This window comes from Carettochelys insculpta, chromosome 17, assembly GCF_033958435.1.
Source record: "Carettochelys insculpta isolate YL-2023 chromosome 17, ASM3395843v1, whole genome shotgun sequence".
NCBI classification, from domain to species: Eukaryota; Metazoa; Chordata; order Testudines; family Carettochelyidae; genus Carettochelys; species Carettochelys insculpta.
The window spans coordinates 20812480-21322269 of record NC_134153.1 but is presented as its reverse complement, the minus strand read 5'-3'; the positions used below and the strand labels follow the sequence as shown (position 1 = coordinate 21322269).

Sequence of the window (509790 nt, the reverse complement as noted above, 5' to 3'; positions counted from 1 at the left end):
AAAAACCTTACTGTTCTGGCTTCTGAATGAGACACCTTACTCCCCTTGTTCTCCAGCACCAGAGGCAGGAAGGTGGAGAAGGAGGGACTGAGCTTCAGGCCTTCCTACAGGCCTGATTAGCTCTTCTGAGTGCCCAGGGTGGGACCAAAAATGGGGGGTTCAATGTGTGGGAGGGGGCTTCTGGAAACTAGATGTGGGGTCTATGCAGAAGGGAGGCTGGAGGCAGGGTTTTTGGAAATGAGCGGAAGCAGGGATGTCTAGGCAGGAGGGGGTGCAGGCGCAGGGTGGAGGAGTCTGGTAGGAAGAGAAGGTGAGAGTGGTCTGGGTGCTTACCTCTGCACACCGCTGCTGCCACCACCTCCAGCTCGGGAAACGGCAGCAGCAAACAAAAGCCTTTCCAGGGAGCCTTTTCTCCCGCTACTGCCAGGCACCATTCCCACACTGCTCTGATTGGCTGGAATTCCAGCCAATCAGAGTGGCAGAGCTAGTCTCTCTACAGGCATTGCTATGCTGCTGTTCCCCCAGCTGGGGAAGCGGGATGAGCAGCATGCAGAGCCTGAAGCCATTTCCTGTCCCCGTCGCTCTGCCTTGCCCCAGGCAGAGCCCTTGGGCTGGATCTGGCCCTGGCTTAGGCCTCTCCACCTTTCATGGACCAGATGTTGGGGAAGTGAGCCCCAAGCCTTGGGGTCCAGATCCAGGCATGCCACAAATCAGATGTGAACCAGGGGCTGTGGGTTCCCCACCCTTGCTTTAGATTCAGAGACATATTGGCCTGACCTATAAAGAATGGTCCAGTTGTCATTGGTCACAAGCCAGCAAAACAAGAACAAAACTCAGAGAAAATGTATTACTCAGAAGCTGGGTTTTGTCTGGTGTTTTGAAAATACAAAATTGGGAAGGAGAATGCTTTAAATATTTTCTCTGTTTTTTTGGTGCATTAGACATGTTTTACCACAGTAGATTGTATCTCAAATTAAGGAGTTACAAGAACCACTGGTGCAATCAGTAAAAGAGGGCTTTTTATCCTGTAATAAAAGACAATTCAATGCATGTCCTATGGCTTGACCAAGGCTCTGCACTCAACAGCAGCAGTGGGGAAAGTGGAAAAAGGTGTCCCCAGCTCACTTTGCTCCCCTGACCGCATCGCTCCACTTCATGTGGAGGCAGTTCCTTCCCCCAACCCCAGAGAAGTGCATTGAGAGAGCAGCATGAGCTGAGGCCACCTTGTTGTGCTTTACCTGCTGCTGCCAGTAAATGTGAAGGTGGGTCAGGGCTCCGCTACTTCCCCCACCAGCTGCTGCCTGGCCCCTCCCACACACAATGTTTGGGGGCATGTGACCCTTAATGCCCCTAATTTATACTATAATTTTGTTGCCACAACCTTCCTTTTGGCAACAAAACAGTCTAAGTATAGATAGCGCAATCTGACTTTTGCTGGGAAAAATGTCCAATTTTGGCGACAAAAAACTCCCATAACATGAGACTTTTCTTTCTTTCCCCCTCCCTTTATTGTCAATAAAAGCCAGTATCAACACTGCTGTTTGCTTTGTCCACAGAACTGGCTTCCACCAGTATCCCACAATGCCTGCCCTGATCCCTCTGAGCAGTGTTTTGATCTCTGCTTCTCTGGAGGCCTGCATCCCTCCTCTTTCAAAGCTCTGGAAACTATCAGGCAGCTGAATGAGCTGCTGTGTTTGAGGAACAAACAAAGAGGAAATCATAGGAGTGCTCCTGTTCTGCCCTGCACTGGGAACACATTTGGGGGCATACTGCTGTTGCCTGGGGGAGACAAGCTGCTGTGCTGCTTTGACATTCCTCATCATGGTGCTTCTCCCAGCAGTTGAGGAGGCTGTAGAACTCAGAGGGAATCACAAAAAGTGCAGTGATCAGCTCTGCCTTCCCAGAACACTGCACTGTGGATTACATACCCACTGTGCATTGGTCATACTGCCATCAGTGTAGACATGATCTGTAGATTCAGTGAGCAAGTGTGAACACCCTCTGCTGATTTTTCTTTTGTCAAATTTTGTGTGGACATAAATTGTGTTGACAAAGCTTGGTAGTGTAGACCTACTCCAATTCTTTTACATGTGGGGTTGTGAAGAGCAAAGAAAACAAAGAAGGGAAAAAAACAAAGACCTTTTTTAAGGTAAGAGAGAGGAGTACAGAGATAAAATTAGCTAGAATGAATTATTGCACAGGAGGGTCATAGAAACCTAGGAACAACCTTGTGGGGGCAAAACAGATTCTAAATGATTTAAAGTCACCTGCACTGATTTATATTGTAAGTTCAATTTGTTTCACATGTATTTATAAAATGGGTTGTTTCTATGCACAGTGGTGTCTAGTTAAAAATAAAACAAAGAAATCAATATATAATACATGTATTGGAAATATAGAACACAGAATAAAAACAGTAAAGAATACAATCCTTTCCCTAATTGCAAATAAAGACTGCCCTTACTGGGAAGTCTGAGGTTGTATCTCAGCAACCAGTTTGTTGAAGTTTGGTTCCAAGTAAGAGAAACACAACAAAATGCTAATGAATCAGCTATTAGTACAATGTGTTGAAGCAGGCCCTTGGCCTTTTGAAATGTACTGAGGGGCTGTGTTTGTATATCCTGGGGGCCACAGGCTGGGCACCTTTGAGCTAGCATCTGAGAGTACAGTGCTTTGAAGATGTAAGATATTAGGAGAACTGGAGGGTGGAGGGGGAAAATCAGAGCAGGAAGAGAAAAAAAATAAGTGGAAAAAAATGGAAGAGAGAAGAGGATGGGTGGGGAAGGAGAAATATAATACAGAGTTCATCCTGCACAAACTTCACACATTACCTACCAGAAACAAGAGGAGCTATTCTCCAGAGACTTCTGTGAAAGGTGCCCATGCAGGCAGAATATGCCATCCATCAGGAATTTCACCCCAGTTGCGCTACAAAGATGTCTGCAAGAGAGACCTCAGAGAGGTAGACATCGAGCTGGACAACTGGGAAGAACTAGCAGATGACCGCAGCAGATGGAGGCAGGGGTTACACAAGGGCCTTCAGAAGGGCGAGATGAGGATCAGACAGCTAGCAGGGGAGAAGCGAGCGCACAGAAAGCACACTAAGGACTTGCCAGACACCCACCACATCTGCAAGAGATGGAGCAAGGACTGTCACTCTCGTGTGGGTCTTCATAGTCACAGTAGACGCTGTAAATGAAGTACTCAATTGAAACTATAAAGGGCGCGATTCATAGTCTATGTAGACTGAAGGATGCCTACTATTACTCTCTACAGGCAGGAGACACCATTTCCTAAGAGGACCACTGACTGCACCCCCACAAGCAGGTGATGACATAGAATCATGGAATTCGAGGACTGGAAACGACCTCAGGAGGTCACCTAGTCCACCACCTCTTTCAGTAACCCATCCACAGAGACTTCCAGAAACTCTACCCATGGCTCACAATGAGCAAGAAAAGTGTTTCCTGGAGAGCCCCACACACTTCAGCTTTTGTCCAACACTGGCAGAGCTCTCATTCAAGCCAAGAAAACCGCAGCAGTCCCGAACAAGGCTCTTATTCCCCAATCCACAATGAGAAATGCAATTGGAAATAACAGTAAAAGACAGCCAATAGGGAAAAGGTGTTTGAAGGGAGAAGACAGGGAGGGATATACATTCAATAAGGGAAAAAAAGTGGGTTGCTCACAGCCCCAGAAGGGAAGCATAAATGAGTTAAAAACCCACGAGGAAATGAGAGGGACCAGCAAGTGAGAAACCATCACAGTTTTGCATGTGTGTATGTAAGACACACTCTCAGTGGAAGAGGAGTCGCATTCCCAAAGGAAAAGCAGAAAGGGAAGGAGGAAATTACATTCCTCTAGCATTATAAGACTTGTAAACGGACTTGTGGGTTTCAAAGTCTGTATGAACCTGTCTCCTGAGTATGAGATTCTAAACATCAATTCAGTAGCTTCCTTTCACAGAGATTGTTCCCCTTCCCCATTTTATCTCTGACAAAGCTGCAGTGCCAGTAACTGTATACTGTTTCTAGAGAGTTACAGCCTAAGCAGCATCCAGTCTCCAAACTCTTCTCACCTTGGGACTTCGGTTTTTAATATCTCACTAAATGGGGACTGAGTCGGGTCTAGAGGCCCCACATTCCTCAAATTATTGCTGAATGCTCAGCTATTAGACCCACTGGAGGAGCTGGTACTTTTCTCAGAAGCCCAGAAGGAGAGTGTAAGTCATGTGACTGAGATAAACTGATTTACCACCAAACTGAAGAGCTCTGTGTCCAGATGTACATTCAGTTGTCTGTCTGGAAAAATATTTTTGTAACATTTCTGGTTTGGTTTATTTGTTCTGACTCACACTGATTATTTCTTGTCTCACTGCAGATTAAGTAGGAGGAGTAAAGGCACTTTGAAGTAGCACAGGCATTTCGAAGTACCTGCAGCTACACACATGCCAGCACTTCGAAGTTGGAGCTTCAAAGTTGCCATGGGGGAGAATTAGCCTAAAGAAATGCTGCGTATTCACAGCAACACTTCATTAGTAATGTCCCATGGCCCTGATTAACATGTCACGATTAACATGCCCCTTTTGAAGTTGGGGGCAAGTGTAGACCCAGACATACTGAGATAAGATGCTTCAGGTTCTCCTCTTAAATGAGGCCTCTGTTCATGATCTGCCATTTACCAAAGACATCTTGAAACCCCCAAATCATACCAGATTCTTAACTGCAATGGTATTTTAAACATGCGGCAACAGCTAGTGCAAAAGATTCTGGGCCCCATTTAACAGCACATCTTGTGGAGAAACAGGCATATCCAAACTGAGGAGAAGCTCTCCAAGCAGAGAAGAATGGTTTGAGGCTGACTATGAGTGAACAGTTGGAACCCAATGTATTACGCCAATGCATAATTAGTCCCTGTGTGAGCACACATCTGATTTTGTTTTCTTATTTTCCATTAGCCCACGGAGCTGTTCAAACAGGGTCATTACAAGACAAGCTGACATTTCTCTTGACAATGTTTTACAATTATTTTTCATGCTGGTCATTAAGGCTCCAATTTATCAACAATTCTTGCTGATTCCAAGATTTGTATGTTAAACAAACATACATACATCTCAACCTTGTCTTTAGACATTGGAAGAATTTTTGTGAAGAGTCTATCTAAATTCCTGTCCTTTCAAACTCTACTGCTAAAACTTATTCTGTGTGTTAAGTACGTGAAAAAGAAATCATGATGTTTTGGTTTTAGATTTTTTAAATTAAATGGATTATACTCATTTAACTTGTGATTTTGAAACTTTAGGCTACACTGACATTTTCAAGCATTTCTCTTCAACCAAGAGAAACCAGAAACTTATTTTTCCTTTTTTTAAATAAAAGTGGAGAGTCTCGTGTATTCAAAAGACTGCAGGAGCTGGAGTCTTTAAGAAGCACAGCAAACTATCATAAGCCATGTAATGAAAATAACAAGAAAACAGTGGCTGTTACAAGTCTTTCTCTTCCCAATTTCTATCTTCATCCACTTCTGCAAATCATGATCAGACCAGCCCCAGTTTTAATCTCCTCACCATTTTCTTAGGTTTTTCACCCGTAGTACATGTAAGCTTTGGTATGACCTTAAAGACTTCTCATACCAGCAGTGCTGCCTCCTCTTCACTCTATTACTTCTAATCCCCTCTTCTAATTCCTCCCCTTGCCTCCTTCCTCACTCCAGCTGCTTCTACACATGCCACCTCCGCTCGGAAGATGCATGGTAATAAGGCAATTTGAAGCAGGCTAATAAGGCGCTCATGTGCATGTTCAGTGCCTCATTAGCATAATGGCAGCCATGCAAATTTCAAAGTGCAGATTCGAATTGCAGATTAACAGTGAAGATGGACTTTGGACAATAGCCACAGAAGCTGTGAGATCCTGACCTAGTTTCTCTCCCCATCACTCCTTCCCCTATTGGGGGCCACCCAGTCCCACCCAGAATCCCTTTCCTCTCTCCCTGCTTCCTCTATGCAGGAAAAAAATGTTGGATTGGAATGTCTTCTATGGCCCACCGAAAGGGGGTGGGGAAAAGGGAGTCTCTAACTTCCATATGCAGGGAGAGGCTGCTCTTGGCTCAGGGGAGGGGTTTCACTGTGTTGTACCAACCCTGTACAGAAGTGAGAGGGAAACACATAAAATCAGCCAAAGCATCATTCAAACTGGTCACAATGATTGATACAGCAAACCCAGTATGGAAACGTTCTGGCTTAAGTACACCCTTAGCAACATAACATCAAGATCATTCCACCAGCGAGCTTTCTCTCAGCCCTCATCTTCATTCTCTGAGTCTGTACAGCTCCATTCCCCTCAGATACCGCTTCTTTACATTAACTCTTGCTCTTGCACCTTCCAGCCACAAATCTCAAAGCCTATTAATTTGTTCATGTTGGTAACTCATGACTTTCCTGTGTGGTAAGTTATTTAATTTTTAGAGATGATGCACAGGGAATGCAGACCTAGCCATAGAAGGCAGACATCCTGACACGTGGTTTTGCATGTTCACTGCAAAACCATCTGTCCCTTCTTTCTTCAAAATGTTTTGACTTTTCTCATTTGGATTTTCTCCCTGGACTGCTTTTATCGTCAGTGTTTTCTATCTATTTCCTACCTCACTGCTAGGTGTGTCTTTTCTCAAATTTTATGAACTATTAACAACATTATAAAACAATAAAATTAATCCTGATATGGCCATTACTGAAATATAAATATTAAAAAGTAATAAAAACATAGCTTAAAGTTTATCCTTACATATAAATAGAAATAAGGACCTTTTCTGCCATAGGCATTCTATTAGACAAGCATTGAAAATTGAAAAGCAAGCCTCCTCCCAGTTACAGTATAATTAGTTATCCCCTACTGTACTAATTATCAAAACATACTCTTCCCCCCATCACCCTATACATGTGGAAAGGAACAACAGAACATGAGTTTAATAATTTAACATTTTTGTCTGCATCCTTTCTTAACATGAATAGAAACACAGCACCCTCTAGTGTTCTTTTAAGATGCAGTGCCTTGATATCAATTTGAAATCCAGAAGTTCCATGCTCATTTGGGGCACTGTCTGTTCAAATTGAGTGTTTTGAATCTTTGTTTGATGTATAGAACAGGGTTGTATAACACACATACAGAGAATGCTGTCCAGAAGAGTTTTTATATGAGAGTGTATCTCTGATGTGGAAACTGAGTCACATTTGTTAAATAGTGCTATGTGAATGCTTACAAATAAATACGAAGGATTACTTCCCAGTAACTGAGGCTATCTGTGAGTTGCTTCTGTGCATTCATATAAGAGATATGGCAAGGACATGTTTGCACTGGACATCGCTGACCTGCCTGAAGATCCTTCTGGAATGTTAGGATAAAGCTTCTGTGACTCTGTAGAATGTCAGCAATGATGGGTGTGGGTTGAAGCCTTTGAAGAACCTGCGTTTGAGCTCCATCTAAAGGTTGGTACAAATGTCGAGGTCAAAATCTTAGTCCTCAGAGAGGTCTGTGGCTTTGGGGCCAACACTGGCTTTTCTGGGCCTTTCATGGAATAAGCAGAAGGCTGCTCTGTTGCCTTGAATGCTTTCTCTGTGACTTAAATTTGGGGTTAGTACAGCCTAATCCAAAGAGCTTGAGAGGTAAAAGAGCTTTCACGCTGAGCACTTGGATAACATTAACTAATTTCTGAAAAAGCACAGTAATTGATCTTATGGTTTTGCATAGAAATTCCTACTTTTCATATGAAATGAGATAAATCTCAGTTGAGTTATGATCTTCAGTTTATATTTTGTTAGAACTTGGCCTATTGACTAGGAGGGTGGAAGGAGAGAGATATGAACACAGACCAACCAAAGTTGAAAATGTGCACACAAATCCCAGTAGAGATAAAAAACTTAATTCTATTCTTGTGCTGTGAGACAGTCAGGTGAGAACAGAGTGGCTCACTTCTGATAATACTGTTTTTGTGTAACTGAACAGATAGTGATACAAACTCACATGGGAGTGCTATGCATACAGTCTGCCTTGTCCCTAGTGGAGGCCAGGAAAAGCACCTCTGATTACGCATTCATTTTTTAATCTTTGATATTCTTTACAATCTCTTTTTGTCTTGCTTATTACACTTCAACATAACACCTGTTACCATTTAAATGGCAAGAAAGACATGAATGTGTCATTAAGATAAATAAAACTTGAGAAATTCCACTTTAGAAAAAATTTCATATATTAGATCTGCAAAATCTGTTCTACCATAATACACCTGAATAAATGTGTTGCTTTGGCAGCCTAACTGATATAACAATTACACTTCATAAAGTAGATTTAAGTCACAGTTCTGACTACACTGCTAGAAGTGCTTCCTAAGTAGTCTGTAAATTACTTAAGGGCTTGCCTTCATTTCCATAGCTCAGCTCCATTTAATATACTCTAGTTACTGCACTCTAGCTAGCGTGCTTCAAGAGAGTGAATATGGTACAAAACACCACTCGGAATAAACAGAGTGAGTTGGGTAACATCACAGTGACTAGATTAACAGCTCAGCTGCTCTAACTTAAACTGCTGCATCTCCACTACATGGCTGACTTGAGCATCAGCAGCACTTGAACTTTCACTAACCCCCACACAGGCCAACTAGTTTGAGTTTAAAGTACCACTTAACTGAAGCTAGTGATGTGTGTGGACATCAGTTAGGCTAGAGGCAAAAACAGGATTGGTTCAGACTACTAATGCAGTGAACACATGTTCCTACAGTTTCCATAGTCACAGCTCAGGCAGCCTTAGAGCTTGTATACACAGTGGAGTAATGAGAACTAACTTGTACAGTAAGTGGTCTGAGGAGATCCTGCCAGTGTACAATAAAATTTTGTAGTGCACTTTAACGTACGGGGAACATGTAGTGCACACCAAAAGGGTCTGCATATGTGATTCTCCAATTGAGGCTTGCAAGTCACAAGGAACTCACTAATATGTCTCCTGTGGCTTTTTCCAACACATGATATAAAATAGTAGGTGAATTAATTCTTAATCATGAGAAGTTATTAACCACTCAGAATGCTTTCACTAGATTATTTACCAATTGTAGATATACATATATACAATTATCACAATTTGGCTCTGAACATCACTGGTCTACACAGTTCAATTAATGCGCAGCATATTAATGCACTTTAACATTCATACCGCTACAGTGGGCAGCATCCCATTATGTAGACAAGTCATAACAATGTGCCTAGACTATTGAGACTATATTCCCATAACTATGCCCATCCACCCCCTAGTCTAAATGTAGTTTACCATGATTTTTCTGTCAGCATAACAACAAAACTTTCCCAAACAATGTTAGTTATATGAACAGAAACACTCTTCCATTGACATAGATGTATCTACACTATAGGTTATGTTGGCATAGTTACAGTGGTCAGTGGTGTGTTCTACGCACATCCCAGAGCAATATAGCTATTGATAATATAAAGATCAAGACAATTACACAGTTTTGTAGTCTAATAGCTCATTTACTTTACCTACCCTAAAGCTGTTTTTTCTAATTCCAGTAGATTTAGTTTAGACATTTACTAAAATACCCCTAGCTTAGAAGGGACTGTTGTAGAATAAGACTCTGGTGCACTCATGCAGCAACAGGGGCACGTGCAGATATATATAATTTTTAACAAGGAGTGTGGATCCATAATGGTTTCCTGTGCTCTACTGTTCCTCTTAAAAAAGTCAGCCCAAATTCAAATTAAAATTTATGAAGAGAAACCAAAGACATACTACATATAAAATCAAAAAGTATATATACTAACCCAGAGTTAAAATGGACATCAGCTGGAGTCATATTTAAAGAAAAACATTAATTTATGCTCCACTGTAAGTCCATTTTTGAATACAATCTAAATTATGAAGTCATTACCAACTGATTTTGTAACTAAACATTAAGTGCAACATTCTAAGCTGTCAATGCATGGATTTTAGCAAATGTGCAGCAAAACAAATTACCAAATTAGGTTTATGTGCACCTATACATTTTTATTTGGATGGAACAATCTGTAGTAACCTCAAAATTAAGGGATCTACATGACATTTTTTCCATCTAAATAAAAGAGAAAAAATCAAATTTTAAAAATACCTTATTCACAGTCTAAAAGATTACTGCACACCAGGGTCTCCTTAGCAGAGTGCATAACACAGGATAGTATATTTGTCTCTGTAGGCCAGAATTATCTATTTAGATATCATGTTGGCAACTCATTACTTAAAACTCCTGGCCTTACTGGCTGAAGTGGGTAGTAACACAGTTTCACTAGCAATGAAGTCACTGCCTCTCGCTAGAGGGAGTATTATAATCAGCTCTTGAACTGTCCCTCTACTGTGGTTCTAGAATCCCTTGACCAAATTCCTTAGCAACTGCCTAGGGGTGGATCTTGCAACACTTCTTACCCCAAGTGAGGTTCATGAGGCAATACCCACTCTTTGCTGCTAATAAATGAAAAATTGTATGTCTATATGCCAAGTGAGCATTTTCCAGCTTGCAAAAAACATGCTCTTAAATTACCATTTCTCAGTATGACTAATTTCCACACTCTCATACACTTTAGGATCCACTTTTGTCATGCCCCTGGCAATGTTCACTGAGCTCAGTTGTCAGGTGTAACAGCCATCAGCTCCCATGGGGGAAGGGGAGTAACAACTAAGCACTTATTCCTTTACTTTGAAGGTTAACTTTCATATCCTGTGGCAATGTGCTCTGAGCTCAGTGCAGAAGCATCATGCTCTATGTCCTATAAAAGTGGACGGGGGAAAGACAACACTTGGAACCATAACACTCATTTCCTAGTCCACTGTCTCTCACCTCCGGTACAGACAACCTCAGAAATTATTCCTAATTTTTTCCAGCAAGATATTTTAAGTGCAGGAGTAATAGACTTTCACTTATTCCAATCCTTAAAATAGTTACGAAGGGTCCTATGGCACCTTATAGACTAACAGAAAAGTTTTGAGCATGAGCTTTCGTGAGCAGACTCACTTCTTCAGATGCTGGTCTTGGAAATCTGCAGGGCCAGGTATAAATAAGCCAGAGCAAGGGTGGGGATAACAAGGTTAGCTCAGTCAGCAAGGGTGAGGCTTACTACCAGCAGTTGATCTGGAGGTGTGAACATCAAGGGAGGGGAAGCTGCTTCTGTATTTAGCCAGCCATTCGCTGTCTTTGTTTAAGCCAGAGCTGAGGGCGTCGAATTTGCAGACGAATTGTAGCTCAGAAATTTCTCTTTGGAGTCTGGTCCTGAAATTTCTTTGCTGTAGGACAGCTACTTTTAAGTCTGCTACTGTGTGGCCTGGGAGATTGAAGTGCTCTCCTACGGGTTTTTGTATATTGCCATTTCTGATATCTGATTTGTGTGCATTTATTCTTTTACGTAGAGACTGTCCAGTTTGTCCGATGCATATAGCAGAGGGGCATTGCTGGCGCATGATGGCATAAATTATAGTGGTAGATGTGCAGCTGAATGAACCCACGATGGCGTGGCTGATCTGGTTAGGTCCTGTAATGGTGTTGCTGGTGTAGATATGTGGGCAGAGCTGGCAACGAGGTTTGTTGCATGGACAGGTCCCTGAGTTAGAGTGACTGTGGTCTGGTGTATAGTTGCTGGTTAGGATAAATTTCAGGACCAGACTCCAAAGAGAAATTTCTGAGCTACAATTCATCTGCAAATTCGACGCCCTCAGCTCTGGCTTAAACAAAGACTGCGAATGGCTGGCTAAATACAGAAGCAGCTTCCCCTCCCGTGGTGTTCACACCTCCAGATCAACTGCTGGTAGTAAGCCTCACCCTTGCTGACTGAGCTAACCTTGTTATCCCCACCCTTGCTCTGGCTTATTTATACCTGGCCCTGCAGATTTCCAAGACCAGCATCTGAAGAAGTGAGTCTGTGCTCACGAAAGCTCATGCTCAAAACTTTTCTGTTAGTTTATAAGGTGCCATAGGACCCTTCGTTGCTGTTACAGATCCAGACTAACATGGCTACCCCTCCGATACTTAAAATAGTTGTTATTCTATAGGAGTATGGCGAATTCCATTTATATAGGAACAGTGTAAAACTTATAGTTAAAAGAAAAGGTCCTGCAGTACCATACTAATTATAATTTGAAAACAAAAAAGATATTATTTTAGAACAGTTGTTCTCTATCTGGGGTGCATGGACTCCTCATGGTCCACAGGATACTGCAGTGGGTCTGTGAAAAAAATACAAGATAAATAAAAATGATCATAAAAAATTTTAAATAAATTGCAAAGTTACAATCAATTATTATTTTTAAATTAAATACCTTCCAATTATATTATAAATCACTGTCTGAAAACCTATGTTGTGGTTTCCTTTTTCATTTAATGAAGTGTACATAGTGGCTATAATAAGCTTTGATGGTGTCTGCAAACAGTTTGGGCGGTGATTGGAGGTCTACAAACAGTTTGGAGGGGTGTGTGATTGGGAGCCCGCACAAGTGAGAAGATTGAGAACCACTTTGTTAGAACTTACCATTATTTACTTACTTAAAATACATGATCCTGATATGTTCCACATGTTTGGAAGCAAATTCTTGTTTTCTGAAACAAAAACCACTAGTAAATAATCCTGCGCTGACAGGGAAGTGTGAACAAAATTTCTTAACAGGGCTTGTGTCTTTCTTGTGTGAAACAATATCAATGTATTTAATACACCAGTTTCTTAGTATGAATAATGAAAAATTGATTATTTGAAGGAAAACAGATGACTCAAGGTCATACCAGTTCAAATGCAGACCAGGATTTTAAGTTTCATTCTTGTTTGTTACCTCTATAAAATGAGTATCTAGCCACAAACTCTTTCTAGTAGATAAGTTTTTGTATCAAAAATTAGCATTATAATTGACCCTTTTAGTGGCAGTCTTACTACAGAGATCTATGACTGAATTCGACCAGCATGTCACAACTACATCATATTGAGGGAAGGGGGAAAACCTTGCACTACAGTTAACCCACTTTTAACCTTTTTAAGTGCATACAAGGCTCCTTTGGTGTTAGTGTCCAACAGTACCGCCCGTGAAAATGCCCCAAATGAATGTTTGACTCACTGGGAAACACCCTGACATCACAATGAAAGTTCCTCCCCAAAGCTGAGAAAATTCAAATTTTGCAAGTGAGACATCCCACCCAATTTTTCAAATGGGGTCAGCAACATCATCCAGGTTAGCAGGCCGACCACATAGCCCAGAGAAGAGCTGCAGGGCTGGGAAAAGCTCTTTTTCTTTGGGGTGACTGTGAGGTGGTTTGTTTTAAGACAGAGTGTTGCTGCGCCAGACCTGAGCCCTCCACAGGCTGCATCTCAGGTAAGGAAAAGAGCCAGGCAGCTCAGTTCACGAGCATCACCATTGGACAGCCACCCGGCCTTGGTGATGGCCTGACCCAGCTGCAACTATGATAATGCACTGCATGTTGAAACTTGCCTTCTCCATAGAGCTGCCTCCCATTGGGACGGGTCTGTCAGCTCCACAAAGGGAACCCAACCTAGCAATCAGGAGGGAGTGGTGCTCACTGAGACATGCCATCTCCAGGAGCTACCAGCTGCTCGGGGTGATGGAAAATAGTGCACACTGAGGCTCTTCGCAGCCATGCCAATTACGAGGACAGCCTAGAGCAGCACGTACTGCTGCTCAGCGTGCCATCCCCTGCACCAAGGGAGGCAACCCTTAGTGACTGTGCTAACATGCCTTCCGCCCTACTCCAGGGTCACCTTACTCGCCTTCTGTAAGGGTCACCTTCTATAGGTGGAGTCACAGGCCCTGCCTCCTTACTCATCTTACTAGCTGGAGTCTGTGTCACTTGTGGAGATCCTGAGAGCCGTTCCGTGAATCTAACGTCATTTTGTGCCACACCCCCTTCTGGAAGCCGCTTCTCCTGAAGGCACAGTGATTAACTGGTATAACTGTCAATCATGGGCCACCTGGAATGTGATTGGGTGACTCAGGGGAGGGGGTGTATGGCAGTGGTTATTGTGCCTGAGGTGAGGGGGTTCTGAGGGAGAGCCACCACCCTATTTCCTGGACCTGGCCTGCTGCCTAGGCCCATGGGAAGGTCCATGGGACTCCAGAGGAAGAACAAGAGCCTGGCCATGCTAAGCCATGAATTCGTGAACCAGAACCATGTGGACACCATGTCCTGCCTGGCTATGGGCTTCCTGCTGGGGCTTATGTTCAAGGTACGGCGTTGCGAGTGTCGCCTGTGCCTGCTGAGCAAGGAGCCCCCACCCCAAGCGAGCCATACCAACACTTTTAACCTGCACCATCCATGATGTTCTCCAGGCAGAAACGTGCCTCACCTGTGCCCCGTCTCACTCCTGGTCTCAAGTAACCCTGCCCTGCATTCCCTGTTCTCCCCGTATCTCTCCCTGCCTTTTGGGCTGAATCACGCCCCACTTCTGCCTCCCCAGTGCCTTACCCAGAGGATCGGGCCTTGTGACACACCCCCTTCTTCCCTGCGCTGCTCAGCCTGTCCCACTGTCATTGCTGGCTGCCTTCCACACCTCCTATGCTTGCTTTTTCCTTTCTCCCCTAACTGTCAAAGCATACACCCCCATTCCAGCTGGCTCTCTTCCCTATTCCTAGTCCTGTCCTCCTGGATCCCTATTGCCACACACCTTCTTCTGTTTGCCCCCTTTCACACCAGCTCTACTGCTTCCAAGCAAGCCCCTCTTTCTCATCCATCCTCCTAGAGCCAAAAGAAAGGTTACTCACCATAGTAACGGTGGTTCTTCGAGATGTGTCCACGTGGGTGCTCCACATTAGGTGTCGGGCTTGCCCGGCGCCGCAGATCGGATCTTCCAAGCAGTTTCTGCCGGACCGCACATGCGCCGGTGCGCGCCGCTCCCTTGCGCGCTTCTGCCCACGTGCGCGATCCGGTCCCCGCCAGTTCCTTGACCAACTGCCTCGGATGCTCCTGCAAAACACTAAACAGAGATCCGAAGCGGGGAGGATGGGCAGGTAGTGGAGCACCCACGGGGACACATCTCGAAGAACCACCGTTACTACGGTGAGTAACCTTTCTTTCTTCTTCGAGTGTCCCCGTGGGTGCTCCACATTAGGTGACTACCCAGCAGTAACCCAAGATAGGAGATGGGTAATCGGATTATGTGCAGCTTGTCCCCGAGAGGACCGCTGTCGAGAGACGGGTATCCTCTTGGAATACCCTGTGAAGGGCGTAATGTTTGGCGAAGGTGTCATAGGATGACCAGGTCGCCGCTCTGCAAATGTCTTTTAGTGCAACGCCCTTGAAAAAGGCTGTTGATGCTGCCACCGCCCTAGTGGAATGAGCCCTGGGAGTGGCCAGTAAAGGAGTCTTTTTGAGTTTGTAGCACATTTTTATGCAGGATACGATGTGCTTCGAGATTCTCTGCGAAGAGAGACCTTCTCCTTTCGATTTGGGAGCGAGAGAGACTAGGAGTCTATCCGTTTTCCGGAAGGACTTGGTCCTGTCTATATAGAAGGCTAGCGCCCTCCTCACGTCCAGGAGGTGTAGGCACGCCTCTTTGTTAGAGTTATGAGGCTTTGGATAAAACGAGGGTAAAACAATAGGTTCGTTAATGTGAAACTCAGAAGAAACTTTGGGAACAAAGGCTGGATGCAGCCGTATGGTTACCGCCTCCTTGGAAAAAACAGTGCAGGGTGGCGTTGCCATAACTGCCGCAAGCTCGCTCACCCTGTGAGCTGACGTGATTGCGAGAAGAAAGGTCGTCTTTATCGTAAGGAGGCGGAGGGAAACCGTGGCCAAGGGCTCGAACGGTGGTCCCGTTAGCACATTAAGCACCAGGTCCAAGTTCCACGAAGGTGGAAGCGGTTTCCGAGGGGGGTATAGGTTTACCAACCCTTTGAGGAACCTGGTAACCATGGGATGGGCGAACACCGTGTGCCCTTCCTCTTCGTGTCTGAACGCCGAAATGGCGGCAAGGTGGACCTTTAACGAGGATAGTGAGAGTCCTCCTCTCTTGAGGTCCAGTAAATACTCTAATATCACAGGTATAGGCACCGAAAGGGGGGCTAGCTGTTTGGTAGAACACCATGCTGTGAAGCGAGTCGATTTCTGCTTGTAGGTCTTCCTGGTGGAAGTCCTCCTGCTACTTTCTAGGACTTGCTGCACTTCCTCCGTACATGTGCTCTCTAGGGAGCTGAGCCATGGATTAACCACGCTTGTAGTCGCAGGCCTTGGGGGTGCGGATGCACTATGGACCCCTGGGCTTGCGTGAGCAGATCCGGCGCCACCGTAAGGGGCATCGGTGGACGGTCCGACATGCGCAGGAGTAGGGGGAACCATTGCTGTCGATCCCACGTTGGGACTATCAGGATCATTCGGGCTCCTTCCCTCCTGGCTTTCTGCAAGACTTTGTGGATCAGCACTGTGGGAGGAAAAGCATAAAGCAGGGGGCCCCTCCACGAGATCGCGAATGTGTCCCCCAGGGACCCCCGTCCCAGTCCTGCCCTGGAGCAGAATCGTGGGCACTTCTTGTTGTGTTGAGTAGCAAACAGGTCTATCTGGGAAAAACCCCATGCGTGAAAAATCGGTTGTAGCAGATCGGGACAGATCTGCCACTCATGCGTGAGTGCAAAACGCCTGCTCAGCTGGTCTGCCTTCACATTGTGAGCGCCTGGTAAGTACGAGGCTTTCAAGATTATATTGTTGGCGATGCACCAGTTCCATAACCGGACTGCTTCCGCACATAAGGCACGGGACCGAGCTCCTCCTTGCTGATTTATATAAAACATGGTGGAGGTACTGTCTGTACTGATCCCAACAACTTTGCCTTGTATATGGTCTCGAAAGTGTCTGCAGGCATTGAACACTGCTCTGAGCTCCAGTATATTTATGTGCAGTGACTGCTCCATGGAGGACCACAGCCCTTGAGTCACCTCTTCGCCCATGTGTGCTCCCCACCCTATGAGAGAGGCATCTGTAGTAAGAAAAACCGATATTTGTGGTTGGTGGAAGGGTACCCCTGTTAGCAAGTTCTTGGGGTTTACCCACCATTGCAGGGATTTGCGTACCTCTGCTGTGGGTGACACCACCCTGTGAACGGAGTGTGCTGCCGGTTTGTATACGCTCGCCAGCCAGTGCTGCATGCTGCGCATGTGTAACCTGGCGTTCTGTACTACGAACGTCACCGCTGCCATGTGGCCCAGCAGCTGTAAGCACGTCAGGACAGGCACCGTAGGGCTGAAGGTGATGACCTGCACAAGGGAGCCGATGGCCCGAAAGCGAGTCTCTGGTAGATACACCCTTGCTGTAATAGAATTTATGCGTGCCCCTATGAACTCTATGTCCTGTGTGGGGTCTATCTTTGATTTTGCCAGATTGATAACCAGGCCGAGCGAAGAGAACGTGCCTGCTGTGACGCGTATCATGCGTAGTACCTCCTCCTTCGAGGCCCCTTTGAGTAGGCAGTCGTTCAGATACGGGAATATAAATACCCCCTGTCTGTGCAGGTAGGCTGACACCACTGCCAAGGTCTTGGTGAAGACTCTGGGGGCCGAGGAGAGGCCAAACGGTAGGACCTTGTATTGAAAATGTTCTTTGCCTACCATGAACCGGAGGAATCGCCGGTGAGCCGGATGGATAGTTATGTGAAAATACGCGTCTTGTAAGTCGAGGGCTGCGAACCAATCTCCATCGTCCAGTGCCGTGAGGATGGAGGCGATTGTGATCATCCGAAAGCGTTGCTTGCGCAGGTACCGGCTGAGGCCTCGAAGATCTAAGATGGGCCTCCAGCCTCCTGTCTTTTTCTCCATGAGGAAGTACCTCGAGTAGAACCCTTTTCCTTGCAGTTGCTCCGGCACTCTTTCCACTGCCCCTATGAGCATGAGATGGTCTACCTCCTGCTTGAGCCTCGCTACGTGGGAGGCCTCCTGGAGGTGGGGCCTGGGTGGACGTCGTGGTGGTGGGAGCGACTGGAAGGGGATGGCGTATCCCGTGGCTATGATCTCCAGCACCCATTTGTCTGTGGTGATCCTTTGCCACTGGTCGTAAAATGGTCGGAGGCGATGGTGGAATAGCCGCTTCGGATGACTTTGTGCGATGGTAGTGATGGGGCAGCCCTGGATCTGTGTGTCAAACTTGTGGCCTTTGGCCCTGCCCCGAGGACGCACGGCTCTGTTGGGAACGTCGCCTGGGAGTTCTGTACTGCTGGTGCTGTTGATGTCGCCCTTGCTCGTAACCCTTGTGGTACTGGGGACGCTGTTGCTGGTACTGGTACCGTCTTTGTTGAGGGTAGTACTTTTTCTTTCTGTATGGAGGGGTGTAAATCCCCAGGGTCCTAAGTGTGGCTCTTGAATCTTTACTGGAATGAAGGACCGAGTCAGTTGATTCAGCAAACAGCTTCTGCGAGTCGAAGGGAAGATCGACTATCTTTGCCTGCAGATCCCTCGGTATACCCGAAGTCTGGAGCCAGGACTCCCTTCGCATCACCACTGGCGTAGCTGTGGAGCGTGCTGCTGTGTCCGCAACATCCAGGGTGATCTGAACTCCCGTCCTTGAGGCCGCGTAGCCTTCTTGCACGATGGCCTTGAGCACCGGTTTTTTGTCCTCTGGAAGCAAGTCCATGAGGGAGGTTAACCTAGTGTAGTTGTCGAAATTATGGTTTGCCAAATGCGCTGCGTAATTTGCCATTCGCAACAGTAGAGTGGAGGAGGAGTAGACCTTTCTGCTGAACAGCTCTAGCTTCTTGGCATCTTTGTCTGTTCCCCCAGTCTTGAATTGAGATGTCTTTGATCTTTGTTGCGACGACTCCACCACCAAGGAATTTGGTTGTGGGTGGCTGAACAGGAACTCCATGCCCTTCGCCGGCACGAAGTATTTCTTATCCGCTGTCTTGTGGACAGGCGGAATAGTCGCAGGGGTCTGCCATATCATAGTGGCGGACTCCAAGATTGCTTCATCAAGCGGTATTGCTATTTTGGAGGAGGCCGGAGGTCTCAGATTTTTGAGGAGCTTATGGTGTTTCTCTTGCACCTCTGTTGTCTGGATGCCTTGCGTGAAGGCCACCCTCTTAAACAGCTCTTGAAACTGTTTGAGATCGTCCGGAAGATGGACCTCCCCCAGGGCCGTAGCCTCGTCCGGGGAGGAGAGCGAGGAACCACTAGGGTATGCCTCTCTGGACCCTTCTGGTTCCTGTTGGTGATGGTACATCCTCTCGCTGGAAGCTTGCAAGGGAAAATCTCGGGGTTCCATAACCAGTTCCCCCTGAGATACTTGAGTCTCTGTCCCCGTTCGCGATTGCCCTTGGGGATACGGGACCGTCTGTGGGGATCTTTCCCTGGTAGATTGCTGGTGGTGTCTATGCCCCGCGTGATAGGGGCGACCATGGCAGCATGGGCACTGTTCTTGGGAAGGTGACCTAGACCACTCCCTTGGTGCATACCCTCTGCGTCTGGGGGAGCGAGATCGTCGAGAGATCTGGGACACTGGAGAGAGCAATTTGTGATAGTATTCCAGCGGCTCAAACCCCAGGAAGGGTGAAGGTGGTCCCAGCCAGGGCGAGGCTGGTTGTAAAAATGGAGACGGGGGCTCCGGGTAGGCTAGGGGGGACCCCTGCCTTCTGGTTGGAGTCTGCAGCATAAGCGGAGGGCTGAGAGAAAGCAACTCTGCAGCCCTGTCTGGAGAGGGGCTGCGGTGCCTTGTTTTGTGTGCAGCCTTCCCCCTCCCTTGAGGAGGTAGCTCCGCCCCCTGACATGTAGGAGATCTCGGCCCCGTCTGCGACGTGCTCGGCATGCTCATGGGCGGTGCCGCACGGGCGGTGCCCTCCGGTGCCTGCAGGCTGCGTGCCTGCGTGCTCTGCACCGCCGGTTCCCCGGGGGTCGGTGCCGCTGCTTGCGGTGCCGCTGGTACCGGCGCTTGTTTAGCCTCCGCCCTGCCTGCAGTGCGGGGCGGCTGTTTGATTATCGGAGGCTGAGCCGCCTCCACGTGGCTCTCCGTGCTGCCGCCGATCAGCTGTTGCTGCGGCTGGGGGCTGTGCGCTCCTCCCGTCCCGCTCGCTGTTGCTGCCGGCAGGGATCGGGCTGGGGAGGCTTTCCTCCGTTTTTATGCTGATGGGGTGAGGGAGGCGGCTTTCCTTTTATGGGCCCCGGAGGGTCCCTCCTGCTGCGGCCGCTCCGGCACGTCTGGCTGGAGGGCCTTGTCGAAGAGAAGCATTTTCAGCCACATCTCCCTGTCCTTCCTTGCTCTGGCTGTTAATTTTGCACAGAAGGAGCATTTCTGCGTGACATGGGACTCCCCCAGGCACCTTATGCAGAGACTGTGCCCATCAGACGCTGGCATTGCCTCTCGGCAGGACTCACATTTCTTGAATCCTGAAGAGGACATTGTTGGTGAGTCTTTCAGTTGTTAATGGGTACTTAGCACCTTCTCTGTGCTGTTTTTCCCCCTCTCCGATAGCCTGCCGTGCCAGGAGGGCTAATGGCCCTAGGCTCCTGGCCTCCGGTGCTCCGCTTGTTACTAGGACTGGACTGAATGCCGTCCCGCTTGTTGTTTGTTTTGTTTTGTTTTGTTTTTTGAAAATAACAACTGGCTAACTTAACAGTAGCCTAAGAACTTGAAAACTTTAAAGAAAAAACAGTTAAAACCATTGAATACGCTAACTTGGCCGTAGCCTAGTCGGATTCCGTCTGCAGCCGACGGCGGTTAAGAGGAACCGGTGGGGACTGGATCGCGCACGTGGCCAGGAGCGCGCAAGGGAGCGGCGTCCACCCGCGCATGTGTGGTCCAGCAGAAACTGCTTGGAAGATCCGATCTGCGGCGCTGGGTGAGCCCGACACCTAATGTGGAGCACCCACGGGGACACTCGAAGAAGAAAATGCCATTGTAGACACAGCTTTAGACTTGTCTCTAAATCCCTCTTCTCTTATGCATATTAAAGTTCTGTTAATAAAGTTAGATTTTTTGATTAAATGAAGGTGGCACTGTTTCATCAACCTATTGGTGCTTTGGTTGAAATTTCTAGGCTTTGTCCTCTCTGTGGGGGTAAAGTTGTTTTGTCATGAAGCTGTAGGAGTGCATTGTGTCACTCTGTAAGTTTTACTGCCTCTCTCAAGAGTAGGACAACCTAATGGAACAGACATAAGAGAGATTATGTGCCTTTTGGTGGGTTGGGGGAGATTTTATGAAGATGGGAAGGGTTGTTGTCAGGGCTGTGAGAAGGCATTCATTTTCCAAGCTGTAACAATTTATGCCTGGGAAAGTTAATAAGTATCATACTGAAACAATCTCAATGTCACTTATCACTTGAGTAAAACTTAAAATAAGACGATGAGAAAATGCTTTGAAATACTGGATTGAAAAATACTACATAGTACTAAGTAGTATCTTTGGGAGTTAATTCTTTACTTCTCTGCTAGTCCTGTAGACTTTGGGAATTATGCTGGACAAGGGTGGAGAATGGAGTCCTGATAATCAAGTAGCATCTGTCATTCATCTGAAAGGACATTAATTTGCGAAAGTTGATTGAGAAACCTATAGAAACTTAGTTCCTTATGACTATGAACAAGCAATATTATAGGATCCGCTCTGGGTTTTGGCCTTCATTTGTAGTGAGCTGTGCTTGTAAACGTCATGAAAAATGTGAAGATTTCATATCAGGGTCACTTTGTTGTTCTGATGGTGTTAGATCTCAAAAGTTGTTGATGAGATTGTGGTTAGAAAAATCCATTCATCCAGGAAAGTGAAAACTTCATCCTGATGAGTAAGAAAGTATATGATATCCATTTCTAAAAATGTAAGCTTTCATTTTAAATTCAGCTAAGCTTCTAGAATCAATTCACTTTCTTTAAATTTACATAGACAATTTTTGTTGTTTATTTAAAAGGTTAATTTGGAACAGAAGACTTGTATGGGGAAAACCTGGAGGAAAGTTGAAATTCAAAATACTGTCCTGTAATGGAAAGTGTAAAGTAACCTTAACTCCATCACTACCATCTTGCACATATGTGTTTTATAGTCTAAATTATGTTCTAAATGTACTGTGAAGGAAAGGAGCAAGGAAAGGAGCTCTTGCCATACACATGGAAAGCTTTTCATGCAATATCAAAAAACAGTTCTCATATATCAGAACAGCACTATATAGAGCCCCTCTTCTGTGTCTTTCCTCTTCTGATGTAAATTGACAAAACCTAGCCTTTCTGCTGCGCAAATAAAACCACTTCTGCAAGCAACATAAGCCCTCAGCAGATATAATTCTACTGGCAAAATGCCAGCACGGCTGCTGCATTTCCTGTCAGTTAGCAGTTCACCAGCAACAGTCCCATGGTGCCCTTACTCTACAACAGTGCCCATGCCAGTCACAATTTTGAACTCACTGCCCAGGAGTCAGAGTGGCTAGAATACTGAGTGCTTTAAAATTCCCTGTGTTGTGGAAATATGTTTTTCTCAAAGCACATCCAGTAACCTGCCTTGTTTTGAACAGAAAGCATGCCTCAGTGCACCACTAAAGTATCACCTATATTCATACTCCTGTTTGGATCAGAAAAAGGGACACAAATCTTCTTTGTGTATAGGGAGAAGGAGCTGTACAAGTCCAACTGCATGACAACCAGAGAAATAAGGCTGTGTATACAGACACTGAAGAGGGGATGCAAGCCCTGGGTTACAACAGGGAGAGAAGCAAGGCTGTGTGAAGGACTTCACCTCTTGTACAAGAAGGCAAAGGAGAGAAACAAAAAATTGGATCCAACCATAGAGGTTCCATGTCTAAAATGGGTTCCATTTGATATGTGGCATAGAACCCTCCATAAATTTACCATTTCTGCATTCAGCTGTATTCCATATGTGGCAAGGACACCACTACCACCCAAAAACTCACAGTCAACACATTTCAAGATCCAGCTGAGGAAATCTCTGAAGTGCCCTGAAGGAAAAGGGAAATAGGGAGAAGCATGCAGACCCTTCAGAGAATGAACAGCTCTTCAGCATGCAGCTGGAAAAGGGCCAGAGCCTAACAATCCCATATGAGCCTGTATAGGAAATGAAAAGGTATATTGCTGGAATTTAAAAAAAAATGCATGACTCTTCTCTTCTTCTTCCTGCCTTGCAGGGTGCCCAAAACTCCTAGTCCCTCCTCTCCTTTCAAAATGGCTGCCACTAGTACACAGTCAAAAAGCAAAGTAATTGCTTAATAGTTTAAAAACATTAGAATCACTTAGTAGCCAAAATGTTTTGACACCAAGATGGCTGAAATTTTGTTATAAAACACCATATATCAACTGATTGCAAACAAAGATGTTAACACTAACACCTGATGATAAACAAGACTGTCCAGTTGGAATAACTGCTTTTTAAGTAGATGCTTACAACACACATGCCGCATAAACATTGCAGAGGATAGTGATTTGGTTTTAAGTATGATTTCCTGAATAATAATAATAATAATAATAATAATAATAATAATGAAGTCATCTTGCTGTGCAGAAGTGTTTATTGCTGGGGTGTGGAGTTGGGAATAAGGGCAGGGTGCTACAAGATGCTGTCGTTGAGATTATTTTAGTGGACAAAAGACATTTTCTAGGAGATACTCTGATCCAGAGTAGTGATGTTAATGATTAACCAGTAGGGGCTGTTGCAGGCTGGGGTGCTCCAGCCTGGTCACAGCAATCCTGTCTGCAGTGGCTGGGGGCTGGGGAAGGCAGCAGGACAGGCTGCTCCAGTCCACTTGGGCTGGAGCAGCCCCCTGCTGCAGACAGTGGCTGCTCCAGTTGGGCCAGAGTGCCTCTACCTGTAGAAGGCAGGGACTGGAGCTGCTTTTCCTGACTGGAGCTTTCCTGCCCATGGCACACTGGGGACCTGGGCTGCCAGCATCAGCACTGCAGACAGGGAAGCTCCAGCTGAGCTGGATCAGCCCCATTCCTGAGCATGCTGTGGGTTGGGGTGTAGGGGAGGCTGGAGCGACCTCCCTAGCCACCACCCCTCCCTTAACTGGTTAACTACTTAAACCAGATTACATTCCTAATCCTGAATCTAACCAGTCCTCAGGCAGTGAGAATAGGGGTTGGACAGACTGGATTATGGAGACCAATCAAAAAGGTCACGACTGGAAGTACAGAATACTTAAAGAAAAGCAGAACTGAGAGGTGCACCAAAGTACATTCCAGGATGTTGCTTGAGCAGAATTATAACAAACACAAGTATTGCACAGTTGTTATGCTTAAACAAAGCACGAAAGACCTTTTATGGGGGAAAAGGCAGTACAACGCATTTATTGAGAACGTAACGGTAGCATATGCTTTTTCGACACACACAAACACACACAAAACACACACACCAGGTACAACAGCGGGAACCACTCAATGCTGAGAGCTCACTCCATCCGAGTCTTTAACTGCTAGGATGAACTGTCCCTTTGCAGCGGGCAGCCAGGGTGGCTGACGGATGCCCCAGGAGCCTGCCCCTTAGAGGCAGCAAGACTCAATGCTCAGCTCTCATACACTCACACATACACACAGTCCCACCAAATGATATTATAGTTACCAATCCAGAGCCTGGATCAATCTAGTGGCCAGCTAGACTGATCACAGAGGGGGAGCAGGGCCTTGTCCATCGCGATCCGATGCTCTCCTGAAGTTGGTGGCAAGACGAACCCAAAGTCCCATGGCAAAGCACCCTGCTTTTACAATCCTTTCCTCCGTTGAGGTTTGCTGTTTCAGTCTGTGACTGGTACGTTATCTTTTGATACCAATCGTTCTCATAACATCTGCAAAAAGGTCATCCTGTTATCAATTGTCCTTAAGGGTGCCTGCTTCATGCTTTAGAGTCGTCAATCTGCCAATCCAATCACATCTTGACTGGGTTACGCACTGATGGTTCTTCTCTGACGCCGTGGAGTCTGTCTTCACACTTACATGTGTTAATATGTTACCTTACATTGTTACCTTGTTAAGTTTAAAAGAGAACAAAAGAGAATAAAAATTTCAACTCCAACACAGTAATATGAAGCACAATGCTTAAAGATGACTATTGGCCTGTAATTCTGGCATAGCTTGCTTCCTTTCACTAAATGCCTATATAGTGACTTCTGATTACTGGAAAATCAGTTAGCGCCCACCTAACACTTTGAGTTAGTATGTGTAATAATGGTCTTATTTGAGTTTACTGTTTTCTTGCACTCAAACATTTATAAACATAACAGTATATTTCTTAGAGTGTCCAAAAACAAATGACACAGGCTGAAACACCACTCCTCTCTCATCAGATTGACAGAAGGAATTTATAAATATCCCTGTTTAAGTCAAATATACCAAGTACACAAAAGCAACATGCTGCAGTAATATATCACACTGTTACTTTTTGAGGGCCTTCCTTAGCTATGCAGCTCCCTCACAGGCTCTTGAAACTGTCCTCGTGTCTGGCATTTTCCATTTCACCTCTCCATGCTCCCAGTAATGTTTCCTCCTTTGCTTTCACAAATGTACAATACACAACATGCAGCAATAATACACAAGAATATTTGTTGAGATTCAGCTAGATATGAGGCATTGTCAGCATCCTTTGCACTTTCAGCAATCATCCTGGTGCTCTGTAGGTATCTGTATATGGTTTAATGAGCAAGGAAAAGCAAGGATGGGTGGGGTCTACTGAAATATCTACTGACTTTCTGGCCAGCAATGTGAATATGTCAGTGAGGGAAGAATGTTCCTGCCTCATCTTTTGCAAAAACTCTTGTATGGCTAAATATGTGAGCCTCTTTCCTGACCAGTAGGGCAATCACAGCTCCCTGTCCCAAATATGGGACAGGGAGATATGGGCAGGAGGGGCGGCTCCTCCCAGCTCCACCAAGTCCTGGCGAGCTGGGAAGGAGGTGGCAGCCCCTGGCACTTCCCTAGGAATCCTGGGGAAGTCACAGCCCCCATTACTTTCCTGGGACTCCTGGGGAAGTGTCAAGGATGTGGCAGCCACCCACGCTCCCCCTGATTCCGCAAGGCTCAGAGAAGTGACCTACGTGCTCTCCAACCAGCAGCAGGGGGAGGGCACAAATATTGGACAATTAGTCCCTTTTAAAAAATAAGCCGAGACACCTTTCTGGTGTCCCAAAAATGGTACCTTCCCACCAAATACAGGACAGGTAGTCACCTTACTGACCAGCCAATATCAGAGAAATGTCCCTGGTGATCCAACTGTGATTTGTATAACCATAAAAGTGTAATCCTTTCTGTTGAGCTGCATAGTGGCAAGATTAGAAATGGGATATGCATCCCATTTATCATCCCACCTCAGTTTGGGAAACAAATCCTTCATTTGCTGGACAGTGCCCTGAGTCACACCTGCGAAGCAGGAGAAGCTTAATATCCCGCCAGACATGCATGATATTTGTCCACTTTGTAGATTTTTCCAACCTTGAACTGACTGTTCACCGTGTGGATTCCAAGTTCCCAGAGCACGGTTGCCACATAACGTTTTTGACTGTCAAAACAACTCTTGTTCTGAGGCCTCTTGTGCTGCTGAAGTGAGTTCTATTAAAAAGATCCAGGAATGCGGCCTTCCATATTTGAACGTTTTGCCATTGCTGGTGATTGTTGCAGTTCTGCATCATTATGGGGTTCCCAACCCTTCAATGCTCATCTCACCAATCAGAAACACCTTTTCTCTGTGCAGAGCTGGTGAGTATGTGCCTGTAGTATCTTTTGATTTGAATGCACTGTCTGCATTATCCTTTCCTCCCTCTCCTCTGTTATCTCATCTGTTTATGAAGCGGTAGTAACTGAAGTTCCACAAAAACAGAAGAATCAGGTGCCCTTTCTCAAAGCAGATGCTGCAACTCTTCTTAGCTCTGCTGAATCTATGATTCTGCTAGCAAGAGGTCAGAAAGTGAAACAAGGAACTCTATGAATTCTGTTTTAAAATCATGCATATTTTGGGATATACAAAATGCAATTGGGGGAACTTGGAATTGAGTTATCAACATTCCCTGAACACACTGATGGTATCCCATAATACACTTGTACAACATATCCCAGAGGCCATTGTCCCAGATGGTGTTGTGGAGGACGTTAAATTAAAATGCAGAGCACTTAACAAAAGCAGATAGTTGTGTATGCACTGTCATAACAGAGCAATAGTGGCAGCTGTAAGTTGGCAAAAATATTGAGTGAAATTTTCTAATGTAGGTCTTAATAAGAGTGTCCAAGAGAAGCTAATATGGAATAGCTATCTAGCAATAGCCATGGCACACTAGCCTCTGTTGGCTTTTGCTTGGTAAAGACAACCTAATTTAAAAGCAAACTTGTTTAAAGCTTACAAACATCTATGATTTGTATTAATTTGTATTAACATTGCATCCGAGGGTCTAATTAAGATTACAGCGTGTACAGTTCCAGCACAACAAATGTAGTCTTTGCCTTGGAATCCTTGTGAACTAAGCACTGATTATGCAGAGGTTTATGAACATGCTTAATTTTAATTTAACTCCTGTTAAAGTCTCACATTCTGTCTACTGATGTACAGATGCTGCCTTAAAGTCCTGCTTGTACACAAGGTCAAAATCCATTGTCCATTTGATGGCTTTAGCAGGGTAGTATCAGGGTGTTGGCTAACTTCATAATTTTTGTTGGTTGATGCCTTTTTAATTGGGGAAGGCTTGTGCACTTGTATCTTTCCAAAATGATCAGCGGAGATGTCTTGGATAAGTACTCTTTTGTTATAAATCTAAATAAGTGTTAGACAAACTAGGTTAAAATAGACTTAGGATTGATGGTAAATATTGCATAAGTCAGGATACAATTATAACAGGGTTAGCTCAAAAACATTACTTCCAAATTCAGTGGTAAGTTTAAACTTAAAAGAAATCTCAACATGAAGTATGGAAACACACAGGTAGGGCATGAAAACAACCTTAGAGCTTACCAATAATGATAAGGGAATTGAGTAAGGAATTCTAGTGCTTGGGTCCTAGATTAGATTCAAATTATTTCTAAAGACTCTTTTATTCTGTAGTGGTGTTACTGCAGGTAAGAATTAGTACTGTTTGGTGCCCTAACAACGTATTTCCATATCTTGACATGTTACATTTCTTCTACAATTTTTGCATATGATATTTTTTAATTCAAAGCTGTAACATTTCTAATGATTTGAAGATAAGTAATATCAACTTTTCTTTGTTAGATTCACTAGTACACTCCCAAGTACGTTGTGCCAATCTGGGGGCAGAGCAAAAAGATGAGTTTAAACTGGGTTTATACGTGCTTTGTGTCAGCAGAACAATATTAAGAAACCAGAGCTGTATATTTCATTTCTTCTCTCAGTAGGTGTCAGTGTGGATCTTGCTGAAGGTGTATGTGACATCTCAGGCATATCCAACTGAATAGTTTTGGATAGCACCCTCTATCAGGGCTTCAACAAATGCCTTTGTGCCTTCTCATGGTCTAGTACATGGATATAAAGGATGAGGCTACACCAACACTACCTCACTTCCCTTTAGTTGTCTGCTTATGAGTCTTCACCTGCAGTTCTGGTTGAGATCGGTGTACTCCTTGTCCAAATATCTTGCGGTCAAATGATTAATCCCAGATTCTGCAAGAATTCACTTGGTAGCTCGACACAGAGAATGTATGGAATAGTATTATCATTTAGTCATTCTTTCATCTAAGACTTATCACTGTTGTGGTGAGGTGCCCACCTGCACTATCTACAGCTGAAGGGCATCTGGTCCCAGGAGAATTTAAAATTGCATCTGAATGTTCTGAATCTCAGGGCCCTGCGGCTGGTCTGCAGGAGCTGGTGGAGCACATATTCACAATACTAACAGAGAGTAAGCCGTGCTAGTCTATACACTATCAAAACAAGACCCACTTCTTCAGACCATAGCCAGACCAGAACAGACTCTATGGTCTGAAGAAGTGGGTCTGTCCCACGAAAGCTCACCTAATGAACTATTTTGCTAGTCTTTAAAGTGCTACTTGACTGCTTTTTGTTTTGATATTCACAATACATCACATCAAAAAGCAGGCAGGTGCACGATCATCCCTTCTGTGCTTAGAAGCCTTCAGATCACGTACCCGATGTCACCATAGGGTAATTTCACTGGATTTAAAACTTTCAGATATTATCAATGATCTGGCATGTTTACAAAGCAGGTACATATTAATAAACCATAAGGGGTCAGTACAGACATCACACTGGCAAAACACTGGCTCAGAAACTGAAATTCCCTCAATGGATCTGTTCCAGAGGAAACAGAAGCGAAGGGTAGTTACCTGATGCCTTCCTATACCTATGATCTCCAGCCTTTCTATATGGCTATGTCTAGATTAGAGTGACGTGTTGACAGAAGTTTTTGTCAGAAGATATCTTATGACATAACTTCTTTCGACAGATTGTGGCCAGACAGCAAAGTGGAAGTAGCCACCAGAGAGTCCACACACATTTTCCCTTACTTTGAAGTAGGGAGCCCAACTTCATAGAATCATAGAAGAGTAGGACTGGAAGGGACCTCGAGAGGCCATCGAGTCCAACACCCTGCCCTCATGGCAGGACCAAGCATTTTCTAGACCATCCCTGAAAACCATCTATCTAACCTCTTCTTAAATAGCTCCAGTGATGGAGATTCTACCACCTCCCTTGGCAATTCGTTCCAGTGTTTGATCACCCTGACAGTTAGGAACTTTTTCCTAATGTCCAACCTGAGCCTCCCCTGCTGCAATTTCAGTCCATTGCCTCTTGCTCTCTCCTCAGAGGCAAGGAAGAACAAGTTCCCTCCCTCTGCCTTATGACACCCTTTTAGATACCTGAAAACTGCTATCATGTCCCCCCGCAATCTTCTCTTTTCCAAACTAAACAAGCCCAATTCTTTCAGCCTTTCTTCATAGGTCATGTTCTCTAGACCTTTGATCATTCTCGTTGCTCTCCTCTGGACCCTCTCCAATTTCTCCACATCCTTCCTGAACTGCGGTGCCCAGAACTGGACACAATACTCCAGCTGAGGCCTAACCAGCGCAGAATAGAGCAGGAGAATGACTTCTCGAGTCTTGTTCACGACACACCTGTTAATGCATCCTAGAATCATGTTTGCCTTTTTCACAAAAGCATCACACTGTTGACTCATATTTAGCTTGTGGTCCACTATAACCCCCAGATCCCTTTCTGCTGTACTCATTCCTAGGCAGTCCTTTCCCATTCTGTATGTGTGACACTGATTATTTCTTCCTAAGTGGAGCACTTTGCATTTGACCTTATTAAACTTCATCCTGTTTACCTCAGCCCATTTCTCCAGTTTATCCAGATCCTTTTGAATTATGACCCTATCCTCCAAAGAAGTTGCAACCCCTCCCAGCTTGGTATCATCTGCAAACTTAGTAAGTGTACTTTCTATGTCAATATCTACATCATTAATGAAGATATTGAACAGAACCAGTCCTAAAACAGACCCCTGCGGAACCCCACTAGTTACACTTTTCCAGCCGGATTGAAAACCATTAACAACTACTCTCTGGGTATGGTTATCCAGCCAGTTGTTCACCCACCTTATAGTAGCCCCATCTAAGTTGTATTTGCATAGTTTATCGATAAGTATATTATGTGAGACCGTGTCAAATGCTTTACTGAAGTCTAGGTATACCACATCCACCGCTTCTCCCTTATCCACAAGACTCGTTATTCTATCAAAGAAAGCTATTAGATTGGTTTGACATGATCTGTTTTTAACAAAGCCACGCTGGCTGTTCCCTAGCACCTTACCACCTTCCAAATGCTTGCAGATGATTTCTTTAATTACCTGCTCCATTATCTTTCCTGTCACAGAAGTTAAGCTGACTGGCCTGTAGTTTCCCGGGTTATTCTTGTTCCCCTTTTTATAAATGGGTACTATATTTGCCCTTTTCCAGTCTTCTGGAATCTCTCCCATCTCCCACGATTTACCAAAAATGACTGCTAAAGGCTCAGATACCTCTTCTATCAGCTCCTTAAGGATTCTAGGATGCATTTCATCAGGCCCTGGTGATTTGCAGACATCTAACTTTTCTAAGTAAATTTTAATTTGTTCTTTTCTTATTTCAACTTCTAAGCCTACCCCTTTTTCACTAGCATTCTCTATGTCAGGCATTCCTTCAGATTTCTCAGTGAAGACCGAAACAAAGAAATCATTAAACATTTCTGCCATTTCCAAATTCCCTGTTACTGTTCCTCCCTCCTCACTGACCAATGGCCCTACCCTCTCCTTAGTCTTCCTCTTGTTACCAATGTATTTGTAAAAAGCCTTCTTGTTTCGCTTTATGCTTGTAGCTAGTTTGAGCTCATTTTGTGCCTCAGCCTTTCTAATCTTGCTCCTGCACACTCGTGTTGTTTGCCTATATTCATCCTTTGTAATTTGTCCTAGTTTCTATTTCTGAAAAGATTCCTTTTTTATTTTGAGATCATGCAAGATCTCCTGGTTAAGCCAAGGCAGTCTTTTGCCATGTTTACTATCTTTCCTACACAGTGGGATAGCTTGCTTTTGGGCCCTTAATAATGTCCCTTTGAAAAACTGCCAACTCTCCTGAGCTGTTTTTCCCCTCAGTTTAGCTTCCCATGGGACCTTACCTACCAGCTGTCTGAGTTTACCAAAATCTGCCTTCCTGAAATCCATTATCTCTATTGTACTGTTTTCCCTTCTACCCTTCCTCAGAATTGTGAACTCTATGATTTCATGATCACTTTCACCCAAGCATCCTTCCACTTTCAAATTCTCAATAATTTCCTCCCTATTTGTTAAAATTAAATCTAGAACAGCTTCCCCTCTGGTAGCTTTTTCAACCTTTTGGAATAAAAAGTTGTCTGCAATGCAATCCAAGAATTTATTGGACAGTCTGTCCCCTCCTGTATTAGTTTCCCAACATATACCTGGATAGCTGAAGTCCCCCATCACCACCAAATTCTGGGCCCTGGATGATTTTGTTAGCTGTTTAAAGAAAGCCTCATCCACCTCTTCCACCTGGCTAGGGGGCCTGTAGTAGACTCCTAGTAGGACCTCATCCTTGTTTTTTACTCCTCTGAGTCTAACCCAGAGACTTTCAACCCATCCATCTCCTTCGTCCATCTCCACCTCTGTCCAAGTGTGTACACTTTTAATATACAAGGCAACACCTCCTCCCTTCTTTCCCTGTCTGTCCTTCCTAAGCAGGCTGTACCCTTCAATACCAACATTCCAATCATGAGTATTATCCCACCAAGTTTCTGTGATGCCAATGATATCATAGTTGTATTCATTTATTAGTACTTCCAATTCTTCTTGCTTATTTAACATACTTCTTGCATTTGTATACAGGCATCTCAGACATTGATTTGGTCTTGCCTCCCAGTTTTGCCCTGGCCCTCTTTTTACTCTCCCAGTGTAGCCCATACTCCCTCCCATTTCAAATTCATCTCCCATGTATTCATACTGTCCACTTACCTGCAGGCTTTGCTCCCCTGCCCCCGTTGATCCTAGTTTAAAGCCCTCCTCACTAGGTTAGCCAGCCTGTGTCCAAATATGGTCTTCCCCCTCCTCGAAAGGTGAACGCCATCTCTGCCTAGCAGTCCTTCCCAGAAAAGGATCCCGTGGTCAAAGAAACCAAAGCCTTCCTGGCGACACCATCTACGCAACCAAGCATTCACCTCTAGGATACACCTGTCTCTGCCTGGGCCCCTACCTCTGACAGGCAGGATTGAAGAGAATACCACCTGTGCCCCAAACTCCCTGACCCGTGCCCCCAGCGCCCTGAAGTCACTCCTGACCTGCTCAGCGTCACACCTCGCAGTATTAGTGCCCACATGGATGAGAAGCATGGGATAGTAGTCAGAAGGCCGGATAATACTCCCGGGAATGGAGTACTGCCCTACTTCGAAGTAGGATGTGTGTTGACTCTCAACTTCCAAGTAAGGGACTTCAGAGTTCTTTTTGTAATGTAGACACAGCCTTAGTGACTTCATATTTAAGGTTATAAATTCCCATCCTCATAGCTTTCCAAAAACCCTGGCTTATTTTTCTAGGAGGAAGAAAACCCCCAGCTTCTGCTTGAACTGTCACAGGCTGAGTATGTTCTTTTAAAATTTGAAATTAATTGAATAAGGTGTGTTTGAATAGAGACTCTGAATGCACTTTTCATTCTGAAAATAGTTCTAGTTTTTTATCCAAGAATTTAAGTGACATGTAGTAACTTGTGTACTGCTGACATTTTTCATGAGAACTGCTTTCTGTATCTTATGTTGTTGTATTTTCTTAAATTGTTACCATCAAAATAGGCCATCTCCTGATAATCTGGTTAGAAATCAAAGCATTTTTTCTCCAAACTGGTCATAGGTGCATTTCTCCCCTACTGACATTTGTGAGAGATCTGATCTATCTTCAGTGAGACAGTATCATTCAGAATGTAAATCAGTCAGTAATTCCTACTTACCTCCCCAAATAACAGTCTGCTGGAGGACTTTAAATTTCTGATCCTGTCTATTGGTATGGAATCCCTCAGATGTTGGATAAGCAATGGTAATTGTCGTTTTCTTTCGGTGTGCCTCACAGATTCCAGCTCATAGCTTCAACAGCTTCCCTAGTGATCACTGTGTTAGATTTCCATTATATAGGATGAGGGTCAGTGAGAAGATATAGAGGAAGACTTAAAAGTACAGTTAGTTTTTCTAACTTTTTAATTTTAATTGTATGTTAACTGAAATAATCTAATGTTTTAAAATAATGGAGATCTTATCCTACACTCTACTCAAATTTAAAAAGAAAAAATAGTTGGGGAACTCATAATAGATGCTTGTAACTTTTCACTGTCCCTTTCAATATTTATCTGACACATTTTGCATTCTCTGCAAGCTTGGATATTAAAATGATTCCAAGTCACAGAGGGGTTCTTGTGTAAAAAGATGGCAGCTTGCTCTGAGTTAACTACAAAGTAGGAAAGTAGAACTTCCATACTAATTCCATGAGATGGCAATTCCATAGTTCTGTCCTCTCCTCTACCCTTAATTCCTCTGGTCACCTTCCTGACCTGGACACTTCTTGCTATAATAATCTGCCCTTGAATTCCCAACCACTTACTTTTAATTCATTTACTATTTGAGTATTATTGATCTAGTCACTTCCATAGTTTTATAATGTCCTTGCTACCTTATGTCTGATTTACAGCATGAATATCAATCTGACATACTTTCTGCCTTTGGCCTGTTTTCAGCACAGGGAAATTCACAATGAGTCCAGCACCCAGATTTGGTATTCCATATGGCAATACACTTAACTGCCACTATATACCCCAATTTTTGTAAATTTCTAAGCATGCTTTTGAAAATAAAATTTGCCTTCTACGTTGACGGCGGTCGGGGGGGTGAGGATATTTGAGGTATAATTCAGTGTATATGGGAAGAGGCAGAATTCACTGTTGTGGATGGAGAAGTAGATGTAGAATTCTTGTAATTATTCATCTTGATATACCTATCATTTTAATCTGAAATTTCAGTGCTCAAGGAAGCTTAACAGAAGGTGGCTTTGTGCAGTTAAAAGAAGCTGAAAAGTGGTGGACAAAGAAGAAAGGCACATTAATTTTATTACTTCCTGTTCAGATGCACCCTTTGGGCTTTACTGTTTGTAATGGCTCATCTTTTGACCCTAATTTTAACTGTGCTCATGTTTGGATTTGGTCTGACGAGTAGAGAATCCAGGTTTTTCCACAGCGGATGGAAACTTCACTGTGAGGTACAATAAAGACAGAAGACATTCATGACTGAGTAAAATGACACTTTCAAACTGCCTCTAATATACCTTTCCAAAATGGTAGTGTTCTGTGGTCGAGAATTTTCCTGGGTGGCTTTTTTCCAAAGATTTTGGGGTGGAAGAACTCCACCCCCATCTGTACACTGCAGCAGGTCCGGAATTAATTTTGCACTGCCAAATAAAATTTGTCACATTGCTTTGTTCATAGGTGGGAAGAAAAGTGACATTTTCAGGACACCTGCACTTACATTAAGCATAATATATAGGAGGAAGCTATGAGAGAGCGGTCAGCAATTAAAAATTCCCAAGTGCTTGACAAATGATTCTTTTGGTTTTTGTTTTGTTTCTTATATTTTGTACATTTGGAAATATTGTCCATCAACTTCTATCATCTTTGAAACATCAACCATTTTCCAGCAAAATATTTACCTAACTCTTATCACTGAAGCTGTAACAAGACCCTAATTCAGAGATCAGCAACCTTTTTGAGGTGGAGTGCTGAAATTTGACCTGTTGACTTCTATGTAGGGTCCGAGTGTTGGTGATACTTTTGAAAGTCACTAATAGTCCTACTTACAAAAGCTTCCCTAATAAAGATGCAGAGCTTTACCATTTAGGTGGTGGTTGGTAGCATTAGCTGGTCTTCTGTTAATCCACAGGTAGCATGGCTTTGGGCAAGCTCCCAGCTGCATGGGGGAGGAGGGTAGGGCTAAGCTCCCACCTTGCATGCCAATGAAAATCGGTTTGCATGCCACTCTTGGCACTTGTGTTGTGGGTGGCTGACCTCGGCCCTAATTCATCAAAATACAGGCTTAATTCGCACTGACTTCAATGAGACTTAAGTGGATGCAAAAGTGCTCTCCTATATTGAGGCCTAACTCAAATATATATAATTCAAGATTACGGTTGGAAGTTCATATGCTGTTTCATCTTTAAAGCACATTCGTGTCAAGGGACAGAATTCCTGGAACATCCAGATGTCTTAGAAACACTTAGAACTTTTGCCCAGAAACTCAAAGGTATTTAGACGCAAAACTCACTTTAGAATCCAGGAGAGTTAAAAGGTCTAAATTATATTTGAGGATCTGGGCCATATATTCCTAAATTATATAGGCCCAAATTTTAAAGAAATTTTGGTGCCTAATTTCCACTTATTTTAGTGGGAGTTAAATGTCTAAATACCTTTTACATATCTGGGCCTTAGGCAATAGTCCCTCTTATCGTTTCCATCCAGGTGCATAAAATAAATGTTATGTGCACAGAGGCATGTATGAATGTGCACCACCACTAGAAACAAAACACCTGGTGTGGAGGCTCTACTAATCACCTGGGCAACATCTGAATCTTTCCTGAGAAATCACACAAGCGCATCACTTACAGGGATCACTGGCCTTAGGCACTTCTGAAAACATTACCCAAAGTGTTCAAGATAAACAAACTAACATGTCTTTTATCACAGCTAATGAGTTCCCTTATTTTTATAGGTTTCCCAATCCTTCACAAAAGTGTCTTGATATATTTCATTTTAAAAGTGTTATAAAGTTTAAATACGTTAAGGGTGTGTCTACGCTAGGAGCTACCTTCTAAGTTAGGCACTACTTCAAAGTAGCCAGCAGAGAGTCTACACACATTTTCCCTTACTTTGAAGTTAACTGAGGAATAGGGAGCCCAGCTTCCAAGTCCTTACTCCATTCCCGGGAATGAAGTAGTGCCCTATGTCGAAGTTGAACTTCGAAGTAGGGTGTGTGTAGATACTCAACTTCAAAGTTGCTTACTTTGAAGTTGTACTTTGAAGTAAGCAACTTCAAAGTTATTTTTGTAGTGTAGACACAGCCTGAGTCAAGTTCTGAATGTATGCATCTCGAATCCCAGTGACTTAGCTGAGGTTGCATGAGATGACAGCACAAAATCTCAGGTTGTGACAACTCTATGAATAGTCCTATTCATTTGTGTAAGCATTTTACTTTGAGCATCATAATAATCTTTTAGCACCATTTGACTCAATTTTCTGGTGTCTGATTTAATCATAGACTTAATTTGTACATCACACTTTCTTCAGAGATAAGGTTCATTTGGGGGAAGGGAGTACGCACATTAAAGTCACCTGCTAACAGCTCTAGAAAAATCTTACTGTGCAAATGACTTATTGTGAAAGCAAAATTGGATCCTTTTATTTTAACCTTCAGAACATGAGAAGGATTTGCAGTATGTTGCTTTCAGGTTACAATGACATTTCCTAGCACTGTTAAGTACAAAATGAGTTAAGCTACAACCTGTATTTTGTAAATTTTGAAATGTTATTTAAATACACTGTACAGCTTTAAAAATGCTGTTCCTTCAGCAGTATTCCAACAAGGGCCTGATCAAACTATCAAAGCCAATAAAAAGACTCTATGGGAGTAGGATCAGGCCCTCATTTTTTCTTTTTGTTCTTTTTTTTTTTAAAGTTTGCTTCATCCAGATCCAAGGTATATGCCTTCCTTATTTTGTCTGAAACCTGGACTTGATGACCTCTCAAGGTTCTTTCCAGTTCTAGTGTTCTATGATGCTTCCTCCACCCTCCAAAATGTAATATATCCTAGTACTGAGAACTGTTGGCTAACAGGATCTCAATAGTGTAAATTATAAAGTTAAATGTTATCCCCCCCTTTGTTAGCTGTTTTAAGCCTCAGAAGTTGAAACTAAGCATGTGGTTTAACTATGATGAACAACAGAGTAATGTTTACAAACTGTAATAGTATCTTATTCAAGGGCTGATTAGACTGGAGGCAAGGCTTTGAGCCAGGCCTAACCAGCTAGCATCTCTCTCTATAAGAAGGGAGCTTTCAGCGAACCCTGTGAGCAGCAGCTAACAGGGAAGGGAGTTTGCCTCTGGGAGTTCGCCGAGGGAGGAGCCCCGTGTTTGTTGTCCTTTTCAGGTATGGTGTTCCACCTGTGCCCTGCAAGGCAGCACTATCAGGAAAAGGAGTCTCTGAAGAGAAGAGCCTGAAGAGCGATGGGGGAAGGTGGACCTGGGGGCACTGAGAGCAGCTGGGGGGAGAGGGGCCAGTGCAGTGAGGAGGGCAGACATGGGAGTAGATGGGGGTAGTGGGTTGGGGAGGGTCCTATGGTGATGGTAGCTGGGGGGGGGGCGAAAGGTGGGGAGGAGGGTCCCGGGGATATGAGGTCATTGCTCCACAGGGAGCTATGGTGACTCGTGGTAACAGAGAGGTATGAAGTAGTGGGATCCTTAACCACATTCTCCACACCCCACTGCCTTGTGGGTTATCCTGGGAAGGAGCAAGGCTAAGGGAGTAAACCCTGACAGAAAATCCGGAGTGGAGTCCGAAGGCGGTTCGGTGTCAACTTCTGGCACTGTCCCGGCAACTCCTGCAGCTGAGCTGGTACCAGACATGGAGGTTATCCTCTCCTTTGGACTATATCAGTAAAGCTGAGAGGGGGACACTGGTGTCTGGGCAGCCCAGAGTCTCCATAATAAGTGCCCAGGCTCGCGCCCGGAGAGGTACTCCAGCATCGCTGAACAGCGTTGCATCAACACGGGAGGCAACAAATACCGGTTATAAGCTCTTGCTCGATTGGCGTAGAGAACGAGCACCAGGGGTTGCCTTCGATGGTGGGAGAGATCCTCGCATCTCACTGGACAGTCACCGCCCGCCTCAAGCTGGGCAGCCCCCAGCCAATAGGGTACTGTCCCGCCACAGTTCACCTGCCTCGCTGGGTGCGTGAGGCTTAAGGTTCCTGAACCTGACAAGTGACTGAAATTTGGGCACCAGGCAAACCAATAAGAAAATCAACAAGAAATGAGAAACATCAACAATTTAAGCTTGCTTGCTGGAATGTGCGGACCATGCTGACCGGCTTGACTGAAGATATTCAGGCCATCAGTGACACCTGAAAGACCGCTGTCATCAACGAGGAACTGAAGAGGCTCCGAGTTGATATCGCTGCACTGCAAGAGATGCGACTCGCAGATTCGGGATCTCTAAAGGAAAAGGACTACACCTTTTTCTGGCAGGTTAAAGCCCAAGAAGAACCCAGAGAGCATGGTGTTGGCTTTGCTGTCAGAAACACCCTTCTACAAATGGTGGAATTAGTCATGGGAGGATCAGAAAGACTTCTTCGGATCGTGCTTCAAACTTGCGCCGGTCCCGTCCACCTGATCAGTGCTTATGCTCCAACCCTGTACGCCACACCAGAAGTAAAAGACAAGTTCTATGACGTGCTTAGTGCTGCTGTAGTGCAAATACCTGCTCGTGAACAACTGTACGTCTTGGGTGACTTCAATGCAAGAGTTGGAGCTGATTGGGCCTCATGGCCTTCCTGCTTAGGACACTTCGGTGTGGGAAAAATGAATGACAATGGACAGCATCTCCTTGAACTGTGCACGTACCACAATCTGCATCACAAACACATTCTTCCAAACGAAGCCACAGCACAGAGTGTCGTGGAGACACCCATGCTCGAAGCACTGGCATCAAGCAGACGTGGTCATTACTAGGCGTAATAACTTCAAAAACGTCCTTCTGACACGCAGCTATCATAGTGCTGACTGTGATACAGATCACTTGCTAGTTTGCTCCAAGCTCAAGCTGAGACCCAAGAAGCTGTACCGCTCTAAACCTGCCAGAAGGCCCCTCATTGACGGCAAACTCGGAGAAAGCTGAAAAGTTCGGAGAGACCCAAAATCCAGGAAGATCTGCGCAGCGGCCCTGGGGGCGCCGATGGGACATCCAAATGGCAACATCTGAGGGATACAGTTTACAACACGGCCTTGTCGGTGTTTGGAAGAAGAGCTAGAAACACGAATGACTGGTTCGAAGCTAACTCTGATGAGATGATTCCAGTCATTGAAAAGAAGCGCGTTGCACTCCTGGAGTACAAACGCTCACCGAGCCAGAGTACCCAGCAAGCACTTAGAGCGGCCAGAAGAACAGTACAGCAGACAGCCAGGCACTGCGCCAACAACCACTGGCTCCAGCTATGCAGCAGCATCCAGACCTGTGCAGACTTTGGTAATCTCAGAGGAATGCACGAGGGTATGAAGAAGGCATTAGGACCCACCCAGAACAAGATGGCACCTCTGAAATCCACATCTGGTGAAGCCAAACAGATGGAGCGCTGGGTTGAGCACTACTCCGAGCTGTACTCACGCGAGAACGTTGTGGTTGACGCAGCCCTCGATGCCGTCGAGCTCCTACCAGTAATGGACGAACTGGATCACGAACCGACTGTGGATGAACTGAAGAGAGCCATCAACAGCATTGCAGCAGGAAAGGCCCCTGGCCAGGATGGTATACCACCAGAGGTAATCAAGTGTGCCGTGGACACACTCCTGGAACCCCTACATGAGCTACTGTGCCTGTGCTGGAAAGAGGGTGAGGTTCCACAGGATATGTGCGACGCTAACATTGTAACGTTGTATAAGAACAAAGGAGACAGAAGGGACTGCAACAACTACCGTGGAATCTCCCTCCTAAGTGTCACTGGTAAACTGTTCGCTCGCGTCATCCTTGGCAGACTCCAGAAGATTGCTGAGAGGGTGTACCCCAAATCGCAGTGCGGATTCTGCGCAGAGAGGTCTACCGTTGACATGGTCTTCTCTCTAAGGCAGCTGCAGGAGAAGTGCAGGGAGCAGAGGAAGCCACTCTACAAAGCCTTCATCGACCTGACCAAGGCCTTTGACTTGGTCAGCAGGGATGGTCTGTTCAAACTGCTCCACAAGATAGGCTGTCCTCCACAGTTACTCAAGATGATCCAGTCATTCCACGAAGACATGAGAGGAACCGTCCAATATGACAGCGCATTTTTGAATGCTTTCAGAATCAGGAGCGGCGTCAAACAAGGATGCGTGCTTGCTCCGACATTGTTCGGGATCTTCTTCGCACTCCTCCTGAAGCATGCCTTTGGACCTTCAACAGAGGGCATCTTGCTGCACACAAGATCTGATGGGAAACTGTTTAATCTTGCAAGGCTGAAAGCCAAGTCTAAGGTGCGGGAAGTCCTCATCAGAGACATGCTGTTCGCAGATGATGCTGCTGTAGTGTCTCACACAGAAGACCAGCTTCAAAAACTGCTGGATCAGTTCTCCAAAGCATGCAAGGACTTTGGGCTTACCATCAGCCTAAAGAAGACAAATGTACTCGGTCAGGATGTTGCTGAATCCTCATCAATCAGCATTGACAACTATATGTTAGAGGTCGTCCACGAGTTCGTTTACCTCGGGTCCACCATCACTGACACCCTGTCATTGGACACTGAGCTAAATAGGAGGATCGCAAAAGTGGCCACAACTCTGTCCAGACTCAGCAAGAGAGTGTGGAATAACAACAAGCTGTACACTCACACCAAAATGCAAGTCTACAGAGCCTGCATCCTCAGCACCCTCCTTTATGGCAGCGAGACTTGGACCCTGTATGCCCGCCAGGAAAAGAGGCTGAACGTCTTCCACTTGTGCTGCCTCAGGCGCATCCTTGGAATATCATGGAAGGACAGAGTGACCAACACCGCCGTCCTCGAGCAAGCTGGAATCCCAACCATGCACACCCTCCTCAGGCAGCGTTGGCTCTGCTGGCTTGGCCACGTCCACAGGATGAACGATGGAAGGATTCCAAAAGACATCCTGTATGGTGAGCTAGCCTCTGGCAAAAGACCTCCCGGACGCCCCCAGTTGCGCTACAAAGATGTCTGCAAGAGAGACCGCAGAGAGGTAGATGTCGAGCTGGACAACTGGGAAGAACTAGCAGACGACCGCAGCAGATGGAGGCAGGGGTTACACAAGGGCCTTCAGAAGGGCGAGATGAAGATCAGACAGCTAGCAGAGGAGAAGCGAGCGCACAGAAAACACACTATGGACTTGCCAGACACCCACCACATCTGCAAGAGATGCAGCAAGGACTGTCACTCTCGTGTGGGTCTTCATAGTCACAGTAGACACTGTAAATGAAGCCCTCAATTGAAACTATAAAGGCCGCGATCCATAGTCTATGCAGACTGAAGGATGCCTACTATCTTAACATTTCTTACAAATATCCAGTAAAATTCTTATGTAGAGTTGACTCTACACTTAAACCAGCAATGTAATCCATGCTATACTGCTCATGAACCGCAATAAATGTGGAATTATCTGATAGCTTGTTTTTACTGACATTAAACTGTACTTTCCATTTAATTGGTTTGTCTGTTCTCTTTCGGTTAATCTATGTGAGTGCCAAAATGCATTGCTTTTTCTAATACATTAAGGACAACAAAATGTTTTAAAAACCACATAATCCACTGTCGATAGGCTAAAATTGTGCTATAATGAAAACTTTTCTTGTTGAAAATATCATTAGTTTTTTGACATTTGAGCCCAGTAGAGTTTATATAATTTGGTTGTTTGGTTTATTTTTGTTTTCAGTTTTTAAAACATAGCACAAAAGCTGTTTTCTGACGTATGCAAATCTGTGATTATTCATTTGCTGGGTGAAATGTCTAAAAGGAGACCTTGCTATACAGAATGTTTTGCTGATGTTCTGTAACTGTTTCTCGTATGTACTGATGATTTTTTCTATTCTGTAGTCTTAATTCTTTTTGTTGCCATTAAATCATATTTTACTACACTAAATCAGTTGATTGTTATGGTTTGATCAACTACAGAATCAAGTCATACAAAAAGCATTAACTGTGTCTGTTGAAAGTAGTATAAAAAGTGTGCACATAATTCTGCAATGTGCATCTGGATGTATTCCCATTTTCCAACAATTTATCTATGTTCTGTTGATAACCCTTGCTTAGAGTCTGCTGCCGGGAGGCACCTCTTTCCTCTGTCTCCATGGTGCACATAATGATCCTTCTATGCTGGTCCAGACAGTGTCTGTGAGGACTTTTCCACATTCAATTTTTCTTCCTTTTCCCCCTCTGCAAAGTATAGCTACGTAAATATATTGTTGCTAAGTCTTTATATAGATCCAGTTGCTAAAATACAGTAAACTCCGTTTTATCTGCTATTTGATCAACCGGAACTCTCAAATAACCATCATAATTCTCAAACTCCAAGCTACAATGCCGCTTCCCCTTCTTACTCTGCTGGTGAGCAGAACTGATCACATGAGCAACGCCCCCACCCCTCGGGGGGGCCGGCCCACTCAGTGCCCACCCTGCATCCCTCCGTGCTGCATATGTGTGCAGCTGGCAGGCTCTTCTGCTCTCCTACTTGGTGTCTGCTGCCCAGAGCAGCTCCCTATGCAGTGTGGTCATGTGTGAAATCCCCATTGCCATCTTCATGTGGGTCCAGGCTATCCCCACCAACAAGGTACAGAGAACCTGGGGGCGGGGGAGGGGAGCTGAGCTGAACTTTGTTATTGGGGGGGTGGGGTGGGGGGGGCTAGTGACCCCCTGCCTGTGCCTCTCCCACAACTGCTCTCTATTAATTGGACTATTTGAACATCTGGCAACCGCACAGTCCCAGGGTTGCCAGATATGAAAGGGTTTATTGCATTTATATTTGTGGTGCAGCATATCTATGTAAAGGCTCTGTTGATATTTAAAAGCTGTAGCTGCATTTTGTGATTGTCTTCCAAAGTTTACTACTTTGCATATACAGGTTGAATCTCTAATCTGGAACCCTTTGAACCTCACCAGTATTGGACAAGAGAATTCGCCCAACCATGAGAGGTCAAGATTGCCTAGTATCATTACCAACACTTTCATTGCTTATTGGGCTCTTAGTTTATGTCTACACAGCAGCCTTATTTTGAAATAAAATATTCCAGCATATCTATGTCTGAATAGCTTATTTGGAAATAATGGTGCTACACACAAAATGTATATCACTTAGCTATTTTGGAATACAGCATCTACACTTAAAGTCGTTGGCCACACAATTGCTTATTTTGAAAGAGGACTGGACTAGATGACCTCCAAAGGTCCCTTTGAGTTCTAGGAGATGTGTGTATGTGTGTAATAGAGGTGTTTATGGAGTTTCATGTTTGTTATACCTAAAATCTTTGCAAACATAACAAAGGATTGTGTCTTACCAAGGTTCTGATTTTGGAAGAGTTTTCTTAAAACTAGTTCATCAAATAGTCAGAAATAAAGAAAGGGAAACTTATTTGTCCAGCTTCCTTGAAGAAAAGGGATGTTGTTCCTGTCAGAATGTCCTTCAACGGGGAGTGAAAGGAGAGAGGGGAGACTGTGGAAGCAATTTTTTATACTGTAGCAATTAAAATGAATATTGTAGAGAAGGGTGATTTTTTTCCCCAAGAATTTATTTTAAAAATCCTGTGGTTGAAGAACCAAGCATTTAAGGCTAAGATGAATACTCAGATTATGCACCTTATATATAGCTATATATATGGAAGGGTTTTTGAGAGATGTGATTTTTAAAATCTTCAGCAACAAACGAATGAAATACTCAAGCCGACTGAAAACCGATTACAACCATGCACTACTCTTCTGTCAGTAAATTCTGAAACTACCAGCCTAGCTTCCAGATTGTCACATACCTGTTAAACGGCTTCACTACCACTTAAGCGCTTTCACAGGTTCAATGGCATGCTAATACGTCAGACAAGCCAAAAGGCTTTTCACTTTTAACAAGATCCACTCGGGGGAACACTGGGGGAGACTCCAGGAACTGTCAGAATAGAGGCTGAAAGAAGGGCGTCGTTGAGCACTCAGACCCAGGGAAGGCATTACCTCTCTTAGCCGCTTCTATTCCCGCCCACCCCGCAGCCAGGGCCTTAAGAGACAGTGAAACCCCTTGTAGGCCTCAAGACAGCCATAGTCCCACTAATACATATTATATCTCCCACCCCAAACCACAGCTCCCCACACCCTAGGCAGGAGGCGACTGGCGGAGACCGCCTCAGTCTCGCCGCCGCTAAGCAACCTGGGAAACGACACGTCGCTTTTCCTGCTGAGGCTCGAAGCACTCTCTCACCGAGAGTTAAGGGGAGAGGAGCGAAGCGGTTCCCCCTTCAGAAAGGGCTGAGGGGAAACAACTCACAGAAAGCTCTTCCCCCTTGTTACCCGGGTTGTTATTTAACTCCAGCCTCAAAACCAGGAAGCCGGAAATAGAATAATTTAAAAAAAAATCCCCTCAAGCCTTGGGTTGACGGGCAGGCGCCGAGGTCGCCGGGAGAAGTAGTTTAATATGGGGGTGAGGCTGGGCGGAGGACTGCAGGTCCCATGGGGCGCTGCGCTTATGGGGCCGGGCCACCTCAGGACTACGAGTCCCATTATAGCCCGCGCGCATGGGAACTACACATCCCGTCATGTCCCGCGCTGGCGAGGCTGACTCCGGCTGCGGCTGGTGGCGGTGGCTTGCGGAGGGGCTGGTTCCTATTTAAACTTCGGCAGGAAGGAAAATGGCGGCGAGGAGCTGAGTGTGGGGGGGCGCGGGGAGAAGGAGAGGCGTGCAAGCTTGGACTCCCTTCCCTGGTGAGTGGGGAGGGGTCGAGTTCTAGCTCTTTCTCAGCCGTTCTCAGTTTTGGTGGGCGGCGAAGGAGCTGCTGCTCGTGGGGACGATAACAGCGTGGGGGCTCCAGGGTCAGGGGCGTCCCTAGCTACTGTCCTGGCCGCTTCTCCCTCGCTGGTTGGGGCGGAGGGCGCCCCTGGTCGGGGAGGAGCAGGAGGTGTGATGGGTCGCTAAACTGGCGGCTCCGAGCGCTCTTTTTCTCCCCGTACCGGCAGAAGTTGGAGCCAGGAGAGGCTGACCGAGGGCAGTAGAGGGGAAAGAGTTGCCCAAAGACATGTTCCTTGTTAGCCACACACCCAGGCCTGGCAATTTGGGTGGAGGTCTTTGAAGCGACAGCCGAAGCCATGGGCGTGCGTGGTGGATGTTCTGCTCTTCCCTTCTCTTCGCTGGGTGCTGGATTACTGGAGGTAAACTGGAATGAATGAGAGCCGGTGGGTGGGAGTTGAGAGATGCGCCTGGATAGGAGATGATCTTTGAGCAAGCCCTTGTGGTAAGTTTCAAGCGTGGCTTTTAGTCGTCCTTTCTCTCTCGGGAAAGGGGTGCAATGAACGGGCAATCTGAGGTGATTTCCGCTTATCTCTTGTTCTCCTCTTTTGCCTCAACCATGGTGAGTGTGTACTGTTGGGAGAGGGAGGCAAGAACTAGCTTCCGGCGTCGTGAGGTAACGGTGGCTAAAGGTGGTGAGCTTGGATCAGTGGAGTGCTGTCTGCGCCTGAAACAATTCCACCAGCGCCTTATTCGTTCTGGGCTTGCTTTCTTTTACTGCTGCTTCTCAGAGCTCCTGGCTTCACGCTGCCAACTCCGTCAATGAAATTAGCTTTGAAAAACGACTTTTGTTCATTCATATGCCCCCTTCTTTCCCTTAAACTATTAGATGGAAGTTCAGTTTAAGGCATGACTTTACTTTGTTTAAAAGTTAATGTAGAAAGAACATGAGAACCTGGCTAAAATTTAAGTTTTAATGTTAAAAGGTTACTTTAGTATTTATAGCATCTTTGCTATAGGTGACACACAGATGTGGTTTTTGTTTTAGTTTTAGTTTTTGGTTTTCTTTCCTGGGGTGTTTCCCTCTTTTTTAGTACTGCAGAGAGCCACAGTGTAAATGTATATCTAGAAGTTGCAAAAAAAGACACTTACGGGACAGTGTTTGATACAGCCATTACAGTACCTCCTTAATGGTTAATAACGGATTGTTGATCTGTCACTTTAGCTTCGGGGGACCAATCAGCCTGTTCTTATTGCAGTAATAAACATCCTTTTCCTCTGCTTGCAAGAAGGTAAATACCACACCTTTGCTGCAGTCATATGAGGTTACAAGAGAGACAGCAGTGGTAGATTTAAACACACACAAACTGAAGAAACTCGCTCAACCACCACATCTATTTCTGTTAAGAGAAATAGGCAGCATTGAACAGCGAACTACTTAGTGTGTAAGCTCAAGTGTGGCTTCCAGCTTCACTTTATCTCGAAGTTTAGGTTTCTGTCTTTGAGAGAGTTTTTTAATACCTTTGTAAATTTGTATTGTATACCAATATTTTCAGTGCTTATTATTTACTTATGACATTGACCATAAAGCTGAGATAAAATTGAGTGGGAGAGGAAAGAAAGCTTGACCATGTTAGAAGTAAAAGTATATTAATATGTGGTTTTTTTAAGGTCATGGTGAATTAGAGAACTTTACAAGACAAACATTTGTCTTACTGATCTTTATTGCTGTATGATAAAATGACTGACTTCAGGAAAGGAAGACACCCTTACACAGTTTGAGGGCTTGTCTGTGCTTACCGGGGCCGAGGTGGACCTATTCAGGGTTGATCTTTTGGAGTGTTTTTTTTTTTTTTTGGGTGTCTGGTGGAGACATGCAAAATCAATCTGCCTGAGGTTGACAGTCAACCACTGTACTGCTTGCTGTAGCACGAAATCAGGGAGGTAGATAGGAGAAACTGTTCCATCAACCTCCTCCAGTGAGGGGGACAGACCTTAAAGTTGACTCCGGATATATAGCTAGCTTGGCAATTAGCAATTCTAGCTATGGCAATTCTGTAGCTAAAATCGGCATATCTGCATTTGACTTTAAGGTCAGTGTAGACCAAGCTTGACTCTGGAGGTTGCTTCAGGGTCTGCATTTAAATTAGCAGTACTATGAGATTGAGCAACATGGGATATTTTGCATTATGTTGGTATAATCTGCAGGAGAAATTGCATTGCAGTGGTTTATTGAAAGGAAGAGAGGAAGAGGACAAAGACCTGAAGAGTGAAGTGAAAGTGTTTTAAACTAGGAAAAATACTGGAGATTGTTTATAAGATAATGGAAGGGAGGCCTTAAAGCTGATTGCTGGGGGAAGTGTTTGTTGGTAGGGCCGCCTTGTTCATTTTTTTTTTTTTGTATTTTTTTAAAATCAATAGATTTTTCAGCTTGAATACTATACTGAGGTGCAACCCTCAAAATTAACATTAACTTCCCAATTTCATCTGATACCTCAAATGTCTGCTTCATGTCACATGAGAAAAGCAAAGGTGCATTGAATGGCTTTTTTTGCCCCTTAATTTACACAGCAGATGGGGAAAAATTTGTAGAGAAGTATCTTAATTTAAAATTGAAGAACATTTCAAGAATGGATTTTTATTCTGAGTAATTCTCATTGTTTATAAAACACTTCTAAATGCAGGAAAATTGAATAAACTTGATTCCAAACTAACTATTTTAGTAACAGAGAGTAAGCCGTGCTAGTCTATACACTATCGAAACAAAAAGCAGTCAAGTAGCACTTCAAAGACTAGCAAAGTAGTTTATTAGGTGAGCTTTCGTGGGACAGACCCACTTGTTCAGACCATATCCAGACCAGAACAAATTCAATATTTAAGACACAGAGAACCAAAAACAGTAAGCAAGGAGGACAAATCAGAAAAAGGATAATCAAGGTGAGCAAATCAGAGAGTGGAGGGGTGGCGGGGGGGGGGAAGATCAAGAATTAGATTGAGTTAGGTATGCAGACGAGCCCCTATAGTGACTCAGAAAGTTCCCATCACGATTTAAACCATGTGTTAATGTTCCAAATTTGAATATAAATGTCAGTTTGTCCACTTCCCTTTCTACAAAGGAGCGATAATTTCTTTTCAGTAACACACATACCTTGAGGTCATTGACAGAATGCCCCATGTCTTAAATATTGAGTCTGTTCTGGTCTGGATATGGTCTGAAGAAGTGGGTGTGTCCCACGAAAGCTCACCTAATAAACTACTTTGCTAGTCTTCAAAGTGCTGCTTGACTGCTTTTTGTTTGAACTGTTGTAGTGTTTAAGAAATACTACTTTAATAAATTCTTAATATTAACATATAAAATGACAACTCATAACTCAATCTTGAAATTTCACAATGCAGAAGAGAAGAATTCACGTTTCCTGATATGCATGCTAGATTTAAGAAACTTTTTTTATAAAAACTGTCCTACTTGTCAGCTTTTATTTCATTTTTTTTTTTTATCCCCTCTCTGGCTATGTGTACACTAGCACCCTCCTTTTGGAAGGAGCATGGTAATAAGCGAGTTGGGAAGATGCTAATGAGGTGCAGCTGTGAATATGCAGGGACTCATTAGCATAATGGTGGCTGTGTGCGATTCGAAACCATTGCTTTCAAATTGCTACCACCTGTTTAGACAGGGACCTTTCATAAAAGTCCCCTGGACTTTGAAAGCCCCTTTTTCTTAAAGCCAAATAGGAAGAAGGGCCTTTTGAAGTCCAGGGGGTCCTTTCGAAAAGCCATTTGTGTAGACGGGGGCACAATTCGAAAGCGCTGCCTTTTGAATTGTGCACTGCTGCCATTATGCTAATGAGATGCTGCATATTCATGGTAGTGCCTCATTAGCATTTTCCTATCTTGCTCAATACCATGCCCCTTCTGAAAGGAGGGGGCTAGTATAGACATGGCTTCTGTTACATATTTGTCATGCCAGTTGATTTTTCAGCACTATTTCCAGATCTGAAGAAGTAGGTCTGCCCCATGAAGCTCATCACCTAATAAATTCTTATTAGTCTTTAAAGTGCTACGTGATTGCTTTTTTTGTTTTGTGAAGATACAGACTAATGTGGCTACCTGTCTGTAACCATTCTGATTAACTTGCAGCACACTACTCATCTATAAAGCCTATTTAGTGGATTGGTTTATTGTCGGATATTGTTGTTGTTAAAGGATATCGCTAAGCATGGGTAATTGCAGGACTTGACTCTTCCAGTGGTCTGTAATTTTATGTGAAAGTGTGTTTTCTAGATCTTAAAAATGCTTAATTCAATCCTTTCCACTGAATTTATTTATCAGTTAAATAATTATTGGGGTTCAGCATTGGCCTAGATCATAAGAAGGGAGTTGTCCTCAACAAGCCTCCAGTTTGAGGGTTAGCCATGTTAGTCTGTAAAAACAACAAGGAATTCTGTATCACCTTGCAGACTAATGAGTTTATTAGGGCATAAGCTTTTGTCGGTAAAACTCACTTCATCAGATGGAATGGAAAGGAAACAGGGCACATGTATATAAGAAAGTTCCCCAAAAAAAAAAAAAGCGCTTACTATGCATTGTAAATTAAGCTGATTGTGGCCATTCAGTGTAGCTGTTGGGGAGATGTGAATATTTATTTGGTGGAAGTTGACACTGTAGACTGTTAACCAAGAAAGATTCTTATTCAGGCCTCATTATATGTGAAATTGCATATCTGTGCCAATTCAGCTGTTCCCTTCATAATAGAGTTCTGAATTCTTTTTATAGAAGTATGGATACTTTTAAAATCCTTTATTGAATGTCTAGTGAGGTTGAAGTGTTCCCCCTATAGGTTTGTATGTTTGTCTTGTGGGTTCTGTCTTATGGGCCTTTCTTGATGTCTGATTTGTGCTCACTTATCCTTTGGTGCAGATTGTCTGGTTTGTCCAATATGCATGGCAGAGGGGCATTGCTGGCACTTGATCATAGAATCCTAGGGCTGGAAGGGAGCTCAGGAGGTCATCTCACCCAGCCCCCTGCTTCAAGCAGAATCAACCCCAACTAAGTCATCCCAGCCAGGACCTTGTCAAGCCGGGACTTAAACCTCTAGGGATGGAGAATCCACCACCTCTCTAGGCAGTGCATTCCAGTGCTTCACCACCCTCCTGGAGAAGTAGTTCTTCCTAATAACCAAGCTACTCCTCTCCTTCAGTAACTTCAGACCATTGCTCCTTGATCTGCTATCTGACACCCCCGAACAGTTTCCTACCCTCCTCTAGTGCTCCCCTTCAGGAAGCTGAAGGCTGCTATTAAATCACCCCTCAGTCTTCTCTTCTGTAAACTAAACAAGTCCAAATCCCTCAGCCTCTCCTCATAGGTCATGTGCTCTAGCCCCTTCATCATTTTTGTTGCCCTCTGCTGAACCTGCTCCAGCACATCCACATGCTTTTTACACTGGTGGGCCCCAAACTGGACACAATATTCCAGATGTGGCCTTGCCAGTGCTGAATAGAGGGGGAACAACCACTTCTCTAGATCTGCTCGAAATGCTCCTTCTAATGCACCCTCATGTGCTGTTAGCCTTCTTGGCTACAAGGGCACACTGTCTACTCATATTCAGCCTTTCATCCACCATGACCCCTAAGTCCCTTTCCGCTAAACTACTGCTTAGCCAGTTGTTCCCCAGCCTATAACAATGCTTTGGATTCTTCAGTCCAAAGTGCATGACTCTATGCTTCTCCTTATTGAACTGCATCAGATTTCTTTTGGCCCAATCCTCCAATTTATTCAGGTGACTCTGGGTCCTACCTCTTCCCCAAGCTTGGTGTCATTGACAAACTTGCTGAGGGTGCAGTCCAGTCCTTCATCCAAGTCATTAATAAAGATGTTGAATAATACCAGCCGCAGAATCAAGCCTTGGGGCACTCCACATGAAACCAGCCACCAATCAGATAGTGAGCCATTGACCAATACCCGTTGGGCCCGACTGTCAGGCCAGCTTTTTGTCCATCTTACAGTCCATGGATCCAAATCTATATGTAATTTATGGGCAAGAATGTTGTGGGAGACTGCATCAGAAGTTTTGCTGAAGTCAAGGTATATCACATCCACTGACTTCCCCATGTCCACAGAGCCTGTTACCTCGTCATAGAAACTAATCAGATTGGTCAGGCAGGACTTGCCCTTGATGAATCCATGTTGGCTACTTTTCATCACTTCTCCTCTGCAAGTGCTCCAAAATGGACTCCCTGAGGATCCCCTCCATTATTTTCCCTGGGATTGAGGTAAGGCTGACCCATCTATCATAGAAAATCATAGAAGAGTAGGACTGGAAGGGACCTCGAGAGGCCATCGAGTCCAACACCCTGCCCTCATGGCAGGACCAAGCATTTGCTAGACCATCCCTGAAAGCCATCTATCTAACCTCCTTCTTGAATAGCTCCAGTGATGGAGATTCTACCACCTCCCTTGGCAATTCATTCCAGTGTTGATCACCCTGACAGTTAGGAACTTTTTCCTAATGTCCAACCTGAGCCTCCCCTGCTGCAATTTCAGTCCATTGCCTCTTGCTCTCTCCTCAGAGGCAAGGAAGAACAAGTTCCCTCCCTCTGCCTTATGACACCCTTTTAAATACCTGAAAACTGCTATCATGTCCCCCCGCAATCTTCTCTTTTCCAAACTAAACAAGCCCAATTCTTTCAGCCTTTCTTCATAGGTCATGTTCTCTAGACCTTTGATCATTCTCGTTGCTCTCCTCTGGACCCTCTCCAATTTCTCCACATCCTTCCTGAACTGCGGTGCCCAGAACTGGACACAATACTCCAGCTGAGACGCAATACTTCAATCTGTAGTTCCCTGGATTGTCCTCCTTTCTTTTTTTAACAGTGGGCACTACATTTGCTTTTTTCCCCACTCGTCTGGGATCTCTCCTGATCTCCAAGAGTCTTCAAAGATAATGGCGAAAGGCTCAGCCATGACCTCTGCCAATTTCCTCCATACCCTTGGGTGCATTAAATCCAGACCCATGGATCTGTGTACATCTAGTTTTTCTAGATAGCTCATAATTTGTTCCTTTCCCACAGATGGCACATTAGGGGATGTTGAATGGCCACAGTCATCCTGACGGATCTTGCTTTGTACCTGGAACAGTGTGCTAAGCCACTTGCCTGTGGATCCCCTGAAACCCCTCCCTGCTGAGCCCCAACCTCATTCACCTAGACTCCCTAGATTGCTTGACCTGAGAACTCTCTCTCAACCCATACCTGTATCCCCCTCCACACTTGTAGGCCTTGCTGAACCTGCCTGCCCACATGTGGTGCACCTTGCAAAGAGTGACGGGGCTTGGGAGTGTTCCTAGGTCAGGCTTTGTCCTTGTGTTGCGTCGAGGTTGGATACAGCCTTGTCATTGAGGGTGTGTGTGAGAAGTGGGGATGACACTACATAGTAATCCACCACCTCCACGCAGGCAGGCTTCTGGGCTCCCTCATGCTGTTCTGGAGTTGCCACATTTATGACCCAATTTGCACAATTTTAAAATACTGTGTAATTTTCTTACGCGGGAGTAAGTTGTGACACATGCATTCCTGCATTTTACATATCTGAAAATTAGTAATGTAAACAAATGTGGAGGCTGTGTCAGGAAAGCATGGAGCTCTACGACTAGGGTTGTCACTATCTTAATTCTGCTTGATTTTAGAATGTGTGACATAAAGCTATTCATCTTAGTGAGGTGGATACCTATTCACAGGCTGCAAAAAAACAAGTATTTCCAAATGAGTATAATTGCTACTACATTTTGTTACCCGATTTGCCTGTTACTCTGGGGCAGAGGTCTGCAACTGAAATCACAGAGCCATTTTTTCAAATTCAGTTAAAATCAATACTTCAGCAGCTGCAATGCATGAGTACAAGCCAGTCCTTAATAAATGTCAAATTGTGTGCTTTTTATCACCCCTGTTTTTAAGAAAAGGGCACAAACAATGATTTGTGCCAGTTAGAAAGTTGCTAGCCCAGCTCTAGGCTGTACCTGCTCTCAGGCTGAACCCCAACCTCCCCCCTCCCCCTCGGTTTGACTTGCCTCACCATGCAGTTCTGCCATAGCTGCTGCCTTTCTGCCCACTGCTCTTCGCCACCTCCTTCTCAGAGTCGCTGTGCGGCTCCAGCAGGAGCAGGCTTGGCCTCCCCTTCCCACAGTTTTCATGACTGCTTAGACTTTTGCACACATGGGGCAACTCCCTGCCCTGCTGCGACTGAGCAACTTGGGCTGCTGCCACTTAAATAGCCAACTAAATTCAGTTAGTTCAATGGTGTGCAACTGAATTTAGTTTAGTTGGCGGTAGCAGCTCTCAGTCGTGTGTGCAGTCAGTCAGTCTTGGAGCTGCGGGTGACTCCTCAGAGATCTGGAGCCGAAGGTTGTCGACCCCTGGTCTAGGGTATGCTCATTTATTTGTGATTGTGGGGAAGGGGAGAGGATGCTTGTGTTACTAGTATTCATAAGGAGCTTTACTTCTCCATTCTGCCAGTTCCCTCCTAATGGAGCTCTTCTGTCTGACACAGGGTCCACACAGGATTAGATTCTTCTCACGCTGGACTCAGATGAACACACAGTCAGAGCTTGTCTGAGAACTGGTTAATCAGCACTTACAAGATGACACCTTATATGTCCCTGTACTTGGTGGGCTGGGTTGCGCAGCAGTGCCAGTCTGTGGCTTTTATGTGCCCTTGGGCTCAGTGGCTGGGTTAAACAGCACTTTGATCTGGCACCCCAGGTGAAAGGAGCAATTTTTACAGGACCTTGAGGTGAGTGGCTGTTTGGAGAGTTTGTGTTTGGGGGTTACTTGCTGGTTATCTAAGAGCTACCGTGTACTGGGCTTGTATGTCTTTTGGTTTGTTTGGAGAGTCACGTGGTGAACTGTTTGATTTGACAGACTGTGTGCTGATGCAGGCAGTTGCAAGCTGTGTGATCCTTTAATAGAATTTGAAATCTAAAACTCTCTGTTGATTGGTTGAACCATAGCCAGAGGGTGGGACTATCAGGAAGGCCAGAGCTTATAAAGTCTGCTAGAAAGTGACCAGGGCAGTTGCCAACAGGAGGAAGTTTAGGTGGAGAGTTGGCTTTCTTTTAAACTCTTGTATGCTGGACTATATCTCAAACTACTGCATTTAAATAAAATCCCCATCTATAATCTAATTATCCATAGGAGAGAATGCAGACAGAAGCCAACCAGCAGAGTGGGCTGTTTATTTCAGCCAATGTAAGATGTGTGATTACCTGTCCTATGGACAGGCTGTATGTGTGTGCATTTGGTGCAAGGAGCTCCTGGCCCTAAGACAGGGTTCTGGCTTTGGAGGCCAGGGTGCTTGAACTGGAGGAGCTAAGGGAGGCAGAGAGGTATGTTGATGAGGCTTTCTGGGATTCTGTACAATTTTTCCACCTTGTCAGACAGCCCCTGAGCTGTTAAGGAGGGTAAAAGGCTTAGGGAAGAAGAGCAGGAGCAGAGGGGAAACCATTCCACAGCTGGGGCCCTCCTTCCAGATGGTGTGATACCCTCACACTGCAGATGCCTCTCCAGGGGAGGAATCTCCACTCAGTAGAGAGAGGCAGGTGTTAGTAGTAGGAGATTCTATCATGAGAAACCTAGATAACTGGATTTGCAGAGATCGTGGAAAACTGTATGGAGACTTGCCTGCCTGTTGCAAAGGTTACGGATCTCTCAAGACATCTAGTAGACTTGTGTAGTGCTGGGGAGGAGCTGGTGGTGTGGGATGTGTAGGTACCAATGACACAGGGGCGGGTAGGAGAGGTATGTTGGAGACCAAGTGTAGGTTGCTAAGAAAGAGACTGAAATCCAGACCCTGTATGGTGGCATCTTCAGAAATGCGTCCAGTTTCATGCTCAGGGCCAGGTAGGTAGGCAGAAATTCAGAGTTTCAACGTGTGGATGAGAGGGTGGTGTAGGGAGGAGGCATTTAGATTTATTAGGAACTGGGGAACCTTTTGAGATAGTGGGAGCTCATATAGGAAGCGTGGACTCCCACTAAACCAAAGTGGAACCAGATTGCTGGCACTTACCATTGATAAGGTTGTAGAGCAGTTTTTTTTTAAAGAGATGGGGGCAAGTCAATTGGTGCAGAGCAGCAAGTGGATCAAATGGAAACTTCTCTTAGAGGTTCTCTAGGCTCTTGTCAGGAGGAAAGGCTGGAAGAAGATAAAATATAGACCAGATCGGATGACAGACAATCGCATGAAAAAGAATGCAGTACATCAGGAAAAGGCAGACAAATAGTGACAAGTTTCTAAAGTGCTTGTACACAAATGCTAGAAGTCTAAATAATATGGGTGAACTAGTGTCGTGTGTTAGAGAAACTTGGTGGAATGAGGACAATCAATGGGACACAATTAGTTGGGTACAAAATGTATTGGACAGGCAGAACAGGTCATGAGCATAGGGGCATGGCACTATATGTGAAAGAAAATGTAGGATCCAATGAAGTAAAAATACTAAGTTAATCAAAATGTTCCAGAGAATCTCTGACTAAGTCCATGCTCCAGTAATATATCCCTACTGCTATAGTCTTAAACATTTGACCAGGACAGTGATAGTGGCTATGAAATAACTGAGATGAGAGGCTATCAAATCAAAAACTCAGTAGTAGGGGATTTCGGTTATCCCCAGGTTGACTAATTGGGTACAGGTCACCTCAGGAGGCGATGCAGAAAAAATTTCTTAATACCTTATATGACTGCTTCTTGGAGCAGCTGGTACAAAAACCCGCAAGGGGAGAAGCAGTTCTCAGTTCACTCGGTGGAATGCATGATCTGGTCCAAGAGGTAACCATAACAGGACCACTTGGAAATAGTGACCATAATATAACGTGTAAATTCCTGTGGTGGGAAGAACATCTCAGCAGTCCAACACTATGCCATTTAATTTCAGAAAGGGAGACTGTGCAAAAACAAGGAGGTTAGTTAAATAGAAATTAAAAGTTAGAGTGACCTAAAGTAAATCCCTGCAAGCAACATGGAAGCTTTTCCAAGAGACCATAATACAGGTCCAACTTAAATGTATATCCCAAATAAAAGAACAGACCCAAAAAAGAGCCACCATTGCTTAACAACCATATAAAAGAAGCAGTGAGATAAAAAGGTATCTTTTTTTTTTTTTAAAGTGAAACTCAGATCCTGGTGAAGAAAATAAAAAGGAGCATAAATACTGACAAATTAAGTGAGAAATGTAATAAGAAAAGCCTAGCAGTTTGAAGAACAGCTAGCCAAAAACTCAAAGCAGTAAAGAGGTTTTTAAGTACATCAGAAGTAGGAAGTCTACTAAACAACTAGTGGGGCCCCAAATGAATGAGATACAAAAGGAACACTCAAATACCATTCAAGTCTTGTGGAGAAACTAAATTAATTCTTCGCTTTCGTCTTCACAGCTAAGGATATTAGGGAGATTGCCAAACCTGAGCCATCCTTCACAGGTGATCAATCTGAGGAATTGTCCAAGGTTTAGGTGTCATTAGAAGAGGTTTTAGAAATGATTGATAAACTTAACAGTAACAAGTCACCATAACCAGATGGCATTCATGAAGAGTTCCGAAAGAATTCAAATGTGAGATTGTAGAACTATTAACTGTGGTTTGTAATCTATCCTTTAAATCAGCTTCTGTACCCAGTGGCTGGAAGATAGCGTGACAGCCCACAGGAGGTTTATAGTTGCATAGTGGAGTGCACGTACATGGGCAGTTGGATCTGTGCTTTTATGTTCCCCGGGGGCTATGGATCAGCCTGCAGCACCAGGTCAAACAAACACTTGGGGCTAATTAAGCACCTGCAGCCAAACAAGGCCTGTGGAGCCCTTGAAAAAGGCTTCCCCTTAGGTAAGGATGGGGAAGGAGAATGGGAGCAGACCAGGAAGAAGGAAAGGACTGTGAAGGAGAGCGCTGTAAGAGAGGAGGCTTGCTATAGCTACGGGAGAAAGGTAGCGGGAAAAGGGTCTGGGGAAGTGGCGTAGGGAGGAAGCTGTTGCCCTTTCAGCTGAGTGAGCCAGAACACGGTATCGAGTGGGAGGGGACTGTGTTCTCCCACCTCCCCCCCAGACTGCCCCCACACTCCCAAGGACAACTTGGAAGGGGCAGGGGGAAGCCTCCCCATCCATATGGGGGACTTCTCGCATTTATGACTGTGCCTATGATATTAGTATGGCTCAGCAGGCTGTGCCCCTCCCTGGAAGCAGAGCAGAAAGGGGCACAGTGAGCCTCTGAGGCATTACCTTAACTGCCTCAAAACGCAGGACCCATGAGGGGTTGCTTGGGACTTTGTCACACTGGTGTTAGGAGTAGGATCCCTTGTTGATTAACTCAGTGGTAGGAAGGACAAGAACAAAAAAACAAACCAAACCAAACCAACCCCCCACAAAAAAACACCTCGGTGTGGGTAGACTGGGTTGTTGCATATTTTGCTACATTCACACTACCCTGCCTCACTAGTTAAGGAAGTAGAAGGGTGTCCAGGAGCACCAAGATGGAAGTCTTAGTAAAGGCATTGGTGCAGGCTACTGCTGCCAAACAGAAAGCAACACAGGTACGGAGTTTAGCCTTACAAGAGGCTACGCAGCTCCAGCAGGAGACCAATGAATTATTGATAAGATGGATCAAGTTCTCCTCTGGGACATGGTCGAGCAGGTGAGGGTACTTGTGACCCAGACCCCCAAAGCTGGAGCATCTCCCATATTAAGGGCCGTGGGCTGTCTCCCCAAAATGACATCAGCAGATGACGCTGAGGGCTGCCTCCTGGCCTTGGAGAGAACTGTTCAATGAGAGGCTTGGCCTGTAGGACAGTGGGCCAGCATCCTTGCTCTGCTCTTACATGGAGAGGAACAGAAGTTCTACTAGACCTACCCCTCGAGGTGTCTACTCCCGATTTTAAAGAGGAAATCCTGGCCTGCTTAGGAGTAACCACAGCCATCCGGGCCCAGAGGTGCCATGGGTGGGCATACCAAGAGGGGAAAGCCCCATTGGCCCAGCTGGCTGAGTTAGCCCATCTGGTGCAGAAGTGACTATGTCCAGAGGCATGTAGCCCAGTGAAAGTGTTGGAGGTACTGGTCATTGACCTGTTTACGAGGAAACTGTCATCAGACCTTAAGGCCTGGGTGAGCCAACATGAGCCTGCCACCTATGATGAGGCCGTGGCATTAACTGATAGGTGCCTAGCCATCAGGGAATTGAAGCAGCCTCAGAAGGGGAGAAGGCTGATCTGGGGCAAACCACCCCTATTGTCCCCAGAGGTTCTAGCACCCAAAGGCCTGGGGAGCCCCACAAGCAGGGAAAAACATACTGGACACCCACAAGGGAGATAGGGACCCATGCCTGAACAACCCTGAGGCCAGACCCTGGTTGCCTTCCTCAGTGCCTGGGAAGGACTATCGATGCTACGGATGCAGGGAGCTGGGGCACGTTGATGCTGAGGAGCCCATGCAGTGTGGCTATGGGAATTTGGGGTGACCTGTGGTCCTTGCTCAATCTGGTGGGGGTGGCAGCCATCCAACACAACTTTACTAGAGCTGTCCAAGTAGAAGGGAAACACTACCATGCTGGTCTTTCATTAGTCTGGCCATAAAAATCAACATAATTTCTGTAAAGGGAATTCATGTCTTACTAATATATTAGAGTTCTTTGAAGGGGCTAACAAACACGTGGACAAGGGGGATCTTTAGGAACAGATTTAAAAAAAAATTGCCTGATATATGAAAATGCATCTGAGGAAGCATGGCAAGGTTGTAACCTTTTGTTAAGCCGGGGTACACCCTCTGTTCTCATTTACATTTGGGAAAGCTGCCTGGGGGGCCAGTTTGTCAAGTTCAGAGATTGCACAACATGCAATAAAAATGGCAGTGGCTAGTCCAAGGCCCACTTAGTCTAGGGGTGGGCTTGTAGGTACTCTGTGAGGTGAGCTGAGCTAAGCCAGAGGAAGTGTTGATCTCTGAGCCTCTTGTCATTGGCTCTTCCTTGGTTTGGCTGGGCTCCCTTAGGGAATTTCACAAAATGTCCTTTGGTGCTGTGGCTGGCACATGTGAAGACCACCAGGGCGGCTGGAGTTGGGCTCATGCCGGCGGGGTAGAGGAGCACTTTGAGATCCGCGGGGGGCTGCAGCAGAGGACGGGGGGCTGGTTGGGGAGAAGGGTTTACCTCAGGTGGAGGGATGAGGGAGAGGGCTTGGCGGGGGGTGGGGGAAGGCTTCACCTCGGGAGGGTTGGGGGCTCCCCAGGAGCTCATGTTAGGGCTCTCTACAGCTGCCTGCCAAGGGCTGAAGCTCAGGCTGCCTTTGCTTTTCAGATGTGGCATGATGCACAGCCGAAGAGCCCAGGCCTGGAGCAGCCTCTCCCTGTGGTGCCCTTGGGACGCGCTCTTACTCCTCCTGTGCTGGTGTCAGTGCTGCTGTGCTTGGCCGTAGCTTCGCTGAGCCCTGTGCACTTGCCGAGCCCTTCCCGCTTGGTATGTGCTCTGGGCCTGGGTGGGAAGGGATTGGCCATTGCCTTCAGCAACAGTGCCCAGTGCTCACAGCCACAACTTCTGGCTCCTTTGCAGGCATGTTCCTTGTCTAGATTAAACCATGGAACTGGGCAGGCTGCACTCAGATAATTTATAAATCTGTAGTCTAGCAGTTCCCAACCTCTTCCACATGGAGACCCATTCTGACAATTCAGGAAGATTTGGTGACCCAAGACAATTCAGAAATGGCAGGGGAGCAGTGCTGCAACTAGCTATTTTTGTGCCTGAGGCAAGAATATAAAATTGTGCTGCCTCAGGTTTATATAGAATAGTTTATTCCATAAAAAAGGAAAATACATTAATAAAATAAGTGTTTATTATAGTTTTTTTTTTATTATACTTAATCTGAGTTGTGGTGGGGCAAAGACTCGCCCTCAAACCACTCTCCCTGGCTTAAACCCTACACTCTGAGGCTGGAGAAGCTGCGGGGGAGTCACAAACAAACAAAAAAAAACCTGAGAAATCAGCTACATAGAGAAGTGGGTGGGGGGCAAAAATTACTGCCAGAGACTATTAAGTAGCTTGCCTGGGATCACTATGAATATTAAAGACAACGTGACCTTTTTTCACTGGGGGCCACACAGCAATTTTGTAAATGTTCAGGAGCTGAACACAAAGTAGCCCCAAGCTGCTACTGCCACTGCCCCACACCCACTCTCAGCCTTAGACCCACTCCCAGCATCCCCAAACCACCCCCAGCCTTAGACACTCTCCCTCCCCACCCTGACAGCCTCTTCACCAGGGCTGCTAGGCTGGGTGGCTCCCCCAGCCCTCCTGCTCCCAGCAGGTAACAGTCATTAAAACCAATTAACTCAAGTGTTAAGCTTTCAGCACCTGGGTGTAAGGTAATGACTATCCCTAGTGGTAGAGAGAGGTACTAGAGACAGTAGCTATTTCTGTGGTTAGGAAGTTGCTGGAGGCAGCAGCATTCAGAAACCACAAATGTCATCTTTAAGAGCCACATGGAGCTTGGAGCTGCCCAGCTGGTGACCCTTAACAAATCTAATCATGACCCATGTTTGGTTCATGACCCATAAGTTGGCAATCCTTGGTGTAGTTGCAGGCAACAAAGAAGTTTGATTGGGCTGCATGTGGGCCATATATTTGACATGCTTGTTTTAGCTTGGGTACAAGTGACATGGCTAGAGAATGAACAGGGAAGCCGAAAGAACACCCCTGAGGAAGAGTGAGCCGGAAAGAAAGAAAAAAGCAAGCAGCTAAACAATGAAAATTACTTATCTCCAGATAGCGAATATACATTTAACAAAACAAAAAAGCAGTCCTGTAGCACTTTAAAGACTAACAATTTATTAGGTGATGAGCTTTCATGGGACAGACCTACTTCGTCAGATCTGGAGAATTCTGATGGAAGTAAACTGACATGACGAGAATTTAACAAAGAGACGAAAAAAATTAAAACTGACAAGTCAGCTACATAGGGCAGAATATGAACCCATGGGCTATGTCTGCACTATCACAAAACTTCAAAATGGACATGCAAATGGCCATTTCGAAGATTACTAATGAGGCGCTTTAATGCATACTCAGTGCCTCATTAGCATGCCGGCAGCCGCGTGTCTTCAAAATTGCTGCTTTTAGCTGCCGCATGGCTCGTCCAGACAGAGCTCCTTTTCAAAAGGACCCCGCCAACTTCAAAATCCCCTTATTCCTATCTGCTGATTTGCATGACCATTTTGAAGTTTTGTTCCAGTGTAGATATGGCCATGGTGAAGAATTGCAGAGACTAACAGCCTGCACCCCACCATCAAATCTCAGCCTATGTCTTACTGAAAGATCAAAAATTTCTAGATCTCTACCAGTCATTTGTAAAAATTTATTTTCCCACTGGAAGATGTTTTTTAGTAATTGTCCAGTTTGTCCAAGAATGAATGGATGCAAATCAGACAGTAGGAATCTGAACCCACATAAACATGTCAGTGAGCATTTCCATGGAGCGGGCCATAGCATTCAAGACCTGAAAAACTTGCATTCTAAAACAGACACTGGCTCCGGGCCCAAACCCGGCTCTAGAGGCTGGCTCTGGCCCCATCAAGGCTGCCAGTGTGGCCCTGGCCCTGTGGGTTCTGGCCGTGGCCTCACAGGTACCATCTTGAGCTCCAACCAGGCTGTAGGCACAGCCTCAGTCCAATGGACATTGCCTATGCAGACTTGGCCTTTCAGAGCCCGGCACCTAGCCCTAGAGCATGGTGCCCGTGGGGCTAGGGTCCATGCCATGTTCAGCCCTGGCTAGGCTGCCAGGGTAGGCCCAGACCTGCAGGGCCAGCTCTGGCCAGTGACACAAGCCCTCCTGGCCTCCTCTGCTCAGGGTGGCCAGATTCCCCTATCACTAGGCTTCAGTTGACCCTCCCCCTAATAGCCTCCCAACCCAGAGTCATTGGTTCAATAAACTCATGGTCATGCTAGACTATGGATGTTGCTGGACCGGAGGATGCTGGTTTTGGGAGGTTCAACCTGTGTACTATTGTGAACTCTTCAGCATTGAAGAGCTGGTCAGTGTGGGTATGGCCATTTTTGAAGATTGTGGAAAGATTTGCTTGAGGAGTTTAATGCTGAGCTTTGTGATTTACTATTTAGAATGTATGTGACTTGTGTGAGAGAGACTATGGCAATACACTTTGGTCCTCAGCAACAAGCTGATGCATCATACTCCAGGCCTTTTTGCTCTGTTGGTTTCATTCAGAAATCTCCAGGTGCTTGTTCCCAATCTTTGCTGAGCCAACTGGTTCCTTCACCAAAGGAACTCAAATCAAAGTTTTGTATTTACTTAATGGCTTGTTGGTTCTGAAAGCCTAGGTACATGTATCTGACACTTCTTTGGGGCATTGTTTCCACACTGGGGGAAGAAGTTTTGCTTTTATATTGGAGTAATATTACAGAAGGCATCATCAGATTCAGAGGTAAAGCTTCTTTCAGTCCTTTCCAAGTTTGTTTGTGTAGATGGCACAACTGCATTACCCTTATATGTTGATTATTCTGTGTCCTTTCTTTGACTTTTTTTCCATTCCATTTGTCTTTGCAAGACAATAGATTGGCTAGGGAGAACTATTGTGGCTTTATTTTGATCTGAACTCAACCACAATACAAAAAGCTAGGATAGTACAATCATGTGACTGTCTTTGTCAATTGCCATCTAACTTTGGCCGTCCTAGTATGCTACAACATTGGATATGGTGTATTCTGTATAGCAACTATGTTACATTAAGTGTGGTGGTTTCTTTACAAAATCTCAGTGAAGTTCTTACTATTTCTGGTTCTTGGATTCATCAGTTTTTATGCAGATTATAAAATCTGCAAAATAAGGAGATTCTATTTTGCATGTTTAAAGAAACTGGTGCAGTATGTACATCACTTGGTTGATTACTATATGTGCCATGCTCTAACTTTAAAAGATTTAAAAACTTTAAATTTTAAAAACTTCATCCATTTTAAAATATACAATTTCAGAAGTAGAATGCTCAGTTATAAAAGTTGTCTTTTTAGGTTAGAAGTTACCTTTTTTTGCTTTAAAAAGAACAGTTTTAAAAAGTTATCTTATCTAAATAGAAATTCAGGAACATGGTGCCTTTTTATATTGAGAGATTTACAAATGAAGAGACCATTGACATAGATATTTAACAGCCTTGGTTTGTAATTAAAACTAATCTGGAACTGCAGTCTCAAGAATATAATTAAGGATGTTTTTACTTGGGTTTATGTATCATTTGTAGGTCTGCATCTGATTGATTAAAGTATGATTCTGAGCTAAGGGAAATGTAGTCCGAAGCAGCTCTTTATGTACAGTTATCCTCTTGTTTATTTTTAATAAATATCAAAACTTATGCCCTTATTAAGGGAACTAACAATATTCAGAGTTGGATGTGTTGAATTGTTTGCTTTATTCAAAATCTATAATATATATAAAAATTTTTTTTTTACATAGCTGTACTAAACTGGGGAGCTTCCAGGTTTCTATGTCATATGTATAGTTTGGCTGGAAACAATTTGAAAACCCCTTAAAAACATGCTATACTTACCTGGACTTTAAAATGAAATGCCTAAATCCCTAATTACCACCTCCCTCCCCAATGGAGTGTTATTTCAATGTCTGTGTAACATTTCTCACTTCTGGTTCAGTTGTATGGGTTTTTATTGTGACTGGTGATGCTTTTATCTAAAAAAAAACTTGTTTAGATTATGGATTCTATAAAGTTGTAATTCTGGAGCTGTCTGGGCCTTGTTTTGAGAGAAATTTTTATAGATGCCTCTAAAGCAATGTAAGTTTCCAAGATTGACCACAAAAAAATACTGAGTTCCTGGCCTTAACTGCTTTATAGGTAGAGTGGTGCCCTATAACTGCTTTATAGGTAGAGAGAGAAGAAAAGGAACTGCAGACGTTCTGGATGTCAGTCTGAAATTTTCCACTAGTACCTTTAATAACATGCGGACGTGATAGTGCTGCTGATGATTTGGCCAGTGGTTCCCCTCTGAAATAGAATTTCAAGTTTCTCAGTGATGAAATGATTGGGCAGAATTCTACATGGGGCATAAATACATTTGTTTCCTAGTTAACACTAAAGTCCTATTTAACAATGCTCATAATTAATAGGTGAAAAACTAATACTCAGATTTTATCTTTTAATTACATTGGATCTGTATAGAGTGTAAATTTCCATGTTTTAGGTTACTTTGCCTCTTTTCTCTTACTTTTGCCATATAAATCTTCGCTCTGGACTATATTATAAAAGCCGTATTTTTAAAATAGAGATGTAAACTTTTGATCAATATAGTCAAGGGAAGAATTAAAAACTAAATCTTTTATATAAATTACCCCAATTACCTTTTTAAAATTAACAGTAATACTTAAAGATTTTTCTATCTTGAGACACATAGCAACGGAAGTAACTAAAAGTAAATATAGTGTTGGTCAGCTGTTTAATTTCTGTCAGATTTTACCACCCCACCTCCAGGAAGCTTCCTTACATTCTAAAAAGGTCTGGAATTCTCTCTTTGCTACATGCTGTCACTAGTTATGTGGCGAGTACACCTTGTCTTTCTGGTTTTATAGATGTTCCCTATTGGGGTTTTTTTTCCCTTAGGACCTGAGGCCTGGTATACACTAGGATGAAAAATGTTTGGGATATGCAAATCCAGCTACAAGAATTGCATAGCTGGAGTAGACTTACCTAAAATCAATTTGTCCAACTGCTCATACTTCAGGAGGTCAATTGCTTCCCTTACTGCTCATGACTGCCAGAAGTACTGGGGTTGACAGCAGTGCCATCACAATTTGATTTAGTGTGCACCTAGTGAGTCTATGCTAAATTGAACCTGGGACAATCGACCACTAGTGCATTTTTAACCATTAGTGTAGATGTACCTTGATGAAGCCTCTCATGAAAATCGTCCTTTTGCTTCCAAGCCATTAGTCTAGTAATGTAATCCTTTTTTAAATAAAAAAAAAAAACGCAATCCACCAAGATTCCCTTCAAATCAATATATCATGGGTATATGGTCTGTGATGTTAAGTGTGTCTCCTACTCGTTGCCTAACCAAAAAGAAGCAGAATGAAACCAAACAGAATCTGGTCAGTTTTGCTGTTACTTGGGTCAGGATGGCAGTGACAGTGACCATCATCTCTTTCCAGATTATTATGATTTGCTGGGGGTTGGGAGTTATGAGCTGCATGAAGGTGGGTACTGGCGTTACAGGGAAAGGCAAGACACAGCCCGGGGTCAGGGTAGCTACAGAAGAAACCCTCCCTCCACAAACAGCTTTTATTGGGAGAGCTTGGGGCTGGGAGAGGAGGATATGTGAAGACACTTACACTAGTAGGACATAGTGCTTCAAATGCATTGATATGATGGAACCTTGTGTCCCAAACACCCCATAGGAGAATTCCAGTGCCCTCTTCAGCAACTGGAAGGAGGAGAGATGGGATTAGAGTTCATAGCCCACATAGTGGTGCTGGATGATATTGGGACTCTCTTCACCTGTCGTATCTGCAGCTGAAGAACTTTACTTACTTATTATTCGCTTGGATTTGCTTAAATAGCACATTTTCATTATTTTATTTATATAAAATAAAAAAGAACTAGACATTGAGTGTGCTGTTCTTGTAGCTGTTAAAATATAAAGGTACCACTGAGCAGAATGACACAACTAAAAAGAAAAAATAAGAGGTGAGGAAGGAGAAGCAGCCCCCACCCCACATACACACACTTCAACTTTGCCAAGAAGTTCTACCAAACAAGTAGATTTTGCAGTGTGTCCTCTATAAATTTGAAAAATGCAAGGCAGTCTACCCTCTGAGAGGTGTTAAATTACCAGCAAAAATAGACCCCCTGGCACCACTAGCCCAGAAGGACCTCAGGATACAAACTGTGCTTTGGACCTAAATTCTTTCAGACTGACACCAGCTGAAACACAGAAGATACGGCATTCCTCCCTATTTAATCTTCCGCAGAAGCAGACAACTGTCCCCAGTCTGAGCAGGCTTATATGCAAAATAGCAAATCTCTTCACAATGGGAGGGACTCAGAACAGCTGTAACACAAATGTATCATAGAATACTAGAACTGGAAGCAGAGCCATCCCAAATGGGGTGGGGAGGCCAGGGCCTGGATAAAGGCAACTCCACTCCCACCCTGCCCACTTACTCCTCCTCAACCAACTGGCCCAGGGATTGCCTGAGCCGGGTGTGGCAGAGGTAGTGACAGCAGCAGGGGGTCACCTCACCTGGGCACCCTCTCCACAGGTGCTCATCACTTGAGCAGTGGAGGCAGATTCCCAGTGGGGCAGGAGGGCACAGTGCAGTGGAACAGGCTGCTACTCATGCAGTCCATGTGGTGAGTGCAAGGGGTGGGAGGGCAAAGGGAGGAAACCCCTGCTACTTCCTGCTGCTGCCGCCCAGGTAATCCTCCCTCTTCCCATCCATAGGATGGATGAAGTGGCTGGCACAGGACCTGAACCCATTTGCCCACTTCATCCTATGGATGAGACAGCTCTAACTGGAAGGGACCTCAAGGTCGTCAAGTCAGTCCCCTGTTCTAATAGCAGGACCAAGCACCATGTAGACCATCCTTGACAGGTCTTGTCTAACCTGCTGTTTAAATATCTCCAGTGATGGATATTCCAGAACATCGCTAGGCAGTTTGTTTCAGTGCTTAACCATCCTGACAGGGTATTTTTCCTCATGTTCAATCTAACCCTCCCATGCTGCAATTTAAGTCCATTGCTTCTTGCTCTATCACCAGAGATTAAGGAGAATAATTTTTCTCTCTCCTCCTTGTAATGACCTTTAGGAACTTGCAAGTTATCCCCTTCTGCTTGAGGGTCTTAATATCCTTCCTGGAACTTAACTTAATTGTTATCGCCATGCTGCTGCCACCTCTTAGTTTTCTTTCCAGACAAAACAAATCCAGATCTTTCCATCGTCCCTCATCGGTCGTGTTTTCTAGATCTCTCTCTAGTTGGTTTAATTAGCCTGATGTAGGGGTTAATCTGACTAACCCAGAATAAACCTGCTGCCCAGTATTTTGTGTTGGAAGAGAAGGAATTTCCATATTGAATCAGACCCATGATCCATTAGAACCACTAGGCTTCAGAGGATGCCATATTGGGCTTCATCAAGGTCTCTAATAATGCTGTCTTAAACATTCTAGCAACAAACTAGATTTTACAGTTTCTCATTAGAGAGAATATTAACATCCAGATCCTTTTTAAATATTAAGTTCTTGGCATAAATGATTTCCACAGATGAATTACACCTGAATGAAAAAGGTATTTCCTTTTTAATTTTATAGTATGTCCTTTTGCCTCTGAGGGAACAACAAGCTCCTTATCTATCCTCTCACCTTAAATGCTCCAGTATCCTTTCTAAATGGGATGAGCAGTACAGCATATAGTTTTCCAGATCAGGCCAAAATATTAACTTGTAACAGCATGTTAATACTCTGTGTTTATACAAGGAATGGGATAGCAAATAATCAAATAGTTCAATAAATGCCTCTGTTCAATGCACGGTTGTTAAATAAAAGAAATTTGCTGTCTGCAGAAGGATAAGAATTTATCTTTGTCTTTTGTGCAGCCCCAACAAGCTACATGTCTTTCTGCAACCAATGTGCCTTAACCTAAGATTTCTGCTACTGACTCTTGTGTACCCCGTTAGCTTTTTTGCAGGTTATTTTACATATGAAGGTGCCTAATGAGAATGAAGCCAGAAAAGAGGACGCCAAGGGGCCACCTAGTGAATGGTACATAAACATCTTGTAATAGGAATAAAGAATAGTTTGTTGGAACAAACCACTCATTCCAGGAAGCTGTAACAGTGTGCTTCCTTTAGCCTTAAAGAACAAGCTCTCAAAGCTGATCCCTTGCCCCAACCACAGCAGTGGCTAAAAACACTGAGTTCACTCCACACTAAAAGGCAGATGTAAACTGCTTAAGTGTGCACTACTGGCAAGAGGTACATGTTCTGCAGTTGATAAATACAATAGAGGTCTGATCATGTCTAAAACAGACTTGTACCCAAAAGTAGTGGGTGGGGAGATCACCTTCTGGAGCATATGTTTCCAGGCCTTGATCGGGGCTTATTGAAGTGTGTGTATAATACTGAGGTTTCTTGCTTGCTTGGTTTTTATCTAAAACTTTAAAAATGTCTATCTTGTGGTACTTAATATCCATAATCTGGTTTTCTTAAAATGTAGTAATTGTAAATCCTAGAATGCCAAGTTGTGTATCAAAGATGTACATGAGTTTCACTGAATTGCCATTCATTTGAACATTCATATTAGAACCAAAATTACTAGAATAGTGTGGAACACTTAAGAAATCAGACTGAAAGGTATTGAGTGCTAAACTTCACAATGGTTCTGCATGAAATACTTTTACTAAAAAGTATTTAATAAAGTTTACCTTTTGCTTTCTTAAAAATTAATTCCTAAGATCTGTTTTAAAAAATCTGGAGATGAGTGAGCTTCTGGGATGCAGGACTGTCTTTCAAAATAAGACTAAGCTGGCTTTGAAATACTTAAGATTGTCTCTTGTTTCAGGGCTCATGAAAAATATTTTGAGAAGACAAGTTTAGAAAGCTTCTGTTACATTATTTGGGAACACAAACAAGCAGGTAGAGTTCTGTCTATGAAACACTAATTCCAGTGCGTGTATATTTGTCTGCATAGTAACATTAAATATTAGTAAGTGAGCAAGGGTATATTAATGTCCTTTTGATTAGAAAATTTAATAGAGCAATAGAAATTCACATGATGGTCCATAAAATGGGGACCTTGCCTGAAAGTGTTCTACAATCTTACCAGTATGGTAGTTAACAGTTGTCCTTGGGAATGGAAGAGGGCTGGTGAAGAGTATTTTACCTTTTGCCCAAGTGACCTCAGTTTCTAGTCTAGAGATGAGTCCTTGTAAAAGCAGCCTCTGCAGGCATCGGTGAAAAGGTTTAGCCAGTCCCATTGCAAGCTGGCAGTAGCCTCTCTGCCCCCCCCCCGCCCATTTGCAAAGGTTTTCATCTTCTCTTCCAGAGCACTTTTTAACCTTTGATTTCACCAGGCCCATTGTATTGCCAAGGTGACAGCTCCATAACCGAGGTGACAATGAAGCTTCATACAAGTGCCTAGTCTTTACTGATTATAATTTCACTGAGTAAAGGATAATAGAAGGCATTGAGTTCTCTCATACAACCTTCTTTTTAGCACATGACTCAACACAATTTCGTTAATGCAACTTGAAAATTTAAAAAGATGAAACTTGTGTAAACCTCTCCCTTAGATGCTTATTTTGGTTTAGTTAAAACCTGTTTCTAATTTTCTTACACCAAATTGAAGCTTAAACTGAAAATAGGCCACATGACCTTCAGCAGTTTAAATTGGTTTTGTAAATACCCCTAACTTCAGGAGTGGGGATCCTCTTGTGTCATAAGGCAAGTGACCTACAGAAATACCATTTGGAGGTGGGGACGCAGGGGCACCACACAAGTGAAGGTTTTTGTTTTGTTAAAAAAGCATATTGACCTTGACCTTGTCCCCAAGGCAAGACCTCAGACAGCATGGAGAAGATCTACTGAGATTGAAGGATAACAACGGGTGTACTCCTAGAGTCAGCTAGAATATCCCCCCCGCCCACAAGACAGGTTAAAGTGGAGGAGACTTGTAGATGACCTATGCTCTACTTGAAGTACAAGGGTTTAACCAAAGTCCTGTCGCCAAATGAGACATGACATTATTAAATTGTGAGATGAACATGCAAAACATTGTTGCAACCATTATTCTATGTTTGCACCAAATCTGATATGAAGTGAGATGTCTGTTGAAAGCTGATGTTGCACTGGTTCCATTTATGTGGCTCACATGCATGTCTCAGTTTTGTATTTGAAGTTAAGTATTAGCTTTCTACTTGTACTCCACATGTTGCTTCTTGGAGTCCTCAACAAGAGCCTTTGCAACCTGTTGTGAAAGGGTTACTAGTCAAGTCAATCAGTACTTGACTGATAGTCTTAGTAGGTAGGTAGTTGTGGGTTTTTTGGGACAGCATTTTCCTCAAAATTTAACTCCCAATTTATATTTGGAAGCACTACTTTTCTTTTTCCACAAGGAAACTATGTACAGGATTCTGTAAGTAGTTTCTAGCTTGGAGGGAATTTTTATCTTCCAACACAAGTTTTCAGTAGGGTCTTTCCAGCAGAAATACTTGCTGGGTAAGAAAAGATATATGCCTTTTTTTAAAAAAACAACAACTTGAAATAATCCATGCTTGAGAACAAACTGTAGTGAATGTCTTTTTTTTTTTTTTTAATTCGCATTTGACATGGCGTTGGTAGCTTAGTTCCATCAGATGTCTTTATAGAACTGTAAGTACTAGTTCACTTTTTTCCCTCTGTACTTACCCAGGAGTTTGTTTAATCGGAGGATTCTCTTTCTGAAAACATGAGAATGAAATGACTTGAGATTATGATGGGGATTCGTTTCTGGTGGCATAATTGCACTGAGAGAAACAATAGTCTGCTCAACTGACGGCTTATTATCATTAGATACAAATGTCTTTATGTTGTTCCTTTCTATTGTGTTTGGTATTTTAAAAAAACTAGGACTTCTTTAAAGTTTAACTTCAGTAAAGAGCAAATGAGACTCAGGTTATTCCTAAAAGTAAAGTGGAGAGAGAGTTTTAAGGCCCTCATGCAGGTTTTTCAAACCAGTCAGATGAATGGTCAGAGTAACAGAGCGTAAATGTTTTACACATCCCTGCATTAAAAACAACTTGCAAACTTAACACTTGAGTTAATAAATGCCAGAATTAAGATTGCTTGTACAACCTTATTTGCCCCTTTATGTAGGCATTCACATAGTGTGATGATGTAATTTAAAAATCTCAACAAACCTGAAAAATCCCGTTGTGTTAACATATTGATGATGCTCATGTGGACAATCAACAGGGTTGATACTTCTACATGTGAGTTAAAGGAGGAACTTGTAGCTGCATCAATTTATCTTCTATGAACTAGCATCTCTATGGAGTAGGATGCTTTGCAAGTGGGTTTTAGAGATACTTGTTGACAAAAAAGGAATGATGAGACTTAAGTGTTCGATTTCAGGCTGTGAAGGGGGGGGTGCTCTAGAGCAGGGGTGAGTGGACTTTTAACATCAGGGGGCCCATCTTTTCATCCCTGCAATGACCTGACTCTCCCCCCCCATATAATTGTGGTGCACCCCCATTTTGAAATTTTGTGCCCCCAAGGGGGTATGCCCTGCAGTTTGCACAACCCTGTTCTAGAGGGCACAGATTTTTCTTCCCATATCCCCTCCAACCCTGTTTTTTGCCACTACTTGGCTCCTCATACCAGTCCCATTGTCCTCGCCCAGTTAGTCCACTGATCAGGCTTCTCAACCTCATCCTGTTGTCTAGGAAGTTCAACTACCTATCACAGTCTTCTTGCCTAGTCAGTCTATTTCAAGTCTCTCTTCACTCCCAGACCCTTACTTTTGCATACGATTGACCTATGCATCCAGAAAAGTTTAAGAACATGAAGATTCCAGTTTTCTAGCTTTAAAAAAAGCAAATAGAAAAACAAATTCCAAGCAGAACTACAGTGATGCCTAACTTGGGTCATGTGTGGGGTTTGGGCCATTAGACATGAGCACAAAATTCTGACTCGAGTTAATGAACTGGCTGGTACTGTTAGCAGGTAGTGTATGCCAGTCAGGCACTGCAGGGGAAGGTGCATGTATTCTCTGCTGTTGGGTTTCACAGCTATTTTGCTGATCACTGGGGAGACTTTAGAGCAGGCGTGTCCAGCCCGCGGGCCGCACGCTGCCCTGGACAGCTAGTAATGCGGCCCCACAAGATCATAAACTTTTAACATTATTATGTGATTTATATACACTAACTATATTATATTTTATATGCAGCCCAAGACAATTCCTGTTCACTCAACGTGGCCCAGGCAAGCCAAAAGGTTGGACACCCATGCTTTAGAGCTAGAGTCAGCACCCATTCAAAGGCGGAGTGCTGAAATTCAACCTTTTGACCTCCTATGTACATTTTGAGTGCTGGTGATACTTCTTAAAGTAACTAATAGTCCTACTTGCAACATCTTCATTAATAAATAAATAAAGATGCAGAACTTTACCATTTAGGTGCTGGTTGTAGCATTAGCTTTTTTTTTTTTTGTCTTCGAACAAGCTCCCAGCTGCAGGGAGGGTGGGTGGGGCTGAGTTCCCACCTCACATGCCAATGAAAAATCCACTTGTGTGCCATTCTTGACACCTGTGCCAGTGGTTGCTGACCCATGCTGTAGCAACTCAAGGGTTCACTTTCAGGATCTGGAGGAGAGTTCTTTAGTAGTTCAGAACCTTTTGCCTGTATTTCATGTACCCCTTCCCCCCACAATTCCTCTGCTCCTGTTCAGTCCCCCTCACCTCTGCATTGTAAATTTGGCTGCTTTCTTCATTTTGGCTGGATGCCAGCAGGGGATATGGTAGGCACTTAAGAAGCCCAGTCTCTCATATCTTGTGTCTAGCACTATGGCAACCCAGTACAGCCATTGCAGGGAAGGTCCTTCTCAGTCTTGCACAGAATATGCATCAGTGGCTTATGGGGATCATGCTTGTATGAGCTGAACGCACACAGCAGTGTTGAGGGCTGGAGTATGCACTGGATGGATAGAATACCTGGCTGCTGAGTTCTCTAAGCATATTGTCATGAATGTATGTCTGTAAAGGGTTAACCATTAGAGGTTGGGGGTGGGGACAGGCAGGTAAGCCAATAGGAGAAAGAATTTTTTTTTGAAATGGGAACAATTGCAGGCTAAGGATCTCTGTCTAGGTTCTACAGCTGGAGCAGGGAGAGACCAAAAATGCAGATGAATCCAGTAAATATGCTGATCACATTGTAACCAGAGCATGAATATGTAAATAAGAAATGGTTTTAGACGTGATCAGTTTACTTTTTATTTTAGATTTGGTGTGGAATTTCTCAGGCTGGTTTGATTCCTCTCTCTTCTCCCCCCACCCATTACTTTTAAGATCAATCCCAGAGAAGTAATTCTCTGTGCTCTAATATTGATAATCTTTAGCTGCTTTAATGATATCTAGCAGTTAAGTATGCATATCTACTCTTTGGTATTTTTCTCTTTTGCTTTGTGAATAAATTACTTCTGGTAACCTGATAGCTGGTTACAACTTAGTTTCCAAACTCTCCCTTAAGGAAAGGGTAAAGCTTGGGGGTTACCCCACAGGGAGCTATCCATGTGCCTTCTTGGGTTTTAATGGGGGGTGTATCACTTGGCTGGTGGCAGTTACCATGGTCTATTTGTGGGCCCTCACTTTTTGTACTTGTGCATCAGGCCTACCTCTCCCTACTGACACACCATTGAAACATTTTTTTCAAAAACTCCTAACTTGAGCCCAAATTTGGGTTGTCTCATATGTCTACCAAATGTCTATCCCTTGCCTCCTTTCCACTGTTCATTCTGCAGATACTGTATGCCCAAATAACTATAGCTTCCATTGTATAACCTTCTGCAGTAGGTTCTCTTTTTGGCTGTATCTTCATATATAATTCCTCATTGGTGTCCTCCTGCATCCATTGTAGTCTCAGGATCATTCTATAACTCCTGCTTTTGACTGCCAGTATCCTTCTCTTTGAATTTTTCGTAATCATCCATGTCTCACATCCATACAACATGCTGTTGAATGCACACGTTTTCGAGACGTTCAGCTTTGTTCCTAAGCTAATAGCTTTGCTTTTCCAGATTTTACCTATAACCTTCAAACTCGCTGTTGCTTTTGCTGTTCTAGTCACTATTTCCTTCTTACAGTCTAGATCATAAGTCATATTGCTCCCCAGGTAAGTGAACTTCTCGATACTTTCTAGTATTGGACACCGCAGCTCTAAGTGCGTCAGTTCACATACTAGTTTTTTCCTAAATGGGGCAGTGTTTGCCTTGCAGGAAGACCGCAGTTCATCAGCAATGCTGCTGGCTTCCATCATGCTGCTTCTTGAAATGACTTAATGGTTTCTCATTACCACGGAAACCTGTCTGTGCCATTTATGTTTTCATGATGATGGATAGCTTTACTGTTACCAGTGTTATAGCAAACAACCATGGACCTATTTTGAACAGAGTGCCTTGTGTTTGCCCTTCATGTTCCCGCAGTGACTGGAACCGTCTGGGAGATCCATAGTAGAGGCATCCACTCAAAATTTCTCTTGCACTGAGAATATTGTATATCACACCATTACTGATGTAGCACTTGGGGGCCAGATCTACAGTCTTCTCCTTTTTGTCAAGATACTTTAACATTCTTTATTGGACACTTAGTGTTTAAACATTAAGGCTCTCTGAATCTGAAGTTAACTGCTTGACTTTAACTTTTTGATCCTGTTCCTGACTAGCTGCTGATCAGTTAGTGAATGGGCATTTAAGTGCTGCTAAAGTTCTAATTTAACAAAATGTGGCATGTTTATGCTGGGAGACAAGGAAGGGATTCAGATAAGGAGATGGTTTGGATAATAAGGCTTTGGATAAACTGGAGCATATTGTATCTGAGATGTTGGTAAGAAAGGCTTGCTATTTTTATCCTCTTGGTGGGCCCTCATAAGCTTGGAGTTCTGTATTTGCGCCTCAACAGGCTTGTGGTGTTAAAAGTAGAAGTCAGACAACTGTGAAAGTCAGGACAATAGGATTGCATAGTATAACAACACTTTCTGGCCTGGGGGTGTGGGTGGGTGTGTGTGTGTGTGTGTGTGTGTGTTGTGTGTGTTTGTAAACAAGGAATAAGTAAAACAGAGCAAACTAAAATAGCTGAGTCCTGCAAGTAGTTGGTAGGGTTGATGGTTGGAAATGTGATCTGAAGCTACACAACTAGGGAACCTCAATGCAATTTCTGTAGATTCATTCTTCAGAGTAGACCCATGCTTCAGAGCTTCTATGTTTTTGTTTTCTTCCTCCTCCTCCTCCTAGGTCTTACTTTAACCTTGTGTTTTATGATAAACCATATTGCTCACATAAAGTTTGTTTAAGCTTTTACTATTTCACAATGTACTGGTTTGAATAACAAAATACAAGATTCTATATTTTCTGTTCTATGTAAAGAACTTGATCCTCTGGTGTTTGAGACTTTATCTAGAAAGGTTTGAGGACTAATTCCCTGTTTGAGGGGGAGGTGGGTAACAACTTCCCTATGTGACCATGTTTCCCAATTTTATTTGGCCATGGAATCTTTTAAAATGTGAAATAATTTTGCAGAATCCCATTCTCATGAGCTCTACCCCTTGGCCCCCAAATATGTCCTCCCTATCTCCAGGCTTTACCTGTCTTGGTCTTGGCCCTCACTCCCAGAATCCACGCCCCACTCAACCCCATCCCCAAACTTTATTCCTCTATCTCCCAAACCTGCCCCCTACCCCAAGGCTTAATAGGTCTCAGCCCCAAGCCATTCCCTGGAACTAACCCATCTGTGGCACTGGCTGGGGAGTCTACATCAGGCAGCCACATGCACCCCATTGAAGGGAGGCTGGCATGAAGGTGTTCTGTTGGCAGGGATGAGCTGAGCCACGCCCCACTGGAGGGTATGGCCACTTGAGTAGCAGGGCAAGTGAGGGGCTCTACTGCAGCTCCCTGCCCTGCCGCTGCTGCAGTAATAGAACTACATTCAGTTGAGTTAATGCCTGGATCCCTCCAGCCACTCTGATGACTGTTAAACCAATTCAATTTAGTTGTTTTTTTTTTTTTCAGCAGTGGCAGGGCAGGGAGCCACAGAGGAGTCGGCTGTTGTAATGGAATTTCCTTGTGGAACCCTTATTTTCACTTTGTGGATCCCTGGGTTCCCTGGAACACCATTTGGGGAACACTGCTATATGGCAAAGGAGGAAAAGTTTGTTTTACGACTCATTCAAAACTAGTTGATTGTGCTAGCTTAATTTAAGGGGATGAGGGATAGGTGGAGAAATCTTATTGCCCTATTCAAAGGTTTTCTGTTCAACCAGTTTCTGTCTAAGGATACTTCTGGTACGTTATCTGAAGCATCCGATGATTTGGGACAGGAAGGCACCTGCTTGGAACTTAATTATTTCTTGAGCACTAGAATACAGTACCACACATTGGTCATATGGCCCTCCCACTTCCATTATCTTAATGGAAGTAGTTACTACCAGAACGAATAGAAGTGAATGCTTTGGGAGCTAAACCATTCCTTGTTTGTTTTAACCATGATCTTAAAATATCTAGATTGTATATTAATACTTCACTAGAGCTACTGTGTGCCTGTGTGTGCATCAGTAACATGATGCACTAAGCTGATGCGTTCCCTGAGGATGAACCGCTTTTGTGGTTTGTTGCTATGGCAACTGCCTTCCATAGCTGCCTCAAGGTCACTCAGTCGTAGCTTAATGTGTGGATTTTATTAACCAAAATACCAATGCCCAAGAGATAATACAGTTTACGATCATTTTGCTGCTTTCTACAAACTGTTAGATTAGATTCGTGAAGAGAACAGTGGATTAAAGGTTATTTAGGTATTTTTGTTCTAAATTAGGCATGTTTCCTAAAACTAATATCTGTACTTATGCCAGATGCACGTGCACTAATGTGATTCTCAACTGTAGAGGACTTAATGGGAAAAGGAGAAGTATTTCATAGCTAAATTAGAGAAGCTGCACCAGGCATAAGATAATAGTTTCCTTTACTCACTCAAATTAATGGAAATTCTATTTTCCTTCTAATTTCAAATAGCTTCCCAATCGGTAACTTTAGGAAACTTCTCCCCCCCGCCCCCTGCCAAAATTTTGAAACAAGATCATTTGTAAAGGACAGTGTCACAACTTGTGAGTCATTAATACGCTGCCTCCTGCTGATTCCTCTGAAAAGTAGCTCAGCCCAGCACTGGAGCATCTTCTGGCCAGTGTTTCATAGAATCATAGAATATTGAACTGGAAGGGACCTCGGGAGGTCATAGAGTCCAGTCCCCTGCCCTCATGGAAGGACCAAGCAATGTCTAGACCATCCTTGTTTAGATGTCTGTCTGACTTGCTCATAAAGATTGCCAGTGATGGAGATTCCACAACAGTGGTTTGTAACCTATCCTTTAAATCCACTTTGGTACCAAATGACTGGAAGACGGCCAATATAATGCCAATATTTAAAAAAGGCTCTAGAGGAGACCCTGGCAATTATAGACCGATAAGTTTAACATCAGTACCAGGCAAATTAGTAGAAACACTAGTAAAGAATAAAATTGCAAGGCACGTAGAAGAGCACGAATTGTTGGGCAAAAGTCAGCATGGTTTCTGCAAAGGGAAGTCGTGTCTAACTAATCTATTAGAATTCTTTGAAGGGGTTAATAAACATGCGGACAAGGGGCACCCAGTGGACATAATATACCTAGATTTCCAGAAAGCCTTTGACACGGTCCCACACCAAAGGCTTTTATGTAAATTAGGTGGTCATGGGATAGGAGGAAAGATCCTTTCATGGATCGGGAATTGGTTAAAAGACAGAAAACAAAGGGTGGGAATAAATGGTAAATTTTCACAATGGAGGAGGGTAACTAGTGGTGTTCCCCAGGGGTCAGTCCTGGGACCGACCCTGTTCAACTTGTTCATCAATGATCTAGAAAATGAGGTAAGCAGTGAGGTGGCAAAGTTTGCAGATGACACCAAGTTGTTCAGGACAGTCAAAAGCAAAAGGGATTGTGAAGAACTACAGAAAGATCTCAGCAAACTGAGTGATTGGGCAGCAGGATGGCAAATGAAATTTAATGTGGGTAAGTGTAAGGTAATGCATGTTGGGGAAAAAATAACCCAAATTACACGTACTACATGATGGGGTCAAATTTAGCTACGACAGATCAGGAAAGGGATCTTGGAGTTATAGTGGATAGTTCTCTGAAGACATCCACGCAGTGTGCAGCGGCAGTTAGTAAGGCAAATAGGATGTTAGGAATTATTAAGAAAGGGATCGATGATAAGACAAAAGATATCATACTTCCCCTATATAAAACTATGGTACGCCCACATCTTGAGTACTGCGTGCAGATGTGGTCTGCTCACCTCAAAAAAGATATATTGGCATTAGAAAAGGTTCAGAAAAGGGCGACTAAGATGATTAGGGGCTTGGAACGGGTCCCATATGGGGAGAGGCTAGAGAGACTGGGACTTTTCAGTTTGGAAAAGAGGCGATTGAGGGGCGATATGATAGAGGTATATAAAATCATGAATGGTGTGGAGAAAGTGAATACAGAAAAATTATTTACCTTTTGCCATAATACAAGAACTAGGGGACACCAAATGAAATTGATGGGTAGTAGGTTCAAAACTAATAAAAGGAAATTTTTCTTCACACAGCGCACAGTCAACCTGTGGAACTCCTTGCCCGAGGAGGCTGTGAAGGCCAGGACTCTATTAGGGTTTAAAAAAGAGCTTGATACATTTTTGCAGGTTACGTCCATAAATGGCTATTAGCCAGGGATAAAGTATGGTGCCCTAGCCTTCAGAACAAGGGCAGGAGATGGATGGCAGGAGATAAATCACTTGATCATTGTCTTCTGTTCTCCTTCTCTGGGGCACCTGGCATTGGCCACCATCGGCAGATGGGATGCTGGGCTGGATGGACCTTTGGTCTGACCCAGTATGGCCATTCTTATGTTCTTATGTCTCAGGGACTATATGGGGGTGTGTGTGTGTGTGTGTCTGTGTTTTCCTTTTTTTTCCTTTGTCTATTAACTTGCCTTCTTGATCTGTATAAATTGAGACCTGAGCCCTGGGAGGGGACTCACTTTTCTAAATGTATTAGCAGAGCAGCTTTGCTAGTAAACAGAGTGGTCTGACAAATTGTGAGTCTTGAGTCTAACTTTGACAAGCTTAATACTATTCTTCTATATATGCTCTTTCTTTTCTGAATGTAAGTTGGAGTCTTTGCAATGTGGTAAGCACCCATCTCCTAGAGAAGCACTTCTATTTGCTCCACTCCTCCCTTTGCTTATAGATGACTATAAGGCTGTTGACAAATTTTACTAATTTAGCTACACACACTCAAAATGCCAAGGAGGCTGGTGATCTTTGAACAAGGGAACTCTGCACTCTTGAAACTCAGCAGGTCCATCTATAGAGACTTTAGTTTAGCAGTGCTCACTGTTGCAGTTGCTTGAACACCCACTATCTGGTGTTGAGGGAAATGACTAGAGTGCTAAACCACTGCCAGCAGGGATGCTGGACCCCACCCACCTACTGCAGTGGGACTTGAGCTCTCGTTCTCCTCCCAATTGGGCTTCAGTCCTGCCCCCTGTCAGTCCCATTTTTGTTGTGGTTATTTTTAGGAAAAGTCAAGGACAGGTCACCATAGGTTTCTGTGAACTTTTATCAGAGGCATGGCTTTGTTAGCCTGTATCCCCAAAAATAATCAAGTCCTCTGGCACCTTGTAGACTAACAGGTGCATGTGATGAAGCAGGTCTTTGCCCACAAAAGCTTATGCTCCAAAAATTCTGTTAGCCTACAAGGTGCCACAGGACCTCTCATAGTTTTTGTGAACTTCTGTTGTCCCTGATCTGTTCCTGGCTTTTTCTAAATTAACCATGACAAAAATCTTAATCTTATACAGGTTGAACCGCTCAATCTGCATCCTCAGGACCTGATTGGTGCTGAATGAGAAAATGTGCTGGACCCTGGGAGGTAAATTTTGTCTAGCCCAATACCAACCCTTCACTGGTTGCTGGGCTCTGAGAAGGCATTTAGGGGTAAATCATGGCTAAATAACAGAACAGAACACAAAATCAGGTTTGGTTGTAAACAAACTTTATGGTACCATCTGAAACCTTGCCACACTCAAGTGTCTGTCCAGATAACTAAATTCATGTTGGATTACAGATGTTGCTGAATGAGTGTTTCAGACTTGAGAGGTTCAACCTGTAAATAGCTTAGTATAACACACAATAAACCTGAATTGTCTTACTACTGCTCGAAAGTCACTTTTCATACTAAAGAAAATGAATGTATGCAAATACCAAGGAGGAGGGAAGGTGGTGAGACCGACTTTTAGTGTCTTGGGGGAGAGCCATAATATTGTACAAATTGACTTTAGTGTGTATATTTGAGTTGAATGTTAGTTTTTCGAGGGGTGTGTGTGGGGGGGGGGGGGGGGGGTGACCATCCAAAATGAAAAGTTTGTTTTTAAAGCTGGAATTCTCCTTCAGCTCAAGAAATTCACTTGTATCTAGAAACTTTGATTGCTAGTTGTCTAACAATTAATTTCTGAAGGGTTCAGATGAGCTGTGTATAACACTGAAACAGTACGTTTCAAATAACTGTTCGGGGTAACAGGGAGTGGAAGACTCAACAAATAGCGCTTTTTTTTTTTTTTTTTTTGGTTCCTCAACTGATCAGACCAGAGTGCTATGACTCAAATTAAGAGGCCTGTCTTCTCAATTTAATGAGCACTGCTTATTGTCTGTATTGATTGTCTTCCAAAATCATACGATAATTTTAAATGTTGATGTGTTTTTTTAGTGTACAAGTATCGGAGGTAGCCGAGTTAGTCTGTATCTTCAAAAACAAGAAGTCCTGTGGCACCTTATAGACTAACATTTTGGAGCATAAGCTTTCGTGGGCAGAGACCCGCTTTGTCAGGTGCATGAGTGGAGGGGTATCGGAGGAGGATTTAAAGAGGGAGTCTGGGTCAAGGGCGGGGGGGCCACAGCTGGCAAGGACTATACAGTCAGGGTGAATGTGGCCCAGTAGATAAATGGGCCACATTCACCCTGACTGTATAGTCCTTGCCAGCTGTGGCCCCCCCGCCCTTGACCCAGACTCCCTCTTTAAATCCTCCTCCGATACCCCTCCACTCATGCACCTGACAAAGCGGGTCTCTGCCCACGAAAGCTTATGCTCCAAAATGTTAGTCTATAAGGTGCCACAGGACTTCTTGTTTTTGAAGATACAGTATTCAAATACAGAATGTTAACATAAGCTATTTTATACAAGTGTTGCCAGAATATAAAACACAACCTGTTTCTACCTGTAAGTAATCTAATAGATGAAATAGGATAAGACCCTTGAAGATATGTTTATACAGGCTGAACCTCTCTAGTCTTAACAGGGCTAGCGTCTGTTACTTCTCTAGTTTGGGACCTTTGGGGCCTGACTGGTGCTGAACCAGAGAATTTGCTAAAGCACAGGTAAATGTTGTCTAGCTGTGTTACCAATATTTTGGCTGCTTACTGAGCTCTTACAAGACAATTAGAGGTAAATGAGAACTAAGTAACAGCAGAGCACTGTGAGCCAGGATTGGTGATTGTAAACAACCTTTATGGGACTGCGGGAAATTTGGCCACACCAGTGGCAAGTGGACATCTGGCTAACTAAAATCATACTGACCAGTATGTGCTGGATTGAGAGGTTCAAGTTGTACTAGCACTTTTGTTGGTATAATTTATGTAACTCGGTGGTTTTTAAAAAAACAAACAAACAAAAAAACATCTGAGCAACATTAATTACACTGGCAGCTGTGCTGCTGTAGATGGTGTCTCTGTGGTATACTACTCTTTGTTGGGCGTGGTTTAATTTGTACTAGCTGTCAATTCAGCAGAACTGCTACATGAGCAATCTTACAGCAGCACTGCTGCAGCAGTACAGCTGTGTTGCTCTAAGCTTGTTTGTGAAGGTGTGGCCTAAGCCTTATTATGTAAAGCATCTGTCCTGAATAAATCTCTGGTGTTATGAACGGTCTCATCTCACTGCAGCTCACAGTGAGGTGATTTGTGTAGTAATAAAACAAGTGAGCCAGTTGTAGAATGGAAGAGGAGGCTGCGAAATGAAATGAGAAAATGTTAAGGAGAAAGGGACAAGGACAATTTCTGTTTTTCTTCCAGAGCATACAGAATGCTGAATATTTTCCAAAACATATTAGATCAAACAGCCCATCCAGAAGTAACTTCTGATTTGAATGAAGTGCTTGAACATAAAAGGTGTTTAAAAAAAGTGCTTTGACTCAGTAATTTAGCACTGAAATGGTCCCAATAAAACTGTGAAGTTGAAAAGTGAGGTAAATTGTGTTTAGTGGAGAAGAGGGTATAGTTGGCACCTTTTTGCTGCTGTTTGGATAGAGATTTTTCTGCAGGGCTGGTTTAACCGGCAAAACTGTTTGTTGAATGGTGTTTATGATAGGTACTTGAAGTGGAAAAACTAGAAACTATTTCCTAGAACAGTATGAACCAAATGGTGTTCTGCGGAAGCTTGGGAGTTCTGTGTAGTGAAAACAGGGGCTCAGTGAGACAATTCCATTACAATAGCATTTTATGATTTAAAAATTAATATTTAAGCACTTACAAATTTCAGTGGCAGCAGCTCAGGGAGCCGCAGAGAGCCTCTCACTCAAAGTAGCTGAGGCATGCGCAATGGGGTTGGGACAAGGGGACCCAATGGCTATCTAGAAGGAGAGGGAGACATGTCCTGCGGACCCTGCAATTGTCCTTGCCTTTCATTGACTACAACTGGCCCTCTTGTATTACCATAGGGTGGCCAATGAAATCAGGTCTAGATTTGGAGTAGCAGTGGTGGGTAAAGTAGTGGGAGGAGCTAACTTGGGCAGAGTTTGTTCAGGCAGGGTTAGTCTGGGGGCCTCTTTGGATGGATATGTTAGTCCTGGGGGGCTGATTTGAGGCTCAGGCAGGTTAATCCTTGGGATGGGGTAGAGGTTGGGGCTGAGAGGGGTGGAGCCTGGAGATGAGGGGTGTGGCTTTGGGTGCTGAACGGAGGGAGAGCCGAGGAATGGAGGGTTGATACAAACCCATATATGACCCCTAGTAGGGTTCCTCCAAATTCTATTGTTTGTGTGTGTGTTTTTTTTTTTAAAAGGGCTCCATGACCAAACTAAAATTGGGAAACACTGTCCTAGAAAATAGCACGAATTGCAACGACTTGAGGCTGTTGGCTTCATAACTTTTTTAATTCAGGAATTTTAGTGTGACTGATAAGTAGCTTAATAGACTAAACCATGTCTCCATCTGAGATTTCCGATTTTCTTCTTCCTTCTGAATTCACCCACAACAACATTTTCATAGTCTATAGTTTATAGCATGTGCCTTTGCAAGGAAGTTTTTAAAAATCCCCTGGTGTCTGGAGCCCTAGAGTGAAAAGCTCCGAGGGCTTCTACCATTTTTACACCATGTTAATTAAATCAAAAAGACTCGAAGCTACTGCAGCTAAGTGTGTGCCAGAGCGCCCACCAGTGCAGCTGAACCAGTGGTAATATTAGTGGAAACCTCCTTTGTTAACAGAACCAGAGAATGTAAGTTCCTTAAGGGAGAATTCCTTTGGTACCACTCTCCTTGTAAAGCATTGTATGTTTGTTTAGTGTATTGTAGTCAGCTGATTAGTGACAAATTAAAAAAAGTCACAGAAGGAATTGTAATCCATACTGATGTACTTTAACTGTTGTGGCATGGCAAAACATTTTGTCAGCTGCAAAAGTGCTCAATTTGTTATGTATTTGTATAGTAGATTGTCACATTATTCCAAAATAAATTGATTAGCATGACTAGGAAACACTGAAATCTAATATGTAAATATAAAATATTTTTAACATGAATATGTGGTGGGTTAGTGGTGGCAAGCCTGAGTTTCAAAGTGGAAATTCTGGCTCTTTAAAAAAGAGATCAACAGAAGTACACCTTATTTGTTTACGTTCCTGATGGTGAAATCTTATGTGAACATTTATTTTAACATGTACTTAATTTGCTAACAGTCTTCCCTGTTCTTAAACTGCACTTTGTTCAATTTAAAGTGCAGTTTGACTGCCCCATTTGTGTGATGCTGAAGACGCAGTGAATAAGGAAAAAGCAACTACTCTGACCTGTCATTTCTCCAGCAGAGCTTATAAAAATGCGTAAAATTATTCCCAATGTTGTAGAATCATGTCACTACTTCTCCATTTATTCTACAAATAAGAAAGCAACTCGACAAGCAGTCATGTAGCACTTTTAAAGATGAACAGTTTATTAGGTGATGAACTTTCATGGGACATGCCCACTTCTGATCTGAATGTTAAGCTCAGAATTTTTATATCACAAGTGGGTGTATCCCACAAATCTCATCACCTAATTAAAGACTAACATAATAATTTAAATGCTTCATAACTGGTTTTTTGTTTTGTGAAGATAGACTAACACAGGTATCTCTCTCTCTGTGACTATTTAAAAACTTACTGAAACTAGACATTTTGCTTAAGGCTGTGGAAAACTATGGAAGTCCTGATCATGATAGTTAAATCAACTGGCTGCCCCCACTTGTACGTTAACAGGAGGTTTATTCCACCATCCTAGTTATGGCCTCTCAGGTATATGAATTAACATCAACAGGAAAAATACTTCCATTTGTGTAGAAGGTGTGTATGCTATAGCAGAATGTCTGCCGTAATGTAGCTGTGTCTCTAAATGTAGTTATGGTCTGTGTCTTAAGGAAAATTAATGGAAAACCCCAAACACATGCTCCAAGAAGAGACTGAGTGCTTCCTTCCAAATGTGTATGAAAAGGAAAGCAACATACCTACATGTTCCCTCTTTTGGCGGGAAGAAGAATTAAACCAAGATTTTTTGGTATAACTGCTAATGGGAAAAATATGTAGTAATTTACAAAGTTATAGTTGTTCCACATCCTTGCTGGTCTTACACATGTTATGACCATTAACGATTACCCTTTATTCAGTGTCTTTAATGTACCATCAAATTCCATTAGGTTAATGAAATATTGCATTGTAGCTACTGTTACGTCTTTATGCTAATTGTGTTATGTCAAATTGGCATTACTTCCTTTTGATTTTTTTAATGTCCATTTAAAATTCACTGATGTAACTAATCCAACTTTTTTGTTGTTGGAGTGTAGTACATAAAATTCCTCTAATAGTTTTGTACTTGCTTCTGCAAATAAGATGCTGCATTTGGGTGAGTTGCTCTGTATAAAGAGAACCTTAATTAATCCCTAAGGTATCAGAAATCTAATAGAATGCTAAGCAGAACAGTTAAATCTGTTTAAGACTTTTGTGTTTAGCGTCATACATTTTTAGCAGACGATACACGTGGTAAATAATTATCAGTTTGTAGTAAATAACTGTTTCTGGTTTAAAAATTCATTTTAAGAAATTATTTAATCTGTTAATCTACAAAAAAAGGGAAACTAGTGCCCTCCTTACTTGATGATCCAGTTTGGTCACCTTATAGCAATTAGTCTAGCTGAAGGTAATCATAGAATATTAGATGACCCCTGAAGTTGAACTGGAAGAAAGCTCAGGGCAAGACCCAACCACAATCTAAACTATAAGGGCAACAATTTTTGAGGGGGGGCCACTCTGAGTTTGGGAAGTGGAGGCAGGAGAAGGGCAGGTCCAGAATGGAGGTTAGATGTAGAAGGGAGCTCTGAGCAAGGGCAGGAGTGCAGGCTGCCCTACTGATGGCGGGTGGTGGGGAGAACGACAAGGGGGGCAATTGTACCAGGGCCCAGCATTTAAAACAAATCCAGCTGTCCTGGCTTTTGCTGCTGCTTCTGTCGCAGTGGTGATGGTTGGAGCCCTGGGCCCCTTTGAAACATCATGGATGCACTGTTCCATGTGGCTCAGAGAACTGAGGAAGGGGAAGGACCCAGTACCTCACTTTGGGTAGTACTAAAGGCTGACAGCTCGGTCTGTCATCTTTTGCCTGAGGCTCCATCCCTTCTAGGGGTGCAGGGCAAGGCTTCCTTATGCCTTATCCTTGGGCCCACAGTAGCTGTCAACCACGCTGTGCACAGGGTAGGTTCTGGGGCCTGAGAAGGAGTTTGGGTGGAACCACACTGCAAGAAACCCAGGGGTTATAGGCATTACCAAAGTCAGTTGTGAGCAGCAGGAGCTTATTCAAGCAGTCATTTTGAAATTACACTTGAGGAGAGCCTCCCAGTCTGCAGTCAGGATATGTCTTGTCTGTTGGTTTCCCACCCTTATTTTGGCCTTACCTTTAGCACTTGGACTGCTATAACTATGGACTGCTGGGTCCTCAATATGATGGCACTGGACTATACCCCCTAGTTTTTTCTGTTTTTCCCCCCTTATGCCCTCATTTCCCCATCTCTTCTGTGACTTCTCATGTGTAGTTGTTCACCCAGGAGGTATAAGCCCTCCTGAACTTGAGGCCTATAGCATGAAGAGGGAAAGGTTTTTACTCCTGGTAGCTCATCACTTCAAAGGCCAATGAGTGTATATACCTCACCGTGTACGTATGAGACCTCAACAATTATCTCTAGAATTTAAATTTCCACATGGTCCTGCCAGTCTGCATCATCTCCTCACTGGTATGCCGCTCTCAACCTAAAAGATGTTTCTATTCACATCTCAGTGCTTCCTGGCCACAAATGATTTCTTCCAGTTGTGCTTGATCAGACCCATTACTAGTCCACAGGGCTCCTATCTGACCTAACACAGTACCAAGAATGTTTCACAAAAGTATACGGTGGTGGTTTCAGCTTACTTCAGGCATCCATGGTGAGGGGGTCCAGAGTTATCCCTGTCAGTATGACTGACTGATCATGGGTTGCTCCAAAGGGCAGATTCAATGTAGTATTGAGTTGTTACGAGCCACTTCTCGTGTCCTGGTTCACAGTTCTTCAAGGCAGTCCTTACGCAATGCAAGTCAAAGCATTCTTACCACAAGCCAGGTTTAGAGAGCTGTCAGACGTAATTGTCCAAGTTACTTTACCACAATTCAGGTCTATCTCCAACTACTAAGGCACATGGCTGCATGCTCCTACATAGTCCAGCATGCAAGGCTGTGGCTGAGTCCCCTTCAGATGTGGTTGTTGGTCCATTTCCCAGCCAGACATCTCTTAGACCAGGCGTGTCCAGCCCATGGGTTGCATGCGGCCCTGGACAGCTAGTAATGTGGCCCCACAAGATCGTAAACTTTTAACATTGTGATTTATATACATTAACTATATTATATATTTTATATGCGGCCCAAGACAATTCCTCTTCACTCAATGTGGCCCAGGTAGGCCAAAAGGTTGGACACCCATGTCTTAGACTCTGTCATACTGTTCTGTATACTCACCTCCATCCAATGATGGTAGGATCCAAGTCCAGTGATGGAAGGGGTTCTGTTTTTTGAGGCTGCATGGCCCACAGTATCCCTGTTGTTGGACATGTCCTATCTGAGTTGGTTAGCACAGCTCAATGCCTTCAGAATTCAAGGACTGTGGTTGTGGAAGGAGCTGTTGCTTCACATTAACATCCAAACTCATGGTCGTCTTCTGGCATGTAGGGTGTTCCTTCCCTTTATATTTGGTCAGATCGTGCAGGACTGACAGGCAATGCAACCTCCATCTGCTTAATCAACAGACAAGAGGGACCCTGGTCACAAGTCCTATGTCAGGAAGCCCTTCACTCGTGGAACTTGTGCATTCAGCATGCCTCTCCAGAGGTTAGGCTACACTAGCAGATTTGCCTCAGGTCCCTTTTTTCTCCTCACCGCAAATGGTCCATCCACTCAGAGGAGGCTCTTCAAAAGTTGGGGAGGTCCCAAGGTGGACCTATTTGTCACCAGAAGAAAAATGCCACCAATTCTTCTTGCTATAAGGCCTCTATAGCATCTCACTGTTAGTTGCTTTTCTTCTGTTGTGACCAAAGGGTCTCTTGTACTCTTGCGTCTGGCCTGCAAATCAGCAGGGCCTTTTTCAAGATCAAGAAGGACAGGGGGTGAGTTGTCATGATTGTGCCATCTTCCAGCATTGCTTTGGCATTCTTATGGCAGTGGCAGCCTCATAGATTCTTCCCTGGTGGCTGGATCACCTGCCTCAGGATTATGGACCATTGCTGCATCCAAATCTCACCTCTCTTAACCTCATGATGTGAATGCTGCCTGGGTGAGCTCCATCCACAAGCCAGGGAACCCCACCCCAGAGGGTGAGGGGGTGCGGTCTGTACCCGCACTGGGGATGGCATGGAGCTGCTGCCAGTCTGTACACTGGTGCCACTTGGGCAGGGAGGAGGATGCAGGGAACCCTGCACATACTGCTGCCCTGAGGGACTTCACTGACATGCTCAGGAATGGCTAGCCAGGGACCGGCAGGCCTGGGACAGGGTGGCAGTCATCCTGGATGTCCTCCCCCATGCCGTGACTGCCAGTCTGCTATCCTCTCACTAGCGCCCCCTGCAACCAGCCCACTGTAGCAGCTCCCCCTTTGACCTCCTGCCCCTACCCTGGCACCAGCCATCCTCACTGACCCTGACCTTTATCTTGATCCCACCCGACCTATCCCTCAACCACAGTTGAGTGTAAAGGCCCCCTGTCCTGCGAGCTGTGGTGCCCTGCCCCAGGCCTCCCTTGTACATTGTTCCTCCTCCAACCCAGCTATAGCTTCTTAATGTGAAGAGCCAGATGTTTGTGTGTAATTTCTAGTAAAATGTTTTATTCCTGGTTGTGTGTGTGGGTGGCGGGGTGGTCCATTGTGGCTCCCAGGCAAAGGTGTCATGCAGGGTCTCCCTTACCTGCACCCTGTCTCACTGCGTCTAGCAGTATGGGTGCTGCCTGGCTGTTGATAGCAATGCATGACCTTGGCAGCTGTCCCCTACACACAGGGCTCATGCTTGGCCTCCACGAGGTCATGCAGGGTGCAGCACGCCTGGACCACCACTGGCATGTTGGAGAGGCTCAAGACTAGCTTCGTTAGGAGGCAGCAGAGGCACCCTCGAAATGGCCCAATTCACTCTTGACCACATTACAGGCCCCCTATTGAGCTGCTTATTTAAAAATGTCCTGGCTTGGCTGCATGTGTCCTGTGTGTGGCTGCATGAGCCATGGCTGCAGTGGTAGGCGGCGTCAGCCACAATGCAGGGTGCCATTGTGGTGTCTGACAGGGAGCTCCTGCTGCTGGATGTAGGTCCCATTGACCATCCTGCGGCTGAGCCATGAGTTCCAGAAGACCCTGGCATCTTGGGCATGGCCAGACCAGCCCACATGTAAGTCCGTGAACCTGCCTTTTGTATCTAGCGCCTGCAGCACCACAGAGTGGTAGCCCTTGCAGTTTAAATAGGTTCTCCTGCTGTGCCCCAGGGCACAGATGGCGATGTGGGTGCCATCCAGCACTCTGAAGCAGTTGGGGAAGCCCAGCTGCTCGAATCCTGCAAGGATGATGTCAAGGTGACTGATGTGAAGGAGCTGGCGGAGGAGGATGTTTTTGATGGCCTGGACCACCTGCAGGGAGTTAACACGCTCGTGAGTGTGGAATGGGGACCTCTGTGCCCGCCCATCCCCACCATCCTCCCCTATAGGGTGTTCCTCCCTAGGGCACCTTGTTCCCGCCCTTGGCAGGCACCCTGTTACCTCCCCTGTCCCTGACAGTGCCCCTGTTCAGTAGGCCCCCTCCCCCAGCCTGTGCTGGGAGTGTGACCTGAGCATGGCTTACCTTGATAAGGAAGGCCCTGATGGTGACTTTGCCTACCCTGAACTGATGGCTGATGGATCGGTGGCTGTCCAGGGTGGCCATCTTCCACCAGGCAATGGCCACCCTTTTCTGCAGGGGGAGCACAGGCTTCTTGCAGGTGTTGGGGTGCTGGAGGGCTCCGACTAGCCAGTGGCACAGCTCAGGAGCGTCCCCTTGGTCATTCTGAAATTCTGCAGCCACCTGTCCTCTCCTCAGTCCTCCAGCACCAGCTGGTCCCACCAGTCCATGTTGTAGGGTAGCCCCACAAACAGCAGATGGCCCAGGGAGCTGGTCGAGGGCATTGTGCCCTGAGGACAGCCTCCAAGATGATAGCTATCAGGGTGGCCACCTGAAGCTGTTGCAGGATGGCAGCCAGCCTCGTGGCCAGTGTGCTGACCACAGCCTGGATGGGGTGGGGCAGTTGGGGGAGGAGGGGACTGCTTGGGGCCCATGTTGTGCCCCACGGTGCCTCCTCTGTACGCTGTCCCTCAGCGTGTGCAGGGCGAGGGTCTTGGGGAGGGGCCCTTTAAAGAAATGGCTGGTGATAGCCCCGGAAGGGCTTTGTCTGACATGAAACCTTGCCCGTGGTGTTTCCTGGACCTTTACTTGCGAAAGGGCACCCTGGGAAGCATTGGCTGTGTGGATGCTTGATTTCGAAAGGCCGTCTTTCAGAATGTATTTTGGAAAGATGCTGTTTCGAAAACGTGTTGTGTAGATGTAGCCTGTGAGCAGCTGTGGGGACAAAGCATGTTCTGTGCACAGGGAATCTCTGGTGAATGTAACTGTCAATTTAATAAAATTGTACATACGTCTAAAATGAAATTGTTTAGAGGCTTGTAACTTGGCCAGATTTAGGGCAGATTTTTTTTTTTCCACACTGAGGAAAGTTGCATCCCTGATATCTGCTGAAATATGAAGTACTGGATCTGAAGCCTGGAGATGTCAAAGCTTCTTAGACAGAAACAATTTTTTTTAACATGGTGGGTAGAAGGGGGGGGAACCACATCGTTTTGACCATTTTCATTTTCAGACATGACCACACCTCTTTTAGCTGAAGTTTTCCAGCAAAAATCAACCTGAGGCAGACATCTGTCATGGAAAAGATCAGCGCAGTTCATGTATATGCGGCAAAGTCAATAACTGAAAAAAGGATCTTTTTAATGAAAGGTCTGGGGTAACCTCGACTTTGAATATGGAACATATGACTGGTTGCCATAGTAAAAATTTTTTTATAAATACCTGTGAATTTGAGAGAGATCACAGAACTGGAATGCATTGCAAGAGGTCAGTGAGTCCAATCCACTGTACTCACGGCAGGACCTATCCCCATCCCTGACAGATTTTTTTTTTTTTTTTTTTTTAAAAAGACCTGCCACAGAGCCTTGAAAGAGGGTCCCTCAAGGATTGAGCTCTCAAGTCTGGGTTTACAAGGGCAATACTCTAACCACTGAGGTATCCTACACCAATTGGTATCCTATACGTCCATTTCTACTTAAAGTGCCTAGTGTATGTTTCTCACCCCCCCCCCCCCGAAACTCATAATTTAATTGTCATAGGTTCATCCAAAATAAATACTTAAATCTTCATATTGCATCGTTTGGCATACATAGTAAACTAAGACTGTTTGTTTTACTATTCATAAACTAAAAATAAACGGGGGTGTACCTTTTTGATGTAACACCAGATGTTTTATCTTACAGATGAACAGATTTATTGGAGCATGAGCTTTCGTGGGCAAAGACCCACTTCGTCTCATAGAAAGTGGGACTTGGAGCATAAGCTTTCATGGGCAAATGTATCTGTTTGTCTATAAGATGCCACAGGACTTCTCGTCATTTTTGCAGATACAGACTAACAAGGCAACTCCTCTGACAGATGTTTTTTGAGAATGTCCTCAGCTTTTTTTGTCATTTTTTAAATTCCATAGCTGAGCTCCACTTGTGGTGGTAACTGTACAGCTGCTTGTGAAGACAGAGCTTTAGTCAGCCACCACCTTCAAAGCTCAAAGTTGTCTAGATCTGTATTTCTTAAGTTTGTGAAGCAAAAATTTAGCATTCTGCAGTTTTGGGTGGTGCAGAATATTAGACTTTCAAGTAATGAAAGTTTTAATAGTGCTTGGACTTAAGGAAGATTTTACATCTGTGCCTGGCTTCCTTTGGCGAATGTACTGCATTTTGAAATTGTTCATAAAATTATTGTAAATATGTGGACAAGCGTAATTTTATTTTTAATGGATTTTGTAAATCATTAGGTAACCTTGGACACTTTTTTCAAAATGTTAAAAGAATCCATGCTGCAGCAAAACTTTGGTAGCAAAATCCATTTAATATGAGTTTTTTATTTTAAAAAAAAAAAAAAAAAAAGTTTTTCAGAACATGACACTATAGAGGTGTGAGCTTCAGGGTCTCTGAAGTATTGAGGCATGCTGTTAATTCAAGGGCAGCATCTGAGTTTTATGAGCTGCATAAAAACATACACAGTTGTCTCTTGTGTGTGTTTCAAGAGAATTTTTTTTTTAAAAGTGGTAAGGTAGATGACCGTTATCTGACTATATACCAAATGTATCTCTTAATTCTTTATTTAGAATTGTACTTTTGTGAATAGGAATATAATTGTTGCATGGAATTAGATTTTTATTTAATGCTTGTGTGACAGAATTGTTTACTCCTAGTGTATGAGGTATGCTGATGGAGTTTTTATTTGTGGGTTTTTTTCCTTTTAGATGTGAGACAGGGTTTGCATACAGTATATTTCAGAACTTATCTTGGCATTAGATATATCCAGTGCCCATTCCCATCCCCCACCCTTAGAGCTCAGAGGAGCCTAGTTTGCTTGCAGCTGCAGCAGTAGGCATCTTTCAGGAAGTGACCTTGGCTTGTATTAATCAAATTCAGAACACACACAAAAGCTTCTTGGTAACATGCTGACTTGATGTAAAATTTTATAGCATCCATTTTATTGCAAAATGAGGCCATCTTGTGAAAAGAGACTCTACTAAATGACATCTCCATTTAAAATTTCAGTAAACATCCAGAATATTTAGAGAAGCTAAATTAACTATGCTTTCTTAACAAATGTAGTGCAAATGGCTGAAAGTAGCATTTTGGTGGAGTGTTTTTGGTCAGTAACCGGGTCTCATGAATTACAAACAAACTTACATTTTAGCATAATGTAAATAAAAGCCTAATTACAAACACAATTTCCATTTGTATTTTTTGCACACTTGATTCAGTTGTTTTTCACTTGTATGATAGCACTGTTAAAAGGAAAAAAAGCAGGAAAATTAGGTTTTAATTCAACAAAATTCAGTTACATGCCATCTTTAATATTAATTTTACCGTATATTTAATAGTAATTTAATGACTTATTGCATCTTTTTTGTCCATGGATTGCAACACATACAACAAACTCTTATTAATCTAGTCTCATGATAGCCTTGGGCTAAGTGATGTTATCGTAATTTTCACAGATTAAGAAACTTGCAGCAGAGTGAACAAGAGCCTTTCCCACAGACACACAGGGATTTTTTTTCAGAAGGGCTGGAGACTGAACCTTTTCTTGGTTTGCAGATGTGTACATAGATCTTCAACTGTAAGATCATACAGCAGTATGTGCAGAAGTACATAAAAGATGTGTATGCAACTGGGAAAAGGTACAATTTAAACAAAGCAGTAGACTGTTAATTGCATTCTTACTGGAGTATAGGAAAATTTTAGGCCATGTCTAGATGCACTACCACTTTGGTTAGTGTAATTTATGTCACTCAGAGCTGTGGTGGGTGGGGGGGAACTGCCAACACACCGACCACTGATCTTGGAGGTGGTTTTATTAGGGGATAGAGCTGCTACAATTGATCTTAGTGGCCTTAATACAGCTTTGCCACTGTAAGCTCACTAGTGTATTCATGGCATTATTTCTGTTGTGGTATTGGGTTTTCTATTATGCACCCCTCCCCCCACCACCTGCATCTCACATGCTGGTGGCCCTGAACTGACCAACTCCTTCCCCCTCCTTCCTAGTACTTGTGGAGTGCTGTGAATTGGCTGATTTGCACCCCATCCCCACTCCTCTCCTTCCCTCTCACTACTTGAATGTCAGGAATCAGTTGGGAGGGAAGTGGGGGAGAAGGCAGGGAACAGATTGGGGAGGGAGGTTGAGGTAAAGGATGGCATGGGGGCAATGCCTAGAGCAGAAAAGAAGGTTGAGCAGCCCCTGGCGCAAAAAAAAAGTGACAACCCTTTTAAAGCAAGGACATGTGAGGTGCATGCTGATCATGATTAATGCACAATTTTCAGACTTGTTGCCCATGGCTAGTATAAACGGTGGAGAAATTGACTCTCCTTCCTCCTCCTCCCTTTTTATGTTAGTGACATGGAAGCTAATGAATGGGTCTGACCCACTATCTTAACTTCATCTTTTAGACTAATTTGAAGACCCATTTTTTTTTCTCCTCTTTGTCTTCACTCAGTTTTCTGGTTGGGTGTTTCTAGCAGACTGTCAAAATAAAGATACCCCTTTGTGCAGCTGTGTGAGCCACCTCTTGTCATCTGCCATAGCAAACTCAAATTTTGACATTTAAGCCCTGGAGGGAAGTTGCACTTCTTGTCAGCAGGCATAGCCAATATCCTTTTTTCCAGCTGTGGAAGAGCCATATGTCATAACTGCTGTGTATAGTATATCCCTGACATGGGGGTGGGGGTGGGAAAGGGTTATGTTCATGCAACCCTGGCATAAGTCAAATTTCATGCAACTTGGGGAAGCTAGGAAACTGACACAACCTCTCCTGTCAGAGGCAGCAGCCGAGAAACTGGCCAGCTCAGCAGCTCCCTGCCACTTGCATTAACCTGAGAGATGTGCAACTTGAGTGCATGTATCTTGGGGGTTTACTGTATAAATTTTGTATAGTGTTTGCAAATTGGACATGCAACTAAAAGTAGACCCACTTTAACAAGTGATGCATATCACTTCAGACCCAGAAGGGACATCAGTCTCCAAAGAATCATCTTTAGTGAGTGCTGCTTTTAGCAAAGCAGGCACTGGGCAAAACTAAAAGAAGGGACTGAGCAGAACCCAGATACAACTCAAACACCCAGCATAGAGGGGCATGGCTCCATAGAGGGAGGTGGCTCCCCCCGCAAGGGGGTGTTTAAATCTGCCACAGGACTGGCGCTAAGAAAGCCATCAGTGCTAGTATTTGCACCAATTAATGCCCCATCATATATCACTGTACCACTTGTAAGAATGAGAGAGACACTCTCTCAGAATAGTCAAAATCCCTTCTGGAGATTTGGGTAGCTTTGGATTTTGGAATTGGAGCCAAGATGTCCCTCAGCACCACCATTGAAGGAATACTATTCCCTGTGAACATCACCAGACTATACCACCTCTCCAGCATGGAGCAGGGAGGCCTTATCATTTCTCTAGCAAAGCAGTGCTACAGAGAAGATGAGCGGCATTGGGCTGACCAGCTGCAGTTAGATCAATGCACATTAGAGATGTTGATATTTAGGTAACCAGTATAGGCCAGAGCAATCCTCCACTCAAATGTGAGTAGAGGGTTACTCTAGCTCCATGAGCATGAGTGCCCTAGCTGGTCAGAGCAGGCCTGGTACCCCCATGCACCGTAGGGGGATCAGAGATAGAAGGGGAGGGTGGGGGAATTGCTGGGGTGGTGACTTCAGCCCAGCTGTGCTGGCGCAGTCTTCCCAGCACTGCCCCCTGCTTTCGTTAACCCGTTAAACCTACCACTTAACTAATTAAGCAAGGTTTTACATCCATAATACACATACTGTGTCACTGGTTGTATTAGCCTCAGTAAGGACAGTGATTCACAAATGCCTCTCTTGTAAGTCCGGGAAGAAAATGAGATTGGGTTCCCCACTGATATCACTGTTTAGACCACTGACACTAGAACCAGAGATTCGCCACCAAAACTTCGGAACATTGGAGAAACAGCAGCACCCCAGGCTTCACTAAAGAAGTTGTCATGGGGCATGTCTGATGAGTTGCTCACACAAGCTTCTGGTCTAGCAATTGGTGACTTTAAGGTTTTCCAGGATCTCCTAGCTCATGTAGTGGAGACACAGGGTATCAGATGACAGTCTTACAAACTCCTTGATGTCCTGACCACATCAGTCCCAGTTGGAATTATATTCCCCATCAAAAATGCATATGGGAACGCATCAGAGAGGCTCTGGGAAATCCTACCTCTACCAGACTGGTCCTTTTCAGACGCAAGACTTATTTGTCTGTCTCCCTGGAATTGTATTTCACAAACTACAACACATTAATTGCCAAATTGTAATTTCCTGACATGGAAGAGGATAACTCCCTTCCTGGCAAAAATGCAACAGGAAGCTAGCAAGGAATTTAAAGGAGATCAGGAGAAGAGGCCAGATGGGGCTAGAACAGCTTTATAGGCAGTTACATAAGCATTTGAAACAGCTGCAAGGTCAGTGGCTATGGCTGTGACCATGAGGCAGGTCTTCTGGTTGATGGCATCAAGAATATAGAAGCAGTTCAGGACACTGTACAAAGCTTTCCACTCTAGGGGAGGGAACTCTTCAATAAAAGTAGTAATGAAATATTCCATTCATCTAGGGCATCACTGAGTCCACCAGGCTCCTTTTAAAAACAAAACAAAAAACAAAAACTGGTTATGGTTAAATTAGGGTCAAGTTGAACCCCCCCCCCGCCCCAATTCAAGGGACCTAGTGTTGAGATGATATGAAGTTATACAGCAGTGTGCTTTCCACCCTGTAGTCTGGAATTCACTAGTGCAAACCTTCAGACAGCATGACAGCTATACACTAGTAAATAAGGAGATGTATTTGTAAAGGCTCTTAAGTGCTAGAGTTGGTGCCATCAGAACATCATAACCCTAAAAATTTTTCACCTCCAGGGAGTCAGGTATAGGTAGGCGTACTTCCCAAGCAATGTCTGACCAACTATGGATAGTCATGGAATAGGTGTTCTGCCTTTCAATATTCTTCCAGTACAGTAAACCCTCAATTTTTTATGGACCCCAATTTAGCGGACTTCAGAAAGAATGGACATCCACCAGTTGCCTCCCCCACCCGTTGTTCTCAAAGCCTTCTTAATTGGAGCCTGTAAAATCTGAAAGCCTGCCTCCCCCCCACCCCAAAACAGTAAAGGACTTACTGGGTTATCGCTTCCAGCTGCTGCAGTCCACTGTGGCTGAACCCTCCATGGTGGCCTGGACCGCCACCACCTGGAGCTGCCATGCACTCCTCCCACCAGGGATGGGCCATGTATCTGGGCAGACAGCATTTTCATATGCACCCCCCTCTCCTGGCACCCATGGGAGGAGAGTGTGCCAGCTCCAGTGGTGGCTGTTTGTCTCATGTGGTGGGGTCCAGCAGTGACTCCAGTGACAACAGTTTGATGAGTCCCTGGCCTTTTTTCTAGGGGTTGGGGGCTGAGGGAGCCTGACGGGTGGGTGGACAGTAAATCCTTGTATTTAACAGACATATGGTTTAATGGACACCCCTCCCCCCATTAGTCCATTATACTGAGGGTTTACTGTAGATGTGTTTGCCACCAAAGACAATGCTCTCAATATCAAAATTTTTGTGCCAGAAGACAGAACCCAGACAGGCATCAGATCAAGATTGTCTCCTACAGTGGACAAAGGGTGGTCTGTGACTTTCTGCTGATTTGACCCAATTCCCAAGTGCCTCAAAGATGAGGAGAGACTAAGCCAAATTAATTCTTGTTGTCCCTTAGCAGCTGAGGGACTTTTCAGTTATTGATCTATTACAAATGTTTCTTTGGCCTCCTAGGTAGCTCTCTGACTCTCTTAACCTGCTCTCATAGCACCCAGGTTATATATTTCATCCACATCCTAAGTTAGCTGCATCTGATGATGTGAATGTTGGCAGTAAGTACCACTCCTCCCCAACAGATCCAAGAAATTTTGAATCCGCTTGGGAAAATATCTACCAAACATTCATAATTACCTATGTAGACAATGTTCTGGATATATAGGTAGCCCAGCATGGTCTGGACTGTGTCCAGTCCTCAGCACAGATGATTGTCCACTACCTGAAACAGCCTGAAGTTGCATTGTGCTTTATTAAAGCACACTTCAAGGTAATTTCATCTTGCCACCTTCCTGTACAGTCCTATTCTGTTTTTCCTCTCCCCACAGTTGAAACTTCACAGGGGATTCATGTACACCTGCCTATTGGTAAGGAAACCTGCACCTGCCTTTAAACCTGCATTCATGCCTCTCTCAGAATGTTCCTTATGTCACCTGACTCTTAAATCAGCCTCCCTGGTAGCTATTACTTGATCCAGGAGAGTCAGCTGTTGGTATTTATGACTGAACTCCCTGTTCAGAATCCTGTAGAGAGACAGTTGTACTGACACCTCCAAGTTCATTGCTAAGATGGTCTACTTGTCATCTTTCCAAAACCACCCTCAACAGTGGGTAAACTTAGGCATGCTTGATATTTCTAGGATTTGCCTCATTATATTGACAGGGCTGTCATCTCTCTATTTATTGTCATAACCAGATGTTTTAAAGGTCAAGCCAGCTCTTCACAGAGGATATCAAAATAGATAGCAACAAATATTTCATTATGTAATCAACTGCCTGGTTACTCTCTCTCATATGTTAGTGTGACACTCAGCCATAGTCTCTGTCTTTGCTTTTTAGTAGCCTCTGCTACCATGGACTTTGAATTATGGGCAAACGGAGGATATGTTACAGGCACTGTGCCCGTTATGCCATGCACTAGAGCATGATCGGGCACAGGTTCCATGTTTTGGTCCCAGTCAATCCAGCTGTTAAAAATCCCTAATCTCCTTCTGATAAGACCAATGTACACTTACCATACTATCCATGCTGACTTTACAATCTGAACAAACCACAGTTACTGGACTTTCTATAGTGCTGAGTGCTACAGAGATTCTGGCTTGCAGTAAAACCTATAAATAGCCCAAGTAAGCTTGCTGTAAACTAGAGCAGCCCATAGAGTTCTTTAATATATACCAGTGGTTTCATTGTCTTGCTGAACAAGAATCCAAGTGGAACAAAAGTGGTTTAAATTCATCTTAAACTTGTCTATCTCTGAACTGAACCTTTTTGTGAGATTCTTCCTCCATTCTCTCCCCTGCGCACAAAAAAAAAGGGGGGAGGGAGTTAAAAACCTTGTGGCTTTGCTGAGGTCAGCTTCTCTGGCTGTGTGTTTCTATTCCTTTTTTCACCTCAAGTATCAGTCTTATCTGTCCCTTTATACAATATGCTGATTGAAATTCCTTCTCTGCAACTGCCTCCACTTTGAATTTCCTCCTGTACTTCTCCAGCTCACGGATTCTGATTTAATCTGAAATTGGAAAATAGCTCTTTTCCTCTGCTTATGCCTTGTAATTTCTCCATGTTTCAGCTGTTACTTTTCTAACTCTGAAACATTTTGGGCTTGTTTAAAAGGTGCTATTCATGTTTATCATAAAAGGTGTTTTCCTAATTTTTATGTTAAAAATAATAATCAACTATAAAATATTGCTGAAGAAATCCTTAGTTACACACAGTGAAGGGGAAGACAGAAAAAAACAGGATTGCATTCCAGATTGATTAAGTAAACGTAAAATAACAAAAATATAGATGATGATTTAAAAAAATCAATTCTGGTGAGTGGGAGAATGTCTGTCTGGCTTTTATCTATGACGTTTTTAATTTAAAAAGTTAGTATATGGGATAAAATTTGGAACTCAACGAGTTAACTTTCATTTACCGCATGAGGAGCAGTCTGCGACCTCTGTTTTCTGATTGGCTGCTGAAAGGTGAAATTGAAACCACTGTAAACTTTTGACCCTGTAGCAGTTCTTGTGGAACGCCTACCTCTTGCTGAGACCAGATTTTTTTTTTCCTTTTTCCCCTGTCCTGTATTTATTCTGTGAGATCCTGCAGTGCTGCAGGCAGCCTTTCCAAGAGAAGGGGAGGAGGGAAAGAAGGAGAACAAGTACAAGCAAATAGGTGGAATGTTCGAGTAGTGGCAAAGTTGATTTTTTTTTTTTCTTAGCAACGTCAACTGTTTTTAATTTTTTGATCTGTAAACAAGTAGGAATAGTGACCTCTCAGATAACAAGGTAGTTCTTTATATGAAAACCATCCAGATGGAGTTGACTACTGCTATTAATTAGAAACCAGGGACAGAAGGATGAATCATCAGTTGGACGCTGGCATGCTAAAATGTTTTCGTTGTTTTAGCAACTAAACTAGTAATAAAGTTTTTTTAGAGATTGAATTGGCTTCTCTTGTCTCTCTGAAAAGCTTTCCAGCAATTCACTTAATAATAGAATTTTTTTTCCCCTTCACAAGGTTGTGGTGTTTCTAAATGCATTCCATTTAGCTGAGATGCACAGCTGTAATTATCTTATTTTTGTCTGTTTCTTCTTAGGACAAGGAATATGAATTTGAACCCATGTTTGTGTCTGGAAGTCAAGTGATCCAACTCAGTCTGGTTCTTTTGTGATTTGCAGGTGGTGCACAATGACTGCCACAACTTTGCTTGTGAGCTGTCCGCTGGTTATGTTAGCAGAATAAATTTAGGATATGATTTGAATTGCTTGCAGACTTCACCCATCTGACTCTGGCTATTTCTACACTACCCCAGAAGATCGACCCACTCAAGGTCAATCTTCCAGGGTTCAATTTCATGCGTCTAGTATGTATGTGTAAAATTAACCTCTCGGGTCACAGTTGACCCCTGTACTCCTCTCAAGATGCTAGGAGTAAGGGAAGTTGACAGAAGAAACTCTTCCATTAACCTTCTCCAGTTGAGATGGCTAAGTTAGCCAAGAGTAGATATGTCAGTTTAAGCTACACAATTACCATAGCTAAATTGAATATTGGTGGTCGACTTACTTTGCATAGTGTAGATGTAGCCTCTGTGTTCAATGGATTTACATTGGTGTTTAAAGACCTGATTTTTCTCATACTTAACTTTGAAGTTCCTTAAAAATTCACCTGCTTTCCATGGTCTTATAGGTTAACTGTGGCTACATGTACACTTACTGGGGAAGATTGAATGCTTAGGTTCAGTCTTCTGGGGCTTTCCAGGTTCAGTGTGGACCCTTTAACTCCTTGCAAGCCATAAGGATTAAGGGATGTCGACAGGAGGGCACTCTTGTTGACATTCTGCAGTGAAGACAGGGACCAATGTCAATGGCTGCAAAATTGATTTTAGGTACGTAGCTGGCATATCTAAAATTGCACAGCAGCCGTCAACATTCCCAGTAAGTGTAAATGAAGCCTCTGTCTGACATACTCGTATACTGGGAATTTAAATGGTGCCATGAGGTAAACTAGAAGCAGCATTACTTTCTTTAATGTGAAATAAGGATTGGACATTGTGGCACAGGTTCTTTCTTGAGACAGTTCTTACTAGCGTTCCTCCCTATTCTCCCAGTGCATCAGCTGTTATCTCCCACTCCTCCCCCAACTAGCAGCGGTATTTGGCTCAGTATTCTAACTGAGAGGTGTGGGTTACTGACCATTCTTAAAGGTCACTATTAAAATAAAAGATTCAGAAAACGGTGCATTTAGAGAAACCCAAAGAAAACACCAATTAAAATCTTGAGACCTAACTATTGGATGATCACATTCTGATTATCTTATTAGCCCGCCTGTGGGAACACTTGTGGTCTCTTTGAGATTTAAATTAGAACCTATTATGTAGTAAGGTGATTTTTATTTAATAAAACCCCAGCAGAATATTAGTATGATAAGGATTTTGAACATGGACTTACGTTTAATAAGCAGCTCTAAAGGTGTCAGAAATATTTTCAACATTCATTAGTTCTCCAGGACTAACGTGGTGGAGTAGGAAGGTTTGTGGGTAAAGATATCTGCTTCAAAGGCTGTTGTTTCCTCTCTACAGTCTTATCTGGGAATTGAGGAGGGACTACCCTGAAGCACTGCCAGCAGCATTGAAGGAACAAGGACTGTAATATGATTAATAGCAGATTCCCTGCCCCCTCTTGTGTGCAATTCCCATTGCAGTAGCAATAGAAAAACACATTGATAATGAGATTCAGTGGCTTCTCTGTTCCAGTCCGCGTTCCCAAGCAGAGCAGCTATTAGAGTTCATTTTTTTTCACTCGATTCTTTGTTCTGTGCTCATGTTTGTGTGTGTTGGCAGTTTTAATTGTTCCTGAGATTCTTCTCTGGTTTGGATACAAATCTTAGCATACAGCAGGACCTTATATGGAAAAGAGAGACTCTGGGTGGTTTATAATCTCTCTTAAGCTTTTAATAAGGGAAACAGATTGAAATTGTATGGAGTTCTTGATGCAAGTTATCTACTAACATCTCCTCAGAAATAATCTCTTCTCCATAAATCAATACCACAATAATTTTGTCACTACTAAAGATAATTAAAAATTTCAAGGTAAATAAAGAGAGTGAATACTTTTCTCCTCTTAAAAGGAAATACAGTGCTTAAGATCACAACGATTGACGACCACATTTAAAAACATATGAAGAGTGTAATTTCCTTGTGTGCTATATGTGTTTTCACCCTGGCTCATCCAGTCCATATTTAAGCTTAGACAATCAAGGTGGTGGAGGTAATATCTTTTATTAAACTAATTTCTGTTGGTGAAAGAGGGAAGCTTTTGAGCTTACACAGAGCTCTTCAGGTCTTGGAAAAGTACTCAATCACAGCTAAATACAAGAGGGAAATGTTTTCACATGAGTAGTTATGGTTTCTTACAGTCTGTTCCACCTTGTAATGAACTGACACTGATTACCTTTCCCACACCTGAAGAAGATATGAGTAAGCTGGAAAGCTTCTCTCTCTCTCTCTCTCACACACACACACCTCCCCTCCCCCGTTAAAGTGTTATCTCTACTAAAATATATATTATCTCATCCACTTCATTTAATATTCTTTGTCCAATATGGGTACAAAAATATTGCAAACATTTGTTTGTCATTAAGGTAACTTTAACTCTTGGGGATTTCATTTGGATTACTACTACTTTTCAAAGAAGCTATAAACATGTCTTTTTAGCATCAGTTTAACTTTTAAGAAAATGTCTTTTGGCTGTGGAAATTTCAGTAATAGAGCTAATCTTTAGAAATATTGCAGTGTTCTCCAATAATAAGGTATTGTTAAAACGTTGTTTTTTTTCCCCCCTTAAGCAGACTTTAATAAAATCCCCGCAAAATAGTAGTATGAAAAGGGCAACTTGAAGTCTGCTAAATCTTGCACTTCTGTTCACAGTCTCCTATTTTTCAAATATTCCAGCACTTGGAGTCTGTCACAGTGTGAGAATATGGTTTTTGGGTGGTGAGGGCTGTGGAGGAGCAACTTTCTAGCCCTTGTGAGGTTGAATCACATGAAAATGTGATTACTAAAAGCTTAAGTATAAAAATTTCCAGAATGCACTAGTCTTAGAAATCATGAAATTTTATTTTATTTATTTTTATTGGGGTCCTGATTTCTGTTTTTTAAACACCTTGGAGTTGCAAATATTGCTGCTAATGAGAAGCATGTAGGCATCTTTATGTCCAACTATTTTCAAGTGGCTATCATTAATAGTTTGTGTAAAAACTCCTTTAACTTTTAGACTTTTTCCTTTTTTTTTAATGTTAGTGCAGTCTCTAACCTTAAAACAGTAGCATGCAGGAGTTTACATATAATCTGAAGAAATGATTTACAAATACTTCCTCCATCATGCTAGGCCCAGCGATTTGTTCCAATAGGTCTTTAGTTTGGTTTGCAGCTTGGGGGCAGTTCTATACCTGTCAGTCATTGGTCACAGGAGAGTGCACCACTGCCTGAAGTTCCTTCCTTTTTTTTTTTCTTTTTCTTTTTCTTCCAGCTTTCACAGCAGGTGCTGGTTCATCCAGCTGTCCCTGCTGCACAGCTTTTGGAAGGAAATTCAAAGCCTCATTTGAAATTTGTGCCTAACTTTTTGGCTCAACAATCCACTGAATTCCCAACAGTTTCTCAGGGCTGCACCTGTGTTCTGCGGAGATCATCTCCTCAGTTCTGCCTTGAGGTGTTGGCAGCAGGTGTTACCCTTGTTGGCTTCAAGAAGAGAGCTGGGCTTAGAAAAGCCAGCATTAAAATATTCTTCCGTCTCCTACTTTATATCCTTTATGGAGTATCTCATTCAAGAGTTCAGCAAGCTTGGTGGGAGAGTGCAGTTTCCCCCACTTCCTATAGGCCAGTCTGGGCAGGGACTATTCCCCCTTAGTCTCACCAGCCAGCAAGGAGGGCAACAGGATTTATTGCCCCTGTAGCCAGATTTTTCCAATCCTGTACATGGGGCAAGTAGTACACTCTCCCCATATGAAGATAGGGCAGTAATGCTGTGAGGACATTATGCCAAGTGGAAGACGGTGCCTGACTCCCTAGAGCTGGAGTGCCCCCCCAAAAAAACAAAACAGTAGCCCACCAGGGTTAGTCCCTGGCTGGTCGCCGCTGCTATATTTATCAGTGCATCTGCAGGTATTGGACAATCACAGTACTTGTTGGCTTTGAATTGCTGTTTGTGGCCAATGGGAGTGTCAGGAAATGGCATGGACCAGACACCGCTTCCTGTCACTCCCATTCCAGTTGGTTGAGAAGGGCAGTCTGTGCCCAATGAGGGCTGCAATAGCTCAATATCCACAGAGGTGCAGATAAATATAGAAGTGGGAGCCTATCAGGGTTTAACCCTGGTGACCTGGATCTAACCTGCAGGCTGGAATTTGCCCACCCCTGCCCTAGAGCCTACACTAAGGCTGTGTGTATACTTTTATACTTGCTCAATAAAACTACAGTAGGGTCTCAGGATTCACAAATTTAATATTAATTAATTCAACTATTCATGAGCGGACAAGCGGCTGCTTCCCCCCCGGAAGTGCCAGCAGACGCAGCTTCTCCCAGGGGCCCCAGGCAGGAGTGCCAGCAGCTGGGCTCCAGGTGGGAGCCGTATTCCTAAAATTCAACATTCACAAGGGTTCTGAACACAGAACCCTCGCGAATGTTGAACCCTTACTGTGTTGTTGTTCAGCAGTACTTGCCCTCGCGAATGACGAAGTTTTGCCATGGCAAATGCATTTGTGAATGCTGCTTTGTTGGCAGGAGCACTCAGGCTCCCAGCTATTTTGGAAATGGTTGGGAATTCCCCAGGAGGAGCTTAGGCCCTGGCAGAAAGGGAAGTATAGTCCTCCCTACTCTCCATGCTGCTGCCATGTCCCTCACAAGGAAAAGCAGCACAAGTGAAAAGAAGATACAAAATGACCAACCCCTCTCCCCCAACAATCTGGAGGCCAGTACAGTAGGGTCTCACGATTCGCGAACTTAATGTTCATGAATTCAATTATTCTCAAGCAGCCAAGTGGCTGCTTCCCCCAGGGCTTCAGGCAGGAGCACCAGCAGCTGCCACTTCGCCTGGGGCCCTGGGCACCCCCCTCCCCCAGTATTTGCAAAAATATCAACATTTGCAAGGGTTCTGAACATGGAACCCTCATGAATGTTGAGACCCTACTCTATTCCAGGCACAATATTGAATGTTGTGGAGCTATGATTACAAAGGCTGCACCTGCCCTACACAAGCTGTATCTGGAAATCCCTCATTCTCCCTGGGAATTGAAGGCAATAGAGGGGTGGGAATCTTCTGCCCTCAACTAAAACACAGAAAATATCAGATAGTTGTTGCTGGATGCTTCTGTGGTTCATCATGTTCAACTGGGCTGTCATTTGTAGCTGCCACTGAAGGGTACCATGTCTAAATGTGCAGTTGGTTATGCCTTTTTCTGTTTCTGGCAGCTGGTGTCTCGCTATCATCTCCTCTCCCCCCCAGCACCTGAGTGATCAGAGGGACAGTGGCACAGATGTGGAAGAACAAGCAAGTAATGAGGCTTTTTAGCATCTAATTTCATTTCAGCACTATCCAGGTTAAACATCTGTAGATATCGTTATACAGTCTATCCTGGAAAGCATACCCTATAGTAGCTACTGTTTTCAGTCAGAAGAAGTTTGTTTCAGGAGATCCAATTTTCTACATCTGGCTCGAGTAAGTAGTCCTCACAACTGTCATAGCCAGTGATCCCTCTAATATTTTCGTGTCCCCGTGCAGAATAAAATTATGTGCACTGAGGCTTGTGCAAATGTGCACCACCAATAAAAAATGCAAAACCAGCTGTGCTCTGCTAATCACCTGGGTGCCCTTTGCGTTTCTTCTGAGTGGCTGCACATGCACACAGCTTTCAGGGAATAATGGTCATAACACATTCCCAAAGTAAATTGAAGAAATAGCCTTCCTTCTGTTAGGTGTTGAAGCCCAATCCTTAAGAGTATTAGGAAGACAAGGTGGATGAACATATTGGACCAACTTCTGTTGCTGAAAGAGAGAAGCTTTTATATGTGTATGTTGCTCTTAGATTAGGGCAGAGGACTCATACCTTCCATGTTGAGATCTACTAGACAGCTACATGGCTATCAAAAGATAAATTCACTAATATTCTACATATTGATGATCCAGTTTTTGGTCAAGGCCATTTTTGAAGATATCCTTGCCACGTCTTAGTGTCCAGGGAAAGATGGAAGATATATGATGTCTGATTTTTGGATATCAGTGTTTAAAATATGATCCTGGTTACCACCATTCTGACAGATATGTGGACAGTAGAATATTGAAGAATAGGAAACAATATCCACTATCTGAGAATTTTCTTACTATAATAAGATCTACAGATCCGGACCATCCTGGAGACAAATGGTAGAATGGAGGTGGAAACTGACACCTATTTACTCGGGTCTGCTATGGAATGGGGAATTTTCCATGCTCTGCAGTAGGGGAAATTGTATTAGATAGTCTTTGAGGGGGGAAAAAGGAACAATTTTTAATTTAGAAAAGTAGAATTGAATGTTTCTTGTTGTGCAACTTGTTTCACTAGGGGAAAGCGGGGAGAGGAAGGAGAAGGGGCAGGGAAAGAAAGGACAGAAAGATAGACTTCTTCATTGAGTGTCCCCGTGGGTGCTCCACAATAGGTGTCGGGCTCGCCCGGCGCTGCAGATTGGAAACTTTCCAGCAGTTTCTCCTGGATCGTGCATGCGCCAGCGCGCGCCTCTCCCTTGCACGTCCCCGGCCACGTGCGTGATCCGGTCCACGCCAGTTCCTTCTCAACCGCTATCAGCTGCAGACGGAATCCGCTCAGGCTACGGCCAGAGTCAGCTTAGTTAGTTTTGTCATGTAAATTATTGTTTTTTTTTCTTGCAAAAAAAAAAAAAAGAAAAGAAAAAGAAGAAAGGACAAAAAAAATATAAATATGTAGTAAAAAGAGAGAGAGGAGCGGAGAAGACGTGGGGACGTGAAGGCCAGTAGGCCTCCTGCCGCAGCGGGCTGGGGTTCGCGAAAGGGGAACAGGCACGAATCTAGTGCTAAGTACCCTGTTAACAGCTCAAAAGACTCACCACGATGTCCTCTTCAGGATTCAAAAAGTGTGAGTCCTGCCGCGAAGCTATACCGGCCTCCGATGGGCATAGTCAATGCATTAGGTCCCTGGGAGAATCACACGTTACCCAGAAGTGTTCCCATTGTGCTAAGCTCGCAGCCAGGGCCAGGAAAGACAGAGAAATGCAGCTGAAAATGCTGTTGTTTGATAAGGCTCTCCAGCCCGACATGCCGGAGAGGCCTCAACCGGAGGGACCCCCTGGGATCCATAAAAGGAAGGCGGCTTCCCTCACCCCCTCGGTGCAGAAACGGAGGAAGTTCTCTCCAGCCCGATCCCTGCCGGCGGTCACAGCGAGTGGGATGGGCGTAGCACACAGCCCCCAGCCGCATACTCAAACAAGCGGCAGCGCAGCAGCTCACATGGCAGAGGCTGAGCCTCCGATTACTAAACAGCCGGCACGTGCAGCACTCAGAGCGGCGGCCAGGCAAGCGCCGGAACTGGCGGCACCGCCACAGGTGGCACCGACCCCTGTGGCACGCAGCCTGCAGGCACCGGAGGACGTTATCCGCGCGGCACCGCAGCTGAGCGTGCCGAGCGTGGCGCCGACAGCGGGGCCGAGATCCCCGGCATGGGAGGGGAAAGGCGAGAGCAAAAACCCGGCACCGCAGCCCCTCTCCGGACAGGGCTGCAATGCTATTGTCAACAAGCCCTCCCCTTACGCTGCGCACGCCACCCAGAAGATCTGGGTCTCTTCCAGCCTATCCAGAGCCGCCTCCTCTGTTCCTCCAACCGGCATCACCATGGCTTGGGCCACCTTCGCCCTTTCTGGGATTGGATCCCTTGGAGTACTATCACAAACCAGTTTCACCACTGTCTGAATCATTGCGGAGATCTTGCTCTCCCAGACGTCGGGGGTACGCACCCCGGGAGTGGTCCAGGTCTCCATCCCCGGACCCATGCCCATGCTGCCATGGTCGCTCTTACCATGCTGGACACAGACACCCCAGGCATACACCTAGGGGCAGGTCCCCCCTGGCCGTCCAATACCCCCATGGACACTCCTGGCCGGGGACGGAAACACAGCTGTCTCAAGGGGAGTTAATTTTGGAACTCTGAGACTTTCCTTGGCAAGCCTCTAGGGAGCGGGTGTACCATCGACTGCAGGAACCTGAGAGTTCGAGGGAGGCTTACCCTAGTGGTTCTTGCTTGTCCTCCCCCGACGAGGCTACGGCCCCCGGGGACGTTGCTCCCCTGGACGACCTCAAACAGTTTCAGGAGCTGTTTAAAAGGGTGGCTTTCACGCAAGGCATCCAAACAGCAGAAGTACAGGAGAAGCATCACAAACTCCTGAAAAATCTGAGACCCCCGGCTTCATCCAAAATCGCTATCCCTCTCGACGAAGCCATCATGGAGTCAGCCACCACCATATGGCAGGCCCCAGCTTCCGCTCCGCCTATAAACAAGAGAGCGGATAAGAAATACTTCATCCCGGCGAAGGGCATGGAGTTCCTCTTTAGTCACCCACAACCAAATTCATTGGTGGTAGAATCGTCTCAGCAGAGATCAAAGACTTCTCAGTACAAATCGGGGGGTTCAGACAAAGATGCCAAGAAGGTAGAGCTGTTTGGCAGAAAGGGGTATTCCTCCTCCACCCTGCTGTTGAGAGTGGCAAATTATGCAGCACATCTAGCGAACCATAATTTTGACAATTACTCCAGGCTTACTTCTCTCATGGATTCGCTTCCGGAAGATAACAAGCCGGTGTTGAAGGCGATTGTGCAAGAGGGCTATGCGGCTTCGAGGACAGGAGTCCAGATCGCCCTGGACGTGGCGGACACGGCGGCACGCTCAACAGCTACAGCAATGGTCATGCGCAGAGAATACTGGCTTCAGACATTGGGTATCCCGAGGGATCTGCAGGCGAAGATTGTTGATCTCCTTTGACACTCAAAAGCTGTTTGCAGATTCAACCGATTCGGTCCTTCACTCCAGTAAGGACTCCAGAGCTACACTTCGAACCCTGGGTATTTATACCCCTCCATATAGGAAGAAAAAGTATTACCCTCAACAAAGACGATACCTGTACCAACCACAGCTTGCTCAGTACCAACGGGGCTACGACCAAGGGCGACATCAACAGCAGCAACAGTATAGAACTCCCAGGCGACGTTCTCAACAATGCCGCGCATCCTCGGGGCAGGCCCAAAGGCAACAAGTTTGACGGGCAGGTCGAGGGCTGCATTATCACTACCATCGTGCAATGCCATCCCCAGCTAATGTTCCATCATCGCCTCCGACCGTTTCACCCCCAATGGCAAAAGATCACCGCAGACAAATGGGTACTGGAGATCATAGCTATGGGTTACGCGATCCCCTTCCAGTCGCTCCCACTGCCGAAACCTCCGCCCAGGCCCCACCTCAGGGACGCTTCCCACGAGGCGAGACTCAAACAGGAGGTGGACCACCTTATGTTCATAGGGGCGCTGGAAAGAGTGCCGGAGCAATTCCAGGGGAAAGGTTTTTATTTACGCTACTTCCTTACAGAGAAGAAAACAGGAGGCTGGAGGCCCATTTTAGATCTTCGGGGCCTCAACCGGTACTTGCGCAAACAGTGTTTTCGGATGATCACAGTCGCCTCTATACTCACGGCACTGGACGATGGAGATTGGTTTGCATCCCTCGACTTACAAGATGCGTATTTTCATATAACGATCCACCCAGCACACAGACGCTTCCTTCGTTTTATGGTCGGCAAGGAGCATTTCCAGTACAAGGTTCTCCCGTTCGGCCTCTCCTCAGCCCCCAGAGTCTTTACGAAAACCCTGGCAGTGGTGTCAGCCTACATGCACAAACAGGGGGTATTTATATTCCCATACCTGGACAACTGCCTATTGAAAGGGGCCTCGAAGGCAGAGGTACTATGCATGATACACGTAACAGCAGACACGTTTTCTTCACTGGGCCTGGTCATCAACCTCGCAAAGTCAAAGACCAACCCCACACAAGACATAGAGTTTATAGGGGCATGTATAAACTCTATTACAGCAAGGGTCTATCTACCCGACGCCTGCTTTCGCGCCATCAGTTCGCTGGTGCAAGTCATTATATACAGCCCCACGGTGCCGGTCTTAATGTGCTTGCAGCTGCTAGGCCACATGGCGGCGGCGGCAACGTTTGTGGTGCGGAACACCAGATTGCATATGCGCAGCCTGCAACATTGGCCGGCGAGCATCTACAAGCCGGCATCCCACACAGTCCGCAGGGTGGTGTCGCCCACGACAGAGGTGCGCAGATCCCTGCAGTGGTGGGTAAACCCCAAGAACATGCTAACGGGTACCCTTCCACCAACCACAAATCTCTATTTTTCTTACTACCGACGCTTCCCACATAGGATGGGGAGCACACATCGGCGACAAGGTGACGCAAGGACTATGGTCCCCTATGGAACAGTCACTGCACATAAATATACTGGAGCTCAGAGCAGTGTTCAACGCCTGCAAACATTTTCGAGACCACATACAAGGCAAAGTGGTCGGGATCAATACAGACAATACCTCCACCATGTTTTATATAAATCGACAAGGAGGAGCTCGATCCCGTGCCCTATGTGCGGAAGCAGTCCAGCTGTGGAACTGGTGCATCGCCAACAATATAACGTTGAAAGCCTCGTATTTGCCGGGCGCTCACAACGTGAAAGCAGACCAGCTGAGCAGGCGCTTTGCACTCACGCACGAATGGCAGATCCGCTCCGATCTGCTACGATTGATCTTTCACACTTGGGGGTTTCCTCAGATAGATCTGTTTGGCACTCAGCATGACAAGAAGTGCCCCCAGTACTGCTCCAGGGCAGGATTGGGGCGGGGGTCCCTGGGGGACGCATTCGCAATTTCATGGAAGGGCCCCCTACTTTATGCGTTTCCCCCCACAGTGCTCATCCACAAGGTCTTGCAGAAGGCCAGAAGGAAGAGAGCCCGCATGATTCTAGTAGTCCCAACATGGGATCGACAGCAATGGTTCCCCTTGCTTCTGCGCATGTCGGACCGCCCACCGCTCCCCCTTCCGGTGGCGCCAAACCTACTCACGCAGGCCCAGGGGTCCATAGTGCACCCACACCCTTAAGGCCTGCGCTTACAAGCATGGCTAATCCATGGCTCAGCTCCCTAGAAAGCACGTGTATGGAGGGAGTACAGCAAGTCCTGGAGAGTAGCCGAAGGACCTCCACCAGGAAGACTTACAAGCAGAAATGGACTCGATTCACTGCATGGTGTTCTGCCAAGCAGCTAGCTCCCCTTGACGTTCCTATACCTGTAATACTAGAATACTTATTGGACCTCAAGAGGGGCGGGCTTTCCCTATCCTCACTAAAGGTCCACCTCGCCGCTATATCTGCCTTTCGGCATGAAGAGGAGGGGCCCACGGTATTTGCCCATCCTATTGTTACCAGGTTCCTGAAGGGGCTGGTAAACCTGTACCCCCCTCGGAAACCGCTTCCACCATCGTGGAACTTGGACCTGGTGCTCAGCGCGCTAACGGGCCCGCCATTTGAACCCTTAGCCACGGTTCCCCTACGTCTCCTTACGATAAAAACAACCTTCCTCCTTGCAATTACGTCAGCTCGCAGGGTGAGCTCGCTCGCAGCAGTTATGGCAACGCCGCCCTGCACAGTATTCTCAAAGGAGGCGGTAACTTTACGGCTGCACCCAGCCTTTGTTCCGAAAGTTTCTTCAGAGTTCCACCTTAACGAACCCATAGTTTTACCCGAAGCCTCACAGCTCCAGCAAGGAGGCACGCCTACATCTCCTGGATGTGAGGAGGGCGTTGGCCTTCTACATAGACAGAACTAAGTCCTTCCGGAAAACGAACAGACTTCTAGTCTCTCTCGCTCCCAGGTCAAAAGGAGAGGGTCTCTCTTCACAGAGAATCTCGAAGCACATTGTGTCCTGTATAAAAATGTGCTACGAACTTCGAAAGACTCGTTTGCTGGCCCCCCCTAGGGCTCACTCCACCAGGGCGGTGGCAGCATCAACAGCCTTTTTCAAGGGCATCGCGTTAAAAGACATCTGTAGAGCAGCGACCTGGTCATCCTATGACACCTTCGCCAAGCATTATGCCCTACATCGGGTATTCCAAGAGGATACCCGCCTCTCGACAGCGGTCCTTTCGGGGGCAAGCTGCACATAAACCGATTACCCACCTCCTTACTTGGGTTACTGCTGGGTAGTCACCTATTGTGGAGCACCCACGGGGACACTCGATGAAGAGAAGTTACTCACCATAGTAACGATGGTTCTTCGAGATGTGTCCCCATGGGTGCTCCACCACCCGCCCATCCTCCCCGCTTCGGATCTCTGTTTAGTGTTTTTCAGGAGCATCCGAGGCGATTGGTCAAGGAACTGGCGGGGACCGGATCGCGCACGTGGCCGGGGATGTGTAAGCGAGCGGCGCGCACCGGCGCATGCGCAATCCAGGAGAAACTGCTGGAAAGTTTCCGATCTGCAGCGCTGGCCGAGCCCGACACCTATTGTGGAGCACCCACAGGGACACATCTCGAAGAACCATCGTTACTACAGTGAGTAACTTCTCTTTCCGAAAAAGGGTTACTCCTCTGCTGCTGGTGACTGACAGATCTGAGTCTATCCCCATTTTGTATCTTATTACTCATAGAAAGGAAATGCTACCTCTCAGGTCTGTTAAGGATTTTGGATATTATGAATGGATATTTAAATATATTTGAAGACATATAGAAAATAGGTAAAAATTTCAAATGACAAATGTGATGTTTTCTTTGCCTGCCATACTCAAGGTTTATCTAACTTTAAATCCTGTAGTCTTTTTCTGAGAGTTTATGGCATCTTGGATTCTAGCCTTACATTGTAACATTGTTAGGAAAAATCAGTGCATCATCTGAAACTGTGCTTAATTACAAATTAAAGTCATGGAAAAAAATTAGTGCTGAGGTTTGTTTAGTAGTGATTAACTTTTATTTTTTCCTTACAGGGAATTGCTAAAAAAGTGCAAAAAGCACTTGGTCTTATATCTCTCACCTTTCCATCTTGCTTCCCTAACACATTTAATGTCATTATCTTGGATCTTCTGTTGTTAAATAAGTCACTGTAATTGTGACCATGAATGGAAGATGGGACAGTATGTGGTGAAAGCGCTAAGACCAGGTCTATGCTAGGGGAAAAAATCCATTTAGGATATGTTGACTCCAGCTACGCATTTCTCATAGTTTGAGATACATACCTTAAAATGAATTTTGCTGCCATCCCCACAGTGGGAAGTTGATGGGAGAAACTGAGAGGAGTACCAGGGTTGATGGTTCAATTTAGTCCCCCTAGGCACACTAAATCAAACCCCAGAAGATCAACAGCTAGCACATTGATCCTTCCAGTGAGTATAGACAAGCCCTACACTACCACAGAGAATTCTTTCCAAGGTGTTCAGGACTGCTGGACCAAATTGTATTGTTAGGATGCTGAGAGCCACTGAACCTTTTTCCTTTCCTCTGCAGGACAGGTGGCTTGCTGGCTTGAACTACACTAAATGGTGGATTCTTTATAACTTGAAGTCTTTGTGGACTTCAGTAGGGCATCCAGAAGTTATGAGCCTACTACAGGAGTAACTGGGTGAGGATTTCTGGCATGCAATATACAGGTCAGACTAGATAATCAGGGTGGCCCCTTCTGGCTGTCAATTGCTATGAATTCAAAATTGGGGATTTCAAAACAATGAAAAAATCTAGTCCAATATAAAAGGACCCTCAAGTCAAAACTGAGAGCTTTAAATTTTGAAGACTAAATTTGGAGCCATCTTAAGCATCTAATAATCAGAAAGACTTATGAGAAGAGAGTGAAAAGACTGGGACTTTTTGTCTGAAAGGACGTGATAAGAAATAGTCAAAAAATCAAATGCTACAAGGAAATCTAGATTTTCCTATGTATTCTTTTTTGTGGTTTAGGAACAAAGGTATACTTCATTAGATTGAATGGCTGCAGATTTGAGGCTGATCAAAGATCCTTTGCATAATTTATTATTAATTTTCAATTAATTATGCTACAATACATTGTATGCTAATGCTACAGGATTTTGAGGTCAAGAGCTTAGCAGGATACAAAAAATTATCCATGTATAAGGATATAGAAGCACCTGCACTTATGTTATAGGTAAAAGTTAAGGGATCTACATCTCTGTGCATTGTGGCATAAACTGGGCATTAGCTCATTTGGGGAAGCTAGAAAAAAACTTTCCTTTAACAGATTATTGTATATTGTAGTTTTTGGGTTTCTCTCTGGTATCGTATCAGGTACCTCTAGTAGGGCAATTTCTGTATTCCTGTGTGAAACATACCTTAATTCTAAAGATCTCAAGGCAGGACAACAGGGATGTGATAGAAAGAACGAGAAATCTTTGAGAGCAAGTTTTTGCCGTGTAGCAATTGAAATGTTTATTTTGGATAAGGGTAGTCTTTTGAAGAATGTTTTTAAAAATCTGTATGTCTTAAAGACCAAGCATTTAAGGCTAAAGCTGAATACTCAGATTGCATGTAAAAATCTGTGCAAGGATTTTTAGAGGTGTGATTTTTATAGACTTCAGTAACACACTAATGAAATATTTAAAGCAAATTTTTCTGTAGCCCTCGTAATGCACATTTGTTTTTGTCGCTAAATTCAGTGTTGGCATATGCCTGTTGAATGGCTTCATTACTACTTTTTGGTTCTTCCACAGGTTCAGTGTTATGCAAGTAGGTCTGGCAAGCTTGGAAGCCTTTTCACTTTTAAGTTAACAGATTGGAAAGGGTGTGGGGAGAGAGGGGCATGGAGGTAAGGAATCTTCAGAACAGGGATGGAAGGAGGTTGAGAACTAAGATCTGTGGGAGACATTGCCTACCCATGTCTCTTATACCTGCTGCCCAAACTTTAAAAGTCTGAAAAATTTTGCCATGCCTAAGGCCATAAAAATAACTGGAATTCCAGAATTCCTGGCTTTTCAGACTCCAAGGCCATGATCTCATTCACAGCTCATGGAACTTAACTCTTTCATTCCAAAGAACTGAAAACTTGCTTTTCGTGCAAGAGCCGTTGGCTCAATAAAAAGTAGTATAAAGTTAGCTCTGCTTGTAACACATTCCCCATGTGTCTAGAAGTTATAACTTGCAAGATATTTGATAATTAACCTGCTAGTTGACACATTTTAACTTATGTATTGCCTCCTTTGAAATGCTCTCTTGTGACATTCCATGACAAGGTTTACCACTGAATCTCTGAATATACCTCTGATTTTCTATAAGAATATATCACTTGGCAGAAGGTTCTGTTCCTAGTGTTGGAAGAACAATAGAGGTAATGTTTTTTCTCTGCTTTATGCTGATGCTAGTCAATTGTATACTTTCAGTTCAGCCCATATACTACAAATTACAACCACATAAGCTTTTCTCATGGAAATAAGAACAGATTAAAAGTCATCCCACACTTCTGCATCAAACAGAACTTCTGCTTTAAATCTGACCATCTCATTTTTCAGTCACTAAACATTGTAAGATTGCCATTTTAAATTGGAAACAGGAATGACAGTGTCACATTGGGCTAATTGTACAGGGCAAAGTCACTTGTTAGAATTGATGGTAAAGATAGGTGCTTGGTTGTGCACTAAGAAATTTTGCTGGCTTAGTTTTGTTACCTACGAGCATGAAGAAGTTACGGTCTTTAACCATCTGAACTGTATTGGTTTACACACAACTATAGCCTTCGAATGTCATTTGGGGAAATTATTTAGTTATGCTGAGAACTCCTGTTAGCTTCTGCTGTGTCTATACCAGAAAGCTGTGCTGATATTGCAATGCTAGCAAAGCATTTTTATGTAAACCTGTCCAAAGCAAAAAACTTAACACTGCTTCTGGGGTTCAGAGATTGTTTTAAACACATGATTTTTTAAATTGCATCTGTTTGGAGGTTGGGCTGACTTTTTAAAAACCAGAAATACTCTGATTCAACACTACACAGTTAGAAGGAACTAGAGCATTTTTGTCAATTATGTTCCTTTTACGATTGTTGAGACAAAACCGCAAATCCAATTTTATAGAAAAATTATCAGTCACTTTGATGAATATATTTAGGATGAAGAGAGAATGAGAAATTGGCTAAAGAACTTTAACAAAAGTGCAGAATCCTCCACTGGAATGATTTATGTCTTTAACTTTTAAAAGCTGCAGTGTCAGATTGTTGTAACTGAAGTATATCAGCTGTTTTGCCCCTCAGTTCCACAGTTCATTTTTCCCAGTGAAAGTTGTTTGTATGTTTAGTTTACTTATACTTGGACTTTTTATATTGTATTTGTGGGTTTTTTGAATTTCTGATGATTCTTGCGGTTCCTATTTATCCTTGTTTGTAAATGTTCTTAGGCATATGAACAAAGAATATATGGAAATAGTCAGTTTTCACATTAAATTCTGAATTATCAGAATAATGTGTACAGCATTAATAACAGACGGGTAGTCTTGTTAGTCTATACTCCAAGAAAACAGCAGAAATGTAGCACTTTAAAGACTAACAAAGTGATTTATTCAGTGATGAGCTTTCATGGGACAGACCCACTTCCTCAGATCAATCTCATTTCCAATACAGATTGACATTTATAAGTACAGAGGATCAAAAAATTGCAATAAAAACTGAACAATCAAGTACATAGGACTGAAGGAGGGGATGAGCATTAGAAAGAATGAAATGGTAATATGTTCTACAACATTATTTTCCTCCTTTAATGTTTTTAAAATAATAGTTCTAAAAATGTTGCACCAAATACAATGCAGCCTCTTAAAACTGTGCCACATTTCTCAGTGCATAAATTCTAGTTTAGATTAATTTCAGAAGGCTGCTAAAGATTTGAAAGTGGTATTTTTGTATAGGAGAATGAGACGAAAAATTGCTTACAATATCCACTGACGTATTAAAATACAGCTTTTACCTTCTAACTATAATGTAACTTCCATCTGGCAGTGGTTATCTGACAATAAGTCAAGCTGGTGACGTTGCAGTGTTTGTTAAGCATTTGTAATTATGGTATTTGATATTTTAGCTTTGGTAATTTATTGGCTGAACTTCTGAGGTCTTCCACTCCATTGGCTGACATTTCTGTTTGGATATAATGCAGTAACTTTTGAGTGCCACATTTGGTCAATTCCAAAAGTTCCAGGCATCAGTAGCTTTGTAGGTTTTTGGAAAAATTAGAAAACCAGGGAGGGGACAGTTGGAGACACTGAGCCCCTGCTGCCTGTTTAGGGGGGTGGGGGTGGGGTTGCATTCTCTTGGGGTTTTCAAGGTTATTATATGAGGGATCATGAGCTGTCAGCCTCCATTCTAAATATTCTTTGCATCCAGCATTTATAATGGTGTTAAATTAAAAATACCTTTTTATGTATTCAAGGAGGGGTTCACACTCAGGTCTGCTGTGTGAAAGGCACTAGCAGCACAAAAGTTTTTGAGAACCACTGATTTAGCAGAACCAGAGTGTCAAGTCCCTGTGCAATTGTCTGTAGATCAAAGAGCATTTAACATCAATTAACACATTCCTGGGACAGAGGGATCTAGGACTGCATGCTTGTTGTGTGGGGGCTGCAGTCGGTTTGCCACATGAAGGCGCATTACCTAATAAATTATTTTGTTAGTCGTTAAAGTGCTCCGTGACTGCTTAGTGTGCAACCTAGTTCACCTTATGTTTGTTTTTCCACTAGTCTTTCTGGCTTTTTTCCCCAATTTTAGCAGAGCTTCACCAGTACCATTTTTCACAAGTGTAGGAATAAATGCTAGAATATCAGTGTTGCAAAATCACTTTTTTCATCTTTCCTGTTCTGCAGAGCAAAGCATATCTGAAACATTTGCTAGTATATTTTGCTGAAACCTAACAGTTGGCTTGTAATCACCTACTCAGCCAAGAACATAGCTGTGATGTTTGTATTTTTATAAATACTTCAGTTTGCAATAATCCAAGTTACTAAATTTGTTACTGTTGGTTCCGGTAAAGTTAGCGCCTAGAATCTTCAAACTGTGTCTCTCTTCACATGAGAGATGAGAAAGTTACTTGAAGTGCACCTGTTAGGTTTAGAAATCATTTAGTTCCGTGCTCAGTTTTTGTGTGGTCTGCCTTTTTTTCCCCCTCAAGAAATTGTTAATTGTGCTTTTTACTGGTAGGAGGTGACTATGCTGACATTCTACTTAATTTCCATTTTTAAATTTTATTATGAATATTTTAACAGAAAAGAGGATAAAATGGAGCACAGAACGCCTTAAGGCAAGCTACATAATTTTGTACAATTCCAGGAATTAGGGTTGAACATGAATCACTGTACAGATGCTTGCCAGAGAAGTGGCTGTAGAAGTACAGGAGATATTTTATCTATTTTACTTGGCACTGAGTGCACTGCTTCTGCAGCACTTCTTTTCCCAACTAGTCTTAAGGAACAATCAGTAGGGAATAAAATCAAGGTGCCTTTGGCAGGGTGGAATGCAATCACTGGGCTGGTTTTCATATGTTTTTTTCAGGTGAACTCTGAAGCATCACAGAGATTTTGTATTCCAAAAGAAGAGATTTTCAAAAATGATCACTTTTTCCCATATTGCTTCCATTGAAGTCACTGGTAAAATTTCTACTGAAATCAGTAGGAACAGTTAGGCTACTACTAAATACTTTTGAAAATCCCAGCCTAAATATATTACTTTACAGTGGCTTTAAATGCTCAATTCATAAACATTGAGGATTTGGAAAACACTGGGCTAACTTGAAGTATTTCACAGTCTTTCAACATTGAGTTTTTATCTGCTTAGTGAAATCAGCTGCCATTCATCTTCTGTGATTTAAAAATTCACAAGACTATGATACCTCTTTTACACTGGGCTTTCAGGAAAAGAAACCTGCTTGTTGTGACAGTTACAGTGAAAATTTTAACATCTTTCTTTTTCTGGCTCAGTAATAGAAACTGAGTAATAATATTTCATACATACGCAATCATAAAATATATCTGGTCTTGGAGGACGTAGTGAATTAGCAGCTTTTGTTTTAAAGTGCACCGTAGTGGTGGACAAATTACTTTTTTTATATCATACTAGCAGATGTACCCAGCATTGCTCAGCTATTTCACAGAAGTAATTTTTTGAAAATAAATGAAAAGTGTACATGCTCTCCCCACCCCCCCATGAAAGTGTCTTTCAAAAATGAAGAAAAATTAAGGCTGGAGTGAGGGTTTGTGGGTAAGGAGGGGCAGAGAGGGGGATAGCTTGGGGCAGAGGGTTGGTGGGGGCTCAAGGCTGGGGGTGGGGGTGCAGAAATCAAGGGAGTTGGAAGGGGTAGAAGTTAGGGGAGGGTTTTCAGGATAGGGCTGGAAGTTTGGGGAGAGGCTACTGGGGCTGCTCCGGGTCGTGAGAGTGATGCTGCTAAGGCAGCTCCTCCCAAGGTGCCAGGGCAGCACTTCTCAGCCAACGGCTCCTCGTGGAGGGCGTGGGGCTGCACTCGCCATCAGAGATCCCTCCTGAGAGCGAAGTATCTGGGGCTGCATACTTGCTGGGTGGAGGCAGGGGGCTTTGCGGGGCAGTCCTGGACTCCAGCTACTCCTCCTGGCCTGCAGCCTTGCGGGGGAGGGGGCACAGCACTCTGGAGGGGCATCCCCCCGTGTGCTGCTGCCCCCCCTAAGGCCTGCAGTTTTTCCAGGGGGGTCTCTGCTTGTGGTAGTGGCTGCCCCATCCTGTAACCTGTTGTGGGTGGGCAGTGCTCTGCTGGCTTACCCCGGCCAACAGCTGCTCCCTTCCCCTCACTGGCCCAGTACTGGTCTGGGGGTGGTGGTCCTTTGGCGTTAGCATCCAGCCTTTAACTCTCCCCCATGGCCTGCTGGCTGTCGGGAGGGAGGAATAGGCTCCAGAGTCTGTTCACCTCCCACTGCCTCCCATGGCCTGCAGGCTGTCTGGCTGGGCCAGACTCTTCAGTATGTTGCTCCTTCTCCAACAGTCCCCATGTGGCTTGCAAGCTGTCTGGGTGAGGTGAGGTTCTGGGGACTGCCCCCAGAATCCTTTCCCATGGACTGCAGGCTGTCTGTGGACTGTCCCCTGCCTCCAGTAATCCCCCTACTGTGGCCTGTGGGTTCCCTTTTCCCCGCCCATGGAGAGGCTCTGGGTTTAGGGTGGGAGAGACACTTACCTGATCTTCATGGCAGGCAAGATGGTGAAGCCCAGCTGGTTGCTCGGTGATGCAGCTGCCTCCAGTGGCCACTCTCAGAATTAGATCCCTTTTGTCTGTGTCCCTTCTTTTTGCTGCTTTCCTCCTTCTGCCCCCTCCCTTGTTCTGGGAAGTCCTGGGATTTTAGGCATTTCCCACTGTCCAGGCACAACCAAATCCTGGCCTCTTACAGTTCAAGAGGAGTTCTTGAACAAACTACGTGGACAGGGAGACACGCTCTCTCTCTGTATAAAATTGTAAATAAATCAGTGAAAAGCTGTTGGTGGTGACAATACTGATCTTTCTGAACACCAGTATACAAATTAGATTTAAGGACCCTGCTCAGCACATCTTTCTTAAACTTCCATTGGATATAATTAGAAGTTTACAATTAGTGATTTACTAGAGTGGTAAATTTTACCTGACCAAAGGTAATACACTCATCCTTGGTTAAATGAGCACTTTACTTACGAGTACTTGCTTAAATGCGGGGCACATACCTACCTTTGTTTTAGTAGACGACTGAACTCACCCTGGCTAATATGAGCCTTACCCCACTTCCCGTGGCTCCAGCTTGCCACAGCCTGATCTCTTCCCCCCGGCCCCACACACCCAACCCCCTGCCGGCTCCATGGCCCCAACCTGCCACAGCCTGAACCCTCTGCGTCCCCAACCCACCCCCGTCTCTCTCACACCCACACCCACCCGCCAGCCCTGCGCACCCAAATTGCCACAGCCTGACCCTGCTTACCGGCCCTGCACACCCAACCCGCTGCAGCCCGAACCCCCACCCCTACCCTCCCCACGGACCCAACCTGCAGCAGCCGGACCCCCCGCTGGCTTCGTGGCCCCAACCTGCCACAGCCAGACCTCCCCACCAGCCCTGCACACCCAATGTGCAGCAGTCTGAACCCCACCCACCCCACATACCCAACCTGCAGCAGCCTGACCTCCCATCCCCCACCTGCCCACCCCACGGACCCAACCCGCCACCAGGTTTTAACCCTCTCTCCCACTCATGGCTCCAAACTACCCCTAGCCTTTAACCCTCCCCCGCATCCCAGGGTTCTCTTATCTTTCAAAAGCAGCGCCACATGCTGCCACTCCTTCGCCAAGTTAGGAGCTCTAGGAACCAATCAGACACTTTTACATGTATTTTAATGGTACTTTACTGTCCCTCTTATACGTTTTTGCCTACAAGCAGAAAGTTGGGAACCAACTGTGCTTGTATAGTGAGGAATGAGTATAATATTTCTAAAAACATTTCACCAAAGATTATGATGAAGATACTAGGAGGGGAGAGAATATTTTGATTTGTTTATTTTTTGATTTGTTTACTTAGGGTTTTTGAATAGTATAATCTAACATTTTTCTTCTGCAAACACGATTTCCCCTGCTGTTGGTGTGGGGCCTTTCACTCATCAAAAGGGAAGAGTATGGGAGGGTAAAGAGTAAGAAAAAAAAAAAATATATATATATCCCTAAAACCTGCACATTTGGTATGGGAAATTAAAGGGCAAAATTAACATGTTCCTTGTTTCATTCTGTCTTTCTTTCAACTAGATTTCAAATTGAATGTGTCCTTTCATATGGCAGAGTATATTTTTAGGATATAATATTTAATTAAGGGACAGATTTTGTAAACCCTTGTTCTTCAGATTAGTCCCATTGACTTCAGTGTGATTGTTCCCTGAAGTAACATTTTGCCACATTTCACTCTAACATTGTAGCTTTCACCATTTAGAAGTTAAAAATTGAAAACCTCTAAACTCTTGACCTTGGGTAGATATTGCCATGTATAATGTATTACATACAGTTGTTGAAATCAAAGTAGCCTTTTCTGGAGCTGTGGTTTGTGAAACACGTTGTGTATTGGGCTATATTGGGCTGACTTTTATCAAGGATAGCAGGAGCTTTACTCATTTGCACATTTTTAAGCAGCTTTCAAAACCTTTGTGCGTGCACACATGTTCAACATATGCATCTAAGCTTTGAACATTTTGTTCTGAAGTACATTTGCTCATTAACACAAGAGACTAAAGTATAAATCTCTAATGAGCCTCATGGATCAGACTTGTGCACGGTATTAATTTTATGTAAACTGACTCTGAATATTTCATGTTGCTCTTTAAATATAAAGCTTATTTTTAGAAATCTCTTCCTTAGGAATTGTTTGGTTTTTTTAATAAATTGTCACAATTTGTAACCTAGCTGTACAATAATTGGAATATACAGTGGGAGAAATTTGACTGCCATATATTTCCTATTCTATCTGTAAGAGGCCAACCCTACATGTGTGAAATAAAAATCCCCAATCACCAATTTGATTTTATTATAATAGTGAAAACTGCATGTTTGCACTTGCCAAACATTTCCCTTAAAATGATCTGGCAGAATTAACTACTTCAGTATAATCTAACAATTTTTTTAAGGTAGCTGTTTGCTATTACTGCAATAATTCAGTGTATTGATACACAGAGCACAATGGCTTGATGCAGGTTAACTGGAAGCTCTAGATGACCTGAAGAAGATAAATGAGAATGATTGTGGTCATAGTCCTTTTCAAATGCTGGTCAAGATTTAACATTATAAACAGCATTTCTCTGGTCCCTCTAAGGAAAGCAGAAAGTATTGTTGAAAGAAATGTTAGTGTCTGATTTTATTTATTCAAAATATTTTTAGCTTGCCTCTCTATGTAAAATATTCACATCAACTTGCAAATTTTTTAAAAAACATAAGCATATGTAAAAAGATTTAAAAATATAAAACCCCAAAGGGACATAAAACCTACTAAAACATCTCAAAAGAAGGAACACGCACATACACAAACTCAAGCATCAATAAAAGCATGAGTAAAAAGGACGGCTCTAGCCTGGCACCGAAACAATGCTAATGTTGGTGCCATCCAAATATCCCAAGGAAGAGAATTCCCCAGCCTGGGAGCAAAGGCTGAGAAGGCTCCACTCCATGGAAACATTAAATGTTGTCTCCCTGAGTGGGGGAACACTGAGCACAGCATGCCTAGCTAACAGCAATCCATGGGCTGGTTCATATAGGAGAAGATGGTCCATAAGATAACATGGACCCAACCCACTTAGGGCTTTATGAGTCATAACCAAGACCTTAAACTGTGTCCGGAAACATACTGGAAGCCAGTGCGCTGCTGGAGCACTGGCATAATGTGCTCTGCATAACGAGTATCAGTTAAAACTCAATGAACAGCCACATTCTGAACTCGTTGAAGTTTCTGAAGACACTTTAAAGGCTGTCCTGTATAAAGTGCATTACAGCAATCCAGTCGAGATGTAACAAGAGCATGGATCACTGTGGCCAAGTCATGCTTGTTCATGAAGGGTTGCAGCTGGTGGATCAGACGAAGCTGCCCAAAAGCACTGCTAGCCAGTGAAGAAATTTGATTTTCAAATTTAAAAAAGGGTCCATGAGGACTCCCAAGTGTCGTACCTGTTCTTTTAGGGGAAGAGTAACCCTGTCTGAAATAGATACCATGCCACATTCTTGAACACATGGTCTACTGATCCACAGGACCTCAGTCGTATCTGGATTCAACTTCAGCTTATGAGACTTCCAGTCCAGCATCACCTCCAAATACAGGCTTAGATCAGTTACCATCAGACCTTGTCCTGGTGTCACAGGGAAATAGATTTGGGTATCACCTGCATATTGATGGCACCGTCCTCCAAAACTCCTTATGACCTCTCCCAGTGGCTTCATGTAGATGCTAATCAGCATGGGGGACAAGATGGAACCTTGTGGGACCCTGTAGCACAGTTGCCATGGGGTTAAATAACAGCATCCTAGTTCTGCCTTCTGAAAATGTCCCAACAGGTGAGACTGGAACCACTGCAAAACAGTTTCTCTGATACTAAGCTCCACCAGGTGTGCAGAAGGATACCATGGTCAATGGTATCAAAAGCTGCTGAGTGGTCCTGGAGAATTAACAGGAACGCAGTCTCCATGTCTGTCTCCCACCATAGGTCATCCACCAGGGTGGCCAAGGCGGTTTCTGTTCCAAGACCTCTGTCAATAGGCAGCTCTTCCTCTTTAAACTGGGTGGGCTGGTAAATAGACAAAAGTGTAGCTTTCCCCATCTTCCTCTTTTCCTTTGGTTCCCCAGCTCTTGTGCCTCACTGCAGATCAGAAGTAACGTGTTATGGACTGTGATAGGTCTCTTCGGCTTGTGCCAGGACACCAGCGTAAATCCAAGAGGCAGCACTGGTACCTGGCAGTAGATCGGACGCCAGGCTTTTTCTCCATTGCTTTAGGATAGCATAGCTGAAGGTTGGGTTGGGAGCTAATCATGTGATGTGGCTGAGTGTGGGAAAGACCCAGACCATGTGGCACCTATGGGGGAGATAAGGGGGTTCGCTCACAAATATGAACCACTGAGAAGTTTCTCAGCGTATTATACAAGCACAACCCCCAGCACAGCCTTGGTGACACGTGGTGCGGCTGGGCATGGGCTGGCGCCAGGCAACGCAGAAAAACATGGTGAATGTACAGACAGATATGTGAACTCCCTGCAGGAGTTATTTGAATGGGCAGGTGCACTCATAGTGCTAAAAGCATAGAAAAAAAGAAGCCATTTATCAGGCTCTCATACTAACCTGAGCCCACAGCTAAAGGCTCTCTCCTCCTGCTTGGAAATTCACGATCTTCCTGTTACTGGAGAGAGGCCTCCAGAGCGGATCACTGAGAGGGGCATTATGGGTTACCTACGGGACGCCTCTGGAGGCTAATAAATTTGCTTTTAAGATGTGGTGCTTCCACACTTGCCTTTAATGTAACGTCTGAATTTGAGCTTGATGCTATACTTGTCAGGTAACTGTGATTTTGTACTGTTGAGATTAGTGCACCCAAAATCGAGCTAATGGTCTTTACAGTGAAGACAGTCCCATGGTAAAATCAAGCTAAATGAATTAAGTTCAAATTATCTCATAGTGTAGACACAGCCTTGGAGTGATCAAGGACAGAAAGCTGGGAAAGCTTGTTTATCCTTGAAAGCTCCACTCTCTCCAGACCTGCCAGTCCAGCCATGTTCATCAACTGCTGCACATCCTTTTTTTTTTTTTGTTTTTTTGTTTTTTTGTTTTTGTTCACATTTTAGGAAATTTGGTTTACTTCCAGAGTCAATGTCGTGAGCCCAGTATCACTTCCATACTTTTCAGCAGTGTGTACAATCTTCCTTTCACCCTTCTAGAGAATCTCTGGATCACAGTATCACAATTCCCTGTGCTATAAGAAACATTTTTGATCTGGTGAATGAACAGATCAGACTCTGAAGGCATCACTCCAGGATTCTTCCCAACTCCATTATCATAGAAGTTGGGCTTATCAGAGTGCCTGGAAAGTGTGCACATGCACATAAAATTAAGCATTTAAAAGGTGTTTGTGGTTCACATAGCACTTCAGAATTTCCTTATAAATATCCAGTGAAGGTTTCTCCTGAACTAATTTCATTTTGTTAGCTCATGGAGTTGTAGCAATGTTTTGTTTGTGTGACCCGTGCTGTTTTGTGGTGGTGAACTGTCCGAATAGAATCGAACACGATTACAGGAAAAAACAAATTACCTTAATAGGGAAAGGCTCATTATTATACATATGTTTATATTTTGTTTAACAGCTTTGCAAACTGAAATAAATTATCCTGATTTAGTATGTTTTATAGATTTTGAAAATGTTGGAGTAAGAGCAGAAGTTATATCATATATATAGTACAGTTTGAAGCTACTTAATATAACTTCATCTTTTGCTGAATTTGGTCTCACAGACAAGTTGTGCTTTGTGTTCTCAAAAGGGTCTACTTTGTGAAATGGAAAAGGAGGGGGAGGGAAATTGACTAGAATTTTTGGGGGCAATACTGTCCTCTAATCTGTGAAAAGTCTGCATTACAGCTCATTCAGAAGTCCCATAAATAAGTATGCAGTTTGGTTTTCTACATAAGAATTGGTGTGTCTGATCATTTGTCTGCTGTATATGGAACACTGGCATAGTGACAGGCAAATGCATATGGTTTAAGTTAACTTCCCCCTTGTCACATGACATTATTGTGTGTTCATCCTGTCTATTTGTGGTTTTCCTTCCTTGAGTAGCTACTAAGCCTCATATATGCACTCATATACAAACAAAAACCTTCAAGCATTGTAGTATCTTTTTTACATATAGTAACTTAGGAAATCTCTACATGAATTAATATTGATTTCTCTCTGCATTGGCTAATTATGGTTCAGTACTAAAGGTATACAACAAGACCCTTTATTGCGATGAAGTAGCCTGCCCATCACTTTGTGTTTTATGGTCTGCCTTGCTTATCACTGTTACATTACTTAGTCAAATTTTGTAATATAAATATCCAGAGCAGTATATAGAGCAGGCACCTACTGTTGATGAACTTGATGCAGGCAGTTCTTTTTTTTTTTTTTGGTTCTAGAAGCAGCAACAAGATTAAATGACTGAAGACAATAATAATGATTTATGTTCAGTACAGAAATGCTGAAATAATTCAATCTTATGATACATACTGTAATAAGGATATTTGAAATTGACATTCTACACTGTAATACTGCCCTGGTATCTCTCTTTCTCAGCGGTCACTCGATAACAAGCAGAACATCTGCTTGTCATGTTCGTATTTGTGAGTCCATTGATGGCTGAGAAGCCCAATTCTGGAGCTACAGGTCTTGGTGTTGGCAGCTGTTTGAAGGGTACAAGGCAGTTTTTGCCATTCTTTTCTTCTTCTCTGTCTCTCCTTGTCTGTACTGTGGCGGGTCCTCTTATTCCACCACCCCATCACAGATTACCACTTGCTGTGAACTCTGAGCCCATCTCCAAGGATACTGCTTCTGAGTCACCTAAACTGGAATTGATGTGAGCAAGCACTCAAAAATGCTCACCTAACTTTTTGGTAAATATTGCTCTTCAAATTGTGTTGCATGAGTCCATTCCCTTCCATTACCCGTCTTCCCAACCCTCCGTCAGAATTCCCGGCAAGAAAAAACTGAAAGGGCTTAAGGCCGGCAATGCCTAATATGCCAGGGCATGAGCACTGCACGCAAGAGCGTGATGCAACAGACCCTGCAGATACTACCATCTCTAACAATTGTGTACCTAGGTGCACACACACCTGGAATGAAATGGACATAAGCAACATATCTCACACAACAACAGTTTAAAAAATAGGTAACTGTTTTCTAGAACCAGTTTTTCAATATTGAAAAGACTGTTTCACCCAGAAGTTCTTTAATGGGGCACAGTTTAGTTTTCTCCTCTACCATAACAGCATTTGTTACTTTATTGAGAAGATCAAACTGTGAAGGTAAAGAGGTATGCTGAGTGCATATGGTCTTTTAGTTTCCTTTTTTAATGCATTCAGTCAATTGACTGTTTTAAATCCGTAGAAGGTGTTGGTGTCACTCCTGTAAATACGAATAATCAAAAATGCATAGTTTGTAAATCTAATCAATTTAGTGTGAACTTCATAATATGGGATTGGGTAACTGAAATAATTGAATTCTTTAAGTTTACTTTCATTTTATACATGTATATGCACAGTTAATGAAGTCATCACTGATTAAAGTGTAGCTTCACCAAGGATTAATTTGGCTCATGACAGAAACTTGGATTTCAGGCAACTTGTATTGTCACTCTTACCCCCCTCCCCACGTATAAAAAAAGGTTATGCTGTGTAAAATATCAGAAACATCTCTATGTCTCCCATACCACTTTTCACATTTCTTTTCAAACATTTAGCTTTTAATGTCTCTAGTAAGACTATTACCTACATGTTGACAGTGAAGGGGAGATTTAGTACTTGCCTATGAAATATTTATTTGAGATTAAAATATTCACTATACAGATGTGACTCAGTCTTACCATGCTGGAATTAATTTCCCCTATATGCAGCATGGAAACAAGAAGAAGGATCTAAATTACTCAATTATCAAATGGAGGCAATAGTTAATTTATAAATTGGAATCATAACCATTGCTATTCATACTTGACAATTTATCAAGTTGATGAGGGTGATGTATATCATAGCTTCCAAAGAGGGCAGTTATAGGGAACAGGTCTTCAGTTTTCACTCTCCCAGAACCATCTTTTCCCATCACTCTGTCTTTATGCTGATTTCTCTAGTGATCAGGAAAGAACCTACAGGAAAAAGGAAAGCTGTAGTGCAAGATTTGTTTCACTTACAGACTTGCACTGGGAGGATGGGGACAGGCACCTTAGAATTCAATGTGTTTCTTTTCCTGCTGCAGGGAATATTAATGATATGAGAGAGTCAGTCTCCCACAATTCAAGCTGCTAAGGATTGAGGCAGCTGGGATGTCTGCAATTTGGGATGTAAGATCAAAAGGACTTTTTGTAGATCTTTGAAAAGAAAAAGTGGCCAGACCGTCTCCTACGTGGGCAGATGACTGAATCTGAAGCATGGATGTTTTCTGGGCATCTTAAATAAGTAAATAAATAAATCCCAAAACACTTTAAAATGATGGATGACTAGTGTGGGAATGGAAGACTGTACTTGTTGGCATCTTCTACAAAATGTGGGTGAGTTGACAAACGTACTCACTGTCTTCTTGAGGAATAGTACAACTGGTTTGTGCCAACGTTCAGTTGCAGTGGAGTATCTGATACCTCTTCCTGTCACTGAACTGGCTTAGTCCTCTTCTTTTATTTTAGTATTTCTTCACTAGCACACTTTGATTTTTTTTCTTCTAGCTGTGATTACCAGTAACAGGCTTTCTTGAGACCTAACACCTTTGCCTGTCTCTTACTGTGTATGTATGATAAAGAGCCCCCATCACCAGCTAACTTGATTTGCAACGTTTAGTGTTGCTATATTTAAATCATGTTTGCTAACTCTGGTTTTAAATAGCACTTTTTATGGTCATGTAGAGACAACTTACATGGCTATTTCAGAAGCAAAATTAAGTCAAAACGTTAATTATCTTTTGTATGCATCTGCGGAGCTGCAGCAAGAGCGAACTGAGGAATGTCTACCTTTGCTGATCTTTGCTGCTTTTATTTTCAGTATTTTTAAGGACATCCTCTAGCTTCCTTGTTGCCGAGACAATGGTGTGTTTTGACATCCATGTAAAATGGTATGCTTTGTCTCTTCCCTGAATATATTCTTCTCACTGACTGCTCTTGTAAAAAATGCCTCCCATCATAACTTGCTGGTGATTGTTCCGTCCGTGAAGACCATTTTTCTTCTCTCCTTTTCTTTTTCCTGTTTGTCTGTATTTGTCCTTTGTTTCCTGTCCTTCATCTAACCTTTCCCCTACATCCAACGTCATCTTCAGCATGAAACGAAACTAGTTTTTGTAATGCCACTTTGTGTAATGCCTCTTAACTGCATTCAAGACCGTTATCAGTGTCTTTCATATTGCTGTCAAGAAAGGTTTGCCCCCACCCCAACCGCATTATAGTCTTATGAGGGGTGGTGGTGGTTGTTTCCATTCATATTGAGATGTCACAGATCTGTATGCTCTTCTGAATTCTTTTCTCTCTTCAGGCTATAATAGCCTTTGCTCTTCTGAGTCTCTTCTTGGGTAAGCTGCAATAGTCTACGCAAGAAGGAATTTAGGTCACAAATAAATGAATATATTCTGGTTGAAGAAGAGGAGGAAACGTGGCTAATTTTTATTTTAAAAGCATTCTGTAAATGTTTCCAAAAATATGACAAAATAAAAATAAATTGAGACAAATATTATTGTACCAGCTCTATAAAAATTAGATAAATGTCACTCTACAACAGTGTAAATTTAGTGTGTACAAGCAGAAGTGTGCAATTATTAAGGTGATCAGTAAAGCTTTACTACCCATCTACCATACCAGCAAAATACCACAAGTATATCAAGAATGCTTCATAAAGTTTTGACCAAAAGTCTTTTTCAGTAGCTTTTCTTATTGTAAGATAGGTAAATAACAAAATATTGTGTTTACTATATAAAATAGTATCCAAAAACACTTTGATGGTACAGAATAGGACAACAATATTTCTAATTATCTGTTTTATTCAAGATACAATTCTAGAAGTTATGTTTTGGTATCCTTTAATAAAGTATATACACAGGACTCATTTCCATACTACTGCTTTAAAGAATAAGGAGGTCTAGAAAGTTCAAACTGCACTTTCAATATACAGGAATTTATGGTGAGAACATGTATTTTGGCGCTGGATGTTGTTCAAGATGGATATTTTTCAAGAGAGGGCTTGAGATAGCAGAGGAACTAGTAGGAATTCAGAGAAACATATTATGACTACTATATAATTACATGTTTGTAGTTAGATGAAAAAAGTAAATATTCATACATGCACATGTATGTATTAATAGAAATAGTATTGTTTTATTTCTGAAACATTATCTATAAAATCTTTAATTTCAGATATTAATAATTTCTTAATTGCACACCCTTTCAAACAGGCCAATTAAGTGGGGAAAGCTCAGAATCTACAAACACCAGGAAACTATTTTGTGTGCCTTCATTTTGGATATGCTTATACTCGATGAAAAGTCGACCAAAGATTCGCAATTCTAGCCATGCCAATATATCTGCCCTTGGCTAACTTGTCTGTCTGTACAGGGGAAGGTTGATAGGAGAGATTTTCCTTCAGTCTCTTCTACTCCTCACCTCTCATGAGGAGCAAGTACAGGGGTCAACTGCAACCCATGGGAGCTCAATTTCAGCTGTGCGTGCTATCCCACTTTTTAAGTAAAAATGGCTTTTCAGGTTTGCAAAAGGAAAATGTGTAGCACGATTCTGTGGATGGATTATTAGTTCTAGCAGTTTTAGAGGATGCAGTCATTAAAACTAAATGGTCATCTAAGATGTTTCTTTTCATCATTTTATGTTTTTTATAGGTTAGTAACTGAATCTAGGATCAGACATAATCCCCGTAAGTGTTTCAGACTGTTGAAATTAATGTTTTTTCCCTAAATGACAGGATCCCACATGATTAATAGTCACAGCTCAAGACAGAATCAAAAGAAATTGCCTGCTAGAGCAAGCTATGTTTCCTGTCTTTCAGCACCAGGTAGTTTGTGGTATGGGTACTATATTTTCTAAAGGCCTGTGTGTGTATGAAATAGTACACAAATTACTGCAAGCAGCTCTTCCGGTGATTTATGCCACAGCCCCTTGTTCATACACTTTGCTGGTCATTGTACAAAAAGTGCTATTAACCAGTTGTCTTCCTGCCTTCAACTTTTTCAGCATACAGTTTAGCTTCTAGTCCTTTTCCCGTGGTGTAGTCTTCTTTAGCTGCACCTATATTGTGTTGCAGGATTTGTGCAATAAAACTCTGCAGTTTTTCAAGATTAAAATCCAAAACTATGTTTTTACCTATGTAATCCAAACTGTACACCCAGTGAGAGAGCAGATTATTAAGATGCTGCCTGTAATATGTGTAGACAGTAATATTCCTCTGCCTACAGCACCAAATGGATAAGTCTGATTGTCCTCTCAGATCATTGGAAACAAGGACAAATATGATGTCCAATAGTTATCACATTACAGAAGGACAGGGAAATGCCATTGGGTTGAGTGTAAGGCCTCACTTTGCTCAAAAAATTAGTGTGAAATTGGTTTCTTTAGATGTCTGCAACAATAACAAAATTTAAGTCCTTGAGATAATTTTACACAGTCCTCTTGGATAATGATATATTGTTTAGGTAAGAATATTATGAACTTATCTCATGCATTTCATTTGAGAATATGAACGCTTTGCCAAAAGAGCATGAGAACATCAATGAATAGTAATCTGTCAAGTAATACAGTAAAAGCTGTATTATTCATCATTCACATAATGGGCACACTCGGTTAACGGGCATACTTGGCAGAGTGAGGCCACTGGCCCCAGCTTGAATAACTGGCACATTTTATTATCCAGCAGCCCCCATTACGTGTGTGCACATGTGTATGCGCGCGTGTGCGCGCGCATGCACGTGCTGGATTATAAAGCTTGTACTTTACATTAATATACAGAAAAATGAGATATGTGGTACAGAAGTTTCGGAGTATTCTGCACAAATACAACTCTTTGCAAGATTTTCCCATAGTTTCAGCTGATAATAATATATGGCTGTGTATACACTACGGAGTTTGGTGGACAACACTGGGATTTTGTGGACAAAACTCATGGAGCATCTATACTACATATGTGTTCTGCCAAGAAACTGTCAACAAAATGCAGCAGTTTTCTTGGGACAGTTAAGTGACTCCCATACAAGGCATAATGCCTCTGTCGACAGAGTCTGTTGACCAAAAAAATAATGTAAGCATTCTGGGGGGGTGGGGGGGGCACCCTCTGTCAGCAGGGAGGGCTTCCAGTTCACCAGGCAGCCCTGTTTGCAGAGCTTCTGGTTGGCTCTTCTGTGAACAGAGGGCTGGGTAGTCAGGCTACTCTCTGTCAGCAGAGGGTGTCAAAGGGGAACCTCTCATGTGTGGACTCATTCTGTTGACAGAGGTTCTGTCAGGAAATACGTCCCAACAGTAACTTCTGTCAAGAAAACTCTAGCAGGCAACGTCTACACTAGCCCCAAACTTCGAAATGGCCACGCAAATGGCCATTTTGAAGTTTACTAATGAAGCGCTGAAATGCATATTCAGCACTTCATTAGCATGCGGGCGGCCGCAGCACTTCAAAATTGACGCGGCTCGTCCCAACAGGGCTCCTTTTCGAGAGGACCCCAGCTACTTTGAAGTTCCCTTATTCCCGTCAGCTCATGGGAATAAGGGGACTTCGAAGTAGGTGGGGTCCTTTAGAAAAGGAGCCCCGTTGGGACGAGCCGCGTCAATTTCGAAGTGCTGCGGCCGCCCGCAGGCTAATGAAGTGCTGAATGTGCATTTCAGCGCTTCATTAGTAAACTTCAAAATGGCCATTTGCGTGGCCATTTCGAAGTTTGGGGCTAGTGTAGACACGGCTGTAGAGACCCAGCTTCTATAGCAAGATTATTCAAGCATTTGACAGGAGTGATTGAAGTGTTGCATCTGATGGCCCTGATGCATGGAATGATTGAGTTGTTGCAAGAGATCTCATTGTTTAGATCTCAGCTTTTGAAGATTGATGGCAAAAGTAGAATGGAGAGTCAAAATAGTGACTAAGGTTTATGGGTTACTACTGTAAAAAGGTTAAGGTTTCTATATGTTGAAAAGAAAATTGTGGGACTCCTCAGGCCCTAGCTTCCTCCAGGATCCAAGGGATGCTCAACTTGTGCTTCACCCCAGGACACTTCCCCCAAGCCCGAACTGCTGCTCAGTTCCTCTCCTGTGTGGCTCCTCCCTCTCCCCCCAGAGTCTCCTGCACACCGTGGAATATCTGATTGCCTCAGAAAGGGGAAGATGAGAGCAGCAGATGCAAAGCATTGGGGATAGAGGGAGAGGTAGCCACTGGTGAATACTAAGCACTCACTTTTTTTCTGTGGGTGGTCCAGCCTTGGAGCGTTCCCAAAGTCCCTATCCATGGTGGGTATGATACTGCTGAGGGAATTCTGTACCCAGGAGTTAGAATTTCTGTGCACGATATTTTTTGTCAGAATAATGCAAGTATGTTTGTAACAATGCAGAAAACAAAACTGATTTAGGGAATGTTTTTTGGCATATAGAATTCAGAGTAATTAATTTAAGGTAATTTAAAGAGAGAGGTGTGAACTTGGAGCTTTGTTGCGTGTGTGTTGGAGATGTGGAATAGGGATTTATTTGGGGTTGGGGAGGGAGTTTGTTAGGGAGTTAAGTCTCTTCCATACAGACTGTGGCTGACCTGTATCCTCTCCTGTTTGCTCCAGGACATCTACCACTGTCCCCATGTGTCACTACATCCCTACTCAGCTACCCTTTCTCACCCCATCCCCATGTGACCTTGCATCACCTACCTCCATTTTGCCTTGTCCTCCCATTCCCATTCAGCCCCTGCCCCAATCTATCCCCCCACTAGCTCCTCTGAACCTCAGTCTGTGACACCCCGCTGTACCCCACTCTGTCTGCCGTATAGCTTGTCCTTATGAGCAATGCACTGTGAGGAACATAGTCTCTTGCTTCATTCTCCATGGCAGACTGAGCTGACTGCCCTCTCTTCTGGCACCACAGCAGTCCTTGTGCATGGGTTAAAGGAGAACTGTTGCACCTTCCTGGCAGAATATATTTTGTGTGTTGGGGGTGGGGCATCTGTGGGGGTAGTGAATTCTGCACAAGTGCAGTGGTTCAGAAATCCCCCCAGGAGTTTTATGAGGATCAGTCCTTTAAATCAAAATGTCTTGAAGATGTAGATTTTTAACTGTAAATAATTGCTTCCTTAGCAGCCTATCATTTGTAATGATATTTGAAATAAAATGAACTACTATTGGTTAAATGCCAATCTCCATATCTACTGCAACTCAAGGTGTATGAGAAAGCCAGGCTGGATAGGATATATTGATAGTTCCAATACATTGGACAGCTGGTGCCTTTTCCCTGATGCACTCCTCCCAAATGGATAGTACCCCATGCACCAGTGCCCCTCTTGAGGAGAGGCTCTCCCATCTCCCAACCTCAGCAGTTGGCCATCTGTTACCTCTTCCGGAGCTTGGTGTCTCCACTGGGGACTTGGTGGCTGGATGGGGACTGGGCTAGCCTGGGAAGTCTTACCTGCCTCTCAGTAGCTGGCTTAATTTCCTGTGCCCTGGCAGTCACTCCAGTCCGTAATTTGCGTTCCACTTTGGCTACATATCTGGGTCCCATTCTCGTCTCTGTGACAGCAGCTGGGGGTGGAACATAGATTTTGTATGGGCACTAACACTCTCTCACTCCTCATCCACATGTTCCATTGCCCCTAAATAAATTTGTACATCAATTCTGTGATTAGATTGAGTTTTGTATCAATTATACAGAGATTTAGGTACATTTTATGTTTCTGAACATCCTGATTTTTGGTGACATTGTATGCAGAAAATGGAATGCTTAGAATTTAAATGTATATTTCTTGGGGAGTGTTTTTCTGAAAGCTATTTTTAAACAAGTTTAAAAGTTGGCTTGCAAATTTGTTGGCTGGGTAACACAGATTGTGCGTACAGTAAGTTTTATTTTGAGCCCAGCAGTTAGTTTTCACTGCAAGACTTCTGTTGTGGGTTTTTCTTTAGTCTAAAACTGGTATTAAATATATCTAGGGGGTGAATATGGCATTGTGTTTTTAATCACCGATTCTAACCATGGGGGTGAAAGGCTTTCTAAAATGTTTTTTTACATTTTGCTTTTTTTATAATCCTTGCCAAAATAGGAAATTTAGGATTAGATTAGTTCAAAATCTAAACACACACATACAGTTCTGTAGTCTGCATGTAATCTGTTTGGAATCTTCAACTGATTCAATTACAACAATGCAGTAAGACTGGAAGGAGTTAATGCTAATTATAATGCTGTGGTAATGCTGAACCTGCCATTCTCAGGAGATCCAAGAAGCAATTTATCAGGGTATGTTGGATCCTAGCTTCCTTGAGTCCCTTGAGACATTTGGCGGAGTGGAATTGTAGAACAAAAATATACATTCTGACATCTTCAGAGTTTCAGGAAGGGGAATAGACTGGCTGACGACTGGGCAGGGATCACGTGTATTTAGTGAAACAAACTGATGAGTGTAGTTGATTATATTTCCTGTTTGCACCATGAACTTGATGAGTGCTCTCAGTTTTTGTAAGTGTTAGATGGTATTTTGCTATCTTCAAGAAGAAAGTGATAATGGTTGCTGTTGAAAACTGGCAAGCTGAGCTCTAACTGTATTGAAACTGTATATTTGGAAGATTGCCTCCTCCCTTTTAAGGGAAAAATATTTCTCTAGCTGATTGGTTAAAAGGTAAGAGCTCTCATATCGGTATCAGCTTGCATGTAGAAAAATGTCTGTCAAGAACAGTGTCTTATAGGAACTAATGGATTGTGTGAAGAGATAATGAAAATATGGTAATCACTTCATTTGCATCAGCTTTCATTAATGGAGCAGTATTAAGGTTTTGGTGTATGTTGTACGCCGGTTTTAATATTAAACATATTTTGTCAGGAATGTACAAATGAATAAAATTACATTGTTTTAAATATCTGTCAATTTCAGAATAAGAACAAAGCATCTGCTGTGCATAAAGACAGTTTATCTTCATTGTCTTCCCATAAACTTAAATTTTAGAAGATTTGCAAACTTTCTGCTTTAGTAGAAGGGAAAAATTAAAACTTGTGAAGACTGAATTTTTAAAATGAATCCCCAGAATTAAGTTTAATGTCTTAAATACAAACTTTAAAATGTTCCATCATTTGACATACATTTGCATAGTAAGCCAAGTGGTGTCTTTAACAGTATTAAGGTCATGAAAAGAAACAGTAAATGATTTTTTTTCAATCAGTTCAGTTGGCTATTTGAAAGCAAGAATAATATTTGATACTGGTATAATTTGAGGTAAAACTTGTAGAACTGAGAATGGGGCAATTGGACTCCACATTACTTTTAGCTTTTAGTCTTTCCCTCAAAAATCACGAGTCCCATTTGTGCATTTTGGAGAAAGATTTTTGTCTCGATAGAGCTTCCAGTCTTTGTGAGCTTAGGGTCTGAACTCATTCCCACATGGAAGTGAAATGAAAGTAAATACTGAGTTTTTTTAACCATAGTTTAATCGTGTGTTTCTAGAACATGGATTTTTCAAAGCTTTTAAATATTCTTTATGTCCAGAAGAGTCAAATCTGAAAATTATATATAAAATCTTACTTTTATCTTGCATGAAATAAACATTTTAACACAGGACATTTATATTAAAAACAAATTATCCTATATATAGTTACAGTAAGTAAGTAAACAATCCTACAAATGCAATTTCTGTCCTGTTTTGATCATCATGGTATAACTGGAATTGTGCTGTAGCAAATACTGTTATAGTCTGTATCAATCTGTAACAATAGTAATGACAAACCATTGACATATTTGCATAACACAGGCAAAGTTAGACTCTAATTTCTGAATACTTACATTGGGAATCTGTTTGGGTAACACGAAAGTCAGTAGATTGCACTGTAGTAGGGAGAAATAACAATGCATTGAAACTTGATGTTGGCAAAAGAGCAATGATTGCATGGTATCTTTATATTTTTTGGTAAAAGAAAAAGGATGAAGCTTTACTTTGTATCTTTTAATGAGACCTCTTTGATTTTGAAACTTCATATAATTGATTGTGTCTTTTAAATTAAAATTGCAATAAGCCCTGATATGAATTGACATTCCCCTGTGGTGTCATGGATCCTAACTAGTATGTGTTAATATTTTCACTCTTCAGATGCAGCTAATGTGTTGGTCACTTAATTTGAGTGACTGGTCCTTACAGCTTGTAAGCTAACCTAGGACTTGTTCTGTGTAATGTGACAGTTACTACAGTATACCTTGAGAAAGACATCAAATCACTGCAAAGGTTTGGGCGGTGGTCATGGTTGGCATGAAGATGGATGTGGTAAAATTCCAAAGATATAAAATGTACGTTCTTATCAACTTAGTTGGGTGTGTCCAGTTAAATAAAATCAGAGTTAGAAATAATTAAAAGTCATAAATATTTAACTAATGTAACAAAGTATAGGGTATATATGGCCCCTTTTCTCCCTGGGAGACAGTGGTTAGTGGTGGTAAGGATCTATGGCCAGCGTTTGAGCCTGCAGCTTCCCTCAGGCCTTATCTATGCAGAAGTATAGGGTACATGGCAGTATTTTCGGGTTTAGAATTTACATGTGTACCTGCTTCATTTGTTTTGGTGCTCAGGCATACTTTATTATTACATTCTTCTGAATTTTTTATCCCCTTTGCAGCTAGAATTAATTACATGAAATTAAACTTCCACACGTATGTGCCTCCCTATTGTGAGTTGTACCAAGTAGTGTATTTTAGCATTATTTACTATTTTACAGTGTTTTATGCGGTTGTGTGCTATTCCATCTGTACTCTGTCTAGCAGCACTGTGGCTTGTGAAGCATTGTATGTCAAATGGTCAGAGAACATTGTCTGACTTAAGTGTATTTATAGTCAGAAAAGTAACTTTGTAAAAATTACATCTTGTTTTTAGACAGCATGTGCTCAGTTTACCACCCAGAATGTGTAAGAGTCATATTGCAGAGAGGACTGCACTAAGGAAGCTGACACTGCGCATAGCTTGATATCAAAGCTAATTCAACAATAACCATGTCTAGAATCTTAAACACAGAAGATATGTCTGAGCAGGTGGCCCTTTCGGAGGGCAGATGCTGCTGTTGAAGTATCTGGACCAATATGAAAGGATGTTTATGAGCTGTGGTTTCTTAACAGTTGATTTAGTTTATCAAATCCCTTTATTCTGGCCCAGACATCATATGTTGTATGTCAGTGTTGGAGCTAGGAAGTTTTCTTTTAAAATATGTAATTTTTGAAAGGAATTATTCATTTCATTGTTGATGAAGTCTAAGACCTGAATATGAGGGAAAAACGAAGTGTCTAAAGTCCAAGTTTTCCTATCATTTTGATGCATAAGACTCCCACTGAAGCCTGTAGGCACCTAAACTTACTTAGCATTCAAGATTTTGCAATAAAAGTTCTCTAGGTGCCTAAATTTCTGTCTTTACGCATGAACATTTCTTCTTTCCTTTAGGCACTGGGGCACTTACACTCCAGAGTAATTCCCAAGGCAGAGGAAGCTGTCTAAGGCCAAATCTACACTAAACCAGAAAGTCAATCTAAGATGTTAATGCCATCTGTGACAATTGTGCAGCTGGAGTTCACATGTATCCTGCATTAATTTTTCTGGCCATCCCCACAATCTTAGTGATAATGAGGAGTACCAGGGATGACTATAGAGCCCTGATTGTTTGATTTAGTGTGTCCCCCCACTAAGGGCCCTACATCAAACCCCAGAAGATCAACACTGAAGGAGATGATCTTCTGGGAAGCGTAGAGATACTTTAAGTTGTGTGTGAGCCTGATCCTGTAGTCATACTCAGAGGCCGCCTACTGGATTGTGTCTCTCAGTGAAGTTTATGTAAAACAGCTAGGAGCCAGGTGAGGGTGGAGAAGGTCTTTCCTCATATCTTTAGCTCAGTGTGTTGGATACTCACTTAGGATGTGGGTGATCTTTCCATCTACCCTACACTGAATTTATTTCAGGTTGGATTTGCCCCGTCTGGTGAGTGTTCTAGCCACTGGACAGTGGGATATTATGAAGTGGAGCTCCCTCAGTCTCTTTATTGTTTCATTGAAGCAGAGTGACTGTGAGCTGGGCCTCCCACCTCCTAGGTGAGTGCTCTAACCACCAGGCTACACGGTCATTCTCAGTCAGTCATTCTCATGTTGCATATTCATGCTTGTGCACACATAGTGTGAAAGAGAAAGAAGCTTCCAGAAATAGAGCACATGAATGACACATTAGGGGAAAGGGAGAGAGATTCAAAATATTCTAATATATGCTGTTCTTTAGTGCTGTCCTGACATTTTAATATACCCAAAGTGAATAAGAAGCAGGTTAATTGTCATATATGAAAAATAGCAGTCACTTGTGCATAGTGCTTACTAAACATTGTCAGGGAATTGCTAATCAGAACCTGAGAAGAATAAGACAAAATCTATTGTCTTCCTACGTCAGATATATAATAATAAATATATGTGTTGAGTTATGATTATTTAAAATGTTGCAACAAGAGATACTTAGCTGAAGTGCAAGCTTCTAAAACCTTTGGGTACATTGTTTTGGTGACAACTGCCCATTTTAATTAACTGCTTTACAAGCCTTCTCCTCCTCCTCCTCTCCCCTTTTTTTAAATAATTTGACTGGAAAATATTTTTTTCAGGGGGTATGTATACTAAAATTTTGTATTTTGAAGGAATCTTTTGTTAGAGTTACTTTTATGGACTGATGTGCAGGAAAATTAGGATAATGCTGTGTAGGTACAAATGTCAACATGTATCGTTTCTCCACCTGATAAGCAAGGGCAGATGCATTAGTCTTGAAAGATATATTGCGCCTTTCTGGTACAAAACAGTTTGTTATATTGCATCAGAACTGTTTTTTCAAAATCTATAGTAATTACCTATTTACGTTTACTTATTTGCATAGCTTTTACATAGTATACTGTCTTATCCACAAAGCTATAGTTAAGGTTTCAGTGGCAGTTTCACCATGTGCTCTAGTTTTTCCCCCAGGATTTAAAGCTAAGCTGTTCTAATTTGCATCGGTGTAATGATTAGCATTCATCTTGCATTTTAGTTTCTTCATAAATGCCTTATTAGCTATCTTTAAAGCACTAAATAATGGTTTTGTGCATTTTTGCTTATCTATATAATTACAGAAAAGTTGGTAGCCAGTTTATAAACACTGGTTTATTTTGCTATGAATATTTTTTTAATTTGTGAAAAAGCTCAGTTCTAGTCACATTTTTGTATAGCTGCTCTCTGTGGATATGTCTACACAGCAGCCTTGTTTTGAAATAAGCAATTCTGGAAGAGCAATTTCAGAAGAGCTTATTTAGAAATAACGGGCTATGCACACAAATGTGTTTCAAAATAGCATTCAGCGAGGGTGCAGCTGTGGCGAGGGTGCACAGCACAGCACTGCCAGCAGGGCGTCCATGATGAGGGCGTCCTCCTGCAGGAGCTGTCACTGGGCCTCCATGGTGGGCACGAGTGGGCTGTGCCGGACTGGGATAGGCTGGGGAGCAGTCGGCTCATATGGAGGGGAGGGCGGACGGAGGGGCCCTTTAAAGGAGGCGGCTGGCTGTGGCCCCGGAAGGACTTGTCGGCCATGGGACACTGTCTACGGCGTTTCCTGCCTCTCTTCTTTTGAAAGAGGGTTTGGAACTGTGTGGATGCTCTCTTTCGAAAGACCTCAATGGCACTTTGAAAGACCAGATCAGAACACCTCTCTGAAAAATGGCGGCAGGTGATCTCTTCGATGGCCACTGTTTCGAAAGTCGAACTTTGATTTTCGCTGTTTTAAAATGGTGCTTATGTGTAGACACTGCTTCTGTTTTAACAACAGATATTTTGAAATAGCTATTCAAAATACTTGTCATTCCTTGTAGAATGAAGTTTACCAATTTTGAAATAAGTCAACTGCAATTTCAAAACTATTGAACTGTGTTGTGTGGATGCTAGGGCTATGTCTAGATTACAGCAATTTGTCAACAGAAGTTTTTGTTGAAAGATATTTTACAACAAAACTGTTGACAGATTGCATCCAGATAGCAAAATGGATGGAAAAAGCGATCCGCTCTGTTGACAGAGAACAGCCTCACTGCTCGGCCTCTGTATCGGTCAAACAGCCACCTGGAACCACAGCAGACTGGGTCGCTTGCTTTCCGGGAGCCTTGTCAAGATGCTCCCTTTAAAGGGATCCCCTCAGACACACGTTCCGTGACTATGCTGCAGGCGTGCGTATCTCCTCAAGGGACAGCACAGACAGAGCAGGGCTTCTACTCTTTCTGGGAGACACAGTTTATTCCAGGAAGTCGTGTTGCTGGAGCAGCCTCTGGGCTTGTATTGGCCCCACACAGAGGGGTTTCAGCATCTGCTGCACTTCCTGACGGCTGTCATGTTCAGGGAGAGTGAGCCTGAGCCCACCTTCAAGGACCTCACCGTGGCTGCAGGATGGTCACACCTGTGCTTCCCCCTCACTCACCCCACGTGTTCAAGTGGAAATGGAGGCACTACACCAGTTCTGACTGGGGGGACCAGCTGGTCATGGGGCAGTGGGTTGACCAGCAGCAGCTCCAGAACTTCCAAATGTGGAAGTACACCTTCCTGGAGTTCTCTGTCTGGCTCAATCCCACCTTCTGGAGACAGGTCACCTGGCTGTGGCCTGCCATCCCCCTAGAAAAGTGGGTTGCAGTCACCCTCTGGAAGCTCACCACCTCCAACAGCTACCGCTCAGTGGGCAACCAGTTTGGTGTGGGGAAGCCCACCACTCGGGCCCTCCTCATGGAGGTAAGGCGCATTCAGGCTACATTCCCTGCATGGGAGAGGGGTGCTGTCCAAGGGGGCCTTCAGGGCAAGGTGTCAGGGATGTGAGGGGTGAGGTTGTGGGGGAAGCTCCAACCCTGGGGGACCATGCTGCCCTACCCTCACGTTGTCATGCTGCCAGAGGGGTGGCCTCACGGGGAGGTGGGGGGGAGCTGCTGGAGAGCTTGTGGGGGGACAGCCCCCCCCAGGGCCTAGGGACTCCCTCAGTTTGTGATGTGTGTTTGGACCCCTCCCTCTGCATGTTGTGACAGCCATCAACACCCTCCTACTGCAGAGGATCATCTGTATGGGAGATGTGGATGCAGTTGTGGCTGGATTCACCACCGTGGGGTTCCTGAACTGCGTTGGGGCAATCGATGGAACCCATATCCTAATCTTTGCCCTGGAGTATAGTGCAAGGAAGTATATCATCCACAAAGGATACTTTTCAATGCTGCTGCAGGCCCTGGTTGGCCACTGTTGACATGGACGTTTACGTTGAGTGGTCATGCCAGGCACATGGTGCTCAGGTGTTTCACAGCTCTGGGCTATGCTGGAGGATGGAGGCAGGCACCTTTACTCTCTTCCCACCCCCCCCGCCCCACCACCATGAGCTGGCAGTTGGGGACATGGGAGTTGCCACTCTGCATTGTAGGGGATACTGTCTATCCCCTCATGCCATGGCTCATGAAGCGTTACACCGGCCAGCTTGACCCCAGCTGGGAACTCTTCAGTGCCCACTTCACCTGGTCCAGGATGTAGGCTGTGTGCGCCTTTGTCTGTCTCAAGGCACACTTTAGGTGCCTGCTCACCTGCCTGGATGTTGAGGAGCACAGCATACCCCAAGTTGTGGCAGTATGTTGTGCCCTGCACAACATTGTGGACGGCAAAAGGGAGGCCTTCCTTCAAGGGTAGGGGGCAGATACCTGTTGTGAGGGGCATGCATATGAGCAGCCAGGCACATCTCCCTTCTGTTAGGCCCACCAGGACAGGGTGCAGATTCATGAGGTTCTGAGGGACAGCTTCTCCCACAGCTCTAAGTAACCCTCCCCACTGTGCCCCCAGTAGGGGCCTCTGGCATACAGCCCCTCCCCATCCCCACCACAACACCTCCCTTCATCCCACACCCTTCCACAGCCTCTGCTCAATAAAGGGGGAAGTGGGTGTAGTGAACAAATAACTATTTTATTTGACCAAAGAAAAATGTGTTGAAAAGAAACAGTATAATAACAAACTATTTACAATAAAGCTAAGTGCAAAAATCTTTGAACTATGTACCACCTGGGTGTGTGCGTGCGTGTTTGAGATGGGGGGCACTGGCATCAAACTTGGATGCAGGGGCCACAAAATATGGAGGAGAAGGGAGGCTGTGAACCCAAGGGGGAGCAGGATCTGAAGTACCTTTGGTTGCAGGATCCCCTCCTGCCACAGGTCCTCCACTGGGGCTCCCAATGGGTCTGGGTTAGGGCCAGGACCAGGGGTTGGAATGGAGGAGGTAGGGTTGAGTTGGGGTCTGGGTGGACAAGATGAACAGGGAGTCCTGGGGAGCTTGGAGAGGGGGAGTGGGGGCTGAGGAGCAGGGGGTGGGCATGGCCCTCAGCCACTGGAACAGGTCGAGGACACCCTGTGGGATGGCCAATGGGGGCAGGAGGAGGCCTCCATATCTGCGCTGGACCAGGAGGGGGCCTGCTGTTTGGAACCCCAGAGCGGGTATTGGGAGCTCTGAGGCTTTTCTCTTGCAGGTGCAGGGGCTCTCGGGCTCCCTCTTACTCAGCCAAGGTGGACCTCTGACTGTGAAGGTGTGGCTGTGAGAGTGTGGAGGACTGCAGCCTGTAGCACTGCTGCGCCTGCTGTCTCAGCTGCCTGCCACAGGGTTTCCCAGGCTCCCCGTGGCTTCTGGTTTTAAGATGAGAATAATGGAATTGTCATCTTGGAGGATGTGACAGTATAGGTTATCAATAACATAAGAATAGCCGGGTTTTAGTGTGTCTTTCAGTGAAAAATCTGATCTGATGAAGTAAATATTTAGTATCTTTATTATATCAGTTAAACATATTTCACGTAATTGTAGACTGATAATGACCTGAGTTATAAATGTACTGCTCCCTTGTCATAGTTAAGATTTTGCCATATTCAGTTTGATAATATATATGTTTCGTTTGTCAACCAAAATTTCCATTTGTTTCATTTTATATTATTCTGGTTCTTATTCATGATGCAGGACTTAGTGCCCTATTTAACCCTCTTAATAAAGATCTTTCCAAGTTGTCAGCTCAGGAAAGTGGTCCTGTAAGGTTTCTCCCCAGAGAAAATTAACATTTTCATTAATCAAGATGGTCTTTTTTACTCTGGAAAGATCTTCCTGTAGGATTTATCAAAAACTGTAGTTATTCTGCATCAGTGCCTCTTCAGAAACCATATGTTATCTTCCCTTTTAGACTGGTCATGTGTTTACATCCTAGTGTGCATTGTACAGAATTGGAAGGCACTGAGTGGTGTTACAACCAAACCAGTCACTTACCCTCAGGCATACCGATGACGTTGCTGTGCCTAATAATCTGGTATGTTGAGGGTCTTTTGTTTCCTGGTAAGGTTTTGTACTCTTTTCTGTGATGCAGTGGATTTGCTGTTCCAGAGAATCCACACTCTCCCTACAAATAGGATTCATAAACCTGTATCTCTCCCAAAAATGGCAATGCTTTTATCAAAATAAATATCTTTATTGCACCTAGGCTTGCAAAACAGCTCACTGGAAGACAGTTTACACCAATCTTTGGGCTACATGAGTGTTATCTCTTTAAGAGCACCTAGCAACCATGCATTTCTTCCTGGTGATCAGTGATGACAGACTGGATGAGGCATAGTCACAAATAGACAGTCACCTTTGAGCCATCCATTAAATTGTTGTAAACTATAACTAGTGAATTAAGCCTGTTAATCTGTACATTTTATCTTGAATGGCCCATATCAGTAATGTTTTGAATATGCTGAAAATGGGAATGGTAGGTGGATAATGACTGAACATTGATTAATCTATACGTGGTTTATGCTCAAAGCTTTTAACTTTTTCTGTGATAGCTGGGGCTATCATCTGAACATCATTTATGAGCAAAAGTTACAAAGCCTCAGATTTAATCTGAAATGATCTAGATTGTAAGCAATTTAGGTGTCTGTTTTCAAATGTTTTCATAGTTTGGATTGCCACTTAATACATTTTCAATCTTATAACAAGTGTATGATGATCGCAACAGTTTGTTAAATGGAAAATTAATACTGTGTGTGCAAAGCCATCTAACACGTTAGCTGTCTTAATGGGACTGAGCAACTGAATATTTCAAAACTGTTCACCTTTTTATAGCTGTTGAAATCTCCGGTGTTTTCTCCAAGAGAACTTTCTATAACTGACCCTTTGTTTACTTCGCTCAGTCCATGTGGGTTGTTCAGATGTTCAGTGGGATTTCTGTTGGTAATTAGTCAATCTGCATCAGTACTGGCACAGATTTGACCATTAGAGCATCAGTTATTGCAGAAATCTAAAGAAGCATAGATTCTGCTGGCTAGTGTTTAGTTCCAACATGGTTTGAGATTGAAGACACAATCACCCCACAAAATCAAAATTTGATGTAGAATGCTAAATTAAAAAACAAAAAAGCTCATTAATATTGAAAGTCATTAATTCAATTGTGATAAACTTATGTGGTCACCTGCAGTTAAAAAGTACTTTATTTTCTTCATACAGTCTCTCCAGTAGACACTTCTGTATCAGGTCTCTAGCACATTTCAGGGTAATATCATGCAGCTGCAAACTGAATATTATCAAGTAATGAGGCTGATTTGATTTTTACTGAGATGCCTCATCTGTAGGTCTTAATTTTCTGTAATGTCCAAATGTAATTAAGTGTTTTTGATAGATAATCTTGCTTAGCAGTATAGTGAATTATTTTCCCCCTTTTGTCTCCATTCTAGTTTCTGTGATTAGTGGAGGTTGATTTAGCATAAAATAGTATTACAAAGGTGTTTAATTAGGAGACAGTTTATTTCTGATGCTTGTTCTTATGTGACCACGTTGTCAATCATCCCTCTAATTGGTAAGTCTGTTCATAGGAATAAAGCTGCAGTCAGGATTGTCAAAGGAGTGGTTAAAACAGCAGACAACTGCATACACAACCAATTGATATGAAAGCTTCAGTTTAATTTCTTAAGAAATAATTTGCTTGGATAAAGCTCTTCACCTGACTACTGGTGATTATCTACTAAGCAGACTGCGTAGAGGTATCAATTTGGAAACTCTTGATTTTGGATAGGACTATAGTGTGTGCTTTTACATTTGAATACCTCATAAATATTTCCCAAGGGCAATTTATTTTTCTAATTAGCTTGAACAGCCTCTGCTTTACATAGTGCTTCAAGCAGTTTTCAATAAATCAATTCAATCATGCAGCTGTTGTTTGAAACTTTCCTTAAGTTACTGTAATTCTCAATTGGACCCAGAAATGTTCACTAATTAGTACACTTAATCATACTTTCTACAATATGCACCACAGAATGGATTATTTATCTCGGAACTTGCCAGGAAAACTAAGCAATAAGAACTTGACAAGCTCACTTTTTCCTTATGCTCTGAAAATTGTTTATTCTTGAATGATGCACGAGGCAGTGAGTGTGTGCATGCACAGAAAAGATGTGTTGTATAATCAGTTTTCACTTGCTGGTCATAACCTTACAAAATTCTCATTTTTAAGTTTGAACTTCTAATGCTTGATCTTGGGCTTTTTTCCCCCCACAGAGAATTAGCACTAAAACCCAGCTGTAGCAATTATCTTTTCACAACAAAGGAAAAGAGAGTGCTGTAAAAGCTGCCTTATCTGGCTCTTGGATGACACTCTCACCTAACCGGTGTCTGCTCCATTGCCGATTGGCTGGCTGGGACTGGTGGAGTGGGACCGTGCAGCCAGCCAGCAGCGGGGCCAGGGCCCCAGTCCAGTATACAACAGATTTGATTATCTGGCACTCCCAGTTCTCCTGGAGTGCCAGATAATAAAGTTTATGCTGTTTCAAATTTAAAAGGAATTTAAAAATTCTTTTGTACACTAATAGTTCAATAGGCTAAGCTTTAAAATTACCAACTTCTCAAGTGGCTTGATCTTTCAATCTACAAGACTTAACATTTTAAACATGTTGCACGTGTTAGTTACTTTTTTTAAATAATACATGATACAGTCAAAAACCTGTGGAGTTATGAAGACAGCATTACAGATGGCCTCTTTCTTTTCCTTTCTTAAAAAAATTAAAGAATAAAAAGCATAGTGTACTGTTAATGTACTGTTAGAGATGCAACATAAAAGTTTGGAATTGCAAAATTGAATCTTCCAATAACATTGTGATCTTGTCCAGTGGTAAAGAATAACAACTTTGAAGCAGGTTTTAAATTGGAAATCTTGGTATTGGGAATAAATAAAAGGTTGTTTTAAAAAAAAAAAAAAAAAACCTCTTCTTGTTTAAATATATTATTAATTAACTGCAAAAGAAAAAAGAAAAAAAATACATAGATTTTCTTTTCCAGGAGGTGATTTACAATGATTACTGATCATGATGGTCAACTGAAGAAGAATTCTCAAGAAGTGTCTGCTTGAATATGTGTTAAAGAAGAGTAAGTGACTGCTTTCAAATCCTGACTATATACAATTGAAAAATTATTTGTTCTTCCTTATTTAAAATTATGAAAATCAAATGTATCTACAAGGAATATAAAAATTGTGTTCACACAATCTAAGCACTTGACTGCTGCCAGAAAGTCTGTTCCACATTGTTTCCTTTAGAACAGTTGTGGGCAAACTTTTTGGCCTGAGAGCCATATCAGGGTGTGGAAATTTGTATGGTGGGCCATGAATGCACACAAAATCGAGGTTGGCCAGTATGAGGGGATTATGCATCCCCAGGTGGGAGTGTGGCCGGAAATGAGGAGTTCAGGGTATTGGGATGGGGGGCTCTGGGCTGAGGAATAGGCTTGAAGTATGTGTTGGGTGGGGCAGGGAGGGGAGGGCTCTGGCTGGGGAGGTAGGCTCTCGGGTAGGGCTGGGGCGAGGGGTGTGGGTTTCAGGAGTGTGTTCAGGTCTGTGATTGCGTGGCTTAGATGGTGGGAGGGGGATCTCCGGGTAGAGCAGGTGTTTGGGGTGTGAAGACACTTAGCTCCCAGAAGCAGTGGCATGTCCCCCTTCTGGGCAACTGCCACGAGGAGGTATGGCAAGGCCAGGATGAAATCTGGGGGGTGGACAGGGAGGATGAGGTGGCGGCCAGCCATCAGTCAGTGGGGTCAGAACTCTAGGCATTCAGGGGTTTAGCTGGGGGCCTGGTGCCCGAAGAAGTGCAGCAGCCCCTCTGCACTCAGCGGCAGGGGAAGCAGAACAATGCAGCCCCAGCTTTTTCTCCTCTCCTGACACTTGGCTTGGGGGTAAGGGCAGGACCACCCCACACTCACCAGAAGGAAGCAGAAGAACATGGCTGAGGGAGTTAATCAAGCTGGGGCCATGTTGCTCTGCTTCCCCAGCACTGCTGCTGAGTGGGTGGAGGAACATAGACCCCTGGTGCTAGACCCCAGTCCTGCTAGTCTCCCATGTCACATTACTTGGGAGATGGAGGTTGGGGAAGAGGTGAAGGAGGGGCAGAACAAGGGTGAAGCAGGAGTGGGACGAGGCAGGGCCTTGGATGGATAGGAGGGTGTCCTGGACCTTACCTGGTGTGGTGGTGGTGGTGAGGTCGCATGGTCTGCCCCGGGCTTGCTGGCCTTGTGTGCTGCCTCTCCCACTTCTCTGCAGCTCACAGGTGCTACCTCTGCACTCTTGTTAGCCTTGGTTCCCAGCCAGTGGGAACTGTGGGGGCAGTGCGTGGGACAGAGGCAGCACAGGATCTGGATGGGGAACATGCCTCTGCTTCTGGAAGTCATGGCACACATGGAACTGGGCAAGCCTTTGAGTTTGCTCCCCAGTGGAATCTCAGTGGCTGGATTAAAACACCAGATGGGCCAGATGCAGACCCTGTAGTTTGCACCCCTATGCTATAGAATCTTATCCAGATAAATAAAACATCGTGGGTATGTCTACACCATCCTCCTACCCCCTTTCGAAAGGGGGATGCTAATGAGACACTTTGGGATATGTTAGTGAGGCGCTGCAATGAATATGCAGCACCTCGTTAGCATAATGGCAGCCGCGGCACGCTTTCGATCGCATGTGGCTCGTCTGAGTGGGGGTCCTTTTCGAAAGGACCCTGCACACTTCGAAATCCCCTTATTCTTATCTGATTATAGGTATAAAGGGATTTTGAAGTGTGAGGGGTCCTTTCAAAAAGGAGCCCGTTTAGACGAGCCGCATGCAATCGAAAACGGCACTTTCACAGAGCCATGGTTGCCATTATGCTAATGAGGAGCTGCATATTCTTTGCAGTGCCTCATTAGCATATGCCAAAATGTCTCATTAGCAGCCCCCTTTTTGTGGGGAGGGTAGTGTAGACATAGCCCATCTGTATCCGTGGTTATCCAGAACTGCAATTATTTTTCTGTTATGTGAATAATGTTTTGAGTCAGTATCATTGGAAAACTACCTTGCTGTTATTTACCCACACTTGTTTTCAAGGGAAAGGGTGAGCAAGTAATGGAATCTCTAAATTGACTTTCCAGCAACTTAAGGGATTGGTGGGGGAGGGTGTTCTCAAACTGAAATTTTACCATTTAGATCTTAATGGGATAGGCTGAGTTATCATAGCTTTTTAAAGAGGTGAATTGTGCGTTATTTTAATTGAGCATGACTTTCCGCTCCCTCTCTCTCCCACCTGTCCTTCAGGTACCCTTCTCACAAGCAGCTGCTCCTCTGGGAGGTGCAGTGGCTTCTGAACCTGGGGGCAGTGGAAAAAGTGCTCCCTCCATATAGTGGCCTAGGGTTCTGTTCCTGATATTTTCTGGTCCCAAAGGCAAACGGTGGATTGGGAGCCATCTTGGATCTCTGAGAACAGAAAAGTTCATTATGTCACATAAGCTTCCCATGGTGTCCCTGGGCATCATTATCCCCTCTGGATCCAGGGGACTGGTACACCACTCTTGACTAAAGGACACTTACTTCCCCATTTTCATCCATCCCTCCTCAGGCGGTACCTCTGACTCACAGTGGGCCACCTGCATGCACTTCTGGTTCACGGCCCTCCCTTTTGGGCTGTCTATGGCCCCTAATGTGTTCATGAAGTGCATGATGGTGGTGGTGGCTAATTTCCTTTGCTGCCGTGGTATCCAGGTCTATCTGTACCTGGATGACTGCCTCTTGAAGGGCCAGTCTTTCGACCAGGTGTAGGCTCAGGCAGCATTCACTAGAAAGACCCTGGGTTGGCTGGGCCTACTCCCCAACTGGCAAAGTCCTTGTTGATTGCAACTCAGTGCTTAGAGTTCATTGTGGTGGTTCTCGATGCTGTGTGCGCCAGGGCGTTCCTCCCCAGTTTTGCTATCAGGCTTCTGTACAGCTCCAACACTGCCTCTATGAGTTTCCCATCACCACGGTCCACATATGCCTTCAGCTACTGGGATACATGGCAGCCTGCACTTATGTGGTGCCATTCACCAGGCTCCATCTCAGTCTTCTCCAGGCATGGTTGGCCTCCGTGTGTCATCCCAGTCAGGATGGCCTAGACATGGTTGTGACCCTGCGTCGCCATGTCTCCAATGCCCTCCACTGGTGGCTGTAGCTGCAGAACATTCTCATGGGCATTCCCTTTCACACCCTTCAACCCAATGTGTGTCTGGTCACCAAAGCATCCAGTTTGTGCTGGGGTGGTGCCCATGTGGGACATCTCACCATTCAAATGATATGGACAGCGGAGTTCTCTGTACACATCAATGGATACGAGCTCTGGGCAGTTTCCCTTGTTTGTCTGGTGTTTTTTACCTCATCTCCCTGGCCACCGTGTGGCAGACCTGGCACACAATACCATGGCAGTGAATTACATCAGCCAGTGGAGGCAGGTGCTCTTCCTGCCCTGTGGCTGTGGGAGCTCTGCATAGCCCACTCCACCTCGAAGGGTCCTATCTCTCAGGGGTCCACAACTAGCTATCGGACAATCTCAGTTGTTGGTTCCTGACCCACGAGTGGTCAATTCGTGGGGTTGTCTTCCACCTGCTCTTCCAAAGATGAAGCTTTCCCTGGCTGGACCTCTTTGCATCTCAGAGCAACTGCAAATATTCCACATCCTGCTCCTTCTGGGGCCTCATCCTGGGCTCCATAGCAGATGTATTCTGCATCCTGTGGACCCAAGGGTTGCTTTGTGCCTTACCTCCATTTCCTCTTGTGCACAAGGTGCTTCTCAAGGTTCACTGGGATAGGGCACACATCGTCCTCATAGCTCCAGTGTTATCCCAGTTCTCCTTAGGGGTGATGGTTGTAATGGTAGGGAAAGGAAAAACATCATACACAGGGAATGTTTATTTTACATCTCAAAGAATTGGCACAAGCTTTATGGCCTTAAATAAGTTAATAGATATCTTATGATTTGGAGTTAGGGAATGCTGCTTCCACTAATTATCTACTTTCTTTCTTCCTCCCCCTCAATAATCTAAACATTATTAAGAAAAACATCCTCCAGTAGGAAGTGTATGTTCTCTATTCCTTTCCTGTTTAGGCTTCTCAAAGAACATATACCATCTATATATTGTCTATTTAATTAAACAACTGGTTTCCATCTGTAGCAACATGGGTTTATACTACTTTCAGTAACACTGAAATATTTCCAGTATAAGTGTCTGAAATTGGTAAATTCAATCCTGTTACCTTGCTAACTTCTAAACTGTGTCATGCTGAAATTTAAAATTTGATATTTAGGCTCTGTTCAACAATTTAAAATATTTCAGCCAATTTTGGGAGCTTATTTGAGTTAACATATGTGCACTGTGCTTGTGACATGTGTGCTGTGCCCACGCCCTTCCCAAGCTATCCTTAACCCTTTATCTTAAGAATGTCCTCTCTCTTTCCATAGCTGCTTCTAAGAGTATAGCAGTATGCTTCTGCCTTGGAATGCAGTTACTGGGAGAATAGCACCAAACCCTATGTTGCGGTGATTTTGCTATTCTGATATGGAACAGACAGTAAAATTACTCATAATCCAGTGAGTTCAACAGCAATCAGAACTATACAGTACAAACATTCAAATTAACGTTGTATCTGGGCCCCTGTTAAAAAGAAATACTGTGTAGCTGGAGTCTCTTTATTTGCCTTCATATCTCTTAAGCCCGCATGGGGAGATGTCACTTAACCCCCCTACCTAGTGCTTTCCATCCTTCATGTCTGGCTGGGCTCCCAAGATGGACCCACCTCTCCTGGCACCACATCTTCTTGATGCAACATGTGGGGGTCATGCAGGGTCACAGACCTACCCTCCTCAGATTTCTGTGAGGGCTCATACCAGAACATGGCCAGCAGCAGCCTTTCGGCACTGTGCAGGAGTGAAGGGCTTCCAGACAAAAGTGGGTGGCAGTGTGGGGGCTAGGGATGACTTGGCCCATGTTTTTTGAAGAGGTCATCTCTTCCCCCCCTCTTCCCACCCCACCCCTCAGCGCTCCCCTGTAGCTAGAGCTGCGTTGTCCAATAAGCTCCTCATTCACCACCTGGCGAATGGGACTGCAGATTGTGGCAAATGTGGGCATCTCTCAGGCTGTTCCATGCATGTGCCCCACCACATGGCAGCGGGAGTGAGGGCACACCTCTGGTCCCAGCAGGAAGACCTCTGGTCCCATGGAGGCTCGTGCGGCGCAACACCAGTCCTATGGGGGCTTGCACCACACAACTCCAGCCCTGGGGGGCTTGTGACGCACAGCTTCAGGTGTGGGGTTGCTCATGCGGCATGGCCCAGTTCCAGCCCGGGGGCGGGGGGGGACGCAAACCAAGTCCAGCCCTGGGGGGCTCATGTGGGCACAACTCCAGCCCTGTGGGGTTCACACAGCATGGCATTGCTCCAGGTGCAGAGTGGCTTGCGCAGCGCAGCTCCATTGAGCAGTCTGGGAGGGGGCTGCCTGGCAGCTGGGGGAGCAGCATCTGGTGGGGGGCTGGCACCTGGCAGGGGAAAGAGGGGTGGTCCCTGTGGCAATCCTTAACATTTGTTTTGAACACCACTGAGCTAGAGGCACCTCATGTCTTCCTGTCAACAGAAAGGCAGTTAACACCTCCAAGCTACTGCTTGCCACCTACATAACACAACCACCTTTTGTCCCTTGGGTACAGTGTGGGCAGGAAGAGTTGACCCCTAAGGATGCGTTGTGCAAAACAGCCCATGGAACCTGACTGCAGGGTCTTAAGTTAACCCAACCAGCATGCTGGCTCAGTAGGGGAGAGTGCCTAGGGGACAGAGCAGCCCCACGCTTCCTGGGGACAGGATATAGGGAGGTGGCTGCATATGAAAAGATTGGTAAGTGTCCCTGCCTAGGGGACTGCCGTGGAGCCTGCATGGTTGGGGCGTAAACAGGCTGAAAATAGTTTCCTCCACACCACTCTAGACTCGCTTAGCTGTGCCAGCACTGTGCAGGGCTTGACTCCTTCTGGCTAGCTTCCTGGGCCACAGGGTCTTGATCTTTTCATGACTGTCAGCCCAGTCAAAGGCAGTGGGGGAAGGAAGGAGCCTGCTGGCCAGACTGTTGGTTAGCTGAATGATCCTACTGAGACTGGTTTTCTGTACAGTGCTGAGAGTAGGTTGGGCTCCATTGGTATGTATGTGAAGGGGATATGGAGGAACAACATGCGGAGGACAGAAAGAGGAAGAACATATAAAGTGTCAATGGGTGGGCAGCAGGGGCAATGTGTAACTGGCCACCTCCTGTCTGCCCTCACCAGCAACTAGAGCAGACAACCAACCAGTGCTAACTGGAAATGGGATGTATATTTGCCCCTTGCACATGGACACTTTATTCTTTCGTGGTTATGTGGGTAGGACCTTGTCAGTGTGACCTTCAGAGAATGCTAATCCATAGTTTTAGGTGATTATACTGTTTGAAGCTTATTGTTCATTCACATGAACTAGCTTCCTAATTTGTGTGTTTATCTGCTGCTTGGCTGTAGTAAATGCTAGTCATGCAGTTGTTCGGTAGTACTCTGCCATCTAGTGGCAATTGGATAACTCATTTATTTTCCTCGGACGTGTATATGTTCTGTCTCTATTTTAAAATGTATTATATTTTAAAATTTGCCACAAATGAACTTCTGGTTGAAAAAGAATGAAGTTCCTTATGTTTGCTTTTCCACATCTATTAAACATTGGGATTTGCCTCCTCTCTGCACTAGTTTGACATGGTATGTCAAATAGGTAGCTATGAATTATTTTGCTTCCAAATTTGTAGCATAAATGTATTTTATGCCATAAGTTAGCATTGCTTATTTTTACTGCTCTTCATTTTTTCTAAATATTGTGCTAACATGCTATGTAGTTTCAAAGTGATCCCTTTCCAATCAAAATGAATACATCAATTGGTTGTAAATATTTAATTTACTATAATGTTTTATATATGTGTTAAACTGTGTGGTAACATTAATATTAACATGCTTGTGTGTAAACAGACATGAATTGCCTGAATTTTGTAACAGCGATCCAGAACCTGCTCCTAATTGGAAATAGGTAGTTCTTTTCTGAGCAGCGGTCAGATCTGCCTTGCTCTGTGATGAATGATCTTTTGAACTCTCCACCCAGAATCAACTGCTGCACACACTAACTTCGGTATGTTTGCACATCACCATCCTCTCAATTTATTGAGAAAGACCTGATGTGGCTTCCCAGAAGCAAGAAACCAAAAGATGAGTCAGTCAAGGTTAGAACATCAGAAGCAATCCACCCACTTTTTTTTTTTTTTGCCTCTGTTCTGGAAGCATTTAGTGTAGTCTCATGATGACTCAGTTCATGGCTCCCATTCTATCTTTTCTTTCATTTTTCTAAACATAAAGACAAAAATCCTGTTGCAAGAGAATAAGAAATGTGGATGATAAACGGGCAAGGGGCTAGGGTGAAGTCCTGGGTCTATTTATGTCAATGCAAATTTTCATTCACGGTTTCTGTCCTTTAAGAAGGTAGTTGAAACCTATACAATTGAAAAAGGAGAAGAAGGGTAGTTAGGAGAAATCCGTAGCTGCACGGACTTAACCTCCAGAGTCTCCCAAGTGTCTGTCCCCCTTTACTTCTAACCGTGTTGACTTCATAGCCATATCATATATCACCTGCAGCTTTGACCTCTCAGCCCTGGAAAGCTTTGTATAAATGACTTCAACTTGTGAGATATGAAAACAGGACTACTGGTGATTTGGCTTATAAGTTCTTTGCAAGTGGAGTGTTCAGACCCATTTTTTTCCAGGATATTTGGTAGCATTTGGGCTATTTGATTTGCTGGATAGAATGGTTTGCTTCTATCCAGTTGGCATAGGTATCCTGTGTCTGTTCCTGATGCCAGTTCTTGTAACGTATTCTTCGAGATGGAGAGCTGAGGTTTTGCTTCCTAATCTGTAATTTTGCCCCATCTGTAATTTGGAAAATCCTGGAAGTAAAGGATAATTGGAAATAACATATCTGGCTTTGCTGTGGGCCTGTCATGCTTGATTGTAGTACATAATGAGCCCCACTATGCCTTTTTTCTGTTGGATGGTATCTTCTCTCACAGCTACAGTCCTGTCCTTCAGTTAGAGCACTTTGATTGGGCAACGTTTGGAGAGAGCAGTGCAGATCTGTAACCAAAGATATTTTTCCCTCAGGGTTCCTGTTTGTGTCACATAGGAGGATGTGCTCGATGTCTCTCTTCTTTTCTCAGGTTTAGAACAGTTCTCCTCCTCCTTGGGGCAAGTGTGCAGGAAGGGATGCATATGTAATCAATTTTTGTTCAGTGTTCTTGAAATTTCATGCAGTTATTTTACTCAAATTTTGTCCATATCTTTGTTGTAGCAGAGTCAGCATTGAATTCTGAAAGTTTTACCTACCTTCAGTTCATGGGTTTGAAAAGCTGTTTCTCTCAGTTTTGAAGATCACAACAGAATAGGCCATAGGACTACAATGGCATGTTGTTGGTTTAAGGATTGGCACTCTATTATAATATTGAATAAGCCAAACTGCTATATATAGGGCTCATCTACATTAGCCCTCTCCTTCGAAGAGGGCATGTAAACGAGCCCGATTGGAGAATTTCAATGAGGTGTCACACTGCATATGCAGCACCTCATTAGCGTAATTCCCACCATGCAAACTTCGAAGTTGCTAACTTCGAAGTGGTGGCAAGCAGTGTAGCTATGGGCACTTTGAAGTATTCATGTAAGTTTGAAGTTCCCGTACGCCCAGGGTGTGAGCCAGAGCCACATGGTGAGGTGGTGAGCCAGGGCCAGGGGGTTTAAACCAGGAAATGGGGGATGGGGCGTTGAGCCAGTGCCGCACATGAGGGGGTTTGGGCTGGCGGAGGGGGGGAGTTTTGAGCCAGAACCAAACATGGGGGGATGTGAACTGGGGCTGAGCGTGCTCAGCTGGAGCCACGTGCGGGGGTGGTGAGCCGGCACCGGACTGTGGAGGGGTTGAACTGGGGCCACATGGGGCTGGTGGGATGAGTTGAGCCGGGGCCCAGGGGAGCGGGATTTTGAGTTGAGCTTAACTCGCTGTCGCTCATTTCAAGGCTTTACTCTAGTTGAAACCAATAGAATTAAAGAATAAAATATGGGTTTTTAGGGTCTGTAGTACTTCATTAGAGTGCACAGAAGTTTTAACTGTAGCAGGGCTCATGTTCCTCCTTTAAAAATAGCTGTGTAGATGACACAGTGAAGTGATGGTTCATATGCTGAAGCTGTTTTGTGGGGGTGGGTGGAGAGATGAAGGGTTCCTGAATCCTAACTTCTGCCTGAGCTACAACTTTAAAAGTGTTTATTTTTAGAGAGCCAGCACAAGCCTTAGTAGCCCAAGTCTGTCAACCCAGGCTGGGAGGCTCACTTCCTTCAGCTGCATAGCATAGCTATCCTTGTGTATGTAACTTTGCCATCCTGCCTTGTATGTTAATATAATGTAATTTTGTCGTGTCTGGTGCAATGCAAATAGTGCTTATACAATGAGAATGTTTTGGCTAAATAATCAGAGTGCTGGAAGAGACCTTGAGATGCCATCTATTCCAGTCCCTGGCACTCGTGGAATGCTTAGGTATTACCTAGACCATAATAGAAATAAGAAATAATTGGAGATAAACATCTAGAACTGGAAGGTACTTCAGGAGGTCATCTAGTTCAGTCCCCTGCCCTCTTGGCAGGACTAAGCACCATCCCTGGCATCTGTTTGCACCAGTCCCTAAATGGTCTCCTCAAGGATTGAGCTCACAACCCTGGGTTTAGCAGGCTAATGCTCAAGCCACCGAGCTATCTGTCCCCCCTGCACATCTCATAGAGCTGGAAAGGAGCTCAGGAGATCATTGAGTCCAGTCCCCTGCCCTCTTGGCAGGGCCAAGCACCATCCCCCCTTTCTTTAATCTATTTGCCCCCTAAATGGCTCCCTCAAGGTTTGAACTCACAACCCTGGGTTTAACGGGCCAATGCTCAAACCATAATGTGGTCATGAACTATAATGCTTACTGACTATATTTTGATACCCAGTTAAATTGATGATGATGTACTGGGAACTCAATAGTTACCTCACTTCATTGTGCTATACATATGGTTTCAGTAATGTAAGTTTTAAATCAGATAAATGGGTTGATCTGAGGCATCCAAAATTGCGCAGATCCAAACTGTCTTGTAAGAGTTAGTGAAATTACACCACTTCTTTAAGCAGACTTTAGTTTGACCTTTGGTGGAAGAGCAATACACCGGAGTGTAGAGCCAATCCAAGAAAGGAATGGGCCTTGACATGGTGTGGTGGATGTTTTATTTACCCTTGAGGCTAGAAGCAGAATTCCATGAAAGCAAGTCTGGCTGCAATACAAAACATGAAATATTGTCTTATATAGTTTAAGACCTCTGAAAATATACTTGAATAAAATAATAGATTTAGTGGCCTGATGGTACAGGATAAAATTTGTAAAAGAGACAAACATTTTACTGCGCCATTTCCATTAAATCACCCTGACCCTTATGATGCTTCTCCTGCCCTGGGACTCTTTCCATCTAAAAATTTCCTTTGTAGAACAGCAAAGTGAGAGTACCTGAAGGATGCATAGAAACCTATTAGGCTGTGCCTACACTGTGTGCTTCTGTCAACAGAAGTTTTGTTGACAGATCATGCACCCAGACTGCAGATTTGTCAGAAGAAATCTGCCAGTCAGGAGCATTCTGTCGACATCCCCTATATACCTTGTTCCATGAAGCAGACAGGGGCTACGTCTACACGTGAACGCTACATCGAAATAGCTTATTTCGATGTAGTGACATCGAAATAAGCTATTTTGATGAATAACGTCTACACGTTCTCCAGGGCTGGTGCCGTCGACGTTCAACGTCGAAGTTTGGCAGCACCTCATTGAAGTAGGCGCTGCAGGGGAACGTCTACACACCAGAGTAGCACACATCGAAATAAGGGTGCCAGGAACAGCTGCAGACAGGGTCACAGGGCGGACTAGCACTTCCGGGGCAACAGCTAGCTGCTCCCTTAAAGGGCCCCTCCCAGACACACTCAGCCCGCACAGCACGCGGTCTGCAGAGCCATAGGCACGCACACCTCGGGCGACGCAGTCATGGACCAGCAGCAGCAGCAGCAGCAGCAGCCAGAGGTCCACCCAGCTGCCCCTGCAGGAGCAGTGCTCGCCCTGCTCGATGCCATGCAGGAGGCAGCTGATCACATCCTAGGCACAGAGGAGGAGCTGCCTGCAGGGGAGGAGGAAGCAACCCCAAACCCTGCAGCCCCCTGCCGCACACGCCGCTGGCTGTGGAGCTACCCCACGAGCACCGACTGGTGGGAGCAGCTGGTGCTCGGAGAGTGGGACGACAACCGCTGGCTCCAGAACTTTCGCATGAGCCAGCAGACATTTCTGGAGCTATGCCAGTGGCTCACCCCTGCACTGAGGCACCAGGACACCTTCATGCGGTGTGCCCTCAGCGTCAAGAAATGGGTTGGCATCGCTGTCTGGAAGCTGGCCACTCCAGACAGCTACCAATCCATGGGTCAGAAGTTTGGCGTCGGCAAGGCCACCGTCGGGGCTGTCCTCATGGAGGTAAGAGGACCCACGGGGGGAGGGGGAGGCAGCCCTGGCAGGAGAGGGGAGGGGAGGGGAGGGGAGCCCTGACAGGGGAGGGCCACACACACCCTGCACACCCCTCATTGGTGGTCTCCTATGTGCTTCCCCTGCAGGTCGTCTATGCCATCAACGCCCTGCTCCTCCACAGGCTCGTACGGCTTGGGGACCCAGATGCCGCCATCGTGGGGTTTGCCACCCTGGGCTTCCCCAGTTGCTTCGGGGATCTGGATGGGACCCACATCCCCATCCATGCCCTGGAGCACAGTGGAGGACGCTACTTAAACAGGAAGGGCTACCACTCAGTGGTCCTCCAGGCCTTGGTGGACAGCCAGGGCCGCTTCCTGGACATATATGTGGGCTGGCCTGGCAGCACCCACGACGCCCGGGTATTCCGGAATTCAGGCCTGTGCCGCCGGCTGGAGGCGGGGACCTTCATCCCCCAGTGGTAGATCTCTGTGGGGGACACCACCATGCCCCTCTGCGTCATCGCAGACGCGGCATACCCCCCTCTGGCCCTCGCTCATGCACCCGTACATGGGCCACCTGTCAGCCAGCCACGAGCGCTTCAACCAGCGCCTGAACCACGCGCGCCAGGTTGTGGAGCGCACATTTGGCCTCCTCAAAGGGCGCTGGAGGTGTCTCCTCACCCGCCTTGATGCGGGCCCCACCATCCCCCAGACTGTGGGCGTGTGCAGCGCCCTCCACAACCTCGTCAAGAGAAAGGGGGAGGCATTCTTTCAGGGCTGGGCTGTGGAGGCTGGCAGGGCCGATGTGCAGCCACCCGCTGCCCCCAGTCGCCAGGTGGACCCCGAAGGGACCCGGGTCCAGGAGGCCCTGCGGGCCCAGTTCGACGAGGCCGCAGGGTGAACGCTGGCAGGCCCCCCACTGTACCCCCCCGTCCTCCACAACACTCCCTGGCCCTACGCCCACACCATAGAGCACCCAAGAACACACTCCCCCAACTTTTCATGCAAATAAAAACAGACATTTGTTTGTCAAGCCAGAATATATGTTGAACTCATTATTATTATTATTATTATTATTTTTATCATAACTATTTACAGGCAAAATAAATATTATATATGTATGTATTATAAATAAGATAAGATGAAAGAAAAAAGGGGAAGACAAGGAAGGGGAGAACTGTTTACATGGGGGGGCAGGTATCAGCATAACAACATAACAACGGGGTCTAATACAAACTATTTACAAAAGATGATAACTGAAGGGGATATATATGAGGGGGGGGAGGCACGTCCTGGGCCCCACACCCCCTAATGTCCAGTGCTGGGGGTGGGCGGCCACGACCCGCGCCTCGGCCTCAGCCATGGTCGGGGCTGGCTGGGGGCCGGGCGGACCGGTTGATATGGCCGGCGGGTGTCAGCTGGCCCCAGGTCCCCCTCGGCAGAACGGCCCTCGGTGGCGGATGGTGGTGCGACGGCGGGTGGAGCGGGCAGAGTGGCGGCCGGCGCGGCATGGGGGGCCAGGTAGTCCGCGATGCGCTCAAAGGTGCGCATAAAGGCCTCCCATGCCTCCTGGCGCCAAGCCAGCGCCTGCTTCTGTAGTTGGAGGCGCCACTCCTCCACCCGCAGGCGCTGCTCGGAGACCTCCAGCTGCCGATGGAGGATCGCCAGCAGCTGGGGGTCCGTCGCCATCCGTGGGTGGTGCTGGCTTCACTGTCGTCCCCGCCCTGGGGCCGGTCGGTGCTCCGCCGAGGGGCTGGCCTGGACTGATGGCCCCGGTGGGCTCTCCGGGACCACTGGCACCTTGCCGGCGCTCTCTGGTCCTTCCAATGGTGCAGCTGCGAAACACGGGGGGAAGAAGAGTGGACACAGCCGTTAGTGTGGGCCCCGAGCCGTGGCCCTTGTCCCCCCACCCCTCTGCTGCTGGTTCCCAATCCCCGGCCCCGGGAGATGCTGCTGCTGCTGATGGGTGTTCCAACCCCTCCCCCCAGGGGACCCTAGGTTCCGCTTCCCCATCCCCAGGGATGGGGCATGGCACTGTCGTGTTGGGGGGGCAGGGGCTGATGCACTCCTGTGAGGGACATGCCACTGCTGTCCTTGGGGCCATGGTCATCTGGGCATGTGGAGGGCCCTGGTCATGTCTGTTACCCCCGCCCCTCAACCCCAGGGGTGTGCACCCGGCGGGGGGGGGTACAAACCTGATGGTCCACTCCCACAGTCGGGGAACACCTGGTGGGCGGACACCCTGCTGGAGCTCCATGACAGCAGGATTATTTGGAGCCCCCCGTCACTGGAGGAGGACTCCCCCTCCTCCTCCTCTTCCGGCGTCCCAGGGGTGGGCTCCTGTGGGGGGCCCTGGGGTGCAGGGCTTACCTCCGGGGCCTGCTGGGGCTTGTCGGCTGAGGTATCAAGAGTGGCCGGAGGGGAGGAGGTGTGCTGGGGGCCCAGGATGGCCCTGAGCTCCCTGTAAAAGGGGCAAGTGACGGGGGTGGCCCCAGATCGGCCGGCCGCATTCTGGACCCGGGCGTAACCCTGCCGCAGCTCCTTCACCTTACTCCTGACGTGCTCAGGAGTGCAGGCAAGGTGACCCCGGGCGGCCAGGCCCTCGGCCAGCTGAGCGAACGCGTCTGCATTCCACCTCTTGCTCCCCATTACCTGGAGCACCTCCTCCTCACTCCAGAGCCCTAGCAGGTCCCGAGGCTGGGCCTCTGTCTAGGAGGGGCCCCGCTGCCGCTTCCCAGCCTGGCTGCCAGGCTGGGAGCCCTGGCTCCCCTTGCGGGGGGTGCCCTGGGGGCGCTTGGGGGGCTGGCAGGCGACCATTGCAGCGGTGGGGGGTTTCTGTGGCTGCAGAGGGGCGTGCAGGCTGGCCGCGTGGCTGGGCTGCCGCCTGCACGCTCTCTCAGCTTCCTGCACAGGAAGGCAGGGGGCGGGGACCTTTAAGGGGCCGCTGCACGCGGCGACCATCGAGCTCAGGGGCTGGAGAGAGTGTGTCTCAACGCCTCAGCTGATGGCCGCCATGACGGACCCTGCTATTTCGATGTTCAACGTCGAAGGAGGGCACTATTCCCATCTCCTGATGGGGATAGTGACCTTGACATCTCGCCGCCTTACGTCGATGTCAACTTCGAAATAGCGCCCGCCACGTGTAGCTGTGACGGGCGCTATTTCAAAGTTGGCGCAGCTACTTCGAAGTCGCCGGCACGTGTAGACGCGGCTAGGATGTCCCAACAGATGGGCCAAATGTCAAAAAAACCTAAGTGGATAGATGGCAAATATTGTTTTACCCTGTTTTGTGGAGGCTTACTTTTTTTTCTGCAGACTCAGAAAAGGAGGAACCATAGGAGATCCTCTAGATCAAGAGTGATAAAACTTTTTTATGTTGGGCTCCACTGTTCATCCCTGAAATTAGCAGCCCTTCCCCCATCTGTCTAATGTAATCCTAGGCATCCTTCAGTCTGCGTAGACTATGGATCGCGCCCTTCATAACTCCATTTAAGATAGTCATTTGCAGCGTTGACTGTGACTGTGGAGGCCCACACAAGAGTGACAGCCCTTGCTACATCTGCTGCATATGTAGTGGGTGTCTGGCAGGTTCTTGCTGTCCTTTCTACGGGATCCTTCCATCATTCATCATGTGGACGTGGCCAAGCCAGCGGAGCCGCCGCTGCCTGAGGAGGGTATGCATGGTTGGAATTCCAGCTTGCTCGAGCACGGCATTGTTGGGCACTCTGTCCTTCCATGATATACCAAGAATGCGCCTGAGGCAGCACAAGTGGAAGATATTCAGCCTCTTTTCCTGGCGGGCGTACAAGGTCCAAGACTAGCTGCTGTAGAGGAGAGTGCTGAGGATGCAGGCTCTGTAGATTTGCATTTTGGTGTGAGTGTACAGCTTGTTGTTGTTCCACACTCTCTTGCTAAGTCTGAACAGAGTTGTGGCTGCTTTTTCAATCCTCCTGTTTAGCTCAGTCTCCAGCGACAGGGTGTCGGTGATGGTGGACCCAAGGTAAGCAAACTCGTGGACAACCTGTAACATGTAATTGTCAATGCTGATGGATGGCGGTTCAGGAATGTCCTGACCAAGTACATTTGTCTTCTCTAGGCTGATGGTAAGCGCAAAGTCCTTGCGTGCTTTGGAGAACTGATCCAGCAGTTTTTGAAGCTGGCCTTCTGTGTGTGTCACTACAGCAGCATCGTCTGCAAACAGCATGTCTCTAATGAGCACTTTCCCGCACCTGAGACTTAGCCTTCAGCCTTGCAAGATTAAACAGTTTCTCATCAGATCTTGTGTGCAAAAAGATGCCCTCTGTTGAGGATCCAAAGGCGTGCTTCAGGAGGATGCTTGTAGAGCTTTGGCAGTCTAAATGCATAACTCTAAATCCTTCAGGCTTATCACCAGGTTTGTGCAGCCTAGAGCAGCCTATGATGGGTGACCCATACCTTAATTCTACCAGTGTCATTTCCATGACTGCATTAAGCTCTGTTGCACTCCTGATAAGTTTTTACACCAAGAAAACTGTCTCACTCCACCAGGTTGTCCATTTCAACTGCCTTTCTGAGCAATGTTCCGGTAGTTGATAGCTGTAGGACAGTGATGTGGTCATCTGTACTTACTTTTTTCGCTCATGCCACGATCACAATTGATTATACCAAATTTCGCTCATTAGCATTCCAGTATGTGTTCAGATGACCTCTCCATTGTAAGGGAACTGCTGATGAGTTGCCTTAAGTGGAACGTATATGTGCACACTCACTTGAAGGGTGATACAAGTTATTTACCTGTCTTGCTTTTTGATGTGTGTTGTGCACATGAACATTCATTGGCTCTTCTACCTCTCCCACTATTTGGGCATCATGTAGAGCACTGCAAAGTAATGGCTGAAACCACATACTTTCTATGCCCTCAGCTGACAACATAAGCGTGTGTGCACTGCCTAGTGGTGCAAGAGGGAAATGTCTCCAACTTGAGTACCCTGGGCACATAAATACCCACCATGAAATGTATATTTGTACAACATATTTTGAAGATCAATAGTTACTGTACAGGTATGTAACTATTACAGAATATATGATTGCACGAATTTGTTTGTTTAGGTATCAGAGTTTGTCTTGGCGAATATTTTAAAAACATGTTCTGTGCGTTTCGTTACCATGGTTATTTAATCATCTAGTGTTCTCTGAGGCTACATCAGCACTACAGAGATATTTCAAAAGAAGCCCTTCCGGAAGATCTCTTCTGAAAAAACTTGTTGAAAAAGAGCAGCCACAGACAAAAAAGTGGATTGAAAGAGTGATCTGCTCTTTTGAAAGAGAATGTCCACACAGCCCCCTCTCTTTTGAAAGAATGGGCCAGGGATTGAATAATCAGGTGCCAGGAGGACTGCTCTTTCAAAAGAACGGCCCTGCAGAGTGTCTACACACATTTTCTTTCTAAAGAAACTTTCGAAAGAAGTCCCTCTTCCTGATTTTGAAGGGAGCACCGCATTCTTTCAATTTTCTTTTGAAAGAACGCTTTTTGTGTTTAGATGCTTCATGGGATCTTTCGAAATAGCCCCCTTATTTTGAAAAATCTTTTGAAAGAACTTGCTAGTGTAGATTCAGCTTGAGCCAAAATTACATTTTATCTAAAGATATGTCTGTTAGCATTGAATATAATTTCCTTATTGGTCTCTGGAGAAGTCCTTAATTAAGACTCTTATTTAATGGCTAGAGTCAGAGGATGTATAGCAAATATGGTAACATTTCTATCTTGATGGTGACATTTTATGCAGCCATTGCTGAACAAGCTATTGATACTGTTCAATGTGTTTTTGTGTCCTAGTTCCCCCCGGCCCCCCCCCCCCCCCCAAAAAAAGGTAGTTCAGGTGCAGGAGGCAGATTTTTTTTCTAAAACATTGTGCGTGTATACTCAGGTGGTTATACAGTACATAGACAGTAAATTGAATCTGAGCATATGCAGCAATCTACAGTATTTTTTTCCTTGCATTTATGTGACCAGATGATATTGTTTTAGCTCCTCAAGCTTTGATCCTTCAAGTTTTTGCATAATGTAAAGCAGTATCTGGTGATTGGTAGTTAAAGCAGCATGGCACATTCGTCCCAAAAATATTCTGGGGCAATGTTTCCTGTAAGCTGTGCGCTTGTGCAGTTGCTCAGGAGAGATTCAGATGCAGCCCAACTGATTAGCAGAGTACCCACAGCTAAATTTTTTGTTTCTGCCGGTGGTGCACAGTTGCATGTGCCTTGGAGCAAACATGAAAAATTTATACTGTCTATGTGTGGAAAAGATTAAAAGGAATATTGTTCTCAGCTGACTAAAATTTGCCAGGCTACTGTAAATTATGACCGTGCTTATCTGGATACTCTTTCACTCAAATAGATAAAGAATATTGTAATACAATTTATTTTATTGTTTGAAATACAATCTTGAGAGATCTCTGTAGATAATATAATCTGTGATTTTCCCCCCCGCCCCGCCACCTAACACTTCAGTTGCTGATGTAAACTCAGTTGGCTGTTTCTCAATCAAGATGAGTGGATTAGGAGAAAACTCCTTGGACAGCTTGACCAATGAATCAAGGAAACGCAAGCCATTCCCATGTGATGCCCAAGGACCAGGGTAGAGTATACATATTATCCTCACAGTTTTTAGAAGATTTTTCATAATAAACCAATAAAGAGTGCAGCATCGTGTTTTAGTGTTTACATATTAGCAGGGCTGTCAAACGGTTAAAACAACTAATCATAATTAATCACACTGTTAAACAGAATATAATTTATATAAATATTTTGGATGTTTTCTACATTTTCAAATATATTGATTTCAGTTACAACACAAAACAGAAAGTGTACCATCTTCATTTTATATTTATTTATTCTTAATATTTGCACTGTAAACAAAAGGTAGTATTTTTCAATTCACCTAATATTGTCATAAGCAATCTCTTCCCGCTTAAAGTTGAGTTTACAAATGTAGAAGTTTGTGCAAAATAAATGTTTAAAAGATAAAGTGGTCTAAAACGTCTAGAGCCAAAAGTCCACTTGGTCCTACTTCTTGCTCAGCCAATCTCTGACAAATAAATTTGATTACAATTTTCAGCAGATAATGTAACCCACTTCTTGTTTACAGTGCAATATGAAAAAGTGAACAGATGTTTGCATAGCACTTTAATAGCCGAAATTTCAGGATATCTTTATGCTGGATGTGCTAACAATTCGTGTGTCACTTTGGGCTTCAGCCACTGTTCTGTGGGCACTTGTCCATGCTGGTTACAGTTTCTGCTCTATAAATAGTCCAACGCAGAGCAGTTCGACACGTTAATTTTCATCACTGAGTCAGATACCATTACCAGAAGGTTGATTTTCTTTTTGTTTGGCTGGGTTCTGGAGTTTCTCCACCGGAGTGTCGCTCTTTTAAAACTTCTGAAAGCCTGCACCATCCTTGTGTCTCAGATTTTTGGATGGCACATCAGAGTCTTAAACTTTGGATCTAGTGCTGTGGCCATGTTTAGAAATTTCACACTGAAATTTTAATTAGTATTCTATCATATTAACTATTTTGGATTTTTTCCCCTACATTTTAAGTATGATATATTGGATTAATTTTTAAAATTGTGGTTAATTATTTTGAGATAGTCACGAGAGTTAACTGAGACTAATTGACATCCCCAGTTTTAATTGCACCCTTGCTCTCGTGCCAGGAGCTCTGAATATCCCCCCCAAATCCTCTTTGTCGTATGCCAAGGTGTTCTGTGAGCCTCATGTTCTCCCTCCCCACCACCCATGTCATTGTTCCTTATGCACCCTCCTCTCCATCCTTGTTAGGAGCCTTTTGTGTGCCCACATTGTCCCGCTCATGGCAGGAGCTCTCTTTGGACCTTCTTTCCCCCTTTTCCTCCCATGCCTGGGTCTATGTGTATGTTCCCATACCAAATGCCTGCATTGTCTACCCCATACCAGGTTCTCTGTTTGCCTCCTCCCGTTCCTGCATCTTCATACCCATCCCCCTGGACTCTTGGTACAAACACCCAGTCCCCATTTTCCTTTCTTTATATCTTGGACCCTACCAAACTCACAGCCATGAAGAAGACATCAGAGACTGTGAAATCTTTTTGTGTGCTTTTACCCTGTACTATACAAATTTAACTGGGGAGTCCACAGTTGCAGGGAGGTTGCAACATTATTTTAGGATGAGTATGGTTTTGCTACTTTATGTACTATGTTCAGAGCTAGGTGGCCAGAGGGTGGTGGCTGCTGACTGAGAGTCCAGGTCTAAAGGCAGCAATGCAGAAGTAAGGGTGGCAAGATCATACTGTGCCTCCCAATAGCCATCACTCTTTGGCTGCTCAATTCTGAAGGCAGCACTAAATTAAGGGTGGTTATTTTAGGGAGATCACAGGACTATCCTACACACCCCCACCTTCTTTTGTGTGAGGACTCTTAGAATTACAACACTATAAAATTTCAGATCTAAATGGCTGAAATCATATTTATGACTTAAAAATTCCTATAACTGAAATTGGCCAAAAATGGATTGTGAATTTGCAGGGCCCTGCTCATGTCCACTCATCCCTCCTTGGGTTGCTGAGATTAATACCTCCCCGCTGTTTGCATTTTCCTCTTACCCCTTGCACCCTGCTCTCCTTTCCTCATTACCAATGGCCACAGACTCCTACTTCCAGATCCTGCCACCGAGTTTCCTCCTGCTTCTTGTGAGGCTTTATTTCTCTGAGAATCCAAATATAGTCTTTCCTCATGCAGCAAGTTAAGGTTCTGTCTCTGATATAGGTAGACAGCCACCAAAGGCAGCAGATATTCTTCTGCCTGTACTTACCAGTCAATATGTTAGGACTGATTTTGCTGTGAATCGAGCTTTTATGGTGGTTTGATCTGCCTTAAAATCAGTAGACCTGTGCCCACTGATTTCTGAACCATTTCCTGAAATTCAGGAGTTGATGAGTGCAGTGTTCCATAATTATTGTACTGCACACAATGAAATGCCATTAAATTATATGTTAGACTTTTGTATATAGCTTATTGGCTGAGCAAAACCCTGCTGTAGCTTTTTCCACCTCCAAATGTCTTTATAATACAAATACATAAGTTTTGTAACTGTCAGTTGGAATTTTCATTACATTAGATAAGAAAATAATCACAACAGTTATTCTTGGCATAGTCTCTGAAGATACATTCCTTTTTCTGGTTCTGTTTAAACCTACTGGTGTAAATTGACAAGGTGAATGTCTGCTAAGTTTAAGAGAAAAATGGTATTTGAAGTGCATCAAAGATGACAGTGTGATCACAGTTCTTGTTTTTGCTGAAATTTATTATTATTAAACACGGCTTCTTGTTTCTAGTCTGACCTGCAGTGGTGAGAAACGCCGACGTGAGCAGGAAAGCAAATATATTGAGGAACTAGCTGAGCTGATATCTGCTAATTTGAGTGACATTGACAATTTCAATGTCAAACCAGATAAATGTGCAATTTTAAAGGAAACCGTAAGACAGATCCGTCAGATAAAAGAACAAGGTAAGGATTTCTTTCTTAAATCATAAGGGAGAAAATTTAGTTTCCTATCAGAAGGCAATTTCTCTCCAAAACAATACTTAGTTGCCGAGACCATGCAATGGAATTTTCATATCACAGGTACTGATTTAGGAAAGTATTTTAGCACATTATAAGCACGGATCAGAGGTGGATTTATTTCCTATTCAGCAATTAGTACATGTTGAATTTTAAATACATGCTCATTAGAACTAAAAACCCAGTGCTTAAAGGTAAGAAAATGCTTTATGAATCGGAAGCTTTCCTGAATTAGAGCCTAATGTACATGGTCGTTCGAAGTACACCATTTGTTATAGTCCTTAAACTACTTAAACAAGCTTAAAAGATGAAAATGGCTCAAGAAGCAGTTCTTCAAAACACAGATAAACTAGTTGCCCACTGGAGTAAAGAAGCCAATCTACTGCCCATCAATTAAAGGTTCCCTGGCAACTTGGATGGTTTGAAACTAATTTATAAATGAGGCCCAGTTTCTGATAGAGCACTTTTTCAGAGCTATGCCTGAAGTTTTAAATTATTTTTTAAAATTCATGTTACGTGTTTGTGTTTGGTTTTTTTTTTTTTTTTTCTTCTCCACTTTGATGTTTGACAGCCTTTCCGGCAGGGGAAAATAACTGAGTCCAGTACAGACTACATCTAGCTGACAATGTAACCAATTAAAAAGTGCCAGTAACTGTACACAGAATGTAATCTAGGACAAAATAAACTAAAAGGAAAACAGACAACCTTCCGTTTTGCTAATGTCTTAACAGTTCCAGTAACCATTGATTTTTACCTGTAATAGTAGGTTTTAGACAAATATTTCTGAATTTACTGTTTTTCCCCCTGAACTTCCGGTAATTGTGAGGCACGAGCTGATAGAAACAACTTCAAAAATTAGATTATAGATGAGTTATGTGTCAGTTCAGTGAGTTTGCACTCAGTAGTAAATTATGTTAGCCTGCTGGAATATGTATCACACAGTTTACCAGCAACTTCTAAATTTTGCTTTGTCTGCAGTATTGGAACATGTTTCTTTTTGAAAAGTAGCCTTAATTGCTGTTTTGGAAGTACTTTCCTAGTGGCACTATTCACACTTCTTTGTGTACTTTACTGGTTGATAATCTTCCTCTGGCACAATACACTCCTGTTGTGATATGCTTAAACAATGATCAGGTGTATGGTTCTAGAGCTTGCTGCTTGTTTTCCATTACTTTACAGCATGGTTTTATTTTTCCTCCTCATAAGAGATTTTAATTTTCATTAGTATGTTTTACATTATAAATTCTGAAAAAGGATTTCAATTATTGGCATCAGATATAATTAAATAATGTGTGGAAGACCAAGTGAGAATTTGTTTCCTGTCTTGTGTTTTTTTATTTGGATCCAAAAATACAATTAAATGAGCAAACCATATGTTCTGCATATGAAATTGAATTATTTTCTAGATTAAAACCCAGATTAAGTCTTAATGTAATTTCAAATGTTCATCTTTCATATGTATGGGAAAAAGGGAAGAATTAGGAAGTTTTTCATTAGAATGAAAAGTTTGTGCTGCCTAGCCAAATTTGAGTAAAGGGTAATCATTTAATAAAGCAATCATGTTCCCAGTGGAAGAAATTTAGTCATGGAAACTATTTGTGGTACTGGTATGACAAAATTCAAAATTTGCTAGGTTCTTTTAATATACAGAAGAAGACACAGCCCCTACCCTGAAGTTCTAATGATGTGAAAAAAGTGTTGTGCTTCCTCTGTACATAACATTAATTACATGATTCCATGTACAGCTTCATTGTGTATTCTCACGCATCCTGGAATGCAGCAAATTACGTCAAAAGTATATTTCTGTGCTTCCACTCACAAAAAAGGTGCCTTTTGAAAACTTGTCTTCTTTGATTTTAGGAAAAACATCATCCAGTGATGATGATGTACAGAAGGCTGATGTATCTTCTACAGGTCAAGGGGTTATTGATAAGGATTCATTAGGACCTCTTTTACTACAGGCAAGTGTAAATGATGCCCTAGTACAATCAAATGGGAATGGATCTTAAATGTTCTTGTCCAAAAGGATATGTGACAGGATTACAACACTGAGAAATGCCAGCAGTCTACAACAAAAACTAGTATGCAATGGTGATAGAGAAAATTGTTTTAAAAGGACAAGAAATAAAATCCATCATTGTTTTCTCAACTCTGCTGAAGCAGTCTGGAACAGTGAGGGGCAACCTAGGGTTGTGAGTGGGTTTCATGAGTGGCTCTCCATCTCAGGGAGACTTCTTGTAACCAAGATGGTCTTCAGGGACGATAGTTTCGCTAACTGCGCTTGCATACCTAGAATTTGTGGAGTGTGCCAATTGAACGATAGTAGCACTTCTGTTGGATGCAGAATGAGCACATGGTTCTCACAGTGTTGTGTGTAATCAGCAGGCATTTCACTTCACATGCCCTTGTTTTTAAGCGTATGTCACTTGAGTAATATTGGTAGGAAAAAATGCAACCACATGTAACCCTCAGGCCACAGGTTGCTCACCACTGTTGTAGAAGGATTCAGAATCAATTGGCATTTAGGTCAGCTTTAGCATGCTGTTTGCGTTTTGTAGTAGTCCCCGTAAATGGCTAGTAAGATTACATTGACTAGACTTAGCACTTAAAGATTTTTTTTTTCTTTACCTAGGAAATGACCATCGAAGACTCTGAGCCACTTTTATGGCTTGATGATGGTCTGTACAGAGTGGGGGGTTGTGATTTCTGTGAAAGACTGAGCATCTGAAGAAGTCCCATTGTCTTAAGAGGAAGTGAGAGATACAATGTGGTGCTTCTTAGGATCAGTGCATGTCTACAATAGATCAGTTTGCTGCTGTCCTAGTTGTGTTGACTTCAAATTACATAGAAATCACTTAAGTAAAATTTTTGTGTTCCAAAATTTTTACTTGTTCTAAAATTTAGCAAATAACTCCTACTGCTTAGTATGCAAAGTAGCTCAGTATGTTGTAGGCTGCTATTTTGAGTCAGTAATGGAGTACTTTCAAAACCAACAGTTTTAGAGGTGTTTTAATGCTGTTTCTGATTTGGGAATGAATATTTTTGGCCGTGTCTACACTGGAGAGTTCTGTCGACAGAACTTAGGGAACATCTACACTCAAAACCTTCTGTTGACAGAGTCTAGACAGAGCTCTGCTTTTGCTTTGACAGAGTTACCCCTCAAAAATGTGAGGCCAAACTGTTGATATAGTACTGTAAACAGAAGGGCAGTGTAGATGCTTCTGTCCACAGAAAGGGCTTCCAGTTTCTGGGCCACCCTGTTTGCAGAGCTGCCATTCTGCTTTCTGTCACCAGAGGGCAATGCAATCTGGCAGTTCTCTGTTGACAGAGCAAGTTGTGTGTAGCAGCAATCTGTTGATGAAGATTCTGTTGAGATTTGTGCTTCTAGTGTAGACATAGCCTTAGGCTGTGTCTACACTTGCATTCCTCTTTTGAAATAGGTATGCAAATGAGGGAAATCAAAAATGCAAACGAGGTGCAGATTTGCATATGTGGCACCTCATTTGCATATTCTTTCAAAAGAAGAAAACCAGTGTAGACACTGCTCTTTTGACAGTAAACTCCATGTTCGAAAGAATCCTTCTTCCCTTTTTCTATGGGAAGAAGGATTCTTTCTAAGATGGGATTTACTTTAGAAAGAGCAGTGTCTACACTGGTTTTCTTCTTTCAAAATAAGAATATACAAATGGTGCCAGATATGCAAATCTGCACCTCATTTGCATTTTTGGTTTCCCTCATTTGCCTACCTATTTCGAAAGAGGAATGCAAGTGTAGACACAGCCTAAGTGAATAATCTCTTTTTGCTTTTATGACCTTCATTGCTGCTAAAAATGTATTTTTAAGACTACGTCCCACACACTCCACTCCTGCTTCTTAAAGATCTTGTGGCAAATTCATAGTCTTTCTTTGATGTCATTGTATTATAGAAGTTTCAAGATGTAACACATTCAGGCTGAGTCTACACGTGCCCCTTCCTTTCGAAAGGGGCATGTTAATGAGCGGGTTCGAAAGATGCTAATGAGGTGCTGCAATGACTATGCAGTGCCTCATTAGCATAATGGCGGCCACAGCGATTCAAAAGTGCGTCTTTTCGAATCGCACGCTGCCCGTGGAGACGAGACCTTCCGAACAGACCCCACCCCAGTTTTCAAAAGCCCTTCTTCCGATAAAGGCTTTTGAAAACTGGGGGGGTCCTTTCGGAAGGTCCCGTCTCCACGGGTAACGCACGATTTGAAAAGCCGCACTTTCAAATCGCTGCGGCCACCATTATGCTAATGAGGCGCTGCATATTCATTGCAGCACCTCATTAGCATCTTTCAAACCTGCTCATTAACATGCCCCTTTCGAATGGAAGGGGCACGTGTAGACACAGGGTCAGTGTCATGTTTCCAGGCTAAAAGAGTTAACCAAATGTTTGATTATCAGCCTGCTAAGATCAATAGTGGAAGAACAAATGAACAGAGGGTTTCTGATACTTGATAGCTTTCCTTACTATGAAAGGTTCTCTTTAAGGAAAACTTGAAACCAATTCTTCTACCAAAAAAGCTAAGTCCTTCTCCTAAACTACAACATTGTATATCCAATTTACTTTTAAAAATGATCTATTTTAGCAAATCTGGTATTTTGTGTTTGTTTATAATGTTGCAATATGTTTTTAGGCATTGGATGGTTTCCTGTTTGTAGTAAATCGAGATGGGAACATTGTATTTGTATCAGAAAATGTCACACAATATCTGCAGTATAAACAAGAGGATTTGGTTAATATAAGTGTCTACAGCATATTGCATGAAGAGGATCGGAAAGACTTTCTTAAAAACTTACCTAAATCGGCAGGTAATACAGTCTTCACCTAGGTGTCTTTAAAAGCAAAAGAAAATAAAAATAACTTCCTAAGTTAATAAAATTACAAAACAGACTTTCTTATGGCACAGCTTTGACTCCTCTTGAGTTTCAGGGCATAACTATATTAACTTTTAACATTAATAGGACTATTGCAAAATTGATCATTCTTTTCTATTAGCAGACTAACAGAAGAATGAAGACAAAATTCTGTCCCCAGGACTATTGTTTAAAATTATATCCTCTTGAAAAAGTATTTCAAATAGTACTGCCAAACTTCAATTGAAACTTTAAAGGGCGCGATCCATAGTCTATGCAGACTGAAGGATGCCTACTACTGCCAAACTAGAAATTATATAAACAGCTAAATAGCAGAAGTTAGGTGCAGGTATTTGTGATGCGTGGTTGTCGCAAACAAATGCATTGGTTTATGGAGTTGAATGTTTCTGTACTCTGATAAACTGAAAGAGGAATGGCATGTGAGGTTGCATTGCTTGTTTCTGAGGGATTGATTATGCATAAGGCTACAAGTTTGTCATGAAAGTTGCAGGTTCAGTGACTTTATGCTACCTCCATGATTTCTGCAGCAGCCAGTATGACTGATCCCAAGTCCACCTGAGCACTGCAGGCAGCCTCCAGGCCAGCTGCACTGGCCACCACGTTGCTGCCACCACCGTCCCCAAAGCAGCAGTGGGAGCACAACCCCCACCCCAAGAGTCCCAATGACCCTTTCTCCCAGTACCAGCTGCGGTCCTGCAGCATTCCCAAACCTGCCCCTCCAGAGCAGCATAGATTTAGTTAAGGGTGTTTAATGCAAGTCATGATAGGTCATGGACGGTGACTTTTTTGTAGTGCCCATGACCATGCTCTGGGTTTTACTAAAAACACCCATGACTAAAATGTAACCTTAATTAGATGTGAACATTTTATCCATTGGCTTGCCTATTCTAGAATGATTGCTTTATTCTTAAATTGTTTAATACACTCAAGTAAACTACTCTAGAATAAGAGTTTTCACAGATGTAGGTTCCCGAGTAACACCTTGGCCATCTCTACACTAGCCAAAAACTTCGAAATGGCCATACAAATGGCCATTTCGACATTTACTAATGAAGCACTAAAATACATATTCAGCGCCTCATTAGCATGCGGGCGGCTGCAGCACTTCGAAGTAGGCGGGGTCCTTTCAAAAAGGAGCCCCGTCGGGACAAGCCACGTCAATTTCGAAGTCCCCTTATTCCTGTGAGCAGATGGGAATAAGGGGACTTTGAAGTAGGCAGGGTCCTTTCGAAAAGGAGTCCTGTTGGGACGAGCCGCGTGGCGGCGAGCCACATCAATTTCGAAGTGCTGCAGCTGCCCGCATGCTAATGAGGCGCTGAATATGTATTTCAGCGCTTCAGTAATAAACTTTGAGGCTAGTGTAGACACGGCCCTTGTGTGTAAAGTAATGTAACACAAGTTCCTTCTACATCCTGATAAAGCCCTGGGAATCTGTTAATAATTCACCTTCGAAGTGTCTCTCTCCATTTTGAAGCAGAATAATTAGGTTCTTTAGACCAGTGTTTCTCAAACTTGTTGAGACCCTAGAACACCAAGCAATAACATTTTTTATGTGGAACACCTATGACATTTAAAAAAATATATATATTGTTGTCAGACCAAAACAAACAAAAACAAACACATACAGCAAAAACGAAATGAGGTATTGTAATCAGGTATCATAGCAATGAAGAAGTAACACTGTATCTAGTTTTAATAGCAGAAAACATATACCATCAGCGTATGATATCAAAAAAAAGTGTCAGGCGCTCATGGCACACCCGTGAGTTGTTCATAGAACATAGTTTAGGAAACACTGCTTTTGAAGTGGAAGTTGCCTTGCTGAATTTTCTAAACACTGTGGTTTTATGCAAAAAGCTGATGGTATATTTTCAAATAATATCTCAAAAATGTATTGCTAGACATCTGAGATTTGAAGTCAGCGAACAAACCTTAACAAAAATGTTGTGATTCTGAGAGCATCAGTATGGGAGCTACCTGTTTTTTTATGATGAAGAATGACTTTTTTCAGAATGCCTTTTACTAGGGCTGAAAGATTTGAGGAGATGGTATTCTTTCACTTGTCAGTGAACAATAGTTTCCTCAATGTATTGATATAATGGCCTTTAAACAAATCCTGTAAAAATGTTGTTGTATCTGGGTTTCAAAAATTGGAGACAAGATGAGTGAGAGAATTTTACCTTACTCACCTTCTCTTTCTAATATCCTGGGATCGACACAACTGCAACAGCCCTGTGCACTTCAAAAATCAGGCAATTAAGAATTTTATTTTGAAATCTTAGTGAACATTTATGATTCTTTTATTTTAGTTAATGGGGTTGCTTGGACAAATGAAACACCTAGACAGAAGAGCCATACATTTAATTGCCGCATGTTAGTAAAAGCATCTCATGATCTTTTGGATGATGTGGGCAGCAACCAGGATTCACGTCAAAGATATGAAACCATGCAGTGTTTTGCTTTATCTCAGCCAAGAGCTATGATGGAAGAAGGAGAAGGTAAATAATTACATTTACTATATAATGTATATTATGAAGCCTGGGGTTTCAATATTCCATGTTTTGATGAATTTAGGAGTTAAATGCAAAGTCCTCAGATTTATCTATAATATTATGCTTTCTTTTAATTATTTTCCTCTATTTCTTTTTTTTTTAATTGCAGATTTGCAGTCCTGTATGATTTGTGTGGCACGTCGAATCTCTACTATGGAAAGGGTATTTCCAGTCAATCCAGAAAGCTTTATTACAAGGCATGACCTTTCAGGTAAGAATTCTACTCGAGGTGCAGGTTATGGATGGCTTTTCTTTATTATTTTTGTTTTGTTTAAAGTAAACTATGGCAAACGAGTTTTAATTCTTGAAATAACTAGTACTATACTCAAACCTCTTTAATCCAGCAATTTAAAAAAAAAAAAAAAAAAAGGCTATGCTGGATTATGCCATTTTCCTGACCATGGTTGTCCATGTTGGGGGGTAGGGTGTGAGAGGGAGGGACAGTGTATGAGATGGATAGGGGTGAAGGGTGTCGGTATAAGTGAGATCAGCATGGGGCATTTACCTGGTGCACTGTTTTGGGGGCACATGGGGCTCTGCAACACTCACTGCTATGAGAGCAGCAGGGAAAATCCTCCAGAGAAAAGCATCACTACACTGCTGTTCCCCCAGCTGGATGGTGGTAGGAGTGGGTCCTCCTCGGGACACCTGGATTACAGAGGTTAAAGTGTACTTATTCTGTTGCCTTTCTTCTTCAACTTGGTATTTCTTCAAATTATTTACCTTACATCTTCCTTCCTATATAAATAATTTAGGAATACTTCTAATCATATATCCAGTTAATGGAGTTCCATTGCGATAATTTTTCCTTCTGAAACATCATGAAACCTTTATAGTCTGTTGTAGCATTTAAATTTGAAATATTTAAACAAATGTTTGGGCAGTGTTTCTTCTTTCAGATGCCAATCACCTGCAGTTCCTCTTTCTTTCAGGTGTAGTTCTTTATAATAGCTACAAACCATGCCCTTGGGGTCTACTTTCATTTGACTAAAGTCTGTGAAAGCAAAATTGTTGTACATTTTTGAGAATTTTGGCATTGACCTCTAGACACCTTAATTTCCTTATGTGTAAAAATAATATGGTAATAACTCATCTCACTAGGGTGTTGAGAACTTATATTCATAGTACACTTTGGCTGTATCTACACTACAAAAATAACTACTTCTTTGAGTGATTGCTCATGTCTGTTCCAACTTGGGTGTGCGCTGGTGCTCGCCCAGTCACTGGAAGCTTTTTGCCCTAGCCAGTAGCCATAAGGTTGGTGCGGCACCCACTGGAGCGCCACCAATATGGCAACCAATATATGTACCGCCTGACCCCACCGCCCGCTCAGTTCCTTCTTGCCACGCCACTGGTTGTTGTAGCTCTTGCTTTCCCTGCTCAAATCTTTAGCTAGTAGTCTATTGTAGTGTAAATAGTTTTAGTACTTGATAGTTAGTCTCAGTGTTTTAATTAGTAGCTGAGGCAGGGCTTTTAATCCCCCTCAATGCCTCAGCTCTGGGGAATGCCTGACTCCCCAGGCTTCAAGACTTGTTCACAATGCGGCAAACATATGCCCAAAAGTGACCCCCCATTCAGCCTGTTTGATTTGCTTGGGGGAAGGACACTTGCGTGATCACTGTCCAGTTTGTAGGGCCTTTAAGCCCAGAACTTTGACAGATATGGCCCAACACCTTACAGTCCTCTTAATGGAGGCATCTCTTAAGCCTCAAGAGTCTCCAGCAGGAGCAGAGAGTGGAGCTTCCTCCATGCAAAGTGCACTGCTGCTGTCCACCACGGTGCTGCCTAAGGACTCCCAGCAATGGGAGCAGGTGTAGGCACTGTCGCCTTCTCAGTACCATAGGAGTCAATCTCTGGTGCCAGTGAAGAGGAGGAGGCATGAGAGGCATCGCTCGCCAAAGTCAAAGTGGGGTGGCCTCAAGTCCAAGGGAGTGGCGCACACTACTGAAGGGCAGGAGGCATGTACATTGAAGCTGGTGCAGAGCAGCAGTCTGCAGGTACTGGACTTGCCCTTAACGCTGGAGGCATTTTTGGGTGGCACAAGGACTTCTGCAGATGACAGTGCCAAGGCCTTCTCCGTCTATGGAAGACAGGGGCTGTAGCACCGAAATGAGTGAGTGAGGCTCATGGATGTGACACCTGAACCAACTCCTGTGCTTACATTAAAGCTGCATTCGGTGCCAACCGAGCAGACTGTGGCCCAGTTTCAGGTGCCCTATGCTCCAGCACTGCCACCATCCTTGGTGCACATCACATCAGCACTGATTCTGATGGCCCCGCCGTGGTCATCTTTTTCTGAATTGGCATTGGAGTAGACTCCTACTTGTGCTCTGGATGGAGCGGGAGCTTGAAAAGGTTGCACTATAGCCATCACAGGCACCGTAGTCGTCGCTCAGATGGTACGGGGTCACTGCCAGCTTCGCAGGCGACTCAGCATTGGCCCTTCTGGGCCCTATGGGCATTTCACGAGGTGCAGGGCCAGGCCATTGGAGTGCCTTCAATAGTGCTGGGGGCCCCGTTGATCCTGTGCTTGGCACCATCAGCGTCACTGAGCACCCCACCACCAGAACAAAGACAGGAAGCAGTGATCGTTGTTGAGCTGCCTGCGTCTACTTCATTGGCATCGACCTTGGCACCATTGTCGGTGCCATTGCAGCAGGACTGGATCCCTTTGGTGCCAGCGCCATCCATAATTGTACATCCGATGCCAACGGGGCAGGCACCAGTCCAGGTACTGGCACCAACTCTGGTGCAGGGAGCGGTAACGGCGCAGTTTGTGCCACTTGTTGTGAGGTTTTCTGGCCAGCTGGTGCCTATGCCAGCTCTGCCTATGGTGTCCCATGGTTTGCTCATAATTTCCATGGGGGGCCAGGTGCCTGAGCAGCTCATTACTGCCTTCCTCTCCAAATGGAGGCGCAAGGGCTATCCTCTTCTTCCTCCCTGGATGAGGTGGTGGTAGGCACATCAACCTCACCTGTATTGGAGGATGGGAGGGCATTTCAGCAGCTCCTTAGGAGAGTGGCCCAAAACTTGGGAGTGCAAGTGGAGGAGGTCTGAGATTAAATGGACCCTGTCGTGGACATTTTGTTCTCCGCAGGCCCCACCCGGGTGGCTCTGCCCATAATCAGAACAATTGCCACTATGGCTAAAACGGTTTGGCACACCCCTGCTTCCACCCTTCCTGTGGCCAGCAGGAATGAGAGACGGTACGTTGTCCCATCCCAGGGCAATGAATGTTTTTTCACGCGCCCCCGCCGCCCAACCCGCTCTCCACCCGACTTTCTGGTAGTGGACGCTGCTAACCATAGAGAGCGCCTAGGGTTCCAGGGTCCCTCCCAGAATAGAGCAACTAAATGCTTGGACCTCTATGTGAGGAAGGCCTATTCAAAAGAAGGGTTGCAATTAAGAATTGCTGACCAGCAGGCTCTGGTTAGCAGGTATGTTTATAGTACAGTCGGTGCGCTGTCTAGGTTCTCTGAGATGGTGCCACCTGAAGCCAAGCAGGACATCACAGCTGTGGTGGAGGAGGACAAACTGATTTCAAGGGCAGCCCTGCAGGCAGCATTGGATGCTGCAGATGCTGTCATGAGGATTATGGCCTCCAGAGTAGCAATGCGCAAGGGGGCTTGGTTGTAGGTTTCCGGCCTGCCTTTCCGGCCGGTGCAGACAGTCCTGCACCTCCCCTTTGATGGCCCCTGCGCTATTTCAGATAAGAAAGATAAAAGACTGCAGAGTCTGAAGGACGCTAGGGCCTGCGTGCACTTGCCAGCCATTGCAGGCATTTTAACCCCTGTTCTCAGCAAAGACAGTTTCTGCAGGCACAAAGGGATGTCAGAAGAAGACAGAAAAGGACGGGCAGGCACCGTTCAGGCCGGCAACCTCAAGGCCACCACAAGGATCCATAGGGGCCCAAGCCTCAGTTTTGATCCCACGGTTGGGAGCATTGGGTCGATCTCACCTACTCCAGCATCCCCACTTTTTTCATTCCACCTACCCCACTTTTACCATATGTGGTGCACCATCACCACAGACCGGTAGGTCCAGCATACAATAGAGAGGGGATATGCCATTCAGTTCTTCTCGTACCACCCCCCAACCCCCTTCCCTGTCCCTCTTCAGGGACCCCTGTCATGAGATCCTGTTACAGCAGGAATTGTAATCTCTCCTGGGTTCTGGGGCCCTAGAAGAAGTTCCTCCCAGGTTTGGGGGACAGAGGTTTTATTCCCGGTATTTCCTAATTCCAAACCAAAGTGGGGCTTGAGATCCATTCTGGACTTAAGAGGTCTCAATGAGTTCATTAAAAAAGATAACATTTTGTATGATATCCCTGGGTCTCATACTCCCGATGCTGGAGTGGGGGGATTGGTTTGCAGCTCTTGACTTACAGGATGTGTGTTTCCATTTTTCAATCTACCCTCCTCACAGGAGCTTTCTCAGATTCATGGCAGATGGGAACCATTATCAGTTCACAGTGCTGCCCTTCGATCTGTCTGTGGCCCCCAGGGTCTTCACCAAATGTATGGTGGTGGTAGCAGCATACCTACACGGGCAAGGGGTGCAGCTGTTCCCATACCTGGATGACTGGCTATTCAAGGGTCATTCCGGGGAGCAGGTGATTCAGCATGTACAGTTAATCTGTCAAACCTTGGTAAGCCTCAGTCTCTTGGTCAACGAGGCAAAGTCGATGTTGGTCCCGTCTCAATGAACAGAGTTCGTAGTGGCGTGACTGGATGCCAGTGTGCCAGGGGCATTTCTGCGAGATGACAGGTTTACGTACATGGAGGCCATCATCTGAGATATCATGATGGCCTGGTGTTGTCTGCGTTTGCTGGGTCACATGGCGTCATGCACCTTTGTGATATACATGCCAGGTTGAGGATCCACCTTCTACAGCTATGTCTGTCATTGGTGTATCACCCAGTAAGAGGCAGTTTAGACTTGGTGGTTACGGTGCCGATGCAGATTTTGTTGACTCTGCACTGGTAATTACATGAGAGGGTTGTCCTCACAGGAGTCCCCTTTGCCCCTTAGCAGCACTCACTTTCTTCTTCGAGTGTCCCCGTGGGTGCTCCACAATAGGTGTCGGGCTTGCCCGGCGCCGCAGATCAGATCTTCCAAGCAGTTTCTGCCGGACCGCGCATGCGCCGGCGCGCGCCACTCCCTTGCGCGCTCCTGGCCATGTGCGCAATCCAGTCCCCGCCAGTTCCTCTTAACCGCCATCGGCTGCAGACGGAATCCGAACTAGGCTAAGGCCAAGTAGCGTATTCAATGACTTTAACTGTTTTTCTTTAAAGTTTTTCAAGTACTTAGGCTACTGCAAGTTAGCCGGTTGTTATTTTTGCAAAAAAAAAAACAAAACAAACTACAAGCGGGAGAGCTTCAATCCAGTCCCAGTAACAAGCGCCGGAGGCCAGGAGCATAGGGCCATCAGCCCTCCTGCTGCGGCAGGCCATCGGAAGGGGAAAACAGCACAGAGAAGGTGCTAAGTACCCGTTTAACAACTGAAAGACTCACCAACAATGTCCTCTTCAGGATTTAAAAAATGTGAGTCCTGCCGAGAGGCGATGCCAGCGTCCGATGGGCACAGTCTATGCATAAGGTGCCTTGGGGAGTCCCATGTTGCACAGAAATGCTCCTTCTGTGCTAAATTAACAGCCAGAGCAAGGAGAGACAGGGAGATGCGGCTTAAAATGCTGCTTTTTGATAAGGCCCTCCAGCCAGACGTGCCGGAGCGGCCGCAGCAGGAGGGACCCTCCGGGGCCCATAAAAGGAAAGCTGCCTCCCTCACCCCATCAGCGCAAAAACGGAGGAAAGCCTCCCCAGCCCGATCCCTGCCGGCAGCAACAGCGAGCGGGACGGGAGGAGTGAGCAGCCCCCAGCCGCAGCAACAGCTGATCGGCGGCGGCACGGAGAGCCACGTGGAAGTGGCTCAGCCTCCGATAATCAGCCAGCCGCCCCGCACCGCAGGCAGGGCGGCAGCTAAACAAGCGCCGGTACCGGCGGCACCGCAGGCAGCGGCACCGACCCCCGGGGAACCGGCGGTGCAGAGCGCGCAGGCACGCAGCCTGCAGGCACCGAAGGACACCGCACGTGCGGCACCGCCTTTGAGCGTGCCGAGCACGGTGTGGACGGGGCCGGGATCCCCTGTGCATCAGGGGGCAGAGTTACCTCCTCCAGGGAGGGGGAAGGCTGCACACAAGAGGAGGCATTGCAGCCCCTCTCCGGACAGGGCTGTGGAGTTGCTTTCTCACAGCCCTCCGCTTATGTTGCAGACTCCAACCAGAAGGCAGGGGTCCCCCCTAGCCTACCCGGAGCCCCCTTCTCCATTTTTGCAACCAGCCTCACCCTGGCTGGGACCACCTTCACCCTTCCTGGGGTTTGAACCGCTGGACTATTATGCAAAATCGCTCTCTCCAGTGTCTCGACGATCTCCCTCCCCCAGACGCAGAGGGTATGCACCAAGGGAGTGGTCTAAGTCACCTTCCCAAGAACAGCGCCTATACTGCCATGGTCGCCCCTACCACGCGGGGCATAGACACCATCGGCAATCTACTAGGGAAAGATCCCCACAGACGATCTCGTACCCCCGAGGGCAATTGCGACCGGGGACAGAGACTCAAGTATCTCAGGGGGGACTGGTTATGGAACCCCGAGATTTTCCCTCGCAAACCTCTAGCGAGAGGGTGTACCATCACCAGCAGGAACCGGAAGGGTCCAGAGAGACGTACCCCAGCGGTTCCTCGCTCTCCTCCCCGGACGAGGCTACGGCCCCGGGGGACGTCCATCCTCCGGACGATCTCAAACAGTTTCAAGAGCTGTTTAAGAGGGTGGCCTTCACGCAAGGCATCCAGACAGCAGAGGTGCAAGAGAAACACCATAAACTCCTCAAAAATTTGAGACCTCCGGCCTCCTCCAGAGTAGCAATACCGCTTGATGAAGCGATCTTAGAGTCCGCCACTACGATATGGCAGACCCCTGCGACTATTCCGCCTGTCCAAAAGAGAGCGGATAAGAAATACTTCGTGCCGGCGAAGGGCATGGAGTTCCTGTTCAGCCACCCACAGCCAAATTCCTTGGTGGTGGAGTCGTCGCAACACAGATCAAGGACATCTCAATTCAGGACAGGGGGAACAGACAAAGATGCCAAGAAGCTAGAGCTGTTCGGCAGAAAGGTCTACTCCTCCTCCACTTTAACATTGCGAATGGCAAATTACGCAGCGCACTTAGCGAACCATAATTTCGACAACTATTCCAGGTTAACCTCCCTCATGGACTCGCTTCCAGAGGACAAAAAGCCGGTGCTCAAGGCCATAGTGCAAGAAGGCTACGCGGCCTCGAGGACGGGAGTTCAGATCACCCTGGACGTTGCGGACACAGCAGCACGTTCCACAGCAACGGCAGTGGTGATGCGAAGGGAGTCCTGGCTCCAGACTTCGGGTATACCGAGGGATCTTCAGGCGAAGATAGTTGACCTTCCCTTCGACTCGCAGAAGCTGTTTGCTGAATCGACTGACTCGGTCCTTCATTCCAGTAAAGATTCAAGAGCCACACTCAGGACCCTGGGGATTTACACCCCTCCATACACAAAGAAAAGGTGCTACCCTCAACAAAGACGGTACCAGTACCAGCATCAGCGCCCCCAGTAGCACAAGGGTTACGAGCAAGGGCGACATCAACAGCACCAGCAGTACAGAACTCCCAGGCGACCTTCACAACAGAGCCGTGCGTCCTCGGGGCGGGGCCAAAGGCCACAAGTTTGACATACAGATCCAGGGCTGTGCCATCACTACCATCGCACAAGGTCATCCGAAGCGACTATTCCACCATCGCCTCCGACCATTCTACGACCAGTGGCAAAGGATCACCACAGACAAATGGGTGCTGGAGATCATAGCCACGGGGTACGCCATCCCCTTCCAGTCGCTCCCACCGTCACGACCTCCACCCAAGCCCCACCTCCAGGAGGCCTCCCATGTAGCGAGGCTCAGGCAGGAGGTGGGCCATCTCATGCTCATAGGGGCAGTGGAAAGAGTGCCGGAGCAACTGCAAGGGAAAGGGTTCTACTCCAGGTACTTCCTCACGGAGAAAAAGACAGGAGGCTGGAGGCCCATCTTAGACCTTCGCGGCCTCAACAGGTACCTGCGCAAGCAACATTTTCGGATGACCACAATCGCCTCCATCCTTGCAGCACTGGACGATGGAGACTGGTTCGCAGCCCTCGATTTACAAGACGCGTACTTCCACATAACTATCCATCCGGCTCACCGGCCATTCCTCCGGTTCATGGTAGGCAACGAACACTTCCAATACAAGGTCCTACCGTTTGGCCTCTTCTCGGCCCCCAGAGTCTTCACCAAGACCTTGGCAGTGGTGTCAGCCTACCTGCACAGACAGGGGGTATTTATTTTCCCGTACCTGGACGACTGCCTGCTCAAAGGGGCCTCGAAGGGGGAGGTTCTGCGCATGATACGCGTCACAGCAAACACGTTCTCTTCACTCGGCCTGGTTATCAATCTGGCAAAATCGAAAATAGACCCCACACAGGACATAGAGTTCATAGGGGCTCGCATAAACTCGGTTACAGCGAGAGTATATCTACCAGAGGCTCGCTTTCGGGCCATCGGTTCCCTCGTGCAGGTCATCATCTTCAGCCCTACGGTGCCAGTCTTGACGTGCTTGCAGCTGCTGGGCCACATGGCAGTGGCGACGTTCGTAGTACAGAACGCCAGGTTACACATGCGCAGCATGCAGCACTGGCTGGCGAGTGTATACACACCGGCAGTACACACCGTTCACAGGGTGGTGTCGCCCACAGCCGGGGTGCGCAAATCCCTACAATGGTGGGTAAACCCCAGGAACCTGCTAACAGGGGTACCCTTCCACCAGCCGCAAATATCGGTTTTTCTCACTACAGATGCCTCCCTCATAGGGTGGGGAGCGCACATGGGCGAAGAGGTGACTCAAGGACTGTGGTCACCCACGGAACAGTCACTACACATAAATATACTGGAGCTCAGAGCAGTGTTCAACTCCTGCAGACACTTTCGAGACCACATACAAGGCAAAGTCGTCGGGATCAGTACAGACAATACCTCCACCATGTTTTATATAAACAGGCAAGGAGGAGCTCGATCCCGTGCCTTATGCGCGGAAGCAATCCGCTTATGGAACTGGTGCATCGCCAACAACATAATCTTGAAAGCCTCATACTTGCCGGGTGCGCACAATGTGAAGGCAGACCAGCTGAGCAGGCGTTTTGCACTCACACATGAGTGGCAGATCCATCCCAATCTGCTACGGCCGATTTTCCACGCATGGGGTTTTCCCCAAATAGACCTGTTTGCCACTCAGCACAACAAGAAGTGCCCACGATTCTGCTCCAGGGCAGGACTGGGATGGGGGTCCCTGGGGGACGCATTCGCGATCCCGTGGAGGGGCCCCCTGCTTTATGCGTTTCCTCCCACAGTGCTGATCCACAAAGTCTTGCAGAAAGCCAGGAGGGAAAGGGCCCGGATGATCCTGATAGTCCCAACGTGGGATCGACAACAATGGTTCCCCCTACTCCTGCGCATGTCGGACCGTCCACCGATGCCTCTTCCGGTGGCGCCGGATCTGCTCACGCAAGCCCAGGGGTCCATAGTGCACCCGCACCCCCAAAGCCTGCGACTGCAAGCGTGGTTAATCCATGGCTCAGCTCCCTAGAGAGCACATGCACAGTGGTAGTACAGCAAGTCCTAGAAAGTAGCAGGAGGACTTCCACCAGGAAGACCTACAAGCAAAAATGGACTCGCTTCACGGCTTGGTGTTCTACCAAACAGCTGGCCCCCCTTTTGGTGCCTATACCTACAATACTAGAGTATTTACTGGACCTCAAGAGAGGAGGACTCTCGCTATCCTCGTTGAAGGTCCACCTTGCCACCATCTCGGCGTTCAGACATGAGGAGGAAGGGCACACGGTGTTCGCCCACCCTATGGTTACCAGGTTCCTCAAAGGGTTGGTAAACCTATACCCCCCTCGGAAACCGATTCCACCTTCGTGGAACTTGGACCTGGTGCTTACCACGCTAATCGGACCACCGTTCGAGCCCTTGGCCACGGTTCCCCTCCGCCTCCTTACAATAAAGACGACCTTTTTTCTTGCAATTACGTCAGCTCGTAGGGTGAGTGAGCTCGCGGCAGTCATGGCAACGCCACCCTGCACTGTTTTTTCCAAGGAGGCGGTAACCATACGGCTGCATCCAGCCTTTGTTCCCAAAGTTTCTTCCGAGTTTCACATTAACGAACCTATTGTTCTACCCTCGTTTTATCCAAAGCCTCATAACTCCAACGAAGAGGCGCGCCTACACCTCCTGGACGTGAGGAGGGCGCTAGCCTTCTACGTAGACAGGACCAAGTCTTTCCGGAAAACGGATAGACTCCTAGTCTCCCTCGCTCCCAAATCGAAAGGAGAAGGTCTCTCCTCGCAGAGAATCTCAAAGCACATTGTATCCTGCATAAAAATGCGCTACGAGCTCAAAAAGACTCCTTTATCGGCCACTCCCAGGGCTCATTCCACTAGGGCGGTGGTGGCATCAACAGTCTTTTTCAAGGGCATTGCGTTAAAAGACATTTGCAGAGCGGCGACCTGGTCATCCTACGACACCTTCGCCAAACATTACACCCTTCACAGGGTATTCCAAGAGGATACCCGTCTCTCTGCAGCGGTCCTCTCGGGGGCAAGCTGCACATAATCCGATTACCCACCTCCTATCTTGGGTAACTGCTGGGTAGTCACCTATTGTGGAGCACCCACGGGGACACTCGAAGAAGAAAGACAAGTTACTCACCGTAGTAACGGTGGTTCTTCGAGATGTGTCCCCGTGGGTGCTCCACTACCCGCCCATCCGCCCCGCTTCGGATCTCTGTTAGTGTTTTGCAGGGGCACCCGAGGCGGTTGGTTGAGGAACTGGCGGGGACCGGATCGCGCACATGGCCAGGAGCGCGCAAGGGAGTGGTGCGCGCTGGCGCATGCGCGGTCCGGCAGAAACTGCTTGGAAGATCCGATCTGCAGCGCCGGGCAAGCCTGACACCTATTGTGGAGCACCCACGGGGACACATCTCGAAGAACCACCGTTACTACGGTGAGTAACTTCTCTTTCCCTAGTAATGGATGCTTTGGACCAGGGGGTGGATAGTGCACCTGTGTCAGCTACAAACCCAGGCTATTTGGAGTGTGTCAGACCTTCGACTCTACAGAAATGTGAGAGCACTCAGGGCCATCAGACTAGCATGTGTGACTTTTAAGGCCAATCTGGCGGGACATTGTTTGTCAAACAGTATAGACAACATGACAGCAATGTACTATATCAACAAATGGGGGTGCATGCTCGTCTCTGCTGTGTCACGAGGCTGTCATACTCTGGGACTTCTGCGTACAGCACATCATCATACTGCAGGCCCTTTACCTGCCAGGTGTGCACAATTCACTGGCAGACCAACTCTCAGGTCCTTTACAGATCACGAGTGATCTCTCCAACCAGAGGTCATTCATTCTATATATCATAAGCAGGGGTATCCCAAGGTGGACCTGTTCACCTCCTACATCAGTGTGAAATGTGGGACATTTTGCTCATGCTGCAATCAGAGCCTGGGATCCCGGGCAGACACCTTCAGTGTCCCCTGGTCGGGCAGGCTGATGTGTGCGTTCCCTCCGATCCCGTTAGTTCACAGGGTCCTCAGAATTTGCTCAGAATGGGCATTGATCATCTTGGTGGCTCCAGCATGGGCCTCTCAGAACTGGTACTTTACCCTCCTGTACCTGTCGATTCTCAAGCTGATGACGTTGCTGATCCGCCTGGACCTGCTGACACAGCAAGAAGGGACACTGCAACATTCCAGTCACTGCACCTCACAGCATGGATGTTCCGTGGCTGAGGGACCAAGAGCTGGCCTTTTCAGATCCCATGAAGAAAGTATTGTTAAATAGTAGAAAACCCTCCACAAGGGTGACTGATTTGGCTAAGTGGAAAAGGTTTTCGGTATGGGTGTCTCACAGAGGGCTATCTCCCTCGCAAGTCCCCATCCTGTTGATTTTAGATTACCTATGGGGTCTGATACAGGAGGGTTTGTCCCTCTCCTCAGTTTGAGTGCACTTAGCTTCTGTCTCAGCCTTTCACTCAGGTCATGGAATGTCTTCTGTGTTCCCATACTCCATATTCAAAAGGTTTCTGAAAGGTTTAGAAAGAATCAAGCCCAGGTTCGTGGGATCTCAAGTTTATGGGAGCCCCCTTTGAACCCCTGGCTACCTGCTCCCTGCTGTTTGAGTTACAAAACAGCATTTTTGGTGGCAATCACCTCAGCCAGGAGGGTATCTGAGTTGAGGGCACTCTCAGTGGACCCCTTGTGCACAGCGTTTCACAAGGATAAGGTTAGGCTGAGACGTCACCCCGCGTTTTTACCTAAGATGATCTCCACGTTTCATGTTTAACCAAGACATATCCCTACTGGTATTTTACCCAAAGCCCCATGCCTTCCCCAGAGAGAAATGTTTACATACCTTGGACATTTGAAGGGCACTGGCCTTCTATATGGATAGGACTAGACCCTTTAGAAGAATGTAGGAACTCTTTGTGGCAGTTGCTGATAGGATGAAGGGCCTTTTAGTCTCCTCCAAGTGGATTTCTTCCTGGATAGTGAAGTGCATCAAGGAGTGTTATAAGCTCATGGGGTTTCCTCCCCTGCCAGTTAGGGCACACTCCAAGAGTCAGAGTAGCCATCAAGAAGAAACTGAGTGGGGGTGGTTGTCAGGCAGTGCATATATTGGTCACCATATCAGTATCACTCCAGGGGGCGCTGCACCAACCCTATGGCTACTGGCTAGGGCAAAAAACTTTGGGTGACTGGGCGTGCGCCAGCATACAACCAACTTGGAATGGACATGAGCAACGCATCTCAAACACCGGTTACAGAACGGGTAACTGTCTTTTTGAAGTTGCTTACTTCGAAGTAAGCAACTTGCAAGCTGTGTTTACACACACCCTACTTTGAAGTTAAACTTTGAAGTAGGGCACTATTCCATTCTCAGGGATGGAGTAAGGACTTCAGAGTTGGACTCCCTACTTTGGAATTAACTTAGAAGTAAGGGAAAATGTATGTAGACCCTCTGCTGCCTACTTTGAAGTTAACTTCAAAGTTAACTTTTCAAAGTTTAACTTTCTGAAAGGTTTAGAAGGAATCAAGCCCCAGTTCAAAGTTGAAGTTTGAAGTTAACTTTGAAGTTAGTTCCTAGTGTAAACGCACCCTTTGAGGCCCTTTCATGGGATGCCATGTGCAAGTGCAAAGTTTGGATAGACACTTAGAGTAAACAAGACTTCTGTGCTTAGATGCTCCAGTAAGGAGTACATTCAGAAAAACACAACAAAGTATTTGGTGACTTCTGAATACTATTCTATATGTTTACTCTTTGGGTTTTATTTAAAATGATAGGGACTGTGTAACTATCTTGAACTTTTTCTTTCCTGTGACAGGTAAACTTGTCAACATAGACACAAACTCATTACGTTCTTCCATGAGACCTGGCTTTGAAGATACAATCCGTCGGTGCATTCAGAGGTTTTTATGCCATAATGATGGACAGGCCTGGTCAAACAAACGCCACTATCAAGAAGGTAGCTCAGACTACAGCGTTCAGTATACTTTCTCTTTTGCTAGTTGTAATTTTGTGTGTGTGCACACTTTCGCACACATATAAACTGAAGGGTGGTAAGGTCTCTAGTAAGGAGTGTCTGGTATAGCAGCTGTCTTGTTGTTCAGGTTTGTCCATTGGTGTTTGTAGTAATTTTTATGAAATATACCAGACGGACATTCCAGAAGACTGAATTTATCTCTTTGTCCCCAAGACCAGTACAGCAGGAAAGCAGCAGATTAAGCCATACTTCCTTCATGAGCTGCTGGCATGCGTGTACATTGACTTGTAGGGGTTCACCTTTAGCAAAGAGAGGACAGTTCGTTTGTTAGCTTCCATCAAAAATGGTGGATAGGCTTATTATGAAATAGACTCTGACCTGAAGAAGAGCTCTGTATAAGACTGAAAGTTTCTCTCTTCAGAAGAATTTTTGGTATTACCACATAGACTTTCTCTCTGAGATAAGTTATTTTATCTAATTCCATGAACAATTAATCACTTTTGGTCACTAATTACCTTTGTCCCATTCTAATAAGAGCTACAGGTGAAAGATCTTATTTAAATATTTTCACTCCCTTCCCAAATAATCTGTTTAACAATAAAATCTAATTCCTGCTTTGATCATAGATTTCATAGCGTCGTACAGCATGTTACAGGGGAATTAAATATCAGTACCCCCATTTTATAGGTAGAAAACTGACACACACGGCTGTAAAGTGCCTTGCAGGACAATGGCAGAGCTGGATACAGAACCCAGGTCTCTTGAATCCTAGCCCAGTGCTAAACTCTGAGAGGTAGGATTTCTGCGGTGAAGACTATGAAAGGATTGAGTTTCCTCAACCATTTTTATAGTGACTGTATTGTGTACGTCACAGAACAAATTTAATTCTATAGACAGAACAAAAATTTGTATGCAGAGTCCACAACTGGAAACACACACAAAACGAGTGTTTCTGGAATAAAAAATTGAGCATTTCAGTAGGTTGATGCCCATTCTCTCCTTCTCTGTACGTGAAAACTGTAACTGAAGTGAGATACTTGAAGCCCAAGTACCTGGATATGGACTCTCAGTTCAGCTGCCAATATAACTTGTCCCTGTAAAAAGGATACCGTCTTCTTTAAAAATTAGCTTTCAGTGTGGCAAAGTGAATTAATTACATAAATATGTTTTCCCTGTGGTCCATGATGGGCCTGGGGCATGCTGTGATGATAATTGCTCCAGCACAGCCCAGGCAACCCCCATCAGTTGTGCCCTCAGTCAGTTTATTGGATAACTAGCTAATTAAACAGCATTTTACATCCCTAGTTTGTCTTACCTAAATGAACTGTTCAGATAATTTCCAGGTGAAAAAGCAGTTCAGTAGCACTTTAAAGACTAACAGAATAATTTATTAGGTGATCGGCTTTCATGGGACAGACCTACTACTTCAGATCATAGCCATATCAGAACAGACTTAATATTTAAGGCACAGAGAACCAAAAATAGTAATCATAGAATGCTAGGACTGGAAGGAGCCTTGAGAGGGGCTAGCTCAGTGGCTTGAGCATTGGCCTGCTAAACCTGGGGTTGCGAGCTCAAGCCTTGAGGAGGCCATTTAGGGGCTGGGGCAAATAGATGTCAGGGATGGTGCTTGGTTCTGTCAAGAGGGCAGGGGTCTGGACTGGATGACCTCCCGGGGTCCCTTCCAGTTCTAGGAGACATGTATCTCCAATTATAAAATTAAATAAAATAAAATTTTATAAAACTGTAGCAGTATGTTCCAAATTTTTGGACTCTCATCCTCTAGCATGTCTGTTTTATTTTGTATTTTTATCTAGTTTTTCAGAATAGCAATCTAATAAATACTTTGTTCAACAGTTATAGTGGTGATTACATGAATTATTTGGTCTTTCAGATCTGAAATACAAGGGAATTGTCATTGTGCAATTGTGTTTTTCCTCACAGCTTACATACATGGCCATGCTGAAACTCCACTGTATCGGTTCTCCTTAGCAGATGGCACTATAGTGACAGCACAAACAAAGAGTAAACTGTTCCGAAATCCAGTAACTAATGACCGTCATGGATTTGTCTCCACCCACTTTCTTCAAAGGTGAAATTAACAACATTCTGTGGCAGATTTAAATATTACAAGTTTTTAAAACACATATTTGTATTGATACAACAGGAATGGCCAAACTTACTGACCCTCCAAGTTGCATACAATAAACTTCAGAAATTTAAGAGTCAAAAGAGAGGCACAACCTGCCCTGTGGCTTCTGGTCCGTCACGCTGCTGCAATTCTAAAGCCCTTATCTTCCCTTCCCTGCAGTGCAGAAGCCACTACCCATCACCCTACTAGGCAGAAGCCTCAAGTTCCCTCCTGACCGTTCTAGTAGGTAAAGAATGTGGGAGGGCTCTGCAAGTCACACTTTAACGGTAAAAGGGCAACATGTGGCTCATGAGCCGCAGTTTGGCCATCCCTGCTGTATAAAGATCTATTTAAGCAAAATACAGTATATTTAAGAAACAAAAACTAAACAAGCATTTTAACGCAGGTCTTATTCCACTATTAAAGCCCATTCTACTATGATAATAGTTAATTGGTATTTTTGCCTCTGGGTCACTATTTTATTTATTCACTTTTCTCTAGTATGAATATGTTCAGTAATAAGTAATAAACCTGGATGGATAGAAAGACTCAAAACATGTGTCTTTGATACTTTTACTGGAGATTAAATGGTCAGACAAAGAAAATGAATAGTAAAATATACCATACATCACTTGAAGCAAAAAGTCCAACTTTGGTTTAAATGTTACATCCTGTGACTTGTTCCTGTTGACTACGAGATTAATTAAAAGACACTTTGGAAATAGTCCATGCTTGTCGCAACAGAAGTGCTCCCAGCTGCTGATCAATGAGCAGTTGAGATAGTTTGTAGCAATATTAAAGTGTTTCTTCTGTGACAAGTGGAGTGGTGTCATGCATTGACTCAGGGAACAAACTGATACAAGAAAGGTGACATTCAAAATGATAAATACATAAATATAAATGACATCTAGCGATTTGAAATGCTTTAATGGTATAAGATTGAGTTCCCCCATAAATTAAATTAGTCCTTTATAATATGTGAATGCATGAGCACTAAGGCCACTCCATAACTCGAGTTTAATGTGACCTTTGTGAACCTAGCTTATACATTTCTTGGTCCTTTTTGGAGTGATTTTTCAATAACGTTATACATTCTCTTTACATGGAACTTGATTCATATAAAGTTTTAAATGTTTTTCTGTGGGGGGTGGGGGGATGCTGAATTTTCAGAGAACAGAATGGATATCGACCAAATCCTAGTCCAGTGGGACAAAACATCAGAGCACCTACAACTGGAAGCACAAATTCTGTTGGTGCTATTATGAACATGTCACCAGGTCAAAGCATGTCAATGCAGAACAGAAACTATGGCATGGGAGATCCCAGCGCGATGGGACAGATGGGCGGTACCAGATATGTAGGTCCTGGTAACATTGGACCAGTCAACTCTGGACCAGCAATGCAGTCGTCTCCTTATCAGAACAGCAATTATGGGTTAACTATGAGTAGCCCACCACATGGTAGTCCAGGCTTGTCTTCCAGCCAACAGAATTTAATGATTTCTCCTAGGAATCGTGGGAGTCCAAAAATGGGTTCGCACCAGTTTTCTCCAGTTGCAGGTATTTTATTTTGGTTATAAACTTTTTGTACTCTTTTTATCTGAATGTTCTGTTCTTTTTAATATATTATGGTCCTATAACATCTGAACCAGTGTTGCCTGTAAGTTCTTCACTTGGGTGTCCACGCAGGAGAGATTTGAATGCTGTCCAGCTGATTTAGCAAACAACCTGCAGCCAGCAACATCTTTTTCACAAGTGGTACACATCCACGTGTTGCAGTGCACATAACAAAATTTGTCCCACAAATGGATGGAAAATATTAGCAGGAACGTTGTTCTGAAATGCTATACCTTAAATGTAAAATACCTAATTTTATGATGAGGGTATAATTAAAGGTACAGTTATTAATATTTATAGTATTTCTTATTTCTGCTCTCTATTTCAATTCTTAATGCACATGGTGAAATAGACTTATTTAGTATGCAATGGTTTTCTGGCAAATAAAATCAAAAGGAATGTAACTACTGTAATGCATTGATTCTGATACAGGTATGCACTCCCCAATGGGATCTGCTAGCAACAGTGGCAACAACAGCTTCTCTAGCAGTTCTCTTAGTGCGCTTCAAGCCATTAGTGAAGGGGTTGGAACTTCACTTCTATCAACACTTTCCTCACCAGGTCCAAAATTGGATAATTCCCCAAATATGAATATAGCTCAGCAAAGTAAAATGGGCAATCAGGACTCAAAGAGCCCTTCTGGTTTGTATTGTGAACAAAGTCAGGTGGAGAGTTCCATGTGCCAGTCAAACAACAGGGACCTCCTTAGTGACAAAGACAGTAAGGAAGGAATTTTGGAAGGGTCTGAGAGTCAGAGGGGGCCAAATGAAAGCAAAGGTCATAAAAAACTCCTTCAGTTACTCACGTGCTCCTCAGATGAGAGAGGGCATTCTACGTTGTCAAGCTCGCCATTGGACTCTGGGTGTAAAGAATCTTCTACCAATGTTACAAGTCCCTCAGGAGTCTCTTCTTCTACATCTGGAGGGGTCTCTTCTTCATCAAATATGCATGGATCCCTGCTACAAGAAAAGCACAGGATTTTGCATAAATTGTTGCAGAATGGTAATTCTCCAGCAGAAGTAGCGAAAATTACAGCTGAAGCTACTGGTAAAGATACTTACCATGACTCCAGTAATACATCTACCTGTGTAGAAGGAACTATCAAACAGGAACAGCTGAGTCCTAAGAAAAAAGAAAACAATGCTTTGCTCAGATACCTACTAGACAAGGATGATGTAAAAGATCCACTTTCAAAGGAAATTAAACCTAAGGTAGAAAGTCTGGATAATAAAATGGGACACTGCAGTAGCTCCTCTATTTCTACTTCAAGTCAAGAAAAGGAGATTAAAATAAAAACAGAACCTTCTGATGAGGTAGTATACTAAATTGCGTACAGGAATTTTATTAATGAACGTGATAATATTTTTCTTATTAGAGTTAACAACCTAAAAAAGGAGAACATTCAGTTTTTGTGTGTAAATATTTCCAGGACAGTGCTATACAAACACAGCATTAAGACGTGTTTAGTGTTACGATTGCTATATAAGTACTTTTAACTTCAACAACAGTATGTGTTGCAACAAAATTTGCTATAGTGGAGTTCTTTGTATAATAGTCATGTTGAGCTATCAAGGCAAAGTGTATTTAATACAGTTTATTTAAAATTAAATCTTTAAGATTGGCAATTTTTACATAGCATATATTTATTTTCATGGATCATTTGGAAATGATCTGCCAGCTGACTCAAATCAGTTGAGGGTGCTGCAGTAGGAAGTAAAAGAGAATGAATGTAAATGGAGATTGTCCATTTTTATATGCAGTTCAGTTTAAAAATGCATTTGGGAAATTTTTCATCTGATAGATTCTTTGATGGGGACGCATGTGGTTCCAGTGACACTGTCGTTGGTTCCATTGGTGTAAGTGTGAGAATCCTGTAAGGAAAGGTCCATAACTGAGTAAATACTACATGACGTGTACTTTTCAGCACTTTGGATAGTTAAAAAAAATTGGGGAATTTGGAGGACAAATGCACTCAAATAATCAACTTGAGTTACACGTATAGGTTGTACCTCCTACATAAGTCCCAAATGACAGAATTTGCTGGACCAGGAGAGGTCCAGGGCTTCTACCCCAGGCAGCCCCAGCTTCCTATTCGCTGTGGACTTCAGACTTTCCAGGGCTGCTGCAGGGTTCCAGCAAGTGGGGGCTCCAGCTCCAATCCCACATTGCATCAGGGGCTCAGGCAGGGGCTCTGGCACCACTCCTGCTCTGTGTGGAGTTCTGATTGGGGCTCTGGTCCCAGCCCCACGCTGCATTAGGCATCATGGGGGATCCAGCTCTGGCCAAGGCTAGGCTGCTGGCCACTTCTCTGGACCCAGTGCCTGCACCGCTGATTCAGGTCTGGTCTCAGCCCTGGGACTCTCTAGTCCTGCTGGATTACAGATGTTGCCAGACAAGAGAGTACCAGATTTAAGAGGTTCAACCTGTATGTATAATAGGCAAAGATGATTCCTTAATTGTTCTGTGGAGGCAGGCTCCTGAGCCTGAATGAAGACCCATTTTCTCTTCAAATATTACTTCTCATCTCAATTTAAAACATTATTTGAAAATGTTTAACTGTGTTGAAATGAATCTGAACAGATGCTTCCATAATCAAATGCAGCTAAACTTAAGTTATGATCCTGCAGCTGCATTGCCTGAGCTGGCCCTTTATTGAAGTCAGTGGTGCTCTTGATAGGCAGAGGGACCTAGTAAAGTTCTTCTTCAGAGAGGGACCGCGTATTTCTGTACAGCGCCTAGCATATTTTGGTAACTATTTAAAATAAAAAATGTTGATGATCATATGGCAGTTTTTCAATACCCATCCAAATGTCCTAAAATGTTTTATGTTTCTTAGTGACAGCTTTCTAAAAAGTAGATGTAAACTAACCACCTTATTCCCAATGGAGTTTTCTGTCATATATGAAGACAGTTCCGAAACAGCTCTGTAGTTTAGATATACCCTCTTTAAATCTCTGAGAAATATGGAACACTTGAATGGTAAGCTTATCATCTAAGAAACTAATTATATGTTATTCAGAGACAAATTTTCAAAGAAAGGTAGGCATGCAATTACCCTGCAAATTATGTCTAATTTGCACATGTGGTTATCATGACTGTGTGCACAAATTATAAATCGGATGCACTGAGTTATTGGCATGTACAATTATAATAATTGTGACTATGAATTAATGCCCTTAGTGCTTCACTATACCATTCAAACATTTGACACTAATGCAGAGAAGTCTCCCAAATTTGAGATGCTAAGATATTTATATTCATGGGTTTTTTTCATATATACTTTTCCCCTGAAGTTTTGCTTTTCCAAAACAAACAAAGCAAAATGCACTAACCAAGTAGTTGAGAGATATTTGAAGAGTTTTTGGGAAGTCAGCGCTAGATGCAGAAATGTTATAATTGCACTAAAGTGCTTGATTGAATATGTTGCTAAGGGCTGTTAAGACTTGGGAAGCGCTAAATGGAAAGTTAAAAGATGAACAATGTGAACAACAGTTTATTTTTGTTTTTTCTTTTCAGATGAGTGGAGACTTAGATAATTTAGATGCAATATTGGGTGATCTGACTAGTTCTGATTTTTATAATAATGCTTTGTCTACAAATGGGAGTAGTCTTGGAAATAAACAAACATTATTTCAAGGAAATGCACCATTGGGTAAGGAAGTTCACTTAATTCCACTTTTTTCCAAAATTAGGACCTATTCTGTGATTTGCTTTAAATGTAAAGTACATTTAACTCCTTTGCTTCGAGAATGTTTTCTGATTTAGTAGGAAATCAGTCTACAGATATAAATTACATGTATTGGACTACCAATCTATTGGTAGATTTTGTTTACATAATTAATATGAAGAAATATTGCAAAAGATCAGAGGAGATTGAAGATCCCTTTTCAGCCAGCATCCAAGCTGTGTATCTAAAGCACAAATATCAAGGATGGGGAAATATGTTGTCATCAGTAGGGGCAATAGCAGATTAAAAGAAGGAATTAAACTCTTAAAGTTAAACTAAATCCTGGCCAGGGAAAGTCTGAGGGGTGAGTGGCAAACTTCTGATTTGCTTCAGCTCTACTCAGATAGCTTCAGGCCTGCCCCATCTAATGAACACTCCTGTTTTATTTATGAAGTGCTGACCATCCCTACTAGTAGAGGTAGTGGAAGGGCAGGTTAATATTACTTGTGGGATACCATCCATACCACCAATATTGTATACTGTAAGTGCCTCAGTGCATAGACGTTATAGTGATAAGCACATTACAAAAGCTTGAAATAGATATCATCTGACAAGTAAGTTTACTCCTCTGGCTAGTAGGTATCTAGTACTTTTTCAAGTAGTCATCCCCCCCACCGGGCAGTGGACCTTGTGGGTCTTTGCTTGTTTTGAAGCAAGAATTTGTGCATTTCAGTGTAACTGGTATGCATTTCTAGGGTAAACCAAAGAATAGGAACCAATATGGGTTTTAATAAAGTAAGTAGGCCCCAGTTATTACACAGTAGGATGACAGTGTCAGTAGAGAGGCAATCTGAAAGGCTATGGCTACAGTAGCAAGTTTTTTCAAAAAAGCTGGGGTTCTTTCAAAAATCCCATGGAGTATCTACACAAAAAATGCATTTTTGCTATTAAATTGGAAGACCACAACACTTTTTTTCTGGTGGCCCTCTTCAGCTCCCACATGAGGAAAAGCACCTTTTTTGAAAGACAGGAAAAAAAAGTGTGTCGATGTTCCGGAGGCCTTTTTTTTTTTTTTTTGAAAGAGCAGTCCTTATGGTGCCAGATTTTTCAATCCCTGGATTGTTCTTTTGAAAGAGCAGGGACTATGTGGATGCTCTCTATTAAAAGAGCTGATTGATCTTTTGATCCACTTTTTTGTGTGTGGATGCAATCTTTCAAAAGAAGATTTTTCAAAAGAGATCTTCCCAAAGAGCTTCTTTCAAAGGATTGCTGTAGTGCAGATACAGCCACAGCAAATAAGATTAGAGAAAGCAGTGAGACTAAGATGGTTGAGGCAGTTGTAATGTTTTATGGGTGAGGTACAGAAACATACTTGCATTTAAGATTATAAGTAGAGTTGACTTGTGCTGTGTTTTGGAAGTACCAGTATATTACAGTCACAGTTTTGTGAGAGTGTTCAATTTATAAAATAAAAACTGAAGACCAACATCAGTGTATGAAGAGGAATGCACATTGTTCATCAAAACTGTAATATAGCATGTGGCAGGTGAATACCTAGACAAAGAATCCTAGATTGTAGTTTAAATTGTTTGATCATATTACTAGAGCTCTGCAAATACGCAGATGTCCATGGTTCATTTTTGAGTATATGGATATGGATGCAGAGACAAATTTTGTATCCAAGACTTCGCAAATTTGTGGATATCTGTTGTATGTCCGTGGGTATCCATGGATGTGAATGCAGATATCCTCAGATCATTTTTGCGGATATGTATACTAACTTTGTGTCTGAGCAGGGCTTTACATATTATTCCCAGAGTCCAGGAACTTGGTTGTCTGGAGAAGGTGCAGCTAACAGTATTTTTTTGGTCATCGTTTAGCTAGAAGGACAAATAAAAGGCAATTAAGAATAACCATTCATGGCTTTTTAAATGTGTAGCATAGTTGCCCACAAAGAGATATAAGTTCTGTAAATCATGAGTAGGACATTCTGTTTCTTGTTTGAAGGTGTACAGTTGCAAGCATCTTTTAATTCTTTAACAGGTATGAGAAGTCCCCTGTCTGTGCAGACTACTCGTCCTCCTTTCAACAGAGCCATGTCTTTAGACAGCCCTATACCTGTGGGTTCAAGCCCTCCAGTGAGGAATATCAATGCATTCTCCATGTTACAAAAGCAAAACATGATGGGTGGGAGTCCAAGAATGATTGAGAACCAGGAAAATTTTGGAGCAAACATGGGTTTGTTGATTACATACAAAGAGATCTCATTATAATTGAAAATATTTAACTTTAAAAATACTGTAAAAGTTTAGTGTGTTGAAGTAGCAGTTAGTTAAAAACCAGAATGTATTCAGCATGAGGCATGTTAAATATCAACGTTTATGATCTAAATTGTTAAGCTGAGTTTGTCTGTTGTCCATGGCTGGAGTTTTTAAAGTATAGCTGTATCCCATCCATTTGATCTGCTGAGACTTTGTCTTAGTTGAATTACTTGTTGTTGTTTTTAAAGGTGTTTTGAAATCCTGAAGTGTTTTTTAATGTGTGGTTGGTATGACCATTCTGAGTGTAGCCAATCATAAAAGTAGCTAATATTATTTATTTTAATGTGCTTGTAAGAAGTGAAGCCTGCCATAACCAGATTTAATAGGAGTTCAGTAATCTGTTCTCCATTTATTGTCTGCTGTCATTGTAAGTAGGGAGAAAAAAAAGATGTGGTTCCAACAACAAAACTTATATGTTCTGTAGAAGAAATAATCTTTTATATGATCTTCATTGTGCTAGGTGCACCCACCAGAAATATGGCTATGAATCAGCATCCACCAGGAGACTGGGTTTTGCCAAACTCAAAGGTTAACAGACTGGAGCCTTCAAGTTCCGGTTCATTGGTGAGACCAGGACCAGACTATAACCCATCCCTTCCCAGACCTGCAGTGAGTGGTTCCATGCCTGGTTTGCCCATCCGGTCTAATAGCTTACCTGGTTCAAAAACAATGCTACAACACCAAATGATTCATATGAGTAAGTTCTCTATCTTTTTATAAAACTAATAAAATGCATACTTGTTTGTTGATCAGGCATTCATAATAAAGATCCTCTTAATTGCAGTACAGGATCTACCTCTCTTAACCAGAATTCTGTTATCAAGCAACATCTCTCGTCCGGCAGCCTGTGGGTCCTGGCAGCCTGTACCTGCTGTCAGCCGCCAGCCTGGGCTCCCTACCACCTTGGGTCTTGACAGACTGTGCTTGTGTCAGTCATTGGTCACTGGAACCCGCAGGGAGCCAGGGCCAGCGACTGCAAACAGCTGTGGGGAGCCGCAAGCTGCTGGGATCTGTGGATGGCAGTAGCCAGGGCTGGCTGGTGGCTGCTATGATCGAGGAGCAGCTAGAATCTGGGACCCAGCTGCCAGGACCTGGAGTCAGTGAGGAGCCAGCTGGGGGGGCCATGGTTTGGCAGAAGATGACTTTCCCTTATTTGGAAAATTCTTCTGTCTGTCTTGGGTCAGGTCCCAAGGTGCCAGATCATAGAGGTTCAACCTGTACTTGGATTTGCACCTAAAGACAATAGATGCCTTGAGGCAAGTTCCATATTTTCCTCTTGTGCTTTTAAACTACCCGGCAGATTGTAGAAAATACCTTAAACTTAATAATAATTACTAGTTTCAGACAAGGAGTGCCATATTGTTTAATTATTTGTCCAGGTGTTCCTTGAATTTTCAATTGTAGGTGTCATTTTTTCTACCATTTTAAAAATCTACACCGTATTTATATATGATTTATCTCTCTATTCTTCTTGGTGATGGTTTCTGCATATTGCTGCCTGTGAAATGCAAAGTTCTTGGAACTGCACTTTAGTTAGCTATAAGTATAGGGACTTGCATATGGAGTCTTAGGGGTTTTTTGTGTTTTTTTTAGATAGATTTCCTATTTTAATTAGTCATAGTTTTCAATGGAAATATTGGCTTTACTAGTATGTAGCTAGCTTTCTAATTTATCAAAGGTAGTTGTAAAAAATGTTGCTTTTTTCTGCACTGTGGTGCAGTTAGATGTTGGATCAACTATAGTTCTTTTCTCAGTATTGTATCTCATATAGAACCTAAAAACCAGCAGTGTCCCCTATAAGCTGAGCGTTTGGGTGGCTGTCCAAGAGAGATTCAAATGCAGCCCACCTGATGAGCAGAGCACCCAGAACTGCCCATAGCTGGCTGCATGTGTTTCTGTTGTTTTCCGCATGCCACAGTGCACATAACATAATTTAATATGCACATGAATTGGGAAAAAAAAAATTAGAGGGAACGTTGAGGATCAGTAAGAGAGAGAGTAGATTTTAAATGGGGGATCTCATGCCCTTTTGTCATGCTAAAACTACTGATCCAAAGAGTTATTCAGTGTTCAGAAGTTGTTTCTTTAAGTCTTGATTCATATTGATGATTAACCACTTCATATCTGATCCACTCATCACTGTTTTCCATAGGGCAAAATTGTCCTGTATTTGCATCCAGCTTTGTCAAAAGAAGTGTCTTGAAGTTCATGTGAACAAGTTTATCAAGACCCCATTTTTCTTTAAAATTTGACGATTACCTGAGATGAAACTAAGCTTCATACCCAAAATGTTAAGTGGGCCATAAGTTTTAATTTAGGTAGAACTCAACCAGTAAAGAAAATTACGGGTTGAAACTCTCTAGTCTGGCAGCCTTAGAACCTGACCAGTGCCAGACTAGAGAATTTGCTGAGCCACAGGAGGTCAATGTTGTCTAGCAGCAGTACCAACACTTCCACATTTTACTGTGCTCTTTACTGACATTTAGGGGTAAATTAGAGCTAAATAGCAGCACAGAACAATTGGGCTAGAGCCATATTACCACGGAATAGCGACCCTGCTCAGGGTCGCTTTCCCAGGGTTTTGTTTCATGCATACACAAAATGGCACTTTCTGGGGTCAAAGTTGACCTGGGAACTCCTTGTAAAAAGTGAGGATTAAGGAAGGTTGATGAGAGAAACGCTCCTGTCGACCTTCTTCCATGTAAACAGACGTTGAAGTCAACCGCTGATAAGTCAATTTTAGCTATGCAATTGGTGTAGCTAAAATTGCATATTGGTGGTCAGCTTCTATGTCTAATGTAGATATCGCTGGAGAGCCAGGATTGGTGGCTGAAACAGACTTCATGGGACAATGGGAAACTTGGCCACACCCATAATAAATAGACATCCAGCTAACTAAAATCATGCAGGTCCACATGTTGCAAGACCAGAGAGTGACGGAGTAGAGAAGTGCAACTTATACTATGGTTTTTGTAGCATTTTGGGCTCAGTGTAAATGAAATGCCATTTCAGCATTGCATTTCTCAGAGTCAATTGGATTGGACACTCAAACTTATACTCTAACAAACCTTATGGTACAAGAGAGTCTGAGGCTTCCTTTTACTAGAGCTAAGGGAGCAGCAGAGGCATTTCTATATTTCCATTACAGAAATCCACTGCCTGAAGTTCTATGTGCACCTTTACTCAGCCCTACTATCTCAACTTTGCATTGATATGTGATGCTCAATTTGGGAGGATAGTTCTACAAATCTTGTTAAATTGGAACTCTTTAGCCCATCTTGCTGGAAATTGTATTGCTAGTGAAATATGCAAAATATAAACACTCCCTGAGTTACAGACATCTGCACATACAAACAAAAACTCAACTTCAGCTTCAGTGGTGGCAGGAAAGAGGAACGGGCAATGGCGAGCAGCACAAGTGCTGGCCAGACGCTGGTCAGGAGCAGGAGACGTTCGCATAGCTAGTGACTGGAGAGAAGTGGTAGTTTGAAGGGGAAACACATGGAGGATCCTCACTAACAGGCACAGTCTATACCCCAGGAATACCAGTCCTGGAACCTTTCCCTGCAACAAAGCTTGCTGCCAGCTTTGTCCACCTATCTTCTCTGGAAATACCATCACTGGACCTAACCAGGTTACTCACAGAATCACGGACACTTTCTCATGCTCCTTTACTAACATCATGCCCAGATGCTTTGTATATTGGACAGACTTCTAACTCCCTTAGACGAAGGGTCAAGGGGCACAAAACAGACATCAAAACACTCCAGATCCACAAACCAGTTAGTCAACATTTTAATGGAATGGGGCATTCTGTCAATGACCTAAAGGTATGTGTGTTACTGAAGAAGAATTATCGCACCATTCTGGAAAGGGAAACAGCCAAGCTGGCTTTTATATTCAAATTCGGCACATTAACACATGGTTTTAATCGTGATGTGAGCTTTGAGTCACTATAGGGGCTCGTCTGCATACTTGGCTCAATCTGTTCTTGACCTTCACCCCTCCACTCTCTGATTTGCTCACCTTGATTATCTTCTTCTGATTTGTCCTCCTTGCTTACTGTTTTTGGTTCTCTGTGCCTTAAATATTGAGTCTGTTCTGGTCTGGCTATGGTCTGAAGAAGTGGGTCTGTCCCATGAAAGCTCACCTAATAAACTATTTTGCTAGTCTTTAAAGTGCTACTTGACTGCTTTTTGTTTTGACATGGACTGTGGTTACACTAGCGAGTTTTGCTGACAAAACCCTGATTTTGTTGACAAAACCGGTAGATCGTCCACAAACATAATACATTTTGTTAACAGTTTGTTGACAAAACTTAGCACTTTCTCCAACAGCATTCTGCCTTTCAGCCTTGAGGCATAATGCTGCTGTCATCAGATTCTGTTGGCAGAAAAGCTGTGTGGATGCACTGAGGGGCCTTCTCTCGACAGGCAGGGCATCTAGAGGAGTGGGCAGCCTTGTCTACTGTGCTTCCAGGTGCCTGCTTTGTTGAGAGAGCAGCCAGGCAGTCCAGCTGCTCTGTCAACAGAGCCGAATGCCATCTTGTGTGTGGCCACACTCTGTCGACAGAAGCTTTGTTGGGAAATCTCTTTTGACGGTGACTTCTGTCAACAGAGCACTGTGGTGTAATTGTAGCTATACAAAATGGGAAATGACTGTCTAAGAAGGAGTACTGCAGAAAAGTATCTCATGAACCACAAGATAAATATGGGTCATCAGTGTTACACTGTTGCAAAAAAAGCAAACATCGTCCAGGGATGCATTAACAGGAGTGTTGTAAGCAAGACACAAGAAGTAATTCTTCTGTCTACTCTGCACTCTTTATGCCTCAATTAGAGTAATGTGTCCTGTTCTGGGTACCCCATTTCAGGAAAGAGGTGGAAAAATTGAAAGTCCAGAGACGAGCAGCAAAAATGATTGATGATTTCGAGAACAAAATGACTTATGAGGGAAGACTGAAAGAACTAGGTTTGTTAATTTGGAAAAGAGAAGACTGAAATGGGACATGACAGCTTTCAAGTACCTAAATGCGTGTTCTCCTTAGTCTCTGAGGGTGAGACAAAAAGTAATGGGCTTAAATTGCAGCAAAGGAGGTTTAGGCTGGACATTAGGAAAAACTTCCTACCTGTCTGGGAGCGTAAGCACTAGAATAAATTGCCTAGGGAGGTTGTGGAATCTCCATCATTCAAGATATTTAAGAGTAGGTTAGGCCAACATCTATCTGGGATGATCTAGATGATGTTTGGTCCTGCTGTGAGTGCAGGGGACTGGACTTGATGATCTCTCAAGGTAACTTCCAGGAGTAGGATTCTATTATTCTACGATTATGGGTGAAATAGGTTTTTGTGGGCTGGCCTGGGAGCCAAACTACTATTTATAATATTGTTTCTTCCAAAAAACTGATTTACAAAGAAACTTTTGGAACACAACCGGTTTATAAGTTGGGGATTTCCTCTACTGCTCTGCACAAGTGTGTATACTCTCTCTCGCTCTCTGTATATTTTGAAGATGTTAAATAGTGATGTGATCCCCTGCTGCCGCAGTTCTTTCTCTTAAAGATCAGAATTCTACATAGAAATTCTGTTAAGAGGGAAATCTGAATGAATAGAGCAGAGACAACACACTCAAATAGGCACTTGCTGATAAGTAATTGATTTTGTACTTTGGAATGTCACATGTATTCATGCCACTTTTAGAGCACATGATTGAAAGTATTCTGACTTCACTGTCAAAAAGAGCAAGGTGGATAATGTTTAAAATAAAAAAAACGCTGTTTTTGTATAAATCAGATTTTAATTTAAATTGAATACAGGTTTATTTCAATAAAATCTGAGCTATTATAATTAAATTTGAAATTACAGCAGTCAACGTTAAGGTGTAAATTTTTATGGCCTATTAAAATAAGAGGTGTTCAAGTCCCAGCCCAGGGGCCACCGGTGACCTGAGAACCTCCCCAGTCCAGCCTGCAGAAACTTTTGAAATGGGTTTTTTCATCAGGGTTGCACAGCTGCCGCTTGAGGCTGGAGGAAAGTGGCACGTGGGCTGTCATCAGTGCACATGGCTTGCAGCAGCATCCAGGCCCCCAGCACCCTCATACTCTTAACCACAGAGGATGCTTCTGGGTCTGAGAAGCCATTCTGATCAAATAATATAGACTTCTCCATACTCTGCAGCCACCCATGTCCTAAAGAATTGTGTTGCCCATGGATGAGGGCATCACGGACCCCACAAACCTAATTTGGCGGAACCTGGTGTCCATTGTCCCCACGAACAAACAGGTGGACAAGAAGTATTTCTTTCACCTCTAAGGACAAGGACTTCTTTTTCACTCATCCACAGGCCAACTAGCTTGTGGTCAACACAGTTCGCAACAAGTCCAAATCGTTTTGCTCCACCCTGCAAGACAAGTCCAGTAAAAAATTGGACATTATGGGGCCTTAAGTCTACTCATCGGGGAGCCAGATATGCAGCCATGATGGCCAACTATGATAATTCAAACTACTCAAAACTCCAGGAGCTGGTCCCATCTTTGCCAGAGCAGCAACGTCCAGTTCTCCTGAATGTTATCCAGAAGGGGCACACTATCTCCCTTACAGTTGTCCAACCTGCTATGGATGTGGCAGACAGAACAGCTAGGGTCATGGTCTCCGCAGTGGTCGTAAGACATACTTTGTGGCTCCAACCTTTGGGGTCCCCAGAGACCTTCAGGAGAAGGTGGAGGACCTCCTGTTTGACAGATGTCACCTGTTTACTGAGAAAACTGACAAGGTCCTGCGTTCTGTGAAGGACTCTCGTGTGATGCTACACAAGCTGGGATGTACGCTTTCCCATTCAAATGGGCCCGATAGTCTCCCTGCCAGAGATCCCAGGAACAGTTCCGACAACAGCTCCAGCAATATGGCATCCAACAGATGCACAGGCCCCAGCTGCACAAGCCTTATCAACAGCACCAGCAGTCCATGGCATTCCACCTTCAGCATCCTAAGCAGCAGTTTTAAGGGTTTGGTTGGGAGCCCAAAAGTTCTTCTCGTTCTAGCCACCTCACAGCCTGGTTGCCAGTGGTTCCACCACTGTCTCTGCCCCTTTTTTCCATCACCACGCCACCTTTGCTTCAGACGAGTGGGTTCTAGAACTAGTGGCCTGGGGTATTTAATTCTGTTTACTTCTACTCCCCTTGCCTGCCCCCATATCCTGTCCCTATTCAGGAACTCTTCTCACAAGAATCTGCTTAATCAAGATGTACAGCACCTTCTGCGTCTTGGCACCGTTGAGCTGGTCCCAGCAGAGTTTGAAGGCAGGGTTATACTCCACATACTTCCTAACACAGAAAAAGAATGGGGGGGAGGGGTTTTGAGGCCCATCTTCGACCTCTAGAGGCTCAACAGATATGTTCTCTATCAACATTTCAAGATGGTGACTCTCAACCATCATTCCGGCAGTGGACAAAGAAGACTGGCTCTCTGCTCTTGACCTACAAGATACCCATTTACATAATCACAATCCGACGCACAGACACTTTGTAAATTTACGGTGGGGTCCCATCATTACCTTACTGGGTCCTTCCGTTTGGGGTTTTCAGCTTCACCAAGGGTGTTCTCCAAGACTTTGGTGGTCATGGCTGCCCATCTGTGGTGTCTTGGGGTCATTATCTTCCCATTCCTGGACAATTGCCTTATAAAGGATCTTCATTTCAAGAGGCACTTCGCATGGTCTGGGTTACCATGGACCTTGTGCTCAGTCTTGGCTTTCACATAAACTAGGAAAAGTCCATGCTGCAGCCCACAATGACTCTTGAGTTTATTGGGGCCCACATAAATTTTATCACAGATGGGGCCACTCTCTCTGTTCACAGATTCCAAGCTCTTCATGCCCTCATTCTGTGGTGTGACTGTCTCACACTGTCACATTGTGCATTTGCCTAAAGCTTCTGGGACATATGACAGCCACCATGTACATGGTTAAGCTGACCAGACTCCACACATGGTGCTTCCAGTCCTAGATAGCCACATACTGTGCCCCAGCTAAGGACCTGCTGTCCAAATCAGTAGCTGTTCTGCTATGCATTCTCGCCTCTCTCCAGTGGTGGACATGCCCAGACAATGTTCTAACCAGGGTGGTGTTGGATCAGTTGCCCACTTCTGTTACTCTGGATGGTTCCGTTACAGTCCAGGGCAAGTAGTCCTCCACCGAACAAGCCCTCTATGTGAATCTTCTGGGGCTCAGGATGGTCCGCTATGCTTGGCAACATTTCTGACAGCACCTTCCGTGCAGGACAGTCAATAGCCTGACAGACAACACCACCTGCATGTATTATATCAATGGACAGGGTGGAGTTCAGTCTACAGTCCTGTATCCAGAAGCCATGAAACTGTGGACTTGGTGCCTTCAGCACTGCATCGCTGTGGTGGCTACGTAGCTCCCTGGGGTACTGAACATGACTGGGGATGCCCTCAGTTGCTCATTCAGTGATCACCATGAGTGGGAGATAAGCATGGCCCTCAGTCATGTGTTCCAGCTTTGGGGTCAGCCTTGCATAGTTCTGTTTGCAACCTGGGTCAACAGAAAATGTCACCAGTACTGTTCCAGAGCAGGTCTGGGGAATCACTCCCTTGGGGATGCTTTCTCCATCAAATGGGATGTACCCTTCTTCTACATGTTCCTTCCCTTCCCCTTGATTCAAAAGTTTCTGGTCAAGGTCAGACTGGACTGGGCTCCCCTCATTCTAATAATCCGGGCATGACCGAGACAAACTTGGTATCCTTATGTCTACAAGCTGTCAGTAGTGAATCCATATCCCTTTCCTCCCTATTGCAGAACTTTGGCCACACCCTCCATCATGAACCACTCAGACTATGACTCCATGCATGGCTCTTCCATGGCTCCAGGGTGCCAAAATCACATGCTCTGAGGAGGTGAACTGTGGTCTTGTTTACATCAGATGGGAGTATACTTACAAATCTTACTTCTACAAATGGACGAGGTTCTTCCAGAGGCTGGGTGCAAATCATCCTGTGCCTCCTCACACTACACCCCTTTCTGTCCTCCTCGATTACCTGCTGCACCTGCGTGAGTCAGACCTAGCTGTGAGCACCATTGTGGTACACACTGCAGCTTTAGCGGTATTCAACCAAGTGGAAGATGGGGTCTTCTTCCTCACTCATTGTATCACCAAATGTTTGTTGGGTCTTCAAAACACTTCTTTCCATCAGCACGTCTTCTGTTCCCTATCTGGGACCTTACCCAATGTACTCAGCTGCTTCATGAGGCCACCCTTTGAACTGGTAAAGTGTTACTGGCTCCACCTGTATATGAAGGTCTTCATTTTAGTTGCCTTACGTCAGCCAGGAGGGTTGGGGAGCTTGCCGCTCTTATGGCTGAACCTCCTTATATGGTCTCTGCCAAAAATAGGGTAACTTTTTGCCCTCATCCTAAGTTCCTCCATAAGGTTCTCTCTGTTTCATATCAATGAGCCTATCCACTTACCTGCGTTCTTCCCAAAGCCGCACTCTGATCCTGGGCATGTGGTGTGGCATACCCTGGATGTTTGTCAGGTGTTAGCCTTTTACATCAATCGCACAAAGCCTTGGCGCAAGTCTTCTCAGCTCTCCCTCTCCTTCACAGGATGTCTGAACGATTTTCCAAGTGGGTCTCCACCTGCATACGCATCTGTTATGCTCTTCATTAGAAAGAACTTCCGGGTGCACTGGTGCTCAGAGGTTCTAGGATAGCCGTGGTTTCTTGCATGTGCAGCAGCACCACCTTGGGCTATCTGGTATGCATGGTGTGGGCCCCTCCGTTCATTCTCTACTGGCCTTGGCTACAGATGGAGCTTCACTCTCTCTCAAACACAAGAGTTTTTAGTTAGTAAAATAGCTCAGTATTGTTCTACACTTATCTAAGTTATCTTTTCTATTCAAATTTCAAATTATTAATAATAATAATTAATAATAGTTTAATTAGTGTTAGAATTAAGTACTGTGTCATCGCTGTGCTGGGCTCCGTGGACTTCAAGCAATGCACAACCTGCAGGGAAGCCATGGAGGCCTCTGACAGCCATGCCTCCTGCATCAAATGTCTGGGTGAAGGCCACCAAACCTAATACTGCACCCATTACTCCAGCCTCATGGTGAGGGCCAGGAGGGACCGAGCCAACAGGCTTGAGACTTCTCTATGAAAAGTTCCTCCAACCACTGGCCCCAGACCAGCCTTCTGCTAAGGAATTGGCACAGGAGACCAACGGTATGGATTCTGCATGTCCCTCTATCTCAGCTGGCATCCCACCCATGACAGCAGACCCTTCTCTGGCACATTCCTGGACTGTGGCGCTGTCTTTGCAGGCCTTGCCAGCTGGAAGAACTTCCACAGTGTCCCTGGCACTGTCTGTGCCGGCACTTCTAAAGAACCAAGCTGCCAATATATGGCACCTCAAATGCTGTTTACACCACAAGTTTGGGCCGTTTCTATCACCAGCAATAAGAGGTCCTCCAAAACCCTTGGTTCTTGCACTCTGGGTCCAGTGGCACCTTTCCCGGGCTCCACGCTGCTCACATCAGGGACCAGACTTGGCACTGCACAAGTCCAGGGCCAAGGCATGGCCCCATTCTGGTGTGGCACCACCCCATTCTTGTGCAGCACCAGAAATGGCACCAAAGTGGCACTGGGACACCGCTTTGCTGAAGCTCCCAGCACCAGAGCGTGGCATGGCATTGAAACAGCGCTATGAAGACTCATTGCCGAGAGTGTACATGGCACTGGCACTGCCCAGCTCGCTGCACCAAATGTCCTCAGTGCTGCTTGCGTCCCCGTGTTGGTCACAATGCTTGGGGGTTTTGCAGGGCTAAACCACTCACTCCGTGAAGGGGTGGCTCCGACCACAATAGTGTCTTTTCATCACAACATGCCAGCCCCATGCACTCCAACTGGGAGGATGTGCTGCCCGGCATGGCCTACCCACAGCCACTCCCAAGGTGGTTTGTGCTCCACACTATTTTACCCTCACAAGGCGGCACCACATGGTCATCATGACAGCACGGTCATGCTGCTCCCATGCCCCTCTCGCACTGTCCACAGTGTCCTTGTTTGCCACAGCCTGCTACTTCAGTGACGTATCCACCAGCTCAACACTCTGGGGCTGAGTATTTCCTGCCAGAGTGTGAGAATGGATCCCCACTGCACCATTCCTAGTCTTCACAAGACAATGCAGTGCTTTCAGTGTCACCTCCCCTTGCAGATGGCTGAAGGACATTTCAAGAGTTGTTTCAGTGGGTGGTCCAGGCCCAGGACAAGGACCTGCATGTGGTGCCAGATAAACAATATGCACTTCTCCACACCCTGCAGTATCCTTCTTCCAGAATTGCAATACCCATGGATGAGGCCATCGTGGACCCCCACCAATGTCATATGGCAGACACTGGCAATCCATCCCTCCCACTAACAAGAGGACAGACAAGCACTACTTCATGGCCTTCAAGGACACAGAGGTCTTATTTATCCACCTGCAGCTAAACTCGGTGGTGGTGGATGCCCTCCACAATAGGACAAAGTCCTTCCATTCCACTTCTCAGGATATGTCTGGTAAGAATTGGGACATCATGGGGCGTAAAGTTTATTAGTCTGGCATGTTGCTCCTGCAGGTGGCAAATTATGCAGCCAGGTTGGTCCACTATGACCATCTAAGTTATTCCAAACTACAGGAGTTGGTTCCCAGCTTATCTGAGCAACAGTGCTCAGCCCCCATGAATGTCATCCACAAGGAGCACATCATCACCTGCATGGCATTTGAGTCTGTGATGGACATGAAGGACACAGTGGATAGGGTCACGGCTTCCACTGTTGTCACGAGGTGCATGTCCTGGCTTCAGCCCTCGGGGGTCCCCAAGGATCTACAGCAAAAGTGGAGGATCTTCTGCTTGACAAGCAGCATTTGTTCTCTGGAAAAAAAAAAAACGGATGGGGTCCTTCACTCTGTGAAGGATTCTTGCACCACGCTGTGTACTTTGGAGATGTACACTGCCCCCCATTCAAGTGGGCCCACTACTCTACCTATCACAGACCATGGGAACAGTTCCAGCAGCAACTGCAATGCTTTGAACTGCGTCGGTGGCACACATGTCCCAGCAACAAACGGACAACAGACAACAGCAGCAACAATTCACAGCATCCCACCCTCAACTGTCCATGCCAGGACCCCCTTCTGCACTTGCACGTCGCTGGAAAACAAAGCTATAGAAGAATCTCTGAGAGCCAGCATGAGGATGCACCAACACCCTTAGGCTGCGTCTACACGTGCACGCTACTTCGAAGTAGCGGCAGTAACTTCGAAATAGCGCCCGTCACGTCTACACGTGTTGGGCGCTATTTCGAAGTTGAAATCGACGTTAGGCGGCGAGACGTCGAAGTCGCTAACCCCATGAGGGGATGGGAATAGCGCCCTACTTCGACGTTCAACATCGAAGTAGGGACGTGTAGACGATCCGCGTCCCGCAACATCGAAATAGCGGGGTCCTCCATGGCGGCCATCAGCTGGGGGGTTGAGAGATACTCTCTCTCCAGCCCTTGCGGGGCTCTGTGGTCACCGTGGGCAGCAGCCCTTAGCCCAGGGCTTCTGGCTGCTGCTGCTGCAGCTGGGGGTCCGTGCTGCATATACAGGGTCTGCAACTAGTTGTTGGCTCTGTGTATCTTGCACTGTTTAATGAAAGTGTGTCTGGGAGGGGCCCTTTAAGGGAGCGACTTGCTGTTGAGTCCGCCCCGTGACCCTGTCTGCAGCTGTGCCTGGCTCCCTTATTTCGATGTGTGCTACTTTGCCGTGTAGACGTTCCCTCGCTGTGCCTATTTCGATGTTGGGCTGAGCAACGTCGAAGTTGAACATCGACATTGCCAGCCCTGGAGGACGTGTAGACGTTATTCATCGAAATAGCCTATTTCGATGTCGCAACATCGAAATAAGCTATTTCGAAGTTGGGTGCACGTGTAGACGTAGCCTTAGTGGAGCACCCATAGGGACGTAGTTCTAGAAGAATCATTGTTACTGAACAAGGTGACTTCCTCTTCTTTGATTAATAAAACAGTTTAAAATACAAAATATATTTTGATACACTTCTTGATTTTTGATAAACACTTTCTTATGCATTCAAAATATTTGTTTTGTTTAACTAATACAATGCTGGGTTTTTTATTTTAATTTAACTTTAATTTTCCTCCAAATAGTTTGACACAAATTGCAAGTAAAAATTAATATTTTAGTAACTAAGAAAGCAAAGAGTAGTATGGATTTAAAGTAAAGGCTAGATATAGTGACAATCAACATATTTTACTTGTTAACTGTCATTGGTTTATAACATTTCTTTAAAACATAGCTAAAAATTACTAATGTAAAACAAGATTAAAATTGTTTATTTCATATCAGCTTTCCTACTTGTTGATTTAAACCAGGGATAAAATTGGGGATTTAAGTCTTGTTGATTTAAACAGATGTACCCTGAAAAATCATTTTTGAATTATGTAAGATTATTGCTTTTATATTATTTTCATTTGAAGGGTTTGGGACTGCTATTAGAAATCAAAATTGTATCATGTGGAGAGTAATAGCTCTAGTCCTTCATACTTTCTGCATGTTTAAAGTATGTAGGTTTAATTTTACTGTTAACTTGCTTGAAGTTACCAGTATAATACAGTCTACAAAATCACAATTTTTTATTTCTCATGTAAAGTGAGATGTTAAATTTTACCTTTGTTTTAAAAAATAATAAAATTAATTTTATTTCTTAGGGCCTCCTGAGATGAATGTAGGTATGGGAGGTAATCCTTACGGGCAAACAGGACCACCTAACCAGCCAGGATCATGGCCTGATGGCATGCTCTCCATAGAGCAAGGATCTCGAGTGTCACAAAACAGGTAGGGTTTAGAATAACTGATAACAGCTTAGTAGGTTGAATATGATCACTGCTACAGGGAGTTTAAAAAATTTGAATCCTATTTGTTGAAAGTTAGAAGTTTCTGAACCCCTTTTGTGCCTTCAGAGCTGTTTTGTTCCACGAGCAGTGGGTGCCAACTGACATAGAAGATTAATAATAATAAAAAAAGGGGCTTTTGCTCTAACAGAGCACTAACACCACTTTAGACAACATGACACACAGCTGATCTTAAAATGAAATGATCTAATATGTTTTGGAATAATTTTCTACTTTGTTTTGTTTCAAATGCATTTTTTTATAAATACGTACACAGTGGTATATGAAAATATGTGGCAGTGCCATATTAGAAGTTAGTAGTGAACTTTGAAAGTTCTTTTATCACTCTCTAAAGAATTTTCATATGCCTTGCTAACATGGATTCAGAAACTGGTAATAGTTGGATTTGATAGTTATTTTCTATTTTAGTCCATATAATAGTGGATGGGGAGTAAAGACTTCAGGCTTCTCTACACTAACAGTTCATGGCAAGTTGGGGTGTAAATCTGCCCTGTGCTAGCCTGCCACCTCAGCTTGCCATAAACTGTTTGTATACCCAGGCCCTTAGTAGCAGAGCTGGCAACAGAAACTGACTCTCATGTGACATTGCCCATGTCTGCTAATATTTATGTCTTAGTTTGTCTGTAATCATAGAACACTAGAACTGGAAGGGACCTCAAGAGGTCATCGAGTCCCTTATCCACAAGACTTGTTTTCATGTCAAAAAATGCTATCAGATTGGTCTGGCGTGATTTGTTCTTTACAAATCCATGCTGGCTGTTACTTACACCTTATTTTCATCTGGATGTTTGCAGATGAATTTCTTAATTATCTGCTCCATTTCTGCTCAGTTGTTTTTTTTTCTTAATCTTGCTTCCCATGGGACCTTACCTACCAGCTCTCTGAATTTACCAAAATTTGCTTTCCTGAAATCCATTGTCTCTATTTTGCTGTTCTGCCTTTCACTATTGCATGGAATCATGAACTCTGTGATGTCATGGTCACTTTCTCCCAAGCTGCCTTCCACTTCCAAATTCCCAACACATTCTTCCCTACTTATTAAAAGCAAATCTTGAACTGCTTCCCCTCCAGTAACTTTTTCCACCTTCTGAAATAAAAAATTGTCATCCATACAGTACAAGAACTTTCTGGATAGTAACAGAGAGAAAGCCGTGCTAGTCTGTATATTATCAAAACAGAAAAGCAGTCAAGTAGCACTTTAAAGACTAACAAAATAATTTATTAGGTGAGCTTTTGTGGGACAGACCCACTTCTTCAGAGCATAGCCATACCAGAACAGACTCAATATTTAAGGCACAGAGAACCAAAAATAGTAATCAAGGTTGACAAATCAGAAAAAAAAAAATTGAGTCTGCTCTGGTATGGCTGTGGTCTGAAGAAGTGGGTCTGTCTCACAAAAGCTCACCTAATAAATTATTTTGTTAGTCTTTAAAGTGCTACTTTACTGCTTTTTTGTTTGTGGATAATCTGTGCCTCGCTGTGTTAGTTTCCCAACATATGTCTGGACAGTTGAAGTTCCACATCACCACCAAATCCTGTGTTTTGGATAATTTTGTTAATTGTGTAGACAGTCTTATCCACCTCTTCTACCTGGCTAGGTGGTCTGTAGTAGACCCCTATTACAACATCATCGTTGGTTTTTTACCCCTTTTAACTTAACCTAGAGGTTCTCAACATGTCTGTCTCGTGCATCCATCTCCACCCCAGTCCAGGGTGCACATTTTTGATATATAAGGCAACCCCTCTCTCTGTTTACCATGCCTGTCCTTCTTGGGTAAGTTGTACCCTTCTATACCAATAATCCCATCATGCATATTATCCCACCAAGTTTCTGTGATACCAAGTATATCATAGTTGTCTATTTTATGAGGATTTCAAGTTCTTCCTGCTTATTACCCATACTTCTTGCATTTGTATACAGGCATCTACGTTATTGATTTGTTTTTACCCCCCAGGTCTGCCTAGTCCCTCTTTTTTCTCTGCTGTTACAGCCCATGATCCCTCCCATTTCCAACAGGTCTCCACGTTTTTTTACTTATCCGTGGTCTTTGGTCATCTGTCCCCATCGAAGCTAGTTTAAAGCCCTCCTCACTAGGTTATCCAGTCTCGATCCAAATACATCCTTCCCATTCATCGAAAAGTGAATTCCATCTTTGGTTAGCATTCCTTCATGGAACAGAATCCGTGATTGAGGAAGCCAAATAGCTCTTGGTGACACCATCCTCGCAGCCAGGCATTCACCTCCAGAATGCACCTGTCTCTGCCAGGGCCCCTACCCTGAACCGGAAGAATTGAGGAGAACACCACCTGCACTCCCAACTCCTTCACCCGTACTCCTGGAGCCCTGTAGTCACGCTTGATCTGCTCAAGGTTACACCTTGCAGTATCATTCGTGCCCACATGGATGACTAATATGGGTACTTTTTGTGAAGTTGCTTGTATCCTCAGGTGACATGCTACATGAGAATTATGTACATATTTTTATAATTAATTATTTTAAACATGTTGCTTTATAGACATTTATTTAGAAGTTCTTTGGATGATTTCTTATGTCCACCTCCTAACATGGAAGGCCAGAGCGATGAAAGAACTCTTTTAGATCAGCTACACACATTGCTAAGTAACACAGATGTCACAGGGTTGGAAGAAATAGACAGAGCGTTAGGAATTCCTGATCTAGTAAACCAAGTAAGTGACAAAGACTTTAACTATTTATTTTCCTGCTTTCCTTTATGATTTTGATACTGAGTGGGAGGGATAGCTCAGTGGTTTGAGCATTGGTCTGTTAAACCCAGGGTTGTGAGTTCAATCCTTGAGGGGGCCATTTAGGGGTTGGGGCAAATAGATGTCAGGAATGGTGCTTGGTCCTGCCAAGAGGGCAGGGGACCGGACTAGATGACCTTCTGAGGTCCCTTCCAGTTCTAGGAGATGTGTATCTCCAATTTTTTTTGTAAAGTGAATGAAAAATATTAAGCATCTGCTTTAGGCATCCCTCTTCGACGAAAAACACTGATCAATATTCATTAAACTTTTTACCAGAAGAATGTCCATTATGTTTTTCAAAAAATACTACTGGTAAGAGGGTGTCATTTTAACATAACAGGTACAATATATTCCAATTCCTGACTTCTTACAATATTTTATTGACAAACAATTTTGTATTACTATTTATTCTTGTTAGTACTGCAGAAGTAGCACAGCTATGAAAGAGTAAATTGAATTCTTGTGATTCATGCATAATCTTACAGAGTTTAGATTGCAGCATACGTTACTGGTAATGACATCAAATAGAAAAAGAACTCAGTATGGCTTTTAGATCTCAGACTGAGTTTGCATGGCTGGTTGTTAAACATATATGTGTATGTGTGTGTGTATATTTATATGTATAAAACAATTATATAAGCACACTTGATCCAGAAATCATTGAGAAACAGCACCCTGAGCCTCCTTTTTACAGTTATTCTTTGGAGTAAACGACATTTTAAACTTGGAAAGGAGCAGCTTTTTGTAACAATTCTATATGTCTGGCTATTCAGAATTGTTTTAAAGTCATTTATTAATTGTAATCATCACTTCAGCTAGATTAGACTGATGGAAATGAAAACAAAGGCAAATAGCATTCTACAAGTGCCACATTATCTGTTGACCAATGAGCATCACCTTTCTAGCTGGATCACTTCCTGTATAAATTTTATGATTACTTTGGTGCTTATGACTTCTGATGATATTTAAAACCACATTATTTCCATTGTGTGTTCTTTGTCTTTTAAAGGGTCAAACTTTGGAACCAAAGCAAGATTCATTTCAGGGTCAGGAATCTACAGTTATAATTGACCAGAAGCCTCCATTATATAGTCAGCCCTATCAGGGGCAAGGGGCAGCAATGCCAGGAGGTTTTACTAACATGCAGGGACAACAGCAATCCTTTAATTCAATGATGAATCAGATGAGTCAACAGAGTAATTTTCCGTTGCAAAGTATGCATCCTAGAGCAAGTGTAATGAGACCCCGAACCAATACACCAAAGCAACTGAGAATGCAACTCCAGCAGAGGCTTCAGGGGCAGCAGGTAATCTTTGCCTTTGTGTTCATGCAATTTTCTTACTCCAAAAGGTAGAGCAACTTTGTTATAGTGGAAAGAGAGGCAGAATGAATTGTATTGCTTCGGAAGAATAAAGTGAATATAGAAATTGGCATACTAATTAATATCAGGGGTATCTAATCAACCCTCCTACCTGCCAGTGGCCAGCATCAGATGCTTTAGACTCTAGAACAGAAGTGGGCACTAATTTTTGTTTGGGGGGGAGGGGTACTCCAAGAATTTTAGTAAGTGGTCAAGGGCCAGACTCTTCTGTGGCATTAATGAAGGAAGTGCTGGGCCTTGGCTGGTGGTTGGGTGCAGAAAGGACTTGGGGCAAGGGACTGAGGAACAGGGGAGTGGGTGGAGCTGGGAGAAGTTTGAGTGAAGGAGGGGTTATGACCTGGGGCATGAGTACAGGAGAGGGTGCAGGGGTTTGACTGGTGACCTGGGACAGGGTCCGAGAGGCGATGGGGTGCAGAGATTCTGACTTAGAGAAGGGGTACAGCAGTGGGGAGAGAGAGCTCAGTGAGTTTGGCCTGCTTAAACCCAGGGTTGAGAGTTCAATCCTTGTGGGGCCATTTAGAGATCTTGTCTGGGTTCATTTCTGAATAAATATAGTTTTTTAATTTATTTTATTTGGAAATTAATTAACTTGTTTCAGAACAAAGACTTCACAGATATCAGAATGTGCTGTTATCTACTAATAACGTCTTCTATGAATAGAGGCATTCAGATGACACTTGATTTGATTACATATATTAAATATGAATGAATGGTGGTGATACTTTTTTTTAAAAAAAAAATTGTTTGTCCTCCTTACTGAATCTGATCCATTTTAGATAAGCTGATGTTATTGTGGTAGGTACGGGACAAGAACTTAGGTGAATTAAAACTGTGCAAAAGAACACTATATTAAGGTTATTTGTTGTCTCTCCATTTTGATTTACGTTTCTTAGTAGAATATTTCAAATTAATTTGTATGAGTATAAACTTTATTATGCACAAGTCATTGGGGAACACTAAAAATGTTCTGAATAAAAATATCTCTGATCACAGAGGAAAAATTATTCTTTACAAGTATGAAGATTTGTGACCATGTCCTGGAAAACAGCTGTTGTTAATAACAGCTATTATTTTGGAATAACTTTGCTAGTGTCTACACAAGACAACTGCTATTTTGAAATAATTTAAAAATAGGAGTTGGCTTATTTTGAAATGGGTAAGCCTCATTGCATGAGGAATAGCACCTGTTTTGAAATAGAATCTGTGTAGACAGGGAATAGAGCCTCTGGCTCTATTTCAAAATAACCTCTGTTGTGTGTAGACACTCTATTTTGAAATAGCTGAGAGCTATGTTGAAATGCATTTTGTGTGTAGCAACGTTATAGCTTATTTTGAAATAACACTGCTGTGTAGACAATAGTCTCAGATAATCATGACTGGGAGAAGTAGGATAGAGGTTTTTACTAGAGAGTGTGGTATTCAGCACTTCCCACCCCTCACCATTCTTCTTCAGTATGCCAAGGCATTGAATCAGGTTTTTATAATAGTATCTTTAACAGTCTCCACCCTTGAAACACAGGTGAAACCTGTAGTTAAATATATTGTGGAACTCAGATTATAAGAGACGGTCTACTGTACTATTTTTCAAAATATTTTGTAACCGAACTTAAGAGAAAGCAAAGCCTTTTAATTCCGGGACACTTAATTTGAAAAGGCAGATTTCATCTTTAAACAGCTGTATGTTTCAGCATTATGCATCTAACAAGGGAAGACATTCATGTCTGAATTCTAGATGCAAAATAATAAAACACTGCATTTGCAGAATGGTGGTTATTTGGCTTGGTTATTTTAGCTGTTAGGGTGGTTTTTTTTTTTTTTTTTTTTTTTTAAGATTCCTATTTTAAACAGATTAATACAGCCCAGTTTCATGTTGTTAACTGCCTTTCCCTAAGTTTCTGAATCAGACCCGTCAAGCACTTGAGATGAAAATGGAAAACCCAGGTACTGGTGGTGCCCCAGTCATGAGGCCAGTCATGCAGCCGCAAGTGGGACCACAGGTGAGTAATCATCACACTCGCCCTTCAGAAACAACATGTTGTAGAATAGCCAGAGAGAAGCATGTCACACACAATTCCTTATAGAATTCAGGCCTTCTGTCATGATTCCACAGGGTATATTTATATTCCTGGGTGGCTGAAGAATAATTCTCATTAACAAGTGTGTATTTTGAAATTGCAGACCAACCTGTTGTCTGTTGACATGTGTTATAGAATGCAGAGTGTAATTAGTATTTTACTTATGTGAAATAAATTGTAAGAAGATAAATCCCCACATTATATTTTAGACTGAATTGGGTAGTTCAATGAAAACTTGAAATGTTGGTCATTTTAACACTGTCTGCTTGCTTTCGTTAATGTGAATTCCACTGCTAGCCCTGGATATGTTGTGACCTATAGATACACAATGTTTACATGGATTGATTCTCTGGCATGCTTTTAATTTTACTTGTTAAGTATCATGCAATATTTTTTGTTTATTTGTGGGGTAGCAGCAAGGTTTTCTTAATGCTCAAATGGTGGCTCAGCGCAACAGGGAGTTAATAAGTCATCATATCAGACAACAGAGGATGGCAATGATGATACAACAGCAGCAGCAACAGCAGCAACCTCAGGCCTTCAGTCCACCACCAAATGTGACTGCCTCGGGAAGCATGGACAGTTCTCTGGCAGGTCCACCAATGGCTCAAGTTCCTTCACAGCAATTCCCATATCCGCCTAATTATGGTACTGATGCTAACATCTTAACTCTCACTCTACTTCTCTCCATTTTCCCTTTCTTCCATTTTGTTCAGCAACCTAAATATTGCAGATCACAGCAAGGCTTGGGATAAAAAATTCTTACAAATGTGTGTCTCTGGCTGTGGGATTTTCAGGGATACTGAACACTCTGTGTAGCCAAATATTATTAAATGGAACTTTCTCTGTCAGAGTGCACAGTTGCTACACAAGTATTTATCCATAATTGGACTTTTACTTCTAATAACAGCTCCCTTGGGTTAAACAAAAAAAATCTAGAGAACTCTTCTTCCTGTTTTGTTTCAGGAAGAAGGGTTCTTTTGAAAATGTTTCCCCCCCCCCCCCCCAAAGGAACCCAGTCTGCATAGTTAGCTTTGATTTTGGAAAAGCCTGTCTAGAAGTGGGATCACACAAGATTATGTAAATGAAGTGCCAGATTTGTAAATCAGCACTTTGTTTGCATTTTCTATCTCCTTCATTTGCATTCCTCCTCCAAAAGGAGATGTAGTATAGACACATCCAGAGAGTGCAGGGATGAGAGCAGGGGAAAGTTGTTGAACATGAACATAGCTATCAGTATGTATTTTAGCTGCCCTCAAAATCCAGTTTTGAGAGAGAAGTCATTCTTGTGAATCCAGAATCATAATCCCAAGTACAGTTTCTAACCTGTTAAGTACAGAATACTATAATAATGACTTGATATTAAATGATTACATTACCAATATGGATATTACATATAGTCATTCTTTATTCATTAGCTTCTTTTCTCATACTTTTTCTCATGCACATCTGTGATGCTATATACATAATACCGAGGTGAAAAATACCTGTCTTTCCCTTCTTCTCCATAACCCCCACCTCCACTTATGAGGAAAATGTAAATAGCTCCTATTGAAAACACTGCATAGTACTTTTCAGGTATTGGAGAAAAAACTTTCAAAACACTGGTGAAAAGTTAAGGAAAACTGAAAATATCTGCTGTTTATAAATCATTTTGCTGACATAGCCTGTATGTGTCTTTGTCCTTCCTTTTTGCTATATTATAGAGGTTATTTGCTAAAACAGTATTTTATTGCTAAATGTTTCTTTTCCCACTGCTTATTTGTCACATTATAATTTGATATCACAGCTAGTTGTTGTAGAAAGGATTCTGAATTCAGATGGACAGTAAGCTGCAGAATGAAGTTTTAAATAAGCATGTGCATGCATACAAACCAGTTTTTATGACATATGGAAATGTGACAATACAGACTAGTGTTTAAGAACAATTATAAATCTGAGATTTCAAGACTCATCATGCTTGTTAATGTATATTAAATGTGACATTTTTCATCCTTCATTGCAAAGAGACTAAAAAGAGACATAAAGATGACAATTAGCATCTGTTTTGTTTTGTTCTTTGTATTGTAAGGAATAAACCAACAGCCTGATCCAACTTTCAGTAGAGTATCAAGTCCTCCCAACCCAATGATATCATCCAGAATTGGACCCTCCCAAAATCCCATGATGCAGCACTCTCAAGCAGCCACAATGTACCAGTCTCCTGAGATGAAAGGCTGGTCATCAGGAAACATGGCCAGAAACAGGTGAGCATCAAACATTTAGGTCAATGTTTTTCAAAAGTGTGACCAGTGATTTTGGGCATCCTGGTTTCCAAGTGCCAACATTCAGACACTTCGGAGGGACCTGCTTTTTCGCTTTCACTCAGCACTTCCTGAAAATCATGGATGAACTCTTTGTTCCATTAAAAATCAATGGCTGCTTTGTCTTTGCAATGCAGCCAAGATGTCACCATGCCTCTCTTAAACTGTCTGAATTGGACACCAAAAATCACTACAGGTTAAACCTCCCTAATCTTTCATACTCGGGACCTGAGCCACTGTGCTGAACAAGAGTATTTGCCAAACCACAGGTAAATATTATCTAGTAGCATTACCAACACTTCCACTGCTTACTGGGCTCTTAGAATACACTGAGGGTAAATTAAAGCTAAATCAGAGCACAGAAGACTGAGAGCCAGGACTGGTGGCCGTAAACAAGCTTTTTGGGACTGCGGGAAACTTTGGGATGTCCACTTACCATGACTGTCACCAACTAAAATGTCAGACTGCAGATGTTTCCGAACCAGAGAGTGCTGTACTAGAGATGTTAAACCTGTAATTGCTTTACAAAATCATGATCATATTTCTTAAATAAACACACACAATCTCCAAATGTATGTTATGAAAAAAAGCTAAATAATTGAAACCTACGTTCATACTAGAGAAGAGAATAGATCCCAAGTGGACTGCATGAATAGCCCTCCTTCACCTCAGTGGGGTTCCACCTGTGGTACCACAGCTCCCACATGACTTTTGTGCACCAGGCCATCAGAGGCCTGCACTTACCTACTCCTTCTCCTTCCTTTCAGCACTTCCAGTGTACCATGAATTGCCTGATTTGCTCTCCATCCTTGTTCTTCCCCGTCCCTCCCAGAGCTCCCTCCCTGACAGCTAATCCACAACATTCCAGTTTTAGGAGGAGTGGGGGACTGAGCATGCATCAGGCGATTTGTGCCCTCTGAAAGTGCTGGAAGGGAAGGGATGAGTAGGTGAGTGTGGGCCTCTGGTGCCCCACTGTTCAAGAGGCATGTGGGAGAATAGGGTAGCCAGAGGGGTCTGTGGGCTGCAGGTGGAGTCCCAGGGGGTCACAGATTGCGCAGCACTGTTTTAGAGGAGCATCTGCTGGGAATATAAATCCATTGCACGGCTGTGAATGACTTGGTTTCATATTCTGGTTCAACCAGTTTTGAATTCTGAGAACCTGAACTACAAATGGCAACATATTCTTACTTCTGCTGTATTTAGTGCCTTTGCTACAGTATTTTCTTATTCATAACCCAGCAGTTGTCTTTCATTGGACCTGAATGTAAAATACTGCCTTACAGCAGAAAAGGATTTTGAAGATAAGTGAACATTTCACCTTCTCTCCAGTAGATAAGAGCAGGCTTGCCAACAGGGAGTTGGGGAGGGCAAAGGGGGTAGTTGCCCCCTGGCCTGGTGTTTCAAACAGACTTGGAATGCTGGCTTCCGCCACTGCTATTCTAGGCCCCTTTGAAGTTCCACATGCCGCTTTGAGGGAATAGGGGGGCAGTGCTGCGGTTCAGGCAGCAAGGAGAGCTGAATGCCCTTGGTCGTGCCCCTTCCGCCTGCAGCCCCTCCTCTTCCAGGGCATGGAGCAGAGTCCTCTCTTACCTTGCCCTGTGGCCCACAGCAGCTGTCGGCCCCACAGGATAAGTGATGTCATGCCCTTGTAGTAAGTACTGTCTGTTTATGCCCTTGATCCTTCTATTGCTAAGTGTGAATATATGACTAAATATATCTTTCACCCAATATTCATGAATTTATATCTTCATAATTAAAAATCTGGTTTAATCTAAGAATAGTGATAAAATACCTTAGAAGAAATTTAATGAACACAACAATATTGTGATGAACTAACATGACCACTGGAATCTCTACAAAGACTGCAAGAGAGAGCTTGTATCCGTTAATTAGTAATAACTACTTACCAGATTCTTGAAAAGTAAATGTATTTTTAAATTTCAGTTAACAAAAATTAATTGATCAGAGTACTGGTATTTCAGTATTGTTGATCCAAAATGAACAAGTAACAAAACGGGTACCTGCTGGTTCTGGTGGTAATATAAATATGTAATGCTATTTCTTATCTTCCTGCTATGTCAATCACTTATGGCACGTATAAGGATTGCAGTACATTAGCACGCAAGTCAAACTTTACACAAGATAACTTTATTTGTTCTTGTGTGCTTTAGTTCTTTTCTACAACAACAATTCAGCCATCAAGGCAGCCCTGCAACTTACAATATGATGCACATGAATGGCAGCAGTGGTCATATTGGACAAATGAATATTAACACCATGCCTATGTCAGGAATGCCTATGGGTCCAGACCAGGTAAGATAACTGTAACAATTCACTCCAGTGATAAAAAGTTCCATAGAAATTAAGAGGCATGGTCAGCCGTAAAGGTCTCGGTCGTTACAAGATCCTTTTATAGGTCCAGAGAACATTTCAACTTTGCTGGACACACTATTAACAACTTAGTGGTCTGTGTTTTAAAATGAAGGGTATGTCTACACTTGAGAGCAAAGTGAAATTTTGTTAAAGTTGATGTTTTAACACAAGGGGTTGTGTCCTGACCAGCTCAGAAAGTCAATTTAGTGTGTCCCCACAAGGTTGCCTATGTCTGACTGGGGTAGCAGTGCATTTTGGGCACCTATCTCACAGTTCCTGCAGCCCCGTTGCATTCTGAAATTTTATGCTGGTGTCTTGTGGGGAAAAAAATCACCAGAAGTGGTTCTGGGTGTCTGGTGTCATCATCCCAGAATGCATTTTCCTCACTCTATCCCCTTTCCGTCTGGAAACAAAAAAACAAAAAAACCTGCATTTTCACACGGTTTTCATATTGTCTGCCAGCTGCCATTACAGGCACTAACATGGATCCTAATACTCTTCAAAGTTTGATTGCAGTGTTTTCTATTCAGTTCCCACACTGTGATGCAGTATTTTCTCAGTATAATGCACATACACTATGAGCTCCTTGCTTCTGGGGGCATTGATGGACATGAAGAGTTGGAGAGAAGAACCACAAAATTTCTGGTAGCACTGGAAGAATTGTACAGCATGGAGCGCAGGTTCTGGATCTGCAAAACCAGCACAGACTGACGTGATCACATCATTTTGCAGTTGCGGGACAATCAGCAGTGGCCGCAAAACTTCCGCATGCATAAGGCAACTTTCAAGGAACTTTTGTGAACTGCTGGCTCCCGCCCTGAAGCTCAGTGATACAAGAATGAGATCTGCTTTGACAGTGGAGAAGTGCATGGCAATTGCTCTTTGGAAGTTTGCAGCGTCTGACAGCTACTGGTCAGTAGGAAATTAATTTGGAGAGGGTAGATCTACGGTGGGGTCTATTGTCATCCAAGTACCAGGTGATCAACAGGCTTCTCTTGCGGAAGACAGTGACTCTGGGGAATGTGCCATGAGGTTCCCCAACTGCGGTGGGGCCATAGATGGAATGCATATCCTTATCCTGGCACCAGGCCTCAGAATACATTAATTGCAAGGGATACTTCCCTATGGTGTTGGTGGATCACAAAGGTCATTCAATGTGGGGTGGTTGGGAAGCTTGCCTGATGCACAAATCTTTCTTCTCAGACCACAAATTAACACCGAGGGTGTGGAAATTCCCACAGTTATTCTGGGTGACCCTGCTTTTACCCCTTGTTCCCTTGGTTCATAAAGCCGTACACAGGCCCCCTGGGCTCCAGTAAGAAGAACTTTAGGCTGAGCAGGTGCAGAATAGCTGTAGAATATACCTTTGGCTATTTAAAAGCTAGGTTCAGGTGCCTTCTTACCCGCTTAGATCTCAATGAAGTAAACACTACCCTTGTCATTGAGGCCTGCTGTATTCTTCATAACATTTGCAAGACGAGGAGGGAAGTTTCATGCCTGCGTGGGGGGGCTGAGGCAGAGATCGTGGCAGAAATTATCAGCAACCGACCCCAAGGGAAAACAGGAAGGGCTGGAAAGAGACACTGAAAATCAGGGATGCCTTGGAAACCAAGTTTGTGAATGAGCATGAAGGGCATTAACTGGCACCCACACCATGCTGTTTCCTTACCCTGTATAAAACCCTCCAATCATGAGACAACCATCACCACTCACTCAACCCCAAAGCATGTTAACCAATAAAGAAAACTCTTTTAAAAAATATTCAGAGGACACTAATGGAAGAGTGGAGGGTATAGGCAATAAAAAAATAATCAGGTCATGATTATTTGTCAGAGGTTAGCCTTTTGTGGGGCAATGAAGCATGACTGTCTGTGGCCTTCCCTCATCCCAGTTCTGGGTCTTTTGACAAGGAGGGGGCTGAATGTGTGGAGGGAGGAGGTATGGAAGGGGTAGGGGGGTGCAGTGATTGGACAGGTGATGCAGGGCCAGGACCAGGGGCATGGGCTGAGTGGGTTGAGGGAGGTCTCCAGTGATGGTGCCTGATGTGACTACATGAAAATAATTTTCCAACATTTTGTTCTGGGTGGTCTTCTCCCCCCACATTTGGGACATCATCTTATCAGCTGGACCTGGCCCTCTTTTTGTCTTACTAAGGTCATTTCCTGATAAAATAAATTTAGAAATACTAATGTCATTGGTGATAGCAACATTTTTTATCTTCACTCGGAACAATGACCATACTGAGAGAGAGAATGGCTGCCTGTCTCTATGGAAGAACATATTGTAACTGGAAGGTCACTCTGATGACTTATAAGACTGAAGAATGCACAATTGCAAGCAGAATACTTTCAGCTCTTTTATGGCTGAGGTTTACTTTCAACAGTATGATAAGGTATCCTCAGTTCTCGGGGGGTCGGGGGAATTCTTAAAGTAATGTGGGGTAGGGTGTCACCGCATGTCCCTGGGATACTGGTCCCTGGGGGAGTGGGTGGCTGCATCACAGCATTCTTAAAGCCTGCTGACCCGGGAGGGAATAGGGATTGCTGGAGTGAGTGCTGCTTAAAGCAGTACCTGGATTTTAAAGCAGCTCTGCCAGGAGATGCGTGAGTTTTGCTCTATACCGGATAGGTGACAGGCAAAAAATCATTAGTGACTCATCAAACTTTCCATACGTTCTAGGTTGCCAAATGAGACATCAGCCTCACCACAGTAAGAAAAAGGATAAGGAAAGGTTGCTCATTCTGTCTGGGTACTATGCTGGAATGTTTGCAAGAATTCTCTGTGGAGCGATGATTCCAGACCACTTATTGGTGGCTTGTTGCAGTAAGGTATCTTACTGTGGAAGCTGGAACAAGTGAGGTCTCTCCAGAAAATCTCGTGAGAGAATCCAAAAGTGCCTGCCTAAAACCTGCAGCCTTTTGTTCAAACAGGATCTGCCCTCTATCCCCAGACATATTAACAAGCTGTTCTCAGGAAAAGGGGCATAGACTCTCCACTCCATAATTGAAACATACTGTTATCAGTAGGAAAAAAAGAAAACATAGTTACCAGAAGTGCCTCCTCCAGCATCCAGGTTTGCTTCTGAAGCAGCTTCCTGAGTTAAGGGGAAGTTCTCCACGGGCTCCAGCCCGACAAATAGCTCCTGGCTTTCAACATCTAGTTCAGAGCTGGAATGGACCCCGCTGCTACCTACCGCTCTCACATCAGGATGTGCTTCATCATCCTCCCGAGGAACACAGGAGTCGATGCCTCTTCTGGGGGGAAGAGATTGTGTCTGTCCCCAGAACAGTGTGAAGCTCGTTGTAGTATCGACATTTCTGGGGAGATGCCCCAGACCAACCGTTGGCTATTCTGCATTTCTGGTAGCTCTGCCCTAGCTCCTTAATTTTCATGCAGCCCTGCTGAGTGTCCCTGCTATACCTTTTGTCACTCATGCCTTGTGATACTTAAGCATAAATGTCAGCATTCCTTTTGTGGACTTTGGGCTGTTGGAAAATAGCTTCTTCTCCCCACACTAAAATTAGGTCCAAGACCTCCTGATGGGTCCATGCTGGGGGCCCTTTTTTAATCCTGGGAACTCATGGATACAAGGTGTGCTATGTGTGCTGCAGATATGTGATCCACAGGTCTGCTTGCTACACTGACCAGAGAGGAAAGGAAATCTAATCAAAATTCTCAAGCTGATGTCTGCCGCTTCCTGCCTCCTATTCTGTCTGACGTGGAGAGCAGCAGAGGTGGAGCAGTGATCCAAAAGGACAACTCGAGGGGCATTGTGGAACAGTTTAAAGTCTAATAAAATCAATTTTAATACTAATGTTGCCCTCTCCACTTGCATAGTTCGACTTTGCAAATTTGACTTATTGCATACTTCCAGAGGTAAGTCAGTAATTCAAAAGTCAAGCTTTAGAGCCCCTTAAAATCGACCTGTTGAGTGCTGGGTTGTAGATGGATAATTAATAAATTCAAAATTAGACTCTTAAAATCTTTGGCCTGGTCTACACTAGAAGATTAAGGAGAATTAAATACCAGATTAAAGGGGGCCATCAGAATTGGAATTCATTTTCAAGTTTGATACCTAACACCAGGGTCAACAAAGATCTCAATGATCATTAAAGTGACATTTCTCTACCTTTTGATATGTGCAGTGATGGCAGACATCCCACTTAACTTAAAAGACACTTTCAGAGCTTCCAGTTTTTTTCCCCCTCCCTCCATCCCCCTCATCTAGTTTATTCCTCAATTTTTTTTTTCTGTTTTTACTCTCGGTTCTTTTTGTTTCAGTTATCAGTTATTCTCCAGATCTGAAGAAGTGAGTCTTTCTCACAAAAGCTCATTGTCTAATAACTAATATTGGTAGTCTTTAAGATGCTACAAGATTGCTTTTTTTGGTTTTGTAGGTCCATGCCTCTTCTTTTCCCATTAACTACAATTGGTTCTCAAACTGGTCTGCTTCCTCTCACACATCTTGTTTTCAATTCTTGCTATCTTCCAAGCCACTGGAGGATAAAGCTTTCATTTGTGCTCCAATAGGTTCTTTCTTGCTTTGTTGATATTTTACCAGATCCATTCTGAAGCCTGGCAGTCCATTTGTAGATTAGCTGTTTCTTTTCAGATAGCTCATGATTGTGACTCAAAAGATACAATGATTGTTGCAGTACTACTTAGCTTGGGGAAATTCCAGAGACCAAAATACTTGAAAGGGGCAAGTGTTTCTGCTGAGATTTTGCAAACTGTCTGCAAGGCCATCTTCAATCTAAGAACAAATGTTTGAAATAGACTCAACTAACAGATTTCACATTGGAGCAGGAGTAAAATTAAGTGTAGTTTGGTTTCCACATATGTAAAATGGACAAAACACTGTGAGGATTGGCAGCTAATAATTGTAAAGCAAGTGTTTGGAGATAGTGGGGTGCAATAGAACTGCTAGTTATCTTTTAGACAGAGTCCAATAAAGACCATTCTTCTCCCTAAAAACTGATTGTCTTAATACTTTAATCTTCAAAATGCACACTGGGCCAGACAGTGTGTGAAAATGCCCCAACAGCTCAGTTATTATTGTATCCACCTTGGTGGTGGGAGACCCATGTTCCAGTACTTCTGCTGTAATGAATATTTATCCACAAAGAAGCAGCTCCACCAGGAGACACAGAGGGACCTGGCCTAGAATACCCCACAACTCACTGGGTAGGGTGTTTTCCTTAGATGTGGAAGAACAAAGTTAATTTCCCTTCTGTGCATCAAGTAGAGAGAGGAATTGAATCTGAGTCTCTCACATACTGGGTCAGGTTTCTAATGTCTGGAATAAAAGTCATGAGGTGGCTGGGCACCGTGACTACCTTTTTTCCCTGTTTTGCATGGATTTAAATGTGCTGTGAGCCTGCCATTGGATTTGGCCCTGATGGTAAGGTAAGCAAGGGAACACCTGGTTTGTGAATCTTGCTGGGTCTTTGGCATGAGTTAGTCCTCTAGCTTCTAAGCAGCATCAGGACATAAGTGGCTGTGTGCTTGCCCAGCCACCAACATGAAGGCAACTTCAGGATTCTGTGGGATGAAACTTAAATGTTTATAAGATTAGGTGACAGCTACGTAGGAGTTCTGTGAATGCAAGCAGTGCGTATGTGGTGGGACATACGTACGTGCCTTAGTGCCCCTTGTGAATTCCATACTGGTGTTTTTCTTATGCATGTTCTTTGTTTTCCTTTAACAGAAATACTGCTGACACTTACAACCATGATCTCCAAAAGTAGAATGATGTATATTAATGATGATGCACTAGTATTACAAAGAAAAACTACACAGTCTTCGTGGCAACTAGCCTTATGGAAATAACTTTTTTGCCGCTGGCCACCAAGATGTCCCAAGTGACGTCATGCAAAAAAGACTTTAAAAAAATAGAGTTCTCTGTATTAGTGTATATTGTGGTGTACAAAACAATGGTCAGATATTTTTGGCGCTCTGCCTTTAGAAATGTGAATTTGGGAATGGCATTTTAGTAAAAATGATGGGTAGACTATGTATACCACATCAATTTATTGTAGCTATCCAAAGCCTTTAACTACAGGCAGGCTAAAGTGCCTGGAGAAGTCATGGTGGGTAAGAATATCTGACAGAAAATGTAGTTCCTAGCCTTGACTCTTACATTAATTCCTAAATATAAATGCTGCTTTTAACCTCGTATGCCCAGGAGCCAGGATTCCCAAGCATAGAGGCAAAGAAAAATCAATTGGCACGTAACGTTCCAAAATCCTGCCCACTGATGCCAAGGGGTTGTAAAGAAAATAAATTAAAATATTTAAACATAATTGTGACTAATATTTAAATTTTGGTGTGCAGCTAAGTGCACTTTATAAAACTCTATATAGTGGATTAATGCAATATCTTTGATAAGGATTTAATAAATTGAAAGGTTGGGTGTGCTCATGTTCTTTTTTAAATCCAGTCTCAAGAATTATCAATTGAAAAGACAGTGTATTGTAATGTTTAATGATAATGGAAATTAGAGCAATAATCTTTCATGAGTTTTTTGGGGGAGGGGTGGGAGGGAGACCTTCGGAAAAATCAAGGCAAGGCACTGCAGTCTGAATCAGAATTTTGCAAGGTTTCTTTTTTTGTGAATAAATTTTGTAAATATCATCTTTAAGATATTGTATTATATATCTATCTATCTATCTATCTATCTATCTATCTATATATATATATATATATATATATATATGACTTTTGTAGGTCACTAACTCATTTTTGACGAGTTTGTGAAGCTAAATATTTAACAAGGTTGATTTCTGTAAACTCAGTTGAGCTCCAGATAAAAGATCTTTCAATTTTTTTTTTTTTAATTTAATGACCTTGGAATTGGGTGATTTTTGGGCCCATCTTTTTCTTCTTTGGTCTTAGCCACTTACTTTACATCTTTAACATAATAGCTTTTTTTTACAAGATCCTTTGTTTGGAGTTAAGCAGTTGGTTAATGCTTTCTCCACCTTAAGTGAGCACTTTGTTACATTTCTTTTTTTGTATAGGGCAGTTTATAAGCTGTCATGACTTATAACAGTTCACATGGGCTATGTCTACACAGAGGTTACTGATGACAGAGAAACCTCAGCAGTACCTCTGTTGACAGATCACATCTACACATAAAAGCAGCTTGAAAGAGCAATTGGCTTGGTTGACAGAGAGCAGCCAGACTGCCCTGCTCTCTCTCTCAACAGAATGACTGACTTGGAAGCTCTGCAAACAGGGCTGCCCAGGGAACCGGAAGCCCTGTCTGTCGACAGGCGTGTCTATGTTGGTACTCTGTCAACAAAAGACTGTGACAGAGGTGTTATACCGCTCCCCAGTCAGGTATAATACTGCCAGCTGAACAGCTGAATTTGGTTGACAAACTCTCAACAGAGTGCTCTAACTGTGTAAGCACTTGGTGAGTGCTGTCAACAAAAACGGTTTTGTCGACAGAAGCTGCCCGTATAGACTTGGCTGTAGTGTTTATATACATAAGTTGCCTTTAGTTAATGTGTCAGTACTATCAGGACTTTTGGCTATCTTTTATGACCCCTATATGTGTTTCTAGAGAAGATGCCTATTGGTAAGTATTTATTGTGAATTCTTCACCATCACATCTTATAGCAAGCAATTCACTTGTCAACATGTGACATCCAGAAATCTTTATGAATATTAAGCCACAGTTTATCCAAATGTCTTTCCCCATTTTGATTGTTCTATTGTAACGAATGTATTTTACAAACAAGTGTCTGTACTCTCAGTATTCGTAATGTTAGGTTACAAGACTATTCACTTTGACCTGTTGACAAATTGTATTTTTTTATTCATAAAATGAACATGTTAATCTGCTTTCAGACAGCAGAAGATTGAAACCTGAAAACTTCCATAAGGATGTGAACCAGATATGATTAAGGCATGTGGTGCTTTTGTTCTAGTTTGTTCATAGTGTAATGAAAAATAGACTTCTGAGTGAGTGAAAAATTAGTAATTCAGATAATTTCTTTTTGCTACTCTTAAATATGAAGTAATTTTGTTTTGCAGTAACTTGAAGGGACTTTTGTGTTCTTCCATTTTAATGGACATAATTTTCATTGCAAAAATTTACAAAACTTTCATCCTAAATGTACAGCCAAGTCCTGCTCCATAGGGCAGGTAGGTGCAATAAGAGTCGTCTTGTAATACAGACCAGTCTATGTGAAGAGGATTGAGAACACAGATTTGGCTGTATTAATTTAGTTGTTCCCACTCCTCAGAGTCTGGTTCATCAAGCATCCGTAACTTTTTCCCCTCTCGTGCTTTTTAGAATCCACCTGCTGATTGAGTCAGTGCAGTGTAATGAAGTTGAAAGGCAGAAAATCTTTGTTTTTGATATTAAATTTGAATATAATATTTTATATCTTGTAGTTTATTATATTAATGGAAGCTGCAAACCTTGATTGCTTTGACTAGTGAAATCTTCAGGATATGTACTACTTTATGCATCTTGCCCTTAACTTTTTTTTTTTTTAAGTTATACTTCTAAAATGTGGTACCTGATGGATGTTACAAAGGATCCTCTTCCCTCATCTGCTTTTAGAATGATGGCTTTTTCCAATAATTAATTACCTGTTGCTGAATCCAAAGATTTTTGTTTGAATTCAAATATGATTAAAAAACCTTTTTAAAACTTTTTAGTGTTGTTGAAAAAATTTTAAGGCAACAAGAAGTCTAAATATTTCATCAAGAATGAAAAGTACATTTACTAAGCAAAGTGGTCCTTTGATTGTGGTGGTGTTTGCATCTCCAACTATTGTGTTTTGGTTCTACAGTAAGCAAAGATTTTGGAATGATTCAAGAAGCTGTATAATTATTTTTGATCATACACACAGTTTACTAGAATAACCATTTGGATCATTATTGCATATCAGGCATAGTCTCACTACATGCCTGCTAGGTTTCCTGTTGATTATAGAAACCAAGGTGTTACCAAATCCATAAGCTAATTTTTTTATTCAATTTCATCTTAAATTTGTGGTTTTAACGTTAAGAATTCAAGCACATTTTGTTAAAGCTATAAAAATTTGATTTTGCACCAATTAGCACACATCTTATTTTAGATTTTAAGTGCAGACTGACAGAATAATACTGTAGTTACAAAATCATAGAATTCTGAGAGCAATATTTACAAAAATCTCAGGAGATGGCATACAGTATTGAGAATTCCATTTAAATTTAGTTTACATTAAGTACGGCTTGAAATGTGTGTATCTTTACATTGCAAAAACAAAACAAAAAACCATGTGGGTGATTTATAAAAGGGTTGGTTATAAAGTATTACTGCTCTTCTGATTTTTGTGTTTTGATGTTAATAATAATGTAAATAAAGGTTTCTATTTAAAACCAGAACTTGGTGATTTAGTGTGTCAGCTGCTTAAGCTCCCAAGGGTGCCAGTTACATTCCAAGTGGTCCAGCAATATAACTTTCTCTATTAAATGAAAATGTAGCCAGTCTAGGGGAGCCAATGTGGTAATATAGCGGTGTTTGTGAGCAAGGCTAGATTTGAGGAATGATTTAACTCAGCTTCCTGGCTTTAGTTTTGTCTCAGGGATTGAAGATGTATCAGCTGCAGTGGTGCCTATGAAATGGTCTTATCAAGCTTCAAAAAATAATGCTCTGACAACTAGAAGCAAGAGTGGGAGAATAGAAAAACAAACTTGGGACCACACATTTTCTTGCTATAGTATATACCTTTTGTCAGAGGGGAAACCACAGGCTGAAACCAAGTTTTGCATAACAGTTTGAACAGTGCCATTTGTATATTCAGACTGTTCTATATTACAGAGAAAACTCGGTATTTTAGATGGATGTAGAGATGTAATTTTCAAAGTACAACTGATTGATGTATAGCAGCATAGTTGACATTCCAGGATTCCACTTCTCCAGCTGCAAAGCCTGTTGCCACACAAGAGAAAGACATTAAGTACAAATCCTTCATGTTGATTAAGATTTTAATTTCCCTTTCTCTCCCACAGGAGAATCGTATACAGATACGTGGGCTTCTTTAGGAAAGGTCTGGAAAACAGTGAAGACACAAATCCTCCAAAGAGATATTTTACTATTTGTTGTGTACTTGCATCAGACTTTCACAAGCCTTGTAACTATCTTTTCTTGCACATCAATTCACTGTTTTAAAACTCCTAGTCAAGCACACATCCGCTACGTATGAAGTACAAAACTCTTTACACAACAGTATATTAGATCTGTCCAGGGATAATATGTTTAAACTAAGTTTACTCTTCCTAGCTTTACTTAAACATATAGCAAAAGACCACAGTGCTACTCGAGAGACTTTATTTGATCATCTTCTAGTTCCACATTTACCAGTACTTTTAGATTAATACATGTGTGTGCTAGAGGTCTGTGTCCCCAACAAGTAATCGCTGTTGAGGTTTAATTTTATTTTTTTAAAGTGGTCATGTAATTTGCTATGCAAATTAAGGTTTTTCCTTCTGATTGGCTGTCACTTGTTTTTTTTTTAAATACTCACACCACTGCCTCTATGATGGTGAGCAATTGTTTGAAGTTTTGTTATATGACATATGCTGCTTTATGGTACGTTTTCAAAATCAGTTTGGAGTATATTTATGAAAATATTCACAGGTACTCTGGTGTCATACTTATTGCAGATTTATAAATATTAAATCAAAGTCTAGTTTCCTGTACACTGAGCTATAACTTTTATTGGCCAAGACTGGTGTTTTTTACAAACGTAAAAGTTTATACCACTAAGTGAACATGTGCTTTCTCAAACTGTTTTGATTTTGAACAGACAATATAATTTTACCACATAAAAAGACTTTATACAAATCTGGTTTCATTAAAACTAAAGATGTACATTAACTGCAATTTTGCAGTGCTTTAAAAATGGATAAATTTTTAAATTTAATGTTTAAGTAACAAGGTTGCATTTTGAGAAATGACAGTTGGGGATTCCACATTTTTAACAGAATTTTTCACAATTTGAAGGAATTTCGTTTGAACAAGACATTGAGTATTTACAGAAATGGATTCATCAAATCTGTCTCTTGTTACTCATGAGATTTCCTCTAATTTTCTATAGCTGACAATAGGATGGTCATGTAGACAACGATATCCTTAGAGGACATGAAGTATTGTGCTGTTGAGGATTTTCAGGTGCTGCTTCTTCAGTGCTGTTCAGTTGAATGGCTGAACCTCTGTAAAGCATTTTTCTACCACTGTCCTTGTTTAATTCACCCCAGTCAAAACCAGAAATGTCCACATTGTTTAAATCACACTTTTCAGTCAAACTTAGCTTTGCATCTGTTTTAATGGCATTTGACAGAATAGCGAAGAAGTTTTTAATTTGTGCCAGTGAAATAATTGTGTGTGTTCTGAGCTTTGAGGAGACCAACTGACACAGGGTAGCCTCATCTTTTTTTCCATCTGTTCTTCACACAGTGTTAGTGGTGACTTTGTGAAGTGTAATCCAAAGCGAAAGCAGGTGCAACAGTGGACTTCAAAAAGGGAACAGTAGTCCCCCAAATTTTGCTATTTATTTAACTCAACAGTGCAAATATTCTATCTACTTCAGCCTCAAAGGTCATCCAGTCCTGCAGGCTAACATAATTCTTTCTGAAATCATATACATGTTCATTCAGTATGTACAGGATTCAAGTTCTGGTGGGTTTATATCCTCATTGAGGTCCAGCGGTTGTAGAAGGTTAGCCTTCCCATCCTTCCCACAGTTGTCCTCTTTAAATAAAATAAACATATTTTAGTGCAGGTGTGTACTCAGAAGCTGGGATATGAAGTATTTGCAAGTGTAAGTTTGTTTCTCAGTATTGCCATGCAGGAGCAAAGTTCGAAATTATTAGCTAACACAAAATGCAACATGGTCATACACCCTAAACTTCTATATATGGCAATCAATCATTCTTCAGTACAGTACTCTAGTTGTAAAGCTGCTGTCACCATTTTTTTTTAAATCACACATTAGTTTTGTGATGCTCTGACATAATTAACTTTACATGGCCCCCAGTGTCTGAGTGCCTCACACTCTTTAATGAAGTTATTTTCACAAAGTTGGAAAGTTCTAGTATCCCCTTTTCTTTTATAGATGAGGGGCTGAGACAGAAACCTCATGCTATTTTAATCTTGCAGATCTGCCCCCACTTTCAGACTCTGGCACTTTGGGAGGTTTGATAGTACTGCATTAAAGGACAAAGACCCATTTAACCAAAAGAAAATGCAGGATTCTAGCAGAATGTCAGAAAATACTGGAATAGATTTTGCAGTAAAGTTATTTTTCCTGAATAGTTTGGTAAAGGAAATCTTCTGTCCCCCTTCCCTCTCTTGCTCCCCACCCTGCCTTCCCCAGGTTCACACAAGGACATTGAGTAAAAAGCAAGATTGTGTCTAAGCAGAGACGTACTGTGGTTTTTTGCCTACTGTATAATCAGATCCAGCTTATGTGATTGACAAGCTTTCCTGGGGCCATCCTGAGTTTATTGCTCAAAGAGACAAGGAGCATCTTAGACTAATTTATACAAGACTGAGATTATGCTACTACCAAGAGGGGAAAAAAAAAGTCAGATCCTTCAACTAAGGGAATTAGCTGCTTTTGTTTGCTCATGTTTACAATTCTGCTGTCCTTGACTACCGGATGCCCAGAAGGCAGCTGTAACTAAGAGATTTTAGGTACAGGTATTTGGCAAGAAGGTTGCAGCGTTTCATGTGTGATTTAGAGCCACCATGGGACTGCAAAGCTGCATGTGTTTTATGAGGCTGCAAGCTGACACTACTTAGAATCATGCTGAATATGGCTGCCCTCTGGTTTAAGGACATTTCTTGTTGGGGGTTGTATCACTCTGTGCTCCACAGTAGCTCCTAATTTCTTTCTAAAGGTTATTTAAGGTGCTTGCTTTATTTACACACACACATACTGATTTTTAAATGGTAACAGAGAGATAGCCATGTTAGGCTATATACTATCAAAACAAAAAAAAAGCAGGCCATTAGCACTTCAACAAAATAATTTATTAAGTGGTGAGATTTTGTGAAGAGTGAGTCTATCCCATGAAAGCTCGCCACCTAATAAATTATTTTGTTAATCTTTAAAGTGCTACTGGACTGCTTTTTTTGTTTTGACACTTTTAAATGGTTTCAGTGCTGGGTTGATCATAGCACACTTCTCTCACAGGAAATATTGAGTTAGCGTGTACCTTCATTTCAAGTGCACATAGTAAAAAATAGGTAAATAACATCACCAGTTTGAATTTTTAACCTCCAATGCTGCAGCAATTTTAGAATAACCCTTCATTGAACATACTGATAGATCTATTTGTAAACAGTAACTATTTGTGAACAGTAACTGAGCATAGATGTGGCATGCAAAAAAGGAGAGAGAAAGGTAAGTTAAGCCAAAGCTAATACATTTCATCAACTAACTCCCAACTCACAGCGACTTGGAAGATGAAGGTCTCTTCATTTCTGGCCACCTTCGACGCTGAAACTGCCTAATTTTCAAGTAGCAAAAGGAGAAAAAATTAACCATCACCAAGAAAACCCACCAGCATTAGGGTCTGAAAGATGGGAAAAGATTTTAGTGTGAATCTGAATTATAGGAAATAGAGTATGCTCTGGCAGTGAACAAAACAGAAATCCAAATTAATGGGGCTAGAGGAAGATTTTGCAAAGGTATCCCTGACACAGGTGCGTCCCTCCTCTGATCCCCAACCACAGATTCTTTACTGCTTATGTGAAGGTGAGTCCTGACAAAAAATGTTTTAAAATGTACCTGAACTGCTCGTAGCTTCCATCTTTAAGCCCTAAAGAAATACAAACAGTTATCAACTGATGCCTGCAAAAGAATAAGCTTTGGGTAAGAATAAGTGCATGTAGACACTCGGCAGAGTTTTCTGATAAAAGCCCCATTTTGCTGGAAAATCCCTCTCGTGTAGATGTAGCTGAAGAGAAGTGTGCAGTTTGCAATAAACACTGTCAGTTTAATTTCTCACTGCTGATCAATGGCAGAAATATTTTGAAAATATTTGGTTTCATAATATATCTTGCGGGCAGTGATAGGAAAGTTAAAATGTTCCCCAACTACTGGTTTAGGCTTCAGCAAACGCAGATGATAATGTTTTTGGTTAACACTTGTTTCATCACTGGAAGGCTTTCACTCCCATGTGCATTAAAAGCAATTTTCATGTTGACAGATGATGATTTTTTTTCTTGGTTATAAAACCCTTTACTTCACAATTGCCTGGATTTCACTAGTTTACTCTTACAATAACATGAATGTCTCCTAGAGGGAACAAGATCTGGATCTGATTCAACATGACAAGGAATTAAACAGAGCTTGTCTTTCCTAGTTTTTTTAAAATTTGAAATGCAGGAACAGGGAACTCTGGATTCTCAGTAAATCAGACAATGTAAACAACAAAAAGTGATCAGTATAATTAAAGTAATTTAGAATAAAAATAGTAATCGCAGAAACAAGATTGCTTATCAAGAGAAGTGGGGGAACTGAAATGGATTCAGAAGCTTTACCTATCAGCACCGGTGGGGGACAAAACCATTAAGGGGATGGCTGTTTGTTGGTCTCCAGGTCCTAATCAGTGTTGTGCATATCATTAACTGGCACTCATGCTCATTAGATCAGTAAAAGGTGCAAAGTCTGAATGATATGGGAGACTGAACTTTCCTTTTCCCCCTTCTAGCAATGCTCCCCTGTATTACATCTTTTCTTTTGATAGTGCTGGAGACTTTTGTCTATTAGTTCTCAGTTTAGAATTCTTCACCACCTTTTAAAAACTTCCATGTGGATTAAGGGCTACCCAATCAATTGTGTCCCGTTATTAGAGCTGACCAGGAAAAACACTTCCACAAAAAATATTGAGTTTTTGGAAAGTTCTTCACACTGACTTGAAATGAATATATGACTTCAAAAAGTCTGCAGTATATTCATTTTAGACATAGAGATAAAGGAAATACGCTCCCCAAATTCCTTGGGACTTCAAGGTCACCAAGTTAGTGTAATCTCTATAAAGGACAGGAAATTTGGGAGCACATCTTCACGATGACTCCCAAGTACTTGACTCCATGGTAGCATGTAGATTTTGAAGAATCAATATTTTCTAATGGAATATTTTGTAGGACTCAAGAATTCAAAAATAGACTGACACGTAGTTGTTGCAATCGAGGTGCAAATCCAATATTGGATAGAAAAAGCCATGAGAGAAGCTGAAGACTCAAATACTGCCCATAGATCCTCACCACTTCTGATAACCACCCTCTCTTGAGATGAACAGGGGGCCATGGTATTTGTAGGAAAACTTCCCACTAGTTCTATCTCTGATACCAAACCATATGCAGGGTGTGAAGGTTGAAAATAAGTTTTGTTTCTTTTAAAGACTGTATAGGTAAAAGACAAATAAAGTAAGGTAAGAATTACACAGGGTGAACCTTTCTAGTCCAGCACTCCCTTGGTCCAGCAACATGCCTGATCTGACATGATTTAGTTTCCTGTGATCCCATAAAGTTAGTTTACAGCCACCAGTCTCAGCTCTTAGTGTTTTCTGCTGGTACACTGCTGTAATTTACATCTAACTGTTTAAGAGTCCAGTAAGCAGTGGAAGTGTTAGTAATATTGCTAGACAATATTGACCTCCCAAGGTCCAGCAAATTCTCTCATTTGGCACTTGTTAGTTCCTGAGGGTGTCAGATGAGAGAGGTTCAACCAGTACTGATGATCCTAGCCAAACAAGCAAAACTATGCTAGACATGCATGGAATTTTATACAGTTCAACTCATGCATTATCTTCATCTTCTCTATGTTTTGTATTCTTCTCCTGTTTGCTCAATTCTCCTTTCAAATATCTACTACTAAATATATTAGGAAAGTAAATATCTTTACACTTGCTTAGCACACTATGTCTGTTATTCACAGATAATTCTTTAAACTCAAGAGTACATGAAATTCAGGTAAATCCAATGCATGCAACCTAAAGACAGTCCACACTTAAAAGCACGTTAGCTTTTGGGGCTACCGGTCATAAATTTAGAAACCCATATGAAATTACATAAAATTAGTATTGATACACTGGAAATACTTTTCACTTGGGAAGCTGGAGGATGTAAGTAGAAGGCCTCTTACCTAGATCCATGTTCCTAGTTCTTGGGTTGCACTGTTTATACCCTTTGCAGCTTCTTAATTCCATGAGTTGGATGTGCAGCTGATTGAGGATGTCTCTATCTAGTGTGTTCACTGCATTCATCAACTGAGGATAAATAAAGGTTCTTGTTAACAAGTGATGGATTATTAGTGTGTAGCTGGAAGTCACGGCTTACAGTGTAGCTATGCTACAGATTTGCACCAGTAGAATATATATCAGTGGGAGACAGACCTGAGACATCAGACAAAGCCTTTCACCTCCATTTCTGAACTGTGACTGGATGTCAGAGTGCTGTTAGTGCAGGACCAGCTCCGGTCACTTTAGGCAGGCAGAAGGCAACTCTCCCCCGACCCACCACCTTCCCTTATGTCTGATAATGTCAGAAAATACTGGTCTGATTCAGTGCCACTTGCACTTTTAATCAGCAAAGTACAATATTTTTCTTAAACAGAGATTGTCTCTCTGGCGTGAGCAAACTCCTAACCAAGTCACTGTCTTATATCACTGTTCTATTGTACACCAGATTTCTTTCTATATGCACTGTTTGATGAGAACCTATTTATTTGGCAATTACAAATAAATAATTTCATATTGAAAAGGAACAGTTTACTAGCCTGTTTTTAGTATTTTCATTTCTGCTCTCTGTTTAGGTACCTGATATGGGTCAGTGTTGAGATCAAAATACTCCAGGAAGCCAGTAGCAAATTCACAGAACAGGAAGTTGTGTGTCTCATTGATTGTTCTCATACACCAGTATGTGTTGTTATTGGCACTGGTACAGGCACAGAAAGGACCCACTGCAAATGGAAAGGTTGCAGTACTAAAAGTCATAAAAAGCATTGTTAGGCATATATTTCACTAGTCCGGCAGCATGGTGAGTTACTATCCACGTTCAGTTAGCATTCTCTCTGCCTCACTTTAGGTATATTATTGCCCTATGCAAAAATTAGGCAGAGGACACAGCTAGCAGTTTGAACCTTATACACCTGCTCTGTTCTATTCTGTCCTGCCTTTTCCACCTGTAGAATACGAATGGTCCCAGCTCCTCTGTTCTCTCCATGTTGCCCGACATGCTTGAGACAGGCCCTGCTATCCTCCGAGAAGTAGGTATTACTTACAGGAGCAGTGTCAATAAGAGCTGACTGAACAACTGGAGTTCGTTTGTTTTGTTTTTCTGAGTGGGTGTGTTAAGTTCATTGACTGAACTTGAAGAACCAGGAATTTTTTTCCCCTCAGTGAAATGTAAAGGTCTGTTCGGTCTTGCAGTGGTTTTTATCCTTTTTCCAACACCCCCTTCCTCACTTTTATTTTTACATCAAATTAGCTAAATTTCAAAAATAAAAGTCACGTTGAATTTAAAAAAAAAAAGACTTCTTTGTAGCTGAAATGGCTGCCCGAGTTCAATTTAAATATGCAAGCAGCTTCATCAGCTAGAAATTGCATTTTTAGCAAATACACTATTTGCAACAACAAAAAATTGGTCCAGCTGTAGTCTCAATTTATAATCTCCCCAGAAGCAATGGACCATTCCTCCCCACTCTTCCCTCAGGAAATAAGAAAATCCCCATAGGCCATGTCATGCCATACAACTGGCCAGAATTGTAAGGGGTAGTTATTCATCTAAGGAAATACTTAACAAACACTAAATTCTATTATAAGAGGTTCATATACAACTCATGCTGTTCTGCATTTCTTAGGACAAAAGTGGACCCCATTTAAATCAAACATTAAGCTATTTTAGCTTTCACTTTTAACTCGCTCATCATCATCAATGCCCAAGAAGGAAACACTGTTGTGCTTTTGCCCAGGCTCTTGGTCTGATAACACCAACAGTAAATGCATTGTTGTATATGCTGATGCTGTGACCTTGCTGCTACCAATGAGGGAACAAGACGTTGCCTAGTGGCCAGAATCCTGTCCCTGGCATGTGACCTGCACATTTCTGCTTGTAGTTCAGTCACTGGGAGCCTTACAAGTCCATAAGGGGGCAGTCTGCCAATGCTGGTTGTCATGCGTGAAGCAGGTGAGGCCAGGCATGCTGCATGTATCATTGTTTTTGATTCTCTTCAGCAGTTTGCGCAGCTTCTTCTTTCGTCTTTGTTCTCTAAGCAGCCACAGCTTGTCCTTTTCCTGCAGGGCTTTCCTGCAGCCAAGAGACAAGGAAAGTTGGGACAATGCATTCAACTCTTGCAAAAGGAGGTGTGGGGTGGGGGAGGGGGCAGTATGCAAGGGGGAGGCTGGAAAGGAGGACTTGAAATTCCCTTAAAAATGGAGGGGCTTTGCTTAATACACTGGAAGGAAAACTAATCATGTGTATTCTTCTTTCCAAAAGGCCTTGCTGAGACAAGAATTAGTCCTGTTCAAAACACCTAGGGCATGGTCTACTCAGTCCTTATCTCAGCGAAGCAAGTGGATTCTATTACCCTATGTTACTAAAGATGCAACAGCCCAGGAGGTCAACTGACTTGCCTAAAGTCTGAGGCCTTTTCAGAGCACCAATTATATCTCACAATAAGCTGGCTCCTAGTCCTATGCATGAACCACGAGAATTGCACTCCCATATTCAGATACAGAATGTTTTTTAAATACATGAAATGTGCAGTGCTACTGCAATTTGCTAATGTGTATTCAAAGTTTAACCTATGGGCATCTTTCAATTCTTTTCCAAAGGAGGCCTCCACTTACTTGAAAGGATGGAGACTAGACCCTCTGTGTCTCAGTTTGCTCTTGTGTTTGGAGTGGAAACTGTGGAGGGGGGGAAAACACATTCATAATCAATGCCATCAAATGACAATTGTTTCTGTTCATACAGAATTTGCACACGGCAATCATATAGAACCTACTCTCTACTTAATCAATGTCACCTCTTCTGCTAAGCTATTTAGTATCAATTGTGGTTAATCTGCAACGTAGCTGAACTGGACTCTACCCTGCTACACATTTTTGATGCTCTCTCCACAAACTCATGGGAGTACAGTGACATCTTGTGGCCTACTGCAAGTGATTTCAGATACTGCAGTTTCAACATGTTCTGTGTATGACAGCCAAAAGTACATGTTCTGTCAGATAAAATAATTAGCTTTCTGGTTGAATTGAGTATTTTCTTCATGTAAATTTTTATGTATTCATTTTGATAAAAGGAAAGTTGCCAGATGCCTGTGATCTCTCATTCCTTGTAGTTTAAAAACTAATATAATTAACTTGTTGGTGTTTGCTCTGTAGTAGTGCCTGGGAAACAGAGAAAAGATAGCATTGTAACTAACATTGTCTACACAAGTGTCTAATTTATTCTGGAGATTTATGTATGACACAAGATGCCAGCAAATATGTATTGGGTTTTAAACAAGTTAATGTTTAGATTTCTTTTTGGAATGCTTTCCTGTGCTGTAAAAGTTAGGGCTATACAAGTTTTTGCCAGGGGTTCTTTGTTTTTTGTATACACCAGTTACAAAATTAAACAGTTTTTTTTTTTTAAACCAGAGAGCACACTTGTTGGTAACTCTGACTAGTGACATGACGTCCATTAGCAGCTTGACAAATAGGTAGCCAATTTAAAAATTTTTGCAGTTTAAATAGTGTAACAGACTGAATTCTGTCAGACTTGTATAGGTCCTAATATATTGGACAAATATCAAAGGAACTGTTAGCCTGTATCTTTGAGAGTGCCACAGTAACCTTTTAAAAGATTAATTACCAATATAAAGTAACTATTACTATCAGATATCAGCCTGAATCTGCAAGCTTACATCTCCCACACCAAGTATGCACCTAACTAATCAATCAAGTTGTTCTTATTGCAGAAATGCAGCTTTACGTAAGTGAAATTTTACTCATCTGGGTAGTCATTGGCTTCAGTTGAACCACATAGCATGTGCGTAAATGCTTGGAGAACAGGGCGTGTAAACATGCCCTGTAAACAAGTTAATCTTTCAGTTCTAAATTACTGTAAATGTTAAAATAAAATGTCCATGTCAACGTAAAAAATTTTTACTCTGTGAAATCAGTGATTTATAGGCCTACATAAGCTTTCATGGACTCTGATGTGTAATATTTTCCAAAACACAGTATGCGAGGGAATATTTGTTCCACTTAGAATTACCTCATGAAAAACAAGTATTGGAGGGGTAGCTGTGTTAGTCTGGATCTGTAACAGCAACGAAGGGTCCTGTGGCACCTTATAGACTAACAGAAAAGTTTTGAGCATGAGCTTTCGTGAGCACAGACTCACTTCATCAGATGCTGGTCATGGAAATCTGCAGGGCCAGCTACCTCTCTTTCAGTGCAGAACTAAGCAATTGTGAGCAGGATGTTCTCAAATGCTTTAGCTGCTGGAGTGGAGGGCAGAAGGTCTATGTCTACATGTGGGTTTTTCCAACAAAACTGGGCTTTTGTTGAAAGTCTGTGGAGCATCTACGTGCAAAATGCACTTTATGGACAAACTGTTGGTAAAAAAGCACATCCGCTGCAAGTGTTGTACATCTCCATGTTGAGGAATAACGCCTTTGTTGGCAGTTTCCTGTTGACAAAAAAGCCATGCAGACAGTCAGGGGTGGGGGCCCTCTGTCAACAGACAGGGCTTCTGGTTCAGTGAGCAGCAATGTTCGCTATGCTTCTGGTCAGCCGTTCTGTTGAGTATGTGGCCAGGCAATCTTGGCCGCTCTCTTTCAACAGAGCGGTTTGCTCTTTTGATCTGCTTTTGTGTGTGGACATGATCCGTCAACAGAAGTTTTGCCAGATCTCTTCCAACTGTAGCTTCTGTTGACAGATTGCTGTAGTGTAGACGCAGCCCAGGAGGCCAAGGAAAAGACCTATGGCTTTATAAAAAGCATCCTCAGCTTTTGTTATGACCAGCTTTAAAAGGTACTTTCTCAGTATCACTTTGTTAGAGATTCAAAGCCATTCATATGTAAGAGGGAGGTTGAAGGGGTTCTTCAGCTAAACTGGGCATTGGATTAAGCACTCCTCTCCCACACCCTAGCTGTCAGAGGATATTAGCACATGGAACATACTCATGGTATTGCTTTTTGGTTAAAGGGACACAAAGTCTATTAGCATCATCAGCATTACCTCTGGTAAAATGCCTGTCAGAACTCCTATCAGCCACAGCTGCATATTACAACTTGCTATTTTGATGTATGTGTGGAGATACCTTATCTTGTTACAATCACACTCCTCTGGTCGCTTCTTCTTCAAATGACCTCTGACTTCCCTTAAGTTTTTTATTTTATTTTGCAGCGTTTCAATCTTAAAAAAATAAAAACACCACAGAATGAATTAGTTGACTTTCTACTGTTTCCTACCCATTTTATGCCCATTAAATGATTTTCTATCCCCACTCGTATCTGGCTCCTACCCTACCACACTGCAGTGGCTCCTCTCATGCACATACTTTTCTAGACTTCTGCTACAGCATCAAAACTGCCAAAATTAATCCCCTCTATTGCCCAGGAGCAAAGCTTTCTCTGGCTGTCTAGGATGGAAGCCCTGAGCTTGGAGCTACAGGAAAGCTAGTCTTTCTATTCCCAACATACCACTGTTGACCTACGTAGGTTGGGTTTTAACTGCCATACGGAGCTCTGGCAGGGGAAAACTAAGGCTGTGTTCAGATTTGCATACAACTTCCTCCCGTCACTCATATTTGCAAAAGGATGAATGTTACCTAGCAAATAAATATAAGTCAAACTGAAACCTGTATGACAAGCATGGGCCATAGTGAATTTGAAATAGGAACAGATTTCCCTCCTTTTGGGCTGAAAGAGGAAGTGGTAGGTCCCCACCAGTTTACATGGCAATCATTTGAAACCTGTGGCTGTAGTTAGTTTGAATGCACTGGCATAGGTATTTGCGGGAAAAGCCATGAGCCTGACCATCACCTGCTCCTTCCCCGTCATTATAGGCAGTAAGGGCACTGATGTATCTGTACTGTTCACGTGAGATGGCAGTGCACATTCATGCTCAAACGATGGGTCTAGGGGTTCCACCTTACACGGGAAACAATGCAAACCTATCACCCAGGACTGAGCAATCCCACCACCACTAAACAGCAGTCACAGCACAGGACCTAGAACTCAAGAGGAGTACATAAAGGAAACAGGAGACAGATGAGACGAGACAATTTTCTTCTACATTCTATATGCACGTGCTTGTTAAAAAACAAAGAGCTGGAAAAAGAGGTGGCTATTGAAGCCTGACTTAATCTTGTTTGTTAGTGTACTGATAAAGCTAATGCGGTCTTCGTTATCTCCCATGGCCTGTGTCAGTTTGGCTACGTAAAATCTAGTGAAAGCATTTCCAGATATCACTTGCTTAGTGATGACAGGAGCTCCTTTACCTGTACTCTGCAAAATTTTTAGGTTTCTGCTTTTTTCTCCCCAACATCTTCCTGTGTCCCAAATGACTGGCTAAATATCTACTGGCCAGAAAGCAGAGGCCTGCAGGAAGATCTCATATGACAACTTCTCTGCCAAATCCTTATCTCCACAAACCAAGGAAAAACTAATCCACTTTCCAAATGCAAAAGTTAAAAAGAATAAAATCGTCATATGGCATACAAACAGCTGTTAAGATCACTAACCTCATGGTCAATATGAAGTTTGTGGTCCTTCCAAGCCTGCAGTGACTTGTACAGATCTGTGTCACACTGAACAGTATCGTTCTCCAAGATATAGCATCTGTCCACAGGAGAATCAAAGTTTTATTACATCACACGGGAACCCGCAATGGAAACATCTACTCTTGATAATATTGAGTTACAAAGCTCCAAAGAAACAAATGACCTCTCTTAAGCAATATAAAATGTACTAAGGGGTGGGTGAGAATTTGGCTGTATTACCATGGTAAATTTGTAACAATGAAAACTAACTGTAGGGTAATAAAAAAATCACTTCAAATGTGTTTGTAAGCAGGTATCATACTCATTATTTCTTATTGCTGCTCTTAGACAGGGCTGCACAGGCTAACATGTTTATTTTTCAAAGCTTCTCAGAAGCAGTAATGCATTAACACTTAACTAAGTGATATATGTCAGAGATGCCCAAGAGAGGTTACCCAAAAAAAAAAAGTTAGGTTTCTAAGGGAAGGAACAATCACAGCTTCAAGACCAGGATAAAATTCAAAAACTCCAAAGTGACTTATGAGCCCAAATTTCATTTTCAAGAGTACCTTAGACTTCTAAGTCCCATTTAGGCTCTCAAATCACTGTTAGAAATGGGACCTAGGCAATTTTTGAAGTGCTGTGATCTCACTTCCACAAGAACATTTGTGGATAAGGAAGCGGTGGGACTCCTCACACAGGTACATGGTTGCATCAAAACGTCTTCAAACAGCTTGAAAGTTGTTTGGGTAACTCCAAAGTCCACCTAATCAGGGAGCAAAATCAATGCCATTTGATTCAGGGGGCCATTCACACAACACACAGCAAATTCTGGTTCAAGACGGGATCCTCAACTCCATGAACTTCAGTGGAGCCATGCCGCCTTACACCAATGGAAGAACTAACCCACAAAGCAAGAACTGAAGTATGTTCACAAGTTCATCAGTGAACAGTCTGAAGTAACAACCATACTGACAACTGATGTGTGTCTGCAGACCATAAGGAGAAGTGATCAAGCTAATCAAACACAAGTCTAGCTATAAATAGCTCAGCATCCTCTAGACATTACACACTGCAGAGTAGATTTCTCACTTCCCTCTGGTGCTAAGGTGTCTTCACAGCCCAGAGAATTCCCTCTCCTCACCCTCCAAGGCTTCACCTCACAATACTCCTCTCCCTGCCAGCCCAGCACTTGTGTTCCCAGAATTGGTAAAAAGGAGGTGTGATGTTGCACCCTCCCCGTTACACTGAACAGGGGCCTTGTCCCACTTGTAGTTTTCCATGGAGCAGGTGAATCACTATGAATTTCATTGAACAGCTTATCCTGGTTTCAAATAAGGATAAGCACTCCTGATACAAACAGTTACCATCCTTTATATTAGGGGTCTGCACTGACCAATCACTGATGGATGAAATGGTGGCAAGTCTCCAGTGCAGACAAAGCTTAGAACATGGGGCAACCCCTCTGAACCACACACCCTTCCCTGGGGGATGGCAAATTGTGAAAACCTAGTTCAGCTGAGTGTGAGGATTGTGATTTCAGGGAAGGAAGAAAGAGGGATTTCAATTCAGTCAGAATGAGATTTTCCAAAGGTCTAATTCCACCCGACTGCAATCAGTGAGAGTTACACCACTGACTTCAAATGTGAGCAGAACTAAACAAGTGCTAAAGATATTTGGACACTTCCCAGCCAAGCCCTTCCTCTGTTAGTTGCTGCAGGAACCCTTGCCTCAATGCAGCCCGATTTCCTCCCCTGCTCTTTTCATCCCCCTAAATAAACTGTTTCTGTAACAGCTGCACTCTGCCAAGCTGGAAAGTCAGATGCCAAAGTCATCTGGTCTTTCTCAACCTGCCTACTATGTGATGAGTGCAGGTGTCATGCACTGAACAGACTCACCTGTGTGTCACTTGGATTAAATTAGGGGCCATATACTCTGTGATGCCACCTGTGCCACTGTATTCCCCAACATCCTTATCCTCCTCTCCTGCACCATCCCCCTCTGTCTTGCGTCTTCTGGTGATATTCCTTGGTACGACAGGTTGGTGGCCATCCTCTAAATCCAAATTATAAACTTCTCCATCTAGCTCAATGGACACAGAGCGAATAGAGCGATTCCGGATGTAGCTGGGCTCGTACTCTGGAAAAAGAGGGAGAAAGTGAATGTGAGCTACAATTTGCTTGTTTGATCCAGGTCCTTCCTCAAGACACCAGCCAGGCTGGGATACTTGGCATTAACTCGCCCAGCTTCCAAGTTTGTTGTTTGCTGCATCTTGCAACTCCCCTCAGAGCCATTGTCACACTAGCGCAGTCATAGGCAGGTAGCTAGGTAACCGGAAACATAAGAATCTGAGGACAGATACATTGTAAATGGATACTGAGAAGGATGGGGAGGGAAATATGTGTAACTGCCCACAGGCAGATTTGAACCTAGGATCTTTGGAGCCTAGTGCAGGAGCCTCTACAGTCTGAGCTAAAAGCCAGCTGCTTCTCAGTTAAGGCTGTAGAGCAGATTCATTGTTTCTCACTGTAAATGGTCAAGGTGTCACTACATGGGACAGTAAACCACAGCCAGGAGGCATGTGTGTTACATATGCAATCTTAGCCCGGACTTAGTTCCCATTTTAAAAAAATGTTGTTACTAGAGAGAGTCACCAGATGGCAGCAAAAACTCAAAAAATAACCCTGAGCAGTAGCACTAGAAAAGCTGCTCAGTACTAGCTAGTTTCTGTCCGGGCTACTGCAAAATTTTCCTTTCAGCATGTGTGCCTGGGCTTTGACCCATCTATATAAACGTTCTCCTGTGATTGGGGCTCCTGCTACATCCCACACACTCTTTTGACAGATCTGAGTTTTCTCAGCATTCACACTGACCATCTTCCCTAATTTCACCTTTTTCATCCAGACAAAATATTTCACTTTTTAACTTCTCCCCTCAAATCGATCCCTCCTGGCCCTTCCTCATTTGTATTTCTCACCCTGAATTTCCTTTTCTGCCAATATCATTCTGATGCTGAGGAGCCCAGAGCTGTCTGCCTGATTCTACAGTTGCTCCAGTGCCCAGCCATCCTTCATAATGCATTGCCTTTCCGTACACAACCCAAACTCAGGCTGCAGGCTTCGTTACCATGCCACTCTCTGAGCTGCCCACAATCACCCATCTATCTGTTTGGTACTGCTGCTTTTCCAACATTATACTTCCCTGTTCAAAACCCAAAGAATTCTAGAGATGGCTCCAAGTTTACGCCCATGACAGCAGCACATCCTGACTAGAAGCCATTGTAGAAAAAGCCCCTCTACTTACTGGTGCCTGGTCCTTTCCTCAGCACCCTGGCTGTCTTGGGCCTTTCCAAAATTAAGTCTCTTGGTTCTTCCAAGAGCTCCTTCTTTCTTGCCCAAAGCTGAAGGCTAGCAGAATGCACCCCACAAGAAAAAGATTTTTGTTTTACAGTCTGATGACACATCAGCTGCTGTGGCATGAAAAGAAACCATGCACATATGCGCCAAACTGATCCTTCAACAGGTGAAACAGCCTCCCAGCTCCACCCCCAACACAGGGAAGAGGACAAAAATGGGACTCATTAATTAGTACACTACCCCACCAAATTGGCCAACATGTTATGGTCTATCACTATCAAACACCAAATTGCTGTTCAAATGAGTTATGGCCTATCACTGACACTGAAGCAACTGTTTTAGGGGTCATCTCTGATTTCCTAGGTAAGCTGGAATGAATACCGGTGGGCATGCAACAGCAAGAAAAACCTCTCTCCTCCCAGCACTAAGTTTTGGTTTCTGGCAATTAATTTTGCTTGTTGTGCTACAGAAAGGAGAACAGGAGCTGGACGCTCTAGCTCTGCCTTTTTTTCCACCTGGGGCTAAAAATGCATGGTGGATATTGAGCCAGGTGAATCATAGCAGAAGAAAAAAAAAAGGCTCCAATTCAGGAAATGTTTGAATAAGAAGAGGAAACTCCCATCCTTTCAATCCCAGAAGGATGTTCCAAAAAGCTACGCCCTAAAAATTACACTCGGAACACAAATTCCTGCTTCTTTAGTTGCTCTCTTATTTCATCTTGTTACACTTTGCCAGACAAGAGCGTCTCTTCCCTGTGAGCTTCATGTACCAACCTGGTACACTGGCCATTAGCAGACAGCTGCAGGCAACAACAGCCTACATGTGTCCCTGAAGAATCCTTGCACACTCAGAACACAGGAGAGAATTTCGCCATTGCAGCCATTTCCAATCTTACCTGATGAATAATGACTTGATCTGGTATGAGAGAGCTCACAAATCAAGTCCTACTTTTTGTCATTGCTAGCTTGATTCACTATCCACAGCGCTGGACCAGAGCACTTAATCCTGTGATTTGGCCCAAATGCCTTCTGTTCGACGAGGAATGGTTAAAATATTTTACGTGATGAATTTTCAGCTGGGATGAGCCTGGGCCTCCCTGTTTGCCAAGTGAATTGTGAACACAAAACTTGATAGTTACAAGTCTAACCACCTGATTTGCTCCCACAACTGCCAAGTTTTGCTCTCCACTTCATTTGCCACCCCCCCGACCCCGCTGCAAAATGTGAGTTCAGAGCCTCTAAATATTAGCCTTTAAATGTCTACTTTCCTTTATCATGATTTTCTTACCAGGTTTCACAGCCTCTGCTTCAGAAAGGCCCAAGAATATCATACCTCTTTTTCTGTTCCTCAGAAACTGGCTGATATCTGGCCTGTACTACTAAAAGGTTACATCCTAAAGGTGAAGCTAGCTGTGGATGCTAAAGCAAGCGCTAATCGCTCATCATTCCACCATCTCTCCACAACCGCTATCCTTCTCCCCATGGGTGTCTCACAGGCTTGGGGACAGGTACTAAGCTCCAGCCAGGACTGCCTCAGATGGACTGAAGTCTAAACCCAGTTTATTCTTCCCTGAGTTATTCTGTGGTAGCAAAAAGTAGCGGCATTTAAGGAGTCAGCCATGGGTGGTGAGCATGCACTGCAGCACCTGGAATAATTATTCAATTACACAAAGAAACATGGTACTGCTTTATTAAACCCTAAACTTCATATCTGGCATGAACATGCACAGCTCGCACCTTTACATTAACTTCCCTCCAGCTAGTTTCCATCTGCCAAACTCATGATTTCACCCTGAGATTACTTAGGAATGATAGTTCTCACAAGGATAACTGAGTACTGTAAACTGCTGTATGTGGCAAAAGCAGAAACTTGTGTTAAAGTTTGACTCAGACTCACAATTTATCAGACCACTCTGTTTTATTAGCAAAGCCGCTTTGCTAATACATTTAGAAGTGAGCCCCCCGAGTGGGGCTTGTGTTTTTTAATTTATACAGTTTTTTGGAGAACAAGTTACAGAGAAGTTACAGACAAAAGAAGAAAAAGATTTTAGTCACCACCCTTCGAGATCCCTGAGACCAGTTACATATCTTTAATTACCTGCCACCCTTAACAATCTTCTTAAACAGCTTCCAGTTAACTTAACTAATTGCCCTTCACACCTTCCATTTTGATGCCTGCTTCTTAGACGTGCTGGCTCCATTTTAATTGCTTCTCCATTCAAAAGCTAACTGTCCCTACGTGTGCTTCCTCAGATACTTTGTGACATGTTTTGGCATGCCCTCTCATATACAATGTATCCAGCATGTCCCCTTATACAACGTTATACTTATACAATGTTATTTATACTTCCACACTTGGCTACATAGCAGAGACATCAGTGAGAGGCAGAAAGCACTTGGACTTCCCTGCTGCTACCCGTTCTGCACAGGCAGTTTGGTGCTGATGTATTTTCCATTTCATAAATGACCATGGAAAAAGTCTGTCAGATTATTACTACAAGCAAGTATTCTGCTAATGGATTTTAACCACAGGGAATTTATTTTATTTGAATGGACCACAAGGGAAAAAAATCTGATGTCAGCCAAATGTTTCCTATTATCATCATCATCAATATATTTTTCACAGTTTTGGAGAATGGCACTTTTGAAAAATGTACGTAAGTGCAGTAAACTCCTAGTGCCAGACTTTTTTAAATTATTTAGGTACCTACAGATGCAGTTGGATGCCTAGCAAGATCTTCCATCGGAACAAAGCACCTAAGCACTTAGTAGAATTTTCAGAAATACCTGCTGGAATCTTGAAGGGCCTAAATACCTTAAAAACTGGCCTCTAGTGACTTAAGTGCTTTTCAAAATTTTACCCCAAATCTTCTGTTGCTAGGGCTGTGCCTACACAGAGCTGTGCTGCCAGCTGCGTGATGCAAAGAAGGGGTTTCAAAAAAAATGCAACCGCTCATTTGCATATTCATGTGGCCAATTTGCATAGTCACACAATATTGCCCTGTCAGCAAAGAACAAACCGGGCAGATGTGGTTCTGCCAGTGAAAATCCCCCCCATCGGCAGCCCCTTATGCCTGGCAAAGATCAACATAAGGGGCTGCCGGCAAAGTGGGTGGGGTTTTGCTGTCAAAACCCCATCTACACAGCTTTTCTGCCCACAGGATGATCTCAAGCAACTATGCAAATTAACCATATAAATATGCAAATAAGTATCTATTTGCATTTTCGAGACACCCTTCTCTGCATCATGCTGCCAGCAGCGCAACTCCGTGTAGACACATCCTAAGTGATCAACGTTCAGGCGTTTTTTCCTGATATTATCAGACTGTCTTAAAATACTGAGATTTTGCAACAGCAGTGTGATCTGCCAGCAAAACAATCTTGTGGAAGTTACAATGAAAATACACTAACATATTGTATAATGCTCTTTTCTTCCTGTTCACTAAGTTATATATAGACCACACATGTGCAACTGCTATTATTCATATGCATCTCAGCATCACAGTAGAGGCTGATCTAGATCACATTTGTTATACAGAGTAACATTATATACACCATTAAACAGCTGTGTAATGTAGCTTACTATAGCCTATTGTTTAAATGTTCTTACTTTTAGAGACCTTTGTTTCTTTTGTCTTAATACAAAATCACAAACCATCTAAAACCCAAAGGACACGAAGAGGACAGAGAAATACAAATTATTCAAGGAACATCCCCTAACTCTCACTAAAAAGCAGGCACACTCAGAAAACACACACAGATGAAGGCCCTTTTTCCTTGCTCCTGATATAGGAAGGAATTTCAGGTTAGCTATAAATTTATAGATGCCCCCACATGTACATAGATTGAATTTAGGCCTAGCAGCTGAGTATCTTTAACCCAGAATTTACTCGCTCTTGCTGTCAGCGGCACGTCGGGGTCTATTCAGACTGGAATGGTTATTTTAATTTTTAACTTGTGCTCTCTGTTTTTGTGAGCAGCCTTTGCTAAGGACTGGAATAGACTTGAAGCCTGATTATGCATGGGTGGGCCTTATAGGAGGCCCTGAAAATGTTTTTTTCATCACGTGACATTGTTCTTCATGATTCAATGTTCTAACCAATCCAGCACAATCTGTAACAGAGTACATATTCTTTCCAGTACCCATTCTAAGAAACAAAAAATAGGTCATAAAAATCCTAAGTACACAACATTAGCTTCTGGATCACCCTTATGTCAGATTTCAGCAATATAGAGAAGAAAAAGGGTCCATTGTGGGTTATAACATTTTCTTCTGCCTAACAATTTTCAATCCGCTCAGCCAGCTTTCCATGAGGTTTTTAAAATCACAAACCAGAAAGTTATCTTGGCCTGTGTCACTTTGTGCCCACTTTCTTTCACAGAGCGAGTTACTGTATAATTAATGTTCAGATGCAAGAATTCCTCATGCAATTCAAGACGGTCCATGTCAACTGACCCTCAGCTAATGCAGTGCACTGAACTCCATGCCTTAAGACTGGCTGTGGGAAAAGGAACTCATTGGAACTCATTGTTTTACTCAAGAAACAAAAAGTGGCAACGCGATCATTAGATTCCTATCTTAGTCTTTCCTCGGCTGATTTTTTGGAAAACATCACTGTGCTTCCTTACTGAGCCCTACAGCAACTTCAATGGCTGAACATTTGCTAATGGCCCCATTTGTGAGAGAAGTCTCCTGGGTCTTCATTCATTAACCCCATTCAATGTTTTTTTAAAAAAAAAGTTCTCTGTAATAATTCATTCTGGGGGAACAAAAAAATTATACTTGAACTTAAAATCGTTCTTGCTTGTTTTTAAATAAAGAGAAGTTCAGTGGAAAAAATCACCAATTATAGCCCTAATTCAACAAAATAAAAAAAGATACATAATTGCTTTACTGACTTGAGATCTACATTCCTACACTTAGATTCTGTATCCCATGCCGAGACACACAGGGCTACCAAGAAGTCCAGTATGTCTTATTGACTCAGATGTTCTTGTTAGCTTCAGTTTGTCCATTGTCTCATTCCAACCAGGGAAATCGTACTCTGCTCCTTTTATTAGTTTAACCCATTTCATTCTGAACACCTCCTAAGAACTACAGCACAGTTACCTACACAGGCCAGTACATTTTTTCTGTGGGCAAGCTGAAATTTCTCCTCTTTTAACTCTATGTCTTATCACTTAATGGTCTAGCAAGAGCTCTCCCTCTTCTGAAGGTATCATCAGGAACCAGAACACCAGTGTTCAAATTCCCATGCTTGCTAATGCCAATATGCTCTGTAACTTAAACTCACTTGTTTGCCTCTGCCCTTCTCACAGGTAAAACAGATGTAATTAAACATTTAATCACAACACTGTGAAGATTAGTTTATGTCTATGAAGTACTGTGCAGATGTACTTAATACTATCATATTGTCTTCGCTTAAATATAATTGTTTTTTCTCCACATTAAGAGCCTTCAACCTGTCCCTTTAACTGAACACCTTTTTTGTGCCTTTAAGAAGTTAATTGAGCTGCAACTCCTAGTATTAGTTAAAGATTATCCAATGTGTCATATTTAAATAGCAAGTGTATCTGCGTAATTTCATCCTGGAACCAACAATTTTATTCACCGAACAATCAACTTAGTCACTAACCATCTTGCAAGCCAAATATAATGGGAGAAAATCAATTTAAACTCCTTGTTTGAAGCCTGTGCCAGGTTGTTATGGAGAAAGACTACTAAATAATTAAGGCACTGCACTTGTGGAGTGAGACAAAAGCAACATTACAGAAGAACTCTGAACTGCTGTTTCCCTCCTTAATCTATAATTAGACTATGTTCTTCCAATACAGATATTAGTCTGATTCAGGTTTAAACCAGAGCCAGTGACTGGGCTTTGTGGAAAAGCACCTGATCTGTGCCAACGAAGGTAGAAATGGTGTCACCCTCTTTGGATTCACTCTCTGCTTAAGAGTCAACCTCGGCACTGTTGGCTGAGTGTGAGGAAAAGACATTAGGAGAAAGCAGCTTGTGGAAAAGGGCCTGGGTCTCCCAACTACATGCCAGTGCTCTGGCAGCTGGAACTCAACAATTCACTAGCAGAGCCCTGGGCAGCACTCTCCAGGCAGTGTTAAAGGCAGGTTGGGATAGAGGGTGCACACAGTGGTCTCGGAGGCATTGAGAGTGGGCTGCCACCAACCCTGCCCCTTCCAGGCATGTAGAGCTGCCCACCCCACCTTGGCTAGTGGCCCAGCAGTTCTGTCAGCCCCCCAGGCACAAAATAATGCAATAACTATTCAAACAGCAAGCAGTCCTGTGGTACTTTAGAGACTAACAAAGGTATTCGGTCATAAGCTTTTGTTGGTAAAAACACACGTCTTCAGATGAAAAATGAAGAGGAAAAAGAGAATCTAGGGTTCACATCACAGGGGAGTGTGGGGGGGAGGGTTTCCTGTCACGAGCAGGACCAGTTAATGAAGCAACTTAAGTAGACAGAATGTGTCTCATTGCTGCAAATATCAAAGAGGGGAAACTGTCCTTGTAATTCATAAGATAGTTAAGATCTCTATTCTATTCTTTAGGCAGTGGGCTGGACTAGTCAACCTCCTAAGGGCCCTTCCAACCCTAGAATTCTATGATTCAGGCCAAGGTTAAAAGGCGTCAGATTTATAAATGTATTCCGATTCAGATGTCTCCCACTGTGATCTTTTGGTAAAATTCTTTTGTAGAAGAATGGCTACTTTTAAATCCACTACTGAATGTCCAGGGAGGTTGAAGTGTTCTGCTACAGATGGATGTGTGTTCCCATTCTCACTGTCAGATTTATGTCCATTCATCCTATTGTATGGAGACTGTCCAGTTCAGTCACTGTACATGCCAGAGGGGAATTGCTGACATATGATGATATATATCACATTAGTGGATGTGCAGGTGTATGAGCCCCTGATGGTGTGGCTGATGTGGTTAGGCTTTTCATGGTGTCATCTGTACGGTAGAGATATGTGGGCAGAGTTGGGAATGGGGTTTGTTGCAGGGACAGGTTCCTGGGTGAGTGTTTCTGTGGAGCATGGCTGCTGGTATTTTCTTGAGGTTGGACAGCTGTCTGTAGGAGAGGGCTGGCCGAGCATCCAAGGCCTGTGAGAATGAAGGATCATTTTCCAGGATAGGTTGTAGATAGTCAATGATGTGCAAGAGGGGTTTAAGCTGTGATTTACTTGTTGGCCCTATGTTAAAGTAGGGAACTTCTGCATATTCATCTGTAACTATTGTAACCTGGAACTGATGGCATTACTGCTGTAGAATGTGGGGGGGACGGGGAAGAGGGGTATTCAACGAACACTAAGAATTTGTAAATCCCCAGAGCCCCAGGCAGATACAAAATGTATTTCTGCATCTGAATCTGTAGCCACAAAAATGAGCTACAGATATCTGCTGATGCGGAGACCCATGGATAAAAAAACAGATATTCACAAATAATGCAGGGTTCTAGATACAAATTTTTTATCTACATCCACATCAATATCTGCAAAAAATGAGTCACAGATTCAGAAACCTGCAGATAGGAAGCAGGTATCATCGGATTTGCAGGGTTCTATAAATTACAGGTTTAGTATACAGTACGTCCCACACGTTAGCAGTAATAGGATAAAAGCCTACTACTACTAATAGAATGACTCCTCTAGTTCAAGTGGTAAAGGCCCAGGTTGTTAATGCTGAAGGTCCAGGTTCATTCTCTGTTAGTAATCTATGGCAGAGAGAGAGGAGAGATCATTACAAGTACTTTTGTTCTGAAAAAGGTTATGAGGTAAAGCAAACATCTGATTTGATACCATGGATTCCAATGGAAACTGTACAGGCCCTGAGGACACAGATGTTTTGATAGTCAGCAGATCAGCTGAAATTTTTGGTTTTTCTTTTTTTTTCCCCCACCTTTTTGAACTACGTTTAAAAAAATTATAAAAATAATTAAAACGGGCTCCCATGCAAATCTCCACTGGGACACGTCCTCATCACTAAAAGCACAAACAATTAGAACTAATTAGCAGTCCCTGCAGAGAGATCAAGAAGGGACAGGACCTTTAAACATTCGCTTAACAGCAGGGCCAGGAGGCTGTGTTGCAGGCAAGCACATGGCAGTTCTCTCAGCTGGTCCTCAGGCAAGAGTGCTGATTGCCTTTGTTGGTTGATGCATAAAGAAAGTATTTTATTCCCCACAGGTGAGAAGACAGTGCATTCACTTGCATTACCATTCCTTTAAAAAAACAGATTCAAAACTGATCACCACCCCAGCACCAGCTCAAGCATGACAAGGAGACAGTGGTCAGTGTATTACTGACACAGTCGTTCTGAGGATACACCTACACTGCCAAAACCCACCCATGACACCAAGTTTCAGAGCTCAGGTTAACTGACACAGACTCGCGTGGCTTGCGCTATGGGACAGCAGTGGAGCCATTCCTGCTCCAACCAAATCCAGGCTCCGAAATTCATGCCCCCCCCTTGCCAAGTTTCCTATCTCAAGCGACTAACATGACTTGTAAAGTGGACACTACTATTTTTAGCTCCCTCATGCATGCACTTTGGGCAGGTACCCAGATTCTGAGACTTGTTGCTGTAAGTTTTTGGCAGTGGGGATGTGCCTTGAGCAGCTAGAGACAATGGGCCTGGATCACCACTGATTTACATCTCATATAGGCTTTGCACCTGAGCAAATCAGCTGCAAACCCTGCTGACCCCAGATGGCAGTGCTTTACGCTCCTTGTGCATGTGATTCAACAAGATGAAGGCAGTGGGGAATTGGACCCACTGGGCTTCTCATGCTGCAATATTCATCTATGGACATAACAGCCATAACCGCATCCCTAAGAAAAGCTTCTGGATGTACATAACACATATATGCTACCTTGATCATCTTGTCTAACAAATTCACAGTTACTAAATGCTGAGTGGCAATTCCTGGTCCCATGGAAGCCTTGCTTTGGATGGCAAAACAATAAAGCATTTTACTCCCACAGAAGCCTTGCATTCCACAGACTGAGGATATGCTCAAACTTGGGAAACACCTAAATCTATATTTGTACACCCAACCCAGTGGCCTGATTTCCAGTGGCAACTGCAGGAACTCAGCACCTAGACTGAGTGCCTACATATGGATCCAGGTACTCAACCATTAGGCACACAAGCTTGAGAGTGCTGCTATGAGCAAAGAGGAAGAAGCAGAAGAGCCAGCGTGGTCACTTACGCTTCTTGGAGAAGAGTTTCCTTCTCTGTCCAATAGAACTCAGCTTGTATTCGTTTTCCTCACAGTCGCAGTCTTCGCTTTTCTGGCTGTAATACTTGGACATGAGACTGGCAAGGCCCTTCCTGCTGCTTGGGGCTGCCAGGTGAGCCATCCCTTTGCACTTATGAAGCTTGAGCTTCCCACTGGCATCTTCTATACACTGCCATTTCTGAAAGTTACAGCTGGTGGTTAGAACATGGTCACCATACCACAGACAGGACACAGAGAAACACACAGGGCTAGTCATTAAAGAGAGCCATCTTTCAGTACTGCGCCCATCACTGCAGTCATCCATGGTCTTGCCAAAAGTGTAACACTCTATACAAATGAGTCTGCAAAAGGTTGGGTAAGTAGCAACATCTGAACAAATGCACAATAATACGGTGTGCAGCATGTTTACTAGACTCACCAAAACGCTAAGTACAGCCCAGCATAAGTAGCTACTTTGTTAAATTATTTATATTCAAAATACACTGGTTGTTGAAATCTTTCCATTTTCAACCCATATACAATAAACTCTTTCATGTCTGTCATTCTATCTATCAACAGGAACTCTCAAATAACTGACATTTTAACCATAAGCAAACCTGAGTTATGTTTTCCATAAGTACAGTATAGTGAAAGTAAATACAAATAAATACAGCAAATATGGTACAAGTTTAGTGTATAATGCTATTGTTGGTCAAAGTATTCTGCATATATTTTTGTTTGTTCCTTAATACCTAATCTTGTTTTTCTTTAGTGTTTTGCATTGCTAGGTGTACCTCTTTATTATCCAGAACATTTGAATATCCAGCAACCTCCTAGTCCCAGGGCTGCTGGATATGAAAGAGTTTACTGTATTCTTTAGTCTGCGTTTGCGTTTGATTTTGCTTGTAGGTAAGCCTTTTGGGTGAGAAGAATTAAGGGAGCGATCATATATTACATGCACTTTATGTAGCCTGAGGACACTCCAATCATTTAGAAAACAGAGATACAGAATGCTTGTAATTCTACCGGTCAATTGCCTTCCATAGAATCATAGAAGAGTAGGACTGGAAGGGACCTTGAGAGGCCATCGAGTCCAACCCCCTGCCCTCATGGCAGGACCAAGCATTTTCTAGACCATCCCTGAAAGCCATCTACCTAACCTCTTCTTAAATATCTCCAGTGATGGAGATTCTACCACCTGCCTTGGCAATTCGTTCCAGAGTTTGATCACCCTGACAGTTAGGAACTTTCTCCTAATGTCAAACCTGAACCTCCCCTGCTGCAATTTCAGTCCATTGCCTCAGTCCATTGCCTCAGAGGCAAGGAAGAACAAGTTCCCTCCCTCTGCCTTATGACACTCTTTTAGATACCTGAAAACTGCTATCATGTCCCCCCGCAATCTTCTCTTTTCCAAACTAAACAAGCCCAAGTCTTTCAGCCTTTCTTCATAGGTCATGTTCTCTAGACCTTTGATCATTCTCGTTGCTCTCCTCTGGACCCTCTCCAATTTCTCTACATCCTTCCTGAACTGTGGTGCCCAGAACTGGACACAATACTCCAGCTGAGGCCTAACCAGTGCAGAGTAGAGCGGGAGAATGACTTCTCGTGTCTTGTTTACAACACACCTGTTAATGCATCCTAGAATCATGTTTGCCTTTTTCGCAACAGCATCACACTGTTGACTCATATTTAGCTTGTGGTCCACTATAACCCCCAGATCCCTTTCTGCTGTACTCATTCCTAGGCAGTCCTTTCCCATTCTGTATGTGTGACACTGATTGTTCCTTCCTAAGTGGAGCACTTTGCATTTGTCCTTATTAAACTTCATCCTGTTTACCTCAGACCATTTCTCCAGTTTATCCAGATCCTTTTGAATTATGACCCTATCCTCCAAAGAAGTTGCAACCCCTCCCAGCTTGGTATCATCTGCAAACTTAAGTGTACTTTCTATGTCAATATCTAAATCATTAATGAAGATATTGAACAGAACCAGTCCTAAAACAGACCCCTGCGGAACCCCACTAGTTATACTTTTCCAGCAGGATTGAAAACCATTAATAACTACTCTCTGGGTACGGTTATCCAGCCAGTTGTTCACCCACCTTATAGTAGCCCCATCTAAGTTGTTCTTTCATTACAGATGCCTAGAAACGAGCCTCCAGAACTCACCTGAACTTTGAAAAATTTTCTAAATGAAACAACATCAAAATAAAACAAAAGACAGCCCACAAACCAGCAGCAGCTCTCAAGTGACAGAATATTTTCCAAACAGCCTGTAGCCCTGTGAGGAAGAGTCCCCACCTCAAGTCCCAAAGAAATACACTTCTGGGGTTTGGAAACAAGGCTTTTGTCTTCTTTTAAGCACGTGTCATTTTTTGCACAATAACGAAGCAGAAAAGAGTAGCTTGCTAAACAGCAGCTCTTACATTGAAGAAAGCTATACAGTAAACCCTTGATTTAACAGACTCATAGCGGGATGAGGTGTCCATTAATTCCGAAAGTCTGTTAAATCTGAATCTGCAGGACTGCAGGCACCTTGCAAGATGCACTAGGGAGTGCTCTGTCCAAGACCTGGGAAGAACACAGTGGGCTCGGGAGAGAGAGCTCGGCAGCGGGCTCTTTGCTCTGTTTACAGAGCAGAGTCTCTGGGCTTGCCTGCCACAAGCCGCTCATCACCAACCCAAGTTGGGGTGCTCCCACAGAAACTGAGTTTCCCGCCTCTGACCTCAGCAGTGGCAGCTCTGGTGAGCTTCCAGCATTTATTTGGGAAGGGGAGCAGCGCTGGTGGACAGCGCCCATTATTTCCAAAGTCTGTTAAATCAGGGTCTGTTAAATTGAGGGTTTGCTGTAATTTTGAATCATCTGAACCTTGTTTTGGAAAATACCCAGCCTAACTACAGTTCCTGTTTAGCAGAACTCAGCTGTAGAAACAAGAGAGCCTTTTTCACAGACTCAGCAAGGAGGAAGTTGACCTGCCAAGCTGGTAACTGCTGTACACAAGTGCCCATGCGTATTCCAATACAATTTATTCTCTTCTTCCTTCATCTCTCACCAAGAAACACTCAACTTTCCCCCTCCATGCAGAGAGAATTATTTTAATGTGGTGCATTCAAAAATCTTGGCAGAGGAGTTTTGAGCTGTTGTGAAAAATCACTGGAAGGTTTTGTTACAAAAGCACATTTGTATCAACAGGCCCATTTGCTGAATAAATGCAGGAAGGTACTGAGAAAAATCTCTTCAGAAACAAACGCCAGACAATTGCACCAAAGAGAGAAGTTCAGAACAAACCAAAAATGCTCAGAAATAATTCACCTCAATTGTTTCCCCTCCTGAACAGAGATATGTGTGTGTGTGCTTATCGGTGCTCCCTCTAAGTTTCTTCCATTCCCTAGGTGGAATAAATGTTAGCTGAACAAAGGCATATGGGGATGTGCACCACGAACAGAAACAGGTTGCTCACTGTGGGTGGCTGTGGGTGCTCTGCTAATCAGCTGGGCACCTACTCAAGCACTCAGCTTACAGGGAACACTGGTGCTCAGAGACATGCTCCCCAGGATCTCCCCAAAACGCACACTCAGCCTTCTTCTAAGCATGAACACCCACTTTGTCAGGCAATAATAAAGCAGTTGCTGACTCTCCTATTTGCTGTAGACCACACTCACATTGAGAAGTGAGTACAGTTTCTGTATTTGATAGGAGAAGTATTTAAACAATTAAATCTACTCAAACAGCTCTATGTACCCTAAAAATCCATCAGCCTCACAGTTACAAATGATGACCACCAAGCCACAAAATATAATTTTTTTTACAAACAGTGAGTTAACGTAGCTTGCCAATACACCCTGGCAGCAAAACATACCCTTTCACCACTCCCTCTTCCTTGTCTTCAGTGGGGAAAATGCAGTGTGTTCTCAACTCACATTCGCTAATTCATAGTAACAAACATCTTAAAAACCCTAATGAGGACAGGCCAGTTTGTAGTTTTAATAAAGCTTAGCAGGTCATTGTGACCACTAGCCTCCTGTACCTCCTGTACAGACTTCGAACCTGCTGTGCAGAAGCGAAAGGTTTGCAATAACATGTAAGTATTAAAATTACAACATGATTTGTCTTTGCTAGGATTTTAACCTCACCTTACTTACTGGTGAGCTCAAAGCACTCTGTTCCCCAGGAGGATGCATGCTTACAGAATACACCTTTAAGTCAGAGGCTTTTGCAGTGTGGCCTGAATGCCGCCAAGTTAATTACACTTCATACTTCTCATTTCTATTGCTCTACTGGAGAAATTCCCTTCCTCTGTGGGCAAGAGGGCCAGCTGACCGGCTCCGTTGGTGCCCACTGCCATCTATTTAGCTAGGCATGTTCTAGTGTCTCCCCACTCCCAACAAACACACACCACATACTCCTTGCAGTTTTCATGATCTGGAGAAGCTGAGCCCACCCTTCAAATCAGCAACTCCAGTGTTAGGGAAAGGTGATCCTAAAATATCACTCTACAATGGCCCAAAGTACCTTCTACCTGCAGTAACAATTGGGCATTACCTATAAACACGAATCTAGGAGCAGATGTATAAGGAACAGATACTTTTCCTTTATGCATGCACATAACAAATGTCTTGAAACTCTTCAGGGAAGCTACCCACGGTGAACCTTCACATAGCCCCTAGTGGCAGAAGCATGCTGTATTTTGTATTCATATCAAGAGGTTTCAATTTCCATCCCTTTCCCTCCCTCCATCAAGTGGGTTTGCATTACTGTGCTTCGGCGCTTTCCAGCCACTAAAGCAATTACAGATGTTAATTCAAAGTCATTACTTGGGGCTCCAATCAGAAATAAATAGCTGTGGCCTTCCCAGTAGGTTTTTCCATGTGGTTCACTTATTTCCTCACTGAATCTCTTTCAATTGACAGTGTTTTTAGTTAGGAAAACACATCTAATCATTCAATCCATACCAAGTGAGAGATCCCTCTCAAGCCCATGGATTTCAGGACTAAGCTGTAACTCAGCACTGATGCATCACAGGATTGTGGGTTGTTGTATTTGGCTGGGGACGGGAAGGCGGGGTGTTTGCACTGAAGGGATGATATCCCAGCATGCAGTAAAGTAAAAGGTGCAACTCCAGCTCAGCTCAGCTCAGAGTGCCACAAGTTGTGCTCTCAAGTGGACTGGCCTAATCATGACAATATGACAAAACACTTTAGGTGGGCAAGAATGAGTCACCCACTCCTGTGCACAATTGATTTAAATATTGCTATATCATGCACAATCTGTGCATCTCTACTTTCCCCTTGCGTACTTCCAGCATAAAATTCTTCAGCTTCTCTAGAGCCTTTCTGATCATATGCTATAATAAGAAAGAGACAGATAATCCCTGAAAACCACATTAAGGAAATCTGTCATTTTAATTTTCAGTAAGGGACTGGAAACATGTTCTTTTGTAACAATGTCTCATCATTTGTATTGTGCGAACAAGTTACTCATTCTAATCGCATAAGGGCCAGACCCTATGAGGTGCTGAGGGCCCGCAACTTTCAACAGATCTCAGAAATTCTTCGGAGGAATTTACTGTACTGTTAAAATAGTTTTGCTTCCAGAAGGCTTGATAGCTCACTTGGTGGCGTATGCTACATTGCTCCAGATACTTGATTCCTGAGTGACGTCCAGGATTCACCTCTGCTGGCTAGAAGAGAACCAGAGCATCACACAGGTAGACAGACTGATGCGTTACTGGGTGTTCTTTCCAGTTACTGAAATGTGTTGCGTGCACTCTGGTCCAGTTCCCAAGTCCAGCCCAGATGTGCTCTGTCCAGGATACAGGACCCAGGCAGAAAAAAGAAGGGCTAAGTCCTCTTTCTACCTCACTAGTCTCAGGGACAGGCAAGGGCCATTTCAGCCTCCAACATAATAATTATTGACCAAGCAAATGTGTGTAATTACATCAATGGAGTCCTTTGTGCAACTGTTATGATGCTGAGGAGTTACTGGGAATACTCCACAGAGCAATGCTGATTCCAGAATTGGCTTCCACAAAAGCCCATTAACGCAGGCTAGTAGACAAAAGTGGGTCAACTTCCACTTACTAAGTCAGTTTAGAACACAAGGCCAAATTGCAACAGAGAGACAGAAATTACGTGCAACCCATCAGGTGCGAGGGTACATGTTTTTATTTCATGTGGGAAGGAAGACTTCATTCCTCTATTTAGATCTCTGAATATGAATTCTGAACTGTTCTTTCATCTTTGGTGACAGTCGTCCTTTGTTGGCTGTAACTAATGCAACACTTGCTGGGAAAGAAAACATAAAGCCACCCACACATTCCCATAGCATTCTGTAGGTATTTGAACTCACTAGTCTCACCCCAAATCCCCATGACAGATTTTATATCAAGGGTTTAAACAGCATGAATGATCCAGTCTTTAGGGTCTCAGGGCTTTCTTATTAACCTGATTACAGTTCAAGAAGAGCTTTAAAATGGAAGAAAACGGCTTAAGAGCTTAGAAAGATACTGTTTGTAGTGATACTGGCTTTGTACACAAAGGGGAATTCTAACTCATCACTTTCCATTCAAAACTATCCGTACTTCCTCTCCATCCAGAATTCCATCTTCTCTTACTCCTCCCACCTTGTCCTGATGGTCTGCTTCTGTGTTTCGTCTAGCTGTTCTTTTATCTCCTTCCGCAACTCCACACTTCCCGCTATCTTCTGTGCCTGGAACATCTTTCCTAGTAACAGCCTGGTCCAAAACACAGTGACAGACACCCAATGGCTTCCAAGTGCTTTGGCTGAGGCCCTATGCCTGACCAAGCCACATCTCCTCTCATCCTTTACAACACAACTTAAAAAAAAAATCCACCTATTCTAGGAAGCACTCAGGTTACTATGAGCTGGTTAGTACCGTATTAAATGCCCTCAACCTCACTTATGCAATGCACCAGCCCCTCAGGAGGGGGACCCCCTCCTTACAGGGGCGTGTCTACTTGAGCATTTTGTTCATAGAAAGCTGGGGTGTGAATGTACTCAGCACTAGTCTGCTGTGGAATAATTGTCCATGTGGAGCCTGCTGCTGTTTGTTAATAGTTCATTATGGGAGCTTTGACTGTCAACACGGACAGCTGGCTTGCTGCAAGCTAGCGATGAGTAGCTGGGCATCTGAGCTTGCTGCAAACTAACTCTTTGTGCAGACGAGCCCTATGCTTGTAGTCTAACTATTGCACCTACACTTTAAACTTCTCTTGATGGAATTGTTTTGCACTTGGCACATTTTACCTACTAAGCAGTGCTGATTGCACTTTCTGAAGCTAATAGGTAGCACGTTTAAAACCAACAAAAGGAAGTATTTCTTCATGCAACACACAGTCAGCCTGTGGAACTCCTTGCCAAAGGATGTGGTGAAGACCAGGACTTTAACAGGGTTCAAAAAAGAGCTAGATAAATACACGGAGGACATGTCCATCAATGTCAATTAGCCTGGATGACCATGGATGGTGTCTGTAGCCTCTGTTTGTTAAAAGCTGAAAATAGGCAACAGGGGACAGATAACTTGATGATTGCCTGTTCTCTTCATTCCCTCTGGGACATCTGTCATTGGCCACTGTCAGAAGACAGGCTACTGGGCTAGATGTACCTTTGGCCTGGCCCAGTCTGGACATTTTTATGCAACAGTAAACAAATAATATGTTCCCTTCACAGTTTGTCTTTCATCTTTCTGAAGTCATTTAGATGCATCCATAGATAGGCACAAATGATGCCCTTAGACAACATATTCATCTCCCTCTGCACTCTCTCTTTAGACAGAAGACTAGGGTGCATTCTTTACAGAAAGGGCTGAATGGATGGAGACTTCCTTGGGGAAACATCCCAGACTCTAACTGACTTGACTGTTGGACAATGTTTCCTGATGGCCAACTTAAAATTTCTCTTTCACCCAAGGCCATCGCATCACTTCCAGTTACTTCTCACTAAAATGCAGAAAATTCTTTTTCCTTCTGACTACACAGATGTGGCCAATCTCCACTCTGGTCTCATGGCCGTACTCTGGTTTGCACCAAGTTATTAAAATGAAAACATCTTTCACTACTGCAAATCTGCAAATTCATCCATGGAATTTGCACCACAGTGAGCTATGTTCAAGAACTAAGCTGAACGTCAGGGGAGAGTGTGAAAGGAATATATCAGTAAAGTGTAAGAGAGAGTGTTTGATCATTCTGGGTAGAGATCTGACACACTCTGACTTTTCCCTGATGTTTTACTATGCACAGAAATATAAGGGTGTCACAACAGAGATTAACCCTCTGCCCCCAGAACACTGACATGCAGTAATCACGGGGAAAAAAGTCTGCATGTGGTTATGCAACTCTTACAAGGAGACAGTTCCTGCATCTATCTGAACTTCTGTGAAAAATCTTGCCCCTTCGATCCTTACTACAGTGTTCAAAGCTCCAGGGTACATAATGGCTTAAGACAGACATTGAAACAGGCCTCACAGAACACACACTGGTCGGAACAGAATAGATATGTTGCCCACACACCTTCCAACTACTGAAAGACTTTGTTACCGAAATAGCTAACATTCCCTCTGATGTCTTCAAGAGCCTGACAACTTTAAAAAGCAATGGTTTGTTCTTATGCATGGGGAGTGCCAACTCCATGGAAAAAATGTCAATAATCAGCTGCATGGAAGTTCAAACCTATGAAACTTCGGTACTTTGGACTCTGAAAAAGATGACAATGATCTCTCATGCAGTTATACATAAAAAGGAAGCCACAAGAGGAACAGGAAACATGGAAAACCAGGCCTGGGAAATGTTCTTACTGAACGTGCAGAGTCAGAGCCAAACAGCTGCGAAATGATGGGTCGGGTCACAGAGATCCCGAGCACAAGATTGATGCAGCTGGCAGTAGGGGAGGAGGTGGGCAAGGCTGGCTTTCAATTACATTTTACTGGCTTTGTTGATCCTAAGACTGCCCCGATACAAGCTAACATCTTCAAAGGACTCATGTAGCAGCAGCCTGGGTTAGTGCAAGTTACATTATCACTCTCCCCTCTAAGGTACCATGGTGATGAGGCAATTCAAAGCAGGTTAATAAGGCACGAACGTGCATGTTCAGTGCCTCGTTAGTATAATGGCAGCCGCACAAATTTCCAAGTACAGACTTAGAATTGCAGATTGACAGCGTAGATGGGGGCAGCTTCAAATTAAGCACCCCACTTCGATATTCCCTTACTCCCACAGAACTAGAATGGAGTAAGGGAATGTCGAAGTGGGGCGCTTATTTCAAAGGGGTCCCCATCTTCACTGTCAATCTGCAATTTGAAGTCTGTTCATGCAGCTGCCATTATGCTAATGAGGCGCTGAATATGCACATTAGCACCTCATTAGACTGCTTCAAATGGCCTCATGACCATGACACCTTCAAGGTGAGAGTGATAGTGTAGCAACAGCTTCATACCGGCTCCCAGGCTACGTCTCAGGTGAAACTTACCAGAAGTGGTGGGCTCTGGCTCTTGGGGCAACCACTTCTGGCTCCTACACCAGGAGGGAATGCTGTAGAGCCAACTATATTTGCTCTATACCAGCTGCAGTTTTGCCACATGCACTCTGTAGAAATCCTACTTAGGAGAAGCCTACGATACCTTTGCAGCACTCTGGTGGCACAAAGCAATCCTATGTGGGGCTGAGCATAGGCCCTGTGGTATATTACAAGCACTTGCTAAGTCTCTCTTTTGTAATTTGGGCCTGAGCTGTGGCCATTTTCATATTTGCAGAGCAGAGTTATGTAACAGACACAGAAACCACAGGCACAATTGACCAATCAGACGCCTAAGCTCTCATTCTTGTGCTCATTCTCACACTCTGTTAACATGTGCAGTCATGGGTAAGGTAACTGTATAGGCAACCTATGGTTTTTACGTATATTTGTATTAACTGTAGGGGCACACGCAGCCTTAGGATTAGGCTTTTTATGTTAGTATGTTTAAATCCAAATTAAAATAATTAAGTACAACAATAAGAGATCATAGCAAAGGGAACAATGAAGACTTGGAATAACCTCTTCCTGCAACACTCACTGTGAGCTCCCAACACTCGTGTATCTGAACCTCGCTCTGTGCGGGGGACAGAACGTTTAACTACTCTAGGCCGTTCTTTTACAACAGCCAGGAATCGATACACAGGCACTCGAATCAGCAATTTCCTGACTGCCAGTCAATCTCATAAATGCTGTAATCTAGTTCTGAGCAAAGGCCATGAAACAAGTCACTTGATTTACAGGCCGGCATAGAGAATGAGGTGAAGGACATTATACCAGGTTTGCAAGTGGTGTTAAATTTAGATCTTGATAGTGCTTCTTTGCACTCTGTGTCCAATATGCCTCACCTGCCCAAGCTGTTCGCAGGCGGTTTGATACTCGGCTCGCTGGCAGAGATCTTTCACACGCTGGTATTTGGGCAGGAAGTTTTCTTCCTGAGCATTCACCTTCTCATTCTCTCTCTTGTGCAGCAGCTTACTGAAGGGAAAAAAGAGTAAATTCCATCAAGACTCAGCCTAAATACTGCACAGGGTATGCCAGAGCAGTTCAGACCTTCCATGGTGGTGTCCTGCCCCTCCCAGTGGCCAAAATCTAATGCTTCAGAAGACACTGAACTGGTTCTACTTCTCCTACTGACTTTGAAAATGCTTCTGGCTACCAGGGCTCTGCTACAAATTGGGAGAGGCAAGACTCATTGGTGACCCCTGCTGCTTCCTCAAGTGGGACATGTGATTATCGCAGTAAGAGCATGCAAAACCACAAGGCTTAACAGTACTCGGTACACATGAGAACCCTACATCAGGACATCTCCACGCTTTGTGGAAGGACGAATTTCAAAATGCAGATCTCAAACTCAAAGCAGAAGCTTGGTTCATACCTTTCTGTAGTGATGTGTGTTTGCAAAATGATGCAGTTCCTCTAAATATCCAGCAGACCACACAAGCCTGATCTGCAGAGATATCTGTGGGGTTTCACTGTAAGGGAAATTCATGGAATCCTTGCAAGGTGGTCACACCCTCCTCAGTGCCACAGGGCGCAATACTGGTATGTGAAGGCAAAGGCTTGGGGTAGGACAGGTGTGGGCACGTGGCCAGTCAACGTGCAGCTGGGAAGATCCATTAACTTAAACTCCCTTCACATGCAGGATGTGGGCGCTGCTCCCATTCTGTGGCTTGCAGGGAGGGAGGAATGGAGAAGTTCACCCCCTCGTGCACAGCACACTTAAGCTGGCTGAGCGCAGGAACCAGAGCTAGGACAAATGGACTATACAGTCTCTCCTACCATATACTCCTTGGCATTAGGTGTATTACAGCAATGTCATGATCAGTGCAGGGTGTGGTCTTAGCTGTGATTTCACAGGAAACTCTTGGCCATGCAGAATTCTCCTATTTAGCCCAGTTGGGCTCTGCAGTTAACTCTTTCCTTACCCTCTCTCCACAAGGAATGAGTCTCTCCACACCTTCATCTTTTTTTTCAAATGGAACCTATAAAAACAGAAGTCTTGTGAAAACCAAGCTAAGCCCCAGTCTCTCCTCCCAGCCTTCCTTTTGCTCCCCCAGAAAGACAACGTACTTCACTCATGGGAACGGTTAGCTGTACGAAACAGAGACATGCATTATCAATGCAAATCATGAAGAAATATAGAATGGATACGTTCTCATTGGGGATAAAATTCACAATGGAACCACAGAACACAGTAACGGTTATTACATAAAAAGCACTGCTGCACTGAGAGATTAAGTGATTTGCCTGAGTCAGAAAGGAAGTCTGTACTGGAACTTAGTTCAGTGCCTTACTTGTAAAACCATGCGCCTGCCCTGACAAACATCCTTTCCTCACCCATCCGCTCTCCTCTACACCAAGCACATATTTTCCCACCCACTCTCTCCTCCTCCAGTTGCTTTTTCTTCCAACTATTCTCTCTCATAAGCACCCATGTGAATCCTCCCAGCATATTACAGATGGAGGCATTGGAGGCACATCTCAGAAAGTAATTGTGTATTTCCAATCAAACAATATGAACAGCATAAAGCCTAAGTTTACAGAATGCACTTATGTACAATTTGGTTTTACAGTTTACACAATAATAAAAGCTTTTGTTTAAAAGACAGCCATAGAAGATGCCACAGACATATTTAAAATCTGCAACTCATACAAACAGAAGTACCTCCCAGACCAAAGGCCAGTTCATTCTCACACACACATTATGTTTTGCTATCAGTAAGGCAAATATATTGATCTGGCCATCTAAAATATTGAAGTCAGTAAATTGTCCTGAACAGGCCAGTAGATTTTCCTGTGAGCCATGTCTTGTCTATATCTGTAATTCACTCTGTGTCCACTTAAATTTATTTGCCACTGGCTTAACGCGCGCGCGCGCACACACACACTCTCTCTTCTTTACCTATTAACTGGTCTCTCAGAATCCAGGAGTTTTAGAATGGATTTACCATCCATGTCAGGTGGAATGTCCAAGCCTGCAATATCTAGGATTGTAGGAGCAAGATCAATGTTCAACACAATGTGAGGATTCCTGAAAGAAAGAAAGAAGCCCTGTTTAGAGAATCTTTGAAGAAATTGTGAACCCCAGCCTCTTCACAGAGGATATGGGATCTGAAAAAGCTTAATCTGTCACATCAGCCCAGAACAAAGGGAACATTATCCAATCAAGTCAGGTATTGAAAGGGATTAACACATACAATATTCAAAATTCCCCTCAGATGCACAGATAGGCTAATGTGAAGGTTTGGTTCTAAAGCAGTAGCATCTTAAACTGAATATGAAAAATGGTTTATAAATCAAAACAAGTTAATGATTAAAAAGAAGGGTTCAAAAGTATTCTGAGATGTGAAAAAGCACAGGATAAAAACAGCTCTGATGTCTTAGAGAATTAACATATAAGTTGCTTACATTGATTTTATTAACAAATCATTCCTGGCAGACAGAACACACTTTGCTTTTGTGATATATGTTGAAACAGACAAATATCTGGGCCTATGGTACTGAACTGTTTGTTATGCAGTAAGACTGTACACAAGAAATATCCTGTTTCACTACCCACAGGGATCACGAGGTTTGCTTCTCACTAATTAAATGGCACCACACTTCAGAAAATAAATTTTAAATACATTTAGGATCCACTTTTGTTACAATTAAAAAATCATGGAAGTATGTACTGCTTGCTGCTTTCCTACTACTTCTTACGTACACTTGGCATCACTTTAAAAAATAAAAGGTGGAAGAGTAGCAAAAAAGCTTTTATGCAGAAAAAAAAATTGTGGTTTTGAGGACCATGCTTTGCAAAGTACAAAAAATATAGTACATATACACAGTTGTAAGGCTTTGTATAGATTTCTAACTTAAAATGAAGGACAGCAGAGCCTTGCTAATTCACACTAATGCAGCAGAGACTACTTGAGAATTATTGAATTTTGTGAGGTAGCAAGAGAAGAGGCAATGACAAAAGTAAGGATGTTATATTTGTTCATTTTCTTGATATGTGTCATTTTACATTAATTACTAAGAAATGTTGCATAGTATACCTTGTGATCGTAATAAAGACTTAGTAACTACAGTTATTGCTATTGAATCTTTACCGATTAAGTAGAGGAGAGTGCACTTATTTTGTAAGAAAAATTAATCTGCGTTCATTAGCAAAATGTAGATTATAAAGTCCTACTACATACAGACTCAATGAAAGTATCAATTTACAAGGAGACTTCATCTTGCCCTTTGAGTGGGATGAACTCTGTTCTATTAGATCTTTTCAGTGCCTGATTCCTATGATCCTAATAAAAATATTGTGTGTCATGAAAAGGTATTCAACCAGAAGACCCAATGGGAAGCTTCTATGAGACGTCATTCACTAGTGATTTAAAATGAATCTGTACCACAAGGCTAAAATGAAGTTCAAAAGAAAAGAGTAATCTCAAGACTGAGGCAACCCATGGATCCTCCCCCTTTCCTAGATAATTATAAGATACCCTAACTCTACCACCAAGATCAGGGGGAGCAAACACTTTACACTAGGCCCCACTTTTCCTCAGGCCCCCCCAATCTGTCTAATGTAATTCAAACCCATGGAAATTTGGTTTATGTCCATCTGAAAAAAATCTTTCAGCACATGCAAGAAGATAAGTATGTAGAATGTATAAAACTATAAATCGGTATATAAAAGCAAATACACATGCAGATTTACCTTTGGGCAAATTGTTCCCTGGCCCTAGGCCCAAGCTCTCTTGCCTGCAGGACACAATGGAGAGCCCAAAGTATACCAGAAGCTGTAGTTCCTTCGCCAGCTCCCTGCATAGAGAGCAGGCCCTGGAGTAGGGAAGGGACTACATTTCCCAAGATTCCCTTGGCTTCCAGCAACATGAAAGGGTGGGAGAGGGAGTGAGGGAAGCTGCGAGCCATGCTGCAAATGGGCAGCTGCCTGCTAGAAGGGACTGGTGGTATGAATGGGGAGCTTGTGAACAGGATGGAGGCAGCTTTGGCCCAAATCTCACCCTTAGAAGCCTTCTCCAGACTTGTTTAGAGATGCTGGAGGCCTCAGTTCCTTCCCTGAGGGTGCTGAATTGGGCAGACTGAGTGGACAATGCACCTCTGACTTAAGCCCAGCAAGGGAGATACGTGGACCCCACCGGGAGAGGTTAATATGGTAAGTAAGGGAGAGAAGACTCTGTTAGAGGACCTGGGCAGCTCTAGGCATACAGGAGGATTTGACTATTTCCAGAGCCACAGAAGCAGAAATGGGCCTTTTCTGTCCAGATTTATCTAACAAAGAGAACATAGCACCAGCCTTCCATAAATGAACAGATGAGTGCAGGTGTAATCTGGCCTGCAGGTGACATCATTTCTTCAAAACCAAATACTGCTCTGCTGTGATTTGCTGTAGAAGTGGTGGGATAAAACCGAGCCACAAATGCTGGCCTCTGCCCGTTATTGGATTGGTTTGTTTTGTATTTTTGTATTTTTCTTCTTTTAAAAAGAAAACAGTAATATTGCACTGGAAGCAAAGAGTGGAACAAAAGAACAGCAAAGGCACCTCAACTTTTCCTCATTATGTGGGACAGTCTTACAATATGGATCCAGATATCCTCCTATCACATAAGCTGAAAATGTGGTAGGGATTTGTCAGAACAGATCAGGTAGCTGCTGGCTGTGGAACATTATTGAGCTGAGCTCAGGACCACATACAGTGACTGGTGAAATAAGACGGTCCTGGAGACGTGACTATAGAGAAAGAGATTAAACCCGTATGGGGTTGCCCTGATCACTACAAAATTTCTGCTCACAGTGGACACTGGTAAACCCACACAGATGTACAGCTCAATGAGGAAAACTGGGGGCTGAAGAAGCTGTGTATGGCAGTAGAGAGAGTCATTCAGAGTTGTGTAATCAAAATTAAAAATTACTCAGACTCAGTACCAGGTATACCAAAGCACTGCTATACCAGACCCACACTTGGGTGGGGGTTGATAATAATTACATGGGGACCCATAAAATGTTAATCTGGCCTTCTCCGCAGTCCATGCTCCAGACAATATAGGACTTGGTTTCCTCTGTCATTAAGGTTTTTATACCCTGCCACCCTCACTGTACTACCTTACACATAAAATCAGTAGCAGCAGCAAAGCCCCCAGTGCATTTCATGGAGCCTCTGGGGCTACATCTACACAGGCAGCCTCTGTCGACAGAAGTCACTGTCCACAGAGAAACCTCAGCAGTGCCTCTGTTAACAGACTGATAAAAGCAAATGAAGAGAGCAATCCGCTCGGTCAATAGACAGCAGCCACGCTGCCCTGCCCTCTCTCTACAGAATGGCTGACCGGAAGCTCTGCAAACAGGACTGCCTAGGAAATTGGAAGCCATCTCTGTCAACAGAACTGTCTACACGGGCACTCTGTCTATAAAACACTCGTCGACAGAGGTGCTATTCCTGATCGGGAACAGGGATAACACTGCCAATTGAACAGCTAAGTTTTGTTAACAAACTCTCAGCAGAGCACTTTAGCCATTTAGAAGCTCAGCAAGTTCTGTCAACAAAAGGTTCTGTTCTGTTGACAGAAGCTGCCTATGTAGACGCAGCTTGGGTCTTCATCTCTCATTTCATACCCACTCTTCTGCATATGCCCAATGCTATTCCCAGGCTGCTCTCCTGCAAATGCTCCTTCCCACGCTCATGGCTTCGCACCTTTCACTTCATGCCACCATGAAAGCTTGGAATAGCCTTCTACTTCCCTGTGCACCATCTCTTCCTTTAGTACAACAGGGGCACAACTAGGGGAGGGGGAAAGGGAGCACCCACCTTGGCACAAGACCAGAGATGGAAATTTGATCCAGTCACCTCACCCTGATGGATGTTACTACAACATTGTGCACCTGTTTGGCCCTTCCACGATTGGATCTGGACTTTTAGTATTTCCTTGGGGAACGAGATGCAGCAGGAAAAGGGGGTCTGGGACTCCCAGAATTGCCTGGTCCCTGGTGGGGTTGGTGCTCTTCTGTCTGAACAGCTCCTTGGATAAGTGTTCTGTGCAGGAAAGAGCTCAGAGCTGGGTGGGGGCAGTGGGGGATAGGAAGAAAGCACGTGGCTGTGTAGAGGCAATGTGCAGGAGCTCAGGACAAGGAGCAAAAAGGGGAATACTAGAAATGGGATGTGAGAACAGAAGGGAAAGAATTCTGGGTCCCTTCATGAAATTCTGCTTGTGCCCTGCTCTACAGTCATATCACTTCACCAGATCTCTTCTTAAACTCATATCTTTCACAGAATTATCTGCGCAGCACCTCTGAAAACTAGGCCATTGTGTTACTATCATGAAGTATTAGCTTTCAAATGATTTCTAAATTATCCTATGAGCTCTTTGGCACAGAGACCATAAACAAGTAATAATTCCATGTCAAGGGATTTTGGCAATGATACCCACAGCATTTAGAACATCCTTGCCTTTTTGAGCCTATCAATTTAATCAGCAAACTAAATAAAACTTTTAAATTATTATTAAAGATATCTGCTACAAAATTACATTCGTAGTTGCTTACATCTTTTCCTCAGTAGCGTAAGGTAAAAAATTGTGGGTGGAAGATTTTACATGCAGTAATTATGCTAAAACATGCACACTGATATAAATAAAAGGCAGCAAATTATGGCACTCTGTCCAAAATCATTACTTAAGTGAAAATATTTGATATTAAAATAATTACTTAGAAACTATATTTACATAATTTCTTAGCTGATCAAAGCTATCGTTTTAATTAACAGTCATATTTTGCATTCTCGTGTGTCACTGACAAATAGCTTAACTCTGCAATCCCAAAGGATAAACAAAGGAAAACCTTTTGTAGATGTCATATATGGAAAATACTATGTGCATTTTTCTTTACAAGCTGAAACTGGAAAGTGTAGTGATTCTGTTCTGTCATTTATTTAATCTCTGATAACTATCTACTGTGGCAATGAACATAATAAAGTGCTGTTATTTTATTAGTCTAGGCATTTATATGCAATAATCACAAAGAACTTGGACTGGATGAATGCCAAACGGCTACACAGGGACTTGGACCATTCACCTGAGCAAGGATCCTAGGTTCACAGAACCCCAGTTATATTCCAGAATGGGCTACTAGATCTGGGCATGTAGATGACCAGGGAGTAGATGAGGAAATGCAAGGAGTGCATAGAATCTTGGTTCATCTCTCCACTCACAGGCCAGTGCAGCTGAGTGAGTGCAGGGGAAGTCAATTCACAACAGCAAATTACTACACCCTCAGGGCAAGAAAAAAGCAGGGAAGGAATGTGTCTTAAACTATGTCTATACTAGGAAAACTTTGCTTATATACTATACCTGCAAAGTACTTCTAGAGTAAGTGAAGTTTAGAGCAGCAATTTACATTTTTCTGCTATTTTCTGGTTCCAGCTTTCTCTGCCCCTCTTCTCCTCCTTCCTTCAAAGCCAAATAAGTAGTACTGGTGTAGTTTTGCTGCATCGACATTTGGGGATTTTGTTGGCACAGCTGAACCTGTCAGGATCACACCTCTGATGGACACAGCTGTGTCTTCAAAAGTGGAGACCGAGCCTTAGAGTCACAATGCCTCCCAGGGCAGAGGAGTTTCTGAGATATCCATTGCTCTGGAATGTCACTCTCTCACGTCATGTAAAGTCAGCACTGACATACTCACAGAAGCTTAACGACACACTCCTATCAAGCCCAATGAACTAATAAAACAAAGGTTCTCTCTCAGTCTCAGACTCATCACATTTTTTAATCTGACTGCATAGTTGTACTTCACTTTGTGGATTTTTAAACACCTGGTCCGTGGCCACTAACCTCACGCTCCTTTGCATGTCAATCACAATTATCAGCCCAATAAACCAAACACAATTCAGGAACAGAAAAACAAAGACTTACAAGGACCCAGCTTCCACATTCGGACCTCGCACATAAAAAGGAACTCTGATATCAAACTCATAAGGCATGGACTTCCCTTTCACCAGTCCAAACTGCCCAATATGATAGCCATGGTCTGCTGTATATATTATATAGGTATTGTCTAGTTCACCTGTTTCAACCAACGTATTATAAATCTGAAAAAAAAAGGAATATATTTGCACTAAATAACACAGCATGCATAACATTTGAAATAACTCTGTGCCTAAGAGTTTACATACATAGTGTACAACAGAGTTGGATGTTCTTAACTAGGACATCCCAGTATACATCCACAAACTCTCATTAAGCAAACATCCTTATTAATAAATGCCATTTTATCTGAAAGAATGGTCTATAAATATTTACAAATGAAAGAGAGTAATACTTTATAAAATGAAAATCATGACTAACATATTCCAGAACAAGCTTTCAAAAAGCTCAGCTCCCATTTAGGTGGCTAATTTGAACTGATAGATTTTCAAAGTACTTTGTGCTCCGCATTTTCCTTTGGAAATTTCAAACTCTGGCCACTTATTGAGGTACCTACATGGAGCTTTTGTATACCAAACTCTTGAAATTCTAGCTCTTTGTCTTCTTTAAAATTTTATTTGGCAAACTCTCTTTACAAAACACCACCATTTGGAACTTAGTATGTATTTAATACTTGGTTAAATGCCACTGACCATTTTGGCACCATTCAAACGAGCCCCATTTGCACAGAATGTTTACAAACTTTCCCAATTAAAACAGCATGTACCACCATTCACTCTTAATTCACCAGAAAAAAAAGTGTTTCAACTTTAAATCTGAATCCAATTATTTTTGGGGGGTTTCATGGGTCTCTAGATAAATACTGAAGTGTATCAATGCACAGCACTAACAATATGTTGGCACTTGGTGCTTCATGCTTGAGGATTAGTCAGTTTCTATCCTCTCGTGTTCATTTTACAACAGGTTTTCTTTCATGGTAACGTTATTTCCTGTCTCATATGTGAGACCTGTGATTAGAAAATGTGGGCCTTACTCTGCTCTCACACTTGCATGTATCATGACAAATGCACTGGAGTCAAAGAAGTTTCATCAGTGTAAATGATGAAACCACAGAGAAAACGAAGTGGGATGTGACAATATTGACAACACGTTAGAAGATAAAACAAGACTCCCTTTCTGAAATATAGCCTGAATCAATGTTTCTGATATTCCAGGAGGATATGGTGGAGTTCCACGTATGGAGAAATTTAGACAAATATTTTGATTGTAATCTTTGTTCAAACAAGCCACAGCGACCTTCTGAGAGCCATTGATATCTGTATGAAGACACATTTCAAGGGATGTTAGGTACATACAATTTCCGTTAAAAGATATAACCAATTTTAGGTCTAAAACTACAAAATATTAAGTTTCATGATGGAGTGAAATATACACCAAGTAAAAACATGAGGCACGAAACCACCTTGCTAATGAGCAGAACCTAAATAGTTTGGTACTAAGAGTTGAGTCTGTAACATGTTTTTCTCCAAAACTGAGCTCTGACATACCAAAGCATATTTGTTAGCAAAAAGATGTATTTTCCTGGGTTATTATACCCAAAATGGTATGAGTAATTATACATATTTTACTAACAGATAAATCTCACCCTTGTCTTATTGGACTCCTCTTACTTTTCTGAATAAGATTTCCTGCAGACATGAAGCAGTAAACAGCAGTACCTTCAAGATTAGCCTTTCTGTACTTTGAAACAAACCTATTCCTCTTCCACAGTACCTGCCAGCTGATGCAAAGGTTCCTTTCCAAACCCCACCAACATGCAACTCGCATTACGAGGTGTCTGGAAACTTACTGGTCCATAATGCAGAGAATCAATAGGGGTGACAGCTGCTGCAGGCTCTGGAGCAAGACGGGAGGGAGGCCTGCCTCTGAGGCCCTCCCAAGGGGCAGGGCAAAGGGCAAAAGGGGCCAGGCCTAGGCCATTCAGCCTTCAATGCTGCACAGACTGCATGGCTGAGCCCTTTCCCATAGCTGTGCACAGCACTTCAAAAGGGCCAGGAGCTCCAGCTGCCACCACTGCCGAAGTAGCAACAGTGGTGGCTGGAGCTCTGTCCCCCTTTGAAATGCTGATTCTCCCCTCAAGTCAGCAGGCCTGGAGAGAATCTAGGAAGTCTGCCTGTGTATTTCGAGTGTATGTAATCAATGAAATATGCTGGTCTTATTGTGCACTCTGGACTAGATTCACAAAGAGCTTAGCTGTGCCAATGCTGATCACCACCCTACCTAACTTTTAGGCACTTAGAAAAATCACCAGGATTCACAAAGCCTGAGTTAGGCAACTAGGCTCCCTGTACAACGAATGGGGAGACAGGCACCTGAGAATGGGATTCACAAAAGCCAGGCTGCGGGGCTCCCTCAGTCTCACCTGTAAAAGCCATTCCATTTTGGACAATTTGAAAAGTGACTGAAGGAGGTGGGGGCTCAATCCTGGTTTCCACAGCTCCAAAATCAGTGCTTTAACCCCAAGTCTGCAGAGTCAGTCTGATGCTTGCCCACTCTCCCGCTCTCTGGCCCAGTGACACATTCATGATGCGTTCACAGTGGGACAGCTTCAGCACGAGAGACTGAAGAAGCCCCACATCTGAAGTATGATGCTGGCTGAGTGGGGGGTTTCTGAACCTCAGGTGGGCTGCATTCTTGATTTGGGCACCAAAAATGTCAGTTGAGCATGAGAGTCCTTTCGAGATACCTTGGTTCCTCCCATTCTGCCCTGATATAACCCAATCCATTTCACTGGAGACTTTCTGACAGAGACAGCAATGCTGGGTTGAACTATGTCTGCAGTTGAGATTATGAGTTTCCAGCTAGTATATGGTAAGACGTGGAGCATCATAATGTACATCAATTTATTTAAAAAAAATCATGCTTTACAAATTTGATTTTTCTCTCTTTTAGCTGGACAGCAGCAGATATTTGGAAACATTCTGCTAACTTTTGGACTTTTTTTTTTTTTAAACTTAGAGCAACAATGCCACAAAACCAGCAGATCCAGGAGAGCTGTCTATTCGGAAGTAGTGGTATGTGGAAGCTATGTTTAGTTTGGCATTGCTTAGCTTATACACAGAGTAGGACCATACTACTTTTACAAATAAAATGTATAGTTTAGAGTTTAATTCAAGAAACAAGTACCCATTGGGCTTGAAAAACGGAATATCCATCTCACCATCTCCATAGAGTCATCCACAGACACGAGTGTCTGAAGGCGCTTTCTCTGTAACATGTTGGTGAACTCCATGTGAATGGGTTTCATGGGACCCGTATATCTCATTATCCAGTGCTTATCTGGGTTAGGAGCATAGTTATAACTAGGAGTGCTAAGAAGTAATAAGAGAAACAGAACATCCCATTAGTATGAAAAAACAAACTAGTGCATGCCAATAAACTTTATTTGATCAACAGTGCAAAACTTTTTATAGGAAAACATTACATTGGTGATAAATAATATTTATGTTTGGTATGAAAGGTGGGCACATTGAAATAACTGGGAAGTAAAACCTACTGAAAGAGTAAACATAGATTGTTTTAATAATATCCTCCAGACTAGCAGGGATACATTTTAGTGCCAGCAGATCAGCCTTACAAGTCTAACATCACAATTGGGAAGCATTACTGAACCAAGCCATGTACAACTGAGTTTCCACTGATGTAACCGCTCCACTTTTATTCTGCCTGTTCTGACACACACTTTTACAGCTTCATCACACTTGTATAACAACTGTCCAGCTTGCTGGAAAGATTCCACTGCATTATTTAACAACGGTGCTCAATTCAGCAGGACTGGCCATGTTAATATTGCAGCACTCATGTACTCAGGGGGGCACAGGTGCTGTAGCTGGTGGTATTAAATTGCATGTGAGCTCATAGCAAGCAGAAATAGATACAAATCTGTATTTAAAGACCTGCCAAAGAAAGAAGGCAGGGGAGGAGGGGTGCAGAAAGGGACTTGGGTACTTTCTAGCCCTAATATTTCCAAGATTGTTACACACTGAGTGTACTTCATAGAAAGAGAATTTAGGGCCCTGCCAAAAGAGTCAAGAGCTGGATTTGATGACCTTCCTAGAGCATCAGAGCCCCTTTAATTCCTAATAATCCTGTAGTTCTGTTAAAGTATCTGTGCTAAGAAGGAGGCAGCACACCACTGATTATCCTCTATTTAATTTGTTTGTTAGCTCTGGTGCTTGCTTTTTTGTTCATAACTACAGTGCTCCATACCAGCTGGAGCGACACCCCATAATGGGTTTGCTGTGCTATAATAATAATAATATGGTAGGGATCTTTACATACGTCTGTCATACTATGCGCTTGTTTAGCTCATTTTCAAGAGAAGCTATTGCTTTATTTATCTGTCTTATCACTATTTAAGACCTAGGGCCTTGCTTATGGCTTGTAAGCATTAGCTGGTACATTGGTTTGGGACAGACCAGTCCTAGTTTCAAAAAATACAGAATTTTTTTCCAACCCAAATGCAAGATTTAATCCGATTTCTCCTATTGTTCAAAATACTAGATCAGTGCTCATGTTTACCACTGTGTCAGAACCTTCCTGTAAAACCCAAGATGGTGGTCTTGTGACACAACAAAGAGCTGCAGACTTTGCTCTTTACCCGAACACTTTCTGTATCCCAATATTCAATCTCCAGCTACTTACACATATGTTTTGACAAAAGCCAACATCATTCTTGTGTACACAACAGAGAAATGGGGAACATTAAGTCATCACGATAAATAATAGCAACATAAATTGAAAACTTTTTTCCTTGAAATGTGCCCAGTATATCTTTGTATGTCACTGATGCTGAATGCCCTTAAAGTTTCATTCACGTTAGGAAAAAAAAACCCATGAAAATAATAACTAGATTGCAACATGTTTTCAGTGGAAAATTTTACATGGAAGCCTATCTGAAAAATGTCCTTAGACAAGGAAGTGGGGCTTCTCTGTGTCCAGAGGAGAAGCTGCTCTGTTTATTCTCTGTGAATTGTTAACAGTCTCTTGAATTTCAGAGCATTATTGTGGCTGAAATAATGACATCGCTCCTATGAATATGCTGACAGTTATGGAAACTGTTGCTATGTAATGACCAAAATGGCAAATGCCTTTTCAGACTGCTTTGTGATTTTCTGGCTGATTTGAAACCTCCTGCTGTTTAATCCTCCCCAAGCCCCTGATTCTCTTTGATTCTTACAAGTGTAACCTTGTTACAGTTAACAGATTTGTCTCTCTCATGGCCAAATACACAAGATACAACATTCCTGGAAGTGGGACAAAATAACCCCTTCACATTCATGCAAAAAGAGGGGGTGGGTGGGTGGGGGGGTGGGTGTTGGGGTGGGGAGGGAAACTACCTTGATTGCTCTAAAAATCCTGATTGTCTTGGACATAGGAAAACAGTTACAAAAGAACATGTACTCTATACAGAAACAACATTAAAGGCCAATATGAAACTGCCCAGCTGTTTCATCCTATTTAATCAGTCTAGGATAAGAAAAGGGGAAAAATACTATTGATGGGGTTCAGTGATTTGGTAGGGGGAAAAATTATGGGACAGATTTTCAATTAAGATTATGGGACAGATTTTCAATTAAGAAAGGACTGCAACTACATACTGAGAGCCAGATCAGCTGTTTCCAGTGCTCCAGCCAGCATAGCTGCAGTAGGAAGCTAGGGGTATAGGTATTTTGATAGGTTGATGCTGGATCCTGGCATGGGACAACGACTGAGTTCAATTCCCAGTGCAACTTAAACCAGCTTTGAGGCTGGTCCAAGCTGCACACAAGTGCTCCAGCCACGCCTCCCCTTTTCCCTAGCCATGCTCCAGGGATGGCACAGGGACAGCTTTACTACCCAGGGATTCTCCATTGGCACTATATCTCCCAGGGATTCCCCATTCCAGGTAGCTTGAGAGGTCAAAGAGAGGAAATGTGAAATCAGATGACTAATTTGCATGTGCAACTACCTGATTTGCATGTGTAGCTTTGGGGACTATGTACTCCAACTACACAAGTAACAGGCCATACCCAATTGATACAATACACAGATATTCTATACATATCTAGAAAGTTAATAAATGAAAGTGCATTAAAAGCTGATGAGTTCTATTGAGTTATTAATGTATTTCTGAATGCAATACTTTTTTGTGTTCCTTTTTATTAACAGCTTAAATTTTATATTGCACTATAAAGTGTTTACAAAAACTGAAGACTGTTTCTCTGCACAAATACAGATAATTCAGGCTAGTTCACATGCACATCTGAAAGAAGAATAAAACTACTTAATTTATTGAGATAATGTATTCTTTTATGAACTATTTCTTGCAAAGTACTATTGTCTATAAATTAACAGATTATTATTAACAATAGTAATGATGATATCCACTGCTCCTATAAAATCCTATAGCAATTTCCATTATAAAAATCGTCCAGTCACGAAAATAAACTAGAGTTGTGTGGGGAAAGAAAAGTGAACAGTGTGAAAGAGGAAAAAAACAAACTTAGGTGCATTTCATACATTTTGTCCCCTTCCTTCTCTAGATCCCTCTCCCCGCTTCTGTTTTGCACCATTATAATTAAATTGCTGGTGAGCACAGTTTGGAAAATTATTACATCTTTGAGATAAGCTTGTCTTCCATCAGCGTGCCTAGTAAGGTTGAGGTCAACCCTGTGTATGAACAATAGCAGGCACTAGTCATTTTGAGCTTCTGTAATTTTCATTTCAAAGAAAAACAATTTAGCTGGTGTAGGCAAACAACATAAACATGAAATTCCATGTTGCTTCAGGCCCAAGAGACAGATTCTTTTTAGTGGCTCATTGCAGCAGAATGGAATATACTAGTCTTAGCTCTGTGATAATGAGAATCTAAAACCAAAAAAACCAAAACCAAAAGAGAAAGTTACTCACCTTATGCAGTAACAATGGTTCTTCGAGATGTGTGTCCCCATGGGTGCTCCACTCTGGGTGTTGATGCGTCCTCGCACCAGCTCTCAGAGATTCTTCTATAGCTGTGGTTTCCCATGCCACACATGCACAGTAGTAACTCCTTGTGCTATCTGGAGCACGCGTGATGCAGACCCCTCTGTTCCTTCTCTACCCTAGCAAATAGAGCAGGACACACCAAAGAAGGTGAAGGAAGGAGGGAAGTGGAGTGCCCACAGGAACACACATCTCGAAGAACCATCGTTACTGAACAAGGTGAGTAACTTCCTCTTCTTCGAGCCGTGTCCCCATGGGTGCTCTTTGGAGGTGGGTTTGGAGCCCAGTAACAATTACAGTCAACAGAACTGCTTACCCCATATGTATGGAGGAAGCAATGGAAGATGAGAGAGCATAATGTTGTGCAAACGTTTTGCTGGAAGACCATGTCACTGCCTTGTATATATCCGTAAGGGTTATGTTCTTGAGAAAGATGGTAGTGGAGGACACAGCTCAGGTAGAATGGATGGTGACAGGACCCAGAAGCTTCCTTTGGTAAAGAGCATAACAAGTGTGAATACAGGTGGAGATCCACTTGGACAGCCATTAAGACAAAATGGGGAGGCCCTTGAACCACTCCGCAAAGGACAGGAAGAGCCTAGAAGACTTGTGCCAAGGCCACATGAGCAAAGTGCTGGATGAATAAACTTTGTACCCCATGATGTCGAGTTTCTTATTTGTCTTGTGCTGCAGAGCGGAACAAAAGGATTTAGTTTTGTTGAGGATGGCATCCACCACTAACCAATTTGGCTGCAGATGGGTAAACGGAAACTGCACTTCCTTAGAGACCACAAAGTATCATTTGTTGGCCCTTTTGTTAGTGGGAAGGATGGGTGCTGGCGTCTGCCAGAGGATGTTTGTAGGGTCCATTATGGCCTCACCCATTGGCATCGCAATTCTGGAGGAGAGGGGTGGCTGCAGGATGCAGAGAAGTCTGTACTGGTTGACTGGCAACTCCAGCAGGTCCTTCTCCTGGGCCTGGGCCACTTGCCAAAATAGCTCCTCGAAAGCCCGTGAGTCGTCCGTAGAGGGAGGTGAAACCAGGAGCATTGCATCATCTAGCGAAGACGAGGAATGGCGTAATGGGGACCACCTTGGTATTCACCTTTCGAGGAGGGGAAAGACTGTATTTGGACACAGACTGGCTAACCTAGTGAGGAGGGCTTTAAACTATATTCGATGGGGGCAGGGGAGCAAAGCCCACAGGTAAGTGGAGAACATGGAAACCTGGGTGATGGGTCAGAAATGGGAGGCAGCATGCGCAACAATGTCAGAGTAAAAAGAGAGTCAGGGCAAAACAGGGAGGCAAGATCAAATCAATATCTTAGATGCCTGTATACAAATGCAACAAGTATGGGTAATAAGCAGGAAGAACTGGAAGTGCTAATAAATAAATATAACTATGACATCGTTGGCACCACAGAAACGTGGTGGGATAATACATGATTGGAATGTTGGTATTGAAGGGTACAGCCTGCTTAGGAAGGATAAACAGGGGAGAAAGGGGGAAGGTGTTGCCTTATATATTAAAATTGTACACACTTGGACTGATGTGGAGATGGATGTAGGAGATGGACATGTTGAGAGTCTCTGGGTTAGACTAAGAAGGGTAAAAAACAAGGGTGATGTCCTGCTAGGCGTCTACTACAGGCTGCCTAGCCAGGTGGAAGAGGTGGATGAGGCTTTTTTTAAACAACTAACAAAGTCAAGCAAGGCCCCAGATTTGGTGGTGATAGGGGACTTCAAATATCCAGATATATGTTGGGAAACTAATACAGTGGGGCACAGACTATCCAGTAAGTTCTTGGATTGTATTGGAGACAATTTTTTATTCCAAAAGGTTGAAAAAGCTACCGGGGGGAAGCTGTTTCAGATTTGATTTTAACAAATAGGGAGGAATTGGTAAAGAACTTGAAGGTGGAAGGCAGCTTGGGTGAAAGTGATCATGAAATCATAGAGTTCACAATCCTAAGGAAGGGTAGAACAGAAAACAGCAAAATAGAGATAATGAATTTCAGGAGGGCAGATTTTGGTAAACACAGAGAGATGGTGGGTAAGGTCCCATGGGAAGCAAAACTGAGGGGAAAAACAGCTGAGGAGAGTTGGCAGTTTTTTAAAGGGACATTATTAAGGGCCCAAAAGCAAGCTATCCCACTGTGTAGGAAAGATAGAAAATATGGAAAAAGACCACCTTGGCTTAACCAGGAGATCTTGCATGATCTCAAAATAAAAAAGGAATTGTATAAAAAATGGAAACAAGGAAAAATTACAAAGGATGAATACAGGAAAACACCACAAGAATGCAGGAGAAAGATTAGAAAGGCTAAGGCACAAAAGCCGCATCTACACGTGCACACTACTTTGAAGTAGCGGCACCAACTTCGAAATAGCGCCCGTCACGGCTACATGTGTTGGGCGCTATTTCGAAGTTAACATCGACGTTAGGCGGCGAGATGTCGAAGCCGCGAACCCCATGAGGGGATGGGAATAGCACCCTACTTTGACGTTGAACGTCGAAGTAGGGAAAGCGTAGTCGTTGCGCATCCCGCAACATTGAAATTGCGGGGTCCTCCATGGCGGCCATCAGCTGAGGGGTTGAGACACGCTCTCTCCAGCCCCTGAGCTCAATAGTGGCCGCTTGGAGCGGCCCCTTAAAGCTCTCCGCTCCCTGCTTTCCTGTGCAGGAAGCTGAGAGCGCGTGTAGGCAGTAGCAGTAACGCGCGGCTAGCCTGCACACTTCTCCGCAGCCACCCCCACCCCCACCCAATGCGATGGCCGCCCGGCAGCCCCCCCAGCGGCCACCCCCCCAAAGGGAGCCAGGGCTCACAGCCCAGCAGCCAGGAGAGCGCCAGCGAGGCATCCGTGGTCCCGGAAAGCCCTCCAGGGCCATCACTCCAGGCCAGCCCCTCGGCGGAGCAACGACCAGCCCCACGGCAGGGAAGACAGCAGACGCAGCACCACCACCCACCGGCGACGGATCCCCAGGTGCTGGCACTGCACCATCGGCAGCAGGAGGTCGCCGAGCAGTGGCTGCGGGTGGAGGAACGCCACCTCCACCTCCAGGAGCGGGCGCTGGCCTGGCGCCAGGAGGCGGGGGGGGCCTACATGTGGACCCTCAATTGCATTGCGGACTCCCTGGCCCCCCAGGCCGCCGCAGCGCCCGCCCTGCCTGCTCCAGCTGCTGCGCCATCTGCCGTCGCGCCGCCACCCACCACTGAGGGCCACTCTGCCGAGGGGGACCTAGGACCAGCTGACACTCGCCAGCCGTATCTCCTGGTCTGCCCAGCCCCCAGCCAGGGCTGCGGCCGAGGCAGGGATCCCGGCCGCCCACCCCCAGCGCTGGACTGTAGGGGCCTGGGGCCCAGGACATGCCCCTCCCCTTTGTATATATTCCCGCCCAGTTTATTGTTCTTTTCTTGTAAATAGTTTGTATTTGTGACCCATTACTTTGCTGATCCTTACCCACCCATGTAAATAGTTCTCCCCTTCCTTGTCTTCCCCTTTCATGTTATCCCGATTTTTATAACATATATATATTTATGAGTTTGATTTCCCCTGTACATAGTTTGTCTTGTTCAGAATATTTATAATAATAATAGTATAAGAGCTGTAGTAAAGAAATGTTTGAGTTGACAAACAACTGTCTGCTTTTATTTTTACAAGAAAAGTGGGGGGATGTGCTCTTGGGTGCTCTGTGGTGTGGGCGTAGGGGCAGGGAGTGTTGTGGAGGATGGGGGTGTGCAGTGGGGGGCCTGCCAGCGTTCACCCCGCAGCCTCATTGAAGTGGGCCCGCAGGGCCTCCCAGATGCGGGTCCCTTCAGGGTCCACCTGGCAACTGGGGGCAGCGGGTGGCTGCACATCAGCCCTGCCGGCCTCCACAGCCCAGCCGTGAAAGAAGGCCTCCCCCTTGTTCACCAGGTTGTGTAGGGCGCTGCACGTACCCACAATCTGGGGGATGTTGGTGGGGCCCGCATCAAGGCGGGTGAGGAGACACCTCCAGCGCCCTTTGAGGCAGCCAAATGTATGCTCCACCACCTGGCGCGCGTGGTTCAGGCTGCTGCGGGTTCATGACTGCGTCGCTCGAGGTGTGCGTGCCTATGGCTCTGCAGACTGTGTGCTGTGCAGGCTGCATGTGTCTGGGAGGGGCCCTTTAAGGGAGCAGCTAGCTGTTGCCCCAGAAACACTAGTTCGCCCTGTGACCCTGTCTGCAGCTGTTCCTGGCACCCTTATTTCAATGTGTGCTACTTTGGCGTGTAGATGTTCCCTCGCAGCGCCTATTTTGATGTGGTGCTGTGCAACGTCGATGTTGAACGTCGACGTTGCCAGCCCTGGAGGATGTGTAGACGTTATTCATCGAAATAAGCTACTTCGATGTCGCGTTCACGTGTAGACGTAGCTAAAATGAGCTCAAACTAGCTACAGGCATAAAGGAAAACAAGAAGGCTTTTTATAAATATATTAGAAACAAGACAACGACCAGGGACAGGATAGGGCCATTGCTCAGTGAGGAGGGAGAAACAGTAACAGGGAACTTGGAAATGGCAGAGATGCTTAATGACTTCTTTGTTTCGGTCTTCACTGAGAAGTCTGATGAAGGAATGCCCAACATAGTGAATGCTAGTGGGAAAGGGGTAGGGTTAGAAGTTGAAATAAAAAAAGAACAAGTCAAAAATCACTTAGGAAAATTAGATGTCTGCAAGTCACCAGGGCCTGATGAAATGCACCCTAGAATACTCAAGGAGCTGATAGAGGAGGTATCTGAGCCTTTATCTATCATTTTGGAAAAATCATGGGAGACAGGAGAGATTCCAGAAGACTGGAAAAGGGCAAATATAGTGCCTATCTATAAAAAGGGAAATACGAATAACCCAGGAAACTACAGGCCAGTCAGCTTAACTTCAGTACCAGGAAAGATAATGGAGCAGGCAATTAAAGAAATCATCTGCAAGCACTTGGAAGGTGGTAAGGTAATAGGAAACAGCCATCATGGGTTTGTAAAGAATAAATCTTGTCACACTAATCTGATAGCTTTCTTTGATAGGATAACGAGCCTTGTGGATAGGGGAGAAGCGGTAGATGTGGTATACCTAGACTTTAGTAAAGCATTTGATACGGTCTCTCATGATATTCTTATAAAAAAACTAGGCAAACACAATTTAGATGAGGCTACTGTAAGGTGGGTGCATAACTGGCTGGATAACCGTACCCAGAGAGTAGTTCTTAATGGTTCTCAATCCTGCTGGAAAAGTATAACAAGTGGGGTTCCGCAGGGGTCTGTGTTAGGACCAGTTCTGTTCAATATCTTCATCAATGATTTAGATATAGGCATAGAAAGTACGCTTATTAAGTTTGCAGAGGATACCACGTTGGGAGGGGTTGCAACTGCTTTGGAGGATAGGGTCATAATTCAAAATGATCCGGATAAATTGGAGAAATGGTCTGAGGTAAACAGGATGAAGTTTAATAAGGACAAATGCAAAGTGCTCCACTTGGGAAGGAACAATCAGTTTCACACATACAGAATGGGGAGAGACTGTCTAGGAACGACTACAGCAGAAAGGGATCTAGGGACTATAGTGGACCACAAGCTAAATATGAGTCAACAGTGTGATGCTGCTGCAAAAAAAGCAAACGTGGTTCTGGGATGCACTAACAGGTGTGTTGTGAACAAGACACGAGAAGTCATTCTTCCGCTCTACTCTGCGCTGGTTAGGCCTCAGCTGGAGTATTGTGTCCAGTTCTGGGCACCACAGTTCAAAAAAGATGTGGAGAAACTAGAGAGGGTCCAGAAAAGAGTGACAAGAATGATTAAAGATCTAGAGAATGTGACCTATGAAAAAAAAGTTGAAAGAATTGGGGCTTGTTTAGTTTCAAAAAGAGAAGACTGAGGGGCAACATGATAGAGGTTTTCAGGTTTCTAAAAGGGAGTCATACGGAGGAAGGAGAAAACTTGTTCTTCTTGGCCTCTGAGAATAGAACAAGAGGCAACAGGCTTAAACTGCAGCAAGGGAGGTTTAAGTTGGACATTAGGAAAAAGTTCCTAACTGTCAGGGCGGTCAAACAGTGGAATAAATTGCCAAGGGAGGTTGTGGAATCTCCATCACTGGAGATATTTAAAAACAGGTTAGATAGATGTCTGTCAGGGATGGTTTAGATAATATTTGGTCCTGCCATTGGGGCAGGGGGCTGGACTCGATGGCCTCTCAAGGTCCCTTCCAATCCTAGTGTTCTATGATTCTATCTTCACCCTCTGAAAGAGAATCCTCATCTCCAGAATGCTGTGATGGTGCGTATGTGGCCAACGTGTTGGGCTGTGGCAACATGGGTTACCGCTCATGCGCAGCACAGGAAATGAGAGCTATAGAAGAATTTCTGAGTGCAAGAACGAGGACGAACTGACACCCAGAGGGAGCACCCATGGGGACACTACTTTAAGAAGAACCATCTCTCTCTCTCTCACAGTCTGTTCCAGACCTACAAGGAGGTAGGTGTCCTCAACAGCTGTTAGATGATCATTGGGCAGAGTCAAACACTGATCCCTCCACAAAGCTGAAATTAATTTCTTTGACTGTGACAGCAAAAGTGTACCAAACTAGTTTTAATTAGAATTCACTGCATTGCCTAACACCACAAGGTTTTACTTTGGTGACAGCACGGGACTAGAAATCAAGGGACTTAAACTATTTGTCAGTGCTGAAAACGTCCTCTGCAACTTTTGACAAGTCATACAGGGAAACTTAGATGCTGACAGTATGAATGTTAAATGGGGATAATAAAAAAAACAAAAAAAGTATGATTTGTACTATGTTGATACCCACAAAATACTAGGCATTGCAAATTTATAGAGAAAGGTACAGTCCATCCCTTGAAGAGGCTGTAATTTAAGGAACAGATTCTAATTCGTCTTTATCACACTGAATAACACCTTACATCTCAGGTAGCCTTACTGAAGTCAAATTGACACCCACTTGGAGTAGGTCTACACAGCCACAGCTGTGAACTGGGTCAAATAATCTGGGCTCCTAGGGCTGCTGTAAAGCCTAGCCCCTTTCCTAGGTTCAGAACCTGAACTCAAGCCCCAGCTGCAACTCCAAAGTATGGTCAATGCAGCTATTTTCGTGCAAGCCTTGCAAACTGAGTCTCTTTACCCCAAACCAGGAATGCTCACTTTACACACCCCCTTTACAGCCAGAGCAGTGTAAAGGGACTTGAGTGTAAATGAGAGAGTCAGGGCCACAGAATGACACAATGCTAAATTATGTCGGTATAAATCTTGCCATCCTACTTTGAAGACGCTTATTATGTTCTGAATAGTCATGTAAAAATTCCAAACCCTCTTGTTTTGATTACAATAAATGCATGCCAAGACTCTAAGAATCTCAAAATGTTATCCAGCAGACGTATCCAGCTCTTCTTTCTTGTGCCTGGAAATACAGAGATTTTATTTTTCCTTACATGTGTTGTGAAGCATTGGGAAAAAGATGTGAATACTGGGGAGCTGAATCTTCAGGACCATGAGGTGCAGCATGGCTGAGAACCATCAATACTGGCCTATGTGGATACATCTTCTTGGAGATTCTGAAGAAGCTGATACTATCATTGGTGATCAGGTCAGTTAGATAATCCTGGAAGAAGAGGAAATAGTTTAATAAAATATTCCATCAGCCAGTCTGAGTCCTAGACAGTCTTGAGTAGCATGAGAGCCTGGGGAAATTCAGATTATTTACCCTGGAAAGGAACAATAGGAAGAGTAAGTTTAGGTTGTTAAAAGTATGAACAGTAAATGAAAATACAAGTCACTTCCTACCTCTCTAGCCTGTGATATGGAAGAAAAAAAAACCCAAGGCCCCTCAAAACAATCAAGGGTAGCTAAATTTAGACCAACTAGAAAAGCCTCTTCATGCATGCATCTAGCCAAGTTGTGGCACTCACTAGTTCAGATGGTCAGTCAAATACCATTCCTGGACTTTAAAAGGTAAAGGATATTACTGGACTGTTTGTGTTCTGGGGTTGAGAGTTTGAAAGCATGCTAGAGAATTTAGACCCCTGTCCACTGAACAAGTGCTATTAAAACTTCAACTGATTGGGGAAGGTTGGCACAGTCATGTCTCCATTAAAAAACAGAAAGAAAAAAAAAGAGTCCCCTTGGAAAACACAAGCTGATCATCCTTGCACGTAGAGCATCAAATACATGTTGTGATATTGAATGAATAAGGCTAGAAAACAGTGATTTGTGACAAGCCCTGCATGTCAAGAAAATGCAACACACCAACATAAGTTTCAGACAGCGGTATGGTATTAGTTATTGCAGAACACCACACACAGAGAAAAGACTGGCCTTTCACCTTCAAGAGCCAAGGTAAAACCCCATGCAGTATCTTGCTTTTGTCAAGTCACCAAGTACGGAGTGTGGTTCCCATTAAAGAGGATGGAATACCTCCCCAGTTCTCCCTTCAAGCACAGCTTTCTTCCATTAGCCTAGTCCCTTTCCTCTCAGTGCACCTCCTCTTCCCCTCAGGTAAAGGTAATGCAAAGGCACCAGAAAAACAGACCTAGAGACTGAACTACTCTATTTCACTATATAACAAATAAAATACAGTACTCTTTTGTCTTCCCTCTATCTTTCTCATCCCTGCCATGGAAGTGCAAGAGAGATTCACCTTTCATTCCTCAAAGGGGCCTCTTTCACTTAATTTCAGTGTTCAAATTTAACATGTTTGCTTGCTGCCTCCCCCAGAATCAGTCAGAACAGTCTCCAATTTACATGTTTGTACATCAATTGACTTGAAGCACTCCTGCTATTCCAATCTTAGGTTTATCCAATCCAAGTTTGCCATCTGTTATGAATTACATGGTGTATTTGTGGTAGCAGTAACTATCTTCAGTGGACAAACCACACACCACCAACTCATTTCAATTATCACAAAAGAAAAAAAAAATAAAGCAAGGCACGTTGCACCTTAAAAACTAACATTATTATTTATTAGGTGATAAGCTTTTGTGGGACAGACCTACTTCGTCCGCTCTGGAGAATAACTGATAACAGAGAAAGAGAATTTTAAAAAGATAGGGGGTGGGGGAGGAGAAAAAAAAAAAACTTTTGCAAGTATCTATTAAGTTAAATGAGATGCCTGCAGTCACTGCAAATACCAAAGGTGGGGAAATTGTCCTTGTAATGCGTGAGATAACTGATATCTTTGTTGAGTCCATGGTGATAGGTATCAAACCTGAAAATAAATTCCAATTCAGCTGTCTCCCTTTGTAATCTTGTGTTAAAATCCCTTTGTTTTAAAGCACATACTATTAAAATATTGAAGACTGTACCCTGACAAACTGAAATGCTCACTTACTGGTTTATGTCAATTCAGATTCCTAATGATTGATTTGTATTCATTCATTCTTTGCAGCAGGGATTGTCCAGTTTGTCCACATGGCAGAGGGGCATTGCGGGTACATGATGGCATCTATCACATTAGTGAAAGTGCAGGAATATGAGCCCCGATCACATAACTAACATGGTTAGGTTCAGTGATGGTATCTCTAGAGTAAATATGTGGAAAGAGTTGGCAACGGGGTTTGCTGCAAAGAAGGGTTCCAGGATTAGTATTTCTGTGGTGTGGCATGTGCCTGCTAATGAGAATTTTCCTGAGGTTGGGCAGTTGTCTGTAGGAAAGAACAGGCCCGTCACCAATGGCCTGTGAGAGTGCAGCATCATGTTCCAATATAGGTTGTAGATTGTCAATAATGTGCTGGAGGGGTTTCAGTTGGGGGGCTATATGTGACGACAAGGTTATTAATCTCCTTGCGCCTATCCAAGTAGTAGCTGGTTTGGGTATTCATCTGGCCCCGTCAATCTGTTTCTTTATTTCTCCCAGAGGATAATTAAGATTTACGAATGCTGGAAGAGATCTTGATATTTTTGGTCTGTCAGTAGGACTGGAGCAGATACCATTGCATCTTAAAAGTTGACTATAAATGATGGATTATGTGATGTATCCTGGATGGAAGCTGGAGGCATGTTGGTAAGTGTACCAGTCAGTGGGCTTCCGGTATAGAGTGGTACTGATTTGACCATCAGTGATTTGTACTGAGGTGTCCAGGAAATGGATCTCTTGTGTGGAATGGTCAAGGCTGAGATGGATGGTGGGATGCAAGTTGTTGAAATCCTTGTGGAATTCTTCAAAGGTCTCTTTACCATGGGTCCAAATGATGAAGATATCATCAATGTAGCATAAGTGAATGAGGGGCAATAGAGGACAGGAGCTGAGGAAACATTGTTCTAAGTCATCCATAAAAAAGTTAGCATCCTGTGGGGCCATGTGGGTGCTCACAGCAGTGCTGCTGATCTGGAGGTATAAACTGTACCCAAATTGGAAACAAGTTGTGGGTGAAGATAAAGTTTCATAGCTCAGCCACCAGATGTGCTGTGGTAACATCTGGGATAGTGCTTCTAATCGCTTGTAGTCCATTTTTACATGGAATATTTGTGTACAGAGCCTCTCCAGTCATGGTGTCAATGATGGTATTTTCATGAAGATTTCGGATGTTCTGTAATTTCCTCAGGAAGTCAGTGGTATCTCAGAGATAGCTAGGAGTGCTGGTATCATAAGGTTTGAGTGGGGAGTCCATCTTATCGAGCTGATTCCTCAGCTTTTTCTCTTTCAGTTATCAGTTATTCTCCAGGTTTGAGGAAGTGGGTCTGTCCCATGAGAGCTCATCACCTAATAAATAATATTGTTAGTCTTTAAGGTGCACTGGGACTGCCTTTTTTGTTTTGTGAAGATACAGACTAACACGGCTACCTCGCTGAGGTCATCTCAATTTTGAAAGCTTGTGTAGATAAGCACAGCTCCACCAAAAACAATGGAGACCCACCAACTCAGGACCTCACCCTATATTTTTTATATATGGAAAACTCTTCTTAATATCTCTTAAGGAACTGGAAAAAAAAAATCAATATTCTGACAGAGAACTCTGGAATAATAATGCACTCACATTTAACTAAAACATCAAGGTTGACAAATTTTTGGTTCTCTGTGCCTTAAATATTGAGTCTGTTCTGGTGTGGCTACGATCTGAAGAAGTGGGTCTGTCCCATGAAAACTCATCACCTAATAAATTATTTTGTTCATCTTTAAAGTGCTACTGGACTGCTTTTTTGTTTTGATAGTACATAGACTAGCAGGGCTACCTCTCTGTTACTATTTAACTAAAGCATGTAGGTATTTTCTAAGCCTGCTGTAAGACATAAGATCTTTCTGTTTGCATTACATTCATGGGTTAGACCTGCAACAGAATATGGATTTCTATTCCATTCTGAAGGGCAAGGGCACTTGACAGATCACCATTGTCCTCTAATTAAAATTTTGTAAAAATACACATTTGGAAAGGCTAAGGCCAAATGGAAATACTGTCGTGAATTAATTTTTGTTTGAGCTGCCAGTTGAGAGATTTAAAAAAATTAAATGCAATTTTTTTTAAACCTAAATATGACAAATTGTGCTAATGAAGTAAACTGATAAGAAACTGAGAGAAAACATGTAACTGACTAGTTACATTTTTTCATACAATTGACTTGTTAAATTTTCTGGCTAACATTTAGACTTTAAAAAGTGACCAGTGATTCTGTTTGCCTTAATTTTTGAAGATCCAAACTTAAAATACTTTTAAAGGGTCTGATTTTCAGAGAAAATGTGCCTGTTCTTCACTTTCGAACAATGTGGCCTTTAAATGAGCCAATAAAAAGCAAGCTAACATTCAAATGTTAAAAGTGGGCTTTTTTCTTTAACTTTGTAACAGTATTTTTAATAATGATATCTATGTTTTAAAAGCAATTCTCAACCTTACATTTGCCCTTTAATATGGACTTTGTATTAAATTTGGATCTCAAATATTTAATTTGCACAACTAGGAGGTCAATAGCTTATAGAAATCTCAATGGGCTTTGCTAACTTGTGTGCCAGTGAGGCAAGAGATACTGGAAACAGAAAGGTACAGTACTTGTTTAATGACGCAGAAAGGCCATTAAAACAATCTCTCTGAAGTCATGTTACCTCAACTTGTCCCTTAGTGGACAATTTAGTTATTAAAAGAAAAACATAAAAGGCAGGAAGGAAACATACCACAGCATGTTTCAACTATTGATTGATCCATCACTCAACTCCAAATGTTACCATCAATACATATTGCTTTATACACTGATGGCAATGAATTACAGTAGCAATCTATATACAAAGATGTGATGGTCCTTTGGAACATCTATTTTCTACCAGGCATTTTTGAAAACAGGAGTTCCGGTAGATGTGCATACAGCTTACAGATGAAGAGCTGTACAAAATGAAATATGAGTGTTTTAAAAGTATCTTATATACCAAACAGTACTGTGGGTTTTGAAGAGAGTGAATTTCCCCCTTAGCTCCCTTTGGTGCAATTGAGAACCAAAACCAGTAAAATCACTTATTTCATGTTATTCCACTGAAAATTTTCTAACACTACCTTGCAATAGTTTGGCTGTTAAGATCAGCACTGCTGTCTGTTACAGATTAAAAGAGAAATGGGAAAGCCACATAAATCTGTTAAGCATCTGTCCTTTCCACGTATCACCTGGTAATCAGAGAAACCTGAGAATCCTATTTAGGTTCCACTGTTGACACGAAGCACACTAAACTTAAAAACAAAACAACAAGAGACACCCAAAATATACTTTGTTTCTTTAAGAAAAACATTCCATGTACACATCAACACAAAAATAAAAAGCACTGAAGCAGCATTTGTATTTTAACAAAGCGTGTGGGGGGGTGGGTTAACTGGAATTGAATCCTCTCATGAAAATCTACTTACAAATAACTAAGATGAGAGCTATAGTTATAGTTAACTGTAATTATAACTTTTTAACTTATAAGTCCCAAACTACATGGATGTCACTTCACAGCTATTTACTGCCCCCAACCTTCAAACTGTGTCCCTTTCATTCTTGGGCTATTCCCCTTCAGGTTCCAGTTTTTTCAACCAAAGCAGTTTACCAATAAATTATTTACAGCCATAAATCGGATTCTGTTACCCGCTTTAGGAAATCACAAGCTGGTTGCTTTGACAAATGCATTCATTTTCATTAAATCAACAAGCATTCTCTCTGCCAGTGGGCACTGTGCAGTATAGGAAGAGACGGAAAATGCCTCAGTACATACACACTGATCCACCCACCCACTCTAAAGGAGAAGGAGTCAGATACTAATCTTATGTGCACTTGTGCAACCCCAATGAAGTCAGTTTTATTCTTCCAGGCCTACACCAGTGTAACAGGCCAGAGTCAGGCCCAGTGTGAGTTAACTGAAGTAGAGAGAGCCCGGATGCAATTTAACCCATTTTTCAGCTTGTAAAGCTCACTGAAGAAGGGTTTACAGTCTTGCAGCAGCTAAGTGAAGAGATAATGTATGGTCCAGAAATGGAGAGATGTATGTTCTAAAGCCACATTAGGGACTGAAACAGATTTTACTAGCACAGTCTTTCATATGTATATGAAAACAATCGTTTAATTAGACTGAATCCATAAAGTGTTTGTAGCCTGCTCACAGTTACATCCAAAGGGGAAAAAAATTCAAAATAAAATCAACAGGACTTACCCTAGAGTAATCAAATCCATGCTTCTCTTTAACACCATTTCTACAGAGTGTGTAGTTGTAAAAGCGAGAGTTTTTAAGTAATCCAACCCATTCTTTCCAGCCTGGAGGCACGTAAGAACCATTATATTCATTGAGGTACTTCCCAAAGAAAGCTGCAGGAAAGAGAGGAGAGCTAGAGTTAGGAGGTATAATACAAATACCTCAGAGACCCCACTCTTCAGTTTTTGTCCTCCTCCAGGTGCATCTAACCATACAGTGAGATATTTTATGAAATTCTGTGTACAGCCTTCCCTGCATTTCAGAGCTCTCTAATAATATAGACCCTCTTGTAAGAAGTACATCGGACCAAGCTAATAACTGAAACTGCATTTAAAGTACCTATAATGGTTGATAATACATTCAAGGGCAGTGAAACTGAGCAAAACATGTCTCAAATAAAGTCAATCGCCACATTATCTCATCCTACCCTTAATCACCCAATTTAGCAGCCTTCTTCACATAGGTTAAATGAGTATAACCAATCTCCTCCAGCTAAGTAAGTGCTCACAGCATGAGACTGGGATAGGAGACAACAACAAATGAGGTAGTTTACAAAGTGATGAAATTTTAAGCCAAAATGCTTAAAAGAAACTGACCAGCAGCCTGTCTGGCAGAAGAAATAAAGGGCACAAGAGACATTAAAGAAAGCTACACAGGCGTGTGTGCCTTCCTTCTAGAATAACTATTCAGACTGACCAAGCTCTTGTAAACTTCAGATGTACTGACACAAATGCCTTACTAGAAAATGGAAAGGAAGAATGCAAAATATTAGAGAGAAAAGCACAAATTCATCAGGACGTTACAATACCTCCAATGATGCTTTTCTCGTACAGCTGTTTTTAAATATTAAAAGTTATCAGCACACAACTGTCACTAAACAATTCACCTGTTACGTAATGACTACAAATGCAGGGTTGTTGTATTGAAATGCCCCATTGCGGCATCCAATCCGATAAGGTCTATGGCAAAATTCTGTTGAACTTGCAGAGTGGATCTTGACAATGACATCCCACTCATAGTTCCCTTGAATCTTAGTGTTTAGTGGCTTCACCATATGAACAAAGAAACACAATGGAGTAGAGCAGAAACTATCACATACACAGATTTTATCAGAGTAATTGAGCCAGAGAGGGGTTAACTGACCTGTAATCTGTATGCAGTGCTGTGGCAAGGTCAGGCCAAGTTCCAGAGTATCAGAAGGAAGGAAGGGGATACCTTCCTTAAAAACAAACAAACAATCTTTTCTGAACCCCCTCTGCTAGTCTTTAAACAACACAGCAGCCTCTCCAAGCTTATCAGAAGTAAGCTCCCCATAGACTAAGACACATCACCAAGGAAGGAAAATAATTGTTCTACTTAACCTTTGATGATAGGACAAAAAGCTTAAATAGCAGCAAGAGAGTTTTAGGTTGGACATCAGGAAAAGGCTTCCTGCCAGGGTGATAAAGCACTGGAAGAAATTGCTAGGGAGGTCTTGGAATCTCCACCACTGTGGATTAGTAAGCAGGTTAGACAAGCACATGTTGGGGATGGTCTAAATCAATGGTTCCCAACCTTTTTACTATTGCAGACCCCCAGTCGTCCTCCAAAAACAACCTCAAACCATTCGTTGACCCCCCCACATCAAAGCCAATTCTAGCCACTAGGTACACTTCATTAAACGAAAATGGGAACCACAACATAGATTTTTGGACAGCAATTAACATTACTGGAAGGTATTTAATTTAAAAATAATAATTGATTGTAACTTTGCATTTTATTTAACACTTCTTTTCTATGATCATTTTTATTTATCTTTCCCCTGCCCACAGACATCCTCCTATACCCTCATGGATCCCAAGTTAGGAACCACTGGTTTAGATGGTGCTTGGTCCTGCCACAAGTGCCGGAGACTGGACTTGATGACTTCTTGTGTTTCCCTCCAATTTTATGATTCTAAGGCAATATGGAATCAAACCTTGTGCAAACCTTGTAGTCATGTCTCCACTATTAGTGATCACTCTCCACAACACACCTTTCAAGATCCATGGGTTCTCGACATGCCCTGTTACAAGCTGTGGTGCACCTCATTGAGTGCACTAAGCACCCCGGCAGCAGCTATGAAGGTTAAACCAGACAATCATTACGCTCTCAAATGAACTCTCACAGGAAAATATTAAGACAAATTAAGCACCACATCCCCTCTCAGTGAAAACTGTTCATAGAACCATCACCCTGAATCTGACCTCTCAGGCCTCATTCTCAAAGGAAACCAGCACAACACACAAACACTTTCCAAAGATGAGCCTGGGAGCTGAAATTTATCTCTTCACTAAACACCAAAAATCATGGTCTGGATAGTGACTCTGGATTTATGCCTTATTAAACCAGCTAATAAGACCCCCAACCTCACATTGTTTCCTTCCCCTTCCTCTTCTCCCTCTGACCTGACTTTGACTTAAACCCTTACTCCAGGTGGAGCATAGGTCACCTACAAGTCTCCTCCACTTCACTCTGTCTCATGACAAAAGTAGCTGAGCCCAAAAGTCACGGTGGTTGTCCTTCAGTCTCAGTATATCTTCTCCACATTGTCCAAGGTCATCTTCCTCTATTGTGTTTTCCTTGTGGGTTTCATTTGAGAGCCCCATTGTGAAGAATTCCAGTCCCCCTGTTCCAATCGACATGTTACGCTTCCCACTTTCAGTGACACCACCCTCACCAAAATCAGGATGGACTATGCTGAATGATGGTTTTCAGAGAGAGAGTGTGGCGTAGCCATCCGAATGGATGGGTGCTAAAGAGCCACTTCAGTTTGAATGGGCCTTTGAAATGTGTGTTAACCATTTATGCTAAACCATCTGTATGCTCCCTTGTTTTTAGCTGTGGCACAGAGCGAGGCCAGGTCTACACCACAGACCTGTACACTCATCCCTCTTTTAACGAGTACTCTCTAAAACAAGTGATGCATATATTTACCACTGTTCACTATCCGAGTGAACTTCCCCTGCTCATACGAGCCGGAGGTGGGGTCCCTGGCCAGAGCGTGGGGAGATCTGCAGCCCCGGGACCCGAGCTGAGCCTGCTGCGTGGTCCTTGGCCAGGGCATGGGGAGACCCACAGCTGGAGCTGAGCCCACCACAGGGTCCCTGGCCAGGGTGCGGGGAGAACCACAGCTGGAGCTGACTCCACTGCGTGGTCCCTGGCTGGGGCGTGGGGAGACCTGCGGTCCCGTGGCTGGGGCGCAGGGCCCCTAGCCAGGGTGACCCCCCGCCCCACAGCTGGAGCTGAGCCTGCTGCGGGGTCCCGCCCAGCCCGATCCCAACACTCCCCCTGCAGCAGTGCCCCACACATCCCCCCCCACCCCACCCAGTCCCAACATTCCCCCAGCCTATACCTCCCCACTCCCCTCACCACAGCCCACTCCCAACACCCACCCCGTCCCCTTCCAAACCTCCCTGCCTGCTGCACTTCCTGCCCCCATACCTCTGCTGCAGCCGGGAGGAACAACCACCACCTCCTCCTCCACAGGAGCCGCCTGCAGGTTTTAACCCTCCCTCCCACTCATGGCCCCAAACTACCCCCAGCCTTTAACTCTCTCCAACTCCCACCCCCCACAACCCAAGGTTCACTTACTTTCCAAAGCAGCGCCACCTGCTGCCACTCCTTCACTGAGTTTGGAGCATTAGGAACCAATCAGACACTTTTACATGTCTTTTAATGGTAATTTAATGTCCCTCTTATGAGTTTTCGCCTATGAGCGGAATGTTGGGAACCAATTATGCTCGTACAGCAAGGCATGAGTGTATGTGGATAAATACAACACTCAGGTTGTGAAAAATCTACACCCTAAGTGACGTAGTTACACTGACCTAATGCGCCATGTAAACAGCGTTCTGTCAATTGGATAGCTTCTCCGATCAACATTGCTACCACCCCTCTGGGAGGCAAATTAACTATGCCAATGTGTGAAGTTTTCCCATTGGTACAGAAGTGTCTTCGCTAAAGTGACACGGCAGTGCAACCACTCTGCTGCAGCTGTTCTGCTATAGTGATATATCTGGAGGACAAGCTCTAAGTTTCCTAGACCTGAAGAAGAACTGAGTATATGCTAGAAAGCTCAACACTCCCACCAATAGAAGATGGTTCAGTAAAACATATTACCTATCTCACCTTCTCTCTTGTAAGTCTGCAAGCAAGTCAGCAGCATTGTGAAGAATTCCAGTCCCCCTGTTCTAATCGACATGTTACGCTTCCCACTTTCAGTGAGACCACCCTCACCAAAAAATCAGACAAATGAAGATGACAGCAAGTAGCAATGCCAAAACGACTTGACTGTAAATAGATAAAACTCATGTTCTTTTGGCAGGTTGCACAGCAGAAATACTGTCTCAAATGACTTTGACTTCTGAGCAACATCCAATATTTAGGAGTGAAAGGCAAACCACAGTAATATGTGGGTAATTAAACAGAGCAGAAGATTTTGTTTGGTTTTGGCCTGGTGTCAGACATAGCAGATTGAGATACTGGTGGCTATTTACAGCGGCAGGTACATACAAGGCAATATAAAGGATTTTGTGCCTCACCAATACATTCTATCCAAACAGACAAATTTGGCACTGCTCATCTCTGCCCCATTCACGGAAGCCAGTTTCCAGTTTAACAGTCAGTTCCGAAAGTCTTTGGCTGAGCCAGCTAAAGAACACAGGAAAGCCGCATTCTGCAAAGAATTACTTCATTCTCATTCAGCAGAAGCTTTACAAGAAAGGCTGAGGGAAGTTCCTTCCAGCACCTTTTCCATAGCTGCCACCCTATGTTCAGGAAAGCGTTATCATCTTTCATGGATATCAAAGTATTTTTAAGTAATTTTCTCTGTTTTTAACCTTCCATTTCTCATCTTTCTCCCTCCCTTCTTCTGAAGAGCCTTAAAAAAGCTTATTATTTAAACTCTTCTGAACATTATTCCTTTGTGTTACAGAATACAGGGATAGAGCAAAGATTTTTTTTCTCCACTGGGGAAGATATTGCTTTATAGGTTAAAGCTGCTGTCTAACACAATTTTCTTTTTCTGCTTCATTGCAGCCCAACACTACAGACAGCTGCTCAGTGGAGAATGGAAGCCTTCAGTGCATCCAATTCCAGACTGCTCCCTGATTTCATTAGCAAACATTTTTAGGGACCACAGCAATTTATGCACAGCTGTATCCTAACATCCAGTCTATGAGGTAACTGTAAAAATATATCCAGATGGATTTAAATGCTTTTTGCATATTTAATAATAATAAAGTGGATTTAAAACCTACTATATAACGCAGGCTCTCCCTTGAACAGGTGAAGCAGGGCCCATATCAGATAAGCTGAAACTAAATGACAAATCCTGTATACAAGGTAACCTCTTCTGCCACATATTATGACCCCACTACCTTCACTGTTCCCCAAAGTTTCTTCCACTCCCAATCACCTGGAAGAACCAAGAATGCATGTTAGAGTTGCAGAAAGAGTTTGAGGAAACACTTTGCTGAAGGTTGAAAAGCAATGACAAAGGGCATAATAATTTACTGCATGTTGTGGTCTGCTACAAAGATCTCTCTTGACAAGAAGGTAACTTGTAAACATATCAGATTTCCAGATTTAGGATTTAAAAATCTACAGAGCAAAACCAAAAGAACAGGCTTCTCAGTTGGAAAATTGCCTAAAAGAGTGCATTTACAACCACAGCAAACTCTCAAGATAATGTTCCTGTCCATCCTTACATAGCTTTTTATGATCATTGCTAGATTTTTAAGAATAACTTTTAAAAAAATGTAACAATATTAAAATATCTTTCCATAGGTCTAAATTCAAGTGGAAATTGAGAAGCTGTTTCTAACTGGATCATTAGAATGATGGGGGAAATCGTTCTTCATGGCCTCTCACCTGGGCTGTGATACCAAGGCCCAGTTAAGGATAGAGAAACTGAAGCTTGGTTTACATTAGTAAAGTAAGTCAACTGCAGATATGCCATTCTAGCTAGGACAACTGCGTAGCTAGAATCGATGCATCTGGCCATCCTCACTGAGGAAGGTGGATGGGAGAGTTTCTCCTGTCAACCTCTCTGACTCCTCGCGATAACAAGGAGTACTGGGGTTAACTGCCAACCCTAGATAGGTTGATTTTGTGCATCCCCACCAGGCACATGAAATCAAACTCTGGAAGATCAACCCTGAGGGGGTCCATCTTCCAGGTAACGTACACATAGCCTGAGTCTAATCTCACTTATTCCAGTTTAGACTGGGAATAATTCTGCAGATGTCAATGGAATGTCACAAATGTAAAGTTGGTCAGATATAAGATCAAGGCTAAAATTACCGGTCTTCACTCAATCTCCTTGGCAATGGAGTTTAAGTCAGACTCAGTATTATTTCTTAGTTACATGAATTTTTGTTAGAGAGGATGAAGAATCTTTATCCACTTCAGCAATAACCTGCTTACCAATACAGTCAGAGTGCTTACATTCCTTTAAAATAGGTATGAGGACAAAATTAAACAAATGTACAGGTGGAATATCAATTAGCAACTTCCTGACAGTGGTAGGTTACACTGTGGATTCACTTCTCCCATGAGCAGCAGTCGAACCAAAATCTTACGCTATTTAAGCCTACTCTGTGGTATGCACTAGGAAAATAGAAGGTGCATCTTGCCTGGATTGGATGAACTAGAAAGAATAATAAGCCTCTCTCATCTCAAATTTACATGATTCCAAAATGTTAGCATGCAGAATTCTATTTTCAAATAGGGTTCTTTAACAAAATAGTGCAATGAACACTGAAGCTCAGAAAAGCCAAGCTTCTCCCTCCTAGGGGGTAGTGAGCTATGAGTTCATATTATTTCTTCTTGCCCTCAAAACTTTTTACATACCGTCTGTGCTACTTATGTATATCCACCCATATCCCATTAACAACTTGTTAAACTACACACATATGCAGTGATTTTAACCTCAAACTTCTGTGCCATAACCATTAACCCTCCACATTCCAAATTGGGAATCATGGGTCAAGTTCTTTGCAGAACATTCTATTTTTCATTGCTGTTTTTCCAATCATTTATTAAGGTTTTTGGCTGCTAGTCTGACAGATTTCCAGATGGGGTTTGTTTATTCCTCCAACTTGCCCATTTTTAATTTTTCTAGGTCAAATGTTTGAGAAAAAAAGTTTCACCTATTCAGTTTTGAAGGGAAGAGCAGCATTTCTGCCCTGATTTCTGCCCATATATTTAGCAAAAATCATTTTGTAACACTTGATTTTGCATTCACACTGGTAGCATGCTCTAGCATTTACTCCAATTAAATGAATGAATTTAAGGTGGTGTAACATTGACAGCTGTGAGTTAAGATTGCAGTCATTTACTCCAACAGTAATCAATGTAAAATCTGTCCTCATGGGACAGTTTTCAGAAGAGCTCCATTCTGTGGCTGCGCATACACTCACTCCCACCCCCCCTCCTTCTGGAAAGGGCATGGTAATGAATGGAGCAGAAGATGCAAATGAGGCATGCATTAAAATCTCTCACATATTTTAATTTGCATATTCCCATGTGATCTTGCTTCCAGAAGATCCCCTTCCAGAAGGAAAAAAGTTGACATATAGATGAGGCTCCTTCAGAAGGAAAAGGGAATCCTTCTGAAGGAAATCCCCCTTCAGGAAGACCCTTCTTCCATAAACCTTTGCCATCTGCAAAGCAGCTTTTGCTTCCACAAGGGGATCTTCTGGAAGCGAGAGTTCATGGGACTATGTAAATGAGGCATAAAATGTTTTAATCCACTTCTCCTTTGCATCTTCCACTCATTACCATGCCCATTCCAGAAGTCGGGGGAGAGTGTAGACATGGCCTTTGAGGAACTAAAAGAAAAGGTCAGATTTTCCACAGAGCTCAGCACAAAGTGTTGAAGTCCTTTGAAAATCTGGCCTTTAATTAGGCATCCATATGGGAACTGACCACTTATGAAAACCTATACACAACAGTGTGAAATGAGAGTTGAAAAATCTGACTCTTACCATTTAGTGATAAGAACTGTAGCTTAAAATATCAATTATTAGCATTAATCACTCAGTAACGGTTATAAATTGTATGAACCACAGAAAACATACAGATGAAAAGTAAAGTTTAGGGCCGCGTTTTGGCCTCAACCCCATCCAACTCCACTGATTCTTTGCTATAAGCAAAGGCACAAATTTGACTCGTTAGGTATTTTTTAAACCAAGAAATATTTGCTAGAAATCACAGATTCACTGCCTGTGCTACAATGTCCTTGAAACTGATGGAAATCTTTGAGGAAGTTACTAGTTCCCTAAGATTCAAGGAAAAAAAAAACCCTAATACTTTTCTAAGAGTCTGTTGTACCTGGTAGCTCAGATTCTCCTCTGCATTGCAGTATGCTGTCAGCACAAAGCTACCCTCAAACTTGCATACCCTACCCATCATTGTAGGGAAACCTCAGGTGCCACAGAGTCAGGGGCTCACTCACACACCTTCTCCCAGAAGCTGTGGCTGGAGTGAAAAATGATGTCCTGATTGTCTGCTGATTCCTGGTTGCTCTAAAAGCCCTGGAGGACCAATGGCAGCTTGTGCGCTTACAGCAGCCTGTACATTGCTCCAATTTATCCCAGGGGACAGTTTGGCACACAAATAGGGGAACACAAAGGTAAGTTTTACAATATCTTTGCAAACCATCTTGAGTCTGTAAGGTACACTTCTTCAGCTGCACCCAAAGTTCAGTCCCAACTGGCTCTGGTTGGCTGACGGGGGAAATTGGAGCCAATTAAAAGACACACATTTTACCAACATATTTTGAAGTCGGCAGCAAGGAATTAAAACAGAAGAATGTAAATAATAAGCCAACTTCTCATTTTTCTTGGGTAGGTAATCCTAATGAAGACAAAGAGCTAGAGCATGCTCCCAATGGAAACAAAGGGCCAGGATATGCTCCCATTAAAACCAATTTAACTACTCAAGAAAAGGGACAAGACTACAGTCATAAGGCTCAGATGTCTCTTCCTGAGATAAGCCACCAATGATCCATGCAAAAGCATATGTTGAATGGAGAAAAGCCCAATCAGCCATATCCTCAAAAAAGATTTGTTTTAAGATTAGATAGGACAGAACCAAGAATGTCCTGGCTGCATTGTTTCCATCAGTCAAACCACAGGTGGAAAGCCGTAGCAATGGATCTGATTAAGTGGATCTTTGCCTGTGAAAGCCTATGCTCCAACATATCTGTTAAGTCTATAAGGTGCCACAGGACTTCTTGTTTTTGTGGACACAGATTAACATGGCTATTCATTTGAATTTGTGTCACACTGGAAATGTAATTCAGAACTCAGTTTGGCAATGCATTGCCCTACCATTAAGTCAGTTCTCTCAAACCTTTACAGCTCTCAACAGCCAGCTGTAACTATTCTAGTTTGCTAGCTACCCAGAACATCATCATCATCAGTAACCGTGGGCTCAGCGCCTGTTGGCATCTGATGCCTCTCTCACGATTCCTTTTCATCTTTCCCCATCCAGTGAGAAGTGGCTTAGTTTCTGTAGACTAGCTCCTCACCAATCTACTATATATCTACCCATTCTCACCCAGAACATCCACCACCAAAAATATCCAAGTCCCCAAATTACTAAAAGCATAGTACATTAAAAACCAACCACATGACATTACTACCCGTTTTTGCAACACAGTCCTGACAGGAATCATGTTTCTGGGATTTATCCTTCTTTATATATATTATATTTCTTTCTTCATGCAAAAATATAATAAACATGCCCACTCTTGCTTTGATAGACTTTGTAATAAGGAGCAACAGAATCCAAGGCTTATCAGGTTTATGATGAACCTTTATTGGTGACATGAGTCCACATCAACTTATTTTGGTCAACTCCAATCTTAAATGTGGTCAACCATAAAAACAGTAAAGCCCAGCACTAAAGCCCCTCCCCACAGTAAGGCTGCAGTTACAATACATTCCCCTTTCAGAAGGGGACTGCAAATGTGGCCAATTGGAAATGCAAATGAGGTGCTGATTTACATATAGTGTGCCTCATTTACATAATGGCAGCCACTCACTGTTCCTGAAGTGCCGTTTTTGGAAAAAACAAGCAGTGTACATGGGGTTCATCTGAAAGGAAACCCCGCTTTCGAAAGTGCCCTTCCTCATATTTTTCAGCCGCATTTGCGTTCCCCTTCCAACAGGGGAATCTAGCATAGCCTAGGTGTCTGCACCGGGGTGGGCAATAAGCACTCCCTGGTTCAGACACAGTTTACCAGGGTTCACCCCTGACAGGCCACCAGACACTTTATTTACTTCAGCTCCACAGGTGCAGCTGCTCACAGCTCCCATTGGCTGGAACAGTCTACTCCATTGAAACAGAACCTGTTTTCGTCCAAATAAAGAAGAAACACTAGCAAAACTGGTTGATAAAGAATGCAAAGGAAGCAATACAGTCTTATTGCACCTAATTAAGAAAAAAATTCCATCTTGATCACATAATTCCTTTCTACTAGAATTTCATCCAGGCAGAAGAACTGTAACATTCTACAGTTACATTATTTTCCATGTTACCCAATTTGTTTGCTCCGTCTTTTCTGCAATGACCTTGGCAAGATATCCGAGCACCATGACTTTCATAATATCCCTCCTATACATCCCTTACGATGCCTCTAACTAAATTTTAGGAACTAATTTCCCCGCCCTTATGAAAAAGATCTTAGTACCTCAAAATTTTGAAAGTACTTCTCTTCACAACACCCCTGTGGGATAAGAAGGTGCTATTTATCTCTGTGCCTCAGCTAGCCATCCATAAAACAAAGGCTAAGTGATTTGCCCAAGGCCCCACATGAAGCTGGGTCAGGAAGCCAGGAACTAAGCTATGGTCTTCCCTGTCCCATGCTAGCACCCAATCCATCGAACCATTCTTCCTCTTAAGAAGTTACAATTCGACTTGTCATTCTGCCTCCAGAATGTACTTTTCATAAAGGGTTATCGATCCAGGCGATTGCTTACCATAGCACTTACCACATTCTGTTCTGCTAAACAGTTCCATTAAGGGATTTCACAAAAATCCATTGCTTTGTCTTTGAGCAGGAACACAACAAGCCAAACTTTCCCACTATCTACCAAACTATGTGTTCTTGCTGTGCTGGATGAGTCTGTAAATAGTATTGGCAACATAAAACATACCTGAACACTTAGAAAAGTGGTCTTTACAGGCTGCATTAGAGTTGTGTAGAATTTGATTGAAATCTTACCACTTCATGGATTAGCCGATGCAGTCATAAAAAAAATGTATCTTAAGGAGGCTGTGACTTAATATGGTTTTGAAAAGCTGAAGGTCTGTTCTGAAAAAGAATTACAGTTCTGGAGAATGCCATTGAAAAGGATGTACTCAGTTCTAATGAAGATTGTCACGCACAAGCCTAGCGGACAGAGATCCTAGATAATATGGGGAAAATCTCTTCTCAGTCCTTTGGCTAAGATCCTGCCCCAGCTACGGAACTGCTCCTAAGTGCCACAGCCTGTAGCCCAGCTGGATTCGACTCCATGCCAGGAGGGTCAAAGTCCTGGCCTATGTGGACAACCTGGTCTTGATTGCTGATAACTCGGAGGACTTTTCGGCATTGCCAGGTGAGCCACCCAGTGGACAGTCCTTCATTTTAACATCAAGGAGTATGCCTCCCTTCATAATGACAGCAGCATCAGCGACCTGCTCAGGCCCATGCTGTTCTAGATCCAGGGAGAATCCATGGTCTTCTTTGAGCAGGGCTAGTACTACCAGCTCCTGGGAACAGGAGTATGAGTCTGACAAACCCTCAAGGATACCATCACCAAGATTCTACAGGACGCGACCATCCTTGATGACTCCCTGCTTGCCACCTAGCAGAAGATCAATGAGCTGAACACTTTCCTGATCCCTCACATCTCCTTCATCTTGAAGGACATGGCCATTGCTAAGGTGCTCCTGAACAAGGAAGATGGTGCCATCTGACAGCTTGTTAGGAAGTGGCTGGAAGCATGAGGCAGCAGTTGGCCTGATGCCACCAGGTGGTCCAAGGATATCTACACTGAGCACATCACAGGTCACCAGCAATATCAGAATGAGTGGCAGAGACTGTCAATGAGACACATGACTAAGGGGCACCCACCTCATCTAGCAAAGCAGACAGGCTCACCTCAGACTCCCTGAACAGATTACCTACCCATCCTTCCACAACAGGCACATGAGGCCAGTGATGAGAGGAATGGTCAGGCACTGCTCCCAACCGACCAAGTACTTCACGTGAAAAGACATGCGAGATTACTAACCAAAGAGCAACAGTCAGGGACATCACCCGCTTCTCTCCCTGACAGACTATGTATCTTCCTAAAGATGCCAGACAAGACAGCCGATGAGGAATGCTGACAAACAACCAAGACCTTCAACGAGGGGCACAGTCAGCATCCACCTCCTTCCTTAAGAGACTACGAACGTTGCTATAAAAGCAACACATGAGGTTTTCTACCTAGGAAGGGCATCATCCACTTCTTTCCCTGACAGGTTTTTTTTATCTGCCTTCACTTGCTAGGTGAGACTACTGAAGAGAGGTCAATGATAGACTGAGACAACAGACGAGGGACTAGGTCAGGGCAAGAGCTCACTGCCTTCCATGACAGGCTATGTATTTCCGAGTAAAACGTAATGCAATATCAACAACAAGGCACAATGGAGAATGACCAAGATGGATAAGGAAGAACAAGGACAGGGAAAGTGCCTGCAGCCTTCCCTGATGGACAATGTATTTGCCAGTAAAGTGCAACACAAGACTGATGGCAAGAGATGGAGAGCAACCAAGGCTGCCAACGAGGGACAAGGTCATGGTAAACACCCGCTTCCTTCCCTGATGGACTGTTTCTTTTCACAGGAGAAAGACTGGACAAGAAAGGATCTGGGGACATTTCACACCATGAGACGCACTCCACCCATGAGCCTATGGACTTTCTCACAGACTTAGATTCTTTTTACTTTATGGCTGGCACCCCCAAGAATATATACAGACTGAGTTTTGGAACACCACACACCTTAATCCAGGCAGGATGGGTTATGCTTACTACATTTAATGTGTTATGCTTCCTTGCATCCCCTTGACTCAAATTTGACCTCAGATTAACTTTGTTTTTTAACGTGTACATGCCATAACTTTCTTTAAAGCATTTGCTTCAATCTGATGCATGCAGTGTTAAGAAACTATATGTCTCTTTGTAAGGGTATTAGACTCAATAATCTGATAGGTCTTTTTAATCTGTAAATACTTCAGTCCTAAATGATCTAACATGTTTTTTGAAAGCGCTTTGATAATGTAAAAATATTCCATTTAGCTTTTTTGTTGTTCTGAAGGCTATGAGATAAGAATCTTATTTTTAAGGAATACCACACTAAAAATTGCTTCTTGGCAGAAATGATAAATCAATATGACAAAGACATTATACTTTAAATGCTAGAATTGGCATCGTATCAGAAGAGTAAGTTACTGGAAAGAAAAGATGGAGGTGTTTCTGACAATCTAAAATATCTAATGCTGAAAACAGACAGGCGAAAGGGGAAGGGAGATGTGCCAATGAAATATGGCTGGGCAAAAGGAAACTAGATACTTTCTTTGGTTTACTTCTATAGTCATGCATGTATCTATGTCAGGTACAGAGGCAAGTGTTGCTGGACTCTGGGCTTTGCGGCAAATCTAAGTTATGAGGAAATTTACAGAAGGGCATATGTGCCTCTCTTCTACAGAGTGCTTAGGGAAGTCAGTAAACAAGGCACAGGAGTTAACCTGAGGGGACAGTGGCTACACAGCAGAACCCTCTCTCATATGCAGAGTCATCCTATTTCTGCAGCATCTGCATGAAGTTCAGCGTGGCACTCAGATTCGGAGTAGATAATGAGAATTCACGATTTACACAGCAGGGGGAGGGGAAAGGGGGAGTAGTCTACTCCACATCTGAGGACGTGGGTCTTAACCAGGAAAGCTCATTACCTAATAAACTTGTTAGTCTTTAAGGTACTGCAGGACTGCTGCTTATCTCTGAAGCTACAGCCTAACACTACTGCCCCTCTGAGTTTAGTTGGAGCCAGTACATTAAGCGCTATAGATCTGCCATTCCATTCTGTTCCTTTTAACATGGCATCTGGCTGCTCCCTGAAATTACTTTTACCATAGTAACTTTTATATGTAAAAAGCTCTGTCCAGATGATTTTCAAGTGTAAAGGTCTCCAAAACTGTCTATGGATGTGGTATTATTGGTCTGAAAGCCCCTGCTAGAATGTTTCAAAACAGAGGGTGAGGAGTTGGAAAAGAGTTGAAAGTCACAGAATCCTAGGCCTGGAAGAGACCTCAGGAGGTCATCAAGTCCAGCCTCCTATACACAGCAGGATCAATCCTAACTAAATCACCTCAGCCAGGACTTTGTCAAGCAAGGACTTAAAAACCTGTAGGGATGGAGATTCAACCACCTCTCCAGGTAACGCTTTCCAGCACTTCACCACCTTCCTAGTCACTCAAAGTCATTGAAAATTTTACTCCAAAATTCCTCCTCTTGTGCAAAATTCAGCTTTCCTCTGTGCAGGGATTCTGAGTTGGGGTACCTTCTTTCATGTTATGCACATGTTAATTGCTGATAATGGGCCACATCCTCCCAGACTGAATAGACCTTGTCAGCTCTGGACCCCCACTTGACTGAGACTCCCTTTTTAAACCCTCCTCTGAACCCCCACCCCCACTCATGCACCTGACAAAGACAGTCTTTGCCCACGAAAGCTTATGCTCCAAAATGTCTGTTAGTCTATATGGTGCCACAGGACTTGTTGTTTTTACATCAGGTATGGAAACTGTAGGGAGGAGGGGGTAGGGAAGGCTTGAACCTGTACCTGCGATGGGTAAGGAATAGTGTCCCTAGCCCCTGTTTGTCAAAAGCTGGAGATGGATGGCAAGAGAGAGGTCATCACCTGTTCAGTTCACTCCCACTGGGGCACCTAGTATTGGCCACTGCCAGCAGACAGGATACTGGGCTAGATGGACCTTTGGTCTGACCCTGTATGGCCATTCTTATGTTCTTACCTTCCCAAACAGCCAGATGTGATCCAGCCCCATGCCCTATTCAACCTTCTCCGCTGTCTGCACCTTAACGCCACAATGGGTCTCCCCTTCATTACTCCCCAGCCCTTGACTGCTCCCCACCTCATTACTCAACCCCTTCTATTCTTCCCCTCAACTATCCCCTGAAGCTCCCCGCCCCTTAACCTCCCACCAGGACTCCCCAATTCCTATCCAAGCCCCCGGATCGCTGCCCCTTGACTGTTCCTGCCTGCTATTAACTCCCTCTGTTCCCCACCCATGACTGTTTCCCAGGCCCCTCTGGCTGCTATTCATCTTCCCCTGCCTGTGTCATTCAAAGTACCAGACTGTCTGGCCAGAATGGCAGCTGCTCCACCCAAGCATAGGGCTGACGCTGCAGGGGAGGGAGAAGAGAACAGGAAAGACTGGGGGGCCTAGAAGTGGGCTGGCTCCCCTCGGCAAAGCAGTCCCAATCCTGCTCCTCAGCAGGAACCTGAAGGCCAGAGTGAATGGTCTGACAGGCTGTCTGTGGCTTGCCAGAGGTAGTTCCTTCCACCCCATGTCTTCTGATCTAGTAGCTAGGATATTAAACTGCAAGCTAGGAAACTTTGCTTCTGCTCTCAGCTATGCCAGTGACCTGCTGTGCAGCCTTGAGCAAGTCATATCACCAACTCTACATCTATGTTCTTCCTCCCTATCGTGTCTGTCTTGTTTATTTAGACTACAAGCTCCTCAGGACACAGGCGAACTCCTACTATGAGTTTATGACCCTGCTGTGCCCCAGCACTGTCCAACCTCAGTTGGGGTGTCTAGTAGTAACAGTAGAAAGCAGAACACTGCAGGAAAGGGTTGAGACTTCTGACCTTGGCATATATTTGAACATTATAACCCTGTCACATCTTTTTTGGATTAATCCCTCCTTTAATAAACACTTACCAGTCACAGTTCCCCCATCTCTTAGAATTAAATTTCCATTAAAAAGATATTTTGAAATGTCAAAGTGATAAAGCAAAAGTTATCTGAATGCAATCAGCTACTGTATCCATTTAGTCCAATACTAACAGGAGGAAATGGAACATTGTGACTGAATGTTAATGAATTTTTTAGTTAATTATTGTAAAGACCTGTAAAAGTGCTAAGTATGATTATTAGTTTTATTCCCAGGAAAGCTCAAACAACAGCAGAGCTAGCCCTCCTATAATGGTATTTCTCAGAGTTCATAAAAATGAATAATACAAACTGGTACTTATTAATTTTTCTACAATTAAAATAAAAGCCTAATGTCAAAGTCAGATTCTACCATCTTAACTTAAAATGAATAGCGCTTCCTCATGTGAATAGTCTCACTTAAAATAACTGGGTTAGAAGTGCAGTAGGATACTATTTAATGTGGCTGAAGATAGCCTATTATGTATAGATGTACCTGCTACATTTTGGACCAATTTAAGTGCTGATGTAAGTGAACCCAACTCCCATTAAAGCCTCAATGAAGCGAATACCCACTTCTAGCTGAGCTGAATTGGGCCTAGTTGTCCCTATTTCAGCTGAATTTATTTACATATACAAATATTTTTATTTCCTGACTAAATGAGACTGAAGAAAACCCTATAATATTCTGGAATGGGTCACCAATTCTAAAACCTAATCTATAAAATAACAAAGGAGAGAAAGAGACAGAAATGTCTTTAATTAATATCTAGAGAAAAAGTTTAGGCTAGGGTTACAATCAAATATCTTGGTATTTGTTAGTTGGGGGGAACTCAACAAAAACAAAACGCCTCCACAACAGTCACTCCTGCATTTTAAATGCAGCTTCCTTAAAAGAGATGCGTATATTCATAGAAAACAGAACCTTCTTTCTGTAAATGTTTATACACCGAATCTTTGGCAGTCAATTCTCAGACACTCAGAAATGTTTATCACAAGATCTCTTTGTTTTCTCTCCATTCCAGACATCTGCTCAAGGTCTGAGCCTCCGTGCCCACTATTTCACATCATCATGATTCACGCATCAGAGTTTTCACCATGTTTTTCCACAAATGAATCTTCAACTGACTTAACACATTCACCTAAATTGTCCTTTCTGTGTAATTTCCCACACTGTTTAATAAGGCAATGATATGAGAAGGTCTTGAGTTGGACTGTTTGATGTACAGAGAGCAGGATCTCACTGTCTGCATGGATGAGATGCACAGACAGAACAAGACAGCCTTTGTAGTTGCACTTCATGACATCAGCATTTTCCAGACTCCTAGCCAAATCAATGCTCGTAATGACACACGTATGTACTCTCAGTTGCTACAGACCTGATGGGATAAGGAGAGAAAAAGCCAGTCTGCACCCTTGCTTATTTTAAACTGGTTCACAGAAAGGTGAAAGCACAGCTGTCCCGAGTCTTACACTTTCTGGATGAAAACTACCTCAGCTGAATTCAGCTACAAAACATCCATTGACTTTAGTGCAGCCTGGATTTCACTGTCTTATTTGCGGTGTTCATACTGCCCCAATTGCAATGCTGATTGGTGTTCTATAAATATGACAGACTGTTACAAAATTTGAAAATTACAAACAGACTGAACTCCAGGAAACAGTTGTGGGAATATCATGTTGTTCTTTTGCCTCCTACACTTTTTCCACTCAGTCAAGTGTGGGAGAATCCTGCGTCATGCTGGTTCTCCTGCCTGCACTCAAGTGGCTCAGTTCCAGGGGTGTCAGCAATAGCCACATAAATCTGGCTGGAACTACCCAAGTCTGAACAATTCCAAACCAGCACTTCCACTGCCACTGTGCAGACAGAACAGGCAGGAATCCCAGAGCGATGAGAACTCTAGTTTGCAACCGGGACAGTCATTGACACCACAATGGGAAGAGCCAAAAAGTCAGACAAGTACAAGGATTAGAGAGGTGGAGAAATGAAAGAAGGTAAAAGAGGAGAGAGCTGAACAAGAGAGAAGACATGATCAAGGAAAGAGAAAGTGACTGGAGTGGGAGCTAAAAGAAAACTACAGGTTGAACCCCTCTAATTTGGAATTCTCTTGTCCAGCAACATCGGTAATCTGGCATGATTTTAGTTAGCTGGATGACAAATTATCATGGGTGTAGCCAAGTTTCCCGTGGTCCCATAAAGTTTCTTTACAGACACCAGTCCTGGCTCCCAGTGTTCTGTGCTGTTATTTATTCCTAAATGTCTTCTAAGAGCCAAGTAAGCAGTGGAAGTATTGGTAATATGGTAGACAATATTGACCTCCCTGGGTCCAGCAAATTCTCCCGTCTGGAACTGGTCAGGTCCTGAGGGTACCAGATGAGAGAGATTCAACCTGTACCACATAACCTCTCTCTCTCTCTCTCTCTCTCTCTCTCTCTCTCTCTCTCTCTCACACACACACACTGCAAGCAATGTTCCCTCTAACCTTTTCCATCCACCTTAAGAATTTTTCCATCCATGTGTGGAATAAATTTTACGTGCATTGATGCCTGTGCAAATGTGTACCACTAGTAGAAACAAAAACCTAACTGCGGGCACTCTGCTAATCAGCTGGGCAGCATTTAACTCTTCCCCCAAGTGGCCGCACAAGCACCCAGCTTATCGGGAATACTGTCTGAAGTTTTGAAGCTTGCCATTTGAAGGTGAATGTAAGAGAGCTCCCCTCCTGCTGGCCCCCCTCAAATATAAAGTCTAATATGAAATTAAATCATTGCACAGTCTCAGAGCAAATTAACACCACTGTCTTTGACATCTATAAGATTTATGTATGTGCATGTATGATTTCTTTAATAGGGAGCCTTCCTGGAATCAGGGATCTTTGTTTGAGGCTACAGCCATTTTCAAAACAAGACTGCCCATTTCAGAAGTGAAATTTTACTTGTCACAGCCAAAAATACCCTCCCATGCAGCTTGCTCTTGGTATGCAAGATAATAATTGCCACAGCAATGCTTCTAAAATGGCAATCCCTGAGATGAGTTAGCAATGCAGGTAAATGGGATCAGGTCTCGAAGAAGCAGCTACAATGCACTACCAGTGTGACCCAATTTACCTGTAAATTCAATTCAGTACTTATAAGTGAACAGCATGGTCAGGAATTTCAGCCAGCTTTCATTAAAAGGTCATCAAATTTGCTTCTATAAACAAAAGTCTGCACCTGTCTGCATGAATGAAGGTTTCATTCATAACAAAAAGCTGCACGTTTATTCCATTTGCATTCACAAAAGTGGTATTTTTGTACATCAGCAAAATGTTACAACAAATTCGGCTTCCACAGGGGGATAGCTTGAAACTAGGACAGGCTGAAAATACTGTTTAAGTTTACTGTGTATTAAAACCAGCTATTTTAACTTGAGCTTCCTATTTAAATATAGGTCCACATCCTGAGAGATCACCATCTGTATTCTTACTGAAGTCAATAAGAACAAGTGTCCATGATTTGGCCATTCAACATTAGAACAATTACAATGATCAAATGGCAGCAAACAAAGGACAAACATATTATAAAGAGGAAAGCATGAACTCAGCATCTTGTGCATTTTGTAGGAACATAGATGTTCATGCCAGGCACGATAAAGGAAAGCAAACTTTATTAAGTAATTATGTGTCTACACTCCCCCCCTCACCCATTAAAGACTAATTCAAGGCTTTATCTGAGCAAAACAAAGCAAGGAAATACCCAGTTTGTTTAAAGACTAGTCCCTGCTGTCTGAGCACCTAGAGCCCAACTGAATGGTTGGGAAATATCAGGGCTACTGTTCAACAGTAATATTGCAGAAGTACCCAGCAACATCAATTAGATAAGGACCTACTATGCTAGGCACCATATTGTACAAACATACAGAAAACAACTGCCCCTGTCCTGAGGTATGCTAATATACACAGGTCTCGTGTTCTGTATGAAACTGTGTTTCCAGATCTACCAGGAGCTAATGAGCAACTCAGGACTTGTAAACACAAAGTAATGGGTGAGGTCTTACACAGCAGGGCTTATGAACAGCAGAGGGAAATAGGCTAGAAACAGCATCTTACACTTTCTGCATTCCTCTTCCCAGGCTCTTTAGTACTCAGCAGTATTTGCATGCAAACAGGATTTTTGTTTCTCAACACTTCATCTGCTCTCCATTTTTTCTTAATCCTCTATTTGGCATCTCCCTAGTAACCAATTACCCTACTCTAAATCCCACATGCACTGATCAAGGTGACTTTCCTCTCTTCCCTAGTTTTATTAAACTAGCTCATCCGTTTTAAGAGAAATTCTATCTTCTCTCAGTCTAGGTCATGACACTTTGCCACAGTTTCTTTCCTCTTCAATGAAGAATCTGCCTTATCCACTTTAGGGGCATCGAAGTACCAGCATAGGATCTAAGTGCTATATGCACTATGTCATGCCCTGGGTTCATTTCTAGATCAACAAGCTATACAGTTGCTGGAGCGAAACCCTCTACTTCCATCTCCCCAATCTGCAGAAACAGTCTCACAAACTGAAGAAAGAAAAAATGGTGCCAGAACTGCTTGCAACACTGAAGCTCTAGCACTGTGCTTTTCTGTGGCCCTTTCAAAGAACAAACAAGGTGATAAGGCATTGGATTTTCTATATGCTGTGAAGTCTGAGCCTGGTGTGTTGTTTTGGTTTTTTTGTGCTCATTAGTTGGAAGCTAGAAAGATGGTTAGGTGCATGGGACTTACCTGTCCTGTATCCTGTGTTATTCAGGTATATGGCAAATGTACGTATTTCATGCTGAGCTTGCCAAGATGGAGAGGAGCAGTTCTCATTGTTGGTGTAGGTGTTGTGGTTGTGAACGTATTTCCCTGTGAGAATAGAGGAGCGGGATGGACAGCACATTGGTGTGGTCACAAAGGCATTGATGAAGTGAGCACCACCCTGTTCCATGATTCGCCTTGTCTTATTCATCACTTGCATAGAACCTAAAAGAAGAAAATTCATCAGCAATTTGCAAACAACATTTTTCTTGTTTTCAGCTAAAAGAACAAGCCACAAGCTCATCTACTAAAAGTCTACCAGTGTCAGGCAGAAGAGGACAGAACAAATTGCAAACCGTCTGTTTAGATGAAATAAGCCCAGTAAGGAATGCAATACAATAGTACAGATTCTTTACTAGAAGATTATAATGCAGGGCTGGAAGAGACCTTGAGAAGTGATCAAGGCCATCCCCATGCACTGAGACAGGATCACACAGACCTAGACCATCCCTGGCAGATGTTTGTGGAGTCCCCATCATTGGCAGTTTTAGTACCACAGTGGACAGCCTCCATTGGAAGCTGATTTCAGAACTTAATGAGCCATAAAATTAAAAAAGTTTTCCTAATATCTAAACTAAATTTCACTTGCTGCAGATTAAGTCAACTACATCTTGTCCTCACTTTGGGAAGCAGGGAGAACAAATTATCACTGTTTTCTTTATCACAGCTCTTTACTACGTATGAAGACTTATCAGCCTTTACTAAAGGCTAAATGATACCCAGTTGCCTTGTTTTAATTTAAAAAAAAAACAAAAACCCTTACCTCGTAGTCTCATAGTTCAGTGCTTCTAAACTTCTGATATTTTTGTTGTTCTCTACTGTACTCTCTCCAATTTGTCCATATTGTTCCATAAAACAAAGTGCCCAGATGGGAACACAAGACCCACGCTGACATCTCAACAGTATTGAGTCAAGTGGGACAATTGTCTCATGGGTATAACATGAAACTAGTGCTTAATGCATCCCTGAATGATAACATTTCTTTTTTGCAATTGCATCATATTGCTGACTCATATTCCACAGTCATCTAGATTCTTTTCAGCAGCTCTAATATCTAGCCAGTTTATAGATGTGTATACAATTTTTCTTTTATAAGGGCTTATCTACACTAGCTCTCTATTTCAAAGGGAGCATAGTAAGTAAGGTGTCAGGAGCTTATTAATGAAGGGCTGGGCTGCATATGCAGCACTTCATTGAGCTAATTCTCCCCCGCAGCAACTTCAAAGTGTCAAAACTTTGAGGAGTAAAGGGACTTCCAAGTTGCCCAGGCACTTTGAAGTACCAGTGGGTGAGCCACAGTTACACACGAGCCGGCACTTCGAAGTTTAACACTTCAAAGTTGCCATGGGGGAGAATTAGCTTAATGAAGTACTGCATATGCAGCGCAGCACTTCATTAATAATCTCCTGACACACTACTTACCATCCTCCCTTCGAAGTAGGGAGCTAGTGTAGACAAGCCCCAAGTGAAGTATTTCATACTTACAACTGAATTTCATATTGTTGATTTCAGACCAATTCTCCAATTTGTCCAGGTCATGTCAAAGTCCAATCTTTTCATCCGAAGTGCCTGCGACCCCACCCACCAAGAGTTATTTGCGAATTTCATCAGTGTATTCTCAAAAAGTCATTAATGAAATCACTGAGTAGTATCAGACTGAAGGCACTGGACATCAGGCACGGGACAATGCAGGACACCATTAGATACGCCCTCCCAGTCTTAATCAACCATTGATAAACATTTTTTGAATATATTTCTTCAATCAGTTATACAGACACCTTATAGTAATTTCATCTAGACTAAACAATGAGGAGCCCTGTGGCACCTTAAAGACAAACAGATTTGGACATAAGCTTTAGTGAGTACATAAGAGTGGAGCCAGAGTAACAGTCCACCTAGCCCAGTATCCTGACTTCTAACAATTGGCAATGCCAAATGCCCCAGTGGGAGTGAACAGAACAGGTAATCATTGAGTGACCCCTCTCCTGTCATCCATTTCCAGCCCCTGACAAAGTGAGGCTAAGGACACCATTCCTGCCCATCCTGGCTAGTAAGTATTGACAGATCTAACCTCCATGAATTTATCCAGTTCTCTTTTGAACCTTGATAAAGTCCTGGTCTTCAAAAGATCCTCTGGGCAAGGAGTTCCACAAGTTGACTGTGTTGTGTGTGAAGAAAAACTTCCTTCTGCCCTTTTTTTTTTTTTTTTTTTTAAAAACAGGCTACCTACTAATTTCATTTGGTGACTCCCTAGATCTTATGGAAACAACTTTTCCTTATTCACTTTCTCAATATCTGTCATGATTTTATAGATCTCTATCGTAACCCATCTCCTCTTTTCGAAGCTGAAAAGTCTCAGTCTTTTAAACGTCTTCATATGGCATCTATTCCAAACCCCAAATCATTTATTTTGCTTTTTTGTGAACCTATTCCAATGCCAATATATCTTTTTGGAGATGAGACAACCACATCTGTACACAATACTCAAGACATGGGCCTACCATGGATTTATATAGAGGCAATAAGATATTCTTTGTCTTATTCTCCACCACTTTTTAAATTACTGTATTCCTAATATTCTGTTTGCTTTTTTGACTGCTCCTGTGGATGTCTTCAGAGGAATATCTACAATGACTCCAAGATCCCGCTCGAGTGTTTACAAGCTAAATTAGTCATCATTTTGTATGTATTGTTGAGATTATATTTTCCAATATTCATTACTTTACATTCATCCACATTAAAATTCATTTGCCATTTGATTGCTCAATCATCTAGTTTTGTGAGATTTTTTTTGAAGCTCTTCATAGTCTGCTTTGTTGTTAACTATCCTGAGCAGTATAGTATCAGCAGCAAATTTTGCCACCTCACTGTTTATGTGTTTCTCTAGATCATTTATAAATCTGTTGAACAGGGTAAAACCCACTTCATCCATTTATGCACAAATAAATCTGTTAGGCTACGTCTAGACAGCAGGCACTATTTCAGGATATGGTGGTATCCCGAAATAGCTGCCTGAATCTATGCAACGTGCCCGTTGTCTCGAAACAGTTTTCAAAATAACAGTAGTGATCTTCTGGCATCCTTGTACACCTCATCACAGGAGTAGTACAGGGATGCCTCAAAATAGGGCTTTATTTTGGCATGAGGTGCCAAAATCTACTCAAAATAATTCTATAGCTTATTTCAAATTTAGAGGCTCTGTAGACATAGCCTGAGTCTTTAAGATGCCACAGGACTTCTCGTTGTTTTTGAAGACGCTCACTAATATGACTACCCTGAGAGTCGTCTAGACTGCATTTCCCTAGTTTTCTTATGAGAATGTCATGTGGGACTATCCCAAAACACATACTAAAAAAATCAAGATACACCACATCTATGCTTCCCTCCACACACCTGCCCAAGTCTGTAATCCTGTCAAAGGAAAACAGTTTGATTTGACATGGCTTTGTATTGACAGATTCATGCTGGCTATTTCTTATAATCTATCCTCATCTAGGTGCTTACAAACTGATTATTTAATCAGCTGTTCCAGAATTTGTCCAGCTATCAAAGTTAGGTTAGGGCTGACTGGTCTATAGTTTCCCATCTCCTCTTTGTTCCCATTTTTAAAGACTGGTACTATGTTTGCCTTTCTCCAGTCCTCCTGCCCTCCAGGAGTTCTCAAAAGGTAATTGCTAATGGTTCTGAGATTACTTCAGTTAGTTCCTTAAGTATGATGAATTTCAGCAGGTCCTGCCACTAGAATACCTCTAGCTCAGCTAAATGATCTTTAATCTGTTTTTGCCCTATTTTGGCTTGTGATCCTCTCTCCTTGTTGTTAATATTAATTGTGTTAGCATGTGATCACCATTAACCTTTTAATGAAGACTAACACAGGACAGATATTAAATATCCCAGCACTCGATATCAGTTATTCACTCTCTGTTTGCTAAGCAGAGGACCTATGCTTCCCTTGATTTTTCTCTAGCTCCTAATGTATTTAAAGACCCTCTTTTCATTACTTTTTATGTTCCTTCCTAGGGTAACTCATTTTATGCCTTGGCTTGTCTGATTTTGTCCCTATATTTCTGAGCTATTTTGTATTCCTTAGGAATGCATTCCTGCTTCCACTTTTGGTAGGATTCCTTTTTAATTTATAGGTCATTAAAAACTCTTGATGGCGCTATACTGGACTTCTACTATTCTTCCTATCTGTCATTCACACCAGAATAGTTTGCATAGCATCCTTAAGAAACTCAACTCGCCTGACCCTCTTTCTCCCCTTAGATTTTGTTCCCATGGTACCTTACCTACTAGCTCTGAGTTTCTTAAAGCCTTTTTTTCTTTTCTTTTTTTTTTTTTAAACAAAGAAAAAAAGATAATTGTCCTTATTCTACTACTCTCACTCTTCCTTCCAGAGGTTCAAATACAATCACGGTCAACAAAGACCAAAATCCACTGTTGCCAATCTACCATCTCCCAGGTGACAAATTGCTCTGGATTCAACCCAGTTCCTGATGGTAAAGGATCCACTTTGCAGAAGCCACCTTCACAATCGGCACTCTGTCTTCTGTGCAGAGAAATCAAGGATTGAAAAGACATGAAGAACGAGTTTCACTCTCATTTAGAAAGGTGGTCCCTCTAGATTAGAATCATAGAAGATTGATGGTGAAAGCTTGTATTGCTGATGCTTAGATTACACCTGTTACAGAAGGAAGTTCGAACGGCACCTGCCATCAGCACAACACAAATTTACAAAGATCCCAAATAAACAAAAGCTTTATAACAAGCCCTGTTATATCCTGTTACGAATGAAAAGTACCTTACAGACAATATCTGGATTAGCATAAGGTTTCCTGATGGAGTGGAGCAGGGGCTAATGTACCCACGGTTGGGTTGGATTAACAGTACAGCTTTAGTCAATGTATCCTGCAACCACCTGGAACAAACTGTGTGTTGTTTCCCTCAATAATGGGTTTAGGTTTCTTCTGAGCTCTTTCGAAAGGGATTTCATTATGAAATTGCAACAGTGAGTTGATTTGATACAGGGCACATTGATGAAGTCCTGACTCTAAGGGGTGAGAGGAATGGTTGCAATCCAGGTAGGAAATCGGACTCCCTGGTTCCATGAATGAGAATTAATTTTTCCAGCAAGTCTTTTCATCTTAAAATTCCCCAGGCATTGGATTTCTCGAGCCCATTTTGTTCAAAGATGTAAACAAAACAAAACAAAAAAATGAACAAAAAATTCAGCTGACCAGAGCTCACCTTTGCAATTTTTCATCATGGGAACAAAAGGCCAGTTGTGAGACTGACTCCCTGTAGAAGAACCTGTTATACAGTACATACTAAAATGAAATACCAAAGAAAAATTCCCAAAAGTTTGCATTTTGAGAGCAGCATCTTTCTTCAAAGCCTCTAACTTCATTACAATTATAAGACAGTTTTATTGTATGCAAGCTCAAAAACTGCAAGCGGTAGTACTCTGTCTTGAGAGCTGATTCAAAAATAGATAAAGCAGACTGAAGGAATGTTTTGTAATTCCACTATTAAAATACAATTTTAACAACCCTTTTAACGGACAGAGGCATTTGTGCATAAATAACCCTACATGCTAAGTCTCCCCTTGGGGACAGTAACCTTCTTTAATAAAACTGCTGTAATGACAAGGCCCTATATATCAACAATCTTTAACACAAAAACATATGATCTAATCTGTTTCTCCAGCTTGAGAACTAATGCAGAGTGACAGATCAGTGAAAGGCAAAAACCAAGCATACCCTTCCATGCAATCTTAAATAGGCCAGCTTTAAATATTTTAAACACTGAGCCAACCAACCAAAACTTACTTTCTTCATCTTGCCTCCAACAAAAACTTGGTGACATAAAAAGAAAATAGAAGATTATATTCTATGGCAGAGCTTCACTTCTGTGTTAATCAGTGATTAGAATCTCTGCAAACCTTCCCTTGGGTGGGAAAAAAACTTCCAGGATTTCATCAGTTAGATTCTGACGTTGAACGAACTGTTATGCTTTGAAGTGTCAATATATTATTCAGAAAAAGCTCTCTGTTACAAGTCTAAAATCAGAGATAATAAAATTGCCTTATTTGTAAGTCTGTGAATTTTGGAAATCCTAAGCAAGCCTCAGGTGAAAAATTTGTGGAGAGTCATCTATTTGAGGCACTCAACAGTTCAGCAGACAAAGCATAAAAAGGTATATAGTTCTAGGCTGAAGTTCTGTTTGGATTTCATGTGGCATCAGCGGCAACAACTTGTTTCGTTTGATCTCTCTTCAGAATTTGTTCTACTGCTGAGGTCACTATTTAGACTAATATTCTAAATGTGGAAAATTTACAGACAAACTCTCTACAGACTTTAAATGAGGCAACAACATTGAAGAAACACTTAGCAATTGTGCAAGTGCTGTGGGCAGACACAGAGAAGTCACTCCTTTTTACAACTCTGTTCCTGTAGAAATAAGTATCTCCTACCATTTGAGACGGAAGCTCTCCCTGCATTGTGTGTCAGACAGAACTTTACTTTCTTCTCCACTATAAATTGTTGCAACAGAGATGCAGATATCCCAAGCACCAAAAAGCATATATGTTAAGATGACAACTGTAGGGCTCTTCTGCAGCACAATTTAACAGTCAGTGTCGATGGTGGTCTTATGATGAACCCCGCTACTTCTTTCAGGATTATAATGAATCTCAGAAACGCATATCGCATAGGGGCTGTATTATCCATCCAAAGATTATGAAGAAAAATAGAAAAGATGTACAATACCGTATACGTGGAAAGATAGATGGAAGCGCTATATCCCAGTAATGTGCACATAGAACATTTATCAAACGTGCTGCCAATAGTGCTCCATGGCAGGGCATATTAAGAAAGAGTGCTTTGTTGTACTGTAACAATAACTGAGCAGATGGGAACAGGTGTGTCTTAAAACCTCCTATTTCCTACAACAACTGGCATTTGTACACAAGCCTGAAGTCTGTGCAGACAGACAGTTAGTTATAAGAAATTCAAACCACCTCCCCACCCCGTTTTTTTCTGTACATAAATTGCACAGGCTTTACACACAGTTTTGCCGTGCCTTACAAATACACCCCACTATGTACAGTTTTGCATATAGCTACTTGCTTTTATTTATGAAATATTCACATTGTGACTACACCATCTTCTGGCGATTTGCTCAAATACAGGAAAGCCTCACCATTTGTGGTGAATTCTTTCTTGACACCACTGCGAATGGCAAAATTTGTGAATACTGGGAGCAGAGGGCGAGGGCCATCCCAAGTGGAGGGCAGGGTGTGGGGCAGCCATCCCTGGGCTTCAGGCTCTGCCCCCTTTCCCTTTTCCCCTGGGCAGCGAGGCCAGGAGGTTACCTGGGGCTAAGGGCAGAGCAGATGCTGCATGGGGATGCCACCCCTCTCCCCCCAACTACCATGCAGGTGGTAGGAGCCACACCCACTGCCCTCCCAGCCCGCTGTGCCTCGCACCTCTGTGGCGGCACGAAGCAGAGTGCCCCGCCAGTTCCTGCCACCTGTGAAGGAGCAAAGCACAGCAGGCCAGGACTACGGTTCAGTGGTGGGGAGGGGCAGCATCCCCTGCAGCCTGCCCTGCCCAGCTCTACAGCTGCTGCCACCCTGGGGATGTTAAACAGCAAGTAATCTGGTAACCAGGTAACCACCAAAATTTCTGTCAGTTACTCAGTTAACTCTACCATCCCCACCCTGCTGGACTACTAAAAAGAATTAATTTATTGTAAGGGTGGTATGGCATGGCCACATGCCTCCAGCCTGCCAGCCAGGGACTGCCTCCCATGCACACAGATACCATCTTCCAGCCCTACCTAGACTGTCTTACATGGTTGCCCCATCACCCAACCCCCCAAGGGGCTGGCCCCACAGCAGCCAGACCACCCTAACACTGGTTGGCACATGTGTCTGCCATGGGCAGAGACTGAAGTTTCCTCTTGGTGAGCCTAGCCCCATGCCCCACCTATTCTGTGCAAGGCCACATACCCATTCACTGCTCTCAGCCACACCACGCCCTGGATTGGGGGCAGGGTGAAGGGCTGAGAGCTCTCAGCCCCAGCTGGAGCTCCAAGCCTCTTTCCTGTTCGGCCCGCCACACTCCATTCTGCCCCCACCCCATGGCCCCAGCTCCATTTTGCATCTTCCCATCCAGGGACTGTCACCCAGCCTCCCCCAGCAACTGATCCCAGCCCTCCTCCCCAAGGACTGCCCCAAAACATTCACCCTCCCCCCGCATCCAGGGACTGTCCCCAGTATCCAGCTCCCTTCCAGGAACTGCCTCCAGCCACTCACGTGGAGTCTGTTCTCCATGCACCAGCTACACCCTCTGCCCCACAGCCAGGTGCATGCCTCCCTGTACCTGCTGGCTTCCTACCTCAGTTGCAGGTAGCTCAGCTGTAAAGCCTGCCCTGCTTGCCTGTCACTGCAGTTCAAATGCCAGGAGCCTGCTCCAGTGGGGATCAGAACCACACAGAGGCAATGCATGGGAGGTGCACAGGGAATCACATGCATCTCCAGCAGACCTCTTCCCCCTGGGACCCCCACACTAACCATCAGTGCCATGCCGCTTCCATTGAGTGTGGGGGCAATCCCGCTTCTACCCCACAGTAATGTGGCCTGTGCCAACACTGGAATCCACAAACTAGTCACCTCTGGGTCTGCTGATGGGAGGGAGCAAATAGGGCAGTTGCAGAGGGGGCCAGACCTCAGGCCTTCAGGCCACCACCGCCACTGTAGTATCTGCGGCCTCAGCCTAAGCCCCAGGGTCCTCTGAACCGCCACAGAAGCACCACAGCTGTAAAGGGACTGGCTAAGTGCCCCACCCCTTCTTGGGAAGCAGTGTGAGCTCCTCCTCTCACCTTACCCCAGGGCCCATGGTGGCTGTAAGGCCCACTAGTGGGGATCCGTGATCCTGGAGGATGAGAGGTGTTAATCATTACGGCCTTCTGCTGATGCTGCTTGGCCTGATCCCGGGGGCAGGGGGAGGCTGATGCTAGGCCCAATATAATATAAATAATAATATATGGAGATACACATCTCACAGAAGTGGAAGGAACCTCAGGAGGTCATCTAGTCCAGTCCCCTGCCCTCTTGGCAGGACCAAGCACCATCCCCCTTTTTTTAATATCTATTGGCCCCAGATCCCTAAATGGCCCTCTCAAGGATCAAGCTCACAACCCTGGGTTTAGCAGTCCAGCTCAAATCATTACCCATCACTGCACCTCCCAATTTTTGCTCCCCTCACAATGTGTCTGTGGCCCAGAAGCTGCTGGTCCCACCCCACCCTGCTTATGGCCTTAAGGATATATCATATGGACTGCAGCTGTGTGTTAACTGGGCTGCAATCGTCCTGCAGGTTGAGAATCACCGACCTACTGTAACTACAGCAGTTATAGGACATCCAAACCTCAGTCTACATTTAACTGGAGAGCCTGGACGGGAGCTAGATATTGGGTATAATAATATTGGTTTATAATATATTGGGTATATGCACAAGGACAACTTGGATTCTCATTAACCTAACTGGAAAATTAATATCTGAGTATAATTTAAGCCTTTTCTCACGCTAGTACATTTCAACCCTACTTAATCCTATACAAACTTGTTCAGTACCTAATTAATAGAATTATCCTGAAAAGACAGGCAGCTGAGCAGGCCTGTTCCAATAGCTAATTCAGCTTCTCTTAGGTCTTCAGGTAAAAAGAGGTCAGAAGAGAGCTGTTATCTTCCCTTATGCATATCCAGCAAAACATGCTCCAACTCTTTTGATCCAAGAATGGTGCAGTCTTTTTATGAGATCCTCCCTTGTTTCAATCCATGGTGAGGATTTGGTTTCCTCAGTAAAGAGCATGATTAACAGAACAAATAGAAGGGGAGTTGAGTCCTTTTCCTGAATGCTTTGCATCTCCTGCCAGTAATCACACTTGTTCTCAATATAGTTATAAAATCTCAGGTTAAAATCAGGACCATACACAGGAATTTCTGGGGAAGGAGGTTTTTTGTTTTTTTTTGTTTTTGTTTTTTTTGGTAAATGTGGACCACCACCCCTATAGCTAGTCCTCCCCGCTTCCCCAGGGCGGCTGGTGGAGCATTACCTGATGTGCAAGGGAGGCCACAGGAAGCATGCGCCTGAGACTTCCACTGACATCTGCTGTCCGACCTGGGGCAGAGGTTGGGTGACAGATTTCAGCAGCAGCCATAGGAAGTTGCTCCCCACAGACTCCCCAATACTGTAAAATCCTGGCCAGACTGATCAGGGACTTGGAGGGGGTGAAGACAGTGGAACAGGGAAGGGGGATACACAGGTCCCTGACGCCCACTGGGGGGCTGCATTCCCACCCTTCGTACCTTCCCATGTACAGGCCCGAAAATAGGATATCCTCTCCCCTTTCAGAACAGAAATAGCCATACAACAATCTCAGAGAAACAAAATAAGTCACAAGGCCAGCTCAGCCCACCAAAAGCAATTTCCTTCTCAATTTTCTCAGAAATACTAATAATCTTGGCTGTGCTTTGTTTTCTATTCTCCCCCTCTAAACATTTCCAAATTTTGTTAGTTTGCATTTGGAATCTACAGGGTGAACTCAAATTGGCACCTTGTCCCTGGAACGCACTAATTCCAGTTCTCAGTAATAGCAGTTTGGATAAATAAAGTTGGACAATTGAATAAAAAAAAAAATCTCACACAAATATCCAGTCTCGTGAGGCCATTATCAGAATACAATAAATATCAAGTCTCAGCTTCATCACATGCATTTCCTCCAGTCAGACCCTAATTTGTGTGGACAGATGCCCATCGTGCTTGAAATTGGAAAGAGACATCAGATTACCTGAGAAAGTAAATATACTGCCCAGAGGACATTAACAATTACATCAGAGACAGACAGGCTGGCATAAAATAGAAAGTGATAAATTTTTTAGGACCACCCTCTGGATTTTGGTCACAGGAGACAGAGATAATGTACTTGGCTTTTTTGGCTATGCATTATTGAAACTGGTCTAATTGTGAAAAACATAACCCTCACTCCAAAAAATAAAACAAAAGAACTTCTGAACCTGCTGCACCTAAACTCTCATTTTATTTTTTATTACATTACACTGGAATAAATGTAGATATTTTTTGAACCAAATGACAACTGCGACATAGCTTGTCACGAAGAAGCACTGATTAAAAAGGAAGTATCTATAAAAGCACTGTCACGATGCCATCATACACTTCTGCACAGCAGCTGTCCCTGCATACATTCATTTTACAATCTCATTCCACTTTTTGTCCAAAAAATTATTTTCTAATCTACTGTACTGGAAATTTGTTTTAATGCCCCCAAAAGAAAAAACAACAAAACGGACGAGAGCTTCATAAACCCATTTATAAATTTAGCTAAAAACTACTCTCATAAAACTGTTTTCTGGTAATTGTCTTTTCAGAATGTTGTATATAATGAGAAGCAGGCTCATTTTTCAGCAAGCTTCTCAACTTAATCGTTGTGCCAAATCATTATGATTAAACAAACTTTCTTTACTTAATCTTCTTTTCTCAACAATTACAACTTCAACTAGTAGAAAAGATGATCAGAGCTGGATGAGAGGGTAAAGTCTTCTGATCCTTAATGATCTTAGCAGTAAGCAAATGCTAGTCTATTTTTATGGGAAAAAAATGTATAGTTTTGATGTCTTGAAACACATTTTAAATAATGGAATTTAGAGATGAAAAACACTTTGCACCTTCAACTACTGCAGTTTCATAAGGAATATGGCCAATTACACAAATGGCCAATTATGTATCTAAACCTACCAACTTTTTGTGCAATTTTCCATTTTGTGCACATAACTGTAATAAACAAACTAAAGATTAACAATAATCAGAGTTTTGTTTCCCCACCAAAACATGACAATCCCAGAGACAGAATGTGTTTTAAATTGAAGTTAAATCTGTTTTCAGGTATTTAACATATCATTAGAACATATTTTACGTACAGGAATAAGTTTTTACAATATTTTACCACTTTTTCCTTCTAGTCTATGTTTCACACAGAAAGAAGTTCATTTGCAGGGTAGGGTTTAGATCCTGTTCTCTGCTACACTGGAAATTTTACACTAAAATGTCTCAGAACAGAATCTAGCCCCAAGCAAAGGCAATGCCATATTTATGAGCTAAAAATACTCTTTGTCTCTTACCAAGTTCTACATCCTGATCATCAGTAAGAATGAGAATGATGTTTGGACGGATGTTTCTGCGGTCCCTTTGAAATCTTCCCTTCAGACGCTGATTTAACAGGAAAGTCGAACCTCCATCCAGCATTGACAAAACAGTCATCATGAATAATCCAAGGACAATGCTATGTTGTGACATGTTGTGCTGATGTTCTGCTCTCTCCAAACAAGGTGTGTAAATATCTTCTACTTCTTCTTTAGTTGCAGATCTAACATGGAAGAGTGAAAGCAGATTAAGCAGTTATGTGAGAAAGAATGAAAGGACGAAAGAAAGAAAAATCCCATTTGCCATAATCTTCCAAAACCTGAAAGTTCTCTTTAAAAGGCTAAATCCACATGCAGCTGAAATACCCTAATCTACTAAATGAGGAACAAAGTATTTGCAGCTTTCCACCTTGGTACCTGTTCAAAGTAGAAACATTCGAAACTTGCAAAAGTTTATCTAAATTTGATGTGTCATTTTGCTGAATGCCAAACTAGTTTAAGCAGTGGCAAAAGTTTTAGGAACTCAGCAAGGAAAAGAACAAAACATTTTTAAACAAATGATTTGAAAAAAGTTAGCCAGGTGCTAAACTGGAAATGAAATGATATAGTGAGAATACTGGATTTCTGAACAATAGTAGTGCAGAGTAGTTAATGACAATGTAAAAAAAGGCCTTCTGGTACCTTTGGCTGATGCATTTTTATTTACTGAGTCAAAAAAAAAAAAATCACCTTTAAAGGAAGAATGCATCTAAATATAAATTTTTACCAAGACTCACTATTGTAAAACCTTTTGAGTGAACAATAAATTTGTCTTGTGAATTCACAACAGAGGCAAACTACAAACCAAATTAAGATGACATAAATTGCTTGTAATGCTTACAGGTTTTTTTATTGGAAAGTTATGCCTGTTTTTACCAGAGCTGAGTTTGGCTGCAGGGGCCTAGAAATGGTGGGGCAGTTCCAGACAAGCATTTCAGAACAAACTCTGAACTTACTGACTTTGTAGGTGGCAGTGATGTTATTTCAAAATGAATATGCAGATTTTACAGAATTTATAACTATGTGTGTTCATTTCTACTGAAGTACTACAGAAGCGTGTTTTGCATTTACAATCTAAGGGCCTAGTCTTGCAAACACTCATCACTAGACACATCAAAGAATTGTCTTATTGCCCAGAACTGCTCATAGTAGTAGTAGTAGGAGGAGGCATCCTTCCGTCTACGTAGATTATGGATCACGCCCTTCGAAGTTCCATTTGGGATCATCATTTGCAGCATCGACTGTGACTGCGAAGGCCCACACAAGAGTGACAGTCCTTGCTGCATGTGTTGCATGTGTAATGGGTGTCTGGCAGTTCCTTACTGTGCTTTCTGTGGGCTCGCTTCTCCTCTGCTAGCTGTCTGATCCTCATCTCACCCTTCTGAAGGCCTTTGTGCAGTTCCTGCCTCCATCTGCTGCGATCGTCTGCCAGCTCCTCCCAGGTGTCCGGCTCGATGTCTACCTCCGAGGTCCCTCTTGCAAACATCTCTGTAGCACAACTGGGGGCGTCCGGGAGGTCTTTTGCCAGAGGCTAGCTCGCCATACAGGATGTCTTTTGGAATCCTTCCATCATTCATCCTGTGGACGTGGCCAAGCCAGCGCAGCCACCGCTGCCTGAGGAGGGTGTGCATGGTTGGGATTCCAGCTTGCTCAAGGACAGCGGTGTTGGACACTCATGGCAGCAAAGATAATGCACAGAGGTGAACTGTTTGCAGGATCAGTCCCAAACACTCTGCTCCCGCTCCCACTGGAATCAACAGCACAGCTCCTATTGATTTCTAAGGAAGCAGGGGTATTCCTAGATGATTGAACATTTCGTGGCATTTCTTAAATTTCAATGCTGGTAGATAATCTTCTGGCCTCAAGGAATTTTCTTTTGCTAATACAAGTCAAAGCACGAGTAAGAAACTATGCAGAGAATATCAAGAGCTAATTATTTCATCAAATCAAGGGATCAATGAATCAATTTTTGATTAGTTCCCTAGATACCTTCTCTGGACTTGGGCCAGTGAGTTCATGCAGAGCAGTGGAAATCAATTAAAAGTGACACAAGGGAAACTGTCTTTTGTAAAGACCAGAAGTGGCTGAGTAGAAAAAAAGCCATCCCAGTGTGCTTTTCTCACAGAAAGCAGCTTAATGTTCTGCCCATAAAGCAAGTTTGAAATTGTGCCTCCACCCAAGAAGATTATTTTATAGCAATATTATCAGATCATCACTACCAGAATTCGTTTCTTAGGATAATCCTTGATTAAGATTGTTCTCATAACAAAACCACTGGTCCGTGTTTGTTCTGAAGGCATGGAATTTACAAGGTATTTAAATTTTGTGCTTATGACTAGCCAACTGCCTCTAGCTGCCAATTTTTGGTGATTTAGAGCAAGTCTACAGTAGCCCAGGTATTCTGGCTCTCTATGTGCTGGGACCCACAGCCTATGCTAGCCACACTCCCATGTAACAGATGGGGACAGCTCTAATGTCTCCTTAATTACCCAAAACATAACTAAGTTTTATGAGCCCTGTTTAATATGCAAGCACCCTCAAAACCCTAGAAGCTTTGTCTTTCAGAAGAGACAGTTGAGCTATAGTATAGCTGTGAGCATCTCCAACTGAGAGATGCTGAGGTGGGGGTGTGGGGAGAGAACATTCTACCCCCCTCCCCCAACATATCTGCCCCCTTCATAGGCTGAATTGGATACAGATGACCTCCTTGTTCATAAAATCCTGCCAGATGGGGAGCAAGATTACAGGCAAACTCAGTTCTCTTGTGTGGTAATGCCTTTTTAGTATACTCATCCCTCGTCCAAGCACAGTTAGTTCCCAATTTTCTGCTCATAGGCAAAAACTCATAAGAGGGACACTAAATTACCATTAAAATACATGTAAAAGTCTCTGACTGGTTCCTAGTGCTCCTAACTGGGGGAAGGAGCAGCAGCATACAGCTTGAAAGGTAAGTGAACTTTGGGATGGTAGGGGTGTTGGAAAAGGTGCAGTGCCTGCGGTGGGCTGCGGAGGGTGCATGGGGAGTTGCAGGCCCAGGGTGTTGGGAGTTGGGTCGGGCAAGGCTGCGGGTCTCCCTGTGCCCCCGCCAGGGACCCCGCTGCTGGAGCAGAGCCATCCCTAGGGCTGTGGGTCTCCCCACGCCCCAGTCAGGGACCCCGCAGCTGGCTCATACAAGTGAGAGAAGTTCACTCTTTTCGTGAGCAAAGGCAAATGTATGTCCCTCGTTTTAGTGAGCACTGGTAAGTCAAGTACTCATTAAATGAGGGATTAGTGTATGTTTATTCAATTAATAGAAGATATGTCCAAACTCTGCTCTTGATGCCTGTTCTTCTCTCCCCCACTCCCCTGGGGAAGTTTCAGGAAAATGTTCCCTCACCACAGTCATCAATGTGTCAGTACTGGGAGCACCAGCATCAACACTGACTTCAAATAGTGTTTTTTACACTAGATTAATTAAAATTTATTGCACAAGTCTATAGCCACGGTGCTGAAGACATTCATAATGGGCTATAGAGACTAGCATTCTCTATTCAAGCGGTTCCCAACCTTTTCACTAGTGCAGACTCCCAATCCCCCCAAAATGGTTCCAAACCCCCAATAATCCCCCCAAAAGCATTTGTGGCCCCCCAAAGCCAATTCTATTTTCCATGATCATTTTTTTGTGTTTATTTTTTCCTCATGGACCCCCTGCAATACCCTTGCAGACCCCCAGGGGTCTGTGGACCCCATGTTGGGAACCACTGTAGTCTATGCAGTTACCAGTGATGAAAGGGAACCAGACTTTGAGACAGCAGGTGAATATTTCAACTGCCCCTCACATAAACATGGCTTACTCTCTGTTGCTATAAATACTCCTATTACACGAGTATAAATGCAGTTTAATTCCATTAAAGAAAGAAAACAACAATCCCAACTCTAGATTTACCCCCAAAATAATTAAGAACAGAAGCTGACTCATGCTGTAGTACCAAAGATACAATACATAACTTGGAATAAATTTATTTTTATGAAAAAAGAAACAATGCATTTGAACTGTTCTTTGATCTTATTCCATTAATCTGACATATAAGTAGAAACAAACTTATGAAGTAACTGCATTCCAAATTCACTTTTACTCACTAGATTGTTTAAAAAACGATCCTAATGCTAAACAGTAATAAAAGAAAAGGTGCTAAGGTGTGTTTGACTCATTTAGCAGCCATAAACAGGGAAACAGCACTTAAGGAACTGTGGGCAGCTGCATAATAGGAAAAATATGCTAGCAAGCAGCAACTCAGACTTGATAACTGTCCTGAATATGGTTGGAGCCAATCCCAGATGTGTTATTTAAACAGACTTAGGTGTGCCATTTATGTAGTATTCAGAGGCAGGGAAATGCTTTGTGTGGGATCCATTCACTAGCAGTCATCCCAATTAACAAACAGGTTGTCTATCAGGTTGCCAGTTAAATTATTTCAACTGAACTTTTGTTCTATTAACTTTTGGACCACCATTGCAAACCCTTGTGTTCATGACTAGCACCACTTTTCCACTAATGCCTTCACTCAGTTATAACTTGCAAAACATAGACTTAAATGACAATTACATCCCCTACATATAGAATTTCATTTTACACTTGGACAAGGAGAATTCTTGATTACATGCAAACAGAGTAAAATAGTTCTATGGAACTGTGATTTGTGTTGTAATCTCACAACCCTTCAGACTACACTAGAACCTCTGTAATCTGGGTGTCCCCAACCCAGACACACTGGTGGTTCAGACCCTGGCAGGGGGAGGAGAAAGTGGCTCTGCATCTTGTCACTCCCCTCCCCCCAACTTGGGGAATGGCAGTACTGCGACATGCTGGTCTGGGGCTTTTCCCCCCACCACTCTCACAGCAGCAAGGTGGGGGGCCTGAGTAGACAGGAGGTGGAGCTGTGTGTGTCCATGGACATGGGGTGCCAGGTAAATCTTCCCACCTCATCTCCCTTATGCTCAAACCTCACAGAACCCTCCATGGTCCAGAAAATTCTATAACCCACCATACCCCTATTTCCCAAATGCACTCTCTTTTTAGACTGACATTTAAAAATTTTTTTTCAAAGAATCATACACTGAAATTTAAAAGATGATACCAAAAGCCAAAGCTCAAACCAGTGCTAACCTTGTCTATTACCTCAAAAACATATGCAAGAACTACAGCTAAATGTCTAAAATTTCCTTAGGAGAAACAAGGTGAGTCAGGTAATATCTTTTATTGGACCAACTTCTGTTCATGAGAAAGCCCAACATTTGAGTTACACAGACCTCTCCCTCAGCTCTAGGAAAGGAGCTCAGACTGTCAAAGCTAAAATTAAGTTTACACTGCCACTTTATTGCACTGCATTTTCTGGCTCCCAAGGTGTGCAGCAAGTTACAGCACCGTAAAGCACCAGTGTGAACAGGCTGCTCCCCTCATGGAAATAGTGACCAAACTGCCAAGTCAAAGCATGGATGGGTTTTAAACCTTCAAGTGAAGACAAGCCTAAACCTATGGGGGCCGAGAGCCTCACCAGGGCCCTGGAAAAGGTGGGGCAGTGGGGCCTACTCTGCACTTCCAGAAGGGACAAGACCTCAGGAGGAACCTGTATTCTGGAACCAATCCAGGTGATGTAGCCAATTAACACATAAGTTAGTGGGTTGTAATATACCATTCATCCAGCCTCTTTATAAAGATCATGATTTTTAGTGTCTAGCAAAGAGTCTCAGCTTTTGAAAGTTTTATGCAGTTTTACCTTTAGCACAAGAACTGATTAATCACTCTATATCTGACCTCTTTGTGAAAACACTTCTTTAGACAGGACATTGTCACAGCTTTATATGCTTATTAGAATATTAAATTACACATTTAAATAGAGTATTCTGAATTACTTTTGTTCTGTTGGTGAGCACTGCAACCAGGGCTCAAACAGCTAGGTATTTAGCAAATGGAAATCCCTTTTTTTCCCCTTCTGAAACTTTCTCCATACGCTAACCTTTATTTTAATAAAGATTTCCTATAACTAATGTTCATTTACATTTTTGGAAGAAGTCTTTTACAGTTAAATACCACATATTAACATTCAGTAGAGCTACCACATAAAAAAAGCTCTCATTAAGGTTCTTTGGTAGGAGCTAATCCTCATACAAGGTTTGAGTTTTATTTCACTCCCCTGTCCATTGAAGTCTATTATAATAAATTTATTTTTCTACAGCACATTCACTTCTGTCCCAAGAGCAATTTAACAGAGAGAATGAGGATAATTTCTCACCAAAATATGCCCATTTTTGCTTTAAGTATAACTTTAGCCTGATTTTAACAATAAATTCTAAAAATTCATATTAACTGCAGCTGAGGGAAGATTTGGAAATACTGTAAAGGAAGAGTGAATGAACAGAGAGCCAATACACCACAAAAAAGATAGTCTTTAAAAAGAAAAACATACGGAGACAAATCCATTCAGCAAACTAAAGATTTTATGTTACTGTATACAGAAAAACTACTAGATTTTCAATGTAAGGTGATTGTCAAAGCCCATGAAAAATTAAGTGCCAAGGCATCAGCTCTTTTACAAACAACTGTTCTTTGCACAGACACCTCCCATCTGGTACTTTAGTCAAAGCCAGGGCAGGTTTAGACATTGAACTGCTAGATAAATACAGCACAAACAAACTGTCTCTGGGTGCCTGCAGCCCCAGCCATTCTCCCAGAGCCAGGGACACAGGGCTGAATGCTGTGCAGTCCCATCAGGAGCAAGCTGTAACCCCTGTGGACATGGGCTTTTATTTAAAAAAAAAAAACAAAAACAAAAAACACAACAGCCCAGCCATATCAAAGGCAGATTGAGTTACATGCATCCCATCATTGCCAAGTGCAGCTAATCACGCTCCTGTTTGACTGTGCAGAGAGCCTGCAGCCCTAACAGTCAGGGGAGCCTCAGTCCTTGGGCAGCAGCAGTGCCCTGCCAATAAGGCAGGGCAGCATCTGTCCTTCCTCCCTTAAGCCTGGGACCAAGTGCCTGGGCAGCCCACACTCCTACCTAGTCAGTGGGACCCACCTGCCTCCTAGCCCATCTCATCTTCCCCTTAGCATTGCCCATTTTAATTGACTGTATTCCTGGAGATTTCAGCACAAGGTAGTCTTTAATCAATGATTAGCCTTTAATTCCTGGAGACTCCACGGCAATGCTGGGGGTCTGACAGAACCTCCTAAGCATTCTTCCCTCTTGTCCCTTCATCCCACACCCCCACCACTGCTTCCTAGTCCTCCTTACCCCTACCCCCACTACTGCTCCCACCTTCTGCATCCCCCACCAACCCCCCTGCTCCCATCTCTACCCTGCCCCATTCTCTAACCCCCTCCCCCTCCTCTCATGCCCACTTCCACCCCAAACTCCCCGTCCGAGCCCCCACCCTCTCTCTGCCCCCTCCGCCGCCTCCCGGTCCCAGCCCCCCCTGTGCAGCTCCGCTCAACTTCGGGCTGCCTTGAGCGGCTCTGCAGGGAGGCTCGGGGCGGCTGCCCCCCCCCACTTACCGGGGCAGCGAAAGCGCAGCAGCCGCCGGCGGCTGGGCGCTGCACGTCCCGGCCCCTTCCCTTGCAGCACTTCCCGCGCCTCAGGAGCAGCTCAGCCTCCCAGCGGCAGCCAGGAGCCCCCGCTCCGGGCATGGCCTTCCGCGCCCCGTCTCTGCCCGGCGGCGGCCTGCCCCCACCTCACCCCCTGGCGCGCGCACAGCCGCTGCGCAGCCTTTAAACCTCACGGCGCAGCCAGGCTGCGGCCGAGGCACAGGGCGAGCGCCGTCCGCCAGCCACGGCCCTGCGGGGAAAGCCCGGCCCAGGGCGGCGGCGGCTGCCCATTTCCACACGGCGGGGCGGTTAAATTACTTAAAAAGTTCCTTCAGCGCCAGGGGCCTCCCCCGGCCCCGGCGCAACCCACCCCCTAGTGGCGCGGGGCGGGAAGGCCCTGGTCCGCCCCCACCCCCCAGGGTGAAATCCAGCCGCCCACGCCTCTGCCTCGCCTCCCCTGGCCCCAGCGACCTGGCCGGGCGCGGCGCTCGCCAGCCAGGTGCCTGCGCACATCCCCACGCGGCGAAGGGGGCGTGTGAGCAGAGGAGCTGTCCGCGGGGCGGCGCGGGGAAGCGAAAGGGGCAAAGCCTTTAGGACGAGCCGAAAATGGAAAGCAGGGATCGAGTGTGCGCTGCCCGGCCCTTGCTGAGAAGGTCAAGAAACACCCCCCCCCTCACTCACTCACTCACACACACACACACACAAAGAAGTGGGTCTGTCCAACGAAAGCTCACGATAAATTATTTTGTTAATTTTTAAAGTGCTACTGAACCGCTTTTTTGTTTTAGTATATGGACTAACATAGCTCTCTCTGTTACTATACACACACACACACACACCCACACCCACAGCACTTTGAGTCCTTTGTGTTCCAAAAAGCACCACGTGCTTTGCAAACACTGGCTACATCGATGCTACCAGATACTTTGATTTTATTAAATTCGATTTCATAATGCTAGGTTTTATAAAATCGATTGAGTACCCTCAATTCCCACACGAAGTCAAGTTAGTGGCCAAACATCAACTATTGCACCAATGCATTATGGGAATCTATCCCACAGTTCCCTCAGCCCTGCATTCTACACCCTCCCCTGCTGCACCCTCATCACTGGCAACCCTTACTCTGGTGCCTGGTTCCTGGCAGCTTAGGGGAGCTAAGAAACTGACCAGGGCTGCTGTGCTGGTCAGTTTCCCAGCTCCCAAGTGTCAGCCAGGAGCCAGGTACAACAGCACCAGTCATCCTCTGGAAGCTAATGTATTCAGTTCAAAGACATGGTGCTTCCACACTAGCCTTTATTCTAACTGTTAAATTCAAACCTAATGCGACACCCACCCAGTTCTGATGATGATATGATATGATATTGATAATTGTGCTCCCTAAATTGAGCTAATGGGGTTTACAGTAAAGACAGTCTCTTGGTGCAACCAAGCTAACTACCTTAAATTTGAATTTATCTCACAGTATAGACATAGCCATTGATGCATCTAATTTTACTCAGGTGAGTAGTGACAGACTGTTCATGTCAGTATAGCCACAGGTGCCAGTACTTCCAGAATCACAACCTTTAGACCAGGGTCAGCAACCTTTCCAAGGCAGAGTGTTGAAATTTGGCCTTTTGACCTCTACATACAGTCTGAGTGCCCATGCTTTTTAAGACGCTAATAGTACTACTTACAACATCTTAATTAACAAAATAAGATGCAGAGCTTTACCGTTTAGGTGGTGGTTGGCAGCATTAGCTGGTCTTTTGGTAATCCACAGGCGGCCTGGCTTTGAGCAAGTTCTTGGCTACATGGGGGAAGAGGGCATGAGGCTGAGCTCTTACCTTGCCTGGTGATGAAAATCTGCTTGTGTGCCACTCTTGGCACCTGTGCTGGGAGTTGCTGACCCCTGCCTTTGACTAAAATATTCCAGAATGACTAGCGTTTTGGAGTTCCTCATTTCCTGTTTGAAAGAGGCCTGATTTTCAAATGGGCACTCAGTGCCTTCTCAAATGCAAACATTTTTAAAGTGTTTCATTTGGAGCACTTAAACATGGAAGTGCGCAACTATGTTAATAATTGCTTTTAAAATCTCGACTAGATAGTGCGGATAGGCAAGTATCTGCACCAGGTTCTGCATAAGCATTGAAAATAGACCCTATTCTGATTTGAGTAGCTGTACAAACCCTACATCAACCAAATGCATCCCCTCCACAAACAAGGTAGCTAACCTGCTGATATCCTTAACTCAGACATTGTTTGGTATGATTAATAGGTTCATACCTTACCTGTTACAGGATGTTGATCTGCCTTAAACTCTACCAGTAAAATTGAAAATGGACAGGACACAACTTTCCAATACTGGTACGGCTAAAGCGGTACAATCCTCTTTCTGTCACTGTAGTTATACTACTATAAATACTATATAGTTTATGCCCATATATGAAGGTCATTAAGCTATGCAGGTGCAGCAACTTTACATCAGTATAACTGAATCCACACTAGCGGTTGTGCTGGTATAATTATATCAGTTAACAACAAAAAACATTCCTTTATCCAACAGTTATACAGATACAGTTCCAAAGCAGTTTAGACTAGGCTGAAGTTAAGCCAGCTTTACCATGTTTAACATACTTTGCCCTATTTTATATATAAAAGTTGCTCATGATGGGAATTTTAATTAAAATGAAATGGTGACCAATAGAGATTTAAAATAATAAAAAGAGGTAATGTAAATATAATCTAAATTTAATCCAACATTATCAGAAAATTTGTCACTATGGATGGCCCAATTGAACAAAATGGTATATTCCCTCATAGTGATTGTGCATAATTCCAATTAATGTTAATGGGAGTTATGTAAGTAGAGAATTAATGCATTAAGAGAATAATATACACTCTGGTTTATGGAAATCCTGTGAAGTGGATAGTGCTTCCATCTCGTATTTCAAAAGGAGTTTGTGCTGGCTCTGTTACAAACCACAATGGAAACAACTACAGGGCAGACCGAATCATTTTCCAAAGTTAAACAGTTTTGGTGATTTTAATTCTTTTTCATTGCCAAAAATAGCTTAGATTGTTTTGAAGGAAATTAGAACTGTTTATCTAGCGTTTTCAGGAACAAAAAGTCCACATTCTAAGTAAAATAACAGTCTCTATTATCCTGCAGGTGCATGGGGTAAGGAACTTTACACATATATTTCTTAAATGGAACAATCTCTTTTCATTCATCAATTCAAGAAGAGAGTCCATGGTTATTTAGAATGGTCATAGCAGATCAGACCTTTGTCTACCTACTGTAGATGATACTACCTTCAAGAGTAGCTAATATCTGATGGTTCAAAAAATAAAAGAGAAACATCTTACTCCTGCTCCCATAAGGAACCTTATCTCACTATGGCCATGTCTACACGTGCACGCTACTTCGAAGTAGCGGCACCAACTTCGAAATAGCGCCTGTCACGGCTACACATGTTGGGCGCTATTTCGAAGTTGAAATCGACGTTAGGTGGCAAGACGTCGAAGTCGCTAACCCCATGAGGGGATGGGAATAGCGCCCTACTTCGAAGTTTAACGTCAAAGTAGGGCACGTGTAGACAATCTGCGTCCCACAACATCGAAATAGTGGGGTCCGCCATGGCGGCCATCAGCTGAGGGGTTGAGAGACGCTCTCTCTCCAGCCCCTGTGGGGCTCTATGGTCATCGTGTGCAGCAGCCCTTAGCCCAGGGCTTCTGGCTGCTGCTGTGGCAGCTAGGGATCCATGCTGCATGCACAGGGTCTGCAACCAGTTGTCGGCTCTGTGGATCTTGTGTTGTTTAGTGCAACTGTGTCTGGGAGGGGCCCTTTAAGGGAGCGGCTTGCTGTTGAGTCCACCCTGTGACCCTGTCTGCAGCTGTTCCTGGCACCCTTATTTCGATGTGTACTCCTTTGGCGTGTAGACGTTCCCTCGCAGCGCCTATTTCGATGTGGTGCTGACCAACGTCGAAGTTGAACGTCGACGTTGCCAGCCCTGGAGGATGTGTAGACGTTATTCATCGAAATAAGCTATTTCGATGTAGCGTGCATGTGTAGACGTAGCCTATGTAACAGTGAACAAAACAAAAGCATTTGACTGATATCCTTTTAATATGCCACTGCACTGCTTGCTGTCTGCAGTGTTGTGTAGCTACATTGGTTCCAGGGTATCAGAGAGACAAGTTGTGTGTGTTGCAACTTTTTATTAGACCACCTTCTGTTGTTATGTTGGGACAAGCTTTTGATCTCTCTGTAACTTGGTGCAGTAAAAGATATTACCTCACTTACCTCGTGTCTCTGCTTGACATTATTTTCCTGTAGCTTGACTAGCAGCAAGTTACTAATTAACTAAAAGTACTTAATCCATTATAACTATAGCCATAGTATTGGAGACACAGGAGTAGTGCGTAGGCAGCACGAGGTGAATAAACAAATACAGGTAGGGACAGTGCTGTGCAAGGACTTGATGATTAGGATGAGAGAATGTGAAAAGAAGACAAGAAGAGGATGCACAGAGGCGAGTGACATGACCATTTTCAGACCCAGAAATACAGCTGAAGTGGAAACTGATGAAATGAGAGTAAGCCATAAAGTGGGGAGAAATTAGGTTAAAACAGTGCACAAAAGATAAGGCATGAAGAGAGAGGCTGTTGCAGGCAAAGGAGAAAGGAAAATCCAAACTTTAGATCTGTTGTTATGAAAGAACAGCTGAACCTTAGCAAGATCCTGGATATGAAGAAGAGAGAAGACTCCAGTGGGATACACCTCTTTGGGTGAGGGGTCAGGTGGTGGTGGAGGGGGGTGTTGAAAAACCCTCTCATGGAAAAGGAAGGACAGTCCATTGGTTAGTTCCCTACTCTATACATCTCTGTGGAGACACAACATTGGACAAGGGGTGGGGGATGGTAGTGGTGAAAAGCCTCTCCTATGGGATAAGAAGGATAGTTCAGTGGTTAGTTCCCTATGCTGTACACTCTCTGTGACATCTTGGGCTAGCCAGTTAGGGCCTGTTCCTTCAAAAGACATTTATACTTCTAAAAATGCAGATACATGTTTGGTGGGATATTTAGTCATACCTTGGTACCTATCTCCTACTGAAATCAATAGGACCTTTTAAATATCCTACTATGTTCCTATTTGCATTTTTAGGAAGCCACACACTTTTATCAATCTGTCCCTAATTTTCTCTATTTCACAAGTGAAGGTAAATGCATTAAATATTGAGAGGTACTCAGATACTGACATAAGTACCTGTGTGGGCTGGTTGAGCATCCTGGGAGACAGATCCAGATAACCAAAGATTTGAGGAAGCATCAGCTGGGAAGGAAGAGAACCAAAATCTATGAAGTCACTAAAACAAAGGATGGGCAGCAAGTAAGAAGGAAGACTCTGTGGTGCAAAACATTTACTCCTTGTTGTCTGCAAATGTGTTATTCTGTAAATGCACTAAATGGTGCCTTCTCCCTTTATGCGAGAAGATAATATAAGGACTGACTTCCTCATTTTTAAAAACCTCAGTCAATTCCCTTCTAGTCTTTCCTCCTTCTTGGGCTATCTAATCCCTGGCTTTACTATCCACTCATCATACATACGCCCAATGAACAATGAGCTCTTTTGGTCACCTTTCTCTGCACCTTTACAGGCTCCTTCCTGTTTCTTGAAGACCTAGAACTAAAAATGTTAATAGTATGGCCTGATTCTGCTCTCACACCTAATTTATACCACCAATGTAGTTTCATGGCATTCAGTGAAATTATTCTTGATTTACATTAGAATCTGTGAAATCAGAAACAGGTCCTGTATAAAGTTTCACTTTTTAAAACATGTATACATTGTCTGCAAGTATAAATATTGCTTTAATATAAATCAGAAGCTTGGGAAGTCAAAATGCTTTTACAAGGAAAGGAGAAATAAAATGAGCTGAGATCTAATTGCCTATCTCCTTGATCCTACATGTTGTATATGCTTTGGACTGTGGACTTTAAGATCATCTAACTAAATATAATTTTGTGGTCAATTGCTCCAATATCATCATTTAGACTGAGGTTGTGCTGTCTGCAGAAATGCAATCGTACTAAGGGAAAAGCATGTTTATATATATTTAGGTATTATGAAAATGGAAAACAAAAACAAACCACCAAAAACAGTAAAGAAAAAAAATCAGTGCTCCATGAATCCAGCAATGTGACACAGAGATTCATTATTTCTTCTAGACTGCATTTATAAAGATTATAGACAATAAAATATTTTTACTTGCAAATTACATGGCACAATTTAGATATCGATTCCTAAAATATTTCCATTAATATAATCTAAGTTTGCAACGTAAAAGTCAGAATTTCATTTGCACATTTCATGATTTCAGCTATTTAAATCTGAAATTTCATGGTGGTGTAATTCTAGGTAGGGGTCCTGACCCCCCCAAAAAGGAGTTGGGTGGTCATAAGGTTATTTTAGGGTGGTTGCAGTAATGCTACCCTACCTCTGCACTGCTGCTGGTGGCAACATGGCTGTCAGAAGGCAAAGTTGCCACCAGCAGTGTAAAAGAAAGGATGGTATGGTATCATACTGCCACTCCTACTGCCTGCCACCACCTTCTGGCCATCCAGCTCTGAAGGCAGCAATACAGAAGTAAGGGTGGTATGATATAGGTATTGCCAATCTTAATTCTGTGCTGCTGCTGCGTCACTGCCTTTACAGCTGGATTCCTGGCCAACAGCTGCCACTCTCCAGCCACCCCAGCTCTGAACACAGTGCAGAAATAAGGGTAGCAATACTGTGAGCCCCCTGCAGCTCTTTAGGTCAGGACCCCCAATTTGATAAATGTTTGTCTCCCTGTGAAATCTGTACAGTATATGATAAAAACATACAAAAGACTAAATTTCACAGTGGGAAACCAGATTTCATGGTTCATGACTTGTTATTCTTGGCTGTGAATTTGGTAGGACCCTACACATAACCACAGCAAAAGCTATGTTCACTGTAGGAGCATGGATAAAATGACAGTTTATCTAGCCAATTAACAAATCAGTGATAAAACTTCTTTAGAAACCCAGTAAAAATGTAAAACATGATTACTGTGATTAAATAGAAAAACATAGGTAGATTATCAAAACAAAAAGCAGTCATGTACCACTTTAAAGACTAGCAAAATAGTTTATTAGGTGAGCTTTCGTGGGACAGACCCACTTCTTCAGACCATATCCAGACCAGAACAGACTCCATATTTAAGACACAGAGAACCAAAAACAGTAAGCAAGGAGGACAAATCAGAAAAAGATAATCAAGGTGAGCAAATCAGAAAGTGGAGGGGTGGGGGGGAAGATCAAGAATTAGATTGAGCTAAGTATGCAGACGAGCCCCTATAGTGACTCAGAAAGTTCCCATCACGATTTAAACCATGTGTTAATGTTCCGAATTTGAATATAAATGTCAATTCATCCACTTCCCTTTCTACAAAGGAGCGATAATTTCTTTTCAGTAACACACATACCTTGAGGTCATCGACAGAATGGCCCATTCCATTAAAATGCACACCCAGACACATACCCAGATGCATACCCAGACACCAGCTACTCCAAGATCAGCCCAAAAAAGCCAAGAACAGAACACCACTGGTCATCACTTACAGCCCCCAACTCAGACCACTGCAATGAATTATTAAAGACCTACAACCTATTCTTAATCAGGATGCTACACTCCAGTAGGCCCTGGGTGACATGCCTGTTCTCTCCTACAGACAACCTCCCAACCTCATGAGGATCCTTACTAACAGCCACAGTCTATACCCCAGGAACACCAGTCCTGGAACCTCTCTCTGCAACAAAGCCTGCTGCCAGCTTTGTCCACATATCTTCTCTGGAAATACCATCACTGGACCTAACCAGGTTACTCACAGAATCACGGGCACTTTCTCATGCTCCTCTACTAACATCATATATGCCACCATGTGCCAACAATGCCCAGATGCTTTGTATATTGGACAGACTTCTAACTCCCTTAGACAAAGGGTCAACGGGCACAAAACAGACATCAAAACACTCCAGATCCACAAACCAGTTAGTCAACATTTTAATGGAATAGGCCATTCTGTCAATGACCTCAAGGTATGTGTGTTACTGAAAAGAAATTATCGCTCCTTTGTAGAAAGGGAAGTGGACAAAATTGACATTTATATTCAAATTCAGAACATTAACACATGGTTTAAATCGTGATGGGAACTTTCTGAGTCACTATAGGGGCTCGTCTGCATACTTAACTCAAGCTAATTCTTGATCTTCCCCCCCACCCCTCCACTCTCTGATTTGCTCACCTTGATTATCTTTTTCTGATTTGTCCTCCTTGCTTACTGTTTTTGGTTCTCTGTGTCTTAAATATTGAGTCTGTTCTGGTCTGGATATGGTCTGAAGAAGTGGGTCTGTCCCACAAAAGCTCACCTAATAAACTATTTTGCTAGTCTTTAAAGTGCTACTTGACTGCTTTTTGTTTTGATAGTTTATAGACTAGCATGGCTTACTCTCTGTTACTATAGGTAGATTATAAATGAGTATGAAACCAATCAACATGGCTCAGAGATGCATCTGAAAATGTATAGAGAGAAGGTAGATTTAATGAGCTATTGGTAATCCAACATATTCATAAAAGGAAAAGGAGGCTATTTCACTGGCAAAACGTCATCTCTGTGAGTATGTATTTGCACAGCAAATCTTATTTTATTTTTAACACAGTTCAGTGGGGGCACAAATTCTATCTATTATTTTGACATTTGGATGCTGCAAATAAGCAAATGTGGAACAGCAGGCCAAGAGTTTAATGGATGTCATTTAACAAGGGCAATGATTAGTTGCTTCGTCATTCAGTGGCAGATAAGATGTAGAAGCATTTAAGAGGGGAATGTTCCAGTTGAGTGAGTGCATTAGAGCAGCCCATAATGGTACCTTTATTTAAATAACATGCCTGTAAACTAAAATGCTACTAAATAATTCTTAGTGCAACACTTCTCTGCACTCCTCTCATCCCAAGTGTCAGACTGATTAAGCAACGGGCCACAGCTTTATTATTTAACATTGGGGAGAGGCACTAGGAAGTGCCTATGATCCAACTCTCACATGGTAGACATATAACTGGGCCCAATGAAGGGCTAAGAGCTCCAACTATACAACCAATAACTCAGGGCAGAGCCTGTTCAGACTACCCTACAACTTCTTACCCTCCTGCCTCAGAAGATTGGTGGCTGTGGACTGATAGACAAGTGAACCAAAGATACTTGCTGTTGTTCCTCATATTTAACTTTCCTTCATGTCCTATTCCATTTAACCCAACTGTGCCTCCATATGCTGCAAGGAAATCCATCAGACCACATGCAGCCAGTTTGGCCCATGGGGAGAAATTCCTTCCTGATCCCAAAACAAGTTATCCTACAGATCTGCTGCATCTTGAAAAGCACAGTTTCTATACTACACCTAAGACAGGCTCGACACTGGGCAGCTGGAAAAAATTTAAATAGATGGGGAAAGGGAAAGCAGGAGAGCCAATCAGCCCAACTAGTTCCCCTCAATGGGCCAAGGGAGGACAGAGTGTCCAAGGATCAGGAAATGTCTAGTACCTACCATGTCAATCATGGATTCTCACATCACCATCCCTTCCAAACATTCTCTCATCCCTGCTGTTTTGACTAAAAACCATTCTCATTGAGGGAGGGTGACATAACCAGTCACACAGTAAAGCAATATATAGTTTTGCATACAGGACTTTATCTCCCTGATCTTTTCAAGAACCAGCAAAACCACAATCCAACAGGTTTTTTTTAACATCTGCACTTGCCAGTATCAGCCACTGCCAACATTCTCTTTCCTACTTTTCTCTGAGACCTCTAAGATGATTAGCCCTAGGCAAACCTGAAAATGAAGACTTCTCTTTCTGTTCAAATGAGAAAAGCTGTCTTCTTATTTATTCATATATCCTACGCTTATGTGTTCTGATCATTCAAGTTAACTCTCTCTCTTCCTTTTGCTGCTTCCCAAAGCACTAAAGCAGGGTGTGTGCAAAGTGGGGGACACCCCTGAACTTTTGTATGGGGATTACAATGTCACTAATGGGACGAAGCTGGCTCTGTGGGAGAGAGTGCAAGTGAGGCATGCGCCCTGGCTGCTCTCATTCGGAATGGGCCACTCCCCCATGCACTGTGGAGTACATGCACCACCGCCAGCTCCTCCCACCCCAGCACCGAACACCACTCCTGCCCTGTAAATGGACAAAGCCTGGCATGCAGCCTGCCTTTGCATGTCCTCCAGCTGTCTCTGCCCTACCACTTGCTTGGCAGGGGGGCTGCCTTCTCTGTCCCCACTCCCCATATCGCCTGACCATACTCAGGTGGTGCACCAGCAGAACAGCTCCTGTGCCTGCCACTACTGTACAGAGCCCCCCAGCATGGCACTGAGCCAGGGGAGCTGCATACACAATGGGGAGGAAAGAAGCCTCTTAAACTTGGATCCCCAGCATTGGGTTTGTGTGTTTCATGGTGACTTTTAGAATCTCACCCAGACCAATGTTCCCTCCAATCTTTTCTATCCCTGACCTCTGCTGTGGCCTGCACTGCTCATCACCCTGGCCTCTGCCATGAAGGTAACACAGTGTGTCACTTCCAGGAAACCAATGTTCACTTCCAGGGTCATCTGAGGCAAGGGGGCAACTGCTAATTGCAGGGATGAAAAGTGGGGCCCAGTGTAATATGCTTGCTCACCCTGCATTAAAGAATATCTCATACCTTCCTTCCATAGCAACAAAAACAGATATTCTAGCCTGTTTGAATTTCTACAGGTTCAAGTGCCAAACTAAGAAAATTTAGGGAACCTAGTATGCCCACATAATCATCACTGCCTTGCATGCACAAATCTGGTCAAGGTATTTTCTTGTGCTGTTATCATAAAATTGCACAGATAATATGCAGCTCTTGGTACATGGCAGTGCATAATTATTGAGCAAAGACAAGTATCAGAGGGGTAGCCGTGTTAGTCTGGATCTGTAGCAGCAACGAAGGGTCCTGTGGCACCTTATAGACTAACAGAAAAGTTTAGAGCATGAGCTTTCGTGAGTTAACTCACTTCTTCAGATGCTGGTCCTGGAAATCCCAGGATAACTGAGCAAAGACGGTTATACAATTGCACACCCAACATTTTAAAAAACCTGCCCCAAACTGTATTTGGTATTTTTGGTCTTACAAATGAGAAGTCCTTTAGATTCTTCTCTGGGATCTCGAGGGTAGCAATTAACTTTGGAGCACACATGTATTGCCTTTTAAAAAGTCTAAAGAAGTTAAACGGAGTTCTGCTCTCTTATCCAGCTTCTTGGAAGCCACTATGGTAATCATGCCTTGCTCTCTTATGCTGTGAGATGTTCACTAAAGTTGTTTTTTTTTTTTAAATAGGGCACTTGATTAACCACAGTTAGGTCACGTGATTAACAAAAAAGTAATTCTGATTTATTGCACTGTTATACAATAAAATACCTAATGTAATTTATTACATATTTTGGTATATTTTTCTACATTTTCAAATATATTGATTTCTATTACAACACAGAATGGAAAATGTACAGTGATTGTGTTATGTTATTTTTATTACAAATTTGTACTGTAAAAATGATATATAGTATTTTTCAATTCATTGTCATACAGGTACTATAGAGCTATTTGTAGTTTTAAAGAACAATACTTGGATGCAACAAGTACAAAACCTGAATGACTAAAACAGAAAATCTACCTTCTGAAGGGACATATGAATCTTTAGCACATCTGTCAGATAAATATCTCATGAAGCCAACTACAACACAGCCATGCTTGTCCTCACTTTCAAGTGACAGGGTAAACAAGAAGTGGGCAGCATTATCTGCTGCAAACTGTGGCCAAACTTGTTTGTCTAAGCAGTTGGCTGAACCAGAAATAGGACTGAGTGGACGTTAGGTTCTATTTTAATTGGTTTTATTTTTGTTTTTATTTTTGAATACAGGTATTTCTTGTACATAATTCTACAACTGTAAGTTCAACTTTCAAGATAGAGAGATTGCAGTACAGAACTTACATTAGCTGAATTCAAAAATACTATTTCTTTTGTTTTTACAATGCAAATATTTGTAATAAAATAATGTGAATACTGCATGCTTTGTATTGTGCTGTAATTAAAATCAATATGTTGGAAAATGTAGAAATTATTTAAAATATTTAAATAAATGGTATTCTGTGAAACTGTGAGGCAAATCATGATTAATTTTTAAATAACATGATTAATCACAATTAATTTTTAAAATTGTTTGAATCCCCATTTTTAATAATATGACACACTATGTTTACACTATCATTTCATAAAGTATTCATTCCTTTGGTGATAGCTGACATTTTCTCTGTAAACATAATTTTTCTCCTTACCCTCCTCCTGGTAAAGAAGATAAAGAAGCTTGAGATGGTCGTGTGAACGGGGTTTTTTTTTTTTAATCCTTCACAAGTAATTTCAATCTAGTTATAAAACTGTCCAAAGACTAAAAATAAGTCTGCAGCCATCTTCTCTTATCAGAATTCTGCATTATTACCGATACTACTAGATTTTTCTTTTCTGTTTGAAAGTAGTCAGTCATACACATTCCTATCCTCTGACTTGACTAACGCCCTGAGCTTCCATGTAATTAATGATCTTATTTCCAACCATTTATTAGTTTTATTGCATAATGAGCCATTTGAGTGATTTATATCTAACAGGATTTTCTTAATGTGTGGAGTGTTACAGACTCCAACTGAGCCACTTTGTTATTCTACACTGTCACTGAGTTAGTTGCAGTCCTTCCTCTTTTCATCTGACAAAGTGGTACTTAGCTCTATGTCACTTTGCTAGATTTATGAGCAGCCTCCTTATTTGCCTCTTTTTAAAAATGTTGCTCATCCTCATTAGAGGAAACATCAATGACTGCAACTGTATTTGGTAAAAATGAGACTGATTAGTCCTTTTAAATATGATTTTGCTGACTTCTGAATTTTATTCTATACCACAGCTGTCCTTCCAGACTTGGAATAGGTCTTCTTACAGACTTCAGTTATTACTTGAGAACCACAGGTCTAATCTTGCACAATTGAAGTCGATGGGAGCAGGATCAGAGCCCATCTGTCTATCATTGAGAAGTCTTTTGCACTCCCTGTGAAATCTCTTTGTTTCTGAGCCAGATTTTTCAAATACACTCAGATCCCATTTAGACATCACAGTGAAGTGGACAAATGTTCAGAAGTGCTCACCACCCATTGGGAACAGTTTTGAAAATCTACCCATTTCTGTTTAGATGCCTGAATAGTAGCAGAGTTTTTTTCAAATCTGCACAATCTTATATCTTTTGCTTTAGCTAACTCTGTCCTCTCTTGCACTTTCCAGCTTCATTATAGTAATTACCCTTGGGAAACAAGCTAATCCTCAAACAGAAAAATGGCTAATCTCCAGCTTCCTATCATTCATGAAAGCCACTAGGGATGATGGAGATTCTCTCACTGCTAGGAAACACAGCTGGGCTGATACTTTTGGTTGAAACAAACCCTGCCCACACAGGCCTCATCTTTTAGCCTGATCTGTAGGCACAAATTGTGGGTGCAAATTCAGAATCCATTTTGGCAGATTTGGCCTGTAGGTATTCTAAACCATAAGCAAAGCAAAAACATCAAGCAGCTCCTAATGTAATTAGCAAAAGGTTATATACAGTAAGCTCAGGCTTGATCCCAATAGCTCAGTGGTTCACATGCTGCCCTTGTAAACCACGGGTTGTGATTCTCATCCTTGTTGGGGCCTCATCTGTATTTCATAATAACAGCTTTCAAGTACCTAGGGGCAGGCTAGATGAACATCTGCCAAGAATGATGTAAATGGTGATTGGTCCTCCTGTGAGTGCAGGGGACCAGGCTTGATGACCTCTCAAAGTCCCTTCTGATTCTATGATCCTTATTGTATGAGTGTTGATTAAAGGTTGTTTTGTAAAGTACTATGTGCATAATTATGGTACAGTATAGAGTCGTGAACTGGGAAACAGAAACTCATTTAGTTGAGCTGTCCGCACAGGAACAGATCAAGACAAATTTTCCATTTTCAGCTGAATAGACCAATAGTGAGAAACGCTCTTTGGCGAGCCAGTGTGGACCATTTTACATGAACAGCTCTTGCTATGTGGCAATGCGTAAGTCAACCTGAAATTTCCAGACTTTTGGCTTGCGTGCCTAAAGTGTACAAAAGACAGATGATGGTCCAAATTTTGCACCCCATTACACCAGGGTATGCCTTACCAAGTGCTTCAACAAACAATGAAAGTACACATTTCACTGTGACACCTGCTTTCTCACTAAATGAGAATGTATTCAAGAATGACTAGGGTTTTATGATCTAAAAACCTACAAAATGCTTAAAACATTTTTATTTTATAAAAAACAATGTTGGGTATAAAATTCCAGATCTCACCTCTACATCCTAGAAAGAGAGGGCTAGAAAGATATATAAATATTGTGCCAGTCTCTAGTTGATTGAGTCAGGAGCACAATGAATTATGTCAGATGCTATCAGTCCAGAACGCTTGTTTTTAAATGCTGTAGAGGTTAGTAGATGTTTTAATCTTAAAGTAGTATATAATTTGTTGAAAGTAAGTTACTGATACTTCAAGTGACAATGACTGTGAAAAGTAAATAATTAAATTTTATGGTTATTAACAGTTTGCAACAATATAGTAAAGCATACCATAAAATACATGTTTACTGGACCCACCAATAAAAAGCAAGAGTGAATCTATTCTTTTCTAATTTTATGCACTATACAATGCATTTATTTTCAGTTCAGAGTTTTAAAAACATCACATTATGTTGTACTCTGACATGGATGCAAAAGCCTTCAGTGTCACTTTACACTAATCTTATGCTTTACATGGGATATATTTACAGACAGCTGAGTATCAGCTTCCCTTCTTACTTGAGCAAGGTGTGCCCAAATTTGCAGATACAAATGAATTAGTCATAAGTTTCAACACATCTGCCTCTAGCTATGCGCCTTGGATGTGCACCTTCAAGCCTTGTCTATACTACATGGTGGATTGATGCTGCAGCAATTGATCCATCGGACATTCATTTACTGCATCTGTGATAGGCAAGATAAATCACTCACTCCTGTTGATGCTAATACTCCACCAAGATGAGAAGAGCAGCCGGCGTCAATGGAGAGCAGCCCCCATCAGCTTTATGTCATGCAAGGCGCTACAGTATGTCGAATTCAGATACACTATTTGCCTAGCTGAAGTAGCCTAGCTGAAGGGCAATGGTGCTGGTAAGAGAAGACGACGCCTGAGATATGCAGGTAGTGTGTGCACACCTAAATGTGTACCCACAACTCAATTGTGAATATAAACTTTTTCTCTGAAACGGATATTGAAAATATAGATCTAGATGACAGTCAATGAACAAACAACAATAAACCAGAGATTAGTGACCTGAAACAAAACTTCAGCTAGGATTGGGGCAGAATTTGCAGCTCAAAAACTCTTTTCTAAAACAGGCTAATTCCAAAACACCTCAAGCCAAGACAAAGTTTTGATTTGGGATTCAACACCACAAGATCAGTGTTGTTTGGCTTTATAATTCCACGTCTTCCAGTTGCAGAAGCAGGAAGTTTTGATTCAGTGCCATAGTTCTGACCCAGGGTTTTGATTTGAGAACTTCTCTTATGTAAGGGTGAAATCAAAACAACAGAGTAAGGAGCATGTGAATGCCTCACAAAACAAACCTCAGTCTTTTGGACATGCCCTGGTCAGATGTGCCAAGTGAACTCAGAGTTGCTACTCTGGACTGACATTCAAGAGAGTAAGGAGCAGATGGTTAGAGATTTCCCAATGCAGCTGACCTTATCTTGCAATCCACACTCTACCCAGCATGTTCAACTGATATTGCAAGTGGATGACATTTTCATCAGGACGTTATACGATCAGACTGTAATGCAGTTCAAATTAGGGATCACTGAACTTTGTGGTCAATTTAAATCTGAGACTTTGGCTTTGTCTAGACTAGGATTTAAGAGCATGGTGTTACTACAAAATACAAACTGGCTGTTCTGGTCTCCCATGTTTAAGAAAGATGAATTCAAACTAGAAGAGATGCAGAAAAGAGCTACAAGGATGTTAAGAGCAATAGAAAACCTACTTATGAGAGGAGTCTCGAGGAGCTCGGCTTGTTCAGCCTAACCAAAAGAAGGCTGAGGGGAGATAGGATTGCTCTCTATAAGTACATCAGAGGGAAAAGCAGGAGGGAAGGAGTGGAGTTAAATTGTCAGTGTTGACACAAGAACATACAGATATAAACTGACAATCAGATTCAGGTCTGCAATCCGATGAAGGTTTCTAACTATCAGAGGAAGGAAGTCTGGAAGACAGCTTGCCAAGAACAGTGGAGGCAAAAAACCTAACTGGCTCCAAGACTGACCTTGATAATTTTATGGTGGGGATGATATGGTGAGACTGCCCACAATGGCAGCCAATTTACGACAGCTTGTATACCCAATATCCACAGTGACTGGGGATGGGACACTATATGGAAAGGGCTCTGAGTTACTACACAGAATTCGTTCCCAGATGTGTGGCTGGTGGGTCTTGCCAAAATGCTCAGGATCCAACTGACTGCCGCATTTGGGGTTGCGAAGGAATTTTCCCTGGGTCAGATTGGCAGAGAACTTGGGGACATTTTGCTTTTCTCTGCAGCGTAGGACACAGGTCACGTGCAGGTTTGAACCAATGTAAATGGTGGATGCTCTGTAAGTTGAAAGCTTTAAATCATGATCTGATAACTTCTGTAACTTATCCAGAAGTGTACTACAGGGATGGGTGTGTGAGGTGCTAATGTCCGCAATGTGCAGGCTATCTGACATGATCCTGGTGGTCTATTATGGCCTTCAAGTCTATGAGTCCATGAATATGTTAGATTTAAACTCAGCCAAATTAGCACATATTAAAGAAACTGTTCTAGGATAAGATGGCAACACTGCCCCTTCAAATCCTAGCATAGAAAAGATCTTTAGTTCAGCACAGCCTAACAAGAATCCAGATCCAGATTCCATACAATATTCAGCTGTCTAAATAAGTGACAGAACAGGATAAAAATCCATGAGCAGACATAGGTTAAGGAAATTTAGAGCCAGGCTGTTTGCTTTGGTGGTGACAGAGTCCCCATGTCCCTTTTTCCCAGAGAAGCAGGGACAGAGTTCTCAGGCCCATATTCTCCACAACTGTTTGGTCTTCCCTCCATTCTGGAAATGCCATAGTGGCAAAGGAGGAGGAGGGTAGATTCTGAATATTTACTTCAACCGTGAGGGTACATCTGTTTGGTAAGTGACTAGCAGAGTCCACTGTGTCTTCCCCTCCTGCCACACAGCATTGGGTTGAAAGAGAACCTGCCCTAAAGCAGTGGGCCTTGGAGTTAACACACTAATGAGGGTCTTTCTACACTGCAACTGAGAAGCCAATTTCCAGCACAGGCAGACGGTGACTGCTCATGCTGTAATACCCATGCTGCTGTTTCTAGTGCCTGAGCTGAACTAACACAAGTCTGGGAATTGTGCTGGAAATTACAACCTCCCCAGCTGCAGTATAGACAAAGCTGGGATTCTTGGAATACTTCAAACTTCCCACATTTATTGTTCTAGGTTGCTTGAAGACATCACTGCATTGGTGACACTCTAATAATATTTTCAAGTTTTTTCTTCATTATCACCAGAAACATTTTTTTGAATGAAGGTTGAGATTCTGATGTAATCACTTAATGCTAGGAGCTGGGGAAAGGTCATATGTCATCTATGCCTTATTTCAGCCCTGTCCTTCTTGCAAAGAAGGCAATTATGAAAAGACTGACATTTCAGATGGAAACATTGTGTTTGAGGTTCTTATACCAATCAATCACCAGGGTATCTGCCTTGATCTACTAAGGATCAGGGGCGGATGGGTGGGGGTGGGGGCGGCTATCAAATCCAGGAATGAGCCAACCTAAGGGAAAAAAAAAGAATTTACAGATTTGGGTTCAAGATCTAGAAGAAAGAAGCACCATATTCCATCTCCTTAAACTCATTCAGTGCTAGTCCGTAATTAGCATCTTTATTTTAGCAGCTCTTAAGGGACAAACTATAAACTGTTTATTAAACATGATGCAGATTTGTCTGCTGTGCTGCTGATAAGAGGAAGTGGAGACAACTAACTGAAATTTGCATACTGACATACAAATTTGTGCCTAACCACCAAAAGTTTTACGGGTGTTTTGATGCCTAGGTGTCAGGATTCTTTCATCAAGTATTCTAGAAACACAACAGTTGCTAAAAGCAGCTAATGAAAGTTGCCATCTTCTGAACATAATTTTTTTACCTTGCGATCAAAATTAGAGATCACAGAACTCTCCTGTGATGATTTTTGTACACATATATTATTCTTGTTTCAAACCTTCCCTTGCTTCTCTCCTTGAATTCAACACATTGGGGTTTTTCTTACTTTCTCAAAACTCTTGACTAATTCTATTTATTACTGTGTCAAAAGAGAGCTAGCTGGTGCACTTTCCCTTGCAATTAGTTCGGTTGACAAGTTCTATAGTATAATTTCAACACAAGGTGAGGCAAAGCATTTGCTGCAGAGAATCTTGACACTCTCTCTGTCTTAGGGATCTTCTCTAGAGAGTGGCACAATTGGCATCTGCTTATAGGACTTAACCTGTTGTTGATGTTACAGCTTCAGTATATACTATGTCTGTCTTTGTGAGAAACTCAATACACATAGTCTGTGGCTACACTACATTCCCCTTTTGGAAGGGGAATGCAATGCAGCCAATCGGACATGCAAATGAGGCACTGATTTACATACTGCACATCTCATTTGCATAATGGAAGCCACTCGCTGTTCTGGATGTGCTGTTTTCAGGGCAAAAAAATGAGCAGTGGAGATGGGGTTCCTTCGAAAACAAACCTTGTTTTCACAAGAACAATTCTTCCTGAAAAATATGAGGAAGAAGGGTATTTTCAAAAGCGGGGTTTCCTTTGGAACAAACCCCGTCTATACCGCTTGTTTTTTTTCCAAAAACAGGACTTCCAGAGCAGTGACTGGCCACCAATATGCAAATGAGCTACACAATATGTAAATCAATGTCTCATTTGCATTTCCAACAGCTGCATGTGCATTCCCCTTCCAAAAGGGGAACATAGTGTAGCTGCAGCCATAGAACAAGAAACACGATTTCTGTTTCTTTTGACATCAAAAAAAAAAAAGCATAACTACATTCAGCCACAGTTTTGTTTTGTTTTTAAATAGTACTTTCTCCTTTTTGTGGGGAGGCTTGAAGCTAAATAACATACTGCAACTCTTTTTCATTTTCCTAATTTTTTCCCCTAGTACTCTGGAAGCATACTACTTGTCCCTGATACAAGTAACGAAACTAGTCCCTTTACAGGTTATGACAAACATGACCTCAGAAAATAAAGTTAATCAGAATTGCTCCAGAGATTTTAGTGGTGCTGAACCAATGTGAATTAGGAACTTAAGAAGTGTTACAGCAATTTGAATGGAAAGGAAGAATTAAAATGCTATGACAATATGCATTATAGCCTAATCCCAGTAGTTATTAATGTTAGATTTTTGAGCTTATGGCATTAGCAATCTATTAAATCTATAAACTTGGAGCAGTCCAAGTATCTTGCATTTGTTAGCACATCATACCACCTTTGTTAACATATAGAGTATGATGTATAAATTCCATTTACTCTGGTCTCAGGCAATGCTCATGAAATGATGTTTAGTGGCATAATAAACTACCCTTAGAATAACCAGGCTCAGTAATTTTTACAACCTGAAATGTATTGCATTTAAATATAGTCTCACAGGTCATTCTACATCTGCGTTTAGTCCTTGTGTAATGTAAGCACTGAAGTGTTTTCCTCTCATCTCTCACACACATTATCATGGAGTCTGAAGATTATACAGGTAGGATAGTTGCTCCTAAAGGCATAACATTAGCTGCATATGAAAGTGATATTGGTTGCTACAGTAAACCATTATACCTCTGTCTCTGCTACAGCAGGGTATTAGATGTCCTCTCACTGACCTACACCACTAAAATAAATGACAAATAGCTCTGCAGCAGTTTGTCATAAAGATTGATATAATAGACAAGTTACACCCAGAATTATACATCCTTCAAATGCAATTAAAATTTCTATCTTGTGAAACCTGCATCTTCTTGTACTTTCCTTGAAAACCAAAATATTCAAACAATACCCTCTTGCAGTATTGCACAGATACAAACAGAGTTACTTGACACAGAAATTCCTCATTTCTCTTGCTACCTCAATTTCAATAAGGCTGTGATTTTCACCAACTTGGACAACACTGTGTTTACATGGCAAGTGCTGACTTTCAAAAGCTTCATACATCTACTGTAATGAAAAATCAAAAGTCTACAAGCCTGATCAACACCTTTGATAGCTACAGTTTTATTAATACTTCTCTATCTAGTTTGGCTTAATTGTACACATGGGAACTGACTTACTGTGAATGTAAAGATCAAGGGGGTTATTAACTATAATTTTGAGAAAGCTGGGTGAAGTAGTGGAGGATGGCTTGCTGACAGCTTATTGAGGCCATCTTTCTGCTTGATGTGTGCTGAATGTATATTTAAGAGTTTTAAATACTATTTTAGGTTTATAAGACCACAAGACACACCTCTCTCTCTGTAGGCACCACTGGTCTTCACTAAATGTACAATCAATATAAACATGAAAGAACTAGCAGCAAACCCAAAAATGTATAATAGGAACAAGGGGTCTGAGCCCGCACTTTTGAGGTCAGGGAAAGTTCCACACACAGACTTCAAGAGAAGCAGGACCAGACACCAAAATAAAAAGGAAAACACATGTCCTTCACAAAACATCAACTTTCACACAACATCTTCCTCTCTAAATGCTTCCTTAAAAAGAGAAGCCTAGTAGCATGTCATACATCTGATGAAGTGGGTCTTTGCCCACAAAAGCTTATGCTCCAAAATATCTGTTAGTCTATAAGGTGCCACAGGACTTTTTGCTGTTTTTCAAGAGATTTAGAATATTTTAGACCAGTTTAATTTGTACCAAGAATCCACTGTGCCCCATTAAAGTAAATGTAGGCGGGAATAGTGCAGAGCTTAATGTGTAATGAAAGAAGTGCCGGGGTTTGAGCAATTTTTTTTACTCTTGTAACTGACACAGCAAGCCCAGAGGTACCAGGGCTATGAAATACCAAATCTAGAGGTGCTGGGGCTCAGTCCTGGCACAAACAAAGCACTGGATGAGTATATTCATCTTCCCTGAGCTGTTCTTATGCAGCTTAACTGTCAGATCCTTGCCCCCAGTTCTGGTGTGCAGCCTGGGTTGGGAAGAGATACATGCAATGGGAAGACCAGTTTGGAGAGAAAGGAGCACTCCCAAAAGGGGAAAAGTCAAACCAACTGGGAAAACACAGGCAATAAATGCAGCCTAAGAATCTAGAGGCTAGAAAACCAAACCTCCTGTCAGGCATAGATCCCTTTCGTACATCCCCAAAAGCCTGAAATTTAGCCAATCAAGGTGACATCAGCACATGCAAGTAAAGCAGAGAGGAGGAGAGAGGAGTCACACATTACCTTGAAACTCAAGTGCTCTGCTAAGGGGAAGATTCAGGTAATAGATTCAGAACCAAGACATGCTCAAATGTTTTTCACCTCTGGATAAAGGCTAAAAGGAAAGGTGGATGGCATATTAAAATAACATCCTGATTCATATTTGTCTTCATTACTCTGCTTCCCCTTATCACCACTGTTGCCTAACCTCCAGGTTTGGCACTTCATAGCCTCAGTACCTCTGGGTTTGCCACATCAGTTCTGAGAGTTAATGTAAGACACACCTTCACTAATGCTGCTCCAACTTACCTGATATGACACCACTAAAATGCCAATGGTGCATGTTGGGACCTAAAGGGGGACTGCCAAGTTGCTCTAGCTACAAGAGCAAAATCATTCAAGAAGCAAATAAACTTAACATTTCACTGAACCTAGTTTTATGGATCTTTATCAACGATAAGAGCGCGGGTGGGGGGAACTTTTGGGCCAAAATTTTCAAATACAAGTTAGGTTCCCCTGTCCAAACCTATAGGTGCCCAAATATGGATTGAATGCTCATTTGATAATTTTAGCCTTTGTCTCCAAAATTATGATTTACATAGTGGTGTTCACTCTCAAATTACTTTACGAACTTTAACGATCCACCCACGGGACACCCCCTAGGATGACATCAAGTTATTATTTTCCCCATTGTGCAGATAGAAAATCTAAAACACAGGTGGAGTTCATATCAAGAGTTAGAAGATCTTGCTCTGTACCTTAAGCAGTTATATACCAGTGAAAAGTCAGCATAAAAATCACAGTAGCAGCATCTTACACAGGCTATGCTGTGGTGTAAATAATTATACAAGGTCCAGGGCAATGGACAATGAGGTCCAAACATTCTCTATTGCCTGTTCCATTGTACTATATTTCTCCAAACTTTACTTCTCACTGGACCCATCTCAAACATCACCATCTTCTGTTCAGAGTTCCAGGTACACTTCTTTGACCTTGCCTTCTCTAACAAAATATAAAGCTGCATATACAATAAAATGTCTGACACCTTCAAACCAAATCCTACCAAAATAAACCTCTATGTAAATAATTTTCTGTCTGAGGAGATGATGACAGGCAGAATTAACTACACACAATGGATGCTACTTTACTCTGCTTACTCAGATGACTGAAAGGTCTTCAACTAATACGATTATGTGAGTAGTATAAGAAGTGAAACAGGAACAGAAATAGTCTGGCTGCAACACTGAAAATCCCAGTTCCTCACTTGGGTGGATCCAGTGTCCATCAAGCCATGGTGCTATCGGGTTTGTTGGAGACACGGATGCAGCAGTGAGCACATCACTATGTTTTTCCAACACACCCACTCTACTTGTCTACTTCTGGGGGAATTCTGCATCACTGCGCATGTGCAGAATTTATGTCCCCCCACAGATTTGTTTCCCCAAAGAAAATGACTTTCTGATGGGGAAGCAAAGGGAAGAGACAAGAGCTATCATGCAGCCCTCCTCAGCGGTACGTTTCAGACACCCAGGGCAGCCGGAACAGCCATATATCACCATGGGGTAGGGGTGAGACAGGAGAAGATCCAGTTGGTAGCTCCTATGCTGTGCTGTGCTTTGCTGCTTGTTCCCTCTGGTATGGGGAGGACAGGACTTCTTCTTCCTCTGAAGGGCATATGGGGCTGAGTCAGACTCTCATCCAGATTTCCCACTCAGCATCAAGAAGCTCTGCAACCTCCCCTCCCCTCCCCTCCCTTCCTGCACCCATAGCTCCTGATCTGCAGAGGGAGGGATCGCTGTGTTGGGAGCTGCTCCCCATCACCCAAGTCCTGTGGATCCGGACCCTTTTCATACACAGTCTCTCCCTTAGTCTCATCCTTCTGACCCATCGCTCCTCTTGTACCTGAACCACCTTGATGAGACACTTGCACCTGGATTTCCTCCCCACAGAATCCCAACCAGCTGGGCATGGAATCCAACCCAGCTGAGTCCCACTCCTCCAGCATCTGGATGTCACCCACTGACCCCCACCCACAGCCCGCTGAACTCTACACTTTCACACCCAGGACCCCCCCCCGGCAGTATGCCATTACCACTGTACCCCCAACAAGCCCCAGCACACCCAGATCCCCCACTGAGCCACCCACACAGAATTCTCATAACTCACACCCAGCCCAGTACTTGCTCTATGTCGGGTTGCTGCAGCCTCACTGCTGAATCCATGTCCCAGGGGTATCTGCAGAGTGATCTCCCCACTTTGTGCAGCCAGTGGCCTGTGCTCCGCAGTGTCACGCTGGAGCCTTCACATTTATCCGACAAGTAAAATTTGCAGAATTTTAAAATATTGGGCCCAGAATTGTAATGCCCACAGGAGTAAAGGTAAGAAACAAATTGACAGCAATTGTCACTGATGCACCTCGTTCTCAGCAGAGGTGCTTGATCTACTCAGCTTCACCCTGCTCTTCCCTCCCCCTTACTAGTCACAAGGTGATGCCCTTATCACCCTGACAGCAGGAATTAATTTGTATCTTAACTATGTCCCTTTAAATTTCCTCTCCATTCTTGTCCTCTACCATTTTCTTACATGCACTAATTACTACAGTAGAGTTCTGCAAATACCTGAGATTCATCCAGCTTTCTCTGTGAGCTTCCATGGAAGAAAGACTATATCCATTCTATACTCACAAAACCAAATTTAGCTCAGCTCCTATTCTGCATCCACGTAGGACTTTGATTTAAACAGCAGCATTTTAGGAAGCTGCTAACTTATAATTTTTGAATACTTGGTTGCCACTGATCTAATAAGCATGTCTATTGTTCATCACTCAAAGAATCTCTAATCATTACTAAACACCAGTTTCTACAATTATTTGAGCATAAAACATATCTATTTATTACATAAATAATTAATAAATATCAAGCTTCTTCATCAATAGCCTTTATTTCTCACAACAAAGCACTTTCAAACCTTTTCCGCAGCTCACACTATAGCTTAACACTCCCTTCCCCCCCACACCATTTATTTTCCAAACTTAGTAGCACCTGTGGATGAGAGAATGTAAAACAGAATATTTTTAGCACATAACAGATTGCAAGTACTAAGGCTATAATTAGTATTTTATTCTAAGCACTGTAGGATCAAATCAGATATAAAAACTGACTGCAGAAAAGAATCTGCTCACCTAAACATCTGCAGCTATAGAATAATATATACACACTACAGAGGTCTAAAGAAGAAAGCCACACCAAAACAGCAGCAGAGCAGTCCCGATAAGCACAGGTTTAGGTAGGCCAAAATTAAACATAACCATGTTTTTCCAACAAAAACAAAATAAAACAAAACAGGTACTAACTCAGTTTACAAAATAGATTCAGTGGAAGTTTACCCAAGTAAGCACCCAATAGACATTCAGGTGGACAAGGCAAATAACTAGAGAGGACTATTCTATTTTTATATGGTGTCCAGGATGACTGGATTGTATTTGGTAAACAGGATGTTACTGTAGCTGTACCTATTACCAGTGGAGATTAACTCCTGGATTAGGTATTAGGTACCTGCTGCATTTTTGTCACAAATCCAAGTGAGAAAATCTACTGCAACTGTGTATCAGTTCTGCCTGCTGTGTATGTTAGTGCAGCTGCTCATTTAGGTCACAGGATAGAGTATTGTGTTTTCAGAGCCCCAGGTTGTTTGTTCTATTCTGGAACATCACACAGAGCCAGAAGCAGCTGGATGGATGAACGTGGTATGGATTGTGACATTGTTCTACTTTAAAAGCAACATGACATGAAAGCTAACATGGTCTGTGACTAGAATTACGTAAAACAAGAGTTAAAACACATTTCATGACTCTGTACACCTCTTGTGAAAAAGAAGTGCTTCGAATCCACAAAAAATGAACCCATGGCTTGTCCAGTGAATCTCTCCAGGAATAAATGTCATCATATACCGCCCTGTCTAAAGGAAAAATATGGCTGGCCCTTTTGGAGCTTTCAAAGGAAATATGCTCTGACACGTCCCAAAAATGAGACAAAGTTTATATGCAAGATATTCTGTGAAACTCTGACTTAGAAAATTCAAGCTGGAGAGGACCTGAAATCCTTCAGTAAAATTCCAATTTCCAAAATAAATAGAGTCAAGGAGAAGAGGAACAAGACACAGAATAGCAAGGGTGCGGGAAACAAATGTAAACAAAAACAAACCCTACAGGGATTTTTGAATGTCAGCATAAAGTGAACTTCTAAAAAAATTTCAAAAAGGTATCAAATTAACACCAATGTTTCTTTAAGAAATGTGCCTGATACTGCATATTTATCAGACACCTCAGGGGTTTGTATAGCAGACACATGCCAGTTATTTTACAGAGAACACACTAATCTGTTTATTTTCATATTAACCATCCTGCTGTGCACAAGCATAACAGTGCCTATAAATTAGCTTTTGGAAGGAACTCTGAAGTCCTGCACAATAAACTATTGTCCATCTTCAGGCTTATGTGGCCAATGCTTTTTACATACTGATTCAGCTTGTTCCCTTAAAAATACTGGTTAGCTTAAGAAGAAACACCTGATTAGATGTTTTGTGGGGTAGGTATAGCAGGCAGTGAGCATCAACAAAAGTAATTAAAATTTAATCTTCATTGTTTTGAAACACAGGCCCTATGTTTATATTTCATCATCAAGGCAAGATCACACCTCTTCCTATCTGTTTGTACAGCACTTAGCATCATGGAACCCCATTCAAAACTGAGGTCCCCGACTGCACTGAATTATACATTCGGTAAAAAGCAGAAAGGATACACCTGTGATCTGCACATAACTGTCAAAAACAACTCTCCTCCTTGCTAACTTAATTGGATTTACTCACACTGTGTTTGTCAATACACACACACTGCTGTGAAGTACCAGACCATTTTAATGATTTATTTATTTCCAGTCATTTGGTAGTAGCTGGAACATCAATAGGTGTGTGTTAAAATTATCCTTAATTATTTCCGCTCTAAGAAGCAGTTTCGAAATAGCTTATTCATGAATTAAGCATTCACTAAATGCTGCTCAAAGGACCAGAACTCTAACCCTTTTTGCTGGCATTCCTGAAGTAAGAAAAATGAACCCATCATGTGAATTGAATGATAAACCACTGTGTATGTCTAGGAACAGAGCTTGCCCTCCCATACACAGAGACATTCTGATGAACCTCTGGTGAAATCCATTGGCGTTGGCACACACAAATATATTGGCAAATAAATGACGATGAAGATGCATGATCATGTTTCTCAAGTCCTTGGTGCTGAAATGAAATTCATCTCAGGATTAATGGGCCTTATATTCAGGCAGAGGTCCTGTCATCATGAAGGAATTCTGAAACAACATCTATTCTAATGGGTTATGTAGCTGAGATCCAACTGAATGAAATAAACTATATTCTACAAACTACTGCTGCAGCCCTTTGCCGGCAGAGAAAAGCAATGAAGAACAAGGAGACATATTGGTAACCACAGGAGGTATTTGGCAGAGAAAGAAGTAAGTCTGTTCCTGTTTGTGAAGGGCTTTGTAAATTAATATAAGAACATATAGAAATGAAATTTATTCAGTAATGAGTGTATCCATAGCAAGATTCCAGCCCTATGTTGGGATTGTAGTAATCTATTTACATGAAGAAAAATTTAGACAGAGATCTTTGTATCAGGAGAGACTGAATTTTGCTTATGTTTATCAAGTAATAAAATGCTGATTTCATTAATATAGACATAAATGTGAAAGAAATGCCTGACTCAATCATAAGTTAAAAAACCTTTACCATAGATGACTATATCTCCACCAGCCAGGGTGAATGAGAAATTTATTACCAGTTAATTTTTCTCTTTTTCAGTTTCTTTCTTCATTAATGGATAATGTTCTCTAGTTGTGGAACTTGGAGGTGGTCAGACGTTGCAGGTGAAGCCATGACTTTCAGCTAAGGTCACAAGAAGGCTGTGGCCACACAAGCTCCTCCTTTCAGAGGGGCTATGGTAATGTGGCACTTTGGGATATGCTAAGGAGGTGCTTCCATGAATATGCAGCACCTCCTTAGCATAACGTAAGCCGCATGTGCTTCGACACTATCAGTTTCGAAACACATGCGGCCTGTGTAGCTGGGAGGCCTTTCAAAATGGATCACTGATTTTGAAAGCCCCTTATTCCCAAAACCAAATGGGAATAAGGGGCTTTCGAAATTAGGGGTTTGTTTCAAAAAGTCCCCCAGCTACACAAGTGGCATTCATTTCAAAAACAGCAGTTTCAAAGCGTGTGCAGCCACAATTATGCTAATGAGGCGCTGCATATTCATGAAAGTGCCTTATTTGCAAACCCTGAAGTGCCACATTACCATAGCCCCTCCAAAAGGAGGGGCTAGTGTGGCCACAGACGAAGAGTTCTTCTGAAGCTCGAATAGCTTTGATTATGAACTAGCATTAATACAACAACTTGATGTATTAATTTTAAGGCAATTATGTCTAAATCTCCATTTAGAAAAAAAAAGTGATAAATTTTATTCTGGTCACTTAGATTATGGCTATGTCTACACTAGCCCATTCTTTTCAAAAGGGGCATGATAATGAGCGAGGTTGGAAGATGCTAATAAGGCACAGCCATGAATACTCGGTGCCTCATCAGCATAATTGAGGCTGTGCCAATCTGAAATTTAAAAAGCCCCCCAATCTTCAAATACCCCTTATTCCTATTTGCATATGCATGGTAGCACCTTATTAATATCTTCTGATCTTCCTCATTACCATGCCCCTTTCAAAAAGAAGGGGCTAGTGTAGACGTAGCCTATAACAACATCTACACCAGCCCCTGCCTTTCAAAAGGGAGATGCTAATGAGACAATTTGGCAGATCCTAATGAGGCACTCCATGAATATGCAGCACCTCATTAGCATAATACCAGCCATGGTGATTTGAAAGTGCCACTTTCGAATCACATGCTGCCCGTGTATGCGGAGGTTTTTCAAAAGGACCCTCCAGACTTTGAAAGCCCCTTAATCCTAAAACCAAATAGGAATAAGGAGGGTTTTGAAGACAGGGGGTCCTTTCGAAAGGCCCTCCCAGCTACACAAGCAGCGTGCGATTCGAATGCGGCACTTCTGAATTGCCATGGCCAACATTATGCTAATGAGGTGCTGCATATTCATGGAGTGCCTCATTAGCATCTGCTGAAGTGTGTTACTAACATCCCCCTTTTGAAAGGCAGGGGCTAGTGTAGACATAGCTTATGAGGATGAGCTGACGGAGGAGAGACATGGGCAACAAATCTGTCAAATTAGAAATTTCTCATTCTGTTGTTCTCATTCCCTTCTTTGTTTACCACTAACGGGAGGTCGCAAGCAGTAAACCACAGACATATGGGGAGGAGGAGGAGGAGAGTTTTAATTATTATACAGACTGAACCTCTCTAGTCCTGCAGCCTGGGTCCTGACTGGTGTCAAATTAGAGAATTTGCGAGACCACAGGAGGTCAATATTGTCTAGCAGCATTACCAACACCTCCACTGGTTATTGGGCTCTTAGAAGACATTTAGGGGTAAATTAGATCTCAATAACATCACAGAACACGCAGAGCCAGGACTGGTGGCTGTAAACAAATTTAATGAGAGTGCAGGAAACATGGCCACATCCATAAGTGGTCATTCAGCTAACTAAAATCATACCTGATTATGGATGTTCCTGGATGAGAGTGTGCCGGACTAGAGATGTTCAATCTGTAGCAGAATAATAGCCAGAAGATGGAACTTCTCCCCAACATAAAGAACTTTTATAATTTGCGATATGTATGAATGACCCCACTATAACAGGATACTAGAAGGATGCCTTTGCAGAAAAATGGAACCTTCCTTTGAAAATCTCTTTCTCTGATGACACAGCTACAATTTCTACCATACCATTAGGGATCTTGTAAAAAGAGCCTCAATTCTTACTCCTCGCAACGTCTTCCAGATGCCTATCACACCAACTAAGGCAGGATTTTCATTTCTCACCTGCAGCAATTCTGAGACTGGGGCATTTTTGGATGGAATGAGATGGACAGGCTACAACTGGCCTGCACTTGGGATGTATCTTTGGCTTCAAATATGCCGCAAGCTTCCAGCAAAGACTGGAACAAAATGATAAGAGAATGTCTTCCCAGGATCTGTGGAAAGTACTTAATTTTAACAGAGATATTTCTGGAACTATAAGAACCACATTGTCTTCATTACAACAGTGGTGTGGTTCTTGCATAGTTTAAAAGGGCCAATTCCAAGGCCTGTCTTTTGTAGATCTGACGACAGAGCCAGCCAGTCTAATTTGCCATATTGACTATTCTGGATGGCTCTCAGATTAGAGACCAATGCAGCTTCCCAAACAAGACTGCTAGGACTAGTACCTATTATTCTATAGTGCTTGTGTAAGACTTCAATCAACCATCCTGGAGAAATTTTAATACAGCTGATACCACCAGAATGTTCTGATTATTTTTATTTTAGCATCTAGAAATCTGGACTCCATTGTGCTGGGCAATGTAAAAAGTAAAGATGCAGCCCCTGGATTGGTGAGCTCTCAACACTGTGGCTCAAAATAACGTACACAATTTGTGTTGTGCAAATTGCATACGTTATTTCACGGGAATTTACTTCAAACCCAGTGCAGGCTACACTGCACCGGAGTTCGAAATAAGCCCCTATTTCAAACTTCCCATTACCCCTTGTATGATGAGGGTTAATAGGAACAAAATACCAGCTATTTCATGCATGGTGTTTGTCCACAGGGTTGCTATTTTGCGATACATTTGTATCCCGAAATAGAAACTGTAGTGTAGCCTTACCCCCCAGTAAGTCAGGTGTCACTTTGAATATGGGAAATGATGTCTCATCTACCCCTCTGTAATCCCATGAAGGTGCAGTTGTGAAGGGAATAAAGTCCTCTTGAGCCATTGTTCTAGACACAGACTGCCTGAACTGCTCCTTCTGCTGTAATGTGGAGACAGCTCATGGAAGGGAGCAGGGCAGAAAGCATATGCCCCCAACTTTCAGAGTCTGAGACTCTTCCAGTTCCCATTCCACTGCAACCAGAGGTAGAACTTTGCCAGAGTGACAAAGTCACCCTCCTTGAAGCGTGTTGTACTGGAGAAGCTAGAGGGTTAGCTCTTCAGTATCCCAGTGATTCCTGCCCTCAGAAAAGCAGGAGAAAAACTAAGAGTTCATAAAATGTCACACTTACATGTCAAAGTTAAAAAAGTTGTAAAGCTAAATGGTCAAGAGAAACTGAACTACCAACTTGTACCACCGTCTGAGGCAGAAAATCTGGTGGCCTGAGAGGCAGAGTGTAATTTCCAGCAACAACACTTGACTGGCTCTAAATTCAAGAACTGGTGGGCATTATTCTTGAATGATGAATGAGGAAAGAAGCAGTGTAGGAAGAAAGGAAACAGAAGCTTCTTGTCTGGAACTACTAATTACGAGTCCCACTTTAGTTTCTTTTTATTTTTAATCATTGGTCAAATTTATCTCTGGTGTAACTGCACCGACTGAAAAGCGATAACAAGGTTGCAATTGCCAGAACATATTTTTCCAAGAGATATTCTGAAATGTCAGAAGTGGAGGAACAATTAAGATTAATGCTACAAATCTATAGTATCTAGATAAGACCAAAAATCCATGAGTTAAGATAATTTCTCATGCAAATGCTCAAATCAGGCACAGAATGAAAGCCAACAAGAAACAGACTGCAGGATATAATCTAATCTAAACTAATCCCAAAGCCTTTTCTAAACACTAACCTAAAATTTCAACAATGCAGCCTGACTGTTAGTATCAAACATAACTGATTTGACCAGCAACACAGCAAATAAACATCCACTCTGCAGCTTTAAGAGGTAAATTATTCTGTCCTCTCACAGGTTTATCAGAAAAGTGATGAGACCTTTGAATGACTACAACTCTGTCATACACATTAGCCATAGGAAAATACCTCAGGATGCCATTCTGCTGTTCCAGGAGCATGGGTTAAAATAACTGTGTTTTATGGGACCGGACGATCAATACCAGAACCCCAGGCAAATTAATAGTATGTGTAATAAATGACAAAAGTGACTGCCAGATTGGTAGGAAATATCACTGTGAGAAAGCCAGAGAACAGACTGTAGCCCATTGCTACACTAGCTCTATGACCTCTTTCAGAAACAGAATTAAAATCAAGAGAGTCAAAGGCTACACGTTTGATTTTGTACTATTTCCTAAATCTCACAGAAGAGACATGAATACTGCAGACACGATAAGGAAAAGGTAATGGGATGCCATAAAAGTCCTGAGGGTTAAACAAAGAGTTTATGGATCACCACAGAGATGCTTCCGAAGGGCTAAGAGGTCAGGAGAGACAAAAGGGTAACGAGACCTCAGGATGAAAAAGTTTCCAGGGGGAAAGATGCAAGGGGTTGAGTAGTCTCCACAGAGCACACAGGGTGATATAAGTAATGAGGGCCTGCATAATAATGCTGGATCCAACTAGAAATGCACGGAACATTTAAAGAGACAAGATTCAAGTGCCCAAGCCAGAAATGCACTAGGAAGCATAAATTAACATGACATAACTAACAAGAAGTGCCATGGAATATAATGATTAGGAGTGGTTGGAACTTTGGTTTTAGTTCTCATCCAAAAGATAACCCCAGAAAGATGCACAGCAACCCCCAGCACAGCATTGGCTATTGTTTTTAACTGACTCATTATTACGAGGAGCCAGTGAAGAAGGCGGAAGTAGTGTGAAAACGTGCAAAAAATCCTGGATCTGGTCAGGGAAGATTTCTCTCAGTGACAGGGCTACAAAAGACAGCCCTTAGAGACACCTTCCTAGCAAAGGGCAAGAAAGGAGACCGTGACTGAGGGGAGAAGTGTTGTGGGTAATTCTGGCCAGTGCTGTGCCCTTGGGTGATTAGGAAGAGGCTGCTGTACCAGACAGGCTCTCAGGTCCCAAGGATGGCTTAAAGCCACCTTAGACACTTCTCCACGTGGGTTGCGAGTTCTTTGTGGTGACTTTTTGACCTGAACAGGATTTCCTGAAGCAGCTGGTCTCCTTTGGAGTTTATGCATTCCAGCATAGAGTGTGTAACTACAAAGATCTGAGGAGCTCTCAGTCTGAAGTGCTGTGTCTGTGTTCTTCAACAAACCCAATTAACATATTTTCTTGACTGACCCTCATTTTCTTCAGCTTTTTTTTCCTTCTTTTTTTGATAGTGTTTTTCTTTTTTTGGTAACAGTCTTCCACCTCTCTTGTGAAAAGTCAACCAGAGAATTAATTTAGATGTTCAGTAATATCTAGCCCTTCTACCATTAAATTACTCCCACTCTCTCTTAGAAGCTCTGCTAGCTTTTTAAATGATATTCTATACCTTAATACTGTATATTCTTGAAAACTGTCATGTCTTTCCTTCCCAGGCAATCTTCAATTATTTTCTTCTTTAGCATGTGCAGTATGCACATTATCCCTACCTCAGCCTCAAGTCATAGACCTAATTCTATGCTTGTCATACGGTGTCACTCATACCTTTTGCATATCTCCAGAACATGCTCAACATGCATTTGAACTAAAATATTTTTATTAATAACGTTTTCCCAAAGAACCATATCCATACAAGTTTCACAAGAGAGTCCCAGCAACCTAGTTTTAAGCAAAATTTAATAAAGACAAATTGGGACCTCAGTCACCCCAGGCAAAAGCAGAGTAAATATTCTGAAGCCTCACATGAAATTCTGAATTTAGGCAAGTACACTATAACAGAGATTAGAACTCAGTCCATAATGAACCCAGTTCTCTCCCCACTTACACTGGTGTGACACTTTTGAATTCAATGGAGTAACACAGAACTACAGCAGCAAAAGTGAGGGAAAAAATCCAGACAGTGTACATTAAATACTCTGGAAGAGAAAATAAAAACTGGGCTGTGGCAACAGTGCTGTTTTATTGCACCAATTGTGAACCCCTTTTCCCATCCCAGAGCTGAAAAACTGCACTGCGGCATCTTAAATGAGCCACAGAGCAAAAGTGAAGAACAAGAGTCTACACATTACTGGTATTTTTTCAATATGTGGTTTTGCTAAATATATTTACATGAATGTGATGCTATCTACTTAGTGTGTTATAACAGAGGCCAAAACAGCAGCCACAGGCCATCATGTTGTCTAAAAAAGCTAATGAATTTAAAGCATCAAAGTGCAAACAAAATACAGTAGATACAAACAAATATTTAAGAAAAACAAAGGAAAAAAAGCCTCCTTCCAGCTAGAAATCACCTTACCATTTTATTACCGTCTGGGGGAAATCACATAAACAGACTTCTATTTGCACTACAAATCTTACACACTGGTTATTTATGCAATGGGTGATCCAATATGGCAGAATAACTGGACCACAGCAGGTAAGGATGAGAAGATAAGATTTCTTTCACTGCTTTTTCAACTTGCTGCAGTGGATGCCTTTTTTTAGTCCTTGGAAGATTGATGATTCCATTATTTGTAATACTCAGCAATAAATCTCAGAGTTTAGGCTAAAGTGAGCACTTTTCCCTACTTTGCGTCTTCCATTACACTGTTATTCATCATGTTTAATCATTCATTTACCTCTGACTGCTGCTACACTTGGGGAGGACCAGCACATTATTGATTTTTGACTTTTACCCTTTAGAAGGTGGGTAGAGGGCTTTGTAACTGCTTAATCAAAAGTGACATGTGGAGGGCAGGAGGGTTGCAGACCTTGGGAAAGAGCCAGACGATATAGCAAGTTATGATTAAATGAAAAGTCAACAAAGAAAGCAAATTATAATAAACTGAAAATTAAAGTGGATACCCCCGGGAGACCATAAAATAGGAAGCAGTGCTCTGCTTAGCAAACAAATGTTTCTGGGAAAGATGAAACTAAGGTGATGGAGGGAGTATAACATATTTAAACTTCAATGAGAAAAATGGAAGGCATTTTTCTGCCAATGGAGTGTTAGACAATTTAATTTAAACTGAAGTGTATTCTTCTTTGCCTGTAATTAATCTTCACTCCATGTAAGGGGCTTCATTGTAGCATTTCAATACACCAACTGATATAAATCAGTAGTGCATACTGTAATGTTTTAATAAGCAGGCTTTTTTCTTATAAGTCAATGAAGTAAATAAAAAACAAACAATTCTGGCTTTTGTTCTTGGGTCCAAAAATGCAGGGTGTTAAAAAGAGAAGGAACTAAAATAACTTTCCTATAACATCTCCCATGATACTTGGCAATGCATTCTACCATTAAGCTGCATAACACACATTCAATACCAAATCAATATGTTACACAGCAATACTGGTCACATATCACTTTATACAACAGAGCTGGAAAAGTAAAGTAAAATTATATCCAACTGCTGCTAAATATATTTAATTTTTTGCAGATATACAAGTGCTCTCCTTTTTTGCCTTAAAAACAAAAGACTTGCCCTCCAAATTTAAAAAGGGACCCAACTGGTTCTTGTACTTCTTTTGAAGAGTCTTCACTTTCTTTGTCAGCCTCATCACCTTTGCCTGGTTATTGCTCAGCTGCTATTGGCCTCAGCTGGACTAGTGCTAATCTGTTGACTTCAGCAGAACCTACAAGCACAACTGATAGAATGTGGTCCCTTTTCAGAAGCAATAGAGAAACAGATTGAAAGCTAGAAGAAAGGCAGATGTGTCTTACGGACAATACAGTAGTGCCTCGATTTACATTAGGGTTGTGTTCCCATGTACCTTCACGTAAACCAAATTTCATGCAAGTCTGGGGTGGCTTTCTTCCCCCTGACGGAACGCACATTCTGCAGCCAAGGAAGCAGCAGGAGAACCTAGAGCTCCTTTTGAAAGGTAAGTCCAGGGGTTGGGGGAAATCAGTTGAGGAGGGGTAAGCCTGGCGGTGGGTTGGGGCCATGGGAGGAGGGCAGTGGGGTTAAGCCAGGGTGGGTTAGGGCTGCAGGGGGAGCACAAGATAGAGTTGAGCTGGAGCCCCGCACAGGGAGCGGTTGAACTGGGGTGGGGAGGTTGAGCTAGAGCCACGTACAGGCGTGGTGAGCTGGAGCCGCGAGCAGGGGGTTTGAACTGGGGCAGGTGTGTTGTGCCAGGGCTGCAAGCGCGGATGGTGAGCCAGGCCATGGGGTTTGAGCTGGAGCTGCGTGTGGGGTTGTTGAGCTGGAGCTGCGTGCAGAGGGTTTGAACCTTGGCTCGGGGTGGTTGAGCCAGAGCTGGGCCCGGGGGTGGAGGGTGAGCCAGAGCCAAGCACATGTGGTGAGTGGGGCTGGGGGGGGTTGAACCAGGGCTGATGAGTCCAGGGGGGGCTTGAGCGAGAGGTGGGGGGAGCGGAATTTTGAGTTGCGCTAAACTCGCATTAATGCAAGTTAAGAGTAACTCAACATTGCGCATTTTGAGGGTTTACTGTATTCACCAAGTGCTTTTCTGAAGTCTTTGAACTGGTTACCAATGAGGTTCCATAGCTCATTGTAGATCCGTGGAACTGTTCCCAGCACGGGCACAAAATGAGGAATTGGCTAGTCCCGTGATTTTCAGCCTGTGTGCCGTGGCACACTGGTGTGCCGTATGAACTTCCAAGTGTGCCAAGAACTTTCATCAAACTCCCCGCACAGTGGTTCTTTGCAGAGCCACTGTGGGTGGGGGTGGGGTGTGAGGGTGAAACTGATGACCCCGCAGGACCCAGTACGTGCCAGTGGGCAGCTGAAATGGTGCTTCCTGTACCCAGTCTCTCTCCCTGCTGTGGCAAGTGGGAGGGTGGGAAGGTGGGAGCCTGTTGGAGCTGAGACACAGAGTAAATGTCGTGTCCTGGCTCCAACAGATGGGCAGAGAAGGGAAATACCCTCAGTGGTTACTCGTTTATTCAACATCCCTAGCGTGGTGCTGAGCAGATTTAGAAAACGTATCTGCGTTCGCTGTCTAAGACCATGTTTTCTGTGGTGGATTTGAAACATGAACATATTTCATCCTTGTTTAGCTTGTTGTATGCACTACTGTGTTACAAACCTCTCTAGTAAGATTGTAACCATAATAAAGGTAAGCAAATGTGACATTTATGAGCAATCAATTCATCTGAAAAAAAGTGGGTTTGCTGTGGAATTGTCTGTCTCATTGAAGCATGCCACTTTACTGCAAAGGTTACGAACCACTGGGCTATTCTATGGTTTTTCAGGAGGTCACCACAAAGAAATGTAGCACAGGTCTGCCTGTAAGTATGGTGCAATGACTGAGTTCACTCTGTAGGCTGCAGTGCCTTAAATCATGCTCATTCTTCCTACCTAGTGGGTGCATAGCACCGGTGCTGCAGGTACAATGGTCACTTGTTAATCCCCATGAAGTCCATCTCACATATCCTGGCTTCAACTCTTATATAATCCTATGGTCTTGGGTACCCGTATCATCTTTCGTCCCACAGGACATAATTTTAGCATATAATGTCCATCATCATAGTCATCCAACTAGCCACAATACAAACCAGGCCAAGGGAGGAAAAAGCACGTCAAACAAGCACTTTTAAATTACTGTCTGATTGATACACTCTTGCTTGAATGAGCCACCTGACTGCAACCGTGACAGGTTCATGGACAAAGTTAAACAAGGTCATTCACATCACAAGGGAATTAATCATTGTCAGCACTTTTGAGTTGCTTCATATTCTCATTAGCTGGGAAAGCAGTCAGCCCATCCTTATTGCATGTAGTGGTACCAGCGTTCTTCTTTTAGCTGCTGTTTTTGAATTACTTGAAGTCAAAAAAAAAAAAAAGGAGCTTGTGATTTTTCTCGTTATAAAAAAAAATAAGGGCATAGTCTCTGGCCAGCTTACTTTTAAATTTTCACTAGTATTGTACAGCTGTGTATACAGTAACAATGCATAAAATAATACAAAAGAGAAAAGATGACCAGTGATTCAAAAATCGTTAATAATATAATTAAGGAACATATTTTTACACAGAGAGGAAGATCTGGAAGCCAGATGTTTTGATTTCTAATCTTGTACTAATACCAACTCATACCATTAGGTATTCATGGCCTGAATTTCAGGTGTGCTAAGCAGGTATACATCATCTCTGAAAAAATCAGCCATTGACCTGTATCTCAGCTTCCCCCTCTGCAAAATGAGGACAATAATAATTGCCCACTGAATTATTTGTACAGCAGTTGAAGATGTGAAATGCTTAATTAAAGGTACATATTATTACCATAGCTATTCCTTTGGAGGATTATTTTCCTGCCAGAAAATCAAGGATTATTTCCAAACATTAAGAAAACAAGAATAAAGAGATAACTCCCTCCAAAAGCTCAGAGCTTGAGATTTCTCATTCAACCTTATATGGCAAATTCTTGGCTGATGTGAACTGACATAAGCTCCACTGAAAAGACTTCAATGGCATGATGATAGTTTACACCTGTGGAGGACCTGCCCCCGCTCCCCACCCCCAGCTGTGCCCTATTACAATGAAGCAATACTCGACATTTTTCAGAACTTGAGTGTGAAAACACTATTACGCCTCACCTCACACACACCCCTCCCAACGTCAAACTCTGACATTATTTCTCCTCAGCATCTTCTCTATATGGGGCCTTCTTCATTCCTAAGTTTTTAAAGAGATCTTACTACAAAGCTAGAAATGTTTTTTTTGTTCTCAACTTGTAAAATAGGAGACAGGAAAAAGGCCTAATATGCCACTGTGTTACACGTGTTCCAGTGTTTTTTTGTGCTGGTACCTGCTGGTACTGAATACCAGCACCTTGGAAGCCTCAGCCATGGGATTGGCTGGAGGAGGGGGGCAGGGAGTGGTTTGAGTGCCAGCATCTCTTTTTTTATATAAAAAGGCATGACTAGTTCTATTAGGCTGGGTCTACACAGATCTGTGGTGCTGGCAGCTTCTTGGAAATGTGCAATTGCAAATGGCTTCTCATTAGCATAATAATACAGCTAATTAGCATAGCTACACGAGACCCTCCCTGCTGGCAGAGGCTGCTGCTGGCAGTACACAGGCCATGTAGATGTGCCTCTACTGGCAAAAGCCTGAGCAGGCATAAGGGACTGGCAACAGAGGGGGGTTTCTGCTGGCAGAGGCACATCTACATGGCCTGTTTACCACCGGCAGCAACATCTGACAGCAGGGAGATCTTGGACGGCTATGTTAATTAGCTGCACAATTATGCTAATGAGCAACCATTTGCAATTGTGAGACTGCTCATTTCCAGGAAGCTGCCGGCACTACTGGCCCATGTAGACCCAGCCTTAGTGTAAGACTGCTATGATGCAGTGGACAATCAGGTTCAGTAACCTTGCTTCAACTCACCAAGTTTCACATACAGCAAACAAGAACTATGAGCATATACCATGTCAGTATTTTAGCTGCAAAGCCTTTGCTATGTAATTCTGATGGATAGTTCCAGTCATAAATCAACTCCCCCTCAGCTCTTAACCTCAACTGCCAAAACAAACAAGAGGCAAAAAAAAAAGACCCTACTAATCACTGGATATTTCAGGGTATAGAAAAATCTATTCTTGAAACTGAAAAAAATTACCTGCTGTTAGGGCTGAAAATGTGAGTCACTAATTTTTACCCATCATGTTTCAGTCAAGTGTACTAGTTTATACTAATTTTCTGTCAAGGGCTGTTTATTCTAGATTTAATCTGCAGGAGGAAATTTGTGTCACCTGCCAGAGCCCATTCTGATGTCTCTAATTGGAGATTAAAATAAAACATTTTGGCAGAACTCAACTGCAAATTATTTAGAATGACAAACATTTCTAATGAAGTTCCACAGCTGAGGTGGGAGTGAAGGTGTGTCAGCCACAGACTAACTAAAAAACCGGTTCTAGTGATAGAGAAAAAAAACAGAAAAAAGGACAAATGAAAATTTCAAGACAGAGGGTGGAGATGTTACTGGGGAACAATAAAGCCACATAATGAATGTCATAGCCAAGTTCTGTATGCAGAAGGCTCTGATCTTTTAAGATTTGATATTTGACCCAGGTATTTAGTAAGGGAATGAATCAGCAATGATGAATCTGTGGATGTATATAAACACTGTGGGGGGGAGGGTTCCATGTGGGTTTTCAATGCTTCTGAACGTCAGGCTTCCTTTAAGAGGCCCCTGAACTTGAGCACATCAAAACTGGCACCTCACATCACTCTCTGTTTTTCAAAGTCTTGGACTCTTACCCCAGTGTGGTGGAATAGACTGCAAGCTTCTTCGGTCAAGAGCATTATCCTCTTATTTACCCTTGCCATGAACTCCAACGAAGTTATATTAGTAATTACATTTAAATAACAGTCCTACATTCGAGGAATGCTAATGTTGCAAAGTCCGAAGTTAGGACAGAATTAAATGCCGGTGTGTAATCTTAATTCAGACTCATTGTACACATGCATTATGACCCTGCCTCTAATTATACAATCTCATACTATTTGCCTCACCTCCACTTGCTCCCCCACCATTCTACTCCTGTTCTTCCCCACACATATCCATTTCTCACGTTTCTGCATTTCAGTCCAGCTGCTTCCTCCTCTGCACAGCCTGGCTTCCTACAGGAGGTATTTTGAGAGCACAAGAGAGACAATCATACCCCTGTTCTTATTTCTTGTGCCTGGCTCCACAGTGCGCCACTCCTGTCCCCCAGCAGCTAGGCAAGCAATTGTAGGGAAGTCCTGTTCACACCCTGTTGCTGTGGGATGGGCCATGCCCAGTCTTTCTGTGGGGACACATGCAGTACCAGATGGCTGAGAGAGGATGAAGCATGTTCAGTGCAAACTGACTTTGGTTCTGACAAGCATCTCAGGTGCTCTGCTTCTCCTCACAACACTGGTGTGATCAGCCCCTGTTGTGGGCTCACTCAAACTGTGTCTGGATATTCCAGGGGGCTAACAGTGCTGCTGCAACTTGCTCCAGCATACAGACTATAGGGGAATAAAAAGTTCTGGCTCCACTGCTGTACACAGTACCGCCACATGGCTATTCTCCTACTGAGTGGTAGGTAAGGCCACAAGCCCACCGAATTCTGCACCATTCACTCAGGACTTTTTCCTACTTTTTCAAAATGGTTGTTTCTGGCCAAAGAGTTACAAATTCCGGAATTCTACTGATTTAACTGTAAAAAGAAAAATTATTTGGTAGTACCATTACATCCACATTCAGAACCTAACATTCATGTTCTAAATGATTTTAAATTTTTTCAGTAGAAGAGGAGACAACTTTGGAAAACAAAGACAAACATTTTCTTTCTGATAGCCACTTTCCCATCTCTATGCTGTGATGCTCTTTGATTTTATTGCAATCACAAGGCATGATGTGCAGTGTGCAGCAATAATAGAACACAATTAGCTTGCTATTATATTTAATAAGTTGACTAAGTGAACACAAAATGTTCAATATTCACACTACTAAAAGCAACAAATGGCAGCAAAGCCACTTCACCTGGACTGCTCTGGAGAAAATAATGGCAAAGACTGTTATCTTGTATTTTAAGTGCTTGATTTATTATTACTTTGTAACCTGGGGAATCTGAGATCAAAGGACCAGAGTGTACTACTTCTGAAAGATGTCAAGAACGTTACTCCCTTACGAGCTGACCCTGTGGTTCTGTGGTGTTGAATTCATCCTTCAACAAGATTAGAGGGACTATTCTCCCACTGCCACATAGGCTAGGAAACCTCAGACTTAACGAGAGTGTGTTCATCTTATACCACAGACTTTTGCTATAGTTCTTCTTAGTACAAATGAGGCACATGAAGTGGGGTTGGCTTTTTTCCTCAGGTAAGCAAATTTTCCCAAAAGAGCACTTGTTTGTCAAAGAGTTTTAACTCAGTGTTTCTCAACCTGTGCTACACGGACCTTAGGGGAACATGAGAGAAGTCTGAGGGGTATGTGGCTCTCAACCCACATACAGCTCTTTGAGCAACAAAATGAAGCTACTGCTGAGAGCTGCGCACTGGGAGTACTTACGGCCTCTGCACACGTGCCCTAGGGAGGGAGAAGCACGAGGCAGCAGTGGTTCTGGTGAGTCCCAGACATTGGGTTAGAGCAGGGGAACAGGGTGAGGGTGTCTGGCTCTGGAGGAAGGATGGGGGATTGGGTTAGAGTGTGGGGGGCTGGGAGTGCCTGGCTCTGGGGGAAGAGGATTGCACTGAGCCACATATTATATATTTTTAATCTCTCTATGTAGCTAGATAGACAAAAAATAAATTATATATTATATCTCTCTATATGTGTCTGAAAATTGTGGGTACTGGGTATAGTTATTCTTTTTAAAAGGGGCACTTTATAAAAAATGGTTGAGGAAACACTGGTTTAACTACATAAACAGGCACATAACAAAGCCAAATATAGGCACACAAAAGGACAACCCTTATTTACCTGCAGAAGGACTAGTGTGTGGGTGGCTGCTTCTAGCTGAAAGTGCATGGAAGCACATTTATTCTGTTTTTTTGTCCCCAGTGTTTAGGCACATATGTTCATTTTGAGGGCAATTGTCTGCGGATCCAGAATTTAGCACATTCTCTGCCTTCCAGCTTCATCACCCCCATATAAGCCAACAAGAGAGGAGACCCTTTGGCAACAATAAGCCTTAATGAAAACACAGAAATTGAACTCAGACATTACTTAGCTTCTCTGAAGCTACAGACACTGTTCACCTTGGGAACTGCACAGCAAAGCTAATCACACACACAGTTTAAACTTCTGGAGCTTGAGGTTAAGGGTGAGGGGAATGAGATGAACTGGAAATCTAAATTCTTAGAAACTATAAATGGCAGAAATATTTGTAAGCCCTGAAAAGATCCTCTTGGTGTCACCTAGCACTGAAAAAAAAAGCAAAGAACCACTTAGGAATTTTAAGTATTACATGCCAAAATGCACATGTCCTTGCCCTACCACCTTTGGTCCTTACAGGTTATTTTGTTTTGTGAATCCATTATTAAACTTCTCTCTGACAAACGACATTTCCTTTTCAGTATTTTATCTATATTTATGGCACCATGCATTCCCTATGTACTAAATAGGACAAGCAATATTTAGAATAAAAATAATTCATTCGCAATAAGTGAAGGCCTGAAATTCACTCACAAGGATGTTTATGAATAATTGAGTGGGTGATATACAGCAACATTACCGTGAGACTTTTATGGATCAGTCTGTCATTTCTCAGCATGACAATGGCAAAGCTTTGTTTCTCTAGTATAAAGAGTCTCTTAATTAAATCTTCATTCTTCAATATGGCAAGATTTATTCTTGTTTATATAGGCTCATGTTACTCTAAACTTTGTAATATTTACTCTATGAAATGTTCACTTTCTGCTTAAATTAGCCAGATTGCTCTCTGTGTGTGTGTGCATGCGCGTGAGTGCATAAGAGATTTCTTGGTTGCTCCTCTAGTTTTTTAAATTTCTTTAGAAAGAAATTCTAAATGGTGTTTGGGAGGATATAAATTACACTATTCAGGCCCCGGGAGAAGGCATCTGAAAATAATTGTCCTTGAAAAGTAATAGAATTTCCATTTCAACATATTATTACTACGTTGGAATAAATTTCATTCCACCTACAGAGTCATAAAGTTCTGTATAACTGTCCATGTCTTAATGACCTCAGGCTCCAAATATAATCATTGGTCTTTGCACACACACATTCTGTCACTTCTGGTTCTTGAATATTGACACTGCATTTCTTTTAGATTCTTTGCAGCCCTTCAATGACCACAGCAATTAATAATGCATCATTCTCTCCCCTCTAGCTAATTTTAATTGCTGTAATTTATGTCCCTTGACTATACTTGCACTACACACGTAATCTATACTGCTGTGACCGAGTTAGAAGATCACACACTCAAGATCCCCAGAAAGTAAACAACACAGAGTTCATGGACATCATCTGCAATTGACGTCAATTACTGTTCAAGGAAACAAGTCATGACATTACAGGTAACAAATGGTTCATTTTTATGCTCTGACACACAGTGGACCTCATCATTAATGCTTTGATAATTCATCAGAAAATAAGAGCTAAGAAACAGCACTTTATTGATATCACCCGAAATGTAACAGTTGGATCAGTGAACACAGGAAAAGTCAATTTCAAATTAACAATTAAAGAACTTCTGCAGTACTAGATCAACTACAGGTCCATACTTCCATATGAAAATGCCTCCCAGGCTACCATGCACAGATGGATTAAGGCAAACTACTATAGTTTCATGCCTTTAACCTCAGATTATGTCACATGAAAACAGAACTTTCTTTTGCTTTTCAAACAAAGCTGAACCAACCATGTTTCTGGAACTCATGTATTCAAGGAAAATCTTGGGAAATTGCCACCCCAATGGTAACTGATACCATCTGGAGTCTCCGGTGCGAAACAGTAAGCCCAAAGAGGTGTGAACTATCCCATCTACTCAGCTCTAAAACTTGCTCTCCCTGCAAGGATGCTCCATCTAAATTACATCTAAGGCCCCTGCTGCCTTAACTCAGCTATGCTAGGAGATCACTCATTGCATTCACTGGCTCTTCATGATACACTTTCTAGTACTCCATTCAGCCCAACTTTTGTCTTCATGGCCCTGCTTAATTCAAGCTCTCTCTACACTACAAAGTTTTGCTAACAAAAGAGTGGAAGTTTATACATTGCACACACCTTCTGCTGACAAAGCTCTCCTGCTTTGCTGACAAAATAAAACCTCCTTGACAAGAGGCGTGCAGCTTTTCACGGCAAAGGTATATCAACAAAGCATCAGTGTACACACCATACTTGGTCATGTCACTATAATTAGCTTACAGGAGGTGTTCCACACTGCCTTTCCTGACCACTCGGGTCAGAAGTCCAAACTCCACTGCCCTACACCCATGTACACAGGCATCTACCCCTCCCACTTTAAAGGCCTGGGCATTTTGGAAAATCTGCCTCTGGTTTGCTTGGTGTGGCCAAGCCACGTGAAGGGGAGGGGGCTGTCCCAGGCCCTGTGTCCCCCTCATTATGGCCCTACCATGAAGAGTCCTGTAGATACACTGCTGGAGGTGGTGGGCACTGGATCCAACCCTGAGGATGAAGTTGGGACGGTCAAATTGGAGGATGATGCAGCACACACAGGAGGGTTGTCCTGTGGCAGAGCGAGTCAGGACTTCTCTTCTGTTCCTCAGGGGTCTGTCCAGTCCCAGCAGTCCATCTCTGGCATGCATGATACAGGAGAGAAGAGTCATGGAAAAGAATATTTTTGAGTTGATGCTGCTCAGCTACATGAGGTAGAGCTGCCTTTGCTCTGTATATTCAAAAAGTGGATCAAAGGATAGAATTGCACAAGACTAGGAATGCTTGAATGTGCTTCACATTCCCTTGTGCAATCAAACAGGGCAGCAGAACAGTGTAAGTGCAGGCCAAGATTTCGCAGGACTACTCCAGCTACAGCTCTAGGAAACTTTCCAAGGAGTATTCACCAATCCTCTGCCAAAGCTTCTTTGGCAGAGCTGCTTTCTTCCTTCCCCCAGTGCAGGAAGTTTTCCCACATCAGTTGGGAATTACTTGTGCAGGTACCAGAAAAGCACACAGGTGAGCAGCATAACGACTGGATCTAAAGCTGCACACATATGGGAGATACCTCCTTGCTTATCTTCATGAGTAAGATATCAGCTTCAATGACCCGTGCGTGGGGAAAAGAGAGACACAATTTACAATATTATCCCACGCTGCCTGCAAGGATTCCTTTAAAACAAAACCACTTTGCCCTATGCTGGATGCACAACCTTTCCCTCCAGATAGAATTCACAATATTTAAGGTATTCACGGAGATGTGTGCTCTCCAGGAGACAGAGAGAGTGTGATTGATATGTAAAATAAGGCATATTTACTATAACGATTCAATTCAGTACATGAATTAACAATCATGCTTCTACTTATTATTTTTTGTGCTTCTGCACATGTGACTTTCAGGAGAACCTCCTACACACCAGTAGAATGCCTATACCAGATAAGGGAGTGACCAAACCAGAGCAAGGAGGACATATTCCAAGAGGCACTCCAACATTCAGAGGCCAAAAGAAGGAGAACGCAGGGAGTGGAGAGACACTCTGAATGAAAAAATTAAAGTTGAAATGCCAAAGAGAAGAGCAGAAATGCCACTTTGGCTGAACCATGGGGCTTACTGGCTTCTGGGCAAAGATCTCCCACTCTTGTTTTCATCACTCTTCCATGGAGCCTTCTCTGTCTAGGAGCATCTTCCTGCCCAGCATATCATGCTTTTACCCACGTTTCCTCCACATTCCTACTCAAAACACAATTGGTTCAACAGGCCTACTATTCTTTGGTGTTCCCACAAAAGAAAAAAAATACTCTGTATTCTGGTGCAATATTTACATGTTCTAATTATATGCTGCATATTCTATATATTCCATCTTGTTTGGTAATTTACACTATAGGATCCTTGTGGCAGCGATTATTTATCTTCTTTATTCTGTGTATTATTACAAAGAACACTGTCCAACAAATTATCAATTTGAATAAATATTTCATTTTAATAGCTAATTTCATCCAGATATATTTACACTTCAACCCCCCACCCCAAGGTTAAATAGTCAACATCACTGAGATTAAAAGAAGATGGAAAAAATTGCTGTTCAAGAAACGAAGGCACCTTAAAATTAGGACCATATCATGGCAGCTATCTGAGGAGCAAATTCTCACTGATTACAAACAGAGGCTGTGGCTACACTGCATTCTGCTTTCAGAAGCAAATGCAAATAAGCGAGATTGAAAATGCAAATGAAGCGTGGATTTAGATATCTCACACCTCATATGCATGTTTGTGTGGGACCATGCTTCCAGAAGAGGCTTTTCTGGAAACAAAAACAGCCATCTTTGACAGGGTTCCTTTGAAAACAAACCCCATTTTCAAAAGAACCTTTCTTCCAGAAAAATAAATATTGGAAACTATGCAAATGAGGCACAAGATATGCAAATCCATGCATCACTTGCATTCTCAATCTCAGTCATTTGCAGTCTGCTTCTGAAAGCAGAATGCAGCATAGACGTAGCCAGAGCGCATCAGGCCATAGCCCTCTTGGGCTATGTCTACACAGCAGCATTGTTCCTGAATAAACTACTCTGGAAGAATATTTTGGAATAGCTTATTCTGAAATAGCACAGCTACACATAAAATGCATTTCAAAATAGCGCTAAGCTATTTCGAAATAGAGAGTCTACACAGAACAGAGCCCATTTCAAAATAGAGTCACTGGTCTCACTATGGTTATTTCAAAATAGGCTCTATCCCCCATCTACACAGCCCTTATTTCAAAATACCTATTTTGAAATATGCAGTATTCCTCATGGAATGAGGTTCACCTATTTCAAAATAAGCAACCACTATTTTGAAATTATTTCAAAATAGCAGTTACATTGTATAGACGCTTGCAAAGCTATTTTAAAAGAGTGGTCTTTATTTTGAAATAACTTTGCTGTGTAGACTTACCCTTAAGTTAGGTCTACACGGGAAGCATCTGTGGACAGAAATTACTTTTGGAAGGGATTTCCTGGCAAAATGGCTATCATCAGATTGCATCTACGCATAAAAGCAGCTCAAAAGAGCAATTTACTCTGTCGACAGAGAGCAACTAGACTGCCTTGCCCTCTCGACAGAACAGCTGACCGGAAGCTCTGCACCAGAAGTCCTGTCTGTTGATAAAAGGGCCTTGGAGCATCTCCATGGCTGTAGATAGCTTACTGTCAGCAGAACACGGTCAAGAGAGGAGTTATACCTGAACAGGGAGAGTTACAACACTGTCGGCGGATGTGCCAGGTTGTGTGTGCAAACTGCCGACAAAGTGCAATTTGCGTGTAGATGCGCCGTGGATTTTTCCAACAAAAGCCCAGTTTTGCCAGAAAAATCCTCTGGTGTAGATGTAGCCTTAGGGATTAACTGAAGGCTCCATAACACTCCTTGCATTCACAGATGCCAATTCGATGTGAAGAATCAGGACATAAATTTTAGCATTTCTTCTAATGGTGTGAAGTGAATGTGTCTGAGAGAGAGTAAAGGGGAAGATGGGAAGAGATCGGGACTGCTCAGAAAGAATAATGATTATTAACATCTGACTCTTTAGCAATGGCCATTATTCCCATGTCACTAAATATATGGATCTGATCCCAGTTCTGCCCTCCAATTCGCTGAAACTGATATGGCAGTACAAGTGCAACTGAGGGTGAATTTCAATCCACCTTCAATTAACTACATTTCTTTAATCATGACATGGTAATAGCAAATGAAAAACAAAGGAAAACCAATGCTAAATGTGGCTTGCCATGCATCATTCAACCTCCTAGTGCCTTCTAATGAAGCTTTAAAATAGTACACATCTTTATCTAGCCTCTAGTGAATTATATCTTATATGCTACCCTCAGAACTGATCTGAAATGCTCCATAAATTTACTGGCACTGAGCCAAAACAGTACACTTCTTTAACCTGTTTGATCTCCATCAGGAGTGAAGCTTTAGTTTGCTATGCTGTTAATCACTTCTAGGAAGCAAGAGCGAATAGAGGAGAAGAGGAAATGGGGGAGATACAAGGGCACAGGAACAGAAAGTTCTGTAACTACTAATTCATATTCCACTCCAGAACATCGCACTGAATCCAGACTTCCTGATTCCCAACAGTTCTTGCCTGTCAGCATACACTTGTGAAAACCCCGGACAAAAATGTACGTTTCATCTCTCTCAAGTAGTTCTCCTACACAGAGGATAATAGACTGCTGTTACTCCCCATTACTAGGTTAGCTCAAGAATTAGGTGCAGTGCTGGATTTAAAGATTCCAGGTTTGCTAATAATTCATATGCAGGTTAACATGTAATTTCTGTCCTTTCCAATCCACTGTTTAAAGGAAAAAAAAAGTAGGAAATTAAAAAACCCTTAGTCTGAAGAAGTGGGTCTGTCCCATGAAAGCTCATCACCTAATAAATTATTTTGTTAGTCTTTAAAGTGCTACTGGACTGCTTTTTTGTTTTGATAGTATATAGACTAGCACGGCTATCTCTCTGTTAGTATTTATAAAGTATTGACAAATTAGAATCACCAATGAAACCTTAATTCAACCCCTTTCTGAATGTTCATTATGATACAGACTTTTGTCTGTACATTCCCCGCCTTGTTTGTTTTGGAAGCTGGAATGTGCATAGTGAGTGAAGGAGTACAGGAACAGAAAGGATGGTCTCCCGGATAGGGTATTTTAACATCATCTTGAAAACTGAATTCTAATTCTCCTTCTCCCACAGAGCTCTACAAGTCACTTTAAGGCATACTTTTCACATTTTTCAACTAATTAGTCTTCCTCATTTTCCAGTGCTCAGCTTGAGACAACTGGGGCTGAGCACGCTTATCTGAAAGTGAAGTCAATGACAGCTGTGCTTTGAATATGTGAAGACCTTAGAAAGTGAAGTACTCTGAAAAATCAAGTCCTAGAAGTCCTAAGTTGGGCACCAAAGTTAACTGACTCTTCTGACCTTAATTTCTTCATGCCTCAATTCTTTGAAACAGGTTTAGTAATACCAGCTCACTTAGAGTGTGTCTACACTAGGAACTAACTTCGAAGTTAGGCACTACATCGAAATAGCCAGCAGAGGGTCTACATACATTTTCCCTTACTTTGAAGTTAACGTACAGAGTTAAAGTAGGGAGTCCAACTTTGAAGTCCTTACTCCATCCCCGGGAAGGGAGTAGTGCCCTACTTCAAAGTTTAACTTTGAAGTAGGGTATGTGTAGACATTCAGCTTTGAAGTTGCTTACTTCGAAGTAAGCAACTTTGAAGTTATTTTTATAGTATAGACACAGCCTTAGTGTAAAGATACAATCATTAGTGTTTTTTTTAAGGATTTAGATGTTACAGTAATAAGTTACAAAAAAAAAACCCCCACAAAATAAACTGATAATTCACTATTAAGCACATGATTTGGGTAGTGTATGATAAATTAGGCATATGGGCACATATTGAATGAGGAGAATGAAAAAATATTTAGTAACTATTATTAACACCACCCATCTTGTGTACTAAACGAGGAAGAGGTTTTGTGAAAAAAATACTATATAATCATGTCATTAAAACAGTCATTGTGCACACACGAGGGAGCAGAATTACAGTGGCCTGAGCTACCTTAATTAGGGTGTTTCTTAACTTCATTTTACAAGCAGAACATTCTTTTAATGTAGAAAGTTTGGTAATGTTGTTTGTTTTTGTAATATAATTGTATGTTGGTTGTTAAAGACCACGAGATGTTAATGTTTTCCAGGGGCCCAAATTTAAACTGATAACCCCAACATCAAAGTTAGCATATACCATTACCTCCGTCTCCACCCCACCCCCACCCCCACGCCAATCAGTCCCCCTTGAAACTTATCACAATCTTTTCAAGGATAACCATTGACTTTTCAGTGAATAAAAACGGAATATTTAAAATTTGCTAGAAAAATATTATACATTACAAAAAATAGCACTAACATTGCTCATTTAGGAGTGCTGAATTCCACAATGGTAGTGACAAATAACAGCACTAACAGCGGGAGAGCAGCCAAGAATCAGAGCCAAATGTACCACTGATTTCCATTAAAGCTCCCTGTAGAAAGAGAGAGGGAGCCAGGCTCCTAGGGCAGCAGAGGAAACAATCAAAACACAAAATGCAATTCTACTGGAAGCCACATGCAATGGCAAGGTCAGAGGAGTTGTACCTCTGAATCATTTAAAATTAAACCTACCTTAGCTTTCTTTCTAAACAATGCTGCACTACTAAGCAATGATGTTTTTCTTCCCTCTATCAGCATTAGGTCAATAATAAGTACCTCACTGCCCTGCTAAAAAACCCCACTTAATGTTGCTTTATCTCAGAAACTTAAATCTGCTTTATATTTTTTGAGGTCCTGAAAGGCAGACCATAACTTCTACAATGGTGCCAAAGCTTGTAGCTGTTACAAAAGTGAGTCCTACATGCTTCGAATTCCTTATGCTGGAACAGCAATATAAGAATTCACGGCTTCTTTTACTAGCAGCTGTTAGCATTGTAAATAATTTTATTTTGATTGGTGTATTTTGCAGTGCTTTGCATTTGCGCTCTGTGTGATTACGCATGAGCTCAATGGCTGTGGAAATGTCTTCCCTTGAATCCAGTGTAACAATGTTGGGCATGAAAAATATTTACACTGAAATATGAAAGCCTTAGAAGTTGAAATTTCCTCATTCTGTTGCATTTTGTGAAATAAGTCTTATTTCATTAATAAAGTTCAGCAAAATAACTTGTTCACAACTGTATGGTGGGGTTTTCTGTGTTACAAATTTGTCAAAGAAAAAGGTCCGACTTTGGATGGAGATATTTAATAAAGATAATTTTTTGTACTGAAACATGGAAATGTTCATGTACTTTGCATCTACAAAGTGAGTTTTCATTACATTTTGCACTGAAGTCAAAAGTACAATTGCAAAACTCTTCATCTGTTGTCATATTATTAACGCGGGCTGTTCAGTGGGCCTTGTCATCTACAGATGGATATTCCAGTTAGCCTCCCCTTGAAGTTTCCAGTGACAAAAGTGTCTTGTTGCAGTCATATTACTGTCAATAAATGCCATTACTGTCCCAAATCCTAACTTAGAAGCTAATTTACAAAGAACTATAGAAATAATGGTCCATTATAGAATCACCCATCCCACACTGATACACAGCCAAGTTTCTGAGCAAGGAGGGAAAACTTGTTTAAAGAAATAAAAGGCACTGGAAGGACTTGCTGAACATTGGCAGCCCTGCTGGGATGGCTAGCAGCTGAAAATTGGTGATCCTTATCAACATCTCATACCACAACAGCCGTAGTCGCCAACGATGCTCAAACTGGAGAGCATTCAAAACAAAATGAGAGAAATGTCATGCATGGGAAGCTTTGTAAGCTACCTCATCTTGCCCTAAAATAGCCTGAATTTGTTGACCTTTGCAGCACACTGTGTAGCCAACCTACTTATTAATGGATTTGAGGAGGCAGGCAGACAAATGTTGATGGAAAACGGGTATTACTTTGGGCTTGGTTTTATGTGATAGATGACTCCTGACTTCAAGAGATTTCAAGTGAGATGGGAAAATGGATTCACGTCTTGAGAACATTCTTTGCATTAAGTGTTTGAATATTGTTACCAGTCACAGAGAAAACAGAGCTCTGATCTCAGGTAAGAGAAGGTGAAGCTGATTTCCAAATATGGAACTCAAATTCTGCTCCCAGTACATGCCAGTGTAAATATTAAGAAGACCATCAATATCAGTGAACTTGATAACTGATACCAGAAGCCAGTGAATGTTTGGTTACTAACTGTAGGATCTCAAATGATTGAATAGTTTTAAGAATAGAATTTTTACACTTTTATGTGAAGATCCCCTGCCACCTTACCAACTCCAAAAAAACAAATAAAAACCAGACAAATGCAAAGTACAAGTTGATATTGCATCCTTAGTGCTTTGTTACCACTTAATTTGCAGGGAGATTTCAGCTCAGGGGAGACCTGTTATTCCAGAATATTACATGCCACAGAGACATTGTTTTTAAAAACAGGCTTGTGTCTTTCTTGCCTAAGAACAAGGCACAGATAAATATAATACAGAAATGCCAACCATTATAATTTAATTTCATATAGTATTTTGGAATAAAAACAATTGTGTGGTTTTTATCTGCTAAATGGACCAGCCAAGAATTAAGATTAATTTCAAGTTAAGTTCTCAGTAGAAAATGCCTAAGAACAATAAAGAATCAAAATTAGTTATTAATCCATCTGAAAACAGTTGAATTCCATTAGGACCACATTAAAAAAAACAGATGAATCAAAATCTCATCCATATAATTTTTTTCCATTGACGTGGCCTGGTAACCACTTTAGCTAATTGATTTTGTCACTGTATATTCGTTTTGAGCCTAATTCTTTATAACCCAGACAAAAATTGCACAGGATAAAAAGACTGATGGTAAGGACACACTGCAAAAGCCATATTCTCAGTTACCATCTCTGGAAATAAATAAGATCCTGAAAGAAATACTACATGCAATATTTCAATATTTTCCACTTTGGGCCTGTTTTCAATCCTTCTCTAAATGCAGCATCACACGAAATCTGGTACTCTAACAAAGTCCTCTGAACAATGGATGGATCCTCACACAAACATAAAAGGGAAGAAATACAAAGTTTCTCTCATATCCCTGCAAACTCCAATACCTCAGTATTAGTGGCTCATTTGTTTATTTTGGGGGGCAAGGTCTTGTCCTTATCCATTTAAGTGTGAACAAGAGGACAGCAAAGATGAGTCTAAAAAGAATATTTAGCTGGTGCAGAAAGGGGGAAACTAGAGCAAGGATCAATATACAGGTTGTAACTCCCTGATCTGGCAACCTCGGGACCTGAGTGGTTCCAAATGAGGGACTTTCCCAGATCAGGGAGGTCAGGGCTCTGGGCACGCACGAGAGGCTCTCCCTCCTGGCCACCCATCTCCCAGCCTCCAGGCTGCTGGGGGCAGTCTCCACTCAGATACCGGTGGGTTGCCCACCCCGTTCCAGTTCCCCACTGCTTGGGGTGCTGGTGGGTTCCCCACTGGACTCCCCAGCCAGGCTCCCCACCACCGCAAGGCTGACAGTGGGAATCCCTGGCCCAGCTCCCTGCCAGACTCCCCAGCTCCTGCTAGGCTCTCCCACAAGGCTCCTGGCAGGGTTCCTCAGCCCAGCCCAGCCCAGCCCCCAGCTACCATGGGGCTGATAGTGGTGATCCCTGGCCTAGCCCGTTCTGGAGCTCCCATTGGAGATCCCTGCTGGACCATGGATGTTGCCAGATGAGAGGGTTTCAACCTGTATAAATGTTCACCTAGTTTTTGACTGTAAAAGTTAATTGACTGTAAAATTTCCCTTTGTGTTGACTGTAAAAGGAGTGGCCTGTGCTACTTTAACAAGGGCCACTATATTTCCATATGCTAAAGATGGGGCACCTGGTAAAATTACTTGTATTTCAGCAAGTTTAACAGTTATCAATTGTAAATAGATTAAAAAGAAATACTGTGCAGTTGGATTCCTTTTATTTACCTTCTTATCTTTATGGTCTTAGGGTTCACACAGGGACAGAGGTGACACAGACTCCTGTACACCTCTTTTCAGTGCTTTATTTGTTTTAAATAAATAAATAAATAAATAAGTAAAAGAGCCGGTACCCAGACAGTTTCCTGCCCTCTCCCAGGAATCCTGGGGCTGGGGCTGCTGAGATGCCAGTACTCAGTACCAGCAAGTACCAGCACAAAAATAACTCCACTACGTCTTTCACATGGGGGAGGGAAGATGTAACCAAACAATACAACCACCCCTCGCTGGTTCTTTCTACCTCTCATGCCTGGCTGGGCCCCCAAGATTGACCTGTCTCTCTTGGTTACTGGCACTTCATCTTCCTGAAGCAACATGGGGGGCATGCAGTGTCACATTCTCCTCCTCGTTGCTGAGATTTCTACCAGGGTTTACAGCAGAAAATGGGCAGCAGCAGCCTTTCAGTACTGCAGGAGAGAAGGGACAGGAGCTGCTTCCAGCCAGAGGGGAGGAAAAGATAGGGGAAGGACAGCCCTGACCCATGTCTTTGAAGACCTCTTCTCTCCCTCACCCTGCCCTGCTTCCCTGGGGCTGAAAGAAGCTTCTCCCTTTCATCAATCTGCTTTTTTGTTTGTGGACATGCTCTTTCGAAAGAAGTTTTTTCAGAAGAGCTCTTCCGGAAGAACATCTTGCAAAGGATCGCTGTAGTGTAGACATAGCCAAGAAGTTCTAGAGTCCAAGAGCAGCAGCTGTAAAATATAACTAAAAAAAAAAAAAAGGTCACCTAATGGGGCCAGGACATACATGCACTATTTATTTATTTCTCCAATCCTCTATAGCGATATGATGATTTTGCACGTGCACTGCATATTTCATCCCAAAATACTTTGCAGAATCTTCTAAACAAGTTAAAACAAGGATTTCAACCAACAACAAAAGGACTGGTTCACCTCTTTAGCAGCAGACAGCAACATAATATTTTAGGACAAGAAGTAAAGAACATATGTGCCCCTCATGTAATTGCAAGAAGATTTTAGGTAATAGTCCAACTTGGAATTTGGCCTGTTATTACCACTACTTTTATGGAAAGGGCCACTCAAGCTTAAGAATGCATTTTTCATAAGCATGAATTGGAAACATGCTTCACAAAAAAGCATGAGAGCAATAGAAATAGTTTTATGTTTTGTCCAAAAGAGCACTTCTGCCATGTGGAGACACTGATTCCACCAATGAAACACCAGCAGCATTTTATACAGCATCTGCAGGAAAGACTTCCCTCCAAGCATTGATTAGAGCTGGTAAAATAGCTGTGAAATGAAACATTTTTTTAAGTTTCAGTGAAAAAGGTAAGAATAAAGCTGTTCATGAACAATCCTTCCTTCATCCCCCATTTTACATTATTTTAAAACGTTCCTTGTCACTTTAAGCCCCAAAGCACTCATTTCTCCTCCAAACACCAAGAAAAATCAGTCCACAAAACAAGTTAACTGTTCATTATGCTGTGTGTGTAAGACTGTTCAATGCATGTTAGCAGGGTTCTGTGTGATGGAAAGACTGGTGATTAGTATCATCTGCCTTCACACTTTACCAGCACTTAGCACAGGAATCACAGTAACTGGACACGACCATTTGTATCCTGATGGTTCTTAGGGACCTCAGAGATTGGGGCCCCATTGTTGTAAGAGCTGTTTAACCAGTAAGAAAAAAAAAAGAAAAGATTAGAAAGATATAAGATAGGTGCATAACTGGCTGGATAACCATTCTCAGAGAGTAGTTATTAATGGTTCACAGTCACGCTGGAAGGCCATAACAAGTGGGGTTCTGCAGAGATCTGTTTTGGGACCAGTTCTATTCCATATCTTCATCAACAATTTAGATATTGACATACAGAGTATGCTTATTAAGTTTGCAGATGATACTAAGCTGGGAGGGGTTGCAGCTGCTTTGAAGGATTGGCTCATAATTCAGAATGATCTGGACGAATTGGAGAAATGGTCTGAGGTAAACAGCATGAAGTTTAATAAGGACAAATGCAAAGTACCACACTGAGGAAGAAACAATCAGTTTCATACATATAGAATGGGAAGCAAATGTCTAGGAAGGAGTACTGCAGAAAGCGACTTAGGGGTCATAGCGGACAACAAGCTAAATATGAGTCAACAGTGTGATGCTGTTGCCAAAAACAAAGCAAACATGATTCTGGGATGTATTAAGGAGTGTTGTGAGCAAGACATGAGAAGTCATTCTTCCACTCTACTCAGAGCTCATTAGGCCTCAATTGAGATACTGTGTCCAATTCTAACAAAGAGGAAGCCGTGCTAGTCTATACACTATCAAAACAAAAAGCAGTCAAGTAGCACTTTAAAGACTAGCAAAATGGTTTATTAGGTGAGCTTTCGTGGGACAGACCCACTTCTTCAGACCATATCCAGACCAGAACAGACTCAATATTTAAGGCACAGAGAACCAAAAACAGTAAGCAAGGAGGACAAATCAGAAAAAGATAATCAAGGTGAGCAAATCAGAAAGTCCACCACATTTCAAGAAAGATGAGAAATTGGAAAAGGTCCAGAGAAGAGTAACAAGAATGATTAAAGGTCTAGAGAACACGAGCTATAGGGAAGACTGAAAGAACTGGGCTTGTCTAGTTTAGAAAAGAGAAGATTTAGAGGGGACATGATAGCGATTTTCAAGTACCTCAAAGAGGGTTACAAGGAGGAGGGAAAAAATTGTTCTACTTGGCCTCTGAGGATAGGACATGAGCAATGGGCTTAAACTGCAGCAAGGGAGGTTTAGATTAGACATTAGGGAAAACTTCCTAACTGTCAAGGTGGTTAAACACTGGAATAAGTTACCTAGGGATCTTGTGGAATCTCCATTGCTGGAGATATTTAAGAGCAAGTTAGACAGACACCTATCAGGGATGATCTAGAAGGTGTTTGGTCCTGCCAAGAGGTCAGGGAACTGGACTTGACCTCTTGACATCCTTCCAGTTCTACTGTTCTGTGATAAGATCTATGATAAGAAAGTTTGCACTCTAGTTTGGACAGGTGCAGTCTGGCCTGTTAGTTCTATGGGCACACATTAGTGAATCATAACACCATTGCTCCAATTCACAAGTCATCCCTAAACTGGGTTTGTACTCCTTCTCTATTATTCTTACTGGGAGACCCCCCCGGCTTTGTTACCCAGATAGGTTTTTACAAATCCTGCTGCTCTCGCAGAACAAGCACCGAAGGTTGAGATCACATTGTTGTTCATGATAACAATGTCACTGATGTTGCATTTGAACACTTTCAGGGACCAAGAGACCAAACCAGGCCTCTGTGACACCAATATCAGCATCACAGCAGAAACAACATGTACGTGGACACTGATTCTGGCACTGAGAGTTCTGCTGTGCTTTTGGAGTGTGCTTTACAGAACTACTGACCACCCACAAGTGCAGAGGTACACATGATCAGCACTACACTAGGAGGTATACATGATCAGCACTACAGAAAATGGGGTTCACTGTGACTACGACTCACCTACTTTGTTTCAGTTTGTAACCACAGAAGCAACTAACTTCTGTGAAAATGTGCATTTGTAATTTTGAAAACTAGTTTTTATTTTCTGAGAGGAAAAGCAAAAAATTCATAATTCTACTAATATAGCTGTAAGGAACACCACAGAAGACGTATCAGTTACGAGAGATGATTATTTACAGATAAATCATGTAACACCAGGGGAAAAGAGTTTAAATTAGTGTTGCGTAGGAGATCACCCCAGCAAAAAGAGAAGATAAACCAAATGTGTGGATGCCTTGTAACATGTCCAAGTACATCTGTTCACTCTCTGGTTTAGAATCTCAAAACAAAATATTATTTGATGGAAGTTTTACAGCTCACCTCAAACATTCTCATTTGCTGAAATGGGAGTTCCTTGCTACAGAAACAGAAAATATATATAATCTATTGTGCTACTGTTTTCACTGCAGCCTCTTTTAGAGGGGAGATGAGTTCTGAACTTAGGTGATCATTTCTGAATCTTTGCGAAGAGAGAGCTGTGACTACAGACACAGTACACAGTGAACTGTTTGCTTCAGGCCTCTACTTAAAAGTGGTGCCTTCCAGCCAAGTACATAGTACATTTGCAAGGAGGTACGTTTCAACAGCACTGTCAAAAAGAACATCTTTGACACTGACTTTCAATGACACCATGGCAGACGTTTTCAGGTACACATTTTGTTATTTTACGGAAAAATAAGACATCCCCTTCCCCCCGGCACACAACCAGTGCAAATCTTCTCATATCACCTTAAAAAACATCTTGGACCCAAGCCATGCTAACCTCTCCATGCTTCAGGCAGTTCACCGATCCCATTTCATGGCTCATTCAAAAGGAAGATTAGAAGGCTTTTTCCCATTTAATGTATTAAATGGTTTAATTCACCAGAGATTCAAGTCAGCATAATTATCCAAAACCTGCATGTTTCCTATATGATTCACATTTTGTTCATCCTGACTAAATCATGTTGCACTTGCACAGTCACCCAATGGTGCTGCTTCTTTTGTGCTGCAAAGCATGAACCACATATGTAGACACTCAACTTAAATGTTTGATGTCAATTTTCTAGTAAAAATACATTCTAACTCATTTCACAACAAGGCTTCCACAGCAAAATTATGTACACCATATGTGATGGCAGCCTCTATGGGAAGAAAAGTACATTATTCACCAGTAATCTTGCTTCCATGAAACCTTACATCTTAACAGGAACTAAAGAGTTCACAGAGTCAGTAAACATTTTCTCAACAAAAACATCTCCAGAATATAACAGGAACAGTTCAGGACAAGGGAAAAATAATGTGTCCAGTTGAAACCAGCTAGGGAATTTAAGGAGATAGTATAATTAATCTTTTTGGACTCTGGCCACAACAGCCAAGCTAACATCCCTCTTCTAGTGAAGAGAGTCATGGGACTTTAAATGAACACCAACTAGACAAAACATCTTTTAAGAATCTCTTCCTCAAAGAGGCTACTTTCTGCAATATAGTGACCTTAGCACGGAGTTGGGCAGGCCAAGAACTGTTTAGCTTTTGCACTCAACAAGACTGTAGGCTGAGACAAAAATTAACTGGGCCGAGCAATCGGGGGAGTACGTAAACAGTTTACTACTGACTCCTGGCTTTCACTTTACTACTCTTCTTTCCCCTGGTTTTACTGTCTCCATGTTGCATTTTGCAAGCAATTTGATTAATCATATCCAGCGAATTTCTGACATTGATACAAAGTATATAAACTGATTAGCTAATGAACACCATTTACTATGTTTTTGCCTAGAGCTGAGGTTTTGATTTAGCTCTTTTTATGCCCCCCCCCCCGACACAACACCCACGCACGCGAGAGACACAAGACTAGACTAACATATTTTGGAGCATAAACTTTTGTGGGCAAAGATCTGCTTCGTCAGATGGTCTTTGCCCACGAAAGCTAAGGCTCCAAAATATCTGTTAGTCTATAAAGGTGCCACAGGACTTGTTTTTGAAGATACAGACTAACTCAGCTACCTCTCTGATACAGGACTAGGTATAATTTTACTGCCTGCTGAGTAAGCAGAGGTCCATAGCTGCACTGCCTCAAGAGCAGAGAAGAGATGCAACTGTTACTTAGGATATGTCTAGATTACAGGGATTTGTGAACAGAAGTTTGTTTCTTGTGACAAAACTTCTGTCTACAGATCGCATCCAGACCACAAGATACTGTCTTGTTTTTTGGTGTTTTTTTTTAAATTTGCCACCAAAACAATTCAGTTAATTTCCAAGATACAGGCTAGGGAAAAATATACTGTTCTGCCCATGTTAAAAATGGCATAGATCTTTCATTGGAAATCTCCACCGTCCCCATCCTTTGGGCTAGGAGAGATGGAATTTGAGAGGAGATGCCTTTGTCTGGAAATGTGCTTTTGGCCATCCTCATGAATATCTCCTCAAATTTGGCAAAGTTATAAGCCTTAAAAGCTGCAGTTCACACATGCTTAGTAGAGACTTAGCAGCTTCAAATCTCTGAAGATACCATCCTCCCTGCGCACTCCGGAGCTTCTCACAGTATCCCCACAGTGACCGAAACCTCACAACTCCTACATGCAACAGGCTCATGGATTATATTCCTGGAACTGACACCAAGGAGTCTCTCTCAATGACTGCAACCCTGTCAATGCAGTGGAGGAAGCTGTCTTAATTGCAGTGCAGAGAGGACAGTAACTGGATCTGGGGACAGAGGGAAAGGAGGAGTTTGGGACTTTAAAAGGAAAGAGACACTGTAGCACGGCAAGAGGAGAGACCAGCAGGGTTTTTTGGGTGGTGATAGATTGGAAGTCTGACAGCAAGCGTGAGCCTGGGAAGGAAAGAATAGGCTGTGACAAAGAACACAGGGTAGGAAAGAGAAAGAACTAGGACATGGCAAAATGCTGTCTAGCTTTGAGGAAGGGACACCTACATCAGTTTAGTGGTATGGATATGTTACCTTATGGCTCACTAAAATTATCTCCATTTTAAAAAAATATTATGGAAGATGGTCTTAAAACAGATTGGATGCTATCATACTTTGCATTTACAATCATTTAACTGATTTCCTCATTGTCTTGCATCTTGTGTCCTTCAGAATTTAAGCTCTTGAGAGTAGGTACAGTCTTTCACTCTGTACATTGCTACACAATGGGGCATGACTATGGGCCTCAAGGTCCAAAATATAGATAAGAAATAATGTGTAGCTGTGTGAAATGAGCAGAAAATAGAATTCAATGTTGCCATCCTAACTGGACAGCATCTGATACTAGCACAGAGTGCACAAACACCAAAACAAGGTATATGACAGGGATTATTTGTTTTTATGTTTCATTTTGAGTGACTGATTTTTCATGTCTTTCCATTCAATATTTATCTAGGTATTCTTATGATATGAAGTAACAGCGGTAAATCTGTTATCCCAATGAACTAATAGCAAACAGAGTGCAGAAATCTCCCACTGTTCCTAAAAAACCCTCAGTTTGGTGTCAGACAAGTTAAAGAAAACTGTGTTTTATAACAGGGAGATGGACTGAAAGTTTTATAATATGACAGTGAAATGCCAGCTCATAATTTTAATAAGCACAATTACCGCATTATATGTGCTGTCTAGACATAGTGGAACATAATCTACATTTCCTAATGTAAACAATACTTATCACAGGGAACACCATACATAAATTATGGTCCTTTTGCTATCCTGAGATATGCTAAAGCCTGTAACAGGAGGTGATTTCTTTTCTTATGGGGCATAGGCAAGAAAGGCTTGGCTGTTACCTATTTATTTTAAAAATTTACAATGCTTCAGCAGCCCTAGTAACTTAATCTAAATTCAACTGACAATTTGAATTTCCATGAACTTCACAAGGTAAACTGGCATTTGCTTTTTTTGGATGAGAGTTGGGACTCAGTTTACAAGGGAAGCATTTACCACTTTCAATCCAGATAATGATGCACTGCATAAGGCAATTTATATATCCATAACTCTGGTTTCCAACTTGCAAATCTAGAAGACACACATTTTTAAAAAGTCAGTGTGCCAAAAAGCTTAATTGTCCTGAAATGGGTGATTTCAGACTAACTAAATTAAAGCTCTTGAGATTAAACATGTCTTTCCCAGATGAAGTCACAACACAGTGTTGCTGCCTATGAATATCTCTGGGGAGCTGCTTAAATCACCTCCAGGATAGCCCAGAATTGGAATGGTACGAAGGGCCTATAACCAATTCACGTTCTCCCCCTGCAACTGGGCTATGTCTCAGACACAGCAACCACACCCTCTATGCACAGTGCCAGCAGAGCGTTTCTGTCAAATAAATAAAACATAAGTAAAGGTAACTAAAAGTGAAGATTAATAGGCTGATTTTGAGCTGGCTGGAGTCAACAACAGAGCTCTTTGCAGTGGAACAGGATCAGACATTAATCTATAGCTATATATAAGCATCTTTTATTCAAATGTTTAAATGATTTAACATGTTTCCCAGAATGATCCAGCTATATATTTGGATCACTTCTCTCATTGCTGAATTGCAGTCACCTTTTGGATGACAGGTGGTAGCTACAATTGATTTAAAACATAGAATCATAGAAGAGTAGGACTGAAAGGGACCTTGAGAGGCCATCGAGTCCAGCCCCCTGCCCTCATGGCAGGACCAAGCACTTTCTAGACCATCCCTGAAAGCCATCTATCTAACCTCTTCTTAAATATCTCCAGTGATGGAGATTCTACCACCTCCCTTGGCAATTCATTCCAGTGTTTGATCACCCTGACAGTTAGGAACTTTTTCCTAATGTCCAACCTGAACCTCCCCTGCTGCGATTTCAGTCCATTGCCTCTTGTTCTATCCTGTTCTATCCTATCTATCATAATGGGAAAATGAGCAAAATTTCTTTTCCCTGTTGTTTTCCTTGCCATTTCAAGGTCACTGATTTAAAACAGCCTAGCAAAATAACCCAACAGTTCAGGACAAGACATGATGAATACCACATTCAGAGGAAAGTACTGCAGAGTGGAATTTTAGATAGCATCATGTAATCAACCAATTCAAACTGAGACAGGACATTGAGATCCACTCTCTAATGTATGTGAGAAGTGCCAGCATTTCCAATTACTCTACATTGCTAGAGCCATAGGTTAACATGGCATTCCCACAGCTGAATCTGCATAACCACACTCGTCTTTGGCACCAAACATGGTCACAGACAGCACCAGCTGCTGGATCAAAGCCACTTCTTACAGCATCATTGGAGGTCTCCATCACAATACTGGCTGGATCTCAACCTACTTTGCTAATGAAACCTGCATTCCTTACAGCCTCAAAAGGGGTTTGAAGTGGGGTTTCAGTAATGCATAGTTCTTGTACTATTTCTCAGCACACAGGTGAATTTCACCCTAAGAGATTACTCATGTCAGTGAAGTATGGCTTTTCAAAACCATATAAATTGTATTTTGCAGCACTCTCTGAGAAACAAACCCAGCAGCTTGGAAAGCAGAACTGCTAACAAAACAGCATTGTAAATATTTGTTCTTTTGTCTTGCTCCCAGGAAACACTGTACAGTCCTGTGTCTATTGAGCTGACACCACTGATGAACACATATACTACACATGATAAACGAGGTTGAAGATTTTGCTTGTACTGTGCATCACTGGCTGTTATCTACAGAAACTGCAGCTGGTCTAGGACAAGATTAAAAAAAAAAAGGACACTCTCCTTAGAAGATTAATAGTTGTTTTGTGGCAAGGCAAATGTAGATAAACAAATGTAGTGCACACAGTCAACTGTAGATGAGCAAAGGAGGCTAAATCATCTTGGCAATGGAAGGAAGCCAAGGATATTGTAACATTTTTGTAAAAACAACAAAGAATAGTAATTCAGGCAAGCAGATTTTACAGGCAAGAACAGCTTAGTGCTTAAGCATACTTACTCATTTTGTTTATGTTCTTTAACTTTCTTCCAGCATGAAAACATTAGTTTTGTTTGCCTGGAAGAGCTTGAGGACAAAGACCGCTGCTAAGAATTATCAATTTTTATCACAGATGTAGGCAGATTTGAAGACTGAAGTATTTACATTCATCAGCATTGTTAATGTAATTAAAACCAATTATAACCCTCCTCTTACTGCTCAAGTCCTTAAAGATAAACTTTCTTTGATATCATTAAAGACACATAAAGAAGGTGCCTTTTAGTTGAGAGAAAGGTTCCATCTGAGCCTCCATATTCCATCTCCAATATTGCAGCAAGCATGCTACAGATGCAAACAAGAGAACATTTCTCTCTGGACAAGAATATTTCCACAAAGTAAAAGGAACATAAATGACAAAGGCTAAGAAACTTTTTGTGAACTGACTTGGATCAGAAAACTATAACACGAAAAACATTGTTTTCTGCGTAATGGCATCAAAGGCAAACAGATGCATTTAAAATGTACAAGTTGGCTGACTCCATCTTTACACTTCTTGAGCAAAAAGCACCTTCTAAATCAGTTTGTAATTAACTGTGTTGCACTGACTTCCTTTACCTATGATGCCTTTATGCTCTGTAAACTTCAACATTTTTCCCTTATATGCTCTCACACACAAGCTCAGACAAAATGGGTTCTGTTCAGGTTCTAGTTAATCACCCTAAATTCCATTACTAAACCCAAAATGTAAGATAAATCTGTTGCTATGCCTTGCCTGCCAACACTCCCCACCAAGTGATCACAGTACGTTTTATTTCTGATTTTTTAAGGGTTTGTAGCAATGTCGTTCCAATGATCACTAATTTAGGGAAAATCCTAACTCTTAAGCCATGTCTACACGTGCACGCTACTTCGAAGTAGCGGCGCCAAATTCGAAATAGCGCCCGTCACGGCTACACGTGTTGGGCGCTATTTCGAAGTTAACATTGACGTTAGGCGGCGACACGTCGAAATCGCTAACCCCATGAGGGGATGGGAATAGCGCCCTACTTCGACGTTCAACCTCAAAGTAGGGAACATGTAGTCGTTGCGCGTCCCGCAACATCGAAATTGCAGGGTCCTCCATGGTGGCCATCAGCTGAAGGGTTGAGAGACGCTCTCTCCAGCCCCTGCGGGGATCTATGGTCACCGTGTGCAGCAGTCCTTAGCCCAGGGCTTCTGGCTGCTGCTGCTGCAGCTGGGGATCCATGCTGCATGCACAGGGTCTGCAACCAGTTGTCAGCTCTGTGGATCTTGTGCTGTTTAGTGCAAGTGTCTGGGAGGGGCCCTTTAAGGGAGCAGCTTGCTGTTGCCCAGGAAGTGCTAGCCCGCCCTGTGACCCTGTCTGCAGCTGTTCCTAGCACCCTTATTTCAATGTGTGCTACTTTGGCGTGTAGACGTTCCCTCGCAGCGCCTATTTCGATGTAGTGCTGCACAACGTCGACGTTGAACGTCGATGTTGCCATCCCTGGAGGACGTGTAGACGTTATAGCGTGCACGTGTAGACGTAGCCTTAATCTGAAGATTTCAGAAACATATTAGCATGCAATAATAATCTGTGTGACCATGGCTATTTTTAGCTTAAAGTTACGTAAGCATGAATTTTCCCAGTTAAATGTATAATGGGTGCCTCTCTTTCATCTCAGTTTCTAGTAACACAGTAAGAGTGTCTCCCTCCCTCCAACATCTACCCCTCTGTTTCTGAAGTGAATGGTTTCTGACTGTTCCATTTTTCTAGGTCAGTTGTGTGTGTGTGTGTGTGTGTGTCAGTCACACTGGATAGTTTCTGATCTATGGATGATCTAATTGTGCTGATAGCTGTGCTGATAGCTAGTGACTTGCAACTCAAGGCTCAGCAGAAATTCAATCACTGTTAAACTTTTACAGTATTAAGACTGCCTCTTCCTTCATTCCAGATGAGGACATGAAGCTGCATATTTATAAATAACCTTTAAGCACAATAGAGGGTGTAACTTCATTAATCTTCTGGCAAGAGAGTGGTAGCATTCCTTCCCTCCACCCTTGAGTATTACTATTCATAGTAGCATAATATGCAACCATGTCTATAAGAGCCACAAAGCACAAGCACAGTCCATTTGTGATTATTAAATCAAACGTACATGGAAGAGGTTATTATGAAGGAACAACCAGTGCTACCAAAAATGAATTATGTTGATCCATTGACCATGTTGCATTTATTAAAAGCTGACCTGTGAAGTATTTAGGAAACAATTTTTTAAAGGGTTGCACTTTAAAATTAAGGCTTAAGATATGCATCTGGCAAACTCTTCATCTTATGTCAGCAGAATTTGAGGGCACACGTTTACATGAGCCAATTCTAACATATAAGCAAAGGCAAAAGCAATGGCTAGCTGGCATTTTTCTCATGGGTAAAATCATTTCTTGGTTGCTAGGTTTTCATACTCCATGTCCTAATATGTCAATTCCTAAATGTTTGGCTCAGTTCTGTCAGCTTCAATAGGAGTTTTTGGTGCATGAGGATGGTATGACTTGGCTCACTGGGGTAATCTGTGAATGCTTTGTTAGAGGCTTCCTTGAAATCATGCCTCAAATTGCAAATGTTTGTGGACGTATTAAAATGCAAAGTGCTTCACTTAGTGTTAATTAAGATTGCTCTCATCAATAAACTCAACCACAAAATAAAAAATAAGCAGTATAAAGTTAAGGATGAAAAGGATTCACAAAGTCAAGCGCTCTCAAGTTACGAAACGCCAGAATGAACATCACCCATTCACCCATAATTTGGCATCTTTGTGTGTATGCATTTAAGATATGGCTCTTAATTACACACATAAGTGATTACCTGCAAATAGTTTGCTGTACATGACTTGCCCAAAGGAACTTGGTGATAGAGGCAGGTACAGAATTCTAGATTGTGGGAAACGGCATTCAATCAAAAGGCTGTCCCTTTTCTTCCTACCACCCCATATTTCATTTGCTACAGACCTTTCAACTTTGGCAAGAACTGAGGCAGACGTCCTACAGACAAAACCCTATTCTCATTGTGAAGGGCTGTAATTCACCACTCAGTGCCATATTGATCAATATATAAAAGTAATTAAACTGTACTAACACAAAACATGGTGCATTTCCCCCCTGCAACTTCAATTTTACCTCAGCATCTAAATTACTTTCTTTTTATAAACAATTATCGCAAAAAACTGAGTAGGGACTCAGCTTTAATTGCCTGCTTTTTAAAAAAGGTAAATATTCTAAAAGCCACAGCGCCCATTTTTTAAGAAGGCTCTAAACTATATATGTGAAAAAGCTCTATAATTGTATGTCTTATTTCTCCATAACCCTTCAGGAAAATAACAATTAACCATTTGAAAAGGAACAGAATAACTTAACACAGGACAGATCTAAGACCACATCTACCCAACAACAATCTTTTGAAATAGGATCTTCCAGAAGAGATCTTTTGGAAGATCTTCTTTCAAAAGAGTATGTCCACACACAAAATAGCAGACTGAAATATCAACCCGCTCTTTCGATAGACAGTGTCCACACAGCCCCCGCTCTTTTGAAGGAACAGGCCAGGGTTCGAAAAATCTGGCACCATCAGGACTGTTCTTCCCAAAAAAAAAAAAAAAAGGAGGAAAAGGAGGGCAGAGGATATACGGAGAGTCTATACATGCTTTTTTCTGAAAGGAGGCTCTCTTCCTGATCCAGAAAAAGAGGTTTTTTAGAAGAAAAGCCACATTCTTTCAATTTCAGACTGCTTTTTTGTGTGTGAACAACTCCATGTGTTCTTTCAAAAAAGGGCCTGATTTTCCAAAAGAACTTGCTAGTGTAGATGTGGCCTAAAGGAGCACAGCAAGAGTTTATCAAAACAGTCTGATCTCATCACGTCTCCTCTTCTGACCCTTCTTATAATCTTATGGTAGTTTTAGATAAGTCAACTTTCAGCTAAGTCCGTAATTTAAAGGCAGCCGCTGCCATGAGAACCAGGCAACAGTGACTCTCTCCAAATGCGGAAATCACGCGGAAGAAGGAAGCTATGAGTGGTGGACTCTCTCATATAACAATGTTATTGCTCTGCAGCTGATGGGCCAGTAAATGTACACAGAGGTGAACCAGAAAAACTGTTCTTTCAAAAATTCCTAAAAACTCATAATATAAAATACAACAGGGTCTCAATATTCACAAGGGTTCCACGTCAGGAACGCTCATGAATATGGAACCCTCGCAAACGTTGTATTTCACCAATATGTCAGCCCCCCGCTGCTGGCACTCCTGCCCAGAGCTCTGGGGGAAACGGCAGCTGCTGGCGCTCCTGCCTGGGGCCTCGGGGGGTGGGGGGAGAAGCAGCCATTCCAGCCGCTCGTGAATAATTGAATTCACGAACCTTAGGTTTTAGAATATTGAGACCCTACTGTACACACTGGAGGTCATTCCACGTACACATTACATTACTGGCTGGTATTTGGTTCCAGTTCACTGTGGTATATTTACAAAAAAGATTTCTGAAAACCATGAAGCATTGTGATAGGGACCCTGTCAAACAGAGATGCTTATGATTTGAAGGTATGTCTACACTGCAGGGTTTTTCAGAAATAACTTACTTTCATGTTCTAATGTCAAAATAAGTTATTTCTGAAAAGAACGTTCAGACTGCAAGAGCATTTTGAAATTGAGCATTCACACGAGAGAGCTTAATTTCAAAATAAGAGCAAAGATGGGATGCCTCCCTGGAGGCCAATTAAGTCGTAATTACCTCTGCTTAGCACACTCTGAGTCAATTTCAAAATTGAAACCAGGGGTTGGTGAACGTCATTCCCTTTCATGGAGTTATTATTTCAGGTTAAATGCCCTGTTATTCCAGAATAACAAGCTTTGCAGTGTGGATGCATGTTTTTTTTTCCTGGAAAAAAGGTCGTTTTCCACAAAAAACCCAACCCAACCTAAACAAACCAACCAACCAAGCAAACCAACCAACAAACAAAAACCACGTGTAAATGAGCTGTAAGAATGGTCTCACATCTCCAAGACCACTATGGGCTTGTCTACACTTGCCCACAACTTCAAAGTGGGGATGTTAATCAGGGCGACAGGAGATTACTAATGAAGTGCTACAGTAAATACACAGCACTTCATTAAGCTAATTCTCCCCCATGGCAACTTGAAAGCACCGGCATGCATGTAGCTGGAGTAAAAGGACTTTGAAGTAGCGCGGGCTACATGCATGCTGGCATTTTGAAGTTTGACGCTTCGAAGTCGTCCCGGGGGAGAATTAGCCTAATTCAGCACAGGACTTCATTAGTAATCTCCCAGCGCCCTGATTACTATGCCCCCTTTGAAGTTGGAGACAAGTGTAGACCCAGCAGAAATGACAGAAATTCAGTTGCTCCTTTACCAAACAAGCCCTGAGTTCAGGTGCCACATTAGTTTGGTTTCTCCAATACCTAAATGAAATGTATAATGTTATCAGCTACTCCACGGAAATATGCAACCCTGTGCGGGTTGTCAACACCTGACATTTATTGTATTTTATCTGTGGTTGCTTCCCAGTTTGGGATTATAAATTTAGGCAAGGAAAGTGTTGTGTTTTTTTTTTAATCTAGCTTCTGTAATGGTCTTTTCTTGTTTTTGCACTGTTTCACAAAATCACAGAAATTAAAGAAAGGAGGAGATCTATTTGGACCCATCCTACCTGTCTTGGGCTAGTACCACAAGTGACCCTTGCCAACAGAAAACCTTCTCAGTGATGCTATACAAACAGTAATATCATCATCATTTGATAGCATTTCTCTTCTATTTCCTCCAGAACAGGATAAGGGTGAATAGATGGGTGGCAACAAGTGCTGTCTAATGTACATTTCTGGCACCTTTTGCAACCACTTTTTTTGTTTTGTTTTTGCACTACAAGACATATTTTTCAGTTCCAATTTCCACTCCACTAGAGCGTCTAAGACCATAGATTTGTGCCTCTAACAAACTGTATATAATGAACTTGCTTTCAAATACTATTACAATGTTACAAATAAATTATTTGAATTGTGTGTATAAAATGGGAGACAATTTTAAAGAAAATTTCTGGTTAAAAGACATCAAATATACTAAAATATAAAATCCATTACATTTTTCCAGGAACAGACTATTTATTCAATGTGATTTTAACAGCATTATCTATATTAGTGTGCTTTTAACACCCAACTCAGGACAATGAATTATACTGTGAACGTTAATACAAAGGTAACAGATACCATGAGAAAGCAGCCTAGTGAATATACGAACATGCTGAAAACATTAAGATGAATACTGTTGTTTTCAAGTAAGTAGTTGATTAAACTATTGTACTAAACATTGCTTTAAGAAGGTTATTTATTTGCATATTCACTGTTAGGAAATGAGGTTTTAATCCTGGAAGGGAATGAATACGGAATTCAGTGAGAACGTACAGTGCTCAACAGTGTGCAGGGTCAGTCCTTTAATGACTCCTCTTCAAAGGTAGGTTTTGTGGATTTTTTCAACTGTCTGACTACAATGAATTAGAATGTCTGTTAAGTTAGTTTGTAGGTTCCAAAAAAAACCTCCTATGAATAGCCAGTGATGAAAGACAGAAATCAATAAAGGGTTCAAACACACAGAAAGTGTATATATCCATTGTAACAAGCATGTTCTTCATTTTCACCCAAGTCTGAATCAAAACAAGTCCCAGGTCAGGACGTTGCATTCACTTTTTGGTTTAAAGCATGTGACAATTCTCTTCCTGAAGAGACATATTGTACAGCACAGAAATCAGACAGCTTGAAGTAATGAGGAAATGAGACATCTGAAAATGACCCCTGCAAAATGTAACAGGATTTCCTGTCATTCACAATAAAATAATACAGAGGCTAAGCAATCTGATCACCCTAAGTGAAAGCAGAATATTAAAAGTAATAGTATTTTTGCTGGCAGATATTGGTTAATCTACTTCTCAAACAAATCCTCCAAAAAGAGGTTTGGACCAGGTGACATTTTAAAGTTAATACTTGATAAAGACAATTATCTTTCTCAGGATACACAAAATATGTTGATATATGCTATTGTTTAGTTATCTTTCAACACAAGTTACAGCTAAAGTAAATTGGCTACCCATAGTGATACTTCTTCTCTACCCAAAAAATTAGCTATATACTGTGGTTCACTCCAGCCTGAATGTTTTGTGTATTCAGCGACAAATTCCCACACCAGTAATTGTTTATCTCCTAAGCCACTACTAGATCATGAGCATAGCAGAGGACTCTCAACACCTTCCCACATCAAGGCTCTCTTGGGCTGTGTCTACACGTGCCCCAAACTTCGAAATGGCCATGCAAATGGCCATTTCGAAGTTTACTAATGAAGCGCTGAAATACATATTCAGCACTTCATTAGCATGCGGGCGGCAGCGGCGCTTCGAAATTGACGAGCCTTGCCGTCGCGCGGCGCGTCCAGACGGGGCTCCTTTTCGAAAGGGCCCCGCCTACTTCGAAGTCCCCTTATTCCCATGAGCTCATGGGAATAAGGGGACTTCGAAGAAGGTGGCGTCCTTTCGAAAAGGAGCCCCGTCTAGACGCGCCGCGCGGCGGCAAGGCTCATCAATTTCGAAGCGCTGCTGCTGCCCACATGCTAATGAAGCACTGAATATGCATTTCAGTGCTTCATTAGTAAACTTCGAAATGGCCATTTGCATGGCCATTTCGAAGTTTGGGGCACGTGTAGACACAGCCTTGGAGTGTTAGCGCCAGCATATTTGCAGTTTTTATTTATTTTTGACATCTTGCCATACTTGACTTAAACCTTGTACTCCGAGTGGAGCATAGGTCATCTACAACTCTCCTCCACTTCTCTCTTTCTTGAGGCAAAACTTCTGACCTCAGGAGTGCCCCAGCTGTTGTCCTTCAATCTCAGCAGATCTTCCCCATGTTGCCTGAGGCCTTCCTCTTTTGTGTTTTCCTTGTGGGTTCCATTTGAAAACTTGACTGAAAAAGTGGGTCTGTCCCATGAAAGCTCATCGCCTAATAAACCATTTTGTTAGTCTTTGAAGTGCTATGTAACTGCTGTTTTGTTGGACTATGCTGGATGATGGTTTTCTGAGAGTGTGGCCTATTCGTGCCTACTTTCTTCTCTTGATTGGAACATCATGTGGTTCTGGTCCTGTTCTGTTCCAAAGTCTTGCCATTTGATGCAAATGACGTACCTCACACATCTGTATATGAATATCTGTAGCTTGTGATTTGAATACTTTTTAGTACGCCAGGTCTCGCATCCATACAAGAGCACTCTCTTCACATGTGTGCTGAAGATCAACAGTTTTATCTTTGCAGATGTTACCTGTGAACTTCATATGAGATGAAGAGTCTTGAATGCAGCTGTTGGTTTCCCTATCCTGGCATTGATACCTTTGTCCATTCCTCCGTTTCTGCCCATAATACTCCTCAAGTAGGTGAACTGCTCCACATCTTCCAGGTCATCATGTACCAGTTTGGTGGTGGTGTCGGACTGGTTGATCCTCATGGTCTTGGTCTTTTCCTTGTTAATGCTGAGTCCAGTTATTGAGGCAGTTTTGTCTAGTGTTGCAACCTTTTCTTCCATGCTTTCATGTTGGTGTGTAAGGATGGTGACATTGTTTGCAAAATCAATATCCTCTAGCTCTTTGAAAAGTGTTCACTGAACAGTGCCCCATCTGTTTGCCTGTTCATAACCCAGTTCATTGTGACCAAGTACAGGAAAGACGACAACAGGCACCCTTGTCGTTCTCTGGAGAGTATGCTGAACTCTTATCCAAAAGCTTACTCGTAGCCAAAATTAGAGTTTTTCACAGTTCTCCATTGCTAATAGATTTATTCATGGCTAGGAGGAATGTGTTATCCACTTTCCAGTTCATACAAGTGTAGAAGAATTTCCAGTTCAACAAACAAACAAACTTGGAAATCCTTTGCTCCAATTGAACTTCAGCTATGAGGGCAAAATAGGAGATACAATATACAATAGGCAGATGTGTGTATTTTTATCTTTGGTATTTGTGGCAGACTTGTTGGTTCTATATCATTTGTATACACTGAAATGATTAATAAACAAACTGATGAGTAGTTTACTCACATGAGTAATCTTGTAAATTTCATCAAGACAATTCATCTGTGTGACAGAGTTTCACATGGAACCTTCTGCTTCCTTACAGAGAAGACAACCTGGCCAGGAAACAATCATTGCTCTCCTTAGAGGTCCAAAGACCACCTCCTACTCTGACTGACACCATTGACAAAACCTGGGCTGCCTTTAATGGTACAAAGTCCATCCCTGACCCATGAAGAGAGGGAATCAAGGAATAGGAAGCTGAGCCTGAATATTTGGGTACATCATGGCACAGACTCTTCAAATGGAAACCCCATCACCTGAGACATTTAAAGATCCAGAACACTTGACAAAGCACTGGGAAAATATACTAAAATAAGGGGTAATTGAAACATGAGCAAGTTAATGGCCTCTGAGGATAGAACAAGAAGCAATGGGCTTAAACTGCAGCAAGTGAGGTTTAGGTTGGACATTAGGAAAAAGTTCCTAACTGTCAGGGTGCACAAACACTGGAATAAATTGCCTAGGGAGGTTGTGGAATCTCCATTTCTGGAGATATTTAAGAACAGGTTAGATAGATGTCTATAAGGGATGGTCTAGACAGTACTTGGTCCTGCCATGAGGGCAGGAGGCTGGACTCGATGACCCCTCGAGGTCCCTTCCAGTCCTAGGATTCTATGATTCAGTGACTTAACTGGTGTTTTCAGTCTTTAATTTCTATTATAGTCTTACTCTTTCCAGGTATCTCCTACAGCCAGGATCAGCCCTCCAGTGCAGCCATGAAAGGAGGCCAGCAGCCACTTTCAGAAGAGAGATCTACTACTTCACAACACACTGGACTAGTGAACCTTCTTATTTTTTCCATCCATGGGCGGAATAAGTTTTCTTATGCACACCAAGACATGGGCAGATACGCACCACCAATAGAAACACATGCTTCCCACTGTGGGTGGCTGTGAACGCTCCCTAATTAGCTAGGCAGCACGTGAATCTCTCCTAGGTGGCTGACCAAATGCTGTCAGGTAAAAGCAGAATTATCAGTGGTATGGTAAAGTGCCATATTCTAAATCCCAAAGAACACATTTTACTGAACCTGTTATTTTTGCTGTCAGTCCCAACACTAACTTCTTAACCCCACCTCACTCAAAATACTTCTGAGCCACACTGCATGCTGTGATAAGGCAAAGCAAACATTCCCTAACACAGAGGACCACTTGTCTTTTTCATCAGGGACAGCTTTGGTTGTCTTTACCTACCCTCAGTTCATCACTCAGGAAAGAAGTACCCTCCAGTGGCTTGGCTGGCATGCAGGTGGGAAAAGACACAGGTCTGAACTTCTGCTTCCAGCCTGAGGTAGGAGTTCAATGTGGAAGGTAGAGCCTGAAAAGGAAAAACCACGAAGTGTGTTAAATCCAGAATATAAAAGTCGAAGCACAAAGTTTGCAGATTTCGGGTACTCATTATCTAATCAGGGAAAATATAACTAACACAGTGGGAAAAGAGAACATAAATTGCATGCATTTGCATTCATTTGTTCTGGAATGTAAAAGGTGGTCTGCTACTCAGGACCAAAGTTTTTGAAAGACTTGCTGGCCACAGCATTAATTCCTGGTAACTTTCATGAAAGAGTTTTGCTCAACCCACCAGTAATTTCAGCAAATGCAAATTCAAGTGTATTGCTAAAAGCTCTTCTCTGTATTAGCCCACATATTTAAAACTAGTACTATTTTTTGTATTATATTTCTGTGACTGCCCTCAGACATAGACCTTGAGAAAATGGTAACATTCTTGGCTGCCTCTAGTTTGTCACAAAGGTCGAAAGGCATGACAACAGAATGGTCTCTCTTTCAAATATATAATTATCCCTCTGTAGCATCCAATCACCCAACTAAACTGTTTAGCTGGTCTTTTAGAGTTATTTACACTTCAGACTGGACCTTAACCAGACAGGTTTCCACTGTTAAATCAGGAACCACCTTACACTCATGCGCACAAGTTACCATCTGCATTCTGATAGCTCTGCTGAGATTTAAAGCTTATGGAATAAACTTTGCATGGAGATACAATTTGATTCAAATAAATACATACATAAACAAGCCTCAGTAAAACATCAAACTGGCAGCAGGGTAGTTAAATCTTGTGCCTCACAGAGGAGACTCGTTTAATCCTGCTAATCAGAGGAATGCTGAAAGTCCATGGAGTAAATACTGGCATTGGTCCATCACCTCTCCATGGCAACCTAGTCTTGCTGAGCATCTGTTTATAAGTTTAACAGCCCTCAGGCTTACAAAGTATCTTGCTTTAATTCATGTAATGCAACTATCCATCACTCAATACCTTGCTGTGTGAATGTGCTATGGAACTGAGAAATAAAAAGTCTGACTATATGGCTGAGATTTGGAGAAATATTTTGAAAAATTCAGCAGGTAATAAATTGAACTACAGTGGTTGATTGCTTTAGAACTGCATATCATGTACATTAATGTCAAAGATCAATAACATATGGCACATTGCAAGCCATCTTTGTAGGCAACACCTATGATGAGCAGGGAAGACAATGCTAACTTCTACTACTTGGATACCATTTGAAAAATCTCTCAGCCAGTGGGTTAATAAGAACAGAACTGTGGAAAGAAAGCAAACTCTTAATCATGTTTGTATGGCCAGGGCTCTTCAGTGACCAAGAAAATATTTCATAGACGTTGCTAAGAATTTTACTCTAGGATTTCAGCTATCTTTTAAAAAAGCTGCTGGCGGGAAAAGAAATTGTGTATTGTAAAATGAATGCAGATTTTCCTTCACCTCGCCTGTGATTAGTTCATCATCACCACCATCATCAATAACCGTGGGCTCAGCACCCGTTGGTGTCTGATGCCTCTCTCACTATTTCCTTCCATCTTTCCCTATCCAGTGCAGAGTGGCTTAGTTTCTATAGACTAGCTCCACACCAATCTACTATATCATCTATTCATTCTCTGTGGGTTCTGACTCTCCTATTTGAACCATCCATTATGCTGAATACCAGGGTCTTGATTTTTTGTTCATCGTTCATTCTGCAAATATGCCCGAATAGTTGTAGCTACTGTTTTATAACCTTCTGCAGCAGGTTCTCTTTCGGCTGTATCTTCCTATGTAATTCCTCATTGGTGACCTTCTGCATCCATCCTATTCTCAGAATCTTTCTATAACAACTCCTTTCAAATGCCAATATTCTTCTTTTTGAATCTTTCATTATCACCCATGCCTCACATCCGTACAACATGCTGCTGAATACACGTTTTCAAGATACCCAGCTTCATTCTTAAGCTAATTGCTTTGCTTTTCCAGATCTTATCCATCACCTTCAAACTTGCTCTTGCTTTCGCTATTCTTGTTGCTATTTCCTTCTTACAGTCTAGATCATACGTTATGTTGCTTCCCAGATATGCGAATTAATTTGCATGGAAGTAATGCCTGCATATGATACACGCTTCTGCCACTCATAAGGTCCCAAGTGTAAGACTATCTGAGATCTGAAGCACAATTCAGAATGATTCTCTGTCGATAATCATAACAAAATTAAATCTCAGAAATGTTCGTCACACTGTCAGGTGTCTTTCCCCTGGAATTTCTTCACTGTATATTTATGTAGACAGAGTAACAAGTTGCAGCAAATTAAATATTTATTATCTTTTTCTTTACAAGCTGCAATACATTGACAGCAATGTGCGGAAGATATAATTATAAACAATATGCTTGATTACAATTATTGCATTCATGCTCCAATTCTGCAGTTTTGACATGTGGAAGAATTTATATAATTCAGAAACACACATGCTGCTACTTCCTACTGTTGCCAAAACAGGTTATTAATTGCCAAATGTTTGCATTGTTCTTCACAGTTATAAATGGCTGGCTATGTCTACAGCACTGTGATTACCAAATATCAGGCTTATAATGTCTTACCTGGTAAATAATAATCCATTGTAAAACATTAGGAAGTAATTATATATATCTTGATATGATGACATTTTTTGTTGTACCAAATGGTGCAGTAAACAGAATTTCACACTAATAAATGAGAGATTTTATTTTTACAAATCAGCAACTAAATGAGTAAAATATCAAAAATATTAAAGATACCACCTCCTGAAAAAATGTAATGTTCATTTATTTTTCAAAGAGTAGTTTGGTTTCAATTAGAGCTCAAAAGGATAGAAATAAAGTACAATAATATATTTAACAAAATAGCAATGTCAGAAATAACGTCATCAGCTTTTTAATCTTTCATGAGAATTTGATGCAAAATGGCGTATTTGTGAGTATTACTGGATTTGCAATTAAACAGAAAATTAGAGAGGCTCTATTGTAAAATAAAATGGAAAGTGTTTCTGAGGATGGTTTTAAAGAGAACAGGTATTTGCATATTATAAAAACATCATGGACATGCATTTCAAATGCTAGTAAATATTTTAGTGGATACATTAAGCGTGCATTAGATCAGTAATTAACATGTAACCAGGCACATGACATCCTTTATGAATGACAATGAGGTGGCAGCAGTGAGAATGTGCGGCGAGTTGGGAAGTTGGTTTAGAACAAGCAGAGGTACAAGACAAGGAGATCCGATATCGCCAAGTACCTTTATCACGCACCTAGAGAGAGCGATGGACAAGATCAAGGAAGAGGTAGGAGGGATATTGATGCATGGGATGAGAATTAACAACTTGAGGTTCACAGATGATACAGTTAACACTGAGGAAGATGAAGACAAGCTAGCAAGAATGGTGCAGGTGCTAAATGAGGAAGGGAAGAAGTGCGGACTGATTACGTACATTGATAAAATGATAATGGTATTTGGAGATAAGGAAATAAGAAGGAAGGTCAGTGTAGATGGGATTGAACTAGGAAACACAGAGAAGTTCACATATCGGGGTGCAAAAACCTACGATCTAGTTTGTAAGAAGGAAATAGTGACTAGAATAATGAAAGCAAGAGCAAGTTTGAAGGCAATGGATAAAATCTGGAAAAGCAAACCAGTTAGCTTAGGAACAAAGTTGAGCATCTTGAAAATGTGTATTCAGCAGCATGTTGCATGGATGTGAGACATAAGTGATAATGAAAGATTTGAATAGAAGGATATTGGCGTTTGAGAGGCATTGTTGTAGTAAGATCCTGAGAATGGATGCAGGTCACCAATGAGGAATTATGTAGGAAGATACAGCTGAAAGAAACCTACTACAGAAGATTATACAATGGAAGCTATAGCTATTCAGGCATACCTGCAGAATGATCAATGACTGAAAAGTCAAGACCCTGGTATTCGGCATAATGGACAGTTCGAATAGGAGAGGCAGACCCCACAGAGAATGGGGAGAAGATATAGCAGATTGGTGCAAAGCTAGTCTACAGAAACTAAGCCACTCCACAGTGGACAGGAAAAGATGGATGGAAATAGCGAAGGAGGCATCAGATACCAATGGGCACTGAGCCCATGGCACTAGTTGATGATGATGATGATGATATGACATCCTTATGACTGAAAGAGGCTGTATAGCTACTTTTGCCCTGATTTTTGAAAAGTACATATTAATGAGCCAGCCAAAGAGCAATCAAATGCTTTTTAAAACTCTGAATATTCCATATATTTATATTATATATGTAAATTACATTAAAAGAATATTAAGGTTGCACAGTAGAGCACTCAAAAATTATGAAATACCAGAATTAAATTTGACAGTTCAACCTTAATTTGGCCCCATCATGCATACACAGTCTAATGTCGTTTTTAATTACACAATCATATACTTTTGCCCCACAGAACCACTGCCTTACAGAGTGCACAGAATGAACGGTGATTATTTAATGAGTAGCTTGTCAATATTTTCCCTCTCCTCCTCATTCAATGTGTGGCCTCATGCCTTATTTACTGAACAATACGCCAACTTTGCAACCAGTATTAATTTCGTCATGCGCTTTTCTGTGTTGCTTATCATCACTAGGATATCAGAATGTTTCACAAACAATTAGTTTACATTCACAACATCCCTGTGAGGTGAGGGGTTAATGTTGTACCCATTTTACACATGGAAAATAGAAGAACAAAGACATTACTGTAATGCCAAAATGAGACTAATTTTAGGCACTGAACGAGAGACATGTAGGACCTGATTTTTCATATTACTATATTGAACTTCATATGTTCAAATCACTGTTCTCACTGACTTCAGCTGCACAGCACATCAGTATAACAGATCCCAGTGCATCAAGTTAAGTACCCAGGAAATGAGAAACACAATTTTGGTTTAAGTAACTTGTCCAGCATCACTTGTCATTAAACTTGTCCAGTAGAAACTTTGTGGCAGGGAGAAAATCTGGTTCTCCAAGGAAACATTCAGCTAAGTTAACCACAAGATTGTCCTTTATCTTCCTCCAACCTCCTGCCACATTTGATACACGCTTTCCAACTTCTGCAACATATGAGGCAGGATGCCTTCCAACATGTCTTCAACAGGACATAATCCTGAAGGATCTCCAGAACAGGTTCACACTGTACACTGAATGAAGCAGGGGTCCCATGGAAAAAATAGAATATGATCATGTAATGAAAGACTGTCATAATGCACACATACAAAGAGGGTGAATTATGATTGCACAGGCAACCTACGTTGAGGTGTTTCCTAATTTTCTCAGTTCTTCACTTTTCATCTTTAATAACAGTATTTTAATGTAGTTTTTTGTTTGTAATTTACTAGGCTTTTAAAAAAGAAAACTGCAAAAAAAACCAGATGTCCCATTATGTGGCATCATACTGCCACTCAAATACCTCAGCAACCTTTAGCTCCTTTGCATGCCTCTGACACTTGAGCTAGAAGATTAACTGATGGCAGTTGCAAGTTGTCATCCTCCAGGGCCACAACTACGAGTGGCTTTTCCCAGCAAAACCAGGCTTTTGCTGGAAAAAACCGAGGACCATCTACATGGCATATTGTCAACAAAACCTGGCACTTCTGCCGGCAGTACTATATCGCTTGCTGTTTAGATGTAACACCTCCCTCAACAGTGTTCTGTTGATAAAACAGCCATGTAGACACTCCAGGACCCTTATGTCGACAGACAGGGCTTCCATTCAGCGGGCAGCCCTGTTTGCAGAGCTTCCAGTTAGCTGTTCTGTCAAAAGACGGACAGGCAGTCTGGCTGCTCTCTGTCGACGTGGCAGGTTACTCTTTCAATCTGCTTTTGTGTGTAGATGTGATCTGTCGACAGAAGTTTTAACAGGAAATCCCTTCCAACAGTCACTTCTGTTGACAGAGGCTTCTCGTATACACATGGCCTATCTGGTGCAGCACTACCAGGGGGATGAAAAATACATTTTGCTGGTGGGGTTCAGAGATTTTGCTGGCCGGAAAGTAAGGCTGAGACTCAGGAATCCTGGGTTTCACTCAGGTTCTGGAGGGAATGGCTCTCTTGTGGGAACAGACATCTGTCGTTGCCCCAAAGTTTGACCCCTTCTATCCAACCCCTCCAACACTAACTCAGTCCTGCCTCAATACCATTCTTCTCACCTAGCGTGTCCCCATCAGCACTTGTCAACCCAGTCCCACACTTCTCCTTAGCCAACCAATCCTATCCTCTGGAGGCATCACATAATAGGTAATCTCCCTCCTCAACCCCTCCTCCCACCCCCACTCTGATTCAACTTTCTGATTCGCTTAAAATTTCACCCAACCGCCCAGTTCCTCTCCCGTAGTCTCCCTGACCAGCCAGACCAAGTGCATCTATTCTCAGTGTCACAAACAATATGTCCCCTCTTCCCACCTCTGGCTTCCACTCACCTCACTGCCCACCTTTGCTCTCCACACCATCTTCCTCCTTATTCTACCTGCTATGAAATGGGAGGGGCAATACAGATTTATCTATATCTATACTCTAGAGTTAATCTACCTCAGTATCAAAGAAAGAGAAATCATGAATAATGCCCATGAAGTCCATGTTTACACTGTTACAAGAGAGAATAATTGGGTTCACATTCTAAGATAATGGCCCTGAACTTTTCTCTTTCCCCATTTCACTCATATAACCTTCTAGGATGAAATCACAGTTTCTGGATTTGTTCATAGATTCCTCCAGGGCCAAGGTTAGGTCCATACATGGCTATTAGCAAGGGGTAAGGTATGGTGCCTAGCCTTTTGTGGAAGGCGGGAGATGGATGGCAGGAGACAAATCGCTTGATCATTGTCTTCGGTTCACCTCCTTTGGGGCACCAGGCATTGGCTACTGTCAGCAGACAGGATACTGGGCTAGATGGACCTTTGGTCTGACCCAGTATGGCCATTCTTATGTTCTTATGTTCAAGAAATTAACCATCTTGGGAAGCATTTACAGCTGTCTTCCACCTACAAAGTGCATCTAATTCCCCGAACTAGAATTGATCAAGTGAAAGATTTGAAACAGAATGATCCACATACCAGAATTCCCTCTTCCCTACAGTGCTAAAGGGATTTCCTAAGCGGAACATTTTGTCTGACAAGCCAAAACGGACTGTGACCGATGAAAGTAGGGAAAATAAAGCGTTCCCCAGCAAGGGAATGCTACAATTGTTTAAAAAACTTCATCGATTTATTGCTTTGGTTGGCTTTGAATCACTGAAAAACACAGGTGGAACTACAAAACTGATAGCGGCTAGAGCTAGACTGCACTTTTCCCAGGTGCCCTGAATAAGAGGTCTCACGGAGCTCCACTGCTGTAAAAACAGTGCAGAGAAGGAACTGGTACCAGAATGTATTTACTCTGCACTTAGCAGGATGTGACTGCAGCTCTGGCAGACATACCTGAGTTAGCCACACTCATGCTCACATGGCTAAAAATAGCAGTGTAGGGCTGTGTCTACACGTGCCCCAAACTTCGAAATGGCCACGCAAATGGCCATTTCGAAGTTTACTAATGAAGCGCTGAAATGCATATTCAGTGCTTCATTAACATGCGGGCGGCAGCGGCACTTCGAAATTGAGCTCATGGGAATAAGGGGACTTCGAAGTAGGCGGGGTCCTTTCGAAAAGGAGCCCTGTCTGGACGAGACGCGCGGCGGCAAGCTGCATCAATTTCGAAGTGCCGCTGCTGCCCGCACGCTAATGAAGCGCTGAATATGCATTTCAGCACTTCATTAGTAAACTTCGAAATGGCCATTTGCACGGCCATTTTGAAGTTTGGGGCACGTGTAGACGTAGCCTAGATGTGACAGCATAGGCTTCAATAAGGGCTAAGCCTGTTGGGGACCTACTCATGTTGCTGAAGCCCATATTGCTGTATCTACAGTGCTGAGCTTTATGTCATATAAGGGACCAGGGAGGGAAGCAGGCAGAAGAAGGGCTCTACTGTCCCATTTTCTCTTCACTTGCATACAGTGAGGAGTATCAGACAAGTAGCCCCATACACCCCTCACTGCAGCAGAAGTCACAATGAGCATTTCCTGTGAAATCTGGCTCACAGAGAATAAACCCAGTAAGACAGTGCACAAATCAGGAGTAGAACAGAGTATTGCTGCCACTACATCATTCCCTCTTCCCTTAAGGATTTTGCCTTAACTGCTCAGTACCAAGAGTTTTGTGTGTATATTTTAAAAGTTTTATTATACTCTCAGACACACACACTATAGCTTTGTGTCCTCTCTGACTTCACCATGTCCCCCTTTTACATCCTATACATTAAACACCCATCTTAAAACATGTACACTTTTACAACATTTTAAGGGGGCTAGTTGACTAGAGTTCATCAATTTTTTTTACAAAAATATTACACCTGTATCAAATATCAATTTCGTTTCCTTGCTACAGACTGAAATACAGGGAATAATAGCAAAGAGATATTCTGTCAGTTGCCTAGTGAATACAAGGACTGATTGTAACAGTAGGAAAAAACATTTAAAACCAATTTCTAGAATAGAGGAACAGTTCCACATCCATCTAAATTAAGGACAAAAACTAGAAAGTGGTAGTGGTAGCATTGCTGACCAGGCCATTAAGTTCAGTTGGCGCGGGGCTGGCAGGCTCTCTATGTGGCTCCCCACAGCTCCCAGGAAGGGCTGGCACATCCCTCTGGCTCCTAGAGGGTCTGTGTGGCAGGGACACTGCATGGAGGAACCTAAGAGCTGGAGGCATATGTCAGCTTCCTCCCAGGAGCCAACACCTTGAACTGCATCCTGTGTGCAGAATCCCTGCCCCGAGTCCTATTCCACACCCGAACCCCCTCCCATACCTTCACCCCACTTCCCTTGCCCCAAGCCCCTTGCTGCACCTCCAATCCCTCACCCTCAACCCCATCCTAGAGCCTGCACCCTCAGTTGGTGCCCTCACTCTCTTCTGCACCTCAACACCTTACCCTAGTCCAGTGAAAACGAGTGAGTGAATGAGGAGCAGGAAAGCCAGTGACAGTGAAAAGGTGGATGAAGTGAACAGGGATGGAGCCTTGGAGAAGGATCAGGGCAAAGGGGTTCAGTTTTGTGCATTCAGAAAATTGGAAATGGGCTTTACAGCATTTCAAAATTTAGCTAAAACATCTAAAAAGCTATACTTGCTCTGTGCACAATAACGAACTGCACCAATAAACTAACGGTAGATTAAGACCAAGTGTAACACAGAGAGAGAGAGAAATTTTTCTGTCAGTGTTTGAGCCAGGTGACTCTCCATTACAATTTGCTTCTATGGAACAAAATCCTTCTCCCCTTTTACTTTTTTGAAACTCCCACTGGGCACAGTGCATGTTAGGTGAGCGGGGCTGGGCCCATAATGCCGCTCCCATTTTGCTGGAGCAGTGGCTCTTATTACGGTAAATATCTGGTCATATTATGGACTAGTCAAGCCCACTTTTAAAGAATTCATGAAGAAGCCTTCTCTGTGCTTGGAAACTTGGCACCTCTAATGACCAACTATAATGGTACTGACTATGCCCTGGGCTGAAGACTCACACAGCAGTTCGCTCAAGAGAACAGCTAGAGTTTCCTGGTCACTCTTCATATTCGCTCCTTATATTGCTGTTTTAATTTTCCTTCCCTTTCTGATGTGGATTATGGACTGACATCCCATAGTTTCTAATTGTTTTTTTTTGTTCAGGTTATTTTTTTCTTTACTCCAAATCAGTTCCACCAAAGACAAATCTATTAAAAAAACCAAAAACTAGAACACACCTACTACTCCAATGGGATCAAAAGCAAATGCACAGCTGTTCCAGAAAGCAACAATCTCCATGCAGTACTTAAAGGAAGAAGCTTTATTACAAAGTTTGTTATGCATGGATGAATGCAAAAGCCAAAGACAATTTAAAACTCTGCACAGTTAAATTCTACACGCACTTGTCCTTGTCTGGCAAGTGACCTTGACTAAGGCTAATTTGCTTTTGGTCTTTTCCTTAAATATGGATCAGAAAGATCTTTATTTGTCTTGTCTGCCTAGGCATCTACTAGAGCCTACTCTACTCACAGCACTACCTCACTGATTATTTTATATTTTTTAAAGTAGTGCCAACCACCAAGTCATAGTCGAACTGTGAATACTACTAACTGAATAAATGTGTTCCTTGCACAGTTACACCCGGGCAAAACAGTAAGACAGTGAAACGCTCCTCACAAGGAGAAAGTACAGGCCATACACCAGACCCAATTGTCAGCTAGCTCTAGAGATCTAATGGGAGCACTTAATTTCATGGCAAAGGGCTCTCAGTAAAGCACCTCAGCAAATCAGCTGTTCCAATGCAATAACAGAAAAAAAAAAAGGCAGACAGCTGATTTCAAATGCGCCAGTGGAAAATAAAAACTGGTTGGGATAAGCCAAAGCCCAAATCTTTCAGGACTTTCTAATTTACTATAAAGGTCCACAGACAGCCACTGATTTCTGCTGGCCTGGTTGAAGAGTTTTGGAAAACCCTCACTTTCTTATATTCATAGAGGCCTACATGGATACAAAAATATGGATCATTATCTGCCATCTGCCAGGCTTAACTCCTAATCTTATCCACAGTCCAAGATCCATATTTTACTTGCAACTGCACAACAAATCAGCTGGAGGGAAGGAGGCAGGGAGCACAGATGAGAAAGGAGGAGGTACTGTCATGCAGTGAAGGAGTAGGCAGAAGGAAAACGGAGTGGCGGTAAGGAGCAGCAGGGACCTGGGTTAGGGCTCTTCAGGTCAGTGTTCACCAGGTGGGAGGGGGAAGGAAGGATGGGCAGGACCAGCACTTGGCCCCTCTTGCTTCTTATTTCCTTTCCCTGCCAACAGTTAAGAGGCCTGCCTTAGAGCCCCCATTTTCCCCCCTCCACATTGTAGCTGGGGCAAGAGGCAGAAAATGTGGGTATCCATGGTACTATCTGTAGTACCGTGTACCCGTGGGTACTATTCAGGGATATGCAGGGCTGTATATATTTGTGTACAAACTGAGAAAGAGAAAGAGAGAGAGAGAGACCATTGTATTTCCCGACCTAATGATGTAGGCAACCATGGTGGACGGGGTTGCCCAAGGGCCACTGCTTTTGTTCTACTTTATATCTGAAAGGTTGGTTCTTTAATGTTTTATTCTGTTGTTGGTATCTACGAATCTTGCAATAGGCACCTTGTCCTGTATCACGGAGGAGGTAAATGAATAAAACCATTTCTTGCTGGCTGCTATGAAACACACATCATGTTTTCTAAATGTTCTGGCCCAGGTTGTCAAAGCTCTGTTTCTGATCTTCAGCTACATTTGTAGTTTCTATGATTAAATGACCAAGTGTAACAAATGCATGCAAACAGCTCAGCGTTTAGCTGTCATCTTTGTAGGTTTCCATCCCATATTCAGATGCAGTCAAAGTCACTGCATAAACAATTTTATCCATTTTGATACTGTCTTATAAAACCTAAAAAGACCTCTTATTGCAGGTTAACTATGACTAAAAATACAATTCCAGCTGCAACAAAAAACAGCAATCGCAAATCATAAGCCTTTACTTGCTTCAGGAAATCCATTCAAATAAAAATAATTCTCTTTCCCTCTTCAGTTTCTACAAAACTTTCATCTCTTCTCCATCCAAACCCAACCACCTGAACCATGCCATCCTCTCAAATTCCTGCCAGATAGATGTGAATTGCAACATGCTGCCAAGGTCAACAACAGTGGACTCTGGTGTCCCAAGGAGTAAGGTTTTCCTGGGGAAAGAGGGATAGGGATGTACACATGCAATTTTGGGAAATTTGAGTCTTTATTTTTAAGGTGAATTTAGCAGTGATTAAGAGCACTGGACACAGCCTTGGAAGATAACAGAGGAGACCATCCTAGGGGAATGTCATGTCTCGATAGTCCATTTGATTCTTGGCGTTCAGCCTAAGGCTGCTAATAAATATGTCAATTCCAACAAGCATTTTGTGCACCTGTGCAGTGTAAAAAACCTTTCCACTGCTGACTGCCTAACCACTCTACTGCCTCACTGAATTCCTGTGGTCAGGCAAACATACTATGATTCTGTGTTGAGTTTAGGAATGAAGACCATTCAGCTCTCACTCACCAAAAAAGGGTTAACCTCCTTTGAGGTGTGCTTGATGTTCCAGCACCTAATCATGACTGATGGAGTTTCCTATGTGCCCCCACAGGCAAAAGAGAACATCTCTATAAGCTTTCAGCTACCTTGATGGAAAGCAACTGGGCACACAACTATTTTATTAGCATCTTCCTGTTGTAAGCCCAAAATACCCACTAAGAGGGGCCTACAGGGCTTTTTTGATTCTGGAAATCTACTTTGTAATCATTCAGTGTATGTGCAGAGTAGAATTGTGTTACAGAAGCAGATCACTGCTTGAAAAGGAGAAAAGGCAGACCTCTAAAGAGACCAAAAGCAACGTGACCATCTGACTATACATTCAAGCAGCACACTAAAGAATACAGTTGAGATAAAACTATGATATATTAAAATCTATTTCTGCAATTTAATTTATGGCTGGTTTAATAAAGGCCTAGAATACACTTCAAATATGGTGTATTTTCTGAGAAGTAGAAATACCGTATTTTCAGAACCCTACACATATTTCAGAAGACACAATGGGCGTGAGAATCCTTACAACAGTCCATATACCTTTATAATCGCAAATTACTGTACATAAATTATCACTTCTCATAATTAACACATGCTAGTTGATGCTCATTTACCATTATAAGCATAGCTGGATACTCAGTAACACAAATCTCTTTAAAAGCTTTGAAATTCCTGCTTTTGAAAGGAATTTCCAAAGCAATTCTGTTTCTATAAAAGTCACTTTAGCACATATAAACAGCATCTGACGGATCATGTTTTACATTTCTACCAATACTATTCCCTCAACGTCATCTGCAAATACCATTGGCGAATTTTCCATAACCATAAAGTTTGTGCTATACAAATTCAGAACTAACTCTTCAATCAATAAGTAAAAAAAATCAGGATCTTTTGACAGTCAATAAAATAGTGTTAACAGTATATTCAAACAGGAAAAATCTCACCAGGGTCTTTTCAAAACAGATGAGTAGAGAATTTGGCTTCATATTGTGCTTTTTATACCCCAGGCGTTTGAAAGAGAAGTCATTTCTTTTGTACATTTTGAGATATAATTAGGAAAAACTCTGGTTGAAAAATTAAATTCATTTATTGATAAAAGTAAAAGTCTTATATGTCAAGCATTGTACGAATTAATAGCAACATTTTAAACAACTAACTACAGACATATTTATTACAGTGGGCCAATTCTTTCAGATTACAGAGTGCATGATGCAACTGAGAACAGAATTTGACTCCTTCTACTTAAATATGGGATTGTACATTCTCATTAAAAGGGATATCTTCCAAATTTGCCAACTCAAGTGAGACAACATTTTGTTGTTGTTTCTGAATGCATGGATAATCACACACATTTAACTTTTCAGAAGGTAATACAAAATCAAGCTTACCAGACCGCCTGATATTCTAGCCAATCTTTAATCTTCCTCCTCCAGTAACCAAGATCTGATGCTTCAGAGAAAGGTGAAATCCCCTCCTCTCTCAATAATGCAGGCTAAGAGTCCCATCACTTCCCATTCATATAAATTGTCAGAATTTAGAAACCAGCTAGTTTCTCCTCTTAAAGGCACAGTGTGCACACACCCCATGCACACAACTTCAAATGTCTTACAGAACGCAGAAAACAAAAATTATTCCCGTCTCTGCTGCATTCCCCTAATGTGTCTCACTCACTCTTCATCTCCCTTCCATCTCTAATCAGACAACCCGGCAGAGAACCTTCCTTCTTTCAGTACTGCATCTGGAGATAACCCAACATGTCAGAGTCAAAAAAATGAACTAATCCCCTTTTCTCGCAGACTACAAACAATTCCCCTTCTCTTGAGCTGACAGATTGGGATCTTTTCTTCATATGGTTACAATCTCTGCAGACCTCTGACAAGCCAATAAGAGGCCATCTAAATAAATCATTCAAAAGATGGGTAAGCTGTAAGTGACCTGAAACAGCTGGTAAATTTTTAAATGCCCACACTGCGCTCTAGGCAATGAAATATTCTGTATTTGTAAAGACTGGCATTCCAAACCCGCTAGGGTACAAGACTGTAGGATTAGGAAGGAAGCATAAACTGGGAATCAACAGAGATAATTAATTTTTCTTAGAGGTCTGCAATACTGCCATTAATTTTCTTGTAGCATACAAAATGTAGGCTCAGCTTCAATTAAAACTGATGTTCAAATGCCAACTGTGCTTGTATTTTAATTGCATGCTTTGTATACTGATTTTGACATCTCTGTACAATTATGGAGTATAACAATGCTTTTGTAAAAAACCTTTCATAATTGTGCTCACTTTTCAACATGCTTTTAGCATTAAGTTATGGTATCAAAGACAACAGCACGTACATATCTACTTTTACCAAGGCATTCCTCTTTAAAACAATAATTGTGATTATAACTTAAGAAAATGTTAATATTCTGAGTAGGGCTGTCAACTGCTGTTAATGCAAGTGATTATGTTTTAATCTCGTTAATCTGTTTTGTATTAGTCACAATTAATCAGTTTTAATCAAGCTATTAAGCAACAATAAAATACCAATTTAAATTTATTATCAATATTTATTTTCTTCTACATTTTAAAAATGTTGATTTCCATTACAACACAGAATGCACTCACTTTACATTACTTCTGATTACAAATATTTGCACTGCAAAAAGATAAACAATAGTAATAAGAGATTTCAATTAACCTCATAGAAGTATCATAGTGTGAGCACTCATTAAAGTGCATCTGACAGATGCAGATTTTTTTAAACATAAAACAAAAAACAAAACAGTGCGACACTTTAGAGTTGACTAATCTGCTCAGTCCTACTTCTTGTTCAGCCAATCACTAAGATAATTTATGGGAGATAATGCTGCCCACTTTTTACTTACAGTATCACATTTATTCACATGGCACCGTATGTAAAATAGTTGTTTTTCATTAAGTAATAAACAGTAAAATAAAAGGTGGGGGTATGAAGTACACAAGATTGAGAACACAGCAGTCAGCAGGAATAAGTTATGGGTTACAAAATGTATACAATCCACTATAAAAGTTCTGTGAGTGTTTTTTTTTTTTTTTTTAAACCAGCTAATCTCCCTGAGCCTCATTTCTCATTTGATGATCTAGTTCAGCAAATAAATTGCTTCATTTCTCCTCATTCTTTTATTTTTTTTCAGCTACAATTTCTGTATTAGGTGTCTATTTTTGCAGCCAATGATGAAATACATTCCAGGTGTATATTACTCCAATATAAAAAGTTGCTTGGATAAAAATAGCTGACTCAAGCTGAACCAAGAAAAAATGGAAGCAAAGCCAGATGGAAAAAGTATGCCTTTCTAGGAACTGACACACACTGCCACCACCTTAGCTCTCAGTAGAAGTCATGATAGCACACAGCCTTGGGTTCATAATCGTCTCAGTACAATCTGCGAAATCCAGGCACCAAGTCACCCGAAGTAACTTCTCTCCATCTACCTCTGACAAGATGATTTAATCCACTGCTCTAACCTGATTCACAACATAGCACCCTCTCTTCACTAGGACAACCTAAAGCACACACATTACTACAGTGTCATGTAACCTACACTGTCTTCAACTGACTACCAGATCCATTTCCACTTTTGATACTAGCTTAACAAAGTCTAGAATGGAGTAAGTCCAAGGTATCTCACAGACCATCTCTTCCTCAGGGACCCATCTTGACACACTACAAATAATAGAGTACCATGGAGCCATGAAGAGGATCTTCTTACCAAAAGCTTGTGGGTCTAGAATAGTTTTTCATCTCTTTTGCAGAAGGGTCCCATGCTTGACATCTTTAGAACCTGCTGCAATCTCTCATCTCTTCATCAAAGAACCAAAAAAGGAAGGAAGACAGAGAGAGATGCCTAAGTTTAAAACTGGAGACGGGTGGAAAAAAATTGACAGTGCTCCAGAAGGGTCTTATCTCAAACAAGGACTATTTAGTTTGACCATGAAAGAGGGAATGATGAATTATGATGTTTTTTTTTCAGTTAAAAGCCCATTACATTAAATTTGTAACTGAGGTCCCCAAACTTAAGTCATGCCTCCCCTTACCCATAATGTAATGTGCCCATGTTCCCCCAGGAGCTGTGGTCAGGAGCTGCAGCGGGGGTCAAGGCTGGGAGTGAGGGTCTGTATGCTGTCTGCAGGCACCTTCTTTACAGCTCCCATTGGCTGGAGTTCCTGGCAAAAGGAAGCTGTGCAGCCTGGTTTTTGGCTGTCCAACCCTGCACCTGAGCACACTACATGGCAGCTGCTTCAAGGAGCTGCGCAAAGCCAGTATAGGCAGGGAGCTCGCCTTAGCCCGGCCGTACCACTGACCAGACCTCTAATGGCATAGGGTTTCCAACTAGGCATATTTTCAGTTGCTGAAGTTGAAAACCAGACAGAGGAAAAAAGTTTTTTTGTCCATTTAAAGAAATACCAGAATGTTTCTCCTGTGGAGTAAAAAAAACCTTGCAGGTGTTCTTTGTCACAAAGCCTGCAATCCAGTGGAGTTTCCCATCAAGCCTAAGTGTAGCTCCCTCTTCCTGTTTATACAGCAATTTATTTTAAACATTACAATGCCAAAGAGTCCACCTTCTTTACAAGTCACATTGATCACATGGTACAAAGTGCGCCAATAAGTGTGCTGAAGTATATCCAGTGCTTTTTCTTGTTTTTTAAAAAAAAAAAAAAAAAGGGGTGCTGGTATTCAGCTGGCTCCCTGCCCCCACCCCATTCCTTCCCCAGGCAATCCAGCACCTGGGGCTGCCAAAGTGCCAGTACTCAGTACTGGCACAAAAAAGCACTGACTATATCCATTGTATAATAATAATATATAAGTAATATTACCTTATCAGACAACAAAGGACTCGGTGTTCAATCAACAGTGCTGGGTATTATTTTTCACTTATTCACGCATGGGCTCTGCAGGCTGCCGCTCTGCTCCTCCTTCACTGGCTGCTGTCTCCTCTTCACTACAGCTGTGCGGCTCCCACAGTCCTCCGACTCCCCCCACATACAGTGCAGCATGGGCAACTCCCTTCTGTGCTGAAAGACTAGGACTCGATTTAATTGGTTTAATGGTCTGATCCCGCCTGCCGGCTGCTAAACCAATTAAATCAAGTCCCACTATTTCAGTGCAGCAGGTTGGGAGCTGGCGGAGTGAGTGGATGCAGCAGCAGGAGCCACAAATGGCTCTTTAACTATCCACATGAGGCTTGGAGCTGCCCAGCCATCTTCCAGATTGATGGTGCCGGGAAAAAATGTGATAGAACTTGGTTCTGGTGCCTTCCACCAGAAAAAAAGCCCTGTTATTTTTTGAGTTACTGGAAAGAATGCATGGATTCTTAATTCCATTGAAGAGAAAAATGGGAAAGTGAATCAGAAGCAAAAGTAGCTAAGACGATCGCTGTGGATATTAATCATAGAATACTACTAGGACTGGAAGGGACCTCGAGAGGCCATTGAGTCTGGCCCCCTGCCCCAATGGCAGGACCAAGTACTGTCTAAACCATCCCTGACAGACATCTATCTGGCCTGCTCTTAAATATCTCCAGAGATGGAGATTCCACAACCTCCCTTGGCAATTTATTCCACTGTTTGACCACCCTGACAGTTAGGAACTTTTTTCCTAATGTCCAACCTAAACCTCCCTGGCTGCAGTTTAATCCCATTGCCTCTTGTTCTATCCTCAGAGGCCAAGAAGAACAAGTTTTCTCCCTCCTCTTTATGGCACCCTTTTAGAAACCTGAGAACGGCTATCGTGTCTTCCCTCGATCTTCTCTTTTCCAAACTATATAAGCCCAGTTCTTTCAGCCTTTCTTCATAGGTCACATTCCCTAGACCTTTAATCATTCTTGTTGCTCTTTTCTGGACCCTCTCTAATTTCTCTACATCTTTCTTGAACTGCAGTGCCCAGAACTGGACACAATACTCCAGCTGAGGCCTAACCAGCGCAAGTAAAGTGGAAGAATGACTTCTTGGGTCTTGTTCACAACACACCTGTTAAAGCATCCCAGAATCACGTTTGCTTTTTTTTGCAACAGCATCACACTATTGACTCATAAAAAACAGTCAAGTAGCACTTTAAAGACTAGCAAAATGGTTTATAAGGTGAGCTTTCATGGGACATTTTGCTATTTTTATATATATATAAACCATTTTACTAGTCTTTAAAGTGCTACTTGACTGCTTTTTGTTTTGATAGTGTATAGACTAGCACGGCTTCCTCTCTGTTACTGTTGATTCATGTTTAGCTTGTGGTCCACTCTAACCCCTAGATCCCCTTCTGCTGTAGTCGTTCCTAGACAGTCTCTCCCCATTCTGTATGTGTGAAACTGATTGTTCCTTCCGAAGTGGAGCACTTTGCATTTGTCTTTATGAAACTTCATCCTTTTTACCTCAGACCATTTCTCCAATTTATCCAGATCATTTTGAATTATGACCCTATCCTCAAAAGCAGTTGCAACCCCTCCCAGCTTGGTATCATCTGCAAAATTAATATGCATACTTTCTATGCCAATATCTAAATCATTGATGAAGACAATGAACAGAACTGGTCCTAACACGGACCCCTGTGGAACCCTACTTGTTATACTTTTCCAGAAGGATTGAGAACCATTAAGAACTACTCTCTGGGTACAGTTATCCAGCCAGTTATGCACCCACCTTATAGTAGCCTCATCTAAATTGTATTTGCCTAGTTTTTTGACAAGAATATCATGAGAGACCGTATCAAATGCTTTACTAAAGTCTAGGTATACCACATCTACCCCTTCTCCCCTATCCACAAGGCTCGTTATCCTATCAAATAAAATAAAAAAGGAATCATCTAATGAAACAAACAAAAGCAGGTCAACAACAACTACACTCATACCTCACTACACAAGCACAATTGGTTCCCAAATTTCTGCTCATAGGCGAAAACACATAAGAGCAACACTAAATTCCCATTAAAATACATGTAAAAGTCTCCAATTCGTTCCAAGGGCTTCTAAACCCATCGAGTTTAGGTACTTTTCTGATGTATTTGAATAGTTTGGCACCATAAATTGAATGTAGTGTTTGTACGTAGAGCAGCGATTTCCAACCTATGGGTCCCATTAGATTTGTTACAGGTCGCCAGCTGGGCAGTTTCCAGCTGCATGTGGCTGTTAAAGAAGCCATTTGCAGTTTCTTAATACTGCTGCCTCAAGCAGATATCTATCAATAGCGATAACTGCTGGAGATGGCAGCTCTCTCTCTCACTAGGGATAGCAATTACCTTATGCCTAGGTGCTGAAACCTTAACACTTGAGTTAATTGCTAGGAGCAGGAGGGCTGGGGGAGCCACCCAGCTTAGCAGCCCTGGTGAAGAGGCTGTGGGAGGAGGAGTGTGTAAGGCCAGGGCTGTTGAGGGATGTGGGGAGGGGTCTGAGACTGGGGGAAGTTTGGGGCTGCGGGGAGAGTCTAATACTGAGGGCAATTTGGAACTGCCGGGGGGGTGTATGTCTTGAGGCAGTTTGGGGCTGCTGGGGGGGTGTAAGCGTTGGCGCAGTTTGAGGCTGCTGGGGGGCTCTAAGGCTGGAGGTGGTCTGTGGCTGCTGGGGGGGAGTCTAAGGGTGGAGGAGGTTTGTGGAGGCTGGGGCTGGTTTTAAGGCTGAAGGCAGTTTGGGACCATGGGGGGCAGTTAAAAGCTAGCTGAGGGTGAGCTCTGTGGGATGTGCGGGGGTGAGGGGGTCTAATACAGTAAACCCTGGAGTTACCCAGGGGTTGTTCCTGCAACCCCTGCATAACTCAAATTTTCCTGCAAGGGGAGTGGAGCCAGGGCTGGTCAGTTTCCTGGCTCCCGGAGTGGCAGGGACTCGGAACCAGGGGCAGGCTGGTTCCAGTCTCCCCATGGCTTGCCAGCCGGGAAACTGATCAGCTGATGGCTGGTCAGTTTCACATTCCCACCATTGCAGGGGAGGGAACCAGGCTAAGAGCCTTCTCCCTCTTTTCCCCCAGCCCAAGGGCTGTCAGACAGCTGCACATCTGAGGGAAGGGAGGGAGAAGGCTCCAGCTGCAGGTCTCTCTGCACCCAGCCAGGGACCCCTCTCATATAAGTGGGGGAAGTTCACTCATATAGTGAATAAAGGTAGGTATATATGTTCCTTATTTTATTGAGTGCTCATAAGTTAAGTACTCATTAAACAAGGGATAAGTGTACAGAAAATGAGGAGACTGGAGAAAGTAGCATCCATGATAAGGCTGTAAGTGAGCCACATGCAAAAGAAGAGAGGTTTATGCTTTGGAAGATAAAAGCTGAGAATTTCAAGAAAAGTGGACTGAGGAGTTTTCCTTTGTACTTAATGAAATATGCATGGAGCCAGTTTGTTTTATTTGTCAGCAGACGTGTTCTGGTTTCAAGATCAGCAATTTAGAACACCATCATGCAACAGCACATGTACATTTCAGGAAAAATTACCCACCTGGACATAAGCAAAAAAAAAAAAGTCAAATTGAACAACTTGCTGTTTCACTAAAAGGCCAGCCAAAAATAATACAGAATTCTGCAGTTCTTTTGGGAGACAGAGGCATCTTTCAAAATCTCACGGATTTTAGCAAGAGATGCCAAGATTGTTAAAAAGTGTTTCCTGGCTTCTGGGGAAATCCTGTATGCAGATTTCAACAACAAAAGAGCAGTCCTAAAGCAAATAAAAGGGCTGAACTGACACAACTATAATAAGAAGGGTGGAGGAAATTGGAAAATAAATCTGACACCGGATAATTGCAGATATTTTGGCAGCACCGTGTTTTTGAATAGTGATAGATGAAAGTATAGATAAATGTGATTTCTCACCATTGTGTATCGAGGCTCATTTCTCCCAAACAATTATTCTAGGAAGAAGCGCTGTGTTTAATACCTGTGAAAGGTCAAATAAAAAGGGAAAATATTTTGACTGCTCTACTTGATTTTTTTTTTATTTTTGCCAAGAATAACTTGGACTGGAGAAAGCTAATTTCCACGTGTACAGACAGTGCACCAAATACCCAAGGAGAGGAGAATGCATTGATTGGCCTGATAAGAAAACAAAAGGAAATACCCATATTTGCCATTTTTAATTGCATTATATATGAAGTATTAATTGTGTACAAACTAAAAAACAGTGAAATGCAAAGTGACATGGAACTGATTGTAAGGGTGGTCAATTTAATTGTTTCAAAAGTGTCTCAAGCATTACTGCCAGAGGATGGCAACCTAGTGATAGATAATCAAGTGAGACGGTTGTCTCAAGGCAGCATCCTGGAGAGGTTTTTGATCTCTTTCCTCAAATTTGTGAATTCCTTGAAAGCAAGTGGAAGAAGGAGAACAACTTAGAAAACCCAGAGTGGATAATTAAGCTGACATCACTTACCTTTAGAATGCACTTAATCTCCATTTGCAAGGGAAACAAACTTCCCAGTAACATGTTACAGGTCATAACTTCTTCTCAGAACTAGACTATGCCATTATTCATTCCCGACACGCAGTCTGTTCACTTTCCAAAACTCAAAACAGTCACCTCGGAAAATCTTGAGTTTTTGAACATTTCACTTACCACTCATTTGTACAAGATCTGGGAGAATTCAAAGACATAATGAAGTTTTCTAATTTAATTGAAAACCTCTTCAATGTAGTGTTCCCTCTAATTCTTTCCATCCATGCTCAGAATAAATTTTGTTATCTACATCAAGGTGTGTGGATGTGCACGACCAATAGACACAAATGTTGCCCACTCTGGATGGATGTGGACACTCTGCTAGTCAGTTGGACGGCACTTAAGTCTTTCTTGGGTGGCCGTCCAAATGCTCAGCTTACAGGGAACAATGTTTTCATGCATCAGTCACCAGGTATCACAGACATCTGGTCTGATCAAGCTAAATTGGACAGTGAAATTGTAGCACTTCAAATGACATCATACAGTGTAAATTTGACACTGGTGTTTATCCTTTTTCTGAGACACAAGTTGCCATTGCTGAAACACTGTGTGCGGAAATGCTGTCATCTTCTATCAGTACATACACCCATGAAACTACATTTTTCAACAGTGAATACTGTGAAGAAAAAAACCCCAAAGAACAAATTGACCAAAAAACATTTGGGCTGCCTTACTATGATTGTGACGACAGTTTACAAATACTTCACGAACAAAATTAAGGAGAAACAGGCACAATTGCTCATCAGTTTAGGTGCTTGCCGCCAAATCTGGTACTCACTCTTTATTGCTCCTATAGATCAAACCAGCTCAAAGTTTTAGTCCAGTTTATTTTTTTGAAGCAATTGAAAGTTACAGTACATCCTCCACCATTCATTGCAGTGGACTGTCAAAACCCAATTTAAGACAAACAAACAAACAAAAAAATCAAGCTTTGAAACCAATTATTTCACAAACTTTTTGCAATGTATTTTAGGTGCCTTAATTTGGTTATATATTTTAGTGCATCTTATTTATGTTTTTAAAACCCAAACAAAAATTCTTTTAATTCAATTTTCGAATGAAATTCCATTTATCTTTTAATTAAGATATAGAAAATTACTACTTTGCTTCTCTTTGCAGACTAACTTAGTGTGCAATTATTTCTAGTTTAATCGAGTCAGTTTTATCTATGATTACTTTAAATATCCACAAGGAACTCTGAAGAATCACGGTCAATGAGAAAACAACGTTTTCTCTTTTACGTTTCCATGTTCTTGATTAAATAAATAAGACTTATAGGATGCAGCTCAAATGCATTCATAACTCAGCTTGCATGACACCCATTGGGCAAGGTTTGAAAAAATATGCAAAATTAACATGAAAATCCAATAGAAGCTCTGGAGCAGACATATTGTGAACGCTTCTTTTACTGTAAGGTGCCATCACCAATTCACAGATGGAATATGCTTAGGGCTTTTGTTAAGGATGAAGTAAATACACGTGTCACTGTTTCCTTTCAGGCACAATGCTTCATAAATTTCAATATTACCATATGGAGTGTAAAAACACTGAGCCACATTCTCTTCTCTGCTAACAGAATAGTTTTCAACCTTTTTCATTTGCAAACACCTAGAAGATTTCAGATGGAGGTGTGGATCCTTTGGAAATCCTAGACATACTCTGTGGACCCTCAAGGGGTCTACCTACCGCAAGTTAAAAACCACTGCACTAACATGAAGAGAGGGGGAAGTCAAAAATGTCACAATGTCTCTTTGATGAAGGAAAGAGGAAGAAATTTTTGCAAGGTGAAATTGTAACAAGATATCTGCTCTATAGGTGGGTTTTATTTTTGCCAGGGAAATTGCACCCTGGCTGTTCAAGAGGACAAAAAACATTGGGAGTTCATAACTGTGGTAGCTTCCCAAACAGATGGCAAATTAGATAAGCTTCTGCCCTTCTGTATGTACAATTACGTACTGCACTTAGGTGGACAAGCACATGCAAAATTAGCAGACAAAATCAACATGCATTTTTATGCATGTAATTTTAAAGTCTGGATGTTTGAAGTAATTATTTTTTATATTTATATTTAAATATAATTATCACAAGTTATTTTAACTCATTGTTATGCCTTGTACACATTTATATTAGTAATTTAAGTCGTAGCCTCACTGTCCAAGATGGGCAAAACTCTCCATTACTCCTAGGACTCTTTAATAAAGAAACCCCATTAAAACTTGTCCTCTAAAGCTATTAACAGTATTAAAATCACAACTATTCAGATGGGCAGCCCATCAGACAACAGCACTGCAGCTGTGACAAAGGCATGCTTGCTCATAGCAGAGTATATGTACCTGTTGTGGCAGGGCGAGGCCAGGGGAAGAAATACAAGAGTCAAAACAGGGCAGATTTGGAGCTCACAATCAGATAGAGTGGGAACAGCTGAGAAGTAGGGTGCCCTAAATCAATTAGGGCCAGCTAATCCCACTCAAGGCTTCCTTTATAAACCCTTTCCCACACAGGACAAGGAGGGAGTGTGAGAGAAGAGGGAAGGGGGTGAATGAGGAGAGGGAAGGAGATGCAGAGACAGGAGAGGAGGAGAAGGGCCTCAGCAACAAGGGACTGGGCTGCCCCCAGTCTGGGGGACCCTGAGACTCAACTAGAGACCGAGGAGAACTGATCAGCCAGTGGAGCCGATCAAGGAAGGGGACTTGCTGCTGATGCCACTACCTGAGGCAAGTACCAGGGGGATCGTCTGGGGAAGTGCCCCAGGAGAAGAGCTGCAGGGGAAAGGGTGAAGGGAGTCAGCCCTTGCCAGTAGCAGCCACACAGGGTCCCTGGGCCGGAATCTAGAACAAGTGGGTGGGGACTGTGTTCCCCCCAGACCACCCTTCTGCCTCAGCAAGAGTAATGGGGTTCCTCTGGTGGGGCCAGTGGACTGAACAGAGGGTCTGGGGCCCAGGAACAAGACTGACCCTATCACATGGTGTAGCATTTTCCTCCTGGCTACTCAAGGCAGAGGAACATAATCCTCATCTCGTGAGACATGTGTCAAGTTTACACTCTCTTGGAAATGGAAGCAAGCTTTCTCTGGAGGCAGGTTACTTCATAACTGCCTATTGCCCGGGTTCTTTCTTCTGAAGCAGCTGGTAGCTTCATCTGGTAACTTCTTCAGCAGTAGCCGCCATTACAGACTGGATTCTGGGCCACATGTGCCCTCTCCACCCTGTCTCAACCAGCATGGCAATTCATGTTTCATAGGTAAGAATTCCACTATCTATAGCATGCCTAGTGGGATTTTTGGTAAATCTGACCCACTCCCACAGCCTGGCCCCCTGTAGGCTCACCTTAGGGCAGTGGTTCTCTGAGGGACATTGGTTGAGACCTACAGAGCTTCTCCTACCTCTCAACCTCCACTGCTATGTCCAGCATCATCACTTCAGAGACTCACTCCATAGAGTGGGACTGGACCAGGAGCAGATCCCCTGTGGCAACCTGACTCCAGACTCTGCTGTGTGGCAGCCCCAGCTCTGGACCCCACTGCTTGCTAACAGGCTTGTGTGCCAACTACCCTAGGGTAACCCACAGAGAACATGAAGGGATGGTACAATAAGCAAGGACAGGCTTGCAGTGTCCCCACACAAAAAGAGAGGTGGGTTTCTTGTAGCCAGCCCACCTTGCTGAGGGTCATTTACTCAATGCAAGCTTTCTTCCTTTCAACATGACTACATCCGGGAAATACATCTCATATGTCATGATCTGGGCAAGAGTCACATGATAAAAACTGCCCTCATCGAACCCGTGACCCCACTGAAAAGATCACTCTTTTGATCTGCTTTTTGGTATCTGGACGCAATCTTTTGAAAGAGGTTCTTTCAAAAGATCTCTGTAGTGTAGACGTTTCCAGAGAGAGGCAGAAATGGTGCTCAACACAGAAATTTATTTTACATTTTAAATACAATTCCTGTGTTACATACCATCTCTTAGGCCTGAACATTATCTGCAAATTTAAAAGTATGCCCTTAACATATTTGCAAATTTAAAACACACATTTGCTTTCTCTTTCCTGTTTCGTTCATTTGTTTCTATTACCCTTCATTTCTGAGTAGAGTTTTGAAGTAAAGCATGTATGGATGTGTTTGCTTTTCCAAATAGAACTAGTTTAAGTGAGTTTCTAATACCATGAAAATATCTTGCAACTCTTATGCACGCTACTTTTTTGAAACATCAACTACCTATGTCTGGTGTCATTTGATCTGAAGAAACTATAGCATGGCAATCTTTACAGAGTTAAGATATATTAATTCCAGAAAAATCAGTCATCTGTCCCAGAAAAGGAACAACCAAACCAAACCAAACCAGCTCTCTCAGAACAGGTTAGCCATGCTCTCATCATTTAAGGAGTGATTAATGCTACAAATTATTTGTTGATAAGCAAAGTAACATATAATGAACAGTACATTGCCCACAATTGCAAGAACATACAAGACAACTTCGAAGCCTGCTTCTTAATGGACAGCAGGACTAATACAAACACAATATAATCTCTGTGTCCTCACAAAACAACTGAAATGATGCTCACTGATAGCATCTAGAAATAAAATATCCTGGTTTGTAATGCAAAAAATGAACTCTTGCTTATTTAGGAGCAAAAGATATTATTTACTGTTAGTAACCATTCTCCTTTAGCCATAATTCTATTTTAAACATTTGTCTTTGCCATTTGTTTGCTAAAAATGCAATGGTTTTAAACTCACATTGCCTCTGCTTTTGCAGTGCAGCTGGTATTAGGAGGTTATTTATATGAAGTTAATTAAGTTGTACAGCTCTTTTTAGCTATTGAGTCTAGAACACACTTAAAATTAACTTGTTTGCCAGGGTATTCGTACTTCTAATTTTCATCTCTTCAGGTCAAATCTCCAGTGGGATAGTCAGAATTTACAATAGCCTGACCGAGTCTGATCTTGCATTCATTTACTCCCTCATTCCTGGATTAGTCATTCTTTTATCAAGGTGCTTTTACAGGCTGAGTCTCTTCACCTTAGTATGTTTCTCTCCCCTACCTCATCCTTTTAACACACATTTATAAAAATGCAAACATGAGACAGAAGAATTCAGAATAAATCCTTCTTTAGGTTAATGACATGCTCAGTGGTATACATTAAAAGCTCTGCTGTAATATGCGGCTCTTTATGGTACTTTTCTCTGTTCAGCAGCTGCTAATAGAAGTAACACCAAAATTTATCAACTATGAATTGTAACAGAGTACAGATTTAGGGACCGCATCTCACTCCTGCACCCCCACAAAAAAAAACACAGCAAAGTGAGCTACATCATGCTGCACTAATATTTCCACATAATTTCTAAAGTAACAGACTGAAAATTCTGTTAGAAAAGTTTGCATATTAACAACACAAAGGTAATGAATCCTGCTCTCTCTGACAGCAAATTTGAAGTCAAAGCCAAAAGACCAGACTACCATTCCACTCGGAACTTTCTTTGTTGTTGCTCAGAACTATTGTACATAAAGCAGCCAGATTTTTCTGGTCCGGTCTGCTATATCACCCTTGTATCCCCTTTTCAGCTCTCCAAATACGAAATCTGCAGACTGTGAGCTAGTTTGATTCTCACTGCAAATCAGCTTCATATAGCATCAAGAAGCTCTTCCGCACTCAGCTAATCTTTGGTGACACCCAGCCAGGTAGCTGGACATCTTCTTAAAATGGCCAAAAAGATGCAAAAGCAAATGAGGAATGAATGGCACATGTTTAAGCATGGGCACCACGTCAGAAGCTTCCCACAACCATTCATTGGGACAGAGCTGGAACAGACACTGGAGAGCATCAAGTGTAGAACAGCTATGGCTTATGATAACAGATCTACAGAATTCCTGAATAACCTTGCCCCCCACCCCCCATGCTCAGCTTTGGCTTGTGCAGTTCTTTACCAGGGACATCAGTGATGGTGGGCTACCACCGATATGGTGCATCACAAAAGTCATTGGCCTCAGGAGTCATGGAAAACACCTAAATCAAGCATCAAGCTATCATCCCATATAAGAACATAACAACGGCCCCACTAGGTCAGACCAAAGGTCCATGCAGCTCACTATCCTGTCTGCCGGCAATGGACAATGCCCCAGAGAGAGTGAAGAGAATAGGTAATTATCAAGTGATCCATCTTCTGTTATCCATTTCCAAACAGAAGCTAGGGACAGCATTCCTACCATTCAGTTGATGGACCTAGCATTCATGAATTTATCTATTTCTTTTTTGATTCTGTCTAATTCTTTTTCTTCTCCTGTTGGTGTGTTTCAAGGCACTGGAGCACTTGGTCTTACAGTGCGTATTAAGTGCCTTCGCTGAAGCATCTGAGAATCTCGGCCTTACACTGAACATCAGAAAGACCAAGGTGCTCCACCAACTTTAACTTACGGGACAATCTCATGCATCTTTTATTGAAGTCAGTGGAGAACTGCTGGAAAATGTGGAGTGCTTCCCATGCCTTGGAAGTCATCTTTCAGCTACAGTCAACATTGATGTGGAAATGCAGCATCGTCTGAGCTGTGCAAGGGTCTTCGAGAACTGGGACATCTATCCCAAGACAAACCTCCTTGTATTCTGTGCAGTGGTTGTTCCAACCCGAACATATGCATGTGAAATCTGGACAATGTACAAGCATCATTTGAAGGCACTTGAACAATATCCTCAATGTTGCCTCAGGAGAATCCTACATATCTCTTGGGAGGCCAGGCGCACAAACACAAGCATCTGGAGAGTCGAACATGACCAGCATTGAAGCCATTATCATTCATTAAAAACTTTGTTGGACTAGTCACGTGGTTCAGATGTCTGATCAGTGCCTCCCAAAACAGATTCTCTTTTCCGAATTGGAAAAATGACAGAGGAGCATTGGGAGCAAGTGGAATTGATATAAGGACATGCTGAAGGCATAAACAAAAACGTGCAGCATCAGCATCAACATTTGGGAGAACCTTGCCCAAGACCGTCCTCAGTGGAGAAAAGTAATCCATGAGGAGGTGACATAATTTGAGAGGTCCCACTGCAGTGCAGATGAGGAGAGGCAGATAAGAAGAAAACAGCATCAAAAACTGCCACACCCCGCTCCAGCAGCTACCAACCTCTGCTCCTTCTGTGATAAGATTTCAGGCTCCAAAACTGGGCTGATCAGCCATCAACAGGCTCACAAAGAAGAGGGTGACAGGAAGATGTCCTACTTGTAATCAAGTGCATTCCAAGAAGCATTACCAAACATGAAGAGACTTAAGAGCCCTGACCACACCAGCTTTTTGCCAAGGTTGTGGCACACATGACCAAATACTCATGTTGACAACATTTGTTGAAAATGGCTTCCTGAAAAACTTGAAAACAGGTGCTGTTTTTATTGACCTAACAGCAGTGTATGATACAGTCAGAAGATGAAGTATGAAGTAGAACTAGTCTATCTAGCTGTGACCTTAGACCACACACAGAGTTACTTTGCCCACCTGTGGAAGACAGCAGCTAAAGTTAAGATGTGCAACAATTTTCTTAGCAAACCATCAGGTTCCTCATGGGGTGTTCATGTTCCAGATCTGTGGATGTCAGCTTTTGCCTTATACTCAGTGGCGAAGTACTGTGCACCAGTATGGAGTTGATCACCACACATCAACCTGGGAGCTACAGTTACAATCCACCATGGATCCAACTCCACTCCCATAGCTCACCGTCCTGCAAAATGTTGCACCTCCACCTAACAGATGAGAGGATATCACTTAGAAACTACGGTAGAAAGTTTGCTTGAACCCAAGCCTTTTGCTGCACAATGACCTTTCTGAACTGCAAGCTGCATGGTTGCTGTTATTTCACGTGTTATGGTCTCACCTACCACACTAGTATGTTAGAGCGAAAACATTCTGGGAAGACCAATGGATATCTGTTACAATCTCCAATCAATCCCTCATCACCAACACCAAAATCTGTCCACCTGGTTTTGACCTGCCCAGTTGTCAGTGGGTGAACAGGTTCCAGACTGGGCAAAACCAGTAAGAACAAATTTAAACCTCCCCCACCCCATCATTTCCTGAAACAAAACTTTTTCTTTGCTTTCCCCAACTCCAATTTTAACTTAATAGCACCCTGCAATTTCAAAATAGAATTTTTCAGACACACAGAGACATTTCAAAATAATGCCATTCAAGCCCATTACGGCTTATTTTGAAATAGCACCATTCCGTATCTTAATAGCACCTATTTTGAAATTACAATTTCAAAATAGGCATTCTTCTCACTTTGGCCACATCTACACTGGCAAAATCTTTTGGGAAATCTGTCCCTTTTTCAAAAGAACTTGTAGTGCATCAACACACAAAATGCGCTCTTTAATCCGAAATCAAAAGTACATGACTACTTCCAGAGGTCCTTTTTTGCTCCCAGATTAAGAAGAGCGCCTCCTTTCAAAAGCTTCTTTTGGAAAAAAAAGCATGTGTAGATGCTCAGTGGGCACTTTTTTCAAAAGAGCAGTCCTCATATCGCCAGCTTTTTTGACCCTTGGCACATTTTTTTGAAAGAGCGGGGGATGTGTGGATGCTCTCTATCAAAAGAGTGGATCTATCTTTGAATCTCATTTTTGTGTGTGGATGTGCACTTTAAAAAGAAGATTTTTCAGAAGAGATCTTCCGGAAGATATCTTTCAAAAGATTGCTCTAGTGTAGACGTAGCCTTTGAGGGTTTGGAATAACACCTGCTATTTTTAAATTTATTTCAAAATACTGTGTGCAAAGTGTAGATGACAGATACATTATTTCGAAATAACTGTTCTGATTTTGAAATAATGAGGTAGAGTAGCTGTAACCTTATTGTACAATGATCCATAATGGAGTGTATCAGGTTTCAAACATAATTTTGCATCCTTTCCTACTCACATACAAAATGACCTGAAAAGCCAAGTGTTATTTTCTGAATAAAGGCAAAACAGATGTTAAAATACTCCATGTTCTATTCCTACACATCACAATTACAGTAAAAAAATACATGCACTTCTGGAAAATTGTGTAAACAGTGAATATTATGGACCAAGCCTCATCCTCCAAGCATTCTCCAAATTACCATAGGATGGCTACAATTATAAAATAAAAGAGGATTAATATAATCTATTATATTTACTGTAAAAGAATTAAACATTTTCTCATAAAAATGCAATGACTATCACAAAAAAATAGCAGTGCATGGCTTGAGGAAGCAGTTATTAAAATGAGATTTATAGGCTGTAAATTGTTCACAGTTCCGTCCCTGGAGTGTGAAATTAGTGACTGAGGAAAGATTTCACAGGAACTTAATCTCAGCACAGTGCTGTTGCAAAGGATTTGCAGTTTTGGTCTCCTTGCCAAATCCTTCCTATCTGCAAGCTGCTGTAGCTATTCAGGCAAAGCGACAGATAATCACAAGTGTCTGAAGCTTTTTTACATTTATATTGAACATGGTCCCTCTTTTCTTTCTATTGATGTGTATCTAATACCTAAGGCATGCCTGGGTCATATCCGAACTTAAGCTCTGGGAAAGCTTGTTATCCCTGTAGTCTAATAAAAATCTTTAATTTTTGCAAAATACAGAAAATCCTTCATGCTCCACTTACTGTAAGTGTCAGAAAAGATACAAAATACAAGAACGGGGTTAAAACGTGAAATGCAAGAACCATGTGGGTCAGCAGTAAGCATTTCGTAGTCTCAGTTCTGCCTTGTAAGAGTTTCTAAGGTTGTGTGTTAATTCAGTATTGCAATACTGGCATTTTTCATCAGTGAATCTCAAAGCACTTAATTATCTTTATAGCTGTGTTGTGAGACTCTTGTGAAGAAGATAACACAATGGCCCCGAAGGACTTGGTCAGTTGAGAATAAATGAGAACAGCCTTAAGAGCATTGCCTTCTCCAGACAAAACAATGTTCTTCCCTGATTTAGGGACATCTCAGTTAAACCAGAGAACCTTTATCAACATTCATTTGTGTCCTATTTCTCTCTCTCATACCCCTCTTCTCCCACCACAATAAAATGTGCTTAGAACAGGAAGTCTTTGCAAGTGGTAAAAGCATCGGTCATGTACAAAAGCATATAGACTACACATGCCATGTTAGATTTCAAACACCTCTTTGAAGGAGTAAAAAGAACCCTATTGAACTACTAGTAGTCGAAATAAAGAAAGGAAAAACATGTATAAAAAGGCCCAGTTTTGCAATGTTGCACTGACTGACATCCATAGAGTTATTTCAAATTAACATCTGAGTGGAACCATAATACAGCTCGATGGGAACTGTGTGAGTGGACTTGGATGGGTTTCTGGCTAACCTGTGTCTAAATGAGAAGTTTCCTTCATTTTCATATTAACCTATAAGAAATAACTGCATATACTATATTTGCCAGTACTGTTTCATGCAGTCTGAGTATAATGATGAAAGTGACATATCTCAGGCTTTTGGAGTAAACCAGGGGAGAAAAGAAAATCAGATGATCTATAGTCCAAGATTTAAGTTTTGAAAATGATTTTTTCTGCAAAATTTGATGCAGTCATGCTCAACATTCTTATGTAAATATTCTGAATAAAATATTGCTTTTGTATCACTCTACTATGTATGTGCACACAAACAACAATTTTAAAAGAACAGTGTTGTCATGAGAGAACATACTATAAGCAAAGAAATAAACTGAGGAGCTTTACGTTATGTGGGAAGACATACCAATGCCTTCACTTAAAGGAATAACCGACTTATCAGTGCAAGTAAGAGTATCCAAATCTGAGCCTGTTACAACAGGTATTATGAGACAGTTGCATTCAATTCACAGTTAAGGTTGCAAAACAATTCAAGTTTAGGTTTTATATTTTTGTTTAAATACAGGTATTGCTAAGTTGGAACAAAAAAAATTGGATTTATCATCCCAGTCAATGGATGATAGGATGAGGTACTAATCCTCAATTTGTATATGTGATTTTGAAACAACAAAAAAATTACCAGGAACCTTTGCCACTGCTGTGTTTCAGTATAGTCATAACTTCTCCAGATATGCACATTTTGGGAAGCAATTCTCAGGGCCAGGAGCAAGTGGAGCTGTTTTGGAAAGTCAAAACAAAGTCTTTCAATCATTCAGGAGGAGATAAAAGAATATTGTTTTTGTAAGGATATAGAAATGGTTGCCAAGTACTCACAACCTAGACATAATCATTTAGGTTCTTGGGTTACCGAAGAAGTGCATCTTTGGGAGGGAACTGAACGCAAAAAAGGTAGTGGTCTTCCAGAATTGAAATATTGAGAACAGAATTCTATTGGTTTACCTAAATCAAAATCAGCTTGAAAGTGTGATTTACTAAGATGAGCACTGGGTAGCTCAGGAAATATTCTGTTATCTGCAGTGATTTACCACACCACCTAAAATAAATAAAACAAAAACTACAATCAGAAGTACACAAGCTAACAATAATCAAGTCCCAAACATCAGGTAGTCAGATTTCTGAAAAACTTTGCTGTGTTTTCTCTAGCAGACAGTTCATGACTTGATGAGTCAATGCCACAATCAGGAATGATATTTTTTATTTACTGCTCTTATTTTTTATTTTATTAGTTTTCATTTGTTATTTGTTTGCAGCAGAACCTTGATGGCAATGTCCCAACCTAGACAACACACAAATACATAAGAAGAAACCTGTCCCACACTCTTAAGTCAGTCAGTCAATTCATTTACTCATGTCTGAGTATCCACAATACAGGTTGAACCTCTCTAATATGGAACTCTCTTGTCCAGCAACATTTATAATCCAGCATGACTTTAATTAGTGAGATGATCACTTATCATGGGCATGTCCAAGTTTTCAACAGTCCCATTAAGTTTGTTTGCGTACACCAGTCCTGGCTTTCAGTGTTCTGTGTTATTTAGCTGTAATTTACCCCTAAATGTCTTCTAAGAGCCCAGTAAGCACTGGAAGTGTTGGTAACACAGCTACACAACACTGACCTTCTGTAGTACAGCACATTCTCTCATCCATCCCCTTTCAGTCCTCAAGGAGGAGAGAGGTTCAACCTGTATGATCTAAAAAAAATTTAAAGCCTTCATGATCCACTGATAACTTTAAGCATTCTGCTGTGATCTGCTATACACCCACCACCCATATTCTTGCAGGTGGTCATCTACTATGGCCACCTACTCTATTAATATTCTCAAGCTTAGTATCATCTCTGTGCCTCATGTGACCAAAGTATGTAGAGTTGCATCCACTGATTTTCAACATCGGGGCCTACTTCCCTCCAATATTTCTAACATAGGCATGCGTATTCCTTCCATCCATGAGATTCACAAGAGTTTTTGCCAGGATCACATTTCAAAAGCATGATTTTTTTTTGTCTGCATCATTAGTTTCCCATGATTCATAATGATAGTTTGCTTCGGAATCAAAATAAATTATTCTCCAGTCACACCTTCACACATCTCAAGATGCCATTTCCCTACCTCTTCTCCCTCAACACAAAAAAATTTTTTTAAAAGGGAGGCCATAGTGGAGCGTGAGTGGGTCATCCCTAGTCATCTCCCAATTTCTTTAGAGCAGCATCCTGTGACTATATATGATCCCAGACAACTGAATTCATCTACTGCCCCTCTAGCCTGTCTGTTATTTTTAGCTGATGAGTCTTTAACAAAGGCTATGTTGTGGTTTCATCATCAGTCTTAAGACACATAGTGTATAATTGCTCTGCCTCAGGCGCTCACTAGGTACTCTACAGCTGGTCGCAATATGGTCCTCCTTTGTTCGTGGAAGTAATTTGCGCTAGCTCTCCCTGGCACAGGTATCTTTCCTGTCCATACCAGCTCAGCTCTGTGGAAGCACAACAACGGTGTGCACAAAATTATAAATGTGTATATGATTTTGTAGAGTACTATGTTTCATTCATGTTTCACATTTACATACAAATATACATCATTTTATTGGGCTGTCAGTTAAAAACCAATAAAATGAAAGGGGCACCAAATACCAATCACACATTGCAAATTCTGAAGTCTATATTCCCTTTCTGACAAAAGCTTGGAATATGGCTCTTTTATCTCTAATCCACGCACCAAGAAAGAAGCCATCCCTTATAAATTTATGGATAAAGGAATTGCATACACCCTGTGTAATTCAAACCTTCTCAGTCACAGTCACTTTTCCCCCACTCCAGCAAAAAGAATACTAAAAGGTGAAATAAGCAAGGGACCCACGGAGACCACCAAGAAGTCTGAAATCCTGTTAAACCTCTAACAATACCAAAACTAACAGACCCTGACAGAGTAAGCTCATAAACAGAAAAGACTAGGGACTTAGCTGTAGGGCACTGTAGCTGCCTTCATATGCAAAATTCCCTATACTCTGATGACTGACAGAAAAACGTTTCTTTTTCAAGATGCTCCAGCTGGTATAGTGGAAGAGAGTTAATATCTGGGGACCTAAAATTCCTTTTGCAATTTATGGATTTTTACTCGATTCCCTTGCTGATAGAGTGCATTTCAGAAACACTTGTAGACAAAATAAAAACTACATTAATTCTTCGTTTTTAAAACAGAAAATGAGCAGAACACTTTTTTGTTACTTTAAATCAGGTAAGGTTTCTCTAATGCTTTCACACAATCATGGTACACACTTCCCCTATTGCGGCTATTAATAATATTGTAGGGCCATATTGTGCCCCTGTGGCACCTTATTCCCCATCTCTTATGGGGAAATCAACAGCAAAGTCGAGCATAGGCCCTACAAGGGTAGAGCATGTGCACAGCACAGCCTTGCAGGTGGGACTGTGGAGATTCTCTCTGGAAAAAAAAAAAAGAGGATGAAATCTAGTTCCAAGACTGTCTCTGAACAACGTGGAACCCCTCTAAATACAGGGAACAGTATCAGACACAACTACAAGGAAAGGAGACTGGGAATCCCAAGGCTCCAGAGCTAGTGAAGATTACCACAGCCAGCCCGGTTTGGCGTGATTTGGGGCCAGCCCCATGGCCCATGCTCTGTGGGGACAAATGCCATAGATCAAATTATGAGGTGACCCCATGAAGATTGTGAATGAAAAGTCCATTTCTACTGTATAAAAATTGACCTTTCAACTGCTGTCCTGCAGTTTTGCACAAGTGGCTAGAGTTCTACCCCTCAACCCACGTGTAGCACTCAAGTCTATGTGGCCAACACAGAACTAAGGATTGTAATAAAAATGTTCTCACATGCCATTCTCTGCACAGCAGCTGCACCTCGGCAGAATGAACACACAAGCTGCTGCTTGTGCTTATTCCTTATGTTGCCTGGGGCAAAGCAAAAAGAATGCAGCATTTCAGCCCCAAAGGCAAGAACTATAAGGGACAAGTAATGTGTTAATGACAGAAAAGATCAGCTCTGGGACAGCTGTATCCCATAGCCTCAATTTGTAACCACTCAGTGACCCACATGCTGGCAAGATTTGGCTAGTTCAGGGAAGTATATAATTTCCAACAGATCCTTGATACAACAGGCTGGGTAAGGGGTCACTGCCATTAGAGAAGTCAGACTGTGCACTGAATCAAATGCTAGGATGTTTGGAAAAGGTGGACCTGTGCTGATGGTAAAGTTGGATGAAATCTACTGCAAGTACAGGGATCCCTAAGGAGCAACCTTAAGACAGGCCTAAATCTGCAGCTCCTGCAGTTTGAAACAGTTCTGGAGAAACTTTACACTGTGATTCTGAAGCGTTCTGCGCAGTTCAGTTTGTAGCTTTATCAACCAGATCTGCAAATTTCAGTTCTAGAACCAAACTCAAGTTCTAAGACACTAGGCCCATTTTTGAGAGAGGAAATAGTTGCAGAGCTCAGCTCTAAAGCCAGATCTTTCCCAAGTTAAGAGAGTGGTTAGATCCAGTCCACCTCTAACTACACAATTCAAGGGTGAGCTGAAGCCTCAAATTCAAAGGGTCTAAAACATTTTCATTATGGGAATCATGCCTTAATAAAGAGATTGTTTCGAAGTCACCTCACCAGCAATTCATGACTGTGCAGATCCCCTACCATTCACCCCTGGAAAACATGCCTGTGCCAACTACAGCAATTGCCTATGTGGAAGTATAACACTAAGCATTTTAGCCCTGTTAAAATTTATTTTAACACAATTCAGCAGCTGGAAAGAGACCCAGCACCATGTGACTATTCAGCTCTCCGCAGGCCATCAGCATGCACTTCAGAAACCTCCAGTGGCTCCTGTGCCACACTTTGAGAATGAATCACTAACACATTGTAGTAATGGGTAAGCAGGAGTAAAACAGGATGGGTGAGGTCAGTAAGGTATAAAACAGCACTGAGCCGGACACAGGAGATGACCCAGGGAAACTGGAGCAGAAATCACCATTCCCTCTAATTTTTTCTATCCATGTGCAGAGTAACCTTTGTTATGAGCACCAAGGCTTATAAAGATGTGCTCCACCAACAGAAACACATTGTTAGCTGCGTATAGTTGTGGGTTCCCTGATAACCAGCTGGACGGCACCTGGATCTCTCCTTGGTGGCCGTCCCAGCACTCAGCTAACAGGGAACAGTGGCAGTGACCCTTCTGAGTCAGACCTGTAGCAGTCTATGGTGCGTAGTAACAGATGTTCTGATTTAGCTTGTACAAGAAGGGAAACAGGCTGTAGGAAATGGGAGACAAATACTCCTGGCACGCTGGGATTTGCCAGCTGGAGCACAGTCTGTGGAATGGTTATACGCTGTTGCCTTCCAGACTTTAGCCCAGGACTATACCTGAAGTGGAAAGGAGGTGGGCTGGGGATAGGGGAAGAACATGGCAGACATATGAGGCATTTCAGCTGCTCTTGGCTGATTATGGCCTCTAAGTGCTACTGCTAGTCTGACTAACCCTAATGCTGCTCCAGCTTATATGCGGGGCTCATCAGAGCGAGAAATTGGGAAGTGAGGAAAGTTGTCTTGGGCCCTCTCCCGTCCTCCTACCCCCACTACAGAGCACAAGAATGAAAAAACAGGACCCATCCCTGCCATGAGGTGTCTAAGTATGATTGGGACTTCAGGGAGTTAAGGGTCAGCATTTCCAGCATATGTGAGTATATACATCTGGTAACTCAGCACCTTATTTATCTGTCCGTTGTGCCTGGCACTGAGTGCAGTCATTTCCTGAAGGAGTCAAACTATCTGTCACATATAGGTCCTGGCAGATGGAGCAGAATCTAATTCCCCCTGGAGAGAGACGTTATTCTTTGCTAAGCAGATCCACTCTTTGCCAACATCAACATTATTATGATTCTGTTCAGGTTTATTTACATATCAGAGTCACATAATGATCACACTGCATTGCCACTCTTTGCCAATATTGCGTGCTTCTCCTTTAATTTTAGTTTGCAGAGAGGCAGATTGTGTAAAGGTGCCGGTAATAACGTCCTGCACATGAAGCAAACCGTTTTGTTTCCTTTACAAGAGAGAGATCAACAATCAAGAAACAAACAAAAAATATTAAGATGCTTAGTCATGTAAATCAGAGTGGAGGAAAAGAGAAAGACAGCCCCCCCCACTGGTATTCCACTACTCCTGCAGATCCCCATGGTCCATTAGCTAATTTCTGTGAAAACACACAACTCTAGAATAATAAATGCCAGTGGCACATTTCTAAAGATTCTTCACAACTGAAGTAAACATGTCCCTGTTCCCAGGACACCAAGAAACAGAAAATTAACCAGAGGTTAACTGGGTCATTAGCTAGAGCACAATATAGGTCACTGCAGATTTAATTTAGTTTGTATTCAACCAAAGACTCAAATACAGCAACCAGTTCTCACAGCAGGGAAACAAGTAACTTATCAGCATGTTAACGTATCTAGGATACCAGGCATCAAGCCCGTCATTATGAGTCATACAACCTTAACTCATTTGTGGTGAACATTATTTTGGTGCAAAGTTGTATAGTATATGCTCATGTACATGTGCGCATACACACACAAAGGTAATCTGATGCAAACGTGAAAATACCTATATGCATTCAATACAATATGCAATATATTCTACAGCACACAGCATACCTATTTATACATTCAGGCACAAGCAAATCCTTCCTATTCTCCTCAAAATAAGTAAAAAAATAAAGTTTTTAAAATGACATGAATGCAGACCAAATAAAATTAGTTAGCAAAATGCACACCCTGCATTTTTGTATGGTTTGTGGTATGGATTTTATTTTATAACCAAAACCAGATTATGCTACATATTTAACTAGAAAACCATGAATTGAAATGATTTATGAGCTACATAGCTAAGCTGACTCCTCTAGGTTTAAGTAAAAGTTATACCAGTGCCTAAGTGAAAAAATGTGTAATTACTGCCCCACAAGATTCTTACATACTGTAACTTTTCTTCATAAGACAAAAGGTGACAAACATTGAACAACTGTAGAGGGAACTGCTTAACACCAGCTCCTGCGAAAACTGAAGTACTCAACAGAATTAATTGAACGGAACTATTATAACTGATAGCTTACCAGTGGTTTCAGTTTATATTTTATTTCAAGCAAAAAGTGAACTAAAGAATGAGACTCGGACAGTAAAACAACATTACATGAGCAATAATACTATATGCCTGAATTAAAACAAAAACAAAAACAAAACCTAGCTGTCTGGTACATCCAATTCATAGAATCATAGAAGACTAGAACTGGAATGGACCTCGAGTCCAGTCTCTTGCCCTCATGGCAGGACTAAATACCATCTACACCATCCCTGATGGACATCTATCTAACCTGCTCTGAAATATCTACAGTGATGGAGGTTCCACAACCTCCCTAGGCAGTTTGTTCCAGTGTTTAACCACCCTGACAGTAAGGAAGTTTTTCCTAATGTCCAACCTAAACCTCCCTTGCTGTAGTTTAAGCCTACTGCTTCTTGTCCTATCCTTAGAGGCTCAGAACAATTTTCTCCCTCCTCCTTGAAACACTCCTTTAGGTATTTTTAAACTGCTATCATGTCCCCTCTCAGTCTTCTCTTTTATAAACAAGGCCAGTTCTTTCAGTTTTTTGTCATAGCTTATGTTCTCCAGACTGTTAGTCATTCTTGTTGCTCTTCTCTGGACCTTCTCCAATTTTTCCACATCCATCTTGAAATGCAGTACATGAAACTGGACACAATACTCCAGTTGAGGCCTAATCACTTCTTCAGCCCTGCTCACAACACTCCTGTTAATGCATCCCAGAATTATGTTTGCTTTTTTTTTTCCTTTTTGATAAGAGCATCACACTTTTGACTCATATTTAGCTTGTGGACCACTATGACTACTAGATCCCTTTCCGCAGTACTCCTTGCTAGACAGTCTCTTCCCATTCTGAACGGCTGTGGACACACTTGGCCAAAATTTTGAAAGGGCTATACTAATGGCCAAATCAGAGGATACCAATGAGGTGCTGAATATTCAGCGACTCATTAGCATGCTGCCAGCTGCGGCACTTAAAAAGTGCCAACTTTGAATCACGCGCGGCTTGACTACACGGGGTTCCTTTTCGAAAGGACCCCCACAGACTTCAAAATCCCCTTATTCCTATTCAATTAATAGGAATAAGGGGATTTTGAAGTCTGCAAGGTCCTTTCGAAAAGATCCCCATGTAGCCGAGCCATGCACGACCGAAAGGTGGCACTCTCAAAGTGCCACAGCCGGCAGCATGCTAATGAGTCGCTGAATATTCATTTCAGCGTCTCGTTGGTATCCTCTGATTTGGCTGTTAGCATGGCCCTTTCAAAATTTTGGCCAAGTGTGGCCACAGCCTGTGTGTGAAACTGATTATTCCGTCTTACATACTTTGCATTTGTCCTTATCAAACTTCATTCTATTTACCTCAGACCATTTCTCCAGTTTGTCCAGATCATTTTGAATTATGATTCAATTATAATTAAATGACAGTTTCAGGTACTACATGTCTCTTAGTCCCTATGCCAACTTATCGTTTTACAGTTGCATTTTCCTATTTCTTAGAAGTGCTCGTCTCTTCACTCTGGTTAAAAGACCCACACCAAACCGAGAAAATTATCTCAAAAGGGGGTAAATGATGAAAGGGGCTATACCAATAGTGCTGTTAAACACATAAGATAATCTAATTGAACAAAATACAGAAGAAAAAAAATGTCATTTAAAATGTAACTTACATTAATGGGCAAAACTCCTTCAGAGGCAGAGCAAGATTTGAGATTACTGTGTCCCTTTAACAAGTCCCCCCCCCCCCGCGCACCCCCCTCCAGCTAAAACCACAAGCAGGTGTTGGGCTAGAAATAATGACAAATTCTTACCCAGCATTCTAAACCACAAAACTAGACAGAAATGTCCCCACTCTTAATAAACCAGTATGTTGGCTAAAGTAGTAAGCATCTGGCAAACTGCCTTAGCTCAGCAGCATGTGTACTGCATTTGTACAGAGACCAGTGTCTAGTTAGACTCTAGTTGATGTGAGTTCCTACCAAGCAATTCATAATACAGTTACATGTACTATAAGGCAGACCTTTCTTTCCTGACACTGATTTCTTGAAACTGCTTCTAGTGTAACCAGGGCTACAAGATTCCATGACTGAAGCTAATTATAGTTTTATATCTACATATGGCTAATCAGGGTTTAAAATGAGGAAGTAACAGAGGGTGCACAGATTCATGTGGTACAATAAGCAATTTGTTTATTAAATATGGGGGTAAGGCAGATAGGATGGGTAGAGCCTAACTTGAAATACTGCCGACTCAAAGCTGTACAGTATTGTAATGCCACAAAATATAACACAACATGCTATTTGTAGCGCCCTTTACTAGTGCCAAGCTCAACTACACCCCTTTGGGAACCTGTCATCAGTGGAGTCATTTAGGTTCAAATTTTAACCATCTTCAAGCTGACAACTAATTTTTCTCAAAATACATCTTGTACTCAAAAGCTAATGTGCCAGACAGAAGCCAAGTCTGCTTATTTAGTCCACTCTTGGGGGCAGTCACTGCCTCTGTTCCCCCTCGGCTCAGGAAGCTGGTTGTTTAGCAAATGAGCAGCACGCTGCTTTGAGTCATACAGTGAAGAACAGAAATCTCCCTTGCACCACCAGGACCTCACATCCCAACCCGCTTCTCCAGGCTGGTGCCCTCTCCCGCACCCAAACTCCCTCCCAGACCCCACATCCCAACCTGCTGCCCCAGCCCTGATCCCCCTCAGCTCCAGCCCCACCCCCCAAGCTACCATGCCTAGCCACAGTCCTCATCCCAGTGGCCTAGCCAGGACAAGAAACTAGGGTGGGCCCAGGCTTCAGGTGGAGAGGCAATGACAACAGGGTGGGGACAGAAAAGAGTGGGGCTGCCTTTCTCCATCTGCTCCAGCAAGCCTTGCGGTGGGTGACGAAGACTCTGTTGAGGCCACCCCACCCAGGCCCAGCCAGCACCCAACTCTGGGAGAGGCACCACTCTCCAGCGGCAACTGCTTCTGACCCCCGTCCCTGCTCCGCAGCTGAACAGTTGGGCAGAATGGAGCAAGCACCTGACTCCACTCTCCAGCAGGAACACAGAGTGGATGGGCAGAGAGAAGGAAGTGCTGGGGCCTGGATGCTAAGTGGATGAGTCATGGCCCACACAGACCCACCACTCATGGCTACACCCTGGCTTACCCCCTTCTGCACCCCAACCCCCTGCCCTGCCCCAGCCCAGTGAAAGTGAGTGAGCGTAAAGGAGAGTGAGGGACAGATGGAGGGGGATGGAGAAAGCAGCAGGTGGGCCCTCAGAGACGGATAGAGCAAGGTGCTTGGTTTTGTGCACTTAGAAAGTTGACAAGCCTATTTACCAACAACAGGTTATTCATGACCTTCCAGCTTCCCAGAAGCCCACCATCCACAGTTTTGCCTCTTAGTTACTTATAAGGCACAATGGCTATGTCTATGCTAGCCCCTTCCTTTAGAAGGGACATGGTAATGAGCAAGTTGGGAAGATGCTAATGAGGTGCTGCCATGAATATGCAGAACTTCATTACCATAATGGCAGCTGTGAACTATTTGAAGTGCCGTACAGACAGGGGCCTTTCGAAAGGACCCCCCTGCTTCAGACTTCAAAAGCCCCTTCTTCCTATTTGGTTTTAGGAAGCAGAGGCTTTCAACGTTTGGGGGGTGTCCTTTCAAAAGGCCCCTGTCTACATGGGCAGCACACAATTCGAAAGCGGCAATTTCAAATCGTGTGCAGCTGCTATTATGCTAATGAGGCACTACATATTCATGGTAGTACCTCATTAGCATCTTCCCAACTTGCTCATTACCTTGCCCCTTCTGAAAGGAAGGGGTTAGTGTAGATGTAGACAATATGTCTTTAGCACTGCGGAAGGTACAATAAGTGCCTAACTGAGCAGCACTGACTATAATTAAACCAGCAGAGGAATCCTTCCTTGGTATGGAAATACTTACCCATCTTCATCCTGTCTTAAAATTCTGCTTTGTGGGGAAGATACTTGGGAATACAAACAATATTCATCTCTAGGTACATATGGATATCAATGACATCCTGGATGGGTGAGGCTCCGTGTTTGCCACGATCATGAATAGTCTTGTGCTGGTTTGGGATCAAAATCATTTGACCATTTTGGACCTCTTAGCAGTTTTCGATATAAGCAACCATGGATTGTTGCTTCAGCCACCAGAGAATCTCAAAATGTTACCTAGGTCTGATTATCAGTAAAGGAGAACTCATCTCCCATGAATCTGAAATGCAGCATCACTCATGGATCTATCTAATCTCTCCGATTCAACACAGTTACAGAGGGAGAGTTGTAGGTTGGCTATTAGGAAAAACTATTTTACCAGGCGAGTGGTGAAGGACTGGAATGCATTACCAAGGGAGGTGGTGGAATCTCCATCCCAAGAGGTTTTTAAGTCCCTGCTTGACATAGTCATGGCTGGGATGATTTAGATGGGGCTGATACTGCTTTGGGCAGGGGGCTGGACTAGATGACCTCCTGAGGTCCCTTCCAGCCCTAGAATTCTATGATTCTATGAACACATATATCAAGACTCTTGGCAAGATTATTTCTAAGAACACTAGGGCCATATCTATACGAGCCAAAAACTTCAAAATGGTCATGCAAATGGCCATTTCGAAGTTTATTAATGAAGCACTGAAATACATATTCAGCGCCGCATTAGCATGCGGGCGGCTGCAGCACTTCAAAATTGACACGGCTTACCACCGCATGGCTCGTCCAGACGTGGCTCATTTTCGAAAGGACCCCAGCTACTTCGAAGTGCCGCAGCTGGCCATTGCAAAGTTTTTGGCTAGTGTAGACGTAGCCTAGGTAAAGTATCCTCAGTGTGTTGATGACCTCTCTCATACTTCTCTTGCTCCATGGACCCCGAAAGCTTGTCCTTAAGCTGGAGGACAACGATGCCATCTAGAAGTGTTGGAGCTACCTCACCTTGAGCCCCAGATTAGAAGAAATGTTCAGACTGACTGAACATTGTTCACCCTGGCTTCTTGAGGGGATTTCTTTCGAAGAAGATAAAAATCAGGTTAGAAATCTTGGTCTCACTTTTGGCAATGTTCTTCCCTGTGCTGTTGGATACGAGAAAACTATTCCTCACTACCATCACACAATCAGCAGGGCTGACAGCCACCTTGAGCTAGTGGCAAGATGTGGAGTGGGGCCTGGCTACATGTCCCAGAAGGGGTGGAGCCTCGGGCAGAAAGGACGGAGCCTTGGGCAGAAGGAGCGGGGAGAATGGCAGTTAGCCCTTAGTGTTGCCCAGAGCACACAGTGCTGCTCCCCAGCACTCAGAAGTTGCAATAGCTGTGATGGCAGCTGGGAGCTCTGAGCTCCTATCAGTCCCAATGATATGGGGAGGCAGCGCTGCAGCCTGAGTGGCACTAAAGGCCCATTTCCCAAGGCCCCGCCCCTTCCACACTTGCCTCCGCCCCTTCTGGAGGTCTCTATACACATGCATCCCTTGCCCCCCTCTGTTGGTGGGCCTGCACGCAATTACATGTTCTATGCAAGCTGAGCCCTTATATGAGTATTTATAAGAATGATAGTTAATTTTTGACATACCCATTTCACAGAGCAAGGACCAGGGCAGCTGTTCTGTTACCGCTTGTTCAGAATGCGGGTGGACATTTCCCACTACAGTAAACTCTCGAATATACAGATCCTGATTTGGCAGACTTTGGGAACAACAGATGTCCCCCTCATTGTTCCTGAAGTCTGCAGGGGTCCATATATTCCTAAATGCTCCCCCCGTTGCCAAAAAAAAAAAGACGGGGGAGCCTTACCATTGCTGCAGACTGCCCCCTAGTGGGAGGAACGCGCAGAGGCAGCTCCAGAGGTCGTGGTGGCAGTGGCGGCTCCTGCAGGCCATGAGGTAGCCCCTCCAGTGGCACACGGCGGGTGTCTCCATGTGTGGGAAGGCAGCTGCAGCTGCACATGGAAAGGTGCCTTAAGCTGCACATGTACTCAGTGTACCTGCCACAGTGCTAAAGACATATTGGCTCCATCTCCACCAGGACATGGTAATGAGCAAGTTGGGGAGATGCTAATGAGGCACTGCCATGAATATGCAGCACCTCATTAGCATGATGGCAGTCGTGCGTGATTTGAAAGTGCCGCTTTTGAATCGCGCACTGCCCATGTAGAGGGGGCCCCTTCGAAAGGACCCCCCCGGACTTTGAAAGCCCCTTCTTCCTAAAACCACCTTTTGAAAGGTGTCTTTAGGTGCATGCAGCGGGTGCCTCAAACCATGTGCAGTGAGGCACCTCCAGCTGCACATGGTGAGGCAGCTGCAGCTGCCCAGTGTGACACCTCCATCCATGTCCAGCGACAAGGTCCCAGACGTGTGGTGGAATCTGAGCCAGGGCAGGGTCTAGGGCCTCCTCCATTGGCGGCTTTAGTGAGTGACAGGGTTGTTTTTTTTGTTTGTTTGTTTTTGTTATTTTATTTTATTTTTTGGTTGTTGGGGGGTTGGTTGTTTGGGGGGAGGGACTGGGGCTGGGAGAGCAGGGGGGGCAGTAAACCCTACCATTCAATGGACTTCCAGGAATAACAGATACCCCTTCCCCCATCTGTTAAATGGATGGTTTACTGTATCCTGAGCCGCTAGAACCCTAATTCGCCCAACATGTATTCTTCCTGTTGCCTGTCGACAGAACTGCAGGTTAAAAAATGTCATGGGAATTCAGAGTCTAATCTCTTACTGGTGTAGGCCACATCCAGTCCTTGAGTTTCAAGTTCTGACATCATAAGCTTTTGGGTGTCTCACCACTGTGCCTCCAGTAGCCTGGTGGCTGACCCTCACTAATGTGAGCTCCATGGCAGCAGACTGACTCCGTACATCAAGATCCAACACTGCTATCACAGCTGTGATCTTCCAGGGTTGTGATCTTCCACCACTTGCATTCTGAAATAAGTTTTGAATCTCAGAGTTATTCTTAGTTTTCAAGCCGCCACACAGGTTTCTTCCATTGATCAACTTTGCAGAGCACTGGACACTGTTCCCTCCATTTTTTCCATGTATGGGCACAATAAATTTTGTTATGTGCACCTAGGCATGTGCATACATGCACAACCAATAGGAACGTGTGCTGCCCACTGTGGGTGGCTGTGGGCATTCTGATAACCAGCTGGGTGGCATCTGAATCTCTCCTCAGGGACTACCCAAGTGCTCAGTTTACAGGGAATGCTGGTGCTGGGTTCCTCCTGTAAGTTGCTGAGTGAGGCACCTCCACCAGCAGAAGCAGCTTACAGGAGGAATCTGACACTTTTCAGGACTGGACCACATATCACTGCTTCTCCACCCCACACATCTTTTTTTTCTGAATTGTTCGAATGAGCCATGAATGGAGTTTCTTGGACGATGTAATAATGTGTTGGGTTTTTAAGTAGCCCTCTCAACAATAACGTAAAATAAAGAGTTGTAGGACTGCTGTTAAAGCTAAATTGAATTAGAAACCCTAACCCCCAGCCCACACAGTGCATAAAATAAGTTTAAATTAGCCAGGTTTTCAAGCCAACCAACCAGTACAGCTGTAATAGAAGTAACAATACATAGCAATTCTGAAGACCAGCATGCAACCAGTGGGGAATAGTGAAAAGGGATCATAATGAAAAATCAGGGAAAAGGGTCCATTTCATCTGAAAAGTCTGTAGGAATTTTGGATGGTTTAAGCTCTCCTTTTGCAGTAGTGCATTCTTAACCAAATTATGGTAAATATGGAAATATTAGTTAGTGTTACTGATGGTTTTCGTTGCATACCACAGTAAGAAACTGTATTCTTCTGTGCTCCCTGAACTGGATGTATTCATTTTACTTCTGCAAAGCTGACTGTGCTGTATTGACCAGACAAAGGGAATAAAATACTTGCTCAGTGAGCACAAGCTTTAGCAAATAGCATGTTTCTTAAAGGCAGAACAGAACTGATATGCCAGCATGTGTTTTTTACCCTGTCTAAATACTATTTGTTTAACTGGGTTCCTCTAAATAAGTTTTACATACATGAACAAAATTAACTGAATTCCACCTCAATCAGTGATAGGGAAAATGGTTGTGATGAATGATTTAGGCATTTTTCCTACCTTGGTATTGTTACAATATGATCAGACACATGCTCACAGTGACAACACTTCAATACCTCAGATTAGAGATTAATAATGTATCACACACATTGATAGATGCCATGATTCATGAGGAGCACAAATAGGAGGGTCTATTTAAAGCTTTCCTGTGGTCATGGACAGAACAGTAAGCTGTACACACTGGAAGACAAAAACCAAAGGTCCAATTGATTAAGAAAAAAATTGCTTGCATATGCATCAGGCTTCCCAGTGTGTGGTGGGTTTTTTTGGTATGATAAAATTGCTTCACAGAAAATTTATCAAGGCGGGACAGAGCATCACTGGACCACAAGAATGCTGAGGTATATACCAGTATTAACTATCAGCAATAGCATCAGTCACAATGCTACAGTTAAAGTTAGTGCATTTTCAGTACAGCCAACGCTTAAGAGATGCGATACTTAAAGCCTCAACTCCTGGAGTCAAGTTACATAAGGATCTGAATACATATTTCACCCAGGCTTGCTTCTACATAACATGTGGGATAGAAATTCATTTAAAATTACATCTATTCACATATTTTGAAATAAATTTCTAGTCATTATGTTAGTGTTTTTGAAGAACAAAGCTTAAAATGCAAACCCTAAAAGCTCAAAGATCACAGGCAAAAGAGCCCCACCCAATTTTAAAAATCTCTTGCATTTTAAGCCATGACAAATGACAAGGGGAAGGAATGTCAGGTGACTCTGGATTTTTAATACTTGGGTATGGCACTACTGTATTTTTGCTGCAGCCTGGTACCTTGAATAAAAGATTTAAAAACTGAACCAAACAGAATCAACAAAACTGAAACTGATGCAGCCATTTTAAGAGTCCATTGAACAATTTTTAAAAATTCACCTGCAGTTAGTTTCTACATCAAATTTTTTTTTGTTTTTTTTAATTAAACTATAACGTAGTTTGAGTGCTAAATTTTCCTGGCTGGAACAAAGACTCAGCCAATCTGTGGTGAGAAGCTTAGAGCAAGAATTCTTCTGAATCACTTCCTACAATGCTACAGTGCTGTAATGCAGCTCAGAGCCTTGTTTTAATCTCATCTATGTTCTTCACACCTCAAGACTCTAATGCAAAAACTAAAAAAAATCTAGTTCTTAATTAAATTCTGTACTAGCCTTTAGAGAATTGGTGGGAAACCTGCGGTCCATTGGGGTTTTAATGGGTGGCCTGTGAGACATTTTGTTTACCGTTGCCCATGCGCAGAGTTGCCAGATTCTGCTGGTCTGCACAGTTTTTTTCCAATAGTGACGTGCATGTAAAGCAATAGCACATGATGTGAGGTGCATGCAGATTGCACACAACATTGACTGTGAGAACTGTGCACTCCGTCTGCATCCAATTAAAGCACTGCTTTGGTTCAATCAGCACATCCTGTAAATTCTAGGTACTCAAGTGCAGTTAGCAAAACTACCCGATCCTGGCAGAATGTCTTGGTTCTGACAATCTTCTGACCCACTGAGATGAAGGTGGGCCACTCATGTGGCCCACTCATGTGGCCCAGTTTGCCTATCACTGCTTTAGAGAGAGAGAAGTTCATTACTGCCTTCTTACCACATAAGATTCAGCCTCCTTGGTAGACAGAGCGAAGAGCAGAATACCTATACATTATAGTGTATAAACCACCAGTACTGCCACCAGCCAAATTCTCCCTATATGTTAGAATATACTTCAATAGTTTCCCCATCTTGCACTGTACAGTCATCTGTTTTCTGAAAGCAGTTTCATAGTCTAACATGTGCAGTTAGAAGAAACACTTCAATTGACTCAAAATGTGTACTCTTATTTGGTCACCTAAATCATATTGAATTGCCATTATGGCATATTGTGATGGAAAAATTAAGTGTTGATTAACACCATTGATTTAGTCAAGATCTGCTATTAAGACAGTTTTCAGTCCAGTTTGTTTCAAGGAAAATCCATTAATAATCTTGAGCTTTAGTAGCTATGAGTACTTCAAAATCATAGAGGTAACAGACCTGGAAGTAAAGCAATTTGTGCCCCTCCACATCACATCTGTCTGTCTTTGTGCAGCAAAAGCCTGTTGCACATTTCCAACAGATACTTGCTATGACCAGAAATTTGGCAATCATTCTGCAGCCAATTTGAAAATGGATTCTGAATTCCTTGTCTTTCTTACAAGTTAAAAGACATTCTATTAAAACAAATTTTATTGTTGCTTTGTAAACTGATTAACTTTTGACTTAACAGTGCTGTTTAAAGAAAGCACTTTCTCCTTCTTCTTTGTGACATTCCTGTTTTTCCAGGCCACAATCATCCATCACTAATGGCATCAGAATTTCCCCCTTTTGTACTTACTGCTACTTTCTTATACTCCAGTTATAGCCAGCAAACCGTTGGCATAAAAACAGCACCTACTTACATCAACACGTCAGCTCCCCAAGTATATTATGAGTTACAGACACTGACTGTACAGGAAAAGCAAGTTTAATATTTTCTTTAAGTCTACTTGCTACCACTGCTGAGACAGTGATGCCCAGAATGAACTGGGATTCTCTTCTGCCCTGTGCATCTGCAGTGGTATTGTTGCACAGACTAAATCGGAAATGACATAATTGAAATCAAGACTGGATGTCTTTCTGCAAGACACCCTTTAACTAGACACAAGTAATGCTGTACTCTAGGGAGTTATTAGCCTTGGTAACAGGATGAAATCTAATGTCCTGTAATACAGAAGAAGTCAGACTAGATGACTAGAGTGAACAAGAGCAGCTAACATGGAGTTTGCCTGGGAGTTTGCCGTAGGGAGGAGCCCCAGATCAGTTTTCCCCTTCTTATAGGGTGTTTCTCTTGTGCTCTTCAAGGCGGCACTAGAAACAAACAAGGGATCTCTGAAAAGAAAAACAATGGACAGTGACATGACTGGTGAGAGAGGTCTGCTGCTGTGACCTGCATGGCATGTGCTATGTTTGTCTTTCTCCCAGACGACAGAAAGGATTTTCTTTGTACCAAGTGCAAGCTGGTAGTCATTTTAGAAAAGAAAGTTAAAGGACTTGAGGCGCAAATATCAACCCTCAGGTCCATCAGAGAGGGTGAAGATTTTCTGGATGGAAGGCAACAGATAATACTGCAGGAACAGCAGGCTGCTCAAAACAAGGAGGAAAACTGGAAGCATGTTACCTCCAGGAGGAGAAAACCAGTTCAGGTCTTTCCAATTCCAGTGGAGTTAAGTAACCGCTTTCAGCCTCTCTCCACAGGTGATATGGCAGAGATAATTGGGGCTGATACCTCACAAGGATTAGATCTGAAGGAGTCCCCATGGTTTCTAAGGAATGGGATGCACAGCCCTAGTGATGGGAGTTCTATGACCACCACCCCAAGAGAAAAAGACGGGTGATGGTGGTCAGGGACTCCCTCCTAAGAGGGACGGAGTCATCCATCTGCCACCCGGACCTAGAATGCTGGCAAATTTGCTGCTTGCCTGGAGCTCAAATCCGGGATATTACAGAGTCTCTGCCAAAATTGTTACATCTGTAGACTATTACCCTTTCCTACTTCTCCATGTAGGAATCAATGATACAGCTAAGAGCAACTTTGAAGAGATCACGGCGGATTACGTAACCCTAGGAAGGAAGATCAAGGAATATGGTGCACAAGTGGTGTTCTCATCTATCCTCCCTGTGGAAGGAAGGGGTCCACATAGGAATCGTTGAATCACAGAGATAAACACATGATTGCATAGGTGGTGTAGTGAGGAAGGATTTGGTTTCTTTGACCATGAGATTCTTTTTCATGAATAGGGATTGCTGGGAAGAGATGGGATCCACCTCATGGAGAGAGGAAAGAGCATCTTTGCGGGCAGGCTTGCAAACCTAGTGAGGAGGGTTTTAAACTAGGATTGTCGGGGGAAGGTGACACAAGCCCTGAGGTAAGTGGGGAAGGAGGAGGGAACGATTGAGTGGATTTCCTGGGTGAAGAGGAAAATGTGGGCCAATGAGCCCCTTCTCTAAGATGCTTGTACACTAATGCCAGAAGCCTGGGGAACAAACAGGAAGAATTAGAGGCCCTGGCACAGTCAAAGAAGTATGATATGGTTGGAATAATGGAGACTTGGGGGGATGATTCGTGTAACTGGAGCATGGTCATGGAAGGTCATAAACTGTTCAGGAAGGACAGGGCAGGGGAGAGAAGGAGGAGGAGTTGCGCTCTATGTGAGGGAGCAGTATGATTGCTCAGAGCTCCAAGTGTGAGGAAGGAGAAAATCCAGTTGAGTGTCTTTGGATTAAATTTAGAGGCAGAAGTAGCAGGTGATGTTGTAGTTGGTGTCGGCTATAGACCGCCAGATCAGGGAGAGGAGATAGATGAGGCTTTCTTCAGGCAGCAAAGTGAAGCTTCCAAATCACAGGCCCTGGTTCTCATGGGAGACTTTAATCATCCAGACATTTGTTGGGAGAACAATACATCAGCACACAGACAATCCAGGAAGTTTTTGGAGAATGTTGGGGATAACTTCTTGCTACCAGTGCTGAAGGAACTCACCAGGGGCCATGTGCAACTTGACCTGCTGCTCACAAACAGGGAAGAACTAGAAGAAGAAATAGAAGTGGGAGGAAACCTGGGCTGCAGCGACCATGAGATTGTAGATTTCAGAATCTGGACAAAAGGAAGAAAGGTGAGCAGTAACATATAGACCCATGATTTCAGGAGAGCAGACTTTGACTCCCTGAAAGAATGGATGAGCAGGATCCCTTGGGAAACAAAGATGAAGGGGAAAAGAGTTGAAGAAAACTGGCAGTATTTTAAAGAAATCTTACTGAAGGCACAGGAACAAACCATCCCGCTGCATAGTAAGAAAAAAAAAAAACCATGGTAGGCAACCAGCTTGGCTTAACAGGGAAATCCCTAGGCAGCTTAAATTCAAAAAGGATGCATACAAGAAATGGAAAAGGGGACAGCTGACGAAGGAGGAGTATGAACATATGGCTGGAGAATGCCGGGCAGTAATCAGGAAAGCAAAAGCAAAATTGGAACTGCAGCTGGCAAGGGATGTGAAAAGTAAAAAGATGGTTTCCACAGGCATGTTAACAATCAACGGGTTATCAGAGAAGGTGTGGGGCTGTTACTGGATGAGGGAGGTAACCTAGTGACAAATGATGTAGGAAAAGCTGAAGTACTCAATGTTTTTTGGCCTCAGTCTTCATGGACAAAGTCGACTTCCACATGATGGTCCTACACAATGAAGTTTGGGAGGGTGGAGGGCAGCCATCTGTAGGGAAGGAACAAGTTCTGAGCTATCTAGAAAAACTAGATGTACGCAGGTCCATGGGTCTGGATTTAATGCACCCGAGGGTGCTAAGGGAATTGGCAGAGGTCATTGCTGACCCTTTGGCCATTATCCTTGAAGACTCTTGCGATCAGGAGAGATCCCGGATGACTGGAAAAAGGCAAACATAGTGCCCATCTTTAAAAAAGGAAAGCAGGACAATCCAGGAAACTATAGACCGGTCAGCCTTACCTCAATCCCTGGGAAAATAATGGAGGGAATCCTCAAGGAATCCATTTTGGAACACTTGGAAGAGGGGAAAGTGATCAAAGATAGCCAACAGGGATTCACCAGGGGCAAGTCCTTCCTGACCAATCTGATTAGCTTCTATGATGAGGTAACAAGCTCTGTGGACATGGGGAAGTCAGTGGATGTGAAATACCTTGACTTCAGCAGGGCTTTTGATACAGTCTCCCACAAAATTCTTGTCCATAAATTAAGGAAATATGGATTGGATGTTTGGACTATAAGATGGATAGAAAGCTGGCTTGAGGGTCGAGCCCAACAGGTAGTGGTTAATGGCTCAATATCTGGATGGGTAAATATAAACAACTCAGTGTTTACACTAACGTACACTAAAGCCAGCTTCACCATCTTTAATAAACTACTAAGACACAAACAGGTAGATTTTTCCTGTCTTGCTAAAAAGATACAGAATAAGCAATGTTATATATTCCCTGGCTCTTTGTCATGCCTTTGTATGCCATTTTGTTGCAAAATTGGAAACCTTATTAACAATTAAAGACACAATTTGTTACTAAAGATCAAAGCTGAGTGAAGTGGTTTAAACACAATTCAAAGCCCAAATGTAAATGTTTCAGATGAACTTGCATCAAACCAAGTTTGCATGTGAAAAAAAATTTGATTCAGTCCAGAAAAATATGCACTCTTATATAGGGATGTTAATGGTTAAACAGTTAGCCTCACCCTAAATGGATGAGTCTTACCACTTACGGTTAACCAGTGGGGGCTGGAGCAGCCCCCAGCCAACATGGTCAGGGCCCTCCAACAAGGCCGGGGCAGCCCACGTGTGTAGGAGACCCAGGTGGGAGCTCTGTGAACAGAGGTGCTCCAGAACAGCCCTCGTCTGCAACAAAGGGTGAAGTTGTCTGCTCCCCAGCCACGTTTAACCAATTCACTAATTAAACAGGAACAAAGGGTCCTGTGGCACCTTATAAACTAACAGAAAAGTTTTGAGCGTGAGCTTTCGTGAGCACAGACTCACTTCATGAGATGCTGGTCTTGGAAATCTGCAGGGCCAGGTATAAATAAGGCAGAGCACGGGTGGGGATAACAAGGTTAGCTCAGTCAGCAAGGGTTTAGCATGCAAATGGCTGGCTAAATACAGAAGCAGCTTACCCTCCCTTGGTGTTCACACCTCCAGATCAACTGCTGGTAGTAAGCCTCACCCTTGCTGACTGAGCTAACCTTGTTATCCCCACCCTTGCTCTGGCTTATTTAGTCTCTAAGGTGCCACAGGACCCTTCGTTGCTGTTACAGATCCAGACTAACACGGCTACCCCTCTGATAATTAAACAGGGTTCTCTAATTCTACATATTGCCACTAAAGACATCATCCCAGGCACTGATTTAACTGAAACCTGGTTACTAAAATTTCTAATGATTAAGTTCCATGTGAAAGATAATTGGCCAAATTTGTGCCTCGTGTAACTGGATGTAAGTTAGTGCAACTGCCATTTCAGGCACATATGAAGTTAGTCCAGTTCACTGTAGGGCAATACCAACTCACAAACAATTGCTAGCATATTTTTCCCAAACATCTGAATTTTAACGGACAATTTTTACATCTATGGCTTTGATATAACACCACATTAAGGCGAGAGCAACAACACTGTTTTTATTATGTATAGACAGACAAACATTAGGAAAACTTGAGAGGATTATGCCAAAATATAAAGGTAATGCTGATGGCAACTTTTATGTCATGATGAACAATTCCTTTTTTAAGACTACTGTAAGTGAAATTATAGCAACTCTTGCCAAGATTAATCTGAAGCAATTGGATCTTGGACCAAAAGCTCATACAACCAAGGGAATAACTCCTTTAGCTGTTAGTAGTAGTAGGCTCTTAACACTCTAAGCAGGGAAAACATTGCACTTAGTGTGTCACTGTAATGAGATATTACTCTAATTTATGGAAAAGAGGTTTCAAACCCAACTTAGACAAAAATGACTTCGCATTCATTTTACACTCATCCCTCACTATATCAGCACAACTGGTTCCCAACTTTCTGATCGTAGGCAAAAACTCATAAGAGGGACATTAAATTACCGTTAAAATACATGTAAAAGTGTCTGATTAGTTCCTAATGCGCCAAATTCAGGGAAGGAGTGGCAGCATGTAGTGCTGCTTTTGAAAGGTAAGTGAACCTTGGGTTGGGGAGGGTTAAAGGCTGGGGGCAGTATGGGGCCATGAGCGGGAGGGGGAGTTAAAACCTGCAGGTGGCTCTGGTGGAGGAGGTTGAGGCTTGTTCCCCCAGGCTGCAGCAGAGGTACCTGGGGGAGGTGCAGCAGGCTGGGGGTGGTTTGGAACGAAACAGGGTGGGTGTTGGGAGTAGGCTGGCGGTCGGGGGGAGTTGCGCAGGGATCTGTGGGCTAGGGGAATGTTGGGACCAGGCAGGGTGAGGCATGTGCAGGGTTTGCTGCAGGGGGAGTGCTGGGAGGGGCCACGGATCTCCCCACACCCCAGTCAGGGACCCCGCAGCTGGCTCATATAAGTGGGGGAAGTTCACTAACATAGTGAACAATGGTAAGTTTATGCATCCCTCGTTTTAGTGAGTACTTGTAAATAAAGTACTTGTTAAACAAGGGATGAGTGTACTTTTGACTTATGTAAAAGATGATTCATATGACTGACTCCTTTATTAGAAGCAAACTTCTCTAGCCAGTCCAAACAGTCAAGTGCTGGATTATCCAATGAAATTATTCTGGGAAGTCGACAGATGCTTTAACACTTCATTGTAATTGGCTAGGATTTAACAAGTGTATTTTATGCCATACAAACCATCTGAGGGGAGAGAGAAATTGTTGGGTTTTTTCTTCCTTTTTTTCCCTGTATGCTGAAGGAAAAAAAAAAAGGGGGGGGAAACTGAAAATCTAAAATCTGGTAGACTGTCTCTCTAAAAAGCAGGTTCCTTCTGGTTTCCAAATATGTTGGTCTTTGACAAAAACTCAGGCATGATGTTGATCAGGATACCTGTTAGTGGCAAATGCAACACTTGTGAACTGGAAACTGGACTGAGATTCAACTACTCAGTTCACAGATCCCGTTCAGCTATCTGGTGCTAAGGGGATTTTGGAACTTGCTCAAGAGAAGTTTAAAAACTACCAAAGAGCCTTTTTATACGTTTAAGATTTAAAAGATCTTCAAAAACACTGACAAGCAAAGCTAAAAGTGAATTTAGTACACCACCATATAATGTTTTTACAACCCCTGCATAATTCACATGGGCATCAATAGGATTTATATATCCATAAAGAATGGACAAGTCATAACAAAGATAGATCTGAATTTTAAGTTCAAACCTTGGTCAGGATTTTAAGTTTTTTCACAGTTTGGAAATGTGGAATCTGCTGGTTATAAAGGAAGAAATTAGCATCTGATTTTGGATATTTCACTGACAACAAATTTGTCTAACATCCATCATTCTCCAGTTTTTGGTCAGGACTATTTTCTCCTAGGAACTGTTCATTAGGAATTTGAAAAGATATGGTACACTGTTCACAGAGGACAATAAGGCACAAATTCTCCACTGCCTGGATGTCACTGTTTACATGTGCACAAAATGGGTGTAAAATGCCAGCGCCTCAAGTGTGAAAAGCACAGTTCTATATGTTAAATCCTTACAATTAAAAGAGGCTAAGGTCTTCTTAAGGGCATATAGGGAATTTTAAATCTATGACCCTCATCATGACAGCCTCCCTTTATTTCTTAATTTATTACATTCAATGATTTCTAAAACATTTGTGCTACTGTCACCGTTTAAATGCTTTCTTGAATGCTTTTGTCTTCAGAAAGTGCTAGAGGAATCTGTGTTAAAATTGTTTTTAAATAGAAGCATCCCTGAGGATGCATTCTGCATGAAACAGGGGTTTTGACTCTAGCATTCTCTACATTTAATTAGGAAATGTTACATATTTTACCGAGTTAAAAAGGTTATGTATGCAGTAAGAGGATATTCAATTCTAGGAACACTTTTACAACTATTTGTACAGATAAATATCTAGTTTAAAAAACTTAAAGCTGATAACGTCTAAATAGGCATGGTAGGAAAAAAAACTTTTGGAGTCAAAGGAGGGTCTAATAATCAACAATTCTAGCATTATGTCAGCTAGTCTACAATAATCAGTTACCTTCTTTACTATGACAGAAGGAGCTAATTTCTGCTTTTAGTTATGCACGTGAAAATCTGGACCAACTGTTTTAAGTCAATGGATCTGACATGTTGACCCCAAAAAGATTTCTTTTAGCATAGTGTTTGCCTGAGTATTAAGGACATTATATTGCAGAGTACTTTTACAAACATTGCAGAAACAAGCCTCACTGTTCCCTCCCACGGGAAGTCAATAGTAATTATTCCCATTTTAAAGAGAAGAAAAGGAAGATATGGACGTTAAAGCTGACATTTTCAAATTAGTGCAGCACCAACTTCCACAACTAGGCACCTAAATAAACGGTCCAATTTTTAGAGGTGTTGGGCATCCAGTAGCAATCCTTGAACTCAGAAAATTTCACTGCAAATTTTTGCCATTTCACCTCTCTGAAAACCCAAAGAGACATGGCCAGTATGAATCGCAGGCATAGACAATGAAGGTACAGCATGTTAACGTGCTTTTGGAGGGAGTAGAGGAGACAGGAATGCTGTCTGAGGCCTGGCTTCTGTTTTCAGCATTCAAGGACATGCGAGCTGCATACGCAAAACCAGACATATACAAGACATTTGTGCACGCAAACCTTCATTTGCCCACATAATCACCTCTTTTAAAAACCTGTGTATATAAGTGCTGCTTGACAAAGATAAATAAAATATATGCCTAATTTTAGTCTGACTGAAGTAAATGAGACTCCTCATGTTGCTAAAGTTTGGTACCTGCCATGACGTAAAAACTACCTATTTGTCAAAATTTAAAGACATAGAACTCCACTAGCTAGGCATTTAAGTACCTGCTTAAGTCTACCGATGTCAGTATGCCTGACTCCCGTTTCATCGTTTCTCCAAATTGTAGACTTGAAACTTTATGAAGTGAAGTATGTAGTTTGCTAAATAGAATATGTCAATGTTGAAAGCCCTTCAGGTTTGAACTATCCTACGAAAGCTTCATTAGTTCTTGCAAGTCACTGAAAACTATGGGATCCAGTACCTGATCTGCTTCTTTTGAAGTCGGGAGCACAACTACAGATTGCACCTCTGAAATCAGTTATTCTTTGGTCCATCAACATCCGTGGTCCAGTAGGCTACCAACTCTGCATGGCCGCCAGCAGAGGTCCCAGATCTGCTGCAGCTGCCACAGCAGGGCTGGGAGCTGGGGCTGGCAGAGCTCTGGAGGATGTGTTGATGGGGTGGCAGGGCCAGGGCAGCCTGTCAGGCAACCCAGCTAGGACCAGAAGCACGGTGCCGGTTGAACTGGTGCCAGGGGCAGGCTGAGGGGGTGGCAGCAGAGGACTCATTTTGGTCCAGCAAATTGCCTAATTCAGGACCAGTCTGGTCCCAAGGGTGCTGGATCAGGGAGGTCCAATCTGTACTACTAATTTCAGTGGAAGAGTTATTTCCTCTTAATACGTAAATAATTCCTAATACATCCATTAAGACTGTACTCTTTTTAGAATTACAGTTTCTGCCTTATTACTTTAGGGATGCCAGTGTTTCTCTCTTTTGCATTTTGAATTTCAGACGTGGATATATTTGGTTTCCAGTCACAACTTTTCATTTTCAAGATGGAGTTTTTAAAATGGGAACAGTAGGTCACCTGGTGCCCTGTTGTTCTTAATTCTATGCATGTTCCATGTCTAGAAAGACATTAACACTGTTTTGTGGTTTTTAATCAATCTCCAAGTGAAGCTAAATAGTGGAATACCATAAACAAGTGCTGTGTACAATGAGTCATGTTCAGAACATGCCTCTTAAAATAAAAGCAAAGCACTCTAAGCATGATCAGTTAAATCTAAGAGGGACCATCTGCACCTAAAAACTCTTGTTGGTTAGTCAGCATTAACCACTTCCTTCTTGCTTCTGCACCATTTACCTTTTTGCAGAGTTGAGTGGTTTGTTCTAAAGACCCAAGATATTACCATTTGTACAAAAAGGAGAAGGAAGAAACCAAATATCGCTTTGCTCAGTAGTTCGGTACCTAACAACTGTTAACAGGGCATTCACTTTGCACCTTCTGACAAACTAAAGACAAAACTCTCCAGGGAGAGTACTGTTCAACAGAGAAAGAGCTTAGAATAGCAGGGTGCTGTAATCTAGCACCAACTCTCAAACTAATTGCAAAGATAAACCACAGAACAATACCCTTCAGGCACAGCAGTCAGGTAGCAACAGATTCCGCAATGCAATTTTACCAGGAAAATCTGAATATCTGTCTGGATTCTTGACTGGCTAAGCAAGGATAGGTGAAAACAACATTATATATCAGCCCTCAAATAATCAAACCTACACAATATGATTTTTAAAAAGGTTCCATCTAGTATTGATGCTAATTTTTATATATTAAGTTTCATTTTCAGATTACCTAAGCACTCTACAAATACACTGAGGGCTTATACACACTACCACCTTCCTTCGGAGGAAGGATAGCAATTAGGGTGTTAGGAGTTTACTAATGAAGTGCTGCCATGCATAGGCAGCACTTCATTAAGCAAATTCCGCCCCTCCGGCAGCAACTTCAAAGTTTGAAGTACTGGCACGCATCTAGCCACGGCTCACCCGCCGGTACTTCGAAGTGCCGGGGCAACTTCCAAGTCCCCTTACTCCTCAAAATTCAGGGATGGTTTAGACAGTACTTGGTCCTGCCATAAGAGCAGGGGGCTGGACTCGATGGCCTCTCAAGGTCCCTTCCAGTCCTAGTATTCTATGATTCTATGATGTGAAGTAGAAGTGGCCCATATAATAGCATTATTGGTAAGAATGTAAATGTATTTTAAAAATGAGAGACATACAGAAACATTCAACTATTACTATGTTCTAGTGATTTTTTTTTTAAATAAAACCTTTGTGCAGATGTTTGGGATTGTAGAAAATATCTACCAGATTTTAGCAGTTGATTTTTAGCAATCCCATTTTGTAAACTCTAAATATGAGACCAGATATTTCTGTACAGTTCTTTCATTCGCCATTGTTTGAAAAGCAGAAGATGGGGTAATATCTCCATATTCATTCAGACAATACATTTTTCTGTGAACAGTGAAAAACATATACTGGGAGAGATATGAACAGCTTACTTGGAAAGTCAATATCCACCACATCAAGCCATTGTTATCCTCAAAATAGCTAGCTGGTAAGCAGCAACCTTACAATAAAAGAAAAAGAGGAGGGATATTTAAGACAGGCTGTTTCTGTTATGGCCCTTCAGGAGGTCAGCTGCCATTTTTACGATCTGAGTACAGTGCCTCAAGATCTCTTTTCATTTCCCTAACAACACTCCCCAGTAGCTTTACTTCCCATACTACTGATTTCTCTTTTTTGCATAGCAGCAGACATGAAGGCCCAGCTGCCTGCAGCTACCACTCCCACTAGCTGCCCTCCCCACCACCCGGCCCCTGTTGGCCATCCCACAGCGTGTCCTGGACCTCCTGCAATGGCTGAAAGCCATGGCTGCCCCCAGCACCCCAGGCCCCGTGAACCCCAGGCCCACCCCCACTTTGACAAGACACACACCTCCCCCTGAACAGTGGACTTCCCCACACCAAACTGGTTTCCCACAGAGCGGTAGCTGTTGCGGGCATGGCGAGCTTCCAGGGGGCAACTGTGACCCACTTCTCCCTAGGGATGGCAGGCCTCAGCTGGGCGTCCTGCCTCCAGAGGGCAGGAACAAGCCAGGCACAGAGCTCTAGGAAGGTGTCCCTATGCATGAAGAAACTCTGGAGCCACTGCTGGTCGTCTCACTGCCCCATGGTCAGCCGATCCCACTAGTCGGAACTGGTGCAGTACCTCCAGATCTGCCTGTGCACCCAGGGGTGTGGATACGACTGTCCAGAAGCCACAGCAAGTTCCTTGACAGTGGTGTCATGCTCGCCCTCCATGAGGAAGAGAAGGACGGCCATGAGGAGGTGGAGCAGGTGCTGAAGCATCTCTGAGTGAGGCCACTGCAAGCTCGGGGGCTGCTGTGGCACCATGGCTTGCTGGAAAGAGCTGGGTCTCCCAGGAAGCTTTGAAGCCTTGCTTTAGCAGCTGTGCTGTCCCTTGTGGAGGAAGGTATGCATCAGCATAGACAGGGAACGACCATCTGGGGTGGGGGGTGGGGCTTTAAAGGCACATCTCACTGGGGCTCCCAGAAAAGATTGCCAGCCATGTGACCCTGTCTGCTGGTGTTTCAGGTGGCCATTTTGTCAAGAGAGTGGCCAGGTAGCTGGGCTGCTCTCTGTTGACAGAGTGCATCGACAGAGTGATCCCCTTTGCTGTTTGGCCACGATCTGCTTAGAGAACGTTTGTTGGAAGATCTCTTCCAACAAAAACTCCTGTTGACAGACCACTGTAATCTAGACATGGTCTATGTGAACTCTCCCCACACACAGAACCCTCAAAGTTTCTGTAAAAGGATAAATACGCACTCTTCTGTCACAAGCTATACTCACACCACTTCGTACTTACAACTGTAATTATTTTAGTTTAATTTCGGTATAGTTTTGTTTTAGGTACCTTAGAAATTGTCTCTATGCATTTTAACCTTAATATTACTTAAGAAATCACTTGATATCAAAAGCAGGGGGCACCCTAGGAAAAAAAAACACAAACCAAACCATGAGCACACAAGGAATGGGGACATGGACAGATGCTACGGAGAACATAGGACATGCTTCAACGTGGCTTGCCTGTTCCAAGTTCGCAGTGTGGGATGAAGTGAGAGACAGCAGAACTGCACGTTGTTACTAACATGGAAGCTTCCGAAAAATAAGAGAACGCCTGAAAAGTGCTTGCTTCTCTCACTAACTTCAGAGTGAGCTTGCACAGGATGGTGTTGAGTGGCCCAAGCACAAGACTGACAGCTAGGCCTCTGGAGGCCAGCTCTGACACCAGTACCCTTCTGTGCTTTAAGAGAGGCATAAGCCAAACTTGTAAACTGCCTGATTTTTCAGTAGTGTGGAGTAGCACCAACTTCCAAAGGCACAATAAAAGGATTCACACTTCCCATCAACTTCATGGGTTGGAGGTGATTAGCCTTAGGCCCCGCTCCTGCAATCAGAGGCATAGATGCAAAACAACCAATGTGTAAGTACACTAAAATAACCTGAACTCATTGGCTGGGTCTACACAGTGTTCTTCCGAAAGATCTGTTCCAGAATTTTAATTCCGGAAGATGGAGTCTACACACAAAAACATGGATTGAAAGAGCAATCTCCTCTTTCGAAAGAGAGCGTTCACACAGACTCCACTCTTTTAAAGAATGGCCCAAGGATCGAAAAATCCGGCACTATGAGGACTGCTCTTTCCAGAGAAGGGCCCCTGGAGCATCTACACATGCTTTTTGCTGAAAGAATCTTTCAGAAAAAGGTACTCTTCCTGATCTAGGAGCTAAGGATCCTCCAACATGGCTTCCACCGTATGAAAAATGAGGCCTAAATATAGATTTAGTAATCACATTTTTTAAAAAATTGGCTTATCCTCCCTGCCTTCAATCATTATATGCAAAACCAAGCTAAAAATGTTTTTTTAGCTCCTATAGTTTTTGTGCAGATTATTCAGATAATGTTTATACAGCACTTGAATGATGAACAATCTTAAAAATAAACAAGAATGTTTAGATAAAACTTGTGCAATTTTGCCGTTGTCCTTTCAAACACAAGCCTCTCCTCAAATCTGCACTTTTTTGGTAAGCCAGTTAATGAAGATTTACCGTAAAATGTGTGGGATTGTGTGTGTTGATGATGCTATTCCCATAAAGTATGTACTCTCCCCCACACACCCAATTATTTCTGTATGTTTTCAGGCTGTTTCAGAGAAATTGTCTAGAATATGCCAATTACTTAACATTTATAAAACCAAAAGGGGTTTTCCCCACCTAGATGTAAAGTATTGGAAGTGGACCCACAAAAAAAATCTTTTCAGAATATTAATTTAATTCTAATTGCCTTTTAAGTTACTCTAGTGTTCTAAACCATTCTACAAAATTTAGAATAAATAAATAAATGTCAGAATAACTTTGGAGAGATGACAGATGTAAAGCATAAGCTGTCTTTTTGTATGTGTTACAATTAATCTGTTTGCCTAGAGTTTGATAAACAGAACTTGGAGCCAAAAAGGAGTTTTTGCCATTATCAACAAAATAGCAATGGTTTAGAATTAAAAGATCCCACTTAACTTCAACCATAACAGAAATCAGATCATGAAAAATCCCAGAGTTAGCTCTTTTCACAGCCTTATGTAGCTTTTTGCTATATTAAACCAATAATGATATTCTACTTCATCTTTCAGGACTCCATCTAGCAGTCTTCTCACAAGCAAACACCCATTATGTCTGCACTAGAGCGTTTTGTCAACAAAAGTGAGATTTTGCTGACAAAATTCACGGAGCAAGTACACATAAAATGCATTTTGTCGACAGAACTGTTGACAAAAAACCCAAGTAGACGCTCCAGGGGCCCTTTTGTCAACAGAGCAGATCAAAAGATCTATCTGCTTTTATGTGTAGATGCGATCTGTCAACAGAAGTTTTGTTGGAACGTCTCTTTTGACAGTAAGTTCTGTGGACAGATGCTTCTAGTGCAGACATAGCCCCTATGACATGATATGCAGATGAGTCTCCTATCGAACATTAAGGTGAAGCAATGAGGTGGAGATTTCAAGGTGCTGTAGGTCTCCATCTTCCACCAAGCCAGACACAGCCTGTACCAACCGTGAGAATATTCTCAAAAAACCAAGTTGCTGCTGCTGGAAGGAGACAGACCCAGGTTAATAGAAGTAAAGACACAAAAGAAATTACAGCTCCCAGCAGTTTTGCACTTGGACAGATAAGCAGAGTTCAACACACTAATGACAAAGCAAACAATTATTATTTCCACTATAATGCCCAGTTACCAGAAATTAGAATCCCATTAATTAAGAAACTGATCACCTTATTTTAATGTTATCAGAAACAACTGGATGTTTTAGTAAAATAAACCTGTCCATGCAGTACAATCTATTGTCAGCTAATCTTATATTGAGCTTTTGGCAGTACATTAAAAATGAGTCACACTCCTATTTCCTTTATTCATAAAAGTGACAGATGAGGGTCAAAAGTACCCTTTGGAAGATAGGGGGAATTTCCAATTGAGAATCCAATTCTTCAATACCTCATTTAATCACACCCAAGCAAACGAAGAAACTTCTAATACATGGACTGAATTCAACTGATATTTAGTGTCTCAGATATTTTAGGTATTAGAATAATTAAAATAAGCAAATAAGCCTGAAAGACTACTAAACTCGGGTTTAGTCATAATTCCTGTTTTCTGTATGATTTAACACTTTTTTCTGAAGCTGGATTGCCTTTATTTTTGAAATACAGCAATATTAAGGAAAATTTAGAGGGAAAAAATCTACAAGAAATTCTGTAAAAGAATTCTCTCTATACCCATGGTGTCCAACCAGTTCTGAAGCAGTGACCACTGTAGTGGCTACTGTTATTAGCCACATTATTCTGAAAATGTTGTGATTTTTGAGCCTTTTTTTTTGTTCATGCCAACTAGTCACATTCAACTGGCCAAATAGCCACATGTGACTAGTGGCTAGCGTGTTGGGCACCAGAGCTACATAATAAAAGGGGAAGCAGCACCAGAGGTTTCGAAAGCTATAAATAACTTTAACAAAAATCATCACCAAAGTTCCATTCTGCATTAAAATCATTAGATGTATCATTCTCAGAGGAATGGATACTACAGAGATGGAGAAACTCAGAATGGGTTCAAATGTCATTCAAGTCAAAACCACATGTAATTTCAAATTGTAAAACTTCTTTCATGCTTGTAACTGGAAATAAATTATACATCATAATGTTACAAGGATAGATAAAGATATTTATTAAAAATGACTCAAAGAGAACAGTCATACACAGAGTTATATGCAGAAATCTGGTGAAAGAATAAAGTTACTATAAATATAATGACTCTTTTGTAACTGAATTCTGGCAATTTATGGTCTCTACAAACATTTAAATGGATACATTGTTCCTTGCTTACCCTAATTAAATACTGCTGTATAGAATTGCAGTCATAGAATAGATACTTGGTTCCATCCCAGATATAGATGCATTTTTAAAACATGTTGAAGCAATTACAACATAAAGGGCTAAATTTACTACTATTGTTTCTTAAACTGCTTGGAAATTAACACCATGATAAAAAATTATCTGTAGCACAGTACATTTTAATTAAAAATGTCATGCTATCAGGACAACTTTTCAATGAGAAATGCATTGTTGCAGTAAGCCTACTTATCAGAGAAGACTGAAGTACCAGTTCAGCTTAGTTAGCAGTACTCCCAACACTTGCACAGGTTTATGTAAATTCCAGTTTAGCAACAGAACTTTGTGCTAGATTCTTTGAAGGTCACCTGAGGATTTGAGGTGAAATCTTGCCCTTATCAAAATCTGTGAGAGTTTTGTCATTGACCTAAGGGTATGTCTTTGCTACGCAGAAGATCAATGCTGCCACAGCAGATCTTCTGGAGTTTGATTTAATATGTCTGGTAGGGACATGCTAAATCAAACTCAGAGGACACCCTGGTTGGCACTGGTTCTCATGTTCCTCATGAGGAGTAAGGGAAATCAACAGGAACATTTGCTCCTGTTAAGTTCTCTCAGTGGAGATAACATGGAAGTTCAAATTGAGGTCTATCAATTCCAGCTTTGTAATCGACATAGATGGAGCTGAGCATCTTAATTTGACTTCCCATTTAATACAGACCTGGCCTAAGTCAGACATAAATTGCATCTCTAGTTCTTTAACTCCAGGGCAACAATATCTTCCTGTTCCAAATACAGAACAGGGAGATATAGGTGTTGGGGGAGAAGGGGTGGCTCCTCCCAGCTCCAGCAAGCCCCAGGGAGCCTTGAAGGAGACAGCAGCTGACAGCCCTCCCCAGGAGCCCTGGGGAAGCTGCAGCCCCAGCACTTGGGAATTAGCAGCTGCCGGCCCTCACCCGGAGCCCCGAGGAAGCGGCAGCCAACAGTGCTCCCTGGGAGCCCCAGAGAAGTGGTAGCCACTGGCCCTCCCTGAGCCCTGGGGAAGCAGCAGCCCCCAGTGCTCCCCAGAGCCCCAGTCACCAATGTTCCCTGGGAGCCCTGGGAAACCAGCAGCTGCTGGCACTCCCCAAGCCCTGGGGAAGCAGCAGGGACATGGCAGCCACCCACACTTCCAGAACTACCCTGAGGCTCAGGGAAGTGAATCCTGCCAGCAGCTGCACCTGCACAGCTGCTGGGAGAAAAGGCCAGCAGGGGACAGCCCAAGGGATAATTAGTCCCTTTTAAAAAATTAATAGGGATGCCTTTTTGGCGTCCCAAATATGGGACCATCCCACCTAATACAGGACAGATGGTAACACTATTTAACTCTAATTCAGCATTGATGCTACAGTGCAGCACCAGGAGATGAGTGCTGCATCACCGTGGGAGATATTAAACTGAGGTCCCTTTCCAGGTCTATTCCTCTCATTATTCTAGAAAGTATCCATCTGGAAGTTAACTATTTCATGAGGCTGCTTGAACAGATCCCAGTGAACTGGAAAACAGTCTTCTCTCAGATAAATGCGTCTACTCCTTGTGTGCAGCACAGTGTACAGAGGATTACTGCTAGACTGTCTGCAGAGACAGTTCTGGTAAGCACTTAGCCAGGTATGTACTTGCATGATTACAAATTTTGAGCATGCAATCTTGAGAACTGAATGAAATGAATGGGTAGCAGGTTTAAAACAAAAGGAAGTTTTTATTTACACAGTGCATAGTAGGCCCATGGAACTCTTTGCCAGAGGAAGTTGTGAAAACCAACACTTTAATGGGGTTTTAAAAAGAACCAGATAAACTCATGGAGGTTAGGTCCATCAATAGCTGTTAGCCAGGATGGGTAGGAATGGATGTCAGGACACAGATTGCTTTGGTGATTACCAGTTCTGTTCACTCCCTCTGGGGCATCATATGTTGGCCTCTGTTGGAAGACAAGGTACTGGGCTGGATGGACATTTGGTCTGACCCAGTATGGCCAATCTTATGTTCTAACTGCATACAACTGCAGGCCTGACTTGCTTAAATATTACATCCTAGAAGACTAGCACAACCAAGTACCAAGACTGTGCTCAAAAAGATCAGAAGTAGCATGCATTCTGGGCAATATAATTGATGGGACACTTCTGGATAGATTAGAGTTCTCTCCCTTTTTCACATTCACTACAAAGGGGATGCTGTCAGCAACAATAACTACTTTGGTGGAAAGGAAGAGAAATATGCTCAGCTGCTAATATGCAAAGTTACATATCTCAGCTGTTCCAAGATATTCCTATTTAAATTCATATAAAAGGTCTTTTCAAGGAATTAACAGCCTGAAACATTTGCTTGCGTATAATAGTTTTTCTTGTAGAGTTTGGCAAAAGTATCTGATCATGTGAAAGCTTTAAAAACGAAACAACTTTGCCAAATTTCAGCTGAAGTTGTTTTGAAACTGCATGTATTAATACAAGATAAACTACCAGCGAAATCACAATTGACATCTGATTATGTGATAACTCTATAAATATTAGCCTCAGTTATAATGAGCTGAACAATATTAAAATGGAGTAGTCTGTCACACTTCAAGGTGTCAGGTGATCACTCAAAGGCTACGTCTACACTTACAAAAAACTACAAAAAATGCTCATGGCCAATCAGAGAATATTTAGAGCCTCATTAGCATGCCACCAGCTGCAGCACTTCAAAAGTGCCACGGTTTGCTTGCCCGCAGCTCTTCTATATGGTTCTCCTTTTCCAAAGGACCCTGCCAACATCAGCTGATAGGAATAAGGGTATTTTGATGTTGGTAGGGTCCTTTTGGAAAGGACCTCGTGTAGACAACCAACCCACAGGTGAGCGAACAGCGGCACTTTCGAAGTGCCACGGCCAGCGGCATGCTAATGACATGCTGAATATTCATTGCAGAGCCTCATTCGTATTATTCGATTTGGCCATTAGCATGGCCATTTTGCAGTTTTTTGTAAGTGTAGACACAGCCAAAAAAATCAGAAGGAAACCCTCCCCAAGGACAACACTGGACAATCGGCTACTGCAGGAACGCTACATTATTGGGGTCTCCTGAAACCAGTAGATTTGAGATATTAATGTTCTGATCCGGTACTGTAAATTCTATGCATGTATGTCTGGCCCTAAAGAAAGTCAGTATAGTTCTTTCATCTAACAGTTTATATGAGCTAGATTTAACTAAACTTCCTCAGTCCACAATAAAGGTGTCTACCTGTAGCTATGTAGTCATCTGATGGAAAGGTAACCACTGTGTGAGTTTACAATTTCATCCAGCGTTTAATTCTTTAATGGCATACCTGATGAATGACTCACAATAGTTCGTAAGAAAAACATAATGAAATTAACCAAAGAGCCTTCAGAAGATTATGGAATGAGTTAACTGAAGTTAGGGTACTTCTTTCTGCAACGCACTGCTTGAGTACTTAACAAAACCAGGACAAATCTCAATACAACAGCAGTGCTCAAGAGAAAAATCAAGATATGTATAAGTATGTAAAATAGTCTAAGCATTCTTCACTGACATGAAAAGAATATAATGAACTCTTCACTGCACAGAGGGAAAGATTTCTTTCTTGCCAAGGAACAGACTTAGAAAGAATATTTACATTTTGCTACAACCTGTAATTTTCTCATTTATCATTTGTCAGGGCCCAAAGACTTTATACTGAACAGAGAATGTTTGCATATGCTTAATGATCCTTTTACCAAACAAATGTCACAGTTTCAATGAGGAAATTAGTTAATACCGCTGATGCTACTTATCTAATACCATTAATATCACACTGTGAACAGCTACAAAAGCTACAGTATCTTACATCATAACTGAGCTCTGCTGGTTGCAAATCTGTTACCCAGCAGAGATTTCGAGAGACAAGATAACCCATAAAATATCACACACAAGTAAATTAAAATGAGATTAAAAAGGATAATTTTATTCTATATCTAGACTACTGAGGAAGTATCTAGTGTGACCAAAACCAGATCATGTATTGGTGTTTTAAGCCTGGTAGTTGTTATCAACCAAGCCCTCTTGTGGGTCCCTCCACTTTTATCCGCTTACCAACATTTGCTATATTAAAATGAAAATCTGAATAAGGTGCAACAAAATTGTTTCCATCATGAGGTCTTTCCCTGGGATACAATATTTTAAATCTGTTTTACCTTCTGGAGTTACAGTGGAATTCACACATCTACTAGACAACATGTGTGGCTAAATACACTTGGCAAAGTCACTCCCAGTGTCAGCTATGTATTTTCATCATCCTTCCACCCCAGTGTTGAGATGTGTTTCATATGGTAATTGCTACATAAGGAGTAACAGGTTTGATCACAGAGGTCCTTTTGGGGCTGCATCCAGTGTGCTTATCATGCCACTGAGCATGCCTACCTGCATTCTGGGACATCCCACCCCCCTGTCCTGCTGGGCCAGAAGCTATAGGGTCTGGATACATTCCAGAAATTCAGCCATCAAAAGGGACCAAAACTCGAAATAAATCCATCTTACTCTGTATAAAAGTTTTACACAGAGAGAGCTCGTAAGATTAGTTCTCTTTATCCAGAGAGAGAGAGACTGAGAGAGAGAGAGAGAGAGAGAGTGGTTGCTCTGCTCAAGGTCACCGGTATTTCCACTGGGCATGATAATAAACGAACATGTTTTACTAAGTACAAAAATATGATTTACATGAATGAAAGTGAAAACAGTCAGATCAAAGTGAGTCACTAAGGCTGCCTCAACACTACATTCCCCTTTGGGAGGAGGAATGCAAATGAGGGAGATGAAAAATGCAAATGAATCACTAATTTATAAATCTCACACTTCATTTGCGTAATCTTCTGTGAGTGCGTTTCCTGAAGAGACTTTCTAGAAACAAAAACAGCAGTGTAGACGGGGTTCTTTCGGGGAAAAACCCCATTTTCAGGAATGAGGGTCCTTTCGAAAACTTTTTTTTTCTCCAAAGGAACCCTGTCTATACTGTTGTTTTTGTTTTCAGAACACTGTCTTCTGGAAATGCAATCGCATGAGATTATGCAAATAAAGCATGAGATTTGTAAATCAGCACTTTGTTTGCATTTTTCATCTCCCTCATTTGCATTCCTCCTCCCAAAGGGGAATGTAGTGTAGATGCAGCCTATACCAAAATAAACAAAAGATGCCAGGTAATTTTGATGCACTAAGGGTGCATCTACACTAGCAAGTACGTTCAAAAGTAAGGTTGAAAGATGGCCCTCTTCCAAATAACCTGTGGAGCACCTACATACACTCTGCAATCTTTGAAAGTAACTTTGAAAGAATGGGGCCATTCTGTCAAAGTTGGTACTCCGTTCCCTCAGTGGGAAGAGCGCCCCCTTTGGAAAGAGAGAGTGTAAACATGCCATGGACAGCTATGTTGAAAGAGGGAGTACTCCAGGGCGATGATCAGCTGGCAGGCAGCAGAGCCGCTCACAGCACAAGTGGAGCTCTATGGCTCCAGCGTCCAGCCGTGTTTAAGGAAGCAGGCTTCCACAAAGACTCAGGCAAGAAGCTGAGAGCGTTCAGGCAGCAGGAAGCCCACACTGCTGCAGATCCTGCTCCCAGTTGCGAGGCCCCATGCAGCCCACCCTGCTCTCTGGCATCATGGCCAGCACCTGGGACCCTCGACCACACTAGAACAACCCCCAAGGACAATGGAGGGTCCTCCCAGGAGGGGAGGCAGGCCCCAAAGTGCCAGCCCCCCTTGTGGACTGAAGGCAAGCTGCAGGGACTCCTTGTCCTCTACAGATGAGGTCCTGCACCAGATGGGGGTCCGGCGCCACAATGCCGTAGCATTCAAGTGCCTGTCCAAGGGCCTCACTGGCTGGGGTCACCCCACCCACAACCCACACCAGTGTTGTCCAAGGTCAAAGAGTTCTGGCAGGGCTACTACAGGGCCCTGGACATGGCCAGGCGGTCAGGGGCAGCGCCCACCAGCTGCCCCTACTTTAAGGAACTGGACTGCCTCCTTGGGCCCAAGGAGGCAGGACCCTCAGCCATGGTCTTTGATACCGCAGACTCTGAAATCGAGCTGGAGCCTGAGACCAAGGGAGAGGACCATCTCAGACTGGTGGCTGGCACCAGGTGCCCATGGAGGCTCCAGGCCATCAGCAATGATGAGGGCTTGAGCGAGGGGGGCCCTTGTCATCGATGCCCCATCTGGCCCATCCAGCCGGGCCCCCTCCGCCTGTGCCTCGCCCAAGTTCCTGTAGGGACCCAGAGGTATGTGGTGTGCATGCCGGTTGTCGTGGGGCTTGGATGGGGGCGCTCGGTCCCAACCAGGGTGGCCTCAGCCCACCCACACAGACATCAGCCCTGGGGCACATGCAGGCCAGACAGCCCCACTGCCCTGGCCTCAGAGGGCCAACGTGCAGCACTCAGCACCACACGGTTGGGACATCACCACGGGCTGCCTAGCCAAAGAGGGACTGGGGGCGGGATGGGCAGAGGGGAGCTCATGCTCACAGCACCCAGACAGGGAACCCTGGGATACAGTCCCCACAAGGCCCCCGGGACAGGGGAGGGGAGAGGAAGGGGGAGTTCACAGGGGCCATCACAGAGGCCATTCACAGGGGCCGTTCCTCTCCCCTCTTCTGTCTCCACAGCTCCAGCAGCTGGCAGCTGGACCAGCCTTGTCACAGACCCAGGAAGTCTGACCACTGAGGTGATGGGGAGCGGCCCTGACCCCGACCAGGAGAGCTTGGGGCCATCGCTGGGCCGTCTGCTGGTGCCACGAGGGCGGGGAGGAGGAGGCAGGGGACATAGCCAACTATGGCCTGGACTGGGGCGTCCAGGTTGGCTGCCACCCAGTCCCAGGCCTGCTGCTCCATGGCAAGCCACTCCTGCAGCATGCCCATCACGTCCCACAAGGCTGCCCTGTGAGCTATCTGACCTCTCCTGCTGCCCCATTGCAAGCCACTCCCACACCTACCCCTCCCACCCCCACCCCACCATCCCCCTGTCACCTGGCCACCCTCTCCTCCCTCCCTGAGCCTTCCCCTGCCCCAGCCCCCTCCCCATGAGCCTGATCTCGCGTCCCTTGTCCCCCACCTCTTCCCAGCCAGCCTCACGCAGCTGGCCCACACGTTGCTGGCCAGCGCCAGCCAGATGGAAGCCTTGCCCACCACTCCCCCACGCTGACCCCGGTGAGGCTACAGGGACCACACCCCTACCTCCCTGTGCTGCCAGTCCCAGTCCAGCCCTGGTGGGGCCCCCGGACACGGCAGGGGAAGGAGCAGGTGCAGGCGATGGGGATCCCAGCCATCGACACCCATCAAGGGGTAAAGCCCCCCACCTCGACCCTGGCTTCCCCAGGGCTCGCAGGGCACTGGCCCAGGGCCACTACACCCTTGTATATTGTTCCCTCCAGCCCCCCATTAGCTGTTCCCCCTCCCACCTGTAAATAGTTCCCTCAACCATGCAGAGGCAGATGGTTATGTTCAAGTGAACAGTTAATTGCTCTGATTTACTGTGTGTCCCCCGTGCATGTGTGGGGGTGGGAGAGTGCCATCCTTTCAAAACAGAGCTGTAGGGTAAATGCAGCCTGAGATAGTTACAGATAATGATTCCCACCAGAGGTCTTACTCTAGATAAAAATCTCTCAATAGAGAGTTGATCTTTTTCTCTGGACTAGGTCTACAGCATTGTAGAGTTCTTTGTTTTCAGGTTTATTAATGTGTAACCTCTTAGAGTGGGAAAGCAGTTTCAAAGACCAGCTGAAGACTGCTGATTGCTTCCCATTCCTTACACAGAATTTTCCCTGGGTAAGAATTCTTTGTTTAACACTCCACATCCCCACGTAAAAATCCCAGATTTACGTTAGACTCCAGCACCAGATGGCATGGTCATGTGTCTTTGCAGGACCAACTACAATCCAAACTTACAGGTCATTGGTTTGAGTACCAAGCCGTTATGTTTCTAGAGTATCACTAAGGGCCCTCATTGGTGCATTCAGAATTATAAAGTGTTTCACATTTCATGTTTCTAACTTCACATACAAAAATGATACATGTACTGAAATATACACATTCAGCAGACTGTAAATTTAAAAATATGTTACACGATGCGTTTTGCCTTTGAGTTAGCATACATAGGCCAATTTTCATAAAGCAAGGAGAAGCACATGACAATGAATTATATCTGAAATAAGCTTGTCAGCTGTGTACTTTTACTAAGTATTAATACTGCATATTTTCCTCACAAATTCCTGAAGTCTTGTACTGTTTCTCACCTGAAACAAAGAACCAAATTTTTGTTCAGGTCCCTCATTCTCATGCTGCTAGTGACAGAGTGAAAGGCTTTATTGTTTACTGACAAAAAGAGTTGGACAAAATAAAATTGCTTTGGGGAGAATTAAAAAGTGAACTAAACACACCTATTTAAAAATGCTAATGATACGCACACCCAACTCTGTTCAGTCATAAATTCATGCAACTAGCTGTTACACAAAATTAAAGAGGAAAATCCTACTCTTTTCTCGCAGCAATGGGAGTTAACAACTGTTCACAGCTGGATATGACCAGTATCTTGATCTCTAACAGAAATACCAGCCTTATATTTGTTCAGAACATAAACAAGCTGGATATTGAAGAAATACGTTAAAATTATTGACATGGATATATGCTTCCTCTCCTTTTCCAACCCCATTTGAATAACTCTCTTTCTTTGAATTTAAAGGGACAAATTCTGTCCTAATTTACAATTTGTGTTCTGCCATTAATCACAGTAGTGTTATAAGGAACGTAAGCCATTTTTGATCAAATTCTGCATTATTTTAGGGCCAAGGGTATACTTCAGAACCCAGTTTTTCCATGGACAAAAGGAAAGGCTTCAGGCACCACAGCTTTTGCTGAGCAGTGGCAGTTATTAACAGATTCAGCACCCACTGAAGTTGACAGAATTCCACTGACTATTTAAAGACATTCCATATTGAACTGTACCAAAGAAACAAAACATTCCATTGGGTAATCCATCCAGTTTTGTGTCTTGAAACCACCCATCTAAGAAACAGAGTTTTATCTGTCCTGCATTAACAAGTTTCTAGAAAAAAACCTGTCTTCCCAATAACAGAACCTCAATGCACATACCATGCACCTTGGACAGTAAGAGCAGGAGGTCCACAATAGTAAGATGATTTCAAATCCCAGCCTACCAAAAGAACATCCACCCAGAAACTACCTTGAGAAATACTCAATTTGCTCCAAAAGAAGAGTGGTCACTCCTTATGCATTAAACATAGATCTTCATGCCCCAAAGGGAACTCTTACACTATGCACTGGATCAACAGACAGCAATCAATCCAGCAAGGGTTGATTTATCATGTCTAGTATACCCATGATAAATAAACCCCCAAGCACTCTCCCATCGATTCTGGTACTCCACCAGAATGAGAAGCATAGGTGAAGTCAACAGGAGAGCATCTACCATTGACTCAGCACAGTGAGGACACAGCTGTAAGTAGATCTAAGCATGTCGACTTCACCGATGTTATCCACATAGTTAAAATTGCATAACTTAGATCCATGGCCTGCAGTAGTGTAAACTAGGTCTAACACACAGTAGGCAAAATAAACAAACAAGCTGAAAAGAAAGTCTCCCACTTGTAAAGTTTAGTTCTTTCACATTAGCAAGTAAGCAAATCACAATGTACAATCGTGTTAAACTCATTAGTTTAATACAAAAACTAAAATTTGATATTCTTAAAGACACAGGAAGCCATTTTAGAACAATTCTGGGAATTAATGTGGAATGCATCTCTTTATCCATAGTAGCTGATTCAAGATGGAAAACAAGAAAAAAAAAGTATGCAGCAGTTACAGAGAAAAACAAAATGAACTTGCTACATGAGGGGCCAAATCTGCCATTCACCTGTCTTTCATGCTGCATGCACTGTCCTCCTTTCAAAGTCATTGGGTTGCAAGTGCAAAACGGAAGCCAGAATTTGACCCAAAAATCTTTATTTCTCAATTTAGTTTGACATTTGTGTTACAAAAATCTAATATACATACCCTGTGTATGCTCACAATGGCTGCACTTTCAAGAATATGAAATTTTAGCACACAGTACTAGGTTCATGAGGTAGGCACACAATATTCAATCTGCAAGGCAGGTAAGTGAACAATTTTATTTAATTCAGTATGGCTATGTCTACACTAGGTACTAAATTCGAAGTTAGGCACTACTTCAACGTAGCCAGAAGAGAGTCTACACACATTTCCCCTTACTTTGAAGTTAACTTCGAAGTAGGGAGCCCAACTTCGAAGTCCTTACTCCATTCCTAGGAATTGAGTAGTGCCCTACTTCAAAGTTTATCTTTGAAGTAAGGCGTGTGTAGACACTCAGCTTCAAAGTTGCTTACTTAAAAGTTGTACTTCAAAGTAAGCAACTTCAAAGTTATTTTTGTAGTGCAGAGGTAGCCAATGTGCTAAAGTGAATGGAAATTACGAAAAAATTAATTTAGGGATGAATCCACAAGCAGAGCTTTAGGTATCATCTAGAAGACAACAGGCAGTGGCACAGTTAGATGATTTTTCAGAAAATAAAGTGTCAAAATGTGTTTTCAGATCCTGTAAGTCAGTCTGTCAGTCCCACTTTAAAGTCCTCACTGCACCTGAGAAGCATATCCACCCTTTCCCAAGCTTCCTCTTCCCCTTTTTGGACAACAGGAAGCACAGAAGCTGTTCTCCACCCTCTTTGACTTCATTCAAATTGGTATAACTTTGCAACACGTTTTGGTATTAATGAAACTGCACATTTCTATGAAAGTATTTCAAGATATTCCTGGCTATCTCTACAATTAAAGACATCTGCATATGAGAATTTAGAAGTCATTAAAAGATACAGGGAACATAAGATTATGTGCTTCCCCAGAATGGTTAATCAAAATTTACTTTTCTCTCACTATTCTGTGATTGGCTTCATGCCCTGTTAAATGAGCATGACTTTCTGTATGGACTATTCTCATCTGTACTAGGAACATAAACTTATCGTGTTGATGGTGGTCACTTCCTTGCTTTTCAGTCTACTGGCTCTGGTAATACTTCCTGCATGCAAGTAAATACTTCCTGAGGAGCTAGGAGGAAGAGAAGTTGAGAAATGAGAATACAAAAATAGCACTTGTTCTTGCATCCTTGAGGTTATACATGCCAATCATAAGGGGCAAACAGTAGTTAGGCAATAAACAGAGAACAGCATGCAACCTTCTAGAGCCAGATTTCACTCCCTAGATGTTGAGATGAAGTACCTCAGAAGGTGTGGGTGAATTATTTGAAGAACTTTTGACAAAAGGAGAAGGTACATTAAAACTATTCCACAAAAGTCTATGAAAATACATTCTATATTACAAAAGCAAGCTCCACTACACAAGCCATTGTGGACTTTATCTATAGTGACAGGCAAATACTTCCTACAGGTTGAACCTCTCTAGTCCAGCATTGCCTGTGATCCAGCATAATTTTAGCTAGCTGGACAACCACTTAGCAAGGGTGTTGCCAGGCTTCCCCTGGTCCTATAAAGTTTTTTTACAGCCACAAGCTCTGGCTCTCGGTGTTCTGTGCTGTAATGTAGCTGTAATTTACCCCAAAATGTCTTTTAAGAGCTAAGTAAACAGTGGAAGTGTTGGTAATGTTGCTAGACAGTACTGACCTCCCATAGTTCAGCAAATTTTCTTTCAGCACTGGTCGGGTCCCCAGGGTGCTGAACTAGAGAGGCTCTATCTGTATTAGATACAGGGAAAGGCCAGTAAAGAGTATGGATTATTGGCCTGTGATTCTCTTCTTTGCTATATTATTTCACAGAAATTAAACATTGCTTTCATTCAGAGCACTATTAATTTCAGCCTTCAGAATATGTCCAACACACACAAAACAAATTCACTGTATTCCACTCTCAATTCTCATCTGAAACATGAGAAAGATCATTTTCATCACTCAACCAAACATGAAGATCAGTCACTTTAGCAAGTTGGATTTTTACATTTTTCATTTGCCTTCAGTTGCTGATTTATTTCCCATCTTCTATCCCTGTGTGTCAGCTGCTGGAGATGAAGACACTGGGGTTGGATGCTAGACGTTTACATAAATATGGCAGAATCTCTTTAGTCTGCTACAATGTTCTGTCTGATGAAGCAGATTGGTTACTTCTGGAGATAGTGAGAGCCAACATTTTTCTACACCACAGACAGTACTAGCCCTTTGGACGCCCTGAGCAGTATGTTGCGGGGGGGGGGCGGGCAGCTCTCAACATAACATAGGATGTTTTGCAGGATGAGCTCTCAACATAACACACACTGAAAGGCAAACCAGAGATGGTTGCCTTGAGCTGCTCGGGACTTCATACTTAGTAAACTGATGCCTAGCTCCAGCTCCATTCTAACCTGTCCAGTTTGACAACGAGAATAAAGGATTTCCTACACAAAGATAGGGCTTGAGCTTGGTGCTATGCTCTACTTGTGTGGATACTGATTTTTACAATCAAAGCACACACATACCTTCCATCAGAAGTAACGTGTGTATCGATATGTGTGGTGTGGGAGAGTGAAAGGGTCTCATGTAGTGTAGACTGGTATTATTTAGCCTGAATGAGGGACAAATCAGAAGAAATTTTGAGGTAACAAAATAATAAGCTTATAGAGCTGGAAGGGACCTTGAGAGGTCATTGAGTCCAGTCCCCTGCACTCACAGAAGGACCTATCACCATCCCTGATGCAGTTTTTTTAAATTAACCTGCCCTAAGACCCTTGAAAGGGCCCTCAGGGGCTGAACTCACAACCCTGGATTTATAAGGCCAATGTTCTAGCTATTGAGCTCTCCCTCCCCCACACCATTAGATTTTTTTTTTACCTCACCCCATGAAATAAAGGGCAATGCCTAGCATCTGTTAAGAATGAGGCTGAGGCTTTGCAGTACTTGCCTTCGTGCAAGCTAAAACTGCTGAAAGGGCAAGCAAATTTCATGCACCAGTGTGTTGCATCATCACCTCTGATGATCTGAAACTATATTCTCCTTCACATTAAAATCCTTTACAGTTGTCGTCTGCATTGTTGTTTTTTTTTTTAACCTCTTCTCTCTCAAACACCAAACATTATCCAATGAGCCACAGGTTTCTTCACCCGGGCTCTAGCAAATAACTATGTTAGCGTGGACAGGAAGAATCATAGATTGGCTTGAGTGGCCATGACAGCAAGTTTCAATAAAGAGAGACACTGCCGTTTGACAAATACACCCGACAAAGCAGGTCTTTGCCCACGAAAGCTTATGCTTCAAAATAGGTTAGTCTATAAGGTGCCACAGGACTTCTTGCTGTTTTTGAAGATACAGACTAACACAGCTACCCCTCTGATACTGCTGTATGAGGCATCAGTCGGGCTCAACTTTGCTTCCAAATGAAAAGGGACCAAACAGAAGCCAAGAATGAGGCTGCATACCAAGACTAAATGCTATATGAGGATGTCAGAACTTGGCAGCTTGAGGACATAAAGTAGACAGATGTAGGCATATTGGGGAATTGTAGTTTAGGCTTGTCTGAATTACCGTGCATATGGCCAGGGAGCTATGAACAACAGGAAACTATTGTCATTTGTAATGGCTTTTGAATTTCTAGTTATATTAAATTCTAGGATATTCTGAAGCGTTTGGGGTGGCAGGGCGGGGGAACAAACCATTCAGAGTAACAGGCATGGAAATGCCTAGTGATAGCAAGTAAGAAAGAAAACCCCAAACCACTGGTTCCTTCTTCAGCAGCCTACGTCTCTGTTTATAGATCTTCATATTTACCACCAGACTGTAAACAAGTGCACACCTCGCGGGGATGTGCACAGAACTGCTGTTGCACTCTGGTCGTGGCTTCGCGCCTTCAGAAAACGCGTTCACGAAAACATATTCTTCCAACAGTCGCCTCACACTGTGACTGCAGCGCTGGGGAGCCCCATGCTCAACACAGCCCAAAGGACCCTATCCCAGCCCCTCGCCCAGCTCGACCCCCAGCCTTGCGGCGTGACCTTGGGTGAGTGCATCTCAGTCTCCGCATCAGAGGGACACCCCCCAGCCTGCTCAACACACACTTCTGGTGAGCTCGCTGGAGACCTGTGACTGCCTCATTTGCTGGGGCTCCTCTGGCACCTGGGCCACTGGCCCGGGTCCTGCTCGCCGCAGCTGGGCAGTTCTGGCCGCTCCCGCCAGCAGCCCGCGGCCGGGCGCTGAAGGCAGCCCCGGCTCTCCTGCCTCCTGTGCACGCAGAAGGCAAACGCCGCCGGGTGACAGCCGGCTCCCCCCGCCCGCCCCACAACTTCTTCCCCCGCGAGCAGCCCCAGGCAGCAGGAGCGGGTACTCACCGCCCGCGGGAGCCGAGCCGAGCCGAGCCGGCCAGCGCTCGGGGACGCAGCCGGGAGAGCGACAGCCGAGCTCCGGCCTCCCCTGCAGCGCGAGGCACCTCCCCGAGCCCGGCGTGGGGGTGGTCTGGTCCGCTCTGCTCCCCGCCTGCGGACCACACAGCTGCCGGCCAGGGGCTCCCACGCGCCTCGCTCGGCCGCCGCCGGCCAATGCGGGACTCACAGCGGAGCCGGCTTCTCCCATCTGTTGCGAGGCGCCTCCTCCGAGCGCTGCCCGGGCTGCGCCTCCCCGCCTAGCTCGGCCGCGGGGGCGGTGTCAGCACGCGGCCGGGGGGAGGAGGGGTGTAGATTTAGGCTCCCCTGTTCCTACTCCTGTCCGGGGCTTTGCCTCCCCCATTCACCTCCTTGTTCGGCCCCCAGCGCCCCCCCCCCTTTACACCCTAGTTACACTCTGCCCCCACGTCTCCCCTGCCCTGTTTTCCCACCCCACTGGGGGTTTACAGCCCCTCCCCATCACTCACCCCTCGCAAAGTGCGGTAACATTTCTTACCGGTACTGTCCTAGTGCAAGCCAGGCCCCTGACAGCTCTCCAAGTAGCTCCCTGATGGCTTGTGCCAGAGCCTAGCACCAGGGCGCACCCGCTTACTTTCACCTCTGATCCGCAGGGGTGCTTGGGGGCAGGGAGTTTTCTGAAGACACAAACCCCAGCAAGGCAGGGGACTGTGGGAGAAGCAAAGCAGTCAGCCCAGTAGCAGCACTTTAAAAGTACAAGGAAGCCTGTGCTGCTATGCAGCCAGTAACTGCAGTCATGGGAGGAAACAGGCAGGAAAATCCCAGTCCTCACCGGAGTCCAGGACTGGCTCAATTGCGCTGTTTCCTGCCCTCGCTTGTTATGCTGGTCTAGTGTTTAGTCTTCTGGAGGGCAGGGAGCGGAAAGGAGGCTAAACAACAATTGTATCTTGTGCCTCACCCCCTGCACTCCAGAGGCCTGGAACTAATTACATTCCCTACACCCCAAAACCTAAGGGACCCCTTTTAATCTGGCAAAGATCAACATCTGGTATTGGACCAAGCAGAGAATTACCCTAGGTTTGAATAAGCTCACAGGAGGGCAAATGTTTATCCAAATACATCTAGTCTTCTTTGGTGCTGGAAATTTTCTGTGGAGAGCATACTACAGAAATTTCAGGGATCTGCTGGGCTAGTAAAATAGCTTAACACACCTTTCACCCAGCCTTAAGGGCTTCTGCAAATTTTCAACCTCAAAAGTGTTAAGCAAGGGTCCAGCCAATCCATATTTATAACCTTTCCTCACTGCAAATTAGTTCCACCAAAGAGATGCTGAATCATGCAAGTCTAGAGAAAGTGTTGTGTTTTTAAAAGACATAAAAAGCTATCTACATAATTCATGGAGTATCCCTCATTAGGAGTTTTTGTTTTGATCTGTGCATTGGCAGGTTCAGATACCAAGTCTGTATCTGAGCCCTTTTCATTGTTAGCTCCTCTTTTACGTCTCATTTTTGTATGAATGCTCCTTACAGAAATTAACTGTGTAGGGGCAGGGAGACAAAGAAAACATACCCAAAGAAAACAGATCTTTTACTATTTGGTCTTCAAATAAAAGTAACATTTACAGGGCCTGCCTCAGTTTGGGGGCTTTACTTCTTTTAATCTTTATGCCATTCTCTGTATTCCATCTACTTCTCTAGACAAACTCCTGGACAGTGAATTTTGCCCTTCAGAGAGTACAAGGCTCTGTTTTTTTTAAAAAGACTTAACACGAGAATTATACAAATTCTCATCAGCTTTAAACAGTATAAATATAATAACAGTCTTGTATTTCCTTGTGATGCATAGTGTGGAATTAAGCAAAACAAATATATATTATGGATGTTACACAACTACCAAAAGAAATTGAGTCCTAGATGCAATATTTGAAAACAAAGGGCTGAGTGCTGATCTCACTTACAGCAGTGGAAATCCAGAGCAACTTGACTGACTGACTCTGGTTTTAGATTTTATAACCAGAACGAACGAGATCCAAATCTGGTACAAAATGTGCCTCCTTTTTGGATTCCTGCACAAGTCACGTCAAGCTTGATATTAAAACTGGTCCATTCTCACCGATATCCACACTGTTCCAGATCTAAACTGTACTCTGACTAACCAACAGGTTTCAGTCTTGTTTAGCAGAAAAAGTATCATGACTACTACTAAGCCAAGTGGCCTACTCAAATCTCGCTGTACTGCAGAAATGTTTATAGTAATTGGCATAATATTTTATTACTTCCAGGCAGGCACTCTCTCAAAGTGGTGTGTACCTCTTACCTACTGTGAGGTCTGAAACACTGCTATAAAACTATAGTTTTCAGCCTCTTTTCTCGTGCACATTAGTAAGAAACTTGAATGGAGGTGCAGACCTCTTTGGAAATCCTGGGCTGCAGACTTCCAGACGTCCATGGACCACAGGTTGAAAATTATTGCTAGAGAAGGTCACTTGATTACATCTTCTGTTCATTCCCTCTGGGGCACCAGGCATTGTCCACCATGAGAAAGCAGAATATTGGGTAAGATGGACTTTTGATCTGACCCAGTGAAGCCATTCTTATGTTCTTATGGTCTCAGCACAGGTTACTTTTATAAGTTTACTAATACCTTTGTGATTTCAAGAGACTTGAAATTGATTGGGTTTATTTGAAGAGAGATTCCTAAGTGCTGAAATTCTGTCCTTAGATATGCAAGAGAAACTCATATTGATTTCTGGTATTTGAGAACAGAACTTTGCATTGTGTTATGTTAGTAAAATCATGAAGTATCAGTGGAATCTTCCATTCAGTTTGCAAGCTTACTTCCAAATGTTCATTATTCCTTTCTTACCTCACTTGTTCTTACCTTGTGAGAAATGGGACTTGTCTACACGACTACTTAAGTTAATGTAACTTATGTAAATCATGGATGTGAAAGTGGCACCACCCTGGGAAACCCAAGTTACATCAACTTAAGTGCTATCCACTCTGATAGTCTGTCCAAGGGAGACTCTTTCCAGTTGGGACAGCATGTCTTCATAGTTTAGACTTGCCCATACGGTCCACCACCACTACTAGAGAGTCTATCTTATTACTCTTCAGTTTTCACTCTTATTACTATGTCAGAGCCCCACTGAGTTAAGTCCTGATACTCACGAAATAAAAGATAGTTGCCAAGTTGCTGCGCAAAATTATGTGCATTCTGAATAAACAATATGGACAAAGGACAGAAGGAAAGGATACAACATACGAACAGAAGACTGGGCACTGACATACAGACAGGTTAAATGACTTGACAAAAGTCATACAAAGGAAGTCAGTGGTAGAGATGGAAATTGGACTCAAACAGGTACACTCCCAATCCACCATCTTACCCACAAATCTTTTGTTCCATTCAACTTTGTGCTTAATGTCTTAATTCTTTTCTCTAAAAAGCCATGCACGAAGTAAGTCAAAGACTGGTTATAAGGTTAGTTGCTTAGCTTGTTTTCAGTGTGCATTCTTTCCCCATGATCACTCACTTACGTTTCTACAGCTCTGTAGTTTTGAGGATTGAAAACATGTGCCATGAAGAAATATGAACTTTCTCCCTGCATAATTCATCGGTATCCCACATTGTATTAATGCAGTCCAGGCATGAGTAAAACTAGAGCACTTTGGTGCTGTAGCCAGTCTCAGCTGCCAGACTGCCATGACCTTGGGTAAGTTACTTAACATCTCAGTATATCCCTTTCCCTGTCTGTGAAACTGGAAGTAAAAATACTTACATGAAAAAGTGCATTTAAGGGGAAATATACTAGTAACTGATATTTTACTACATAATCACTAATCACTGTTAATCATAATAACTGATATTAATTACCTCCTGATTAATTGTGGGCAGAAAACACTTGACAATCAATATTACTTAAAAGCTCTGATTAAATCATCATAGAGAGAGCTAAAAGGGTTGTTAAACATGCTTCTTTTTAACAAACACCTCAACATCTTCAAAGACACATCTAAGATCCTATCTGAAAGCCTCTTACAGTGAATAATGAGCCGATTTCACTAACTGGTCAAGCAATGCATTATCAGTAAGCACAGAGGAAAAGCCGTAAGCATTTACAGTTCATGAGACCAAAGACTGCAGCAAGAAGGAGCAGTCCTCCTCAGCATTCAGAGTAAAAATCAATATATCTATGAAAAGCTTTATAAGATTTTTGTGCAAAAAAGTTCACTGCCCAATTAATAGCACCCTGTAGAGAGCAGAGTCTGAAATCTCGAAAGAAAACTATTCAAGCAAGTGTTGTTTTGGTGGTGTTTCCAAGTGTGGCAGATGTTCTGCAGGACTGAGGCACCAGGAAAAGAACACCTCTTTCCATTCACACACAAAATCTTAGCATTTGGAATTTTGTCGTTAGTGAGCATGTGAAAGTCACTAGAAGCAACAGGGAATCTTTGTGTGCGTCTTTACGTATCACCGTAGAAGTTCCCTCATCTCAGGTCTGTGCACAGTTCAGAGATAGATAAAGAAAGATGTAAATGATTCCTCAGTCAAGTTAAAAAGAATTATTGAGATACATCAGCTATATCAATCAAATGTTTTTTTCTAAAACCTTTACAGATGAGTGTGCCCACTAAGTGCCTTCCCCGATAACTATATACTACCAAGTTACAGAAACTGAACATTAAGTTGAACCCAACACGAAAACCCAGAGCCACATGCCCCACACAATTTGGGGCATTTTGGAATCTAAACTTGAATTCAGTTGGCTTTTTTCTAGGTTGAGCCAGCCAAAACTAGCAGATCTGAACATTTTCAGACTTTTTGCAGGGGGGAAAAGGATACATGACTTACAGCTCAGGCTATTCTGTGTAACACACATGTAGAAAAAATGCAAAACCCAGTATACTGAACGCCAGACATACACCCCACTTCTAAGAGGATTTAGCTTCTGTTGTGAGAATAAGGCAGTTTTGTGGAAACCTTACCCTTTTCTAAACTCTGCAAAATTCACTTTCTTTTCACCCTAGTAATGACTTAGGAGCTGTTAAAGAAGATGAAAATGTTTGGTGAGTTGCAAGATCCTAGCCTAGAATTTAGCTAATGTAGTAAGTTTTCCCTAAGCAAGCATATTCATTTTCAGAGAAAGCAAAATGGAAAAAAACATGGGATGTCATTTAGGGCCTGACATCCATGAGAAGGCAAAAATTCTTGATGGACAATGCTAACTGCTGAAAGTGCCAGTAGATAAGCAAACTGTTGTGTTCCCCTCTACAGGGCCACATCATTTTCTGGCAATTGGTAAGTGCATGTTAGCTGAAAAAAAATGTTATCAGGACATGAAGAATCAGCTGTCTAAGGACCTGGAGAATAAGACAGTTGCTGGCTTGACTTCAAGATGAGTCTTTCTTCATAATGACAGCTATAGGACGCTTTCTGCATTCACATATCCTTTGACGATTGTGACTGTCAGCAACTGCAGCCTCATGTTTCCGATCATGTTCTTGGGAACACGTATGGGGAAAGGCATTATAACTTCAGTGCTAACTGGGAAGTGTTCCGTAATAACAACCCATAACTCCTACAGCACTTTTCAGTTTCAAAGGGCTTTGCAAACATTGATTAATTAATGTACTCTGTGTTCAAGTTCACGCAAGCGTGCAATCCTTTCACGAGACAGTTGGGCTCTTTTGTGGCCTTTAAAGTCTGAGCTATGCTGTGGGTTGGGAATGTGTGGTGAGGTGCAACACTGAAGCAGCAGCTGCTGGAAGCATTGTGCTTGGGCAATTGCAGGGAATAAACTTAGGAGAGGCTCTTAAATCTTACTGGAGGTGCCAATTGATATACAGTGGTAACTACCGACCTAATTATACACTTCAATCGCTCATACTCTTTTGGAGGTGTTTTGCCCATGTGGCCAAAATTGTTACTCCTCTACAACTTACATACAAGGAACACACAGCCCAGGTTTCTTTTTGCTGCTCCCTGCCCATATGCTACCTTTCCTTCTCCACCTTTTTCACTGTGCAGAAACAGAGAGAATCCCAGGGCATCCGCGCATTTAGCTGCTTGGCTTGACAACCTTGATATCAATATATACATTGTTCACCCTGGTAAGGACAGATGTTTGGGATCAATTGTTTTCATGGCCTTGTCTTCTGTATTGTTCTGGTATCAGTTTGATATCTCATAAACCTTGAACCCACAGACTCTACTCTGAGAATGCAGAGGAATGCCTTGAAAGAGCTCACAAGACTTTCTATCTCAGCTATCTTAGGAGTCTAATTACCACATTTACCAAAAAACAAAACAACTACATTTGCTGCAACCAATCCCTGGCAATATCACTGTCTCAGACTGATGAAGCAGGCAAGTAGGCTGGTCACCGGCAGCCACTCAGTGGGTACCTGTCACCACAACAGGCAGGTGTCCATGTGAATGTGGATGGAGGTTAGATTTGCCCCAGTGTTGTGAGTCACTGAGTGTTCTTTGTCTTGGTCCTAGTGGCCAATCTTTTTCTGTTTCCACAGTGGAAGAAGAGGGAAAAGAGCAGAGTGATTAATGAGGATGAGGAGCATCAGGAGTCATGGGGCAGGGAGAAGAAGAGGTAGAGAAAGACCGTTACACAGTTTTAAAGTGTCTGGCAAGTTGCTGGGAAAATAATCTTCTCCAGACTCACTTTGTAAGCCAGGGTTCCTTGAGTTCTCCAGGGGCCTGAATGTTTTCTGAAGTGATGTACAGCTTTAGTCTGCAGGACAGGGTTCATATTATTTACTGGGAAACTGCTGGCTGCCTGCCAAGCAGAAAAACACTCCCTTGCTGGCATTTCAGCCAAGGAAAAGGGGAAACAAAATAAATACTTCAATATTACTGTATCACAGTGTTTAGATTCCATCTTTCCAATGGCAATATGGAATTTATTGCAGCATAAATGAACCCCTAAAGACTGAAAAAGTCTCAACGCTCTTCCCCCACTCTAATGATGTTCTGTAATTTCACCAGTCACAAATTTATGACAGTATCAGTAGGTCATATCTGTGTGCACGTATACAGTGTGTATGCAGGAGTGACGGCTCTAATTGTGATTATTATGAGAAAGATCACATAACACCTTGAAATTTGCCCTAAATGGTTGCTGACTCCCTTTTGCACAAGGCAACTGAAATGGTCTTGTCAAACCATATCAGAAAATTTGCTGTAGTTTCATACAGTAAATGTGACATTATTACAAGTCACCTGCTATACCTAGATATATATGCATATACAGCATATATTGGATTTTCATGGAGCATATTTGTATGTTACATATTCATATATCTTCCCACTCTTTGGCTATATTCACAGTAGCACCGATCTTCACTTTTCAGTACACAAACTTCAAAAGGGTGGGTGTCAGAGTGCATGCAGGACTGTGCCTTAGATAGGGAAAGTTTCTCATTTTACCTGCAAGTTTTCTACCACAACTATGATGCCATTACAATTATAGGGGATATATTTACCAATAGAATGCAATTTAGAAATGTACTGAACTAAACTATGTGTTCCTCATGGTATTGAGTCATCTTTTATTATTATTTATTGTATTACTAGAAGCTCTAATTACAACCAGGCACTGTGCAAACCCAAAACAAAGAGACATCCCTTCCCCAAAGAACTTAGTCTAAAATGGGACAGCAACCCCCGGCACAGGTGCCAAGAGAGGCAAGCGAGCCCATTTTCATCATCATGCAAGGCAGGAGCTCAGCCCCATCCCTTCTCCCACACGCAGCCAGGAGCTTACTCTAAGTCATGCGGCCTGCAGATTAACAAAAGACCAATTAATGCTACCAGCCACCACCTGCTCTGAATCTTTATTTATTTATTAATGAAGCTGTTGTAAGTAGGGCTATTAGTGACTTTAAAAAGTATCACTGGCACTTGGAACCATATATAGAGGTCAAAAGCTCGAATGTTGGCAATCTGCCTCAAAAAGGTTGCTGACCCCTGGTCTAAGACTAGAGACAAAAGGTAGAGACAGACAGATTGGGGAGTCCAAAGAAACAAGGATACAGTACCAACTAGCATGGTTGTGAAGTTTTTTTCAGGCATCCCTGCAAAAGAGTGTTTTAAGGAGGAACTGAAAGTTTTATGGGTCAAAGATGACATTCAGTTTACAGGCCAGAGTGACTGGCAGAATGGTGATGTTCACAGATACTGAGGAAGGACTTAGCAGGAAGGGCTGAGGGCGGGGAGGCAGTGGAAGATTCGAAGTTCTGTCTTAGCCATCCTGAGTTTTAGCTGATGGCTAGACATTCAGGGTATGTCTACACTAGGGAAAGTAAGTTGATTGCAGAAATGCAATTCTAGCTACAGTAATTGTGTAGCTAGAATCGAAGTATCTGCCATCAACTTACCTGTCCGTCCTCACTGAAGAAAGTTGATGGGAAAGAACGGGATTGATACTGACCCCGATGGGTCAATTTGCACATCCCTACCAGATGTGTGAAATCGAATCTCAGAAGATCGACCCTGAGTGGATCGATCTTCTGAGGTAGTGTAAACATAGCCTCAGAAGGACATGTCAGAGAGACACCACATTTTAGATAGAAGGTTTAGGTTTGGCTAGACAGGCCTGGAGTCATCAACATAAAGATAGCAATTTGTGTTGAATAACAAACTCCCTGCCTGCTGTTAATAAGTTCCTATATTTACCTGTCCTAACTTAAACTGAGTTTAAGCATTTTAAAAAGAACCAATAAGGTTATGCTTCCTGTGTTACCAAGGGATATCCTGCTTATGTATTTCATGTGTGTTTGTTAGTGTTGAGCCTAAACCAGAACCCTAAATCTAGACTCTGTCTGAGGTTTAAGAGGCTTGAAATGCAAACCGGGATTACGTAAGTGTTTAACTACAGGCCCTTAACAGTCCAAAAGCGCAAGTAAAAATATCATCTACCCACAACATGTGTTGTCTTAAAATCAGGATCCACACCTGAATTATAGATCTTAGGCACATCTCTATATATGGAAGAAAACTTTGAATCTCATAGGCTGAGGGTATTTACATTTGGGTGTTTTGTTTTTTGGTTTTTTTTTTGGTTTGGTAGAGTTTAGACATTAAATACAGATGGAGACCCCAGTATGGAGTTTAAGCCCTTTAAATATACATAAGTATGTACTGTATACACACAGTTATCAACCCTTATGTGACTGAATATGTCTCTGTATAAACATGTCTTTTAAAAGTATAGGCAAGTGTTGGGTTATGTCAAGCCAGCTTTGGATATAAGTCAGCTTCCTAAGCGTAAAACAAGCATCCAGCGCAAATGAGACACCATAATAACATGTCCTCTTTTGTGTACGTTTTTCTTTAGGCAGAATGTAAGTGTACAATCACATGATGGGCTCTTCTTGCTGCATGGCATGTTGATGTGCAGCATCAGAAATGATCAAAGATTTTAATAGCTTTCTTCACATATAAAGAGATGATCATAAAGGAATTCTACTGCTGCTGCAGTGACATCACATGCTATAGGCCTTGAGAGAGAGAGAGAGAAGGGCAGAGGGGAGAAGAGAAAGCAGGCTTACAAGTAATGTGTCTAGAAAGCAAGAGCTGCAAATGAGGAACCCACCCTGAAGTTCCCATTATTTGGTTGTTATAAAAGAGCCTGCACTGTGGGCTAAATGCCTCAGCTGCTGTTCAGTTTTAACTCATTCTTCACCCAACCAAAGTCTCACTGAAATAGGTGGAAGTTTCCCAGAGTTTCTGGGAAGGACCCTGAGTTTGAAATAGGCCAGTGTCACTTAGTTTAGCACATCCTGTGAACTTACAAATTTCTAACACATTCTCCAATCCAGCCACATCCTCAAACATTATTTACCACATAACGTACTGCCTTATCCATTTAATAGTATTCTGCAATCCTCCAGACCTTACACAGCAACAGTTAGTTCCATGCACTCTCTACACTAACCAAACACCCACAGGGAACATAGGTTGGCTAAAAGTTTGTTGTTTTCCTTTAAAAATAACTCTTATGTTTTTCCTGTGTAGCCAACACAACCTGGCAGACCCTAACCCAGCTAATTATTTGTAATAAGACTAAGGGGGGTAGGGTTAGTTCAGTGGTTAGAGCATTGGCCTTGTAAACCTAGGGTTATGAATTGAATTATTGAGGGGGCCTTTCAAGGTTCTAGGCCAGGTTAGTTTAAAAAAAATCTGTCAGGGTGGTGATAGGTCCTGCTGTGAGAGCAGGTTGGATATTAGGAAAACCTTCTTCACCAGGCAGGTGCTGAAGCACTGGAATGCATTGTCTGGAGAAGTGATGGATTCTCCATCCCTTGAGGTTTTTAAGTCCCGGCTTGACGAGGTCCTGTTTGGGATGACTTAGTGGGGATTGATCCTGCCTGAATCAGGGGGCTGGACTAAATGACCACCTGAGGTCCCTTCAAGCCCTATGAGTCTCTGATTCTATGACTCAATGACCTCCAGTTCCATGAGATATGTATAGCTCCATGTTTAGTTTATCTCTTTAGTGGTATAGCATAGTAGAATGTAGGCCTTTACAGACAGTCCTTACCAGATGGAAATTACAATATCAGGGTCCACCATTCAATGCACTGAACATCCTTTCAGGCAGGAGTTCCCTTTGTTTGCACTGGAGTCCACATTTCCACAATTGGTTCCCCCTTCCTGGCCCTATTTAAAAAAAAAGAAAAGAAAAAGAGAAGAACAAATAATAGCAACAACAAAAAATGAGGAAGAGCAAGGGAGAATCAGAGTTGTAGCACTGTTAATTCATGAGATGTGTTTGTGAGAATATGCAGAGCTGGTTATTTTTAATTTATAAATGTTTAAAAATAAAACTGATTATATTACTCTTCATAGATGGTATTTGGAGTAAACTACATGGGCACAGAGAGGTAACTATGTAAAATGAAACAAACCAGCATGTACCCTGACAGCTCATCACCTAATAAAGTATTTTGTTAATTGTTAAAGTGCTACATGACTCCTTGTTTGTTTTTTTACATGGGCACAGTTCAGCAAATATTAACTAATTAACATTTATTGGGATATTAACTACAGACAACACACAAGGCCTAGCTACATACGTACACCGTTGCTCTTGCAGGCTTAAAATGACTCCTGAAACACAGAAGACAGGGAGGTCCCTTAGATGGTCCACAAACCACTTAAAGGGGTACTACCCACTTCACCACCAAAACAAAGCACCAATATCTTAGCAGCAACTGGAAGAGGAATTTCCTATCACACCCTGGTTGTGAGCCTTCTCAGAGGGATAGCCTATAAGAAGCTGTCTAGGTACATGTGATTTTATGTTTTCCAGGTATTTAAAAAACAAATGCCAAATCCATCATTCAGGGATCTCATACAGGCTCATAATGCCTTCTGGAATATTTCTGGGTATATAAACTAAGTTACAGCAATGAAGCATTTTGAACTGTGACAGATAATTTTGAAGGTAAACAGCACAACTTAGCACACAAAAGTAATTAAAAATAAGTTTCCAATAATGTTTTATTCCTGTTCAGAAGTACATCTTATCTTTTGAACTTTCAGCCTGCTACCTGAGCAGCCTGGATACAGAGAACTGTTTCAGAGAACCATGCCGTTGAGAACAGAACACAATGTGAAATTGCATTTCAGCAGTATTGCACTATATTTCAGTCGGGTATTTTGCATTGCTTGCCTCTGTATTTTATGTGGGGTGACAGGCAAAAACATGATATAAGAGACACCGATAATCTAATGCAATGTTTATACTGCACTCTTAAATTGTGTATCCTGTTTCGAGTTAATGCCAAAATACTGTGCTATTTTGAGGCGTCTCTTATTCCTCCTGCAATGAGGTATAGAGGGATGCCAAAATAGTTCACCCAGTATTTTGAAAAATATTTTGAAATACCAGGTGCATTTCACAGATGTGGAGTAGCTATTTCAGGATACCACGGTATCACAAAAGTACTCTGCAATGTAAACATAAGCCTAATTGCCCCATTCCCATATTGGCTTCTCTTTAATCATTAGAATTCCAAATTCAAGACCACCTGTTCTTAAACAATTACTGTTAAAATGAGGGTACCACAGGTGTGCATGCAAAAATCCAATGCCTTTTTCTGGTTAAAAAAAAAAAAAAGAGGTGCGAGTATTCAGCCAGTTCCCCACCCCCTCCCCCTCAGTCAATCCCATGGCTAGGGCTGGCACAAAAAAAGGGCTGCAAAAATCTACGTGCTGTTAGCCCTCAAAACCCCACAAATTCATGTGGATAGTGGACAGCTGCAGTTATTCAATGGGTGCATGTGCATTTTTGAGTTGCATCCATTGCGTTCTCATTTGAAAATATGTTTTTTTAAAAGTCTAAGTAGGTTTTACTTTCTATGCCAAATCCACTGTGGTACCTCAGTGCTGGATAATATACAATAACACAAACCAAAGATTTTTCAGATGGCATTTTAAACTTTAGGCAAAAAGGAGCATGGACATCTCCACCACTACCACCATGTCACTACAACTAAACAAGTCATCTGTACTCTGGAATTCAGGTATCTGATCTTTCAGCTTCTTCATTCTCTGATGCTCTATGATTTTTCTAAAAGACTGTCTTTGTATAACAGCATGGCGCTGTCAGTGTAAATAACTGCCTAAATCTCCTCTCCAACCTTCCTTAGATTTGACATGAGCTAGTTCCTTCCAGTCAATACAAGCCCATGTGAAGTGTTTTTATTTCCCTCTTGTTTATCCTATATAATACAGTCATATTATTTACATGAGCAAATATGGTGAAAGGAGAAATCCCAGCGGCACCAAGAGTACTTGATCATTCCATTGCAGAGCTCTTGTAATTTTCCGTTCCATTCTCTTCTTTAATGCTAACATGACATGTTTATAAGCAAGAATTTCGTTGATTTTTTAGTGTGGAGCAGAATCTTGTTGCTGGTCATAAATCTATGTTGGTGAACAATGCACAACTGATCTAATATCATAACCAGAGAAGTCCTGATCTGTATATTTATGCTGTGAAAAAGTTATCATCTTCCTCAGGACTTTCCTGAAGGGTGTTTTTTAATTCCATCAAAGGACAACTGGATACAGTTCTCCTGAAGTAGACGGGCTTGGTTTTGATTCCACTGAACATACAGGCTTTGCCTACACTACAGAGATCTTTCAGAAGCAGTTCTTTCCGAAGATCTCTTCCAAAAAAAGCTTCTTTCGAAAGAACATGTCCACACACACACACGAAAAAATGGATTGAAAGATCAACCCATTCTTTCAATATAGAGCATCCAGCAATCCCCTGCTCTTTTGAACGAAAGGGACAGGGATAGAAAAATGTTGTGCCATGAGAACTGCTCTTTCAAAAAAAGGGCCCGCGGAGCATTGACACGTGCTTCTTTTTGAAAAAAGTTTTCAAAAGAAGGCGCTCTTCCTGATCCAGAGGTGGAAGAAGGCTTCCAGAAGAAGAGCTGAGTTCTTTTATTTTTGGATTGGAAGAGTACATTTTGAGTGCAGATGCTCCGCCTTCTTTTTTTGAAAAACGGACAGATTTTCTGAAAGAACTTGCTAGTGTAGATGCAGTCACAGAGTTTCACTCTGCTGATAGTCTGTGTTGGGTTTGAATTTAGCATACGTAAGACCGTGAACAAATGCATCCTACAATAAAAATAGGAAAGAAGAGAGTGAAAAAATAGCAAGGGTGATGAAAATAGGAAGAGAGAACATGAAAAAGAAAAGTTCTAGTTACAGCAAAAATTTTAATCCTAATCCTAAAGGTTAGTGCAAAGGGTAAGTGAAGTGCTAATCAAAAGAGCAGCATAGTCCACTACATACAGATGTAAAATATTATATGATGTTCAAATGAATGGATGATTAGACTTCTTATGAGTCTCCGTATGCATGACTCCAACTAGTTCTAGGCTACCTTTCACCAAGATTCTTTTACTCCTAATACATATCACAGGATTCTTTTTAGCTAGAAGAAAATATTCTGCAATATTGAGGGCCATGTGCCAACTCCTTTGCATTGAGAAGAGGCTATAAAACTTCCCTAAATTTGCAGCTGAGATTTCTCCAGTCTGAGGGAATCTCTGGCTGGTGCGGAGCTGGTTTAAAGCCACCCTTGGCTGCCAGCTGTACCAACTGGTGCTTGGGTACAGCTGAGCATCCCAGCCATTGTCTTTTAAAAAGGAGTCTCCACGAAAAACAACCTTTGCTTTAAATAAAAGGATTGTAGACTAGGTTCCCTATTATTCACCCACCTCATCAGTTTTGTCCCTTCCATATACTTAAGTGGACTTCTATACCCGTTGCCTAGTCTGTAATGAAAAGCTACTATATTATTCAGCCACTAGATGACACTGTGTGTAAAATACCTTATTTAAATGCACCGCTGCCACTGCATTATTGAAGCATGTTATGAAGAACACATTTGGTGTTATGTTGCCAGTCCATATCTGATACAGAGGAACATGCAGAGAAGTAAAGAGTGTAAACTAAGAACAGAAACAGAAGGAACTTCAACAAAGCTTGCAGGATCTCATCAGCATAGAATGATATGCCACTCTTCAATGCCCCAAGAACTTCAGCTTGGACATTCACAGTGGACAGACTGGAAGCAGTCTTTTGCACGACTGTGAATTGCAAACAAACCCCATAGAGAAGCCAGAGATACACAAGAGTCTGCTTTAACTGATGCTATGGGGAAGCAGGCACAGCATATTTTCAAATCCTATGACTTTCCTGAAGACGGTCACAAAGATAACTATGAAAAGGTTCCGGTTATGTGTGATGAATACTTCATATTTCAAAGATGTGATTTATGAAAGAGCATGTTTACAATAGAACACGCAAGAGCAGAGGGAAGTGCTGAATGTTGTATAAGAGGACTGGCTGAACACTGTGATTTTGGGAATACAAAACATGAAAATATCAGAGAAGGCAGGTTATTGGCTTAACAGATAAAAACCTTTCACAGCAGCTACAATTAAAGACAGTCTTAGTCCCAACCACCTCTATTTAAATAGCAAAACAATTTAATCTGGTGAAATGGCAAAACCTAGAGAAACTTGGCTAACTTGAAAACCTGAAACTAGCTTAGAAACTGTAAACAGACACTTGAGTGTTAAAAGTGATTAGCAAAAAGTCTCAGAAGGAAGGAGAGAACAGGAGACAAAGAGACACAAATTCCAGCTTACATGAACAAGAAAGAGAAAAAGTGATATCCCCAGATGATGCATGTCCAGCCAAAGGTACACGGTATAATAAATGTATGAAATATTGACATTTTGCAGCTGGTTGCTACACCAAAGCAATCAAGTAGTTGATTCATACTACAGGAAATCAAGAGCCATGGTTACTGGAATCTATCACTTGTGATGACATAAAACCTGCATGGAGAATGAAACTGAATATTCATGGCGAGACTATGACTTGAAAATTGACTCAGAAGTTGATGTCACAGTCATCTCAAAAGTAATTTACAGTCACCTTCAACACTTCCCAGAACTGAAGTTATGTGACACAGCTCTGATGAGGACTGGAGGTACTCTGAATTGCATGGCCCACCAAAACAACTTACAAAGGGCAAAAGCCATGCATTCAGAATACATGTGATCAAAAGATCAAAGACCAACAACCTCCTCAGTTGCAGCATTGCAGCCAGATGGGACTAGAAAAACATGGCAAAGGAGTTGATGGTACTGGAATTTTGAAAGGAGATGCAGTGTAAATCATATTAAGACATTATGAACCATGTAGCATACAAGCACCTGTACGAGAGAGATCTTGAAAGACACTAGCTGTAGATTTTTATAAATACAGAAGACATCATCTGGTCACGGTGGCTTTTTTCCCCAGACAAAGTGAAATAATGTATTTGAAAGACATAACATATTTTAGTGTTATTGAGAAACTGAAGTGCATTTTTGCTCACTTAACTATTCCAAAGCAACTAGTGATAGGTCATAATTAGAATTTAATATGCTATTGGTTATATTACTAGCAGCCCACATTACCCTCAAGTGAATGAAGAGGCTGAGTGAGTTGTAGAGATAACCAAGGGAATCCTACAATAGGACAATGCATTCCTTTCTCTTCTGAGTTACAGATCAATGCCAATAGCAGATACTGGATATAGTCCGGCATAAATCCTGACAGGAAGACAACTCAGGAATACTGTTCCAAGTTTGGAAAAGCATCTATCCCCAAAGTGGCCAGACCTGAGGGGAGTAGTAATTGGATAAAAACGTTAAAAGAGTTTAGGAACCCTTTTACAACCATCACTTAGGACTTGCCTACACTTTTATTAAAAAAACAAAAACAAAAACCACAAAAAACCCCACCTTTTTCTGAGGGGGAAAAAGCAGTCACACAGTCAAACAGGATAATTTGAGATGAGGGCTCTTCCATCAAAATAATTACCCCAGCTCTGTAAACAACTTTTGCCTACTCTTGCTCCCTTCAAGGTCGAAAAGGAATACGTGTGAACAAAGCACAGCTATTATCGGTTCATGTGAAGGCTCCTTTTGCAATGTTGTGGCAGTGATCTGTGGCTGTAAATCAGGACACTGTTTCACAGTGGTGTGGCTGGGTTAATGCAATTCTCCAACATTACTTATTTAGACTTTAGAACATCAAAATAAATAATGTTGAAAAAAACTTGCAGTGTAGACATCATTCTAGTTAATGAACTGCTGGATCTACAAGCTGGTGACTGAGTATGTGTTAAATTGGATGGAGAAAAAGGATGGGCAACTACAGCTGTTATAAAAGAGAAAGAATTCAGCTCCCTGATCATACGTGATCAAGACAAAATGTGGAGAGTTCAAGAGAAACCATCAATCTCTAATGTTTGTTTCTCAGGAAAAAAAACAATCAAACAGAGCAAATTCTATATCTGGCAGTTGCAGAACAAGAAAGAACAACTCAAAGAATCCAAACCACAGACAGTCTTTGCAACTAATGAACAGTTAGATGACCAAGTTGTTACATGTTTGAGTTGCATGTAACAGAAAATTAT

The 509790-nt window shown here is 42.8% G+C and overlaps 2 protein-coding genes and 1 long non-coding RNA gene across 15 annotated transcripts; 1 reads left to right on the top strand and 2 right to left on the bottom strand.

The window, feature by feature from the left end:
• Window positions 1-24257: 24257 nt before the first annotated feature.
• Window positions 24258-44714, bottom strand: LOC142022342 (uncharacterized). Its single transcript, XR_012647933.1, has 3 exons — window positions 44649-44714; window positions 44212-44357; window positions 24258-24944 (listed from the first exon to the last, which is right to left on the bottom strand). It is a non-coding gene; the product is annotated as an uncharacterized LOC142022342 (long non-coding RNA).
• A 298-nt stretch (window positions 44715-45012) lies between these two features.
• Window positions 45013-231215, top strand: NCOA3 (nuclear receptor coactivator 3). Of its 12 annotated transcripts, none has more exons than XM_075011853.1 (25): window positions 45024-45148; window positions 67869-67953; window positions 68752-68825; window positions 147801-147887; window positions 165887-166013; window positions 168751-168923; window positions 170838-170938; window positions 173636-173810; window positions 176186-176374; window positions 176538-176639; window positions 189934-190074; window positions 192037-192184; window positions 193394-193782; window positions 194272-195152; window positions 197356-197491; window positions 199550-199744; window positions 200288-200524; window positions 213598-213724; window positions 216318-216489; window positions 217574-217870; window positions 219838-219942; window positions 220434-220668; window positions 222092-222266; window positions 224495-224636; window positions 230404-231215. In XM_075011853.1, the coding sequence occupies exons 5-25, from the start codon at window positions 165925-165927 to the stop codon at window positions 230413-230415; spliced, it is 4221 nt and encodes a 1406-aa protein (XP_074867954.1). In that variant the 5' UTR covers window positions 45024-45148; window positions 67869-67953; window positions 68752-68825; window positions 147801-147887; window positions 165887-165924; the 3' UTR covers window positions 230416-231215. The 12 variants fall into 12 exon arrangements, with proteins under 12 accessions (XP_074867952.1, XP_074867954.1, XP_074867960.1 ...); XM_075011852.1 differs by lacking the exon at window positions 45024-45148 and adding an exon at window positions 59593-59644; XM_075011850.1 differs by lacking the exons at window positions 67869-67953; window positions 68752-68825 and adding an exon at window positions 105434-105516 and having other exon boundaries at window positions 45119-45148.
• A 3187-nt stretch (window positions 231216-234402) lies between these two features.
• On the bottom strand, window positions 234403-492984 carry SULF2 (sulfatase 2). Of its 2 annotated transcripts, XM_075011862.1 has the most exons (22): window positions 492765-492984; window positions 413404-413527; window positions 332223-332467; window positions 319946-320185; window positions 299147-299298; window positions 292980-293149; window positions 281722-281872; window positions 278490-278665; window positions 272486-272614; window positions 271509-271565; window positions 270429-270558; window positions 260044-260251; window positions 249363-249603; window positions 247447-247543; window positions 246022-246116; window positions 243558-243617; window positions 242846-243015; window positions 241527-241669; window positions 240854-240977; window positions 238493-238523; window positions 238155-238211; window positions 234403-236448 (listed from the first exon to the last, which is right to left on the bottom strand). In XM_075011862.1, the coding sequence occupies exons 3-22, from the start codon at window positions 332395-332397 to the stop codon at window positions 236418-236420; spliced, it is 2637 nt and encodes an 878-aa protein (XP_074867963.1). In that variant the 5' UTR covers window positions 332398-332467; window positions 413404-413527; window positions 492765-492984; the 3' UTR covers window positions 234403-236417. The 2 variants fall into 2 exon arrangements, with proteins under 2 accessions (XP_074867963.1, XP_074867962.1); XM_075011861.1 differs by lacking the exons at window positions 413404-413527; window positions 492765-492984 and adding an exon at window positions 339817-340284.
• Between the last annotated feature and the right edge of the window lie 16806 nt (window positions 492985-509790).

Bases quoted from the DNA above. Each gene is read 5' to 3' on its own strand.
- NCOA3 (XM_075011848.1), top strand. From the start codon at position 163,733: ATGCTTGTAGAGCTTTGGCAGTCTAAATGCATAACTCTAAATCCTTCA. The intron at 170,939-173,635 runs GCAAGTGTAAAT...ATATGTTTTTAG, and splicing joins TAGGACCTCTTTTACTACAG to GCATTGGATGGTTTCCTGTT. The intron at 195,153-197,355 runs GTAGTATACTAA...TTTTCTTTTCAG, and splicing joins AAACAGAACCTTCTGATGAG to ATGAGTGGAGACTTAGATAA.
- SULF2 (XM_075011862.1), bottom strand. From the start codon at position 332,397: ATGTCACAACATAGCATTGTCCTTGGATTATTCATGATGACTGTTTTG. The intron at 299,299-319,945 runs GTAAGTCCCATG...TCTTTCCTGCAG, and splicing joins TAACACAGGATACAGGACAG to CTTTCTTTGGGAAGTACCTC. The intron at 246,117-247,446 runs GTTAGTGATCTT...TATTTTTTTAAG, and splicing joins AACTTCATATTGACCATGAG to ATTGAAACGCTGCAAAATAA.